The 510,521-nt window shown below is 48.2% G+C and overlaps 85 protein-coding genes, 4 long non-coding RNA genes, 1 other non-coding gene and 3 pseudogenes across 128 annotated transcripts; 36 read left to right on the forward strand and 57 right to left on the reverse strand.

Annotated features, from left to right (window-relative positions):
* The first annotated feature begins 3,608 nt into the window (after nucleotides 1–3,608).
* Nucleotides 3,609–9,235, forward strand: LOC112899396 (protein IQ-DOMAIN 32). Its single transcript, XM_025967848.1, has 6 exons — nucleotides 3,609–3,886; nucleotides 5,380–6,108; nucleotides 6,229–6,399; nucleotides 6,968–7,024; nucleotides 7,112–8,741; nucleotides 8,873–9,235. The coding sequence occupies exons 1-6, from the start codon at nucleotides 3,782–3,784 to the stop codon at nucleotides 8,890–8,892; spliced, it is 2,712 nt and encodes a 903-aa protein (XP_025823633.1). The 5' UTR covers nucleotides 3,609–3,781; the 3' UTR covers nucleotides 8,893–9,235.
* Nucleotides 9,236–9,719: 484 nt separating this feature from the next.
* LOC112899169 (zinc finger CCCH domain-containing protein 30) lies at nucleotides 9,720–15,785 on the reverse strand. The gene is made up of 4 exons (XM_025967527.1): nucleotides 15,365–15,785; nucleotides 11,179–11,388; nucleotides 10,967–11,091; nucleotides 9,720–10,878 (listed from the first exon to the last, which is right to left on the reverse strand). Exons 1-4 carry the CDS (start codon nucleotides 15,422–15,424, stop codon nucleotides 9,900–9,902), a joined length of 1,374 nt encoding a protein of 457 aa, XP_025823312.1. The 5' UTR covers nucleotides 15,425–15,785; the 3' UTR covers nucleotides 9,720–9,899.
* A 1,049-nt stretch (nucleotides 15,786–16,834) lies between these two features.
* On the reverse strand, nucleotides 16,835–18,666 carry LOC112899172 (PHD finger-like domain-containing protein 5B). Of its 3 annotated transcripts, none has more exons than XM_025967533.1 (3): nucleotides 18,517–18,655; nucleotides 18,243–18,324; nucleotides 16,835–17,441 (listed from the first exon to the last, which is right to left on the reverse strand). In XM_025967533.1, the coding sequence occupies exon 3, from the start codon at nucleotides 17,422–17,424 to the stop codon at nucleotides 17,092–17,094; it is 333 nt and encodes a 110-aa protein (XP_025823318.1). In that variant the 5' UTR covers nucleotides 17,425–17,441; nucleotides 18,243–18,324; nucleotides 18,517–18,655; the 3' UTR covers nucleotides 16,835–17,091. The 3 variants fall into 3 exon arrangements, with proteins under 3 accessions (XP_025823318.1, XP_025823319.1, XP_025823317.1); XM_025967534.1 differs by having other exon boundaries at nucleotides 18,203–18,324; XM_025967532.1 differs by lacking the exon at nucleotides 18,243–18,324 and having other exon boundaries at nucleotides 18,517–18,666.
* Nucleotides 18,667–18,814: 148 nt separating this feature from the next.
* LOC112899171 (U11/U12 small nuclear ribonucleoprotein 25 kDa protein) lies at nucleotides 18,815–21,581 on the forward strand. 4 transcript variants are annotated; one of them, XR_003230012.1, is made up of 5 exons: nucleotides 18,818–19,172; nucleotides 19,302–19,407; nucleotides 19,733–19,769; nucleotides 20,754–20,853; nucleotides 21,196–21,581. XR_003230012.1 is itself a non-coding variant. In XM_025967529.1 (4 exons), exons 1-4 carry the CDS (start codon nucleotides 18,953–18,955, stop codon nucleotides 21,289–21,291), a joined length of 513 nt encoding a protein of 170 aa, XP_025823314.1. In that variant the 5' UTR covers nucleotides 18,815–18,952; the 3' UTR covers nucleotides 21,292–21,581. The 4 variants fall into 4 exon arrangements, 3 of the variants coding, with proteins under 3 accessions (XP_025823314.1, XP_025823313.1, XP_025823315.1); XM_025967529.1 differs by lacking the exon at nucleotides 19,733–19,769 and having other exon boundaries at nucleotides 18,815–19,172; nucleotides 19,311–19,407; XM_025967528.1 differs by lacking the exon at nucleotides 19,733–19,769.
* A 1,064-nt stretch (nucleotides 21,582–22,645) lies between these two features.
* LOC112901561 (WUSCHEL-related homeobox 1A-like) lies at nucleotides 22,646–23,825 on the reverse strand. The gene is made up of 3 exons (XM_025970497.1): nucleotides 23,465–23,825; nucleotides 23,216–23,343; nucleotides 22,646–23,110 (listed from the first exon to the last, which is right to left on the reverse strand). The coding sequence occupies exons 1-3, from the start codon at nucleotides 23,823–23,825 to the stop codon at nucleotides 22,646–22,648; spliced, it is 954 nt and encodes a 317-aa protein (XP_025826282.1).
* An 8,313-nt stretch (nucleotides 23,826–32,138) lies between these two features.
* LOC112901164 lies at nucleotides 32,139–35,635 on the reverse strand. Of its 2 annotated transcripts, none has more exons than XM_025970012.1 (6): nucleotides 34,625–35,635; nucleotides 33,864–34,030; nucleotides 33,432–33,670; nucleotides 33,165–33,364; nucleotides 32,596–32,721; nucleotides 32,139–32,500 (listed from the first exon to the last, which is right to left on the reverse strand). In XM_025970012.1, exons 1-6 carry the CDS (start codon nucleotides 35,423–35,425, stop codon nucleotides 32,402–32,404), a joined length of 1,632 nt encoding a protein of 543 aa, XP_025825797.1. In that variant the 5' UTR covers nucleotides 35,426–35,635; the 3' UTR covers nucleotides 32,139–32,401. The 2 variants fall into 2 exon arrangements, with proteins under 2 accessions (XP_025825797.1, XP_025825798.1); XM_025970013.1 differs by having other exon boundaries at nucleotides 33,864–34,027; nucleotides 34,625–35,630.
* Nucleotides 35,636–39,682: 4,047 nt separating this feature from the next.
* Nucleotides 39,683–42,553, reverse strand: LOC112900904 (peptidyl-prolyl cis-trans isomerase Pin1-like). Its single transcript, XM_025969679.1, has 3 exons — nucleotides 42,537–42,553; nucleotides 41,639–42,117; nucleotides 39,683–40,036 (listed from the first exon to the last, which is right to left on the reverse strand). The coding sequence occupies exons 1-3, from the start codon at nucleotides 42,551–42,553 to the stop codon at nucleotides 39,912–39,914; spliced, it is 621 nt and encodes a 206-aa protein (XP_025825464.1). The 3' UTR covers nucleotides 39,683–39,911.
* LOC112900905 (BTB/POZ and MATH domain-containing protein 1-like) lies at nucleotides 42,552–42,944 on the forward strand. Its single transcript, XM_025969680.1, has one exon. The coding sequence runs from the start codon at nucleotides 42,552–42,554 to the stop codon at nucleotides 42,942–42,944; it is 393 nt and encodes a 130-aa protein (XP_025825465.1).
* A 1,356-nt stretch (nucleotides 42,945–44,300) lies between these two features.
* Nucleotides 44,301–50,950, reverse strand: LOC112899969 (auxin response factor 11). Its single transcript, XM_025968644.1, has 14 exons — nucleotides 50,901–50,950; nucleotides 49,960–50,189; nucleotides 49,724–49,836; nucleotides 49,439–49,537; nucleotides 49,292–49,348; nucleotides 48,902–49,057; nucleotides 48,729–48,813; nucleotides 48,530–48,620; nucleotides 48,025–48,189; nucleotides 47,811–47,930; nucleotides 46,525–46,733; nucleotides 45,079–46,439; nucleotides 44,779–44,969; nucleotides 44,301–44,657 (listed from the first exon to the last, which is right to left on the reverse strand). Exons 2-14 carry the CDS (start codon nucleotides 50,048–50,050, stop codon nucleotides 44,549–44,551), a joined length of 2,847 nt encoding a protein of 948 aa, XP_025824429.1. The 5' UTR covers nucleotides 50,051–50,189; nucleotides 50,901–50,950; the 3' UTR covers nucleotides 44,301–44,548.
* An 8,564-nt stretch (nucleotides 50,951–59,514) lies between these two features.
* LOC112899954 (beta-fructofuranosidase, insoluble isoenzyme 7-like) lies at nucleotides 59,515–64,831 on the forward strand. Its single transcript, XM_025968625.1, has 7 exons — nucleotides 59,515–60,505; nucleotides 62,441–62,495; nucleotides 62,646–62,654; nucleotides 62,766–63,631; nucleotides 63,722–64,122; nucleotides 64,222–64,315; nucleotides 64,449–64,831. The coding sequence occupies exons 1-7, from the start codon at nucleotides 59,675–59,677 to the stop codon at nucleotides 64,686–64,688; spliced, it is 2,496 nt and encodes an 831-aa protein (XP_025824410.1). The 5' UTR covers nucleotides 59,515–59,674; the 3' UTR covers nucleotides 64,689–64,831.
* Nucleotides 64,832–65,133: 302 nt separating this feature from the next.
* Nucleotides 65,134–67,752, reverse strand: LOC112900457 (beta-fructofuranosidase, insoluble isoenzyme 6-like). The gene is made up of 5 exons (XM_025969321.1): nucleotides 67,500–67,752; nucleotides 67,367–67,375; nucleotides 65,999–67,280; nucleotides 65,735–65,828; nucleotides 65,134–65,615 (listed from the first exon to the last, which is right to left on the reverse strand). Exons 1-5 carry the CDS (start codon nucleotides 67,678–67,680, stop codon nucleotides 65,373–65,375), a joined length of 1,809 nt encoding a protein of 602 aa, XP_025825106.1. The 5' UTR covers nucleotides 67,681–67,752; the 3' UTR covers nucleotides 65,134–65,372.
* Nucleotides 67,753–68,689: 937 nt separating this feature from the next.
* LOC112900131 (beta-fructofuranosidase, insoluble isoenzyme 5-like) lies at nucleotides 68,690–71,247 on the reverse strand. Its single transcript, XM_025968886.1, has 6 exons — nucleotides 71,066–71,247; nucleotides 70,930–70,938; nucleotides 69,895–70,760; nucleotides 69,399–69,799; nucleotides 69,206–69,299; nucleotides 68,690–69,102 (listed from the first exon to the last, which is right to left on the reverse strand). Exons 1-6 carry the CDS (start codon nucleotides 71,145–71,147, stop codon nucleotides 68,806–68,808), a joined length of 1,749 nt encoding a protein of 582 aa, XP_025824671.1. The 5' UTR covers nucleotides 71,148–71,247; the 3' UTR covers nucleotides 68,690–68,805.
* Nucleotides 71,248–72,088: 841 nt separating this feature from the next.
* LOC112899865 (beta-fructofuranosidase, insoluble isoenzyme 7-like) lies at nucleotides 72,089–75,150 on the reverse strand. The gene is made up of 5 exons (XM_025968509.1): nucleotides 74,766–75,150; nucleotides 74,610–74,618; nucleotides 73,079–73,947; nucleotides 72,502–72,999; nucleotides 72,089–72,418 (listed from the first exon to the last, which is right to left on the reverse strand). The coding sequence occupies exons 1-5, from the start codon at nucleotides 75,004–75,006 to the stop codon at nucleotides 72,185–72,187; spliced, it is 1,851 nt and encodes a 616-aa protein (XP_025824294.1). The 5' UTR covers nucleotides 75,007–75,150; the 3' UTR covers nucleotides 72,089–72,184.
* Nucleotides 75,151–75,894: 744 nt separating this feature from the next.
* On the forward strand, nucleotides 75,895–78,223 carry LOC112899866. Its single transcript, XM_025968510.1, has 3 exons — nucleotides 75,895–76,212; nucleotides 76,377–76,450; nucleotides 77,896–78,223. Exons 1-3 carry the CDS (start codon nucleotides 75,903–75,905, stop codon nucleotides 77,941–77,943), a joined length of 432 nt encoding a protein of 143 aa, XP_025824295.1. The 5' UTR covers nucleotides 75,895–75,902; the 3' UTR covers nucleotides 77,944–78,223.
* Nucleotides 78,224–82,769: 4,546 nt separating this feature from the next.
* On the reverse strand, nucleotides 82,770–85,798 carry LOC112899769 (cell division protein FtsZ homolog 1, chloroplastic). Its single transcript, XM_025968370.1, has 6 exons — nucleotides 85,467–85,798; nucleotides 84,871–84,970; nucleotides 84,399–84,628; nucleotides 83,868–84,035; nucleotides 83,560–83,793; nucleotides 82,770–83,329 (listed from the first exon to the last, which is right to left on the reverse strand). The coding sequence occupies exons 1-6, from the start codon at nucleotides 85,692–85,694 to the stop codon at nucleotides 83,072–83,074; spliced, it is 1,218 nt and encodes a 405-aa protein (XP_025824155.1). The 5' UTR covers nucleotides 85,695–85,798; the 3' UTR covers nucleotides 82,770–83,071.
* A 937-nt stretch (nucleotides 85,799–86,735) lies between these two features.
* On the forward strand, nucleotides 86,736–90,817 carry LOC112899770 (MHC class II regulatory factor RFX1-like). The gene is made up of 6 exons (XM_025968371.1): nucleotides 86,736–87,502; nucleotides 88,771–88,876; nucleotides 88,961–89,129; nucleotides 89,235–89,422; nucleotides 90,111–90,247; nucleotides 90,462–90,817. The coding sequence occupies exons 1-5, from the start codon at nucleotides 86,898–86,900 to the stop codon at nucleotides 90,228–90,230; spliced, it is 1,188 nt and encodes a 395-aa protein (XP_025824156.1). The 5' UTR covers nucleotides 86,736–86,897; the 3' UTR covers nucleotides 90,231–90,247; nucleotides 90,462–90,817.
* Nucleotides 90,818–97,399: 6,582 nt separating this feature from the next.
* Nucleotides 97,400–101,105, reverse strand: LOC112898719 (probable transcription factor KAN2). Of its 2 annotated transcripts, none has more exons than XM_025966995.1 (8): nucleotides 99,993–100,306; nucleotides 99,278–99,868; nucleotides 98,950–99,175; nucleotides 98,739–98,815; nucleotides 98,544–98,586; nucleotides 98,298–98,352; nucleotides 98,131–98,200; nucleotides 97,400–97,995 (listed from the first exon to the last, which is right to left on the reverse strand). In XM_025966995.1, the coding sequence occupies exons 2-8, from the start codon at nucleotides 99,845–99,847 to the stop codon at nucleotides 97,741–97,743; spliced, it is 1,296 nt and encodes a 431-aa protein (XP_025822780.1). In that variant the 5' UTR covers nucleotides 99,848–99,868; nucleotides 99,993–100,306; the 3' UTR covers nucleotides 97,400–97,740. The 2 variants fall into 2 exon arrangements, with proteins under 2 accessions (XP_025822780.1, XP_025822779.1); XM_025966994.1 differs by lacking the exon at nucleotides 99,993–100,306 and adding an exon at nucleotides 100,368–101,105 and having other exon boundaries at nucleotides 97,517–97,995.
* Nucleotides 101,106–105,334: 4,229 nt separating this feature from the next.
* LOC112900906 lies at nucleotides 105,335–105,958 on the forward strand. The gene has a single exon (XM_025969681.1). The coding sequence runs from the start codon at nucleotides 105,335–105,337 to the stop codon at nucleotides 105,956–105,958; it is 624 nt and encodes a 207-aa protein (XP_025825466.1).
* A 934-nt stretch (nucleotides 105,959–106,892) lies between these two features.
* On the forward strand, nucleotides 106,893–109,902 carry LOC112898720 (zinc finger CCCH domain-containing protein 31). The gene is made up of 3 exons (XM_025966996.1): nucleotides 106,893–107,065; nucleotides 108,277–108,337; nucleotides 108,865–109,902. The coding sequence occupies exons 1-3, from the start codon at nucleotides 106,984–106,986 to the stop codon at nucleotides 109,625–109,627; spliced, it is 906 nt and encodes a 301-aa protein (XP_025822781.1). The 5' UTR covers nucleotides 106,893–106,983; the 3' UTR covers nucleotides 109,628–109,902.
* Nucleotides 109,903–110,004: 102 nt separating this feature from the next.
* LOC112898721 (probable plastid-lipid-associated protein 13, chloroplastic) lies at nucleotides 110,005–113,762 on the forward strand. Of its 2 annotated transcripts, XM_025966997.1 has the most exons (7): nucleotides 110,005–110,310; nucleotides 110,711–110,832; nucleotides 111,013–111,096; nucleotides 111,208–111,304; nucleotides 111,668–111,884; nucleotides 112,694–112,746; nucleotides 113,438–113,762. In XM_025966997.1, the coding sequence occupies exons 1-7, from the start codon at nucleotides 110,101–110,103 to the stop codon at nucleotides 113,546–113,548; spliced, it is 894 nt and encodes a 297-aa protein (XP_025822782.1). In that variant the 5' UTR covers nucleotides 110,005–110,100; the 3' UTR covers nucleotides 113,549–113,762. The 2 variants fall into 2 exon arrangements, with proteins under 2 accessions (XP_025822782.1, XP_025822783.1); XM_025966998.1 differs by lacking the exon at nucleotides 112,694–112,746 and having other exon boundaries at nucleotides 110,006–110,310.
* Nucleotides 113,763–114,322: 560 nt separating this feature from the next.
* On the reverse strand, nucleotides 114,323–115,106 carry LOC112898723 (VQ motif-containing protein 25-like). Its single transcript, XM_025966999.1, has one exon. It carries the CDS (start codon nucleotides 115,039–115,041, stop codon nucleotides 114,565–114,567), a length of 477 nt encoding a protein of 158 aa, XP_025822784.1. The 5' UTR covers nucleotides 115,042–115,106; the 3' UTR covers nucleotides 114,323–114,564.
* Nucleotides 115,107–119,379: 4,273 nt separating this feature from the next.
* Nucleotides 119,380–121,752, forward strand: LOC112900201. Its single transcript, XM_025968978.1, has 2 exons — nucleotides 119,380–120,016; nucleotides 120,432–121,752. Exons 1-2 carry the CDS (start codon nucleotides 119,463–119,465, stop codon nucleotides 120,559–120,561), a joined length of 684 nt encoding a protein of 227 aa, XP_025824763.1. The 5' UTR covers nucleotides 119,380–119,462; the 3' UTR covers nucleotides 120,562–121,752.
* A 488-nt stretch (nucleotides 121,753–122,240) lies between these two features.
* On the forward strand, nucleotides 122,241–125,029 carry LOC112901210 (indole-3-acetate O-methyltransferase 1-like). 2 transcript variants are annotated; one of them, XM_025970066.1, is made up of 3 exons: nucleotides 122,241–122,406; nucleotides 123,870–124,538; nucleotides 124,634–125,029. In XM_025970066.1, the coding sequence occupies exons 1-3, from the start codon at nucleotides 122,290–122,292 to the stop codon at nucleotides 125,000–125,002; spliced, it is 1,155 nt and encodes a 384-aa protein (XP_025825851.1). In that variant the 5' UTR covers nucleotides 122,241–122,289; the 3' UTR covers nucleotides 125,003–125,029. The 2 variants fall into 2 exon arrangements, with proteins under 2 accessions (XP_025825851.1, XP_025825849.1); XM_025970064.1 differs by lacking the exon at nucleotides 122,241–122,406 and adding an exon at nucleotides 123,563–123,786.
* Nucleotides 125,030–125,935: 906 nt separating this feature from the next.
* Nucleotides 125,936–132,651, forward strand: LOC112901107 (indole-3-acetate O-methyltransferase 1-like). 2 transcript variants are annotated; one of them, XR_003230246.1, is made up of 4 exons: nucleotides 125,936–126,106; nucleotides 126,200–126,880; nucleotides 126,975–127,409; nucleotides 132,571–132,651. XR_003230246.1 is itself a non-coding variant. In XM_025969940.1 (3 exons), exons 1-3 carry the CDS (start codon nucleotides 125,984–125,986, stop codon nucleotides 127,338–127,340), a joined length of 1,170 nt encoding a protein of 389 aa, XP_025825725.1. In that variant the 5' UTR covers nucleotides 125,936–125,983; the 3' UTR covers nucleotides 127,341–127,549. The 2 variants fall into 2 exon arrangements, 1 of the variants encoding a protein (XP_025825725.1); XM_025969940.1 differs by lacking the exon at nucleotides 132,571–132,651 and having other exon boundaries at nucleotides 126,975–127,549.
* Nucleotides 132,652–132,686: 35 nt separating this feature from the next.
* Nucleotides 132,687–133,470, reverse strand: LOC112901108 (dirigent protein 2-like). Its single transcript, XM_025969941.1, has one exon. It carries the CDS (start codon nucleotides 133,347–133,349, stop codon nucleotides 132,834–132,836), a length of 516 nt encoding a protein of 171 aa, XP_025825726.1. The 5' UTR covers nucleotides 133,350–133,470; the 3' UTR covers nucleotides 132,687–132,833.
* A 597-nt stretch (nucleotides 133,471–134,067) lies between these two features.
* LOC112900302 (kinesin-like protein KIN-14I) lies at nucleotides 134,068–143,430 on the reverse strand. Its single transcript, XM_025969115.1, has 23 exons — nucleotides 142,755–143,430; nucleotides 142,208–142,280; nucleotides 141,536–141,667; nucleotides 141,157–141,386; nucleotides 140,739–141,066; nucleotides 140,433–140,532; nucleotides 140,100–140,281; nucleotides 139,870–139,985; nucleotides 139,655–139,757; nucleotides 139,380–139,532; nucleotides 139,153–139,299; nucleotides 138,870–139,067; nucleotides 138,324–138,488; nucleotides 138,155–138,259; nucleotides 137,922–138,062; nucleotides 137,620–137,814; nucleotides 137,399–137,525; nucleotides 137,112–137,314; nucleotides 136,817–136,999; nucleotides 136,494–136,589; nucleotides 135,869–136,066; nucleotides 134,880–135,151; nucleotides 134,068–134,583 (listed from the first exon to the last, which is right to left on the reverse strand). The coding sequence occupies exons 1-23, from the start codon at nucleotides 142,919–142,921 to the stop codon at nucleotides 134,391–134,393; spliced, it is 3,807 nt and encodes a 1,268-aa protein (XP_025824900.1). The 5' UTR covers nucleotides 142,922–143,430; the 3' UTR covers nucleotides 134,068–134,390.
* Nucleotides 143,431–146,870: 3,440 nt separating this feature from the next.
* On the reverse strand, nucleotides 146,871–150,296 carry LOC112900995 (N-acylphosphatidylethanolamine synthase). 2 transcript variants are annotated; one of them, XM_025969795.1, is made up of 6 exons: nucleotides 149,969–150,296; nucleotides 149,044–149,171; nucleotides 148,084–148,169; nucleotides 147,830–147,967; nucleotides 147,373–147,689; nucleotides 146,871–147,059 (listed from the first exon to the last, which is right to left on the reverse strand). In XM_025969795.1, exons 1-5 carry the CDS (start codon nucleotides 150,217–150,219, stop codon nucleotides 147,402–147,404), a joined length of 891 nt encoding a protein of 296 aa, XP_025825580.1. In that variant the 5' UTR covers nucleotides 150,220–150,296; the 3' UTR covers nucleotides 146,871–147,059; nucleotides 147,373–147,401. The 2 variants fall into 2 exon arrangements, with proteins under 2 accessions (XP_025825580.1, XP_025825579.1); XM_025969794.1 differs by lacking the exon at nucleotides 146,871–147,059 and having other exon boundaries at nucleotides 147,104–147,689.
* Nucleotides 150,297–152,177: 1,881 nt separating this feature from the next.
* On the reverse strand, nucleotides 152,178–156,841 carry LOC112900998. 4 transcript variants are annotated; one of them, XR_003230229.1, is made up of 5 exons: nucleotides 156,709–156,841; nucleotides 155,159–155,211; nucleotides 154,875–154,995; nucleotides 154,531–154,764; nucleotides 152,178–154,205 (listed from the first exon to the last, which is right to left on the reverse strand). It is a non-coding gene; the product is annotated as an uncharacterized LOC112900998 (long non-coding RNA). The 4 variants fall into 4 exon arrangements; XR_003230227.1 differs by having other exon boundaries at nucleotides 156,649–156,841; XR_003230228.1 differs by lacking the exon at nucleotides 155,159–155,211.
* Nucleotides 154,196–155,220, forward strand: LOC112900996 (flavanone 3-dioxygenase 3-like). The gene is made up of 2 exons (XM_025969796.1): nucleotides 154,196–155,003; nucleotides 155,174–155,220. The coding sequence occupies exons 1-2, from the start codon at nucleotides 154,444–154,446 to the stop codon at nucleotides 155,175–155,177; spliced, it is 564 nt and encodes a 187-aa protein (XP_025825581.1). The 5' UTR covers nucleotides 154,196–154,443; the 3' UTR covers nucleotides 155,178–155,220.
* A 2,939-nt stretch (nucleotides 156,842–159,780) lies between the features above and the next one.
* LOC112899208 lies at nucleotides 159,781–164,479 on the forward strand. Of its 6 annotated transcripts, none has more exons than XR_003230014.1 (6): nucleotides 159,781–160,191; nucleotides 160,402–161,440; nucleotides 162,113–162,552; nucleotides 162,732–162,995; nucleotides 163,149–163,392; nucleotides 163,484–164,479. It is a non-coding gene; the product is annotated as an uncharacterized LOC112899208 (long non-coding RNA). The 6 variants fall into 6 exon arrangements; XR_003230016.1 differs by having other exon boundaries at nucleotides 159,793–160,191; nucleotides 161,240–161,440; nucleotides 163,484–164,469; XR_003230013.1 differs by having other exon boundaries at nucleotides 159,797–161,440; nucleotides 163,484–164,469.
* On the reverse strand, nucleotides 161,449–163,413 carry LOC112899206 (flavanone 3-dioxygenase 3-like). Its single transcript, XM_025967584.1, has 3 exons — nucleotides 163,238–163,413; nucleotides 162,737–162,975; nucleotides 161,449–162,646 (listed from the first exon to the last, which is right to left on the reverse strand). The coding sequence occupies exons 1-3, from the start codon at nucleotides 163,409–163,411 to the stop codon at nucleotides 162,070–162,072; spliced, it is 990 nt and encodes a 329-aa protein (XP_025823369.1). The 5' UTR covers nucleotides 163,412–163,413; the 3' UTR covers nucleotides 161,449–162,069.
* Nucleotides 164,480–166,633: 2,154 nt separating the features above from the next.
* Nucleotides 166,634–168,741, reverse strand: LOC112899205 (flavanone 3-dioxygenase 3-like). 3 transcript variants are annotated; one of them, XM_025967583.1, is made up of 5 exons: nucleotides 168,485–168,741; nucleotides 168,298–168,387; nucleotides 168,078–168,212; nucleotides 167,599–167,837; nucleotides 166,634–167,507 (listed from the first exon to the last, which is right to left on the reverse strand). In XM_025967583.1, exons 2-5 carry the CDS (start codon nucleotides 168,346–168,348, stop codon nucleotides 166,928–166,930), a joined length of 1,005 nt encoding a protein of 334 aa, XP_025823368.1. In that variant the 5' UTR covers nucleotides 168,349–168,387; nucleotides 168,485–168,741; the 3' UTR covers nucleotides 166,634–166,927. The 3 variants fall into 3 exon arrangements, with proteins under 3 accessions (XP_025823368.1, XP_025823367.1, XP_025823366.1); XM_025967582.1 differs by having other exon boundaries at nucleotides 166,634–167,342; nucleotides 167,430–167,507; nucleotides 168,298–168,571; XM_025967581.1 differs by having other exon boundaries at nucleotides 168,298–168,571.
* A 947-nt stretch (nucleotides 168,742–169,688) lies between these two features.
* Nucleotides 169,689–172,674, reverse strand: LOC112899207 (ubiquitin carboxyl-terminal hydrolase 3-like). The gene is made up of 9 exons (XM_025967585.1): nucleotides 172,514–172,674; nucleotides 172,297–172,428; nucleotides 171,641–171,685; nucleotides 171,405–171,519; nucleotides 171,237–171,295; nucleotides 171,068–171,142; nucleotides 170,422–170,470; nucleotides 170,258–170,334; nucleotides 169,689–170,004 (listed from the first exon to the last, which is right to left on the reverse strand). Exons 1-9 carry the CDS (start codon nucleotides 172,604–172,606, stop codon nucleotides 169,897–169,899), a joined length of 753 nt encoding a protein of 250 aa, XP_025823370.1. The 5' UTR covers nucleotides 172,607–172,674; the 3' UTR covers nucleotides 169,689–169,896.
* Nucleotides 172,675–172,958: 284 nt separating this feature from the next.
* Nucleotides 172,959–174,299, forward strand: LOC112900393 (heavy metal-associated isoprenylated plant protein 39-like). Of its 2 annotated transcripts, none has more exons than XM_025969226.1 (3): nucleotides 172,959–173,183; nucleotides 173,328–173,381; nucleotides 173,546–174,299. In XM_025969226.1, exon 3 carries the CDS (start codon nucleotides 173,569–173,571, stop codon nucleotides 174,100–174,102), a length of 534 nt encoding a protein of 177 aa, XP_025825011.1. In that variant the 5' UTR covers nucleotides 172,959–173,183; nucleotides 173,328–173,381; nucleotides 173,546–173,568; the 3' UTR covers nucleotides 174,103–174,299. The 2 variants fall into 2 exon arrangements, with proteins under 2 accessions (XP_025825011.1, XP_025825010.1); XM_025969225.1 differs by having other exon boundaries at nucleotides 172,990–173,183; nucleotides 173,328–173,409.
* A 6,976-nt stretch (nucleotides 174,300–181,275) lies between these two features.
* LOC112898826 (heavy metal-associated isoprenylated plant protein 39-like) lies at nucleotides 181,276–182,938 on the forward strand. The gene is made up of 3 exons (XM_025967129.1): nucleotides 181,276–181,591; nucleotides 181,750–181,825; nucleotides 182,046–182,938. The coding sequence occupies exons 1-3, from the start codon at nucleotides 181,580–181,582 to the stop codon at nucleotides 182,354–182,356; spliced, it is 399 nt and encodes a 132-aa protein (XP_025822914.1). The 5' UTR covers nucleotides 181,276–181,579; the 3' UTR covers nucleotides 182,357–182,938.
* Nucleotides 182,939–183,665: 727 nt separating this feature from the next.
* LOC112898824 (actin-related protein 8) lies at nucleotides 183,666–188,257 on the forward strand. Its single transcript, XM_025967126.1, has 12 exons — nucleotides 183,666–184,304; nucleotides 184,398–184,483; nucleotides 184,806–184,876; nucleotides 185,043–185,110; nucleotides 185,826–185,887; nucleotides 185,982–186,079; nucleotides 186,472–186,553; nucleotides 186,735–186,877; nucleotides 187,074–187,222; nucleotides 187,305–187,438; nucleotides 187,584–187,702; nucleotides 187,792–188,257. The coding sequence occupies exons 1-12, from the start codon at nucleotides 183,949–183,951 to the stop codon at nucleotides 187,882–187,884; spliced, it is 1,461 nt and encodes a 486-aa protein (XP_025822911.1). The 5' UTR covers nucleotides 183,666–183,948; the 3' UTR covers nucleotides 187,885–188,257.
* A 340-nt stretch (nucleotides 188,258–188,597) lies between these two features.
* On the reverse strand, nucleotides 188,598–190,698 carry LOC112898825 (ubiquitin-conjugating enzyme E2 28-like). Its single transcript, XM_025967128.1, has 5 exons — nucleotides 190,543–190,698; nucleotides 190,363–190,442; nucleotides 189,408–189,535; nucleotides 189,138–189,242; nucleotides 188,598–188,971 (listed from the first exon to the last, which is right to left on the reverse strand). Exons 2-5 carry the CDS (start codon nucleotides 190,430–190,432, stop codon nucleotides 188,828–188,830), a joined length of 447 nt encoding a protein of 148 aa, XP_025822913.1. The 5' UTR covers nucleotides 190,433–190,442; nucleotides 190,543–190,698; the 3' UTR covers nucleotides 188,598–188,827.
* Nucleotides 190,699–192,068: 1,370 nt separating this feature from the next.
* LOC112898988 lies at nucleotides 192,069–194,517 on the forward strand. Its single transcript, XM_025967318.1, has 6 exons — nucleotides 192,069–192,262; nucleotides 192,351–192,439; nucleotides 192,515–192,725; nucleotides 193,132–193,224; nucleotides 193,584–193,671; nucleotides 194,074–194,517. Exons 1-6 carry the CDS (start codon nucleotides 192,168–192,170, stop codon nucleotides 194,350–194,352), a joined length of 855 nt encoding a protein of 284 aa, XP_025823103.1. The 5' UTR covers nucleotides 192,069–192,167; the 3' UTR covers nucleotides 194,353–194,517.
* A 5,704-nt stretch (nucleotides 194,518–200,221) lies between these two features.
* On the reverse strand, nucleotides 200,222–204,119 carry LOC112900130 (plant cysteine oxidase 3). Of its 2 annotated transcripts, none has more exons than XM_025968885.1 (6): nucleotides 203,796–204,119; nucleotides 203,431–203,591; nucleotides 202,744–202,891; nucleotides 202,284–202,484; nucleotides 200,617–200,735; nucleotides 200,222–200,521 (listed from the first exon to the last, which is right to left on the reverse strand). In XM_025968885.1, exons 1-6 carry the CDS (start codon nucleotides 203,947–203,949, stop codon nucleotides 200,516–200,518), a joined length of 789 nt encoding a protein of 262 aa, XP_025824670.1. In that variant the 5' UTR covers nucleotides 203,950–204,119; the 3' UTR covers nucleotides 200,222–200,515. The 2 variants fall into 2 exon arrangements, with proteins under 2 accessions (XP_025824670.1, XP_025824669.1); XM_025968884.1 differs by having other exon boundaries at nucleotides 200,222–200,530; nucleotides 203,796–204,117.
* Nucleotides 204,120–204,653: 534 nt separating this feature from the next.
* LOC112900128 (F-box/kelch-repeat protein At5g15710) lies at nucleotides 204,654–206,675 on the forward strand. The gene has a single exon (XM_025968883.1). The coding sequence runs from the start codon at nucleotides 204,953–204,955 to the stop codon at nucleotides 206,225–206,227; it is 1,275 nt and encodes a 424-aa protein (XP_025824668.1). The 5' UTR covers nucleotides 204,654–204,952; the 3' UTR covers nucleotides 206,228–206,675.
* A 2,309-nt stretch (nucleotides 206,676–208,984) lies between these two features.
* LOC112899388 (phosphatidylinositol 4-kinase gamma 5-like) lies at nucleotides 208,985–211,755 on the reverse strand. Of its 2 annotated transcripts, none has more exons than XM_025967838.1 (2): nucleotides 211,532–211,755; nucleotides 208,985–211,358 (listed from the first exon to the last, which is right to left on the reverse strand). In XM_025967838.1, the coding sequence occupies exon 2, from the start codon at nucleotides 211,260–211,262 to the stop codon at nucleotides 209,388–209,390; it is 1,875 nt and encodes a 624-aa protein (XP_025823623.1). In that variant the 5' UTR covers nucleotides 211,263–211,358; nucleotides 211,532–211,755; the 3' UTR covers nucleotides 208,985–209,387. The 2 variants fall into 2 exon arrangements, with proteins under 2 accessions (XP_025823623.1, XP_025823624.1); XM_025967839.1 differs by having other exon boundaries at nucleotides 211,448–211,755.
* A 1,499-nt stretch (nucleotides 211,756–213,254) lies between these two features.
* LOC112900227 (uncharacterized protein At5g50100, chloroplastic) lies at nucleotides 213,255–217,259 on the forward strand. Its single transcript, XM_025969012.1, has 8 exons — nucleotides 213,255–213,506; nucleotides 213,971–214,101; nucleotides 214,741–214,848; nucleotides 215,465–215,521; nucleotides 216,163–216,228; nucleotides 216,424–216,484; nucleotides 216,826–216,869; nucleotides 216,977–217,259. The coding sequence occupies exons 1-8, from the start codon at nucleotides 213,377–213,379 to the stop codon at nucleotides 217,010–217,012; spliced, it is 633 nt and encodes a 210-aa protein (XP_025824797.1). The 5' UTR covers nucleotides 213,255–213,376; the 3' UTR covers nucleotides 217,013–217,259.
* Nucleotides 217,260–217,399: 140 nt separating this feature from the next.
* LOC112900226 (ubiquinol oxidase 4, chloroplastic/chromoplastic) lies at nucleotides 217,400–220,508 on the reverse strand. Its single transcript, XM_025969011.1, has 9 exons — nucleotides 219,932–220,508; nucleotides 219,661–219,844; nucleotides 219,438–219,531; nucleotides 219,207–219,322; nucleotides 218,906–219,014; nucleotides 218,739–218,807; nucleotides 218,296–218,367; nucleotides 218,160–218,207; nucleotides 217,400–217,814 (listed from the first exon to the last, which is right to left on the reverse strand). Exons 1-9 carry the CDS (start codon nucleotides 220,078–220,080, stop codon nucleotides 217,615–217,617), a joined length of 1,041 nt encoding a protein of 346 aa, XP_025824796.1. The 5' UTR covers nucleotides 220,081–220,508; the 3' UTR covers nucleotides 217,400–217,614.
* Nucleotides 220,509–220,853: 345 nt separating this feature from the next.
* Nucleotides 220,854–224,526, reverse strand: LOC112901684. The gene is made up of 5 exons (XM_025970643.1): nucleotides 224,204–224,526; nucleotides 224,036–224,108; nucleotides 223,089–223,153; nucleotides 222,116–222,225; nucleotides 220,854–221,417 (listed from the first exon to the last, which is right to left on the reverse strand). The coding sequence occupies exons 1-5, from the start codon at nucleotides 224,315–224,317 to the stop codon at nucleotides 221,153–221,155; spliced, it is 627 nt and encodes a 208-aa protein (XP_025826428.1). The 5' UTR covers nucleotides 224,318–224,526; the 3' UTR covers nucleotides 220,854–221,152.
* A 1,314-nt stretch (nucleotides 224,527–225,840) lies between these two features.
* Nucleotides 225,841–227,074, reverse strand: LOC112898728 (ethylene-responsive transcription factor 7-like). Its single transcript, XM_025967005.1, has one exon. The coding sequence runs from the start codon at nucleotides 226,740–226,742 to the stop codon at nucleotides 226,188–226,190; it is 555 nt and encodes a 184-aa protein (XP_025822790.1). The 5' UTR covers nucleotides 226,743–227,074; the 3' UTR covers nucleotides 225,841–226,187.
* Nucleotides 227,075–229,111: 2,037 nt separating this feature from the next.
* LOC112900086 (EH domain-containing protein 1-like) lies at nucleotides 229,112–232,929 on the forward strand. Its single transcript, XM_025968818.1, has 16 exons — nucleotides 229,112–229,196; nucleotides 229,306–229,385; nucleotides 229,613–229,681; nucleotides 229,782–229,839; nucleotides 229,920–229,969; nucleotides 230,075–230,114; nucleotides 230,217–230,278; nucleotides 230,372–230,485; nucleotides 230,919–231,021; nucleotides 231,112–231,161; nucleotides 231,259–231,387; nucleotides 231,477–231,728; nucleotides 231,928–232,007; nucleotides 232,114–232,240; nucleotides 232,338–232,481; nucleotides 232,570–232,929. The coding sequence occupies exons 1-16, from the start codon at nucleotides 229,112–229,114 to the stop codon at nucleotides 232,753–232,755; spliced, it is 1,629 nt and encodes a 542-aa protein (XP_025824603.1). The 3' UTR covers nucleotides 232,756–232,929.
* Nucleotides 232,930–233,929: 1,000 nt separating this feature from the next.
* LOC112898877 lies at nucleotides 233,930–235,328 on the forward strand. The gene has a single exon (XM_025967181.1). The coding sequence runs from the start codon at nucleotides 234,308–234,310 to the stop codon at nucleotides 234,983–234,985; it is 678 nt and encodes a 225-aa protein (XP_025822966.1). The 5' UTR covers nucleotides 233,930–234,307; the 3' UTR covers nucleotides 234,986–235,328.
* Nucleotides 235,329–239,031: 3,703 nt separating this feature from the next.
* On the reverse strand, nucleotides 239,032–241,780 carry LOC112901627 (probable carboxylesterase Os04g0669500). Its single transcript, XM_025970577.1, has 6 exons — nucleotides 241,470–241,780; nucleotides 241,324–241,376; nucleotides 241,118–241,241; nucleotides 240,894–241,015; nucleotides 239,529–239,636; nucleotides 239,032–239,432 (listed from the first exon to the last, which is right to left on the reverse strand). The coding sequence occupies exons 1-6, from the start codon at nucleotides 241,753–241,755 to the stop codon at nucleotides 239,331–239,333; spliced, it is 795 nt and encodes a 264-aa protein (XP_025826362.1). The 5' UTR covers nucleotides 241,756–241,780; the 3' UTR covers nucleotides 239,032–239,330.
* Nucleotides 241,781–242,027: 247 nt separating this feature from the next.
* On the reverse strand, nucleotides 242,028–245,010 carry LOC112901629 (probable carboxylesterase Os04g0669600). Of its 2 annotated transcripts, XM_025970579.1 has the most exons (8): nucleotides 244,896–245,010; nucleotides 244,353–244,805; nucleotides 244,156–244,203; nucleotides 244,039–244,091; nucleotides 243,044–243,167; nucleotides 242,839–242,960; nucleotides 242,645–242,752; nucleotides 242,028–242,491 (listed from the first exon to the last, which is right to left on the reverse strand). In XM_025970579.1, the coding sequence occupies exons 2-8, from the start codon at nucleotides 244,522–244,524 to the stop codon at nucleotides 242,351–242,353; spliced, it is 768 nt and encodes a 255-aa protein (XP_025826364.1). In that variant the 5' UTR covers nucleotides 244,525–244,805; nucleotides 244,896–245,010; the 3' UTR covers nucleotides 242,028–242,350. The 2 variants fall into 2 exon arrangements, with proteins under 2 accessions (XP_025826364.1, XP_025826365.1); XM_025970580.1 differs by lacking the exon at nucleotides 244,156–244,203 and having other exon boundaries at nucleotides 244,896–245,007.
* Nucleotides 244,811–247,563, reverse strand: LOC112901628 (probable inactive carboxylesterase Os04g0669700). Its single transcript, XM_025970578.1, has 6 exons — nucleotides 246,202–247,563; nucleotides 246,054–246,106; nucleotides 245,766–245,889; nucleotides 245,557–245,681; nucleotides 245,243–245,350; nucleotides 244,811–245,149 (listed from the first exon to the last, which is right to left on the reverse strand). The coding sequence occupies exons 1-6, from the start codon at nucleotides 246,392–246,394 to the stop codon at nucleotides 244,976–244,978; spliced, it is 777 nt and encodes a 258-aa protein (XP_025826363.1). The 5' UTR covers nucleotides 246,395–247,563; the 3' UTR covers nucleotides 244,811–244,975.
* A 464-nt stretch (nucleotides 247,564–248,027) lies between these two features.
* On the reverse strand, nucleotides 248,028–251,748 carry LOC112901626 (thylakoid membrane protein slr0575-like). The gene is made up of 10 exons (XM_025970576.1): nucleotides 251,492–251,748; nucleotides 251,154–251,395; nucleotides 250,995–251,041; nucleotides 250,800–250,902; nucleotides 250,504–250,590; nucleotides 249,754–249,837; nucleotides 249,523–249,576; nucleotides 249,011–249,091; nucleotides 248,400–248,445; nucleotides 248,028–248,307 (listed from the first exon to the last, which is right to left on the reverse strand). The coding sequence occupies exons 1-10, from the start codon at nucleotides 251,715–251,717 to the stop codon at nucleotides 248,255–248,257; spliced, it is 1,023 nt and encodes a 340-aa protein (XP_025826361.1). The 5' UTR covers nucleotides 251,718–251,748; the 3' UTR covers nucleotides 248,028–248,254.
* Nucleotides 251,749–251,997: 249 nt separating this feature from the next.
* On the reverse strand, nucleotides 251,998–254,829 carry LOC112901625 (methylthioribose kinase 1). Its single transcript, XM_025970575.1, has 6 exons — nucleotides 254,516–254,829; nucleotides 254,104–254,413; nucleotides 253,792–253,966; nucleotides 253,504–253,705; nucleotides 252,910–253,124; nucleotides 251,998–252,486 (listed from the first exon to the last, which is right to left on the reverse strand). The coding sequence occupies exons 1-6, from the start codon at nucleotides 254,708–254,710 to the stop codon at nucleotides 252,312–252,314; spliced, it is 1,272 nt and encodes a 423-aa protein (XP_025826360.1). The 5' UTR covers nucleotides 254,711–254,829; the 3' UTR covers nucleotides 251,998–252,311.
* Nucleotides 254,830–256,531: 1,702 nt separating this feature from the next.
* Nucleotides 256,532–259,510, forward strand: LOC112901631 (reticulon-like protein B11). Its single transcript, XM_025970581.1, has 6 exons — nucleotides 256,532–256,733; nucleotides 256,857–257,037; nucleotides 257,950–258,091; nucleotides 258,202–258,271; nucleotides 258,374–258,549; nucleotides 259,233–259,510. Exons 1-5 carry the CDS (start codon nucleotides 256,685–256,687, stop codon nucleotides 258,523–258,525), a joined length of 594 nt encoding a protein of 197 aa, XP_025826366.1. The 5' UTR covers nucleotides 256,532–256,684; the 3' UTR covers nucleotides 258,526–258,549; nucleotides 259,233–259,510.
* Nucleotides 259,511–261,302: 1,792 nt separating this feature from the next.
* On the forward strand, nucleotides 261,303–262,841 carry LOC112901623 (uncharacterized protein At4g06744-like). Its single transcript, XM_025970573.1, has one exon. The coding sequence runs from the start codon at nucleotides 261,350–261,352 to the stop codon at nucleotides 262,745–262,747; it is 1,398 nt and encodes a 465-aa protein (XP_025826358.1). The 5' UTR covers nucleotides 261,303–261,349; the 3' UTR covers nucleotides 262,748–262,841.
* A 288-nt stretch (nucleotides 262,842–263,129) lies between these two features.
* On the reverse strand, nucleotides 263,130–266,235 carry LOC112901624 (oryzain beta chain-like). Its single transcript, XM_025970574.1, has 5 exons — nucleotides 265,699–266,235; nucleotides 264,387–264,625; nucleotides 264,159–264,299; nucleotides 263,613–264,071; nucleotides 263,130–263,390 (listed from the first exon to the last, which is right to left on the reverse strand). The coding sequence occupies exons 1-5, from the start codon at nucleotides 266,177–266,179 to the stop codon at nucleotides 263,325–263,327; spliced, it is 1,386 nt and encodes a 461-aa protein (XP_025826359.1). The 5' UTR covers nucleotides 266,180–266,235; the 3' UTR covers nucleotides 263,130–263,324.
* Nucleotides 266,236–271,334: 5,099 nt separating this feature from the next.
* On the forward strand, nucleotides 271,335–278,434 carry LOC112901622. Its single transcript, XM_025970571.1, has 13 exons — nucleotides 271,335–271,777; nucleotides 272,193–272,581; nucleotides 272,969–273,046; nucleotides 273,747–273,904; nucleotides 274,498–274,561; nucleotides 274,692–274,759; nucleotides 274,997–275,252; nucleotides 275,759–275,899; nucleotides 275,992–276,098; nucleotides 276,173–276,226; nucleotides 276,300–276,383; nucleotides 277,181–277,344; nucleotides 277,613–278,434. The coding sequence occupies exons 2-13, from the start codon at nucleotides 272,242–272,244 to the stop codon at nucleotides 277,755–277,757; spliced, it is 1,659 nt and encodes a 552-aa protein (XP_025826356.1). The 5' UTR covers nucleotides 271,335–271,777; nucleotides 272,193–272,241; the 3' UTR covers nucleotides 277,758–278,434.
* Nucleotides 278,435–278,875: 441 nt separating this feature from the next.
* Nucleotides 278,876–282,435, reverse strand: LOC112899971 (OTU domain-containing protein 3). 7 transcript variants are annotated; one of them, XM_025968650.1, is made up of 11 exons: nucleotides 282,212–282,435; nucleotides 282,003–282,109; nucleotides 281,789–281,864; nucleotides 281,477–281,626; nucleotides 281,211–281,275; nucleotides 281,004–281,088; nucleotides 280,753–280,902; nucleotides 280,528–280,639; nucleotides 280,003–280,121; nucleotides 279,794–279,891; nucleotides 278,876–279,399 (listed from the first exon to the last, which is right to left on the reverse strand). In XM_025968650.1, the coding sequence occupies exons 1-11, from the start codon at nucleotides 282,275–282,277 to the stop codon at nucleotides 279,273–279,275; spliced, it is 1,155 nt and encodes a 384-aa protein (XP_025824435.1). In that variant the 5' UTR covers nucleotides 282,278–282,435; the 3' UTR covers nucleotides 278,876–279,272. The 7 variants fall into 7 exon arrangements, with proteins under 7 accessions (XP_025824435.1, XP_025824434.1, XP_025824431.1 ...); XM_025968649.1 differs by having other exon boundaries at nucleotides 280,003–280,124; XM_025968646.1 differs by having other exon boundaries at nucleotides 280,003–280,124; nucleotides 280,522–280,639.
* Nucleotides 282,436–282,988: 553 nt separating this feature from the next.
* On the forward strand, nucleotides 282,989–293,206 carry LOC112900907 (cysteine protease 1-like). Its single transcript, XM_025969682.1, has 6 exons — nucleotides 282,989–283,173; nucleotides 283,945–283,950; nucleotides 291,288–291,541; nucleotides 291,644–292,023; nucleotides 292,101–292,625; nucleotides 293,051–293,206. The coding sequence occupies exons 1-6, from the start codon at nucleotides 282,989–282,991 to the stop codon at nucleotides 293,204–293,206; spliced, it is 1,506 nt and encodes a 501-aa protein (XP_025825467.1).
* A 500-nt stretch (nucleotides 293,207–293,706) lies between these two features.
* LOC112899987 (probable phytol kinase, chloroplastic) lies at nucleotides 293,707–295,840 on the forward strand. 2 transcript variants are annotated; one of them, XM_025968675.1, is made up of 6 exons: nucleotides 293,707–294,074; nucleotides 294,712–294,783; nucleotides 294,854–295,005; nucleotides 295,076–295,191; nucleotides 295,294–295,408; nucleotides 295,492–295,840. In XM_025968675.1, the coding sequence occupies exons 1-6, from the start codon at nucleotides 293,799–293,801 to the stop codon at nucleotides 295,685–295,687; spliced, it is 927 nt and encodes a 308-aa protein (XP_025824460.1). In that variant the 5' UTR covers nucleotides 293,707–293,798; the 3' UTR covers nucleotides 295,688–295,840. The 2 variants fall into 2 exon arrangements, with proteins under 2 accessions (XP_025824460.1, XP_025824461.1); XM_025968676.1 differs by having other exon boundaries at nucleotides 293,709–294,074; nucleotides 294,716–294,783; nucleotides 294,874–295,005.
* Nucleotides 295,841–296,399: 559 nt separating this feature from the next.
* LOC112899986 (probable arabinosyltransferase ARAD1) lies at nucleotides 296,400–299,207 on the reverse strand. Its single transcript, XM_025968674.1, has 3 exons — nucleotides 298,582–299,207; nucleotides 297,893–298,146; nucleotides 296,400–297,188 (listed from the first exon to the last, which is right to left on the reverse strand). The coding sequence occupies exons 1-3, from the start codon at nucleotides 299,186–299,188 to the stop codon at nucleotides 296,646–296,648; spliced, it is 1,404 nt and encodes a 467-aa protein (XP_025824459.1). The 5' UTR covers nucleotides 299,189–299,207; the 3' UTR covers nucleotides 296,400–296,645.
* Nucleotides 299,208–304,170: 4,963 nt separating this feature from the next.
* LOC112900908 lies at nucleotides 304,171–306,000 on the forward strand (annotated as a pseudogene).
* Nucleotides 306,001–307,686: 1,686 nt separating this feature from the next.
* On the forward strand, nucleotides 307,687–312,091 carry LOC112901274 (plant UBX domain-containing protein 7). The gene is made up of 10 exons (XM_025970151.1): nucleotides 307,687–307,791; nucleotides 307,897–308,042; nucleotides 308,116–308,247; nucleotides 309,403–309,565; nucleotides 309,910–309,987; nucleotides 310,072–310,140; nucleotides 310,343–310,486; nucleotides 310,624–310,726; nucleotides 311,243–311,520; nucleotides 311,595–312,091. Exons 1-10 carry the CDS (start codon nucleotides 307,687–307,689, stop codon nucleotides 311,757–311,759), a joined length of 1,383 nt encoding a protein of 460 aa, XP_025825936.1. The 3' UTR covers nucleotides 311,760–312,091.
* A 6,788-nt stretch (nucleotides 312,092–318,879) lies between these two features.
* On the reverse strand, nucleotides 318,880–321,128 carry LOC112901337 (trihelix transcription factor ASR3-like). The gene is made up of 2 exons (XM_025970231.1): nucleotides 320,288–321,128; nucleotides 318,880–319,491 (listed from the first exon to the last, which is right to left on the reverse strand). Exons 1-2 carry the CDS (start codon nucleotides 321,126–321,128, stop codon nucleotides 319,145–319,147), a joined length of 1,188 nt encoding a protein of 395 aa, XP_025826016.1. The 3' UTR covers nucleotides 318,880–319,144.
* A 1,761-nt stretch (nucleotides 321,129–322,889) lies between these two features.
* On the reverse strand, nucleotides 322,890–322,962 carry TRNAA-CGC. The gene has a single exon. It is a non-coding gene; the product is annotated as a tRNA-Ala (tRNA).
* A 436-nt stretch (nucleotides 322,963–323,398) lies between these two features.
* LOC112900149 (probable adenylate kinase 6, chloroplastic) lies at nucleotides 323,399–326,074 on the reverse strand. The gene is made up of 4 exons (XM_025968915.1): nucleotides 325,677–326,074; nucleotides 324,942–325,082; nucleotides 324,210–324,482; nucleotides 323,399–323,841 (listed from the first exon to the last, which is right to left on the reverse strand). The coding sequence occupies exons 1-4, from the start codon at nucleotides 325,983–325,985 to the stop codon at nucleotides 323,698–323,700; spliced, it is 867 nt and encodes a 288-aa protein (XP_025824700.1). The 5' UTR covers nucleotides 325,986–326,074; the 3' UTR covers nucleotides 323,399–323,697.
* Nucleotides 326,075–326,568: 494 nt separating this feature from the next.
* Nucleotides 326,569–330,212, reverse strand: LOC112900151 (probable polyamine oxidase 2). The gene is made up of 10 exons (XM_025968919.1): nucleotides 329,699–330,212; nucleotides 329,081–329,196; nucleotides 328,876–328,964; nucleotides 328,658–328,771; nucleotides 328,480–328,567; nucleotides 328,303–328,388; nucleotides 328,092–328,194; nucleotides 327,895–327,992; nucleotides 327,245–327,674; nucleotides 326,569–327,138 (listed from the first exon to the last, which is right to left on the reverse strand). Exons 1-10 carry the CDS (start codon nucleotides 329,724–329,726, stop codon nucleotides 326,827–326,829), a joined length of 1,464 nt encoding a protein of 487 aa, XP_025824704.1. The 5' UTR covers nucleotides 329,727–330,212; the 3' UTR covers nucleotides 326,569–326,826.
* Nucleotides 330,213–331,080: 868 nt separating this feature from the next.
* On the reverse strand, nucleotides 331,081–335,205 carry LOC112900150 (probable polyamine oxidase 4). Of its 3 annotated transcripts, none has more exons than XM_025968916.1 (10): nucleotides 334,708–335,205; nucleotides 333,328–333,440; nucleotides 333,171–333,259; nucleotides 332,962–333,075; nucleotides 332,793–332,880; nucleotides 332,615–332,700; nucleotides 332,433–332,535; nucleotides 332,199–332,296; nucleotides 331,678–332,107; nucleotides 331,081–331,595 (listed from the first exon to the last, which is right to left on the reverse strand). In XM_025968916.1, the coding sequence occupies exons 1-10, from the start codon at nucleotides 334,739–334,741 to the stop codon at nucleotides 331,275–331,277; spliced, it is 1,476 nt and encodes a 491-aa protein (XP_025824701.1). In that variant the 5' UTR covers nucleotides 334,742–335,205; the 3' UTR covers nucleotides 331,081–331,274. The 3 variants fall into 3 exon arrangements, with proteins under 3 accessions (XP_025824701.1, XP_025824702.1, XP_025824703.1); XM_025968917.1 differs by lacking the exon at nucleotides 334,708–335,205 and adding an exon at nucleotides 333,544–333,586; XM_025968918.1 differs by lacking the exon at nucleotides 333,171–333,259 and having other exon boundaries at nucleotides 334,708–335,203.
* Nucleotides 335,206–345,221: 10,016 nt separating this feature from the next.
* On the reverse strand, nucleotides 345,222–348,439 carry LOC112900435 (protein DJ-1 homolog D). The gene is made up of 5 exons (XM_025969296.1): nucleotides 348,281–348,439; nucleotides 348,079–348,195; nucleotides 346,714–347,154; nucleotides 346,146–346,508; nucleotides 345,222–345,672 (listed from the first exon to the last, which is right to left on the reverse strand). Exons 1-5 carry the CDS (start codon nucleotides 348,332–348,334, stop codon nucleotides 345,484–345,486), a joined length of 1,164 nt encoding a protein of 387 aa, XP_025825081.1. The 5' UTR covers nucleotides 348,335–348,439; the 3' UTR covers nucleotides 345,222–345,483.
* A 1,333-nt stretch (nucleotides 348,440–349,772) lies between these two features.
* Nucleotides 349,773–353,514, reverse strand: LOC112899645 (zinc finger CCCH domain-containing protein 32-like). Its single transcript, XM_025968202.1, has 3 exons — nucleotides 353,126–353,514; nucleotides 352,127–352,237; nucleotides 349,773–352,013 (listed from the first exon to the last, which is right to left on the reverse strand). The coding sequence occupies exons 1-3, from the start codon at nucleotides 353,261–353,263 to the stop codon at nucleotides 350,175–350,177; spliced, it is 2,088 nt and encodes a 695-aa protein (XP_025823987.1). The 5' UTR covers nucleotides 353,264–353,514; the 3' UTR covers nucleotides 349,773–350,174.
* Nucleotides 353,515–354,446: 932 nt separating this feature from the next.
* On the reverse strand, nucleotides 354,447–362,764 carry LOC112899555 (auxin response factor 12). The gene is made up of 16 exons (XM_025968061.1): nucleotides 362,520–362,764; nucleotides 362,271–362,434; nucleotides 362,006–362,115; nucleotides 361,728–361,826; nucleotides 361,568–361,624; nucleotides 361,317–361,472; nucleotides 361,131–361,215; nucleotides 360,276–360,366; nucleotides 360,030–360,194; nucleotides 359,829–359,951; nucleotides 359,558–359,633; nucleotides 358,950–359,097; nucleotides 357,169–358,160; nucleotides 356,909–357,099; nucleotides 355,564–355,683; nucleotides 354,447–354,814 (listed from the first exon to the last, which is right to left on the reverse strand). Exons 2-15 carry the CDS (start codon nucleotides 362,329–362,331, stop codon nucleotides 355,587–355,589), a joined length of 2,451 nt encoding a protein of 816 aa, XP_025823846.1. The 5' UTR covers nucleotides 362,332–362,434; nucleotides 362,520–362,764; the 3' UTR covers nucleotides 354,447–354,814; nucleotides 355,564–355,586.
* An 11,054-nt stretch (nucleotides 362,765–373,818) lies between these two features.
* On the reverse strand, nucleotides 373,819–377,657 carry LOC112898895 (phytosulfokine receptor 1-like). Its single transcript, XM_025967201.1, has one exon. The coding sequence runs from the start codon at nucleotides 377,188–377,190 to the stop codon at nucleotides 374,053–374,055; it is 3,138 nt and encodes a 1,045-aa protein (XP_025822986.1). The 5' UTR covers nucleotides 377,191–377,657; the 3' UTR covers nucleotides 373,819–374,052.
* A 7,560-nt stretch (nucleotides 377,658–385,217) lies between these two features.
* LOC112898896 (inactive poly [ADP-ribose] polymerase RCD1-like) lies at nucleotides 385,218–391,698 on the reverse strand. Its single transcript, XM_025967202.1, has 9 exons — nucleotides 391,243–391,698; nucleotides 388,428–389,495; nucleotides 388,106–388,347; nucleotides 387,939–388,018; nucleotides 387,644–387,772; nucleotides 387,455–387,550; nucleotides 386,056–386,812; nucleotides 385,758–385,946; nucleotides 385,218–385,654 (listed from the first exon to the last, which is right to left on the reverse strand). The coding sequence occupies exons 2-9, from the start codon at nucleotides 389,378–389,380 to the stop codon at nucleotides 385,521–385,523; spliced, it is 2,580 nt and encodes an 859-aa protein (XP_025822987.1). The 5' UTR covers nucleotides 389,381–389,495; nucleotides 391,243–391,698; the 3' UTR covers nucleotides 385,218–385,520.
* An 819-nt stretch (nucleotides 391,699–392,517) lies between these two features.
* Nucleotides 392,518–395,734, reverse strand: LOC112898898. Of its 2 annotated transcripts, none has more exons than XM_025967204.1 (6): nucleotides 395,469–395,734; nucleotides 395,134–395,234; nucleotides 394,203–394,304; nucleotides 394,031–394,124; nucleotides 393,468–393,639; nucleotides 392,518–392,829 (listed from the first exon to the last, which is right to left on the reverse strand). In XM_025967204.1, exons 3-6 carry the CDS (start codon nucleotides 394,287–394,289, stop codon nucleotides 392,763–392,765), a joined length of 420 nt encoding a protein of 139 aa, XP_025822989.1. In that variant the 5' UTR covers nucleotides 394,290–394,304; nucleotides 395,134–395,234; nucleotides 395,469–395,734; the 3' UTR covers nucleotides 392,518–392,762. The 2 variants fall into 2 exon arrangements, with proteins under 2 accessions (XP_025822989.1, XP_025822990.1); XM_025967205.1 differs by having other exon boundaries at nucleotides 394,203–394,316.
* A 2,276-nt stretch (nucleotides 395,735–398,010) lies between these two features.
* On the reverse strand, nucleotides 398,011–401,445 carry LOC112898897 (annotated as a pseudogene).
* A 1,217-nt stretch (nucleotides 401,446–402,662) lies between these two features.
* On the reverse strand, nucleotides 402,663–405,215 carry LOC112899004 (pentatricopeptide repeat-containing protein At3g50420). Its single transcript, XM_025967338.1, has one exon. It carries the CDS (start codon nucleotides 405,044–405,046, stop codon nucleotides 402,887–402,889), a length of 2,160 nt encoding a protein of 719 aa, XP_025823123.1. The 5' UTR covers nucleotides 405,047–405,215; the 3' UTR covers nucleotides 402,663–402,886.
* A 1,482-nt stretch (nucleotides 405,216–406,697) lies between these two features.
* Nucleotides 406,698–409,118, forward strand: LOC112899007 (peroxisome biogenesis protein 22-like). The gene is made up of 8 exons (XM_025967343.1): nucleotides 406,698–407,051; nucleotides 407,133–407,315; nucleotides 407,397–407,444; nucleotides 407,812–407,868; nucleotides 407,953–408,054; nucleotides 408,142–408,207; nucleotides 408,507–408,608; nucleotides 408,706–409,118. The coding sequence occupies exons 1-8, from the start codon at nucleotides 406,944–406,946 to the stop codon at nucleotides 408,802–408,804; spliced, it is 765 nt and encodes a 254-aa protein (XP_025823128.1). The 5' UTR covers nucleotides 406,698–406,943; the 3' UTR covers nucleotides 408,805–409,118.
* Nucleotides 409,119–409,907: 789 nt separating this feature from the next.
* Nucleotides 409,908–412,550, forward strand: LOC112899005 (uncharacterized protein At2g24330-like). Its single transcript, XM_025967339.1, has 5 exons — nucleotides 409,908–410,450; nucleotides 410,844–410,988; nucleotides 411,230–411,339; nucleotides 411,486–411,900; nucleotides 411,975–412,550. Exons 1-5 carry the CDS (start codon nucleotides 410,175–410,177, stop codon nucleotides 412,244–412,246), a joined length of 1,218 nt encoding a protein of 405 aa, XP_025823124.1. The 5' UTR covers nucleotides 409,908–410,174; the 3' UTR covers nucleotides 412,247–412,550.
* Nucleotides 412,551–412,858: 308 nt separating this feature from the next.
* Nucleotides 412,859–418,283, reverse strand: LOC112899006. Of its 3 annotated transcripts, none has more exons than XM_025967341.1 (9): nucleotides 417,882–418,283; nucleotides 417,104–417,547; nucleotides 416,549–416,648; nucleotides 415,887–415,949; nucleotides 415,626–415,752; nucleotides 414,501–414,592; nucleotides 413,780–413,841; nucleotides 413,586–413,682; nucleotides 412,859–413,491 (listed from the first exon to the last, which is right to left on the reverse strand). In XM_025967341.1, exons 2-9 carry the CDS (start codon nucleotides 417,451–417,453, stop codon nucleotides 413,432–413,434), a joined length of 951 nt encoding a protein of 316 aa, XP_025823126.1. In that variant the 5' UTR covers nucleotides 417,454–417,547; nucleotides 417,882–418,283; the 3' UTR covers nucleotides 412,859–413,431. The 3 variants fall into 3 exon arrangements, with proteins under 3 accessions (XP_025823126.1, XP_025823125.1, XP_025823127.1); XM_025967340.1 differs by having other exon boundaries at nucleotides 417,878–418,282; XM_025967342.1 differs by having other exon boundaries at nucleotides 414,501–414,589; nucleotides 417,878–418,281.
* Nucleotides 418,284–431,512: 13,229 nt separating this feature from the next.
* Nucleotides 431,513–432,848, forward strand: LOC112900975 (two-component response regulator ORR6-like). The gene is made up of 2 exons (XM_025969773.1): nucleotides 431,513–431,922; nucleotides 432,018–432,848. Exons 1-2 carry the CDS (start codon nucleotides 431,724–431,726, stop codon nucleotides 432,302–432,304), a joined length of 486 nt encoding a protein of 161 aa, XP_025825558.1. The 5' UTR covers nucleotides 431,513–431,723; the 3' UTR covers nucleotides 432,305–432,848.
* A 2,212-nt stretch (nucleotides 432,849–435,060) lies between these two features.
* On the reverse strand, nucleotides 435,061–439,688 carry LOC112900974 (uracil-DNA glycosylase, mitochondrial). The gene is made up of 7 exons (XM_025969772.1): nucleotides 439,326–439,688; nucleotides 438,997–439,217; nucleotides 437,768–437,926; nucleotides 437,250–437,280; nucleotides 436,138–436,273; nucleotides 435,939–436,022; nucleotides 435,061–435,347 (listed from the first exon to the last, which is right to left on the reverse strand). The coding sequence occupies exons 1-7, from the start codon at nucleotides 439,537–439,539 to the stop codon at nucleotides 435,281–435,283; spliced, it is 912 nt and encodes a 303-aa protein (XP_025825557.1). The 5' UTR covers nucleotides 439,540–439,688; the 3' UTR covers nucleotides 435,061–435,280.
* A 1,228-nt stretch (nucleotides 439,689–440,916) lies between these two features.
* On the reverse strand, nucleotides 440,917–442,936 carry LOC112901271 (mavicyanin). Its single transcript, XM_025970147.1, has 3 exons — nucleotides 442,248–442,936; nucleotides 441,623–442,030; nucleotides 440,917–441,491 (listed from the first exon to the last, which is right to left on the reverse strand). Exons 2-3 carry the CDS (start codon nucleotides 441,801–441,803, stop codon nucleotides 441,148–441,150), a joined length of 525 nt encoding a protein of 174 aa, XP_025825932.1. The 5' UTR covers nucleotides 441,804–442,030; nucleotides 442,248–442,936; the 3' UTR covers nucleotides 440,917–441,147.
* A 110-nt stretch (nucleotides 442,937–443,046) lies between these two features.
* LOC112898886 (protein BPS1, chloroplastic-like) lies at nucleotides 443,047–444,569 on the reverse strand. Its single transcript, XM_025967191.1, has one exon. It carries the CDS (start codon nucleotides 444,342–444,344, stop codon nucleotides 443,385–443,387), a length of 960 nt encoding a protein of 319 aa, XP_025822976.1. The 5' UTR covers nucleotides 444,345–444,569; the 3' UTR covers nucleotides 443,047–443,384.
* Nucleotides 444,570–448,082: 3,513 nt separating this feature from the next.
* On the reverse strand, nucleotides 448,083–450,104 carry LOC112899268 (small glutamine-rich tetratricopeptide repeat-containing protein 2). The gene is made up of 5 exons (XM_025967670.1): nucleotides 449,537–450,104; nucleotides 449,390–449,439; nucleotides 449,198–449,285; nucleotides 448,524–448,640; nucleotides 448,083–448,410 (listed from the first exon to the last, which is right to left on the reverse strand). Exons 1-5 carry the CDS (start codon nucleotides 449,999–450,001, stop codon nucleotides 448,360–448,362), a joined length of 771 nt encoding a protein of 256 aa, XP_025823455.1. The 5' UTR covers nucleotides 450,002–450,104; the 3' UTR covers nucleotides 448,083–448,359.
* A 10-nt stretch (nucleotides 450,105–450,114) lies between these two features.
* Nucleotides 450,115–452,067, forward strand: LOC112899269 (ubiquinone biosynthesis protein COQ4 homolog, mitochondrial). The gene is made up of 3 exons (XM_025967672.1): nucleotides 450,115–450,266; nucleotides 450,792–450,975; nucleotides 451,358–452,067. Exons 2-3 carry the CDS (start codon nucleotides 450,796–450,798, stop codon nucleotides 451,859–451,861), a joined length of 684 nt encoding a protein of 227 aa, XP_025823457.1. The 5' UTR covers nucleotides 450,115–450,266; nucleotides 450,792–450,795; the 3' UTR covers nucleotides 451,862–452,067.
* A 275-nt stretch (nucleotides 452,068–452,342) lies between these two features.
* LOC112899267 (vacuolar protein sorting-associated protein 41 homolog) lies at nucleotides 452,343–458,822 on the reverse strand. Its single transcript, XM_025967669.1, has 19 exons — nucleotides 458,429–458,822; nucleotides 457,633–457,902; nucleotides 457,372–457,551; nucleotides 456,747–457,010; nucleotides 456,480–456,612; nucleotides 456,290–456,380; nucleotides 455,859–455,961; nucleotides 455,331–455,434; nucleotides 455,104–455,197; nucleotides 454,868–455,023; nucleotides 454,713–454,775; nucleotides 454,551–454,616; nucleotides 454,229–454,429; nucleotides 454,014–454,091; nucleotides 453,773–453,892; nucleotides 453,581–453,661; nucleotides 453,411–453,496; nucleotides 453,067–453,148; nucleotides 452,343–452,983 (listed from the first exon to the last, which is right to left on the reverse strand). The coding sequence occupies exons 1-19, from the start codon at nucleotides 458,687–458,689 to the stop codon at nucleotides 452,588–452,590; spliced, it is 2,829 nt and encodes a 942-aa protein (XP_025823454.1). The 5' UTR covers nucleotides 458,690–458,822; the 3' UTR covers nucleotides 452,343–452,587.
* A 1,228-nt stretch (nucleotides 458,823–460,050) lies between these two features.
* On the reverse strand, nucleotides 460,051–464,312 carry LOC112900272 (BTB/POZ domain-containing protein At1g50280-like). The gene is made up of 3 exons (XM_025969074.1): nucleotides 463,758–464,312; nucleotides 462,464–463,630; nucleotides 460,051–460,737 (listed from the first exon to the last, which is right to left on the reverse strand). Exons 1-3 carry the CDS (start codon nucleotides 463,818–463,820, stop codon nucleotides 460,276–460,278), a joined length of 1,692 nt encoding a protein of 563 aa, XP_025824859.1. The 5' UTR covers nucleotides 463,821–464,312; the 3' UTR covers nucleotides 460,051–460,275.
* Nucleotides 464,313–468,750: 4,438 nt separating this feature from the next.
* LOC112899698 lies at nucleotides 468,751–469,628 on the reverse strand. The gene is made up of 3 exons (XR_003230090.1): nucleotides 469,240–469,628; nucleotides 468,926–469,136; nucleotides 468,751–468,839 (listed from the first exon to the last, which is right to left on the reverse strand). It is a non-coding gene; the product is annotated as an uncharacterized LOC112899698 (long non-coding RNA).
* A 186-nt stretch (nucleotides 469,629–469,814) lies between these two features.
* On the forward strand, nucleotides 469,815–472,759 carry LOC112899697 (anamorsin homolog). The gene is made up of 8 exons (XM_025968269.1): nucleotides 469,815–469,985; nucleotides 470,093–470,234; nucleotides 471,328–471,488; nucleotides 471,575–471,670; nucleotides 471,757–471,916; nucleotides 472,008–472,144; nucleotides 472,267–472,341; nucleotides 472,465–472,759. The coding sequence occupies exons 2-8, from the start codon at nucleotides 470,111–470,113 to the stop codon at nucleotides 472,501–472,503; spliced, it is 792 nt and encodes a 263-aa protein (XP_025824054.1). The 5' UTR covers nucleotides 469,815–469,985; nucleotides 470,093–470,110; the 3' UTR covers nucleotides 472,504–472,759.
* A 241-nt stretch (nucleotides 472,760–473,000) lies between these two features.
* On the forward strand, nucleotides 473,001–475,982 carry LOC112899696 (protein S-acyltransferase 11). The gene is made up of 5 exons (XM_025968268.1): nucleotides 473,001–473,434; nucleotides 474,233–474,467; nucleotides 474,619–474,917; nucleotides 475,014–475,507; nucleotides 475,635–475,982. The coding sequence occupies exons 1-4, from the start codon at nucleotides 473,402–473,404 to the stop codon at nucleotides 475,503–475,505; spliced, it is 1,059 nt and encodes a 352-aa protein (XP_025824053.1). The 5' UTR covers nucleotides 473,001–473,401; the 3' UTR covers nucleotides 475,506–475,507; nucleotides 475,635–475,982.
* Nucleotides 475,983–476,766: 784 nt separating this feature from the next.
* LOC112899700 lies at nucleotides 476,767–479,486 on the forward strand (annotated as a pseudogene).
* A 1,749-nt stretch (nucleotides 479,487–481,235) lies between these two features.
* LOC112898946 lies at nucleotides 481,236–483,327 on the reverse strand. 2 transcript variants are annotated; one of them, XR_003229954.1, is made up of 2 exons: nucleotides 483,112–483,327; nucleotides 481,236–482,765 (listed from the first exon to the last, which is right to left on the reverse strand). It is a non-coding gene; the product is annotated as an uncharacterized LOC112898946 (long non-coding RNA). The 2 variants fall into 2 exon arrangements; XR_003229953.1 differs by having other exon boundaries at nucleotides 481,236–482,887.
* A 12,069-nt stretch (nucleotides 483,328–495,396) lies between these two features.
* Nucleotides 495,397–498,394, reverse strand: LOC112900909 (probable metal-nicotianamine transporter YSL10). Its single transcript, XM_025969683.1, has 6 exons — nucleotides 498,040–498,394; nucleotides 497,345–497,508; nucleotides 497,144–497,241; nucleotides 496,897–497,031; nucleotides 496,613–496,802; nucleotides 495,397–496,518 (listed from the first exon to the last, which is right to left on the reverse strand). The coding sequence occupies exons 1-6, from the start codon at nucleotides 498,392–498,394 to the stop codon at nucleotides 495,397–495,399; spliced, it is 2,064 nt and encodes a 687-aa protein (XP_025825468.1).
* Nucleotides 498,395–498,847: 453 nt separating this feature from the next.
* On the reverse strand, nucleotides 498,848–499,819 carry LOC112901402 (gibberellin-regulated protein 11-like). The gene is made up of 3 exons (XM_025970312.1): nucleotides 499,611–499,819; nucleotides 499,374–499,422; nucleotides 498,848–499,141 (listed from the first exon to the last, which is right to left on the reverse strand). The coding sequence occupies exons 1-3, from the start codon at nucleotides 499,740–499,742 to the stop codon at nucleotides 498,960–498,962; spliced, it is 363 nt and encodes a 120-aa protein (XP_025826097.1). The 5' UTR covers nucleotides 499,743–499,819; the 3' UTR covers nucleotides 498,848–498,959.
* Between the last annotated feature and the right edge of the window lie 10,702 nt (nucleotides 499,820–510,521).

A 510,521-nucleotide genomic window follows, 5' to 3' on the forward strand; every position in this document is an offset into this window, starting at 1 on the left:
TCCAGCATTTCAATATCTTATATGGAAGAATTGAAAATCAGGAAAAAAATGAAGTGCAAAGAAATTTAGAAGAACATATGTACGACTTCTTTGTGCCTTTACTGTTTAAATGCATCTAGTCCTTGAATTAGTCATGAACCATTAATTCGTTATCCAACAACTATTTTTAAGAGCGTTGAAAAGAGTTATGAGAGGCTGCTGTACTGCTCTATAGCAATAATTCAGTATGTATGTAATTGGTGGACCTAATAATAAGGAAGCAACCCACCAGGGGCATGTTTGGTTGCATAGGGACTTATTTTGAACCCCGTCACATTGTATGTTTGGATGCTAATTAGAAGTATTAAATATAGACTAATGATAAAATAAATTCCATAACCTCTAAGCTTATTCGCGAGACGAATCTATTATATTTAATTAGTTCGTAATTAGCCCATGTGATGCTATAGTAAATATGTGCTAATCATAAATTAATTAGGTTTAATAGATTCATCTTGTGAATAAACCCTAGACTTATGCCGTTAGTTTTATAATTAGCTTTAATATTTCTAATTGGCATTGAAACATAGAATTTAAAATAACCTTCAGGGAACCAAACGCCCCTGGATCTCATTCTCGGATGCCAGTTTCCAGTCCCCCGTCTGATGGCCCGTGGCCTCAGACCTGCTCTGCCCTTTTTCCTCCACAAGCAACATGGAGTAGCCTGTCACTGCCTCCCAACTCTCTGACAGTGACCTCTCATTTTGGCACTAGTTAAATAACACTGAAGCTAAAATAATAGGAGGATCCCAACAAACCCTAACCTAATACTCTCCATTCTGAAGAGATTTGAGCTAGCTGGCGTTCAAGGCATGCTGCCTCTGTGACTCCAATCACTGTTGTCTGCTCCTTTTGTTTTGGGTGAGAGATTACTGTTATGTGCTTCTGAAACAAGCAACCCATTGCAGTGAGCAAAGGAAAAAAAAAGACGAGGAAAGAACAAAAGGTGGTGTGGCGTGGTGTGGTGTGCCCCTTTGCAGGCCATGACTTTTGTTATCCACTGAAGATATGCTTGGTGCTTTCCTTGCTTTCTTGTGCTTAAGAAATGTTAAAGATCCCACAGAATCATGACCATTTATTTGCTAATTTCCTGCATTAGCTGACCAAAACCATACTTTGAGACCTCAATCAACCTCAACACATGACAAAAATTTACACCAAGTCGGTAAATATTTACTGATTGTTCGTGACAGACACTCTGCTCCAGCATTGTTACTGACCCAAAAATGGTCATGGTCATTTCTGGGCAATGCTAGTGACAGGGTAGCTGCTGTCTGATGGAGAATTGTTAGCAGCATGGTCAAGACCAGATGTTGACCCTGCAGGATCAGGTACCGCACTGAACATTAGGGGCCAAGATAATCATGGTCCCTTTTGGCCTCTGCAGTGTTCATCATCCTGGCTCTCTGCCGCTGGTCATTCTTTTCCCGGATCCAGGCCTTTAGGCCGAGCATCACTGCTGCCCTGCCGAAAGAGCAGCTTCGTGCTTGGACGCATGCTCTGCGATTCCAAGCTAGCATCACAGGCATTTCACATACGCCTGCCTGGCTACTGCCAGGTCCAGGCGCTTTGACCGCTGTTAGCGAGGTGATCAGAAGAGGAGGATAACAATAATAAACTCTTCTTCGAGGAGCACGATGCTTAGTTTATCACATGGTAATCAGGGTTTGATTGGGAAGAGAGGCCGGTAGTAGTAGTAGTAGTAGACAGCTGCAGCCGGCGTGGAGAGGATAATGCTAACGGCTTTGAGTGAGGGTACCACTGCACGTGGCGGCAACGTGCGTCGCCGGAGCGGGCAGCTGGTGGTGGCCGGCGACGTGTCCATGTGCGAAAGGCTGGCGTGTGCCTGGTGGCGTCGCGGGCCCACCCGCAGCGCCTCGTCGCGCACGTGGCCCACTTTGCCTCGCACGGGGTACGTGCTCGTATCGTAGTATGCGTACGCCTCGAAGCCGTTGGTGCCACTCCCATGTACCCTACTCAACCCTCTGCTGGCAGTAGTAACGCAGCATCTCCTCTGCCTCTACGGCTCTACACAGAGTGTCAAAGTCCGAAGTGAATAAAATTTGACCAAAAGACATTCTCTAGGGTACAGTGGCACGGGTAAATTTACCATCAAGTTCACGCTTGGAGGCTGCCGTGTTGAGTGAAACGGGAGCACTGTCAAAAGATGGGAGTAAATCTTTGCATCTGGAAGTCTGAAGCCTCGTCGTGACGATTTCACCCTGCTCCATTCCCAAGCAAAGATCCAACCAACCGAACGGAAAGGGAAACAGACCGTGGCAGCGTGCAGCGAGTGCCGCGCGTGCTTTGCTCGCGGCGTCGCCCCGCACCCGCAGCGTGGCAAGCGGCTCGTGACTGAGCGGGCGCCGTTCAGGGCCAGCAACGGCATGGCATGGTGCCCGCGACGGCGGGGGCTGCGGGTTCCTCTCTTTTCCGGGCGTTTTCCCCGCCGGATCAGCGGCAGGTCACGTGAACCCGCCAACCAACCCCAAGCCTACCGCCCCCGCCGGCGCATGCGCTCCGGGAGGGCATCTCATCTCCTTCCGAGGCCGTCTGCGGCGACGCTTTCTCGTGCTCGCTCGCCCCCACACGCCTCCTCGTGCTCCTCGGCCGGCCGTCCCCTGTTGCACTGCATCCTGCTGCTCCCACCGCTCGTGCTACCATGTTGCTCGTGACGAGCACAGGAGCCTCTCGCGCACTGTTCGAGGGCTCGAGCCGTCAAGCGTCCTGGGCAGTACACTGACCTCCATGGTTTTGAAGAGGGGAGAACCCGGCCATTAAGCAGCGAGGACCCGTGGCGACCTCTGCGAGTGACGAGCAAGGAGCAAAGAAGTCTCGAGCCAGGCGTCACCAAGCTATGCCAGTTGCCAAGTACAGTCGCTGTGCTAGTGACGGGCGTGGTCATCAATGCCGCTGTTTTATTGGCGTCTTGAAGCCGAGCTACCGTAACCTTCAAATCACAACAAGCTGGAACCAGAATTGCATCGCATCGGCGGGACGCTACCGTGCCGTGAAGACAAGAGCTATGCTATGGCTATGCTCATGCCGTTCCATCGATCTTGCTTTGGTCACGGGCGTCATCTTGAGGCCGGGCTGATCCATTGGATAACAGGATAAGGACGCTTGCTACGTGTTGTCTTTCTACGGAATTTTGTAAGGACTTTTGCTTCAGCACTTGGTTAATGGCATCAAAGTGTCTTCCTCTCTAAAAAAGACGAGAGAAGGGGAGAATGGAAAATGAGATGATCCACAACCGAACAATGACTTTTCCAAAAGAATTGTTCCTTGGTAAAGTCGGTTCAAAACTTCAAATCATGTGGGTTTGGCATGGAACAATATAAAATCTTACGGATTTTACTTCTGTGAACAATTAAATCATGTAATACAAAAGATGAATTCAAATTTACTGAGAATGAAAAAATATTAAAGAGAGCACTTGTATTTTTTTCAGGATAAAGAAAAGCACAGGGAAGTAAAAGAGGTAGTACTAGATAGATAGCGGAGGGCCCGAGGAGGCGTCCAAAATATAAAAACGCCGTGCAGTGCAGAGGTGCACAGCCGCAAGCAAACAAGCAGAGCCGCAGACAAACGCGCAGCGTAGAAGGAGCAGAGCGGCCATTCACTGCCGTCCTGTTCCGCCCCAGGCTCCAGAAACGCACGCGCGCCCCAGAGCTGAGCATTCGACTGACTGACTGAGGCGGCGGCGGCCGCCGCGCGGCAGGAGCGAGCGATCCCGCCCCCTATGGCGCGGTCCAAGAACGGCTGCCTCAAGATCCTCGTCTGCGCCGGCTCCGGATCCGACCCCTCCGCCGGCTCCGACGCCGACGCCGACGACCACCCCGACGAGGTACCGTGCTGCGTGCCCCCCCCCCCAGCACCGAGCTTCCGTGCCGCGGAATGCGGCGTCTTTCTCTATGCGCGGCGTGTCGCGCGTTGTCGAAAGTTGTTTCCTTTTCGAGCTGGTGTGCTTGTTTCGGTAGATCTCTGCCGAATGCGTGGGGTTCAGGGGGCAGGGTGTGTGACATTCTTGCTAGATCTGGGTTTAATTCGGATCCCCGGGAGCTGGAATCAAGCGGCCAATTGGGAGATTCCTCAGTGATTCTCCAGCTCCGCTCTCTTACTTCGTGGGCCTGATTTTGATTTCGAAATTGTTGTGCAAAGCTGGCAGGTGGGCAATTGCTCACCATTTCGTGAGCACGATGCTGCGTGACGGCATGGACATGGCTCTTCACCTGAAAATTTTGTTTCGTTCGTTCTGAATGAAACTAAAGAACAAAAAAAAATCTTTTCTTCTTTCACTGCGTGGCCTAGCTGCAGGCAATTCCATGTCTGGTCTGGCTTAGGGTGCTGTTTTGTGTCGTCATGATCCCATGCAGCGCAGCAAGAAGGGATCTGATGCTGCAGTCTTTGTTTGCTCCATGTAGTGCTACGCAAGTGCTTTCACTGTGTCTCTATCGGCTGGTTGCGTCTGTCTTTCTCCTCTGCAGGGTTGATTGCTTCCAGCCTTGTCCCCTCTTGAGTCTTGATTTGACAATTTTGTTTTAACGATGGGCTACTGGTGACTTTTATTCCCTAATAAGACTTCAATACAGGGATGTGTTACCTGAAGTCGTTACCTGAAGTCTTCTTGCACAGATAACATAAAGATCTGGGGTAAAACAACCATTTAGATTGGTGAATTCTTGTATACGAAACATGTGGTAGAATAGGGTCTTGATTTTTTGGCAGGTCAGCCTGCATAGCTGTATGCTGTACCTGTTGAATTAGGAGAGGTAGTAGCTCATTTAAATTTACAAAAGTACACAAAGTTTACTCCACGTTAATGGGACATCAGTAGCAATAATAAATCATAGATATTTGCTTCAGGTTTAGTCTTCACCTACTGTCAGTACATGCACACTTTTAAATGGTGCACTTTGTTGCCAAGTATTACCTAAACCAGATCAATCCACTTTCCTCACATAGTAATGCACCATTGTTTTTGGAAATAAATTGACACAGAGACCTCCACTGCCTAACTTTGGATATATTTTGTAAGGAACAATACATGAATTAATAAAAGAAAATATGAATGTAATCCATGTGTGTGGTCAACTTATTGATGGTGAATGGCGATTTATGAAGAATGTCTATTTGAAATTTAAATTTATATCTGTATGTTTGCAGAGGCTGAATGAGAGCAGTATTTTATGTTGCGGGTATACATGGATAGACATTACTACCTTTCACTTTTACAGTCTATTCTCTTGTTTCTGTATCTATGACAACTAACAAGATTTCTTACTTTCTGTTCCTTGCACTGGAATTTCATGCTAATGGGTACATGTCGGCTGTTTTCAGAACAAGGCCATATCAGATAAAAGCAGGTGGAGCTTTCGTAGGAGGTCTACAAGGCATCGGGTTTTGAAGAACTCTGATATCTCAGAACCTGAAACTCTTAGTTCGAGCAAAGCAAAGGCTGACATTACACCAAGCAACAATGTTTATACTTCAACATACTCTTATGCCTCGGAGAAGCCTCTCCAGCAAGACAAGCCAGATGAGAAGATTCTACATGAAGAGAAGCCAGAGGAGAAGCCTCTGCATCAAGAGATGTCTGATGAAAAGCTGATGGAGAAGCCAGAGGAGAAGCCTCTGCATCAAGAGATGTCTGATGAAAAGCTGATGGAGAAGTCAATTGGAAAGCCTGTTGACAAACTTATGGAAGAACCAGTTGACCAGATAATTGAAAAGTCGATTGAACAGCCAGCTGAGAAGACAACTGAAACAGAAACTGAAGAGCCAGCCCCAAAAATTACTGACGCACCAACTGAAGTGCCAGCTGAAAAAACAAGTGAGGCAGCATCTGAAGATCCAACTGAAAGGATAATGGAAAATCCAATTGAAGAGACAACTGAGAGGGAAGTTGAGGAACTGATTGAAAAACCAACTGAAAGTATTTCTGTCGCATCAACTGAGCCAGAGCAGGAGGAAACCGCCTCACTTGTTGAAGGAAGCAGTGCGGACCGTGAGGAGGATCACTTGCAGTCTGCAGCTACTGATCTTCAGCCTGACAGTGGGACATCCATTGTATGTTGCAATTCTTTGCCTTGTAGTGTTATACCTAGTTATTTATCTTTCAGTGTTTTTAATTATTAAGAGATTATCAGCTAAAAAAAATTAAGATGTTATCTGTTTGCATGACTCCAGGCAGGGCAAGAACTATTGAATCAGAAGGATCTGGTGAAACTGCAAGCTATTGTACGTGGACGTCTAGTTAGAAAGCAGGCTGCAGAATCTTTGCATTGCTTGCTTGCAATCCTTAAAATTCAAGGATTAATCAGGGCTCGTCAAGCACAGCAATCAGGAGAGAAGGTTCAGGTGAGTGAAGGCTTTCTGTTTAAGGCATAATCGCTTATAAAAAATTTGGCATCAACTGCATTAAATGTGGATTATAACAAGTACACAATGCGATCAGTGTTAGCAAACAGAATGACAAAACATGGTCCAATCAGACCATATACCATTTCTCCCTATGACCTATATCTTGCGATGAGTTCAGACGGTGCAAACTGATTTGCTGAGTCAGCTGAGTGGGCTTAGCAGCATCATCATTTACTAAGATGTTATGTGCCGGTCATTTGCAGTTTTCTGAGATTGTTATAGCTAGCATCCTGAAAGCTGTCACTCTATTGCTGGTTTTAGGAATTTTTGTTTCCATCCAGTTTCTTATAGTTGCTACTTCTGTTTCTTGTTTGTTATCTTGCTGGCTTTTGTGAACTTCAATACCATTGCATAAGCGATCCTTTTCTTCTGCACAAAATGCGTGGAAGGATCACGACTGTTCATGTTAACAGCACCGAGTGTAATCCCTCTGAGCATTCTTGAGAGTCACAGCAAGTTCTGTTTCTTAATTCTGTGTATTAACATGTTGTCCCCCCTTCTGCAGGAGACTATTGTGCATTCTTCAGGTGAGAAATTGCTTCGCAATGGATTTGCTCTCAAGGTAGGACATGCTATCCATAAACCAAAATTTTCCATTTTCTCTCTAATTCATTTTTTTCTCATATTCATGCTGCACATCTTATTTCAGCTCATGGACAGCATGCCGACTCCAAAATCCATTCACATAAAATGTGATCCTTCAGAATCTGATGTCACATGGAAATGGATGGAGAGGTGGACATCCTTGATTCCACCAATCACTGGGGAGCAGTTGCCAGAGCACAGAGAAAATGGCGAGTTGATGGGTGAGAATGTGAAAGAAGATGCTCAGCATGATGACGAGATTGTTCCTTTGGGCTCAGATCTATCTTTCCCCAAGTTGGTGCCTGAAGATGTGAAAGAGTCACTATGGACATCTGATTCTAGTGCCTTGGAGGCTCCTGCAAGTATCCCAGATGAAACCTCTGAGGTGGAAATCAGACGTGACCCTGAATCAGAGTTGATTGAAAATATTGATATATATGCTGAGCAAGTGACTGACCAAAAGACTGAAAATGCTGTGGACGAGTTTTTGATGTCCTCGGATCAACAATCTACCCAACCTGATGCATCAAGTGAACCCAGCCCTCTTCCTGAAAAACCTGAATCATCCAATGAGGACAGTGGTGATGCATATAGTTCTGAGCAGACACTGGAGATGGAAGGTAAAAGGTCTGTGGTGAGAAAGTCATGCAATCCAGCGTTTGCTGCTGCACAATTGAAATTTGAAGAGCTGAGTACAAATTCGACAGTCAGCAGGTCCAGCAGCTCATCGTATCTGGATGGGGCAAGCAAGTCAAGGGCGCATACTCCTCGTTCACAAGAAGATTACTCGTCAAAGCAAGATAATGACACGGGCCTACCAGAAAGCTCGGTTGGTCATGATGCTAAAATGGTAATTGCTGCTTCAGAATGTGGGACTGAGATTTCAATTTCCTCTACCCTGGACTCACCAGATAGATCAGAAGGTGATGGTGGGGAGATTGTATTGGAGATTGGAGCTCTGGAAAATAGAAACTATGTTTCTGACAAAGCTAATAAGGACGTCAGTATTGTGCATTCTGAAGTGAAAAATGCTCCTGAAGTAGACGCCGAGCTGCAAAAGGAGGAACAACAGAATGGCCATGTTGCTGACCCTGAAGTAGAAGCTCAGCCACAAGAGGAGCTTGTTCAGGAACCACATGTTGAACCAGAAAAATCAGATTTGCACGACCATGCTGAAAAACCTGTAGAATCTTATGCCACACCTGAAGGAACTCCGATGAGCCGAGCCACCGTTCCAGAATCTCACGGAACACCATCAAGTGAGGTCTCTGTTAATACCCAAAAGAACAGGAGCAAAAAGCCCAAGTCCCATGCAAGCAAGAGGTCCCTGGCTAGTCCCAGCAGTGATTCAGTAGGACGGAGCAGCACAGAAAATTTCTCGAAGGAATCAAGGCGTGCCAAGAGAGAGAACTCAAGCAACGCTGCTAAATCCGACGCCACCGACCAAGAACCTCGTATAAGCAACAGCAACCCGGTGCCAAGCTACATGCAGTTTACAGAATCTGCAAGGGCAAAGGCGTCTGCTAGCGCATCCCCAAAGATGAGCCCAGATGTGCAGGACAGCAACCCTAGGAAAAGGCATTCGTTGCCCATGACAAATGGCAAGCACGATTCATCTCCCCGCATGCAACGGTCATCGTCCCAGGCTCAGCAAAACGTGAAAAGCAATGGTGCTGTTCCTCACAACTCATCTGGTGAGTGCTTTGTTCTCTGATACACTTTTGTGTGTTATCTGATCGCATTAGTAGCCGATCCTTATATCTACTATCCAGTTCCGTTTTGAAGGTTGGTTCATCAAATACTTAATGAATGTTCTTACGTGCAGACAAGAGGTGGCATATCTGATGAGTTGTCGGAGCAGCATACCCGCGCGGTTCCATCGAATATCTAGATGGGTTTCTCGTGATGACTTGCCTTCTCCGCGTGTTCCATCTAATTCGTCAGTTCTTTTTCTTTTTCTTGATTCGTTGTTGGAATGCAGAGTATGGTTGGAAGAAGGGCAGCAGCTGCCGCTTGATATGTGTACATTTGTTGGTTGTTATTGGTTGTGTCATTTGACTGATGATAGTGGTTTCTGTGTGTAATATATATCCTTGACATGTAACGCAACAGCGGCCTGAAGAGTGTGTGGATTGGTCTGTTACATTTGGCAATATTCAAGTTTCTGTTAGTGTGGATAGAGTTCTCTTCTGATTTATCTTCAAGTCAGTATACTCTGGCTGGTGGCGTACCACGATGCGAATTTTGGTACTGGTTAAACGCAGTCGGAAATTAAATTTGTGAAACGGTGTAGCAGCACGAAGTTCGCTGTCGACAGCCCAAATCCTTTTTCCCGGCTGAATGATTAACGGCCCGTCAGTTGTGGCGAGGAGGAACCGCGGGCCGGTGCAACGCTAGGGCCTACACTAGGGCTGACGAAGATGGTGGGCCTACCGTAGGGGATGCCTAGATTTTGACGGAAATGATTGCAAGATTTCGTACTCAAAACATGCCTCCTTTTGAAGAAAATATTTTTTTTGCAATTTAGGCGATTCGTCTCCTTGCGTTTCGCATTTTATTTTGTACGCGTAGCTCAGTTTGGCAAAAATAGAACTGAAAACGACGCTCACAATGAACCTAGCACAAATTTGCCATAAATGAACGATTAACAAATTTTTCAACCGATTCAGTAATGACTGAGCTCCAATGATTCATGGAATATTCTTCTTTCATTCAAAAGATTCCTTTTCGTCAACAAAGGATACTGTAATGAGAAAGAAACAAGGAGCTGAGGCGCAATATTTACCGAACCAGTCGTAAAAAAGGATATTAAACCAAAGAACAATAAAAAATCAAACAGCAGCAACTGTAGCTCAATACCGCCCTGCTATTCTGCTATCTAGCTTTATCCTTTTCGATCCCTTTGGCTGCTCTTTCCTTGCGGCCGACACATCATGCAGGAACGTACAGTTGGCACCATTGCGACACCCCCGGGCACTGTTGAAGTAAGCACAGGGCTTCGTAGGCCTTTGCTTAATCTCCCTACCTGGCATAGTACCATTGCTGATCACATCAATGGTGCTAGTCTGCGAAGGAACGGAATGGTGATGCATTCCAAACTGCATCCCGTGCTGCTGAAGTGGTTCCTGCCTCTCCCCTCCATGCTGATGGATCAGGGTCTTGTAGTAGTTGATACCCCTACCAGGAACATTTGAAAAGTTAATTGCTTGACTTGAACTTGCTGGAGGATTCATGCCAACTGAAGGAATAGCTGGAGGCAGCCGATTCATCACAGGTGGTGGAGGCGGCAGCCCAGGGTTTATGTTGTGAAATGTTGTCATATGATCTGGGAAAGGGACTGGAGCACTAGCTGTCATTTGGGGCGGCAGGCCCGGCAGCATCGGGGCAGGAGCAGAACTGTTAATTGGTTGTTCATGTTTAAGTGTGCCATATTCTTTCATTAGCCTCTCAAGTTGGGCAGGGTCACTTAGTATTTTGATGAGTAGATCTTGGTCAATCATATTTCCCATTTGATTGCTTTGCATTATTGCAGTGTATGCAGCAGATGCAGCAGCCACTGCATCAGGTTCACTGGAGATACCACCAGCACTAGCTGTGTTGATGGAACCATTGGGTTGCTGCTGTGCTGTGGTAAATGGAGCATCTGAGGCTTGCGGAACCCTGACTGTTGCAGAGTCATACTTATCTGACTGATGGTAACTGTTTGGTGGACCAACAGATTGCTCTTCCAACTGATCAGAAGCATCGTCCTCTTCAACAGGGATCAATGGAACCAATTGGGTCTGGGAATCATCGAAATAGGAGTCTTTCACATCAGGAGAAACAAATGGGCTGGATCGGCACAAGGAGTTCACATATAAGAATTGGTGCAAGAAGAGTCAAATCTGATGAATTGTAAATTGAAATATAGCTTGCTTACTTTGGAGGAATGTTTGATGGCCGTGGATATATAGCTTCAAGTGCTCCAAACATTCTCTCATTCTGTAAGCCGACCTCCACACTTTCTTCTCCAGCGACAACAAGCCAATCAGGATTATAAAGTATCTGCATCCAACACAAGGTTTGAGAATGATCTTAAAGTTATATTGGCACTAGTAGAGTGCAGAGTTCAAAGTCATGAATCCTAATTACCTGTGGTGGGCATCTCCACCTAACAAGAGGGATTTGAGATATGTCAATTTTGTGATTGTTGGTTGGCTGCAATGATTCAAAGCCCGGAGGCAGGGAATCATCTGAGCTTGGGCCAGCTGCATGCATTAACCATGAGCCTTTTGCTTGCAGATTGTCCTGCGGTCTTAATCCAGCTTGAGAAGGGGAATCCTCTGAGAGAAAAAGCCTTACCTGACAGATTCACAAGATCATGATGGATTAGTATTTAGTTATTTACATGTTATAATTTTTTAGTGATTAGGAAACAGCAAATCAACATCAGAAACAAACGAATTCAGCAAGAATGCATAAGCAATAAGATAATTGCAACTTTGAATCTTTTTTTAAAGATTGCAGGAAACTTTGAATCAAAGTATCAGAAGTAGTTTGATTCAGGAAGGGCACATAATAATGGCACATGATACAGGATGAAAAGGTGAGCTGATGAGCTCAGTTACTAGACCATTCTATTGGAGCATAGGCCAGCCAGTCCAGTGTATATCCAACTAAAAAACTCAGAAAACTGCCATAGTTTGAATAAAAACACACATCTATCCATTACGTAGCTGTTATGGAGAGCAACTCCGGCAAATTTTAGTTTGAGATATATTGACACAGTTTGAAATATTGACACAGACAACGGTTTTGTAATCTAACTCTAAAAAAATCTATGTCCAACATTTTTTCAAACAAAAAAAGAAAATTCTATGTCCAACAGCAGAGTTGATCATTAATTGAGAAATTACCAGTAGAAATATCGACATAGTTGATTATTTAAACAAACAAAATCATGGTAGCTCTAAAGAAATAGACCATCATCCATAAAGCTATAAGTAAAAATGGTTGTATTGGATATGAGAGAACATGGATGCACCAAGAACCATTCTTTCTTTATCCTTGATGGATATATTGGAAGGATATCAAATAAAAAAAAAGGAGGCACTGGAATCCATGAGCTAACTTATCATCGATGAAACATTCCACCAACAGATAGAGAGATATGCTTCAAAGCATAAAAATGAAGTACTAGTGCATACAGATCTTGGGCTAAAAAAGCATGGATGCCATATGATACAGACACGCAACTGTATCACAAGAATTCAAGCACATGCATAGTAACCAATATATTGCTTATACTTGGTTTCAACCAATAAGCTGATGAAACCTTTGGCCTTTCATCATGATGCTTTAATACCTCATTCAGAATGACGAAATGAATGCAGTTCGTCTACAGTGCCTAAAAAAGTGTATACAAAGGTTCTGCTCAGCCATATTACAAAAATGATTTTGGAATGCATAAATAGCCAAAAAATATTTTTTTAGTAATAAGAAAAACATAGAAACATGGTGAAACGATTTAAAACAAATAAAAGTCAACCGTGTCCAGTGAATCACGAGATTCTCTAGTGGACTTAATGAAGCCATGTAAACTTTACTGAACTCATTAATGACAGGAAGTATGCTATAATGCCATATCCTTCCAGATTTTGTGTTGCAATCTACTCATTCACTATGTGTAGATATGACCATTTAAAAGACATGCTGTTGAGAGTTGAAACTGAATATACTTGAGGTTAACAGTTAACTATAAGTTTGTTAGTTTGCTTTGGTTCAGACTACACAGGTCTGCATCAATTAACCTATGATATTTTGTGTATATACCAGACATGCAGATAATGTCAGTTATAAGATATCGGATAGCTAGCATGCATGAGACAAAGCATGCAATATAATTGTTGTCATGGACCACTGGAAGTAAAAAGGTGTTCCATTCAATGCCAAACTTTGGCACAAGTTTTGACTTTTTAAAATGTTTGATTCGTTTTCACTGTTGTGCCTTACCATTTCATGACCCATATACACTCTGTTTCAAAAAGCGGTGCCTAGGCACAAGGTGGAGAAGCACTGTCTTGCCTAACGCCTAGGCGTGTTTTCGCCTATTTGAATTTTAGGACTTGATTTGAAAATAAAAGTGGGACAAATTAGGGGTGGAGATTGACGAACTATAATCATGGAAATCATGGACACATGACAATTTCAAAATTTGATAATATGCCACATTTCCTCTATTTAACATGCCATTACTCTAGCCGCCTGCAAAAGTACATACACCTAGGCGTTAGGTGGAGCCTCACCACTTGTCCAGTGCTTACTGCTTTTTGAAACATTGCATAAAGTTTGCAAGGTTAGAACACGCTGTTTGGGAATAAAACTGTGACAGCATGGTGAGCAAGAAAACAATTCCAAAGGATACTGCAGTAATGACACACCACGGCTTTGTCTCTCATGCAGACTAACTCTGCTGCCCTATACATAATAACTCTGTTTCACAATCTATGTCCAGTCCAATACTCAGGAGGCATTGTTAAGATTAAATGGATTTTTTTCAAATCTGTACTCATTGGGCAGATCAATAGTTCATCTATCCAGTAAGATTAAACACATCAATTTTATGAATATTTCCTTAGCCAATATACAATCTACAAGACATATTATGATCAGAGACTAGCTGGTCTCTCAACTTAGCGTTCCCATTTGATATTGATTCCTTCATGTCGTGACAATATTATATTATTATATGTAGCCATGTACAGAAGGCTCAAGTAGGAGCTAATGCTACAACCTAGCTGATTGGCCATGATGATAGTAAGTCATATCTGGACAGGCAAGTGCCTACACAAGAAGAGGAAAATTCCTTCTGTACATGAAATACCAAGACTTCACTACGAAGATTTGTTTATTTTAAAACAAATAAGCATGATAATAGGATTATTCTATGTTACATTAGTCAATTACTTCACTGAAATCAATGAATAGGAATAGCACATTACATGCAATTCAGAACACGAGACAGAAGATGACCTTTGGCACAATGCACCTCAACTGCACACACTATGTGAAATGCCCATCACTACATTTAAAATGAATAAACAACGTTGTAGTTTTGCAGAATTTTTCTATATATTTGTCATGGTGTTTAATATGGAAGATGCTTCTAGGAAAAAAAATGTTTTCTGATTTTCTCCAAGTATTTCACATTGAAGTTATGCATATTTTTCATCATCCTTCCTGCCATTGTGTCATGGATACTTTGGTAATCTTTTAAGAAAAAAGGTAAAAAAAATTTACAGGTAACAATGTAGAACAGAATGCATAAAGTGTATACGATTTTTTAAAAAAACAATCATGCTCATGGATAATGATGTTTCCCCTCAGTATATTCTTTTCTCTACTAAAAAAATGAACAGTGAGTTTTTTTAATCAAAAGATAGTCTCACACATACAAATGTTGTGGAAACAGTTATATTTATTGACATTTAGCAGCTACAGATTTTCTCTCTTAAGTAGGCCAAGAGCCCAAGATTACTCCATTGAAGATTGCCTTATAGCAAAATTCTGCATGCAAAAGGGGAAAATTGCTGGGATGAATTGGAACATGTACACAACAGCATAAAAATCAGATCAATCCCGTTTAACTAAATTTCCACCAAATTTAAATTTATACTTGCAACCTGCTGTCCTGCACTCCATATCCTTCTCTGGAGAATGCAAAAAACTATTTGATACATAATTTCCCATAGGACATTATGCAGTAATCATCAATTAGTATCATGGAATTTTTTAAAGTTGTCATTGCTTGTTTTGTTAAGTTGTCAGGCATCATTTTGTACACTATTTTCGCCCCAAGTTCATGTTTGCTTGGTTATTTCATTAATTCCAGTCACTTGCATATGTATGTTGTTTAACTGGTATATGAGAAGATCGTTCATTCACTTCTGCAATTATTTGGGTGTAAGGAACACCAGCAATCATGATTCAATTGCAGAAGTCAGGATCGAACCATCTCAATCGCTTCTTCTGCCCACAGAAGCTTTTTTAAAAAACTTTTTTGAAAAGGCGTTGGAAATTTAAAGTTGCAATGTTCGTTTTAGGCAAGTCGAACACATTGCGCAATCAAAACATAACAAATAGATCGTGCCTCCTCGTTGCATGGCGGAGTTGGGCAGCAACGGATTAAATCAGCACGAACAACACGAGAAGCAAAACAAATAAATCTTCAAACCGCCGCGAAGGATTGCATTGGGAAGGGGGGGAGACGCGAATCGTTCTCCTCGCCGCGGCGGCGGACGAACTCATCATCATTACGGCGAGGATTTTATCACAATACCTTGCAGAGATTGGCCCCGGCGGCCCACGAAACGCGCCTGGACCGCCTCGACCCCATCATTACTTGGCACTCCCCCAAACCGATCTATAGGCGCGGCGACCCTACGCGGCGGGGCGGGGCGGCGATCCAAGGGGCAATCCGGAGGCTCTCTATTCCCGAACCCGGGATCGGGTCATCTAGGGTTTCCCGCTCCGCTCCCGCGCCTCCTCCCCGTCCTCGTCGGACCGCGAGGGGGGTTGGTGCCCTCACGGAAGGATGGCGATAGCGGCGGCGGCGGCGGCGGAAAGGTGTGGATTTGGAAGGGACGATACGGGAGGTGGTGGTGGGGAGCAGGAGGATGTGCTGGCGTCGGCCGCCCGCGCCCCCCTTTTGTTTTGTTGTTTTCTCTCTCTCTCTCTTTCTCTCGCCCCCTCTCGACGTCGCGTCGATTTGATTTAATTCGTTCCCACCGTTTTCCAGGTTAATGGGTGGCGGGGTTCGCGGGAGATGTTATTCACAGTAAGTACAACTAACCGCCGCCGCACAACTTCGCTGAAGATAATAATATTTTAAAATAAAATAAAATATTTTTATCTTAAAAATATAAAAATATTTTATTTTATTCTAAAATATTATTTTATTTAATATTATTTTATTTTAAAATATTTTTATCTTATTTTAGGATGTTTCATTTTATTCTAAAATATTTTATTTTATTTTGGAATATTATCATCTCCAGCGTATATATGCGATGATACAGCGGCTAGTCGTACGTGGTATAAATAACATCCCGAGGCAGACTGGGTTTGGGCTGGGTTAATAAATTTCTGCGGTTTCCGCGGCTTTTCTTCCGGAGAAAAACAGGTCAGGGCTTTGCGTGGGGTGTGTGTTTACCGGACACCACGCCGTTCGTTCCTGCTCCAGGCAGGCAGGTCATGTGAGTTACTGACGGACGGGCTTCTTCTCTGATCGTGGTTTCCGTGTAATTTTTTAAGCTGCTAGTCCTTCGAGGAGACGTATTGGATGCCAACTCTTCTTTACTTCTCGCGACAGACTTTGGTGATTTTCGGCTTGGAATTTTGCATTTGTATCGCTGCTGTCCGTTCAATCTGACTCACGTAGATGCGCGAGAGATGACAGGCACCCAAACGCACTGACCATCATCACAGTGACCAGGCAACCACCGTGCAGTTGAACTAACCCCAAGCGCATCTGAATGGCTCAAGGATTACCTCATGAGTGGCAGTGACCATGGCATGACATGCCATGCGATTATCACGCAATGCTACAATATCCACATCGTTTAAAATTGCACGAGGAAGAAATAAAAAGGGGGGAAACAAACATTTCTTCCAGCTGATTCTCAGGAAAGCAAATCATATGCACACTCAGCTACAACTCACATACCAATATATTCCTCTTCAGACGACGCACATAACAGGTCGTTAGAACAGCCCAAACAATCATATGCTGCCAACGGTCATGCCAGAATTTCAATTTTCAAGTTTATCCATGGATGTAACCATGAACCGCATGTTGCATATGCATTAAGCAGTCTTTAGAGTCTTAGATCATACAGTTGAACTAGTTATTACAAGGCACATCAGGGGTGTATTCTCACACCAATATCAAATCATAACATGAATACAACGCTGCTGCCTCAGCAGCCTGGCAGCAGCCTACTCTCAGTATCAGTGCGACAGAACACAACAAGCAGCCAATAGAACCCAGCAACTCCCTCTTCTCGATCATCTCTTCTTAAAACCATACTTCTTCCGCTCGTAGAAGAGATCAGTCTTGGCGCTTCCAAGATTGACAATCTTGGGACAACCATCCCGGTCCTTCTCCTGCTGGGTACACTCCTTGCAGTAGTAGGCGTCTGAGATGCCGACTCCTCCGCAGATCACACACCTTCCCTGGAATGAGCCGTAGTTGCACTCGTCGCAGACCCGAACAAGCGTGCATGGGCGCACGTATGAGTCGCAGATGACGCACTTGCCATCGCATTTCTCACACAGGCGACCGATCGCAATGCCGGGCTGCTTCCGGCACATGATGAGATCAGGATGATGCTTTGCCATTGCTGTCGGATGCTAACCTGCAAAACCATAGTAGAATAGCATACAGGTAAGAATCATGCAATGCCATACTTCGTCAGCAGCAGGTAGAACAAGCACAGGAGTAAAATCTTGGTGAAATATCAGCAATTCATCAATTCAATCAATTATTCATATAGCTGTCCATAACACTAGGAGCTTTGAAGCAGCATCTCCTAGAGGAGCAAACTTCAACCAACTTTAGTGTGGCAACCCCAAGAGAAGAAAACAGCAACTCAATTAATCACCACAAAGACATCTAACACTAAAGCTGTTTTAGAACTACACATCAAGCGACCACAAGTTTATCTATTTAAATAACCGATTTACAAAAGATGAAGACTACTGAATACAGGTAACTTGTTGGGCAAATTGACATAAATATAGCATGTCCAAATCCAAATCCCACTGAAAATTATTATGCAATCTCACTATGTCTGATGCTTTTGCAATACCGTAAAAACAACATTTGACATGGCATACCCTGGCATAGCACAATCTTACTGCACGAAACTGAAGCCCCAAATGCCACTGCAAAATACAGTTTGAATACTACAGTTCATTCCTACGGTAATTTCAAAGTTGGAGGCTGCCTGCAGGCTTAGCATTTCCAATTGACCTGATAATCTAATTATGCGATCAATTGTTGTTGGAGTCACATCAAAACACCCATACAACACTCCAAGGCATCTATCCACTAGAGTTTATGCTTCCCACCGTTGTCATGCAACATCAAACATTGATGCTAATGATTAAACCCCACCATCGTCAAGCATCACAATCAGCAGATAAAGGAACCCCACATGTCACGTTTTCCCCCATCCCCATCGTTCTCCATCTGCCAAGGCTCACCGGCCAGAGTCCACGCCACCAAGTTGGAGCCAACTGCAGAGCAGAACAGCCAATAGAGAAACGAGTTCAACTACGGCGAGTGGAGTAGCGGAAGCCCCAAATCCCTCTGCCGCTGGAGGCAAGGTCAGGCGGCCCCGCTCCTGTCGCCGGCTAATCGACGAAGCGCCTACTCAAGCCGCTAGCCCATTCTAACACGGAGAAAGTTATAGTCCAGAGCTCATGTACCTCCTAGGGGTAGCGGATGTGCCCTGTGCTGTGGCGCTCCTCGTTCCTCGAAGGCAGCGCGCCGAGGGCTCGAGAAGACGCGCCGACGACGAAGGCGGCGGACGGCGGCTAGGGCTTTGGGCCGCGGCGAGATATATTTGGGCCTTCCGCGGCGGCGGCCGATGCTGCGAGAAGCTTATAGATGCCACCACAGGGATCTCCGTTCAAACCGGTCCTCTTTCCAATCGGACGGCTGAGAGCTACCGCGCGTTTTGGGACACTGGTTCTGGGACCCACATGTCCGCCTCACGGATCTCAGCATCCACCGCCCTTTTGCCCCTTCTAGCTCCGGCCGAGCTCCCCGTCGCCCCGCCGTCGCTGCCGTAGTGGGGGCGAATTCCGCCACGGAGCTCAGCTGTAGCGCCCGAGGAAATCGTTCCCTGCGGCTGCTGGGGCTATGGATTCGGGCTCTGGGAAGCCCGAGGAGGTGGCCGCCTATCAGAGCAGCGAGGCCAAGCAGGCGAGGCTGCAGTCGATGCTCGCCGCGCTCCTCGAGGACCCCATACTCGCGGACGTCTCCAGGAAGCCCTCCCTCGCTGACGTCGACACGCTGATTAACCTCGAGCTCGGCAGCGCTATGAGGGTGACCGTTGTGAAGTTGGACAACACCTCCTTCGGTACACCTGATCCCCTTCAGGCTTCACTGCTTCAGACCTCACATTCTGCACCTTTTCTCAAATTATCATTCAGTAGATCCTGCCTTTTTAATTTAACTCGATTACTTATTTCTTTTACCCTTGTGAAAGATGTTGCAGTGTCGAATGCTGCCACGGTCAAGGATTTGAAGCTGGCCATCAGGAAGAAGATCAATGAGATAGAACAAGAGCAGATGGGGCATCGTCATATCTCATGGTATGGAAAATCTTTCCTGTGGACCATTGCATGCTTCTAAGTGGTTTATGATGTGCATTGCTCTTTGTGATGCTTGGTACCTTGGCATCAAGGCTTGATGTCCTAATTTCTGATTGTTCTTGAAATGCTACCAGTGAATCTTTACTATGTAGTATCTCATACAATGGACATTTGAGCAATTAAGTACTACCTCCAACTGCAATCAAGTAATTCTGGCTCCATAGTGTATGTACTACATTAAGAGACAAAAACTGAAGTTCATTTTGATTTTCTGTTTGATTTGCGCTGAGGCTCACCTGGTTAGTTCTTTTTCTTAATTTAACAGGGGAGGCATGGTCTTCTTTTTGTATATTACCCGTTATGTAAGTACATAGTCTTTTTGTACATGTGCCTGCAAAAAGGTTATATACGGCTTTTTTCAGTATGAACTTAGGAAAACACTCTTTAGAAGGGAAATACTCTTGCAGGAGCGCGTACAGTATGGAAATGGAGAATACCTGTATGGGCTTGAAAAGTTGAATGCATTTACATATGGCTAGCAAGCCCAAGATTGTCTTGTTCCTTTGAGCTAAGTCTGCTGTGTGCATAAAGAAGTTGCTGACCTGAATTTTGGTTCTCAATTATTCAGAAGCACCCAAGCCAGTATTTTCTACTAGATAAACACATGATATCCTTAGTTCCAAGACTCCTAAAGCTTTCCTTCAAGCATTTCCAGGGGCCTTCGTCCTTCCTAAGTGGCAAATTATGATCCCATTTCCAATTTTCCATGGTTTCCACGAACCTTTGTATCTGATAACATTTTTACCTAACAATTTGGGCAGCATTTATCACTTGAAAGAGTTCCTGAAATTAGTATTTACTGCTGCTAAATTAACGAAAAGTGTGGCCCCTGGTTGTTGGGCTATGAGGATTGCATTGCTGTTATGGAAACCTATAGTAGCTGGATGGGGCAACTATTTTATTTATGTACAAATTCAGGGAGGAATAATGATCCCATAGTTTGTGCTTTCATGACTTAGCCCATGTATGTGTTCTGTTAAAAGGAATAAGTAGATGTTGATTTTTTATTCTATCCTTGTGATGATAATTATGCTCAGTGTTCGTGACAATGATAGCAGCAGCTGTTAATGTAGCATAATGATATTGTGGGCTTCTGTAAATTGGTAATGTTTTGTGTTTGTCATTTTGCTATTGAGGAGAGGTACTATATATACTTTTGGTTAATGGCTTTTTGTGGAACCTTTTGTCTGTTGGTGTTCCTTATTGTTTAGATAATGACAGTTCTGAACTCTGTTTAGAATGTTTTGCAGATTCTTGTGCCTTCATACTATCTCTGTTTGATACAGGAAGCATGTATGGGAAAACTACTGCTTGACACATCATAATGAGAAGCTGATAGATGACAGTTCTGCACTTTCTTCCCATGGCGTCCGTAATAACTCTAAGGTAGCTCTTTTGTTTAAGAAATACAAGGTTTCTGGTGATATTTTACAGAAAATATCCATGTTCATTTCTGGAATACTAAATAAGGTAGCTTCTCTCAGTTAGTAACCATGCATCAACTGAGAACTATTGCTGTTTGAATTTGACCTTATCTCCCAGTTTTTTGTGCCCCTTTTGTGGTGGGCATCTGTTTCTGTAGTGTTTTATCCTTAGCTCTATGTGTTTGTCTGGGCCATTGTGGTCATTTTAGTGTCCCACTTGCAATATTTTTCAGTATACTTTTGGTAATTACATAATCTTGCTGTCCTTTCAAAAGAAAAAATTGACCATATCTGCCCTATGTAGGTCTGCTTCTCACCACATATCATGTCCAGAGTGCACCGGAAGCACTCTAGAAGAAGAAAACACCGCTTCTTCCATGGTCTTAGCAAGAAACTGTGATCACACCTCGTGAATGTAAAGCTGGAGAAGCAAGCTGGCGCCAAAGCATGATGAGCATCATCGTTTTCTCATAGGAAGTAGTGTGGTCACTTCAGAACTGATAGTGTTCGAAAAGTTCTAATTGTGTCAGTAAACGGGAAGCATATTTGATGGAAGCTACGTTTGGGATGAAGTCGTGCACATGTACTTGTGTGTTCGGAGCTGATCTGGTCGTGTAGGTTGTTGGGATGTATTACAGTGATTTTTCAGTTTAACCGTCTGGGCTACACCTGTTCTATATTTCTCGAGAAGTCTGAGGAATCGACACTCCACTCATGTCTTCAACCTAAAGCAAGTAACATTACAGCCTTCATGCCGATCTAGCAAAAGTATGACATTCTGAACTGGAAGTGTGGTCTCTTCAGAACTGATAGCGTTTGAAAAGGTTCTAGCTATGTCGGTAAACTGGAAGCATAATTGATGGAACCTTGTTTGCGACGTAGGTCATGCACGTATTCTTGTTTAAGAGCTGCTCTGGTCGTGTAAGTTGTTGGAAAGTGCTCTAGTAATTTTCATTTTCTATATTTGTCCTACAGAAGTCAGTGAAATACATAATCAGACTCATGTCTTACTCTGCTGCATACATTACATCCTTTTTGCGCCCATCCAGCAAATGTATGGCATCCTGCAATACTTAACACTGGGTACAAACACATGTTTTGAGAGACAAAAAAACAAACAAACCAAATCAAACATATGAACCTACACATAACTAAATAAGAGCATTGAAAAGATACCATGAGCAAATGTCTTCACTAGAACAAGGAGACAACTTTTTTTTGTGTGCAACACTAGCCAACAAGTTCAACAAAAGTGGTCCCAGGGCTTCATCCCTGAAAAGCTGAACTGATAAACTAGCGGTGGCTAGAGTAGAGAGACATCACTCCTGCTGGAACTACAAGACACAAACAAGACTGAGAGAGTCTCAAGCCTCAACAGACAACAGGTGAGCAGGAAGCACGGAAAGCAGAGACAGGCAGGGCCTCATTCCTTTTTCTGGAAGTCACAAAAGGGAGGAACAAGCTTGACACAAGTGTCCCCAAACACATTGCAACCACCACCAGTCCACTACAACTCACTGCACCACACCACACTGTTGTACTGGAGCACTGCATGGTGCATGCAGTTGCAGTTGCATTCCTTTTCCTTCAGACATGCTTCTATATATATAAATATTCTTGATGCTTCTAACAGCTAGCTACTACCTTAGGACAAGGACAGCGTACTAGTATGACTTCTACTTTCACCAGAATTCAGAAGGCAGAACCGCAGAAGGCACATTGCTCCCAGTGAGCAGCAGTGGCAGCTGAAGCTCTCACATGGTCCCGGCAGTGTAAGGGGAGCACCAGGAGCTGAGGCTGAGCTCCAGGGATGCAGTAGCCGCTGATGCATCCTGGCTGGGCGGCTGGCTGGTGGTGGTGTTAAAGCTGTACTGCTCCTGCAGCTGCAGCAGCTGGTGGTGTTGCTGCTGGATCGTAACGGAAGTGGTAGTGGTGGCAGCCGTGGCAGCGGCACCCCAGAACGGCAGGGTGGGCAGGTAGCCGCTGCTGCTGCCGCCGCGGATGGCGTCGCCTGTTGGTGCTGGGGCTCCGTGCCGCGGCCGCTGAGGGTGGCTGCTGTCGCCGGTCGGGAAGAGAGGGAGCGTCTCGGGCGCCCGCGTCGTCGTCGGTGCCACCGCCGCCCACGAGTCCGACGATGAGAGGCACGCCCACGGCGAGACCGCGGCGCCGGCGCTGCTGCCATGGTGGCCGCCCGTGCTCCTCATCACGCCCATGTAGTCCTGTGCGCGCACCGGACCCAAGAATTAATAATGCAGCGACGCCACGGATTGGGAGGAACGTGTCGATCGACGTGTGGAAAGCGGTGTACAAGTACAATTACTTACCTGCAGGAAGCATGTCTCAGTGGCCATGGCGGTGGCGCTGCCCCAATCGGAGCTCGTGTCCAGCTGCAGCGTGGAGCCGCCGCCATTGCTGGGGTACAAGCCCAAGGGGGAGGAGGGAGGCGCCGCGCCTGATGATGATTTGATGCCCACATGCACGAACGCGCGCGACCATCACACGTTTCGATCGAGCACACCAAATTGAAGGCTAAGAAATAGCCGTGAAGATCGAACGATCAAGCGCAGACATACCTGAAGGCGACGAGAGCGAGAGGGCCCCGAGGTGGCTGGCGTCGACCGCGGCGGGGACGTTGACGTCGAGGTTGGTGAGGCGCCGCTTCTGCCGCTCGCGGGCCTTGTGGTTCTGGAACCAGTAGAAGACGTTCTTTCCCTCGATCTTGCCGTGCTGGCGCAGCATGGCGGTGATCCGCTGGATCTGCTCCGAGTTGGGCGACCGGATGCCGCAGCCGTAGTAGAGCTCCTTGAGTATCCTGATCTGCTCCGGCGTCGGCGTCCACCGCGAGCCGCTGGCGCGGCACGCCGTCACGGCGCCGCCGGTGCCTCCCCCTCCAGCACCACCGCCAACGCTCTTGCCGCCCACATTGGCCGCCATGCCCTCGATCTCTTCCCACAACCTGCTGCTGCACTACTGGTCTTGTGCTTGCCTGGGTTGCTTTGCTGATCTCTATGGCAAGGAGGAAAGAGTTTGCCTTGGCCTTGAAGGAGTGGAGGCATGAGGAGAGGGTTTATAAGGAGGAGCAGAGAGCTAGGCGGGGTCTATAGGAGCTAGCATGCAGTGCTGGTGTGGCTGCTAGGTGCATGGCGATGATATAGGCTGGGGCTGGGAGGATCATGGGGATTCGATATCTTTTGGAGAGGGACAAGTGAAGTTGACACACGAGGGAGGGGTCTTGCTCTTGAGCTCACCCGGCCGCTGCAGTTCAGTTGGAAGAGAGAGGGAGACAGAGAGGGGAGGGAGGAGCATGTGGGGAGCATGCAGAGGGCGTTGGAGGCCAGGCTCCTCTTGTGGCAACTGCTTCTTCCTCAGCCAAGCATGGGTAGACAGGCCTCTCTTGCAGCTGCAGAGCTGCTGCCTGCTGGTGCAAAGGCTACCGATATGCAACCATGACATAGCTCTGCTGCTGCATGCTAGCTAGTGCATCATTGTTCTTGCTGTTCCATTGCTCTCTCTCTCTCTCTCTCTCTCTCTCTCTCTCGCCTGTGATAGAAAAGGAACAAGCCGAGACGTGTTCATACATGGATCGAGCTGGGTTTGGGGCAAACCATGTGTGAGCGATGTGAGACTTGATGTGGCAGGGTCTTGTTGAATTGTCTGCTTCTGCCACTGAACAGTATATCCAGTTGTTCAGATTGACCGGGGGGATTTTTTTTCCTTTCACTCACTTCTGCCATGGAAATTCTCAAGCACCACACCATTTGGATTTAGTTTTGCAAAGATCCTGGAATTCTTGTGTTTTGCAGCACTGAAATAGACTACGCAAGAATTGGATACTACCTCTTGCTTGCTTCAGCTTTTCGTTTCAAAGAAGATGTTGATCAGCATTCTAATAGTATCATGGTTGAGGTTGATGAACAAACTTCAATTCCTGGGGCCTGCAATTAGGATCTAATGTTTCAAAACGCATGCATGTCTTTGGAGGTCAGATTACGCAGCTTTCTCACAAGCTTATTTTTGTTCATCTCTAGTCGACTACTCCCTCCGTTTTTATTAGCTAATTTTGATCAAATCTACAGAAAAATATAGCAACAACTATACTATCCAACACATGTACTATCAACGTATACTTCATACTATCCAACATATGTACTATCAACGTATACTTCACGGTGGATTCAGTGAAACAAATTTGGTATTGTAAATATTATTATTTTTTCTTTAAATTTGATTAAAATTGATCAAATTTAACTTAGAACAAACTTGACACGATATGTAAATAAAAGCTGAGCGAATAGTAGTCCCTTGGAACACCAGGATATTCTGTCATGATTGCTCCATGGACAGACGATGAAGTCGTATCGTAGGTACGCGCAGTAGCCTGCATCCAGCATAATATTCCGGGCGCGTTGAACTAAACGCACACTTTTTTCAGTACCAATGCGTGCGTACGGTGGTGAACAATGGCAATTGGCAAACGATCCCAGTCCCAGCTCGATCGATCAAGAGTTTCTGTGCAAACTGTGGGGAAATATATGCATGCATGCTTGTGCTTTAATCGATCGCTTCCTGCTATTTGTTCTTCAGTCGCTTAATTATTGTACAATCATTTTTATGCACTGGTGATCATCTCATGGACCATTATATTTCTCATCAATCAGTTGGTTAAGGCAGTGGATCTACACTCAAATTCGAGGGCTCTTTTGAGAATTTTTAGTACTCCAAGCTTGTACTATATTATGTTTCAAATGAAAAATTTTATCCTTTCTTTTGTTTGGGACAAGATTTTCCAGCGTCCAAATGAACTTGGGCCCTGTTCGTTTCCTACTCTCTAAACTTTAGACCCATCACATCAAAGAGAATCTTGCTATTTAGAAGTATTAAATAAAATCTGTTTATAAAACTTTTTGCACAGCTGGGTGCTAATTCGCGAGATAAATTTAATGAGCCTAATTAATCCATAATCTGCCACAGTGATGCTACAGTAATCATCCGCTAATCATGGACTAATATACCTCATTAGATTCGTCTCGCGAATTAGCACTGGGGTTCTGCAATTAGTTTTGTAATTAGACTTTATTTAATACTTCTAAATGATAAGATTCTCTTTGACGTGACCCCATGAAACGAAACGCACCGACGAGTTTTCAGAGAAAACGTAGTCTCTCCAGTACTGCACAGAATAGACCTTTTCCGGCCTAGCTGAGTAGCAGCATATGAGCCGCCCCTGCACAGTGATAACATTCATTTCACACAGTGCTCCCACAGTATCGCGCAGAGCCCTAGCAAACAGTTAGCTTGCTAGGTTACCTAGCATTTTAACTGACTTGATCCTTGAGCGGATCACGAGATCGTCACATCACTGCGGCATGGAGAACGCCTGTAGAATGGGGGACGTCTCGTCAGTCAAGAGAAAGTAAGCCGGTAGACTCGAATCAACCAACATGATAGATACTATTCCTTCTCAATTTCTCATGATCTTTCTATACAATAAAACGGTAAAAGTACCTTTTAAAAGCAATACGTGAAAAGTTATTTCAGTTTGTAACAAATTAAAGCATATATGCATAATGTCTAGCAGATAGCTTTTTTTTATGGAAGAGCATATAGGAGTAACTTGTGTGTATGAGAGATAAATGCATTGCAGGTGACTGTACTTGACACAGGAGACAGAACACATGGCGTGTAGGCGGCCTTGTGATGCAAGTTTGATCTCATAGCTAGCTCTCCCTCTGACCCTCACCCTCTCCAGCAAGGAGCTGAAAAGAGGAGCATGATTGCTCTGTAGAAACTTGTCTCTCTTTTCCCCTTCCTTCGCTCACCCTATCTGCCCCTAAAGAACTTAGGTCCTTCCTATTAAGGGCCTGTTCCTTAGGTCTGCCCAGCAGCAGCAGCTCCTTAACTCTCTCTCTCTCTCTCTCTGTGAGAGAGAGAGAGTGTGTGCAAAATGCACTGCATATTTGTGATCCCTGCAGCAAGGTAGTAGCATGTGTAAACTTCAGTTTGGCCATCAAGTGCTTCTTGTTTTGTACTGATGATAGCGAGCGGAGAGTGGAGAACATCCCTATGGGGCTGTGGCCACACCACACATAGAGTGCTGCTGCTAGCTGCAACAGCAACAGCAACACTCGGAAAGAAAGAGGGACTGGAGTGGGAGAGCAGTTGCATCAGTACAAGCAGTCTAGCTGCAGGCAGTTAACTGAAGTTGAAGGGTACCACCACCACTACCATGAGTGAGAGACAAAAGCAAGCAAGATCACAAGCAACACAAAAGAGTGCTGGAGAGCAATAATTAAGGGCGTCAGGATTAAATTTTAGTCTCGTCACATCAAATGTTTGATACTAATTAGGAGTATTAAATATAGACTAATTATAAAATCTATTCCATAAATGGAGGCTAATTTGCGAGACGAACCCATCAAACCTTAGTCCATAATTTGACAATGTTGTGCTATAGTAAACATATGCTAATGATGGATTAATTAGTCTTAATAGATTTATTTGTGATTTAAATCTCCATTTATACAATTAGTTTTACAGTTAACTCATATTCAGCCTCTCTAATTGGCATCCGGACTAAAAGAGTTTCTATTCCTAGGATGCTGGGGTTTAGAGCTGCAGGTTTTCTGCCAGGAAACTAATAATGCCTTCCCAGCAACCCCAAGCACCAATCTTGAAAGAAAGGACTCTTTCTAGTAGGTACTACCTCCGAATTGAGTGGGACAACGCATTTTATATATTTTGGTACACTAGTAGTGAGCGTAAACTATGTCTACCAAGATATAAAAGAAAAAGTCTATATAACCTCCTAACTTTTGCCTGGTTGTCTACTTCACACCCTCACCTACAAAACCAGATGTTCTAAACCTTGAGCTACCTAAACCCATTTAATCTCCCCCCTAAGTGGTTTTGCTGAATGATTTTGCCTTGTTGGCACATGGTGGGGCCCATATGTTAGGGCTTGACTGCATTACTGTAACTTAAAACAAGTATAGGGGATTATTTGCAAAAGTGTGGAGACACGAGAAATATATGAATATTTATAGGGTTATATAAGGGTCTTTTTGAGAAAGGCTTTCTTCTTCCCTGGACCGACTCACTGGTTAACTTCCGAGGCTTGCTGGCGTCCGGCAGCGAGGTCTGCGGCCGGAAGGGCAGCGTCCTGGTGGGCACGGGGGCGAGGCCAGCAGCCGGGAGGGCAGCAGCGCAGCGGTCGGGAGCGAGGCGAGGCCTGCGACCGGGCGGGCAACGGCGCGGCAGGCAGCGAAGAGGCCGCCACGCCGGGCTGGAGCGCAACGACCGGTCGGGGAGCAGTGGTGTGCAGCTCCGAGCGGGTGGGGTGCTCGCCCCCATGGCACTGCTCCCCGACGACAGCCACAACGAAAGCAGGACCGCTAGAGCTCCTCCAAGCACATCAACAAGATGCGATTTGTTCCGATTTGAGTCTATTGTGCATGATCTGCGTGGATGGGCAGCGCAGGGGCGGCTCGGCCGGGGGCCACAGTCGGGCATCGTGGGGACCAGGGTGGCCGGGGATTCAGGCGGGCGGACCGAGAAGCCAATCATCGTGGGCGAGTCGAGCACAGTGGATGAAGAAGGGGAGGGTTGTAGAAAGATCTGACAAGTGGGCCTATGCCAGCATGGCATGCCATGGTGGCAAAACCACCCAACAAAACCATCACAAGGGGGTTATTTGAATGGTGTTGCATAGTTTAGGTGTACAAAATTCAATTTTGTAGTTAGAGGGCTTGCTATAGGTTGGGGGTGACGTAGGCTTCTTCCAAGATATAAATGGTGTAATGGATTAGTTTGACGAGTTTATTAGAATATATATATATTTGCATTACGATAAAAATAGCTTAAGGATGTATGAAATTGAAACTGTAACTTGAGCCAAATTACATTCAACTCTAAAGCAATAGAAAGCGCAGTTTACCTTTTGTACCTCCCTTGCATATTATGCAGGCGCACTTGCTCACCAGGGGATGAAATAATCTAACATTATAGTTTGTTGTTCGCAATAGTATAGCACATGCATGCTGATGGTTACAACCTAGTCCCTCCTTTTTAAACACTATTATGATGTTAGGACTTAGGATGAGCTAATTAGTTCAAAATTAAACTAATTAATTTGTCCTGAACGTTATATCTTTAAAATCAAATGGAGTACTTAGAAAATCATTTATATAGTAGTGCATGCTGATGCAAACCCAAATTCGTTATCAACAAACAAGATGTTCCAAAGTTATTATACCAATACAACGAACTAATCTTCCGGAACAACTCAATGCCTCGGAGGCCAAGATAATTGTTCAGAAGCAATTTGGTTCGTGCTATTGTTACGGAACAAAAGACCCTCGAATGGAATATAGAAAACGCATTACATTCCCATGAAATTTAGAAGAATCTGCAGCAAAGTACGTATGTAGGACAGATATTATAGAACAACTAAGAAACCCAAATACGGCATCCGCGACTACTAGAGACAAAACTTAAACTACAACAGACAGTAGTACTACTGTACACCTGCAACTGTTTTTTTTTTTTGAAACTACACCTGCAACTGTTTTGTGGATGCCATTTTCCACACATCACAGAGGACTTGTCTTTCACGAGTTGAGCAGCAAAGTGCCGCAAAATCTCCTGCAACATCAACAACCCATTCTTTCCGGCCGGACCCTGCGTGTGGCGATTGATGAACAGCACCGGCAGACAGGCAGAGAAAAGCACCTATCAAATCGAGTTATGGTAACCCTAGCCCTATCTAGCAGCCGCGCTAGCAGAGCTAGTAGGATTTTGTGTTTTGTTCGGAGCGCCAATCATGGCGAGGGAAGAAGACGGGGCCGGGCGTCTGCGTGTACGTACCTTCCCGAGGCTACACTGAAAACTGCAAGAAGCAGATCCCTGAATTACTTTAAAGCCAGCCAGCTCCATCTCTATTTACTCCATGTCGTATCATTTCTTGTCCTGCCGGCGTCTGCTTTTTTAGCTGCTGCCAGTAGCTATTCCACAGGGTCTCTCTCCTCATCAGCTTGCAGCGTAATCTGAAAAAAAGATTCACTAGAAGCCGTACTGTACACATCGTGTATCTCGACCAGCTGCTAGCACATGTAGATCAAGAGAAACACAGCATCGACCTGTGCTTCATCAAACTAGCATAGATCAGGAGAAATAAGCAAGCCCTTTCAGATGGGATCGATGCAGCTGAAAAAGAGGTCATGCGTTTCCTACAGGAATATGCTGCTGAAATCAAGCTGCCGATGGATCAGATCGGTCGGAAGGAATCAACAATCAAGGAACTGCAAGTCTGCAATACTGCATGCAGAGAATTTGGGAGCGGCATCCCTGTGATGGATGGATGATCGATCGATAAGATGAGCGGAAACCGGACATGAATTTTTCTTGATCCGATCGCTGCGGTTGCGCCGAAGTTTGCGAAATGAACAGCTCCCCCGGCCTGCAGGCTGCAGACTTTTGCTAGCGAGAGGGCAGGCGATGCAAGCTACATGCAAAAGGCTCGTACTGTCTCGTCACCTCGTAAGCATGCGTGTCATGTGTATCTGCGTCGTCTGCGTTTCCTTCTACTAATCATGGCCGTGGGCTGGCCGGATTCGTCGTCGGACTCCAGGCGATCCGAATCCTTGTCGTGCACGCGTACCAAGTAACGTAAACACGCATGAGAATCAGTAGAGATTAAACAAAGGTGACTATCAGTTTCTTGTAGGATTTTTTTACATTTTGGCAACTATCAGTTTCTAGAGATCAAATTACAACTTACAATTACTTCGGAGAGAAAACAAATCTGGTCTGTTACCATCTTGTCATTGCACCTCTAAAGGTGCATAAGATTTTTTTCACTAAAATCATATATAGATAGTGCATGTAATCGATCATCTACCAGCATGGCAGCATACAAAATATAATCTTGAAGAAGTACTTCTGCAAATAGAAATAAAAAGGATAAATCAGACCATAAAATAGTAGCAGGTTGCAAATGCAATGTGAACCGTGCTCGTTAGTTTTTGTTCAGTTTTAAATTTTGCATGATGGTAGATGATTGCACGCACTATCCAATTATAATTTTGATAAAAAAAACTTTTATACACTTCGAAAGATGCATTTAATAGTTGTTAACATGGTAACATCGTAAGGAAAGATGCATTTGTTAGTTGATAACATGGTAACATCCAGTGGCGGACCCAGAAAATGGTCAAGACTAGGGCCAAAATTTAGTGGCATTGTCATGTACTATACACTATAGACAAATAGCAAGGAAAAAAAGGTACTGCAAAGGGTTCAAATCGAGAATATGCTTGAAATTACATGTTTAATATTGTGATACAATAGTTAAAAACAACATGAAACGTACACAAAAATAAATACCTACTGAAGATTTTGTAAATGTAAATAGAAATATGCAAGACAAAAACTAAGATTTCGTATTTATCATACATTTTTGTGAGGGGAACACGACGAGAAAAATAAGATGCCAAAGTTAGTTAGTCCTCTTCATATATATATATATATATATATATATATATATATATTGCAGTACTAATTGCATGTCTAGGTCTGAAATTTTTTGTACAAGATAGGGCAGCAAATGATTCAAGTTACAATCCAATATTGGGCGTGGACATTGAGTTGGGCTTGGGCTTGTTTACCGAGACGGGCTTATGACATAAGACGACAGAATGGCGGCCCAACAGTCTACGTATAGTTAGGCCCCGTTTAGATGCATTGCAAATGTTATAATTTTTACACTCTCTCCATCACATCAATTTTGGGACACATGCATGGAGCAGTAAATGTATGTAAAAAAAATAACTAATTGCACAGTTTAATTGTACATCACGAGACGAATCTTTTAAGCCTAGTTAGACTATAATTAGATAAAATTTGTCAAATACAAACGAAAACGCTACAGTAGCAAAAAGTTCCAAATGTTATACAAATTTGCGATCTAAACGAGGCCTTAGTGTGCTACTGCACGCATAAACACGAGCGCTTCCATTAGGATATCCATGCTACATGCAGTACGCATATTCGGCACTGCTTCAAACAGCGCAAAATGAAACTGTATATAGTACGAGCCATGCATACTGCTTACAGCAACATGAATCTGTCAAAAACAAAACGAAAACCGCCAGGCATGTTGGCAAAAGCTAAGCAATTTGAATTCGCACTACGATTTGATTAACATGTGTAACCACCCAGGACGCATGACAACCAAATCATGACGTATTTCTCTCGCTTCCCATAAAATGAAATTACGGGAACAGAGGGAACCTCGATTTTTATTATTGAAACGATGTTCAGTACAAGCCTCTTTCTAATACACAACCTCAATGACGTGTCACGTGTGGCCCACACAAATGGGCAAGCAAATATGTGCACCGACCTCTCTACATCTCCACAAGGCATGGAGCTAACAATATTCTCCGTTCTCATGTCCGTATCTGTACGGGCAGCCACCGAACATTAACAGATCATTTTTTGCCGCAAAACAAATTTCAACGATCTTCCCGGCGGACCCTGTTTGGATCAGAGATCATATCCATCATCATTTTCTCTGGGGAGTCTTCCCAGTTGCCAAAGGTTTTGAGATCAACCTGAAAGAGCAAAAATTGGGAAATATCATGGGCATTGCTGCACACTTTGAAAGCGACATACAAAGAAAATGGTTCAATTTTGCTCGAGGTAGCACCTTTCTTCGCTGCTCTGAGAAAATATTCTCCCTCTTCTTGTACACATTCTGTTGCCGTCTTGTTGCTTCTCCACCAAGTCCCCATACCTCAACATCAAGCACTGAAGCCTCAACTGGTAAGTAACCCTGCAATCACAGAAAAAAAGAATGAATAGAATCATAATCTACCTTTGTTAGCGTAATATAGAAACATTCAGAACCTTTATAAACACATAATGTGGTAACTGATAGGTTGTGGTTTATAATTTGTGAATTCTTCTTTAAGTGAATGCAGTGGAAGTAGTCGTTTATGGGTTTACCTATCCTATGGCCTGGTACAGCAGTGATGTTTCAAAGCATATTTGGTTTTCTATATTTTAGCTAAATCCTAAATAACAAACTATATTGTGAAGCCAAAACAGAAGTAAAGACTCCCTAGCTAATAAGATTTTGCAGACAAGCAGCAACAAACTAGCACCAGGACTCGTCTTCTGAAATTACAAATAAAAGGTGAAAGAAAATAACGTGGAACAGTATATAGAGCAATCAAAACGATATCTTCTATGAGGAGCAGTAATTCTGAATTTAACCTGACTGGGAATGAGAGAACCATGTTGGTAAGTTTTGTCAACAGCATGATGGCGAACTACAACTTTAGAGAAGTCTTCATCTAGAAAGATCCTCTCATTTCCAACTGTTCCACCAAATGCTAAGCCAACAGGCTTTGGATTTGCCTCATAAACCCTTATCTGAGGATGTAGATGGCTGTACACAAAGTTCTTCTCCTTACCTGCTAGGTTAGAGACACAGTAAGCTACTATCAGGTGTAACAAAAGCATGATCAGCAAGGGTCATACCAGATGGCGGAAGCATGTGGAATATTGGATGCACGGCACAAAGGAACCCAGAGCTACCGTAAAACGTGTCTTTGCTCTCAAACCCCTCCTCGGTTAATACACCAATCACCCACCTTCGACCAGAATCAACATTCTCGACACCACCTTTAGAGAATGCTGATAGTAGAATCAGCATTGGTCCATTGTAGCCCTCAACACCAGACCAAAACCGGCTCAGTCCTTTTCCATGAACTGAAGACCTAAAAACAAATATTGTATCAGGGTTAATACTTACTAGATCAGTATGAGAAGTCGGAATGAGACAGTATACTTGAATTCATCATTAGATTTGGAAAAACATTGGACTTGCATCAATTAAAAATTTGCAGTGTTGTACGGAAACTAGCTTAAACAAATAACCACAAGAATAATATCATCAGGGCATCAAGTTACCTATAAAGAAGGTCTTCTGTGTCCATTCCAATTACAGAACCTGGCAAGAACTTTTCGCTCAATTTGTTTCTTAGGCTGAGAGCGATTGCCCATGCCCTTCCACGTGTTAGTAGATACACATCAGAAGTATCAAATGTCGTGTTATCAGTTGAAACAGAGTTCTCCTGCTTGTGAAGAGTATAAACTCCAGTTAGTTCGATGAAACAAAAAGGCTCAGTTGAAGTTTCATTGTTAATGAGTCACAGACATAGTTCCTTAAGAAAAGGGGCAAAAGCAATAAAGCTCCTAGTATAAGCAATGGTTTTGGAGCAGGAAACATAAGAGTGTAAGAGTGAAATGTGAACCACAACCCTCTCAGTTGTGGATCATTATATGGTAGAATCTGTGCACAAACAACTTCTACCAGAATTTTTTATAGCTAATGCTGAACCATCCAATGCAAAACATATAAATGTCCGAGTTTCCTAGCAGTTGCTTAGAATCTAACATTACAGAATTTGCTGATAATTGGCAGATTCGGACCATCTGGAGACGGTTTTCGTCGCAAACTATAACAGGCCATGAACAACTATGGATCTTAGCCTCCAGGTGTTCTTTACAGTATATCCAAACAAAAACAAGTACAAACGTAACAATGAAAATCCTTTTTCTATACTTAAAGTATGATCAAACTAGCAGAATAATAGCAACATTTCTTAAACAGAACACATTCGTCCAATATTGGATTAGCTACTAATAATTCTGCAATATTATTTGCTCACCTCCGTCGAATCAGCCGCCAACGACCGTAACCTCTCCTGCACATACCGCGAGAGGCAGTTCCCAAGCCCCGAAGCCGTGGACAGCACCCACGACGTGAACTCCTGGACCTTCACCCCCTTGCCGCCACTGGAAATCTCCCATCCCCAAACACTCTCGTCATCAGCGACGGCGCCCGCGGAGACGAGAGCTGCCAGTACCAGGTGCGTGACGTCGGGGAGGAGCACCACCACGGGCTCCGACTTCTCCCCTCCGTCACCCGCCGCAACCTTCGGGGCCGACCCGCTCCACGCCATGACCCAGCACATCCAGAGGAATACCGCGATCTCCTCCGGCGCGAGCTCCCCCACGACTTTCCCCCCCTCGTCGCCGCCCTCGTCCGGCTGGAACTGCACGCCGCAGGGTGCCCCCGCGGCGGCGTATACGCGGAGCAGCAGCGCGAGCGAGCGGGAGGCCGAGACGCGCGCGCAGCAGCGGTTGAACCCCCTGAGGAAGGGAACCCACCCGGCGTCCCCCTCCGCCCCCGCGGCGGCTCCGTCGGTGAAGAAGAGGGAGGCGGCGGCGGGGCCGAGCCGCGCGAGGAGGTCGTGGAAGTGCGGCGGCGGCGGCGGCAGGGATCCGGGCAGGCGGAAGGAGGCGCGCGGCGGGGCGAGCGCGTCCGGCAGCGCGCTGGCGGTGGTGGCGGCGCGGGAGAAGGCGGCGCGGAGGAGCGGGAGGGCGAGCGCGGCGGAGGCGAGGGTCTCCTGCTCCCGCCGCTCGTGCGCCTCCGGGGAGGCGTTGGCGGTGGAGGAGGACGCGCCCATGGCCGGTGCCCGGCGAGATGTCGCTGCCGCGGCGAATCGGCGATGCTGGGGCGGGGCGTGAGGAGAATGGTGGCGTGGAAAGGTGGGAAACCGCCGACCCGTCCCCGTCCCCGTCCCCGTCCCCGTCCCCTGGGAATTGGAGGGGGCGGAGAAGGGGAGAAGGGGAGCGGCGCGTGGCGGCAAGAGCGGGACGTCGCGGGGTCCAGCCTCCAACTCAAGTGCCCCGTCGTGTTGGTTCGCCACTCCGCTTGGTGAGATTGATCGGCCGGGTGTGTGATTGGGCCCTGGATCCACGTGGAGACACCGGGTTGGGTTCGGGTTTCTTTTCGCCTCTCGTCGCCGCGGGGCGAGGCCGCGTTGGCTTCCGGAATCGTTTCGTGTTCAACTCAAGGAGTCGTCGCTCAGATTGGCTTCTGGCTTCTCCCTCGCCGAGCCTCCGTCCACCAGAACTCCTCAGCACCTAGAACTAGCAGGGACACTCGTATACATCGATCCTGTTGTTTCTTTTTTGGGGGGAAGAAATACCGTTGATTGTTGGAACAAGGCTCTGGCTCCTGATGTTGATGTTAACATGTTCTCATTCCATGTGGATGCGTACCCATTCTCCTTCCAATTTGTTTTCTTGAGGTGTGCCAAGGTTACGACCCCATTTCATCCGAGCACTGCGTCTGCTTGTTTCCTCGAGCTGTCAACGGCGCGTGGCCTTCTGTGTTCATAGCAAGGGCTACTCTTGAAAATGGTCAGAATCAGCGCCTCAACTCTGAACTCTTGCAAATGGCAACAGGCGAACGAGCAGCAAGATATACCAGAAACATTGACAAAAATTGCAGAACTTGTGGTAAGCCTGAAACTTTTGCTACAGCTGTTTGGTACTTTGGTTCAGTGTAGAGCCGCCACCCAGATCAGACCTCCTGCCACCAGAAGAAGAAGGCGTTAAAAGCACCATCTCTCCTCTACTATGTGGTACTTTGGAAAGCCTGAAATGTCTGCTGCTTCAACAATGGGAAGTGATCAGACAACCAGGTCCAACATGCAAAAAGAAAAATCCATACATGTACAAAATTCATAGCTGCAGATGACGAAGAGGTTCTCGCTGCGGAAGGAAAGAATCGGCACGGGCAGGCACCACCCCGACAAACTCAGCAAACTCACCCCACTGCAGTCTGCACATGGCGTGCACCTCTCTAGTTTTGCAGGACCAGCAGCAGGAACACCTACAGCAACAAGGCAACACCAGGTCACCAGCAGCCTCACTTTTAATCCGAGGGACCAGAAATTCACCAACAAGTGCTACTTCCAATTTTGCTCCCAGGGCCCAAGTGCTACGCAGATGCGGTTCTAGCACCGGATACTCAACTGAATGCTCCAAGAGTAGGAGGTCTTGGAGTTTTCATCTTGAACATATAAGATTCCTGCACCAACATTATCTTATCCAGGCAAGTACAGGGAGGCTCATTCAGTCCTCATGGCAGAAGCAGCAGCACTTGCTCTGGGGGCAACACAACACAGACAGGTCAACTATTCGTCTGACAATGAAACTTTGGTAAAGTTTCTCAACTCACAAGATCAAGCGGTCAAGCCAACATACCTCATTGGAGAATCAAACCTTCAATTGCTGCCTTCCAACAGCTCGGCGCCTCCAAGGAGAACAAGACTGCTCACTCCCTAGCAGTCCAAGTTCAGCGCCCTGTAAAGGTTGCACTCTCTTCTGTAGCATGGGACTAGTTCCATCTCTTGCATGTACATTGTACAATGCTCTTAGTTATTAACGAAGTTCCCTTTTTTGAAAAAAGAAAGACTCGTGCTCATTTATCTTTCATTTTCAGTTTGGTCAGTAAGGCAGTTCATGTACCTCCACTTCCATTTTCAGTTCGCCTCCTCTCTGAATTCAGGTTTGAGAATTTCCTGCAGCTCAGCCTGCTCAGGAGAAGCCGTTTCGGCGTTCCCGGCGTCACAGCACTAGGCATCGAACCATCGACCTTGGCGGCACCTCTCTAGCTTCCTGACCATCACGGCCTGCGCCGATCGTAACAGCATTCCTGTTGGCGCACCTCATGCTCGTCGTCATCGGTGCTGAAGCTCGCTGCTGTTCTGAATTGTTTCAGTAAATTGCGCTGCTTATGGAAGACAGCAGGGTGCCCTTTGAATGATGGGCGCACGGCTCTGAACGCTGTTTCATGTAAAGATCGCAAAGTGACTGCACCCACCGATTCGTGGATAGATTGTTGTTCCAGGCATCGAGAGCAAGATTAGCACATGTCCTCTTCAGGGTAAGGAAGGAAACACTCAGATTGACTACAGTTTTGTTTCGGTTGGCATATCATCATGAGGATTGAGGATGCGGCCCGTGTGATCCTCCACATTCATTGCATACGTTCCACCTACCAGCACAAACCAAAAATTTTCATCAAGAACGTTAGTTGGTACTTATATAAACTGAAACTTTCACCATGGCTAATCAAGATTATGTTCCTGAAAGTGGAAAGATCAACTTACTACATTTCTCGGGAGCCTCAGCCGACAAGATCTACTCTTGTATATGGCCAAAATCAGGATCTCAGCTCTAAACTCTGAATATCCCCAACCTCGCTTAGGGGAGCACCTACTGACTTGCAAGAAAGTGCAGTAGCAAAATCGCAAAAACAGCTTGAAGGCATGGATTCAGATGGGAGCACAGTAGGGCCGCCATGACGTTGAGGGCAGCACACGCTGCTCGTCTCCCCGTAGCATCCAGATTCTTATCCATGGTGGCGTACTGGCGTCATGGCGCCCTACGTGCCGGCGCGGTCGCCGCGGACGAGCGCGTCTCTAAAGGAAGGTGGTGTGGGATGCATGAGGGAGGTGGGGGGTCGACGGTCGCAGCCCACCGCCCGCAGCCGGCAGCGCGGCGGCCGCGGCCTCGTCGCCCGACGCCCGCCATGTCTCCGGCCGATTAGATTTTTCAGAAGACACCTATGGTATTTTGCATAAAACCCCCTGATTCGGATTTTATGCAAAATCAGGGGTTTTTATGCAAAATACCGGTAATACTTTTCACATAACCCCCTGATTCGGATCGCGACTATTAATCGCGATCCGATTATTTTTCAGTAACACCCCTGAGTTGCATAAATATGTTGCAGATAAGCCCTCTTCCTCCTCCGTTTGTGTTTGGCTTTTGGTTCTCCCCTCCAACAGTCCGCCGGCGGCTGCCCGGCGCCGATGCCCGCCGCAGCTCCCGTTCAGTGGAACTGCAAGTTCCATACCAATCCCCTCCAAACCCAAGCGCCGTCCCTTCCCCTCTTCTGCTCCAAAGGAGATCCCCACGGACACGCTGCTCCGGCCGCTGCCGACTCCCTGCGGCCGCTGAGCCGCTGGTGCCGTTCCCGGCTTCACGGCGCCTGCCATCGGCCTAGGCGGCGGCTGCCTGGTCCGCACGGCCTGCGCCGCTCGCGTACCTCAGGCTCATCGACGCTGGCTGCTGGAACTCGCTGCTGTTCTCAATCCAGTGGATTTTTATTGTGCTGGAGATGGAAGACGGCGCACGCGAGGGGAAGCACGGCGCCGGTCAGTTCTTCAGTTCCGAAACCGTCAGGCTGATGGGCAACTAGCAGTCTGGGAGCGTTCGTCCTGCAGGTTCGTGGCCGGCTGCTCTCGTCAGCTACCTGATCTTGAGGGGCTAGTGACCTGTGCAATTTGCCCGAGTGAGAACAAGGTGAAATGGTGCTTGGTGCGTGCAGCCAACCTGTGATGGATGCAGCCGGAGCGGAAAGGAAGGATGCCAGGGGCCTGTGCCTGTCTGTTTCAGGGTTATCATGTTGATCAAGTATGATGTGTGCTAGCCTTGCTTCTTTCTGCCGCTCACAGGTTTTGAACTTTGAAGCACACAGCCACACAGCCACTCAGACACAGGTAAAGAAAGAATGCGGTGGGGCGAGGTGGACCGGGACTTTTCGGTAATCCGGTGAATTTTCCAGCCAATGAGTGATTGGGGCTGACTAGAAATGGATTATAACAAGAGTGTTACACAATCGCTGTACCAGTGAACACAGTTACAGAACATACTGCCCCGCCCTTTCAAATTGGAACGCAACTTTCAAGACCCAAATGAAATTCTCATTTGGAATTTTCAGATTTTGCTTTGGATAAATTCTAATTAGGACTTCAAACTTCTAAAATCAGCATTACAAACTTGCAATGCCAGATGTCAACTTCAATAAATGGATTCAGTGCTTTCAGAAAGGAAGGCTTCTAAAGGAAAAGGATTGACACATGACAGGAACAATCAACATAGCGAGTATAATCTTTGTCACATTCAAAACAATCTGATTCTGTCTTGCCGTGATAACCGTTTCAAACTACATGTCTGTCACGGAAGCACAAAAAAAAATCAGTTATCAAGCTCATAAGCGAATACACACAAGTTCGTCAATGAAGCAAGAAACCATGGAGCTTCTTCAGGGCAGTTTCCAGCTATATGGACTGAGACCGGAGGACGCTTTCCCAATTAGCCAGTCCTCTTGATGATGTGCACTCCGCTCTCTGTATCAACCACGTCACTCATCTCCCCCACCTTCAGAGCAAACGCAGCCTTCTCAAAAGCCTTTTGCATCTTACCCCTCCCAAATGAACCTGCAACAATAACCATGAACTTAAATCACCATTGATCAAAGCATTTTCAATTATCTGGACGACAATGCAAATAGCATCGGTTGAGTATAATGTTTGCAAGATTTATAACAGAAGAATATATTCCACATTACATGCCTTTTTTCCACCCCATTCACATTGTATGCCAACAGAACTCTTATATTAGAATTGTTTAGAAAGTCTGGCATTCTGCTGACTACTTTGTCAAACACGAGCAAGGTATCATGGGATTTTCATAAAATGTCAACAGTACTGCTTGAATGCATAATTGATATGGATTCCATTAACCATTTGGCAAATCATGTCAACCACGCTGCATTAAGATCAGCAAAAGCGCCATTTATAGATAATAACATATTCTAGATTTTCCCACAAGTATGTGCAAATTCTAAAATTCCTGCCACATTCAATTCTTAGATTGTAGCCTCTCATCCAAACCACTAGTCTGACCACCAGACTGCTACTAGCCTACTCACTGGGAATAACAATTAGTTAATAAACAGAAGAAATGTAGCAATGGCAAAAACACAAAAACTGCTACGCAAATAAAACATCGTGCCATCTCATTCCCTTTACTGCTTTACTCCTATGCAGCATTCAGAAACCCTCAGCCACTGCCTCCCTCTCCCAGATATCCCTAACACTCTTCACCCTTTCATATAGCCTATAATTAGAACATACACTAAGCCAAACCAGTATAACCAACCATTTCAAACCCCATGTTGAATGACAAGTCAACATGTGTGGGGTTTCCAAACAAATTGTTCCATTTTCAGCACCAGTGACAGGCCTGAGGCACCACCCAGGCTAAAACAGGACCACCTCCAGATGAAGCCATAATTGATTTGTTTGTTGCCAAACTTTTAGTTCACGCACACATCAATCTTTGTGATTTAATCTTCACTCTTCAGATGGAGCAAATGAGGCAACTAATGCTGTAACTCGTTCCATGTTGGCTAGCATGCTTCATCACCATGGCTTGTTCTAGCAAAGACAATATTTACATTGGAACAAAAAAATATCTTGAAAAATGACAATACAGAAAGTTTTAGAGCCAAAAGTTTTTCCAGTTTTCTTCGTGAGAAAGTTGGATAGGACTATCAAAAAATTAAAACCATGTAAAATAAACCTCCAATCCACATGTATATGTAGCCAATCAAACAAGGGAGGCAGTTAAAGGGAAGCAGAATATAGCCTTACTTGGCATAAGCAATGATACTAAGTTAGCATCAACTGCCTGAGTTAGGATTGGGATGTTTCTCGTATGAATTACAGTATAACTGCAACACGAGCTCGGCATTATTGTGCACAATTATACACGAAAATTAGATTCAAATACAGCAACCGTTCTAATCTACAAGCCAACCACACCTACTGCATCTAGATCAGAGTGAAAGTTTTTCCACCAGAGACAAACGTTACCATATTCTGTACTACAGAAGTTGGTATTAATCAGGATCCAGAACAACAAGTTCAATCGACGCACTCAATTAACTGCTCGCCAAAACGCAAACCCTACAAAGAGCACATATACACCAAAGAGTTGGCGAGGAGGACTTAGCGGTACGGGGGGCAGGCACTGACCGAGGTCACCGCCGCGCTTGGCCGAATTGCAGTCTGAGTTCTCGGCGGCGATGTCCTCGAACTTGCGCTCCCCGGAGACGATCTGGTCGCGGAGCGCGCGCGCGAGGTCGGCGGCGTCGTCGCGGGTCGTGGCGGAGATGGCGACGCCCTCGGGGTCCCTCCACGAGGCCTTGCGGCGGGAGCCCTCGTGCTTGATCAGGATGTGGGAGGCGCGCACCTTCTCCTCGGCCGGGGGCGGGCGGCGGGCCTGGTGGTGGCGGTGGCGGGAGCCCGAGGACGACGGGGGCTCCGGGCGGCGGCGCTTGTCGGCGGGCGCCGGGGCGGGGGCGTCGCCGCCGCCGGGCCGCTTTCGGGCGGCGCCGTCGGCGGCGGGGGTCTCCGACCCTATCTTGGCGTCCTGGGTTGCGACGCGCAGCGGCGCAGGGGCAGAAAAGCTTTTGGGTGGGTTTGGGTTTTGGGCTGAAGCTGGGCCTGTCAGACTTTGGAATGAATGGTGGTGTAGTGTATAAATAGCAGCAGGTAATTAGCATGGGTGATCCGTCCCGCGGATCGAGAAGCCAGCGAACCAGCAGCGTCAGCGGTCGTACGTAAATGGCTAATAGAATCTCATTGAGGAGACGGTGGTGGTGGTGGTGGAGCGGGACGGCTCGCCGGCACTGGACGCCATGGGTGCTAGCTGGTGGGACGTCCGTCGAAGGTTCTTGACTATTTATATTATTGACAGGTACCATGACAATTGCTTCGTGCACAGCCCAAACCAGTACAATGGCACATCAGCTACTTCCCCAAGGGTTCCCGACGAACAAACACGGCTGCCGACGCTGATGCTGGTGAGGCCGTGACAGCGCAGGCTACATTCAGTTTGCTGGATCAAGATCAGAAGCCGGTCCCGTCCTACAGCCGTGCCACCGCCATGGTCAGCTTATCGGCATCTAGGTCGTCTTTTGGGTACGAGAGGTTCATGAGAAGAGAGGACTTGGAGCAGTCAGGGCATCTGATCGATGACTGCTTCGCCCTGAGGGTGGATGTGCATGCTGTCGTCATGGAAGCGCCCTCCATCATCGTGGTTCCACCATCTGACATGCACCGGCATATCGGCGATCTCCTGTCGAGCGAGGGGCCGGCGGCTGATCTTGAATTCCGGGTCGGTAGGGACACATTTCCAGCGCACCGGCTGGTGCTCAGCGCCCGCTCGCCGGTCTTCAGGGCGGAGCTCTTAGATCCGGCGAAAGATGGCACCAGCGTCATCCATATAGAGGACATGGAGGCACCAGTGTTCAGGACAAGCACGGCCTTGAAAGGTTGAGGTTGATCTGTGTAAGATGTATTGTGCCATCACCTCAATACAAGCTCCCGCCGAGCATCTTGTCACTAGCACTGGAGTACCATTGCCCTCGTCTAAAGGAGGCATGCTTTGAGTTCCTTACTAGCTGCTCAAAAGTTCTGTTTGGCGTCATCGAAACACAAGATTTTGAGTATGTTGCCCAGAGGTTCCCTCGTATGACAAAGGAGCTCATTGCCAATGTTGTTGCTCGCGGTTTGGAGAAGGCGAGTGCATGTAGGTGGGATAAGGATAGCCAAGTTAGCGTTATCAAGGTATGAATTGCACAGAAACCGGAGTGGCATACAAATAGTTGTACTCCGTACGTACACGGCAAATACGAGCCGTGCGTCTTTATGTGTGCGAGAGAGTTCCTTTGGCCTTTTTAGCAGCTCAAGTGCCATCGCCTGGCTCTCCTACGTAGCCGATCGACCAGGTAGTTCCTGCCTACCTGCCCTCCTAGCTAGAATCATCATGTCGCACGATGGTCAGGTTCATCTCGATCAGATCATGGTGGACAGGGGAACTGGGGATCGGAAGAAATCGTGATCGAGCGCCAAGCACAGGAGCTCCCCGGCCAGGCTATAAGGGACACACCAGCATCGTGCTGTTTTTTGTCAGCCAAGTGCCAGAAGCCCAGAACCAGAACCGGGAGCTGACGCGAGGTCGGACGGCCATGTCAATGACGGCGGATCACCGGTAGCTAGCGACACGGCGGTGGTGGAGGTGACTCCGTTCAGCGGAGAGCGCGTGCGACGACGGCGCGCGCGGGAGGCAGCGGTTCGAGTTCCGGTGAATTGCCTAGAGCTCCAATTCCAAATGCGTGTAGATCGATGTCCCTGATGATCGAGGTATCCAGCAGCAGGCGCCACTGCCTGCCTGCCTGCCCGATCGGTGGCTTGTCGTCCGGCGGTGGCGATTGGGGATTCGATCCCTCCACCTCGGTCTGAGTCCGGGGGTGGCGGCGGCCCGGCCTCGATCAGCCGATGCGCGCCTGAGCATGACGCGCGTCCCGCCGCGGTGCCAGTCTGCGACACAAGGTGGGGTTGATCTTCGCGTACGGTACACCAGCGCACACTGCGTTAGCAAAGGTGTTGTGCGGTGTAGTGGGTTTTGCTAATGGGCTGGACGGAGAGCTGGGCTGCTGAGCGGAAAGCGCGCAAGCAGAACCCCCCGGAGAGCCACGCGCCGGCGCCGCGGCAGACGCCAACCAGCGAGGGACCGCCAACCAACCGCCCGTGGCAAGGACTTCATCAGCGGTCTCCTGTTCGAGATCCTCTCCCGCCTCGCCACACCCGAGGCGGCCCATACAACCTCGTAGGAGAATGGAGATTGAACACGTTGTCAAACATGCTATTAGCCATTCAGTCTGCTCCTACGTCTATGGTATGTTGGTAACTCGATCATTACAGGAACAACCCGTTTCTTCTTCGTAACAAGTTGTCTCTTCTCATGCTAGAAAAGAAATAAAACATCCAGAGAACTCGATGCGCATATCTTTTATTTACAGCACAACTATGCTACTGAGGCACTCATTTCTCGCGTTGCAGTGTTACATTGTGCTTGTGCAGGCTGCAGAGCAGTTCTTACTAAGCTATTTGGATGCAATCATTCAAGACGTGCACGCCATTCTCGCTCATCTGCTGTACTTCTGAAGGCGATAAAATCCGGATGCATCTGACACAGTTGATGAATTCCCTGCGAAGATGTAGAAGCACCTTAGAATGAGCTGAGTTGCTGTGGTCATGACTCATGAAACACATTGTGCAGGGTACAGTTCAATGCATACATTACGACGCAAATAAGCGTGTATACTTACTCCCATGGATCGTCTCCAACGAGAAGAACATCGTTCTCGTAGTCAACATACACAAGCTTCCAGTCTGAACTGCCAGGATGTTCCAATTTCCCCTGGAGTCCAAACATGCACGCGATGGCTGACCTCAACTCATGGTAATCTCTATATCGTGTAACATCAATAGATCTTCCAACTGATCCCAGCTTTTGGACCTGTTAGCATGGAAATCAAGATAGCATAAGCAAAAAGAAATAGTATGTCACATTCGATATCTGAAAGTACTAAAACGATTATTCGTTTTTAGAAATCTTTTTGGTGTACCTTTGTATATGTACGGACAGGTGGTCTCATCGGCTTCGCACTCCGATCAATGCTGTACTCGGCTGCATCCATACTGCAGGAAGGGGTTCCCATGGAACTGTTATGGATCTCTTGCAGAGGCAATACTTGGGATTCTCTTAAATCTGGCAACTTTGAGAACATTCCTGTATCAAAGCTCCCAGTTGCCACTGGTTCAGAGCATGAGCTGTTTATATGGATAGCTTCCATGTGCAGGCCACTTAACGATGCACTCTGATTTCCGCTTTCCTCTGAGTAACTCATTTGCACATATGAGTTGGATGTGCTTGGCAGGTTGTTCACCTCATGTTGACCTTCGAAATGTTGCATGTCATGCGACATAAATGTTAGTGAATTCAGATCTGGACTGCTGATAAACTCTTGAACTGAATTGGGAAAGCACTCTGAAAGGCAAGAGGTCTGAAATGCCTCCATGGTATCAGCATTTATAGCAGAAGTTATATCTGTAGATTGATTCAAAATGTTCTCTGATCCGCTAACTGAATGAATGCCATTGGAGTCCTGGTAATAGGAAGGCTGAATTACCCAATCCAGACCCTCAAAGAACTGTGGAGAACACCCTTGGTTTGGAAATGAGCTGACTGACTTCCCTCCATCAGGTGATTTGGACGATTCCAGCTTTGGTGGTGACAGTAGTTCATGTTGTTCAACCTGCTGAACTTGCGGCTCTCCAGCAAAACCACCTCGAGTAAGTGCACCGGATGAATCTTCATTATCTCCACAGTTAACTTGTTCGGCTTCACAATCAACCAATTTTGGTTCTGAACCATGCCGCTTGTTATCATAAATCTGAGAAGGCACTGAAGAAAGCTCAGATTTATCTGAAATGGATTTGTGAGACAAGCCCTTCTTGCTCCTTCGAGTTTTAGTTCTAGGCTCACCCTTGCTGTTTTGATCCGAAATACTTTGACTTGAGTATGAATCTGTGTTTCTGGGCCCTCTTGCTTTAACATTTAGCTCCTGCACAGAAATTGAATCAATACTTGGCTGAACTTCACAGCTTACTTGATCATCTTTCTCAATATTAGGTGCATTCAACTGCTGTTGGGCTTCATTTGAGAGCATGTTTTCTTGCTTTACTGAACCAGTGGAAGAACCAAATGTTGATGGAGGGATATAGCCATGCTTAACATTTTGAATAATACTAGAGAATGAGGATTGCTGACAAGCAAGCGGACTTCCGAGGTTCTGGCCAGATTGATTCAGAAGCATCAAAGCCAACTCTGAGCCGATCCCTGGCATGTGTTGCAAGTTACCAAAAGGATTTGCTTGTGCCCTTGGAATTGATGACATATTTACAGATCCAATTTGTAGCCCAGGAACTGCGAATGGAAAAGTAAGATTGCTTCAGCTTGCTTCTTGATCTTAAAGAATGAAAACCTGGATAATGGTAGAGAAGATATGTACCTCCATAACTAGGAAGACATTGCCGCTTCGAATTCAATGGAGAAGAGAAAACCAGAGAGTTTTCTGGGGTTTCAATATCCCATAGGCTAACTCTTTCAGATCTTTCTCCATACCCATGTTCATCCCATTCTACCTGCAAGTTACGCCATTTTGAGTTCGGCCATCGCATCGGATCATAGTCGCTAATTCCCACAATTGTACCGGTGCATCTGCAATATAGAGCAATTTTATTTGAAATTGTCATGGCACAGAGTCATTGATCAATGCTTTTCGGTATCTAGGATCAATGCTTAAGAAAGATGGAGACATTGATGAAGATGTTAGGCATAGAATTTCAACCGGTTGGTTGAAGTGGCGGCAGGCTTCTGGCGTCCTCTGTGACAAGAAGGTGCCACAGAGGCTAAAAGGTAAGTTCTATAGGACAGCGATTCACCCGCCGATGCTATACGGCACTGAATGTTGGCCTACAAAAAGGCGGCATGTCCAGCAACTGAGTGTAGCAGAGATGCGTATGCTGCGTTGGTTCTGCGGGCATACAAGAAGGGATAGAGTCCGGAACGAAGAGATTCGAGGTAGGGTCGGGGTGGCACCTATCGAGAAGAAGTTGATTCAACATCGGTTGAGATGGTTTGGACATGTACAACGGATGCCTCCCGAGGCGCCGGTGCGTAGTGGAGTTTTAAAGCGGGGCGATAATATAAAGAGAGGTAGAGGTAGACCTAGACTAACTTGGGACGAGACGGTTAAGAGAGACCTTAAGGAGTGGAATATCGCTAAGGAATTAACTATGGATAGGACCGCTTGGAGATTAGCAATTAACGTACCTGAACCGTGACCTTTGTTACTTTTTGTTTAACCCCTAACTCTTCCTTTGTCTTGTGCCTTTTTTATGTTTCTTATTCTTGTTTTCTGTGGGTTTCATTTCTAGCCTACCCCAACTTGCTTGGGACAAAAGGCTAAGTTGTTGTTGTTGTCATGGCACAGAGGTATTGACCACACAATAAACTGAAATATGATTCTACAATTTATAGCTTAAATGGCATAGTATGTTATAGTCAATCTAAAATCATATTTTTAGAGGATGCGTGTAAGATTAATAATTTTTTTTGTAAAAAAAGGATGAGGAACTTTTCCTGTAATATTTCATTTTTGAGACTTAAAAAAGCATGTTTGTTCACCCTTGACAGTTGACAACTACACACCAATTTCAGATGAGAGCAATAAAGTTCAGACCATAGAATTGGAGCTAGAAAACTGCTACATGCATACAAAGTGCAGATACAAACCTGCGCTTGCTTGACTCCTCTGTCTCAAACATCATTGCAAACCTCATTCCAACTGATGGCTGCATATATGTGGCCTTATTGTACCTTGTAAGAGGAATTACAAATGGCGACGGACTTGTCCTAAAGAGATTTGAAGAATAATGTATGTAAATGGCCTACAGAAAAGCATAGTAAATAACAGGTAAAAACTAAAACGGCTAGATAAATTACATACCGAGGATTGTAGTAGATAGTAAATGAGCCACCACTTGATGCGGCATGAGCCGCAGCAGCAAGAACACCTATGTGCATACTGTCGGTAGACAGGACAGATGATGACAAAGGCGGTTGTTGTCGGGTGGCCCGTCTAACACCCACAAGGAGTTGTGACTTCTCATCCCTGCACCATCATATTTTTTTCTCACTGATGAATTCACATTGTAGAAAGTTTATTGTGTGGCAGATTACAACATGCAAAGCTAATTCAGAGGCATAGCGCGATAGTGGTTGCTTTCGTTGTTAGCATTGGCAAAAACTGGCACATATATCACTTGAGTTGAGCAACGGCAGCAAAAACCTTGAAAACTCTGGAAGTTTAATATGTACATTGGTGACCAACTACTAGGGAAGGCAGCAAAGTAACAAACCAATGCACAAGGTGTTTCCTTCATTACAGATCGCATTTATATAAAATCTTCCCATATGCCTTTTCTTACAAGTTGTTCAGTTAAAATGTATACCTGATAAATAAGACAGAATCTCCTGCTTTGAGCCGTTTGGCCCCAACAAAAAGACTCCATCCAGTTGTTAGAAGGTGTCTCTTTGGCTGCCCTGTAAGGAACATCAAGATAAAAAAGTTTTAGAAAGTAGGGACCAAAGGTAACCTGCACTTTTCATCCATGAACTAAGAAAACCAAGTCAAACAGTGGCCGACCCTACCACGATAAATGTGACGAAATGTCCACAGGTTATCATGCAAATCTCGAACAATAAGTTCTTGATTAGGAGGCTGCATTGAGTAATCCTGGGGGATCCATAACATAGCCATGAGCTGAAGAGATTGGGGAAAAAAGATCAACCAAATAAGTGGAATGTGGAGAAAAGGTTCATACAAGTTGTGGGAACAGCTTCTCTGCAGCCCTGCGTGGCACTGAGAAACCACCATGTGTACTTGTATCACTTGCCGTCAAATTTTTGCAGAAATATTCTGTGGGATGCTTGCTTTTGGTGTAAGCACCAAGAGTTGGAATTGGGAAAACGTCAGTTTCCTGAAATGGACATCATGAATAAAGGGTGGTCATCAGCTTCTGTATTTCTTCAGTAATTCCATTTCCTATAGTTACTGGTGCTTTCTGAAAGCAGTGCATGCATTTCTTTGGTAGCTATCAAAGAGAAATTTTGGTCTGCGCTTTTTGTTTGAAAAATCTCAAGATTACTTACTTATGTCAAAGCCAAACCCTAAAACTCACACGCAGTGCATCAAGGCAACATCATTCACTTACCGAGTGCACTGGTTGAAGGGTCATCTGAGCATAAATCTCATCAGTTTCCTTGTCAGCCTGTGCAAGTCAAAGGTTGAAGCATTGATTGTTTGAGGAATACACATCGGGCAATCCAAACACGCAACCTGAATTATCATCTACACTCACATGCAAAGTAATGTTGTGGACTTGACATAGCAGCTGAGACGGGAGGCTCGGGTAGTTCGGGATGCGTGAATTCGGTACCTTCTTAGTGGTAGCCGCAACCTGCACAGGAACAGCTTCACCATCAATAGTTCGAAGAGCATGTCTGTAGTTATGCTAATGAGCAAGCATTCCATGGACAGGTGAAGGAACTCAACCAAACAAAGTCAATAATACATTGCAGGAACATTTGCAGGCACTGTATGAAGGTGACATTAACGGAACAGAATATTCAGAATCCATCCGAACCTGCTCACTGTGCCCCTGGGGGAAGTAGTAGACGAGGCTGCCCCGCTGCGGCAAGCACACCAGCGGCCCGGCACAGGCGTGCCAGAGCTCGGAGTTGATCACCTTCTTTGCACCTGACGGAAGCAATAAGAGAAGAACACTCGCATCACACCTAAATGCGACGGACTAGCGCGAAATTCTGCATGAGTAATTAAGCTGCTGCAGCCTGCAGCAGCAGTGGTATCTGAAACACTCACCCTGCGCCTCTCCCATGAGCTGCATTTCGTCGAGCAACGCCGCCGCGTTCCGCAGGACACCCGACGTGGCCTTCTCCTGCGAGGACGCCATCTCCGGAAGCCCCCCAACCCGGAGCTGAAAAACCGAGGCTTCCTTGATGCCAAGCTCTAGCGACGAATGCTCGGTTCCCAGCTTATGCGCACTTGGCCATTGGTAGCTCAAACTCAGGAATCAGAATGCCTGCATGCCACTGTGAGAGAGGATAGGAAGAGGGTGTTACTCAAAGGCAAGCTGTTGGCGAGCAGCAGGCAAAGAGGAGAGGAGTAAAAGGCCAGGTGAAGAAGATGGCCCCAAAGCAAATGCATTCGTAGTAGGAAGCTAAGCTGGGGCTGGGTCCCCATGGCTAAACACGACCCCGCCTTTCCCAAGAAAGCAGGCGGCTTTTGTGTCCTCACGCCACGCAGCGCATGCCTCCTACGAGGCAGTAGGAGTAAAGCCCGGCAGGGCTAGGGGCCTACGCGCAGAGAAAAAATGGCCCGGCCGCAAAGAATCTCGGTCAGGGTCAGCAAATGAACATGAACATGAACTCGACCAAGCGCGTGCAACTTGGCGCCCGGGTCCTGATGCTGCGAGTCCTGGCGTGGCGAACCTGCAACGGCGTCAGGCATGGCCTTTCTTCTCTTTCTTTTTTTCCGAGAAATCACAAGTGAACGGCCGGGCAAGCAAGCCCAAACGGCTTCAGGAACGGCAATGGCGGGCTGGACGGAAGAGCAGAGCGTGAAATCACAAGCGAACGTAACGTATCCGTCCGTCAAGTTGGAAACGAACAAAGCGTGGAAAAAAGAAGACGGGCTCCATCCCGGAACAGGCGAGGCAAGTGGAGGACCAAACGGGAGGCAAGAGGAGCAGAGTGAGACAAGGCAAGGCAACAAGAGCAATGACAACAACACACGGAACCCACCTTGGCTTTTGTCTGTGCCTCCTCTCCCCGAGAGGCGAGAGCGCGGCGAGAAAGTCTGGTCCGGAGAAGGCGGCCGAGCCGAGCCAGCGAAGCCCCGGGGCTCGTTGGTCTGATAAATAAGGTCGGGAGGAGAGGAGCAGAGCAGAGGCAGAGCACGACACCAAGTGCCAAGCGCGCGACGCCAGGGGCCGGGAGGACCTCTGATAAAGGCAGCAAAGCGGGCGGGGGAGGGAGAGATGGGCGAGGCCGTGGCACGCCGGGGAGCACGCGAGGAGGTGGGCGGCGGTGGTGGTGGCGTTGTATGAACAGTTGAAGCAGCAGCGGCAGCGAGGCGGCGTGTCCGGTGCGTGTGGCGTGGCGTAGGGCCGTAGCTGCCAATGATATCATACGGCGAGGGGTGGGGTGGCTCCTCAGTCCTCCCCTTGTTCCTTTTCCTCCTGTGGTAGCCGCTCGGCTTTTGCTCGCGCCCTCGCTGTGATGACTGCGGCTCAAGTGGTGACCGCTGCTGCGGCTTTGGGCGAAAGATGCCGACCTTTCGAGGGCGGAAGCCATGATGCCGAATTTGCGCGGGCATGCATGCGTTGCTGCCTGCCTGCCTGCCTCTGCCTCTCAGTCCCTCTCCCTCCCTCTTGATCCCCACATGTCAGCAGCCGGCGATCGGCTGGCACAGCCACAGGCAGCAGCGGAGCAGTGCGCGTACGGCGTGCCTACGCGTGCTGCCAAGCGCGACGCGACGCGCCACGCCCACGCCACGCCACGCCATGCATGTACCCGGCCTCCTCTCCCGTGCAGTCGCGTCGCGCGGTGGGGTGGGCGTGGATGCGACGGAGGACAGACGGGAGCGCGTGGATCCGCCTAGGTCGATGGATCCCGGTCAGCCGACGCGACGCGCGCGGCCACCCGCTCGCTAGTCGCTACCGCCATCGTGTACGTGTGCGCACGGCGAGGGTCGCAGCCTCGGCGCAGGGCCAGCGGCGCACGACACGGCAGCGCGACTCGTACCAGACGGGGTTGCCCGCCGTGCTGGGTTGGTTCGCCTCGCCTCGAACGGCGCCGCGACCGATGGGAGCTGATCGTCAGCAGAAGACGACCGGAGACCAGCCGGGCGGAGGCCAGCACTGTCCGGTGACGCGCACGCCGTGCCGATCGACGTCGCGTCGTACGTGCGTCGCCGGGCAGCAGGCAGCAGGCAGCAGGCGTATGCACGGCGTGGCCACGCATGCGCATTGTACGTAGATGTCACCTCGTACAGTAGTGTATCCATCGAGACGTCTACTCGTACGCTCTACTAGTCTACTGCCATCCTTGGCCTCGAAAGTCCAAACCGCACACACGACCCCGACCATGATGAGATTCGCCGGTGTGAAGAGAGGATGCCGTCTCTTTTCGCTGTCGACGATAAAAAGTCACTTTTTTCACCTCCCTACTTCATTGTTCATTCCCAGGAGGATCAACATGAGGAATCAAGCGCATCATCGCGGTACGTGGTTGGCCCCCTGCGCCGCTGCTGACCTCGTCTCGCCGGAAGGAGCAACGCCAATGCCCAGAATCAGTTTCCTGTAACTGTTCCTCTCTAGACAGAAACGTTTGCACGATCCCTACCGAACGGTTCATACACGTCTGTTGCAAGCCGAAGGGCAGTGCCTCTAGCTTAGCAATGCAAAGCCTGAATTTTAGTTCACCTTCGAAATGCAGCTCTACCTACCTGCCTTCGAATTTCGTCAGTTAAAGAAACGAACATCAGATAAGAACTCATTGTTCAACGCCTTTTTGACTTGGGCACGCACCCTGTACGGCCCCGGTGTCTTGGCATGCGTCACCAGTGTAGCGTGCCTCTCGAGTGCGTTTTCAACGGTGCCGCGCCCCTTTTCGCCTTTATGCGTGTGCAGAAAAAACAAGAGTTGACAAGGCTAGTAGCAAGACCACCAATCTAGCCCACACTTCCATCTAAAAAGAGCAGAGGACGCAGTCGATCGCTGCAATCATCAATATTCCTCTGGTTTGGTTTGGCCGTATGGATGCGGTAGCAATCGTGTAGCTTCTTCCATTGCAGGCCGACGACCGACCAACCATGGCGCCGGCTTTGATCTCAAACTACTACACCACCCGTGAAAACTGGTGGTCTCCTTCAACAGTTGCTGGACTCGCCCGCCATGGAAATGGAGGATTTCTTTGTAGGAGTATCCCTTTTCTCTTTGTAGCCATACTAGTATGAAGTGTCTGCTTTTACTGACGAGCCATTCCAAAACTTGGTGTGCTCTTGGAATCTTGCATGCCGTCTCAAACCTTGTTGTATAGTAGTGCTGGACTACTGATCCCTTGCCTGTTCGTCTATCCATGCGACGTCCAACAATCCAAGCGCAGGCAAGACAAAAGAAAAACAGAGGCAGACACGACGCCGCTGACGAGTCCGTCGTCGTCGCCGGCCGCCTCGGGGCAGAACGAATCCGATTACGTTCCCTCGGCGGCGGCGCCTTGTCTCGGGCGGGAAGCTCGAGCTCACAGTCGCAGCTCGCAAGCTCTGCTCTTGCTTCGGTCCGACGAGTACTCTGTACTCCTGTCCTCCCCTCCGCACACGGACGCGCGACGCGTAGCGCCACCGCCACCCAGCGCTGCGCCGCGGCGCGCCCGTCGCGTTGCGCGTCACCGCGGCCGCGACGCGACAGAGCGTGACGACGACGCCTCCTGTACGCGGACAGGTTTTTCCAGGCAATTTGACAACACGACGGAGGCCGGCCGGACGCAGCGCAGCGCCCCGGCTCGCTCGACTGCCGCGAACGCTTCCAGCCATGAGGCATGCATGCTCCCGCGCGAGCGGCTCCAAGCGTCCTCGGCCGCCGCCGCGAATGGAGCCAGAGCGGCCTGCGCCTTTTGGGACGGCGCCGCCGCCGAGGATGGAAACGAGCACCACGGCCGGTCCGGTCAGAGCCGGGCTGACGGTTTCTCAGGTGCTCTCGCTGCTTGCTTTGCCTTGCCGTAGCTCAATTTGGCCGTGGACGTCGCTGGCCGGCAGGCACCAGAGATGGCAGCAGCTCCCGGCGCTGCCGCGCTCGGCACGGTCGCAGCGACCGGAGGGGAGACGAGAAGAGACTGGACGGGACGCGACGACGAGGGGAGGAGGGAGCGGAAGCAGGGGGTGGGCCCGGGGCGGATGGCGCGGCGGGGGGCAGAATCCCGGGAATGTCGTGGCGGGGCGACCCACGACGGGGGACAGGACGTGTCACATGACGTCACGGGCAAGGGGAATCAAAAGCAGAGCAAGGCAGGCAGGCTCCCTCCCCTGTAATCATACAAACGGGGCCCTTTCTTTTTCTCCACGCCTCGGACTCCGCCCAAGACCAAAACAGTGCGCCGCATGGCGCCCAACTGCTCATGGACAATTGTACATGTACTGACCGCGCCGTGGCACCGTAAGCACATTGCGAGTGTCTTGGTTGCTAACCGTGTAATTAGCACGTTCTGTTCCATTGAGCTTCTAAAAACCTTTTTTTTCCTTTCAGTTTTTGCTTGTTCGTAGAAGAATGACATGGTGGGATTTAAATTTTCTGAGCACCTGTGGTGTGTGCAGTGTGGGCTGGGCACTACTGTTCGTAGGACTGGGCGCATGCAGCACGCTGGTCATGTCGTGATGCATGGCATGCATGCGTTTCCGTGGAGTGAATGAAGCTCTCCGCTCAGCTGGCACCTACAGTGGCGGCGCGTGCGTGATCGATGCATGGTGAGGGAGAGGCAGCGGCTACCCGCCTTTTCGTTCGCGTCTTGTTCCACTGCACCCGTCCATGTCGTCGTCAAAAAGAAGCATGCCACGGTAGCAACTTTGGTAAGCCTCAAACTGCGGCCTAGGCCTAGTGCCGCTAGCACCACAAAGTCGTCGTCTGTCTGTCAACACAGCGCCTAGCACTTTGCGGAACGGGCGTGCCAGCTTCAGTGCTCAAGAGCCGCATGTACAAAGAGGATCGGAGAATAACGAAGTACATTGCGACAAGGCATTGCCGTTGCCTGAACCACTACTGTTCCACGTTCTGTTACGTGCGCAAACACTACCCCGGAGAATCTAGCACTTTTACATAGAGAAGAGAACTGTCAGCCGCCGCGGCATGGGGGCACATTCTCCCCGGGCGTATCACCGGCGCTAATGATGAGCTTTAGGCCCCCAAGCGCGCTGATGAGCTCCAACCATTTTGTCACCCGGAAAGACGCGCCGCGCCGGCAGGCCGCAGCCCAGGGAATCCTTGGAATCTCGCACATGATTAGACGCGGCAGGAGGGGGCCGGCTTTGCGTTGATGCTCAGATCGGATTTGACAGGCGCCTCATTAACACAACAGCCTTCTGTGGCTGGTCCTACCATTTGTTAGAGACTACGGTGCCATACGGCGTCGAGCGCACTGCGTACGGGTCCTGGTGGAACTGGAAGCAAATGGGAGAAAGCAGAAAGCAAAGCAAAAGCAAAGGGAACGGACGGCCAAGCCAAGCGGAGAGCAGCGGAGCGGAAGGGCGGCGGGTGTAAAAAGAGCGGCGACTTTCTTTGACGACGCGTCGCGCCCTTTCTCCCATGGGGGCTTGCTTGGGGGTGGGGCGCGTGCAGGGCTGTCGCCACATGCGACCGGCGATGCCATGGCCATGCGCTGCGAGCGCGCCTGCCGCGGCGAGGGGAGGAAAGGGAAATGGAATGATCGGTCCATTGGTCGGATCCGGGCGCGGGGGCCGAGGAGCACGCGCGCGCCTGCGTACACCACCCATCGATGCCCGCCTCCGCCTGGGCTCTAGGGCCATCATGCTTGGGGACGTCCCTGGGCTCTGCCGTGGTGGTGACCCCCCTGCTCGTCGGGGCGGCGGCCCAGCTGCAGCCGGCGGTCACTAACGACACTGTTCCCGCTCACAAGCGACATCTTCTTCTTTTTTTCCGCCCCTAGCTCTGCAGGGCCGCCACCGGCTGCTAGCCGCTCCAGTTCATCTTCTCTCCCACACACACACTACCCTGATCGGAACGAAATCTGAATGGGTTCGTAGAAATGTGGTCTCCAGCTTAGAGCGTCTACTGCTAGTACAGTACAACGTAGAGGTGAGCCCGTTGTCACTGCTCGTACGTCTCGTCCTGCTACCACGTGGAGTATCACTGGCCTAGCTGGTTGAGGCTAGGCGGCTCGTGTCAGCAGGCGCCGTTGAATGAAGCTGATCTGTTCTGTGAGTTCTGCTACCCATGAAACTCTGTTGTAAGGGGAAAAGGGCTAATGACAAACGTACGTATTAGGGCCGAAGCCCAAAGGCGCGGGCCTTCTAGCCTCATATTACCGCATCGGCCCAATCTGGGCCACACGGGCCTCCATGACTAGTTGTTGAGCCATTTTTTTTCCCTTTGAGTCGAAATCGTCAGTCAACAAATTGACTAGGTCGCCATCTCCTGGAACCACGAAGAGGCAAGCGAGCCCTGGTCTGCACTGTTGGCAGCCTGCAAATTCGAGGGTGTGCATTCACATACGCGACTGGTTGTTGTATCATCGCATATATCTATTAAAAATAATAATATTTTATAATAAAATAAAATATTCTAAAATAAGATAAAAGTATTTTGAAACGATTTATTTTATCTACAATTTCTGCTTTTTATTTTATCCAGAAATATTATTATCTTCAACGAATATATGCAATGATACAACGGCTTCGTAGGAAACATCCGGCGGTGCATGTAATAGATAGGTAAAACACTCGCCTGGACTTGTTTGCTTGGTCAAACTATTCCTGTAATCGTAATCCCGTCACCAGTTCACACGGATTTTTTACGACCCGAGAGGCGAATCGCGAATGGTTCAGCGGAATGTTTATTCAATCGATCTATTTCACGCCTCACTGTCAGAATTTTGAAGGTCAAACGAAGATTTCCTTCCTGCATTGTCGTTCGTGCAAAAGTGACGTGAGCTCCTGTCCCTGCATCCTTGCTGGGTCAACGTCAACCTGTTACTAGGTCATCCAACCAATCCGCCTGGCCAACCAACTCCGCTGAATTCTCCGGCTGACAAATCAGCGATCGCCGGGGCCACAGCGCCCCAGTTTCAATGCGCCGCGCGCACGCGGGGGCTTCCTTCACCCACCTCGCTCGCTCGCTCTCCTTCACACTAATCGTATACTATGCGCATGTGCTTGGATTACTGTGTGTGTGGCAGCAACTTTCAGTCAAAAATTTGGAAGCTTCCGATCGATGTGTTTAGTGTTACTGTGCTAGCCAAGTAGCCTCCGCAATCCGTGCTAACGATGGCCTGGAAGAGGCAGATTTAACACTTCAAAAAAGAAAAGAAAAGAAAAGAAATTGACTTAAGCAAGAGTACTTGGTTGATACGAAGCATTCATGCAACACGGTCTTTTCAAGCTTGGGTGTGTGCTTAGCATGATTGAGACCAACCTCTCAGCTGGGAAATTAATCTGTGTTAGTGTTACTGTGCTAGCCAAGTATGGCTTAGAAGAGGCAGATTGAACACTTCAAAAAAAGAAAAGAAAAGAAAATTTGACTTAAGCAGGAGTACTTGGTTGACACGAAGCAAGAATGAAAAAAAAATTGAAGGCCAAGCTTCGTGCTCTTCTACCCTATGCAGGACGTTTTTTTTTTAAGTTTGGGTGTGTGCGCTTAGAATGATTGAGACCAACCTCCCAGCTGGGAGCTTAATCTGCATCTACCCATCATCTACCCCCGTCAATCCGTCATAACGCAGCCAAACTGGAGTACAATAATGTCTAGGGAGAGTACTGCGGCGTCACCATCTTATCTACCTCTAATTAATTTTGTCGAAGCAACTACTCCCTAATAAGATCACAAATATTAGCAGTTTAGGTCTATAAGATGCTGACTTTGACCACCACTTTCAATAAAACCATATTAGACATGCTCTATTTCATTTTGTCGAAGCAATTTCTCCCTAGGATCACAAATATACAAGCGGTTTAGGTCTACAAGATGCTGATTTGACAATGACTTTCGGTAAAAATACATTAATCTAAATGATAGATATATGTGATGTGAGAATATACTTTTCATGACAAATTGAGTACTACGTAGTGTCAACTTTATGTTAAAAAACTATTTACATTTATAGCTAGCTATTGATGGCCAAGCGAAATATAATAAGTTTTAACTTTAAGATAAATCTACAACTTTTAATATTTATGATCAGATAAGTGACCGTATGCTTCATATAAAGCCATTCTCAGTGGAATTCATAAATAGTTTTATAGGTATTAAATGTTATATCACATCAACAAAATTATTGACATGATAAGGTAATTATGAGGAGAGAGGGGTGAGAGTTTTACAGGATGAGAGAGTGATTTTGATCACCATAACACTTCCCTGGCTCGGTTAACAAGCTGTCAGTCTTGATAACTGTGCAATAAAAATCATACACAACACAAAGTCAAGCCAAGTTGTTGGATTGGTTAGAAGCAATGCGCTCAAACAAAACGTTTAGCGCCTGATGATAAGAAGATCTAGCAAAGTCCGCACGTCCCCACCTGGTGTACCAATACTGCTTATTTTCTAGATAATGCTGATATGGGTGTGGAGCCCAGATAGTATAGATAGAGCAAATTTAAAACGTGCAAATAGTGTATCGCCCTCTAGCAGGAGGCTGCTTGAGTTTAAGAGATTAAATACTACAGTATAATGAATAGTTGTGTTGAAAAGTATGGAACGCTCGTGCATTTTCAATAGGATTTAACAACTTGCTAGTCCGGTCCGGCCACTTCAATTGACTAGCTCGAGAATGAAGCGAGACTTCCGAGAGGGCAATGGCAGATGAAGCGGCGATTAGCTAGTAGTTTGACTGATCAGAAGCGTTCGGTTGGTGTGGACTGGCCGGGCTCGCTCTCCCAACAGTGGTGGTTTCGCCGAAACACACGTGCCCAGGACCTGTCGTGCGCGGCGTTGGGCCGGGTGCAACCGTGCAACGCACGGGTCGCTCTCGAACTCCCGTCACGGCGTCACCAAAGACTCTCCCGAATTACCGGTCGGTAACTAACTAACTAGCTGGTAACTGCAACCGTCTCGACGTCCCTTTGGCCTTTGGGTAGCCTGCCTGAGTCCATTTTCCTCGTCGCAACCCACTCCGGATCAGTCAGCAGCAGCTCACGATTTCGCCCGGCCAATGATCAGAAGTTTCAGCGAAAGGAAAAGGCCTAGACGCCTTCGTCAGTGCCGGGTCCTGCCTTCCCAGTCCACCGCAGCATCACTGTCTACTCATCAAAAGTGCATGTCCACCAACCGATCCCACGTTTTTTTTTTCTTTGCCCCTCCAAACAGAAAGGGACGGTACGTGCCCGGCAGCAGCAGCTATGGACTTGACTGAGCTCACGGCCCTCGTCCATCCAGAATTATCAATCTGAACGAGGCGCCAGTTTTTTTGGCTATCCTCACCAACTACCTTCCGATCCCGCGCTGAATATTAAACGGCCAGCGCCGCCGCGAACCTCCTCGCGTGCGCTACCCAGTATGCGTCGTTTTGACCGGAACAGAACTTGTGTTCCTGCGTCGCCGTTCGAGTGCTCGTCAGGCCAGGCCTCGCCACCTACCTCTCGCCCCCATGCATGCGTCCCTATATATATCTTGGCACTGGATGCGCTAGCTAGCTCATTCACCGCGCCGCTCCTCCATCGCTTCTCCTTCTCCACGCAGCTGACTCTCCAGCGCTTGGCTGTTCAAGGGCGTCGTGCACTTCCCTAAGCTAGTGGCAGTGCAATCTACAGTGCTGTTTTAGCTATCCTGCAACGTACTTAGGATCTCGAGATCATGAAGATCACCGTGCAGTCCACCAAGGCCGTCAAGCCGGCGTACCCCGGCGGGGTGGCTCCGGCCGGCGCGCCGGGCGTCGTGCCGCTCACGGTGCTCGACAAGGCCAACTTCGACACGTACATCTCCGTCATCTACGCGTTCCGGCCGCCGGCCCCGTGCAACGCCGCGCTCGAGGACGGGCTCGCCCGGGTGCTGGTCGAGTACCGCGAGTGGGCGGGGCGCCTCGGCGTGGACGCCGAGGGGAACCGCGCGATCCTGCTCAACGACGAGGGCGCGCGGTTCGTGGAGGCCACCGCCGACGTGACCCTCGACAGCGTGATGCCGCTCGAGCCCACGCCCGCGGTGCTCGCCCTGCACCCCAGCGGCGACGACGCCGTCGAGCTCATGCTCATCCAGGTCACCCGCTTCGCGTGCGGCTCCCTCGTCGTGGGGTTCACCACGCAGCACATCGTCGCCGACGGCCGCGCCACCAACAACTTCTTCCTCGCGTGGAGCCAGGCCACCCGCGGCGCGGCCCTGGACCCGGTCCCCGTGCTCGACCGCCAGTCCTTCTTCAGGCCCCGCGACCCGCCGCTGGTGGAGTTCGAGCACCGCGGCGTCGAGTTCAAGCCCTACGAGAAGCACGTGGTGGAGAGCCACGCCGGCCACGATGAGGAGGTGGTGGTCCAGAAGGTTCACTTCAGCCGGGAGTTCATCTCCAGGCTCAAGTCGCAGGCGTCGGCGGGCTTGCCGCGGCCGTACAGCACGCTGCAGTGCGTGGTGGCGCACCTGTGGCGGTGCATGACGACGGCGCGCCGGCTGGGAGAGGGCCAGTCCACTAGCGTGTGCATCGCCGTGGACGGGCGCGCGCGGATGAGCCCGCAGGTCCCCGACGGCTACACCGGCAACGTGGTGCTGTGGGCGCGGCCCACCGCGACGGCCGGCGAGCTGGTGGCGAAGCCCCTGCAGCACGCGGTGGGGCTCATCAACCGGGAGGTGGCCCGGATCAACGACGGCTACTTCAAGTCGTTCATCGACTTCGCCAGCTCCGCGGCGGTGGAGAAGGAGCGGCTGGTGGCGGCGGCCGACGCGGCCGAGATGGTGCTGAGCCCCAACATCGAGGTCGACAGCTGGCTGCGGATCCCGTTCTACGACCTCGACTTCGGCGGCGGCCGGCCCTTCTTCTTCATGCCCAGCTACCTGCCCGTGGAGGGCCTCCTCATCCTGCTGCCGTCCTTCGTCGGGGACGGGAGCGTGGACGCCTACGTGCCGCTCTTCAGCCGCGACATGAACACGTTCAAGGACTGCTGCTACGCCATGGAATAGGCTGCACTAGCTTAGCCGTTGTCCTTGTCGTATTGGTTCATTCGATTGCCAATGCTGTTTCTTTTTTCCGGTGGCAAATTGCCGATGATGTATAATTTTGGCAGAGACTAAATAAACGAACGAAGTTTCGAAAACCGTTGCTCGATTCAGGTTTGTCAATGCTCCATGGGTTAACACCCAATGTGCTCAAAAAAAGCCTACGAGATCTCTTCGCTAATAGGGCGCCAGCCGCGAGCCCCCTCCTTCCTTTCTCTCCCTCACCGGCGGCCGCCCGGCGGCGCAGTTGAGCCAGACGCGTTGCCTTGCAGATCAGTGGAGAGAGAGAGAGAGAGAGGTGAGGTGGAGCGTTGTCGCTAGGCCAGGGCGCCAGGGGGCTCCTATCTATCTCGTGGAAGATAGATAGGAGATGAAACTTCCAGCCCACTAAGACTCATCTCAACCTTTTTTAAAAAAGTTGGACCAACATTTTCAAAAAAAGTTCGACCAACATTTTTCGAAAAAAGTTGATCCAACATTTCTTTAAAAAAAGGTGAATCCAACATTTTTCGGAAAAAAAGTTGCACCAACATTTTTTCTCTCCGGCGGCTGAGGGTGGCGGCGTTCCGGCCAGCCACAACGGTGCTCCAGCGTGGGGAGGCGCGCAGCCGGTAGCAAGGCGGTCGTGGCGGCGCGAGGCTGGCCGCGGGTGCGGTGGAGGCGCTGCGGGGGCGCGTCTAGCCGGCCGCGGGAGCTGCAGCGCGGGCAGTGGAGGGCCGGCGGCGGGGCAACTGCGGCGGCGTGGGCCCGCATTGGAAGGTGCGGTGAGAGGGAAGAAAGTGCAGATAAGAGAGGGTGAGGGTTAGGATTTAAATGTGTTGATCCAATGGATATACATATTTGCACGAATCCACACACAAATTCGGCTCGCTGCCATAAAATGGGCCGGCCCGTTAAATTTGGGCTTATACTGCGGTGGGAGAACTCCTTCCGGGCCGGAATACGCAATGTTTCTTTTCAATTCCGGCCACACACACGTCTGCTCCAGTCACCCTCGCACCACCGCCATTAGAAAAGGAAGACAAAAAAAGAAAAAAAAAAGGTGCGAGGAGCTTTCTGACAGTAACCTGATGGAGAAGATTAGCGCGTCTTGCCAGTAAACAACTCCTGGATTACTTATCTTCTCATCCGTTTATCACTAACTGATTAGTGAATCGTCATGCTTAGGCACGAATCAAGAGACTGGCACAGATTGTCCACATCCGGTCAAGTCCGAAACAAGTGTTAAACTTGGAGACTTGGTGTGGAGGGCTACTGCGGCAGAAGTCTCCTGCGATTTGCAGATGGATCCTGGATTTACAAGCTATAAAACGTCATCACCTGGCCGCGGCAATAGGCGTGCATTCCCCCCTAGCCTTCTTTTCTTGCTCCGTTGCTTCGTCATCCCCGGTTCACGCCATGAACGGCAAGCAGCCCTCGCACCATGGCCATGGCAGGACTGCCTACCACTTCCATCCTGCCAAGAACTGGATGAACGGTATGAGCACTCTGTTCTTGCTTCAGCCACAGAAATGAGGAAAAACTAACGAACCTTCTTTGTCTTCGTTTTGTTTTTTTTTTCAATCGCGCTCGTCTGTGTGGATCTACTCGATATGAATGATACACGCGTATGGACGAAACCGAGCAGATCCAAATGGTGCGCGGTTTTTTTTCCTGTCAGTAATTTTACGTGTCGTTCAATCTCTCGGTTCAGCAAAGGCGCCAAGTGCGCCTCGACAGCAAATTCAGTTCGTACTTCGTTTTTTAGGGCCTTTCTACCATGACGGCATGTACCACTTCTTCTACCAGTACAACCCGCACGGCCCGACGTTTGGCACGGGCAAGCTCTCGTGGGGGCATTCCATCTCCGGCGACCTCGTCAACTGGGCCTTCCTCGGCACCGCGCTCGACCCGACGTCGCCCTTCGACGCCGACGGCTGCTGGTCGGGCTCGGCGACCGTCATCCCCGACGGCCGTCCGGTCATCCTCTACACCGGGCGCGACACCAACACGGTTCAGGTGCAGAACGTGGCGTTCCCCAAGGACCCCTCGGACCCGCTCCTCCGCGAGTGGCACAAGCCCAGCTGCAACCCGGTCATCCCGCAGCCAGCGGACGTGACGGGCAACAACTTCCGCGACCCCTCCACGGCGTGGCTCGGCCGCGACGGGCTGTGGAGGTTCGCCGTCGCCGCTGAGGTCAACGGCGTCGGCTCCACGCTCATCTACCGCGGCGCTGACTTCGTTCACTGGGAGCGGAACGCTGCGCCACTGCATGCCTCGCCGGAGGTCCCGGCCCTCGAGTGCCCCGACCTGTTCCCGGTGGCGGAGCGCGGCACGGAGGGGCTCGACACGTCGGCGAACGGCCCCGGGGTGAGGCGCGTGCTCAAGCTCAGCAAGATGGCCGACGAGGACTACTACATGGTCGGCTGGTACGACGACGCGGCGGACACGTTCGTGCCGGCCGAGGAGGAGCGAGGCGGCGACGTGACGAAGTGGCGGCGGATCGACCACGGGCACCTGTTCGGCGCCAAGTCGTTCTTCGACGCGCGCAAGAAACGCCGTGTTCTGTGGGCGTGGGTCGACGAGACGGACGGGCACTCCGACGATGTCGCCAAGGGCTGGACCGGAATTCAGGTCAGGTCACCACCAAAAGCATCTCCGTGAACTGAACAATCTCGCAACCAAATTTTGGCTCTGCTGATTGGCTTGCCCGCTTGTGTGCAGTCGTTCCCGAGAGCCCTGTGGCTGGACAACGACGGGAAGCAGCTGGTGCAGTGGCCGGTGGAAGAGATCGAGACGCTGCGGAAGAAGCAAGTCACTCTGCTGGGCGCGGTGGTGGGCTCCGGCAGGCTGCACGAGATCGCCGGCATCGAGACCCTGCAGGCGGACGTGGAGGTGGCGTTCGAGATCCCGAACCTGGAGGAGGCCGAGCAGCTCGACCCCAAGTGGCTGCAAGATCCCCGGAAATTGTGCGCAGAGAAGGGCGCCTCCGTGCAGGGCCGTGTCGGGCCGTTCGGGCTGATCGTGATGGCGTCCGGCGACTTGCTGGAGCAAACCACCATCTTCTTCAGGGTGTTCAAGCACGATGACGCGTACAAGGTCCTCATGTGCATGGATCTAACGAGGTACTGCAACACTGTTTCGATTGAAAAACACCAACTGCAACTTTGTTCGCAATTCGCATTAACATGTGTGCATTTGTTGCAACCACGAAACATGTACAGGTCCTCTACAAAAGAAGGGGTGTACAAGCCAGTTTACGCAGGATTTGTCGACGTGGACGTGGAGAAGGACAGGAGCATATCCCTAAGGACACTGGTGAGGTCTTTGTCCCGTATAGTATAGAATATAGATACAGTTTCCAGTGCTACACTTTCTATTAGCAGCACACAAAAAATAATTCTTGATTGTTTTACTTGAAAATTAACACGTGTTGGCAAACTCAAATCAGATCGATCACTCTGTCATTGAGAGTTTTGGAGGTGGGGGCCGAACGTGCATCACAGCCCGAGTGTACCCTGAACACGTCGCAACATGCAGCAGCCACTTGTACTTGTTCAACAACGGATCTGATTCGGTGAAGGTGTCCAAGATCGAGGCCTGGGACCTTGGGACGGCGTCTGTCAATCTTGAAGATGTCAGTCTGCCCATTCTTACGAATGTGCCCGAACAAGGGCAAGCCCAACCATAATGTTGAGTGGTCAGTGAAGCATGTTAGAAGTTGTAGTTCCATTGCAGCTGTACTGCAGATTGATGGATCTTTGATCGAATATGAACTAAAGGCAGGGCACACCTGGGGCATTATGTTTTGAATAATAGAACTTTTTGTGATGAAGATGCTTGATTTTATGAAATGGCAAGTTGTCTCTCTAGTTTCAGTATGTGTGAGGTGTGAGCGGGCTATTTTTAGCGCCAAGAACTACTTAGAACTGGAGCTAGAGATATGTCGAGAGCGTTTAGATGAATAATTTTGTTTATAGTTTAAAATAAATAAAGAATTAAAATCACTATAATTTAATCTACAAACTACAGGTCCAACCTAGAGCTAGGCATAACAGGCCCTTCCTTGCCGTCCACACTTTGATCTGACGAAACTGAAGAAGCCAGTAGTACTGCAATACTGACTATACTGAATATTCAGGTCGTAGTGTTCCTATCTTGCTTTCACATTTCAGGTAGAAACCTCAAATACAGCAATCATCAGAACATAAGTATGAGCGGAAAATTATCAGAATTGTGCTCCTTATTAAGATTTCTACCTGGGTATTCGTGGTGATGTGAGCATGCATAGGGTAGGATTGTCGTCGTTACGTATAAAATTGTTCCATCATGCTGCTACGACCTACGATGCAATCATCTGAACCAAGAACTCCTGCTAATACGCCGAACTTGTGCACATATCACCGGATGTAGCCAAGCCGTGGTCTTCAACTGCTACATTGACGCTCGCGGTGGCAAGCTCCCAGGCCTCGAGCTTGCGCACCTTCACCGCATCCGATCCATTGTTGAACGCGTACAGGTGGCTGCTGCTGCCTCTTGCGACGTGCTCGGGGTACACTCTGGCCGTCATGCACGTCAGGCCTCCACCTCCAAAGCTCTCGATGATCGAGTGGTCGATCTGTGTGTAGCACGAACGAGAGGATGCATCGTCAGTGCCAAGCGTACACGGTAGTACTGCTTGCAGACTCTAATTAAGCAGCTCTGTTAACTGTTAAGCATGCCATGTAGTGAGCTCACCAATGTTCTTAGCGATATGCTCTTGTCTTTCTCTATGTCCACGTCCACGAATCCTCCATGCGTTGGTCTGTACACCCCTGCCTTCGTGGAGGACCTGCACGTATTTGAAAGTTCAGAGATTGCCATGTCATCACGTTCCGGCCCGGCGTCTAGTCTGGGCCATGACAGAGGAAGGCCTGGTCGAGAGAGATACAGCCCAGTAATGTTTTTTTAGAGAAAACAGCCCAGTAATATTCACGGCCCAAAGACATCGTCTCGTCGTACCTGGTGAGGTCCGTGCACATGAGGACGGTGTACTCGCCGCGGAGGAGCCGGAACACCCTGAAGAACACGGCGGTGTGCTCCCGCAGGTCGTCGCCTGACGCCATCACCAGGAGCCCGAACGGCCCGACCCCGCCCTGCACGGAGGCGCCCATCTCCTCGCACACCGCGTCGGCGTCCAGCAGCTGGTTGGCGTCGAGGCCCTCGGCCCGCTCGAGGCTCGGGATCTCGAACACGACGTCCACGTCCGCCTGCGTGCTCGCGATGCCGCCGATCTCGCGCAGCCCGCCGGACTCCACCTCCGCGCCCAGCATGGCCGCGCGTCCCCTCCGCAGCGTCTCGATCTCCTCGACGGGCCACTGCACCAGCTGCCTCCCGGCGGGGTCCAGCCACAGCGCCCGCGGGAACGACTGGAGGCCGGACCAGCCCCTGGCGACGTCGTCGGCCTCGCTGTCGGACTCGTTCACCCACGCCCACAGCACCCGCCGGTTCTTGCGCGCGTCGAAGAACGTCTTGGACGCGTACAGGCGCCCGTGGTCCATCCTCCTCCAGCTCCGGTAGTCGTCGCCGCCGCCGCGCGCGTCCTCGTCCGGGGTGAACGTGTCCGCCTCGTCGTCGTACCGCCCGATGGTGTAGTAGTCCTGGAGCGTGTCCGGCATGCTGACCTTGAGGACGTGCTTCACGCCGGCGCCGTGCGCCGATGTGTCGAGCCCCTCCGCGCCGCGCGCCGCGACGGGGAACAGGTCCGGGCACTCGGCCATCACCGCGTCCCGCGACGCGTGCAGCGGCGCGGCGTTGCGCTCCCAGCGCAGGAAGTCCGCGCTGCGGTACACGAGCGTGGTGCCGACGCCGTTGGCCACGGCCGAGATGGCGAACCGCCACAGGCCGTCGCGGCCGAGCCACGCGGTGGTGGGGTCCCGGAAGTTGTCCGCCGACACGTCGGCGGGGAGCGGGACGACGGGGTTGTAGCCGGGCTTGGTCCACTCGCGGAGGAGCGGGTCGCGCGGATTCTTGGGGAACGCGACGTTCTGGATCTGCCGGCGGTCGGCGTCGATGCCAGAGTAGAGGATCACTGGTTGGCCGTCAGGGAGGATGGTGACAGACCCTGACGCGCAGCCGTTGGCGTCGAAGGGCGCCGTCGGGTCGAGCGCGGTGCCGAGGTCGGCCCAGTTCACGAGGTCGCCGGAGACGGAGTGGCCCCAGGAGAGGTTGCCGACGTCCCAGAGCGCGCCGTGCGGGTTGTACTGGTAAAACAGGTGATACATGCCATTGTAGTAGACGGGGCCTGTTGGGTCAACGAAGCCTCAGCAATCAGGGAGTGAGGAAGAACCAAACCAGGAACAGATCGAGTACCAGGACAAGAGCACGCACCATTTGGATCTGCAAGCTCCCGTCGTGCCCACGAGTTTCCATCCAAACGAGAGGTTCGACAACAGTAAGAGGTAGTTCACCAAAGATCCATGGCTGCTCTAGCTAATTCACATCGAGGTATTTGAAAACTTACCGTTCTGCCAGTTCTTGGCCGGCTGGAAGTGGTACGCCGTTCTGACATGGTCCTGCGTCCTGGCGGCGCAGATTGGTGAAGAAGAGGAAGAGGGGAGAAGAAGGCAGAAGATCACCGTGGCTGCGCTCACGACGAGAGGAAATTCTGCCATTGGCGCTGACGAATGCAGGTGACGAATCATCAGAGCAAACGGCTGATGTTATTGCGTCTGCTACTCTACATTTTTCAGAGCGCTTGAAATGGGCAGCCCTCCTAGAGTCGTAGGGTTTAGTTTAGTTTATGACCTGTGACCATGCCATGTGCCCTATGTTTTATCAAATACTAATGGCCAATTAGCCCCATATCAGATTCCAACGTAAGCATCTTGATCAGATCTAGTCAGATGCTTAGTGTAATTCTTTTGGTGGGACCCACTCTCACCTTTCTTTTAACCAGAACTAAGGGTGGTGCTGTACCTCAGGTCATCTTTTTTTAAGCAAACTTCAAAAAATGCTGTATGTCTTTTTGTTAGAGCATATGGCAAGGATCCAAATTGTTGTCATAATCCTCTAATACTTTTTTATTCACCCCCCTGTAAAAAAAATTAATCCATCCTCCATCTATGATCTCCTTACATTCCTTTTTACACACCGTTTCCTAATTCTGCTAATTGCTCCAATTTTAGTGCCATGTTGCCTATCGTGACCGCCATCCTCCCACGGTCTACACCCTACAGTGATGCCACCACTGTAACCTTGCTGCAACCGACCTCCTGTTTGCCTACTGCCCCGGGCCTCCCTATTAAGACAAGTGGATCTCTAGAACCTTTAAATCCTTAAGCCCTGCCTTGGGCAATGGTGTTCAGTTACCCGTTGGCTGAAAATCCCTTTGATCTTTCAGGGAAACAAAGAATAAGAGGCGAGAGGAAGTTAAACATGCTTGGATAAATGTGTATATTTGCTATATTGTAAAAGAAATTTCAACTGCTTAACCTAGGATTACTATTTCCCACAAGATTACGGCTAATATTGTGGCATAGGTTGTTTGGGCATAACTAAATTATTTAGGTGCCGGGACATACCTTGAATAAAATCGGCCTTGGCTCAAGGGACACACTATCGTATTTTTAGAGCACACATATATTGGCCAACTGAGTAAAGGCATACATGTTGCAACAAACGTTTTGATTCGTGTATGATAACTCAAGATGATTTACTCAACCAAAGCTACATCTTTCAGCATGCGACCACAAATAATGATCTTATTAGGTCATAATGACCAAGGACAATCCATCTGAAGCACAACCACATTGGAACAAACTACATCTTTATTCGAAATCATGCTTCACTCCACATGATGATGGTTGATGATGCACCCATTCAGCGTCATCCGATAGGATTGGAACAGCCAACGGCGGCAGCAGTGCAACCAGGCCGTCATCTTCAACATTGACGCTCGCCGTGGCAAGCTCCCAGGCCTCGAGCTTGGACACCTTCACCGCGTCCAATCCATTGTTGAACACATACAGGTGGCTGCTGCCTGTTGCGGCGTGTTCAGGGTACACTCGAGCCGTGATGCAAGTCCGGCCCCCACCTCCGAAGCTCTCAATGACAGAGTGGTCAATCTAGATAGTAATAATTGTTAGCTAAGTTAATCCTCAAGGAAGAGACGTTTTCTACTGCCACTGGTAAGTGTAACCCTGAATAGGTATGCGACATAGATCTCACCAGTGTTCTCAGCGATATGCTCTTGTCTTTCTCCACATCCATGTCCACAAAGCCTGCATAAATCGGTTTGTGCACTCCCTCTTTTGTCGATGACCTATACATGTTGCAAGGCAATGCACAATAACTGTTATTTTATTTAGAATAACAAATTGCTGTTTCCAGATAGGCATTCAGTTACAAGAGTTTGCAGTACCTTGTCAGGTCGGTGCACATGAGAACCTTGTACGCGTCGTCGTGCTTGAACACTCTGAAGAAGATGGTGGTCTGCTCCCGCATGTCGCCGGACGCCATCACGATCAGCCCGAACGGCCCGACGCCGCCCTGCACGGTGGCGCCCTTCTCTGCGCACAACTTCTGGGGATCTTGCAGCCACTTGGGGTCGAGCTGCTCGGCTTCCTTCAGGTTCGGGATCTCGAACACCACCTCCACGTCCGCCTGCAGGGTCTCAATGCCGGCGATCTCGTGCAGCCCGCCAGAGCCCACCACCGCGCCCAGCAGGGTGACTTGTTTCCTCCGCAGCGTCTCGATCTCCTCCACCGGCCACTGCACCAACTGCTTCCCGTCGGTGTCCAGCCACAGGGCTCTCGGGAACGACTTCAGGCACCCAAGCGGCCAAGCCAATCAGCACAGGCAAAATTGATCTGTTAGATTGTTCGGAGGCATTCTACTGCCATGCCGGCGGCGGTCACCTGAATGCCGGTCCAGCCCTTGGCGAAGTCGTCGGAGCGGCTGTCCATCTCGTCGACCCACGCCCAGAGCACGCGCCGTTTCCTGCGCGCGTCGAAGAACGACTTGGCCGCGAACAGGTGCCCGTGGTCGATCCGGCGCCAGTTCCGGACGTCGGCCTGCTCGCCGTCCTCCACCAGCACAAACGTGTCGGCCTCGTCATCGTACCGCCCGACCGCGTAGTAGTCCTCGTCGGCGGCCTTGCTGAGCTTGAGCACGTGCCTCACCCCGGCGCCGCTCGCCGACGTGTCCAGCCCCTCCGTGCCGTGCTCCGCCACGGGAAAGAAATCGGGGCACTCCCAGCAGGGGATGCCCGACGAGGCGTGCAGCGGCAGGGCGTTCCGCTCCCAGTTGACGAAGTCCGCGCTTCGGTAGATCACGGTGGAGCCAACGCCGTCAACCTCGGCGGCGATGGCGAACCTCCAAAGGCCGTCGCGGCCGAGCCACGCCGTGGTGGGGTCGCGGAAGTTGTTGCCCGTCACGTCCGCCGGCTGCGGGATGATCGGGTTGAAGCTGGGCTTGTCCCACTCACGGAGGAGCAGGTCCGACGGGTTCTTGGCGAAGGCTACGTTCTGCACCTGCAGCTCGTTGGCGTCGCGTCCGGTGTAGAGGATGGCGAGGCGGCCGTCGGGCATCGCGGTGGTCGACCCCGACCAGCAGCCCCCGACGTCGAAGGAGGACGTCGGATCGAGCGCGGTGCCGAGGAAGGCCCAGTTGACGAGGTCGCCGGAGACGGAGTGGCCCCAGGAGAGCTTGCCGGCGCCAAACAACGGGTCATGCGGGTTGTACTGGTAGAAGAAGTGGTACATGCCGTTGTGGTACAAAGGCCCTGCCAGAGAACAGGATATGGCTGCCACGCTCAGTGTCTTCATATAATTTTTTTTTAAAATTGCAGTATATTTATGATTAGACTGAATTTTCTCCAAAGATATCGAACAGAGACAGACGAACAAGTTAAATTATTGGCAGAGAATTGGGAAATGAAAAAGAATGCGTACCGTTTGGATCTGTTGAAAGTCACCCGTTCCAGTAAAATGGAGGGAACCAGATGCAAATGAAAACGAAAAAAAGTCAGTCTGTTTCCTTTTCCTGAATTCTGTGACTCCGATGCGATCAAGCACAAGGCATGCGTACCGTTCATCCAGTTCTTGGCAGGCTGGAAGTGGAAGGCAGTCCTGCCATGGCCGCCATGGTGCGGGTGCTGCTTGCCGTTCATGGCGTGAGTCGTTGAGGACGAAGGGATGGAGGGCAGAAGGCGAGAGTGGAATTGCACGCCGCTGCCATGGCCGGATGAGGGTGTTTTATAGCTACTGAAAATTGTGGATCCCTTGCGCGTTGGCAGAAGACTTCAGCCGCAACAGTCCACCAAGTCTCCAAGTTTAGCACTTGTTTTTGACTTGACTGCGTGTGGGCAGTGCGTGTCAGTCCCTAAGCATGCTTGAGCGCTGATAAAGTGGTGCCAAGCTGATGAGCTGCTGAGTAATTCAGGAGTTGTTTACTGGTGTAACGCGCTATCTTCTCCATATCAATATCAAATTATCAATACTGATTTTTATCTAAAAAAATTATCAATACTGACGAAACGTCAGGGTCAGAAAGCTCCTCGCATTTTCGCAGCCATCACCCATCGTAGGGTCAGACATAATTCAGAAAGCTACAAATCTGTGTCGGCCCCGCAGGCCACTTTGGGGCCGGGCTTATGCAATGGGAGCTGACAGGGCAGCCCAAAACCTCCTCGAAATTCTGGCACGGTAGCGAGCCAGATCAGGAGAATTTGTTGTTGTTTTTTGCCCCAGGAGAATTTGATTCTTTTTTCTTCTTCCAAAATCAATCAATATGGATGTTCCCAAAAACAATACTGTTCGCCGTTGCGTTCTTATTCGAAATGCACCTTTTCCTCTCTCTAGAGACAAAGGGCCTGTTCGGATCCAATGGAAAGAGAAAGAGAAAGTGTAAAACTTTTGCTCTTTTGCACTTTTTTTGCACTTTTGGATCCAAACACCCCAAAGTGCAAAAGGGCAAATGCTACCGTAATTTTGCTAATTATAGATTAATTAGGCTTAATAGATTTGTCTCGTCATTTAGTCCTCATCTATGTAATTAGTTTTTTAATTAAACTATATTTAATACTTCTAATTAGCGTCCAAACATCTGATGTGACAGGAGAAAAAAATTTACCATTTGCTCTTGGATCCGAACAGCACCAAGGCTTTCAGAAAAACAATCGGTCGCATCCGAGGAATTAGCCTGAAGCTAATATGATTCAGTTTCGTCTTTGGATTCAGACACAATGAAGCCTTCGTCTCCAACGTTGACGGTCGCCGTCGCGAGCTCCCACGCCTCCAGCTTGGTCACCTTCACCGTGCCCGTCCCGTTGTTGAACACGAACAGGTGGCTGTTGCTCGTCTGTGCGTGCTCGGGGTACACCCGCGCCGTGATGCAGGCCCTCCCCTCAGCGCCGTAGCTCTCCACCACCGAATGATCAATCTGTTTCGGTTTATGGTGTCAGTCAATTTCCTCTTACGCATCTTACTAAAGAAGCAAATCATCAGTGAAGCGGCAGAACTCACCAGGGTTCTCAGCTTGATGACCTTGTGCTCCTTGATGTCGATGTCCACGAATCCTCCGTACGGCGGCTTGTACACGCCAGCTCGAGTAGATGACTTTGTCAGGTCGGTGCACATGAGGAGCTTGTAGTCGTCATGGTGCCTGAACACCCGGAAGAACACGGCGGTGTGCTCCTGCAGGTCGCCGGAGGCCATCACGATGAGCCCGAACGGGCCGACGCCGCCCGGCACGGAGGCGCCCTTCTCCCCGCACAGCTTCTGCGGGTCCAGCAGCCAGTTGGGGTCCAGCGCCTCGGCCCCCTCCAGGCTCGGGATCTTGAACGCGACCTCCACGTCCGCCTGCGACCCCGCGACGCCGACGATCTCGTTCATGGCTCCGGCGTTCAGCATCGTGTCACGGCGCAGGCCGACGCGCTTCCTCCTCAGCGTCTCGATCTCCTCGATGGGCCACTGCCGCAGCTGCTTCCCGTCCTTGTCCAGCCACAGCTTCCTCGGCACCGTCTGCATCGCACAAGCTACCGAGCAGTTAGTGGATCGGATCATCGACGACGGGAGCTGCAGAATGTGTCGGATTGGTGACCTGAACGCCGGACCAGCCCCTGGCGACGTCGTCGGCCTGGCTGTCGGACTCGTTGGCCCACGACCACAGCACGCGCCGGTTCTTGCGCGCGTCGAAGAAGGACTTGGACGCGTAGACGTGCCCGTAGTCGAACCGCCGCCAGTTCCGGACGTCGTCGCCTCGCCCGGGCTCCGCCGGCACGAAGGTGTCCGCCGCGTCTTCGTACCGGCCGACCATGTAGTAGTCCTGGAGAGTGTCCATCACGCTGAGCTTGAGCACGTGGCTCACCCCGGGGCCGTTCGCCGACGTGTCGAGCCCGTCCTTGCCGTGCTGCTTCACCGGGAACAGGTCCGGGCACTCGACCATGCCGGCGGCGCGGGACGAGTGCAGCGGCGCGGCGTTCCGCTCCCAGCGCAGGAAGTCGGCGCTGCGGTACACCAGCGTGGACGCCACGCCGCTGACCTCGGCGGACACCGCGATCCGCCAGAGCCCGTCGCGGCCGAGCCACGCCGTTGAGGGGTCCCGGAACTTGTCGCCGGGGACGTCGGCCGGGAGCGCGATGACGGGGTTGTAGCTGGGCTTGACCCACTCGCGAAGGAGCGGGTCCGCCGGGTTCTTGGGGAACGCCACGTTCTGCACCTCCTCGTTGCTGGCGTCGATGCCCGTGTAGAGAATGGCCGGGGTGCCGCCGGGGAGGATGGTGGCGGAGCCCGACCAGCAGCCGTTGATGTCGAATGGCGCCGTCGGGTCGAGCGCCGTGTCCAGGGGCGCCCAGTTGACGAGGTCGCCGGAGACGGAGTGGCCCCAGGAGAGGTTGCCGATGTCCCAGAGCGCGCCGTGCGGGTTATACTGGTAGAAGAAGTGGTACATGCCGTTGTAGTACAGGGGCCCTGTTCGTTTAACGCCGGAAGCAACCGTCAGTTTTTCAGTAACCGGAAGTATCTCATGATCAGCAGGTTTGGCAGTTCAGTGTTACACCGAGAGTGACATGGTCTGGTCTGGTGATTTTAGGCAAAAGATGTGGAGAGCTGCATAGTTCCCTTAACTGAATTATCTTAAATTCTTAATCTCCAAAGATTTGTGTTCTTTTACGGAAGCGGAACAAGATATTCTCTGTTCAGGGTTGCAACTAACCCACCCATGTCACAGAGCAGGCAACGCGAGCTTAGGTGCAAGCATGTCTTCAGAGATGTGAGACACACCCACACTCCAAGTAGGTGCAGGGTGGCAGGCACACTTGGCAGTCCAATCTACCCTATCAACGTGGGCCACACAAGCATCTTTCCCTGATTTTTTTCCTTTCTTTGTCTGCTTTCTTATCACCAATGGATAGGTTTAAGCTGCTGACTACTACGTTCCTCCCAGGAGGCCAGGACATCATCCCACCCAAACTAATGGAGTTTAATTTGCGCAGTTCAACTAGATACACCCAAGACAGGATGAAGTGATCCCAATTTAGCTTTATCAGAGCAAACCAAATCCTATAGCTGTCAGACATGGTAGTAACAGAGGAGAACGGAAGAAGAACAGAGGACCAAGAAGAAGCACGTACCATTCGGATCTGCTCGGCGCCGGGATCATCCGCAGGAATCCATCGGGATCAGCAGTTCGCCACGCGATCGGACAATAAGAAGAATTGGTTCAGCTTCATCTGCTGCTGGATTTGATGAAGCAATACAAACGGCAGGAGAGAAGTCATGGCGCTTACCGTTCTGCCAGTTCTTGGCCGGCTGGAAGTGGTAGGCCGTCCTGCCGACATGGCGGCCCTCGCTCGTGGTCTCGGGGGCCAGCCGGAGAGCGGCGGACGAGGACGCGAGGAGGCAGAGGTGGAACGCGACGGCGGCGAGAGGAAGCCCGGCCATGGTCGCCGGGGAACGGGAGCGAAGTGGACGGGTCACCTCCCTCTGGCTGATCTCCTGCTTCGCTGAAGAGTGCCGAATAAATAGCATCCCAAGTCTGAATTCTTAAAAGTTTGTTAGCAAGTTTAGGACCTGCTGCCATGTTGTTAGTGTAATTTCAAAGTGCGAAATGTTAGCATTAGGCATGTGCTTGTTCCTCGGATGCAACATGGAATCGTGATGTGCGAGCGTCATCCTTTTGTTGTTGAGTTTTTTTGATCTCTTAAAAACTGGAGCTTTCGTTTCAAGATCCGATCGGACCGGTTAAGGTCGTTTCTTAAAGTCACCGGCCAAACGACAAATCAAGATCGTGGCCTAGCAAACGGGATCTACTTCGCCGCAAGTGATCCCTTCTCCTCTGACGCAAAGTTACCTGAAAATTGGAAAATCTTCACGGATCAGAGATAATAGGCTAATGTTCTGCTTTACGGGTTACTGGACACTAAAGTTTGATAACAGTTCAAGTGTGTAACCCACAGGATATGAGTATGTGGATGCACGCCATTGAGGCACAAGACAAGGCTATTTCTTGGGGATGCTTCAGGGCTCTGTAGTCTTCTGATGGTCTGAATTTCTGATCTGGATTACTCGTACTGGTAAACTAATGTCGTGGTTTTCTTAGCGATTTCCTAGTCAAATGATGCGCGAAGGTTGCTTCTGCATCTGGCCAACTAGGAATAGGATATAGAATATAGTTGCTGATCAGCTGCTGGGTACTTTCAGGAGTTGTTAAACTTTAGTGGAGCCCGCCTTTTATTTTTCAAGTGGCATTTAGCATGATCTTAGTACATCTTCAGTTTTTTTTTTCTTTTTTGAGGGGGAGTACATCTTCAGGTGAGACGATGGCTTCTGATTGATGCAAGTAAGAGGATAGCGCCTTTTGGCCCATGTCACAGCACTCTGTGCGAGGGAGGGAGAGAGAGTTGTTGGCCCACAGTAGATAAACAATGGCCCGTCCGCACGGCCCAGCAATAGAAATACGCACATACACGGCCCACTATGACCTGCTCCAAGCCTATCCACAAAGAGAAAGACAAGGAGAAACGAGAAGGCTCTCTAGTCCAAACTCTAACAAAGCCCAAAAGAGGAGAGGAAGACGACGACGACGCGGCACCATGGCGACGGCACAGGCAGCCTCGGCGTCCCCCACCCACCACCGCGCGTCCCCGGGGACGTCGCCCCCGCAGCCGCCGTACCCCAGCGCCGCCAGGATCGCGGACTCCGCCTGCTTCCCCCAGTACACCGCTTCCCTCAAGTGTATGCGCCCAAGCCCAACTATATCCAACCGCCCTAATCCCCAATCTGGCGCCGCCGTCTCCTCCTCTCCTCGATCCCTTCTCACTTGCGCGTTCACTAGGGAACTCTTTCTTTGTAGTGGCATGCTGTATGGTCACTCGCTGATGCTATCGTTGTTTCTTAAGGTTTGGAGGCCAACCAGGACAAGAGCAAGTGCCAGCAGCAGTTCGACGATTACAAGGAGTGCAAGAAGAAAGAGGTTTGCCTTTTGTCTTCCCGATTCCTCTGCAAACTCGGTGGTGATACACGATAGATGGTCTCAGTTGTTTCACACACCGTCTCACTTTCTGTTTGTTTCCCAAGATGCTTCAATCGAACAAGTTTAGGATGCCCCCCGCACCCCCACCCCACACACACCCTTCTCAAATTCCTCTGTTAAAAGCTTTAAGATCATTTGGTGCATCCTCAAGGATCTCAGCGAAGGGTGAGCCCATGATTACTACATAGACTCACTAGCCTTTTAACCATGTCACATTGGTTATCTGTACAGTAGCTATATCTGTACTCCAATGGGGGGGATTGATTTTTCAGAAAATCTTGCTGCTGTACAATGCATGCTTTCCTTTTTAGATATTCAAGGATCAGCAGTAAGCCAGTAACTTTGGACAGTACTGGGCGTAGAGATGTAGCATCCCAATCCCAACAGTCCGAAGTTGAGTTCAAAATTCTCATAACAAATCCTATGGTAGGTCGCGAATTGGGGGTATGTATGAAACATTTGATTGACGAGCTTAATTGATTTCATATTGCTAGCACCAACATTTCTAGGGTCATCCATTTTGGTGATTTTAGCCTTGGTTTTCTGTTTGTTCACTTGTTGCCTCATCGCATATAGCTTCTCCCCATATCCATCCAGTATCCGGACTGCAGAGATTCTAATGATATGAGTGATGCTTCATTCCTCCTATCCTTGGATTCTAGCTTACATTTGCATGCACGTAAGTAAAGGACTAGAGTTTTGTAACTTTTAGCTATATAAAACCCACCACTAAGATCTGCTTCAAAGTCTTAATCCTTGACTGCAATGGCCTTAATACTAAATCTAAATCATCAAATGGTCATTTACTTACAATTTTATAATGGCCAAATGATGACATCCCCTTACTACTACCATTTTTTTGGGCCCTGTCTTCTGTACCTCCCATAATGCTTATTCACCTTCCCATGCCGCATTGTTTCTTTCTCCCTTTCCCCTGGATGAGCTATCCTTTTGTGATGTTAAAAGCAGTAAATGCTGTGTCTTGAAACCTACACAGAAAGTTATATGTTTTAACTAAAATCATTGTATAGGTTCAGATAAGGTCACAAATAAACTCATATTATGTCCGGCTCATGCACTCTAGCAAATCTGATAAGACTTGAATATAGTAATTGTCCACACTAACATAATATAATTATGCATGCCCAGTGAGTCGTATTTCTGTTTCTGCTAACAAACGGAAATTGCTATTTCTATATTCAAGTAATAAAAACCCAAGTTATATGATTCATATCGAAACCTTGCTTTAAACAAGAGTATGTGTTGGTACTGTTTCAGATACTAACTAGCACTTTGTATATACAATTGATTGCCACATTCTTCTTTCCATTTATATCACACTTTGAGTATCTTATTATGTCCTTTTGTGTTTCAATATTTTGCAGAGGGAGGCTCGGCTTGAACGGAATAAAGGCCGATCACTCTTTGGGTGAACAATGGCATACCCCCTGAGCAATTTGCTGGTGATGTGCAATAAGTTGTTTCGTGATGCCAGTGAAATCACAGCTCCTTTGGTTTCGTGATGATCCTTTGTAACTTGTGCGAGGTAGGAAATAGGAGACCAGTCTCTAGGTTGAGGGAGATGTAAGGTCTGAGAACAGCTCATTAGCTCAATGGCTTTGGCGAGTGAATCAGATGAGCAAGGATGTTTTTTGAGGTTCACCAGGTGTCATGACACGAGGATTTGTTAAATAAAATTGTATTTCCAGAACCCTTCTAGGGCCTGCTTGGTTTGCTTTCAAAATATTGGCATGCTAAAATGTGGGCATGGCAAAACGTACCAAACAATACCAATTCATTTTACCAAAATCTTGGTAAGTTTTGAAAAACACTTGGTTAGATGGATCTTTTTTTTGCCTTCAACCAAATAAGTGCCAAAATTTATAGGTTTGCACATATTTTAGCGTGCCAACATTTTAGAAGCAAACCAATCATGCCCTTACTCCAAAGTATTATCTTGCGTTCATGCTCCACCTGTTCGACCTGCCGTGCCCTGTGGAAGTGGAAGTGGAAGTTCACCTTTCCTGCAGCAAGCATCTCCAAGAGTGCCTAATAAATTTACTCCCAATAATCCTCGATTAGCAACTTCCAAAAAAGAATTGGGCATAGGAAATACCCCTTCCTCCAACAGTGATCTTATTTTTCTTTCCCAAAAACTTTCAAAAATGCCACGACACCCAGGCAGGGCCTCCTTGCCCTTGAACAGTACTCAGGTGGAGCTTTTCTTCTTCAACTGCGATCTTTTGGTCGACGGTGCTCTTCTGGATGGCAGGCGTCGCCAGGCAAGTCAATTTCGCACCTGCCAGAGCAAGATCGGTCCCTGCAAGTCCTAATGCTGCAAATCAGATCGGCTCAGGCGCGCTCCAATCAGCCAGAAAGAGAAGCTGTTCCCTGGAAATTTCATAATATACAGCGTTAGACGCGGCTGTTCAAAGAGCGTGCGTAGTCCAGCTGCTCCCTGAAAATTAACCGTCGTTGGTGGAGCCAGCACCCTGAACTGCACCCTGAAACACGCGAATGGATTTGACGGATGGAGGCGGCGCTGTGGACTAGACGGACGGAAGCGGCACCTTCGACTGAATCGACGGAGCCAACGCCCTGCCACCATGGACTCGATGGCCATAGCCTGAGACGGCAGCCGGGCGGCGACCTGACCTTCTTCAGCAGGGCGCGACGCGCATACAAAAATTGGCGCGCACGGGACGACCTTGACGGGGGAGGGTCTCATTTTAGCGGGGATTAGCGATTGGGAGCGCAGGACATCGGCGGAAATTTGGCTCCGTTGGCTGCTGTTTTTGGGCGTGCGGGAATATTGGCAACTGGATTGGGCGCCTGTTGGAGCGAGAGTTTTCACGTTGGTTCCAAAAACTGAGTTTTAGGAACTAGTATTAGGCATTCTTGGAGATGCTCAGCCTTGCGTTTACCCAGTTACAACTTACAAAACCCATCACTGGGTTCAATGTCAAAAGGACTTTTTTAGTCTAGGTGTGCCAATCAGTACGTGCTATTGTTCCCGATTGTGAGGCAACGATGACTCGTGTTGGGCTCCATACCGACGTGCGTGCTCCCTGTGTGATCTACAGCTATCCTCTGACCCTATTGGACTATATGAATACAAGTCTGAAAAAGCTCACGTCTGTCCCTGCCATCCAGTACTTCGACACCGCCGTCATCCTCCCCGTAGCCCACCAACGCCACCAAGTGGTTCAGCTCCGCTCTGGTAGTGCTGCAGTTTTTTTCCGAACGTATCTGAGCACGTATTTCATTAAGAGCAAAGTAGTGCTGCAGATTCTCGCCGTCGCCCGAAGTCGTGTCGTCGCCTCGGACGTCGATGCGGGTCAGCGCCGCGGAAGTGCGACTGCCATGGTGACCATGATCTCGCTGCGGTCGTAGAGGAGCACGACGCAGGAGCAAAAAGGCCACGCGTTATCCGGCGTGGGCGGCAGCTACCAGGTACCAGCTAGCTGTGCGGGCGCGGCGGCGGCGCGTCGTTCGGTTCGGGGAAGCACAACCGATGAGCGCCGGGCTCGAAGAGCTCGCATTCGAGGCCAGGGCGGCGTGCTTGATGTGGACGGCGCCGGCCAGGTGGGCGACCGGACACGAGGCAGAAGGGGCAAGGGTGGGTCGCTAGTTGGAATACCGTCCGGGGTGGACGGTAAATCAAAGTACCGTCCACCCCCTAGGTCTCTCGTCAAGACGGGCTACCACGCGACGGCGGCCGCGAGCGCGCTCTCGTCGTCCGTGCAAGAACGAGCTCCGTCGCCGCCTCGCGTGCCTAGCCGCGCGCCGATCGAGCCGGCCCAACAGCTCCTTGCCTTGGTGCTCGCTAATCTCCATGCCGACGCGAATTACTACTAATCCTCTGCCATCTTCATGCACAACGTCCAGTGCAGCGCGCGGCTTCACCTTGCTGGACGGCCGAGACCCTGCTTGAGTGCGCGCGAGCGCCTTTGACGGCGGGTGGAGCGGTTGCCGTGGACGATGGCGGCCAGTTTGACGGCGGCGCGAGGCAGCCAGGGGCAAGGGGGTGGACTGTATTTGAAATGGCCTCCGGAGTGGACGGCAAATGAAATACCGTCCACCCCTGGTCTGTCGTTGCCGTTGGATCAGGCCTGCACGGCCACGATCTACGTGGGAAATTGCCAGGCAGCGAGGTCCTTCTCCTTCCTTGAGCGCTCGACGGACTGCCGTTCTCGGTGTCGGCGACGCGCTGAGCTCCAGAGGTGGCCTGCGGTGCCGCCCAAGAATGGAGAGCTGGGCGTGTAGTCTCCTGCTATGTTCTCCTGCTCAAGAAGGAGGCGTCCGAAGGCAGAGCTTTGGGTTCCCTTGCTTGGAGAATGCAGAGTTGGTCGTGCGCTCGAGCTAGTGCCCGGCAGGCCGGAGAGCACGAAGCAGGGTGGCTCTGACAGTCCGACCCTTGCGGCCCTCTCCTGCTCCGTGCGCTTGTTGGCGCTCGCCGCGCGCGATATGCCCAACACAACGCGCTGTGAACGTCGGAGACCCGCACTCGCCGACCTCGTCTGGCACCTGCGACACTGCACCCGAGGGAAGAGGCGACCGTAGAACGAGCCGGCGGGGACGCCCGCGGCGCACGCGGTCCACGCACCCACGCCTCGAAGCTTCCAGCTTCCACGGGCGCCCAGGGGGATGTCGGAGAAGAAAACCTGGAGCGCGGCCGCGCGCGGCCTGGCACGCCTCGGCGACGCGGCGGCCGATGAAATCGACCGTGAAAAGCTTCTCCAGAAGCCGGACAGGGGAAGGCAGATTAGGGGGTTCTGTGTAAATTACTAAGGCGTGTTTTACATATACCCTCCTAATTTGGTTCGCGATCCTTAATCGCGATCCGATATAGGGGGTTTAATGTAAATATGTAAAGGGGTTTTATGTAAATAACTGGGTCATGATTAATAGTCCGGATCTATTTGGGAGGCTTTGAGCGAAACGTGTTCCCAGTCCACGCCGAGGAGCGCCGGCCATGATCTCCGCCATGACCGGCCATGCCGGCTCCGGTGGTCATCCAGAGACTCACCGCCATGTCAAGTGGTATGGAACAATCGTTTAACCCCCGCGCTAAGAAGGAGGAGGCGGCGGCGTCCATGGAGATCTAGACGAGGGGGGTGGAGAGCATGGTATTGCCGGTGCCTAGCATGCCGTCCAGACGAGGAAGCTCCGTCCAGAAACGAGTGTAGTATACGGGTAGGCACAGCACGGATGCACGAGATTATTCAGCGCCATCCTCTTCTTCTGCGCGGCAGCCGGCAGGCAGATGTAGTGGGTGAAGGACAGGAGGAAGCCATGGCGCCATGGCGCCGGCGACCCCAAACTGGTGGCCGTCCAGCAAGGGGAAGCCGCTGCACTGGACTTCGTGCTTGAAGATCGCAGAGGATTAGTAGTAATTCAGCGGCCATGGGCGCCGAGCATTCAACCTCCACGGGCCACTGACCGGAGCTCAGACTCAGCGCAGCGCTTCGTCGCCACCAGGGAAGTAGGGAACAGCAGTCCGTCGAGCGCTCAAGGAAGGAGGACCTCGCTGCCTGGCAATTTCCCACGTCGATCGTGGCCGTACAGGGCCGATCCAACGGCAACGAGAATCCCAGGGGTGGACGAAGCGCTGCGCTGAGGCTGAGCTCCGGTGGCCCGTGGCGCCGCACGACGCGGAGTGGTTCCGATCCCGGCGAACCTCGACGGGGTTGGTTAGGCTCGGCGGAACCTCGACGGCATTGCGGGCCTCCTGTTCTCGGCGCTGCGACCGCGAGCGTGAGCCTCGCACCCCTGGAGTGTCTGGCGTACACGGCGGCGGCGCGACGCTCGGGCGCTCTGCTGAATGCTCTGCGTCCGCTACGAATCACACGTTGCCATTTTCTCCAAGGGGTAAACAAAAATGAACTTTGATTTTGTCGATCAGGCACTGCTGTCTCTGTCAGGACTCATGCTTTTCTAGATTTTATTTATGCACAGTAACTGGAGGGATAAAAATAGAGTAAGGATGATGTGGGAACTAGAGACTAGAGAGAAGATTGAAAGCCAATAACCTACATGTTATTTCTTCTGAGGTGTGGGTTTTCTTCTGTATAGGATCGATCGTATCAGCATGAATAATTCCATTAGACCATTGCAAGCAAACAATGCATCACTACCTGATTAAAAAAGCTTTGTCCCAAATGCCCCTGTTTTTTGTTTGTTTGTTTAGGAACAATGTCTCGAAGGCTCCTGATAAGCAATCCAGAAAAATCAACAGTGGGAGCGATAGTCAGCGGCATTCGGTTCAAGAATCCAACACAAAGTTGTTGGCTTTGTTGCACTAAAAGTGCTCAGGACCTTCAGCAGAACTAGTTCAACGCTGAGAATTTCACTCCACCTCACTGTGCTGAACCTCAAAGTCAAACAAAACAAACGATACATACAGTGAAATTGAACCTACCACTATCCAACACTAAACCAACCTATAAATCTCCAGATAGCTAAAGAACACCTTCGGGGCTGCCATGGCACGCCAAGTGCCAACCCTCTAATGCCCTACAAGTCACAGCTCCACAAGGAAGTTTGCCTAACGAACTGTGCTCAGGAGAACAGTCTTCGGGACCAAGCGGAGGCAGGCGCTGGTTGAACCGAAGCTGCTGCTCCTCTATGGGCAAGGCTTGATGCTTTCTCTTTGGCTTCCACCAACCGTGCTCCCTTTGGATCAGCCAAAAGGGATTTCTGGAAGGATTGAGGAAATCCTGTTGCAATGATCGTCACGTGTATCTCACCAGTGTAGCGGTCATCAACAACGGCGCCAAAAATTATGTTTGCTGAAGGATCAGCAAGGCTTGTCACAATCTGCAAAAGGTGAATGAGTTATTACTTTTAGGATGCTTGTTCGCTAATTTAATACTTCGTACACCTACAAGGCTTGATCCCAGTGAAACAACATGATCACTATGACCTAAACATTCACAAATCTGATCCATCTACTCTACTTGAGGATACCCAACATTTCTTCATTTCCCAGAATTATTGAAAAAGCATTAAAAAATCACAGAAGCACTTCAAAGGAAATCTAGACGCACCTGGGATACTTTGTTCACTTCTTGCAAAGTGATGTCCTTCCCGCCAGTGATATTATACACAACGCCAGTAGCTGCCTCAATGGATGATCCAATCAAAGGAGCCAGTGTTGCCTGCTCAGCAGCTTCTTGGGCCCGATTTTTGCTGGAAGAAACACCGACACCAAGCATGGCAGTTCCAGAGTTTTTCATGACAGCTTTCACATCAGCAAAATCAACATTTACCAGTCCAGGTATCTGCAAAGTTTTCTCATAAGTTATGATCACAATTTGCAACTAATTTAGTGCCGCACGGAGAAGAAACCACCCACCGTGATGATGTCTGATATTCCTTGCACACCCTGACGAAGGACATCATCTGCAAGAAGGAACGCATCTTGCAAGGGCATGTTTTCATCGGCAACATCTAACAACTTATCATTTGGAATCACAATAAGTGTGTCTACACTCTTTTCTAGCTTCTCTAGTGCTTCCAGGGCCTGTAATGGTTATACACAAGTCATGACGTCAAGTAACTAAAGAAAATAAAAAAAAGGTATTTGAAAATGGAAATTATGGTTGATTGGCCAAAAAAATGTTCATAGAAATTCAGAAGTCCCAACAGCTAATGAATTCACACGGCACGAGCCACCCAGATATTTGCAGTTACTTTTGGGCATCCAGTTTATATATGATCAGCAAACGATCATATATAAAGGCAGGAACTAAAATTGATGAGACGAACTACAGGCAATGCTATATCTGACCTCCAGTTCATATATGAACAGCAACAGATGATGTAAATTATCTTTGTTACTACTTCAAATAATTCGAATTCAGGAGTGGAGAGCTCAGATACTTGCCTGTAGAGAGCGCTTACGGCCTTCAAAGCTGAATGGATAGGTGACAACACCAACAGTAAGATAACCAGCTTCCTTTGATATCTGGGCAACAACTGGAGCAGCACCAGATCCAGTACCCCCACCCATTCCAGCTGTTATAAACACAAGATCTGAATCCCTCAGGGCAGTGGCTATGGCTTCTCTTGATTCCTCAGCAGCCTGCTCTCCCAAATTTGGATTTCCACCAGTACCTGTGCATGAGCTATCATATTTAGTGAATCTAGCTAACCTTTCAGTAGAAATTTAAGTATTTACACAGTACATCTGTAACAGCCTACCAGGGCGCATTCATACAGATGATCAGAATTCCATGCATTATTTGTATTATCAGTGCATGATTTTACATGATACAAAACTGAAGAGGTGCCGCATTTGCATGAAAACTTTCTTTTACACATAAAAAAATAAATAAGGGAGGGACATATAATTTTACCTAGTCCACGAGTCAACTGCTCTCCAATTTGCAGAGGATATTGTGCTTGTGAAGTAATAAGGGCTTGGGAATCTGTGTTTATAGCATAAAATTCAATACCCTGAAATCATATAGTCCAGTTATCAGAACTGAGGTGACAACAATGAAAATACAGTGATTGTCACCATTAAATCATAAATTGGACCTCAACATTGCATAGATGCTCCAATAGTTACAGACAAGCATATCACAAAAAACAGCATGACTAAGCAAATCCTCTTACACTAAACTAAAGCACTGTTCTATGGGTGGTGGCAGGCATGAAATTGGATGGGGGAGGAAATAAGCAAGGTCGCCCGTCAAACTACTAACTTATTTTTCGAGAACGAAAACTGCTGTTCTAGAGTTCCCATCAGATTATCAAGCATTACTCCAGAAAATTTCATATGCTAAACAATGGCAGTGTTATGAACAGTGTCACGGAATTGGATGGAGAGGAAGAATGCAAGAGGGTATATTCTTCTAAATTTCCATCAAATAGATCTACACGCTGTTATGAACGGCAGAGGAAGCAAGCCCAATTCCGGAATGAGACGGGTCAGGGAGCGCGCCGCTACCTGGAGGCCGCTGCCGATCATGCGGTTGACGGCGTTGTTGCCGCCGCCGCCGACGCCCACCACCTTTATCCTCGCCGTCTCCACCGGCGCGAACGAGCACCGGGCGGTCGTGCGGCGGGGCCGCCTGTGGTCCCGCCACCAGCTTCGTGGCGGTGCGCGGAGGTGGGCGGGACCCGGAAGGCGGACGAGGGCGGAAGCCGAGGAGGAGGCAGCAGCGGACGAGGCCATGGCCACTCGCTCCCCTCGTTGGCGAAATGCTGCGACGGGGAGGCCAGAGGTGGGCGAGGGAAGCGGGGGTGGGATCTGGTCTGGTCTAGGGTTTTGAGAATTCGGAGGGTTTAGTTATCTTCTGTTCTACTGCGATTATTTTTTGTTGTGAAATTCAGTCTGCTATGTTATAAAAAGATGCATTTTGGATTTTTTTAACGATTTGTGTTTTAGTGTTATAGAGAAAGTGTGGCGGTTTTCTTGTCCTAGGTATTTATTTTGTTCAAGTAGTATCCATTTCAAATTATGCTGTAATGGGTCTTTCAAAACGATTTGCTATAACAAGTATCAAATGCTACAAAAGTTGTTGAACAACAACACATGATAAAATCTGTTTAGAAACAAGCATGCTGAAGTTTATGAAGTATCCAGTGCATGCATTGTCAATTTCAAACTGGAAGCAGATTATCAAACACTTGCGAAGTTATTCTTTTGTGAAGCCATATTTGACAGTTGACATGGTTTATCTTGGCATGATTCCCAACAAGGATGGAAATGTGGGTTCCCCTGAACGCGGCCCATCTTCTATTGAGGAACGTGGCCCATCGTCTATTGTGGAACGAAGAAAGGCTCCCATCTCTGATCAATTTCAGGCCTTCCGCACGCATCGCGCGGCCCGTCTCAGCCTAGCCCACGATCGCTCTTCTCTGCAACTGCCAACTTGCCAAGGCGTCCTGGGGCGGGTCCACTGGCGCAGAAACCGCGCGCCCCCTACCCACCCAACAACCGCATCCAAAACCGTGGGCACTCTCGTCATTCCGCACCGCGTCGTCTCGCATCCTCCCCGTCTCGACACGGAGCCCCTCCCCACCCACGCTCATGATACGTGGGCCCGTCCGACCCTAGCCCTCCCCATCAGCGGCCGCGTAAGCGGATTGGAGGTGCGCTTAGCGGCCTGTCCTTTTCTTCATCTTTTCCTCCCCTCCCGACGAAATGTGCCCTAGTTAACAAATCGGCAGAGAGGCTAGACCGAGGGCCAGGAGAGAGAAAGGGAGAGGGGGAGAGGGCGAGGAGAGAGAAAGAGAGAGACAGAGAGACAAAGGCCAAAGGGAGAGAGACCAAGCGCCCAGAGACACAGAGAGGGGCGGAGGAGAGAGAGGGGGGAATCGCGGGAGGGAAGCGGCGGGGTTTTGGCGAGATTTGAGTTTTTCCCACGCTCCCGCCATGGTGTCCGACCAGGAGATCGCCAGCTGCGTCGAGTCCCTCCTCCGCGGCTCCGCCGGCGGGCCCGGGGAGGCCTCGCTCACCGCCGTGCTGCAGCAGGCGGAGGCCAAGCTCGGTACGGACCTCTCCCACAAGGCGCAGTTCATCCGCGACCAGATGGACCTCTTCTTCGGCCCGCGCCTCCAGCCGCAGCCGCCGCCCAAACCCCAGGCGGCCCCTCCGCCGCAGGTTATTCCCACCGCGGCCTCCGTACCGCAGCCCCACGCTCAGGTCCTGCAGCAGGCGCAGGCGCAGGCCCCGCCTCCTGCCCAGCAGATTCAGACGCAGCCGCAGCAGCACCAGCAGCTCCCGGCGCTCCAGCCGCAGCTCATCTTCCAGGCCATGCCTCAGCTCCCCGCCGTCGCCACCGTCCCCGCTGTGTCCTCACCGCCGGCCGTACCGGCCATGGCCTTCTACCCGCCGCCGCCGCTCGCCTTCCGCTACACCACCGGCCTGGGCGGGGCCGCCACGGGTGGGACCGTCTCCTTCCAACAGCCGGCCCCCGGAGTCGGGGGCACTGCTCCCCACACCGCGGCCGCGCAGGTCGCTGGCGACAACAAGGAAAGGTGAGCTGTGGTGAAATTAGGGTTTCCGTTCCCCAGATTGAGTTGGCTATAGTATCTCTATCAATTGGCGGTGAAATCTACTTTGTTTTGACTTCTAGTTGGTCGATTCATTTGATTAGCTTTGCTAATATTGATGATTCGATGTCAATACAGATGATGTCTATCCGGAATCATGAATTGGCTTTATGCTGGCAAAGTTAGGGTTAGGGTTTAGTTCAAACCTTCTTAGCTGATTTGTCAGGTTTCACTTTATACAAGTGGTTTTTACGTACTGTAGTGTTCAGGACGGTTTGCTTAGGATGGCATTTTCTGCCTTTTTGACTGTAGATAGGTATCCAGTAACTGTTCTCTTGTTGTTTTGTTGCCAATTTCTGTTAACTCAACGGTATTGGTCAAACAGATAGGAATCCAGGCGTGGTTGTGTTGACTGCTTTTATTTGTATTATGCATTTTGTGCTTCTAAAAGTTTTTCTGTGAAACAGAAAAAGGTCAATTTTATGGATACGTTTCAGGTAAAAAGGGCATGCAGATTAGTAGTTTACTAAGACATACAAACTACCAAGTAAGGTGGATGCCCTGTGTTTCATGAATTTATTTGGATTTATATCACCACTTCCTGGTTCCTGAGAACAATTGAATATAACTAACTATTTTCCTTGTCTGATTGAGAGTCTTTTTTTTCCGATTTCTCATTTTAGTTGAAATGGTCCCCGTAGACTGTTCTTGTCATTTGCAGACATTTACAAATCCCCCCTCTCCCAAGAAAAGCTGTACCCTCTAAGTTAAGTATATGGGTGTATTTTAATATTGTACCAATAAGCTGTCATCTCAGTTTTTATTTGTCCTATTAGCAACTGCCAGCCGTATTGATCCCCAGCACTTGTTTCTTTGGATTTGTTTGTAAGATTCGTTTTCCTGGCTAACTTAATGTGCTTTCATGCACCTTTTTGCATGTATGTCTTGTTTCTTCTTTGAGGGGTATTGGTTAGCTTGTACCCTAGAACCATGTCACACAGTACTGATATGGAAGCTGGTCCTGAAATTTATTCTATTTTGCTTGGACAATATGTTGACCAAACTCTTGGGCTTTTGTACCCAAGGACCATATTTATACAGAAATTCTTTTCATTTTGCTGGTCAGGATTACAGTTCAGTTTTTAGAGACTTTACTCTAGCATGTAACCTGATTTGTACTTTGCTATAGTACCTTGGTGCTTTTCCTTTTTATGAAACACACTGATTGTTGATTTATGTGCAATTTCTCCTAGTGCTTCTAAGCGGAAAAGAGGTGGACCTGGTGGTTTAAATAAAGTTTGTGCAATTTCACCTGAACTTCAGACCATTGTTGGCGAGACTGCTATGTCAAGAACTCAGGTAATCCCTATATTTCATTATGATAGAAATGTACTCTGCGCTGTTCAGGTACTCTTCAGATGATGACTAGAAAAATTCATTCAGATTGTGAAGCAGCTGTGGGCATATATCAGGCAGAATAATCTTCAAGATCCTGATGACAAAAGAAAGATCATTTGCAATGATGAACTTCGTGTGGTTTTTGGAACTGACACCACCGACATGTTTAAGATGAACAAGCTGTTGGCTAAGCACATAACCCCACTTGACCCAAGTACAAGCTTCTATTTCTTTTGGTCAATATATGCTAATCTATGTTTGCATTTGTGAAAGTTTGCTCCATGGAAATTTTCTCAAGTACTTTATCATGGCATTGCAGAAGATCAAATTCGCGACGTGAAAAGAATGAAGGCTCCCACCGAGACTCCTCAACCTGGACCACTCATTAATCAACCCTCTGTGGTTATTTCTGATGCACTAGCAAAGTTTATTGGAACTGATGGAACATTTCCTCAAGAAGATGCTCTGAAATACCTCTGGGATTACATAAAGGCAAACCAACTCGAGGTATGGTTCTGTTCTACCTTTTTGTGTGCAGAGTAACCATACCAACTTCTTGCTTTTGCTACAAGCCAACAATTCTCGAAATACATTCACTGTCCATTTTTTAGAGATACATTGAATGCATGTCCTGCAGTCCTGCAGACCATTCAGTTCTTGTAAACACTTTTAATTAGGTTTTCAAAAGCAGTCTAACAGAGAAGGCTGAAGAATAACCTGGTACATTCAGTACCTTCGTATTTGTGCTACAAACTTGAATTGTATACCCCCATATCTGTACTGACTGGGTATTTGGTTATGCTACATCACTACTGTGTATTTCTGGGGGGAAATATGAGGGTTGTCCATATAGGTTCTCTGGAGAACTAGGAGCGCGTCCTTCCTAGCAGGAGACAACCATTCTGGCATTGTGTAGATATTTATCTATCTGCAATATCTTCATTGGTTCAGATATCCTGGAATCTTAGACTGAGGTTGGGAGAGTGTGGCCACTATGCATCAATTTGTATTAGCAGTTGTGAAATACTAGGCAAGGAAACAAATGCCTTGATTGTAGTGTTTTTTTTACTTGCATATAATTTTCCTAAATTATTTCCCTTAGTCATGGGATTATCAAGTGAATGAGATGCTGTGAACAGTGAAATGTACACTTCATTCACCACGAACATTAATTGCTCTATTTGATTTTGCACAGGATGTCATCAATGGATCGATATTATGTGATTCAAAACTTCAAGAGCTATTTGGCTGTGAGAGCATTCCTATGTCAGGATTATCAGAAATGCTTGGTCACCACTTCATCAAGAAGACATAGCAAATCCTCATTAACTGGTCAGTTTCTCACAGTAACTCCTCTTTCTAGTACCACATTCAGTCCTGACTTTAGGGATGATGATGGCATGTTGCCTTATGTATATCTTTATGATTGCACTAAAACTTTGGAGATTATTTACATCATTATCTGAATTGTAGTATTGTAATCATAATTTGATAAGATTGTGCTTTGTTTTGTTCTAATTTAGTAATTTTCTTCTCTTGCGTGCAGATCTAGGTTTGCAGTGTGGCAGATATCATAGGCCTAACATTACCATATGGTGTTCTTGACAGAATGGACAGCATAGCTTATGTATTTCTTCAGTGTTATGGATTATGAATTGTCAGGCAAAGATCAGATGATTGTTGTAGCCTGTAGTTTGTTATTCATTCAGGCCACCGCTGTGGTGTCCGGTGTAACCTTTACTGAATTCGTAGTGTTAGTTCCTAAATGTCAAAATGTCATGCTGACTATGTAAAGTTAAGCTTCCGATTGAGTGCCAGGTTGAACTCTTAAAATGCCATAAGCTTTTCTTGTACTGTTTTTTTTTCCATATTGAGGAAATGAGGCAATCTGAGTTAACTGCCCACCTGTCCAAGTAGTTTACAGTTACAGAGTTCTCTTCTTCCAAAAGTAGCATAAGATTTCTTTGTCTTCTTTTTTGCTTTTAGAAAAGGTTGTGCCTCCAAGAGTCTTCTTGCTTGACTTTGGCCTGGTGGCTGGATGGAAAATGTCGAAGTAAAAAAGTAATGGCTATTCAATGCTTCAGTTGCCAACATTATTCAAGAGCTCTGTACCCAAGTTGACAGAGAAAAGACGACGTGTGCCTCAGGTTTCAGCCGCCGAGCGGCACGCCGGCAACTGTTCGTGTCACATGCGGCACGCCTGTGTGCACAGGGTCGCCATCTGGTTGTTTCACTCGCTCCGCCTCCGCCTACGCCACCGCCCACCGTCGGCCGTCGCTACTGATGTGATTGGATGCCTGCATTCAGCCCAACTGAGCCACCGCCCACCGTCGGCTCGTGGGTCGCAACCTCGTTATGATTGGTACTGACCCAGACCTCGGGATTTAAAAGGCTCTCCCGAGGTTCGCTCGCGGGAAACGGATTTTTCCGCCGTTTCTACGGAGCCTAGCTGGCGCGGTGCGACTCGCGAGCTTGCTTGCAGCTGAGCGCATACACACGGGAAAAGTCTAGGTTACTGGCTTCATTTCGCGTCACCGATTGATCTTATCCACACGCCTACTGCCAGCGCTCTCTCTCCATTCTCTGCTTTCTCCGCCACATGAGCTCTCCTCTATTTTCCTCGTCTCTTCTCTCCGTTAGAAAGTATTATAACAGCGGCTGAATGTGGAGGAGAGGGAGGAGAAGAGAAATGAATATTAAGGTAGAGGAGAGAGGAGAAGAGAAAGAGGAGAAGTGGACCGTGAACTTACAGCCGGTTTCGACCTAAAGAATCCAGAAACTTTATGAGAGAATAAATGGGCTATAAATTAGCGGTGAAGAGCTCAATATTCTACGAGTGGGCTGAGAGATAGGCTGTAAAAATTCTTACAGACATGCTGGCTGTATTAGGGGTTATTTGGATCTAGGGACTAGTTTTTAGGTCGGCTCGCATCGAATATTTGGATACCAATTAGAGGAACTAACCATGAACTAAATATAAAACTAATTGTATAAATGAAGACTAATTCACGAGATGGATCTATTAAGCCTAACTAATTTATCATTAGCACATGTTTACTTAGCACAATATTATCAAATCTTGGACTAATCAGGTTTAATGGATTCGTCTCGCGAATTAACCTCCATTTATGCAATTAGTTTTATAATTAACCTATATTTGATATTTCTTATTGTGTCCAAATATCCGATGTGATGGGGACTAAAGTTTAATCCGGGGATCCAAATAGCCTCTTATTAACCTTGCTCTTATGTTCCTCTCCTCTTCTTAGTTTCCTTCTGCTCATCGTGGATTGGCTGCAGGCCCTAGCCTCTCGTCTATCCTATTTTATTTTACATTAGGGAATTTCTGAATCTCTGCATAGGCAAGTGAGATTTATCTTTTCCCCCATCCGTTTTCCTCACCTTCCCCTGTTTATTTACCCTAAGATTTGATGCAGATCTCATGCCACGTCTCACTTTCCCTTCTCAAATCTGCAGCAATCGAGTGGATCTGAGTTGTTGACTTATTTTAAGATAAAAGATCCAGTTCTTAGTACTTGGGTTTTTGATTTGTTTATATTGTTTGCCATCCTTATAGTAAACATCATCTTTATTCTTTTTTATGCAGGACCGTAGATCTACCTCATTCCACTTTTTCCCTCTGCTGTGTGGTCGGGTAGGACGTTGTTGTCGTAAAAAGCGATGATGGTTCTTCTAATTTAGGTTATAATTGCAATCTGAGCATATATCCATGTCACCATGTTATTTTGTTAATTCTAAATATATGTAGTGATGGTTTGCCCTTGCTGTTAACTGAGCTTTGGACTTATGCAGTGATGCATATTATTGCTCTTAGCCGAGGCTTGTGGACATACGTGGTGCTGATTTCTTTTACTTGGTATTAAGTGATGATTATTACTACTTAGTCAGTAATCTCCTATATCCTTACTTTTTGTCCATTAATATTGCCAATATTGTGGTGGTCTTGCATAACTGAAAACGTGTGCTACTCTTTCTTTGTTTGCCAATGATCTAAGCATGTGTCCATCGCCAATAAATATATATATTTCTGTTAATTTGAACCTTCAGTGCTTTTGACAATGCTAACTTGCACTTCATCTATTCACAGGTCTGTTCATCCTTTTGTTTTCAATTTGACTCTCGACCAATGTATTTGTGATGTTAAGATATATACGAAATGTTTACAAGGGTCACTAGACCAGAGAAAAATCCATGGTGGATTTACATGTAATTTTTCTTTTGTCAAGCTGAACCAAAGAGGAACAATAATATTAGTAGGCAACCAATCAAACTTACCTGCATCTGCGCGTTAGAAGTTTTTGCATATACATGCAACCAAACAACTGCTAGCACGAGCCTGGTTGGACAAAAACAGGCAACCAAACACATTGTTCTTGCACAGATTCAGCCTGGCCCTCGGCGGCCTGGTTCCCTGGTACGAGCCAGGCTCGACCGGGAAGGAAACCAATCACGCCCTACAAGTACGGGTCCGGCCCGGTCAAGACTCTTAAAGCATCTCCAAAAGTCTAGCTACGCTGGCTTAGCTAGAGAAACATCTCTGAAAACTGGATCCAACGGACTCTACAAGGATCCCCTCGCTATCCCACTTGCTATCCTGAAACGTTCTCTCATCAGAGATAACTAAATGTGATACAAATATCAGTCTCAGAAGGCTGATAACACATTTATTACATCAGATGGTTCTTTACCATACAAACCGTCGAGGTAGCGGGCACTGAAGCGCCACTATCAAGAGGGATAATATAAGGACTAAAAGTCAAACTAAAGTGCTAACAAAATCTAAGATAACATCAGAGTCTTGCGCCATGGTAAGCTTCCTGTGGAGACCCTGAACCACAGGCAAGGTTGGGTGCAGGATGACGACCTACTCGACGTCTTCAGGAACGAAGTTCGGATCCTCCTCTTTAAAAATTAGGCAAGAGTGAGTACATACGTACTCAACAAGTCCAACCACACCCACGGAGGAGGATAATAAAGATCATGCACAGGATTTATCAAGGATAAGGCTAGGGTTCGTTTGCGATAAAGTAAGGTTTTACACATGCAAGAGTTTATTTAATAAAAGTGTTTTCTCAAAATATTTCTGTAGTAATCGGATAATAAGTGGGGTTGATCCTACACAAATGATCCAAATTTTAATACTATCGGACTCCTCATCCACAGTAGCTCACAGCACAACTGCCGGACACTTTCAAAACAACTCACGCCACAAAACCAACCATCCCAAAATGTCTATTAAAGTGACCATACCATAACTCGTCCAATACCGTGGACACGGCTATTCAAATAGATTTTATACTCTGCAGAGGTTGTACACTTTACCTACAAGTAGAGTACCGCACTACGAACACCTTAGTATCGTTGCGGATCCTAACAAAGCCATTACCCACCTTAGCTGAATCTAACTAGCCAACACGGAAGCAACCATGAGGTTAATGACCTATCAACAAAGTCATAATCGGAACATAACTCACATAGATCGTATTACTTCTCCATGATCTCCCGTTGCTCACCAGCTCTCCTTTTGACTAGCAGAACAACTAGTGGGGTTTATGCTAAGCCGTTGCCCACACAACGGTCGAGTGGGTTGTACGATAAGTGGGTGAGGCAAGATGACACCTCAGTTCATCCTTACATTGACAAGACGGATATCTCCCAACCATGCTCAACCACAAAAGTATAAGCTCACCAGTAGCATTTCACACAGGAAACACCGTCCATCTCATCAGGTTATATCTTTCTTATATTTTTCCGAAATCCCATTTTATCTTTTAAAACACTCACACCTTTATTTTTAATAAAGCGTGTTGCGGTCATGATTAAAATATAATAAAAGAAATAAAAGGTCTTAAGCATCTCTAGCAGTAGCTAACGTCCAACAGAGCAAATCCTATATAGACATTAACCTAGGTCATCAAGAAATAGTCATAGCAATCAAGGGGTGGCTATCCAACCATATCTTGCAATAAAACAATGTATTTTATAAAACAGGCCAATAGGTTGTGTTTATAAAACTGGGATAAATATGCATCAAAGGATGGGATTAGACTCGCCGTCCTCAAAGCTTTCCGGAAGCTCCTCCTCGAGGTACGGGTCTTCGGGCTCCTGCTCGCGGTACTGCTCCTCCTCGATCACACCGTTGGCTACGACACACAAACAATCACACAATAAAAACAAAGTGCGCCGACGAGCTTAAAAAAAGAGAGGGAAATAGGGAGCTTTGATTAAAAAAATAGAGAAGACTATTATATTTGTCGGATGTGGATCCTGAGACTTGGAGAAAATATTTGGAGATGATACATGGTGGAGTTTGGAATTGATTCAGAACAAAATATCACATGAAGTGATTAGTTAAAGTTCATTTAGGGAGTAGTTTAAAAGGACGAGAACCTATTTGTAATAAAATAAAGAGATAGAAGGAGATCTGGTTAAATATTTGAGAGAGGGAGGTGGAGGGCTGCGGACTGCATAAGAAGGAAAAGTGGAGGGGGTTATGCATAAGTCTGCCTTTCTTCTTCCTCGAGACAGAACAGGAGGGGGAGGGGAACGGTAGGATGGGGGGGTGGCCGGGCCATGGGCGCCGGCCCCCCTGGTGCATGGCGACGCCCGGGGAGGAGGGGAAAACGGAGAGGAGACCGAGGGGGTCCGATTCGGGCCCTCACCTCGTGCGGAGACGGTCTACGGAGGGCTGTCCACGGAGATGGGTGGTGGCCGGCAATGGTGAGCGGCGGCGGCGAGCTGCAGTGCGAGGTAGAGGAGGGAGGTGCTGGGGCGGCTTGGGCGGAGTGAGGGGTGGCTCGGGGGCTGATTTATAGGGCGAGAGGGAGAGGGGAGATGGTCGGCATGGGAGGGTCACGGGCAGTACAGGAACCTCGCCATTAATGCAGCCGGGATGCTCGGGGACAAGGCGCAAGCTGCGAGAGCGAGGGGACGGGACGGAGACGGGCCGGCGCAGCAGCGGGTCGCACGCCGGCTTGGCGTGCACGGGCAGCAAGCACGCAGTGGCACAGCGAGCAGCGGCGGCCGTGGCGCGACGCGGGCGGCGTGATGCGAGCGCGCGTGTACAGCCAGCAACGGGCGCAGCGGCGAGTTGTGCGCTGGCCCGCGCGTGCGCGCAAGGAGCGGGCTACAGCTCGCGCAGGCAGCAGGCAGCATGTGCGTGCCTGCGTGAAGGAGATGCATTGCTAAGCGCCGGAGCAGGGAGCAGCAACGCTAGCACAAGTAGCAAGGCAAGGCAGCACAGGGGAGAAAAAGAAAGAGGAAACCAGCGCCGGGAGAAAACGAGAAAGGAGAAGAGAGAGAGAAAAGTATGGGAAAAAAGAGTTAAAAGAGAGAAATAAAATGGATTTGAACAAAATATGAGAAAAAAAAAGATGGGATGTGCGCGCGGCACCGACGATCGCGGCTAGGCAGGCGCACGCAGCCGATCGCGACACGACGGTGATGCGACGGGACAGCGGGGTTGGTGGAAAAGAAAAAGGGACGAGCGGCTCTGCGGAAAAAGAGGACTGCGCGATGTCGGGACAGCGGAAAATCGGGGGTAGGCTTCGGGAGCTCGAGCGGCGGAAAAGGTTTAAAAGATTTTTAAACGAGTGATTGGTAATGCAATTTAAATAAGATAAAAATGCGGGCGTTACACATCCCCACTCCTTCGCTCGTCCAAGATACCGACGCCTTCAGCTTGGTATCCATCTGTTTCCCGCAGCCCCCACCCGCCGCCGAGGAGGACCAAGCTCCCAGCCGCCGCGTGACGAGGAAGATGGAGCTCCCCACCGCCGAGAAGGACGGAGCTCCCCGCCGCGCGCCCCTCCGTCGAGGAGGACGAAGCTCCCCGCCGCCTACTTCTCGCAGCCGTTCTTGCCCAGCACCTCGAGCGCGAAGCGGCGGCGCACGAAGCTCCTCGCTGCGCGCCCCTCCACCGAGCTCCTCGCCACCGCACACCTTGGTCCGCGGTCAGGCCGGAGCTCGCTGGGCGGCTATCTTGATAACGCGCGGCGGCGTGCGGTGCCGAGCAGAACAGGGCAGGAAGGAAGAGGGGAATGAAGAGTGAGATTGACCGGTCTGTTGGAGTGTATGAAATATGAAGAGGGAATTCTAGCTAAATGGATAACTAAAAAGGATTATAGAGAGCGAGATTTAGCTAGATTTTTGGAGATGTTGCCTCCACCAAACGTGCCCATCTGCTCGCACCTTGCAGTAGGCCACAATATTTCCGGGCCGGTATGTACTTGCAGCCGTGTGTATTCAGCGTAATGGCCCCCGATCGAACATAATTTGGTATGATTTTATATAGGCTGGATTTGCTATATCTTGTTTTATAGTTTTGTGTTGCGCTTGCTATTGAGCTATATTGAGTATGCAGCAAATTCAGTATGGCACATAAAAGTCTAAGCTAATGGGAAATATCATCAAATCTGGAAAAGTCATATTAAACTGGAATACAAATATGGACAATTCATTACGAAATTGAACAGTTTGTATAGTGCAACATAGAGTTTTGCAATTTGCCCATGGTATCATATCGCCATTTGAACTTCTCATTGGAATAAGCTGAAAGCAAACTGAAAAATTACTCGTGGGTTAACCTTCTCGGAGGACGAGGATCCTCCCATGTATCCCCCCTAAGTCTTTTATTTTTTTATTAAAAAGAAAAGTTCACAGCTCGATTTGGCAAAAACAAAGGCACTCCTTCCCCAACATCGTGCGTATCATACATGGACAACTACACCAATATTTGCTGTCAAATCCTACGATTACAACGCAGACTATTTAACTGGCAGAGCCGGCACGAGGCAGGCCGGAGGCTAGCTTATCTTGGACGGGAACCTGGCATCGCTGTAGCCGCTGCCGGCCACGGACAGCAGCTGCACGTCGTCAAACCCGTCCTCCTCCTCCTGCTCGCCGACGCCGGCGAAGGCGGCGGCGCTGATGCCGACGCCCTGGGCCGGGTGCTCCTCCGGCGGCTCCATGACGGTCCTGCTCGCCTTGAGCTGCTCCTCGAACATCTTCTGCAGCTTCTTGCCCTGCGCCTCGATCCTCAGCTGCAGATTCCTCTGGATCTGCACACACACAAAAAAAATATCAGGAAAAGGTTGATGCCATTAACACAAACACAGATTTATATATCTAGAAAGGATCCATCTAGGATTCAAGGCTTCTTTTTCTCTGTAGTGTTTGACGCATAGACAGAGCACCTCGAGCTGCTCGTGGAGGCGCCTCTGCACGTCGAGCTGGACGCGTAGTGCTTCAGTGATCTGCATTCCACTGCAACACAGAAGGGGGTCCTGCTATGAGTCCATGCTAATGCGCTTGGTTGCCATTAGGATTCTCGCAAAAAAAGGCAGACGACGAGGACAGTTACGTGCTGGGGTCGAGATTCTGCGCGTCATTTCCGGCGGCTCTTTTCTCCTGTTTCCCTGCAATTCGACAACAGGATGACTACATGTGTCAGCCGGCGACAGGACGGAGTGTAAATAGAATGGCCACACAATGGCAACATGTGTCAGTCAGGCATGGCAAGACGGTGATGGAATAATATAGCTTGGCGTTGACATGTTCGCAGGATAATAGTACTGAACAAATGGGTACTTAATTCTTGCAGGATTACCTTCTGATGTCGATGCCGGCATGTACTTGGCTATGCGGTATTTCTGAAATCCAAGAAGAGCAAATTTTTAGACAAATTCAACTAGATCATCCTACAAATTGTCAAACAACAACATTATCTGTTTAAACTTAATTGAAGTTCTCCATGGATGATGAGTTCAGAAAAGTGTCTTTTGATTTGCAAAAATTCATCTACCTGAAGGTGGCTCTTGATGTGGTAGATTGTGAGGCCACCAGAGTTCATCAGCTTCAGAATCCCCTTTGGAGTCGCCTCTGCAAGTGTCACGCGACAACGAAGAGAAGACTACACACTGTGAGAAACTAATAGCCTTTCCAGGGAAACAAATTTAAGCAGCAACGATAGTCGACGTCGGGAGTAGAGGATTTTTCAGATCAAGGGCGCTTACTGTCCGCGCCGCCGAGCTGGTTCACGCAGTCGACGAACCGCTCGTGGAGGTCCTGCGTCCACCGGATCCGCGTCTTGCTCGGCGCGCCGTGCCCGGGCGCGGCGACGACGGTCCCGGTGTGGGTCACCGGCGCACCGATACTGCAACTCCTGGACAGCGGGTTCTCCGTTGGGCTCTGCAAGCCCGGCGCTTCCATCGCCGGGAGAAGCGTGTTCGCCGCCGTAACCTTCAGGGTTTAGCCAAACAGAAACGGAAGAATCGGTATCAGAACCTGATCATAGCGTGATTTAAGAGAAGAATTCTATCCATAATTTCATGTGTCACTTACATGAGCTGAAAAAGAGTGGGCTTTGGGTTCGCCGCCGAGCAGCCTCCCGGAGGAACCGTTGCCGTACAGCTCGTGCCCTCGCTCTTGCTGCTGCTGCAATGGCAGCTTGAGCGCAGGAGGCGCCTCCGGGGCGTCCCGCTGCTGCGGCCTGACGTAGTACGTCCTCACCGAGTTGTCGCGGAGCAGCAGCGGGTCGACTGGCCGGTACAGCTGCTCGGCCTCCGGCGACCGGACGAACGGCGGCGTCTTGGCCACTGTCATCGTCGCCGGGAGCGTCGTCGTCCCGAGAGGGAAGTCGAACCGCGCCATGCCAAGCAGGTGCTCGGCGGCGAAGAACGCGGCGGTGTCGGCGCCGACGCAGCTGCCCTGCGTCGCTGGGACAGTCCTCGGAGTCGGGGTGTACTCCTCGTGCAGCCAGATGCCAGCGCCGCCGTGCTGCTGCGGCAAGGAGCTCACGAGCCCCGGGTGGAAGGAGAGCCCGGCAGCGGCGGTGGCCGGGAACATCTGTGGGTCGCACAGCGGCGATCCGTAGTGGTGGTCGTGCAGCTTAATCTTCTTGGCGTTCATCATCTAGATCACGAAGTCTTGGAACTGAACAAGCAGGCAGAAAACACACACAAGTACAACTGGCTCGTCAATCATTTCACGATCGATGAACTTGAATATATCAACAGTTCATTATAAATAGAGAAATTATTTAAGCATTATGTGAGACCTCAAACAGCAGGTTCTAGCAAAGAATTAAGGCAGCAGTTGGAGCAGGAGAGGAGAAGGATTAGTGCAGCGGCGATGCTTAAATAGGGCCGATGCAAAAGGTTCCATTTCCATCCATTGGAAGCTTGGGTTCTAGTGGCGGAATAGGATCCCCACCGGTCCATATTCCCGGTGGCGTGTCGAGCAACGTGATGAGAATAATTCGACGGCGGTGAGTGCCTCCGGAGCACAGCACAAGAATACTAGGGATTGCCATGCAGCCGACGAGCATGCCGCAGCCGCCGGAGGAGGAGGAAGCAAGAACACGGCAATGCAAGCAAGTAGGGGGGAAGGAATAGCTGCAGGTGCATCAGCAGATATGGTTAGAGCAACTTACAACTTGAAGGCATCACATGTGCAGTAGCTTCCTTCCAGCACTGAAGGCTTGGAGTCTGCAGGAGAATTGGAATGAGGAACGGATGCAGAAAGGGCTCCTGATCATCCCAATTGATTGGAATATGAAGTCCTCCCTGTGGGGGCCAAGGCCTCCTGATGGAAGCCAAGCAGCGAGCAACTGACAAAGAATAATAAGATGCAAAGATATCCACCTACTATATGAAGAGCAAGCTTGCATGTACAGACGCAAGGCTAGGGGACAAACAGGGGCTTTGATGCTTTCACCGTCTCTGCTGCCTGGATCTTGTGGCACACCCATTCCTAGCTGGACTGAAAGCATACAAGATTACAGTAAAGTTCGGGGGGGACATCACTATGTTGAACCCTTATGTCCTGTTTGTCCTTTGATGTCCCAACAAGAGATGAATAGGCACCCATAGTTCCGGTAGGGTAGTCTAATTGCTGAATCAACAAAACTTCGAATTTGAACCTTCTTGGATGTGATGTTAATTTGTTCTACATCAAAAATAAATAAGTGGACAAGAACTGCCATGAAAAGGACGAGGTAGTAATTAACAATTTGGGATGGATATACATAACCTGTGATTCTTGTTGAGGAACAACCAAATAGATATGTTTTACAATTTGGGATGGATATACATAACCTGTGATTCTTGGTGAGGAACAATCAAATAGCATGATAACATCGACCTCCTTTTTTGTTTTATTTGTTCATTTATTACTGAAGAACTCTCATTTGTTTCAGTCATCTTTTAATGGATAGTGGACCTGTACATGTTAGTACCTCCCTAAGTGATGCCTGGTCGGTCCATGTCTTTTCCATCACTTGGGGTAGGCTTAAACTGAACATTCGAAGGGATAATCCAGATTAAGAAAAAATCATGGCAAGGACTTTGTTTGGGTGGAATTCAATTACATGTTTTATTTTGATCTTTGCATAATGAAGGTTTTTTTTTACACCATACTGCCGTGAGCATATTCCTGTCACTGTCAGAATTGTGTGTTTATGGTACCTTGAATTTACAGATCAATGTAGAGTACTGCTAAATGTGCACCGTTCAGCATTAGCCACTCCCTTCATCGGTTCATCCTGCAAAGACGAAACAGCTTATAGCGGAACTTTTAGTTGAACCACATATCCAAGCACAAGTAGTCGCAGACACTTCTCTTGAGCTTAGCTTTCATCAGTCTCTAGCCAATAACAAAGCAAAATCAAATCAGCATTAAATCAACCCAGTAATCGCTTTAGTCCAATGGGGAACCCATTGGGAGTAGTCACTGATCAGCGGTTAGAAAGATCTGCAGGTATCCAGCGCGCACTGGACTGGTTGCTTTTTTGGAATCTCCCTGATTCGAAAAGAAGAATGAAAAATCATGGTCGAAGCTGCCGTCCAGGTCGTACCAATGAAGCATCGACACAGTCAAATCTTAATTACAGGTCATCAGCAAATGATTACTGGGTTTGTGCACTTCAGATTAATGTAGAGATACACTATATAGGATAGGTCATGGCGCGTTGCATCAGAAACGCACAAGACCGTAGCTAACAGACAGAATTCTTCAGCAGATTCTATAAAAGAAAGGAAATTAAGCAGAGCTTTCACCGGTTTCTTGCTGGTAAGTGGTGACTAAGTGAAATCACACAAAATGGACCCAATCGTCTCTTTCGTTCACTGGAGGATCCATCGGCAGTGGTCACCAATCATCCGTCAAAAAGAATTGCAGCTGTCTGATGAGCAATGGACTCCCTGCGCCTTGGGAATCTCCATGATCAGAAACAAGAACGAGAGATCAGTTTAGAAGCTGCCGTCCCGGTCCCACAAATAGCATATAGTGAGACTGTGAATCTCGATTCTGACTGACAAAGAAATGACCACTTGTGGAGCTGAAGTACTCGCAGACGTAGGTCTACTTTGTCCATGTAGCCGGATGCAGAAGAAAGCAGAATGTGGTGAGCAGGAGCTGGAGATCGATCGAGCAAGTGGACGGTGAAACTTATGCAAACGACGGGATTTGGACGGGCAGGCGCGCCAACGTGGAAAGGATTAAGAATCTTATCCGGATGCATGTGTGTGTATATCTTCTGCCGGTTGGTGCCTCACCGGTTGGGGCCGGGGTGGGGTAGGAGGCGGAGGAAAAGGCAGCGGAGCTGGTCGTCCTCTGAATGCCTGAAGGGCCATCGCTGCGGGAGATTGCTCGGCTCGTCGGCTCCCCGAACTCCCAAGTGCGAACCCTTTTTAATTCCTCGGATTCCTCCATGGCGCGGCCGCGCAAGCGACATGGGGAGCCAGGTGGCGCAGGTGCCCCTGTGTCAACCAAAATAATCCCCGATCGCATGGCATCTTGCCTTGGGGATAAGTAAAGTTAATCCCCCCGGATGGGATGGATTAGCTTGACGGCTTCGCGGAGATTAGCAGTCGTCTCTCTCGGAGCATCTGCGCCGCCGTCGCATTGGGGCTGGAGGATCGATTCGGGTGTCCGGCTGCCGGCGTACATGCTTCCTCGGTTGGATGCATGCTCTGCAGTGCTGTTCCGAGAAGATGGAAGCAGCTCGCACCTCGCGGCCGCGCAGTGACAAGAGGCTGGCCTGGAAGCTCGCGTCCGGCGGCGGCAACCGGCAAGTGTGAGGTCTGGTCTCTGGAGGCACCGCCATATCTTTGCCTGGACGGAGTGGTCACGAGCAAACGGACGGCGACTATCTTCCGCGCCGCCGCCGTCGCTGCAAGCCTGCAACGGGAGCGAGGGATTGTTTCGTAATACGAAATTCATACGAGGCCTTTGTGTAACAATATAGGAGGCAGTTACGCTTTGGGCTCCGTCTCGCAATATCTCGGGGGGCATTAAGAGCCTGCGTGTTTCAATTTTTACCATACCAAAATTAAGATATGCCAATAACATTTGGCTATCAATTGGTTCGTGTCTAGAAATTGGTCATTTTAATCAAAATTATGGCAAATTTCTATAAACTTCTTGAACCTTACAAAAGAAGAGTATTGGTTGGCACTAAACAAACTAAATGAGTACCTAAATTTCTTGCCAACACTTTGGCATACCCTGATTTTGATAAATCAATAATATATTGGCTTACCATAATTTTAGCTTGATAAGAATTGGCATCCAACCAATCAACCTCAAAATTGCGATGGGACGATCATTTGATTTGGTTCGCACTTAACGACCAATTTGGTGGATCGCTATCCATTTTAACATGGGCCTACTTGGGTCGCGATCCAAAATATTGCCGGACCTCTCTGGCCATCTAGCCCATTGCACGCGAAGTGGACCCTTATGTATTTGACGAGGCTGGGAAAGCCCACCTAGGCCTCGATTGCCGCACATCACGGCCCAGACGGAGGCTGCTGTATTTCACCACTCCTCTGATCCTCTCTCTCTCTCATGCAGGCGACGTTCAATCGGACCTTCACAAATGACAGATCGGACCTTCAATCGTCTGCGAATGCAGCAGAAGTTTTCTGCAACATTCTAGATGGATTCTTCGGCAGGTTCCTAGCTCGCCGATGCTGCCCTGCGAGTAACCGTGGCGTGTGCCGCGCGCAGGCTCCCCGCCGGCGGCGGGGCCATGATCGACCTCGCCGAGGGCATGTTGATTCGGTAGAGGTCCATGTCAAGAATCCCTGTGTGATGCAATGGTATCCCCCCGCGTCGTTACAGCCGAGCTCACGAATGATTGATTCGCTTCGCTTCGCTCCCATGAGCGTTCCCCTCCCTCGCCCGAGTATCCCAACAACTGGATTCGCCGGGCTTCTCAGCGGGCGCACACGAGAAGCATGAGCGCGCAAATGGATGCATCCGTGGCGTCACGCGCGTGCAGCCGATCCCTCTCCCGGTTGTTATCCGGCCGAAGAATTGCGCGGGTCATGGCCAATAATGTGAAGGCACCTCCCGTCACCCGGCGACTGACCGCGACAGGAGCGGGAGGAAGAAGACGGTGGGAGCAGTGCCAGGCTGGAGCCACGGTGTCCTGTAAAAGCGTGAACAGGGCGTTCCGGGGTAATGCGAACCGAGCGGATTGAAAACGGACAGTGCTCGGAAGCCACGCTACATGCCGTGGAGGAGAAACTCTTCGTCGGTTCGTGATCTAGGTCTTCTGCTCCTGAAACAGGAGAGATCACAGCGGGGATGGCAACTTGATACGGCCTGCTTGCTTCATCTAGCCAGGGGTCCAGCTGTCCTGCACATCCCATGCTATCAAGCTCTGGCGGCAGATGATGAGCTCTTGCTTAGTATCCATGTTGCAGATAGCAGTGTCCTTCCTGGAACAAAAAGGCACTACCACATATCCAGCTTGGTTCAGATGTTAGCAATTGAGTTTGAAGACATCCAAATCCTCTACGGCTACTTTTTCGAGTCATAAAGAAAAGAATAAACCTTCTCTAAATTGGAAGACCAATAATGTAGAAACACTGAAACAGGATCAAACTGCCAATGATTGTAATCTCAAATATAATTGGAGAGGCTTTGGGCCTTGTGCATGGCAGGAACAGGACGGGAAGAAATCAGCCAAAATGATCAGTGACTGGTTTCTGTTTTAGATAGCAGAGAAAAGGAATATGGGAATGGGACAGAAGAAGAAAAAAGAACTGCGTCAGAGTCTCACAGAACGAGATGACAGGACTCACCCAGAAGAACGCGATTACTTTCTATAACAGTGGATGGTGATCAGAGTGATTCGTGGGATTGGAGAGGCAGAACATCAGGAGACCGTGAGTCGTGAGATTAGGGAACGAAGAGATATGAAACCAGCAGCAGCCGTCGGATGTGTAGATAGAAAAAGATATGGATAGACGTAGATGGATGTAGATCAAGGGCAGATGCCACGGTGGCACATTTCGCCCTTTATAAAGCGGCTCGCACCAGCGTGCGCACGAGCCATCGACCGGCAACTTCACCGGCCGTAACCTCTCCCTGTCCCTGATCGAGTTTCCAATGGAGGCGCTGCTCCCGAGCTCCATCTCGCCGAAGATCAGCGCCATCCTCCAATCCCACGTCTACCCGCGCGTCGGCCGCGTCCTGCGCGCGCTCGCCAGGTTCAAGTCCTTGCTCCTCGACGCGCTCGGCGAGACCAAGAGGGGCGCGCGGGCGAAGAAGAGGCACGCCATCCGCTGCCGCTCGAGGTCGTCGTCGTCGAGGAAGAGGAGCAAGCAGATCGCCAGCGTCTTCGTGAAGCCGCATCTCGCCTGGTCCGGCGGCTTGTCGTCGTCGCCAGCTCGGGGAGCGGCGGCGCTGGACGCGAGCTACCACTTGTACCCGTGCTTGGAGTCGGCGTGGAACGCGGTGGTTCCGGCTCCCGCCGGGGTGGCCGGCGGCGGCGAGGACGGGACGGCTGCCGAGTACTGTGGGTACCTGCGCTGGCTTGAGGAGGAGATGTCAGATGAAGTACTGGTCGTTGAAGAGGAGGAGGAGGAGGAGGAGGAAGACGTCGTCGTCGGCGGGAATGAGATCGACATGCTCGCGGAGAAGTTCATCGCGAGGTGCCGCGCCAACTTCTTGCTGGAGAAGCAGGAGTCGTACGACCGGAGGTGCCAGGAGATTATAGCCAGGAGCATCTGAAGCCCGTAGACAATTGATACGGCAGGCAGGCATGCATCAGGATGCATGGCCTGATGCATGCAAGTGCAAATTAAACAATTGGTTTTCCCGATCTGAATAATTTCCGAAGGAGGTGATGCGTGGTAGTGCAAGTCTAGGTAGAGTCGAGTTGTGTCGAGCCAGCGGCGAGGTTGAACGGTTGAAGAACAGCAATGTAATTTCACGCATGGCGCAGCTGTTTGCGTTTTTTGGGATTGGTTGCTTAGGAGGTGTTTGGATCTAAATTTTAATGCTTAAAGTTTAGCACTAGTCTATCCAAATAGGAATGCTAATAGGGTGGGCTAAACTTTAATTAAAATTTAAAATTTTTAACAAAGGTAAAAATGCTAATATGTGCTAAAGTTTAGCATTTAACTTTAGCACATTCAAACAGGCTTTAATTTCTTCAAGAAGAAAAAATATGCGCGCGTTCGCTGTGGGGTGAAACTTGTTACTGTATGTTTCAAGAATAAAGTTTCACATGGGCTGAAGATAAGGATAAAGTTTCACGTAGTCTGAAGATTGGAAATAAATTCTCTCTATTTTACGGGAATCGATCGGGCTGTTCCTTACTCTCTGTCTCTCTGTGTGCGTAGAATATTGCCCTGTGATACAGTGTACTGTAAAATTACCATGTTCCAGACAAGAATAAATTATAAATGGGAAAGAGATATTATCAGAAATGCAATTTCAGATTCAAAGCGAAATAAACAAGTTTCCCGGCCCGTTGGAAACTTCGTTCTGAACTGAACTCGACTCGGAGACTGAAAGCCCAGCAACCATAGGGCCCATCTGAAGAAGCAACTGGCTGGCTGCTCCTACTAGTTGGGCCAGGACACTAAGCCGACTCGAGGCCCAAAGCCCAACCTCCATAAGGCACCACCTGTCTCCCCCACGTATTGACCCCCCACCCCCACGAGCTCGCAATCTTTCTCTTCTCCTCTCCTCTCCGTCGCAAGTCGGGAGCTAGGGTTCCGGCGCTCCTCTTCCACACTTGAGGGCTGGCCATGGAGGGAGCCGCCGCGGCGCGGAAGAGATCCCGGCCGGAGACGGCCAACGGGGCCGCAGCCGGTGGGAAGCGCTCGAAAGGTGAGGCGTCGTGCTCCCATCTATTCCGCCTGTCGTGCGCCTCAGCTATTATTTTTCTTTTTGCTACTATGATTTGGTTGTTTATGCCGTGTGCGAGATATGGGACTGGATCTGCGGGCAGCTATGTTGTCAGGGTAGGTTTGATGGGTTTGTCCGTGAGAATGATGAAAGCGTCTACTTGCTGTGGCAGTTGGGTGACAAGCGCACAATGAGATGCGCATTATGGCGGTGGCGGCTTAGGGATTTCAGTGGCGATAGTTGGTCTCATTTTAGTCCAAAATTGCTTCGTTTCGGGTATGGTGTGGATTGGTGGAATAATACTAGCTCACTAGCCCTAGTTTGATTTTGCAAACCAACATTTTTCTCCCTCTTACATCAAGGTTACGATTCCTGAACTTTGACTGTATCTTTCCATGGCTATGCCAAATGCCCAAACTGGACTAGTGGAATTTAAGGTTAGCTTTGTGTTGAGTAATGTATGAGTGATGATGATCCAGAAGACATCTATTGGGACAAAGGGGCAGGTGCCTCAAGATAAGGTTCTGTTTCCTGTATAAATGCATATGAGCATTGATAAGAAATAAGCAGGTTCAGCCTCGGCCACACCCTTAAAGCACGCTAATGTATGATACGGCATATCACTCATCTGTCTTCGTGACTATGGTATAGCTGTTACCTGTTGGTCCACTGATCTAGTATAGACTGTCTCTCACAGCGAGCATGTTATCCCGTAGTAAATAGTGCAGTAGATATATCTCGAAAGCTGAAAGTCGGAAGTTGGAACAACTTGTTTATAATGATCAAAGGTTGTTCTAGATGATTTTTATCAGAAAGAAGAAATACATGTTAGAAAAGAGGAATCAGTGGAAAGCATATTTGGAAATCGTTGTTCCTTTTTGACTCTTGAATATGGATCAAACGACAATGTGATTTTGTGACAGATCACCAATTCAACCAACAAGAAGAAAGTGCAGACACATGGTATCTACCAGTATAGAATTTGGGAAGCCTATTGCTAGCCCTTTGTTCTTGAATCATATTCAATGTAACTACTATTTTCTGCAGGATAAGTGGATAAATACCATGGAATCATCTTTATCATATAAAATTTTGTTATCCATTAGACAAATTCTACATATGTTTACTTGATTAGAAGATCAGTAATGCAAACTTCTAACACATGAGAAAATGTAATTAATTTTATGCAACAGAAATGGAGTCATTTCAAACTGGTCAATCAAGCAAATCGAAGCCTTGCACCAAGTTTTTCAGGTTATAATCTTAACCTACCTGAAATAACATCAGAATGGTAACTTGTATTTTTCACCTTTTGTTACAGTTACAAACCAAATTCTATGTAAGTTTTACTTCGATACAGAAGGTATATAAATATATTGGAAATTTTGATACATGAGCTAGTCTTTTTGCATCAAACTACTTGCTGTTTTCTGTGGTTACTTTAGATGAACTCGTACGCGCTGCAAATCACTCTTGCTCCATGGTGTTTGTTCCCTCTAGACCTAGGTTGAGTAGTGTATACCATTTCAATTTTGGATTGAGTGGTAGTTTCAATTTAGCAATGGAACTATTCACGTGAACACATTCAATTTGTACATGTTATATGAGTATATGTTTTTTTCCTTGTGGATCTTTATTGGTTCTTGAGCATTCCTATACATATGGTTTAGGTCTTAGGGTACGTCATTGAATAGTTTGGTTATAATTCTCAGTCAATCTTGCATACTTGAAATTGTTAAATGCAGCTTTGCGGATAATTTGTTTTGTTTTGAATGTTGCAGTACCATTGGATGTCCTTTTGGTGAGGGCTGTCATTTTCTGCACTTTGTCCCTGGTGGATACCCGGCGGTTGCAAAAATGCTCAACCTAGGCAGCCCTGTTGTATCTGCACCAGCAAGAGCTCCTGCAGATCATGCTGCTGTTGCTAACTCTCATCCAGCATCGATGGCCAAGACACGCATGTGCACCAAGTACAACACTGCTGAAGGCTGCAAATTTGGCGATAAGTGCCATTTTGCCCATAGCGAGAGAGAACTTGGCAAGCCAGCTTACATGTCTCATGAAGCCCCTCCAATGGGTGGTCGGTTTGGAGGCCGACCTGAACCGCCTCCACCAGTTGCCATGGGCCCTCCAGCAGGGAACTTTGGCGCCTCAGCTACTGCCAAGATCAGTGTTGATGCCTCGCTTGCTGGCGGCATAATTGGTAAGGGCGGGGTCAACACAAAGCAGATATGCCGAGTTACGGGTGTCAAGCTCTCGATCCGCGACCACGAGTCGGATCCGAACCTGAAGAACATCGAGCTGGAAGGCAATTTCGACCAGATCAAGCAAGCCAGCAACATGGTGAGTGACCTCATCGCCACCATCAGCGCCAGCATGCCACCCAAAAACCCTGCGCCGGCAGGAGGCCGTGGGGGTGCCCCTGGGGGCAGGAGCAACTACAAGACGAAGCTATGTGAGAACTTCGTGAAGGGTACCTGCACATTCGGCGAGCGGTGCCACTTCGCTCATGGTGAGGACGAGCAGCGGAGAGGTGCTGCTTGAGAGCTGAGGTGCTCCAGGCATTGAGATGTACATGCATCTTGGGCGGGCGACCCGTATCGACTGTCCATTTGCTACTGTGACTATTCTCTTTACAGCGTTGCTAGGAACTTAGACTGTTGTATTGCGATTTCAGTGGATTGTTAAGCTTTAGATTTCAGCCTTTTTGGAATATGTTTGGGAAGAAATCGTTAATCTGCCATGCCCGTGTACGTTTTGAGCATTTTATTGGTCACTTAGCACCCTGCATCCAAAAGGTGCGTGCTCTGGCCATAGTATCCACTGTCCAGCAAACCCGTGTGACTGTCCTACCTCTGTTTGTGTAAATTGTGAAAGAATATTTGATAAAAATATCAGGCCAATTTGATCCCCTTCTCGGCTATTCTCTCGGATTTCCACGTCGCCTGCAGCAACTCACCACCACCACCGCGGACGGTAGACTGTAGCACGAGAGAGAAATCTATAGCTCGTCAGGCATGGCGGCTGCCGTGGCGCTGACCCCGGCCTCTCCTGCGCTCCTCCCCTCCTTCCGCGGCCGCCGCGATGGCCGGGTGCGCCTCTCGGCCCGCCGCCCCCGCTACTCAGGGAGCTGCAGGGCCATGGCGCAGACCTTCCAGGGGGGGCCCGCCGCCAGCTACGCCCGCGAGATGGAGCGCCTCTCCGCCAAGGAGTCGCTCCTCCTAGCCGTGAGCTCTCCCTCTCTTCGCCCGCCTCTTCTCAGCCTAGTACTTCCTGTCCTGACCTTCCGACGATGGTGCCTGCGGGAGCCTCCTATTCCTATTCCTATCGAAATGATTGGTCCGTACTCCGTAGTAACACATCCTGGCGTACTGGTCCTTGTATTGGAGTTCCACTGCCCAGCCAGATTGGAGGCGCCAGTGTCGCTTTCCAAACCTGCAATTTTCATATACGTTTCAGTACAAAATTTTTGCACATACTTAACACTTAGAAAAGAGTAGTTTGCCGTATTTGTGTTTGTATGTGAAACGACAGTTGAATCAACAATACTCTAGCTGACACTAAACTTCCAACTTTCAAGGTATTTCTCTTTTCTCAACTATGGTATCTGAAAACTATCAATTTCAGTTTAAAGATGCTGGGGGATTTGAGGCCTTGGTTAGCGGTAAGACCACGGAGATGCAGCGGATCGATGTCAATGAGCGGATCGTAGGACTTGAACGGCTGAACCCCACGCCACGCCCCACAACGTAAGTTACAGCTGAAGAAGATGTATGTGCCTGCAGCTTATTTGAAGTACTTTTCACAGCGGCAATAAATGAATATAAGCACTACAACGAGATGGACTTTGCTTCATTTCTGACTAAAAAAGCTTACTCTGTAAGCGTAGCACATTGGCCTGGATTTCATAACATCGGTTCACTTTGCAGATCGCCCTTCCTGGAAGGTCGATGGAACTTTGAATGGTTTGGTGACAGCAGTCCTGGAGCATTTGCGGCCCGACTTTTGTTTGAGTATGTCCCTGTTGCTGCTTGCTTGATGCAAGTCATAACTTCTTTTGACTTGTCATTTAGTTGTCAAGATTCTCCTCGCTTTTCCCATAGCAAGCGTGTTCTATTTTGTAGGAGATCACCTACAACTGTTGCACACTTTATGGGACTTGACGTGTTGATCAAGGATGGATACACCAAAATCTCATCTAACCTCAAGTTCTTAAATACGGTAATGTCAGAAGATGTAGGAGGGTGCCCACTACTTTTGCACAATTAATGGGATTCTAATCTTCATTTTCTTAAGATTAAGTCGTTTCTATGCCATTTATGTCTCCTGGCTAGTCAGTATCTCTTACAAGATGCAGGGTTGATAATTTTTCAGTACGCCATTCTTTGTCTAGATCTGTTAGTAATAGATTGTGTAGAAAAGCTTTCATTATCTGAGAATACTCCATTTATACTGAGGTCATTTAGTAGCAGGCTGTTAATATCTGCATTATCTGTAAGCTGAATATTTCTGTATGATTGGGGATCACTTTGTCATTACACCCAAGTTCTCACAATTTAGCAATGTTTTTTACCCTGTTTCCAGATACAAAGCAAATTCCTTCTGACCACACAATTATCTGTCGAGGGCCCTGTCAGGATGAAAGAGGAATATGTTGAGGGCCTTATAGAGATTCCCAAAATTAGTGAAGAAACATTGCCTGAGCAATTAAAGAGCTTGCTTGGGCAGACTGCAGGAGCTCTGCAACAACTTCCTAGCCCTATAAGGGATGCTGTTTCAGAGGGGCTTAAATTGCCACTTAGTAAGTACAAATGGTTTTATTGTATAATCACTATTGTATCGGCATGCTGTTTAGAATACTACCACTGTTGGAATTGTATACATTAAGCACACATGCTTCCAGTTTCTGAGGACCTATGTCTGCTCAGATAAAGCGACAGCCAATCTTGTTATGGGCATTCTTTTTGTCAGGAAATCTTGCCAACTTCTTTGCCAAAATATTAAATTGTTGAGGAATGTGTTTTACAGTTCCTTTTTACTTGAGTTGGAAAAACATTCTCTACTTTAAACAGTGATAATACTTCCATGGCTTATGATCAGGTTTAGGAAACTGGAACCAGCCCCAAAATTGGAAGCACAGCCAGTCGATTCTAATTTCTAAGGTCATAGGAGGAAACCTTTTATGTTTTTTCAAAAAGTTGGATACACCTTCCTTTTCTTCGAGAAGTTGAAGTATGGAATATAAACTAATTGCGATTACAAACTAATTGGTGTTTATGTTGAATTTCAAAGAGTGATTTGGGTGAGCCTGCTGAACTGAAACAGTTACCAAAAACCAGACCTGTCTGGTTTGGTTGGCTTTCTTGAAACTGGCAGTTTGCTATGTGGTTCTTGGAATCCTGTTTATTGACACAGCTATTTCCTTCTAGTTTGTTGCAATATTGAGCTGACACTTAATAGTCATTCCATTCACACTTTAATTGGCTTGGCCATGTCAGATTGGAGACTGGACTATAGTTCGTCAGCGTAGTTACATCCATTTTCATGCCATCATGACACTTGCATTCCCTGGATTATGTAGTTAAATTACATGCCCTTATTCAATTACAGGTGGAACGTTTCAACGCTTATTCATGATCTCTTACTTGGATGAAGAAATACTGGTACATTTCTTTAATGGTTGCAGTGATAGCAAAGTCATATGCACTGATATCTACTAATATCTATGCACAGTCACATTCAAGGCAGTGTTGGTTAATGTACCTTTTATTTAAAGAAAATTAAAATGTTTTCTTCATAAACAAAATAAAGACAACATATAGGCTATCATGCACTATGAATTTCTGGTTCTTCTCTTATCGAACTTCAATTCTTAAACACATTTAGTTGAAGGCTGATGGCCAACTGAGTCAGAATTCTGCAAAGGATTGTTTATTGTCATTATGCACATTTAAAATATAGGCGTTTTCAATTATCTTAACTATGTATATACAGCATGCCTTTAGGAGAATGCTATCCACAATAGCTAACAGAGGAGAAATAGTTTTAACAAACATACATTTCTGTTTTTTTTTCCGGCCACAGATAAGATGCTTGTAATTATCTGCCTTTTAGCTTAACTCTCGACTGCCTTTTCTTATCCTTCTGGTGCAAACTATCCCTGTCAATCATTATCCACCAGATTGATGGGCACAACTTATGCCCCGGAGTATTTGATTTGGATTGTTTGTTTGCTCATGCTGCATGAATACACAAATGGATGATTTAAATCTCACATTGTTTTCCTTGAGTATTTCTGAAGTACGGAAAAAGAAAGATATAACTTCTCATGGTTGTGCTGTCATCTTTTTTCAGATTATCAGAGATGCTGCTGGAGCACCTGATGTCTTAACCAGACTGGAGGGGCCACAACCAAATCCAATTGATGGCGCAGCAGATGCAGTGATATCAGAATATGAAAGCTAATGCCTCGGCACTAACCGAACTGCACCCATAGCTCTTGTTTATGGTTCTTTTCTTCTTCTTTTTTGGTTATTGTCTGTCTTGCACATACAAGCTCTAGTGCACGTTGACAAATACTTGAATATTCTTACTCACGTTCATTTCAGCTATTCTAAGTGCAATCAACTCTAAATGTCCATCAGTAGTTCATGAAGTAAGGTGCTGCCTTTTAAGTTCACAGGATGGTTTCCATGCCAGGTTTCTCAAATCAGGTCTCTTGTTATATATCTACTGAAGGATTCTAAGCTAAGGGCTGGATATTACTGAATAGCGTGCACATCAAAATGTCAGTTTGTTCCTTGTCAATTATGGTCTTAAATAAAGGTTGCTGTGCTCCCATCAGCTGGGCAGATGTGCAGCAACAGTGCGGACGGCAGCAACCACTCTGTTGAAACATAGAAGGCCGAATAACGCCTCAAACAGTGGCCATCTTGTGTAAGAGAATCAAAGGAAAATTCATTGTGTTTGATCGGCAAAGGGTCAATTCGAAAGAATGTTGAACAGCAGGATGCGAACTTGTGCATTCAGTTTCTTGTGGGCATTTTGGTTTTGCCTGTGAACGTGCGGGGCAAGTTTCATCCTTCTGTATCAGACACCTGACTCCTGACAGACTGACACTGCAAAAGTGCAGAGAATTCCCTGTCGTTGTACTGGGCTCAGAATCAGATCAGAGCCAGCGTCTCTCCTCTACTTCTCCCAAAAAGTAGCGAAACAATGTTGGAATCAAACACGGTTAAATTAATCGAAAGAAATCAACCAAATGGCATTCCATTCTACTCATGATACGATCCAAAAAAGAACAGCTTTGGAACAGAGAAACAAACGAACAGAGGAAATGCATATCTGATGATTTATCTTTGCAAACTGAGCAAACTCGAGATCTTCATCTCATAACTACAAATTGTTCTGTAGTGCTGGAACAGAATGTCAGATCAAGAGGTTGGAGAAAAATGCCCAGCTCCCCCAGCGCATGCGCCTGATCAGAAATTGAAACCGGACTCCATGTCGCAGGAGCTGAAGAGGAAATCCTCCAGCCCCTGGAAGAACATGTCGTTGCAGCCGTCCAACTCGAGCGCGCGCAGGAACCCTCCCCCCTCGTCACCCGACGACGTCTCGAGCTCCTCCTTCACCTTCAACTCGATCCCCGCCGCGGTGCCGGCGCCGCGGCTCTCGTCGCGCGCCGACGAGTCGCACGAGTCCTGAGGCGGCGGGGACGACGACGCGTCCTCGGTGGACGCCGCCGCGCCGGAGCCGTTCGGCGATGGCTTCCCGGTGAGCCGCTGGACGAGCTCGCGGAAGTGCCGGGCCTCCGTCTTGATGACCTCCGGCGCCAGGACGTGGATGATCCTGATCTTCCGCGGCGGCTCCTTGGCGATGGAGTGGGAGAGCCTGTGCGCGGACGTCGCGGGCGACGACGACGCTGAGCCACGGGACGGGAGCTTCGCGGCGTGCTTCATCGCGTCGCCAAAGAGTGGTGTGCTGGCGAGGCTCGCCTGCCGAGAGAGACGCGAGGAAGGAGATGTGGGGGTTACCAGTGGAGAGGAAGCTGGGCAGGGAGGAGGTTTATATAGGCACTCCGGTGGTTTGGAGCCGTTGGATCTTGGATGGGGCGACCTCTGCTGATGCATCCAGCGCAACCGTATGATCAGCGATCCAATGGTCGATATTGAGTAGTGCCATAGCTAATGCTTATGCTCATGCAATGATATGGTATCCCCAAGGTTAATGAATGTAGTGCATAATAGATATTCATGCGAGATTTCCAATTCATATCCGCACCTTCTTCGTTGGTGAAGCATCCATCGCAGCCATATTATCCGCGATCCAACGGTCGATATTAGGTATTGGGTGGTGCCATAATTAATGCTTATTCTCATGCAATGATTTATACTAGCATCCAATTTTAATGATCGTACTGCGTATTAGATATTCAGTCGAGATTTCTAATTTATATCCATGTAACTGATTAAGCCGTCAAGTTTTGGCATGTACAAAGTTATGTCACTGATTTGTATCCAAGGAATGTTGAGATTTTCCTTAATTTTTAGGATGGTACATTCTAAACCTTGTATTTGTAGGGAGCAGATTCAATTTGCTACGTGGAGTAACAATGCATGGATGAAATTGAACATCAAAGCTGAACATTTTCCGAGTATGATTGTGAGATTAGTTTATATTTCTAGTGTTCACAATCTTCAGTTAATTAGGCACATTTCTTGTTTTCTAATAGTATTAGTTTGGTATGTTAATTTCGAAGTGAGTTTTTTTACTTCATCATTTGGCACACTTATGCCGTTAGATAAACTACATAACAATTTTCCAGTTTTTGTTTTATAACAAATTGTTTATCAAGGCCAAGTAACGCCCCGCCCTATGTTGACGTAAGCAACAGTCTTATCAAGTGTGTACGAGCAAAATAAGATATTTAATTTGTTGACCAAGAGGTTTAATTTCTTCTTCTCTTCGGTAAAAAGAAAAAAAAGAACAACACAACCCTTGACGTCCCTTGGTTAGTTTCACATACTAGGCATCAGTTTGGCATATGAAAATATCGTCAGTAGCATATACTAATATCAAACACGGCTACTGAAGAAAGTCAATAAACGAAGTGACAAGGACCTCTCAGATTGGAAAGTTGGGCGATGCAACGAGTGCATGCACACTTGGTTCCCAGTGGCGACTATTAACTTTTAAGACCGTACGTACTTGTCATCCCGTACCTGTGTATCTTTATTTATTTGTTTGCTCATCCTCATCTTCATCCATGTGTGCCCAGCCAGAGCTGCCCTTCTCCGATCCCTGGACCTTTCATGGGGTTGAAAAGTTGAGGCGTGTGTGTGTGCATGAATGCGTGCGGTTAAACAATGTAATCATGCATACAGAAGCCAGAACGAACTAATCCTTGAGGAATAGGAACTGGTTTTAAGTTTTAATTAGGAGTCGACTTGTCTGGGTGTCAACTATAGCTAGCTAGTCGGCCCTGATGACAGCCTCACTGCTCTGTGATGAATCCCCTCTAGCCATGCATTCCTGTAACTCAAATGGCCAAGAGTTTGCCCTATCAAATTCCATGGTTTTAAGGAGATTAGGACCTGGAAAGCATGGCTCCAACCACCATAAAAGCTCTGGTCGTCACATGACTGACTTCAGCTTGGTTGGGTGTACCTATCTTACACTAGAGATAGTCCATGAATCCGAGTGTCAGCGTACGCGACTTGATGGCATGGTATGGTGTACTGTACAAAAAGACACCAATTGGACGTACCCGTGCCGACTAGGTCTATTGACGCTACGAAAGCAGGAGGAGAGTCCGAAACCTGATAGTCCACGGATCCGTGTTGTTTGCTATGAAACGGGAGAGGTAAACGAAGCTAACAAAACAAGCGCGTTTTCATACGTACGTGTACATCGATACCCAGGATACACGCGCGCACACACTGGGAACGAACTCTCTTCAAGTTGTTGTGACAACTGACAAAGGATTATTGGACGTTTGCAGCGACGACTTGAGTGAGTACTGACATTGACGTACGCTTCGTTCCTCTCTTGTTCTGCACATCAGGGGTCGGTCGGCAGGTAGTTTGTTACTGGACACGCAGTCAAAAATAAACACTACCGCTAGTGAAGAAAACTTTGCATTAAGCTTTCATTGGATAAAAGTGTTGCAAAAAGGAATTCTCGTCGACCCACCTGCGCGAGTTATCAGAAGTGACAGGATCATATTAGAACGAGATCGCGACTCCCTTTCTATTTTTTTCGTTTTCTCATTAAAATCGTGTTGCTGTCGACGTGACAGGACCTACATTGCTTGTTTGGTACGGCTCCAGCTCTAAGATTCATGCTGAAGCTGAAGTTTATAAAATAGATTAAATTATTTTATATTTTTATTTTAAATCTAAAAAAAAGTGTAATGACTTAGCAAAAGATCTTTGATTTATTTACAACTCTAACTCCAAGAATTTCTAAAATCGGGTACGAGGACCTCCAAAAACTCCATAAATTTTTATGAAGTCGAAGCCATACCAAATACCAAACACGCGCCGTAAGGGGACGCCCTATCGACTATGTATCCGGTCGGCAGGCTTCTGCTTTCTTCCCGGAAACAGCTTGACGCAGTGGTTTATTAACCCGCCCGTTCGTTCCTATCTGATTCCAGTTCCCAAGCTTCGTTTTCAGGTCTCGAAAGAGGAGTCTCTGTAGCTTCGCAGCTGGTGCATGGACGCGCGGGATTAATTGCGGTGTGCTTCGGAGCACTGTTCCGTTTCCGTATAGCAACTGAGGAGCGCCCCGGCCGGGATCTTATTCTTCAGGTTCGTCGGTCCGCGGCGCCCTTGGGGCACCTGAGCTTGACATCTCGATCGGTCGTGCCATTTGGGGGTAACTGGGTGAGCACGGCAGGGCAAACCGTCTCGTCTTTTCAGGGCTGCCACGGCCTCACGGCAGCAGAGACCAGACCCTGTTCTCAAAGGTCTTTGCGGCTAGGTTTGCGTTAACCATATCGCAATCGTTTGCAGTTTTTTTGTACACCGAAATATCGTATCTTTTAGATGGCTTGCTATTTCGTCATCAGAGGAGAGATTTGAATGATCTCCGCGCCGGCTGTTGCGCAGATCGAGCGACAGATGGGGGCAGCCAGCCAGCCAAGTATAGTAGGTACTGCCGGCCGGAGTCCGGAGAGCTGGGAGTCCGCGGGGGTCACGCGGTTGGAGTCGTGATCCGGACGTCCAGTGCCTTTCTTCCGTCGCGCTCGCGCCGAGCGTGTGCGCGCGAGGCTGGAGCAGGTCGAGGTCTCTCGCCGCTCGGCTGGCAGAGCACGGGCAGCACGGGCAGAGCTCGGATGACGGGAGCCGGCCGGCCGGCCGTTGCGGTGGCCTCTTTTCCCGTGTGGGTGGTGGTGCCGGCTCGCGAAGCGCCCACACGGCAGCGGCACGGCCGATCGCGCGCGTCTACCGCTGCGGCGCGCGCCCGTGCCTGCGATCCTGAGATGGAGGTGCGCGTGTGTCTGGCGTGTGACTGCGAGGCGATGATGATGATGATGGGCTGGCTGAGCGGAGAGGTACGGGAGGGTGGTTGGGATTCCTGGAACGGCCCAAAGCTCGTGTTTGGGTTGGGTGGGTATCCATCCCATGGATGGCGAGGAGTGAGTGCTTTGTGCTCGCCGGAGAGGTCAGAGGACCGCTTCTTCCCCCTTCAGGCTTCAGTTGCTTTTCGCAGGAACCGGCGGTCCCTCTCTTTTGCGTTCCGTTCCAGTCGATCAAGAAGGGGGAGAGGGCTGCACTAGTTTGGGCCACTAGGAATAACAGCAGGAATCTGTTCAGGCCCATATTTGCCTCGGCAGGCCGAACCTTCTTATCCCTTCTCCTACAGGCCCACACAAAAGGAAAAAACCCAACAGAAGGCCCAACGGAGAAAACCTGCGCCTTCTGCGGCCTGCTATGTGGCGGCGGCATCTGTTCTTTCTTTTTAACACCGCCAGTTCAGAATCGTAAGCTACACGAAACGAGAAACGCGTCGGTTCCCGTAACCGACATGGAGCCGCCGCCCCAGCCCATTAGCCCCTGCCCCTGGATGGGTGGATGGAAACCTTCCGAGATCTGAACGCGAACGGAGTCGCCATAACGGGCGGGCGCCCGGAAACTTCATCCTTCCCCACCACGAGTTCAAACAGAAACCGTGCGGGACAAGGAACCGCGCCGAACCGACCTCCATCCCGCGCCGCACCGCACGCCTCCGATCCGATCCTCCTCCTCACGGTCTCCGCGCGCGCGCCCCCTATAAAACCGCCCTCCGCTCCCGTCCGGCAGCCACGCACAGCTTGGAAAAGACGACGACGACGACCGGAAGCAGCGACTCAGCTTCCTCGACGCGCGCGATCGATATGGCAGCCGCGGACGACGTCGCCGCCGTGGCGCCCGACTCCGTCGACGACCTCGACTTCAGCATCGACGATTTCTACGTCCGGGACCTCGACTTGGACTTCGACTTCGGCGACCAGCTTGCCGCCGACGAGTTCTGCGACGCTTACTCCGCCTTTGTTGCCAACGCAGATGCCAAGGGCGTCGGCGGCGCGGCCTCGGGTGGGTGGCTCGCGGGGCTGTGCGTCGGCGGCGACGAGGGGAGCGGCAGGGAGGGGACGCCGGAGTCCGGGGTGACGGACGACGGGGCTCTGGCCGGAGACGAGGCCATGTCGGCGTACGTGGCCGAGCTGGAGCGCTTCATGATGGAGGACGACGGCGACGCCGAGGAGGAGGCGCTCTGCCCAGCCGCCGGCGACTTCTTCGGCGATCCGCTCGTCGCCAGCGATACCAATGGCATCGTCGTCACCACGGCGGCGGCGGCTGGTGCTCTCCGGAACGGGGAGGAGGGGAATGGCGACGGCGACGTTCTTGCTGCGCGAGAGGAGGATGAACCCACCTCGAGGAAGCGCGCAAGGTACGAGTGAATTTAACAACTTCCATGAATGAATCGTTTGCATGTGCAGTAATTACTGATCTCACATCATGATTCGTGAAGTTTTAAATCTTGCCGATGGTAGAAATGCTGTAAATATAGTTATTAGCAATTAGTTTTAGGCAAATCTGATCGATCGATCGATGGAAAACTTATCAAGAGGTTGTAGAAATTACTAATTTTTCAGCAGCCGTTCTTCATATGGTACCCAAAAAAAAGGGTGTCTTGTTACATGATGTTTTTGGCTTATTGATGCTAAATCTCTTCATTTTAGACGCTTGCTTGAATTGATGTGTGTGCTATTCATGCATAATTATGTTCAGTGTATCTCACGGTTATTGTTGCTGGATATCGCGAGGACGATTTTGAATCTATCTGCTGCTCGTCTTAACCTTAGGCACAAGATCAAGGGCACAACCATGGCGCCATGGCGGGGAGAGCTTGAGGTGACGAGGAGGCATCTCGCTCGGATCCAAGCGCCGGCGGCTTGGCCGTCAGCTGCGGCTGCTCTCCTGTGCTGCATGTAGCCCAATGGCTCATCACTTGATCTTGTGGAGCTGAGCTCTCCGATGGCTGTAGCCCAATGCTTTGGTCGCCTCTAACGATCCCGTTTGGAACAAGGGACAGAAGCCTTGGGAAGGTGACTAAACCTTCCCATTTCAATCGGCAGCAGGCCGGACTAAATGCACATGCGTTTCGGCCTGAGCTGAAGTGGCAGCAGGCTGGTCAGGTATGACAATGGAGGTCCTTGCCCAGGTCAGGAAAAACTCGAGAAATCTTTTTTAATACAGAGCAAAACTCGAGTGATATAATGCAGTAGGACGAAAATTTATTTTGAGGAAACAATCTACTAGGAATACAATTTCTACATACTAACATGGCAACGTGGCAAGTATGGAAATCGGAAACTACCATTACTAGTATTCACTAATGTCTCGGTTAGGACTACCTTTATGAAATGCAGAAGTATTTCTCGATTTTAGTCTGTACCTACCATGCATTGTGCTGCTGCACTAAAGGTGCGTCGACTCGGCAAAAACAAAGGCACTCCTCATCCCAACATTGTGCATGTGTATCATACACTGACAGCTACACCAACATTTGTTGTCTAATCCGACAATCACAAAGCAGACCGACTAGCACGGCCAGCACGAGGCAGTCTAGCCAGAAAACGAGAGCATCAGCAGCACGTCGTCAAACGCGTCCTCCTGCTCGCTGACGCCGGCGAAGGCAGCGGCGCCGGCGCCGGCGCCCAGCTGGGCCGGGTGCTCCTCCGCTCGATGACGATCCTGGTCGCCTTGAGATGCTCCTCGAACACCTTCTGCAGCTTTAATTCTTGCCCTGCGCCTCGATCCTCGATCAGCTGCAGATTCCTCTGGACCTGAACAAGACGTCAACAAAATCTAGGAATTTGTTTTCGTTCGAAGTGTTTGGCGAGCACCTCGACCTGCTCGTGGAGGCGCCTCTGCACGCCAAGCTACGTGATAACGTGTGAGAGCCTGTGCGTGGCGCCGTGGCCATAGCTGAAGACGCGCCGCCGCGTGACGGGAGCCTCGCGGCGAGCTTCTTGCCTTCTTGGATGCAGTGACCTCGGCTGGGTGCTGATACATCCAGAGCCAACCGTTCTTATATGTATTAGAGTATGTATAGCCCTGTATGTGTATACGACTTGTATACGTCTTGTACTTGTACTCCAAGCCAACTCGGCTATATATATACACACATACACACACACACACACACACACACATATATATATATATATATATATATATATATATATATATATATATATGAAGGTCACCCAAGGGTGTGTATACAACTTGTATACACATATATACAAGGCTATATACATACTCTAATAATATGCAAAGGTATATGATCATCTTAGGGTTGACTTCAGTCTGGTTGACACAGATCCATGAGGTGGTGTAGACTGTAGAGACGTCACGCCTTGCTGCCTGTGATGACTGTTTCTCCTTTTACATTTGGCAAATTGTGAAGTCCAAAGTCAATACTGGATTTATTAGTTTTTTTAAGGGCATTGGAGATACTTGATCGTTGCTAGCTGTACTTGTACGCGCGGTTTAGTTGAAGGGACTTGCCGTTCAACGTCAACTAAACTAAGCATGGACGGCGCCCCATACATTCGCAACTCGATGCATCACCAGCAGGGAGCAGCAACATCAACTCGGTGCATCTGCTACACTACTACTCTCTCTTCCTACTGTACTGTCAAGAGTCTCCCGGCGAAAATGGTGACGGCGACAGTAGAAGACGACGCCGTCGCTCAACGAGAGTGCCTGAAGAACGTCTTCTCCATGGAGGGCGGGCAGGGGGAGGCCAGCTACATGAACAACAGCCAGGTTCAGGTAACAAAACAACATGCGTACTAGTTGAGCGCCGACCCTGGAGGAGTTCCGGGAGGCGGTGGACGCCGACGGCTCTTTCCGGGTCACCCGACTGGAGCTGGTGACGGGGCCCCCTCCGGCCGTCGACAGGCCCGACGATCCCGCTGCCGTCGGCCGCACGATGGCGAAGAACGTGCGGTCGGTCCTTGGCGTGCTCGTTGACGCGCACGTCGAGACGGAGCTGGGCGGCGAGCTGTTCGACCGGCTGCGGCGGCGAGCGGAAGGGCGCGCCCAGGAGATGATGGAAGGGATGCGGTTCCCGCATGTCGTGTGCTCACTTTCGCTCGCGTGATGTCAGAGGGATTCTTGATCCAATCAATTGGTGGGTCAATCATGGGCAATCTATACCTATATTGGCAAAACTGCTCTCAATTAATTGCTTAACCAGCCGGCCTCATCTTCTTGCTTTCAAGGAACTAGAGGAGCACATATACCTTCATCCACAACATGAAAACAACTTTGTCTCAGGCACTGATACTTTCTTATTGGTCTATTGGATTATGTTATCTCTTATATCCTTACCGGGAAAAAAAATCCATTTATCTTAACTTTTATGTTACAATATGTTCAGCCGTGTCCTAGTTTTTTTTGGGGAAAAATGAGGAATCTCCCGCGACTTCCACAAGTGCCAGCCGCGTTGTTATATTACTGCAATGTCTATCGAATGAAAAAAATATTATCTTCCCAATATTTAGTCTAAATAATCTAAAAACCGGACTCTAACCTTATACAATTTTAAATTAAAAATCAATAAAAATCAAGTTGGAATATGAATTGAGCACTAGGGGCAGTATGATCCGTTACCGCCCCAGCTGCCCATGTTACTCTCTATAAACAAAAATGTTGTTTTTTTCCCATTACGGTCACTATATTATTACTGCCATGTCTCTCGAAAAAATAAAATTATATCAAATTGGTGTCACCGGCCAGCCTGAATCTCAGTTCTTTTAAACAGAAGTAGCCAGGTCGACAGAGAATACGTTCCTTACTAATAATAGTTGTCATCTACTGTTGCACCACGCCGTTGCTTATTAATTACTGCAATCTCTTGATGCCAACTCTGAAGTTGCTAAAAATGTTCAGAGTCAACTAGCCAAGCATGGATGGTGACCCATCACATTTTTACAAGACAATGCATGGCCAGCAAATTGACCCGCAGCACTGCGTCCTGTACCTCTAGTCGCCCTAGCTGATGCCCACTGCCAAAGCGTCGAGCTTCTTGTGGTGATAATGGTGGCCGCGGTAAAAGGAGTCGAAGCTCAACATGAGGTGGTGAAGAATGTCCTGTGCATGGAGGGTGGGCAGGGGGAGACCAGCTACATCAGCAACAGCCAGGTTCAGGTAACAGCATCATGTCGAAGCACATTTCTTTTCAGATCGAGATCCTCGTTTACAGTTTCTAGTCCCTGCTCTTTGAAATCCAGTCCCGGAATCTGGAGATGGTGGTCCACGTCCTCAAGGAGACGCTGGACGAGATCCGGCCCCCTCGCCGGCCGGAGAAGCTCCTGACGGCGGCCGACCTGGGGTGCTCCTGCGGCCAGAACACGATCTTTGTCGCCGATGTCATCGTGCAGCACATGACCGACCTGTACACCTCCCGCGGACACGCTCCTCCTGAGTTCAGCTTCTACTTCTCCGATCTCCCGAGCAACGACTTCAACACCCTCTTCAAGCTGCTCCCGGATCCCGCGACGGCAGGCGCCCGGCCGCGATACTTCGCCGCCGGTGTGCCGGGGTCCTTCCACGGCCGTCTGTTCCCCGAAAGGTCCATCGACGCATTCACCTCCACCTTCTCGCTGCATTGGCTCTCTCAGGTCCCCAAAGAAGTGGTGGACAAGGGGTCCGCGGCATACAACAAGCGGAAGGTGTTCGTGCACGGCGCGCCGGAGGCGACAGGGTTGGCGTACAAGCGGCAGTTCCAGTCCGATCTGGCGCGCTTCCTGCGCTGCCGCGCCGCCGAGCTGAAGCGCGGCGGCGCCGTGTTCCTTGTCTGCCTCGGCCGGCCGTCCTCCGCCACCCCCACGGATCAGGGCACCGTCAGGTTCCTGTTCGGCGCCATGTTCCAGGACTCGTGGGACGACCTCGTCGGAGAGGTGATACAAGATCGATACAGCACACTGTGTACTACTCACGAGCACACACAGAGACACAGCACGTTCTGACCGCGCCCGCCGTGGTTGATGTTCAGGGGCTGATGGATGGCGAGAAGATGGATGGCTTCAACGTCCCGGTGTACGCGCCAACCCTCGAGGAGTTCAGGGAGGTGGTGAACGCCGACGGCTCGTTCCAGATCAATCGGCTGGAGATGGTGACGGGGAGCCCTCCGGTCGTCGACCACCCGGATGATCCCGCCGCCGTCGGCCTCACGGTGGCGAACAATGAGCGGTCGCTCCTGGGACCCCTCGTCGACGCGCACGTCGGGACGGCGCTGGGCGGCGAGCTCTTCGGCAGGCTGCGCCGCCGGGCGGAGGAACGCGCCCAGGAGCTGATGGAAGAGATGCGCTTCCCCCACGTAGTGTGCTCCCTTTCGCTCGCGTCACCACGCCACCTGAAATGACTGACGCTTTCCAGAATTTGTGGAACTTTTGTGCACCAAGTCGCTTTCCGATCTGTATTCTGTTGCTGCTGCTACTAACATGTTTGATTTTTTTTCAATATTTACAAACTGTTACTATTTGTTTAGAATGTATTTGGTTACTTAGAGACTTATAATAAGCCTAACCCAATAAGCCTCATTCCGTCCACAGCCTAGGCTTCACGAAGAGGTTTATTATAAACCCATAAACCTCTTCAAAGGATGCTTATAAGACTTATTTTCTGTACACCCCACTAGAAAAACAACAATTTCCAACCCTTACCCCTCTATAGCACTATCCATTCAGCCCCATTAAGGATACTGATGAGGAGTATGGGCTTATAATAAGTCTCAAGTAACCAAACAGATTCTATGTTATAGGAACTCGCATGTTAAAATTTAAAAATCCAGCTTCTTCGCAGAGGTAGGTTGCAAGCCTTCGTGACCTCTTTTTCTAGGGCGCTTTTTTCGAAAAGATTTTCTAGGACACTTGCTCACCGGAAAAGAAGCTCCATGCTACTCTATAAACAAAAGGTGTTATTTTTTTCCCTACGGACATTACATTATTAATACTGCGATGTCCCTCGCAAAAATAAAAATTGTATCACGACTGTGTGTGATGTCACGGGCCAGCCTTAATTTCAGTTCTTTTAATAACTAGACTAGCAGCCAAGTCCACGGTGAATACGTTCGTTATTTAACTATATTGCTGGCGTACTTCATTAAAAAAACAATGCTACTGGCGTACAAATAATAGCTTTCATGTGTTGCACGCCGTTGATTGCTAATCTTTTGATGCCGACTCTACGGTAGTAAAAGTGTTCATAGTCAGCTAGCTAGGCAGCTAGCATGGATGGAGGAGCCCCCATATATTGCAAGCCAAACCCAAGGCAATGCAGTAGTCCTGGCCAGGAACGCACCCTGTGGCCAGTCTTGTACTTCTACTCGCTCTGCCAACTGACAATGATGGCCGCGGCAAGAGAAGCTGATGCTGTACTTGTTGCTCAACCGGAGGTGGTGAAGAATGTCTTGTGCATGGAGGGTGGGCAGGGGGAGACCAGCTACATCAACAACAGCCAAGTTCAGGTAACAAAACAACATGCGTACTGGTACATTTCTTTAATTTTGAGCGATTTTCGTTTACAGTTTCTAGTTCCTTGCTTGCTCTTTGAAATGCAGTCACGGAATCTCGAGATGGTGGTCGACGTCCTCAAGGAGACGCTGGACGCGATCCGGCTCCCTCGCCGGCCGGAGAAGCTCCTGACGGCGGCCGACCTGGGGTGCTCCTGCGGCCAGAACACGATCTTTGTCGCCGATGTCATCGTGCAGCACATGACCGACCTGTACATCTCCCGCGGACACGCTCCTCCTGAGTTCAGCTTCTACTTCTCCGACCTACCGAGCAACGACTTCAACACCCTCTTCCGCCTCCTCCCGGATTATTCCGCGGCAGCGGGAAACGGCATCCGGCGCCGGCGGTACTTCGCCGCCGGCGTGCCCGGGTCGTTCCACGACCGGCTGTTCCCGGAGAGGTCCATCAACGCGTTCACCTCCACCTTCTCGGTGCACTGGCTCTCCCGGGTCCCGGGAGAAGTGCTGGACAAGGGGTCCCCGGCGTACAACGCCGGGAAGGTGTTCGTGCACGGCGCGTCGGAGGCGACGGGCGCGGCGTACCGCCGGCAGTTCCAGTCCGACCTGGCGCACTTCCTGCGCTGCCGCGCCGCCGAGCTGAAGCGCGGCGGCGCCATGTTCTTGCTCTGCCTCGGCCGGCCGGCCGCCGCTGCCCCCACCGACCAAGGCCGCGTGAGGCTCCTGTACGGGACGCTGTTCGAGGACTCATGGGCCGACCTCGTCCGCGAGGTGAGCTTTGAACTCGTGTCGTGTGCTGCAACATCGTCGTATCGGTGATCGAGCATGTCGATGTGTCGATGTCAAATGTCAACGAGTGTTGCAGGGGCTGATGGAAAAGGACAAGATGGACGGCTTCAACGTGCCGCTGTACGCGCCGACCCTCGACGAGGTCCGGGAGGCGGTGGAGGCGGCCGGCGCGTTCAGGATCAACCGGCTGGAGATGGTGACGGGAAGCCCTCCGGTGGTCGACCGCCCCGACGACCCCGGCGCCGTCGGCCGCACGGTGGCGAACAACGTGCGCTCGTTCGTCGGCGCGCTCGTGGACGCGCGCGTCGGGAAGGCGCTGGCGGACGAGCTGTTCGGCCGGCTGCAGCGGCGGGCGGAGGGGCGCGCCGGGGAGCTGATGGCGGAGATGCGGCTCCCGCATGTCGTGTGCTCGCTCTCGCTCGCGCGAGACAATGCCAGCTGACAATAAAAGAGGAGACCTTGGTTTCGCAATATTTACCGGAGTGCGTGGCACACGTACGGGGCTGTTCAAATTTGTTAGAGATATATTTCCTCTTTATACCTTCTTTATTTTTCCCCATTATATAAGAGGTTCTGTGCATATTTACCACACCTGTACATTGTATATGTTTGGCCTTAGTGCCCTTTAAAATACACAAGTGCTATTCCTAACATGGTATACAGAGCCTGGTTTTAGGTTAGGGTTCGTCTTCCCTCTCCTCAGATCTTGTGCTTCTACACTTTGTTGCCGGCTCGTCCTGCTGGTTGTTGCCTCGACGCCGACCTATTTTGCCGTCATCTCCGCTCGCTGGCTCGACTTAGTGGGCGTAGATCTGGCCCGGCCGCCGTCCGGACCTGCTCCGACGCCGGCTCTCACTGCCGCTGCCGCTTCATCGCTGGGCGCTCGGTGTAGCCCCATCGCTGGCTTCGCCAGCCCCTGCGGCTGGCCCTTGCGACGGCTCGTCCTGCCGTGTGTCAAGGCTTGGTGCCTCCCGATTGGATCGGAGGTGCCCCGTGAGCTCCCTTTTTTGCTTTGTTTATTTCTTGACCTTATCTTTTAGATCTTTTAGTTAAAAAACAAAAGAGGACTACTTTTTCCCTTGTTCTGTTGGCTACGCACGGCTCTTGGCATATTTGCTGCCGCTGCTCTTTGTCAACTAATACGGGAAGGTAGGGTACTCCAATAAAAAAAAAGGGAAATGTCAGCTCCTTCTGCTAGTGATGCCTCGGTTCTTCGTTGTCCGGTGATTTTTGATGGCACTAATTATCGTGACTGGGTTCCTCGCATGCGGCTGCATATGCGTGGTTTACGTCTCTGGGAGTTTCTTACTGGCGAGCTTGGTTGCCGCCCTGTCCTACTGCTCCTACGCAGACAGTGATTACAGAGAAGGCTACTGATGCTGAGAAGATGTTGTTGTTTGCTGATTTTGCTGATCGTCAGGCATCTTATGAGTCTCAGTTCAGTACATACAGGGCATGGTTGGATGAAGATGCTAGAGCTGGTTCTATTCTTACCGCTAGTATGGTGGACCGTATTGCTGGGGATATTGTTGATTTTGAGTATGCATCTCAGATGTGGGCTTTTCTTCGTGATCGTTATAAGCCTGCTGGTCAGTCCACCTACCTTGCTGCTATTCGTCAGGAGCAGCTGTTGCGGCAGGGTGATTCTACAGTTGAGGATTTCTTTGCTCAGATATCAGCTATTTGGCGTCAGCTTGATACTCTCGGTCCGCAGCTGTCATCTGATACTTGCACGTCCTGCCGAGGTCAGAAGGATGCTCTTGAGCTTCGACGAACTTATGACTTCTTGACCCGTCTTCGTGATGAGTTTGAGCCCCTTCGTGCACAGCTGCTTGCTCGCCACCCATGTGTCTCTCTGATGGATGCTCTTGCTAGTGTTCGCAATGAGGAGACTCGTCTTCGTGTTGCCGGCCTGTTGCAGTCCTCTTCAGTTTTGGCTGCTCCTTCTTCGTCGTCTCGTACCACTGCTGCTTCACCGACACCACCTTCCTCAGTAGCCCCTCCTTCTGCACCTGGAGGACGTGGTGGTCTTCATTGTGATTACTATGATAAGGATGGTCATGTTGAGGCATATTGTTATCGGAAGAAGAAGGCTCAGGATCGTCGTTCTTCACAGGGTGCTGGTGGTTCTTCACAGGGTACTGGTAGTGCTGGTGCTGGAGGCTCTCAGAGGAGTTCTGCTACTTCAGATACACAGGAGATGCTCATGTTGCTTCGTCGCCTGGCTGCCTCTACACCATCAGGAGCTGCTGGTTCTGTGACTCAGTCTTCTGCACTTACAGGTTCTGCTGCTGCTTCTCAGTCTTCCATTGAGGGACCACCTTCCTCTTCTGCCTCAGGTACTTGTCCATGGATTTTAGATTCTGGTGCCTCTTTTCATATGACTCCTAGTTGTGCATGTCTTTCCTCTATGCGTCCTTCATCTCGTTCTCTTACCGTTCACACTGCCGATGGATCTCCTCTTTCTGTTGTTGGCCAGGGCACTCTTTTATCTCACTCTTTTAATGTCCCTGATGTTTCCTATGTTCCTGATTTGACCATGCAGCTCATGTCCGCTGGCCAGCTCACTGATCATGACTGTCGTGTTATTCTTGATTCTGATTTTTGTTATGTTCAGGATCGTCGCACGGGTCACCTGGTTGGTACTGGCCCTCGTCGTCATGATTCACAGTGTCTTTGGGAGCTTGACTGGCTTTGTCTTCCTTCCGCTGCCTCTGCCAGTCAGTCCGGCTCTGCTTGTGCTGCTTCATCCACATCATCTTTTGCTCAGTGGCATCATCATTTGGGTCATCTTTGTGGCTCTCGATTGTCTACTTTGATACGTCGTGGTCTTTTAGGGTTTGTTTCTGGTCAGGATTCATTAGCTCAGTGTCAGGGTTGTAGGTTAGGCAAGCAACACCAGCTTCCTTATCATTCTAGTGAGTCAGTGTCTGAGCGTCCTTTTGATCTTGTTCACTCAGATGTATGGGGTCCTGCTCCCTTTGTTTCCAAAGGGTGTCATCGATACTATATAATATTTATAGATGATTTTTCTCGCCACATATGGATTTACTTTATGAAACATCGTAGTGAGGCTTTATCCATCTACAAATCTTTCTCCGCTATGGTTCGCACTCATTTTGATACTTCTATTCGTTCTTTCTGAGCAAGGCACTCTTGCTCAGTTTTCTTGTCCTGGTGCTCATGCTCAGAATGGCGTTGCTGAGCGCAAGCATCATCATCTCCTTGAGACGGCTCGTGCTCTTCTGCTCGCTTCTTCTGTACCTCCTCATTTTTGGGCTGAGGCTGTTTCTACTGCCAATTATTTGGTTAACATTCAGCCTTCTTCGGCCCTTGAGGGTGGGATTCCTTTTGAGCGTCTTTGTGGCAAGACGCCCGACTACACTGCTCTTCAACTTTTTGGCTGTGTGTGCTATGTGTTGTTTGCCCCACGTGAGCGCACTAAGTTGACTGCTCAGTCTGTTGAGTGTGTTTTTCTCGGATACAGTGCTGAGCACAAGGGCTATCGTTGTTGGGATCCGGTTGGTCGCCAGATGAGGATTTCTCGAGATGTTGTCTTTGACGAGACTCGTCCTTTCTATCCTCGTCCTTCTGATGCTTCTTCAGCGTCTTTAGTCGACCCTCTTTCTTTCCTGTTTGTCCCAGCTACTCCTAGTGCTAGGGTTCCTAGGTCTCGCCCTGCGCCACCCTCTGATGTTGTTCCTCAGTTGGTGTCCTCTTTGGAGCCTTCAGCGACTCAGCCACCTATACGCCCTGTTGTGGATGCATCTGAGGTGCCATCTCCTCTCGATGAGCCATCTTCGTCTGATGTGCCGTCCACTCCTGCTGGGTCGTCTTTACCTGATGAGCCATCTTCTCCTGTTGAGTCATCTTCTCCTGATGAGTCATATTCCTCTGATGATTCTTCCCCCGAGCAGCTTCTTGGGCGTGGTTGTCGCCTTCATCGGTCTCCTGATCGGTACTCTCCCTCCAGTTTTGCTAATGTTCCGCCTTCTGAGCCGACCTGTTATCGCGAGGCCATTCTTCATCAGGAATGGCAAGATGCGATGGCTGAGGAGATTGCTGCTCTTGAGCGCACTGGCACGTGGGAGCTTGTACCATGTCCTCCAGGTGTTCGACCTATTACCTGTAAGTGGCTTTATAAGGTTAAGACTCACGCTGATGGTTCTTTTGCCCGCTGTAAGTCTCGATTGGTTGTCCGTGGCTGCCAGCAGCAACATGGTCGTGACTATGATGAGACTTTTGCTCCTGTTGCTCATATGACCACTGTTCGCACTCTTCTTGCTGTGGCCTCTGTTCGTGAGTGGTCCATCTCTCAGCTTGATGTTAAGAATGCCTTTCTTAATGGTGAATTGCATGAGGAGATTTATATGCAGCCACCGCCTGGATATTCTGTTTCTGAGGGTATGGTTTGTCGCCTTCGCCGCTCTCTTTATGGCCTCAAGCAGGCTCCGCGTGCTTGGTTTCAGCGCTTTGCGTCTGTGGTCACTGCTGCTGGTTTTGTTGCCAGTAATCATGATCCTGTGCTTTTTGTGCATACCTCGTCTCGTGGTCGGACTCTTCTCCTTCTTTATGTTGATGATATGCTCATCACTGGAGATGATCCTGAGTACATAGCCTTTGTTAAGGCTCGTCTCAGTGAGCAGTTTCTTATGTCTGATCTTGGTCCTATGCACTATTTTCTTGGGATTGAGGTTTCCTCTTCTTCTGAGGGCTTTTTTTATCTCAGGAAAAGTACATTCAGAATCTTCTTGATCGTGCTTCTCTCACTGACCAGCGGACTGTTGAGACTCCCATGGAGCTTAATGTTCATCTTCGTGCTACCGATGGAGAGCCTCTCGAGGACCCTACTCGCTACCGTCATATTGTAGGGAGTCTAGTTTATCTTGGTGTCACTCGTCCTGACATATCATATCCTGTTCATATCCTGAGTCAGTTTGTTGCAGCCCCCACCCAGCTCCACTATAGTCACTTGCTTCGTGTCTTGCGTTATCTTCGTGGGACTATTCGCGGCGTTTATTCTTTCCTCGCACTAGCTCTCTCCAGCTCCAGGCTTACTCTGATGCTACCTGGGCTAGTGACACCTCTGATCATCGCTCTCTTTCTGCTTATTGTGTTTTTCTTGGTGGTTCCCTCATTGCTTGGAAGACTAAGAAACAGGTTGCTGTTTCTCGTTTGAGTGCAGAGGCTGAGTTGCGTGCTATGGCTCTTGTGACAGCGGAGGTTACTTGGTTGCGGTGGTTACTTGAGGATCTTGGTGTATCGGTTTCGGGGCCGACTCCTCTTTTGTCTGACAGTACAGGTGCTATCAGTATTGCTCGTGAGCCCGTTAAACATGAGCTTGTTAAGCATGTTGGTGTAGATTGTTATTACACACGAGCACAGGTACAGGATGGTGTTATTGATCTTCATTATGTGCCTTCAGAGCTTCAGTTGGCTGATTTTCTCACAAAGGCACAGACCAGAACTCAACATCGATTTTATCTCTCCAAACTCAGTGTGCTTGATGCACCTTGAGTTTGAGGGGGGGGGGGTAGAGATATATTTCCTCTTTGTACCTTTTTATATTTTCCCTATTGTATAAGGGGTTCTGTGCATATTTACCATACCTGTACATTGTATATGTTTGGCCTCAGTGCCTTTTGGAATACACAAGTGCTATTCCTAACAAAATTTACTGTAAAACCGAGCAACTTATTATGAATAAAGATCAGATGAAGTGATCTCACTCATCAGCCTCGTGTAAATCATGCCGTTAAGACGTGGTTTACCTTGTGTAAATCATGGCTCAGTACAAATGCCGACATGTTTTTTATTCAAACAATTACCAGAGTTCTACAAACATATAAATCTGAAACAAAGTGCCCATTTTCCTTTCGATTCGATCGTGTCCGAGTCTAACACACAAGTGCATGGACGATCGTGTGATGGGGGATCAATGGGCCAGGGTGAAGTACATGTCGAAGACGACGACGATGGAGGTGGCCGTGGAGCTGAGCAGCCTGCTGGTCATGTACCCGCGCGCGAACCGGAGCCTGCCGGTGCCGCCGACGATGCTGCGCTCCGACGGGCCCGACACGCTGAGGTGGCCCAGCGTCGCCAGCGTGCTGCCGCTGTACTCCCCGTAGTCGGAGAAGGAGAAGGCGATGGCCGTGAGCCCGCCGGACTCGTCCAGCGACGCATGCGCGGCGACACCCTGCGCCCTGCCGATCAGCCGCGACGCCGGGTCCGGCCCCTCCCGCAGCGCGTTGTCGAACACGTTCAGGTCCCCGAACGTCGACGCGTTCCTGTGCAGGCTGGCGACGTTGACGACGGTGGCGTTGGGCGCGCCGGCGTCGACCTCGTGGAAGTAGAAGTGGAGGTGGGTCAGCTCTTGGTCTGCGGCGGACGCCGCGGCGCAGATGGCGAGTAGCAGCGTGGGAACCACCGGAGAGCACCGAGCAGCAGCCATGGCTTCAGCCTTCAGCCTGACACTCCTTCCCTGTATGGATTGTGTGCGTATGTTTGAAGAAGGAATGAAGGAGAAGTGAAAGAGTTTCAGATGAGGACGTGGTAGGAGTAGGACCGTCGGAAAGCGAGCAGTCACACTCAGACAGATTAAACATTTCGCCAAGAAGGAAAAAAAACATTTGGCGTACTATGGTATACAGTAGCTATAGGTAGTTTTTTTTAAAAAAAAATTATTATGCATTGTCAACAATAGCATGTTAAAGACCCTTGGATGCTACCTCCCCGTTTTTCCTTATGCGTCTAGGATTAGATGCTCGGTGCTCAGTTTTTAAATAGAGCAAAAAAAAAAGAAGAGGGGAATTAATCGCTGTTCTTGCTGTGACAATCTACCAACCAACACGACCAAGTGATTGCGAGCTTCTGCCGTTGCTTGTGTAAGCAACTGCTCTTATGAATTTCTAGGAATCTAGGTCAACTTCATTTGGCTGTACTAAAATAATACTTTTCCAGCTCTGATTAATCTTTTAGGCAACGGAGATCCGCCGAGGGCTCAAGCTCAAATGCATGCTCATGCAAAGACCTCAGACAGGGTTGCACAGGATCGAGGAATACCAACCAGGGCCAATTATCCAGAATAAAGAGGTCTGGAAACAATTTGCGCCCATTTCATCATCGGGCGACAAACTGACATCCAAGGCTCAACAGAATATAAGCAAGAATTTGGTGAGAGAACGCTCATGATGCTTCAAATATCTGCTACAGGGATAACACGTGATCCAGCTGTTAGGGCGCATCAAGCCTCCAAAAAACCGTTAGCCCTAACAACTTTTCCCCTTCTATCAATGTGTGCTACATTCCTCTTTGTACAAACGGGCATCGCTGCCATAATGTAATATGCAACTACTATACAATTAGTGTACAACACCGTCAGATCATATCGGAACGTTCTGTTAGAGAGTGATCGCAGAACTCAGCCGCTGTCGCAAATTCATATCAGCATTGACGAACACGACCAGGAGCATTCGGTGGTGGTACCTCACTGTCAGCCAGTCAGGCGATTGTCTGCTTTCTCCTTGGAGACCCTCTCTTCCTGTATTTCTTCCAGTTCGTCTTCATCACTTCGCTTGCCTGCTTGCTCCTTCCAATAGGCAATCAACTTCTTCAGCCTCACGATTTCTTTTGGGGCAACATGCTTGCTTGTATCATTAACAATGCAACGAACACGTGAAGCATACCTACAAGGGTTTCAAAAGGCATGTGAATAGCTGCACAAAGAATTAACCATACCACAGGAATGACCTATACTGAAACAAACTTTCAAAAATTGAAGTCCCAATCAGTGGAAACAAAATTAACCTAGCCATCATACCTGTTTGATAAGAACATCTGACAGGATCCTACTCATTGGTAAAATCTAAGATATCGAAACTATATTGACAGCGAGTCGGCGACAGCAACAAGCAACAAACAAGAACAGCAGCGAAACATACACTCAATGAGCAAAGAGTATGTGAGCAATGGAAGTACATACATGAGTGAGTTGTAAGTCTCCTCTAAGTTAGACTCTGCTGGTGAAACATTCACAAACATCAAGGTCTTCGCATTGCCTCCGAGAGAATCACTCATAAGCATTGTTAACTTATGGTTCCGGTAAGGTATATGTTGTCCATCAGAAGATAAAGCACCAATAACATCAGCCAATGCAGAAAGAGATTTGTTGATACTTTGTGCTTCTTTAAGTTGTTTTCCTGCTGAACCAGATTTTTTCACCCTCTCAGAACCAGCAAGGTCCACAAAACTTAGCTGCTCAAACAGAGGAACACTGTTAATGCTTCACTTTAATCTGAAACAAACTCTGAAATTAATTACGGCAGACCAAGGACTGTTTAGAATCAAAAAGTTTCACAGGAAACTGTTTAGTGAGAAATCCCAACTTTCCAAAGAGGGCATAGGCAACTTGTTAGTCTTTCTTCTTCTTTTTTACATACAAGATATTCTATGCAGCTTGTCTATTTGAACTAATCATACCAACCAAGAGAAACAAGAGCAAGAACTTCACATTAGCATACTGTGTTTGTCTATAATTAGTATTAAACCGCACACAAAACAAAACTCAACCTCTCTCTAAAAAAAGATGCACTATAGACCGCATAGCGCATAGTGCATAGCACAAAAACAAAATAATGCAAAGCAGAAATCATACGGGTAACTAGACTACCAGGGATGAGATACTACCAAAAGTATCGAAGTACACAATTTTTTAATCTTATGGAGCAGTTGAAATATGTTATTTTTTTTCAGTTTGGTTTCCAAGTAATGTTTGCCAACGACATCCATCAAGACACACGTGTATTATTTTGTACAGAAGGGAAAAGTTCAATGATGTGCAGGTGGTGACCATGACACTAATAAAGTGAGATAATAAGAGCACACGATCTTTTTATATTTATTATAGATCAAAATATTGTCACTAGACTCAAACCAAATTGGAGTCAAGTTCCCAGATTCATCCTGTCCTACCTTGCCTCTTGCATATGACTGAGTCTGGAGATTTGTACTTTCAATAATGATTGAAAGAATTAAATGAGACCGTGAGCTCTCATCATTCATATTTGTTCCCGCAGTGTGCCTTCTATCAGAACCTCTTGAAATTATAGCCCTCAGTTCTTCAATACTTGAAATGCTCACAACTGTCGCATTTTCAACTGTAACAACACCCTAAAATAAAAAAATCATGGAACAATTAGCTCTATAAAATAGCTAGAATTGTACATGGAGAAAAAAAAAGCCTCCGAATTCCCAAAGGAAAACTACACAGTTTAAGTGATGATTGGTCTGTTGCAAACTTGCAATTACTATTATCAGATTATAGCTATTTCAGGATTTGAACAGAATTACTATGGAGAGGTGCAGAAACAGTTGCGTACTAAAGTAGGTAATTTAGTGTCCAAAATGAGAAAAATTTAACTGCATGTCCCTGTAACTACAACAGTAAACAAAGTAGGAAAGCATTAATATCTGAATACTATGTTCCTAGAAAGTACAAAAAGGTCAATTGAGAAAAATGAAAATCAAATATGCAAATAAAGTAGGTAGAAATGTAAGAACAATGAGTTGAATGCTTATAAGAAAGGAAATCTTAGACCTTAGAATCTTTTTTTATCTCTAACTTTTGCTGCTTTGCATTTTTGGGCAACAATAGGTCCACAAGATTATCTTGATAAAGCTCCACCATATATGCCTGCACATTGGATGAAACACAATTAAAAGATAATATAGAAGGCGTATTTGGGATTTAAAGAACTATGTTAAACCATGTGAAATAGTGTCATTAAAATCCCTTATTTCCCAAACCATATAAAGAGCAAGAACGATGTATTGGCCAACAGTAGAAATCAATAGCCCATAAAAGAATAAAGCATATGACTAGTACTCAGGATACACATGATAAACACATATTCCTCTTACCTTCAAAGAAAAGGAATATTTATTACCATCACGCTTTATCACCCTAAAAAGCTCAGATGTCGCCCTTGGGGTAAGACCAGGATTGTTATCTGAACCATAAATTGTGAACGTCTTTCCAGAACCAGTTTGGCCATAGGCAAATATACAAACATTATATCCATCAACAGCTGATTGTACCAGATACTGCATCACAAAAATTCAATAGTCCATATGAGACCTAAAGTGAATAAGCTTAGAAATAAAGTTTATATTACTGATAATATCAGCACAAACAAAAATATTTAAAATAATTCACCTTAGTGTCCTCAAAGACTTCTTCTTGAGTAGTGTCTGCATCAAAAACACGATCATATATATGTTGCTTCGACTTGTCATCTTTCCATGGATGTGCAATTGTAAATTCATCAGGACTGCAAACTATATTTTTCTCCTCTAAAGAAAGCTCCTTATCATTTAGAGGACGCAACCGACAAAAAACTCTTATTTTCCCTTTCATATCTGCCAAGAGTTGCAACAAGTCATGGGCTCATGGTCAATTTATCACAAAACGTCATAACTAAGTACAAACCAGCTCTAGTTTACCTTCAATTGTATTATAGTAACGCTTCCTCAGAACCTGTTCTTGCTTATAAAGATTTTCAAGTTCCACCAGTTGTGCTCCTTGCCTTTTAAGAATCTCAGCAGTTTGTTGGTTCTTTCTGTCAACATCCTAAAATGGAGCAAAACGGAAGAAAATGTAATTTTCTGAAAGACCTAAGAAAACAAATGTAGCTATTGTACATCTCATACTGCAAATCTCATACCGCTTTGAACTCTCGTAACTCATCAAGTTCTTTCAGACTACTTTGCAAGCTATCCACCTCAGAATTTCTTGCGGCAAGATTTGATTCAGCCACATTTAAAGATCGTGTTGTAACTTCCAATTTCTGCTCCAAATCAGTAATATGAGATTTCAGTTTACGGCATTCATCCGCATAAACCTTTTCCATTGAGCTTTTCTGCATAGTCAAATTAACCATATATCAGAAATATGAAATGAATAAACTGTCACTGTGAAATCAGAGCAGGAAAAGGATGAGTAGCATAAATAATTAAGGGAAATAACCTCTTCAGTTTTCATTCTTTCAAGCCTTTGAACCTTCTGATCAAGAAGATTTTTTTCGGACATTAACTTCTTTGAGGCTTCTTTCGATGCATCCAGCTCTTTCTGGCATGATTTCAACTCCTCCTTAAGCTTTGTAACCATCTTTTTAGTAACAAAAAGGTTAAATACATCATAAGTTTGTAATAAATTTGCAGAAAAAAGTGTGGTCAAAGTAATAAACAAGTCACAGATACCTCAATGTCACTGTTGATGCTGGCTACAGTTGTCAAAGTATCTCTCTCACGGCCCTGGCAACTTGTTAATCTGGTCTCAAGTCTACTTTTTTCCATCAGGGCAGCCTAATAAAATTGAAAGTCAGATGATTTAAATAATTTTAACTAAACCAATAATCTGTCACCATACCTGCAAAGCATATTCTTTCTCATCACATAGCGATTTAAGCTTATCCAGCTCACTTTTTACATCTTTAAAACTTTGGTGTTCAGATTGCAAGGTGTATCTTAGGCCTTTCAACTCTTCTTGCATCTCTGTTTCTTGTTTTGTCTTTAACTGTAGGTCTTCTAGCAACTAAATATAATATAAAGACAATTAGTTCCTCAGCAATGTAAGAAGGTAAATGACAATTTATACATGTATCTAAATGTCCACTTTTATAAGATAGGCAACACCATTTTCTTAGCTATGTGTAAGACAAAAAATAGGTACAAAAGATACCATCTACAAAAGGTGTAATTTACGGCCTTTATCAGAAGTTACACAATTGCAGCACAAGCAACAGGCAATCAGGTGGCAAATAAACAATTTAGAAATTTCAAGTTATACTAGCAAGTAGCAACAAATGTACTACTAGATCAAACATTTACCCAATGGCAGTATTTTTTCTCTCACAAATTATGAACTGCAAATACCTTGAGTTGCCAGTATTAATTGTGGCCAAAAGGTACTTACCCGATCTGCTTTCTTCTGAGATTCCTCAACTGTTTTTGTCAGTTCTTGGACTCGTTTCTCATACATTTCGATATTTGGTGGCTTATATGATTGGTTATCATTCTGAGAAGTCACACTAGTAGAAGTGCGTGCTTTTGAATATCTGCGGAGCATGACGTCATTTATATGTGTTTGAAGTGCTACACATATTTCCTCACCCTAAAAAAACATGGTTATGTTGACTGCTAGATGATATAACAGGACTGCATGTAGTATATATGTACTATTGCCTCAGCTTTAATACCTGCTTCGTTTCAAACTGAAAGATATGAAGAACACCAGCAACTCGCATTTTAAAGAAAACAGCTGTATTGCTGCTACCAAATTGCATGATGTCTCTTAGCTCTGCAGAATGTAGATATTCCTTGGGAACCGGGCGGAAAAAGTGAACCTGCATTCATGCAGAAATTAAAAGTCAGTTTGACTTAGCAGAAAGAATATGCACTTTCTGTGACATGTTTAGGATCGGACCCCTCTTTTGTTGATACCCAAGATGATTTTTCCAGGTAGCAGTCCTATTGGATCATCAATCTTTCGAACACTGAAGAAAACTGAGTTCCCATATGGAAGAGTCCTCAAGATTCTGAGAAATTGTTGCCGTGCATCATCCTTTGACAAATGTTCCTGGAATGAAACAGCAGAGTACTCAGTAAGCTAGAGTTACCAGGAGGCTTTACCAGTGTAAACACAAATTGCAAATATATTTACAGACTAATAAATGTAAAGTTCAACAGCTAGATAAATACCATTAACTGATAGCGTGAAATGATGTCAAGCTCCCAATCTCGCTTTGCTCTAGTAATCGCAACTTGTCTAGGAAGAAATCTCTCTAAAAGTGATATCCATTCACTGAAAAGAACAAGGAAATGAATAGAGGGACATAATTTATTCTTGTTACCACCAGAAATGCTACGTGGAAAAGTGACATTAGAGATAAGGTATAACCTTAAGCAATACTTACACACAGGACTCAGGATTGTCAACAAATCCAATCTCAACCAATATTTGCAGAGCAGAGAGTTGTGCAGCATCATCCCTGCCAACCGGATAGTTTCCCAAAATGTAATCATGTTGCAACTGCAGAACAATGCTATTTGTCAGAGCTGTTCTGGGAACAAGATTACTTGCATAACAATAACATACGAACTGGCAGTCCTTCAATTAGCTACTAGAAGACTATCAAATCATTACCTGCACATATGATAGCTGAACAAACATTGGATCAGTCACAGCCTCATCTGATTCACGAAAGAGACGTTTTTTGAATATAAGTTTGCAATGCAGAACTTCTCCTTTGTTGCGATCCTTGGCTGACTTGAATTCAGATAGCAAGTCACCGATATATTTGTTATCATCTAAGCCAATGTATTCCTCTGCATACAAAGACAATGAAATGCATGTGTTATGTGAAAAAACTTCTACTAAATCCTGCATTTCCTTCTACTTCATGATATCCAAACCACATGACTAAGTTATAAAACAGAAAAGAAAAATTCCATATGACTTGGTTGTGAAAAGATATACCGTGGCCAACTTCTGAAGACTTTGATCCATTGACAACCTTTCGACATTCAAATAGGCTGAAACTAGAATACACGGAAAGTTTGATAATGCCAGCAAGTTCCTGTCATTAAATGATTTTTTTGTTTTCTTAGAACATATAACTTCAAATGATATTGTAACTATGAAAATTTAAGTTGCCGCAACAGGTATAACGGGAGAACTTGTTAAGAAAAGTACAGCATAAAAGGTAGGATTACTATCACATAATACTGAACGGTACAACACTGGTCAACCGCACAACCAATAGCTCGGGGAAAACGCAGTTACCTCAACAGCATCAGCAACTGTTGTTGCCATGTCATAAGTTATTTCCTCAAAAGTTTCGTCCAAGAAAAATACAATTGTTGTAAGCTTCCGGCTTGTTAAAAGAGCTTCTATTTCCTCCCGTGCAGGAATTGTAATCCTAGGACCTGCCTTGACTGATCGTTTTAATGCATTTAGTGTGTTCAGTGCTAGAACTCGAACATCAGAATCAGTTGTGGCTCCGTGGGCAATATAGTGAACATACTCAGACAAGTATGCCCCAATATCTTTACTTGGTGGCATAGATGATGCACAAAGATACATAAGCTCCCAAGCTCTTATTGACCAACTCCTGTAGGTACAATAAAACATATGATTTGTACAATAAGTGTGATATCCACAGATGATTGTCATCTATGAGAAGACAAGAAGACCAACTCACCTATCAGGATTATTACGTGTTTGTTTTGAAATCTGTGCAAAGAGTTCATCTCGAAGTTCAGAACGCTTCAATGTATGCTTATAGAGCTTCGCAACTAGCTCGATTCTCTCCTCCAAACTTAATATTGCTGGTGAGTCAATGCCCATGTACTTTAGTATGACCTGGAACAACTTAATTGAGCGGCTTACAAGGTCGCTGCTTATCTTTAGTAATGATGTTGGAATAGGATCCTGCAGAAGATACATCAAAGAAGCACTAAATTAGTATAACAAAATAATATGCTATCGTTTGATGATGACATTAAACTTTAGAAGAAAAGAAGACAAATAAGTTGAACCAAGTGCAACAGTACAGATGGAATGAGATTTGACATCATCACCTTTTGGAAGCACAACATGTCTTCCAAGGTGAATTTCTCACGAGCTTGCGGCCCAACAGACTTCTTAGAAAAAAATCCACGTTTTCCAGCCGAATGAATCTGCTTTTGCATTGCTTTGAGAAAGCCCTCCACCTGTCATTTTTCAGCACTGTTATCAGAGTGGGAATCAGAGAAATTTCTTACCATCTGAAATTCAATAACAGTATTTTATTGATCCCCATAATAACGGACATTTTGAGAGGCCTTCAGGATGAATAGGATAACTGTTGGTATCGAACTATTGAATTTCCTTGTATCTAATGCCAGTGATAAGGTTAAGTGTTGGTATTGCCCAATTGAGTGGTGAGAATATATAGGGTTTAGAGTTGGAAACCTACATTTTTACTATGTTTTGTTCATCTAGAAGAGAATGTAAAATTAAACTTGAATGTTGAGCTAGCTGTCCTTACTTTTGATTCACCTCTTAATTTCTAAAGAACATAATTCAAACTATTATAGAGAAAATACATGGGACTGACTTAGCTTCCATTTATTTCACTCTACTTCAATTGTGACATAATGATGAGTAGTTTTCCCAATCTCACTTCTGTTTCCAAATTGACAACTGGGATATTCTGTTTTTACAAAGGTTGCTCACATAACTGAGGATGTTGGAATGAAGTAGTCACATACCTGGAATCTATCAATTAATGGAATTGCTCCAGCAAGCTCTGGAGGTATGGACATTGACAAAGTTGACGGTGTACTGCAAAACAGGAACCTCGGTGATTAATTATGGATCATATTCCATGTCAGCAACAAACAGAGCCTGCATTTGCGAGTGTGAAACAGAAGGAAGCAAGGTACGCTGCCTAGTGCCTTGGCTTCAAAACAAGCACAAAATTGGTACCTACCGCATTAAACAAGCGTGGTGGTAGGCCATGGATGAGCAGCACAGCACAGGTAGCCAATTATAGCGACATTAACGCGAAATAACAGTTAAATAAATCTCAGCCGCAAATCATCAACTCAACTTTTCCTCTACTTTCCACTAGGCAGGGAACTCTTTGGGTAATCATCATACGCGATAGAAAATTCAAAACCTCAGACAAACGAACCAGTAGCTAATAAGTAACTAAAATCAAACATAGGCAGCAACACGAAATCCGCTCGCTAGGCCGCTGCACCGGAACCTGCGCAGCAGCACGAGACTGGCGGCGAGAGGGGAGGTGGAACTCACGGCGGCGCGAAGCTGTAGCCGTCGCTGTCGTAGCCGTCGGCGGCGGCGCCGTTGGCGGTGGAGGCCGCCGAGCTGTGCAGCGGCGTGGCGGCGGCCGAAGCAGCGCCGTTGCTGACGCTGCCCGAGGCGCCGTTGGGCGCCTGGTGCCCCACCCCGCCGGCCGCCATGTATTCTCCCTGTGTTCCTCTCGTCCCCCTCGCTGAGGGACCAGCGCCCTCGGAGCCTCCCCCCTCAAGCCTCGAGTCCTCGCCCACCAGGTCACCGAGCTCCAATCGCCATCACGGGAAGCACAGCCTCGCGACCAATCCCGCGAGCGCCGCCTCAGATCGGCCGGCCCCGGGAGCAAAAGCCAAGCGGAAGGCGCCGCCTCCGAGTCCAAGCTGCTGAGCTGCAGCGCCCCCGACCCGGCGCGGCGATTGGGTGGACAAATGGAAGCGAACCCCGGCAATGCAAGCGGTATAAGTAAGCGGACAAGCGCGCGGTCGGCGGGGGTGAGTCGGACCGGGTCGGCGCCTCGTCCGGCCGCGGCCGGCAGGACGAGATCCAAACGCGGGGAGGGGGGCAGCAGGAGGAGGACGAGGTGTGGACTGGAGAGAGAGGTGGGGGGGCGAGGAGGAAGGGGGAGAGGGGAGAGAGGGGCTCACGAGGGGTATGGCGAGGGCGGAAGCGGATTAAAGAAATCACGCGCCGCAGCGGAGCGAGGGAAGGAATTACTCCCCTCCCCCTCCCTGCCCGCCGTGCTCTCATGATTTTTGGGAGGGCGTGCGCGGAGATTTTGAATTTAATTTCGGAAATGGGAAATGGAATGAGAGCGGGTGGGGTGGGGTGGCCTGCGCGGCGGGGCCACCACGCCAGGCCGGGGGGGTTTGTTGCCCGTTGCGTTGCGGGCAGGCAATGGCATGGTGCCGTGCCTGGCCTGAGGGGGAGGGGGCGACCCGGCGACCTCACCTGACCTGACCGTGTGGCCTGCGTCCAGGAGACGATCCTGCCGTGAGCCCGTGACCGGCCACCGGGTTGCACAGTTGTGCTGAAAAGGAGCACTGAGTGACCTGCAGCCGAATCTCGAAGAAAAATTGTTGATCCATCCAATTCGTGGTAGTTACTGGTATCGCCCGTGTTTCTATCTGGTTTTGTTCGTGTAATTTCATGATCTTCAGAAAAAAAAAGTGCAGAGAATTGGCTGACGCAGGAGAGGCCCTGTGGGGGAGCCTCTTGGCAGGCCGTCGTCGCCTTGGCCGCTAATGCAAAGCAGCAGCGTTAAAATACTGCGACCATCTACGGCAGCCTCTACCACTAGTAACCTTTTACGGCGTCATGCTGTTTTTTCTCTTGCCACCAAATTCTCTATGCTATGGCTCTGGCCCGACGGTGGTTGCTGCAGCGCAAATCTTTCAGAAGCTGCTGACCACCGATCGACCAAGAAGAAGTCTGTCAGGTGCCAATGGAGGGAGGTAGCCTCTCTCTTTGCAGCAGTACAGTACAAGCAAAGGGTAGCTAGCTAGTACTGCTAGTAGTAGGAGTACGTAGCAGCAGTAGTAAAAAGAAAAAGAAAACGACACGGCAAGGCACGTATGCCATCATGGTGCTGGGCGTACGGTGCGTCGTCAGGCTCCTTTTGCTGCTGGCCCTTGCACACATACACGTACGAGGTAGACACGGCCGCTTTGCTGCGCTCATCGGCCTGGTCCACCGTCCACGCACGGGAGGTACGGTGCGCCACCAACCGTTGGCGTGATCCCGGCCGCCGGGCGGCATTCCCATTCCGGATTCCGAAGGAACAGAGCGTGCCAGGCTCAATTTTGTTCTGTGCTGTACATGTATGTACTCACTGTGCCGGGAGACGGCCGGTCCCCCTGCGGCCCGTAGCTTGGCCAGTGTCAGGACTCAGAAGGAATGGTTCTTCTGCAACCACAGAACAGGGGCAGCCATGTCAATGCATGCATGCAAGCATCTTGTTCTTGGATGGTTCCAAGCTTTTTGTTTTGGCACCTGGAGTTGTGTCGCCATCAATCTTACCGTGCACCGCAGTTGATCCCAAATCAAACGGTACAAGCCGTCGTGATTAACTGAAACTTGATTACTAGTAGTATCTCTGAGCCCTAATAGGACAGTGGATCCGAACGAAAGCATGTGTTCGTATCGCCTCGTGTACCCTTGGGATAGTAAAGAACCAGGCGTGGCCTGCGTCATGGACCGTGGACCACTAGCTCTTGTCGTCTGCGCACGAGTATCCCAGAGATTAGAGATTGTTGGAGAATTTAGACGAGATCTAGCGGCAAGGACGCAGGCGAAGCCCGCGGATCGGCTCATCCCTTTTGTTTATTTCGTTGGCTTGTTCGGGTGCTTTTGGACTTTCCGACGTACTGCTGCTACCACCACACCACGTGAAAGGCCAAAAAGCCCGGCGAGAACACCGATGCGTGGTGCACTCGATGGAGATCGAGCGAGAACTAACGGGTAACGAGGACGTGCTAATGATGATTAAGTGTGACAGTAACCTGACAGGTCGAGCAAGTCCTCCGCCTAATGACGCTGTCACGGCCCGGGCACAGACAGTGAGTGCCATTTTGGAAGTAGTAGTAGTGGTGGTGGTAGTTCTTCCGAGTCAGCTTCACCCTGGCACGTACAGGCAGGCAGCTCGTGCTTGCGTGTCATGGTGGATAGCGAGTCAAGGAAGCTCGGGAGTTCACTTCAAGTCTCGCCAAAAAAAAAAAAGAAACTTGTGCTAGCTAGCTAGCTGTATGGTACTCGATCGTTCAGACAGCCAGCTAGCTAGCTAGGACACGCCAACCGCAAACCAGCAAATATCGATTGCCCTTGTAGTAATCCGATTTTAAATGGTCACTGTAGACAAGTTCGTGTAGTGCAACTACCTACTAGTGTGAAAAAAAATGTTACGTTGGTCGGTGGTAGTAGGAGCGCTATGGGTGGTGGTGGGTCGGGCCGGAACCGGAGGCTCATTGTGAAGCCCCCAAATGGAAGGCACACGGCGTGCCTCGCATCCGCACAGCCGAAAACGACGCGCCCGCGCGGGTGCCGTGCCGGGCGGCGGGCGGCGGATCAACGGCGACCCCGCGCCGCGGCCAACAGCGACGGTGGATCTCCCCGGGCGACGCGGCATGCTCTGAAATCTGAATTGCCCCGTGACTCCTGCCCGCAACAACCCCTGAGGCCGTGACACATTCTCCGGCCACGGATTGTTTGCAACCTTTTTTTTCTGAAAGCTTTTTGTTCGCGACTTGGACCCAGATGGTGGGTTTGGAATTAAAAGCCTGGGCAGCCTAGCCGGCAGGGAGGCGATTAAGCTCGATCGCGCTGACAGTGCACCTAACATTTTGGGTCGGGGTCCTGCTGATACTACGCTGGCTCGAATCGAATGGACTACCAGTTGCACTGTTCCAGTATGTGCGCCGCATTCATTTCCCTTGGCTAGTTGGCTGTGAGGGACAGCAGGTGTTGTGAGTTGTGACCTGACCTGATGATGGGTTGCCGTTGCTCGGTTGGTAGTCCGGCTGGCCGGCGGGCCTGTGAACCCGGCCGTGGCTTCAGAGTTTTGACCGTCTCTTTCTGACGTCAAGCGAGACGTGACACGTCGGCTTCGGTTGGGATCGGAGAAGAAGATGGATGCATCCCCTACCTAGATGTGCCCTCGCATCCTCCTCCATTGTTGGTAGTATGTGAAATCTACTCTTATCTTCCCCTAATCATAGCAGAATCTCACGCGGCGTGTCGGAGAGGCCGAGGGACAAGGCCAACGGCTTTGGTGGGCGTCACGTCTCTTCTGGGGGGATGTGTGGCTCGGCACGACTGGGTGGTCGAGTGATCCGGATCGGCCGCAGAGGTCAGCACAGCTCAGAGGCAGTAGGGACAGCTGCTGAGCTGCCAGCCAGGCGCGGGAGAAACAGTTTGCCCGGCCCTGCCGCGCCAGTGGCTCACTCACCCGTTGGCTGCGCGCCGGGTCGCTTTCCGTAGAACAGTGCGAGCGACACAGTTATCGGATCATGTGATTCCACCGGTTTCCTCCAACTTGCTAGCTCAAACAAAACGAACAAAATCATGCTCGTTCTGTAGCGCTTCTGCCAAATTTGCCTATGTTGCATTTTCTCGCCTATTTTTTCTTGACTTGAGAGAGGAAGTGGTCAAGAATTGTGTAATTGGGTCTGTCGGGGCCCAAATCTATTTCTTATGGGCCGTTTGCTCAGACCACGTGCATTGTACACAACTCCGGGCTGGCCCCATTTTGGCAACCTTGACTTGCAGGTGCAAATAGATACAGCTGGATGGAAGGTGCCCCCTTTATAACAGCTGACACGAGACAGGTAAAAATTGTAAAAAAGAGGATCGATCGATGCAATTAAACAGTAGAAGGCTTTATTCGTGCTGCAATAAAATTGGCACTTGAACAGTTGATAGTAAATAATGAAGAAATCTTTCAAAACTACTGCCCATAAAAGACAGCACATGTACCAATCCGGACCTCTAATTCTATTCCAATAGCTTTGGTTCATAATTTTGGCAGGTGTGACGGCCATTCGCCCATTTGTGTATAGATAGAAATAACCGGTGCTTGTTAATAAATCCTAACCAAAGGTAGGTGCAAAAAGCAACAGAAACCTACCATCGCCTTATAGAAGAAGTGCAAAAAGATCAGTGCTGCTTCAGGTTCAGAAGTTTTTTCCGCAATCTCTCCATCACAGACTGGATCTTATCTGACATCTTCTGGTAAAGCCATCTCTGCACAGCCTCGTCTAGCCCATCTGGTGTAATGGTCGGCCACCCCTTCCTTACAGATGATGGATCATGGGGTACCATTGCTGCCTCTTGCTTCAAGCTTGCCATGTCAAACTCTATTGGCTCTCCAACGATGATATCTATCTTCTTGCCGCAGAGTGGCACTGGTGGTCGCCGTCCAAAGAACAAGTTCTCTGGCATGACCTGGAAGTAAATGGCAGCATGCTAAGAGTATATTCATATTTCAGAAAGAACATTCTATACAGCATTTTATGATGTCCTCAATGTAACGCAGGCAGGAGATGCAACTATATGCTAAAAGGATGGCATCTTGGTTCCATTACCTTTTCAAAACCAGAGTGAACAATTGGTAAAACTATTGGAGTTATTGGTGCTCGGACAATAAGACTGGCAGTTCCCCACTTCAATCTTCTAATTGGCTGATCATCTTGGGCAATTTTTCCTTCAGGGAATGAATGCAACTGTTTGAATACGTCATGGCAAAATTGGAATTAAATAAAGGCCAGAGTTCATGAGTCAGGATATGGCGGCTTTTAATGACAGAAAAATAGGTATGTAATTGCAAAGATGTCTATACCCAGCCTCCATTGACAAGCACGTCAAGAGCTTCATTCATGTGTTCTTGATAGATTCCACCCCCTCGTGTGATTGGTACGCATTTCCCTGTGCGTAGAATTATTTGTCTCATTAAAAGTGAAGTGCAGGACAAACTAGAGAACATGAAGTACTGAAGATTTAAATAGCAGTTGAACAAGAGACAACAGAGGTGCTAAATTTGATACATTGTTTCTTGAACTAGTGCCACAGTGCATAGCTTAGCAAGCATCAGCCAGTCTTCATACAAGATACTACAAGCGAGGGATCGAAGAGATGAAAACAAATGACCATTGATGTATTGTGTCAAATGCAGTGCCCAAAAGGTCAAACAAGGGTCAGGGTTATATAATGCTTGAAAGTGTCATTATTTTTTTATAAAATCCCCAACACTCACTAATCTTGGTGATAGTGAATTTAGAGCCATGAAATATGAACTTTAAGTTAACACAGAGACTAAATTTCTAAATAGTTGACGGCAGCTGAATTGGAATTGGATTTGGATCTCACAATTAACAGAAAACTGCTTGCTGGATTAGATAGGACTGTACTAGATGTTTACCATCTTGCATGCTTCACTGGATGCGCCTAAAACGATTCACAAGGAAACATCCTGTATATTCATAAGAGCTGCTACCTGACTAAACCGAGCTAGAGCATATAATGTCATCTTTCAAAAAAAAAAGAGAGCATATAACGCATCTTGTTTGTGAAATCACAATTTTCACTATGTCTAAAAATTCCACATTCACCCACAAAAACCTGCAACTATATCAATAAATCTACTTGCACCCACAAAACCAGTATAAGCAGACAAGTGACAATTTTCTACATACAACCCAAACTGCAATAAATCACAATTTAGCAAGCAGAGTACCACTGGAACTTGCAAACCAATACAGAAATGCAAAAGGAAATAACAAATAAGAATGATAAGGCTCACCAAGTCGAAACACGTAAGACATGACTACATTCCTGAAGCATATATCTTCTGCTGTCAGCACCCACCTTCCAAGCTTTGCATCTGAAGTTGGAAAACCCTTGAATCCCCACATAAGCGGATCATCTACCCTGATAGAAGGAAGTACAAACCGTTACTGAAATTCCAACAAATGGAGATTGCACACAGCAAACTACACGATCAACAAACTGACAACAATCACAAGTAGTGGTACGTAACACGTGTACAAAACTACATCATCATGGCGCAACATGTGAATATGATTAGTTTTGTCCTTTCATGCACATTTTATGGCAAAAAAGGAATATATTGTAGTTTCCTAAAATATACTATATGCTACTTATGTACAGTGGTTTTCATGTTGGTGTTGTAGTAATAAGGAATGATGCAGCAAGCGAAGTTTTTACATCAAAGATCACAGCAAGATAAATGTAATTTCAAGCTTCCCCTTGCCTAGACCACATCCAACCTAAGATTTGAAAGTAAAACCTCAGCACTGCTACATGTAGGACGTAGGAGACCGCAGGTGTTTCAGGGCCATGTCTCTACGGAAATAGAGGAGCAATGACATCCATGGATGCTAATGCTGAATAGATTTACATGTGCAGGGGGGGAAAACACTACTCCGAGATCCACCGTAGGCTGAAATCCCAATCAACACCGGCTCCAAACGTTCCACTAGTCCACTGATATGTGGCACCAATGCTGACGAAAATATCATCAGCACAGGACACGACTTTCAGACTAAACTCGTCCAGAATCTACAACCAGGCGCCGGGACGACGACAGATCAAGCATACGAAGCGACGCAACACATCCCTGATCTCAGCTACTGTTCCTAGTCTGAATAGACAAGCATCAAGGGTTATGGGAAGGGAGACGAGCGAGAAGGATAGGGCGTACGTACGTGGACATGTGGTTGCTGACGGTGAGGAGCGGCGTCCCGGGGGGCCGCGCCGAGACGAGGCGGAGCAGCGCGTCGGCGTTGTGGACGGTGGTGGTGTTGAGCAGCGAGGCGTAGGCCTTGGCAAACGCGCCCACGGCGGCGAACACCACGGCACGCGGGAAGCCGCCCAGGTGCCCCGCGCGGCCCGCCCACCGCAGCGTTCGCGCGGCGGCGGCCGCCGCCGCCGCCCCCGCGTCCGCGGACGCCTCCATTTTCCCCCCACCGCGTCCGCGTTCGCGTGGGCTCGGTTTTTCGTCTCTGTTTCCTCTGACGATGTAGGGACACTGGTAGGTTTCGGTGGGTCCGGAATGGACATGAGCTTGTGGCCGCCGGCTGATTTCGCGTTTTTACAGACAGCTTTTCTTTCTTTTCAGATAAATTACTTTACTTTTTCCCGGGTAAAAATTAGATCACAGTTCACAAACACGCTGCTTTCTTAATGTCTCGCTCCTAGCTTCTAAGTAAAAAAAAAAGGAGGCGAGCCATCAACAAAATTGATAAGTAGAAAATCAACAAAAATAGACATGGGAAAAACATCCTAAAAAGAAAGACGTGGAGAGTAGCAGCCCAGAAAAGAAACAAGTGAGTAAACAAAAAGATTGGGCAAAAATAGAAAGTGACCCATGTTTGGTAGAGCTCCAACTAATTCTAATTGGAGCTGATTTTTAAGAGAAGTGATTCGATGATTGAAATGATTCCCTTTGATTCTCCAGTATAAATTTTTTAAAATCAGCACGAAGAATCACTTCATGAAACCATAAGCTCCCAACTTTTTAATTCATTTCGCAGAATTACTTCACAAAATCAATAAAGAATCGCTTCTTTCGAAAAAACTGTTTGATAGAATTTGACAGCTCCCTAAAATTATGATCCAGAATAGCAAGATCGGCCCCACAACCCGCCGCCGTCCTTGGCTCTTCGCCCACACTAGTCTCCAGCATGGCCAGGAAGCGGAGTAACCGTCGCCTTGCCAACTAGATGAATTTGTCTACGTAGGCCTTGGCTTGATCGGTAAACTGGCTCCGTTCTCCGCAGCGGTTTCGTGTTTCGGCTTCCTGGCGGCCGGTCCAACCCAAGAATACCATACCGTGGGCACTGCCGGCTGCCGCAGATTCTTGACGTGCTACACGGCCGCGCACCTTTGCCCGTGCGTGGTGCTCTTGAGCCATCGACTCCCATGATCCCGTCCACCGCAGTCGCACACGATTCCGGACCACGAGTTCGGGGTTCGTGTCGTGTGCACGGTGCGCTGCACCACCACCGCCCGCGGAGATAGAGGAGAGCTCAGCGACTTGGTTCGTTGGTCTGCTGCCGTGGGCCGCCGCGGAGGCGCCACGTGATCTTCGGCTATGACCAACACGTTCAGGCCGCAGCCGACCGGCCGCGCACACTTGTACAATCATTGATACGTAAATTTTTTTTCTTCCCCACCTTTAATGTTTGAGATTCGTGTAAACATATACAACCATTGAATCAACACACTCAAACCTTAACCCTCACCTGCACCTTCCTTCGTGCCCGCACCACCACCCCAACACGGCCCCACGCCGCTGCCGCGCCACGCCGCACCGCCCCACCTCCAGCCCTCCCTAGCCCTCCTCTTCCCGCGCCGCAGCTCCCGCGGCCTGCCAGCGTGCCCCCGCAGCCAGCCGCGCGCCGCCGCCTCTCCCGTGGCCGGGCAGCCAGCGCGCCCTGCCCGTGATGGCCCTACGCGCCACCGCCCGTGCCAGCCCCTGCGCCGCGGCCGGCTGCCGGCGCTGAAGAAGGTGGGAAAAAATATTGAGGTTCAACATATGAAAATGTTGATTCAACATTTTCGAAATATTGGTTCTAACATTTTTCCAGTAAAATGTTGAATAGGCTATCAGCTGGATTTTGATGGGCTTTATAGGTAAGTTGCTTAACCATCTTCCACAAGATATATATATATAGGAGCCCCCTCACAACGTTACCACACCTGATCTCGACCCTTGATATCTCGAACGGACGGTCGACATATGCGTCGCCGCACCAGCTGCGACAGCCCTCGAGAGAGAGAGAGAGAGAGAGAGATATATATATATATATATATATATATATATATATATATATATATATATATAAATTAAACTCAAAAGCTCCGAATCTTCAGTGAGTTCATGTCGGCATGTTCTAAAAAAGCTTCCGTGACATGACAGAAACACTCGTATATCTTCTTCATGGCATTCATCCAAACTAGACAGAGCAGCAGGAGTTATTGACATCGGAAACGTAAGCAACATTATATTACACTTGCACCCATGCACTGCAACTTGAGTCAGTCCACGATGAAAAGAGAAGGTTCAGCGAAGAGCTAGAACCTTGACAAACATACCGGGCGCCCACATGAAGGTCTGTCCTCTGTTGCACCAGCAGCTAGTACGTCGAACTCAAAAACCCTGAACCTGGACAGGCGTCAGCACCCTGCACAAAACCGCACGTCCGACTGCTCCTGTGGCTGGAGATCAACCACCATGCTCCCCCTCGCAGTCAAGTAGTCAACACACACCATGCCAAGAGCACCCTTTTTGGGACCCTGCCACTGCACCATATATAACTGACGGATCATTTAGGCGTTATGCCCACATGAGAACCCCCTGGGCAACAATTCAGCAACATCAGCAAAACAACTCGCCTCCAAACAATATTATCCACGTAAGCCTTGGGTCATAAGAAAACACCAGTTGCATGCCCCTGCCGCCGCGATGTTAACACGCTATGGAGAACTGAAAGAAACGCGGCAAGAGTGAGAGGCCTGGAGCTGGAGCTCTATCCAGCCTATGATGCTTACAATTTTTTACTTGCAGGGTGCACAGACAAACAGGCACGCCCATGCAGTGCCAGCCCAGGACCTTCTCCTGGACCAGAATGCTGACGAATGCGTGTATGGCCCGACATGCATATGCCTTGACCTCTCATTTGGAGCAAAGCACGGACCAGGTGAAGACCATCAGGTGTATGTACGCTTCTATACTTTCATTCCTTAGGAGCAAGCACTGCAAAGCCAAGAGGCGGTGTCTCACGTACCTGGGATTTCAGCATCCTATAAGTAGATGGAGTCACAACGGTTGTACCCCGTTCCATATTCTGATTCTGAATAGTAGATTGACCTCTCTGTGTCTGGTGCTGTGGTTTGTCAGCCAACATGTCTGACTTGTCAAGGACTGTCCCTCAGGAGCAGCTCCCATCCGAGGACCTGCATCCGCTGCAAATGCCGGTGATCAACCTCGGCCACCTCAGCCTTGATTCCGCAACCCGATCCCATGTGGTTGATGATATCGCCAAAGCATCCCGTGATCTAGGGTACTTCCAGGTATGCTCCTTTAGAACACTGCATAACAGGTTTCTTTTGTCCTTTCCTTGTCTTTGCCTTGACCTTTTCCTTTGTCTGAGACTGATAATTATTGCTACCTGTGACCGCTGCTCGAGTGTACCGAGGAAGCTGACTTGTCACTTGTCCAAGGCAAAAACTGACAAACTAAAGTATTCTTGAAGAAATTCTACAGTAGATAAACAGCTTGAGAAGCTTTGACATCAGACCTTCTTTTGAGCCCAGCAGCTAGCTCTGATATCATCTCACTGTTAGTACACCCAGATGAATATGATACAAGCATTCTGTCGCTATTCAACTGCATTGTTTCATGAACTACATTCACACTTTTGGCTCCAAAAATTAAGAGTCTGATGCTTTAAGTTGGCTCCACACCTTTGACAATTGCTGGATGAATCAGCTAGTTTTACTGAACTGAAAGTACTGGAAGTGAGGAGGACCGGCTCCAGGTTGACAAGAACTTCAATTCCCATCTTGCCCTTCAGATTTCATCACAATGGCTAACATTTCCATTAGGAACTCCAGGGAACGCCATTTTAGTACTTTGGATGGCAGATTGTAAGATGTCCCATCTGTCGTTGGAAGTTTTTAGGGTGCGATGCCAAATTTTGTTTTCAGAAGAGAACTTGATCGATTGCCATTCCATAAACCATTGCCAGATCCTCAACTATAAGGGAACAAAGACAGCTTATTTCCCTGTCCAAATCTCCAATAGTTGCTCCATTTTGCAGGTTATAAACCATGGGATCAGTCAATCTGTCATGGACAGTGCTCTTGAAGCAGCTTCAGAATTCTTCAAACTGCCAAGTGAGACAAAGGAAAAGTTTGCATCGGAGGAACTCCGGCGACCTGTTAGATATGATACAAGCTCAAAAGATAGCATTAGCATGTCTCGGGCATTCCTAAAGCATTATGCCCATCCAATCAGCGAATGGATTCAATATTGGCCACAGGAACCACCAATCTACAGGTAAAACAGTTTTTTCTTTTTTTAAAAAACCGTTTTACAAACCAGAACTACAAAATGAGCAGCACATGTTTTAAGAATTAATATGACCCATTTTCGCTTACTGAAACCAGGGAATACATGGGAAAGTATGCTGCTGAAGTAAGGAGGGTGGCTTTGCATCTGATGGAAGCAATACTAGAAGGCCTAGGATTGGGCAAGGAATACCTGAATGAGAAATTTCATGAAGGCTCCCAGCTATTGTCGGTGAACTGCTATCCCAAAGCATCACAAAGTGCCACAAGTATAGGGCTGGCTCCACATTCTGATTATGGATTCCTTACCATCCTGCTCACAAGTTGTCAGGGCCTTGAAGTTGTCGACCCCAGCACCAACATCTGGAAAAGGGTCCAGCAACTTCCACACGCTTTGCATGTCCACATTGGTGACCACATGGAAGTCCTGAGCAATGGCAGAATGAAAACAGTTTTGCATCGTGCCCTTCTGAATTCTGAAGAAGCAAGGATTTCTATAGCTAGCATTCATGGTTTTGCACTACATGAGAAGGTCACCTGTGCCAAGGAGCTAGTGGATGAAGAAAATCCCCCCAGATACAAAGAGAGCAGCTTCAGTGACTTCCTCGACCATCTCACAGCTAATATGGACAACAAGCACAGGAACTTTCTCGAAAGCCTAAGAATGTAAGGATTATGGAGCATAATTAGAGTATAATCTTCACTACAAGTCCAAAAGGTGGTAACAGGACATGTTACTACAGTTTATAACTTCATATCTATCTATTTCAGAGTTCAGACTAATGTTGGCAGTGTAAAGTTCTGTGTTCTGAGGTACTAACTTGTGGTTTCTGCAGGTAGTTTTTCTCTTTCATCCCAGTGCATTATTATGGGTCTGTCACAGGTAAAGAAACCAATCAAGTTAAAAAAATCTATCCAGTGGGGTGTATTATTGCTCATGTAAGGTCACATTTTCATGTTACACATGGATGCATTCGTTTTCACTTACTTCAATCTGTTAACTCTAATACGCACTAGGAAGGTGAAGATAATACCAGCTTTATGAATGCACACTGTTTATCACAAAATGTTGCACTATACACCAGGCCTACCTCAGCTATGGGTACTAATAAAAAATCGATTAACCTGTTAGTTATCATAGAAAAAAGAAAATGCAAAATTAGTGAGGCCGAACAGTAACAGTGCCGTTTGGCAGACACTTGATAAGGCCAACAGAGCGCACTTGCACGCACACAAGGGATGAGTACATAAGACAACAACACTGTAAAAAATGACTTAATAATGTATTAAAGGGCTAGGTAGGTCAGGCTAACACTGGCCAAGTCTTCATTGTGTGGTCAGAGACAAGCATATAAGTGCACTAATGTGACATGTAGTTTGCATTTTTTTCTGATAAAATTTGAAGTCATCCAATCATGCAGGCTAACTGGTGCTATGGTATTTGAGAAGGCAGATCAAGCTAAGGTTTATCGTCACATGTTGAAATCTTAAGTGTCCGTGTAATCTTCAAATAAAGCCATATTGGTGGCTGCCGGTGTCCATTTCCAGTTTTACATGAAGCATTCAAAACTCGCATGTGTAATCATCTTTGGCCATCATCCACAACCTTGAGGCTCAGAAACCATCTTTGGGAACTTGGAGTGCATGTGAATATGGCTTAGATGACTCAATGTAAAATATTTCTATATATTAAGTATGGCAATTACTTAGTTTGTGCTTTTGAGTCAGTTCTTGTGTTGCTGTTCTGTCTTCAATTTGAATTCCATCCCCTTAAAGGGAATGGGAGGTCATGAATCAGAACCCTGTATGAAGTAGTCAGTATTACTGAAGCCCAATATTTTCCAACCTTAAAAGTTTGCTTGTAAGCATGTCAGCATGCATCTATTTTGGCTGCCAAGGCTACCTATCTTGCTCAAATGCCTTTTTCATTCAACTATGATGCTGTATACAGTTCTCACTTAACCCCAAATGCATTCGCACTAGATTGTACTTTACTAGAGATTAAAGCTACCCCCGGATTTCCTCAGTGCTACAGAATATGTTGACAAGTGACAAGTAATGATTCAGCATCACAACAGAAATATCTGAATAGTTGTATCTTCCTATGAATGCTTAACTCTATTATGCAGGCATCGCACAGGCACATGAAGGGGCAAGGATGTCGAATAGAACCTGCAGTTTATATGCCACTGACCAACCTAGCAATCGTGTGGAGCCATGGATTCGATTGTGCTCCAGACGCACCATTACAGGACGAATGTTAATACTGATGTTAACCAGGGGAGATCCGAATACAGTACAAATAGCTTACATTAGGGTTTGGGATGCTCGGTTTCGCACAGCAGGAAGGGAAGCGAAGGGTCGGGCATACCAGGTGGGTGCTCGTCGCTGGCGAAGGGCGGCGGCGCTCCCAATCGTCGCCGCGAGGGAAAATGGCGAGAGGGAGAGACAGAGAGGTGAAGGGAAGGGAGGGAGAATGAGGAGGGACGCACCGCAGCGACGCGCTCGGGCCGTCTGATTGGATAGCATCACGCCTGATTTTTCCATCGATTATTTAGTCTGCCTCCCCAATCATTTTCTTTTAAAATTGATAATTAGAAAATGTCTCTGGATTCTGCGCTCAAGAGCCAGAATCCAGTGACCATATCACGATGCAACAAGTTTGGTGCCAGATCCTACAAACCTGTCAGGGAATGCTCGCTTCAGGAGCGCTGGCAACAGATGCGACCGTATCTTATTTGATGAGTAATCAACCTAAGTTCTCTGCTTCTTCATAGTTCTGGTTGCCTAACCCTGAAAATTTAGATTAAAAAGTTCTTCAAAATTCCAAAACGTGCTGTGGGTAGCCCAGGTGCGGAGCCATGTAGCTGCACGTATAACGAATTCTATCGCATTTTGCTTAAAATATAAAGATGTGCAGCTCATTTACGTATTCGACGCAACTAGTTTTGGTTGGTGATATCAAAATAGGTATTTTGGTCCATGGGTAAGTTCGTCTCTCAACTTTTAAACTGTCCAATATAGTCTCTCAATTTTTATTTGTTTAAGATCAAACTCGTCTTTTTGCTGATATTATGCTTCATAATCACATGAGATAAATGCAAAAAATCCCTTTTATCCTTGGTTTCTTTTTTTCCCTCCTCAATTTCAGTCATTTTTCACTCAACTTTCAGCAATATTTTACATGGTGGTATGCAGTTATGCAGTAAGTAACTTTAACTTTAGTCTCCATGCATCCGCAATACAATACGGTGAATGGGTAAATTAAATTCTATATTCTAAATTAAACACTTGTGATGTTTAGCTCCTAACTAAATTTAGAAGGGAAGGAGCCAAGGGTAAAGATGACTTTTTTCATAAATCTCATAATAATATGGAGTATAATATCAGCATAAGGATGAGTTTGACTAAGAATAAAAGTTGAGGACTATATTGACCGATTTAAAAGTTGAAGGATGAACTTGGCCCTCGTATCAGAGTTGACGGACTAAAACGTCTATTTTATCTTTGATGAAGGTAAGTTAACCCTTTTTTCCTGTAAAATAAAATGAAATTTTATTTTTATTTAAACACAGTGGGTCGGTATAATCCTAGAGTTCGTAGCACGTGTGTGCACACTTACTCGATAAACTTATGAATATATATTCTAATTTCATGAGAATCTTCGAGAGACTGAATCATTGTGTCTTAATATTAACATGTTGATCGTGTAGCACTAAACAAATAATTAGCAGAAAATATGAGCATCGTGACGAGTCTAATATGATGAATATGTTGCACCACATGGAACTGACATGGGAAAGGCAACTTTTAAAATGAGAATGCAAATTTCGGGAACAACTTTAGGATGGTCACTATTATTATTCCACCATAGCTGTCATTCCAAACTGCCAACTTCTAACGATAGTCTTAACCCTTTAGGTCAGATGGTTTTCATAGTATTAAATTGCTTGCCACGTAAGCAAAATGCTGATATGGCAAGAGAGTTAACAAGAAGAGAAGAAAAAATAGAAACGGTTTCTCATGCACGACCAGTTTCAGCTTGATCTCCAACGAGCGAGGACACCGCGAGACCCGCGTTGGGAGGGGACGCCGTTTCTACCCCCACTCAATTTGTGGGACCTGCGATCAGGGCCTCTCTGCGCTGCTCCAGCATGCCATCTACCTCGTTGGCCGACGTCTCACCGGCTGAACCTAGCTCACCTTTGTCGGACTGTGCCACTCCAACCTCCAGGGCACCGGATCTGTGGCAAGAGAAGGGGAAGAGAAAGGGGCCGATGCCGTCGCTCCGCTCGCCGGTCCGAGCTTCACCACCACAGCCTCGCCTTGCACTTGCAGCGATGGCCACGGCTCAAATCTAGCATACGAGGGTAAGAAGAGAGTCAGTACCAGCGAGCATGACTTCTGCAAACAACAGGAGGCTGCATCTTAGTAAGATTTTCCTTTTCAAATCCACCTGCAACAAGCAAAGCGAGAGCATGAAATCCACCGAAGAACTCCAAGTACGATGAGAAATCAACCAAACTTATAGCACAAGACCAAGAGGAATTAAGAGGCAGCCATCTCGCTCACCAAGTATCTCCACACAGACACACCTACATCTCAAGATTATAAATAGTCGGCTATAACTGCTAGAAAGGACAGCCGCTATGGTATCTAGCCCGCTAAAATCGGTATAACCCACTAAATAGCGGTTATAGCCCGTAAAACACCGTAACGTCTGCCGCTAAACGTGTTAGCCCGGCGATCTAAAACCATGCTGCCTCCACGACGCATGCCTAGTTAGGCCGTCACGGAGTCCCGTTCTCCTTGCATGAAGCTTAAATAATCCCGCGGCACGGTCGACCGCCCGCACTGGCTGAGATGGTGGCAGTAGTAGAAGCAGCTAGCTCGCCGTTGCGGGGCCGCGCGAAGCCCTCGCGTCGCCGGCGCCCGCGAGCCACTCCGAAGCCCCCGCACCACACGCCGAAGCCGTTCTCGATGCCGAGGGCCGACCAGGGTGCCATCCACGTCGCGCCACCCCTCGTGCTCGCGTGGCCGCTGACCGCTGTGCCGGTCTCAGTCCTGGCCGTCGAGTCATCACCATGCGAGAGCGATGGGTAGAGGAAGACAGGATTCCGGGGAACAAGGTGATAAGAGAGGAGGAGTAAAAAATTATTTATGGTTCATGTGAAGAAATTAAATGGTTGGAGCTGTAGTTTCTTTAGATGGTATCTTGGTGACGTAACAGCATAGACATTTGTTATAGATATTATATGTTGGAACTAGCCTAGCTGGGATCTTGCCTGCAGGACAGCACTCCAATGGCAAGCTGGAGTTGGCCTCCAACCAAGACAGGTGGAGGATCAGAACCTGCTCTACTACGGGAAACGGGATGTCAGGTGAGATTCACCCCTGGCAATCTGGGATGTCAAGACCCTGAGACGACGACCGACGAGAAGCTGAGGTCAGATCGACCCTGGGGTACTCGGGATATTTTCTTCCCGTAACCGCCGTGGAGTCGTGGCGGACCTGGGCTCCCTGGAGCTGGAGGCGCGAGGCAGCCACACGTGCCCCCGCCCCGCCCGCCGGTCGCCGCCACGGCTCGAACGTCTCTCCGATCCCTCCGCGTTGAGCTATCCACCCAACCCCTCCCAGATTCCAGCCCCTGCCCTGCCCCTGCCCGGATAGCAGGCGGGACGCCGGAGAGCCATGAGGAGGACGCGTATAAAACTGCGAAGCCCGGTGCCCAAAGTGAGGAGGGCGCTCGTTCTCGGAGTCGGAGAAGATCGGGAGAGGGCACGCCGCCGGCGCCGCCGCGGCAGCTGATCGCCCGAACCCCCACCCCACCCGCCTTGGCGTACTGGCAGCAAAGGTCAGTCAGCCATCCCCCCACTTTCTCCACTTACGGCTTGAACCCTTCTTTTCTATACCATTCCTTGATTGCCCTATGCATAATTTCTTCTTTCCCGGGGATTCAATACGGGGTCGGATTGGGGCGTGTAGTTCATCCAGCTTTGTTTTGCCCCACTCAGTTCTGCACTGCACCTGTGGACACACTCTTAGCATGCACGAATTGCAGCAGGCCACTTTGCAACACGCGCGTGGGCCACGTGTGCTAAAAATGTTTTTGCTCGTCAAAAGAAAGTACACTTTTTGAAGACAATGATAAAGTGTTTCTGCTATCCCTGTCTTGACTTATACTTTTCATGCTTATCTGTCGAATTGGTGTCAGTTAGACTTGTTTTAAGTCTCTTCATTCTCGTTAAGGCCATCAGAAACAAGATAGGAATATATAAGATGGCAAAATCATGGCTTGAATTTTCGATCCAAAGATACATAGACAGCCCTTTATTCTATAGCCGAGAATAACTGTTTAATTCCTATATTAGTAATAATGGAAAGTTCAAAAAAGTAGTACCCAAATGAATATCAGATTTCAATGGGTGCCACTTTGTCAAGAACAGGGCGGTGTTATTTTGTCAGAACTGCTAGACGCCTCCCTTCATTTCTTATCTTTTGTATTTACATCCATCAAGTTGTTGTCTTAATGGCATTCATCGGCACTTCGAGTCGTACTACTATGGTTAGCTGGTGTCTCCATAAAACTGTGGCTATCGCTATCAATACAAGTTGGGCTTATCCTGGATCTGAAAAATAAAATCCACACTTCATCAGTACTCATATTATTTTTAACCAAGAACGGTGATTCAATCGAAACTTTTGATGTGCCTTCAAAATCATTTGCTGATTTTTTCCCTGCAGCTGCAACAGAGCAGCTTTTGTTGAGTTTCTGCAACTTAAATAGACCTATTTGTCTTGAATTATTGGCTGATAGGGACTGGAGGAAAATGACCCTTCTATATGCCTTGTACCATTGTACCTCTCTTTCTCTTTGCATCATTCACTTCCTTTTTTCTTAGGTTTACATCTACCACTTTTGCTTTGTCGGCCAATAGTGCTGACCGAAAAGACAAGCACATACACTTGGGTTGCATCCGGTCAATATTTTCATGGGTCTCCAACTCTCAAGTTCTCGACATAGTTCTCTTTTTCAAGGAACAAAGGAAATCATAGTCTTCATGCTATAATTTATTGATACGATGGGCAGCACATCTCACACGGTAATTATTATACTTATTTAACTGATAGTGTGAGACCAACAACCTGAAAAGCCTAGCAAGGTTCCTTTGATCCTCCTTTTAATGAAAGACATGCAGCTGTGCATTTCCCCAAAGACAGAAAAGGGGAATCTTGCTAATCACACCTCTGTCCAGCCGGATGCAGCCAGGCTGAGCCCGGGTGCAGCTCTATTGATTGAATAGCTTATCCTGTTATCCACACCGATTACTAACTACATATACACTGCTGGTGCTGTAGTAGTAGGAGGTACATATATGGTACAGCACGACAGTAAATATAGGCTGGTCCTCAAGCATTAAGCCATAATTAAATGATCATTTGTAGTATTAAGAATGTAGAACTAGACTCAACTTCTAGAGAGGCATCAAACTGATATCACTTGAAGGGCGGAGCTCTGTAGAACATATCAGCACCAATTGTGTTTGCTATATGAATCTGTATCTTCAAATAGGAACTGATCACATGTGGGACTGCTGAACCGCATAGAAATCCCTCCTTGTTACAATACCCAGTTTAAAAACACCCAAATTTTGTTTCATCTAGCTTACAGTCTTATCTGAGGAATGCCATTTAGCTATGTTCTGATGCAGCAGAAACCAATGTTTTCTTTTTAAGCTCTGTCGATCTTGAGGCTCTCAACAAATCTCTTGTAGTTGTTGATATTTGATGGTAGGAAGTCGAGGAAGTCCTGGAAGCTACTTTCCCTGTACATTTCTGGGTGCTCCTCATCAACCAGTTCCTCAGCACAGCGAACCTTTTCATCCATGGGGAGACCATGAATGCTGGCAATAGAAATTCTTGCTTCATCAGGATTGAGTACGGCTCGATGGACAAGGGACTTGATCTGACCATTGCTCAAGACTTCCAGGTGATCCCCAATATGGACGTGGAGGGCCCCAGGGACTACAGGGACAGCCGTCCAGGTGTTCTCGTCATGGGGCATCACTTCAAGTCCTGGGGAGCTCTGCAGCAGGATGGTGAGGAAGCCATAATCGGAATGGGCAGCCAATCCAACCTTGTCACCTTGATGTGAAAATTGTGGGTAGTTGTTCAATGCAAGGAACTGCATTCCATTCTCAAGTTTTTCTTGCAGGTACAGTGGTTCTAGTCCTAGACCCTGGAGAATAGCATCCATGAGTTGCATTGACACTCTCTGTAGTTCAACAGCATAGTCCCCCATCTTCTTCCTGGTGTCATTAAAGAAACAACGTTAGTATAGCTGGTGGCAGTGCATTACATTCATTGTTCTGATGACGTGAAGGATTTCTGCAGGTTACCTATACGTTGGCGGTTGCATTGGCCAGTACTGTACCCAGTCTTCCAGAGGGTTGGCGTAGTGCTTTAGGAATGACCTGGCTTTGCTGATCCCGTCCCTCGAACTCGTGTCATACCTGATAGGCCGTCGGATGTCGGTCGATGCGAACAACTCTTTGTACTCCGGTGAAGTTTCAAAAAACTCCGAGGCGGCTTCAAGGGCGCCCTTCATGATGGATTTGCTGACACCATGGTTTACCACCTGGCAGCATCAGTACAGAGGTATCAGCATTGACAATGACATTAAAGCATCTGAAATATGTTGGCATGTAGTTTCTTCGTTTAAAATGCCATTGATAATTAAGTTGGTGAGGTTGGGCCAGCATGAGTTGCGCTTTGCACGTGTGTTGTAACCTTGTGTTACCGATCATGCAGTGCAGGGTGAGTTCAACGTTCATTGTCAGCAAACAAGTGTCGGAGAATAAGGAGCAGCAAGAAAGCAGCAGACACTATAAGTCACTAACCTCGAAGCATCCCTGCTTGCGGCACGCGCGCGCCATGTCCTGGATGGCAAGCGCCCGCGTGGCCGGGTCCTTGCTGAGCCTGCCAAGGTTGATCACGGGCAGTGGCCACGACGACGCCGGCGGCAGCTGCCCAACCTGGCTTGCCATGGATGCTGGTAAGAAGCAGGGGGGCATGCCTCGTCCTCAACCGAGAGACCAACAGCTGAAGAATCTCGTGTGCTCTAATGCCTCGTCTTCTAAGTGCAGGTGTGTTGCAGTGAAGCAGGTGCTGCATGCCAGGAGCTGTATTTATAGGCCCTACCGGCTCTGCAGCTAAAAGCAGGAGGCCAGGAGCTGACACGGAGTGGTACAGCTGCCGGCCACTGTGCTGTGCAACAAAGCCTGGGCAAATACCTTGTACGAAGACTTTTGAGCGCCCTGGATGATACAAGGCTTTCAGAAGATTCGGTCCAGGAGCAGGCCGCGGCATCCACTCTGCGCGCGCGCGCGTGCCCGTCCAGGTGAACAAGATCTTCCCCCCAAGAGGCAGATCGCTTCGGTTCCTATCGCTTGGCTTCGGGAGTGGTCACCAGCTGTGACCATTTTTCTGCTGTTCCCGCGCCAAGTTGCGGCCGGGCACATTCATCCCTCTTGCTAGTTGCTTGGCCAATTCGTGTGTGGCCGATGCGGACCGGACCCCAGATAATGCTTTGTTTTTGCCGCGGGGCTGCGGCGGTGGACGCCGAATCCACGGCAAGTTGGGGCGCCGGCCCGGTCTGGGGCTGGAGAGGTTTCCGGTTTCGGCTGCTGTATCTGTATGCTGACAAAAGGGCTCTTTTGGGGGAGGGACATCCATCGACACAGCCCAGGCTTTTTGTCAGAGGCGGCAGGGCACAACGAAACTATTTCTGTGGATTGCGTGACTGGAGATCTTTTTGGGCGCTGCGGCACGCGCCTCTTGTCGCACGAGTCAGTTGGCAACTTGGCATTATTTTTTTTATAAGAAAAGAAGAACTTGGCATTTTTGGAGCTGTAGCAGATGATCAAAGGGCATTTCTTTAGGACTCGGAAAAATTCTCTGAGACTGAAATGGTTGTGCTATCAGGATGGAACCAATAAGTTTTGTTGGACCAGCGGTGGGTGTGCACTGTGATGTGCTTACCAGCTTATGCTTTTAATTTGACATTAATATCAGGGTGGTGTGGAGCATCTTGTACTCTGATTGGATATTGAAATAATAAAAATTTAGATAACTTTGTTGTACAACAATCATTGCCGGTACATGTTTTCTGAAATTGAATTAGTATCTCTATTTTGCAACACATATATCACAAGAAAAGTAGCTGACCAAACGCCTGGTACCAAAGCGATAATTAATTACCCTACATAATAGTTTTGCGTTGCATATTTTTCCGCTCTTTCGAGAGAGTACGAAAGGAAGAACACAATGTCTACTGCTATTCATGTCCAACCCCATTAAAGAAAACACAGTGTTCGATACAATACGAGAAACATCAGAGATCCACTGGCATCCAATCAGATTGCAGTCATAAAAGTGGTTAGGTCCTACTCCCTCCATCCTTCACTTTTGTTGTTGCATCTTCCGTACGTATGTGCGTGCCTTATTAGGGATCATGTAACCAATCAGTAGATCAATCATGCGATGCAAGAGGGCCGACAGGTGAAATATGTTTGTTAATGGCCGTTGTGTTCCGTGCACCCCTCCACGCGGGGTAGGCATGGCAAATGGCTTCTCTTCCTGATAGGATAAGGTGGTCTTGGATGGTTGTGGGACGGATGAACCTGGCGCGGGGATGAACGGATCAGGAGGGGCTCACGATTCAAGTCACCTGCTGATGCTGAGGATGATGCATGTCGCCGCTACCCTCCAGAATTGCTCTTTTTCCGGGCGTCCATGGTGCTAGTGGCTACTGGGCGGATGGCAGGGTGAGAACCGAGAACAAATGCGGTGGTGTAAGGATCATTTGCTTTAAAAATCAGAAAGCTAACGAGAAGCTTGTACTAACCGCCAAGTCAATCGCTGAAGAGTGCGTGCTCAATCACATCTCCCTTTTGGCATGGCATGGCATGTCCATCCCAATGCGATGCAAGCCCTCCCAAGGGTAGGCGAGGTTGGTTTCTGGAATCTCATGAAAGACATGGGCAGAGCAGAGATGGGAAGAGAAGAGAGAGAGGATCCCAGCAGAGTAGCTGGTTCCTTCCTGGCCCTGTTGCACTCCAGGATCCTGGGCTCGGCGTGGGGAGCAGAACCTGCCTGCCCGCCCGCCCGCCGCTGGTGAGGTGAGATGCATCATCATCCCCTTTGCTCTGTTCTGTTCCGCGTCCGCGGGCGGGACGCATCGTCCTCGTTTCAGATCGGCAAGCCGCGAGGGCGCGGCTGGAGTCCTGTCCTGGAAGCCCGGACACGTCCGTCCCCTCGGCTTCTCCGCTGTCCGCTCCGCGTTCGTTCCCCCTACCCGCTGGGGCCGCTGCCCGTGCGCGATGCCCCCCACCCACACATTCCAGCGCCCTGCCCGGCTGCCTGCCCCAGCGCGGCTCGATCTGCCGACAAGTATAAATGGCAAGAGTCCGAGTCCGATCACAGGGAGAGGAGGAAGGCCGGAGCAGCCGCCCCAGCCTCGGTCACGGGCCTCACGGCCAGGAAATTCAGGAAATGGAGGTAAGTTGCTTCCACTGCCTTAGCTCTAGCTGCATCTTCTTCTCGTCAGTCCTCACCACCTCCCTATTCCTTTCGGGCTAGAGCCAACTGTTTGGATCACCGGCGCCGACCCACGTGTGCTTCGGACAGAAATTGCACAAGGCCAACTCTTTGGCTCACACCACATTGCCTTGCCGTGGCCAGAAATGGAAAGTGTGACCAAGACCAACGGTTCCCCTCCTCTTTTCTCACCCATGTAGTCCGGCACCGGCAGCTTGCCTCCCAGTTTCTGCTTCCAAATTCTGTTGAATTTTCTGCAGCCACTATTCACCAGCTTCGTTGAATTTTTTTTCTACTGAAACAGACAGACAGTCAGACAGACATCCCTGTCCTGAACTACTGGCATATGGAAACTGCCTGAAAATGACCTTTGTATGTGCCTTGTACCATTATACTTCTCTTTACATCTTTCTTTTCCCTTTTCTAGTAATAGCGTTTTACGCCTTTCACTTTGGCTTGTCGGCCAATAATTCTGACCACATCTCGAAACTCATACGCGATTGCATTGACGGACACATAGTCTAAGACCAAACAAACTACCTGAAACGCTTTGCAGGATTCCCTTGATCCTCCTTTTTTATGAAAGGGACACGCAGCTATGAATCATAAAGGGATAAAAAGTCAACCTTGCTACAGTTCTATCGAGCTCTACCATAAGTCTGGTACAATACTCCCAAACTTCTCACTACTGTTAACCATATATATACTCGTATGTATACTGAATTACCAATAGATACAAAGGTACACAACATGATGGTAAATATGTACAATCCTCACTAGTGGAGATCAATGAGGAGAGGAGCTTCACAGTGCATATCTGCAGCAACTGTGTTTTCTATATTATGATTTATGAACATGTAGCAGCATTGCATCATATAGATACTCCTTGAAGATGCAGTTGAAGATACCTAAAATATGTCTTAGATAGTTTACTCTCTTTTCTGAAGAATGCAATTTAGATATGTTCTGGTGCAGCAGAACTACGTGTTTTGTTATTCATCTCTGTCAATCTTGAGGCTCTCAACAAACCTCTTATAATTGTTCATGTTAGACGGCAGGAAGTCAAGGGATTCCTGGAAGCTGCTTTCCTTGTACATTTCCGGGTGCTCCTCATCGACCAGCTCCTTGGCACAGTGGACCTTTTCATCCATGGAGAGACCATGGATGCTGGCAATAGAAATTCGTGATTCATCAGGATTTAGAATGGCCCGGTGGACAAGAGACTCGAGCTGTCCATTGCTCAAAACTTCCAGGTTGTCCCCGATATGGACGTGGAGAGCCCCAGGGATCGCAGGGACCGCTATCCAGGTGTCGTCTTCATGGTGCATGACTTCAAGCCCTGCGGAGCTCTGCAGAAGGATGGTTATGAAACCATAATCGGAATGAAAAGCCAATCCGACCTTGTCACTGCAGTGTGAAAATTGTGGATAGTTATTCAAGGCTAGGAACTGCACTGCATTCTCAAGTTTTTCTTGGAGGTACAGTGGTCCTAACCCGAGACCTTCAAAAATTGCTTCCATAAGTTGCATCGACACTCCTTGTATCTCAGCAGCATAATCCCCCATCTTCTTCCTAGTAAGAATTTTTTTTTGAAAAAAAAAATAGGCCACTAGACTAGATGGCAGACTAAGATATGCTGCAGTGAAAGAATTCTGCAGATTACCTGTATGTTGGTGGGTTTATTGGCCAGAATTGGACCCAATCTTCCAGGGGATTAGCATAGTGCTTCAGGAGTGATCTGGCCGTGCTGATCCCGTCCCTTGAGCTCATGTCATATCTGATAGGTTGTTGGACGTCAGCTGACACAAACTTCTCTTTATGCTCCTTGGAAAGTTTAAAGAACTCCGAGGCAGCTTTGAGGGCGCCCTTCATGACAGACTTGCTTATGCCATGATTTACCACCTGTCAGTGTCAGTAAAATGGCATCAGCCTCGACATCCGGCCATCTGAATTTTCTGCTGCATGTGTTTTTTTGTTCCTTGATCAATACTAATTTTCTTTTTAACAGTCATTGTAACCAGTAAAATGCCATCTGAAGTGCACGTGCATCGTAGTTTTCTTCCAAGTGCAGCTGGAGTTCAGTGCCATTGCCAGCGCCAAGTGTTTAGGAGGACAGAGCAACAACAAGCAGCTTGCACAAACCTGGAAGCATCCCTGCTCGCGGCATGCCAGCGCAATCTCCTGGATGACAAGCTTCCTCATTGCCTCACCCATCCTCAGCCGGTCAATGTTGATCTCGGGCAACGCATGCGGCGACAGCCATGAGCCTCTTGGCAGCTGCAGGTGGCTTGCCATGTATGTTGGTCAGAAGCAGGCTGGGGCTCGCCCTGAAACTCCAGACTAACAGGTTGACAATACGTACTCTAATGCTCTTCTTTGAAGTGTTTGTGTTTCCGGTACAGAAAATGTGCATTCCAAGGGTGGTATTTATAGGCCCTGCTGATTGCTGAATCTGCAGCCAAAGAGAGCAGAGAAAAAGCATGCGAGTGAAGAGAGAGGAGAAAAGCACACGAGGCATCCACATTGCAGGACTGGCCAGCGTGCAGAACCTTTTGTGAATCAAGACTGCGCTAATCCACTGCACATTTGTGAGTGATCCAGTCCAGGAGCAGGCCACAGAAGCCTCGTCGTCTGTCCAGATGGAGGAGATCTTCTTCTTCGAGGCTCAGATGGTTCCCTTGGTTTCGGTAGTGCTCACCAGCTGTGCCTGTTTGTTTGTGCCAAGTTGGTGCCGGGTACATCCCTCTTGCCGTCTTGCATTTAGGTGCCATTGTTGCCATGTGTGGCTCAGCTCATGTGGACTAGTCTCCCCTCCCAGATAATGCTTGTTTTCTTGCAGGGTTGGCACCAAGAGCCAAATCAGAGGCAAGAGGGGCATTATCAGTCACACAGAGGGATTTCCGGATTTGGCTGCTGAAGCTGACAAAACTGCGCTTTTTTGGGGTGACTTTAGTCATGCCTTTTGGCATCTGCAGGACAACTGAACTGGAGACCTTTTAGTATATATTTTACGGAGTAGTATATAATAACGGAAAACATTTCAGTACTGCAGCACACGCAACCCTTGTTGCGCTAGTGGCTGACCTGGTTCAATGGTACAGTGGCAACTGGGCCAGATGAATAGATGATCATGACCACTGGCCCCGTGCTCTCTAATCGCATGTGTTGAGATGGGCCGGATGCACTGCATTGATCGCTGGTGCAGAAAAAAAAAACTCTTATATCTATCCAGGTTCAATATTCTCAAGCACGGATGAGACCATGATTGTGGAGATCTTCAAGCACGAATGAAATGCATACCGTACCTTGGAGACGATGATTATAGTGATCTTCATCACACATGGGTGGATGTTTATTAACAGGCTATGTATTTGGGATTTTGCTTTGGTCTTGGTTGCTTGGAGCCTCAGCTATAGGTTAAAGGACAGTTTGGATCGGTTATTAGCTGACAAAAGTCTACGGCAAGTTACTAGGGATCTACCAAGGATGCTGAACTTGCTCCCACTAAAAGAGGTGACAACTGGTGGAGGCTGAGGCCTCATCTATGTCTAAAGTTTTAGTACTTTGCAGAATTCAAACCAAAGTAAGGATACACGATACTCGGGCTCACAAGCTAAGTTTGGACTGTTTCAGATGCCTTGATAAAACTAACAATGAACAGAGTCACGCACTCATGCTAAAACAAGGCTTCTACGAACTTCTAAAAGCATAGCGACTAGCTCTGATATCAAAAGCATCACGAAAATAACTCAATTTAGAAGATAACTGAGAGCCACTTGCATTCACCGTTAACTGCCAATTAGAGTAAAATGTTGCTACAAACAGAAATTTGACAGAGTTCATCTAAAATGGTACCTTTAAGATGGTGCAAGGAGAAAGTTAATTTCATAGCAGCTCGATCCCAAACACCTATTCATTTAATCGCATTCTTCTCAATCCATGTTTTCCACCAGTCACTGGCTTAAGAAGTGGTACCAGCATTATTTTGCTTTCTTGATAGCACCATGACATTGAAGCTGATGGAATCAGGAATGTTGCGCATGATACCCTCAATGACAGGTACAGCATCCTGGTACAGTACAGTATACAGTTATTATTGCAGGCAGGAAACATATAATTGCAAATTCTAATGACCAACATGACAGCCATGAGTTTATGTTATCTATTTTGTATGTTCAGATTTATTTAACCTCTAATCTAACAATAAATGGATCACATATGCAAAGTTTTGAGTCAACCATGATTTAAGGAACCATAGTAAAGGAGCACCCAATTTAAGGAAATGCAACAGGATGTGGAAACAGAAACTAAACTTGCAATACCTGCAGTAAACTTTTAGAAGAAGATGAGCCATGCTTTATAGGTCCATCCTTCATTCCATCAAGCTCAGTAAGTGTTCCTACAAATCAATTGAGTTCCTTTTTGACGTGCAAATACATGAAAAAGTGGAAAATGGATGTTAAAAAGTTTGGCCTTACGCCCTTACCATTGACAGCCACAAAACAAATGTAGTGCTCTTCCACAACATCACAGAACTGGCAAAAAGGGACCAAAGTCATTATCAACAAAGAATGGCAACGAAATAAATCAGAGAAAACATCTGGCTTATTTTCTTTCTTTACTTCTTAAAAACTCAATGTCAAACCTGTTGATAAGCACAACATGTACAAAGTACAAACTGTAAGCATATGTGTATAAAGTACAAACTTGTTTATTTATCTTCGACTTAGAGTGACAATAATCATGACAATACTTCTTCTATACGGATTGTTTATATTTTTGAGTCAGTGCCCCAGTGGCATTTATGTAAACTGTTAAGGGGTGGAGTTGATTTTGTCCTTGGTTCCTTTTTCTCTTTAATAAAATATACACCTACATATAAAAAAATACTTTATCTATAAACTAAAATGGCAGGGTTAAGCTCACAGTCACTTTTTCTGTCCCACACAGCAGTCAGAAATTTAAAATTATACTAACATAACACATGAAAAAGAAGGTTTCAAGGATCACAGAACTGTATAACTGTATATACCCCTATATGCTGATTGCAGAGGATATCTGCTCTTTTAATGTTTCCCAGTTTCAAGTTTCAACCCCAGTTCACATACACAATGAAACTAGTACCACAGTACCTCCGTGACACCAGCACTGGCGGCCAATGAGTGAGCCTTCGCCATGGCATCGTCCTTCTCAAGAAACAAAGCACGCTGAAAAGCATGGCATGCGGTATAAAGAAAAAACTGTAAGATTGATCAAAGTAACCTGGAAATGAGCACAGATTCTGACGAAACAAACAAGAACCTCGTATGGGTCCATGCTTGCAGTTGATTTGAAGAACACGTCCAAGCATGAATTCTCCACTACAATGGACCAGACAAGTTCTTCATTTCAGAAACAAGGGGGAGAACAAGAGAGATACCAAGTACTTATAAAGAATTTGTCATGCTACATATAGTCGTCTGAAGTAACCTAAATTAATTTCTGAAGATGAATTTCCAACAGCGTGGATTAAAGCGATAGTTCCACAAGCATTTCCCAATGATTCAATCTGCTTAATGAAGTAAACCTGATCCCATGTTTCCTGCTACACAAGAGGTATGAAACAAATATGAGCAATAAAGGGAAAAGCACTGGTTTATGCAAACCATCTGGAGTTTGCCATGATATGAAGAAAAGTGGCATCCACAAGGAACAGAATCGCTCACCTTCTCTCCATAAGATAAGAGTAGGTCTGAAGGGTAACTTGCATCCTGCAGTGGAACAAGAGTGCATTTCAACAGAAGACTGAACTTGCCTACTAGCTCAGAAAGTCAGAAAAAGCAAAGCAAAATTATGCACAGTCCACATAAAAAATTAATACATCTCTATACAACAACAAAACATTACATCCGTATTCAGATGAGTTTTGTTGCACACACATCTTGGGAAAACTTGTTTGTGTACTCATTAGTCATCACTAAGTGTGCCGTGCCAAGACTGCCAGCAGTCACGGTGATATTATCTGAGGGTTATATGCTTATATAGCACAAGTTATAGTGAGGCTTGGTGACTAATCACTAATCAGGCGACTGCACTCCAACAAGAGGTGTTGCCTCAATGCAGCACCATTGCTTGCGCTTCCGTTTCTGCAACTAGAGTCCGTCCCCACCCCCCCACCCCCTCCACCCCCAAGTTACTGTTGACACTCCGCACTGGTTTGGGACTTTGCCAATGGTGATGATGAGTAATCCGGAAACTGCTCATGCTGGCACTGGTCTGGGTGAACAAACGGATTGGAGCCCTAATTTCCCCAAAATCGCGAGGGAAATAAGCATGTTTGATGTGCCTCTCCTGATTCGGGGAGGAAAAATGTCCAGCGTACCTGGGGCGGATCAGGGAAGCAGAGAGTAACGGCGAGCACAGGATGGGGCACCATATCCAACGCGTCGGCGTCGAGCCCGTACACGTCGTGGAACTCCGCCTCTTCCTCCGGGACGCCCAGCGACCACATGAACTGCGATCGCGGCCGCAACGAGGTCATGGAGGCGAGAGCGAGACCATCAAATTGGTGGCCACGGATGCAGGCAGAGGAGACGTACCTGGTTGAAAACTTCGGGGCTCGACTCCAGCGGCGGCCACCGCTCGCCGGCGGAGGCCGGAGCCGACGCGGCGGGGGACGACGGCAGCGCCATGGCTGGCTGTGTTTGCGCACGGCGGAGAGCGTACGTGTGGGCTCACGGGTCTTGAATGGGCCGAATGCGTGCCGCGCCTTGTATCCGTTGGGCTTGAGTCTTGGAGCCATCGTAATCTGTGCTATTTCGGCCCATATTCACCATTTGTTAATTGCAGGTCATGATAAGGAATCTAATGACCCATTGCACGACATGGGGCCTTTTGAGCAGTAAACTAGTAGTGCCAACCAACCGGCTTGATCTTGGCCCCAGCAGGGGGGCGGCTGCGAATCCAGGACTGGGCCGGACTGTATTGCGTTGTGTACTAGTCACTAATCTGACCACCCTTAGCTTTGCATTGGGAAAAGGTGTGGTGTTCTAGAACGCGAATCCGATCTCTCCACGGACGAATGGAGTGCAGAATATATACTGGAGTAGTGCGTGGTCGTCGCAGCTGGAGAAGAAAAACAATGTGTCCTTGATTGCATATATGTTTCCTGACGATCTATCTGCCGGGACGGACCCAAGCCGTGTAGACTAGTGGTTCGGATAGGCTAATTGCTTCATCATCCAGGTTGGAATGGCTATGGCCGCCAAGGTAACCACTTGGGATTTCTTGCTTCATTACTCTGAACTCTGGAGCTGTGTAGTTCTCTGGAAGCGGTAGTTCGTCCAGGTTTAATTCTGGATGCTCATGGTTGCTTAACGAGATTGCTGATGTGTTGTCCTGCTGCATGCGCAGACGGTGGTGCTGCTGCTGGGCCTGCACGAGAACGACGCCAAGGAGAAGCGCAAGGTGCTCAAGGCAGTCTCCACTTTCCCTGGTGGTTTCGCCTTCCTTTATCCGCTGAAATCTTTGAACTTGGACGGAATTTTTCACAACTCCTTAGTTTCCTGTTTGTACAAGCAAGCCCAAATTTGTTCTCAACTCTGACAACAACAACCTGATCGATCGCGCAGGCCTCGACCTGATCGCCATCGACATGAAGGAGTGCAAACTGACGGTGGTCGGCCTGGTGGACCCCATCGAGCTCGTGACCAAGCTGCGCAAGCTCTGGCACGCGGACATCCTCTCCGTCGGCCCGGCCAAGGACGACAAAGCAGCAGCAGCAGCCGCCGCCGCCGCCTGGAACCACAGAGACGGCGGCGGCGGCGTAAAGGAAGAAGGCGACAAGGGGCACCAGGTACAGGAGGTGACGCCGGCCAAGCAGGTGGAAAGGCCCGCCGACGACATGCGCTCGTGGCCGCACGCGGTGGTCTACCCCCCGCGGGACCCGCCCCCCTACCCCCACCCCCACCAGTACGTCGCCGGTGGCCACGGCGCGCAGGAGAACTACCGCCACAACGGCGCCTACTACGTCGCCGGCGGCCGCGGCGCGCCGGAGAACCACCCCCACAACGGCGCCTACGTCGCCGGCGGCCGCGGAGCACGGGAGCACCTCCCCAACTCCTACCCCTACGTCGCCCGCGGCTACGGGGCGCAGGAGAACCCTCCCAACGCCTGCGCTATCTGCTGATGATGAACTGTTGGTCATGGCGCCACCGATTGTTTTTGGTTGGTCCTCTGAACTTAGCTGTGCTCATCCCTGCACCTGGGTTGGCTGTAGAGGCGACTCAGGAAGTCAGAATCCGCTGCAGCGCTACTTCTGAATTCTGATCAGGGTGCGTGTAATATGCATATACTTGTAAGTGATTTTGTCCTAGTATCTTGGTATATTGAGGCACGAGTGAAGAGTGATGAGGGATCGGGAAGCAGATTATGACGGCGAGCGCAGGCTGGAGTCACAGTCTCCCAGATGAAGATGAAGCTCACGTTACGGTTACATTCAAACAAGCGATGGCGCCTTCCCGTTCCTGCCGCAGCCACAGGCAACCTGAGCCGAGGGGCGTTGGGGAGGGGAGCTACCATGGCGCGAGCGGAGGATCTCACGCCGTTGCGCGCGGTGCCATGTGCATGTCCAGGAAGCGGGCGGCGGCGGCGGCTCGGAAAGAGGCCGGCCGGGCGGCCGGCGCGTTGATGCCGATGGTGCGCGGGTGCGCTGCGGCAAGGCAAGGAGGACGCGGGTCGCGGCCAGAGCCCATGAGAACAGAGGTGTCAGGGCCTGCGATTGGGTCGATCGCGACCGCAGAGATCCGATCCAAAGGATGATAACGCCCCAGGGGGGACGGTATTTCATTTACCGTCCACCCCGGACGGTATTTCGTTTACCGTCCACCCTGGGTCGTAGCCGCGCAACGCCAGGCCGGGGCACCGGAGCATCCGGCGGCATCCTCCGGGAGCAGATTCCAACAGGAACGGCCTGGCGGCCGGCCCCGCCGCGTGCAAGCGTCCTCGCCTGCTTCTGTTTCGGCACACTACTCGCGGCGTTCGGACAAAATCGTCGCCGGCGTCGGTCCAGTCCAGAATGCGCCGCCGGCCGGGCTCTCCGCGAGTGCGCGTCCCCAATGAGGGCACCTAGCTGGATTGAGAGGTTCCTGCGCGCGCACGGTGGCGGCGACATGGCCTTGCCCCGGAAGAGCGCCGCGGCGGACCGGAGGGAGGCCGCCCGGGCACCGGCGTGGCGAACGCGGCCTGGCCTGGTGCCGGCGGCGCCCTCGCAACTCTCGACCAATTAAGCAATTTGCAGCAGCACGTCTGCAAACAATGAAGCTAAAACAAGGTTGAACCGTACCCTCACCGTAGGGCTCCATTAGGCCGCCGAATGTGAAGGCCACGGCCGGCACGCTCCGGCGGATGGAGCATGCAGCCGGACGCCTTCAGAACAGAGGCGATCCATATTCCATGGGGTTAGTGACCTGACTATGACCTTGCCGACGCCGACAATCTTGCGGTTGCAGGACTGCGAGCGGATGCTCCACGTGAGGTGGCTGCCGCGGTGGTGGCAACCTGAACCGAGGGACGACGTTGGGTAGGGAGAGGCAGGGAGCTACTTTGATGAGAGTAAAGGAGATCGTGTGCGGCGGCGTAACCATGTTCAGGGAGAGCGTGGTGGCACCTTGGAGCGAGACCGCGGCCTGCCGGCGCCGTGAGCACCGATGGAACGCGCGCCGCGCGGCAGGCCGGCCTGCAGCTACGGGCGCGGGTCGTGGACGGCGCTCTTTAGAACAGAGGCGGAGGCGGGGCCAGGGATCGGATAAATCACCGCCGCACGCATCCGATCCAACGTACGGCAAGGACCCAGGGTGGACAGTATTTCATTTACCGTCCACCCCGGACGGTATTTCAATCCCCGACCACCCTGGCCGTAGCGGCGCGCGCTTCAGGCGGCGTCTCGCCGGAGCGCCGGAGGCCCAGAGCGACCACGCCGTATCAGCTTCGACGGCGCCATCATGGGGAATCCTTCTCCGATCACGCCGGAGGCCCTCAGGAACGGTTTGGCTCGCTGGTGCCTGGTGCCGCCGTGCCGGGAACATGCTCGCTCGTCTGCTGCCATTGCGACTTGAGCTCGTGGCGTTCGGCCAAACTCGTCGTGCGAGCAGCAGCGACGTGCTGTCCACGGCGATTGTCCCGTGCCGAACGTGTTGCGCAGAAAGGGCTTCGCCTATTCGGCGGCCGTGGCTGCGCTGCTGGTCGTGGCACAGAAAGACGGCCCCAAGGACGACGTCCGGCGACGTAAGGCAGGGCACCTTGGCCATAAGCTTCGCGCGACGTCTGGACGAAGGTCCGCCGCATCCGGGCTGGCTCCCGCATCGACGGAGCCTTCCTGGAGAGTCCCCGTTGCACGGACGCGGACGCCCGCGGCGGAGGGCGGCGTCAAGAACAGCGCATGTTTCGAACACCATCCACCCTAGATCCTCCGTTTCCCGGCGCCCGGCGGCACACACACAGGAGCCCAAAAATCCAGCAAGAATTTGAGCAGACGAGCAACGGATTGCCGGACCATGGTATGAAATTTCAGACCGTGACATGATCCATGGAGAGAGAAGCGAAAATAAGAAGAAATCGCAGGGGGTGGACGGCCCCAGGTCCCCTGATTTTTCAGCTTGCGTGTGCCTGCCGAACGCCCGTATGCCTTCCTTTGCTCCGGTGAAAGCTAATCCGATCACTCAGCGAGATGGTAGTTGAGGCGCATGCATCCCGGCCGCTATCGATTGTGTCTGCCATTGCCAATTTGTCATGCGGCGGCCGGCGTTCGTACCGCAGGCGCAGGGGCTAAACCCGTCGCCGGCCGGGTGCTCCGTGAGACAACGAGAGAGCGCTCGCGGCGAGGAGGATGGCATCCGGAGCCCCAGGAAGGTGCGGGCTGGCCGTGCCGGGTCGGGTGGCCTGCGCTAGCAATGGAGGCATGACGGCCTCATCGGCGAGTACGCATGGCGCGCGGCGCGGACGCTTCGGGCCGTTCTGTTCGGCCCTTGCGGGGAACACTGTTCACCCCGCCGGCCTGCGCGGCGGCGTGTCCACTTCGCGCGACAGGTCAGCTGCGCGGCACGGAGGGAGGCCGATCAGCGCGGCGACCACCGGTGGGGGCGTCGGCGCGGCAGGCCGGCAGCTACAGATGTGGGTCGTGGACGGCGGGCGCCCTTCAGAAGTCAGAACAGAGGCGGAGTCGGGGCCAGGGATTGCTACACACTTGAGCTTGAGCCACTCCTCCATGACGCGTCGACGAGACGACGACGGCGGAGGTCACCATCATCGCCGCGGCGTCCGTCCGTCCGCCAACGATCCCCGCCGCGATTCAGCGCATGATTCCGCGGCGTCAAGACAGAAGAGAGAGAAGTGTCGACTCATCCTACACATTATGTTCACAAATCAACGATCAGATCAGTTTGAAGCTGACGTCAGGGGGGATTCGCATTCAGCTGCCAGCATGTGTCATTCTCTTGCAGAAAAAAAGAATCATGGTTCTAAAAATAAAAATGCCTCCACATGTGATGGGCCCCTGAAGTTTGACCGACCACCTCAACGTGTTTGAACGTTTGACCTGCTCGCTTGTCTCTGCCCCCCTGGAATTAAGTTCGGATTATAAATACATGTCCCGGCCTGTGATTTCAAAGCTTTCAGCGTCAGGTGACGAGAGCGATGCGGTTGCAATCCAGCAACAGTTGGCTATGTTTTCGAACATGGCGGCTACGACTTTATTTTCGCACAGGCAAAACGCAGTCGCCTCAACGACTTGCAGCCGATCGAACTGTTTTCCGGATGCTGTGTGCGTATGCCAACTTCTGTCAGTACGTAGATGTTCGTTTGTCCGTCAGAGTCGAAGCAGAGAGATGAAGAACGGAGCAGAGGCGGCGGCTACGAGTGAACGCATACGGGCGCCAGTGGCGGTCGACTCGTCTCTCTCTCTCTCTCTCTCTCACCCCCTCCCCCCCGTCCTAACCTGCCGGATTAGGACCTAAACCATTGTTACTTGCAGGCCACGATCGGCCGATCTTCATTATTTGGTCCAATTATTACAGGCTTTCTTTCACTGAGCTTTCATAGTAGCAGTAATTAATCAACCCGGCTTTATTTTTAGTTCTAAACCTCTAGCCCTAGAGGGACGGCTGCGAATCCACGGCACGGCTGTCAGTTTGTATATGTGCTAGTATATATATCGCACACTGAACTACACTGTCACTGCAGACGCAGTGCAGTGGATTAACATAATAGATCGTGCGTGCACGTATCCTGCTTGTTACTGGCCCTGGGAGAAGATCTATCGAGCGTGCCGATTAGCAGAGCTGGTCTAGATAGTGACTATTCAAAGCTAGGTCATGTACTTGCTTAGTGGGCGTCTATCCGGCCTTGCTTGGACAAGCTAGGATAGTAGTATAAGAAATCTAAAGCTAGATCGTTGTTCCAGAGGCCGGTTCCAATTTGCCCTCGGAAGCGTAACCAACCCAGCAGCGACACGGATATCTGAAGCGTTCCACTACACTACAGCTGCTACTACCAGTAACGGAGCTAGCTAGCTAGGCCGGCGTTGGCTTTCCAAAAGGCGACGCCTGACCCTGACCTGACCTCGGCATCGAATATCTTACCCCGTGCTCCTGTCTCGAGCTTGTCAACATGCTTACACCTGACCTGATGGCTGATGTCCTGATCCGGGCAACGCAACATGCATGCGCGATCTGAATTCTGATGCTGATTCATCCTTGCACCGTTGCCTCCTCCTAGCTAAACAGACGGATCGCCCGAGTGGAGCATGCTTTGCGCTCAAGAACCATGCATCCACAACGATGGCAAATAATGGAAGCGGATGTATATGATGCAACAAAAAAAATCTATTATTGTTTTTCTTCTTTAATTTCTTGTTGTCCAATGCATCGCACTTGAATTCTTTTTGCGTCAGTAGTTAATGTGTGCGGGCCAAAAGGACAGGGATCGGAACAAATTAAGTATAGAAGAAGGCGTTTTCTTCCTCTCTGGAAGCTTTTTTTGATTAATAAAAGAAGGCGCGCGTATGGTTAATTATTCGAAGCTTTCAGCGTCAGGTGAGAGCGATGCAATGGAGTATTCGTTATTGTTTTTCGTTTGTCAACGAACTCCTCCTTCCTGGGACCAATGCGTACGTACGCATGTGTAATTCCTATTGCTACTACTTTGCTAGCACGCATCAGTAGTGATCCGTCTATCTGGCTGGCTAGTTGCAATTTTTTTTAAAAAAAAATTTAAACAAACAAGACGGAGGGAGTTTATATTATTATATTAACAAGAAATTAGCCGTGGAGCGCTTAGCGCTCATCCGTCCGCTCTCGTGCCCTAATTAACACGGACTAATGAACTAGCTAACCCAGTGTCGTCATGATCATCGATGCTCCTTTTTTTTTTTTTGCGAACGACGGCTGCGAATCCACTGCACGCCTGCTGTCTGTATCTATGCTTACTGGGCTGCCACCACAAACTAACGTAGCGCAGTGGATTAACAAAACACAACACGTCAGGGTGCTACAGACTGATCCGGACTCGACTCTGGAACTGGAAGCTGGACTCCACAAGTTAGTACTAGTAGTATGTTGGAGCTGGTCAATGTTTGACTAGTCAGCGCTAGAATGCGAACGGTAGTGTCAATGGAATCCAGCTCTCGTTTGACCGGCGATTGACCCCGTTAGGTCATCAATTGACCCATTCCAATTTTTTCCCCCTTCTAGAGGGCGATTGCAGAGCTTGCCTATGGAGGAACGATGGGCATTTCGCTCTCTCGTTTCGAAAACTCTAACTAGACCGGAATTGGCTGATCTAGGCGGGGGGCAGTGGCCGCGTGAACGCGTTGACGACGATGCAGAGATCCTTGGCACCCAAGGTATTTACAGGATCAGCATCCATGTCGCGTCCCCATCCCAACTCCCAAGTGGCCCATTCTGGTCCAGCTCGGCGGGCCAACCACGCGGCTAGAGGAGAATCGTCGTGGATTTCGGTGATCGCGCACAGGCAGATTCTTTTCCTTTTTGTTTTTGTCCCAGCACGGTTGTGCGTCTCGACGTTCTGCAGGTACGGTGCCGGCTTTTCAAGGGGGCGGGCGGAAAAGCCTGGACACCTTTTGGAATAGTAGGAATGAGCTCGGCTCCTCTCTTCCGCCGAGACTTCCAGATGAGACAGCTGATCCGGGCAAGGATCTGATCTGATTGGAAAGGCGTCAGAAAGCTTGTTGTGACGAACGAACGCACCACGAGGCTGGCCGCAGAGAGGAGCCAGCGCGCGATCCGACGCCGCTTGGGCCACGTGACGATATGTGCAGCGAAATTTCCTTGCAACCGTTGCTTGCTTCATGATGAGTGGAGACGACGACACCAAGTCAACTCGGCGACACGTGCATCCAAATTCAGTATGGAGACAGACAGGCAGGCAAGATGATTGTGCTCGAACCATCGTACACTAGTGAAGTACTCGATCGAGTTAAGTTAACTGCCTAACTGCTGCTGCTGGCCAGTAACAGTCGCACTCAGAGTCCCTCTGAAACAAAAACGTGCCACCCAAAAATCCTCAGTTCTTTCTCCCGTCAGCACGCGAGATCGATTGTGCCGACCATATAGCAGTATAGCACTAGTGTAGCAATAGCTAAACCATGCCGTACTGCTGTAGCGATATCTTAGGCGAGGCAGCTCTCTCTCTCTCTCTCACTCTCGCTTCCACTATCAGCTAGAGCTATCTGGCACTGATCGCAAGTCGGTCAAGATGCTGGCAGTGCTGCCTGCCGAGCCCGGAAGAGGACGAGATCAGAAGACTCGGCAATTCGGCACGAGAGGTCGTCGCGGGGCCCCTCCAACTCCAAGCGGGTTCTGCGGGTGGCTCGCCTGCCTGCGATCTCGTTTGGCGGCTGCGTCTGCGTCCGTGCGTCGTCCTCCTCCTCGCGGCGCCGGCGCGTTCCACACGGCACGGCCTCCGCGCTCCCTGAGTAGCTCTAGCTCCCCTTTCGCCATCCACCCACCCCACCCCGCGCGCACGGACGAGTCCAAGGCTCCAAGCACCCAGCGCCGGGACGACGCCAGCGGGCAGAAAAAGATTGGGAGGAGGAAGAAAAAAAGAATCATTCCCCACGACGACGTCATCGAATCGACTTGCTTAACGGCTTAACCCACCGCCGGTCCCGTTCGCGCGTCGCCACACGATCCGATCGCGTCGCCTCGCCTCGCCCCCCAGCTGCCTTCGTCGCGGCTTCCGCTTCGCGTTCCGGTCGCCCAAGTTGTCAGTGCGCGGCCGGGACTGCTCGACTCGGCAGTGCCGGGTCGTGACGCCCGGCCCGCCCGCTCTCGCCTCGGCGGCTCGGCCTATAAATCCACTCGCCTTCGAGCTCCCTTGCCGCCCCGCATTGAACTCTCCCTCGGTTCGTTCCAGCGCTTGCCCACCGGACTCACCGCCGAGACAGAGCTCCACGCCATCCCCAGGCCCCAGCTTCTCTCTCTCTCTCAGCCGCGTCCGCTTGTCGCGTTGCGGACCCGGAACACGCCGGCCCGCCATATAGAGCGAACAAAGCCAGAGACAGCCGGCCAGACAGACACTCGAAGCGGTGGTCTTCTCCGTTCGGCAAGGGACAAGGATCAGTCCCCAGTTGGTTTAATTAGTAGCCGGCCATGGCGGCGAAGGTAAGCGCTTGAGAATTCTTTGCTCGATTCAATTCTTGCAGCTTTTCTTTAAAAAAAAACAGTTTCTTGCAGCTCTTTTCACCAAAAGAATTTTAGCCTTTTGGATTCCCCATGCCCGATTGCGATTCTTAACGGTATTCTCGCATGTCCTGCTGCAGAAGGTGGTGCTGAAGCTGGACCTGCACGACAACAAGGACAAGCAGAGGGTGCTCAAAGCGGTCTCCACTCTCCACGGTTCGTGCTCACCACTAGCCTCTCCTTCCTTTCTTTTCATCGGCTCCGCTCCGCTCTGCTTCTGAGCCGTGGAGGCCGGCCGGCATCCGTGTCTTGGAGAATTGCAAACCGGAAGAGAGTTTCAGTTTGTATAATCCATGTCCGGGATCTGAATTCTGACGGCCCGAACTCTGAATTCTGACGGACCAGAAGCTGAACCCTGAACTCTGAATTGCTGCAGGCATCGACTCGATCTCCGTGGACATGAAGGACTCTAAGCTGACGGTGGTCGGCCTCGCCGACCCCGTCGACGTCGTGGCCAAGCTGCGCAAGGTCGGGGCCGCCCACATCCTCTCCGTCGGCCCGGCCAAGGAGGAGAAGAAGGACGACAAGAAGGACGGCGATAAGAAGGACGGCGACAAGAAGGACGGCGATAAGAATAAGGTCATGGTGTGCCCGCCGCCGTGGTACGCCGCGCAGTACCCACACTACTACCCCCACTACGTCGTCCACAGCGCCGAGGAGGACCCCAACTCCTGCGTCATCTGCTGATGCCGACGCCGACGCCGGTCCGGGTGTCCCCGGTCAGTTTTTGTAAATTTCTAGTTGGCCTGCCTGCCTGCCTACCTCGAGCTCCGGCGTCAGTGATCACCGGCCGGGACCGGGACCAGGGCCCGGGGTGCGGTGGTTGGCCGCTGCGCTCAGCTCTATCCCTGGGTTGGTTGGCCCGTCCGCAGGTCGTTATATGATGATGATGATGATGATGGCCGGAGCAATTACGCAGGCGGTCCAGGAGGTGGGATTTCAGGCTGCAGATCCATTGCTGATCTGATCAGCGAGTTGTGCAGTGTCCATAGCATATAGTATTTGGGTTTTGTCCTTGCTATTTGGGTGTTAAGGAATGAAACTATAAACTTATATAAAGGTTAACTGAACATATACTAAACTCCATGTGTTCTGATGTATGAAGTCGAGTGATTAAAGGAGCTGAACTGTTTGTTGGACTTGGTCCGAGAGGTTCACGTAAGAGCACGACCAGTGCTCCTGAATCATCTAGAAACGGGCAGCAGTAGGATGAACTGAATAGGGGTTATTGTAATCATAAAATGGCTGCTGTCTAGCCCATCTTTCAAATTTGACCGTACAGAGCTAAGTTTTCATCGGCGACGGTTCGACTCCTTTAAAAGCCAACTATTGTGCATCATAATTAACAATAAATATACTCCTTCTCGGTTGGAAACTAGTTATTTTCCTGATCGGAGCTAGTAACATAGTAAAACAACTAAACCATGCGAACACCACACCCCATGGCAATGGTATAGAATTAGCTTTTTTTTTCTTTGTTCCTATAAAGGCTATAGCAAAGAGAACAACCGTAGAGGTATTGCCACACTTCGTCACAAGCTGCAACATGATTGGAGGTTTTATGAATGGACTGAATTGTCCCGTGAATTAAGCATAAGAAATTATGAGCATAAATCACACACACACACACACACGTTAAAACGACAAAGAAAGAAAAACCACCTATTGGTACGTGCGAGTGCATCAATGACGGAGTGAGAATACGAAATTATGAGCCAAAAGAAACACACACGTTAAAACCACTCCGTGACGTGTGTGAGAGAGACCATCAATGGCAAGGTGAGGAGGAGGGCAAGGAAGCTAAAATTGTTGGTTTGGTTGGTTACGCGGTGGGCAACGGCCGATTAGACGCAAACAAAACGAAACACCAAATAAAGCAGCGCAATCTGAAACCTCATCCTCACCGCTCATTAGCGGCGCCATCGTGTCGGATGACGGAATCCGTCTCGACCGGAACAAAGCAAGCCCGAGCCGAGTGTACCGGTCGCCCGGTAGCAGGGGCAGCTCGCCGATCAGACCAAGGCGCTGCGCACGCGGCCACGTGCGCGACGGTTATCCCCGAGCGCACGCACGGCCCCCGCTTGTCCGGTTCAGCTCCCCTTCCCGGCCGTCCGTTCCAGAGCTTCTGGTGGCTTCCGCCTCATCGGCGGCATCCGCACATGTAGGCGCCACCGACCCGACCCGCCCCCCGCGCGCGCCACTATCCGCGAGGCCGGCGAGGGAGGAGCCAAGCTACCAAACCCCATCCATCCTCCCGACACGGCCCCAATCCGGTGCCCATGGCGATGCTGCTCCGCAAGGTGTGGGGATCCGTGCTCGCGCGCGCGGCGCCGGGGCCCGGCCCGGCGGCCCCAGGTTCCCCGCGGGGCCGCCGCGCGCAGCCGCCCGCCGAGCAGTACTGCGCGTCGCTGTCGCTCGGCGCGCTCGACGCCGTCCCGACCGACGTGATCGCCCAGATCCTGCGCCTGCTCGGCCCCGTCGACGCCGCGCGCTCCAGCGCCGTCTGCCGCGCCTGGCGGATCCTCGCCTCCGACAACGGCCTGTGGGCCTTCTTCCTGCGCCTCGGCCCCGAGCCATGGGACCTCGTCGTCTTCGCGGAGACGCACCTCGCCTACGGCCCCGATTCGCACCCGTGGTCCGTGACGCCTCGACACGCACACTACTCCTCACAGGGCTTAATTATACCCCCGCGCTCGGTATTGCCGCTGACATCGCTGTGCATTTGTAGGCTGTGCTTCGATAACTCGCCGCAGCTCTCGTTCAAACAGATTTACGGCCTCCGAGCGGTGGTACCTGGTACTCTCATAGTGGATGGTAAGACTACACATCCTTGACATCTCCAATTTTACTTACATGGCCAATTCTTGCTTAATCAAAACGAATATTAGAAAAATTCTGAAGACAAGTTAGCCACTCAATGGTGGGATAGTTGCTGAAATTGACTACTTTCTATATCTACATAATGAAATGGATGGTATTACTGTTTGTGGGGCAGCTTCAGTTACTAGGCAAACTTATAATAGTAGAGTATGGGTTTATCACTGAAGCTTAAGGACTTACTGCATTATATATCTATATAAGATTGCCATAATAGTCTCAGTTCTTGGTGTGCCCTCTGTTGTTTCTTTAATTGAAGGTGGATCTGGGTATTGCAAGTATGGCTGGAGCAAGTATGCTGCTCCTTCTGGGCGTTGTGCGACATTCTTGGTAAGCTGTGGTGACCAGTGGCTAAGGCACATCGTAAAGGCATAAGACGCCCATGAACATTACGATGACCAGTGCTAACCTACTAAGCTCAAGACTAGTGTTTACTTATCTTCAGAGCCAAAAGATATGTCATTAATTTCTATGCCTATCCTGGATTGCTGTACAGGAATTCGGTAACATTGAATCACCTATGTATGCAAGGCTTCGTCACTTCTTCTCTACGATCTATACGAGGTTTTGAACTAGATCTCGTTTTCACAGTTCAACATAGTATGTTTATTTCGAATTACAGTTTTTCCATGGCTACAGAAAATTTGGCCAGTGATGTCCTTTTCTTGTGTTAAAAGGGAATTTCACTGATGATACTAGTGGCTGTTGGGTGAATTTATATGGAACACAATTTTCTATGTTTATGGAAACTTAGACTTACTAGGCTGCCTACTGTCAAAGTAATTGCACCATCTCTAGCTTTGAGATCAGCGTGTAATGTCCGTGAGTATGCTAGGATGTGTGCTCATTTATGTTTCAGCTTGCACACATGCCGTTGACTATTCATGTTACAAATCCATCCTACTAGCACATGCTAGGAGATAACGCTTTGGTAATTATTTTTTATTTATTATCATGTAGGTAGAAAAACTGTATGTGGTGGTACTTTTACGTCCCAATATCCTTTACCCTACCGGGATAAACAGATGTGGGTTCAACTCAAAATTCTAATCTTCCTCCGATATTTTAATATTAGCGTTTGTTGTATTCTCTTACCCAAAAGAAGCTGACCAATGAAAGATAAAAGTCAACACTTTTGGGTGTTTTCACCACTGGTTTGGTTTGAAATCATAAGGAGCTAGAGTTTCATTAACAAATTCCCTGATTGGGTGATGTTTAGTACTAAATTCTTTCTCTGGACATATTCATTGTGTAATATCTCCTATTTTGACTTTCACAGGATGCAAGTAAAGCCTTCCACTCAACCAGTTATTGTTGTCCTTCCACTGTGTCATACTGATGGTTTGTATTCTTATAGTTTTACTGGGCCCAACTATCTAGTTCACGGTTCTGCATTTTGACCATATTACTTGACCCAGCTTTATATTTGTCACAGATACTGAGTCTGCTTGGGCCTCAAGAAAGCAATACAAGGAGACGATATACTCTGTGTTGTTTGATATGAATGTTCCTGCTGTTTGCGCTGTTGATCAAGTATGCATTAATAAATTCTTTGATTATTGGTTACACCAAATGGATACATTTTTCAAATTTCACCTCATGTTTTCTATTTAATCCAATCATCGCTCCTACCCTGAATTAATTTGGCCTTTTGGATTTAGCTTTCATATAAATAGTAAATTCATGTAATCGCACCACACCAGAATTTAGTTAAAAGCTTACTGCCCAACTGAGAGCTTTGTATAAAATGATCCATACAATGCTGTAATATTGTTGTAGACATACACCGCCTTTCTTCGATGGCTTAAGTGTCCAAAATTGTTTGATCTTCAATTATTCGTACTTATGTACTTAATGTGGCATGCGTATAACTATCCTTGAGGAAACTTTTGTAAGCAATGAGCTCACTAGCATTTGCTTTCCAGGCAGTTTTATCTTTGTATGCTTCTAAAAGGACCTCCGGAATAGTTGTCCACATTGGATTCAATACCACTTCTGTCGTTCCCAGTAAGTAATTATTCTTATATTTTCCTTTCTTTATGTAAGATCCAGGATATTATTACTGTTTTTCAAGTATTTACTGTATTTTTCCATGAGTTTGGGAACATTAGTCATGCCATTTGCATCTTTCAGTTGCACATACTAATGTCACTACATTTTAGATTCTGATGTACTATGTTTGCAACAGTCTTTGAAGGCAGGGTAATGTACGAGATAGGTGTTGAAACTGTGGGGCAAGGAGCCCTTAAACTCACTGGATTTCTTAAGGAGTTAATGCACCAGAGAAACATATTTTGTGAGTCACTGTATACTGTCCGGACCATCAAGGAGGTAAAGTTTATTTATGACACAATAGTTGAAGTTATTTGGTGTCCAGGCATTCTTCCTATAATCTGACCTGATGGCTACACACAAGCTAACTGTGTTTGGAGCCTATTACCTATAGGATACCGATTTAAACATGATTGTCACAGAATGGAGATGTCTCTGACATATGTCCGTACCTCTCTTTCTCTCTTATATGAAGAAACTTTGCTACGTAGCGGCTGATTATGAAGCTGAACTACGTAAAGATACACAAGCTTCTTGTGAGGTTGATGGTGAAAGGTTGTTCACTCTGTCAACTGAGAGATTCAAGACTGCAGAAATTCTATTTCAGCCCCATATGGGAGGAATGTATGTAATTTTCAGATATTGCTTGATTCTACTTTCATTACAGTTCAGTTGTCGTTGCTCAATGTTGACCTTGCCCATGCAGGCGTGCTATGGGCTTGCATAAAGCAGTAGCTCTATGTATGGATCACTGCTACAATTCAGAAGTGGTTGGTGATGACAGCTGGTACAAGACAATTGTTTTAGCTGGTGGATCATCATGCTTACCTGGTTTACCAGGTATTTTTCCTATGGATTCTGGTGCAATATGTTTTCTAGACATTCATTAGTATTGAATTAAACATGGATTGATGGTGGATTATGCTGTTTATTCCAGATTTTGTTTATTCTTTGTGATTCTAATGGATACCGTGAAATGCAACAGAGAGGCTGGAAAAAGAGCTTCACCAACTTCTCCCACCTTACATTTCTGAAGGAATAAGAGTGGTTCCTCCTCCATTTGGCACTGATTCTGCCTGGTTTGGTGCGAAGATGATCAGCAATGTAAGAACATGGAACCTTGAATTTTGTTTTTGTTCACTGAATTCATTGCTGATGTTATTCTCTTCTACGAATGGTCGGTTGAACTTTAGGTGAGTACTTTCACTGAGGCATGGTGCGTGAAGAAGAAGCAGTTTCGCCAGAAGATGCGCAGGAATGGTCCATTGTTTGTGAATTCTTGGTAATAAGAATCCCATATACAGTTATGATTGCACGGCAACAAGTCGTGATCTAGAAATAAACATGGAGTTCCCATGGAGCTATCCTCCGTATCCAAAATCCAGTCCAGGCTCCACCGGTTTATAAAGTACGAGCAAATACATATGTCATGTACATGAATTATGAGCAAGAGCACCATAGGTTATTGTTGTTATAGCATGTTTTTGGAAGTTAAATTGTTAATAGAGAATGTTCGACGGAACAATTTTTTCACTATTGGATTTAAGTGGCCTTGGTCTGTAATTATTTAAGTTGGAGTTTGGTAAATGTTGTCATATGGTATTATAGACCAATTTTGTAAATGAAATACCCCCTCCGTTTCTAAAAGCTTGTCCTAAATGTTATATGTAGAAAATAGGGGATTGTGAACTGTTACTCCCCTCACACTCTATATACCTGTCCGCTAATGTAGTGAGGTGCGGACACAACAGGTGCTACTGGCCCTTTTAACATAGATTATCACTATTCAGCGTAAAATAGACCATCCGTATTTTTGTTGTAAATTTGTATTCCCACCGTCTATTCTCACATGCCTAGTTAGCTTACAGATTTTCACCCTTCACAGACAAATTGACTGCGTTTCCAAAACAGTTACCCACTGGAATCCAACTGCCCGTCCGGGTTCGTCCGGTTACGCCGAATGAGTTAGCAAATTAATAAATAAGCAACGCAAGCAACGGACACCACAAACCATATAAATATGATTAACGAAGCAACATCAGATAACGGAACGGTCAGGTAGAACAGACTACCAGACTCAAACGGACTTCGCAAGGTAAACATGAGTTCAACAGGACACAATAACCCTTAAAAGTCCATTCATACTTGGTTGGGGGGAGAGTGACTTGGCTGGTTATTTAGTTGATAACGGTTTCAGGATTGCGCACATTCACCAATTGGCCTTTTCTTCTAGCCCATGGCGTACTTCTGCGTCCAGGAGCGAGCAGTCGACTCATACTTGGCCCTATCAGTCTTGTACATGTGAGCAATCTCAGGCACAAGCGGGTCATCGGGGTTTGGGTCTGTGAGCAGCGAACAGATTGAGAGGAGCACCTGTTAACACACAACAGAAAAAAGATCAGGAAGATGGTCACTATCTATCTGAATATACTGTTCTCAGTGAACATTGCTGCAAAAATATAACTTATCAAATCAAGGAAAATGGGTGTGAGGATGTTAAAACTCGAAATAATATATACACAGAATTTGGCTGATTCACCTTTGATATGGTCAAAGCAGGGCTCCACTGTTCCTTGAGAATGTCAAGGCAAATGCTGCCATTGCTGTTAATGTTCGGGTGGAACACCTTGGTGCGAAATGACACCTGAAAATTAGTGTATCATTTGAACATTAGAAACCAATAAATGATTTAAGGGTTCAAATCATCTGTTCTTTAAAGATGAAAAGCTGTAGCTCTAGGTATCAGAGTATTCATCCAATGAAGAATTACTAGGGAGCTTGTATTGGAAATGAGATTTAGATAAATTACCTTTGGTGGTTTGAAAGGATAATCAGGTGGGAAATGAATGTTCACCAAGAATACCCCACCAGCAAACGGGCTGTCCGAAGGCCCCATGATAGTGGCTTGCCAATGGAACATGTCCTCACCAACAGGACCTGACAATAAGACCAGTGAGTGCACCCTCAATGAACTGAATATTAGCCAGACAACCTACTCATTTCCTTATGCAGATTATTCAAATGCACAAGTAGCACAAAATGAGGATGGGGCATTCAACAGTAGATACAGTCTAGAGATTGAACTTGCACAATAGCATCCAACAGATGCTATAGACAAATCATACCAAATAAAGACATCAATAATGCCTATGAGGCTGAAGCACACACAACAAATGCTTTACTCTTCCATCACAACCTTCTCCTAATTGGTCTCCCTGTTGCACTCACATCAGTGTTATGATCCTAATAATGACATGGTCTATAACTTGTAACAGAGGCATCCTTTTGAGTTTATGGTATAATTTAATTTAATTTCCAGATTACTGCTACATTTTTTTTAATTCAATGTGGTATAACTGTAGTTGGACAACAGATGGTGTAATTAGATCAAACTGACAGACATGTGGAGAGAATAAGCAGCAGTTTCATCTGATTACAAATTTAACTAAAAAAGGAATCGCAGATAGTAGAACCTATAAGGGCTTGTCGCACTCATGTAACCACAGTCAAATACTTTTCAATCAACAGCACGGAACATAACAAACGTAACCCGATAACCAGATTAGAGTTCATGAAGACGCTCGACAAAATAATCCTGCAAACCATGGCAGTCACATCATGCAATAAAGTAGCTATCATTCTAGCTGCATCAATCATGAGCCGACGAAACACAAATCAACTCTAGTACACACGGACAACGCGTTCATCACAGCACAATTCGGCAAGATCTAGACAAAAAAACATGGCGCTAGAGAGCAAATCACCTGCACTGCAGGAAGTGGGCGGGTCCTTCTGCAGGTCCTTCAACTCCTTCAGGATCCTCTTCGACGCCATGGATCAAACCCTAAATCCCCAAAAATCCATAGATCAAATCAAACCTAGGGTAGGGCCTTCACAGATCGAACCGATCGAATAGAAGGAGGGGGTTCGGGGAGCCCGCGTACCGATCGGTGCCGGGGGTATCAGGCGGGGTGGCGCGGGGTCGGTGCTGCGGCCGCCTCCTTCTCTTCTTCGAGGCGCGCGGCGGAGACGGCGTGTCGCGGCGGGCTCGGCCACAAACGGGAGGAAGCGAGGAGTCGGGGGGATTTGGGTGGGGGAGCCCGTGGGGGCGTTTTATAGGGCGACGGGCGGACATGGACCGTCCGATGGGGGATCCGCGGGCGCCGACGCCTCGCGTGATGCTTACGCTGGACGCGCACAGGGGTTCAGCTTTCGGTGCTTTTCCGGGTTTCTTTTGCACAGGAAAAGAGGGAAAAATCATTGCCCTGTTTTGGTGATCGGTGAGAGTTTGATAGGTGTGTTGGATTGACACGCTTATTGCACATGGATCTACTCAAGTCCTACCCATACCTTAGTTGTACTTGGGAGGTATTCTTGTTCTAGATACATCATAATATACATAATAATATGAGGTAGTTTTAAAAGGGTTTTACTTTGCATCCGAATGCTGCCATGCCAACAGTTCACAACACGGCACTTGTTTAGACTGTTGTTTGCTTTGTGACTGTATTGTTAGCGTGTCATACTTATCTAGCCACGTCATGTGTCATACTTGTGTAGGTTATTTGTATTTTGTAAAGCATATTTTTCCTACCAAAAGTTCGTCAAAAGCTTCAGTTATTAAACTTCGCGTGCAGGCAAATTTGTAGCGTGATGGGCGAGAAAACCAGCCAAAACATGCCCTTGCTACTTGCACAGTAATCTTCTAAAAAAGCATATTTTTCCTACCAAAAGTTTGTCGAAAACTTCAGTTATTGAACTTCGCGTGCAGGTAAATTTGTAGCGTGATGGGCGAGAAAACCAGCCAAAACATGCCCTTGCTACTTGCACGGTAATCTTCTAAAAAAGCATTCTTCTTGTTATAGATATATCTTAGAATATAATTGCTACATCGGTGCATTTTTTAGACCTGATGGCCACCTTATTAGACACATAAAAATAACTACTAGAGTGGTTGATAACATGTCTTTCTATAAACTACGTTTTCCTTTGGGCAAAATTTTGGTGGTAAAAATCATCATGATCCACATATATATAGACTAAGAGATGAAAAATAATAGCATAAACGAAATTTAAAATAGATAATCAGTTGTCAATTTCAATGAAGCTCCTAAATTAATAATTTGACTTCTAGAAGAAAAATGAAATCATACTTGAGAAAAAGCATAGATAGGACTTTGAAAGAGATGTCAAGATCAGGACGGATTTTCTAGAAGAAAATCGAAATCATACTTGAGTTAACCAAAACTTTCATGCTTGCTCCTACCTTCCAGCAGGTTTCATAAGGTTATTTTCAGCTATAAGCCCAAATTATACTAGCATGCACTCTCAACTCCCAATAATGAAACAAGTTCAAAAAAAAAAACTCCCCAGTAATGAACAAGGTAGGACATTATAAAAAAGGTAGGGTTACACCCCCCCCCACCTTTTTTTTTTTGAAAAGGTTCAGGGGTGAACTGTAAAAGTGGCCCTGAAGGAAGTAAACTGCTCGTCTGCTCCAGCCTCCGGTGCCGCCGTCAGCCCGTCTCGCTCTGCGGCCGCACCAGAGCACTAGCCGCTACGGTAGGGGATGTCGGCCCTGGTGGCTAGCCGCTGTTTCCTCCATCTCCGGCCGGGGCTAGAGCTATGCCTGCGGTCCCGTCCCCTGACACCCCGCTCCTCCTGGTACCTCTCCACCTTGTTCCCCATGCTGCCGGTCCATCCCCTATCGATTTCTCAGCCCCAAATTGACAAATGTTTCCTTCTTTTGCAGGGTAAAGGTGATGGCTCGTTTCCGGCGCGAGCCTCCGCGCCGGAACCTCCTGAGCTGCCGGCAAGGTGCTTTTGAAGAGGGGAATGCAGGTGAGACTTGAGCTACAGAAGTGGTTTTGAACAGTCGTGTGGATGTAAGTATGTGACCTTACTGGTTTGGTCCAGCGATGGATAAGGCTATGCGGAGTACGGACGAACAACTCAGTCATTGCAAGGATGGGAATGGCACAGGCCTGGATCCCGTTGGAAAGAACTTTGTCAATGAGTTTGCGCAGCTTTCTTTGGAGGAGGAGGCGAGTGATGACGTGGTGTGCGGAATTAGTGAAAGCGTGGTGCGAGATGTGGGGAAGGCTGCAATTGAATTGCTTGCTGCCAGGTGAGGCCTTATAGATGATGTCTACCAACTGTCCTCCTAGAGATGTTCAAGAAATCTCCCTGAAACTCTGCTCGATAGCAATATGTTGCAATAAAAAAAAATTGTGCCATTTTAATCTGCAGTATGAATTGTTCATCAAGTCTAAATGAATAATCTTCAGATCACATGTAAAATTGGAGTTGATGATGCTGGTAACATTTTGAACTAAGTGAATGGTTTTGTCACTGCCACCAGTGTGTTATTCTGCTGATCTTCTCAATTTCTAATATCATGTATTTGCCTTAGCTTCATAGTCTAATGGAAACTGTGATATATGCATTTATGTCATTGAATTTTACTTGTTTTTTTGAAGTCTTGTTTTCGCTGTTGAATGAATACTGAAGTATGACTTGTTTCTTTTGGGCAGAGCATTCACAGTTTCTGAGCTTAGGAAGAAACTACAAAGTAAGAAGTATCCAGTTGATGCAGTTGATACTGTGGTTGCTGATTTCAAGTCAAGGTAAGACTGTTTCTATTGAATTACAGTCACACTAGTAGAAGTACTACCCTTCACTTTGACCAAATGACCAATAATTGTGATGGCACAATCTTTATCCATCTTTACAAACCACATAGCGTAAATCCTAGATTTGGACTGCAACCAACAATCCAATTACTTCTTGTTCTGCATGGGGAATTCCCAAATTTTGTAAAGGGCCTTCATACGTTTTATGCCAGAACTTAAATGTTAGATCTAGCCAATACTTTTGGACGATATAGCAAGGCAGTAGGCATTAATACATCATTCTAAGAACATGTTTCTCTTTGCTATGCCTATGCTCATATTATATAAAATATTTTCATCTTTTATTTCTGAAGGGGTTTGTTGAATGATGGTTTTTATGCGGAATCATTTTCGCGATCCCGGTGGATATCATCAACATGGGGTCCAAGGCGAATAAAACAGGCTAGTATTTTTTTTTCTGACCTCCCTTTCTGTTGTTCTAAATAAACAGTTGACACTTGTAGCCCTGTTTTATTATGAACCTATTTGCTATGAGTTAATACACATATATCCTTGGTATGAATCTAAATCTTTTTTTTTTCATGACCCATTAGTAGTGAGTTCCCTTGAGCTGTCACCATATATTCCTGGGGCTAAGATAAAGAATAATTTCCATACCTAAAATTTCAATGAGGTGAAAGAAAAGCTACTTTGCAAACAAAGTTTATATTCCGACGCCTTCTGAAAGTAAATTTGTGATGCCTGTTTTCACTCTTAATGTTATTTAATTTTAAGCTTTGTGTCCCTCTTGTGAAATTCGTACATAAACTATTTGTAATTTGACATCACCCGCTCTCAAATTAGGCACTTCGCCAAAAGGGTGTGCCAGAGGCAGAAGTAGATCAGGCAACAAGAAGAGTGTTCCAGGATGGTCACGGCCATGGTAAAGAAGCGACATATGGCATATCCGAAGCTTCCATGGATCATCTATTTGCTCAGGCATCCAAACAGTGGAAGCGTGGGCAGAACTTGACCTTGGAGAATCGCCGTGGGCGCATTGTGAGGTGGCTTCAGTACCGAGGGTTCAACTGGGCTGTGACCAATGCCATTGTCAGGAAGCTGGAGGCTCAGCACCCTCCTTGACCTTTCTCCATTGCAAGTTAGTATGTTATTTTTGTCTAAGGTTTAATTGGGGATGTAGTAACTGCTCTATCCGATTAGTTTATGATAAACATGCCCAGCCAACAATCTGAAGAATACAAGATCATTGCTTTTAACACCTTAATTCAGATATTTTAGTTTGGGAAATCGGAATGTGAAAATCTGACAAAGCGAATATCAATGAACACTTCAAAGTTTCAAGTGAGAAGTTCAGGTGGGTGCTCTACCCTTCGGTGAATCGCCAAAAAAAGTTCTCATTTAAATGAACCCAGGGAGCAAGTTTTATCCACGACAAGGTGAAAAAATGCAAACTATCACAGGGAGCAAGTGTTATACACGACACAGGGAACCAGGCAAAAAAATGTAGGACATTGATTAATTTTCTTATGCAAAGTACATTGACAGCATTATCAGTCAGAACACAGAAGAAAAATAAAAGCTCCAGTGGCATTAAGGATTGTATTTGATCATTGTTCCACAGATCAGGAGGAACAGAAGACATATTTTAATGCTTCATTACTGTTGTGACGGTCTGACGGATCATTTCAAGAATCCATTTGTCTCCTTCACCTCTTATGCATCAGCGGTGCTGGGACCTCCGGACGGGCTGGAGCCGCTTGGCGCGTCTACGGGAGTATAGGCTGGGCTGGACGCTGATGCTGATGCCGACCCGCTTGGCGCCTCCGAGCTCGACGCGGAGGAGCTGGCACCCTCGGCGAAGGGCGCCACGGCCACAGCGGCGAGGAGGATCACAATGAGCACGAGAGCACGGGCCATGGCTGAGTCTCTTGGTGTTTAGGCTTGCGCGGTTGTGAATTGTGGCGCTTGTGTTTTGGTGCTGGTCACTGCGTTTTGTGTTCTTGGCGTGGCGATTCTGGTGGCTTTATAAGTGAGACTGGTGCCTATTTTTGGGTGGCGAGTTGGGGTCGCGTTGCGCTGGCATGTCTCGGGCTTTGGCACCTGGCTCGTCGCGGTGCTTCCCCAATGATAACCCGGCCGTTTTTAGAATCAACCGGTGACCTTTTTCCTCCAATCTCCATAGCTTGTGGTTTGCTGGCGTTATTTTGCCAGTGTCATAGTGTAGCTAGTGCAGCCTACAAGCATTCGCTCCTTTCTTATTCGTCACTGCGGCGGAGTTGAAATTGAGGCCAGAGTTGGAGAATACTATCAGGAGATGCCATGGATCATCAGTTTGCTAAGGCGTCTCAATAGTGGCACCTTGATCCTAAATAGGTTTCAGGAATTGCAATCTGGTTATGTTTTGGTTTGTTTTTTGTGCTGCGATCATTCCATCATGTCTTGTCGTGAATAGGGATGCAAAAGGCATGTCGGTTTTGCTTTCTCTTGGTCATTGGGGTGATCCGAAATATGTTCAGTTGAACTAATCAGGTTCGAAGGGAAGGAAATGTGATAGAAATGAATTAAATGATAGAACCACTCATTTTTTAAGTAACGAAACTATCCATTGGTGTCGCCACCTGTGTCCCAGTTGTAAACTTTTTGTATTGCTTCCTAGCTTAGGTTTCTTTTGCTTGAATCAGGCGGATGTAGCCAAGGTCAGCTTTTGTACTGGTTGAGTCAAACAAACTTTCAATTTCCATTATCATGGCATTTGACTTTTTTTTGGAAAATAAAAGCTTATGTCGAAAAAAAAGGAGAAAAGCTTGATCCTGGAAAACTGCCATGCACGCCTTGTGAGATGGCTTGAGGGCCTATGCTTCAACTGGCAGTGACCAACCCCATTGTCAGGAAGCTGGAGGCACAGCAGTCAGCACCCTCCCTAATCTTCTGTTTTGCAAGTTGGTAGCAGCTGTTATTATTTGAGGTTTAGTCGGCTTTGTAGTAACTGCTCTACCTGGTTTATGATGAACATGCTGTTTGTTTAAAACCGGGGAGAAGGTCGTTGTTTTGATATCCCAATTTAAGCGGTGCCCTATCCATTAAGGAAGTCATACAAAACCCGAAGCAATACAAAGACTGAAACTGTCTTTATACCAAAAAAGAAAAAGGAAATGGGAACATTATGCAGGTTAAGAGAACAACAACTCAAAGTCCTAGAAACAACTCTGCTGCTGCTCTGGTATGTTCAAAGGCTTTGATCTCTTCAGTGATCCTTTCCATTTCTTGAGAGACTGAATGTTCTTCAAGGTTGCAAAATGCACCCATTGCTTTCTTCAAAATCTCCCACCAGTCAATGTTGTTTTTCCTTTCCTATCTTTGATTGGTACTGCACTTAAACAGACAGTTCAGTTTCAGTTACAAATTAAACAAGAAAGTATAGTACTATTGGCCACCACAGCTCATGTATAATCACAACAGATAACTGTAGCAAAGCTTGAGATCAGAAACACATTTCATTATACATTTCACAAGGATGAAAAACTGAACATACAAAAGGAACGATAGTACATCATCAGTTCATCATAACATTATCAATCACACACACACAGAGGAAACAAATTAAGCTCCAGTGGCATTATGGATCACTACTCGATACATACTTGTTTGATCATTGTTCTCCCCGACATGAGGAGCAAACAAACAAAAGACAACGTTCATTGCTGCTGCGACGGATCATCTCAAGACTCCATTATATTCCGCGGCTTGGCCTCCTACGCGTCAGAAGTGCTGGGTCCGTCGGATGAGCTGGTGGCGCTTGGCGCATCTGCGGGAGCATCGGAGGGGCTGGGCGCTGACGCCGACTCGCTTGGCGCCTCCGAGCTCGAAGAGGAGGCCGCCACGGCGAGCGGTGCCACGGCCACGGCGGCGAGGAGGATCACGACGAGCACAAGAGCACGGGCCATTGTCGTGGGAGCTATTTGCAGTGGCTTTGTTGCTGTGGTGTTCTCGTTTGGTTGCTGCTGTGGTGGTGGTGGCTGATGCGAGATGATTCTAGTGGTTTTATACGTGAGGCGGTGGTTATTTTTGGGCCTGGTATGTTTAGAGATGCGTTGCGTTGGCGTGTCACTGGCTATGGCACGTAGCGGCGCTTGCCCAATGGGAACCTGCCTATTTTTAGGCATCGACCAATGAAGGCGACAGGTGTCGAGTTGTGCTCACTTCTTAGTTTATGGTTTCTTCAAGAACACTGTCCTTTGTTTTCTTTTCTTTTCTTTTTTAAAAAAGAACATTGCCCTCCTACCTAGTCACTTGTATTTTTGCAAGGATAAAGGATTGAAGCTACATTGGGGGATTCTGAATACAAAGCTGGCCGAGAAGTCAGGGGATTGCGAGGATTTGAGCTACAACATCGCGACGGGAGAAGTCATATGAAAAGAGTAATTTCTTGCTGTTTCAGTTGGTGCTGGTGTCGATTCTGCTATTGCCATATCAGCTTAACTGCTGTACCCTTAGCTCAGGACATTCTTTTACTACTTCTTCTTGTTCTAATGAAAATGCAGAGTACCAACTATACTTACTAAATAAAAGGAGCTCCAAAAGAACAGAACAAGCGAACTCTGCGTGATTTTGTTTTCAACTTTTTAATGGACAAAAACAGCAAAATAAATATTTCTAACAAAAATGAAAACTTTTTTCTCTAACAAAGATGAATAAGACCGGCCTCCCTTAGTGGTTGTTGACATCATACATCCTATCTTGGCATAGGAACCCTTGTGAACTGAGTCTATCAGAGTTCATCGCTTCTATCAGAGTTCTGTATAATTTTCTTTAAAATATTTCTCCAATATGTCGTGTCGATCTAGACTTTTCTCATCTGATTCCAAATTGCGTCGGAGCCAAGATCCCTCTAGGTTTAATTTGCTGCAGGAACTATGTATTTTCTAATTTGAAAGGAACATCTTGCCACGGATAAAAAGAAGCTTTCAATTACTCTAGATGGATGTTGTTCTTCATCTGATTCCAAAATGTATTGGAGTCAGGAATCACCTTTCTAATTGGATGTAACATGCTGATATGGATGTAGAGGGTAAGTGAGAAAATAGGAGATAGGGAGATGAACGCGCAACAGGATGGGAAAACTTTTGAGTCCCTGGGACCCACGTGCTCTAACGGATGGTGACGACGTTGAGGGTGGGCACCTGTCGCTATGGGCACCCAATGTTTTCTGTTTCTGTAATTTCGCTTGATGAATTTCAGTTAGATGCGCATGCCATTTTTGTTATGCTTGCCTACTCCACCAAGTGATTTCCATTCAGATATATATTAAACCACACCACTTAACTGTATTTATATATTTATCGGGATAGGGAGATGCAGCTTGCTGTGCTTGCCTTCCACTTCGTCTGAAGCCGAGGAAAGACATCCAGTCTCAATGAACTTAAACCAAAACATTGCTACATACAAGTGAACGAGCATTGGGCAGTTCGTTGCTGGCTTGCTGCCTGTCTTTGGCTTTGCTTTTGTTTCAGCAGTCGAGCTCCAGCAACTCAAAGAAGAGAACAAGCAGCTGATGGCGGATGAGCTGATGCGGGGATTGCATTTTCAAAGGGAAGAAAATGAAACAACAGTCACCAATTGCTAATTCTGGTGAACTCGAGGTTTCAGTAATGAGACAATATATATTATTGCTTGGCATCATCCAAATTTCACACAGGGATCTATACCCAGGGGCCATTATTGCAACATATATAACTGCAGCAGATTTTAGTAGACAAACACAAGTTTACCAAAAAGGAAAAGGAGAGTACATCGATGACATTATCAATCAATCGGGAAAAAGGAAAAAAAAAGCCTATGTCATCAGGATCGCCATCTCTATCCGATACGTATTATACCATTGCTCCTGACAATGACATCGTCAGGAGAGGAACACAACGCTTAATTTGTTACTGCTGCGACGGATCATTTCAAGACTCCAATTCGCGCCTTCGCCTTATGCATCAGCAGAGCTGGGCCCGTCGGACGAGCTGGTGGCGCTCGGCGAGTCCGCGGAAGCACCGGACGGGCCGGGCGCTGCCGCCGCCGACCCGCTTGGCGCCTCCGAGCTCGGGGTGCTGGAGGCCGCCTCGGCGAGCGGCGCCACCATCACGGCGGCGAGGAGGATCACGACGAGCGCGAGGACACGAGCCATTGGGTGCCTTGATGGGAGTGTGCTGCGGTTGTGGGTAGTGCTGGATCCCTAGTGATGAGCTACAAGCAGTGGCGTGCTTCGGGTGTTGTTTGCGTGCTCGGTGACTGCGGTGGCGGACATGAGGCGAGGCTGTGGTTTTTATACGTGAGAAGGGGGCTATTTTTGGCTGGAGCCGCGCGTGCGCTGGCGTGCCCTGGGCGCCGGCGCGTTCGATTGCCAATGAGGGGGCCTCGCCGTTTTTGGCCACGTCGGCCGGAGGACGCGACGTGTGGCGTGTCTGCGGTCGAGCTCCGGCCGGCCGGCCGGCCGGGCACCATGCGCTTCTTCCTTCGATAGACTAGCAATTCGGGACAAGGAAGATACGTGGCATCGACTCGTGGCCTGGGAAAGGCGGCAAGTGTGGTTTGAACGAAACAAGCACAGATGGTTTTGCAGCATCTTTGGTAAGGCTGTGACGCCGGACCAGTGTAAGTGTAACAACTAACAAGGCGGCATGGGGTGCCACTTTTAGTTGTTTTTGGTGAATCCGTGTTGTTTCCTTGCAAACTGCAAAATACAGTGTTGACATCTCGTATTTAGCAGGTAGCATTTGCAGCACACCAATGCTTTGTAATTTGTAGCAAAGTCCGTATTGGCATTTTTCATGTCCTAAGATTCCTCTTGCATCATCGCCAACGCCCGTCTTACGTCTCGCACGCAGCAAAGCTCGGGCGCTTGGCAGATGTAAATTCCGATGGCTTGTGTACATGCCACGGCCGTGCACGTACCACATGCCCAGTTCACACGACATTGCAGTCCCAGTAAATTCAGACAGCAATGTAGCAACACCAGTAACAAAATTTTGCATTCAAAATCATACCAGCGTTGCACAACATAAGTAAAGCTACAATCTCTGCTCAGCTGCTCTGGCTTTGTACCTGAACCCCTCACTAATAAACTGACCGAGAGAAACTACTGTGAAAACTTATCTCTTCACTGAAGCACAACAGCTTCTCCGACACAGGAGAACAAAGGAGGGAAAGCTAAACATGAAAAATAGAAGACTCAAAGCGTTACATTTGAACTGTACTATCTGGGCAGCACCGCTTGATGCTCTGGTTCATCTTGGATTTCTTATGTCTGAAGTTCCTAGAAATAAAAAAAAAAGTTAATTTCATCAGGAATTCTGTTCAATCACATTCTTTGGCAACTGCTATGTAAAAGTTTGGCTTTACCTGTACAGGTGGACCGGTATACATGCCAGAGCGCATGTAAATATTCACTGGAGTGTTTATGGCCTCCAGCCATGCGTAAGTATCTGGGTTTCCAGCTACCTTTGCGAGTCCAGCTGCAGCTGTTGGAACACCAAATGACCATCAGAAACCGAACATGCTGTGGACAAGTCACTACTCCAGCTGAAGGCAATTACAAGATGCCCAGAACACGAATAAAGCATCTCCATGAATATGGTTATCCCGAATTGGGAATAAACAGACAAAACAAGAGACAACATATATATAAAGTACCTAAAACACCAGTTGAAATACTGATAACTATGTACTTTTGATATCAAAGTAGGATAAATCCTGGCCTGTCACCAATCTGACCAAAGGATCAAAATACACTACTTACAGTGGTGGGTATGTCATGCTTGGCATGAGGCCAGATCTCTCACCACTGGGAATCCTCCGTTGCATCAGAGGGCAATTACTGGTCCTGCAGATCTATCCTAGGCTATCATATGCAATGAGGGCCATTTCTGAAAATGGTAGACTACTGTATTTATTTCTATAGAAATTGAGAGCTGTTTTACCATGTTTCATGCACTACGTCATGTGGGGTTTGCACTACAGTCGGCGCAAGAAGGCCCAGGAGGAGAGTTTGGCACCGGCAATAGATAAGGAACAGTAGAGCTAAGTTAGCAATTTGGTTTTGAGTTAGTTTGAATTGATACGATTGGTTGTTTCGTCTGAGATTGCGGCTGGTCTAAGCAGTATATAAGCTGAGACGCAGCCTAGGTTTGGTGAGACATTAGATTGATTATTCTCTAGTTCCTCGCGTGACACCCCTGCCAGTGACACTGTACCCTAAATGACTTTATAAATGCACCAAAGTCATGATAGGCTGCTGGTGCTTGCTACCTCCATTCTCCGTTTTCAAGTGAACTATACTAGTTTTAGGCTTCTACCCAGCCATTGAACCATATGTATGACCTTACTTCTATATTAGATGCATGCGCAACAATAGCAAACACAGAGTAGTCTTGTACCTACACAATAGTACTGTGGGCATGAGTAAGACCAAATCAATCAACCAGAAATCCTATTCAATCATTTTATACAAATCAATTAGAGTGAACAGAACAAATATCTCATTGTCCTCATGAATCATGGTTCCCACCTACTCATAAAGCAGATACCGGTGGAAACTTGTTTCAAAAAGTACAAATATCTAAGATGATTGTAATGTTGCTTCTACCAAATGCATGTACTGAATGTTGCTGGGTCCAGTATTATTCCAGGTGCCCACAGAAACAGCAGCAGTCAGCACCAACCAAACCCTAGCGCAAGGCAATAATATTGCTTTATCAGTCAAGTTGGCTAAATTAGAGATAGAAAGCTCAGAGAATAGTCCCTTCGATATCTATTAGTTCAAAAAATTCAGGAAGCCTCTCCTTTCATTATCTGAAAATAAGGTAAGCCTCTCTTTTTACATACACACCAACCATAGGCACACACCACCATATCAATACGCCAGTCTGATGCCAAGACCCTGGTCCCCAATCTGTTGTCCACAATTCATAGTTTCATACACTCTACTGCTCCAGCCAGCAAAAACCATAGCAATGAACTTTTCATAAGAACAAACATACAATATGATGCTAGTGATGGATTTCACTTACAGAGGCTAGAAAATGGATAATCATGAAAATATGTGCAGATCCGACCAACATCTTCGCAATATGGTGGGGCGAGGACATCAAGAACAGCACAAGAAGATACTGAAGTAAAGCAGTGCAGGTTCCCACCACTTTGGGCATACAAAACGGAGGTTGGACATGGGGCAGTCCGAACATCATCCGTATGTAACTTGGCTAGTTTTGCTGTATATCAGGACCAAAACAATCGTTCAGACCAATTATATTTTTCTTATACAAGATCAAGCTCTAAAAAAAACCACAGAAGCTGAAGAAGAGGAAATAACCAATCTAAAATGATCTGTCAGTAACACTCGTACATGATACAGTTGGCTAAATGCATAAGACATGTTTTATCTCCTAAACAAGGACAGAGTTTTCACTGGAGTATTAATAACTCATAATGAATAAACAGGAAAAAAATTTCAGAGACAAAGATAATAACCTGGCTGGCTACTTGCTAGGACAGTAGGCTCTATCCAATCATATGATTTCACATGCATGGAACCATAAAGGATTTTGCTCAATACAGTCATTCCTGGATGATCATGAAGAGGAATGACAGATGAAGTTGGTAAGCAGAATATCCCAATCTGCAGAATATATAGGGAATAAAGTAGACGGGTTAATAACCAGTACAAGCTATAAGTAGCATTTGCATTGTAGTTCTGGTAAAAGAGAACTGCAGTCAAGCAAAACTAAAACATGCATGGAAAGCTTGCTTGGATACTTTGTCGAAGTTGAACTATGGAAACCATAGTGGTGAGTGGTGATCAATTATAGCAGCTATGCAGTTTAATGGTACCAAACCAGTAACCAACAAATATAACTTTTAAAGCGCAGAGGAACACCCAGATGGACTGTACTTTAACCAGAGAAAGGGAAAGAGAGGGGGGGGGGGGGGGGGTGTTGGAATTGCACAGTTAACCAGCAGACAGCAGGGCACCAGATCAAAGTATCAAACCTGAAGAGTTCATAAGAAATACTATGCCAATGTGGTTGTTAGGCTATATGAATCAAGTGGGTTATGCAACAAGTCAGACAATTTAAGTTTACGACTTCGCAGTAGTGGTTGCAGTTTTCACAACTCTGGTGGTAAAATAGTTCAATTGAGATTAACATGTGAACTCACAGAGAAAGCGTCACATTCGTAGATATGAAGGTAGGTGATAGGCTGCGCCCACCGGGTCACCCTTGCTGAACTCTTGAGGAAGTTGGACTCAAAAAATCCATGCCCCCTGTCGTCCTCAACATTATCATCTCTGAGCCCAACATCCGCAGGAGTGATTGTGTCTGAACATCACACACACCATCCCATCATAAGACAAAGCAGGTGACAATGCTAATCCACTCTTATCGTAGGAGCATAATGAAACAGATCAAAATCTGCGCAAGACTGGGCCTGGCCATTAGCGAATCGCCGCACGACCAACAGGCCACACAGCACGGGTAGGAAGGGGAACGGGTCGAAATTAGCAGCGGGGAGGACGGCTTTACCCATGAGCGAGGAGATGCTGCGGACGGCGTCGGCGGGCGGGGGAGAGGACGAGGCTCCGGCGGCGGCGGAAGGGGAGGGGAAGGTGCGCTTGCAGAGCTCGTAGAGGGCCTGCACCTTAGACGACGGCGGCCGCGGGGGCACGCCCCACGCCATCGGGACAGTTTCAGGGGAGGCCTCAGTCCTCTTCCTTCTGCGCGGATAGCGTCTGGATGTACGGGTAGCGGCGCGGCGAGCCCGGCGAGCCGGCGAGGGTAGAGAAGGGGTGATGTCAGGGGAAGCGATATTGGGTTGGGGTATATTCAGCAGCCGTGTTCACAAGGCAGGACCAGGATGAAAACCTCGTATAAAACTGGATATAAAATGCACTCGTTCGTTTAAACTTCACAATTTATTTTTTTCAAAACACAATAAATGTAAATAATTATGCGCCCGCACATCCACATTCGTTCATGATTTGATTCGTGGCACGTTGAAAAGAGATATCACGGTTTCTTCGATATATAATTTTACCTCTTCTTACCAATAGCTTGCGCTTGATTTATCCGCTACACGCACGATGAATTAAAATTTAACGTGGCAGAATCTGGTATAAATCAAATGGAATTTTAAAGTTGGTGGGAGTATAACACTGCACACGTACTTATCATTCAACAATTTGAAATATATATTTTCTAGAAAAACTTTAAATTTATAGCAAATATACGTAGTTTTGCTATGTATATATACCACTCTGTGCAGCTGTGTATCAGTCTCTTCGCTGGAGTAGTTATCTCCAACGGACCTGGTTGATGGTTCTGCTAGCCTGTGAAACGAAATGTCAGCCGGTGCTGCCTAATCCAGGCCCAGCCGCGGACACAACCGGCGCACCAGCTACCAGCCGTGGCCGTGGCCGAACGAACCAGCCACACCCGAAAGCCACCGAGTTCGCTCTCCAACCCCCTCGTGTTTGACCCTGAGCACTGCGCTGGCCGTCCTCCCCATTCCTGCTTCGCATTGCGCTCCACGCTCCTCCGCTCGGACCTCCGAGTGGGCGCCGACTCCGTCCAAAAAGAGGAGCGTCAGCTCAGGCGCCGCTGCCTGCCTCTTCAAAATCCCCTCCAGATTTCGAGATTTCCCCTCGAATCCGGCCCCCGATCTCGCGCCCGTGTCGCCCGCCATGGACGCCGCCGCGGCGCCCGCGCGCGCCGCGCGGCCCACGAGCCCGTCGCGGCCGCCCAAGGCGATCCGCAGCACCAAGCCGCGGGGGCTCGACGAGGACACCGCGGCGCCGCCCGCGTTCCCCAAGTGCAAGTCACCCTCCTCATCCGCCGCGGGCGGAGGCGCCGGCGCCGGCGCCGCGGCCTCGCTCCTCCACCACCACGCGGACGTCCCGATGGACGCCAGCGTCTGGGCGGGGCTCCCCGACGACCTCCTCCTCGAGGTGCTCGCCCGCGTGCCGCCCTTCCTCCTCTTCCGCCTCCGCCCCGTCTCCCGCCGCTGGGAGGCCATCCTCCACGACCCGGCCTTCCTCGCCGCGCACGCGGCGGTGCCCTCCCACGGGCCCTGCCTCCTCACCTTCTCCAGGGGCGGCGGCTCCCACTCCCCGCCGCACTGCAGCGTGCTCAGCGTCCCCCTGCACGCCCGCTACAAGCTCCCCTTCGGCTTCCTCCCGCCCTGGGACCTCTGGCTTGTCGGATCCTCGGGAGGGCTCGTCTGCTTCTCCGGCTTCGATGGCGCTACTTTCCGCACGGTCGTCTGCAACCCGCTCACGCAGGCCTGGCGGGTGCTCCCGGACATGCATTGCAACCAGCAGCGGCAGCTGGTGCTCACGGTCGACAAGAGCCGCCGGTCATTCAAGGTAATCGCCGCTAGTGATGTGTATGGGGACAAGATGCTCCCCACTGAGGTCTATGACTCCAAGGAAGATAAATGGTCGGTGCACCAGATGATGCCTGCAGTGAACCTGTGCTCATCAAAGATGGCATTCTGTGACTCTAGGTTGTACCTGGAGACGCTCTCGCCGCTGGGGCTGATGATGTATAGAGTGGATGCGGGGCGTTGGGAGCATATACCTGCCAAGTTCCCACGGTCCCTGCTGGATGGGTATCTGGTGGCTGGAGCTTGCACAAGGTTGTTCTTGGTTGGGCGAATTGGGCTATACAGCACAATTCAGAGTATGAGGATCTGGGAGCTGGATCATGGTAGAACAGTTTGGGTGGAGATAAGCAGAATGCCGCCCAGGTACTTTAGGGCTCTGCTCAGGTTGTCGGCTGAGAGGTTCGAGTGCTTTGGGCAGGACAACTTGATATGCTTCACATCATGGAATCAAGGCAAAGGTCTTCTGTATGATGTTGATAAGAAGGCTTGGTCGTGGATTGCTGGTTGTGCTAGCCAGCTGTGCAATAGCCAGGTCTGCTTTTATGAGCCAAGGTTTGACACATCAATATATTGAGTACGGTAATATGAACTGCATTGTAGATTGAGATCAAATGCTTCTGGGGCTCAAATCGAGCTTCCTGTGAGATGTCCAATTGAATCATGGACATCAGATGCCGAGATGCGTCAAGTGATGAGGTGAATAGTGCTTCTTATTTGAGACACTACCAGTAGTGGACTTGAGCAATCAATCTTTGCAAATCATGCCGCTGAAGAATTCTTTAATACAGCAGTTATGCCATCTGGCAGTTCTGGATTACATCATACAGAATGTCGCCATTTTGCCACAAATGGAGGTCCGCTTGTTCAATTCCTTTTTGTTAGCAATGAGTTTCTTGTAAATGATTCCGTACCTGAAATGAAAAAAAAAAGAGAGATGTAGTTCTTTGTTAGTACAATTTCAATGGATAGTGTGGACTTAATCTAGAGTTCAGTTGGATAATCTAGAGTTCAGTTGGATCTGAGATGATGTTTCTCCACTCAATTGGTTTGTGCATTGTTTCTTATGATATCCGTATGCTGCCAGTCGGATACCATCAAATTGTATCTGTTTTCATTGTTGTCCTCATTTCACCCCTGTTGTGAGATTGCATTTGTACCACAATTCTTCTGGCAGAACAGATTTCTTTAGCTCATAGTCTCTTACAACTATCGCTCACCAGTATCTACTTTCTTATAGTTTATGCCACCTTTTTGGTCACATGGCGAGGTTAGGTTTAGGAGTTCAATTATTTGAGATGCGTGCAATGACATGGTATTTCAATTGTGTATTGGTGATCTGTTTATAGATGTATCTTATTTTGTACGGATTACTGGTGAATTAGGTCATTCAGAAAGATGAATTAAACTAGAGATTCATTTGTTTAGGTTGGTCCGTTGGTGTTGGATGTGCCATAGATGGTGTGTAGTTGTCTGAATTATGCATAGGTTTCAGCAACGCATTCTTAGATTGTGTTCTTAATTAGCTACGCCTTTCATACAAAGAATATATGGAACTCAGTGACAAGCTTCACGTAACATCCTACCTGAGAACAATCAAAATGTAACAGGAGCAAGAAATCAGCAAATCAAATTAAATTCTAAGTGATGTCCTATGTATAGAAGCCGCAATTTCCTGGAGTATGATCACCTAACTCCCAGGCACACAGCACAATCCCTGTTTATGCAATAGTGACTGGATTTGCCTTTGTAAATTGCAGGTTCCTAACAAATACAGTGTGATACAGTTCCATAAAGTAGAAACGAACAAGTTATATCAGTGCTTAGTGGCCTTTTGAGCCCATGAGTGTGGGTAGCTCTGATGAGGTTGACATGGAAAAACTACGGTAAAGCATATAAAAATTGGAGGTTGAGAAATGAAATTATTTTGGAAAGAATTTGATCAATCCTATGTATTGTTGCTATGGTGTTTGCATATATTTGGTTGATGGGTGATATGCTGAACCAAGGCATCTGCGATACAACCTGATGCGAATGTTCTGGAGGTTGAATCTTGGATGTGATCTGTAGTCCTTGCAACATGAGACAAACCTTAGAGGTTATGTGTTCAGTTCCTGACTTCCTGTGTTATGGTACAGAGATAGAGATGAAAGTATATAGTAGTAAAGAAATATTGCAGGTTATGTATTCAGTTCCTGCGTTATGGTGCCAAGATAGAGCTGAAAAATACATTGTAGCAAATTACTTATTGCATATGATAGGTGAAGTTATGTAAGTGAATCAATGATTTATTTGCTAAAGTATGAAACCACAACCAGTTTACTTTTGAAGACACATAAGACTGGACACCGGTGCCATTATTCAGATCATGTTATTCTGTTATCTGGTATTTTAATTCTGCTCCTGGGAATTTAGTTCTGATTTTCCTTTTGCTGGGAAAAATTATAAACTGCTTGTTGGCAACACTATCTGCAGTGGATTTTTCTTTCTATTTCAAACAAGAGCTTTGATTTTATTAATGTAGTAGGGTTACATGTTTGAGTAAGCATGAACTGAATTGAAGATAGGTGGAGCATCCTCCAACCAAATAGAAATAGCATGCTGCAGTGGAGCTGGAGATTTTGAAACGCATGCAATGGCAAAGAACTGTAAGTTTCTCACAACAGTGAATATGATGATTATCTTACGGAGTTTGTAACTTATACTATGCATAAACAAACTGTGCTTAAGCTTGAGCCTTGAGGGTTGATTGATAATGCTAAAACCATAATGGTTGCAGAAATGGAGCAATTCGTTTTTTTTCCAATATCTACTTAAGTTAAATAATATTCTAGGTTAAAAGTCATTCATGTATCAACGCCATCTTCTTATTGGTGGATTATACTGAGTTGTCTCATGCCTTATTATGTGTACCTGTTGATGTTGTCCAAAACCTATGTTGTCTATGCTCTCATATCAGTCAAAACTACATATTGTTATATGTGAATCTATAATTATAAACTCCCTCCCTCCCACCCATTTGTATGATTCTTCTTCCCACTTGTGCACCTGATGACTTGACTAATGACTAATCTTCTTGTCACAGCAGCAGTAGTTGAAGTTATCTTTCTCACTGCAAGGAAGGTTGACATAATATAACTACATCTAATTTTTGTTTGTTTCTGGTTTGTGAAGCTGCAGCTGGAGGTGAGAAGAGCTCATGTTATTGGTATTTAACTGCTCCTAAACAATTTCAACCTGTAATATACGTGCCTTGAAGAATCTTGGGGACTTTTGTTTGAAAAAAAAAAGAATCTTGGAGACCAAGACCAAGCAAACAAGCGCACAACCAAGATATTCAACACCAGGTAAAGCAATATTTACATAAAAGGTGCAATATTTACACTGCTCACAGGTCACATCACAGACTACAAAGAATTTTCAGCAACAACTAAGAAATTGCACACTAAAGCTGGAGTATCTAACATCAACCCGGAATACACAGGCTGACAAGCATTTATTATTAAGCATTTCCCTTCTTAAACATAGTTAATAAACAGGCGTAGCAGTTCTTCACACACATCACTACATATCCTTGTGGTCCTATCTACCTCATGGACATAACAGTTGCAATCTAGATCTTTGCACAAGGTTAAAGGTGCCTTGTATCATGATATCTTCACCCTGTACTCACTCCATAGGCAAGCAGTGCAAGTAGCAGTACACATTTTTCCCTTCTTGATGTTCTATTGCCCTACTCAAAACTTGCATGAAGTGCCCAGCCGCTGCTTCATTCTCTGACCTGCTGCTGCCCTTGCGCGCTCGTGCAGTGCTTCTTTCAGCAGTTCCTGGAAGTTTTGAAGGAAGACATTCCACTCATCTGCACTCATATCTGACAGCTTCACAAAGCACATACTTGATGGAAGTTGTTCGTCTGCACTCCTGTTCATGGCACTTTTCGTAGCACTGCCATTCTGACCTATAGCTTTGCTAGGAATATTGGGTGTATTCCATCCAGTATAAAAGACTCGATCAGACTCATTTTGATCTTCATGGCCATCATTTCCCTCTTCAACACTTTCGACGAGCTTAGACAGAGGACTTCTGAAACTAGATACCTTGAAACCTGAGCCATTGAACCTTGGCGATCGAATTACATCATTGTATTCTCCTAACATATCCATTGAGAACTGGAAATCAGTATCATCCTCTTGTTCAGCTGTAGCAGAGAATGGCTCCCACTCTGCTACTCTCTTCCTGGCCTCCATACACACAACCTCTAGCTGGCTTGGTTCCTCCTCCATCCCTCTGAACTCCCTAGTCATCATCTCACCTATCTCTGCCAAGCAAAGTCCGAATGCTGCAGCCTCCTTGAGGAAGATCGTGCATAGGACCAGGACACGTAAGCAGGCCTCACGCATCATTGGAAGTTCTCTGCGCAGCATCATCACATCCTTCCCTGGATCAAGATTTCTGATGTACTCGAGCTCTTCCTCAGAAAATGGAATTGACGCCTGTGCCCAATGTATCCACTCGAAGTAAGGGTCCTCCAGGTTCTCTGGCAAGCACATACCATGATCAATTGGGAACAGCTCTGTCTGGCACCCAAAGCGACCTGTGCCACCATTAAGCTTCCTCACCAGCACATTACCCGCATGCCTGTCAGTGTTGAAAATTCGGATATCTAGTATGCCGATCCTATGAACAGCAGCAACAGGGAAGCTTGATGTGCCATGGTCACTGGCGTCAAAGTCATGGGCGATGAACTGCTGGAACGAAGCAATCTTGCTGTTGTTAACTTGCTGCTTCTGGTCATGAGCTGGTGCCGGACTTCCACCATTTACTGGACAATTTATGTTGAAAATGGAGTGTGTTATCTTCACCAGAGCAGTCGCAGGTACATTGGCAAAATTCTCATGGTCCAACAGGTATGCTGCAACCTCCCTGAATCCTGTCTCGCCTACTCGCACAGATTTCTTCAGCCCTGGCTGACCAAGCGCCCTACCGACAAAGCCCTTGGGATTGTTCGGTGCAAAAGGCTCCTCATCTGTCGGCTTAACAATGGCAACCCTGTCGCCAGAGACATTCCTGAAGTAGTACGAGCCACCAAGGCCACTGCTAATGGGGACTGGATCCACACCGTTCCTGATGGCAGTCACCACGTCGTCGACGAGGCGCTTCACCCGGTCAATGCTGCTGGAGCACCCGAGCATCTCAACCAGGCCACTGCAATCCTTTTGCTCGAAGTCCTTGGAGACAGGGCAGAGGCACGGGGTGGAGCAGCTCCGGTTGATGCTGTTCCGGGTGAGTAGCAGCGGTGAGTCCGGCCGTATGAAGGATAGGTCGTTCTCCAGGACGCGGTCGCCGAAGGTGAGGGAGGTCTCGCCGGTGGGCATGTTGAGCGCGAGCTGCAGCCGGCGCTTGACGGTATGCGCGTTGTCCCCGCGGTCCAGGTCCATGCCGAGCACGCAGCCGGTCTCCGTCTGCACGAACACCCGGCGCCTCCCCACCGGCGCCGGCGTCGGGGAGCGCGACAGCTGCTTCGCCTCGTCCCGCCGGGACGCGCCGAAGAGGCGCCTCAGGAGCAGCGCCGGCACCTGGCTCTTGATGGCGCTGTCCAGGTTGGGAGACATGGCTTCCTCCTCTTCTTGGTGCGCGCGCCGTGCGGGGTGGACGACGCCGTCAGGGAGAGGGGAAGGCGCGCTCTTGTTGCTATCATCGGATCACGCCTGCACAACCAACCACCAAAAAAACCCCAATCTTTCCACTGAATCCCTCGACCAAACACCGAAAAATCACAGCTTCCCTACGAACTCACCGTGAATCCGACCGCCCGGACCATGGAAAAGCAAGAATTCAAACTGATGCAAGGAGAGACGACAATTTGAATCTCGGCGCTCACCATGCGGGGGTAAGGTGTCCGTGGAGAAGGGGGCGTGGGGGACAGCCGCTGGGGTCGGCCGTGTCGCGGAGATCGACGGCCGGGGCGCGGGGACGGCGCGGCGGCAGGCTGACGGCGGAGCAGAGCCCGGTTCCTCATTCCATCTGCGCCTCGCTCCCCCGGAGTCCTGACCTCTCTCTCTACTGCAACTCCGCACCCGCTGCCCGGCGAATACCGCTGGGTTTCGGTTGGTTTTCTATCTCATCATCCGAAGAAACACCAAAACAGATATTTCTATAAAGCCCCCTTCATCTTACACTATTCGAATGTAGTAGGTGCACCCTGGGGCGGCCGGAGTTCAGAACCAGCCAATCGGAGGATCGCTGGGTGTCCCCCTAAAACGAGAAACGTGCGAGGGGCTCTCCTCAAAAGGTAAATCTGGACGAGCATCATGACGGTGGGGGCCGTGCTCGCACGCTCTGCGGGCACACCGGATTGGCAGGCCGTGCCCGCAACGTGCGCCGCCCGTCTGATCGCCAGACGGACGACCCCGATGATCCGAGGGCTTCCCGAGGGCTGGACGGGAGGGGAAACCGGGGCCGCGTTTTCCACCGCGCGGAAAGGTCTGGAAGGGGCGTATCCGCCGTCGGATGGTGGATAGGGGGGAGCGGCTGGGCCGTCGGAGTCGCGGGAGGACGCGGCCCTCTGGTCGACGGCGATCTGGATAAGAGCGATTGGGCCGCCGTGACTGGATGACGTGGGGGCCGCCAGCCATGTGGGCCCCTTTTCGCGCGGCCCGGCCATATTGCTAGGCGGCTTTTGCTGCTAATTACGGGATGTTCTTCTTTTTCCCGTCAGCTGGTCTGAGAGGAAGAGAAGAGAGCTCGTGCAACTTCTCCTCGTGCCCATGCAGCGTACGACGTGCATGGTCCATTGTTGACGTTTCCGGCAATTGCAACGTATGACGTGCTTGTTCTAATGTTGCAATGTAGTAGTAGTTTTTCTTTCTTCAGGTGCGAACGTGTGGTGGTCATGTTTTTCTTTTTTTTTAAAAAAAGAGATCAATCTAGTGCTCATGCTGTGCGTTCATGCCACAAAAGTTAGATGCGTCAATGTGTGGGGAACTTGTAAGCCTCGAGTGATCGAGTGTTCTCAATTTCGACCTAACTTTTTATAGAAAAAGGCAGTATAACCAGACAAGGTTTGTCGCAAAGATTACATTATGCAACATGTGTCTGTGAGTTTCGCTATTGGCTTTTTCAACATATCTACTATCTAGAGCTCCTTGCGGTGCACCATAATGTTCGAGTCTTAAAAAAACATTTTCAGTACTTGTAATGCGGTCTTGAGAGCAAAGTTTCAACGACCAAGCATTAATTATGCATGTGCTTCATGATATAGCTAACGACACCAGGTCATGCTCGCTGCCTTCACTCTAGCCAGGAAGCTAGAAAACGTTCCATCCCCCCCCCCCCCCCCCCCAAAAAAGAAACTCTCTATTAGGGAAAACCTTGCTTCAGTACTCTCCCCTACCGTATAGCGAATTTCTGTAAATCGTTCCAAATTGGGATTGAAAATCGTAACAATTTGAATCCAAATGTCCCTATAATTAATCGAGTAAATTCTTCAGCTACACTATAGCGACGAGCCAATCTGACGATCACAGATCAGGATCCACGGTCCTGACAGCAGCTGCTGTAGCTTCTGAAAAAAGAGGAGGAAAAGCGAGGGAAAACTAGCGGCGCGGAGAGAGGCCGCGGTGGAGTAAGAGCAGCCAGTAACCAACCCCTTTTCAATCAGAGGCTACCGCTGCGCCCCCGAAGCCTCCTCGCTCGCCACCCGCTCACCGGAGACAGAGAGAGGTCGATGGCGAGCTCGCTGGCCCGCCTGGGGGCGGCGCTGCCCCGCGCGCGCCCGCGTGCCGCGGCGCGTGTCATGCCACCGGGGCGGTGGGACGCCGCGGCGCTCGGCGCCTCCCGCCGCGCCGCGCTGAATGGTAAGAGCAAGCTACAAATCTCTTAACCCTGGTAATGTTATTAGGCATTAGCGATGAGGGGAGACTGGGGGGTCGTGCACTCGTGCTTACGCATGAATCGTGCTCTAGGGGGGGGGGGGGATTGGTGGGCCGTGCACGAGTGTTTCTTATATATCATGTTGTGATCAAGTCTCGGATACTTCGATCAGAATTAGCAGTAGGTTGTTGGTGTTTTTTTTTTTTGGCGAGGAGAGCTGCTAGGTTGTGACACTGTGTTGCTTGATCTCGCGCTCTGACACATTTTATCTGATCGTTGGGAGATCATGCGTGCAAGTGATTCTGATAAGAACTCTAATTAGTAGCATTTTGAGGATTGAGGAAGCCCATGAAACTATTCCATTTCTGTTGCCCCATACCAAAATACTACTGTTAGGTCTATGCTTTTGTACAGTTGATCAGGTTATTAAACATGAATTGAACCTCAGTTGGCAGATGCCAAGTTCACTCCGATGTGAAAGTAGCCCCTACATCGGACCTGAAGGACGAAGACAACTCATCCAAAAATTGGAGGATCAAGATGCTCTACGACGGTGATTGCCCGCTCTGTATGCGTGAGGTATGACGCGCAAGTCGCAACAAGTGGTTCCTGGGAATTTATTTAAGTTATGCCACAGCACAATCAATGGTGTCTAAAATATTTCTGAATGTAGTGATATGTTCATCCTGTTTTCTTTAGTTGTTTCAGTACCTATACCAGTGAGATGGTCTTGGGTGCCAAATCAATTGTTGGGAGTAGGCAGCTATGAGCTCACTGATACTTGAGAGAACAAATTAACCAACACCTGCTGTAGATATGTTCCTGTGTGAACTCATGTGGCATTTGTGTTCTAAAAAATGCTTTCTCCTGTCAGTTTGTATACCTGGGTAGAAATTTTATAATAAGCTCCTCACATGATGTTTAATTTCTACTCTCAGAAATTTCACCAGATAAATGCTTACCTTTATATCTAAGAATTTCAGCTGAGATACCTGAACCTCATGTCTTCAGGGACCCTCAGTAAAGGCCATGGAACTCTGCACCAGGAACCTTAACATTTTAGGACCCTCAGTATTTTGACTTATTTGGATAGATTTTCTTCACTTACGATGTTAGTTATGGGCCAAAACGATAGACTCCCATTGTGTTGATACAGGTTGCAGGCTTGCAGCAACTAAATTTGCTTGTACTTACTCAGTTACTCTCATGTTTGTACAGGTAAACATGCTGAGAGAAAGAAACAAATCCTATGGAGCAATAAAATTCGTTGACATAAGCTCGAAAGATTACTCTCCAGATGACAATCAGGGACTTGATTATGAAACTGTGCGTATTACTCCAATTTACAATTTCTCTTTTTTTTTGTTTTTTTTTGGGGGGGGGGGGTCCTCAGTTTTTGCTTTCTCATGAATGAAATTGATCATCTCATGTTTGGTTTCCTAAATGTATGGTACAAAACTACATTGCTTGGCACACACATTGATAATCTCTAGCAATTTTTGGCACGCACTGAAGATTGCAAAAATTGTCAACGTCCATGGAAAAACATTGGATTTTGTCCTTTCCTGTCCTTGCATAAGTGCATGCTTCTGAAGTTTTTCTGGCTGCCATTTTGTACCAGGAAATGTTGTTCTGATACTTTAACTACTTATGTTTCTACATTCCTGATGGTGCTTAGCATGTTAATTTTCGTGCTTCTATGCTCTCTCAAAAAGTGGAAATCAATATTAAAGCACGTTGAGAATCGGATATATCACACAATATTGCTTGGTTCCCGTAATTCAGTTTTTCAGAGAGCATAGGAGTGCAATTCTTTAACGTTTAGTGGAAACCAGATTCAATGTTAGCATTATGTTTTGTGGCTAACTAGAAAAATACAGCAGCTGAAGTATCATGTGCTTTTCTTTATCTTTTCTCAATCAAATTATATTATGCTTTTCAGGCCATGGGGAGAATACATGCCATTCTTTCAGATGGAACTATCGTCACAGATGTTGAGGTAGGACATTAATATTATGTCTTGAAGTTTTGTGGGATTGTCCTTTTCCAGAAGCAGCTTGCTGCCTGATAACTAGGATTGTAAAATGGAGATATTCTGCAGGTAATGAAAGGCATGAGTTGGACATGAAATTAATAAATGCGTAGATGTTTCACTACCACAGAACTTTAATACATCTGTTCCTCCTGTGGTTACTTAAACTCTCTGTGTTCTCTGTGTTGGTACGTAAATGCAAGCTTTTGTCCTTGTGTTGATGAGTTTGTACCATGTTAAAAGACCAAAATTTTTATCTTTTAGTGTTAAGAAAACTCAGGTACTAAAAATTTCTTGATCAAGTCCAATGCACTCTTACATGCAGAGATTATAGTCATTATTATTAGACTGTTACAATAATTGTGCTAACTGTAGCGAATCATGTGCTAAATAATTTTCCATTGAAGTTAATATGACCTTATCTTCAAGAATCAGTTTGACCCAATCTAGAAAAAATATTTCCAAATTATAGTGCCAACCCAACTAAGTATAAGTGTAATGCTAAACAAAATAAAAGGTTGTTCTTAGGGGCCTATGCAGAATTTAGCTATATTTTGTCTGAGCATCAGCACTGCTTTATGCTAATATTCGTTGTGTTGTAATTGCAGGCATTTAGAAGACTGTACGAGGAAGTAGGACTTGGATGGGTTTATGCTGTTACTAAGTATGAACCTGTAAGTTCACACTTACAGAGAGCAAAACATAGGATCATCTTGTTTCCTTCATTTCAGAGGGTTACCGTTGAGCTGCTTGCTTTTTATATTCCAGTAGCTGTCTTGTAGAACACTTTTTCCCCGAATGACATACATAAGTTTATCTTTGCACGACATTTGTACTTCTTTTATTCATCTTCTTCTGATACTCTGCAGGTAGCTACCATGGCAAATGCAGTATATGGTGTGTGGGCAAAATACCGTATGCCAATTACAGGTATTACTAGTAAGAATTTTACACATGGTTAACTTATGGGGGTGTTTGGATCCAAGTGCTAATGCCTAAAAGTGCTAAAGTTTAGCATTAGCTCATCCAAATAGGAGTGCTAATGGGGTAGGCTAAACTTTAGCCAAGACTCAAAAACTTCAGAGAGGGCATGAGTGCTAATAGGTGCTAAAGTTTAGCACTCAACTTTAGCCCATCCAAACAGGACAGTTCTTCCAGTTGTGGTAGTCTGATCAAAGACATGTTAATAAAACTTCACTGCAAATGAAGTGTACTGAACATTTTGCATTTTCTTGAACAAATCTGGTCATTTTTTTGTCCTACTATGGCAGGTCGACCTCCGCTAGAAGAGATTATGGCATCCCGAAAAGCTGCAGTAAGTTGGCCCTCTAGTCATGAGCTCGTTTCCTCTGCCAATCATGCTGGCTGTGTGAATGCACATATCAGCGGCTTCAGTTTGCTGACTTCTTTGTTCCTCCGCAGGGCGAATGTAAAGATGACAAAGTATGCAAGATGTGAGCCTGAAAATGTTGGTCTACCCTGCTGCATTGCTGACCTCTAGCTATGCTTAGATAGGCACATACACACATAGTCTGAACGCTAAATATAATCGCAGTGGTATGAAAAGAATCGAGAATAGCTTATACAACAGTTTGTTGAAGTAAATAATGATGCAACTGTACACTGTACCCGTTCGATGGTAAAGACATTGTAAATGCCATTTTATGGCGAAAAGTTCCATGGACTGTTCTCGTTTTTATCTTAAGCTCTGGTGACTGGTGAGGGACCGCACCGTGCCTCCTGATCATGGGAGTCGTCTACGATGCCTTTTGGACATTGTGCTCGTGGGTTTACCATGCAACAAGATTGCAGCGTCTTATAAATCACTGACAGCATAACAAGCGATTAGCCAATGTTTCACTCGGCCTGAATTGGCATCTTTCCAAAAGTAAGACATTTGATTATGTTGCATAATTGCATCTACACTGACTTTGGTAATGTATGGCACGGAGTAGAAAAAACTGTAGGACGACTATTTCCTAATTTTAAGGGGGGAAAGGAATATCATCAAAATTCCGTATACTATAATGCCTGAAAGCACAAGATACAGGTCTCGGCCTTTACTTTGTAAGTGACTTTTTGACACAATCCACAATACCTTCACAATCATTTTCGGGTATTACACACTCCGTATCAGCTTCTAAGCAGTTCTGTGTTGAGTGAGGAGAGCGAAGATTTCCATGCGTTTGACAGGCCTTCATTGTCTTGCAGTGTTCTGCCTCATCATCTCGTATATTAACAAATACATCATACAAGTTATCTGCAATGGAATATGGGAAATAATGAGCACTTACATAGTCTTATGGCAGCGAAATATATGGGTCAACCCAATATCATGTTAATTCTGTACAAATAATTCAAACCAGACGTCCCTAATCCAACGAGGAATCAAAACAGAGATTTTATGGACCCTAAATTATGTGTCTCACTAACAGGTGGTAACCAAGACTTTTACAATGAATTTGTGACCCCACTAGATGGAGCAGTGAAACTAATTTCACCATGTACAGCTAACATGGAACTCTTCCAACCTTCTGAAATGTAAAAAAAAAATACAAGGAAAAGACAGCTGGAGAGGGGGACAAATTGAGAATGACAAATTTACCTATTTTAGGCCTTCTAGAACATGGGACTCTTGCTGTCTGAAACTCATCTGAGAGGATGAAATGGTATAAGCAATTAGCACAGATATCAATAAATGATGCATGCATTAAGAAAGACAAGCCCATGAAAGGGCTTACCAAATAAATAAAGGTCCTCGTTCAGGTAGTAGTTTAGAGCTGCCTCTGGAGCTGGTAGTCTTTTCAACTCCTCTGTTGAAAGGAAACATATAGTTTACATCATCGAATTGGGACTGCAGGCAAAATGATTTAGCAGCTTTTCTAATTACAAGGTGGATCTGACATAGGTCTTTCAAAAAAAAAGAGAAGAGGCTATTAAGACGTAAATTGGTTGAATAAGAGGAATTAATGGGTAGAAATGATTTTAGGGTAACTAGGTTGAAGGGTGATGGCTCAAAATCGAAACGATTTGGCCCTCACTGCCTCAGATGAACAAAAATACTATACCATGTGTCCATGTTCCACAACCAGATCATATAAAAAGCTCACTTTCCTCTTAATGAAAAACATGCTCCGGCACGGTCATGAAAAAAAATATAAAAAGCTCACTAAAACAGTATTACCTTCATGGAGCTTAAGAAACTTGTCATAAGTTGAATACGCATGCCTCTCCACACATTCAGAAAAATGATCTGTATTTTGATTCATGGGTACAGGAGTTATCATCTGAAATGAATATGGTAATAGGAAACAGGCTTTTATTTCATAATTGGTAGGTAAGAGTTCTTACATGCCATTCTTGGGCTCAGCATGTACATCCCAACAGTCATGAAGTAGTAAAAAAATGCCATGAACCGAGCAAGGAAACGATCAATCCATAAAGCGTTGCCACCCAATTCCTAATACGAGCCAAGGGCTGAATGATAATTAGGATGAACTCATTTATAGAAAGAACCTGATAATTAATATGGAAAACAGAATACGCAAACAAACAGAATAAAAGGAAGGCACAGTAGAACTTTCACACAACACCAAAAGGAAGCTGTTACTCGCATGAAATTTACTAGTGGAAAGGAAAGTTGGAGACATACTTCCATGATTAAGAGGTGATGGAACTCATTCCAGCTTTCAGCAAAGTGAACCTTTATATAATCAGCTCTCCTCCACCAGCCAAAGGTTTCATACATGTGAAGCACCGATATAAAGGCTGTTCACAATCAAGCAGACTTAAAACAAGCACTGCAATGATGCAGTAAAAATCAACGCCGCGAAACTTATAGGGACCTTCAGGCCATTGCAAGCATACAAAACGGAGCCCTCACCAAAATACGGCACCCTAGCAATCGTCTCCAGCACAAAAAATCTGGCGTAGTTCCGGTCACGGTAAACACCATCAAGTACCATGATCACCGACTCCTGCAGAACGAAGAGCATGTAAAACCATCTGAGATTTATGGATATACAACATCGGAACCAGGATCGCAGGATTTTGAGAGAGAAAAAATGAGCTGAATTATGCTGGAAATCTTGTGCTATTTGTATTACCGTGAGGAAAATGTTGACCGACTGCTCGAGCTTGACCACCCAGCTCTCGTCCGAGGGAACCATCGGGTCGTCCGCTCCTCCGTCCAGCGGCGCGGCCTCCCTCGCGGGGAAGGACTCCTCGACGGGCGCCTCCGTCTGCTGCTTCTCCCGCTGCGTCTTTATCACCTCCGCGCGAAACCTCCTCCTGCACAAGCCCGGGGGGCCGCAGCACATGAACACTAGCACGAGGAAGGAGGATCGAATCAGATCGCGACAGGGTCGGCGCGGTTACCACGTGGCGACGGGGCCGAGGCGCGGGGCTGCGCCGGCGCGGCGGGCGCGGAGCGGGAGGAAGCCGGGAGCGGGCCGCGGCGGCGAGCGGGCGGGGCCGGGCTTGGCGGACAGCGCCGCCGGGAGGGGCGAGGCGGAGGCTACCGCCATGCTGGCGCGCGCCCGCGAGTCCGTGTGGGTTTTGAGAGGTTTGGGGGAGTGGAAATGGGATGTGAGCCGTGCGGCGCGGGAGGGCGGGACGGCACGCCACGGCAGCGAGCGGCGCGGAAGTGCACGAAGCGGAAGGGGAGGGAGGGAGACGGGGAGAGGCCGGGCTGGGTGGGTATATTCGCGGTGCCGGCCGCTGTTTCCCGTGCTTTGTCGCGACTTTTCCCAGCGCGACGCGCACGGCGGATGGAACCGGGCTGTTTGCTGGCTGGGCGGCAGGCGGCTCCCGAGCTCTCCGGCTTCGGAGGAGGCGCGATGCGGTGGCTGCGGGGGACGGGGAAGAACTGCAGGATTGATGGGGCGGTGCCGACTGCCTGGTCGTCACTGGTTCGCTAGTGGCGAGTTCGTGCCATGGCGCGATGCGCTCCGTTCCTTTTTTCTGCTACTACTAGTGCGGCCCGTGTTTCTCGCTGTAAGATTGGCCTTCCAGCGCGGAAATTATTGTGGGCGGAAATTACTTGTGCTACTACCCACACGGCAGCAGTGTTATTGTGGGCGGTGCAGATCAGATTCAGTGGAGTCAATCTCAAAAAAAAAAAGATCCAGTGGAGTCAAATGGTCGAGGGCACAAATGCCAGCGCGAAGCACGGGAGGCACGAGCGGCATGACCATCCCCGGATAGCACAGTCCGGAACGTTCTGGTGCACAGGCAGCACCGCGCCACCGCAGCACAGATCTAAAATAAAAAGATAAGGCCATATGATACACGATCCGTAAAGTCAGAAACATCTGGTTCCACAAGGCTGTCTCAATTCTCAAAATAGCATGCCAGAAAGGAAGTATAACTAGTACGAGCAAACGGAACACCACTAGCCGCAGTAGACAGGTTCCCTGTCTATCATCAATCAATTACTTTTCTCGGCGTCACAACTGCATCCGCTAAATGCGTGCATTATGACCTTAATGCCTACAAAAATGAACCACCATTGGGCTGGCTACCTCATAGGGTCTGTTCTAAAGCATATGGACTACGGATTAGCAACTTCACATCATAGTCCATCTATGTATATATAAATCATGCACTGCCCGCTGCTGGCTGAGCAGTATTGCTAAGACTCGCAGATACCCCGCTGCTTGGGGGGGCATCAGTGCCTTGAGCCAACGATCGATGAGCGTCCTCGCTCTTGTTCCTGGACGCTCTTCTGAGCCTGTTTCTGAGTCTATTGAATGGCCGCCAGTGCCATCTATTGTGCGACTTCATGTGACCCATCAGCTGTTGTTGCTCTCTTCGGAAGGCCCGTCGAGCATACCAAGCTCCACCACGCCACCCTAGCGTATACCTGACATTTTCAGCAATAACATATTTAGGCCAATGCAAAGCTGCAAAAAGACAGACAGTGTGGGCTTGATTTGTTACTCCCATAACATTGTCATCAGGTTGGAACTATGAAAGATTCCCCCAGGACCATTACATGAATAAAGTTGAACAACTTAAATTGCAAGATGCTATGGTAGAAATTTAAGCTGGGAACAGGTTCCGTAATCCATATCAAGTGCGTATATGTGCAGCACTAATTCATCAGACCCGTGAGTTTCAAGTTTAGACTATGACTATATACATGACAACATCACAGCAAAAATAAGACCTTTAAGTACAACCTGGTGAGACCCAGTGGTGCCATAGTTGAAAATAATTGTTCAGTGTGTACAGTACAGTGTAGTTGAAAATAATTGGCAATGTGTACACTGTATGACATATTTATAACACCTGGTCTTGCTCTGAAGTTCAAAACTCAAAAGCAACCAAAAGCTAGCATACTCCTTTACCATATACATCAATGAATCAAGTACCAATTTTGATACCTTATGATCAGTGGGGACTCCACCCATGTATCAAGTACAGGACATATGGATAAAAGTTGATTGAGCCTTAAAGCATTTATAACCTTATGTAGAAAGTGACATGCCAGGTCGTAGAATAAATTACACAAACTCAAAGGAAAAGAGGCAAAGTTAAATATCAACAGCAAGAACATACCCAACCACCATTGTGGTCATCGCTGTGGCTACACAGGCTGGCGTGCTAATATTGCTGGAAGTGACAATCTTTTTTATCTCTTCATGTTCATCTTTGTGATTAATCTTCAACTGGTAACAGATAGAGAAATGGTAGAATATAAATATAATTGAACTACAATACTCAAAATTTCTGGAAGTCAATAGGCAAAAATAAAGTACAAGTGAGGCAAGGTAGCGCAAGATAAAGACCTAAAGCACCATTTTTTTCCCTTTTCCTGGGGTCAGGAGTGTATGGTTAATGTAATCACCAGCAACATCAGAATGCACTATAAAGTGAAAATTATCAACAAAACGAAATATATAGAGATGTAGTGAAGAGCAATACAGCATGTTATCCTTATTATTAACAGCATAGAAAGGTATGTTGCGCTGGATTACTAGGTGTGCCTTAAGGTGGTATTGTAATCTGTGGTGGACTGGTGGTTTCCCTTCTGAGACGTTGTTTTACTCTTCCTTTTTAATATGGGAAATTTTCCTGTAAGACACTAGTAAATTGTGCTGTGTTAAAAAGTTTCTTGTAAAAGAATTGTCCTACACTCCTACAGAAAAGGAAAAAAATTAACAGTACACTACAGCCATATCACGCAATATAGTGTCTCAAGACAAATTTTCCTTTTTAATATAATAGTTCTCCAGCATGTTCGTTACATAAAAGTGTTGCGGTGGAATAAGAAAACAGCACCAAAGTACATGTGTTCAATCTCCTATGTTCTGATATTTACACCTACTGCTTTCAGCTTCCCAAAATTTAGGCAAAGAGAGGTGAGTATCATAATCAAAGTTGTTTCTTCTGAGTGGGTGCGTTTGTGTTGAGTTTCTGTTACTCTTCCTTTTGAAAGTGTGTTTCTGGACTGGTGCTCTCTCTTTAATACAAAGATACACAGCTCTCCTACATGCTCAAAAGAAAAAAGGATTTCAGCTAAATAGCTTACAGAAGATTCAATTGACTCAAGCCTCCTGTCAATCCTTGCTTGCTGCACATGTCGGAGTGAATAACCTGTAGTGAGAAAATTCACATTATAAATCAGAATATTATGAATCCATTTGATAAAGATATAAAAGAAGCATAGGAAGCCATGTGATACATTACAAATGATTCAGCAAAAATGGGCATTAGTTGCATTATCCTTTGTTAAATCCTTAATCCAGTACATGAAAGAGAAACTCTTAGTTAAATATACACAAGTGACGCAACTTCAAATTTATCAATATATGTTTGAATTGATCAACACTGAGTAACCAGAGGGTGGAAAGCAGATCTAATCACAGTTTAGAACAAATTTATCAATGTATGTTTGAATCGATCAACATCGAGTAACCAGAGGGTGGAAAGCAGACATAATCACAGTTTAGAACCTCCTCATGTTCATTAATTTTGGGTCAGGTCGGATGCTAGTGGGGCCTCCTATTTCCAAGATTTATTCAATAAAAAGATAAATATCATACATACCTAATTCTGATTTTGATCAACAATTATCATACAATTAAACTGGGGAATTGGCAAAGAATCTAACAGCAAAGGCTGATTGTATTTTCCCAAGCCTAACCTATATAGTCCTAGGAAAAATGGGAGACAAATTGATTCAAAGTTTCCCAACTCAACCTCGCTGAAGAATGCCAGAAACAATTGCTTGATAACAGTTCTGAGATAGAAGTACCCTGATCCCTCCCAAAGCTGTGGCCGCATATAAGCTGCACGATTTCAGCACTCCCTCTTATAACTACAGGTAAAGTGACTGCAGCCTGATGAATCAAGCTGAACCACGAGCCACTAGATTTTCACGCATAACCCACCGAACAAATGACCAATACTGGAAAACCTAAAGCAACCGCTGAACTGCCAGAGTATGAAGCTGCAGGAAGGAAGGAAGGAGCGTACCGGCCCACGCCGTGAGAATGGACGCGACGGAGGTGCCGACGGTGAAGACGATGCGGTGGCTCTCGAACACTTCCTGCGGCCATCGGACGAGCAAGCGCGTCAGCGCATCGACCGAAATCACGATAGATGCGGGGCCATTAGGGAGGGGGCTAGGTCGTCAGTCGTCACCTTGGTGGAGAAGAAGGTGTCGCGGACGGCGGCCCAGGAGTTGGACGCCCGCCTCCGGATGTTGGGGAGCGTGAGCAGCGCGCGCCCCGCGCCGCCCAGCCGCCGCACCACCATCGCCCCCGATCTCGGCGCTTCTCGCCTATTCGGGGGTTGTTTCCGGTTTCTGCTCTGCCTGTGTGGTTGGGGTTTCGCGTGTTTTCGGGCGGATGCGGGAGGCGAGCGGCCGAGTCGGCTTAATTGCTTGGCTCCTCTTCTTCCTCCTCTCCTCCACTCGGTGGAGGGAGCGCGACCAACTTGCGCGGTACGAAACGAACGGCCCGCCGGTGATGGTCGAAAAGTCGTATCGGAACCGTATACCGTATTAGCTTATTAGAAAGAAGAAAACGAAGAAGGGTTCGTATTTGAATTCTGAATCGCGCTGTATTCGTACTCGCTCCGACATGCTTCGGTCGTTAGAAATCATAAGTCGTTTTGGTTTTTTCAATTCATAATTTTTGGTTGAGCCAATAGCCATAGGCACTATATCTAATCTAGAAAATTTAAAATGATCTATAATTTGAAGCGGATACAGTGATGCGAGAGTGCTGCCAAAGTTTTGTGATTCATCAAATGCATCATTCATGTCTCCATGGCTATTTGCCTATTTGGTTCATTTTCATGCAGATGTGAATGATCTTGCTCGTTGGTTACAGGAGAGGAGACTACAAACTTGAAAGCGGATCGGCTGTAGTTATGCAGAAGCATCGGAGGAAGACGAAGAACCAAATAATGGCATCATCGTCTAGTGTAATTGAGATGCAAATGCACCAGTACTATACCCAACCACTTGCTGATCGACTGAAACTGGCTCTTATAAGAAACGGCACATCGTGTGACACAGCCTGCTTGCTAGTCGATACTTATCCAAACGATCGGTGTGGCTGGTTCTCTTATCACACAATACACAGCTTCTTCTTCCTCTAGTTGACACCAACGACACGAACCGCGATGATGCGATGGAGAGTCAGGAGTGCTGGGAAGAGGAGGCGTCGGGAACTGCTTCTGTTTGGTTGTTATGGAAGGCGGCGGTCGTGCGTTGGGCCTCTTTGGTTTCCCGAATGAGGCATCCTAACTCGCATCGTCACGCCCTGGGTGAGCTGAACAACCAAGCTCCCCGGAAACGCGGATGAACACCGCCATGCCGGTTGCCTGCCAGTTTTCCATCATCTGAGATAGGCTGTTAAGAGAGCCAAGCATTTGGCAGCCTGCTGGCTCAGCCTCACCTTGCTGCTTGGTTGTAGACCATGGTAGCTACCCGATTTGACCCCGAAATCGCCGACAATGAGTTAAAAGGTACAAGTATCAACACGCTGTAGCCTATAATACCTCCTTGTTCTTGGAGGAAGAGGTCGTACGGTTCCAACCATTATCGATTTTTTTCAAATCAAAAGGTTGAAACGCATATAGTTATACTGGTCATGACAAAATGCTTGTAATAATCAACCGAAATCACAAACGCGGCGGCGTAAAACAATGATGGAGCGTGTTGAATTTTCGGCCTCGTACGCAAACAAGAAATCATGAAGCGAAAACGACATGCACGAACCACATCGCTTCTGCCCTCCATCACAATGAAGACAAAAAAAATCCCCAAAAAATACTTCAAGAATTGTAGCAAGATCCGTGTTAATTCGTGAGCATCTTACATGTTATCTGGTGTGGTGTACAAACAGAATGGGCAGAGAAGATGGTAGCAGATCCAAATCCAAGAGGCGTGAAAAAAAAAAAGAGAACTCTCGTCGATCTGACCTGAACACTGCAGAGCTTTGCAGAAATCATCCATCTATCGCCATTCATATCGCGTACTACAGAACAGTAGTAGTTGCAGGCTCTGGCTCTCTCTCGAGCACGAGTCAATCGTATGAGAATCTGGTCAGGAAAAGAAGACTGGAGCAAAATCGCCATCTACGTTTTCGCTGCTGTTCTTGTTCGGGGATCCTATCGCTCAGAGCCGCAGCTCCGTGCAGAGTTGGAGGGCGTGGTCATCGTCCACCGGCGCCGGGGCGTTGAGGTCGAACGGCGCGCGCGACCGGACCGTGGAGGCGTCGTCGCCGTCGTCCACGACGGAGGCCGAGGAGGCGCAGTCGCTGTGGCAGTCGGCGTCGGGCGCTGCCGGCCGCGGCTTCACCAGCCGCCTCCGAATTCGAGGCTGCGCCGCCGCCGCAGCAGCAGCCCTGGGCGCCCCGTGGGGCCCGCTGGAGGACTCGACGGTGGAGCTGGAGCTGCACGTGGGCGCGGCCGGCGCCGGCGCGACGAGGCCGCCGCCGTGGTGGCGGGAGGCGGCGCAGGGGAAGTTGGTCCTGGCGAGCGGGCCGCGCAGGGTCCGCGCGGCGACGTCGTAGGCGCGTGCCGCGGCCTCGGCGGAGTCGAAGGTGCCGAGCCAGACGCGCGCGCGCTTCGCCGGGTCGCGGATCTCCGCCGCGAACCGGCCCCACGGGCGCTTCCGCACGCCCCTGTACCGCGGCGCCGCCACCGCCACGGCCGCCGGGCCGCACATCATCCTGCTCGCTCAGCTACGGAGCTACCCGATCAAAAGCAGGGTCGTCGACGCGCCGCGCGGCTGTTCGTCCTCAGCCGAAGCGCGCGGGAATCGACAGCGCGGGGCTGGCTGAGCGGAGAAGCGCGGGAGGAGGAGGACGCGGTGTGGTCTGGTCTGGCCGGGGAGAGGCGGGGGTAGGGGGTAGAAGAAGGCGCGGTGGTGGGGGGAGGAGACGCGGCGCGGCTCGCTTTGGGCAGCCGCTTCCCACCTTCCACGACCCCTCTTCGCCTCGCCATTATACTTTTCTTTTTTTCCGATTTGATTTCTTCCTCCGTCGCCGAGTTCACTTTGTGCTCCCGCGTCTCGTTGCCGGGCAAGCAGCAATAACACGTTTCGATTTGTTTTCGGCCCGGCCTTTCCCTGTCGCGTCTTAGCGGCTGCCATGCCATCGGCAACTCGCCAAGCCACTAGGCAAAAGGGTCGCTCGCATTTACCTCGCCGCGGTACCGTCTGATCTGACGCGGGATTCGGATCCGACCGTCCGTGCTGCAATCCAGGGGAAGGTTGTGTGGCGGTAAGAAGAAGGCATGTGTTGGATGCACTCCTACACGCTGAACGCACAGTTTTCACTGTGGACGGCTTCACGCTCGGTTTGAATTTACACCGGCAGAAATCATCCCAATTCACGATGGAATTGGGTTTCAGTGAGGGAGGAGTTTGTAACTTCGAAGGGTTTTACCGGGCTTGAGAAGAGATGGTCTTTGGGTGATGGGTTGCATGGAAGGGAGAGCGATAGCTTGGCACCACTGAGTTCGCACTGTACTGCATGGTAGTTTAGATAGTGGGAGCATCGCTATAAAATGGAAGGAGGCAGTTTGTTGGATTCAAAGAGTGGATAAGAGAAAAGTAACAATAAAAGGATGGGGCAAACAAAAGAAAAGGATGAATAGTGGAGGTTTTTGAGTCTCGTCTAGTGCAAAAGATCCTCCACAGAAGTTTTGTTCAATTTATTCGAGGCTAATTAGTGCAAATAAGCCCCTAACTAGCCATCAATAATCTAATGATTCACGCTACTCACATTCATTTCGGTTAGGAACTTAGGATCACAATTTGAGTGTAAGTTAGAAGCAAGGTAGAATCATTTGCACAGGGTTTGCTACCGCATGATGCCGTTTTTTTTTTGTCTCGTTTGCTATTTGGTTGAATGTTGTATATTTTTAAACTGACCGTTACCATTTCCTAGTGCAGAGTTGGTATGCGGATTTATTTTTTTTAAAAAGAGATGGTATGCGGAGAGGAACTTCAAATTGGATTGATCACACTTGAGGAGTTGCAAATTGGTATCAACCAGCATTGCTAGCACGCATCACCGCATTATCGAACAAGAGACCTATCCAATGCTGAGATCAGTTGTTCGAGCGGCCAAACGAAGTGCTACGCTACCCTTCTGCCTAAACTTAACAAGAATCCGTTCCCGGAACTCGCTTTGTTGGTTTTGCATTCGGATAAGAAAGAAAACGTGCGGACAGGTGGGCCACTTGTCACGGCGACGGCTGAGGGCAACCCCGCCGCCTCCTGCCGTGCCATGCGGTGCGTCGGCCCAGCTGCAGAAATCGGCAATTGGCGGCCGCGTCGGGACCACAACCCCAGCTCGACGGGCTCCCACCACCGGCCGCGCACCACAGCCGCCGCCGCCGACCCATCGCCATCCAGGACGGTGGGCCCTCGCAACAACCGCGGCCCCGCAGATCAGCGCGAGCGGCCGGTCGGTCGGCGGCCGCCGCCGCCACCTACGCGGGGCGCGGGGCCAGAGGAACCCCGCCGCGTGGTCACGGCCACGCACTCGCTAGTCGCGCGCGGCCCGAGAGAGAGGGCACCTTCTTTATTTTTTGATGCGACGCGACGCGCAGGGGTCATGCGGTGGGAGCGAGGCGAGGCGATGGCGGCGGGCCCCGCTTTTGACCGCCCCCAAACGCGCCGCAACCCCGCGACCTCGAGACCGGGTCGCGCGGCCGCGCCAGGCCGCTAGCGCCTGGCGGCGCCGCGGCGGGGTGAGCGGGTGCGCGCGGGAGAGAGATAGAGACGGTTTGGGCCGAATCCGCCGAGTTCTTTTGGGCCGGCCGTTCCTGTCAAAAGCTCGGCCTGCTGTTGAAGCCCATGGTGGTGCCAGGTCAAGGCGCCACCTGCCCAACGCCGCGTTTGCCGCGGCGAGCCCCATTAACCCGCGGGAAGACGCTCCCCCGCGCGCGCCTCTGCCCGTGTGGCGTTCTCCTCCAGGCACGAGTTGCCTGCCTGCCTCTCCGGGCCACCTCCCTCTCCTCGTCTCTCCTCCTCTCCTCTCCGGAGTCCGGACTAGACTCGAGAGGGGAAGGTGAACGAGCCGAGGAGAGATGGGATCGGACTCGTCGCCCAAGAAATGGAACCTCAAGGAGCAGCGCAACACCTACCTCCAGTGGTTCTCCCTCGCCGACGAAGGTTTGCTCCGCGATCCATCGCGCCCCCCTGTCGAATTCTTTTTCTCCTTCTTGCCGATGAATGAATGCTGCTAAATCTGATTGGCGCTGGTATGGTTGGGCGATCGAAGACGGGGATGGGCGCCTGACGGGGAACGATGCGCTCAAGTTCTTCGCCATGTCCAATCTCTCCAAGCCCGAGCTGAAGCAGGTGAGTTGGCGTATTCAATATTCATAATCCCTCAGTCGCAGAGCACAGATTATGAAACGGTCTGCAATTCTGCTTGCATTCTGCGTGCTTTGTAACACGATATGATCGTACGTAGCACGTGCACCTTCCAATTCTTTCCCTGGATTATCATTCTTCCAAAGATCAAACGTTCCCTGGCTTGTTTTCTGTTTACCACTGTCACTAAAACGTTTCCTTCGGATCTTTAGGTTTGGGCAATCGCCGATTCCAAACGTCAGGGGTATCTTGGATTCTACGAGTTCATGACTGCAATGCAGGTTTGTACACCGTACATTGATACCGGACCTGCTTTAGTCTGATCTCTGCATTTATGGACTTGCTTTTCTACGGTATATTAAACTGTATAACAACGTGCAGCTGGTCTCTCTCGCACAAGCAGGGAATGAGATCAGTCAAGACACCATTTCAAATGCAGGTACAGCAGATTCAAAGGAGATTTAACTACTAATGGAGATTTAAGTACTCGCCCTAGCTGACTGTTTTCTTTTCCTTCAGATTTGGAAAGGTTGCAGCCCCCCACAATGGAAGGTCTGGCTAAAAAACTAGTATGTCAACGCTACCTTTTAGTTAACTCGAATCAAAATGCAGAAAGAGCACAGAGCCTCATTTATTTCTCTCTTTTCCATTCCTTTACGATACGATTCTTGAAGAAAAAGCACTCTGAGAGCAAGGGCGAGTCTGCTATTGTTGGTACGTGATGTTACCTTAAAACCTAATGGAAGACCTAACCTCTTTTTGTCTCTTCTGTAAGTTGTTTCTGAAATCTTACTGGTATTCTCACTCATTATGCAGCATGTCATCCAGCAGAATCACCTATACCAGCCAGCTGGTTTAACTCCAAGTCAGGAAAGAAGGTGCGGCAATAACTAGATGCCCGGAAATGATTCAAACGTATTATTTTTGAGAGTTTACATTGTACTCAATAACTATACTTGTTAATTCCACAGATTCCTTTAAAATCAGTTACTTCAATAGTCGATGGGCTAAAGAAATCATACATTGAGAAGTTGAGGCCTCTGGAAAAAACTTACCAGTTCCAAGATTTCGTGTCTCCCTTGCTGGTAATTATCACACCTTTTTTGCTCTCTCTCCAGTTTTGTCTCGCAACAAAGCTACATCTTCTGTAAAGCATTGAGTTGTACTCTTCATATTTTAAGAAAAAAGCATATAATCTCCGGCCAAAATTTAAGAAGATCCCAAATTAAGCATACAAATAGTTGGATAATAGCAAATAAACAAAAGACTGGCAGAAAATGATATATATCAGATATTACCCAAAAAACTCTTGGCGTGTGTGATGTCAAAGGGGAGATCCCTTCTGCGCACAATGTATTGCAAACTTTTGTTAAAAGCATTTGCATATCATGCTTGTATTGCACATTTCTACAGCTTTAGTAAGAGTGTTGCATGGCAAAAAATAATATCCGACGGTTTACACAATCTATTTTTTAGCGGTTTCCAAATCATGTTTTTTTAAAGATTTCATATTTGTAGACTAGCAGTGATTTTGATGCGAAGCCAATGGTCATGCTGTTGGGTCAATACTCCACGGGAAAAACGACATTCATAAAGCACTTACTAAAGACAAGTTATCCAGGTGACTAAAATATATAATATACCCATTGTTCATTGTTTCACATTATCTTTTGAACGAACTTAACAATATCTGCAAATATTCCTTGTGCAGGTGCTCATATTGGACCAGAGCCTACAACAGACAGATTTGTTGTCATCACTGTAAGTTCTCTCAGACAGCGATCCTAATTTGATTCATTCAGTACAGTTCTTCTCGAGCATCTTCTCATTCCTATAACAAATGTTTCCACCCCCGCAGTCTGGACCTGATGAAAGATGCATTCCTGGAAACACAATTGCCGTCCAAGCTGACATGCCATACAGTGGCCTGTCATCTTTTGGAACAGCATTTTTGTCAAAGTTTGAGTGTTCTCAGATGCCTCATCCAGTATAATCTCTCTCTTGCACCGAGTGTTTTATTTCACTTTCTTTTGTCTTCCTTGTGGAAATAACTGACATTTTCATTTACTTGTGAAGTTATTAGAACATGTAACCTTCGTGGATACTCCTGGAGTTTTATCAGGGGAAAAGCAGCGAACACAGCGCAGCTATGATTTCACTGGAGTTACATCGTGGTTTGCGGCCAAGTGTGATCTTATTCTTCTCCTGTTTGATCCACATAAGCTTGACATCAGCGATGAGTTCAAGCGTGTGATTGGGTCGCTCCGTGGGCATGATGACAAAATACGCATAGTTCTCAACAAGGCAGACCAAGTTGATGCACAACAGGTGAATATTCCTGCTTATCGCCATGCCCTTTCCCTATCCCTCAGCACGTCAGCATATTCTATTTTCTTGCTTCTATGCGTATACTCTTGAAATATACGACAACAGCAACATATCTTATTATTTTGGAACTTTGTATTTCGACAGTTAACCCTTCTAAGCGATTCACAGTTTTCTGACGGCGAAAGTGTATGTTTTTCAGCTGATGAGAGTGTATGGAGCACTGTTATGGTCTCTTGGGAAAGTCCTGAACACACCAGAAGTTATGCGTGTTTACATGGGGTATGGCCATCCTCACTGGAGACCTAACATTTGGCAAATTATCAATCACGCATTACTAAGCTGCATTGGTGCCACTGGAAAACACTAAACTAATGACCTCTTCTAGTTCATTCAACGACAAGCCGATCAGGGAGACAGCAGCTGGCCCACTGGGCATGGAGCTGTTCCAGAAAGAACAAGATGACTTGCTCTCCGACCTGAACGACATCCCTAAGAAAGCTTGTGATCGTCGGGTGAGACACATCACCATATTCAGAGAACATTTCCGCTATTTCATTTTTGCTTGTGCTAAGCCCTGTGATAACGATCGTTTGACATTTGGAATGCCAGATCAACGAATTTGTGAAGCGTGCGAGGGCTGCCAAAGTTCACGCGCACATAGTCAGCCATCTAAAGAAAGAAATGCCTGCGCTGATGGGCAAGGCCAAGGCTCAGCAGAAGCTGCTCGACAGTCTCGATGAACAGTTCGCCAAGGTTACAACTTAGAACTGACCACTGCTCATTCCATCCACACTGTCTCTGAAGCTGAATCTGTAACTTTTGTTTCTGGCGTGGCGTGCAGGTCCAGAAGGAGCTGCACCTGCCGCCAGGGGACTTCCCCAGCGTGGAGGAGTACAGGGAGCTTCTGAGCTCGTACAACTTCGACAAGTTCGAGAAGCTGAGGCCGAAGATGGTTCAGGGCGTCGATGACATGCTGGCCTACGACATTCCGGAGCTCCTGAAGAAGTTCAGGAACCCCTACGACTGAACGAGGAATCCCCCGAGGTGGCGAAGCTGCAATGGCCGAGTCAAAACCGTCGGTTTCTGGAAGTTCAACTGTCCTAGACAGCAAAAATTCACATTTGTAGCCATCCTGGACTGTCAAACTTATCTTTCCTGGCGATTTCCTCCCGTCACAGTTTTGTGTTTGGTGATCTCAGAAGAAGATGAGGTTGATCGGACTTGGGCCTCCAAGGTCTCACCTATCTGCATTGGGCTGGGCCTCCAAGGTCACACCCGCCACGTTTCATGCCGGCGGAGGAGACCGTAGAGGCGACTCGAAACAGGCAACATATTTCAACTCCTAAAAGAGCCATGCCCTTTTAATAAAAGGAAAAAGTGTATATTTCTTATCTGAATACAAAAGTGTGGCATTCATCCCTCGTATTTTATTTGATATAAATTAACCCCTTAATTTTAACTAACTAAACTAGTATATTTATCATCCCCACCTTAATAGTTTAGTGCTATCTAATGGTGGTTTATACCATACAATCATTGTACTAATCCTTGTCTAGCAATGTAATATGCTGAGTTGAAGATATAAAATCCGAAAAAATCAGCAAACCCTCTAAATTAGGTACATTATAAAAATTTTACCCGAAAAATTAATAGAACCGATTTACATCGATCTATTATAGCGATTGACTTAACATTAGATGCGGCTAAACGATGATCAATAAAATAATTATATGATCTAAATTAATATTATATGACACTAAACTATTGTTAAATTAAGGTGTGGATGATAAATGTATCAATTTAGTTAGTTAAGAGGTTGATTTGCACCAAATAAAATATGAGGGATGAATGTCACATTTTTACGATAACTAAGGGGTGAAAAATACACTTTTTTCCTTAATAAAAAGAAAAAAAGGGGGGAGAGAGGGGGGGGGGGGCGGGGAGAGAGGAAAAAAGTGGCGCGGTGAGCCGGTGACCGTAGGAGGTCTGAACGAACAGGCGGAACCACGAGGTCCGTGCACGCGGTACACAAGAGAGGCGTCCAGCCGTGTGCCGTGCCGCTGCTGTGTCCTGACCTGAGACGAGGACCGTCTCCGTTTACGTGGTCGTAGCAAAGACCTCCGTCGCCGACGCCGTCGCCACCACAAGACATGTTCCTCCTCTGCCCCCATTGGACAGCAAGCCAAGCGAAACCTCTCCCCGTCTCAGATGATTCCCATCCGGTCCTCCAACCCATCCCTCCCAAGTACTAGAGGCTAGAGGCAGTTCCCACCCACCAAACCCAACTCCACCACCTCCCCTTCTCCTTCCTTGTTGAGACCCCAAAAGGCAAGGCCCCCCCAGCAAAGCCTCAGCTCAGCAGCAAACCCCCAGGAAGGGGAGCGGCACGAGCTGCGCTGCTGCCATCCCGCAGCTACTCCGAACAGCAACGTCTTAGCCGACGGCAGCCGTCGCCACCTACCCACCAACTCCGCCCGTCGCCTCCCCGTTCGGCTTTTCGTCGAGCAGTTGGTGGGCACCTAACCGGGCTGCTAAGGCGGGCGGGGGGCGAGCGGAGCCAGCGAGCTTGAGTGAGTGAGATGAAGAAGCTGTACCAGGGGAAGGGGCGGCGGGTCCACCCGGCACCGGCGGACGCGGCGGCGGCGGCCGTGGCGCTGCCGGCCGCCGTGCTGGCCCTGGCGTCCGCGCTGACCGCGGAGGAGCAGGAGGTGCTGGCCTACCTGCTGTCCTGCGGCGGCGCGGCGGGGGGCCGCCCGCGCCGCCGCCGGGGGCCCCACCCGCCCGAGATGGGCTGCGGCTGCTTCGGCTGCTACAAGAGCTTCTGGGCGCGCTGGGACGCGTCCCCCAACCGCCACCTCATCCACCACATCATCGACGCCGTCGAGGAGGGCGGCGGCGGCGGGAGCGGGGGCCCTCCACGCCGCGGCCCTTCACGCCGCCGCCGCCGTGGACGTCGCGGCAGCGACGAGGCCGACTACGAGGACGCCGCGGACGCCGGGGAGGTGGATGCCAACGCGGACCACCACCACCACCCGGGCTTCGACGGCGGGAGGGACCGCCAAGGCGAGTACGAGGGCGACGGCGACGAGGAGGAGGAAGAAGTGGCCAGCAGCATGGACGGCGAAGAGGATGCCGCGTCGGTGGCCAGCGAGGGCGACTGCAACGGCGGCGACGGCTGCGGCGGCAGCGCCGAGAAGAGCACGGTGGGGAGGCTGGTGCGCTTCATCGGGGAGAAGGTCTGGGGCGCGTGGAACTAATCCGGCTGCCCGCTCGCCTGTTCTTGTAGATTAGGGGAAGGAAGGAGACCGCCAAGGAGGGTCTCGTCAAGGTCAGTACCAGTAGCAGCTGTTTTGATCAAGAGCACCTCTGCTCTACGCCCTTTTCCTCTTCTTTCGTTTGTTCAATTTCTTGCACTCTGGTGAGCATGTGAGGATCGGACTGGGGGCAAACTCAGCACTATCTCATCCAATTTCAGCTCCCCACCTTCTTCCTCCTCTGTACCATATTTTTGCTCCTTAGGTTCAACAATGAACTTCTTGCAAGAGAACAAGTTCCCTTTCCATTTCTGCATGGTGTCAACTGTTTGGGTACTGACTTTTACTAGCACTGTTGCTGTATGCTCGTGATTCATGTGTGTTTCGATTGATTGATGGATTGATTCTTCCTGCCATGAGGATGATGATGATGATGTTTGTTTAGCAAAACTTTGCATAAAGCTTGGCATGTCTGCAATTGGTGGTGGCATCAAGTTATGCCTGCCTCGTTGGCCACTTCTCCTCTACCATGGAAAGGGAAGCATCTGTGCAAAAGCCATTTTTTTTCCAAGTTCGTTAAGCGTGTTGCCTTGCCTGCATTAGTGGGGTTCCATCTCCCTGAATAATGGAATCATTAGAAGTAGCAGGCATCTTTGATTTAGTCAGTTGTGCAGCTCTCCTTCCCCACCAACGAACTTCTGTTTTATTAAAAATATGGACATTGATATTGGTGGTGGTTAACTAGGAACCATTCTGATCAAAATTTCTTCCTTCATGTTGAAGAACAGCATGGGTTCTTGCTGGGCTTCTTCGCCCCCCTCAAAAAGAAATTTTTTTCCTTGGCATTTTTTCACCTTTGGCCAGCTTATGCAGCTCTCCTCCTCCCCCACCAACGAACTTTCTGTTTTAAAAACATGATACTGTATACTGATATTGGTGGGCGTTAAATTGGAGCCATTGTGATCAATATTGATTGCTTTCCTCATGCTGAAGAACACCATGGTTCATGCTGAGTTTCTTTGCCCCCCAAAGGAATTTTTTTCTGCCTTGGCTGCCCTTTTGACACAGTACCGGTGGCTTTCATGGTATCGCCTTTTGGACCAATCAATCAGCTCTCTACCATCGGACGGCGCGAAAGGAGCCACTGGAGCTTTCCTCTTGCGCCGCACCGCGTAGGCGCACCCCTGTTGAAAGTAAAGCGGGGGAAAGAACCGCCATTGCTTGATTGCTTGCAAAGCGAAAGCGAGCCGTGGGCAACACTGGTTTTTCACCCCCACACTGACTTGGCAAGGGCGTGTACTCCACAAACAAACCTGCCCCCATCCCCGTCCCCGTCCTTGTGCAAATTCATGGCAAAGTTCCTGCCACTTTCAATGCTGATCCAGCAGTTATGCAAGTGCAGTACCAGTAGTAAATTGCATAGCCCTGTAGTGGCACGTAAGCAGCAGGCTCGCCTCCGTTGGGCAACAGAATTGGTGTCACTGTAGCCGCTCAGCTGCAAGAGAAACACAAATACACAAGTCGCTGCACTTGTTGGGGCCTTTGACAGCGAAACCTTGACGATGATCGCAGCGGCTCAAGGACAAAGAAGAGCTGGTCGAGTCGAGTGATTACCTGCAGCCGCAGGATTTATGGGCACATCCAATGCTCTCTGCTCCACTCCAGTCTCCAGGGCAGAGGACGCCAATAATAAAAGAAGGCAGAGCAGACCTGCGGTTGATGACGGGAGAGCGATGGGCAGCGTTTCCTTCCCCTCTGGGATTTGGCCTTTGGCGGCAGGCGATGCGAAAGCCAAGGAATGAGGTGCTGCTGCCGCCGGGGGGCTTTATGACGCAGGCAAGGGCAATGCCGATGCAAATTGGCTCCGGGGCATCGGTGCCCCCTGCTCCTCCTCCATTATTGCCTTGCCCCTGCCCGCCCCCCTCTCATTCGCTGGTGTTTGTTTACTGCGATCTGGTGGTCTCATCCCATTCGATCTGGGGGATGTTTGAGAGCGATTCAGGTTTCAGAGATCAGAGGGCGGCGGCGCTGCGTTCGCGAAGGGTACGGTACGGGGGCCCTCCTCCTGTCCTGCCCGCCGGGGAGGTAATGCGACCGGTCGCTCTCGCTGCGGCGCCGGGCCCGTCCCGGCTCATGGCGTGGGCAGCATGGTGGCCTGGCTGCCTGGTACAGCCTGCTGCTTGCGGCTTGCCCAGTCCAGTCAGCAGCAACAGCGACAACACGGTGTTGACTCTTGGCTGGCAATGGCAATGCTACGCAGAAGGCAGTCGCTTGCTCGTAGGAAATCGCTCCTGCAGTACTGGCAGGACACGCAGTACCGGCGGTACTTTAGTAACCCTAGTAGAGGAGCAGGCAGCATATACTTGCTCTTGTGCAAGAACACGGTACTGACGGTCACAATTGTTCGTCGAGAGAAAGAAGGAAAGATTTCTCCGTCTTGTTGGATTAGATTAGAAAAGGAGAGGGCATTTCGAGCACACCGATGAGACGCCGTCGTCTAGGTCTCGCAGCCCCAACCAATGTCAGCACAGTTAAGACTACACACTAGTAGTGCTACCACTAGTACTTTTGTTCTGTAATCGTGCACTTGCATGCTGCGATCGTCAGCAGCAGAAGTTGACGGCGAGAGGTAACGGTTAAAAGGAAAAAAAAGAAGAAGAAGGAATCAGAACAAGAGCGGTCGTGGACGTGGCGAAGGGGATGGGACGAGAGGGAAGGAATGGCCGCTGCCGGATGGGGGCGGCGACCACGAGGCGCGGGGGCTCGGGGGGCTTTGGCTTTTGCTCGCGTTGGTATCCTCGAAAGGCTGGGGAATGCGTCGCGGGGCTCGCGTCGCGTTTCCTACGGCCACCTCCCGTTCGTTCCTTCTCCTCCTAACCCGAGGTTGCATCCGACCCCCACCCCAGCCGCAGTTTTCTAGGGCAGGAGAGCGCCGAGCAGTCAGTGGCACAAATATCGTAGCGAGCAGGTGGAGACCGGGGGACCCCTTCGCCCGTGGCCGTGGCCGTGCGCCCGGCGAGCCCGGCAGGTGATGTGGTATGGTACTCTGCAAAATCTAGCACGCAGTTCCGAACAGATTTGGATCCGGCACCAGTAGCCTGATCTGCTCCAACAGTGTCGACTTCACATGATCTTTCGTTACAAAAGAGTAATAAGGTTTTATGGTCACCTCTCCATGAGCATTTCAGGAGGAAAAAAAGAGAGAGAAATCCACTTTTCGAGTTCCAAAGAGTCTTCCATATCTAAAAAGAACAGTCTTTCAGGAAATTTCAGTGAAGGATCCTACGCATCGGGTAGCCCCAAACACTTCGTGCCTCTAAGCTTTTGAGATCGCAATCTGGACCTTTGCGTTCTTACGCGTAGAGGGCATGAACGGAAGGGAACCAGATCGTGGTCGCTTTCTCTGAGAAATCGGCTAGTGACAACACGATCAGGGTAAGCAGCAGCACAGCACCCAGCGGAGTCCAAGTGTCTTGCAATCATTCATAGGTCCAGCGCCTTGAAATGGTCAGTGGTCATAATCAGGAAATGGTCACCTGGACTTTTGTGGTAGTAACCGGTAAAACTGTTGTTCCCATCTTGATCTTTGAAAGGTACTACATGCCATTGGAGGGTCAAGCCAGTTTAGTTGACCAGGCGCTTCAGGCTTAATCGAGTCTCTGGAAAGAGAAATGCCTTGTGAATGACTGGCTGAGAGACGCAACAGTTCAGTATGACACGTTCAGAATTTTTGTTACGTGGAAAGGACCTTCCGCTAAACGGATACACCTGGAAAATCACCGTTGACTAGAATCAAGTAAGCTCATGTATACATCACGACAGCGTCCAAATACACTGAGCTGGCACCGAGTGAAGCTAGACGATCAGCTATTCTATCACAACCATGCGGAAAAAAAGCCAGATGATCAGAACTTGGAACCACGAGACGAAGAATGTTAGTTCATGCAACAAGCCAGGGACATCAGAAGTACATTCAGAACATCCATGGCCGGAAAAGAGTCCTGGCATCATGATAGCTCTATGGTTCTCAAAGGGCACGGCACCAATAATCAATTGGAAACGTATGGATGTGGACCAAACATACATGGTAGATTGTTTGAATAGACACAGTAACTGAGTATATTTAGTTTACTATTTTAATGCCAGGTGCATATCACAGCAAATTCCAGGACCAGTAGCTGGTGATCCATCAGTGCATTCATCCGTTGACACAATGGTAAACATGAGAAGAAGTCTCAAATAATAAGTTGCATGAGGCGAAGTCAGGAAGACCAAATCCAACTTAAACATGACGGCATCAGCCAAGCAGTATACTGGGGAAGTGGTGGCGTCTTGAACGAAAAAAATGTTAACTGTCCTTTTCTGCAGAGGCATTTAGACGACTCTTGATCCACGACTCAAGATAAAGTAGCTCTTCTTTGGAAAGCGAATGGCCAAGATCTGGATATGCCTGTAAAATGCACACGATTTGGATACTCAGTATTCAGAGCTCACAGACATCAAAGGTCCTTTGAAGTGAGAGAAAAAGGACCATATAGAAATCTACCTTGAATTCACAGGTAACACCGACGCTTTGCAAAAATGGTGGACCAGCTTGACCAGCTTCAAACAGTACTGTTCTGTCAGCCATTCCATGCGACCAAAGAATTGGGGTCTGAAAAGTTGAAAGGGTTTCATAATAATAGTAAAATAAACTAATGAACACATTAGAATTTCAAAATTGTATTCAAACCTATATTCCTGCAGCAACAGTTAAATAACTTTCTTCAAAGTTGAATGAATGATGCAAGTGCATCATTTTTTTAGGTGAGTCAAACAAGTGTCTGCAGTCGCCTGATTTCATTCAAAATTTTCATCATGAAAAAGTCAATGCTATCTAATATTACCCAATGGTTATTGCATTCCTTGATGCTTTAGTTGATGTAAGACACATATCATTCACAGGTTTATGATTGTTATGAAGAAACATATCAAGAGTAAAATTAAAGACGAGATCCGTAAAGGATTCATGCTACTATCATTCTGTGTAAATAAGCATACTCATGAGCTGCTGACATATAAAATTATCTGTATAATCTAATTTTCATTGTGCAACACTCGATCCACTCTTAAGGGGAACAGTAGGGAAGCACCCCTACTGAATATATATACAATAATCATAATACCCAGGGTCAACAAGAGTACAGGACCAAGGATTGCAAAGATGAGATAGAAATTCCTCTGAAGCTGTCTTCTTCAGCACAAGATCAGGTCCTGTAGAATTCTCCTCTCCCAATGTACAATCTATTATATTTGCTATGGTATACCTTTTTTCCCGTATCCTACTTCCTACCTCCAAAGTCCTATAATGGGGCATATATTCTTTTGCCTCAACTTGAGCCTACTTGCACCTTGATATGTAAGTTTTATATATTGAAATGCTTTTGTGTTCAGGAGAAAACTCTGAATATTAAATCTCAAGTACCAACTCAGAAACAGTTTTAAGTTCAGACAAAAAGAATTCCATCTGAAGTCGAGGATCTTTTCATTTTGACCACTTATACGGGAGACATTTAGTTGTTCAGTTTAACAAATTACAATTCTGTATCGTTCATATGTCTCTAGTTTGCTCACGGAACAACACTGATCAGAGACCAGTGTTATAACTACATGCACTAGCTGCTTGAAATTATCTTAAATAGATGATGGTTCCTGGGAGTTGCCGCACCATTGTAGGTAGAGGTTGCAGCAGTGTTCCATAAGTAAGTGCAGTTATTTCAAATCAAAGTGTAACGACAAGGCACCAAAGATCAAACATCATCAGTCTTATCATCCAGCAATTTTTACCAACCCATATATCTAGGCTTCCTTGCACCTTGTGATGGTGCATTAAACTAAATAGAAGGGACAGATGGATGAATATATTGATTACCTTCCTTGCTTCAGGTGAAATCCTCTCGGTGACTGATGAACCGAATGGCACCCACCCGCTGAAGACTGCTCCTCCACCTAGCTTCTTCGGATAAAGCAACACACTAGCTAATGTCAGAGCACCTGCAGAGCCACAATTGACATTTAACCATTTAGTTCACAACACTTCCAAAATTTTACCCTCGCCGGAAAAGCTTCAAATCAATCTATCAATGCTGTCCTTACCTCCTTGGCTAAAACCACAGACAAAGATGTTGTCAGGGTGGATGCCATTGGCTACTTCCTTATCTATCATGGCGTGCACATTTTCCACAGCCTTCAGAACCCCGCTCTCATCTTGCGGAGAACCCTACTCGTTCAACATTTCACCCAGATCAACATCTAACGCCGCATTCAGGTATCTGTTTACAAGTGATAGCTAGTGAACTCACAGCGCTCATGGGTAGCTCGTGGATATCGAACCACGACGGCATCACAAAACCATCTGCAGGGAGGGAAATTGCTCTAGGGATCAGCTGATGTTAACTTGGCGCAGTCTAGAGGGCATAAAGAAGAGGAGGGCGTGGAGGAAGCTCACTGTTGCAGGAGACGGGGGAGCGGGGTGCGGAGGGGAAGGACCACTTGGTGAGGCGGAACTCCGGGGCGGAGAAGAAGTTGCGGATGGGCTCGTTGGCCGGGCCGGAGTCGCCGAGGCCGTGCAGCCACAGAACGAAGCTCCGGTTGCGTCCCACCATGTGGGAGGAGGGGACGAACTGGGCAGGAAGGCCGGACGGCGGCGCGCGGCGGCGAAGGGAGGCGGCGAGGAGGGCGGCTGCGCCAACGGCCGCAGCGAGGGTGAAGAGGAAGCGGACCAGGCTACCCATGGGTCATGGGCCGAGCCGGGCCGAAAAGCGTCGCTGAGATCGGTTTGCCTGAGTGCGATGATGGCTGCCTTGGTGGTTGTTGATAGGTAGTGGTTAGTTGTACCAAATTATACCATCCTCTGTAATTCTAATCTAAATCTAAAAAGAAACTCATCTTGAGTTGGTGATTTCTATGAGAACGTCAGTGTTACTATGCATCAACCCAAAAGAATCACAATGCAAAGACACAGATTACGATGCAAGTCAACCACTGCTGCTATCATAAACCTTCATTGGATCACGATACAACTCGCAAGGCATTCGATTCCTTCATTTGGCATCCTATAAAAATTGTTCATGTAGCCATACAAACAGTACTACACAATCTGATTGTACAACTGCTTTATGACCTATAGATCGTGTGGCTCAAATCACTTCAGTGGTAGGCTCATTTATGGACCAAACTACTCGAATCATGTGGTCTCTACAGAGTCGTGTACATGGGTTGTACATTGAGCATCTGTATGTGAAATATTTTCCAGTTTAGAAATGTTGTGCCGTCTAAAAATGCAGCCATGAATTTTAATATAAACTATTCATTCGCAATCAACAACAGCTACTGGAGATCCTTGTGCTGAGATGACGATGACGGCCTTGAAGGTTCAGTTGCTCCAGAGATCCCTAGACGATTCAGGATCCATTGCTGAAAATACTGGAGCTCTTCATCAATCATTGAATGTCCAAGGGTAGGATAAGCCTGATTAATTTGATTGGGAAAATAGATAGAAATGATTGAAGTCAGCAAGTTGGAAAAACGAGCCCCAATGTTGCAGAACCCACATGTTAAGTGGTGAAAGAATTTAAAAGAACTGAACTTTCACTAGGGCTTTGCATATACTTCCATTTTTACCTTGAATTCACAGGTCACGCCAAGCTCTTCTAAAAATGCACACCCAGCATGCCCCGCTTCAAATAGGACCAGCCCATCAGCCATTCCATGAAACCATAATACCGGTGTCTGCAGATTATTAAGACTTCATTGTTTAAATTAAGAAAGTATATTGTTCTGATGTGTTCAGCATAAGGGAAGCTCCTGGGCGTTACCTTTCTAGCTTCAGGCGACACCTTGTCAGCGAATGATTTACTCAGCGGAACTGAACCACTGAAAACAACACAACCACCTAAAGTTTTTGGGTAGAGTAGAACACTTGCTATAGCTAGAGCACCTGCGTAGATGAAAATAGAAACTGTATTAGTTACTGTCTTATGACCTCGAATGTAAATGCAGATCAAAAGCTCAGCAGTTTACCTCCTTGGCTCAACCCACAAACAAATATGTCTGACGGACTTGTTCCAGAAGCTATTTCTTTGTCTAACAATTCATGCACATAATCAACAGCTTTAAGGACTTCTTTCTCATCTCTGACAGTTTTCTAAAACAATCATTGGAAATATCAACTAATTAATTAAAGCTGTAGTGTTTGTAGTGGCAATATAAAAAATTAGATCGACAGAATGTTGAATAACACTGGGATTATGAAATGAATGGCTAAACCTGCAGTGTTAGTAGTATAGTAGAAATAGAAAGCAATTAGCTGGATAGAACGTTGATTGAAAATGTGGTTCTTTTGCCTTTTTTAAAAATAAAATTGAAAGCATAGTCAATATAATGACAGAGCGTATCAGAAATCCACTTTGTTCAGTATATCCAAGCGCCAGAAACTATCAGGTTACCCCTCTGATCAGCATAAACGATTCAGGGTCATGAAAATTCTCAGGATGCCATGGGATTTGGGTTTAAAAAAGTGTGAGAATATGATGACAGCGTCCAACAAATGGATAACTTTGCACTATTGTCTTACTTTCCTTTAAACATGAGCTTTGTAATACTTCTTCAAAGTTAAACTCCAAATAGCACTAGCACAGTAGCACTATTCTTTCAAGCTAAGCACTAGGAGAATCAAATGTGTGAAGCACGATTGATTTCTAAAGCACGCGTAACTGTGTACTTTACAGAAAATGTCCCATCACTCAAGGAAGGGAAGCACTAGCAGAATGATATGTGTAATATTTCTTTAAAATTAAATTCCAAATAGCACTAGCACTATTCTTTTAAGCTAAGCACTAGCAGAAGCAGATGTGTGAAGGACGGTTGATTTGATTTCTGAAGCATGCTTAACTGTGTACTCTACGGCCAATCTCATCACTCAAGGAAGAGAAGCACACTTAGCATAGTACAGTGTCAAAAGTGGAAGTACAGTTAATAGCAGCATACTTGTAGACTAACTAGCATTGGTCAATTACCGCGGTTATGGGAACCTCCGCGATGCCGAACCAAGCAGTGATCACCGCATCACCTACAGCAGCATCACCATTGAGCAACGGGGTTAGAGAAAGAGAGCGCGTGATTTCTCCACTTACGAGCCTTGCAAAGCATCCATAAGGCGAAACAGCAAAGCAGGTTGCATCCTTCATGCACCACGAGAATGGAGGAACACGCGGTGCCATCACGAGGACGATGGATCGCCAAAAGCGAGAGGAAGTTAAACAGCCATGATCAGATGGGTTCGGTTCCGGGCACCGGGGCGGGGCAGGTAGCGGTAGGTAGGAAAACTCACCGTAGCAGGCGATGGGGGCCGTGGGCGCGGTGGGGAAGGAGAGGCGGACGGAGGCGGCGAGCCCCGGCGCGGCGAAGTAGGGCGCGACCTGGGCGCGGCTCTCGTCGCCCGACCCGCCGGAGCCGTGCAGAAACAGCACGAAGCCGCCCGGCCGCGGAGGTGCCGCCGCCATCCGGTGCCAGCGGATTGGTCGTTCGTTGGTGCCAGCGAGCGAATCGATCGGGATTGGGGGTTGGGAGTGCAGTGCCGCCGGCGCCTGCCGCCCGTTCTGTTGGCGCGTTTGAGAGATCAGAAATCAGAATCCTCTGACGACCAGCGGATCATGAGGCGTGGGAACTGCCGCCTCCGCGCTGACGGTTGCGGCCCCCGCGTGCGTCGCGTGGTGATGGCGATGGCTCAAAGGAACTGCCCGGCTCACCGTGCTGACACGGAGCGTCCCGTCCGACGAGTCTGCTGGCTTGGGCAATGGCAATCACCGATTTTAATCCGCGAGAAAAAATGGGGAATCATTCGGTCACATAAAAAAGGGATGAAGAAAATTACAATCGCAGAGACACGATGAGGCACTTGCGTCAGTTTCTACTACTACATCACTTGATGGCTTAATGCAACTGAGACGGCGGCTATTTGGAGAAGCAGCTGAACACTCCGCCGAAGAACTTGCTCCCCGGAAGGCCACCCTTCTTTAGCTTCAGGCCTTCTTCTTCTCTGTGTTCGCTGAGGATGTTCTCCGACGCCCATCGCTCGCAGTACTCCAGCTCGTGCGGCGCCAGCGTGTGCCCGAGCCTGTCGTATGCCTGCACGTTGGCGACAAGGTCAAATGGTTAAAGGACGCAGCTTTGTAGAAGCTCAAACGATGCCAGTATTCAGACTTTCGCCGCATCTCGTACCTTGAATTCGCAGATCATGCCGAGCCCTCGCAGGAATTTCACTCCGTCTCGCCCTTCCTGGATCGGGATCAGCGAGTCAGCTTCCCCATGGATCCACAAAACGGGTGTCTGCAAGTCAATAGCATGCTATCACTGAATCAGAATTCGGCAAATGCAGAAGCTATTCATCTGTCAGACACCGCCGATCGGATGAATAAAGTGTTGCCGCTCTGTAGGTTAACAAGATATCGAGGAGCAAGTAACAGATTCAGCAGGGAGGGCTGAGGAAGCAACTTCTCTGCAGTGATCACACGCAGGTAGAAATTCAGTACTACCTTCTTTGCGTCGTCTGTTACTCTCGCTGCGAAGGAAGAAGAGTCGAAGGGGAGAAAGCCACTGAAGACTGCGCAACCGCCCAGAGTTCTGGGGTACGTCATCACGCTTGCTATGCTCAGGGCACCTGAAGAAATGTGTTGCAGTATCCGTGTAACCTCAATCTAATAAGAAAAAAGAAAAAAAAAGGAACAAAGGACGGTTGCTCTACCTCCTTGGCTCAGGCCAAAAACGAATACGTCTTCCGGGTTTGTTCCAGCAGCTATTTCCCTGTCGATCATAGTGTGCACAATCTGGACAGCTCGCAGCACATCCTCCTCATCCCTGACGGATTTCTGCATACAAAGCTGACGATCAAATGAGTCATCTGCATACAGACAAGCAATGAAACAAGGGGGCAAAACGGATGCAATCGATTTTTGTATGATCCATATGGCTAGGAGAACAATCAGGAAATCAATGCAAGAAGAATGTGACACGAGGAGCAGATTTGTCTTGCCGAAGTGATGGGCGCGCCGTGGATGTCGAACCACGAGGGCATGAGCGCGCCGCCTGCGAATCAACAACACACGGGATCGCGATCAGCGGCGACGAGCGAGCAGCGCGCTCGACGAAGCCGCCGGCGTTGCGATACTGGTAGCACCTACGGTTGCATGTGACGGCGGCGGTGGGCGCGGTGGGGAAGGCCCAGCGGGTGTCGCGGAAGGCGGCGGCGGAGAAGTGCTCGGCGATGAACTCGTTGGCGCGGCCGCAGTCGCCCAGGCCGTGCAGCCACACCACGAAGCCGCAGCGCCGCGCCCTCCCGCTCCCGGCCCCGGCGGCGGGCATGCGCTCCACCATCTGATCGAATTGGGAGACGACTGCGAGAGGAGGAGGAGGAGCGCCGGGGAGGAAGCTGCTGTCTCGGTTCGTCCTCTCGTCTTCCCCGCAAGGCTGGCTGTGCTAGCAGCATCATCGTCTGGTAGCCTCCGTTGATATTCGATACCATGTTCCACTGAATTTCCATGGCGCGTATTGACTTGCGACATTGACTTGACTTTGAGGTGAGACTTTGCCGTCCTCCTTGCGGAACGCACCCTTGGTTCCCCACCCGAGCTCCATCTCCGGCTCTCCGCGTCGCGAAGAAGGGCACGAACACGACATGACATCGGCATCCCTCAGTCTGTGACGACCCTCACAGCGCCCGTCGCTGCCGTGTCGAGGGAGGCGAGGAGCCAGTACTCGGCGCTGCATTGCTTGATGAGGGGGCTCTCGGGGTAGGGCGGGTCGGAGGAGGCCGGGTGCGGGATTCGGAGGCGGGAAGGGACCTCCAATGAACCTCTCGCCCCCTCAAGCCCAGTCGAGACTCCGTGCGGGGCACCCAGCCGCCGGAGACGGAGAAGGGAGGAAGAAGCGGAGCAGATATGATTTGGCGGAGGAGAAGAGGAGGAGCACCGGAATGGTCGATATGGGGGCAAGGTGCGAACGGAAGATCGGTTTGCACAGCCGGCCGCAGCTCAGGCGCATGTCCGTCTCGCCGGCGGCAGAGGGAATCGTGGCCATGGACATGGGAGGGAACGAGAAGAACGAGGGACCAATATGTGGAAAATCGGATCGCGGACAATCGCGATCCAAATAAGGGGTGTATTTGTAAATATTCGGATCGCGGATAGGGGTGTAGTTGTAAATATACGGATCGCGGATAGTAATCGCGATCCGAATCAGGGGGTATTTGTAAATATACTTGGACTGATTCGTAAATTGTTTATAGCAGATGACAGACGATCTCGCTGGTCCCTTCTTCCTCTCCGATCGCCGGCGGCGGCACCCGACGGCCCTGTGGAACCTGTGGGGATACTCCACTCCTCTCCCGAAAGTGAATTCTTTTAGGCCGAAGGTTCTCCAGACCCCGCGTATTCCATGGATGAGAGAAGTGGCGAGAGGCGCGAGGACACCCAGCGGCAGCGGCAGGACGAGCGCCTCCAAGGCCGCGAGCTCGCGACGGCCGGGCGCCGCCGCGCCGGAGCCGAGCAAGAGGCGTATTAGTATACGCTGTGTGACACATGGCCTACAGAAACTCTACAGCCATTACCGAGAAGACCGTGGAGAAGAAGAATCAAAAATCGAAATCAATTATCCCTTTCACTGTTCGTCCTCTCCGGCGGCGACGGTGAATCCTTCTCACGTCCCGGCGATTCTTCACGGGAAACTGCACCAGGTGAAGCTTGTTGACTTCCTCCCGTCTCGGTTCTCCCCGCCGGTGGCAATAGGGTGCGGCAATTGATACTCAGAGCTAGCGATCCTAGGCTTCACCTCTGTCTTTGTCGCGCACCAGTGAAGAACTCTACAAACTCCACGGTCAAGAAACAATGTCAGAACTTGAATATATCTAAATGCTCTGTACTGGCTTCCGCACAAGTGAACTGTGTGATAGTGGCACTAGTTTTCTCATATGAACCAAAAGAAAAAATGATACATAGCCTCAAGAGCTCCATGCAAAAAAAAAAGATACCTTTCAAATATATGGATAGTGTTCCCAATTCGTAAAAGTCCATTTACATCTATGTTACAACAGCCAATAGATATCAAAGCTCAGAAGCCAAAACAAAAGGGAAGGGTAAAATCTGACACTATTAACATCGTATATGCAAAATCAGTGGATCAAAGAAAAAGAAGAAATTCTCTTAGTTTTGTATTAGCGAAAATCCCCAAAGTTTGTTTCTATGTAGTCTCTGAGATAAGACGAACTTCATATAGATCATCGCCACCTTTTCCTGTATCGGTACAATAATGTTGGGACAATGGGTGAGCTAAGAGTATAGACCGGATAATATTCTGGAGCAATACAAAAATTAACAAAACCCACCAATTTCCGCCTTAATCCCAGGACCAAAAAAGGAGGTGAATTTTGCCTGCAGACAAATATGTGCAAGGAATAATTACTCAGATAATCTTGCCTACCAAATTCTGCTCTGGATTTTGGGTGAAAATGCAAGACGTATTTTGTCACAGCTTAGCTATCCAAGATACCACATGCCAACAAGTAATATTAAGCAGCATTCCCACATAGATGAAGTATCCTGAGCTGTTGATGGTTCTGCTGTTATATTGAGGGAAAATTTGAAGAGCTTTATTTATCAGCAGGTCCAGTATCTTGAGTGGTTGTGTTACTTATTAGTGCAGCAAGTTTTGTTTTACAACATCCTATAATTTTCAGCTAAACTGGGGTAGCCACTGTCTGGGTTGTGGAAATAACTCAAATTTGGGCGCGTATTTCTTCATATCCACACTATCACCTTGTTTTTATTTAAAAAACCTGGTTCTAAGGTATGTTTTATTGAAGCGGTTGATTTTCCCAAAAAAACTCATCTATTTCAGACCCAAACTGCTTCTAATATTTTCTATACTTATATAACACAAGATTAGTATTGTTTCATGATTCAGACCAATAGAGGTAACTAAAGGAGGTAGTTTCACCTGTCTCTTCTCAAAATCAGACAGCTCCAATGCTTTGGCTTCAAATACGAGTACTAAACTGTATTTCCCATCTTCAGTTACCTACATTCAAAATATCACTGTGAATCCTGTAATATAGAAAAACGCCAAGGGAATTGAGCTAACCATTTGATAATTCATGCAGATAATTTTTAGGATAAATGATATGGTTGGACTGAAAGAACAGAAGATGTCAATCAGAAAAGCAATCCATTGAAATGTCCAAAAGGTATAGGGATGAGACTGGCTAAATTTTGTGTACATCCTATAATGATACCAATGTCAAATCCACAATGACTTGCACCGCACAAGTTGTATGGACAGTCTGAAGTTATCTTGTACTATGTAGTTGTAAATCCATGAACTTTTATGAATTTTACTAAACTCCTAAAAGTCAGTACATAATACAAAATCCAAAATGAAATATGTGATTCACAATTTGCAATATGGAGAATACTACTTCAAAGAATAAAACAAACAGACAACGAACTTACTTCTTCTCGGATATTTTGTAATATAGGTGCATTACGTCTAGGAACGCCACCACCCTGTCATTTAAGGGGGAAAAGAAGGCATAAGATTAAGCAATAGAAGTCCTTACTTTTAAAGAGAGACATTTTGTAAGACACATAGTACCAATGACCATTATATGAACTTGAATATTATCGATATGAATAAAGTAAAACAATGTTCATTTCCTGAAAATGGACAGAATGAGAAATTACCAAACCATATTGAAAGATTCTCTGTAGTGCTTCATCCAGATGTTGCTCATCACCATATCTATAACGTGTAACATCACTCCTAACCTAGAAATAAGCAAAGATGTCAGATTAACAAATGTCAAACTAATATTGTCAGTTCAGATTACAAAATTCGACTTCTTTTCTTGCAAATGCATGACACTATTACTTTAACCAAAAGGCCAAGTTCAGGCTCGAGTGCAAGAGCTCAATAGGTAATGCGTAATAGCTCAAAAACATGTGTTGAACCATTGAATCAAATAGTCATCAAGATTTCATTGTATTAACTATCCGGGATTGTGATTGTTAGGAGGTAAATTTAAGCGATGTTGTGATGTCGAAATTTGGTGTAACTAAATAAGTGGTAATTGATATCACTTTTGAAAAGTAAAAATTATCAAGGAGTTATTTGTCCACCTTTGTTAGATCCTCCATGTCGATTGCTGGAACTTAAGTAAGAATCTCAGTGTTGCACATTTCTATTTTAATCCTCAAGACGGAAACGTGTGCCATCATGCTGTATTATGATAGTAAACAGCAGATGGGTTCCCATGTCCACACTATGTAGAATACTTCCTTTTCATACAAATTTCAAATCTTCTCATGTTTGAAGTTCTAGCTTCAGGCTTCAGCTAACTGCTGGTTATATAGCCCAATTTAACTTTAGACGAAAATATAGCAGAATATAAACAGTTCACCACATCATAATTTGTTCGTATGAATAAATATTACCTGCTTCAGAATAGGGGTGGCACACTTTTCTCTTAGAGCAAAAGCATCAGCATAGGTTGTGCAGGGCACTGGTTTCAGTTCTGCGTACTGCATATAGAAAATTCAGACATACCGCAGCAAAGTGCATCTCAAGGGTCAAGACTTAATTTCAAGCACAAAACAGCGAGGCGCATAATTTCTAGAAGATGAATGACTGTTAGAGGTCCCTCGGTATGGAAGTAACAGGATCGTCCCTAAAGACGTCTTCCGGTAATGTCTAGTACTATAGTACATGTACATAGGGAGAGAGTTCTTGCCTTCAAGGCCATGCCAATGATTGTGAGAGGAAACCCGTAGGTGAGCAGCAGAGCTGACCACTCCGAGCCGGGAAGCAGGTTGAAATATGACCCGAATCCGTACCTGAGATGCAACAACACATGATCTCCACCACAGAGCATTCTGAAATCTGAATCTCTTAGACTGACAAGACTTGAAAAAAATTCAGAACTCACGACAGGAGTGAGATCCCAACCCCCAGCCCGATGACACCGAAGGACACCTGCAAAGGACCAGCGATTCAGCACTAGGGGACACGATAGATCGCTCGGCGCGACAACGGCCAAGGTGCTGCGACCATGTTCCGAAAAGCAGAGAGAGCCGGGGCCGCGCACCTTGGCGAGGGAGAACTCGTCGTCCGGGACGACTGCCTTGCCGGCCGAGGCGCCTGTCGGCTGCGCGGGGGGCGCCGCGGCGGGAGGTGACATTGGCTCCTCGGCGCGTCCGGTCGCTCGCCGACCTCCATATCGCCGCCGGCCGCGGCTGCCCTCCCCACGCCATGGACGCAAAGGAACGGGGCAGACGAGGCCGCCTTTACGCACCGAGTACTGGCTCGCTGGAAAGCTCACGTACTCCGCTGCAGGAGTATGCAGACATTATATCTCAAGCTGCCCCTCAGCTAGCAAAGACGACATGAAGTTTGGGGAGAGCTGGGGAGGAAGGATCCGGGTACCGAGGGGGCTGGCTAGCTGCTGGACGGAAACGGACTCGGAGCGGCGGGCGACGAACCTCGCCTTGGGGGCGGACGACGACGATGGCGAGGAGGAGGCGCCGGAGCGGCGGAAGGCGGCGGGGACCGGGGGCGGCGAGCGGAGGGACGCAGCCATTGGACGCGCGCTGTGTGACTGTCGCGTGCGTGGCCCCGTCGGTCGCCCGTGAGGTGGCGCTTGGATAGCCATGCGCAATGAATGGGTTTGGGTTACGAAGAAGGATAGGGGGCGGAGTTGGCGCCAGGGAGAAAATTACTCTCGGCTCGTCTTGTTCGTCTGTTCGCTTCCTTTGATATTCGATAGCCAATGTTCTGCTACTGAATTTCATCGCTTCCATGAATAAAATTGTATCGACGGTGTCCAAGAACAGCGTTAACACAGTCGGATGCAAAGGCTTTTCCAACCTGAATTTCTAAACAGCAACCAGATGCAGTCTCCACAGACCACATGAGCGTCAACAAGGCAGTACTTGGCAAAAAAACATCAGAATAAAATTTATTTGGTAATACACTACACACGTCTATATGTACTGAGATAAGCTTGGAGAAATCTCGTACATTTCATTATTCGGCTCCTGGCTACGCTTTAATAAGATCTTTACTCTAGTAGTGTACACAGTTCAAACTAAAAGGGGACCAGAAATGGATATTTTTCAGCATAATCCCCGATACTGAAAGCACAAACAACCGGTGCTTCAGAACAAACAATTCATCAATACTCAGGTGTGCATAGGTTAACCAACGAAAATATGTCTCGTTGAACGCCAAATAGATTGATGTCTTCTCAGTCCCGATCAAACGATTTAATATGCTCAATGACCTGCTCGATGGTCTCAAATTGGCGCCTACCCTTCAGGATCGTCTTTGCACAATTGAGGGCAGCACGCTCGCACTCGGCTCTCTTGCTGGCATCCTTAATTGATTCCAGATCCTCGACATGGGCAATTCCGACTATTCTCCTACATACAGAAGAATGAAGTTTAGGAAACTGATGTTAAAATGCGATTTATAGTTCTTTTGAGCGTCATTCAGTGGGAAAAGTAGCTGCCAAACATTTTATAAATTCTATACATTTCAATCACTGCATAACATGGCTAAACTGCCCCAAATATAACCATTTTTTTTTACTTCTCAGTTGGCTTTCATCAAAGCTGCATTCAGAAGCTTTTATCTTATGATGCACAGTTGCAACTTGCAAAAAAGAGATGCTATATCAAAACTGAAAGCCGCAAACTTTTTAGTTGGCCTATGTATGGTTTTATGTCAGTCCAAAAGGCAATTATTATATCTCATTGCAGTCCACGAGTAAGAGAGAGTGAATTTATCCTGAAATCTTCTCTTTTAAGAAAAAAACATTATTTACAAATCTAATCTGTAGTTACCTGATCATTTTGGCTGAACCAAACCCAAGGCTATCATGAAATAGGTTTGTCATGTACTTCTTCTGCGCAAGGCTCAACAGGTTTGAGTTGTTGTATACATCGGGTAGGTACGCCTCCCCATTCCCTTCTTTGTGTTTATTCCATAGTCCAACAAACTTCGTTTGGAACAAATTCCACGACTCTTCAATTGTCTTCAAGATCCATTTCTTGTAAGCCTTCAAAAGACAGGGAACACTTAGTTAATACCAGAAACATCATGAAAATAGGTTCTGAATGTGGCATGGTGACCATGCATCGTGCTCTATAATATACTGACAATTCTGCCACTGCCATTAAGTAATAGTGTAATACTACTACTGACAATGCAATCAAGTATTAAATCTATTCAACGCGAGGCATATTTTAGGCTGGTAAACTTTTGTCTGCCTCTGCCAAGCAGTCTCCTCTTTACGCTAAACGTGAACTTGATTATCCCCAGATATCAGATAGGAGTAAAAGATATAAGCATCATATTCCACATCCACCATCAATAGGCATACTACTATCGGAGTTATAAAGGGTGCAAAAATAACAAGGTAACAGATTCATACATACTTTACGATCATTTGATTGATCAGCATGTCCGTTCTGAGCATAGTATGCCAAAATCAGGTTTCCTAGGAAGGCTCCAATGTCATAACCCATTGGCCCATAGAAGCCAAACTCTGGATCAATGACTTGAGTTGAATCAGGGGTCACCATGATAGAACCAGTGTGGAGATCTCCATGAATCAGAGCCTGAGCTCTCTCGATAAACCTGCGGTTGCAGATCAAAAAAGTCGCATTCCCATGTAAAGAAACAAACCATAGGTGGCAATAATTTCTATTCAGTAAGCTAATTACATTGATTTCAACTCAGCTATTTCCAACTTCAGCTCATCGTCCTCTCGAACCGCCTCAGCATCTTTGTCAAGATACGGCGAGGTCCACCGATTAAATTTGGAGACCCGATATGGGTCTGAGAACACAACTTGCTCCGTGAGCCTACACATCTCCACATTCGCACAGTACTCAGCAACTGCAAACACAGACAGCACATCCCATTTGCAAATGCCGTCAAGTTAATACACATCTCCCCTTCACAGTACAGGCATAACCACGTACCAATTGGGAGTTAAAGTCAACGCGCAAGCAATGAAGCAGCTCAGAGCTCACCTCCTTTCTTATGATCCGTGGTGTTGTTATAGAGGAGGGATGTGAAGAAGAGCGTCTTGGCCATGTAATTTGACATGTGGTCGGCGAGCAGCGGGTACTCGACGCCGGCGATGAGGCCCTTGCGGAGGATGATGTGCGGGGGCTCGATGTAGCGCATCCCCATCAGCGACATGGCCCGGTCGAAGTGGTAGACCTCGGGGGTGTGCTCCGGGCACAGGCGGCCGTGCTCTCGCAGCGTGGAGGCCTCGAAGTAGGCGCGCTCCCGCGTCATGGGCCACGAGTCCCCCACGCAGCGCACGTACGGGAGCGCCTGCGTTCCATTTCGCCCGCGCCGAGGCCGTCAGGTGTGAGGCGACAGACTAACTAAATCAGGAGCGGCGGCGGTGAACCGAGGTGAGGTGAGGGGCCGGACCTGCTTGACGACGATGGTGCCGGAGCTGGACTTGACGATGTAGACGAAGTTGAGGTTGCCGTCGCCGACCTCCTTGATCTCGACGGAGCCGCCGCCGCCGCCGAGGTGGGAGGCGAGCGCGGGCGTGGCCTTGATGTAGGCGACCAGGGACGCCTCGTCGAGCGGGCGGAAGCCCTGCTCCGCTTCCGCGGCCATGCCTGAGTCCGCGGCGACTGGAGCGATGTGGACGCCGGCCGAGAGATGCGGAGAGGAGTGGACGGGGGGCGACCGGGAGACTGGGAGAGCGGGGGCGCGGTCGGAATCCGCTGTCTCGGGTGGGGGTTTATGTGGGCCGGTTCTCTGAACCTGGACGGCCGGACTAGCTTTGGGTGGGCACGCCGGATTCTTGCCTGCACTCCAACAGTTGAAGGGTCGAACTGAATTGACATCATGCACAAGGCTGGCTCGCAGACTTCGGCATCGAGGGTAGAGGTATTCGCAGGAACAAATCAATGAAAATGTACTCTAAAAAAATCAATGCAAATGGGACATGGTTGAACAAGTGTAGGTGCTTATTTCTAAGCGAATACAAAGGTGAGATTCGAATATGCTCAAGTAGGAATCCATATTAGGATCGAGATTTTTTTGTTGAAGGAAATAGGATCCAGAAGTACCGAAGTGACGAAGGCCAAACACAAGTTAGCAGCAGGTAAATTCAAGTAAGGTTGCCTGGAAAGAGGTGGCGCGACCCACAAAGCTTGCGGATGTACTAGAATAGCACATTATCAACAAAAGTGACCTTTGATCAAAATACGTCCACGTTTTTGTAAGAGCCATAGATGTAGTTTACTCTTACTCAATTCACTCATCAAACAGAGGGTGTTTTATGTTAGCCAAGATCCCCTTTGAATCCCATTATTTTGAAGAATTGGAATCTATTAAGTAGGTTATTTATCTTAAAATATGGCTTTTTATAACTTTTCAAATATATATAAGCTTATCTTATATTCTTAGGGGTTAGGGATGAAAATTAATTATATAGATCCTCATGTTATGTTTCTAATGTATAATTTATGGTATACTTTTCGATTCGCTTCCCTATAGCAAAAGTGCAGTGCATAAGTATCTCTCGCATATGACCAGCAATAATATACAAATATATTTCGCATATAGTTACATTAGCTTAATTAATTTATATCTAAATTATGATTATTAGATTGGAATTCAATTCCAAGAATCCGAATGAGATCTAAGGTAAAAGGAAACAATCCATATGATCTGGTGCGTGATTTATCTTTATTTTGGTTGATCACAAAATTTTGAGAGCACAAGTCTACAAACTCAGCGAGTCGATAAGGTGGAATATGACCCATGACTTGCTGCACGCTTCACGCATTATTCGCACGCCATTCTTCTCGATAAGAAGAAACATGATTCCGCGGGGCCCACATCTTGTGGCTAAGAGTATTCAAAAAAGAAGAACAGGCCATCCGGTGCTGCAGAGGCCCGCGGCGTTCAGATATCCAAGTAAACGAAGTAAATGAAGGCCCCGCCGAGGTGTGTCTGTTTGGATGAATTTAGTGCTAAACTTTAGCATCTATTAGTACTCATACTTTATGCTAAAAATTTTAAATTTTAGCTAAAATTTAGTCCATTCCATGAGCATTTATATTTGAAGAAGTTAGTGATAAAATTTAGCACTTTTATATATTAGCACTTTGATCTAAATATTGGATAATCCCCACGTCATTCGAACAACATGAAAGAGGTCCGTAGCTTACAACGATGAGCACGAAAGTGGTGAGCACTTGTTCGTTCAAAAAAGTGGTGAGCACTCAGAGAGCAGCAAGAAACAGACCTTGTTTGCTGTCTCTTTCGCACGATGATCAGCGTGACGATTCTCTGCACAGCTGCGTGGATCACGCGTGATGTACGACGTGAGGCGGAGGCTAGGGGGCGCACGCTTGTGGCCCACATGTCAGTGACCGATGATTCGCGCCGTTCGTCAATCCCGATGCGACAAGGCAAAAGCCACGGAGTGGCGGACACAGATCTCGCGTCTGGTGTCGTCGCCCCCCGCGCGTGCTCCGCCACTGACCGAGCCACCAAATTCCTCCCCATTTCGAATCAGCCGAACCGGAGGAGATTCCCCGTCCACGCCTCGCCGAACCCTAGCCACGGCGATCTCGCATGGCCGCCCACCCGCGATCTCTCCACGCCCTGCTCGGCGGCGGCGCAGGTACGCGCGCCCACACGCACTCCCTTCTCTGTTCCGCAACGCCATCCTGTTGTTATCCACAGCGGAATTTTCCGCCGATCTCTGACTGCTCCTGACCCCCCCCCTCCGCGGGTCCCGCTCCAGTCGCCGACGTGCTGCTGTGGCGGCGGAGGAACGCCTCGGCGGCGGCCGTGGTGGGCGCCACGGCGGTCTGGTTCGTCTTCGAGCGCGCGGGCTACAGCCTCCCCTCGGTCCTGGCCAACGCCCTGCTCCTTCTCGTTGCCATCCTCTTCTTCTGGGCCAAGTCCGCGTCGCTGCTCAACAGGTGCGTTACTCGGTTAATCTGACCTGGGCTGCTTCGCCCCTGGAGCAAATATATCTGAGATCTGATATGGAATTTGCCTTAGTTGCTGCCGTGGTGATCTATGCCTCTATTTTTACAGAGTTAGAGGCCCCAGCTAATAGTTGTTTGCTTTAGGTTCTGATGGATTATTACAAATTTGGATAAATTCTCTGTAAATTTGGATGTGGTACATTACTTTCTTCGAGTAGGTCATTGCCAAAGTAGTGTATGGCTTAGTGATTTCAAGGATTTCAGTGTATGCTGAATTATTAAGACTTAGTCTGGAGCTAATCCTTAAGATCAGTTGAATTGTAACCAAGGTTTGACCAATGTTCTAAGTAGGCAGGGGATCTTTATTTATCCTTTATCACATTAGTAATCATGTGTCTCAATCAGTACATCATCTCTTCTCTGCAAAGGAACGACTTGGCTTTACTTCACAAGTAAGGTAACATAATCATGGTTATTCCGCTAGCATGTGGTATTTTTCTCCATAGCCTGTAGTTATGTTGTACTGTCCCTTATACAAAGAAAGCCTAGATGTTTCCGTCACTACTCTGTACTGGGGGTGTTCTATGCCTCTATTTTTGTCTTTTGATATTGGTCATGGTTCATATTCTGCTTCAGGAACTCATAACACTAAGTCATTGTGCATGGTCTGTTTAACTTGATTGAAGTTAATTACATTTTAAATTCTTAAGCAGCGTAATAATTTCCTTATTACCTGGAATCGACTTGTACTTTTTTGCAATGTCCCTAGTTGATATTTAGATTTCTGTGACTTCACGTGATGTGTTGGGATCAGCAATGTACAGTGTGTTTCCATTGTAATTGCGCTACAAATGTTGTCCATTCATAATGATACACTAAACAAGTTTTTTGGGTTCTCTGCAGGCCTCTTCCACCTCTTCCTAATCTAGAGGTTTCAGATGTGGTTGTTGAGAAAGCTGCCGATCGTGCTCTTGTATGGATCAATAGAGTGCTTGCTGTTGGCCAGGATATTGCCATCAAGAGAGATAGGAAAATTTTTATAAGGGTCTGTTTCTTTCTCTGAGATTCTCAGTTTCCCTCACACACACTCTCTATTTTGTGTCTGTACCTAATTATGTGTGCTCATCCTTTTTCCTGTTCTCCATGGTTCAAAAGGTGATATTGATACTGTGGGTGGTTTCGTATGTTGGAATGCTCTTCAACTTCCTTACGCTCATTTACATTGGTTAGTTCTGTGAATTGTTGCTTCATGTATGTTTGGATATACTGTTCTCTTATTATAGCACAATGTGCATACTAAGCTTGTTGTTTTGGATTTTTTTTCTAGGGGTAATGCTTTCTCTGTTGGTTCCACCACTGTATGAGAAGCACCAGGATCATGTTGATGAAAAGCTCGGTGTAGCACACAGTGTACTATCAAGGCACATAGATACCATCATTACCAGGGCAGGGCAAGCCAAGCAGAAGAAGACTGAGTAAAAGAAATGTTTTTGCTGTATTGTGGTGAGTTTTAACATTACTTGACGTGAAATATATTACTTGTTCGTGGTATGAAGCAAATTCAATCAAACAGCTTCCAAGTCATATGTCTCATAGTGTATTACTCATGCCGTTAACGTGATATTGCGGGTTGTCCTGAGCTAGATTAGTTTTTACATGATATATATGTGTTTATTTAATTGTTGAAGTAGCATATAGTGTTTGTTTATAGTTTGATTGTGAGAAATTTAAGGTTTCAAGTGTATGTGAAAATTCAAGAATCCGAAATTTTGAACCTATCAATGTTCCAGTGTAACATGTTATGAATAGTATCGCAACCACTTTGAACCTATCAATCCTGGTTCGCGAGTGACACCAAATTTTGAATAAGATGACTTATGTTCTAGAACTGACTGTACAAACTATTACATGAACAAAGTCTAATGAATTTCCAGAGCTCGTTGCTTCACCCAGAGTGTAAGTCAGGACCCAGCTCCTCCAAATTACTGCTATTTGGACTAAGGTTCAACAGCAACTGTTTTGCCCTATTTAGTTTCATTCTGATATACAACTTATGTTTTTTAACTTATTGTTATAATTGTGATGGTTGTTTTTTAATTGCTGGAGGTTAAGTCGTAAGTGTTCCTGATACTAATGATTAATTTTAATTCTGCTTCTCATATTAATGATTAATTTTGTCTTGTCAGGAACATCTCCGGTTGTCTAGTGGAGTTGACCGTGGGCCTTTCATCTTTGACTATCCATAGCTGTGATCCTCCACTAAAATTAATTTTCGATATGCTGATCTGAGGTTTTGATGCGCATTGTTTTCAAGCTGAGAAATGAGGTGGCTTGTGTATTTTTCTTTCTGAACATGAGGTTTACTATGGGCGCATATCGTACTCGCAATGATATTGGATATTGCAAACGCGTACATACAAGAATGTGGGCTGCTTGCGCAGTTAACCATACGATCTTGCTGTCACTGATTTTAATTTTAAACTCTCCCTGAGGAACTTTGCGGAGCTCACTTTATACCCAACTGCTGGTAGCTCATTTTCTGAAAGACCTAATAAGAACCCTTTTCTTTTTACAATGAAAAAATCTTTAGAAGTATAATTTGACCATCAAATTTATTGCAATATTTCATTAATTGCTACAAAATCGATATGGTATTAAAGGATTTGTAAAATATGTATTCTGTGGGGTTATAGCTCCTGGGAATGCAGTAAAAATGTAAAGTTGCATTCTCAAAATTCGACCGGGCAAAAGGGCTGGGCAAAGTAAAAAAAAAAAGGATGAGCGACAGAACTGAAAGCATATATATCCCTGGGGGCTGGGGTCCTAAAGCGTAGTTTACTTCTAAGTCTCAACTCAAAGCTAGTCATGCTGATTCAACCAAGCTTTAGTGTTAAAAAAACTCTGCAGAGGCAATGCAATTATAGGTACTAATGGGTTTGGCTTTTGCAAAAGGGCAATTCAAGTTTGGTAGCACTATGATACATCGATACCCATTCCCAACACTTTTTTTTTTTCTGTCGCTACACTATTTTTTAATGAAATTCATAGAGCTCGTGACAAATTGTTCAAGAAAACAAATCCTGGATAACACTTCTTTTGGTGAGCCAGGGCACATCACATCTCTTTGTTTGTGCTGCGGCTTGCTTCCCTTTACCCTACAGGCTACAGTAAGCATATCTTTGTGCTTTGGATTTGAAGGAGCTTTTTCAGTTTGCTGTTCAGCTAAAGCCTACAATGTGGGATGGTATCCTTCTTTCGCCAAAGCTGTCGATCGAATAAGCTTCGGTCAGGCAAAGCAAAGCAACAATAACACACCCCCTGAAATCCGTCATTAGGTAGTGTGCACTCTAATCTCTGTACCCAACACAGGTTCAGTAATCAGAGGCTGGTGCCCAAATTGGCATCTCTGATCGAGCTTGTCGCGGTAAACGCATTAGAGCAACGACGGGCAAGTTCGATTGTGGACGGCATTCTTTGCAGAAATGCAGGGCCACTTGTATGTGCAAGCCTGATGCTCGTTGCAACGCAGCGTAAGCATGCCGTGCCTCCGTATCTGGGTGTCGTCAGAGGCTCGAAGCATGATCAGAAGATGACGGTATTCCCGACTCTGCAAACACTATCTTTTCTTGAGCATAAACACTTTCGGTTTAGTGACTCCAATTATGTTATGGCCTTATGGGCAACGTGCAAGTGAGCACAACAAGATAATGCCTTGAGCCGCAGGAGTTTTCAAAGGAAAAGGCAGCACCTGCCCTTCTGTCGAGGAAAGCCGACACTCCCAGCGCCGTTCCGATCCTTCCGTCGTCTTCCCCACTGGGCACAGCCTCCGCAAAGAACTCATCAGCCCTACTGGAAATCCTTGACCAAAGCCGCACGAGTAGCTCGCTAGCCATTTGCGGTGGTGCACTCCGCACTGCCACGGCCGCTCTGCAGCTTCTCTGTTCTTCCTCCTCCGTCTTTCTCCTACCGCCGACGGGGACTTACTAACTGCCAACCCCACTACCCTGCTCATGCTCTGCGTGCGTGCCATCTCACCACTCCGCTCCATTCAATCCCCCGCCCGCCCCCACACACAGCTTCTCCTCCGATTCCCACCTCTTTCCGCTCCAAAAGCGGCCGCGCTTGTGCTCTCCACTTATGTCAGTGTGCCTGGCCCCTGCTGCGTCGACCCTCCCTCCATCGTAGCATAGCATGGACCCCATCTCGATCGGCATCTTCGTCTCCTCCTTATATCCCGGTGTCTTCACACCGTATCCGCCACCCTTCTCTGAAACAACAAACAACCCCACTGCTTCCAAGACACATGGCGGGGGCCGCGGTGCCCGTCCCGGTGTCGAGACATGCCGCGGTGGTAGTCGTGCTCGTGCTCGCCGCGGCGCACGGTGCTCTCTGCGGCTCGAGCCACGTCGAGCTCGCCGCCGGTGTCGTCGCGCGCGGCGGCAATGCGCCGTCCTTGCGGGCGCCCCGCGGGAACGTCACGGGCGCGGATGGTGCCCTGGCGCCGGCGCCGTCGGGGTCGCTGGCAGGGTGCGGGTGCGGGCCGAGGCCGGCGCCGTGGCAGTTCCTGAACCAGAAGCTGGAGGCGCTGTGGCCGGTGATCCAGGCGTTCAAGAAGACGATCACGTGCGACCCGCTGGGCGTGACGGCGACGTGGGAGGGCCCCGACCTCTGCAGCAGCTACTTCAACGGCACCAAGTACAAGGGCTTCTACTGCGACTTCCCGCCGAGCGCGAACACCACGCTCACCGTGGCGTCCATCGACTTCAACGGCTTCGGCCTGTGCGCGCCGTCGCTGGCCGGGTTCGTCGACCAGTTCCCGGATCTGGCCCTGTTCCACGCCAACTCCAACAACTTCTCCGGCGACGTCCCGGACCTCACCCACCTGCCCTTCTTCTACGAGCTCGACCTCTCCAACAACAACTTCTCCGGCCCGTTCCCGGATGCCGTGGTGCCCCTCGGCGGGCTCCTCTTCCTCGACCTCCGCTTCAACCGGTACGCCGGCGCGGTGCCGCCGCCGGTGTTCGCGCTCACCGTGGAGGCGCTGTTCCTCAACAACAACGGCTTCAACGGGCGCATCCCGGACAGCTTCGGGAGCACAGGCGCCAAGTACCTGGTCGTGGCCAACAACCAGTTCACCGGCCCGATCCCGCGGTCCATCTACAACACCTCGGCGACGCTGTCGGAGGTGCTGTTCCTCAACAACCGGCTGTCGGGGTGCCTCCCCTACGAGATCGGGCTGGTGGAGGGGCTGGCCGTGTTCGACGCCGGCGGCAACGAGATCGCCGGCCCCATCCCGCTGTCGTTCGGGTGCCTGCGCGACGTGGAGGAGCTGAACCTCGCCGGGAACCAACTGTACGGGCAGGTCCCCGACGTAGTGTGCCTGCTGGCCAAGACGGGGAAGCTCCGGAACCTGTCGCTGTCGGACAACTTCTTCCACTCGGTGGGGCACCACTGCATGGAGCTGGTGCGCAGCCGGGTCCTGGACGTGCGCCGCAACTGCATCCTGGGGTTCCCCGACCAGCGGCCGCCGCTCGAGTGCGCCGCCTTCTACGCCGACCCGTCCAAGCACTGCCCCTTCATCCCGCACATCCCCTGCGACCTGCCCGGCTACCACCATCCGCCTGCCAAGGCCGCGCTGCCGGCGGCGGCGGCGCATGGCCATGGCCATTCCCAACCCCAAGGCCAAGGTGGTGGGAACTGATGGGTTCGATTTGTCAGCACCGCTTTGCCGCTGTCATGATTAGATTGCGTCGTGCGTGCGCCGCGCAGGGGAGAAATAAGGCCACCGTTCTTCAGATGATAGTGGTGTCGTGTTGTGCTGTGGTGACACTCAAAAAGTCAAATAACTGCTGCCTACTAAAGTGCGTACCAATTAGCTCCGTCAATTCGTACAATTTGTGATCTAAGTGCCATCGTGATCTAATTTATGATCTAATTGTTCGCTTAATGGCCGCATTGGCTTCCCAAATCCCTCTGGGTGGGTGAAGATTTTGGTCCAATTTCCCTCTACTATGTACAGATCTGAGTTCCACCCAAACATAACCTAAACAGCAAAGTAGAATTCCCAAGATGAAGGGGACAGATACTTGAACCTTGAATTTGGATTGTAAAACACTCCATTAATGGCGCATAATATCCTTGAGGAATCAGAGTAGTACAAATGATAGCTAGCAGTTATTTACAGAGAATAGTGAATTCATGAAGATACAATGATGATCTATGAAAGCCACGTCTTCAAGCTGCGGGCTCCAGATCAACCCTGTCCGGCTTCGCTGAGCTCAGGCGGTGTTCAGCGTTGCGAGGGTGCGCTTCAAGGCCGGCACGCTCAGTGGGCTGTTCTTGCTCTGCTCAAGTCAAACAAAGAGAGAGTTCAGCATGTCAGTTACTGCTATGGTCAAACCCGTAATAAGCACAAGCAATACGCCAGAAGCCAATAACCTAAACAAGTAACTGCATGCCTGCTGTGTGGTCATAGAACTGTAACTTGCATAAGCTAATGAGGCTCAGGGCCAACCTAAACAAGGCAGTAGATTGTGAAGACACTAAAGAGAGGGAAGAGTAATTACCGCTGAGCAAGTCCGAGCCCTGATGTTGCACACAGGGTAGTTTGGTGGGCAGCAGCTGGTATGATCCTTGCAGCAGGTGGCACCTTGAATCGGGCAGCAACCCCAGACCAAGCACACGTTCCTGAAGCCAAAAGCGCAGCAGCAGGTGCTGCCTGCTGAGCAGGAGTAGTTCTCGTCACAGACATTCTCAGGGGCGACAGGGGGAGGCGGTGTTGGAGGGGTTGGAGATGGCTTGGGAGGGTTGGGTCCCTTCTTCGTGGGGTAAGATGCCATCATAGCAATTCCACACTTCCCGGAGGTGACTTTGATGTTGCGCTCCATGCGGATGTACCCAGCCTCACCCCACTTAGGACCCCATGAGTTGCGGACGATCCAGAAGTCCTTGCCGTTCTCGGTGCCATAACCGACCGCGACCACACCATGGTCAAGCTTTGTGGTGCACCTTCCGCTAAAGACACCCTGTAAGAATGATCAAAGGGAAAGTTAAGACAGACAAGCGAATTTGTTGGATTAACATAGGCTGCTTGATGCAGCAAGCGTGTTTACCGATTTGTAGAGCTGGAACTCGCGGCCACCAGCCTCAATAGCAACGCTGACTGGCTGGTGAGCAACCGCCTTCTGCAGTGATTTCTCATCATTTTTCGGCACATCTTCATAGCCATCAATGCTCACAACCTTTGCATTTTTCTGCAATGACCAATGTACCAATCTGAACATGAGTAACCAGCATCACCAGAAAGAGGGGAAGCATATGAAGGGGATTAGAAGATGTACCCTGTTTATGTCGCATTGGCCATCCACGGCTTTGTAAGGGTAGTCAGCTTCAGTGTCAATGCCTCCGTTCTTTATGATGAACTCAAAGGCGGAATCCATAAGGCCACCATTGCAACCACTGTTCCCTCCGTTGGTCGAGCACTCCACAAGTTCTTGCTCTGACAATGTGACCATCTCACCAGTAACAAGTTTGTTAATGCTTTCAACTGTGCTTACTGCAGAGAAAGCCCAGCAACTTCCTGCATGCCATCATTCAATAACAACAAATTACAAACAAAGGGTAATCTCTTCCCCAAGACTGCATGAGTTACAACAGTACTGACTTGTATAAGAGTTGCAACCCTAATTATACTCTTCAAGGATAATAAAGATAAACTGTGATTTGCAGTCAAATATCGTGTTTCCCCTTTTTTCTCTCCTTGTGGGGCAATTTTACAAGCAAACACAGTTATTTTGCTTCTTGCAAAAGAAAAACATCATACAAGGTTTCAACAGGCCAGAATCGGAGAAGAGCAAAGATCAAACTTTCCCACTATCGTCAAACAGAACAGGCTAGGTGTGATGCAACAGCTAATGAACGAGGAAATTTGGCTAACATTGGTTGATGGTTCAAGACACGATGGTCAACATATCCCAGCAGACTGGTAGACACAACCTAAAGGACCTTCCATTAAAGACCACAAAAAAAAAACTGATAGAGTTTAAACCAGAACAACAATTCGGAAGATAGCTGAACTGTAACCCCCCAAAATAGGGAAAGCACAGCCCGCAGGGCAAGTCCAAGAAACGATGGGGACAGTTCTGTCTGTCCAAATTCTATACAGCACGACTCATGGCCCTTGCTTCGTCCAGAAGCAAAGAATGAAGGGGAGAAAGGCACCTTCTGTACAGTTCATCTTACCCCGTTGAAAAAATTCTTAAGCACAAAGGTGGATCAGCTACTAAAATCTCAATCATCAGAATCTGAGCAACTAATATGTTGATTAAACCTCATAAATCCTAAGAGAAAAGATCCGACTTTACTTGAGTTTTTCAGACCAACTACCTAAAAATTCATCTTTTTCAACAAAAACAGTGTGCTTTACGAAAATAACTAAAGCATCAGTGAGATATGTGAGCAGCTTTGCAACGTTTAAAGGCCAACACCAAGTTCAGCACTTGCCCGATTAATATAGATCCTAGGAGATCAAGATGCAATTGGCGTGCACAGATCCGAAGTTACCGTCCACAAACTAAGGAATCGCATCTACTTGATAACAGCGAGATCGATCAAACAACATAAGCCGAAGAAGGATGATTGAGAATTTCTCACCGCATTGCCCCTGGTTCTTGACGGGAGCAACGGCCCCCTTGTTCCTCCAGTCGACGGTCTCCGGCAGCGCCTCGACGCCGTCGTGGCGGTACCTCTCCGCGGCCACGCGGTCGGTCCGGGCGGGGAGCCTGGCGCCGAGGTAGGCGGCGCGGAACTCTTCGTTGGTCAGATCGGCGAACTGGTTCATGCCGAGGCTGTACCCGTGCTCGCCGGCGCGGGCGTTGTGCGCGTCGACGAAGCGGAGGTTGTCCCAGAAGACGCGGAAGCGGCGGTCGTGCTCGCCGAGCGCGTTGTAGGCCCGGCCGTGCTCGGCGAGCCAGAGGTCGTACATCGCCCGCGCCTCGGCCTCCGTCCGCTCCAGCCCCCGCGCGCCGTGCTCGTCGTTGTAGGAGATGATGGACATGTCGGGCGCCGCGGAGGCGGCGACGGCGAAGAGCAGGAGGAAGGCCGCGGCGGCGGCGGCGGGCAGGCCCCGAGCCATGGCGGCGGACGTGACGGACGAGACGAGACGAGCGTCTCTTTCTAGCCTGTCCCCCTCGCTTTCTTGTTCCTCTCCTTTGGGTTTGGTTTTGGGGTGTGGAGTTGGGGGGTGGACTCGGGCCGGATTTATAGGCACGGGGCGGAGAGTTTGGGTCGGTTTGCTTGGCCTATGGATTAAAGTCGTCGCTTTGGTTTGCTTATCGTGATGATACTCCTATTTTGTTTGCATTAAACTAATCGCGAGGGCTGTATCACATCAGAGTTCTAATAATCTTTTTTTGGGAAGATATTTCTCGAGGACTGTATCAATGAAGTCCTAATCTTTTTTGTTATTAGAGTCCTGATCAAAGGACGGAAGCAGCGTGGATGCCTTCTCCGGGCTTAAAGAACTCTGTCACGGGATTGATCGGATAAGACCTCTACACCGTCTGGACGATGCCCTGTCATCGTTAACATGGCTGTTAGATTAAAAAAATATATACTATATGGGACCCAGAGAATTGTAGGCAGTACAGGTGTTAGTTTTTTTATTGTTGTTATTACACAAGTTTATTAGTACAGGTTTACAACTACGGCAAGATCCACGCTTGTGAGTACTACTTACAGCTTGGATGGAGACTAAAATAACCTGCACGAGGTTGATTCAGATGGGAACTCTCACCGTCAACCATCGTTAACATGGGCTGTTAGGTAGGTAATGGACATCTACGAGATTCTGTCAACTACATACAGCATTGTGCTAGCCTTGTAGAGGGTAGTATCCATCTCTGGTTCTACTCACCCATGGTCGTCTCCAAGGGAGCTGACGGAGAGCTACTACCAATCTACCATTCCGGCCCGACGAGCCGCAAGGCCGACCGGTGGCGTGTCGCCATGCGCGCACGCCAGCCTCCTTCCGGGAAACGAACGGAGCGGAGCTCCGGCTGGGAGACGCGTCAACCATCGGCAACTGCCGCAGCGGGCACCCGGTTCGGTTCGTTCCGTTCCGTGCCGGCATGCAGGCCATGATGGCGTCGTCATGTCACGGCCCCGGCGCGGCGCCTCTACCCAACCAACCAAGGACGGAGGGACGATTCCATACCCGGGAAGAAACAAACACAGGGCTGCGCCCGGCGCCACGCGGCTGGTCCGCCCCGCCCGCGCCCCGGTGACGCACGCGCATCACGCCGCGCACGGGCGCGCCCGCCCATGTTCTCGGCCGAGAGCGAGCGCGCTGCCGTCCAACTTGGTGGGCGGCGGGCGAGCCTGCCACCCACCCAGCCGATCGCCTCGGGAACCGGCCGGGTCGAGCGGTGTGCGCGAACATGGACGGGAACATGGGGGCGGTCGTCGATTACCCCCTGCATGCGGGGGCAGCCCGGCCGTGGAACGTGCGGCGGCGTTCATCTGACTCGCCGGCGCACAAGGGGTCACGTGCCAATCTAGCCAGTGGCCGAAGGCCCGGCGGCCGGCAGGGGGAGAGGATGACCTCCGTCGCCGTGGGAGCGGCGGGCGCTGTTGCCGCCCACCGGCGGCCGCGGGAGGGTGCCTAGTGCGCCAAGCCGCCAACCACCGTCCGCCGGCCTACGGGACCGGCGATTTCGGCGGCTCGCGAGTTCCAATCTAGCGGCGCGCGGTATCGTCTCTGCCTTTGCTTGCCCCTGGCGTCCCTTCCGGGCACCCGTTTCTTACGCGCGGCGCGCCCATCCCTACCGGGTAGGCTGCCAGACAAGAAGCCACGCCATTTGCCGAGGCAATGGGAGTCAGCATGGCCGGGAAATATTTTCTTCTGACGGAAGCAATGGAATCTGGAGGTCGACGGCGGACTGCCCTATTCGTCCAGGCCATGGACCAATAGTTGAATCTGCAGCAGCAGGAACGTCCGTCCACTAGCGATATACTAGGATGCTTTTCCGGCGAGGGCGAGAGCTAGAAGCCAAGCCAATTCACTGCCATTTCGAGCCCCCATGTCTCTCCGCCGACCATGTCCTGTGTGCTACAGTAACTTATGGTGGTAGGGGAAGGCCGCAGAGAAGCCTCCCGTACCAGCGCTGGGGCTCAAACCCGGATTATTGGCTTGGGAGCTGCACTCGAATTCACAAGTCTATTCTTCTAAATAATTGTTCTTGTATAAAGAAGCATTAATGTTTATATTATACGAGTACAATATGCTGAAAAGCAAGTATATACATCGCCGGAGACTTGCGTCACACTGGGCACGACAAGTGCTCCTTCCCCTACGCAATGTATAATCCCTATAATCAATGAGGTCATCAAGCCATGATAAAGCCACTTCAAAAGATATTGTCCAAGTCGTCACCTCGCTGTTGCTTTTGGGAGCGCCCAAAGGCTCCGCTCAAACAAACTAGGCGTTTGACTTTCTGACAAGGTACTGGGAATCACGACGTTCTGCACCCTGTAACATTTCCTTCGAGCCCTTTGGCAGGTGGCAGGTTCAAGGAGCGGCTCCAAAACCGGTTTTAGAATAAATTTTACCAAAAATTTAGGGCATGTTTGGTAGCACTCCACTTCACAAAAAATTGCTTCACTCCACCAACTCTACAAAATTACCATCCGAATATGTATAGCTCCACCAACTCCAGCTCAAAAAAAAAAGTAGAGTTGAGGGCCAGATCCACGTTTTTTGTGGAGTACCTCAAGAGGTGCTCCAAAAATATTAGTTTCGTATCAACTCATGAAGTTGCGAGATAATTATCCACCATACCACTGGTTACAACGTAACGGTTCGATCCATCTCCTGCCCCTCCCCTCCCGCCGCCCCCTGCCCCCCCAGCTCGCGCCGCCGCCACCCCCTGCTCTCCCCCTGCGCCGCCACCCCCTGCTCCCCCCTGTTTCCCTTTATCAAACTCAGTGGATGTCATGATCTTTCTATTCTATAGAACTAGAACAGATTGAGAGATTTCCCATAGCATGGAGATGAAATGTTTAATGCATTATTGACAAAATCATGTCAAATTCAAATGGCACTTGTTCTTCCAATAATCCCAAACATGTACGGCAATGAAAATATTGATTTTGTACCATAATTATTGCGATCTTTAATATTATTTGGTTGAACAATAACATTGGAACATTATTGGGCTATTTTTTCGGAATGAACAGTGCGCAGGTACTGTAGTGTATTGTAGCAGAGGAAAAAAATAAACCAACCCTTCATCCAACCACCATGGGCAAAATAGACTATTCCTACCAAGTTCTTATATTTCTGGAGCTGGAGCACCACAATCTCTCAAACACGTACGTTAGCTCCAAGTTTTCGTAAAAAAAGATGGAGTGGAGCTGCTAAAAGGTGGAGCTGGTGGAGTGGAGCTTATTTTTATGGAGTGAAGTGTTCCCAAACATACCCTCAAAACTGCTTTAGGATTAAAGTATGGAAGCTATTTTTTTCTCCTCTCTTTTCCTCTCATAAAATATAAAATATAAGAAGCCAGTGGAGTCATAAATTATGGTTCATCCAGCTCCGACGCATGAGCCGGAGCCATAATAAACGGACTCCTCATCCCGCAGAGATGCTACCTATCCTCCGGCTTTCCCTTCCTGACCAAGAAACGTTTCAGCCCTTGCCAAGCAACACCGTTAATTGCAGCTCCGTTTTCCGGTCGCATGCGGTGGAGCAAGCTATGACAATGCTTGGAGGAATAAACATTTCTCACACGAACTCGTAGTGGAGTGTTTCCCAAATGTTGTGTACTGATCGATGTACCTGGACAAATTTCTAGATTCCGTCTGAGCTTCTGCCGTCAGACCGTCAGACGATTGGGACTTTTCGTTTCCTACCCTCTACGTTTTATACTCATCACATCAAAGAGAATCTTACTATTTAGAAGTATAAAATAAAATCTGTTTATAAAACTTTTTGCACAGCTAGGTGCTAATTCGCGAGACAAATTTAATGAGCCTAATTAATCCATAATTTGTCACAGTGATGCTACAGTAATCATCCGCTAATCATGGACTAATATACCTCATTAGATTCGTCTCGCGAATTAGCACTGGGGTTCTGTAATTAGTTTTGTAATTAGACTTTATTTAATACTTCTAAATAATAAGATTCTCTTTGACGTGACCCTCTAAACTTTAGACCCCAGGAAACGAACACACCAGTCTTGGACGCGTTTTTTAAATAGTTAAACTCCATGGTAAAAAAAAGAAGAACAGTTACAACATGCAACTCTCTGCTCTCTGCTCGTATTGATAAATTAAATGCACATCAGTTTTCTCTCAACGGAGAAGGAAACATGCAACTCTCTGCTCTCTGCTCGTATTGATAAATTAAATGCACATCAGTTTTCTCTCAACGGAGAAGGAAATACATGTATAATAGTAGGCCTGAAAGGTTCTGCATCCAGAGGGTGAGGGGGGCTCGAGTCCCCTGCCACCCTGGCTCCCATGAAAATCCTCCAAATCTTCCTACAAATTTTGAGAAGGAAGAAGAAGAAAGGAGAAAATTTTAAGAAGGAAGAAAAAGAAAGAAGAGGAGGGAGGAGGAAGAAGGAAAGGAGAGCCCCGTAGCCCCCAATCCTAGCTCCGCCACTGACCATGTCCATAGCTCCAGCAATCCAACTTTCTTAAAAAAGAATTTAAGATTAGATCACAATAACTATACTTCTAAGTCTTCAGTAGAACGTACTCTCTTCATCTCGAATTATAGCCCACCACTTCGCTTCAGCTCGTTTGAAGTCAAACTTGTTAAACTTTTACCGAGTTCATGAAAAACATCTTTATCTATAACATCGAATTAATTCTATTAAATCTATTATGAATATGTCTTGTTACGGTATTATTGGTATTATAGATGTTATAATATTTTTTATTAATTTGATCAAAGTTAGATAGGTTTAATTTAGAACAAAGAGCGAGCTATAATTTACACACAATCAACATTCAAAGACAGGGCAGCAACCACACAGCATGCAAGGCGATGGCTTCAGTGTTTTTTTTTTCTTTTCAGCAAATCAATAACTCAATGTGCTATGCAAATAAACGATGGAACTGAAGCTTAGTTACAAGGTAGATCGAATATGCTAGGATCATAATAGGATGAAGAATTTCATTGGAGAATTTTTACGAGTAGTATCTCGAAATCAAACATCTCTCTGCCGGTTCGTTAAAGGGATTAAAAAAAATCTACGAACTTTCATCCAGAGACCCCACACGTCAGCCTGACCTGTGTTCCACCCTCTCCCTCTTCGTCTCCGTCTCCCCGTACAGAACCTCCACCCGCGCCCGTCCTTGATCCCGCCGGCCGTCGGCTCCGAAACTCGCCGCCGCTCCCCTTGTGGCTCGTCGCTCTTCTCCCGTCTCATCTCCATTGCCGCTCAGGACCCTCTCCCTTCATCTCCCCGCCGTCGGCAAGCCTGAGCAGGCTCCCTCCACGCCGTACCACACGGTCCCCTCCCTTGCTTTCAGCGCCGGACCCAGCCGTCGTGGAGCCCGATTTACCTCCCTAAGGATGAGATCTGACTGATACATTCGTGTATCGTGCGTTCCGTTCCATCTCGTTCCTCACCGTCCAGTCCGGGATCCGTGCGCGCGTTACTCGCCGTTGAAGCCAGGAATCGCACCGGGGAGCGAGGGACGGATTGAGCTGCAACGCAAGGTATGCTGTCTCGGGGGTTTGTGGTATGTGGTATCGTATTACAGTGTGGTTTGTGTCGTTGTGATCAGATTGTTCTCGTAGCCGCCTACCATTTTCCGTGTTGGGGCATTCATGATATAATATATGCAAGCAATGTTTGATCATGTAGAAGTCTAATTTGAGTTGTTAGTGGAAGAATATTGTAGCTTGGTAGTTCTGTTTTCCGGTTCTTCATGCGCTATGAGCTCCACTGTGTGTGCGCGCGCCATAGTAGTTGTAATAAGTGGACCATGAATTTCCAGGTGGATTGTATCATAAGAGTCTTTAGTTACATTTTTAGGAGACAACAGCTCTTTAGTTGCATAATGGAAAGTCAGGGGCGCAGGGAATATGGCTTTGCTGATGGCTTCTCCTGGATTATTCTTTTCCGATGCAGTGGTGGAAAAATTGTCAAGTTAGAGATATTGGTCTGATACTCTTATGAGATGTCACTGAAAATTCCACTTCCGCAAGGGCTTTCCTTCTTAAGGAGTGTTGGATGGTTAGAAGATCGGAAGGTTGATTCAGCTGCCAAGCAGCAGTTATCCCCAACATTGAAGCTCCAGACAGATAAGGAGGTGTACAGACCCGGTGATTCAGTCACTGTGACTATAGAAATCCACAGCCCAGCTAGTTTGAAGGACGATGCTGGGCAGACGGTGTCGGGCGAAGATGCCTCCTCGCTGTTGTTAGATGTGCTTTCCTTCGAACTTAAAGGGATTGAGAAGCTGGATAGCCAATGGTTCTCTGTTCCAAAGCCCTTACCAGGGTCTAAACAAAGGCGAGGTACACTCTAGCTATCATGTTATTGTGTAAATGGGACACTTTCCTGGCAATCTTTACTCCTATACAATACAACACTGCTTTTCTCACCCGACATAAGTACTTCGTCTGTTGATTATCTCTTAAATATGTTTTTCATGCTGCATTTGCTAGTTTTGGAAGCCTAAATGTTGTCCAGTCATCATTTATGCTTGTTCTTTATTCACTTCATTTCTGCTGAACAGGATTTTTATCTTGCTCTTTTTGTTTCATGGTCATGCATTTGTCCTTTGACTCCTTTCATCCCTTCATGTTGCTCATGTCTCTCTGTCGTTACATGGAACTAATTTGTATCTGTATCTTTTTTTTTTCTTTTCTGATTTTCCTTTTATGCACTGTGATTGAAACCAGGTGAACATACGTTACTGGATTGTTCGGCGCCGTCACTGGTCTCTAAAGTTATAATTGCTTCAGGACAAACAAAAACGTGTAAGGAATACCTTGTTTTGTAGTGTTCATTCAGTTCAATAATGCACCTTTATCCCTGTAATGGTATATTCTATATTGCTTGAAACATACAGTAGTCGCGCTTTATGAGATGCTGCTGCGCTAGTACATTATTTTTATACTTTGCTAATAGTTGTTTCGATTGTTCTTGTTGTTCCTCCGTTGATCCATCTCGTAACATGAAGTGAGAAGATATTTTATTTTTTGACCTTTCCTTGATGTAAACCATCAAAATATATGAGTCTATCATTTTTGTTTGTGAAGACACATACTGTTCTTGCCTGTATTTGTGGGGGTAATGTCAAGTGCTGAGAGGGCAATGCTTGTTACAGAGGGTCATGCGGGGCATATGGCACATGCCTGTTTCTCAAACAGTTGTTGATCATTGGCTAACTTTTTCCCTGGTATCTCAGGTGGACAATGTGTAGTTTTTTTGGTTGTCTTATGCATGCTAGCATAGTTAACAATAAAGACTCAAAGTACTTTCTTATCTGTTTTTACATAACCGCTTGCTTTTAGGCCTCGAAACATTTTCTTATTAAATCAGGCATTATCTTCTACTGGCATTGAACTGCCAATGTGTATCTGCTGTATATGGTTCGTGCAAACTTTCTTAGTAAGTGTGGATTTCATTACCTCTACTATTTAAAGAAATTTACGTTTGCTAAATAATTTTATGCAGACATTGTGCGCGTGGAGCTCCCAAAGATTTTACCGCCATCTTATAGGGGTATCAGTATCCGCTATTTTTATTATGTTAGGAGTGCATTATTTGGAAGGTCGGTTGTACTGGGTAATGGAGACCAAAATAAAAATCCTGTGAATACTTCAATTCAATTGGTGAGTGTTGAGCTTGTTTTTCTGCTTTCAGTTCTGACGTACAAGGTACTTTTAATATTTGCATGATGTATGCAAAAAATTTGGAGTTGCTGACATGGTGACCAGCATTTAGTAACTTGTATTATTTTTTAATGGATTATTTGAGCTTGTAACTTGCATTTAAGAGCTGGTCAAGTGCATTTGATCTGGTTCTTGAAATAAGCTTATGGGGCTACAGGTCCTTTGGTAAACATCATTAGCAGAGGTTCAAGAAGAGGGGACTAACTGCACGCATGCGCAGGGGTGGAGGGCATGAGAGTTCACATGGATAGATCTCACATTCGAGCAAAATATGCAATTTATGTTAGACCCAACAAGTGTTTACCATCAAAAGTAAGATATGAGAAACGATAGGCACCTCCATGGGGCACTTATGCTGGACCTAATCTAAAAAACCTTTTCATAAATCATTATCATGACCTAACCACTATTAGAAGCCATTTCATGCCACCTCAATTCTTTTTTATAGCATCATGCAACATTATACTGTCTACCGCTATCCAAGTATCACCATTTGTCAGATTAACTGACCAAAGATCTCTTGTTTTCTTTAGGAAGCTCGAGTCCCATTGCAGATACGTGTTTCCCAGAAAAGCAGCAACCTACTAAATGAAGAAGGTTAGTCGATCTACCGATTTAAAGTGCTTGTGCATCAAATAGTATCATGTTAACCCTCTGTTCGTTTTAAATGAATGTTGTCAATAAACTGTTTTGCTATTAAGTACAATGACTTAGTCACATGTTTCAGGGACTTGGCCAATCACAGGTGATCAACTGGGCATATTTTGGAGGGAGAAAGATGAAGATTCAGAATGGGTGAGTTCTATTTTGCCTGATATCGGCTCCCAGATTTCATCACTCAATTATTGTACACATTTTCCTGCATGGGTTGGTAAAATGTTATTTTATTCGTTACTTTAATAAGACATTCATGTGGACTGAAACAGTTTTCTGTCAAAAGGTATCTTGCATGTAGGTGTAGACAATAAACTAACTAAATCATGACTTCGAATGCATATTTTTTTTACTTGATTGCTCTTTCTCTGATTGCAGGTCAAAGCAAATGATAATGCTGATCTAGAAGAAGGGTATGATAGTTCAAAAGATGAAGTTTCATCTGTTTCCTCATACAATCCTTCCAAAGCAAATCCTGAATTCTCCCTGAGGAACTCGTTGTCAATGCAATCCCTGTCCTCACGCCTCTCCACAAGTGAGCCGTTTTATAGTCAAGCAGAACAACCCAATTTCCCATCTTACAGTCCAATTCCTCGATTGTCAGTGTCAGAGATTTCAGATGATCATGACGGAGGTAAAGACCTGAAACTTATAGTTAGATACTTAGATTTGAGTTGCATTAGAGTTTTGGTGCTCAACTCATAAGGTTAGTTCACAATAATATTATTTTTGGTTTTCTCCAAGATTCCTCTCCCTCCATGGTGTTTTGGGCCTTCGTGAAGATTAATGATGTGGAAATTTTTGTCCTTATGCCTTGCTTTTTGCATGCTGTTGGCAGCTATCCCTTTCCATTAAGTATGCAAGCTTGTAAGGCTTAAAATATTAGCTTCTGTTGAGTTCTTCTTTTGCAAATTGGAACATGTTTTTCTTGAGGGGGAAAATTGGACATGTTGTGCATCGTCCTTTATTCCAAAACTGGAAGCAGATGTATCACTAGTTTACTTCTATCATGTGACAATATGACCTGTACTTGGCTGCTCACAGAAGAGGGAGAGAGGGCACAACTCAGATGGACATGTGTAAATATTATGTTCTTATACTTTCATGGTGGGCGTTTAACAAAATAAATGGCACAAACAGGTTTAGTGTCACCTCAAAGGAAGCTAAATCTTTTGCTACCAGATCATCCACCAAATGGGCAAAGGTTTTCTCCTGATTCTGATCGCTTAAAAGATGATGTTGGACTACCCCTTACGCCGAAAAATGTTGATCCAGCTGGATGTAAGCCATCATGTTCCTGTTCTAGATCTTTTATATTTATAAGTTTGGTTAATTGTTACCGTTACCTCTTTTTTTCCTTTTTTCACTTGCAGCTGAAGGTTTTACCAGAGGAAGATCTTATAATATAAGAATTGATGACCAAGTCTTGCTTCGTTTTTCACCTAAGAATTCGGACTCAACTTATTACTTTGGTGATATGGTACTTAAATTTGTTTTGTTGCACTTCTTACTGTTTTGTTGTTAGAATTGGTTGTCTCAGTTATTCCACTGCAGATTGGTGGAGCACTTACCTTTTTTCATGGAACTGGAAAGCGGAGGTGCCGTGAGGTAAAAGGCTGAGTTATGTATGTAAATTTGGGCGAATTGGGCTTTCAGATTTTAATCAGTTGACAATTCTCAGGTATCAATAACCCTGGAAACATCAGAAACAATTAATCCCCGTGCATTACATCCTTCAAGAAGGGGTTCGCCGACAATAACCAAGGTATCTTTTTGTGCATTTAGTATTTTCTTTGAATTTGAACTAAATCATAAGGATTTGGATGTTGACACACTATTGTGCACTATTATTATAGCTTTTTGTCACATCAGGACCATCAATTACCTGTTTGTCTTGAGTTATTCTTTACTTTGAATTTTGAAATTCCTTTACCATTGCTAACAGTTTTGCAGAACATCTTGTACAAGAAGTCCATTATGTACATGTTTCAGTTGAAGCCTTTTTATTTGAAATACAATCTTAATAAAATGACACTTAAAACTAGGGGTGGTAAAGGGCCTAAAAGTTTAGCCTAGAAATTTGAAGGATCAGGCTCAGGGCTAGGCTCATATTTTATATTATTTTGAGCTAAGAATGATTAAGGGCTGAGTTGGATTGTGAAGGGGGCATCAGGTCCACGATCCATCACCACCTCTACTTAAAACTCTTCTAGAATCATCATGAGCTCATGAATGTTGTACAAGCTTATATTGGATTATTTAATTGCAAGTATTTGTCCATGAAGCTGCTGTATTTTGTGCATATGAGTATATGACATCATACTTGATCTTTTGATTAAAGAAAAAGAAAATATGCTGACAAGCCCATCATGAAGTAACTTATGAGAAACATTGCCTATATCTGAATGACATTATGCGTAGATTCCAGTAATATCATTTGTCCTGTGCTCTAGCTTCTATTCAAACATCTATCGTTTTTGCGTCAACCTTTTTTATTGTTAACTTTATTAGCTTGTTTTAATGGTTCACCCTTTTCTTCTTTTTTGTGTACTCGGTGGGCAGCTGCACAGTGAGCATCATGAGGTTGTTGCGGATCTTCATCAGACCAGCTTTCTCTTTTCCATTCCCATTGATGGTCCTATGTCATTTTCTACCTCAAAAGTAACTCTACAGTGGTCTCTTCGATTTGAGTTCTTCACAACTCCTGAAGGAACGGACCCAACTAGGTATGCCACAATGTTAACTATCTTGTGTGCTGGAAGATTGTCTTGTCTTTCATATCTTCGCTATTTTTTTTGCACAAAGGTTTTGATCAAGTTATTTTTCCATGATTGCTCTTAGTTGTGTGAAGCGTCCCCACCATAATTTGTTTCATTAAAGCTATTTTATTTGTTTGACTTTATTCAGTGTATCATCTGTTGCTCGGAAGTGTGAATATCTTCCTAGTCTTCTGCAGCTAACTGAGTGCGTAATTCTGGCTTCTCTCTTTTCCAGGTACGAGCACCCACTCCTTGTTGAGAAAAGAGAAAAGGGTGAATGGGTCCTTCCAATAACTGTTTACGCACCTCCATTGCGTAGACGACCTACTCATGGGAGAAATGATAGATCTGTCCTACCTGGAAACATCTTCAAGTCTTGAAGTGCGTTGTTGCTAACGACACCTGATTTTTCGTCTTTGCTTGCCGAAGTATAGTTCCTTTCAGCTTGAAGGAATGCCAGATTATTCTGACTGCCACAATAACATCAAAAGTTCCTCAGTCAGTTGTTCGAGGATGTGCAATGTGGTGCCTATTTGTACAAAAGCACTTCAGAAATAGAGAACAAATGGAGCGGTGAGACTTGTCGATGAGTTGCAATGTTTTGCATCAAGTGGACTGCATTTGTTTCCTGGATTTCAGCTCATCACCTGAGAGCAAGCATGAGCATTTAGTACTTAATTTACTTAGCACAACATCAATACCACAAGATACTGATCATGAGTGCACCACAAATATACCTGGTACACAAGCGGTGCACATCTACGCTCATCCGTTCTAGAGCTGTGTCAGGACTCAGGGATTAACCTGGTTTGCCAGACACTCAGACTTCGTTTTCCAGGGTTTTTTTTTTTATTGTCACCATGTTTTCAATCAAGTCCCGTAGTCTCAAAGGAAGAACAAGATGTAACTTTGATAGATGATCTCATTGGGGATGCCCATATGCTATTACATCCTTATAAGATAATACACATGATATATTTTGCCTGTAATTTTTTTAGCAAACCAAATATTGTACAGTGGTTATTCCGTGCAATTGTAACTTGTTTCTTGAGGCTGTTGTGGAGTTGCTGTAACGTAGCCATTCAATCTGCCATGCTTTTTACTAATTTTTAGAAAGGTTAAATCTGCCATGTTCAGTTACCTAGGTTGGAAGTCTGTCATTTTCAGCTGATATGGTCATGACACCTGAGCCACCTGTCCTGGCACTGGCAGCCACTGTTATACCATGATGAGGACCAGCTGTTCAGCTGCGGTAAGCAATTCTCTTGGCGCCGCAGTAAATCCATACACCTAAGCGCTAGGCTCATGTCTTCCTGGCTTTGCTCCGTAACAGTTAGCTATAATTAATCATTGCATCCACGCTATACACAACTTAATATGGAGGTACAAGTTCTGAACACCTCAAATGGCGTCACATGCAACTCAGTTATAGCTTCAGCTGAGCATAGTGCATCATCTAGAGCTCCAGGTTAAATGGGTGATCTGTTCACATTCACACTTGAAGAATTTTCCCCGCACAAGATCAAACGCTATTTCACCAGGCTGGGACGATTCGTTACTAGAAAAACGGTGGTACTAATTCAACGACAGGTTGAACAGTTACACTTTGCGCGACTAGTATTCCTTTTCACTGCATTAGTCGTCAAAAAAAAAGTTTGTCTAGAAAAAAAAAAGAATCGTATCAGTGGCTCTCATCTATGATTCTATACCATCTCAAAAAATCTGCTAATTTGCCAACATCACCATCACGCTTATCCGTAGTTAGGATTAGATACCTATTGGTCGGTCACTCAGTACTCAGCAGATGACGTTCACTTTAACTGAGAATCTGAAATCACAACCAGAATGCAGCAGTCGGTGCAAACCATCAGAGTAAAGCATGACCCAATCAGTGTTCATATGCAGAGAGCTCCTAGGTCTGGTACAACTGCAGACTGCTTGACCTTGGCGGGTGCTGCTTCGGTCTGTTCCTTCCTCTTTTGCTTCTTTCCTTTCTGGCCTTTCCCTTGACCACCTTTGGCCCTGTCAGTAAAGCAGGCATCAATCAGTTTTTTTTTAACTTCAACATTGTACACATATTCCTAAAATTAAATCTGTATTTAATGTGTGTGAATTTTTTAAAAGATTTCTGCTGGCTGTGTTGGGTTACCATTTGGGTCTGGGTCGTTTCTTTTCTCCAGTCGGTCTGTAGCACTCATGTACTAGATATGTTAAAGATATGTGTTATTTGTGTTCTATTTCTTTTCTTTAATGGAATGGCACACAACTTTTCTTGTGTATTCAAGGGGGGGAAAAAAAGATTATTGCCTGCTAGCAAAGTATCGGCGCAATGTGTAATTTTCCTTCCACCAATTTTACAATGCAAAAAATGGGGACAAAAGTTTTAAAAGACAATGGGAACATTGAAAGGTAATACCTTGGAGGTTCTCTTGATGTTGTAGCTGTGGCTAAACTACAAGACGCCTTGTGCTTCTTTGCAGATCCACAAGAGCAATCCTTGGTTTTGGACTTTTCCTGAATAAAAACACCAATATATAGTCTACATTTGTTCTCTTCAAGATAATGAAGCCATAAGACAATTCAATATTGGCATATCTGGGTTAAGAGTCATTAGCTGATTCGCACCTTGGAATGTGTAGAATGTGAATTCTTTGGTTTCTCAACTGTTTCATCTTTGCTAGAACAACTAGCTTGATCCTTGTGCTCAATCGACCGGTTCTCATCGTGCAATTTGGAAAATTCATCTGCTATGAAATAATAAATTTAACCATAAATAAAAATATACCAAAAAAATACATGGGAGGAGTTGTATCTTTAGTTTTAAGGACACATGGGTGCCTCTGCCTCCCACAGTCCCACCATTTCAACAACAAAAAAATGGATGTAAAGTGGATTTAAGTACATGATTGGTTTAGAAAACTGAAAAGATCAAACAGAAACCAAAATAGTGAATGCCCTCACTTTTCTGAACATCTAGATTTCTGTTTGATCTTTTCAGTTTATGGTGCCTCAGGAGCCAAGGCAGTTGACATCTAGGTTTCTTTTTTTATCTTAGTTGTCCATATATTGGCAAGAATACTACTGGAACAGGATCATACTCTAAGTTTATGGTGCCTCAGGAGCCAGGGCACTTGAAAGGCTTACCCTTACATGCATAGTCCAAATAAGGGTCTCCCTCCATATCATCAGTACCCATTGCAAGTCGATCCACTATCATGTACTCAATGGCAGCATCAACATCACCATCCATTTCTTCCAAAACCTGCAATGGTAATTGCACATTTGGCATTAGAAGAAAATTTACTACCAATAAGCAACCTACATTAAATGCAAAACTGTACTGCAAGAAATGATGATTGATCATATAGTTTATACGTGCTCAGCTATGGCAGCATCAGAACATCCAGTCCCAGCCATGATCAATTTAACTGATGTTTGATCATAGGTTGATCTGTGTGAGGACTTCTTCGGGTCCTTTGCTTTTGTTTGAGCGTAATTGTTTGCACAAGATATGTTGGCATCCGTCTGTAACTCGGTAACAAAAAGAAATAGACTGAGGTAAAAGACCATTTTCTCTTCCACGAAACAACAGAGCTGAAACATTAACAAATATCACAACTAAAAACCTTGATAATAACTTGCATTGCAGGACCTTGACATGGATCTTCTCTCAGCCTGACACTGTTGTAGTGCTCGCCATGATGATAAGACCTGTATTGGCATGAAATTGATTTCAGGGTGTAAGTTACTGTGTACCGTATTAGATGTCTTTTACTATCATTCAACCTGTGTTAACATTATAGTGAGTTAACTTTGAGAATAGTTTAACTTACAAGTGAATCATATTAGCAGCTTCACGGCCAGAGAAGTTGTTTATGTACCAACGCGGTGAGTTAAGCTGCAGATCAAACAGCAGTTCAGTGATGTACAACTGCTAAGTAATACTTGCAATATCAGAAGATGCTAATAAAAAATGCAAAGCATCCACAGCAATATTAGTTAAACAATCCATACGGGACATGATGTTCTTGACTGCACAGTGTGCTCTATATAAAATTCAAAAACAGTTCAGAAAGCTAGGCTTGCATCGCAAACTCACCATGTGGATGCATATGTTTCTTCTAGTGAGAAGAGAAGCCGCTTGCAACTCCATATGGCCAGCCCAAGTCCCATCTTTTAGCATAGAGTCGCAATATTGTTCGAACGGAACTTCATCCTCAATAAATGGCTCAAAATCCTCACGGTGCTTCTGCAGATGTATACAAGAAGGATAAGAGAGCGTAGATAGCCAAATGCCTACATACACCACCAGCAATTACTATATTCTTTAACTAGAATTTAAGCTCTCCTCTAACTCATGAAATCCTGAGTATAATTACAGCACATCGTTACAAAAGGTTATATTGCATACCACTATGTAGTCCACAACCATTGCTCGGTACTTCATGTGCTCTTCTTCACTGCCCTCAAGCTGGTCACCCATTGCCCTGAATACTACAATGAGTAGTCATATAACTCAAACAACGCGTAACTAAAAAGGCGCACTAGCATTTCGTTCAAAATCAAGTGGCCTCTTTTTCTCAAGACGACAGGGAGATGCACAATGAGTAGAATTAGTCCTGAACCTGAAAAAGCAATTGCCATCTGCATTCACTTCGACTATCTTTAGCCCCAGGGAGTCCAGCTGCGCCCTGAACTCCGTCATATCAGCCTTCTTGCCTAGCTTTTTCTCCTGCGAAGGAATCGAGCACGAGAGAGAGAAAAGGAAAGTCAAATCCTCCTGCTCTCGTGGAGGATCCAAGCGCGAAATTTCGGGCCACTGAAGTATTGCTACCGCGTCGCGCTTCGGCGGCTTGCGGAGCTTGGCCGGCGCGGCTGCTTTCTTCTTCTTCTGAACCATCGTGCTGTTCTTTCCCTAGGGCTCGGCGGGCGGCGGCGGCGAACGACGGCAAGGTGGGAGGTGGGAGCACAAGCTGCACAACTACAGAATTCCGCCGGAGCCTGGAGAGAGATCGGACTCGAGGGGAGGGGACCGAGAAAGAGAGAGATCAGCCTGGGCCTGCACAGGTACGGCTCGGTTACGTCAATGGGCTGAACGGGCCCGGTTGGGGCACTGTTCCGAGCCTGATGGCTGGTTCCCCTGGGCCGTGCGATCTCCGCACCGGTCGTGGATCCGCCCGCCGTGGCGCTTGCAGGAACAGCTCTCGTACTACGTGACCGTCGAGTCGAGTTCTAAAGGATTTTCTGTCACCTCCTTTGTGTTCGTCTCGACCGTCCGATCTCGAATCCACTTATCGACATCAAACTCAAACGCCTTCGACTTCGTGAGCACCATCGTGATCGTGCACACTCGCCTTGGTTGCACCGCATCGGAGTTGGAGTACAGTACGTTCCAAGTTCCGTACGGGTACGTGACGTGTCCACAACATAACTACTTTCCACTGTCACGTTCCGACCACAACTCAACGGCCGGACCCATGAAACCTCGGGCCGCCGGCCTCCCCAGCACATCCAATCCAACACAAAAGTCGTGCACGAACGCACGTGCAACCTCTCTAGTGAACGCGTCGACTCGACACGAGCCTTTGCATCGCCGGCGGAACGTGATACCATGGCAGGCGTCGCCCGCTGCCTCGTCGCGGTCGCGCTGGCCTTCCTGGTCCTCTTCGCCTCACCGGCGGCGTCGCGCGGCATGGCGCGGACGGAGGCGCAGGCGCGCGCGGCGTACGACCTCTGGCTGGCGCGGCACGGCAAGGCGTACAGCGCGCTGGGCGAGCACGACCGCCGGTTCCGGGCGTTCTGGGACTGTTGAGATTGAATGTAAACAACAAAGATTTGGGAACAACTCAATTATTTCATTGATCTTTGATAGTATTTATACAGGGAGAATCGAAGAGATGCGTCCATACGTCGGAGGGACGCATCCGTACACCAACGGACACACCCGTTGGGTTTACATGATTAACTGCTAATCAGTTATTAATCTAATCTAATGGCTAGGATTAGCCTTAACCAATGGATGAGATTATCTCTAATCTTCTGATTTTTAACACTCCCCCTTAATCGAATCTTCTTGAGATCAATGTAGTTGTAAGTTTGGATTCCTCTAAAAACCCTGTGGGAAAAATATGAGGAATATGTATATTTGTGTGATTTAAACAAATCACTATGTCTTTGGTATCCCATTGAAAAACCCCTGTAGGGAAAAGTATCGGAGATACGACATATAGATAACTCCCCAAAAAGAATTTTTCAGGAAAAATATGAAGTGTATTAGGTAATGATATGTCGCTAAAACTTCTTTAAAAACCCAGTGGGAAAACTAGGAGAAAATACGACGACATATTATTGGTATTGTCTCTAGAATAACTTCACATGAAAAACCTTTTTCAGGAAAAACATGATAAGTTGTGAGGACAATGTGTGTCTTTAATATTTCCTACAAAAACCCCGGTGGGGAAAATAGAAAATATGACACATGCTTATATTAATATTACCTCGTTAAAAACTTTAACAAGAAACCTTATAAGTAAAACTTATTAAAGAAAAGAGTATAATATAATGCAGGTATAGGTTAGCATTTAGGGTATGTCTCCCCTGATTCTTGCAAATTGCAAAGACGTCGCATACCAATATCATGTACAAATTTTTGAAACATAGAGGTTGGTAAGGACTTAGTAAAGAGGTCAGCGAGATTATCACATGACTTAATTTGCAAGATGTCTATTTCCCCATTTTCTTGCAATTCATGGGGGTAAAACAGTTTAGGAGCAATGTGCTTGGTTATATTGCTCTTTATGTAACCTGTTTGCATCTGTGTAACACAAGCAGAATTATCTTCATAGATAATTGTAGGTGATTCGATTGAACCAATACCACATGACTGTTGTATGTGGTTAATCACTCTGCGAAGCCATACACATTCACGTGATGCCTCATATAGTGCAATGATTTCAGAGTGGTTAGTAGAGGTTGCTGTTAAAGTTTGTTTAGAAGACTTCCATGAAATAGCAGTACCTCCATGTAGGAATACAAATCCTGTTTGGGATTTACCATTATGGGGATCAGATAGATAACCAGCATCTGTATATCCAATCATACTGGGATCAGGATTTTTCTTATAGAATAAGCCTAGATCCTTTGTGCCATTAAGATATCTGAAGATATTCTTTACTCCCGTCCAATGACGTTGAGTAGGCTTAGCACTATGTCTAGCTAATAAATTCACTGCAAATGCAATATCAGGCCTGGTGTTATTTGCAAGATACATAAGTGCTCCAATGGCGCTGAGATATGGAACCTCGGGTTCCAGTATCTTTTCACCCTCATCTTGTGGTCTAAATTGGTCTTTCTCCATTTCTAGAGAACGAACAACCATCGGGGTTTTAGTTGGATACGATTTATCCATATTGAATTTCTCCAATATTTTCTGAATATAAGCTGATTGATGCACTAGTATTCCTGAGGGAAGGTGCTCAAGTTGTAAACCTAAGCAATATTTGGTCTTACCCAAATCCTTCATCTCAAATTCCGTCGTGAGGTGATTGCGTGCTTCCTCTATATCCTTTGGGTTGCCGATAATATTCAAATCATCAACGTATACGGATATGATGCAGAATCCCGTTGGAGATTTCTTAGTGAAAACACATGGGCAATCATCATTATTTGTGTATCCCTTCTTAAGAAGAAACTCATTCAGTCGGTTGTACCACATTCGTCCCGACTGCTTTAAGCCATATAATGACTTTTTAAGCTTTACACAATACATGTTGCGATTTGCATTTGGATTCGGAATTTGGATTCCATCGGGAACCTTCATATATATGTCCGAATCAAGTGACCCATAAAGATATGCTGTCACTACATCCATCAACTGCATAGATAGATGATTTTGAACTGCCAATGATATCAAGTATCGGAAAGTAATTCCACTCATTACTGGAGAATAGGTTTCATTGTAATCAATGCCGGGTCTTTGCGTGAACCCTTGTGCTACTAGTCTCGCTTTATATCTCACTACCTCATTGTTTTCGTTCCGTTTTCGGACAAAAACCCATTTGAATCCCACAGGAAAGACTTTGGGAGGTGTAGGTATTGCAGATGTGAATACCTCTCTTTTAGTGAGCGAGGCTATTTCAGCTTGGATTGCTTCTTTCCATTGAGTCCAGTCCGAGCGCTTTTTGCACTCTGCCATGGTCTTGGGATCTGGATCGTTTAGGAAGATTTCTGCAATTGCTGCGGAAAAGTATATGTCGACAATAGAAGTCTTACGATCGTATGATTCTCTAGAATCAATATAATTGATGGAAATTTCGTTCACCCCTTGGTTTGACTCGTCATTTCCTAAGACTGTGGAGTCAGGGTGTTCCGATGTCCCAGGATCAGTATTTGGGTGCACCATTGATCCGGGTTGTGGATTTGGTCCTAGTATGGGATTTGTATCCACTTTTGGGCGTCTACCAACTTTAGGTTGGTTTGGATTTACTGATTTTGCAGATTTAGTTCGCGGAATCCTCTGACGCTTCGTTTGAGCATTATCCTGAGCAGCCATACTTCTCCCCTTCTTCTTTGGAAGCGGGAGGAGTTGAATAGTTTTGTTTGGTACCTCTATTCTTTCAGGTGCATTCCGTGCAGGATAAGAGGACTTTGTGACACCCTTATAATCAGTAAATGCTTCTGGCAGATTATTTGCAATATGTTGCAAATTTATAATTTTCTGAACTTGTTGTTCAGTTTCTTGAGTACGTGGATCTGAGAAGGAAATGCCTTGGGCATCCCAATTGATTTCCTGGCATTCACTTTGGTACTTATAATCTCCCCCTAATGCCGGGAAATGGTCCTCATTGAATATACAATCAGCATACCGGGCCGTGAATAGGTCCCCTGTAAGGGGCTCAAGATATTTAATAATCGACGGTGATTGATATCCCACATAGATCCCCAATTTCCTGTGTGGGCCCATAGCGGTACGCTTAGGTAGTGAGATCGGTACATACACTGTACAACCGAATTTTCGCAGATGGGAAATATTTGGTATATTCCCACGTACTAATTGCATAGGAGAGACAACGTGATATGCAGTTGGTCGCAATTGAATTAAGTCTGCAGCGTGTAAGACTGCATGACCCCAACATGAAGTTGGTAAGTTGCAATTTTGTAATAAGGGTCTTGCAATGAGTTTAATTCTCTTAATAAGAGATTCTGCTAAACCATTTTGTGTATGGACATATGGGACAGAGTGCTGAACTTGAATTCCTAAAGCCATACAATAATCGTTGAAAGCCTTTGAGGAAAATTCAGCAGCATTGTCCATTCGAATTGATTGTATTTGATGTTCAGGATTTTGTGCTCTAAGTCTAATAACTTGAGTAATGATCTTTGCAAAAGCATGGTTACGTGTGGATAAAAGACACACATGAGACCATCTAGTAGATGCATCTATTAGAACCATGAAGTACCTGAAAGGTCCAGAAGTAGGTTGTATGGGGCCACATATGTCGCCTTGAATACGTTCAAGGAATTTGAGTGGCTCATTTTGAATTTTAACGTATGAAGGACGTAAAATTAATTTCCCTGTAGCACATGAAGTGCACATAAAATCTGATGATTTGGGAAATTTAGCAGTATTTAACTCATGACCATTTGAATTGCTGATAATTTTTCTCATCATCCCTACACCGGGATGACCAAGGCGGTCATGCCAAGTTTTGAATGTGTCAACATTCTGAAAAATTACTTTGTATGCAACATGTGGTACGGGTTTAATGTATGTGTAGTACAATCCAGACGGAAAAGAAGGAATTTGTTCAACAGTTTGTTTGCCATATCCGTTATCTTTAGTAATGAGGAGGAATTCCTCATTATTGTCATCACCAGTTTCAATATGAAAACCATTTTGACGGATATCTCTATAACTTAGTAGCGTACGCTTTGAATCGGGATACAAAAGTGCATCCTCAATTGTAATATGGGTACCCATAGGGAGTACAATAGTGGCACGACCAGTGCCAACTATCGTTGCATCGCGTCCAGCGATTGTCAAAACGTTTCCTTGTTTCTTTGTAAGAGTTTGGAAATATTTTGTTTCCCTAAGTATAGAATTTGTGGTTCCACTATCCACAAGGCATAATTCCTCGTCCATCAGATTGACTCCCGTAGAATATCTATATATAGATGAAGAATTTAATATGAAATCCTTTGATGATATATAGAATACACACCTTTATTGAATATCAAATGTATACAATACATTTATTTTATATCCAACCTATGAAAGTGATGACCTTATTTATTTACAACACTTTGAGATATAAGTTGTGCTAAATATTACTATTACTAGTAAATAGGACATCAAGGCTTTGGGATCTTTTGGAGATTGGAAGCCTATTCAAGGTCTCCAAATATGTCGTTGGAAGCGTATTCCACGATCATATTCTCTGTAGCAAGATCCTCGCTTCCGGTAATGGGGTTGCTGCTTGGTTCCTTTGGAACTTTTTGCGAACAACTAGTTTCTTCCTTGGTGGTGTCAGGTCGATAGTTGAAGTGGGCTTCATACTTCTGTCCTTGAGTAGCACGTCCACGACCCACGGACTTTAAGTAAAGATCAACAAGATGACTCGGGGTACGACATTTCTTTGTAATATGGCTGTAACAGCCGCACTTTTGGCACACAGGTTTGTCATACCTGTGTTTGGAAATGTTCTTACCCTTGTTGGAAATTCGATTCTGGAATTTCTTGTTGTTTCTGCGGTTTTTCTTACCTTTCTTGGAATTTTCTTGATGATGGTTCTTAGAAGATCCATTATTAGATTTGGGTTTATTCTTTGAATAAGCATGTACTTCAGGCAATGGAGCTGACCCAACAGGGCGTTGCTGATTATTCCAAACCATAAGTTCGGAATGTTTTTCGGCCTCAAGTAATGTATGTATAAGATCAGAATAAACCTGAAAATTCCTTTCACGGTATTGTTGTTGAAGAATCCTTTCAGAGGGAAGCATAGTGGATAGAGTTTTTTCTATCTTATCCGCATCTGAAGGTTCTTTCTCACAGAATTGCAACTTTGAGCAAATCCGATGAACAGCATGATTATAATCACTTACAGTTTTAAAATCCTGTAAGCGAAGTTGGGTCCACTCATAATTTGCCGCAGGCAATAAGAGTGCCTTTTGTTGTTCATAGCGTTGCTTAAGAGATTTCCATAGATTTCGTGGATTTTCTTCCAATAAATATTCAGCCTTAAGATCAGGATGAATATGGCTCCTAATGATATATAGTGCCGAGTATACATGTTGATCATCAAGTGGTGCAACACCCTCTTGGAGTGGTAACACTGCTTGATAAAGTCCTCGGGATGCGAGACTAACTTTTATGTCCACAGCCCATGTTGGATAGTTGTGACCGTCTAGAGCTAGTAATTCAAACTCTTTGACAGCCATTGATCCTACATGAGTCAAACCATCGAAAACATTTTAAGTTATTAAAATGTTGTGGTGTGTTGTAAGTTTGGGATGTATGATAAAAACAAGATGTTTATGGTGTAAAATCTCACATGCATAATAAGAGAAAGGGAGGTAGTCACCATAAAGGCGTAGACCTCAAAATGGACATAGTCTTTTGTTTAACAGTAAATGCCAAATTATTTATGTGAATTGTATCAACACGTTTAAGGTAGTCATCAGAGAGTGATGTAGACCTTAGCTAATTTGCAAACGAATTGGGTACGCACTTTGAGGATAATCACTAAGTGTTTACTTAGTGTAGATCCCACAGTAGCAATTATAGTGCTACCTTGTGTATGGCCAATAGGAATGCAAATTAATGGTAGTCATTTTTGAGAAAAATGTAGACCAAATGTTCTAAGTGTTAATGTTGGGTACGCACTTTGAGGATTGGCACTAAGTATTTACTTAGTGTAAATCCTGCAGTAGCAATTGTGGTGCTACCTTGTGGAGTGGCCAACAAAACAATTATAGAACATACATGTTATACAATTGATTAATGAGAAAATACACATAACTTGTTGCATCCATTATGTAAGCGCGTATTGCTTTGAAAGTGGAAAGGCGTAAAATGATCGATTGCAAAAGAAATAAATATGCAAGATCATGGTCGCTAGAGATATTATCTATTGGATTTGCCATTCATACCGGGACAAATACTTTGAATAATATCACAAATGGATATTTTACAATGATAAAATATCATAGGTACAAATATATTTAAAGTCAGCGACTAAACATAGGATTAATATTTTATAGCACATAATTACTAGAGACTAATAGAGTCTTATGCGAATTATTGCTGAAAATAAATCAACTAAATGATAAAGGTAACAGGCCAGCCATCCATAGGGATTGGAAATGAGTCCATGTTCATTAGCTAGGCCCATCAGTTGTGCACAGTACGAATCAGCAGGAAGGGGGGGGTCCGAGCGTGGGCCATTTGGGCCTTCTTCGCGGCCTATTTGAGGTGTCGCCGGCAGGCAGTAGGGTTCTAACCCTACTTCACGCTGCTGAGCACCAGAAATGGCCGCCGCCTCTTGACCCTCCCGCCGCCGTTCATCTCTGCGCTCGCCTGCATCAGTTGGAGGAGGACTCCCCCTCATCGGGAGAGTAGAAGCCGCTGCTGTAGGCTCCCATGTTCAGCACCTCCGTGGTTGGAAGGTTGAGGGCCGCCGGGTTCCAGGATCCCCTGTGGATGCCGGGGCGTCGGTCCACCGCTGCCACGCTGCGGCCAAGGAGGCGCTGGAGTGTCGCGGTGCCTTCCTCTGGGGGGGCCTGCGCCTCCATTCGTGCGACAGCCGTCGCGCGTGTACCAGGTGGAGGCGCCAAGGGGCCGATGCCCGGAACGGCCACCACCTCGGCGTCCTCAGGCTTCACTGGTTGAGGAAGAGGCAGCGACATCGCCGGCGGATGAGCCGAGGGACCGGCTCTGTCGAGGAAGGAGTACGGGAAGATACCCGTACTCGCCGCAGTGGTGAATGGTTCGCGGATGTCAAGGCCAGGTACCACATCCTCCTTTTCTTCTTCCTCTACGGCGTAGAGTGCGGGAGCGGCCTGGGTGGCAAGGAGCCACGGATCGAGCGTGTGTGGGATCTGTGTGTATTCCTTGCAGGAGTCACACCAGAAGCGCGGTGGTGGCGGAGGCAGTGCCGGCGACATCGGCTCCATGGGGACGGCAACGATTTCATCAACGGGCGGTGCCGGTGCTTCGACAATTGGGGGCGCCGGGGCTTGGACCGCTCGGGCCCCAACATTGCTTGGGCCAGCACCGTTTACGCCTCGGCGAGGAGACGGGGGCTGGCTCTGCAGATGTGGTGCGAGCGGAGAAGCTTGGCGGCCGCGACGAACTGGGCTCTGGCGGCGTCCTCGACGAGCATCCGTTCGGAGATTGCGAACAGCAGATGTAAAGATGCGGCCGAATCCCCTTCCATTTGCGGTGCTGCGGCGAACATGAGGCCCAAGGCGCTCGAAGACGCTGCGGCGCTGTCCATGGTGACGGATGGGGGCATGGCGCATTCCTCTGACGCGGCGAAGGGCGAAGAACAGGGGACGAACAACATGCGAAGGGAGGGTGATGTTGATTCGCTTCATGATTCTTACCGTGGGGTTCAGAGGGCGTTGTTCTTGCGTCTTGTTCAGTAGAGCACAGTGCTGATAACGTGTTGAGATTGAATGTAAACGAACAAAGATTTGGGAACAACTCAATTATTTCATTGATCTTTGATAGTATTTATACAGGGAGAATCGAAGAGATGCGTCCATACGTCGGAGGGACGCATCCGTACACCAACGGACACACCCGTTGGGTTTACATGATTAACTGCTAATCAGTTATTAATCTAATCTAATGGCTAGGATTAGCCTTAACCAATGGATGAGATTATCTCTAATCTTCTGATTTTTAACAGGGACAACCTCCGCTTCGTCGACGCGCACAACGCCCGCGCCGGTGCGCGCGGCTACCGCCTCGGGTTGAACCGCTTCGCCGACCTGACCCACGACGAGTTCCGCGCCGCCTACCTCGGCGGCGCCGGCGTCGTGCGCGGGGGGCGCAACGCCGCCGGGGAGAGGTACCGCTACGACGGCGTCGAGGCCCTGCCGGAGTTCGTCGACTGGAGGCAGAAGGGCGCCGTCGCTCCCATCAAGAACCAAGGCCAATGCGGTAAGAACTAAGAAATCACCGCATCACATTGCTTGCAGAATGACTTGATGCATGGTTACTGATCGATCGGTGACGCTTTTGCTTGGTGTACATGGTGACCAGGTAGCTGCTGGGCGTTCTCGGCGGTGGGCGCGGTGGAAGGGATCAACAAGATCGTCACCGGCGAGCTCGTGACGCTGTCGGAGCAGGAGCTGGTGGACTGCTCCAAGAACGGGCAGAACAGCGGGTGCAACGGCGGGATGATGGACGACGCGTTCGCCTTCATCGCCAGGAACGGCGGCATCGACACCGACGAGGACTACCCCTACACCGCTCGGGACGGCAAGTGCGACCTCGTCAAGAAGGCCCGCAGGGCCGTCTCCATCGACGGCTTCGAGGACGTCCCCCGGAACGACGAGAAGTCGCTGCAGAAGGCCGTCGCGCACCAGCCCGTCACCGTCGCCATCGAAGCCGGCGGCCGCGAGTTCCAGCTCTACGAGTCGGCAAGTTTTGCAGGCACCTCGGCCGTCTCGTCTTGTTCTTTCAAACACTGACGGCCACGCACTGCGCGCCTCTGCAGGGCGTGTTCACCGGCCGGTGCGGCACGTCGCTGGACCACGGCGTGGTGGCGGTGGGCTACGGCACGGAGGACGGCGAGGACTACTGGCTGGTGCGCAACTCGTGGGGCGCCGACTGGGGCGAGGCCGGCTACATCCGGATGGCGCGCAACGTGAGCTCGCGCGCCGGCAAGTGCGGCATCGCCATGGAGGCGTCGTACCCCGTCAAGACCGGGCCCAACCCCGGCCCGTCCCCCGCGGCGCCGCCGGTCCCCTGCGACCGGTACAGCTCCTGCCCGGCGGGGAGCACCTGCTGCTGCACCTACGGCGTCCGGAGCATGTGCCTCGCCTGGGGCTGCTGCCCCGCCGAGGGCGCCACCTGCTGCAGGGACCGCGCCACCTGCTGCCCGGCCGACCACCCCGTCTGCAACGCCAAGACCCGCACCTGCGCTAGGAGCAGGAGCAGCCAGGACACCGTGGAGGCGCTGCTCCGCTTCCCAGCGAAGCGGCAGCGGGGATCGCTGATCGCCGAGGAGCTAGTTGATTCGGTTTTTTCGATTTGATTCAGGGATCGCTTAAATAGTTAAATGCTAGTGAAAAATTAGTCTAGGATTTATTGTACCTAAGCAAGTTCGCTACAGTATTTTTTTTCCCTCCTTAAGACCACTACGTTACAATATTTTTGACATGTGTGGATGTGAGTAGACTGCAATAGCGCTTGATGCTGGTTCGCCGAAAGAACGCGTATCCGATCCGTCGCCGTCTTTTCCAGTTTCCTTCCTACTCCCTCCGTTCCGGCGGATGGGTCTTGCCGGAGTTCGCACGGGTGAGCGCGCTCAGCGCGAGCTCGTTCGTCGGTGCCACTGCCACCACAGGCGCTGGCCGCGGCGCCGCGCGCGGCAGCTGTACGCTCTCGCCTTGCGGCTTGGCTTTGAGTTCAATGTCTCCCTGATGAACGCGTTCCTCGCTGCAGTTGTTCGATGATGCTTGTGTCCGGGACATGGTCTCTAGGAACACGCTGCTTGTGGGGTTCGCGCGCCATTGGTGCGTGCAGGGGTGGATTCTACGGAGAAAGATGGTCAAGGAAGCTGTTGCCGCCGCAGGTTCTGGCTCGGCTCAGCACCGTTGATGCAAGTTCATGCTCAGCTCGTCAAGAGTTCGCAAGTTGATGGCACCAAAGGATTCACTGCAAAGTTTTCTTCAAAGAAGGTTTCACTGCAAAGATGTGTCATGCGTAAGTGTGATTGTTGATCTCTACTACTTTTAAAAGTAAGCAATGGTTCTTTGATCCATTTATTGGAATTCTAATCAACAAATTAATTGGAATCCAGATAAATTAATCGGAATCATAATCGGAACACGGACAATTAATGTCTCGCACGGTCGTAACACGGTCAGTACATGAAGTGAAAGAGTATAAAATTTGTGGTCTCACGTAGATTCCGTGCTAGTAATTTTAAAAGAAATATTATATCAGGTTCAAATTTAGAGACCGTTCCATATTTTTTTATAAAAAATTTAGTGCAGCGTTGTTGTCGGCAAGTCGTGGTGAGACGATTTTAGTTTTACACGCATCACATTTGTGGACGCCTAGATCGGTAACATCCAGTTTGCCACGACACAACGGGTCGCCGCGGGGCGCACAAGGACACACACGAGACGAGGGACCTGCACAAATCGCTCGCCTGCTAGTGGCGCCCACCCTGTCGCTACCGAACCACATGGCCGCGGCGGCGTGGCCCGGCGCCGCCGCCGCCTGCGCCTCATCCTCCAACTCCCTGCTGCCCTCGCGCTCCCGTCCCCACGCGCCTTCGCCGGCGAGCTTCATGCGGCGGCGGCTCGTCCCCGGCGTCGCCAACCCGGCCATGGCGGCGCTGGCGGCCGCGGCGCCGCCGGCGGTGCTGCAGGACGGGGCGGCCACGCTGTTCACCACCGCCGGCGCCTACGCCCTCGTGCGCACCTTCGACGTGCTCACCGAGCGGCGGCTCGTCGAGAAGGTCTCGTCCCTCACTATTCTCCCAGTATTTCTTCTTGTCTCGAACAAAGTTCTAGCTCAATCTGTCGTGCTCTGCTTGGAGAGGAATCGTGGTTTTGTGTGGAGATGTGTTGTCATTTCATATCCTATATATTAGTAGTACTAGTCTACCAGACAAGAGATGATCACATCATTCCTGATCAGTGCTTTAGGGCCAGTTTGGTTACTCGGCACTAAATAGTCCCGTCACATTGCACGTTTCGACACCAATTACATGTATTAAATATAGTCTAATTAAAAAACAATTGCATAAATGGAGGTTAGTTCGCGAGATGAATCTATTATGCCTAAGTAGTATGTTGTGCTACTGTAAATATGCGCTAATGATGGATTAATTAGGTTTAATAGATTCGTATCGTGAATTAGTCCCCATTTATGCAATTAGTTTTATAGTTAGCTCATGTTTAATCACTCTATTTGGCATCCAAACATCCGATGTGACCCGGATTAAAAAATTAGATTAATCTAACGGTTTCTTTGCAGAATTCAGAATCCATAATAGAAAGTGGGGTTGTGATTTTGATTAGTCGAAGGAACATACATGCCATCAGTTATTAGTGCTTTTTCTTGTTCGCCTCTGATTCATGTCATGAATAAAGGCAGAGTTTGAGCAGGAAAATTGTGCACGTGCTATCCGGCATTCTGTTCATGTCATCCTGGCCACTCTTCAGGTATTCCCTCTCACTGCATCAAAGCCCTCGTATTGTTCACAGCTACCACTTTGGGCATGACATAGCTTAGAAAACGTGCTATGTCTGCAGTAATTCGACAGAAGCACGATATTTCGCTGCCGTTGTTCCATTCTTGAACTCCTTGAGGCTTCTGACTTACGGACTATGCCTTTACACCGATGAGGCTCTTGTAAAATCAGTGACACGTGAAGGAAAACCAGAGTAAATCCTATCGACTGAGATGTCATTCGACCCTTTAGCATGCTGCTCTGACAAGAACTTTGCTTTACAGGGAATTGCTGAGAGGTCCTCTCTATTATGTCTTGGTGCTACTCTTCAGTGTTTTAGTCTTCTGGCGCGAGTCCCCAATCGGGATTGTTTCCTTGTCGATGATGAGTGGTGGTGATGGTATTTTGCATAATCTAGCATCATTGAGTTCTTTTGTAGAACATCATTGCACTTGGTTGATTCTGCTAAGTATTTACATCTGCTTGGTCCTTAACTTGGCAGGTTTTGCTGACATTGTCGGGAGAAGGTATGGCTCAGTGAAGCTGCCATTCAATCAGAAGAAGAGCTGGGTGGGGAGCATCTCAATGTTCATTTCTGGTTTCCTGCTATCCGCAATGTAGGTCTTCCCCTCAAATGCTTTGCTGATTCTTGTTATATGTCTTGAGCTGTTAAATGACATGTCGATCTGTTCTATTGCAGAATGTTGTTCTACTTCTCCAGCCTTGGTTACATTCATGTTAGCTGGGAGGAGGCATTTGGTAAGCTGGCTCTTGTTGCGTTGGCAGCAACCTTGGTGGAGTCTATTCCTGCGACTGATGTTGTAGATGATAATATATCTGTTCCTTTGGCCACCATGTTGGTAGCTTTACTCTTGTTTGGCTCCAACACACAATGATTAATCCATAATACTAAATACATTATTGAGTTCCCCTGCAGTGCCTCCACATTTTCCACCTTCTCCTTTCATCTTTTAAGCACCATTAAACCGTATGTAAACACCCGTGCACCACTGTTGTTCTTCAGTGATGAGTTGTTCTTGTGTTTGCTATTTCCCATGTTGTCTAGTACTTGTCGAGATGGCCAAACATCTCCCTTTTATTATGGTGGCTCCCTGCCTTGGCTTTCTGGTGGAGAAATATGATTAGCTGGTTGGAAGCAAATCTCTCACTCTCACGTATTCAGTGATGTGCTGGCTTACCTGATGGCGTGCTCCATGCATTGTCCTCCTACACATCCTGCCTTGCTGTGTGATTGGGTGCCCTCTCTCTTTTCAATCTCTGATTTCTTGGAGAGGAACGGGGATCCTGTGTTGGCTGGCTGTATTATCCTATACGGGTAGTTTGTCCGATGGAGAAATTAAGATAATCCTGCACGGCTGGTTTGTCCTCGAGAGATATTAAAGTTGTGATCAGCTGGTTCATAACGTACTTGCATCCCAGTGCATGGTAACAGGGTTGGGTATAGGAGACTTTGACAGCATTTACCCTTTGTTCTTCAAGCATCTTAGACCTTATGAACCCAATTATCTCTTCATTTGGACAACGCAGCAAATATTTGTCAAGTAACTACATTCTGTATCAATTTTTACTGCACTATAAACAAAGAAATTCCATTCAAATGGGCAATTTCATGTATGACTTGTCATTACTGAATGCGCAAACCCACTCCAATAACATATGTAACGATGTGCAAAAGCACCTCTGAACAACTACTGAAAATTTTGGTTAAAAGACATCCACCTACTGTTACATGCTCATATTTGCAACTACCAATAAGAACAAAAAAAGAATAAACTTGGAGTATCTGCTGATTCTCACAAGCCTTCACATGTGGTACCAGCAGCTAAGATAAGTTCATGTACAATGACACCGGAGCGGGATTGATGTGCCGTCAGGTTTTCGCTTCTCCCGGATGATTGCCTCCTGAATCATTGGCAGTTTCTGATGAATCTTCTTCCATATATAATTCACAGCACCATCTGGGCCTCTGCTACTGGAGTAACTAGTGTTATACTCGAAGGTAGGTTGGACACGAGCCAGGTTTCTTCGGAACTTGTCCTTCTGCTGCTTGGAAATATTCCTCAAGTAGTTTGTTAGCCATTTTGGTTTCATTGCATTACTAACTGACACAAAAACGGAGAATTCTGTGTAATCTATCATCCCTTCAAAAGGGAGCTCAACCTCATCGCTAACAATGACTGGTATGCAAAGACTGGCAATAGCGTCAAAGAGGCGACATGAAGTTGGGGTGTCACCAGCTGGGTGCAAGCAAAATTCCGATGCCCGCATCCCTTTTATTGATTGATCACGTCCAGTGGCATTAGGAAAGCCTTCTTCCATGACAATATCAGGCTCATTACTGAGCAAATCCCATAGTTTCTCTCGCACTAAACCACCCTGAAAGGAGGAAAAACATATGTTAAAAAGCATAAAGTCAACGCCGAAGTCCAGATATCAAAATCACAATGTATAATGCATCCGAATCTGACTGCTCAATCATGTATTGTCAGTTTCATCAGAACAACTGATAATTAGTTAACACAAATATCCTGAAACAATTATATGTGAAAACCAATTGGACATAAAAAATGCCATCAAGTTATACTAATGTACACCGCAGAAAGTTGAAAGTTTTCACAATCAACAAGATAGAATATCCTAGTAGCATGCAGTGGAGAAAGGAGCATACGTAGGCTAACTTTTAAAGATTCCTTTATGACATAGCAATAGCATACTATATGATCATTAAGATCAGGTACTGTTGAAAGCATATTGCTCAAATGATAAAGCGAACAAAAGCCTTGAAGAAAATTTATAAGTAAAATGCATCAAGCACCATATGTTTACTCTTCACACTTTAAGTAGCTCAACGTCAGATATTTGAAAGCTAATAAGAAATAAAAACGGTGCAAGACATGTTTTTCACAATATGGAAATAGAAACAAATATTCCTACATGTACAGATTCTACCATTTTTTATATGACTTGCTATGAAATGCTTATGAATAGTTTCGTAAAGTTCGGAATCCAGATTGCTGATAAAAGGATACCAAACAGGTAGCATGTCCTAAGTGCTGAATAGTGTGGTGAAATGTACAAACCCGATGCCTATGCTTTGCTCCCTTGAAGTATAGAAGGGTGGGGCGATCTTTATTCTCTGATAAGAGCAGTGTCGGAAGTAAATGTGTGTAAGGCACAATAACATCCTTAAGTAATGACACTTGAGTGTGGTGTATCATATGAGACGAGTTTCTGCTTGTAATCTTGGAATCAAGTTTGAACCAGCCTCCAAAATCAACCACCAAAAGAATTGCTGGAGCAATCTCAGTCCGGACGTGCCACATAGCCACAGGGTCTGTCAAAGAATGCTTCAGTATTTAACATAACCTGAGCATGCAAAAGAAAAATAAGCTGGTACGCAGATCAATCTTCAGCAAGACATAAACATTACACATCATAGTCAGTCTGAATATTGCAGGAAAAGCAACGGGCGTCACACTAGAGCATGGTAACAGTTGCATTAACACAACTGTTAAGAGTTTAATGTACACCCAGTCTTAGGCATTGGAACTTCTAAACACAATATGAACTATCAGTGTCTTGAATAAGAACAAATGTCATGGTGAACTAAATTGTAGCGTGTGTTGGTGTGTTGCAAGGAATTTGCCATGACGGCACTGAGTTTGAGCAACCTGTGATGCTGAGAAAGCAGAAAGGATGATTTGAAACCTTAACCAGCTTGCGACTGTTGAGTCAAATAGCTAGCTCTTGTCAATTATATCCAGATTACCTGTCAGGACGAAGATGTGGTCGCGGCCGCCGGACCTCCGCCACGCGGGGTGGGCGGTGACGCGGTCGACGACCTCCTGCTGCCGCCGGTAGTCTTCGTTGCCGTCCTTCTTGCGGAACGCTCCCTTGGTTCCCCACCCGAGCTCCAACTCCGCGGACAGCGTCGCGAAGAAGGGCACGAACACGACATCGGCTTCCCTCCAGTCCGCGACGACCCTCACGGCGGCCGTCGCTGCCGTGTGGAGGGAGGCGAGGAGCCAGTACTCGGCGCTGTACTGCTTGATGAGGGGGCTCTCGGGGTAGGGCGGGTGGTTGTGCGGGGCCGGGTGGTCCGGGTCGGAGGAGGTCGGGATGCGGGAGTCGGCGGCGGGGAGGGACCAGTACCGGTCGAGGAGGCCGTAGTTGAGCGCACGGGGGAGGTCGGCGACGTAGACCCTGAGGCGGCGGTCGGGTTCGAGGGCTTGAAGCGAGCTGAGGATAGGCGGGGAAGTAGGACGGAAGAGGAAGAAGGAGAGGGAAAGGAGCAGGAGGAGGATGGAGCCGGCGAGGACGGCGAGCCGCTTCATGGCCGCAGCCGCCGGCCAGATCTTGGTGGCCGGAGGAGGCATATGCCCGCATCGTCACTTCACTTGCTGCTGAAAGCGCTTCGAAACACCGACACGGGCCTCCGTGGGCCTTCATTTCTACATCCTCCGCGTGGCCAGCGGCCCAATTGTCCTGCCCATCATCAATTGCCATGGAGGGCGGCGATCTGCTGCAGCAATTTGGCCCATCAGCCGTCAACAGTTTCTAAAAATTCAAAAAAAAAAACTTCAGCCGTGCGTGGTACCGTCAGCATCGAAGCCATCGATGCGTGCGTGGTAGCGCCGTGGCAGTGCCATCCTGCTCGGGCCGCTCAAGCCAGCAGCGCCGCCACCTGGCCGTAGCAAGCTCAAGCCACGTACAGCTGCGCGACATCCGTCGCCGCCGCTGCCGTCGTCTTCCCCGCAACGCCCCCGAGTATCGAGATTTTCGCTATTACGAGACTACAGCGAAGCGGCTTCACTGCAACGGGAACCCGAAATCGGGCTTCGGTAGCAGGGGACCGAGACAAGCATCGACTTACTCGTTTGGCACCGGAAGAGATTGACCCTGGTAAGTCTTTTTTCTCCCACACGATCAGATATTTCTACCCCTCCCTTCGTTCACCGTGGTGAGAGACGCTTGCAGGCTCGGTCGCTCGGTCACTCCCTCTCTCTCCCGCTGCGCCGCGCCATGGGAGAACCGCCGCCGCCTCCATTGCCGCCGGCCGGCGGTGACGGCGTTCCGGCGGGAGGGGATCTGCTCTCAGTAGCTCCACCTCGGTCGGTCCATCCCGCTGCGGCCTGGGAGATTCGGCGCCCCCCGCAGAACCGAGGATGCAAGATCCGGCGCCGCCCCCATTGCCGACGGCCGGCAGCGATGGCATTCCAACGGGCGGCTTCATCCCTCTGAACTTCGAGCTCTGGCAGGCATTGGCAGTGGTGCCACCGGACGGCGCCGCCCCCATTGTGGACCCAGTCCCACCTCACCCGCTGGACGGGAGCACACACCCGGCACCGCTGGTTCCCGTCGTCGTGGCAGCTGAGCCGCGACGAAGCGGGCGTTCATAGCAGCAGCTCAAATACTGTCCAACAGAGAGAGGTGAGAATGGGTTTTGTTTGGCGTCCATAGCAGAATGTTGGTTCCATTTGATTGTCAATTGATAGAGAAAGCTTTTCAATTTCATTGTAGGATGAGGCATTGCCTTTAGCACTTGTTGAACCATCACAAATTGATTGGGATGCACTGGAAATTGAACCTAGATGGGATGAAGAAGGAACACGTGGAGTTTTTAGTGAAAAATCAATGTATGCTAAACTAGGGTTGCAGAAAGAGGATGAAATTGAAAAAAAGGCAAGGGCTAGAGTTGAAAACAGAGATGGAGGAAGTGCTGAAAATGAAAATATTGATGACCATGATGCCATGGGGTTTTGAGTACATACAGGAGGAGAGGGCGGGCATGTATAGCATGTTGAATCCAGTGATGAGAGTTGGCAGTTTGTATCCAAATATGAAAGTGTTTAGGCTTGCTATGCGACACTATGCGATTCAGAGAGAATTTGAGTTAGGCATAGAATGTCCTAGTACGAGTCGATACAGAGGCTTCCGTTAGGGTGAGAATAGTCACGGAGAGGAGTGCCCTTGGAGAATTCATGCTGTATTAGAAGCAGAGGGGTCACCCACTATCATTGTATGTATATTCTTCCTATCATCGCATATTTTTCATATGTCCTTTGTTGTGTTGGGTGACTGACTTGAGTCATTTATTTCCTCAGGTTACGGCGATGACAGATCGCCACAATTGTACTTCCAGTGCTAGGAGAATGACAACCACTCCTGCCAGTGCATGGGTTGCTGCTCTTTCTCTTCCAATCCTACCGAAGAAACCCAACATAGGAGCCAAGGAATTACAGAAAGAGTTGCAGGACACGTATAAAGGCACCATTGGCTACGACACCGTTTGGAAGGGAAGAGAGAAAGCTTTGCTTGAGTTGCATGGTACTTGGGAGGACAGCTCTCGACTTCTTTTTAGTTGGAAGGAAGCGGTGTTGGAAAAAATGCCGGACTGTGTGATTGAGATTGATGTTCGTCCAGACGGTGACAAGGTTGTCTTCAATATATTTTTCTGTGCGTTTGGACCTTGCATAAAATGGTTTCTTAAAGGTTGCAGGCCATATCTTAGTGTGGACTCGACAGCTTTGAATGGCAGATGGAATGGACACCTACCGTTTGCTTGCGGTGTGGACGGTCACAACTGGATGTTTCCGGTTGCATTCGGTTTCTTTGACTCCGAAACCGATGAGAATTGGACTTGGTTCATGACCCAGCTTTATAAAGCTATCGGAGACTTACCGGTGCTTGCAGTTTGTTCTGATACTGCCAAGGGCCTACTCAAAGCTGTGAAGTCAGTTTTTCCCAATATGGAGCAGCGGGAATGTTTCAGGCATCTAGTACAGAACTATATCAAGTACCATCATGGTGCACAACACTTGTTTCCAGCTGCACGCGCATACATGCCTGAGGTGTTTGAGAAGTACTATGAAAATGTCACATGTATTCCTGGTGTTAAGCTGTGGTTCGAGAAACACCATAGGATGCTTTGGTACAGAAGCGGATTCAACCTAGACATAAAGTGTGACTACATCACCAATAACATCGCGGAGGTATTCAACAATTGGATCAAAGACCAGAAGGACTTGCCTGTGTTGTGACCTGGCCGACAAGATTAGAGAGAAATTAATGGATCTTTACCACAGAAGGAGGAAGATTGGAGAGAAGCTTAAAGGGAAGGTTCTACCCTCTGTTCTCAATGTTCTGAGTGCAAGAACTAGAGGGTTGGGTCACCTGTCTGTTACACAAGGTGACCATTTTAATGCTGAGGTCATAGACCATAACGATTGCATTACTAGGCACATTGTGAAGGCTAAAGATATATATTGGTCTTGTGAAGAGTGGATGCACACTGGCTAGCCATGCCATCATGGATTGGCTATAATCATAGGGCAGCAACATAGGAATGTCAAGATGGAAGACTTTGTGCATGATTACTACTCAGTGGAAAAGTTCCAGAAAGCTTATGAGGGGAGAGTGGAACAGCTAAGAGACAAGTTCTACTGGCCAAAAGTATCCAAAAGTGTCGTTTGCAAAAGAAGTGTGTTCACCAATTGGGAAAAGAGGTGTCGGCCGCCAAAGGAAGAATAGGATAAAAGGATGTCTTGAAGGTGGTAGCGGGAAGAAAAGAGCTGCAAATGAGACAGAGAAAGATTAAAAGTTGCTTCGAGAAAAGGTCAAGTGCCCAATTTGTGGAGAATTAGGGCATCGCAAAAACAGCCCCAAGTGTCCCTTAAATGGAACAAAGAAAAGGTAAGTGTATTAAGTTCATGTTTTCTGTTTGTATACAATTTACTAATACTTTTAAATACACAGGAAAAGGAGACCTAGGAAGAATACTATGAAAGGTTGGTTCCCTCGACCTGAAGCCGCCACTACGTCTTAGAGAAGCAAGTGGAGTTGTTGTGTAATTGAGCTACTATCCATGTAATTGACACTATCTGTTAGTTTGGTTCTATATTGAATTCGTATCCATATTGAACTGATTATCTATATCTTCTGCTACTAGCTGTTATCTATATCTATCTATATCATTTGCTCAGCATACATAGTGAAAAATCATTTGTTCAGCGTACATAGTGACACACATCCAGTTCAGCCAAACACACATAAGCTAAAACAACTGATACACAATTGCATAGCTGCATCTGCATCGGCCACATCTTCAAACTACAACAACTTCTAGTTACATCTTCGTACCAGCACACAAGAACACAAGAACAACAAATATTGCCACGGTGAAGCCACAACAATTATGCTTCAACTTCCGTTGACGCTCAAGCCTCAACATAAGCTCCTCCTTGTCGGCAACAGCTGCATCGCGGTCCTTCTTGCATTGTGCAACCATTGCTGCCTGTTTCTGCATCTTCATGGCCGCATCGCCCATTGCCATGTTCAGTGCCTCCTTTTGTCGCTTCAATGTCCACACAGTATTTCGCAAATCAACCAACAAAGAAGCAACAAATGGATCCACCGGCCCTTCGTACCATCCATGGAAATCACATCCTCCTTCCTGCAAAAATCATATGCATGCCAAGGCATTCAAATCCACATCTAAATCAATCAAAAACTGAACTATGGACAGTAGCAGTGCACATACACGAGCACGGTAGCACTTGAAGTATCGACGATCAGGGTTGTCATTGCTCCATGAAATCCACATTGCTGCCTTTTGCCTACAATGGCAATTCACAGGAGGATGGTATTCCAATGGACCAACGCGGCAGGGAATAGGAGAATGGCGTCTGCCGGTCGAACCTGAGCTGTGGGACATCTCGAAGCCTGCAGGCATGGCGGCGAGCGATGGGCAGGCTGGGGGCGGGGGCGAGCGCTGGGCAGTCAGCCGGTAGCCACAGGCGGGCTGGAGGCGGGGCCAAGCGCCAGGCGGCCGGGCGCTAGCGACGGGCAGGCGCCAAGCACCGGGCGGCCGGGCAGCCGGGCGGTATCGATGGGCGGGGCCAAGCACCGGGCGGCTGGGCGCTCGCGACGGGCGGGGGCGGGCCCGAGCGCCGGGCAGCCAGGTCGGGGCCGATCGCCGGGCAACCGACCGCTAACAACGGGCGGGGGCGGGGCCGAGCGCTGGGCAGCAGCATGCGACCGGCGGCGAGCGCTGTGGATTCTCCATAGATCGATCTCGAAGGTCACGGGAGCATAGTGTCTTGCTAGTATGTACGAGGGACGAGATAAGGTGAACGAAGGGAGGGTTAGAAATATCTGACCGTGTGGGAGAAAAAAAAGGCTTACCGGGATCAATCTCTTCCGGTGCCAAACGAGCGAGTCGATGCCTGTCTCGGTCCCCTGCCACCGAGCCCGATTCTGGATTTCCGTTGCAGTGAAGCCGCGTCGCCATAGTCTCTTAATAGCAAAAATCTCCCGAGTATCAACCACACGCTGCGACAGACGAGCTGTAGAACCGGTACATAAACCGATTCGATTGCAGCTCCACCGATGGAGCACGCGCAGAGGACCGTGGTCACCGGAGAGCACACAGGAGAGGCGACAATGGGGGCCGCCGTCGCATACCTCCTGTTCCTCCCACTCGTCAGCTGCGCCGTGACCGTGATCCTCCTCCTGCTCTCCGCAATGAAGCCGTCCAAGGCCCGAACCAGCGGCGTCCTCCCGCTGCCGCCGTCCCCGCCCGCAGTGCCCGTCGCGGGCCCGCTCCTCTGCCTCGTGCGCGCGCGCAACCGCCTCAAGCCGGCCATCCGGGAGCTGCACCGGCGGCACGGCCCGGTCCTCACGCTCCGCTTCCTCTCCCCGCGCCCCGCCATCTTCGTCTCCGGCCGCGGCGTCGCCCACCGCGCGCTCGTCCAGCGCGGGCCGGCCTTCGCCAGCCGCCCGCCCGCCATCGCGCCCTTCCGCGTGCTCAACAGCGGCCAGAGCACCGTCAGCTCCGCGCCCTACGGCCCGCTCTGGCGGTCGCTGCGGCGGAACCTCACCTCCGGCATCCTCCACCCTTCGCGCGTCCCGCTTTTCGCTCCCGCGCGGCGGTGGAATTTGGCGGCTCTGGTCTCCGACCTCGGGCACCGGAGCAAGGAGGACGGTGGCGAGGTGGCCGTCGTGGAGTGTCTCCAGCTCGCCATGTTCTCGCTGCTCACGTACATGTGCTTCGGCCGGAGGCTGCACGGCCGCCGCGTCAGGGAGATCGAGGCCGTGCAGAGGGAGCTCTTCGCGTCGTACATCAGCTTCCAGGTGTTCGCCTTCTGCCCGGCGGTCACCAAGCGGGTGTTCTGGCGGCGGTGGAAGAAGGTGCTCTCCATTCGTTGGAGGCAGGAGGAGCTGTTCCTGCCATTGATCAGAGCAAGAAGAGATCGAGGAGGCAGCATGCCCGATAATGGAGGAGAACACGACGAGAGCCTGTCGTACTGCTACGTCGACACGCTCCTGGCCCACCAGCTGCCCAGGGAGGAAGGCGAGTGCGCGCTCACCGACGCCGAGATGGTGAGCCTCTGCACGGAGTTCCTGACCGCGAGCGTCGACACGACGGTGACCGCGCTTCAGTGGATTATGGCGAACCTGGTGAGGCAGCCGGAGGTGCAGGCGAGGCTCCTCAACGAAATCAACGCGGTGGTTTCGGCCCGCGACGGGGACGGCATTGCCGAGGAGGACCCTGAAGAGCATGCCCTACCTGAAGGCGGTGGTCCTGGAAGGGCTCCACCGCCACCCGCCGGCGCACTTCCTGCTGTCGCACGCGGCGGTGGTGGAGACCTCTCTGGACGGGCACCGCGTCCCCGCCGCCACGTCGGTGAACTTCTCGGTGGCCGACGTGTCGCTGGACGAGGCCATCTGGGACCGCCCGGAGGAGTTCAGGACGGAGAGGTTCGTGAACGGCGGGGAGGGCGCCGGCGTGGACCTGACGGGGAGCCGGGAGATCCGGATGATGCCGTTCGGCGCCGGCAGGAGGATCTGCCCCGGCCTGGGCCTCGCGCTGCTGCACCTCGAGTACTTTGTGGCGAGCCTGGTGCGCGAGTTGGAGGGGGGGGGGGGGGGGGGCGGTGGTCGGCGTCGCCGAGAGGCCTTGCATCATCGTCGACTCGTCATGTATATATGTATGTATGTATGGTGGGGTGTGGCATCGAATCGACGCATGGCACAATGCTGGATGAACTTGCATGCTGATCTGGCTGCAAAGCGTTTGTATCTCCTTCGCAAAATTCGCGCAGCTTCTCTTGAGACATTGTGGTTTCTTCACGGTATTGCACATTTTGATTGGCTAGGTTTCTTGAGCATGTTCACCATGCCAGCCTGATCAGCACGGGTGTTCATATTTAAAATTTATTTTAAGACTAAACGACTGTAATTTTTCGGTGACGAGATATATGTCCAATGAGAGGTACTCCCCGTTCGAATTGTTGGTCGTTTTGGCAAATCTAAATAAATAGATTTTACTATGCATCTATATATACATTTATATTTATGTAAATAGCAAAATTTACAAAAAGAATTTACGAAAAGAGGATTCCCCGCTTCTTTCTCTCGTGCAAAACCGTGCATGAGATTTTCATCTCGCACGGCTCCTAAGTGATAAAAGAAAGAAGAATTTTCTTTCTACATTACCTTCCTCGCGTATGTATAAGACCGAATTCATTCTTTCGAAAAAGAACTACTAATCCTTAACTTTTCAAGGAATCCTTCATCAGTGGCTGTGAATGACTGTCTTTTTCAATCCTTTTGACCTTGGTTCCATAGGAGCAAGTTAGAAAGGTTGAGAAATAGAACCATCTGATTTGATTCATCGAAATAAAATAAATAAAGAATAAAGTCAAAAAAATAAGTCGAAGATAGAAGAGCCCGGATTCAAAATGAAGAAATCTCGAAAAGGATCCTTCTGATTCTCAAAGAATGAGGGGCAAGGGGATTGATACCGAGAAAGATTTCTTCTTATTATAAGACGTGATTTGATCCGCATATATTTGGTAAAAGAACAATCTTCTTATTTACTTTAATCATAAATGGAAAGTGTTCGATTAGAACATGAAAACATGACTCAATTGGTCTTAGTTAGTCTTCGGGGCGGAGTGAAAGAAGGGCGGAGACTCTCGAATGAGGAAAAGGCTCGGCTTTCTTGGACCACCTAAGTGCAATTACGATAAAAGAAAGGATATGTAGATAGGTGGATAACTAGATTGGCAAGTATTTAAAAAATAAAGTAAATACTTTATTTTAGGATTCTACAATGAAATCCTTTATTTTCCAGTAATTCTCCATAAAAATTATTCAACAAGCTGTAGAGAAAATTCCGTTTGAACTCATGATCTGAACGAGTCGCACATACACCCTAGCACATGTTCCTCGACGCTGAGGACATCCCTTAAGCGCGGCCAATTTTCTAGCATTTCGTATTGGCTGTCTTGCATTTCTAATAAGTTGTTTAACCGTTGGCATGTCGTATGTATAAAGAAAAAATGGATTGGTTTAGATCGATCTTAACCTAATGATTCATCGTCACGAAGTATTTCTATTTTCTATAAAATAGCATAAAACTTGAATTTAATTTATCAAAACGAACTATAACTTGGAACGGAAGGAGTACATGCTATGGAAGTCTTAAAGATTTCCTGCTCTACATGAAAGGTTCCACGAAAACACAATCACAAAAATGTTCGCAAAAAGAAAAACACAATCACAGGATGCACTGTTTGGACCAAACATCTAAGTACAAGCCCATGAAATATTTGGATGGCCCATGAGGTGAGGCTACTGAGCCAATGGGCTCTTTCGTCCCCTTCAAGCCGGACCAGGCCACGACCCGCACGCGCTCCATTCCGCCGCTCGTCTTCATCACCCCGCACGTTTCCGTCCGTCCCCCTTTCCTTACTTCCCACTCCTCCCCATTCCCACCCCACCCAACCCACGCCGTCCCACCGAACCCTACTCACCAACAGACCGCAGGAGAAGAGGGGGGAAAAAATCCCGTCGAGGCGACTACGCCGCCATGGCCGGCGATCCCCCGACGGCCGCGGAGAAGGAGGCCCTGGTCTCCTCCTTCCTCGAGATCGCCGCCGGCCAGACTCCCGACACTGCCACCCAGTTCCTCCAGGTTCGGCTTCCGCTTCTGCCCCCCTAAACCCAATCCCTTCAGCTTCTGGGCGATTCGATCGGGCCCGCGCTCCTTGGTGTGATCCCTGGGGTTTCCATTCCGCAGATGACGAGCTGGCACCTGGAGGAGGCGCTGCAGCTGTTCTACATAGACGGCGAGTCCGCCCTCGCGTCGCATCCGGCGGCCCCATCTGCCGCGGCTGCTGCTGCTTCGGCGGCGGCGGCGGCGGCCGGAGTGGAGGAGGCGTTGAGGTAGGCAGGAGCGAGGTTTTTAGGATTTTGGGTTTTGGTTTCGGGTGGTTCATGGAGGGGCGTCGATTTGCAGGTTCGCGCCACCCCCAGCGGCTGCACTGGGCGATCCGATGTTGCATGGACTCGGGGTTGGGGAGGACGACGACGTCCGCGCGCCGCTGCCTGTGAAGCGGGAGACTCTCTATGGCGACGGCCCTGTGTCTGTGTAAGTAACTAAAGGTGCTTCAACCAGCCGCTTCGCATGTTAGCATTGGATCCTTGGATTAGGTTTGTCCACCAATTATTTGATATTGGGCAGGAGCGAAGTTTCTATTTAACTGAATTGATGTGCTGCATTTGCATTCTTATGCTATTGCTACATGGATGTTTGGTCCTTTCTGTTTTCTAGCGTAACCGATTGGACCTTCCCATTCATTCTTTTGTATTAGAAGTTAACATATACTGAGTTACATGTTCAGTGCACTGAGCAATGAGTGTTTCACAAACAAGGTCTAAGAATGTGTTCGATTTGTGTACAATGAATACCATATGGATTTTGCTTGCTACCAATAGAATTTAACTTAGTTGATGGGCATCCTGGGCATGCTTATGGAATCTATGTTATAACCCAATACTGCCCCTTTGGCCATGCATATTTTTAGGACCATTTGTTAGCAGGAACAATTGGCAGCTAAGTGTAACACTATATCTGTTTTTATGCCATATTGGCCCTCATATTCTGTCTAATAGTTTGTAACCTGTGAAATTGTGGGTGTCTGGCCATTGAATCTCTCATGATAATATTTGTACATGACTACAATGTTGGTAATTCCACTAGCAAGCCAAGCCTGAGACGTCTCCTGCATGCATGTTTCTTTCTCCTTAAGCAGGTACACCAGTCTAACAACTGAGACTAGCTAACTGACCTCTTGTTTATACCATTGGAAAATAAAATAAATATATGTTACTATTGTTCCTTTAATGATGCAAATTTAGTCATTTGTTAGTGTTGTCCCTCTTCTTGTTAGCCAGGTGTAAATTTTTTCTATGTTTGTTTTTTTTCCTTTTCTTGATAACTCAATTTGTTTTTTTCCTTTGTATTTAGCTTGGGCATGGCTGCATGTAGTTTTGTAATGTATGTTCTATCAACTTTTGCTTTGGACTGATATGCATTAAGCAGCATTTGTTGCTTTACATATGGCAATATGCAATCTGTTTTGTGTTTTCGGTCTTATTTGTTGTATTTGAGCTTTTACCACTATCGCTGAAATCCAAGCATGATTTGACCTGTCTTCTTTTGCAGCCTGCATCCTAATTCAATGGTGCATTTCCTAAACTAGATTTATGATATTTAAGTATGATACGGCCTTTCTTTTTGCAGCCTGCGACCTAATACAACGGTTGCATTTCGTAACTTTGAACAAGAGGCAAGACAATCTGCTGTTTGGGATTCTGATCCGAATGCTACATCTAGTTCTCATGATAATCTCGCTTCTTTGTACCGTCCACCTTTTTCTTTGATGTTCAATGGACCATTTGATAAGGTAAGCTGTATATATCAAGAGCAATTAGTTTATGTGCTGGTTAAACTGTATGGCCACTTTTGGTCTTTGCATCTGTGGAAAACTGCACAACTTATAATTGCGAAACCCTTGTGCTGTATCTCAGTTGGCTGGTGGTTTACTTGAGCAGCGTAGCTATAAAGCAACTAATTTGTTGTGGTTAGGTTGTTAATTACTCTTGAAAGATTGCTCCTCCGTTTACAGCAAATAGGACATGTTTTGTTGTCGCTATTAACATCTGATCACTGAAAGCGGACTGATGTCTACATTAGTGCTATTTCAAAAGAAAAATATCACTGGCTTGTGCTTATAAATTCCAAATGTAGGCAAAATTAGAGGCTTCTTCTCTGGACAAATGGCTGTTAATCAATTTGCAGTCGACGGAGGAATTCAGCTCTCACATGGTAAATTCGGTCATGTTGTAGTGCAATGCTGTTCCTTCAGTTTATTAATCCAAGTTTTGACTTTTGAGCCTGTCTTTATTGAAGCTTAATCGAGACACTTGGGGAAATGAAGCGGTGGCCCAATTAATTCGGTCAAATTTTATTTTCTGGCAGGTTAGTCCTTCCTATCTGCTTGCATGTTTCAGCCAGGGATGTGCCTGTCTCATTCCCATTCCCATTTCTTTTTACATGTTAGGATTTATATTGACAACATAAAATTGTCTGTTAAATGGTTCTCTTTTTCCCCTATATGGCATGTGTCTTTACACTTGTCAGCTGTTACCCTGTCTATTGATATTTTAATGTGTTAATATAGGTTTATCATGACACCAGTGAGGGGAGGAAGGTATGCACCTACTACAATTTGGTATCCATTCCTGCTGTACTCCTGATTGACCCCATCACTGGGCAAAAAATGCGTGGTTGGAATGGAATGGTTCACCCAGACCGTCTGCTTGAGGTATTTCAATACCGCTATTTCATTTCTCGTACTGAACTGTAGTTGTGGCTTGCAGAGTTGCATGAAAACTTCAATTTTTGGATGTAATATGGTGTAGATGCTCCTTTTTATTCTTTCTGATCGTGTATTGTATGTAGGATCTGCTGCCTTACCTGGATAAAGGCCCAAAGGAGCACCATGCAGCTCAACCACAAAAGCGCCCAAGGAAAGTTGATCAGGAAACTCCTATGGGAAAACAAGGTAGAAGTTTGATTTTCTTTTCTTTTTTTTATTATCAGCAGTGCTATTACTCTTTGCTCTTGTTTGCATACATATCAACTTGGAAGATTCAGTTTTACAAAACCATATGACTTAACCATATCCAATACTTGGAGAATCATATAATTTATTATATCCTACATCCTAGCATCCATTGTTTTCCAATTTTTTGTATATCCTAGTGTTGTAAAAATGGCAAGAAGTATTATGCAGCTCTTATGCTATGGCTACATGATTTCCTGGGCAGTTTGTCTATAGGGGCTGCTTGGTAATTCTGGGGATGGCCCATGCTCTTGCTGACCTTTGGTTGTTTTCAAACTCAGGAAATTGAATCGAGTTTTATCCATCCAATACATTTTTTACTTATTTTTTAGTTGGAGACTATTTCTCTCTTAGCTGGTAGCTGTTATCATCTGGCTAGCTGAAAACATTTCCTACCATTCCACTATGTAGTTGGTTGACAAAAAGAACTATGTTCATAATGTGCTTTCGTTGTAGGCAAAACAACTGTAGAGGATGAGGATGAAGAACTAGCACGGGCAGTAGCAGCTTCCCTGGAGGACAATAAAGAAGTCGCTGAAGGATCAGATGCTACAGATGACATGGCTGAAGCTGAACCGGAGGAAGAAAATGGGACCAGCTTAAATATCAAGTTGGATTATCCTCCTCTCCCTGAAGAACCTACCGGAAGCAGGGACCTTCTCTGCAGGGTTGCGATTCGGCTACCGAACAATCGGAGGATACAAAGAAATTTTCTTCACACAGATCCTATTAAGGTGACACCACCATCAAATTTTCTCGTCTCATTTGCATGCTTTCCCTCACTGATGGTCTCGTCTTTCCACTGCAGCTCCTATGGTCATTCTGTGCTACTCAGGTTGAGGATGGAGAGAAGCGGGCTTTCCACTTTGTGCAGCCCATTCCTGGAGCATCCAAGAACCTGGAGTTTGCAAGTGATCTGACTTTTAAAGAAGCTGGATTGGCCAACTCAATGATCAACCTCTCGTGGGACTGAGCCTGCTTCCATCTTGTACTTTCAAAGCCGCGACGGATTTCAGCATGGGCTTGAAGATGGTTTAGTTATTTTCTTTCCTTGAGGCTCAACTCTTTCCTTGCCGTTGGTTCTTGTGTCTATAAACACCCATGGTAGGACTTAGCTCTATTCAATGCACATATTTATCATAGTCTGGTGCTGGTACTGAACTGATGCGTGGTCTAGTGCTTGTTTTCCTTTGTGTCTTGTCGAATGCTGAAAGAGAGGCGGAGGCAGGCAGGCAGGCAGTGACACTGCCCGGCGCCCGGACGCTGATATGTTTCGCGGTTAGAAGAGCACGGCGACTTCTTTTCTTTTGTTTGTGACCTGCTTCATTGCGCATTGCTTCTCCAGATCGGCAGATTCCATGCCCCATGCGTGCCGATTTCTGAACCCGGCGATGCAGATGATCAACTTGAGCCTGGAGCGTCGGTGGCTGCCCGTCCCAGCTCCATTCCTGAACCTCGAGTGCTTCATTTGCTCTCCATGGCTGCCTTGGAAGCTTTCAGAAAAAAGAAGTGTGTGCGCACATTTTGGCGCTAGGATCAGGTCGTCAGGTGCAGTTGCTGCAGCCTGCGGGGACTGCGCGGCATCAACTCTGGCAATGCAGCTATGGAGATAGTGGAATGCAGTCACACTGGAGCAACTGCACAGAATCCTGGGCCAACGTTGCCATTGTTTCAGAATTCTGGTTGGTCTGTACTAGTAGTACTCACTCGCTAGTACCGGGTACGTCGACACCATGTGAAATTGCGAACTGTAACATGGTAATTGGCTAAGTGCTGGTATAATTACCATAGGTCGACATGCATGGCTAGTTTGCTACGAACTCGTGAAAGAACACCGAGTACCCCCCACTCAACTCATGATGGCACGGGCAGGAGGAGAGCTGGAGCGTGGGCACAGGCCCCTCTGTCTCTGCGTGTGTAATTACCTCCTCCTCTGGCGAATGGCGGCGTGGAGCGTGGAGACAGTCTGTGGCTCTGTGCAGAGAGAGAGAGAGAGAGAGACCACACCAGACATTGCAATGCAATCGTACTAGTCCCTAGTGTGGGGTTACGGCCAGTGGGAATGGCGGAGTTTTGACCGGGCACGTTTGACTGCCAGCGTGGGCCCGCCGCTTATGATCTGCCTGCGGTGGTGCCTGCCGCTGTTGCATTGGCCGGTGCCACCCTGCCACACTCGCAAACACACACAGAACCCTCTCTCCCTCTCCCTCTCTGGCCAGTGTGACAGGCACAGCAACTGGCCCCGAATTATTGCACCCGTGGCCGCTCCATGCATTTCTACACTGGACTGCCTCCAGTTCCAGTTCCAGTCCAATGGAGGAGAGAGAGAGGTAGTTTGGTTTGCTCGGCGTAGCGCGCATTTATAGAGGCTGCCTGCCGGTGCCGGCATCTCCGACGCACCGGCACCGCTGCCTGCGACGCCATTCCCATTATTTCCTTCCCCGGGGATCGGCCGATCCATCCACCGGTCGACCACTGTTCCCTCTCGCACCGCGTCTCCATGAGACCATGACTACCCTGCTCGCCTCTGAACCATGGATCCATCACAAGCTCGGCAGGAGGGGCCTGGACCGCCCTCCGATCCCTCCCTCCTCTTCAACTGTTGGGCGTTTTTGGCCGGGCTTGTGCGCCCGGGATCGAGCACAGCGATCCACAACGCCCAAGTAGTGCGCTTTTTGGCCGCATCTCTGGAGGATCACTCGCTCGCTCACCTCTGCTGGCCTGCACTGCACTGCACGAGCTGGCCGGCGACGACCATGTCAGTGTCAGCTTCAATTCATCAGCCGCTGAACGGAACGGAACGGAGCTGCTGCAGAACGGGACGTACGGGATGCTAGCTTGCGATCGGCGATGCGCGTGCGTGGAGGATCGTGCCTTTTTACAGCTTGCATGCGCGGGCCGGATCCACTGCGCGCCGTGCCGTCCCAGAGCTTTTGCAGGGCCAGCCGGCCGGGCGGTGACCTGAGTGGAGCTAGCATCCAATGCTGAGGGCTAGCTGCTGCTGCCGCTGCGCCACCACCAGTGCTCCTGCGCCGGCAGTACTACTACAGACTACCACCACCACCTAAGCTAGAGCGTTGTACGCGCGCGTGCAGGGCCCGCTAGGTGGTGCGCCGGTGCCGCTGCTGACTGCTGCCGCGGTCTCTGAACTCTGAAGCATGCCACTTGGGCCTTCTCCTTTACTTTCTTCAGGAACTGGCAATTGTTGCGTTTGTTGTATTCTGGAGTTTCTCCTTGAGGATCTTGGGTTGGACTGGAGTACATGTGGTGTTTGCACATGCGTACATGCTCCACTACTCAACCCTGTAGAAATGATTGCTAGCTGCTGCTAGTATAGATAGATTTTGGACCAAGGAGAACTGCCGACAGAAAGCCGGGAGTACCACGGCAACCTCTATTATTTCTCACTTACCGTCACCAGAAAAGCTCAAAGATGGCGGCATGGTGAAGTCCAGACTGGATTACTACGGTCTAACGGGGGAGAGTGGACACTGGACAGTGTTTGGTGTACTAGTGCTACAAGCTACTGCAGGAAAGAGTTTACACAGGGAGTGAAGCGTTAGGGCGTGTCTGGAAGAGCTTCAGCCGGCTTCGGCTCCTCTGATAAAATACTTTTTACTGGAGCTGCTTTTCTCTCTCCACTCGCAGCTCTCACACAGTCAAAAATAAGCCGGTGGAAAAACCGGTGGAGCTGCAAAGTCGGAGCCGGCCGGAGCTCTGCCGGACGGGCCCTTAGCCTGTCTCCAGGATATGATCCAAATCCCATCTTCTACATCTTTCATTTACAGAATTCTCTATAAGATTCTCTTCTCTATATCTTATTTATCTCCAACAACGTTCTCTAAATCTCATTCTCTATACATTAAATCCTATATTAGAAACGTATTTTATTTCAAATTTTTGTACGTACGTATTTATCATACCTCAAACGCTATGGACATATTTTATTTTTATTTAATTCAGTGTTTGAAACGTAAAGAAAAAATAGAGAAGAGGAGAGAGAATCTCTGTATATAGAGGAAACCTGTAGCGTTCTCTATTTTAGAGGACCATTTAGAGAACGCTGCTGGAGCAATAGAGAACGGAATCTTCCTCTATATATAGAGTAGAGAACGCTTTACAGAATGCTGCTGGAGACAGCCTTACCCTGTCTGCAACATGCGCTCTAAATCAGTCTCTACCATGTATATACAGAAGATTTCGTTCTCTATTACTCGAGCAGCGTTCTCTTAATGGTCCTCTAAAATAGAGAACACTACAGGTTTTCTCTATATATAGAGATTCTCTCTCCTCTTTCCTATTTTTTCTTTACTTTTTAAACACTGAATTAAATAAAAATAAAATATATTCATAGCATTTAAGGTATGATAAATACGTACGTACAAAAATTTGGAATAAAATATATATCTAGTATAGGATTTAATGTATAGAGAACGAGATTTAGAGAATGTTGTTGGAGAAAAATGAGATATAGAGAAGAGAATCTTGTAAAGAATTCTGTAAATAAAAGATATAGAAAATGATAAAGAGAACGACGGTCGGAGACAACCCTCGGTCGCGAGCGAAGCCGTACGGGAGGGCAGGGGCATCTCGGGGAGAAGAGGCAGGGGAAGCTACGGCCTACTGCACGCGGGATGTGGACGGCAATGGCATATGGCATCTCGATCTTCTCTCCCTCCGGTCAAGCACTTTGACTACGGACCTGGGAGCGGTGACAGCCGAGATTGTCAGGCTTTTCTGACACCAAAAGGACAAATCCATACGTTCACCACCGCCTGTGCCCACCCAGAATCATCACCCTGCATGGACACCTCTAATCAGGATGGATACACCGTGGCCCCCCGGCTTAGCACTACATGATCCTCTTTTCTCGGGTGTTTAGCGCCCATGTTTCAGTCTAGCTATAGGTCACTAGGGTAGGGTAGCATGGAAGCTACCATTTGCAATAATTCTGACATTTTTATTTTGTAATTACCTCAAGACACTTTAGCTGAAGCTAATGTTCATTCCTCGCTATATTTTTTTGAATATTAACGGATTGCTTAGCATGGTTGACTGCTTGTGTTACTCCCCTAAGGTTGAAAGGTGAGTGCTTCCGATTACTCGCTCCATTCTAAATTATTAATTATTTTAATTTTTTTAGATGTATAAATTTTACTATATATATATATTATATTTGTGCATAGCAAAATCTATATACGTAAAAAAGCTAACATGATTAAATAATATTTTATAATGAAGGCAGTAGTTTTTAGAAAACTATTTCTAATTAATGTAAAATTAAATTGAATGAGCTCGTTCTGAACATCCGACGTTTGAAAAGAAAGCCCGAAGCGTCCAACTAATAAGCTGATTTTCTTATTTCTTTTGTTTGAAATTCAAGCTGAGCTGTGGTGATCGCTGAAATGGGTAACCACTCCAGTCCAATCCCATCCAGCGGCGCGCGGGCAACTGCCCAGCAGGACGTCCTCCCTTCTGCCGAGCGACGTGTAGCCTTGCAGTCGGGAAAAGACCAGGCTGCCCCTACCGCCGTGCGGTGCAGACTGCAGAGAGAGAGAGAGAGAGAGAGAGAGAGAGAGAGGGGGGGAGCGCGCGGACGGGACAAAGGCCACCAGGCCTGGTCCTTGGACTGAGAGATGATGGGCGAATGCCGACAACGCAGCGGTCCACCCGTCTGCAGCTCCCCCTCCGGCCACGCACCCGTCTCTCTCTCTCCTAGTAGTAGGGGTAGTCCGCAGACCACGCCACGACCGACGTTTGCTAGTAGCTCCCTCTACCCCATCGTCGCCACCGCTCCGGCGAGGGCATTTGACACTGCGTCGACGGACGAAGGAAGACGAAGACGCCTCCAGCGCGCGGTAAAATTTTGCATTTGCAGTGCACGCACGCACGCGTGTACTGGACTGCAGCGATTACGCGACGAAAGGCTGGGAGGCACGGTAGCTGCTCAGCATACGATCCCTTTGCAAAAGCCAAGCAGCCAAGTGGAGAAAAGGAAAGAGCTCCTCAAACTAACAGCTGCTTGGTTGGCTTACGTTCTCGCGAACCCATGCACAGCAGGTCAAGAACCAGAGACAAATCACACCACGAGCTAGGTAAACTACTGGCTAGATGGAGCTATGAGCTCAGCCTTCTTCCATGAGCTGAAAAGTTTCTTTTTTTTGCTTTGTTCCAGCAGGAATTATGCACAAGTAATACGGTAATACATGCATGTCTCCTTAACAAGCACTGTGCTGCAGTAGCCATCATGTCGCCGCGGTGTTGACCGCTCTATTTTTATCTCTATCTCTACTATTTTAAAATAAATAATAATCTCTTAGTTCGTCAGTCGGAATTCTAATCGGAATCTGCAAAAATCAGTCGGAACTTCAATAATAACCCGAACAATCAATGCATCACGCGATTACGGCACGACCTAAATACGGAGTGTATATAGATCCCGATAAAATTTATATTACTCGTAGCAGCGGACGCACCGATACTATAAATATATAAATATTGCGTGTTTGCAACGAAATCGAAACCCAGGCCAGGCGAGACGGCCCGGGGCGGAATTAAACACGCGGCAGCTCGGGCATGCGGTCATGCGCGCATGTCCCTTACGTGTCGGCGCCTCGGCCGGGCCACACGGTCGTCCACCTCCGATCCGGATCGGGCTAAGCTACCGTACGTGCCCTTAGCTTCATTTGATGATCGCCTCACGCGTGCATCGATGATCATCTGCTGACACTGCCGGTCTGGGCTTGATTGTTCATCCGGGCGCAGGCCGGCAGAACACGGCCAGTCGCCGCACCGGCCTGCCGCCCGCCGTGTCGACGGCCGTTGCTGCCGCCCGGTCGCCGGCTCGAAGAACGACGGCGACTACCCTGCATGTGTGGCGGTACTGCCTGTCCGTGACCGTGACTTTCGTACGGCTCAACGTACAGTTGGCGTAGTGCCTGCACCTGCATGTGTGGCCGATATAACAACGTGCGTACAGTACTAGATCTATACGTACAATGCCGTAGTTCGATCTGTTTATCAAAGCTTGCGGTAATACCTACAGTAGTTCCATGGATCGATTGCGAGGTACCAACAGGCCGGTGGCTATGCTTGTACCAATTCTTTAGAACTAACTCTAGTGTAACTTCACCGTATATAAAATTATAATTAAATTCAGTACGAACTGATCGTACCTAGAAATTTTCAGATGTCAGATGCCATCTCAAAACAGATTTTCAAATGTATTCCCTCCATGCACACTGCTAACTATTAGGAAGGAGAAAGAGATCGGAAAGAAAAGAGATGCAGCGTAGTAGTAGATCTCGCCTTTTGGTAGTACTGTCCCTGGTGATGGTACGTAGGAGAAGACGGTACAGCAGAGAGATCTGGTACCTAGCTACGATCTAATACGAACGTGTGTGTGGCGACCTCGAGTGAGCAGGCGATCGAATAAAATACCAGTAGCTGAGTTGGATGGAGTACAGAGCGATCGACAAAGGTGCGTGGCTAGATACGATACGGGGATACACAAGTCGCGTCGTTAGCTAGCCCGGACGACGCAGGCGGGTTGTTCATTCATGAGCACGCACGTTGAACAATCATCGTCCAGGTAGAGATCGCCGATCGACCTAGTACAGTACAGTACAGTACAGTACGCACCGTGCTGCCTGCATACACGAGCACGAGGGCAGAAGCGCCATTATTCCATGAGAGCTACTAGCTAGCTAGCTAGTACTTGTTTCAAGCTAGTAGAGTTATAGAGCTGGCGTGAACTTTGATTCCATTTCATCCTCCAATGCGAGAGGGCGAGAAAGAAAGCCATGGCAGACGCAGCAGCAGTGGAGTTCCTGCACGCAGCGCAGCCGCGTCGAGCAGCAGGCCAGGGAGGGAGAGGCCCCACGGCCGGCGATCACATGACAGCGAGGGAGGCCACCGAGGGCTCGGCCTCGGGCCTCCTCTCTCTCCTCTCTCAGGCGATCAGCATCCGCATGCGCTGCTAATGATCGCCGCCCGCGACAAACCCAGAACCCAAGAAGCACCAGCAGCTCATCGATCATAATACCCACACCATTCCACAACACCAACAGTACTTGGCCCAGGAGATGGAAGAGGAAGGAGCTCATCAAATCAAACCGGCCAGGAACAAGACACCTAGCTAGCTAGGACATGCTGAAATCGATGATGCCTGCATGCACGCGACCAACAACGCTAGCGACGCACCTCCAAAAAATATTTTCTAGTCAGAGCCTCTCCAACACAATCGATCAATCATCACCTTATTTACACCTCTCAGATTGCACAATGCGAACGCTAGCTAGGTACGGTGGAGGGCACGAGCTAGGCGATCGGCGAATGGACGACGACCGCCGGCGGCGGTCACCGGGAGGCGGAGTCGCCGCTGCGGTGGTCGGAGACGAGCGCGTTGATGGCGGTGGAGAGGCTGTTGACTGCGGAGATGAGGCCCGCGAAGCCCTGGCGCCGCACCTCCGTGCGCTGCTCCTCCAGCCGCAGCCGCCGCTCCTCCAGCTCCAGGACCTCCCGGTGCCGCCGCTCCCGCTTCTCCTCGCACGCCACCAGGGTGCGCGCCAGCACCGTCGCGCTGCGCACCACGCTCGAGCTCAGGCGGTTCAGACGCCGCCGCTTCGGCTCCGGCTCCTCGCCCTCCTCCTCCTCCGACCCGTCCTCATCCTCGCCGGACTCCGACGACCCCGTCAGCTCCTCAGCTAATACACACAAACACACACCCAAAACGTAACAGTAAGTAACAAAAGTAAGTTAGCAGCATACATAAAACGTAACAGTAAAAGCAGGAAGTCAAGTTTAATTTATTTCCTGGTTGATCTGATGAGCTCATCAACAATGTACTACACTGCAGCATCACAGTTAGCATGCAAATTAACTACAAAGGTCGGAAGTGCCCAGATGCGTGCGTGATCGAGGAGAAAGAACAAAAGGTGCTTTGCTAGTTCGTTGCATGCTTGATGCTTGCACTGTTGCTCCAAGCTTTCAGGCTTTACAATTGGATCTTGCCGATGCCTTTACAAAGTGATTGCAACCTTTGTTTCTTTCCTAAGCCATGCATTTTCTTTTTTTTTATTTACCACTGCAAGTAAACGTAAACCCACCATAAACTAAACTTTTTTTTTCTGAAATAAACATAAACTAAACTAACTATATGAGTGCAAACCAGAAGGATTCGCCATCCACTTTGGCATGCTTGACATGAGATGAGGTGCACGCAGCTTTATTCTCGCAGCCCAGCCAGCATTATCACCGCTGCCACCCGCCCGGGAAGAACCCACAGTAAAAAGATAAAAAGCGACCCCCCGGTGAGGTAAATAATTACACCGCCGAGCTCTCCGCGCGATCTCCCCCCAATCATAACGGCCTGGCGCTAAGCTTAAATAAAGCTCGTCGCGATCGACGGGCCCACGTGTCAGCCGAACGAACAGTAAATGGACGGGTAGATAGATGTAACAGCAGCTGGTATTAAGTACGGGCGCGGCGCGCCGACCATACCGGAAACCGACGTCGCCGGCGGCGCCACCGCCGTCGGAAGCGGCAGGGGAGGCGGCGGCGGGGCGCGGGGCTGCGCGACGAGGGGCTTCGGCGGGGATGGCGGCGCTGGTGGAGGCGGGGGCGGGGGCGGGGGCGGCGGCAGCGCGAGCTGGGGTGGCGGGGCGGCCGCGATCGCCGCGCCCCCGCGCCGCGCGGCGCGGCGGGAGAGCACGTCCGTCAGCGCGTCGAACACCTCGGGCGCCAGGTTGGTGGGGAGGTTGCGGTCCTTGCGCTCGTGCCGCTCCATGGACCAGTAGGACGGGAGGGCGCCCGTGCCGCCGCCGCCGCCGGTCGCCGCGGCGGTGGCGGTGGCAGCCGCGGCGGTGCGGGACTCGTAGTCGCGGACCTTCTTGTAGTCGCGCAGGAGGTTGTCCCACTTGTCGTTGCACTGGTTCTGGCTGCGCAGGCAGCCGTGGTTCCAGCAGTAGTTCTCCACCCACTTCCACCGCTGCTCCGCCGACCGCGGCGTCGTGGGCGACCCGTGGCCGTGGCCGTGGGCGGCCCCGCCAGCGCCGGCCCGGCGGTCGTCGTCCAGCCGCTTGGCCGTGATGAGGATGAGCGTCTCGTGGAGGGTCCAGTTGCCCTTGCGGTAGTCCCGTGGCGCGGACGCCGGGGATGGCGGCGGCGGCGCGGGGCCCCCGGACGCCGGCGAGGGCGGCGTCAGGTGTCCCGCATGGGCGTGGGCGTGCGGGTGCGGGCGGAGCAGCGCGAGCGGGGACGCCGCGGCGGACGAGGACGGCGAGGGGTCGGATGACCCGGACATGGGCGCCGCCGTCGCCTTGGCCACGGTGTTGGCCGACATGAGCCGACGAGCCGGCGCCCGCGCTACGGCGCTCGCGTCTGGGGTGGCGCGCTGGCGCTGGGCATCGGGTTGCGAGGTGTGGTTGGGTGCGGACGCGCTGGCGACGGGGGCGTATTTACATGCGACGGCACGGCGTTCGGTTCCGGAGCATGGCGTTAAGTGAGAAGCAAGCCGCGGGCAGCAGGGGCGTTTCAGCTCGGGTGCGTGAGAGTGTGCAGTGCGAGGCTACGAGTGTGCAGTGGCAGAGCGCTCCATGTGATGTGAGTGGGGGCTGCCTGCGCCGCTGCGGCCGCGCTGAGCTCCACGCCACACCTCACCTCCCACGCTCATGTGAGGGAGGAGGGTGCCAGAGCTAGGCCAGAGCCGTCTCCTTTCCCTCCTCCTATCTCCTGCTCATTTTCCGCGGTTTCTTTTCAGTTTTCTTGGCAACTTACGAACTTTGCTTAGGGCCGGCACTAGACAAAACGGCGGGTAATCAAGACGTGTAAGCTATAGCTGCTAGCCTAATCATCTTTCAAACACAAACAGGTAGGCTTGGAAGCTAACTAGTGGGTCTGATCACTGATCAGTGATCACTCTAGACAGTGCAGGAGGAGCGGCAGCGAGCACCACCAGCGGGTGTCCCGTAGCTGCCGGCGTGTCGTCCTCATTTCCGGTCAGGGCCGGGGCCCCTCTCCCGGCGAGCAGTGCCCGGCCGGCCGGCCACACCGTTCCACCTCCACCGAGCACGAGCAGGCGCAGGGGGTGCCCTATTCCGCCTAGGAAAAAGGAGCCACTGTTCCCCGAGTGATTGTGCGTGCTTGTACATATGCGGCGCCGCGTGCAGTCTCCGCACGAGAGGCGCTGTGGTAAATCCTTTGGACGTGCTCGGATGCATAGCACCGTGTCTCCAAGCTGCGTCAGCAAAAAAAGAAGTTGGAAAAAAAATCCACAGTGTCCTGTCACCTCACCCCCCCAAAAAAATGACAATTCCGTTGAGGATCGGAGCCTTAACATTGCCGGGGATTTTTCATGCACACACGAATCCAGCACTCGATCTCACAAGGAAATGTGCATGGCAATCATGTACTTCACTTGCCGAAGTCCCCACAGGCTGCACTAGACTAGTTTTCTGAACTGGAAGTTGCACAACACTTTGAACCATCAGAAGCAGAAGCAGAAGCAGAAGCACCAAGCACCCGTAGCTAGTAGGCCGAGGTCCACCACCCCAGGAATTCTACTCGTAGACGCGGCGCTCTGGCCTTTGCCATCTCCTTTCGCCGCCTCAGTGGCTTCTTGTTTTTCTTTTCTTCCTGTACGTCCATCTCTTGGTGTGGTGCCTGCCTACAGAATGAGGGTCGAATGAATGAGATGAATGATCGCTGATCCCCTAGCGCAATCGGCCTAGACGCCTAGTGCCGAATTGGGCACCACCCTAGAGAGAGATGCTGGATAGCAGATTGCTGGCGGGAGCAATCACTGCACAGCATTCTCCACCAAATCCTGGCTTTTTTGCTAGCTCGTAGCATGCCTTTTGCGGCGTAAAGAAACCGGATCCCAAGTGGTGGAGCTGAAACGCAGGCGTTTGGGCCGAAAGCGAAGTGAAACTGAACGGATGGATGGATAGGGGGCAGTTACGCCGGGATCGCGGCCCAGCCTGTTGCCTGCCGTCTTCTGTGCTGGCGCGTTTCTGTGGTTTGACGTTTGAGTGCGAGGACATTTTTTTTTAGATTCGAGTCTGAGGAGCGGGTTGCGCCAAAAATATAAAAAAAACAGAGTCTGTGGAGGTGCGGGGAATCGAACCCCGTGCCTCTCGCATGCGAAGCGAGCGCTCTACCATATGAGCTACACCCCCGCTGTGGAAGGTGCACAAATTTAACCTTAGTTGTAGCTGGAGTCGTCACAGCGTCAGACAGACCTGCCGTGCCATATCATCGGAATTCAATGCAGAACTTGATCGTTCATCTCGGCTAGGTATGGGAAAAGGGGAAATCAAAATGCGCCCTACGACCGCACCGGGTTTCCTCCACCGTTAAAAGACTTAAAAGTTCCAAAAGGCTATTCAGATTAAACAGTTTTCCAGCAGGTGAGAAGGATATATTGCAGCTGTTTGAAACTGGTCCCATGCAAGTTCAGACTAACGTGTCTAAGGTGTAGGCGCCAATGCGCCATGGCGACTCAAAAAATCATGGTGCCATGTAGGGGGCCCTTCTGCGTACTGGCAGGACAAGATTTGAACCTTAGTAGATTTGGCAAAAAAAGTTCAGCATATTCAAAGAGAACTTCCATCATAGCGCCATCGCTTCTGGTGTGTACCTCTTTCCACAAACAAGCTAGTACAAATGAATGTTTCAACGTCGAACAATTATTTCTTGCCTTTTGGGCTTTTACAGACCTTTCGTTGGATGATAACAACCAGCACACTCATCGATCTTGCCCATCGATGATCAATCAGCTATACAATTGAGTGCTACACCAAAATAATTTGATCCCCAAATGGACTACTTTCTAGAGATACAAGGAATGCTCATCAATTTAACTACCTTTGACATAGGCTACAAATGTGCAATGTGCATTCCTAAAACAAAAATTATGCTGCGGCAGATCTCTCATTGTCAGGGCCTTCTATATTCAAGGCTTCCAATAACTTCGGCCAGGATTCGGGTATTCCACCAGGTAGATTGAACTCCAAGAGTTTCCCACGTGCTCTGTAGAATTCCTCCACTGGTTCAGTCTGCAAAGATTCACAGCTCACTTGGTAAGGATATGATGGCATGGCAGCAAACATGCTACAGGCGAACATTGAAGCATTCAGAACTTATAATGATCCAAGGAAGAATTATTGTGTGATTCTGTGCCAGTTCCTTAGTCCTTACTGAATCTAAAACAATTCACAAAACATCTAAATGCATGTTCCATGATTTTACATGTTCTTAGGTATCCATTTTTTAAATAAATGAGAAGAATATAGCTATCAATGACAAACAATCATTTTCCACAACAGTACAAATGGAGCATTCAGATTGCATAAATGATATCAAATACTGACCAAGCTACAACTCTCAAAAATAAACCTTAGCCTCTCAGGCTATTTAAACATACCAGATCGTGGTACACCCGTAATCGCTCCTTTACCACCTCTTCAGTATCATCTGCTCTAGTAATTAGCTTTGATTCACACTGTGGAGGAGGCAGCAGCGGAGGCATGTACATTCGAGGTCCACCATTCTCACCCTCAATATCAATGGAGGCCACATTGAAGTTTCCTCCACACTGGCTGCACATCCTTCTACCAAGGCATTTTGCAAGCAGGGCTTCCTCTCGGAGCTTGAGATTGATCACCAAATCAATATCTGTGACTCCTTCAAGTATTTCCTAACAAAGCACAAGATACAAATAATTTCAGGAACTAGCATTCTACACCAGTGCCTATGTCTCAACACAAGTTAATGTATGTTGATGTTAAGTTAGAAATCCAAAGTTACTGTGCATTGCTGCATGCTACAGAGGAGGAAAAATATTCGACTCTAACCAACTGTGCTAGGTTAATGAAATTTGGCTGGTCAGCTTTGAGACTACTATCAAGTTAAAAGGAGATGACTGAATTGAGGATATTACAAAGGTGCCAATATACTGAAATACTGTAATTAAGACTGCCACTATGACCAAGCTACACGCTATTGGTCCTGAAAAGCACATAAAACATGCTACTACTCCAGCTCAGATACGGTAAAATCTCCATTCTCAAAAGAAAAAGCTAGTGAAAAATGCTTCCTGATAAGAGGCAAGTATGTGTGTTTGCATACTTACGGTCAGGTCAAATAACTAGCTCACCGCTTGTCTTATGGTCCGAGGAAAGCCATCAAGGATGAATCCCAATTCACCCTTCTCTTCTCCCTCTTCCAGGCGTCTTGACAGAAGATTTATGATGATCTCATCAGACACCAGTTTTCCATGATTGACAATCTCAGCAAGCTGGAAAAGAAGCACACAAACAACACAATCAAGAAAATGGAACTAAAAGGAAGATGACCAAAGAGGGGAGGCGCAAAAAAAGCATATTTACTTTGAATTGAATTCAAAGTACGGCTAAGCTCAAGGCTAAACAATTAGCTTCATCTTTACACTTAATTTTTAGTGAAATAACAAACAACTTGTGGAAGCACTTATAGACTTTACTAGCCTTTGAGGGGTTATGAAGTATTTCTTTCCCGAGATTGTACTACGAATCAACTTATTTCGTTGTTTTCTGTATAAGCAAAGCAATCCATCATGAAAACCAGTCAGCAGCTTCGTGAGCTGTAGTGCCTCTAATTTAACGGACGTTGCATATCGACAAAGGAATTGTGCAGAACTAGTTTCAGTGGTGGCGAGCTTGTTAACTTTTGCAGAGGATGATAAGGATGGTACAGCAATGGTCTAATAGAGCAACTTTGATCTATGCACGCGCCACATGATTGTTTGGAGTTTAGTAGCGAGTTAGCACTTGATGCACCGGATCCATCTACCCAACTAATCTTAATCTTTGTGCCTGGTAACCCCTGAGATTTATCCAAGAGGCTGTCTTACCTGCATGGAGAAGGGACCAGGGGCCGCGAGCGCGTCGCGGACGAGGTCGCCGGTGGCGATGTGCGGTACGTCGAGCAGCTGCGAGAGGCGGCTGGCGTAGGTTCCCTTGCCCACCCCGGGGCACCCCAGGAACACCCACTGCACGCGCCTCCCGTCCTCCCGATCCCGCCCCTTGCGCCCGGTCGCCGCCGCCGGCGCTCGCACCCCAGCCGCAGGCGCCTCCTTCGGCAGCGCCGCCGCCGAAGCGGCAGCCAGGCTCCGCCGGGACGCGGCGGCGCAGGCCCGGATCGCGCGAGAGATCCCCGCCATCTCGCCGGCTCGGGGGACGAAGAGAGATATTTCTCGCGTTTTTCTCTGGGTAGACCGCTCGTGACTTTCGTGTTCGAGTTCGACACGCAGGAGAGAGAAGAGGAGAGGGGGGGGGGGGGGGGGGGGTTGTGTGCAAGGACGCGGGCTTTGAGTCAATGATGAGTGGGCCCCGCAGATTCGAGCGTTAGCGTCACGTGCTGGATTGAAATTGCTGTGGTCCTTTCAGGAAAGGGATCGACGTGGAATCCTGTGAGATTCTGCCCGATCGATTGTCAATCGCAGCTGGGTTCCCGGGATTTCTGGGAAACCCCGGCTACGCACTCATGTTCTAGAAATCTTTAAGCAGCCAGAAGCATCCAAGGACTGTCTCGATCAATTTAAACTTGACGGCTTGAGATAGAATGTGCTTGTTTTCATTTTTCACACATCTTTTCGAAGGTTTTTGTATTTGAAGGAAATACGATGTTTGAATTATCTTGATGCTCTTACAAATCACTACGCTTAACATTCGCCGACGCGATGCCTTGTTAACTTTGAACGGTTTTTTTATCAGAAATAACTCACGTTACCAGACAATCCTCAATTTTTTTTTATATAAGAGTAAAAGTAATAACATTATAAGAGTTCCGTGTCCGACCGCTGAAGATCAGCAGTAGATCTCCACTTATTCCAAATCAAAACAGTAACACGTTTACGATACACAATATTACGACATAATAAATAATAAGATCGTGCAATCCTTGCTCGCGACGGCTCGGAAAGTTCATGGCTTCTTTGCCCCAATCCGAGTCAACGAAGTGATCAAATCAATCAAGGCCAAACGGCCGCGCAGCTGCCAAGCTCAGGTCCTGCAAATCTGCAGGGGAGCCACAACTCCGGCCACCACCTCCCAAGCCGCGACCTGGACGAGGTCCGGGACGCCCTTCTGCGTCAGGAGGCGCTTCCTACATTCCTCGGCGGCGGCGAGACCCGACGAGTACGCGCCGTGCACGGAACCCGAGTGCTCGGCGCTGGCCGCCTCACCGGCGAAGTACAGGTTCTCCACGGGGGCGGAGAACCTCGCGCACACGTCGGCCGGCTTCCCGACCAGGTCGCACGAATAGGATCCCAGAGTGTTCGGGTCAGAGCCCCAGCGTGAAACCAAGTACTGCGTCTGCAACAGCAATAGATCACCAGATGCAAATGCGTCAGTCACACGAACAAGAACATTCAGAAACAGCTTACAGAAACCGAAACCGGCACGTGCAGCGACAGCTTACAGGTTCAGTGGCATCTGGAAGCATCTTCTTCAGGTGAGAAACGACCAGATCGACAGCTTCCTTGTCCGACAGTTTCTCCACTTCCTGGGCGAACCTTCCAGCAGCCATGTACACGAGGACCGGATTGCCAGTGGCCTTGTGGAGGTTCAGGAAGTATCCACAAGCTTTAGGCGTCGGGCCAACTATTCCCAGGACCTCAACGTTGGGCCAGAAGACTCTGTCGAAGTGCATGGCGATCTTGTTCTCGATGCCAACACCGAGGTCCGCGATGGCAGAGCACTTCCATGGGGGCAGTTCAGGCTCGAACTTGATTATGTTTGCCTTGAGCACACCGAGCGGCACAGTGATTATGCAAGCGTCAGCAAAGTAGTTCGTGCCGTCTTCAGTAGTGACCTTAACTCCATTGTATTGCCGGGCAATTTTGGTGACCCTGGAGATCATCATTCAAGTACAGTAAGCAACTTTATTTGTCATTGGTTGAAGTAAAAAAATGGAACTGTGGTCATTCCTTTCAGACATACAGAATGAAGATTCAAATGCTTGTTCAATGCAATTATATTTGCTAGTGTTCTATTCACCAACCATAAGAACCATTGCAACATATTTGGCAAGAGTACAATCAACAATTTAAGATATGTGAAAAAACAAACCTTTGATTAAGCCTGATGTCAAGACCTTGAGCAAGGGCCTCAATAACAGGATAATATCCATTTACCATCAGTCCATGACCACCAGTAAGAACACGCTCCTGCAGATCGAAAAAAGAAGGAAAGGTTAGTCAAGACTGAAACAGCAGAATACTACAGTAAGGTAAACGAGTTTGACTTCTCCAGGGCATTGCACTAACCTGATCCCAATTTTTCAGAGATATTTCATCTGCATCTGCAGCAAACCATGCCTCGAGCCTGCAGACACACCATTGCAGGACCTGATCAGATAGCCCTTCCAGCCTACAAAAGTGGCAACCATGTCAGTCAAGTACTACCCAAAGAGAAGATTTCGTGATTTATATTCAATTTTAACAAGATACAATGACACAGTGGTAGAAGAAAAATTACTTTAGATGGGGGTGCCTCTCAAACACAATAGAAATTGCCTGTAGAAGGGGCATGTCATGTTCCTGCTCATCACGCACTTTTACCGTCTGTAATGCAGCACAGCATAGAGTGAGCTAAAAATGCTCTTAAAGAAGCAACAAAAGTACTACTCTACATATGAATGAGTTCACTCTGTACCTCTTCAAGAATTCTTTCGAATGTTTCTCCAACTTTATCGACTGTATCCTTTGGGACCTGATTGCCATCCTTATCAAAGAGAGCATAGCTGCAGAGGAGTCAACGAACACAATAAGATGCAAGAACAAGATCAAGGTGACAGTGGAAAATGAATTTGAGTATACGAGACAATAGGTACCTTTCTAAATCATGATCATACAGAACAGAGTTGTCATCGCTGGTGCGATATAACCTTAGCCCGAGATATCCGATCAATGGTGCCAGAGAATTCTCATTACACACACCGTGCAGCCTGGATTTGACAAACACCAAAAAACAAGGTAAGTAAGAGTTTATACTGGAAAAATCTAGAATGGTCGCATTGAGCAATTCTCAAATGAAGGCAAGGCAACTAACCATGAGGCTCCCATATCAATTGGGCATCCAAATGAGTAATCAGTATGAACACGTCCACCAATACGATCTCTGGACTCCAGAACAGTCACCTGATCATGCAGAATCGGAGTCGGTGACATTAACACCCACCACATATGAGCATCGGACTGATGCTACACAACATATCTGCATCACTGTCTATGAAAGTACATCACTCATCAGTTACCTTGAATGAAGAATTGGAGAGAGCACGAGCAGCTGCCACGCCCGAGATGCCACCGCCGATCACGATGACTGATGGAGGCGATGTGCACCGCCTTTCAATGGTTGGGAGCAGAAGGCCTGAATTTTCATTTTTTTTAATCAGCGTTCAGTTCAAAGGGAATCAGATGATAACAAAAAATATCTACGAGTTTCTACAACTCCCTGCATACCAACAACACACTACGAGATTCTAACACGACATCATCTGAATAATAAAACATTCTGCTCTAAATTCCCAATGAAACTAATAAATATATCTCTTCGTCCTATACGACAACATACTATAGTCTATAGTAAAAAACAAACAAAATTCATAAAATCCATAGATCGAGAAACATCTATTTTTTTTTAAAAAAAACAGGGTGCTGGAGAAATATTTCAGTTCTAACACGACATCATCTGAATAATAAAACATTCTGCTCTAAATTCCCAATGAAACTAATAAATATATCTCTTCGTCCTATACGACAACATACTATAGTCTATAGTAAAAAACAAACAAAATTCATAAAATCCATAGATCGAGAAACATCTATTTTTTTTAAAAAAAAAACAGGGTGCTGGAGAAATATTTCAGTACCTCCAGTTTTGAGGCTATTGGGATCCATAACCGCCGCTGCCGCTGCCGCCGAGGAAGAAGAGGAGAAAGAGGAACAAGCAACAACAGAAGAAGGTCGCTCCGTCCCCGTACACGCAACCGCGAGCACGAGAGCAGTTTACAAGAGATTACTACTACTTAAATTAGAATTACTATTGCTAATACTACGTATGGGAATCGAGAGGAAGAAGACGAAGACGAGGAGGCCGTCCTGACGGCGGGCGGCGTCGGAGCAGCGGCGGTGCGCAAAACAGCTCATACCCCTATCTGGCTCCAAACCGGCAAAATCTCGTGCCCCGCACACGCCACGATCGATCGGCGGCAGGAGGAGTCGGGGAACCGATCCGATAGAGGGAAGAGAGGAGAAGATATTTTGTTCTTCTCTGGCCGGTGGGTGGCTTTGATCTGGATGGCGTGGGTGTGTCTTACGGGATGTAGTTTTGCGGCGACGCTTTCCGGACTCGGTGGCTTGGTTTGGTTTGCAGTTAAAGGCGAGGGAGGGTGGGGAGGTGGCCTTAAATAGACGCGGGGGTCGGGGAGGAGAGGAAGTCGGCGACGACACGGCTAGCGCGCTGCTTCTGCGTAGCTGCCTGCGGTTCCTCCGGGTCGGCAAGTCCGGCTGACCACTTTCTATTTTGCCCCCGGCAAGCTCGTGACAGTTTAGGTGTTACCTGCTCCTTCCGTTCCAACAACGAATGCAATTCTAGGTATGCACATTACACCTTGATATCTCCTAGTTTCTTCCACGCAGCCTCCTCTCCAGCCGTGACGTTCTCTTTTTTTTTTTCTTTTGACAAATTTGCTTGGCCGAGAAATTGTTGGATTACTGGTGAACTCAAGAGTGTCGTGTGGTTAATCTGCGAGATGGCGACACGGAATAGAATAGGGATTAACTGCATGTTAGTTGCAGCGTAAGACGTAACAGCGGATTGAATGCGTTTGGTTTGGGCCAGTCGATCGTGGAATTATTCGAGGACACGCAGATAGGGGTATTGGGTACTGCAATTATAGGGCTCTGCCACCACCATCCTCATCGAGTGTCAAAACGGTGGTGCCAACTGCTCTGCAGCTAGCTGCAGCTGTACATGCTTCTTGGCTTTCTTGCAAAGTTTGTTGGCAGAGGGCCATAAAGCTTCTCTTTCCCTTTTTTCTTATAATTTCAGTCGTAGCATGTTTTCAGCAGATTCAACCCATATTTCCCAGATGATTCAGCAAGGAACAACCTCCACATAAACCTACTATACAATCACCAAATCATCAATAAAATTCAGAACGAGATGAGTATTGAACAGCTGAACCACCAGTTTTGTTATCCAAACCAAGCATTAACAGCCGCATCGAACAGAATACTGCGGTCGTCGATGAACATCAGCAAAATCAATAAGTTCCACCAGCAAGGTCTTATATTATTTTCAAGTTACATCAAACAACAAGCTGCGACAATACAACAGTTTTGAAGGTAACACATACGGCGAAGCAGCTACTACATTTGTTAAGTGTTCACCTTCTCTGCTTCTTCAGGATAACAGAGTACTAGTAAATAGATAACACCCTTCTCTTACAGCCTGGATATCTGGAAGGGAACCATGACTTCAGTCATCTCCTCCCTCATAGCAATCTTCCCGACCTGGAACAGGTCAGAGATGCCTAGCTGCGTCGAGAGACGCCTTCGGCAGTCCTCTGCAGCAGCAATGCCTGAAGAATAAGCTCCATGCACTGACCCAGAGTGGTCGATGCAGGCGGCCTCCCCAGCGAAAAACAGGTTGCCCACCGGAGCGCAGAATCTTTCATACAAGTCAGATGGTTTCCCTACTAGGTCGCACGAGTAGGAACCGAGTGAGTTTGGGTCACTGCCCCACCGTGAAACCAGATACTGAACCTGGAGAAGAGAGGCACAGGCGTTAGGATTTACAAAACCATTGTGCAGCTAAAAAGTTTCAGTGTCTTCACTGGTGGTTTACCGGTTCAGTTGCCTCTGGTAGCATTTTCCTGAGCTGGAACATAACAAAGTTCACAGATTCTTCATCTGATAGCTTCTCGATTTCGTATGCAAATCTTCCAGCTACCATGCATACCAGAACTGGATTTCCTGTGGCTTTGTGAAGGTTCAGAAAGTAACCACAGGCATTAGATGTTGGGGCAACCCTACCTAGTACTTCTACATTGGGCCAAAATACAGTGTTGAACTTGAGAGCTATCTTGTTCTCAATGCCGACGCCAAGATCTGCGATTGCTGAAAGTTTCTCATTTGGTAGCTCAGGTTCAAACTTGATAATATTTGCCTTAAGTACCCCGAGAGGGACAGTTATTATGGCAGCATCTGCAACAAAACTTGCCCCATCTTCCACACAAACAATAACCTTATTATAACGCTGGATGATCTTTGTGACCCTGAGCAACACACATAAAAAAAAGGAGATAATAAACGAATTATGTGGGGCTCAATTTGACAATCAGAGTGTCACATGGTTCTTCTGCGCACCTGTGGTTGAGGTGAATATCAAGATCTCGAGCGAGAGCTTTGATGACAGGATCATAGCCATTCACCATAAGACCATGGCCACCAGTAAGCACATGTTCCTGCAAATTTGCAAAGCTCAGCACAGTTGTCATGCAAGTGTGTTCTCGTGTGCGGTGCTGATCGGGGAAATATGATGAAAGCATAAAGCATATTCTGTATTGACATCTGAATATTTGAAAGTTCTGCATTGCACACCTGATCCCAGTTCTTCAGAGATATATTATCCGTGTCTGTTGCGAACCATGCCTCCAGTCTACATATACACCACTGCAGCACTTCATATTCCAGGCCCTCCAGCCTGCGAATGTAAGTGCACAACATCAAAGACCTGAACTCACCACTGTTACATATTTAGGTGAATCATAACTCCGACTTACTTAAGATGTGGATTCCTGTCAAGCACAATTGCCATAGCTTGAATAAGAGCCATGTCGTTTGCATGTTCATCTCTTACTTTGACTGTCTGAGATATTAACAAGAAGTGAGCTTATCATAGACTCATAGTTCTACAAAAGCATTGGACAGATAATATCGAAGTGACAAGGATTGCAGTACCTCCTTAAGAATTTTCTCAAATATCTCCCCAACTTTGGTAACAATCTCCTGGGGAACTTGCTGACCATTTTTATCAAATAGGGCATAACTGAAAACGTAAAGCAGAAATGTAGGTGAAGTTTGCCCACCAACTTAAGAGAGACTGTAGTTCATTATGGATTGTGTATACCTCTCTAAATCATGGTCATACAACACGGAGTTATCACCACTTGTGCGATATAATCTAAGCCCAAGCATCCTAATCAATGGCGCCAAAGAATTCTCATTGCATACACCATGCAACCTGAATCACAAGATATAAGCATAATGTCACACTTCAACAAGCTCAAACCAAGGTGGATAAAAGCAAGTAAATATTAGCTATGAGATGCAACTAACCAAGATGCACCCATATCAATTGGACATCCAAAAGAATAGTCAGTGTGCACACGGCCACCAAGTCGGTCCCTCGACTCTAAAAGTGTGACCTGTAATTACCTAACTTTGAGTAAGTACCAAACAGCGTGACCTTCTGGACTGTAAACTAGAAATTTACCTTAAATGAAGCATTCGACAAAGCACGAGCGGCTGCAATGCCTGAAATCCCTCCCCCTATTACGATTACAGAAGGGGGAGAAGAGTTTTGCCCATCAATGTGCTTGAAAAAACCTGATGGCAAACATGAAAGGTACCCATTGCATGAGAACCATCAATTTTATAGAAACTTCGCATATTAAAGCCAATAAGGCATTAAAACTGTAACTAGTATCACCTGAATAAGCACATAGCAAATGCTCCATTCAGGGCAATTATCTCAATTGTTTTCATCGGTCAATTAATGGTTAAATCATGAGGTGGAAAAGTTTGGCTGTCTTAGCACCCAGTGGCTAGCTGAAGGTGAATGCCTAGTTTGGCTGTCTTTGCATGCAGTGGCTAGCTGAAGGGGACTGTATTGTCTTCTGGGGTCAGGATAATCTTAGGAATATACGTCATGAGTTATTCTTTCTGGTTAATTAGAGACAAAAAGTGTGATGTTGGACTCGGATAGAAATGAGCTGTCTGAAGAACTATACGATACATATCTATTTGGATGAACCGATGGAGATGCTATTCTGTTCCTAACAAAAAATACAGAGATGATATTCTGCAAAAGTGCAAACAAGAACAAAGAAGCAAGTTGACATGGGATGCTTCTCCTCAATATCTCTTCAGGGAGCGAAGAAGCCCATTTATTTTATTTGACAGCTTAGTGGCCTCTAGTTTGGAACCTACTCCTACATCCCTTTCACTTGCCAATTTCCTAGTCATCCCTAAGATAATCTCTGTTTTCCCCCTAGAGATCCCTTGTAATATCCTTCATTCTAGATCCTTGAGGTCGACATAACTTTTTGGTATGCTCCCTACAATAATTCAGGCGAGGCCACCAGAATGACTTGAATTGGGTGATCAATCATTTTTTTAGGATGGATGATAAAACAAATTAGAAAGCCCATTTTGCAAAATTATCGCGTTCCCCGGCATGAAAGAGGCCTCACCAATATTAAAAAAAAAATCAAATCACAGTTTTCGTCCCGCAATCATATCATTTTACCCTTTTAGCATTGGAGAAGCCACCAAGCTGTCATCCAGTCAACAAGGATTAGGACGTCAGTCCATGACAGAGACGTATGGCGTAACTTAATCCGGCTATTACTACTGGGATTTCTTACTCCGCAATGCCACTGGAAAAAAAATTGAATTGCGCAGCAGATTTCAATCGTTGCGAGACGTCAAACTCTTATAGACTCCTAATGTGTCAGCACATATACAAAATTAAAAATTAAATCGCACAATCGCACATGGACACAAGTAAAAGCGAAGCGTTTCATGAGAAGGAAAATGAAAAAGAAAAGAATAAAAACAGGGGAAGGGAAGAGTGATTTGATCTCGCACGCACCTCCGGCGGCGAAGCCATTCGGTGGCTGGTCCATCCTGTGAGGCGACGTGACGAAGCTGACCCGATCCGAGCTGCGCGTGGACGGGGGGAGGCTCGAATCGGGGAGACGAGAGCGCGCTGTGCGCGGAGGGAGCGGGATCGACGCGGGCCGACCGACCGATGGGGCCCGGCGGCGGCTAACAATTCGAGGCGCTTAACGCTTGGGCGCGGCCGCCACGTATAGGAAGCGAGAGGTAGAAGACGAAGATGAGGAGGCCGTCCATGAATCCGCAGGGGACGCTGGTGGTCGGCGCCGCATGGGTAACCACCCCTCTCATACCCAAACCAGCTCGCCACCGGCGAGGGCCCCCGCCGCCGCCGATGTCCCCAAACCGGCGCTCGCCGCCCGCCCCGCCGCGAGCCGAGCGGTGGAGAGAGGAGGGAGGAGGGGACACCGAGGGAACTGGTAGCTAGGTGTTCGGTTGGCTGCCTGTCACGGCTTCTCCCTCGGTGGAATGCGGGGTGGCGCGGTGGAGGCCTGGGTGTTTTATAGCCTCGGGCCTTGCCGGACCGGGCGGCCACGGCCAGCTCAGGCTGAGGCCGGCCGAGCCGAGTGGGTGTGGGAGTGGGCGCTTGCGCCATCGATCGGTATGCATCGATCCACCGCGACCACGACGAGGTTTCCTGAGCTGAGACGACATGGCCTGGCCAGTGGCCACACCACCCGCTCCTCCCGGCAAGCACTTTCCCGGGTGGTCCATGCGGCCGGCGACATGCGGAGTTCGTGGCCGTGCGAAATTTGGAAAATTTAAAATTTGGGTCCGTTTGAATTTGCCAATTTGGTGAGTGTCTCTGAAATCAACGGGCTTGTCGGCCTTCGCTTTTGCATGTCTTTGCAAACAACGGAGCAGATTTTTTTTGCAGTGTGAGATTGAATAGTTACCAGCTGGTGAGAATTTGGCGGGCGTGTCCATCCCTTCCAGCTCCGAGTGATGATATGACGAGTCCAGCAACAGCTTCCCTTATTAGATTTAACTCCAAAGGACAAGAGCTTCCGTCCAGCAACAGCTGCCTGATCAAAGAGTTAAAGACCCCGCTAAGCTTCCGTTAACCTCAGCTCCATCTTCGCGGTTTTTGTGGATCGCCATGCTTAGTGCTGGGATTATCGCATGGCAGTTTGCGTTTCTTGGAGCCTACCACCTCTCCTCGTGGAAATGGATAGACTCGGCGCTAAAGGGCAACATGCATGCCTCTCCAAATTCGTCATCAGAAACACGCCCAGTTTTGCGTGTTCAGCCTGAATCGGATAGGCTCTGATCTGCACGACGAAGATCACTCCATCCAACGCCGTCACCGGCAACACACGGGGATACGTGCACATCAGCGTTATTCTGCACTCGTTCTGTGCGCATGAATGTGCCGTGAAAACTGAGCTGCGTGTGTCTAGCCCAACCATGTGATTAGACCTCGATTAGCATCAACTCCGATGCTGATCTGTCCCCGGCTTGCATTGTTGCCACGTCTCCACCGGGGAAAACTGAGCGTTGAATCTTGAATCCCCAAAGGGCCGGGCGTGCGCCAACGAACTGGAGCCGGTCACCTTCTTTGCGTCGGTAACGGTAAGTAGTTCTTCTGCCGGCCGGCAAAACCAAAACCCCAGCCCAGCGTTTCTTGGCGGGTGGATCGGATGGCCCTCCAAATTGCCAAGAGACTCGGAGCGAGAGGGCCGCTCGTTCGGACACGCATGCATGGACCGCGGCACGGAGCAGGCAGCACTGCAGGTGGGCCATCTCTCTCAGGCCGCCGCCCGCAAGGGTATATTCCGACGGGCTGTTCCTGGCAAAGTGCATGAGCTGGTGGCATTCCACAGGAGAGCTGGCCCCTTTTGCTACGATGTGAAGTGAACCCACTGTGCATTCAGCGGCGGCATGTTCTTACACCTTCCATCAAAATATGTCGTTGCTGATTGCTTTGATTCTGCCATGGGTGCCTTCAACTGCCATGTTTCCTCGCAACTTCCAGGACCATGCATGCATGCATGATTATGTTGGTCCGGTTTGTCGAAACCGTAATAAAGCACCATTACCAAAACAATTAGCAGCGGTCAACCGCGACCGCGCTCACAGAAAGATCTCTGAATCTGTGATGATCTTGACCCTTTGATTGATGGATGTCGATGCCTCTGTATGTCTGCTGAGGAGGACGCCTGCCTGCATCCATGGAGAAAAGTGCGAAGCCCCAGGTCCCAAAGGCACGGAATTATTGGATTTGCTTGGCCCGCGGGATGACCTTTTTCTTTTGCTGCTGTGCCATACTAGTGTATGCAGGGTGCCCTTTCTACATGGATCATGCTAGCTAGCTAGCCATCCAGCAGGACATTGTGACAGCGAACGGATGCTAGCTGAACAAGAGACTGCAGACGTTTTGTGCAACTTGGTTTTCAGAATTCTGAAGAAGCCTGAGTTCTGTTCATCAGCTCGTATATCAAGGATGATTAGTCTCACTTCCTTAAAGACAAAATATAGACGCACAAGATGCAAGCACGCGTATTGAGTCGGAGACTCAAATGACGCGGATGGATCACAGGGGTTCAGTCACTCACAAGGAATCAGATCTAACGGGTGCGCAAGAGCTGATCAGTCCTGTTAGACTGTAGACTTGTGCTGCCTGCGTCCATGGAAATATCAATCCGTTGGCCAACAGCGCACTTTTCAAATGGTGATGGAGCAGTCTGCACTGACTGCCGTGATGAGATTGAGATCCGGACAGATGTTCGGCCATGTTGGACCAAAGACGACGGAGGCGCAATGATAAAGGGTAAGGCATAGGGAAGCTGTATCGGTTGTCCGTTGCTTGAGGCCTCCTCTCGCCGCCGCCAGGATTCCCTCCCGCCTCGTCGCCAATCAAGCTGCAAAATATCACTGCACGTGGGGCCCGCATCCGGTCCCACCATGGACTCCAGAGTTCAGACGGCCCACGGCCGCCTGTTTAGCTGTCGCACGTTCAGTGCTCACCAATTCTATGGCAGGTTCAAGCCCCCGGGCAGTGATGACTGATGAGCAAAATCACCTGCTGTCAATTCGGTCAACAATTGATGTTTTCCAGGGAAAACGGATGGTTCAGTTTGAACATTACTGTTCTCTGTAGAGCAAACCGGGCTAATAATAGAGTTCAGGTCTTCAGGATACTGCATGCCTGATCGGGTTCCCAATATGCATGTTCATCCTTGGTGATCTGCTAAACTTTTCACTTCAGATTCAGAGAACTGCTTTAAGAAAAAGAAAAAGAAGATTCAGAGAGTTGAACTTTTGGGATCGCGGTGTAGATTTTGTTCTGCTGGTTAGATTCATCGTACGGGTGGAGTCCTTTTCGGGTCTGCAAAATTCTGCCAGTGGCCGTCCCATCCAGGCCTCAGCTTTTCTGAATGAAAAGCTCCAGTAATTCTCATGGATTCACTTTTCTCAAGGGGGAAGAGGTTGCTGCCGGCTTGTGATCTAAAACCGGACAGCACAGCGCGATGCGAATTATTCATCAGGCCCAGTTGATGGCAAATTGTCAGCTGAGGCTGATAGCAACGATGCACCAACACTGAGGGTACCTTTCTCTTTCCTTTTGCATTTCTTTTCCCTTTTCATTGTGAGGATTTGGATTTCTTTCCTTTGCCTTGTACATGCTGAGGAGGATGAGATGACGAGGATTATGAGCGCCCATCTGTTTTAGCTTTCCATGCTTTACATCGTTATTAGGGCACTTGCCTAGCTATATTGCTGATTTTGGTTGCACAGTACTCAGTGTTCATCAGGTGAACTTTTCATATTTGGCATTTTTTAAATTGTGGACAAAAGACAAAATCCAACCAACTGCCGGAGCAAGCAAAATATCTCCTGAGCGATGAGTCAGCAGACGTACTTATTTGAGATTAGTTTACTCATGATTGGAAGATGCAGAGTTTTGAATAGCTCTCTTCATCACTGACCGAATTCCATCCTACTCATAGGTTTGGTGCCGAGCCTAGTTTATTTGTGGCGCAACGCCCTTTCTAGGCCATCTATGGACGTGGGCGTATCTTGCAGCTTTGCCGATGTTTTGTCTGCTTGCACGAGTGCCCAGCCAGTATGACGACGACGAGGGCAGCCCGTAGCTGACAGATGCCGCGCGCAGGTCCCACTTCGACTAGCTAATTTCCGCTGCCATTTTGTACAATTAGATCTTGTTTGATGCAAAGTGCTTTTACAGTATTATAAATAAATATTATGTTTTTTTGTTAAACACTCTGATATTTGAAAGTTGTTGGTTGTTGGATGCAACAAACCTTCTAATACAAGTGTAGTTTACAAACCATATTTCTAATATTAGAAATAGTATGGTTTTGACAGTAGCTTGGAGAAAGCTGACGTGTACTCCCTCCATCCTAAAAATAGTTATTTTCTATAAAATTTCAGACACATTACTCATCATCTTAAGAAATGACCTTGGTACTTCTAATTATTTCCAGCAATTGCGATTGAAAACCGTGTTATTTATTTAATTTTCTGGATCCTCAATGAATACATATGCATTGAAACTAGAAAAATAACATCTACTAAGTATTGGTTATATGGGTTTTTCTATACAACACTTTTTTAGTATTTGGTATTGCTCTAGTTAGATGAATCTCGCTCGCTATAAGCTAAAAGAACATTTTCTTTATAGATAAAATTTAAATGTTAAGATAATATTTATTTTAGAATGGAGGGAGTAAGGTTTTTGCAGGTGAACTAGTAGCTACTTTATCACACACTTCAGTACGTGTTAGAATTGTATAGTTATTACCCAGTAAAGCGACCGGACGCCATATCACTAATCTAGCCTGCTAGATGATGGGTACCACTCCAGGAATAATGCACAAGGGCGGCGGATCTGAACTGTGCATGATGAGATTTTTGGTCGCTTAACAAGCCGGAAAGCCCGTGAACGCTCTGATTGATGGGAGGAGATACGATCCGTCCCCGTCTGGACCATGCGTGCCGTGCATCTCCGTCGTGACCACTTGCAGTCACCCACTGGGCACTGATCGCGCCTGCCAGCTAGGATATTCCATTCGGTTAGGAGTGGCTAACGATAGCACTAGGCCATTGTACAGTCACTAGTATGGCAGTGTACGGAAACAATTCTTGTTCCAGCAGCTCCAGCCGCCAACAATTCTGCAGGTCCATCTTCCAGCTGTACTCTCTCCGTCCCAAAAATTAAGAATGTAATTTTAATTTTATCCTGAGTAAAATTTTCTTAAGCTGTGGGAACCGTCCAATTTAACATCATTTTAAGCGAACCGCCGGTTCTTATCATGAAGATGAGAGCTAACACGCGCTCGTTTTAATGGCGTGCCATAGTTTAACCCACATCTAGATTATAAAGAACCAACCCATCATTCGCCAAAAATAATATCAAATCTGGTAGTCCCGGTATGTGCTCCACCATATGCCCAAGATCATACATATACACATACCATCACAAGCCCATATATCACCAATGATCCACGAAGAGCAAGTTTTAATACAAAGTTAAACAATTAGTCATTACAAGAATAAAAAGGAGGAAGGTTCCAAATCTGAAATTTAAAGGTTCAAATACGAGATACAAGCTTTGGGCTCACAATTAACATTAGAGAGGGACATGAACTATAGAGTTTAATGTTCGACATGATATCCTCCAAATACGAAACGATTGTGCAGCGGAAAACATAACGGGATAGATCAATGGCGTCTTGCTCAAGGACACCATTATAACCGCATCGACCTACTCCTCACTCGCGCCGGAATTGGCGAGGCAGAAATGGCCAAACACCACTTTCGGCTCACCTGCATCTTAGTTAATAAAGCAACATGAGTACAAAAGGTACTCGTAAGACTTACGCGAATAAATAACAACCAAGGATTATGCATATGAAGGCTCACAAAAGAGACTTTAGGGTTAAGTAATATTAGATAAGCATAAGCTCCCTAATTCCACCACCTAGCTTCCTAGCATTTTAATTAACTTGCCCAACCCAACTCAAGTTTTAGTTAATTAAATTAACCAACCACTAACATCATAAAAGAGGTGACACGTACCCATCCAACAAAAACCGATACTTCTACGAAGAATTCATAGGATAAAGAGCTTGCTCATAACTGAGAGCGCGGCAATTCGAATTGATTCAATAACTTTGCAAGGGTGTACTTTTTTACCCACACGACACAAGGACCATGCCACTCACTCAACCGATCACGTTGAGCAAGGGGGTACTCGCATCAACCTTTCCCGACAAGTTTCAACAGTTGAACATCACGCCTAACTTGCGCGAAGAGTTACCTAGATCCACCGGGGATACCCCTAAGCCTCTCTACAAAGCCCTATGGCCACGCATCTAGGACTGTGCATCAAAGATTAGACTTAGAGAGTAATCAGTTTATTCACCCTATGAATGGATGTGGTAGTACGATAAGTGCTCAATTCCGAGGTCATCCATGGATGGTCCTTAACCAATTCAAGCGGAATATACCTTCGAGACTCCTTTCTCTAGACCCTACCTTCCGCTCGAATCATGACATAGCCTCCCAACTAAACCCTTCCGAACTTTCAACATTTAAACCGAGCAAGCGCGGAAATAGCTAAAAGTGGTGTAGTGAGCAAGGTGAACCTATTCCAATATTTCTTGCAAACAAAAACTAACTCTAAGCATGACTAAGCATTTGCTTAATCAATTAGGTGTTAATTACACGTGTCAAGGATATGAAAGTAAACGAAGGGAAGTCATAGCATGAAATTAGGATCGACTATGCAATAGATAAACATATAGCATAAACATATATACCCAAGTGAAATAACTAATTCTAACAAGTTAAGCGGTTCAAGAAATCATGCTTAGCTGCTTGCCTTGGTTTTCTTCTTGTTCAACGACAAACTCGGCTCCCGGCTCGGCCTCGACAGTCTCGGCGGGCTCAACGGGTTCGTTCTCCGACGTTTCGGTCACTATAATGCATGAATGAGATGTGTGCATTAGAATGATGCCAATGATATGAAAATAAGATGGCATGATATGAAATGGAAATAGAAGAAAAATATCACTCCAAACACGGAAGCAAAACAAACGATTAAGGACAAGGAACTCAATTACTACCCTTTAATCATAGGGACTAATAAGCGAAATTTGCTTAACAAGGTACTTGACAAGCATAAATCATGATTTAAATTATACATAAAGGGAATCTCAAAAGGAACTCATGAGAGTTGAATTTGCAGCCAAATTAATTTTATGGAATTACTTATGTTATTTACAATTTTCAGCTACTAGAATCAAGTTAAATACTAAAAGGTATTTAAAGCATTCTCATAATTCCTTAGAGAATTACCAGAGACAAGAGACATGATAAAAAAGGTAATAGAAGTGGTTTTGCCATTTTATCACCTTTCAAACTAAAGTTATGAAATTAATACTCTTACACGGCAGGAAATTATTAAATACACTAAACCTACTAAACAGCCTAGGGTCATATAAACAAGTTGCACCATTAGATAGAGCATTTCACAAGGAATCTAACAAGATTTAATTTGGCATTTTTGGTGCATTGCACATAAAGTTAAGCAATTAACTTGATTTAGAAAGAATAAAATATAAAATAAAGCACAGGACTCTAACATGCTCAACCATAATTTTTCCTGGTAGACCTATCACACAACAAGCAAACAAAACAGGTTTCACAATTTTTAGAGATCTATACAATTTTCTAGATAATTTACAAGATCACAGCATGAAATAACAGAGGAACCGGGCAAAAACGCTAGATCCACCCGGATCTAGCGCTCCTGGGTGCCGACAGGCGGGCCCAGGCTGCCAGCCCCGCCCAGGCGGAGTCAAGGCCAGCCGCGGGCCTTGACTCGCCACAGGGCGCGGCTAGCGCACGCCCGCGACGCGGCAGTGCGCGAACGCATGCGCGCACGCGGCATGACGTCGCGGCGGCGACGGGGGGCGCGGCCCGAGACGCGAACGCGGTGGAGGTGCGCGTGCACAGGCAGCGCAGCACAGCAGGGGTGCTCGCTCGCGGCACGGGCGAGCGGGGCGAGGCGACGAGCGGCGGCGGCGGAGGGAGACGCATGTCGGGGAGAGGCTGCGGGTGGAGAGAGAGGTGGTGGACAGCCGGGACTGAGTGAGGGGGAGGAGGGGACGGCGCATGCGCGGGCAATCGGGCGGAGGCGTACCGGCGGCGGCGGAATGCGGCGGCCGGCGGGCGGGCGGAAGAGGAGGCGGCGTTCGGGTGGCGTTAGGGTTGGGGGAAGGGGAACGGGCGGCGTTCGAAAAGAGGAGAGAGAAGGGAGGCAAGCGAGCGGGCGCGCGGGATAACTCCCGCCCGAGGCCGCGCTGGCCAACCGGCCGGCGTCGAAGCGACGCCGCCACGCGGCCAGCCAACGGGCGGGCGCGGGTGCGCGAGGAAGACGGAGGGAGGGGCTGACGCGCAGGCCCGGGGCGTGCGGGGAGGGGCTGACGCCGGGAGGGGCTGAAAGGCGGCTCACAAGTGGGGCTGGTAGGGAAAAAAATCACCCGAAAAACAAAGCTCTAGTTTCCAAATTCCAAAACTGCTATTTTCCGAGCTCCGAAATTAACCAAATTTTTAATGGAAGAAGATCACACTACCAAGAACACAATGCAACAATAAATACTCAAAAATCTATTAAAAATTACTCATAAAATTCCAACAATCTTACATTTTTCAAAATTTCTAAGAATTTTATGGCTCGGAATAAGCATCAATAAATTGAGGAAAAATACTTAAAAATCACCATTTAAAATCTAGTATTTGAATAAAATATTTGGGGGCATAGCCACATAGCAAAATTTGAACTTGTTTCACAACATCACTCACAAAAAGCAAGAAAGAAATAAATACTTAGATCAAAAAATGCACATGATGCTTGAGTATGATGGGTGATGCTCATGATGACGTGGTATTAGCTTTTAATCATGTTTTTATAAGTTTGGGTCGTGACAATTGTAATGCCCCAGTCCCAAATATAGCTCAGTTGTACTCGCACGTTGAGTAAAACACGCACTCGCACCAACTCCGCTTATGCTTTCGTCCTCGCTTCACGTAAAAGGGTTAACCCGGGTATTGAAATGCACTTGGCATTTGGGTTTGGGTTTATATGTTGGTGCCATGCGCCATAAGTACGCGTCCCTAGCACGCACACGCCCGTGTAACCGCGAGGGTCGGCTCTGTGAGTAAAACACGCACTCGCACCAACCCCGTTTACGCTTTTGTTCTCGCTTCGCGTAAAAGGGTTAATCCAGGGGTTGAAATACACTTGGCACTTGGATTTATATGTTGGTGAGACTTACTCTCAACTAGCAAGGTGGGACAACTATCTACACATACCATTCCACTCACACTTGGACCACTGGGCTCAAATTCATCTTTGTTCGGCCGGGATGTCATATTTTAACCAAAACTGAGAAGAATAGGATCAACGTTTCTCCCGGTGGAGATGTTAGCAGCGGTGCCAAGAGCGACGGGTCCGGGTCCCTCGGTGGATTGCCGCGCGAGACGGCGAATAGGAACCGCGCCCGGCGGAAAGCAGGGGAGGAGGAGACGACGCCGAAACGAAAAGCGCCGGCTCGGCGGCGTCATCTCTGTGACGGATGACTAGTGCGTCGCGTGGTTTTCTTTTCCGGGGGGCGGCAAAGGCGCGCGGCCGAGCGGGATTAGCAGGTCGTGGCATTGTTTGTTCCAAACTCTCTTTCCTTGTTAACAGAGAGAGAAAGGGAGGCGCCTCATCATGGGATTAGGAGCTGGAAGCTTGCACGCCAGCCGCTGAGTGGCCGCCTCATCATGGCTTGGGCGTGACCGGAAAGCGGCGCGGGGCGGCAGCCGGCACTAGCGTAGTGCTCCCTGCCTGCGCGGCCCGGCCCCCGGCGGCGCTCGCTTTGCCTGCCCCTGCTTGTCCCCTTTTTTCGGTTGGGATTTGCAATGTGGCTTTGCTAGCTTTACCTGCCGGCGACCTAAACCAATACCAACTGACTCGCACTTAGCTTGGGCTCCAATTCCAGCAAATTCCAGACTTGACGTGGCAGACATGGACGGATCCGAGCTGCTGTTTCTGTGTGGGCGATGGCGTCAGCCCGTCCCGAACGCGCGCGATGAAGCTTCCTGCGCTCTCCGTCGTGGTGGGATCCGAGCTGCAAGTGCGGCGGCGACCTTTTAGGGCCGGCGGCAGCACCGATTGCCGGCAAGGTAGCAGTGCAGCAACCAGCCCTCTGGCAGGCTGGCATGGTGTTCGTGCCCACTGCCCAGGCAAGCCAAGGGCGACCCGACCTCGCGTGGCTGGCAACAGCGGGCTGCCGAGGCACACCAAGAGAGAAGGCAGCTGTGGTGCTTGTCGCCGCCGAGCGCGTCGTGGCAACCTGGTGGCAGGTTCCGTGGGCTGCGAATTCGGCCCGGCGCGGTGCCCTCTCTCCAGGGATGATTAATGATGATGGGCCGACCAAAGTAGGAACCAACGAAAGCCCAGCTAGTCCAACCACATCAAAACAGAAAAGGCCTTTATTTATTGTCAATGCCCAACTCGAGTGAGGCGACGACGGAAGTCGGTGCCACAGCACTATTCGCATGCAACAGCAGTACCGAAAACGCAAGACTCTGAAACAAGCCACCAGCAAGAGCAACTACTGTACCAGGGTATAGTATAGAGTACTCCGTATCATCTTTTTAGATAATGGAGTACTCCGTATCATCTAGAGGCCCGAAACTATACGCCCATGAACGCTTGGAGATCTCATCCTTCAGTTCAGAAGGAGACCTTGATGCCCAGCAAAGCCATGAGCTGGGAGACGAACTCCGGGTGCCCGGGCCAAGCTGCGCCTGTCACAAGGTTGCCGTCGGTGAAGCAGCGGTGGATCGGGTCAGGCTCCAGCCAGGTTCCGCCCCCAAGCACCACGTTGAGCTTCACAGCCGGGTACGCGGTGCATTTCTTCCCCTGCATATCAATCAGCCAGCAAGGAAGTGTCAGCTCATATGCCCAATCAAAGTTTTCCACGAAATGCTCCAAGAATACGGTACACAATCGTAAGCTAAGGACTAGGGAGGATATAAGGGTGAACTGGTGAGCAACAGTAACACAAGGATCAAATCATTAATCTGGTTTTAACTATCACCCTTTCTGAAGTCATTTTTTCCCCAAGAACCTTCCAAAGGGCAGGGCATTCCTGATATTTACTGTAGTCTATACAAGACCAGGCCCAAAAACACTTTCTGAAGCCAGAATCTACCAAGATCCAAAATCGCAGTTCTCTTTTGTTCAAAGCAAAATTTGCTAGGCCAGAAAGTGCAAAGGCTTGAATCAAAAGAAACAACAAAAAGTTCTCTCCGTTCTCAAGCTACAGACTAGAGGGCATATCAAATGAAACTGAATTGATACAGAACAACGATAGCATATAGATCAAGATGTACCTTAAGGACTCCAGCAGCGGATAAAATCTGCTGGCCGTGGCAGATTGATGCAATTGGCTTTCCTTTATCTGAGAAGTCCTTGACCAAGCTAATGACCTTATCATTCAGAGCCAGATACTCAGGAGCCCGTCCCCCAGGAATCACAAGTGCATCGTAGCTTGAAGCATCCACACTTTCAAATGATGCTGTCAAAGTAAAATCATGACCAGGCTTCTCACTGTAAGTTTGATCACCTTCAAAGTCATGAATGGCTGTCGGGCACTTCTCCCCAGCACCCTTGTCAGGGCAAACAGCATTGACGTGGCAGCCAAGAGCTTGAAGAGACTGGAATGGGACCATAACCTCATAATCCTCCATGTAGTCCTATTAATGATGCAATTAAGCAAAACTGTTCAGCAAAGTGATAATTACTTGTGACAAATAAGGTATATGAAGATCCAGAATATGAATTAGATTGTCTGAGAAAGCCATCTCCCATTTATGCAGTGTGAAAATAAAACAAAGATAGTTAAAAAGGTATATACGAATGTGGAAAGACTTAAGAACATGGTTTTTTCTCGACGCATACCCCACAGAGGAACAGTATTTTCTTGTCTGAGCCTGCCACAGAGCCTCCAAGTGCTTTGACAAATAGGCTGATGAATTCAGGATGGGAATCGTAAGTCGCTGCAGTGATGAGGTTGCCATCAACAGTGCATTTTGCCATGGTGTCAGGTTCGTCCCACTTAGCACCAGCAGCAACCAAAACTGGTTTAACAGCTGGATATGCTGTGCAGGTACGGTTCTGAACTACTCCTGCTGCTGCCAGAATCAACTGTCCATGGCAAACTGATGCAATAGGCTTCTTAGCATCAGAGAACTTTCTGACTAAGTCAAGCACCTTTTCATCCATTGCAAGGTATTCTGGTGCACGTCCTCCAGGGATTACCAATCCATCATATCCATTGGCAGTAATCTCATCAAATGAAGCATTTAGTGCGAAATTATGTCCTCTTGTCTCAGAGTATGTCTGCATGACAGATACAAATGGTATAATGGATGCAGGCTTTTCAAAGGTTCAGAGCAACTATAAAGAATTAAGGTAACATCAAACAAAGATAAAAGGAGTAACACTATGGCTCATTCTTACAGCTGATAACGTAAGACAGATCAGTGTAGATGCCAGAGGAATAAGCAAGAAGAGCATGACGGAGCATGTTTGTGAGTTACAATAATAAGGGCCTCAAGGTCAGTTATATTATACAGAAGCAACACCGTTTATGAATAGACAGACAGACAACTAGAGGCTAGAGAAGTCTCCAAATATCTTATCATACATGAATTTCAACAACTACATTTCAAATACACGGTCAAATCTTCGTTGTGGTTGCCAAATACGTGGAATCTTACATAACATGGTATATGCGAATCACCAATACATAGACAACTTTGAAATGCTTTTACATGTTACAATCGACCGTCAGATTTTACGACTCTCTTGCAGTTCTCCTAATGTTTAAAGAAGTATTAAAATTTAAATGTTCAAATTAAATTAAGAGACTATGTCCATGTACCATCTACATGTTAAATGCAGGTCAGCAACAGCTGTGTACTCTCAAACCGGTTATAATCCTAAAAATGACCTCCAGAAGTAGCCTCTTCTCATCAAAAGTCAAAAAATTAAATGTTTTCACCTACCCTGACTAAAGAAACATGGTTTGCCTGCAATTTGAATATCAAGTAGTAGTCAACAAATTAGACGCAGCATCCAATCTAGTCCGTGTAAGCCTCCACTCTTCACTGAATCACTGTCAATCTAATAAACAGGTAACAAGTTTGCTCACAACTCTATTTCGTCCGATTCATCTCACTGGAAGCAGGACCGACAAAACTAACCCTACCCAATGGATCCACGCAAAAATTTAATGAACATGGGGAGATCAATCCAAAGTACCTGGTGGCCGATCCCCTGATGGACGGCGGTGCGGCAGACGTCGCCGGCCTTCTTGCCGGGGCAGACGGCAGCCACAGAGACCCCGTACGCTTGCAGCGCTTGGAACGGGACCATGACCTAACCCATCAATTCAAGAACCGATTTGGTCTCAGGACACACCAATCCATGCCTGATTCAGGAGGTGAAGTAAGAGAGAGGAGACCTCGTAGTCCTCCATGTAGTCGCCGCAGAGCAGGAGCACCTTCTTCGCCGCCATCTCTGATCCCCCTCGCACACTCTCGCCACCGCCTGGGGCAAGACGCCTGGGGTTCAGAGGGTCCAGAAGTATTAAATAAAGTCTAATTATAAAAGTAATTGCAGAACCCTAGGGCTAATTCGCGAAACGAATCTAATGAGGTATATTAGTCCATGATTAGCGGATGATTACTGTAGCATCACTGTCGCAAATTATGGATTAATTAGGCTTATTAAATTTGTCTCGCGAATTAGCACATATCTGTGCAAAAAGTTTTGTAATTAGATTTTATTTAATACTTCTAAATGATAAGATTCTTTTTGATGAATTTTAGAGGGTAAGAAACGAACAAGGCGTCTGTGTCGTCGAGCTCGGAGGCTAGAAGCCTCCTCTCCAGCCTACTGGAGTAGTGTTTTTTATAGCCACTGTCGAGTCATCCGGAGAACGCCTGGCTGGCTGGCTCTCATTTGTTTCTAGTGGCCTGTCTGCTTGTCTTTTTTTTTGGGATGTTTCGTGAGTTTATTTTTCAGGAAATATTTCCATGGCGAGTTCTGAACAATGATTTTGTTTGAGCGTGAACATTTCGTCTCCAATAATTTACGCGCCGTGACTGACTTTTCGATCTTCGATTCGTGATGATGATGAACAGATTATGCAAATCGTTTGCTTTGATAGAGAGAATCGTTCAGAAATGAGAACTTGGTCCTTCAAATGCCTGATGATTCGCACAGAACGATTAATAAGTTGCTGATGAATCGTTCAGAAATTATAAGTTGCTGGTAACGGGGATATCTTCCCTGATCTGCACTTAGTAGTGCTTGTACTTGTGCATAGTACTGAACTTGCCAGCGGATACTATCAACAACGTAACACCATGTGAGTTCGAGAAAGTACGTGGTACAATAATACTCGGTGTTTAGCGAGGTGAGCCTTTTGCAGCGTATTATACTCCCTACAGTTGGTCCGACTCCGCAAGTTTCGTCCCACACATTCACACATGATGTTCTCTCTCCTCATAAGCAGGACAGGATCACTACTGGTAGTCTGGTATTCACAGGGCCACGAGAATAAGAGAACAGATACTTAGGCCAAATATAAATTTGAAAGTCAGCATACACACACTGACAAACAGTTGACTCCTAACAGCTATCGATCCAGATATTTTTGAACATGGAAGCTCAGATACAGACGTTGAACGATCATTGCATATTGGCATTTCTTCAGCTCTGGTTGCTGAAGGTTCTTAAAATGTGTTCATCAGCAACTCCAGCACGGAGTGCCATTTTCAAGAAGTGACAGAAACACTACCCTGCGATTTCATTTTGAAAACTTTACTGCCTCAAAACTTGAAGGTTATCATGGCTTCACAACGATTCAAACCAACTACCGTGGTACCTCAAAGCATAATGCCCCCCACCGAAAAAGAACAACTCAGGCATCCTACAGAGACCACAAGGTATTTGTGAACATAAGGCCCCCTCTTTTGGGGGCTGATTGTATTTTTCATCCCTGGCATAAATTGATACAAGGAATATGCTGCTGTTAGTAAGGAAACTAATACAATACAGAGTTTGAGGATAGGTCAGATATGCTGAACAAAGCACAACTGTTCACATGTAGACCACAATCCTTTATGAATGACACCTCGATTCATATCTGACCTATACTTATCAGCCTCAGAAAAATAATAGGCTTTGGCACTATCAAAATTAAAATGGAAACATAAAGCGCCAGATGAGGTCGTCCAAGAGATGCGCTAAGCTAAGCAGGCACTTCAGAGCTTTGCTTCAAGCAACAGAAGCAACGACAAAACCTACAACACTTTGTCTCAAGCAACAGAAGCAGTGACACCGTAGAGAGCTCAAGAGAAAACAACCCCTACTTTCTGAGCAAAGTCATCATCATCATCAAGGTCTTCGTCTTCTTGGTATGCATTTTCGTCCTCAGATTTGTAGTCATGACCTTCAATTGTCTCATAGTCATCTGACTCACCCTCTCTCTCGTCATAGTTATCTGCCTCTTGATTTCCTTCTGGGTCCACCTCAGCAGCATCTTCAACCTCAAATTTATCACCATGCGATGAAGACTGTCCATGACCCTCCACAGGGATATGATCTTCCTCTTTGTACTCTTCATCACCTAAACCACTCTTGCAATCTTCAGACATGATATTGTTGTCACATCCTTTCTTCTCAGACTCAGCCAGAGAACCAGCCTGCATGACTGTAACCTCAGCAGATTTCTCATAGCTGAAAGATGAGTTATTGCCCCCTGCTGCCTCTCTTTTCCTCTGCAATATGACACTGAAGGGTTTCGGACCCTCAAAATCAAGAGATGCTTCAGATTCCACAATTCCATTTGCCTTCCTTGGCTCTCCCAAGTTCCTACGAGCAGGAAAGTGAGCTGAATCCACTGCATCTCTTCTAATAGAGAGGCCATCTGCATGCCTGACACTTGAGACAAGCTCACTTGATATCCGGTGGCTCCTTTCTTGATGCTGTCCAGGCTCCCAATTCCTACCACCATGAAAATCCGCCCATCTAGCTGGAGAGAATCTCCTTCTGTCTCGCTCATCCTCGAAGCGAGCTTCAACTCTATCAGGTGATCTTCCGGGAAGCTTTATTCTGGCCTGCAGACGGGAACTCAGAGTGCTTCCTCGTGGGCCCTGACGGCGATCATTGTGCATGTGGTGACCACCATGTGCCCTTTCTCTGTAGCATTCATCCCTCCAGTGCCGCCCCCCATTAGCCCGTTCTGGGCTAACGGCTGTTGAAGACCCCCTTATCCGTCTCCTGCGGAGCTGATGACGTAGATCTGACCCATCTATCTCATCACGATCAAGGCCTCTGTGGTGAAACCTTCTATCTGGATGGAAAGGTCTGTCTATGCTCCTCTCAGATGAGGATCTGAGCCGTTTCCTATCATAGCCATCATAAAGTTGTCCAATCTGTCCATTCTTGCCCATTCCATTGAACTGTTCACTTTCAGGATGGGCCTGAGTATCAAAATCAGCTGGAGCATATTCATAATCTTCTACCGGGTACATATCCCTTCCAAAATCTTCCTCGTCATGTAAATAAGCAGCACCATCTGCATCATTGTCTACAAGAACATCAAAACCAGGAGAAGACTCCCCCAAAAAATCCTCAGCCTCCCTGCTATTCTGTGGCAGGTCATCTGTTGCGGGCATTTGGAAATTTTGGTTCCAGTCTTGGACAGAATCACCTTCAACAGGAAGCTGGTTCTGATAGTGCATAGGATGATCCTCCTCAATAGTGAAACTTTTCTTTGCTGCTGGCATACTATTGGGTGCCTGCTCTGAGTTGGGCCTAGACTTCACTGCATTCGAAGCTAGTTCAGTAGGTGTTGCACCTACACCACTCTTAGCAATATGGACCATAGTCCTGTCATCAATTATTCGAGCACCTTGCTGAGTTAAATTATTAGGAGCCGCAGACTCTTCATTCTTTTTAGCCTGGGGCAGTTCCAAAGGTAAGGATGAAACCTTTGCCGCCTGATCTGTGGGATTATTACCAGCCGCTTGCGGTCCATGATAAAAAGGGCATCTATCACCCTTCAAGCAGTTCCCTTTCTGGAAGTAATAGCATGGGACCATCTGCTTGCCCGAGCTATAAGCACCATAGTGCGAAGAAACTGGAGGTATTCCAGGAGTTGGGGCACCAAAGAGACCATCGATTGGCTGGAGAAGGCAAAAAGAAAATCAAAATTCAGAAAATAATTTTAACAAATAGAATGCGCAAATGATTGTCATAGATATAATAATAGATATTAAGGAAATGGAAACAGATGTACCGGATGGCGAAATGAACATTTCGGGTTCAAACAACTGCCATTCAACCAGTACCAACAGTCTCGAGGGTTCATCCGGGCACCCTCACTGTGACGAAAATCACATTCATTACCCTAAATGAAGGAAAAAGAAATAATGATTAGTTTAAGGTTTGACAGGAAGGTCATAAGAAACAATAGCAAGCAAACATGAATTTTAATTAAAAACTCAACAGTGAGATAGAGTTACAAATGAGATAGCAATATAGTCTAACCAAGCACAATTATGAATGTGATGCTAAAAATTGAATGAGCTAAACAGTGGACAGCCAAGCATGAATGCTTTCTGACAGGTCATGATTTTGGTTGTTGGTTTCATAATGTAATGTACAACTTGTTCGGTCATGTAAAATCATTACGTGAGGAGGCGAATATCAAATTATGTTAGGGTACTCTTTCGTCAATGCTAGGAAAAAACAGCAGCTTGTACTAATCGAGCAAGCCCATCAAGGCTGTAGGAACCAGAAATCTCTCACAACCTTCTCCAACATATAAAAGATGTATGGTTAAACCCATATCTGATGGTAGAGGGGGTGTTCAATCCTCTGGAATTTCAATTCCCAGTAAGCCTACCGCTACCATCATAGCGTTGATGACGCAACTGGATAGCACACATTAACCTGGCTCTAGTATCACAAACAAGGAAAATGCACAGGCTTGCACACACGGGTGTTAATTTCTCAAACTCCCTGATGCCGCTCAAATCACAACCTTATACGGTTCCACTTATCGCCCTCGCTCCTAAACAAGACATGCGTCCAGAACCAAAACAAAATTCAATGTTTTCACCGCGAAATTCCCAGGTACCCAGGCCAGAAACCCTACCCCAGGCCCTATCCCCGAACCGAACCCGCCTCGTGCGAAGAATTACAGGCTCCAATCGCCCAAACCACCACCCAGGAACCAAACAGACTCGCAATCAGAGGCGGAGGAGACCGGTCGCGGGAGAGGCGCGCGGCGTACCTTCTTGCAGGTGAGGGGCGAGGCGAGGAAGTAGACGCAGTCGGTGCTGCGCCGCAGCGCCTCCTCCTCCGGCGTCAGAGGCTTCGCGCCGGACGCCGCCGCCACCGTCCCCGCCTCAGCGGCGCCGTCCACCTCCATGGCCCCCGTCTCGAAGGTGGAGGGCCGCGGGATCCTCCTCCGCCCCGCGCGACGCGGCGCCGATCGCGACCGCAGCGGTTCGGGGGGAAGCTAGGCCTCGGCGAGCCTGGCGGCGGGGGCGGAGGGCTAGATCTATCCCCGCCGCGGAGGCTAGGATTGGGGAAGGGGAGGGGGAGGCGACGGGGGATGGGCCGCGGCCTTGGCTGGCTGCGCGTGTGGACTGGGTGGGTTGGAGCCGCCTCTGCCTCGGCCTCTCCTCTCCAGCCCGCGGGTTAAACAAACACGAAACCAAAAGAGACAGCGCGACGCGACGGTACATAACGGGGGGCCCACACGGGGGAGGTGGCAGCGTTGCGTGCGCCCTGCCTGCTGCTCTGAATCGGGGGGATGCGGCGCTTTCCTGTCCCGGTCACTAGTTCGGCATTGGCCGTTCGTCTCAAAATGGAAAAAAAATTGCATTGTTGACTGATAAGCCTATTTTTTATGGGTTTTTGGTGACCCATAAAAAATACTAGACTAGATCGTCTTAGCTCAGTTCACCTTCACACATTGTCATCAGAACTTCCCCAGATTGCCATCAGACTTCATGTTGCACGACCTCTTTACATTATATCACCTGATCATTTTCTCCTAGTACAGTTGTCAATTCATCGAAACAATAAGCCAAGTTATTGTATGGAGAAATCAATATCTCGATGTAAGCCAGAGAAAGATTTGGGTTATACCAAACGAAGAGTTCCAACAATTTCATGTAGCGAATCAGGCAAAAAAGGAGAGCGCGAGGGACATGACATGGAGTGCTGAAACAGAGGTGGAGTTCAGGACTCCAGGGCTTTGCCTGGGTGTTGAGCCTGCCCAAGCGGAAGTTTGCTACTGGGGTTGACGCAGAATTCCATTACTCCTGAACAGGCGAATGAGGGCAGCAAGGAGACCCGCCATGGCGAGACGAAGACCATCCGGATAACGGCAGTCCATCAAATCGTCGCCACAATCAGTCACGACTCACGAGTCACGAGCTGTATATGCGAGCACCGCCACGTCCCCGTGGGGACTCACAACCATCGCCACATTGCAATGCGGTAGTAAAAAACTAACTGCATTTCTGCGGTGAAATATAGTTTCAGAGAACATCTGAAACGCCCACAGCAATCTTGTACCCCAGCAGAAACAGAACAGCACTACAAAATTAAAACAATCCTCCAGCATTCAAATTATTGCAGTTCATCGTCGAACCGAGGAATCCTCAAATACATAACTTACGAATCACGATACAGTTTCAACTAAGGATTTAGTCCAAAGATTTGATGCGACACGAGCGCTGTGCGAGCAACAAACCAACTAGGATACAGTTACTGATACTGATTCCTAAGTGGAACTTACAAGATATCAGTCCAGAGTATCGGTGGCCTGCACCAGATACAGATAAACGGGGAGTTCTGAAGACGCGCATGGTGGACATGCAAGAGATGACACGGGCGAGCATGCGAGCACAGCTGAGCAGACTGTCACGAGCAGGAGTGCTACCGTGTGCCGCAGATTCGTCATGCGAGCCTGTAAATGTAACCCAAGTCAAAATGTTGCATATTAGGAAATGCCCTGCAGCTAATGGAATGAAAAGTATAACTCAAATCTCTTATTCGAAGACAAGGACTAGAAAGCAAAACAAAATATTAGCTGAATATTAGGTTTTAGTTGTAAAAGACTTCTAGCCTGTTAGCTTTCATAGCAAAGCTGGGAACCATTCAAGTCTAAAAATTTCCTTGTGGCATGAAAACCAGTGGCTCAAAAATTTCATCATTTGCTTAGCTACCAGAAAACCAGTGGCTTGAAAATTTTGGGAAAACCCAGGGAGATATTAGTTATATACTTCATCATAATGGCTTTATCTGCTTTCTGCAACAAAAACAACAACTTTTTATAGCTATGCCAGAGGATTAAGGTTTAAGAATAGCACCTAAGGGCGCTTTCAGTGGCATTATGAATCTGCCAGAAACACTCATCCTTTCTTTAGTGATGCCACTCCGAAGATATTTTATACTAAACATCATGAAAGTCATCAAATAATTCAGTTAAGTCTCATGGTTTCCACGTTCAGGCTAACACTAAACAGGCTACTCCAGACAATCATTTAATAGGATAACTGTGTCATCCCTGCTTACAAGTATAACTTGTTGACATAATACACCAGAAATTATAATCAATCAAGCAAATATGACTGCACTAGTAAAAAAAAAAAGCATCCAACAAATTTTGAGAAGCAGACACAAGGACTAACGAAGTAACAGGATGGCATAAGTTACCAGAAAAGGCTCCATGTATCCATTTAAGATAGGTAGCGTGGATCGTTTCCTTGCTTTCCCATCTTATGCACATCCTCAGGTGAAAGTATCTTGATGTACCATACACTATTCACAAATGACCTGCATCAAACGAGCAAGCTCGGTCTCAGGATATTTATAAGCGGCATGCACAGTGACGCTGATACTAACCATGATTCAAGGTACATTCATCACTTTACATAAATCAGAAATATCTATATCACAAGTAAATTAGATCCTATTGAAGTTTCATAAATCAAGAACTATGAAGTCATCATTTTTTTTCTAAGTTAAATACATATGAAAGATGCATGGCAGAATGAAGCACTAGTTGAATACATATAAATGAAGATCTTTTTGGTATTAAATGGTCTGAAAATAGCGTTTGAGCCTATTCAAAATGCATGCTACAATAGATATCAATGAGAAGCGATTGAAGATGTTAATTCCAATGCAAACTATATCTTCCTAACAAAAAAAATCTAGTTATTTTATAACTGATGCAGTCTGCTAAGGAGTTTTCAATTTCTTATGTTGAATTATATGACTGTTCAAAGAAAAGAGTAGGCAAAACAATAGTATTGGTATATCTGATAGAAACACTATATGGACCCTCCACAGACTCTTTTTAAGGTAGACATGCTATATTTCTAGAAGTTTGAAATATCTAAAAGAAATGCACACGAGATTGGAACTTGTCACCATCAATATGCTAGTGCTGAGAAAATGCTGGTGGGTGCTTGAGCAAAAAAATGCCTGGAGCATATGAAGCCCAATATTTCCGAACTTAGTGTGTACACTATGACTGATTCATGAAACTGTAAAGTAACAAATATTATCCTATACGTTCAAGTTTGATAGTATATGGAGAAGACACATCTATTTATAACTTGTCCTGTTGACTTAATAAGCTTTGAACTGGTGGGCAGGAAACCAAAAATGGTGAAAGATAATCTATGACACAACTACCTTGGCTCTACGCCATTTCACACTTTTTTTTTGAAAAATGTGATAGACAAAGTAATAAAATTACATTGTGGCATTGTGTGGTATAGCTTAAATATGTTGATATGAGCAATTGTGGTTCTGCAGTTAGAATCATATAATCATGTTTAAAGTGTTACCTGTAGTGTACGTAAATCAGGTCTAATTATTGTCTTTTTATTTTATCATATACAGTAGCTCCAAATGCCAAAGAGCAAAGTAAGCAAGCTTAAACTATGCCATGCAATTTTCCAAATACATGGTAGAGAATATGACAATTCAAATGTGTATTACTACTTAAAAATCACAAATCGAAACTAAAATTCTAGTAATGGTTTCTTACTCCCACGGGTCGTCTCCAAGGAGAAGCACATCGTTCTCCCTGTCGACGAATACAAGCTGCCAGCCTGATCTATCAGGGTCGTCTAACTGACCCTTAATGCCGAACATCTGACCTAGTTCCTCTCTAAGTTCAGCATAGTTAGAGAACCGGGTGATGTCCAATGACCTCCCCACTGATCCTGACTTGTAAACCTGCATTTAATAAAATGGTTACATGACAAGGGACTTAAATTTGTTTTTAGTAGAGATAATTACACTCACCTTAACGAAGGTTCTAGTTGTTGGATCATTCTCTCCTGTATTTTGCAATAAACCAGAAGAGTCATCCAGACAACCGTACATCGGACTTTGCAGATATGTTGATCCAGAGGGGATCGCAGATATATTGTTATCCGCAACATTTGAAGTCAGATTAGGTACCATATTGTACAGTAGGGAGGAATTGTCAACTTGAGTAGTAAAAAGGGACTGGTTCTGCACATCACGGCCAACTTTGCTGTCAACAGAACCATCTTTGCTGGTGGGTGAGTTAAGCGAACCCGAGCCCCCAAAAGACATTGATTGTGAGCCCATAAACTTTTGCTTCCACGCCTGCTGCTGCTGCTGCTGCTGCTGCTCGCTAACTACTGGTTGGTTGAATCTAGACAAGTCCACACATTTCGAGCTTCCCTGAAGGAAGTTCGATTCCAACATGTTTTCGTTGCTGCTAGAGCTGATGTAGCTGGAAGAGTTCACATTAGGATCAGAGAAACCAAATTTTTCACGCAAATGGCTTGGTAGTGACGTTGGGCTAGGGAGAACCGCACTGCTAGGAACTTGATAAGGTTGATCCGATTGAATCTTCTGCTTCTGATCATTATGAGCATGCTGCATTTGCTGGAGTTGGTGGAGCTGCTGCTGGATAGCACTTGGGCTGAGCACAGACTGAATGTTTTGAGAATCAGGACTAACTAGTTGCTGTTGGCTCGCTTGCTGCATAATTTGTTGCTGCAACAGCGGATTGAGGTTGCACTGTTCCTGAGGGTACTGCATAGGCTGTTGAAGGTGTAGGAATTGCTGCTTCAGATAACCACCAGACTGGGAGGCAGCTGCGGCAGCAACCACTGCTTGATACTGATCGTGGTCGTTGCTAAGTAAGGATGGATGGAGTCGCTGTTGTCCCCAGGAACCTATACCAGGAGACTGGAAGTTCAAAGACTGAAAGCCTCCTTCACCAGCAACTCCTCTCAGCCACATCAAAGCATTGCTGTCATCTTAAGTGTAATATGACAATCAATAAAAACATATTGAGAATGAATAGCAAGGACAACAATGGCACAATTTGCGTAGATATAAATGGAGAGCTTCAGAAAAATAAGTGAAATAACATTGGTCTATCATGTCATGGGTGCTTCAATGCTGGGAATTTGGTATATATGCTTGGAAGATATCCACATTTCAATTGTATTACAGTTTTACTGCCAGTTTCCATCAAAGCAAGATGGAAAATAAGAAAACTTCAGTCACTGCATATGTCCCAGCTTACTTTGGCTTAGGTCAGCATCATGCCAAGTTTCCTGAACCAATTATAGGATATAAAAGCACCTAAACTAACTTTTCTCCCCAGTAGCTATGAACAGGCTTCAACTAAAGAACCTATTGCACTTACTGCAAGTTTTCTGCATATCAGCTGGCTTGAATCGGAAGCTCCAGTTACGAATACCTAACTTGCATTCATACTGGTCAAAACCCATTAGAATGTAAATGCTAAGAATGTCAAGTACATGTCATTTCTTGTCACATTTGTGTTAATTGTGCTTGTACTTTACAGTGAACTGAAAGCAGCCACACGAGCTGTGGCTACTGTGTAGGAGTATGTTTGAGTTTTGACCCCCTCCACCCCCCCCCCCACCCCAAAAAAAAAATGCTCACGCACACACCACAAAAAAAAGAACTTCCAGATCACTGGTGTGAGGTGACAGTGGCACTAATAGCAAAAAATACAGGAATAACTGATACTAGATTCAGAGTCATAGTAACAAGCATGAGTATCTGAAGTGTACCATGAAGAGCAGCAACTCCAGAATACCAAGGATGCTTAACTCGCAGTGGGAACAGGGATGGATACATTGGAAAGGTTGTTAATGGTTCAATTTCCCACAGAGAAACTCTAGGAGGCCTTTCTCCTGCTGTTGATTCATCCCAACCAACCTGTGTTATATCACTGACATGGTGAGTAGGGAAATACTTCACAGTATCACAATTTTAAGCCAGTCTGATGAAATGACAGGAGTAACCAAATATATAAGACGGTTATTATGAGATGAAGAACAGATGCTTTCTAATGGAAAAAAGAAAGAACAAATATTTCACTTGGGCAATTTAGCCTCTCACCAAAGAATGAAAAGATGGTCGGTATAAAACATCTGAAAGTTATAACAGCTGCGCGAATATTAGCTGAGAACTAGAAGAGCGGATAAGAAGAAAATGACAGCAAAATGTTAAACAGGATCCAAGAGTAAGATGCGACTTGTGAGTTTCATTCTTATTGCCAATGCGAAACAAGAATGACAAACCAGCATACAAAAAGAGTTCATAGATGGAACCGGCATGCAAAAAGAGTAAGAAGTACAAACTAACAAGAAAAATCAAGAAGAAGAAAAACTCTTACCTTTACTGATCTCCAATAGGAACTAGGCCAGCGCACTGGGTCCGCATCACTTACTTCTGTTATCGTCCCCATGTACCTGCAATTATTTATTGTCTTTGTTATGAGTTTCTTTCATAAACAATGAGCACGAAATTGTCAATATCATGGAAACACGATTCCATATGGTTTGAAAGCATGGCACCACCATGTAAAACGAAAGAAAAGTACTCTAGTTGCATGGAAAAATGTTTTTGCCAAGAATCAGAAGGAATATTTGGTATTGCTGCCTCACCTGCGGACACTAGATTCCTCGGTCTCAAACAACATCCTGAATCGCATCCCAACCGATATCCGGGTGTGGAAAACAGCCTTGATGTATTTTGAAAGGGGTATAACAAATTCTGATGGACTCGCCCTGCAAGCACATATTTCTGGTCAAGTGGAACATAGGAAACACATAACTCTCGTTTGCTAATCAAACAGTTCAAGTTACCTGGGATTATAGAAAATTGTGAAGCGGCTGTTTGTTGCAGCAGCATGAGCTGCTGCTGCAAGGAGGCCTATATGCATGCTGTCACTAGAAAGAACAGAAGAGGGCATTACAGTCTGTGGCCTGCTGGCACGTCTGATTCCAAGCAAAAGTTGGTTCTTCTCATTCCTAAATTAGTGGGCGAAGAGTAAGTCCTACTACTCATTAGAAACCTTTTCATAAGTTGTGGATTGAAACAATGGAACAAACCATATGAATAGCACGGAATCTCCAGCAACGAGTCTCTTAGCACTGACAAACACACTCCAGCCAGTAGTCAGCAGGTGTCTCTTGGGTTGGCCTGTGAAAAGAAGCATATTTAGTACAAAAGATAGCAACATTGATGTTAAATTATTCAACCTGTCAGCAACAAGTGTTAGTGCTGGCGACCCCATTTCACAATCAGTATAGTAGATGGGCCCTCATGCATGAATGTCACTAACACTAATAATCAAACTTTAGCATTTACAGGCACACAAAGTAAAGTATGCTCTGGACTGAGGAATCAACCACGAATAAACAAAACATTGTGGAACATAAGTGTTTCAAGACATAAGAAAAGAACCAACCGTGTGGTACATTTGTACTAGCCAGAAAAAAAAATGCACATCAGTACATCCAGAGGCCCATGTGCAATTTTCTAGCACCTAACTCCCACGGATAGTTCAGAAACATCTGAGGAAATATTCCTGTCAATTGTAAGTTGGGCAGCTTACATGTAATCTGGTACTGCACTATCCTGACGTGATAAAGCTAAAAGGGGTTTCGATAAACTATCCAAATTAATGTTTTCATCTTTGCAGTTTGCAGAGGTCCTTGATTGTACTAAACAATCGCATGGACAGATGGACTGGAGAGTTTCTTACCTTAAAAAATGCTTAGATAACAATGTGGAGAATTTATATTTTTCCAAGCACACTTGGAAATTTTTTGAAATATGTTTTTAATAAATAAAAAATAGAAAGAATAACAACTGATACCGCAACTGATTAAGGGTTTGAATTGAAAAAAGGAGAAAAATAGGTTATTAAGGAGCAAAAGCCTCGAGATTTTTTCTGAACTTGCCTCGGAAGATATGCCTGAACTTCCACTCCACATCATGAATATCCCGTGCAATAAGCTCCTGTGCTGGAGGCTGCTGTGTGAAATCCTACAAACCACACTATACCACCTGTTATTGGCAACAGCAAACCCAACAATCCATGCAGCTGAAGAAAAGGAACACCACCCCAGAATACACACTCATCACACCAGAGGGGGGAAGACGCGCTCCGCAGCACGACGGGGCACAGAGAACCCGCCATGCGTGCTGGTGTCGCTCGCCGTCAGCGTCTTGCAAAAGTAATTCGTAGGCTGCTTGCTCATGATCCCCATCTCTGCCGGCAGATAAGCATCGTTCTGCTCTTGCTGCATAGATAACACAGCCGAAACCATAAGAACTCGACAGAACTAGCAACCATCAGAAGAGCAGCACCTCGAACCATCAACCCCCGGTGACTTACTGGGTTCAGCGGCTGCAGCGTCATCTGCGCGTACACTTCATCAGTCTCCACATCCGCCTGCGTAAAAAGAATTTAGCTCAGCTTAGCATCCGCAGCTAGCAAGCTACAGCAGAGGAATCGCGGCATCTAAGAACGAAACTTGAGGGAGAAAATCGCGCACATGCATTGTGACATCATGGAGCTGGCAGATCAGCTGCGGCGGCAGGTTGGGGTAGTTGGGGATGTGCCCGTCCACCTCCTTGTTCGTCGACGCTGCCACCTTCACAGGCGCTGACACGCATTAGCTAGCCCGAAACACAAGCGAGCGATCGTTCAAAGCAACCGCGCGCCCCAACGCGGCAACTCGGTGAGGCAAAACAACCAACACCTTGCACGCAAGGCGACGCCAGGTGGCAACCCGGCAACGCCGAGCGAGACCGGGACGGCACGGGGGCTCACCTGCTCGCTGTGGCCCTGCGGGAAGTAGACGACGCGTGTGCCGACGGTGGGGAGGCAGACGAGCGGGCCGGCGCACGCGTGCCACAGCTCCGAGTTGAGGCACTTCTTCTCTGCACACACATACACACACAGCAGCGCGCGCACAAGCGGCCACGGAAGCAGTTAGCGAAACGAATCGATTCCGACCGAGAGTAGCAGGAACCAACCAACCAAAGCGCACGGAAGCAGCGAGCGAGAAACCTAGGAAGGAGTCGTCGGCACCCACCTTCCTCCGGCGGCGCCGCGGGCGGCGGCTGCCCGATGCTGGCCGCCGACGACGAGCTCATCCTCCCGCGTCCACCGGAACCGGAACCTACTCTACACCCTCGCGAATCCGCCCGGAACCCCCATCACGCTCCCGCCTAGCCGCCTCCTCAAATCGGCCGCATTCTGCAACAAAGCCAAGCCTCCGCGTGAGGAGCCGTCCGGCGGTGGCGAGCCCGCGCCGACACGGAGGGGGTGCGGGGACGCCTACCTCGTCAGCTCACCCGAGCTCGGAGATCGCCATGGTGTGTGGGGAGAGAGGGAAAGGGTGGGGCTGCGAGGTGGGAGAGAGAGAGGGGGGGGGCTTGGGAATGATTAGGTTTGGGGCATTTAAGCGAGCGAGCGAGAGAGGGGAGGGGGAGCAGCGTGTGTGCGTGCGCAGCGCAGCGCAGTAGTAGTGCGGCCGGCGAGCGAGTTCGCCACAGTGCAGCGCGGAGTGGAGTGGCTGCTGCGGCTCGCCCCTGCGCCCAGTTTTGAATAAAGCGGAGGAGAGAGAATGAGATAGAAGGGGGGAGAGAGAGAGAGATAAAAAAGAAAGCTGGAAAGCGAGTCGTAGGAGTAGTAGCATTAAAAAAGCCGTATTTTATGGGCTCATGTAAGCGGCTGTCGGGGGCGGGGGTTTGCTTGTTTCTCTGCGCTGCACCACCCAGTGACCCAACCCAACCCTCCCCCCTCGATGGATGGATGGGTGGATGGACGGACGGATTGACTGGTCACTGGCGCCGCGTGTGGGCCAACTCTGTTGCCTGCCAGTGCCCGGCTCCTGCCATGCCATGGGTTTGCCTGCCTGCCTGCCCTTGTGCGCGATGATCAGCTGCTAGCTTCTACTATACGTGTTTGTCCAGTTTTGCCCTCCAGATTCTACTTCTAGCTAGGCGCCCCTGCCCTAAATCTAGTTTACTTGGGAATTTGCATGGGTTTCAGGGTTTAATTGACCCTCTCCTCCTAGCACTAGCATGCATGGTCCGATTTCAGGCAGGCATTTCGTTTCCTCCTTTGATCCCCTCCTTGCCTGGTGGCGCGCCGATCGATGGAGCAGGATCTCGTGAGACTTTCTTGGCACACTATAATCTGCGTGGTTTGCCTAAGAAGACTCGCCGCGGCGCGCGCTAAAGCGGCAACCTGACCCACCGCGTTTTCCCTTCTTCCATCACCCCACCCCACCATGCAAAATATCTCGTAGCCCACCCTGCTTTTCTTCTGTGATCCAGCAGCCTACCCCGACTCGGCTAGCTCGTCCAACCTCTCAAGCCCAGCAAGTCGGCCGCCTCCCGTCCAGGCCCGTAGGTTCCGGAAATACCAGCGACGTGGAAGCCCTAGTACTCCTCCCTACGTCTTGCTCGATCGCGAAGAATTGGTGGTGACCGGCTCCCCCCGCGGCACACGGTCGCGGTCGCGCTGCCTCCATACCTCGCGTCACCTGCCGCGACCGACCGGAACGCGCCCGCGCCTCGGTGCGGCGCGGCGGCACCTGCCACGGCCCCGCCCCGGTTCGGACACCAGCCACGCATCGCGGGGCTTGCTAGCTAGCTACGTGACGGCACACGGGGCCATTAAAAAACGGAGACGGGAGAAAAAGGGTACGGAGCAGTCTTGTCACATCAACTTATTGGTGTGCGCGGCAGGCATGCCCGTCGTACCGTGACGTGACCGGTCCGAGCATGGGACGCAACAGAAAAGAAAGAAAAAACGCTGGAACCGATTTTTTTTAGCGTGCGCGCGTGTGTCGCTGCATGCGTCCCCTCCGAACTCTGATTTTTTTTCGAAAAAGAAGGAAAAGGTTTGGGGGATGACAAGCGTGGACGACATGGAAAACACGTTTGACTCGTACATGACGTGACGTGCCAGAGGAGGGAGGAGAGGGGAGCAGGGATATTCTCCCGCCACGCTTTCACCTTTTACTCCGGCTGCTGCACGCTGTGAAACCTGTGGCGCCTCCACGATACTTGACGTACGTGCGTCCTCGGAATTACCAGTAGCGGTCAACTATACGTGCGACCGGCTACGTGCTACGGCATGTTGCGTCATTGCGTGCACCTGCATTTCATGAAGCCGACGACGGCGACGTAAATCTGTCTCCTCCTGACAAAACCGCCTAGTAAACTACATACTAGTGACACTAAAGTCGGATTATCATGACAGGAAATGCTTGCAATCCACTCGTACACCCTCACTGGAACAAGATATTCTGATTATAAATATTTATGTAACAATATATATAACTGCCCTAGCTTGATATTTTGCGACCTTTGGATTTCAACGACCTCTATATTTCCACGTCAACAGCTGATCTAGGCATCTAGCTTTATAATAGTCCCTATAACACTGTGCTAAACCACTGTGCCCGAACAGTAGCAGGGAAGCAAACGCCCTGCGTCGCGTCCCAATCATGCATGCCGTCCACATTAAGAGCGTCAGCGTCCCCATCCCTGTAGCTGGATGCCGAGGCTAATGCAAGGTTTGTTGTGGTTAGTTTAAGGCTCCAAACAAAACATATCCCAAGATCTTGGTGACGGTGCTAATGGAGTGCAACTTTCTAGCTAGCTTTGGAAAGGAAATATGCGCCCTAAAAAAAGGCTCGGCACAAGTGGGGCTCATGATGTGCGTGAAGCTCCAAACCGGTAATAAAGCCCAAGGCACGCCGCCCCCGGGCGGCCCTCGTAATCTCCCTACAGTTTACCGGGGGGAAAAGGAGAGAAATCCAAAGGGGAAAAGGATCTTCCTTCATGTGCTCCCAACGCCAAACGAGAGGTGGCCGTGCCATCCGTACACCTGCTTTTGACCGCGCCACATCCCGTGGGGCGGCAGACAGTTTATTAGCTGGGCGCCCAGATCGAGCATGGCACTTTCTATTTTACCATGGTTTAATTTATTGGGGTAGATCGATCTCGCGTACTTGCCCGGCCTATTAAAGAGCTGCTGCCCCAGCTGAAAAGTACAAAGTCAGGGTAAATCATATATATATATATATATAAAAATTTTATTTTTGTTTAACAATTGAAAACAAAATCCAGATGCATGCACCTCAGCCCTGATGCTATCGCAGCTGACCAACTGCTATCCTACCACTACGCCCCACCTCGTCACGCTTTTGTCACCACCTCTTGCGTGCTCCATGACCCCGGCTCCTAGGGTAGAGCTATCAATATAATCAAATATAGAGGTGATATTTATATAATGCATGAAAAATAGTAATTCTTCAACCAATTTTAACATACATAAAGAGCGCAAATCAAGAGGCAGCTGTAACTCAATATCTACCTCTCCTCCCCCCCGGACGCTACGTTTTGCCTTCAACTCCGGTTGCCCAGAGGGCTATCTTTTCACAACAATGGCGGGCAGCACCTCCACCGCCTATCAATGAAACCTTTGAGGTGATCCTTCTATAATTCCGGGCATCGAGATAAGCAATAATTCGCTGCGCTTAACCCTCGTTCCAATTTAAAATTATAGTATAAACTTCGGTGTCTATATGGCTAAGTAAGATCGATACCTGTACATATTTTATTGGGAAAAGTAGAACAAGTGTCATTTTATTTTGTTAGGCAGATTAAAGTCGGGGTCAAGTAGTATCCTAAGACACGGAGCATGCATGGAAGCATCATGAGTCCACCAGCACTCATCCAGCAAGGTGTCTTGCGCCTGTTCCCCCGGCGCCGTGCGCCCATGCATGGCCCCTGTCCCGCTAGACCACACACGGCGGACAGGATCCACGCACGACTTGAAAGATCAGATCCAACCGCCCCCTTTTTTCCATCGCGTCCGTTTGCTGAGCTGAGCTCGCGCGCTCGACAATATGCCGAGACATGTTTGGAACAGCTTTACGAGTTCCTCGCTGTTCTATCTAGTCGGCGAGGCCACCACACCACTGGTGCCAATTTTTTGGGTGCACGCAAGCAACAGTGTACGTGAGGAGGAAACAGTTGACGACCATGCATCCACCTGCGTGCGGTCCGCCGCGCCGTACGCCCATGACGAGATGTCTGATCTGACGACGACCGACCGAGCATGTCCGTCTCGTCTCGTGATATCCGAGGTATGGGCCGGCGCATGCATACGTGTGCCGCGGCAACAAGCATCCGTGTGTTCCTCCTCATGTTGTGCCTGCCTGGCTGCCTCGCCGTCGTCTCAGGATCGATGCTCCCGTACGTGCATGTCTCGTACATTCACCGTATGGCTAGCTGGTGGCCGTACGTGAAAGCTGCTGGTGCTCCGATCCGGATGGGTCGGGGAGCTTCTGGTCTGGCGAATCATAGCAGGTTGTGGAGGCTGCGGCGGCGTCGTCCACGGCGCGCCGGCGCCGCCCGGGCGGGCGCCACCGCCAGCACGACACGAGAACACCACCGGCTTTGGCTTTTCGAGGCGGAACGGAGCTAGCTAGCGCGGCGGTGGAGAGGAACAGCGCCCGGGCCCGTGCGCTGCGCCAAAAGCTGGCGGGGGCTCTCCCTGCTGCCTGGCCGGGCCGGCCTGCCCGGCCGTGTCCGTCGCTCTCTGCCGACGACCACCGTGCGGCCGGGTCCGCTCCCCGCCTGCGCCGCGGCCGAGGGCCCCCCGCGCGCCCGCGAGGTGCGTGCCGTGCCGTAACACGCCCGCGACTGCGACTCTGCTAGACAGCGAGAGCGTGTGTGTGTTCAGCCGTTCTCGAGTGAGGACGGCGGACGACGACGCGCGCGCTAGCTGATACCACCGCGCGCGCGCGTGCATGCGTTCCGCGCGCCACGGCGTCTGCCGGCACCGCGGCACTGTCGCGGGCAACAGTCGGGGGCTCGGGCCGGCACGCAGCAGGGCGGGCGCCACGTACTGTAGACGGTTGGCTGGCAGGCAGAGCTGCGGGTGCTGGCTGGCTTCTGTTCTGCGTGCCCGCGCCGCGCGTGGGCCGGCCGGGCCTCAGTCCGAGGCTGAGTCCAGCGGTGGCGGGAGATATCTCCCCGCCATGTCAGCTCCCACCCTCACTCTTACTTCACTCTCACCTCACCCCTCCAATGCATAGGTGTCAGCTCTCATCCTCACTCTTACTTCACTCTCACCCCATCCCTCCAATGCATAGGTGTCAGCTCTCACTTCTCTCTTCTCCACGTCAGTTTTTCTTTTCCAGATTTAATTATTTCACTCTCTTTTGTTCGCGTACGCAAAATAATTCAATAAACTAATTTTATTCAACTAAAAAAATACCGATTACATCATAATTAAAAAAGAAAATTACATCGCAATTAAAAATAGCAACAATACATAATAATTAAAAGAAAATTCTAATCCTTCTCCGAATCCTCATCTAGTCCAAGCTCTTTTTCCACCATCTTGACGGCCTTGAAATGAGTACGTTTTTCTGCTTCATCCATATCCGTAGTTGATCAGGACTTCATTATGTTCCATTGCTTGAATAGTTTAGCCTTCACTAAGCCGGAGGTGCAGCAGGGGGGAATAATGCCTGGAGTTGCGGTGAAGAATTGACATCGGAGCGGCGATGCATCACAGAAGACTCATCTTGGGGAGATGCTTGTGACCCGTCGGACTGCAAGAAATCGGTGAAGGTATGGAAATCTGGAGACCAACTGGTCATGGTGGAAGAGATTTCAGATTGTAGAGGAGAGAAATGAGCTCAAATGGGGTGTGGAAGGAGTGAAAACCGGGTGGGGTATTTATAGGGGGGTTGGGGATGAAATTTGGGATTTTTTGCAATTTTTTTCAAATTTTTTGGAGTTCAAACGGTCAAATAACGGCTAGTTCAACGGATAGTACGCGTGGACCAATTGAACGTGCCACGTCACTCCCGCCCCACCCCTCTTGCCCGCTTGCCACCGACGCCAGCGCGCCACCTCGCTCCCGCCCGCCTCCCGCCCCCACGCGCCTGCCAACGCGGGCGCAAACGGGGCGATAGCGCCCGCTCCCGCCCGGCGGGATCCATTCCGCCCTCTCTCTCCCACTCGCCCGCCTCGCGCCTGCGCCGCGCCAATAGGGGGCGGTACCGCCCCCCATTAGCACAGCCTGAGATGTGTTTCTGACCTGCCGATGCCAACCTCCCCTCCCGTTTCCATGAGAGCCACTCGCGCGTTCGCGCGTGCCGCGTCACCATCGACGCCGCGGCGAGAGTCCCGTAAAAACACCACCAGTGCGGAGAGGCAGCTAGCTAGGGGAAGCCGCGATGCACAGAGGATGAGCAGCAAGTTGGCTCGGAAAATATCGCCACTCGCCGTCGCGCGCGCGCCACGAGCTAGGTCCCCACCGAGCACTCGCGCGCATCGGCGGGTGCCCTACCAGTCCAGTCCAGTCCAGTCGCCAACAGGCAGGCACCCACGAACGCAACAGCCATGCCTCGCCTCGGGAGCAAAGCTTTGAGATCCACGGCCACCGGCCCCCGATCGAGGCGGGGCATCCGATCCGGCCTGCATGCATCCTCCGCTGAATCATTCCTCCGTAATTCGGTGCCCAGGCCTCTCTTTTGCTTTCGCCGTCGCTGCCTCCCTTGCCTAGCCTTCTCTGGTAGGCGTACTGCCCCGGCCTCTCCTACCGGGAGTGGCAAGTGCCGGCAGGCCGGCCGGGTTACCTCCCCGGCTCCCCGGCCGCCGGGTCAAAGTCCTCCTGTTCCCATGCGTACCCGCCGCCGTGGCGGTCTCCGATCCTCCTCCTCCTCCTCTCGGGTTTTTTTTTTTCTAATCGTGGCTCGAGATTTCCCAGGAATCACGGCCCCTGTGGATCGTAGCCCGCGACGTCGTCATCACCATGGGCGTCGAGGTGTTTGGCTGCAGAGATTTGAGCTTCGTTTGTGCCGGCAATGCTGGCATTAGAGTGGTAGTAGTAACTACCCCCGTAGCTAGCTAGCTGGTGGGGGATGCTAGCTAATGCTGGGACGTTGCCCAACAGTCTGCGCGCGTGCGACGTCACAACAGTGCAGTGAGGCTACTTTGCTGCACCCGTGGTCATGTGCCGTCACACTGTAGTGGCCGGCCTCGCGTAACTAACGCCTACGGCCTACTGATGGTAGCCTAGCCCAGTTCGATCATGGTTTTTATTTTTTTTGTATTCGTCCGGAAAAAAACATTTCAAAAGATTCTGTCCAAATAATAGTCCCGTGAAACGGACCTAACATCCTGGTATGGTTACTGCTGCCACCTTTTCCGTGTTACTTTGGACCTTGATGTTTTCAGAAACTCATTAGCTAGTGAGCATGCTGCACGATCTGATCTGACCCCAATCCATCCGTGGATCGTAGTACAGCGCCTTAGCTAGCTGTGGAAGGACTGAACAGGGCCCGGCGCCATCTCGTGTCGAATTATTGCGTGGTGTGTACTTATTAGGAGCCCAACACAATGTGCAATCTCAGAAAGTCCCCTTCACTCATCACCAGAGCCGGCCGGTCAGCATCCCTAAGAAAAAGGGAGGGGGGAATCACTGGAGCTGTCCCGTAATCCATCCAAAGCCACAACTATTTTCGTTAAAACCTCAGCATCTTAGAATTTTCTTTTGACGCGATGCTTAGCCGGCTCATTAGTAGCATCTCCCTCTTGTGTCCTCCCTCCCCTCTTTCTGTCCCCTTGCTGTCTCCGTCCCTAGCTAGCTGGTCACTGGCAGCGGCATAAACAATGCCGCCGTGCAATCACACGTACGCCTCTTGGTTAGCTCTTGCAGTTCGTCGATCCCCTCGCGATTTTGTCGGAGATCACGTACGCTGCCGAGTTCAAATTGTGCGCCAAGGCACAAGTACTGTATGCGGCAGTGCCAGCACTGCTTGACGAACACTGTGCGGAGAACCAAAAAAAGAAAATGAAAAAGAGAGATGTGAAGTGGAACGAGACACTGGTGGTGCTCCCCGTGACGCGCGAGCGTGCATGCATGCTGGCCCTGCAGCGACGGTGGTGGGGGGCCATGCGCTTTGGCCAGGTGCGCACGGCAGCGGGATGTGCACAGCCCGCGGCGCAGCCTTTGTTCGCCGCGCCTGGCAGGGCGGACGCGCGCGGCAGGCAACTGCGAAGCGAAGCAGCATGCCATGCCAGGGCCAGCCGCATGGGGGCCTCACTCCCCCAGACCCCAACCACACACCTCGGCTAGCAAGCTGCTCTCTCTGCGCCGCACGGACCGGGTGCCAGTGGACGGGGGCGGCTCGGGATCAGTAAAAGCAAAAGCCACCCCTCACCCCTACCACCATTACCACCCCCACTCTACTCTGCTGCGAGATCTACCGCCTACCAGAGTACCAGGCCAGGGCGACAGGCTAGTCGGCTTCTGCTTCGCCACCTTTCTGTTTTCGAGCCCTCCGGTGCTTTGGCTCACCTGCCTGGCACGGTTATTTCGCTAATTCACATTCCAAATTAAGCATACGATCGGTTTGTATGACCTTTCCTTTCGTTTTCCTAGCTCTTTTTTGAAACATAATGGTTGGGACTCTTTAGGTCGTTGTACAGGATGTCAGAAAGAAAGAACATCATGGCATTACAGCATACTATGCAATGAAGAAGTAACCATATATAGGGTTTCTCAGTAAAACCGTACTGGATATCTGTTTATTTCATAAGCTACATGGTTGATGAAGCTTGTCGTCTCTTTATTTTGCTTATTCACCACCGCGTGATTAGTATACGTTGATATAATGGAAGAGACTACAGGCGATATCCTTCATGGCTTTACCTTTTAAAAAATACACTAGACTCATTGTTAGACTTTGCCATACCAAAACTTTACATAATTTTGTTTTGCCATCACAGTTTTGGTTTGTCAAATTTTGCTACCAGTATCCCCACCATGTTGACTTGGGTCTTGCCAAAATTGCCACAATTATGACGTCCGCTGCACTTTTGTGTGTGCGCAAGAATTTGTGTAGCTAACCTAATTACCACATGGTTTAACTACAAACCAAGAGCATGTCATACTTGGTTGCTTCCTCAAACATCAAAACCAAATTCATTTTAGATATACACATGTTGAAGCAGGTGCTACAAATTAAAAAGATCGTTCATTAGCCGTCTAGCTACAAGGAACTACAACATGCTTCCTTGTTTTGAAGAATGCGTATAACCTAAAATAAAGGAGTGTGAAAAGGGGCTATATACATATTAGTGTGAGAAAAAATTGTTTGGTGTATGAAATAAAGACGTGTCCTTGGATTCTCGAAGCGCATAGGTTGGTGCACCATCAGAATTGCTCCGAGTACCAAACTTTTTCACGAACCACTAATAACGAGTAGGACAATCGATCACTGCAAAAGGGTTTATCTAGAAGGGTTTCTAACCATTTCAAACATTCAAATTTGAATGTTTATCATAGATATTTTAGATCAAATAAGTCCTTTTTCTAGTTACATGCAAAAGGGAAATATATACCTCTATTGCAAACAGCTCTCTAAACACGCATGCCCTTTCATTCTAGAGAAACTTGGATGATTACCGATCTTGAGGCTGGACTGCTGGAGGTTGGAACGGAAACACCTCGCAGGTGAGGGAGGGTTTGAATGCGAGTGATTGGTTGGCAGCGAAGGGCTTTGCGGTTGCGCTGCTCGTGCGCGTCGTAGCAGTGGGTGGGGACGCCACCCCCGACCCACAAGCGCGCACCCACAGTAGTGACAGTGGTGTGGCGATCTCGCAATGCAAAGTCCTGGGTGGTAATAATGGTGGCCGGAGATGAAGCGGGAGAGGATGGGAGAGTGTGAGGTGATGAGAGATGAGATGACAACCCGGTGCCCCCACTCGGCAAGTACTGCTGCCCCCACCGCCTGCAGTGTGTGTGCTCCTGCCCTCTCCTCTGTGCGTGCTGTGTGTTGCCTTCTTGGATTGGGGGATGGAAATGTTCCCAAAGCCCGAGAAGAATGGAAAAAATCGAGACCCAGGGTGGGCCCGCGCAGCGAGTGTCCCCGCTACCGTGGTAATTCTTTTTCTTTTTCTTTTTTACCACGTGATTTTTGTGATGGGGGTATTGACCGGTCGACCGATTCGATCTGCGCGCAATACGACCTGGGGGTGGCAGCAGGGCAGGAGACACGAGACGGCGAAACGAGCCCTGTACAGCCCTGCCAGCTCTTACCGGAACAGGAGATGGGCGCGTCTCGGCAACAGGGTCCGCCGTACTGGATCGAGATCCGTAACCTGAATCATTAGCGCCGGAAGCATGGACTAGAAAGAGGAGGAGAAGTGTCTCCGGTTTCACTTGTTTAGAACTTGGAAGCTGCTTGGTGTGTAGTTGTCTGTCATACGATGGCACAGCAACGGCTAGATTTGTGCGTCTGAAAAGTGAAAAGTGCGAAAACGAAACCGAACGGGTTTGCAACAACTTGTTTAAACCTTGGAAGCTGCTTGCGAGTACGTACGTAGGCCTGCATCCATGCAAAACAGGGCTAGAAACTGCTTAGGAATTACCACCTCCTCTTTCTGATTGTATTGGGCCAAAACATAACTTCATTTCGTCATGCTCTCTCTTGTTTACTGTATGGGCCGTACTACTACCTGGCGCCTTCCACCGTTTGGGCCATCTCAAGATACTAATTCTGTCTTTCGGGCCGAAAGTTGCTTGCAGGAGGACGTTGGGCACGCCTTGCCGCCGGTTTCGGCCCGCCATCTCGTTCCGTGCCGCCGCCGCCACCGAACGAAACACGCCCCATTCCCTGGCGGCTGGCGCGGCGCGGCGCGGCGGCGAGCCAGCGAGGTCGGCCGAGACACGACTCTCCTTTACCCCCTCGGACACCGGCGCGCCTCACGACACGATTTTGCCGTGCGGCCATGCCTGCGTACGGCACTCGCTCCAGTCTGCCGGTCTCGTCTCGCTTGCCATTGGCGCCGCACGACGCAAGCTCGCGGTCCAAACACGCACGCGTGCGGCAGCGGCGGCCGGCGGGCCGGGTAACGGCGATTCCCTCCCCCTCCCTGGTGGGTGGTGAAGGGCCGTGCGCGCTCCGGCAGCAGGAACGGCGAGTCAGTAAGCGCAAGCTGCTGTACTGCTCCAGGAATTGATACTGTGCTTGAGGAATGGAAGCGATGCAACGCATTATGCAGGCGAGGAAGCATGATCGCCATGCAAAGGAAGCTAGAATTTCGCTTGTCGAGGGTCCAACCGGATACAGGTGAAGCAAGGCTGCTGTTTCATGTATGGTTTTTTCATGCACACAAAGTTCAAAATCCGGAGTCTCTCGGAAACAAGGGATCCCCGGAAAGAAACAAGGCCTGACTTTTGGCCTGTGAATTCGAGGAATAGTACTCCTACCACACAATGCCATCATGATCGAGCTAACTTTCTCTCTCTTTTGGAAAGGGGATGATGCCTTCGGCCTTCGCACTTAGTCCACCAGAGGTCAAGCAACTCAATCAGGGAGCATCATACCATCAGACTATACAAGAAAAATACAATGCTGCAGAGTAACAAGCATATTTGGGCCACTGGTTCCCTGAATCAACCAAAGACCCGAACCGTTAAGGGTTTTGTCAGTGCTGGCTCATGGCTATGTAAACCCATCATTATCTCTGATCAATATTCTGAAGCTACTTCTTGTGATTGCAATGTTCTTGGACCTTGCTTAGCTTGCAACAATATTGAAAAGACAAAAAAGCTGCTCATATAGCCACTAGATTATTGAACTCATGGTTTAAAGCTACTAAGCATTTTTACACTCTGGTGATCTTGCAACCACCTTATGAAGGGAGTAAAAAAGATGCTCATATCATTACTTGAGAGGAGAGCAACACAAGAGAACTCTCGGCATATCACTCTATGTAAATATTATGTACACAACTAACAATTCTTAAGAAACTATAAGGCTGATCCTCTCAAGCAAGCAAATTGAAACCACCGGAAACTTCGTGTTGCTCTAAACCTGAGTCTTCTGCGATGTCGTCAAGCCATGCGACTAGCTGCTGCGATGTTGGTCTTGACTTGGGAGCAGCAGTCACACAAAGGCATGCTATCTCGAGTACTCTCATCAACTGGCTTTCATTCTCCTTGTGGTGTATGCTTGGATGGAAAACTTCTGTTTCCCTGCCCTCCTCTTTCATCTGAAGCACCCATGACACTACATCCCTGGTCCCTTTTGGCCTGCACATGTCCACAGGCCTCCGACCAGTGAGTAGCTCAAGCAGAACAATACCAAAGCTGTATATGTCGCCCTTGTAAGTTGCTACAGGTGACTGCCCATATTCAGGAGGAATGTAGCCCAAGGTTCCAACTACATCTGTGGTGACATGTGTCTCATATGCGCAGATGAGTCTTGCTAAACCAAAATCGGCCAGATGGGCCTCAAAATTCTCATCCAGAAGGATATTGCTTGATTTGATATCTCGGTGCAATATGTGGGGATCACAAGACATATGCAAGTATGCCAGCCCCCTTGCTGAACCCTGTGCAATCCGTAGCCTCTTCCGCCAATCCAGCAGCATCCCACTATCAGCCCTCTCGTGAAGCCAGTAGTCCAAGCTGCCATTCTCCATATATGAGTAGATCAATAGCCTGTCATTGCCGACCTTGCAATAACCTTGCAGCAAGACAAGGTTGTCATGTTGAGCCCGTGACAGTGTCTCCACCTCGGCTTGGAATTCCCGCTCGATCTGAGAGTAGTCACCTGAAAGCCTTTTGATTGCAACTCTCCTCCCATCTGGTAGTATTGATTTGTAGACAAGGCCAAAACCACCGCATCCAACTATATAGGCTTGATCAAAGTTATTGGTGGACTTCAAGATGTCCTCAATGCTGATTTCTTTGTTGTTTTGGAAAAGCAGCACAAGGCATGAGTTAGAAGACTCTGAGTCTTCAGCATTTGCTACAGCCTTTGGATTACGCTCCTGCATTCTTGAATGAACAATCCTTGACACAATCACATAAGCACAGAACAAGAAGGAGACTACCCCAACTGCAGTTCCCAGTCCAAGAGCGGCAAGTGCACCTTTGCTCTTCTTACTGTGTGCAGCTTCAACAGATGGAGCCTTCTTTGAGCATGAAGAATTCCGAAGAAGGCAGAGTGCAGAGTTACCTTCAAAATCTTCATTTGTGAATGTGGAGAATTGCCCACCAGTAGGGATATCTCCAGTCAAATTGTTGTATGATACATCAAACTTGGAGAGGAAATTCAGCTTCGTTAGAGATGAGGGTATTGTCCCATTGAGATTGTTGTGGCCCAAATTCAGCATTTCCAAGCTTGACATATTTGACAACTCATCAGGAATTGGTCCTGAGAAGTTGTTCCAACTCAAATCCAGCACATGAAGCTTCACAAGACGACCAAAGCTTGACCAGATTGAACCAACAAGCAAGTTGTTTGAGAGTATAAGAGAAGGTGGAAAGCAGCTGACTTGGTTGTACTGCAAACCTTTGCCAGTTGAATTCTTCTTGATGAACAATGGTAGGTCCTCTGTTGGTGACTGCTCACTCGAGCCATTACTTGAAATCAAACTCCTCATCTGTGTGAAGGTCATAGGAAGCTCCCCAGTGAATGAATTGTTTGACAGGTCAACGTAGAAGAGATTGTTCAGCTTCCCTAGCCATGGGGGGATGTTCCCGTTTAACTTGTTCCATGAAATGTCCAGCACATTGAGACTTTCTAAGCCCTGCAGCCATGGCGGAATTATGCCTGTGAGTAAACAGTTTGCCAGGACAAGCACCTGCATGCTCTTGAACCCATTGATTCCATCCACTGGCATTGTCTCACCACCACGGAAATTCCTGGTGAGCACCAAACTTGTCAGGTTGGGCAGGTGTTGCAAGACTTGCAATGATGATGACAGGTTCATGAAGTCATTTCCTGTCAGGGAGAGGTACGACAGAGATCTCAAATCCTTGAAGTTCTCTGGTATCTCTCCCACAAGCTTGTTCCTTGCAAGGTTCAGCGTCCTCAACTCAGCGCACAAGGCGATGCCAGAAGGTATAGTGCCACTCAGATTGTTGGTTCCAGTATCAAAAGTGTTCAGTTTCTGCAGCAATTTGAAGTTGATAGCAATCTCACCAGACAGCGAGTTGTTCCTTAGGCTGATTACCCTCAGCATTTGACAACTTGACAAGGAAGCAGGCAATTCACCATCGAACCTATTGGAGGCCAAGTTCAGGCACTCCAGCCTCCTCATCCCTCCAAACACATCAGGGATGGAGCCAGAGAACCTGTTATACGACAAGTCAAGCTGCACGAGCTGGGAGAGGTTACCAAGGTCATTGCCGAGGTTGCCAGTGAGCTGATTTTCCTGTAAGCTCAGCCTCGTCAACCTGGGCAACGTGTACAGGTCGCCGGGGATGTTCCCAGATAAGTCATTGCCGTCGAGAGAGAGCTCCGCAAGCGCCTTGCATCGGCTCAGGCCGCTGGGGATCTCGCCGAAGAAGCCATTCCCCGAGAACCGCAGGACCTCGACCGGCCCAGGACAGAGAGCGGACGAGTTGATGCCGCCGGAGAAGTTGTTGCCGGAGATATCAAGACTCGTCAGGTTCGCCGCGGCGGGGAACGCAGGGTGCGGCCCGTCGAAGCTGTTGAAGGAGATGTTGACCACCTCGATCGCCGGGAAGCCGCTGTCGCTCGCCGGGAACGGGCCGGAGAGCCCGTTCGCGCTGAGGTCGAGCACCCGCAGCCTCGCCAGCCGGCCGAGCACCGCCGGCGGCGCGCCGCGGAGCGAGTTCCGGGAGAGGTTCAGCGTGACGAGGCCGTCGAGGGAGGCGACCGAGGAGGAGATGTCGCCGCGGAGGCTCTTGTTGGAGAGATCCAGGCCGACCACCCTACCAAGATCGCAGGCGACGCCGGTCCAGGAACAGCAGGCGGCGTCGCCGGGACCCCACCCGACGAGCCCGGCGGCCTTGCTGTCCAGGCCATTGGAGAAGTCAAGGAGCGCCTGCAGGTCGGTGGGTTGGCACGTCTGGTTGAGGGACAGGCCGCCATGGACGTGGAGCAGAACGGCGACGAGCAAGAAGTGGGACAGCCAGCGGAAGGACCCCATCTCCGGCGAGAAACGGCGGCGGGATCCGGAAAGGAGGCCCCTTTCCCGCAGGGCATGAACGCCCGCGAGGACAGGGAAGGACTTCTTGCCGAAACTCACACCACCTCGCTACACTGCATGCATCCAAGCATCAAGAAGGAACAGGCACCCACAGCTCCGACGAGAAGCACGGCAACTGTGACTTCCAGAAACCCAACAAGAAGAGGAAATGCCTGCACTTCAAGCGGAATCCAGACAGAGGTTCAGAGAACCACCAAGAGCAAGCAACTAGAACTCTGCATGGAAGATTTCCTCATTTTATTCCTCTCTCTCTCCCTCCGGTCCGCGCTGAATCGCGAGATTTTGAGAGACGCAGAAAGAGGACGAGGACATCACACAGGAGCAAGAGGGGGGAGGAAAGTCAGAAGAAAGATAGGGACGGTTGGTTTTGACTCGGATGCGCTCAGCAGTGCGGATCGGATTTGTTTATCCCCATGGTTTCTCCCTGCCGCCTTTCTTTCTTTATTTTTATTCAGGGATCCTTGGTTTCTCTCTCCTACTTTCTCGTGTCCTCTCTCTCGTGGTAGGCGCACCGGCCCCAGTTGTGCATTTGATTCAACCGCAATTAATAAGCGGCGGGCGTTCTAAACTAGTGGAAGAAATGGGTGACCGGGCGCAGGGCAGCTGATCAAACGGGGTGGGCCGAAAAATAAAAATAAATGCTCGTGCGGTGGTGGGCGGTTTGGACTTGGGAGAGAGGGAGGTCAGACCGTCAAGGCGATGGCGACGGTAGCAGTGGTGGTGCCGCAAGTTGCTGCGGTGGAGAGTACTCCTTCACTGCAGTCTGTACAGCACTGCAGCTATCAGTTCTCAGTAGGATGCAAATTGATCATGCACCTCCAGTTCTCAGTAAAACCTAACCGCCCAGCGCAGAGTAGCCAGTAGGCGGATGAATCAAATTATTTATTATTCCAGTAAATTCAGAGAAATCTTCAAGATTGCGTACCCTGATGTCATCGGCTGCACATTGACACGTATTGATTTACTACCAGAAATGCAGCTCCATGGTTTTGGCTGGATCTGACTGGAACCTGGTAACTATGACCTCGGTCCTGATTAGCAGTTCTTTATTTGGTACCAAAATAAGCACCCTGTAATTTTGAGGCCCACGGAATAAGGGAAAGCTTAGCAACTGATTACAGGGTGAATAAGCCACTAGCTGTAAACTAGCTAGCTGGAGATAAATCGTCAGTTTTTGCCAGCTAAATCGGTGATGACCCTTAGAGACACCAATTCAAAGCTAATGGTTGGGACCCGATCCTAGACTAGAATATTAAATTTAGCTGTGAAAAATATGTTATAAATCTTTTCTTTTATTACCCTGTTCAAAATTATTAGTCATTTTATTTTTTCTAGATATATAGAATTTACTGTACATCTAAAAATATGTCAGTTTTTACCAGCTAAATCAGTGATCACCTTTAGGTTTTACTATGTATCTAGAAAAGCTAAAATGACTAATAACTTGGAACGGAGGGAATAGTAAATTATCATGATTACAGTGTCACAATGATAACTGCTTAAATTGCCCTTAAAAATACTGCTTAGATTGCTGCTGTTGATGTGCCCAGCACAGTAATAAGTAGGTCCAATACGAGTCCAGTAGTGTCGCAGTAGAACCAGATGCAGTGCCCGTCAGGTTTTGGCGTGATGGCATTATGACATGGACCTGTGCATGCAGAAGCCCTCCTCTCTTGAATTCGTCTGCGTGATAGATGGTGGTCTTTATGAGGGATGGAGAATTTTTCGGTGGCCGGTGAGCTGAGTTGGTTGGTAGCAGTAGCACCCAACGGCAAAGTCAAAGACCTTTAGCCAAAGAGAGAAGAGAGAGGGAGAGAAATCGGAGGAACGGCAAAAAAAAGGCAGGGAGGAACGACGGAGATGCAAGAGACAGCGGTAGGCCTATCGAGCCATTCTGGTCTGGTCATGGTCACCGTGGTTCGGTGTCACGTTGACGTTCTGTACCGGAAATATGAGAATATTTTTATTCTAATAGTATTAAAATTATTTTTTAAATAAGGCACCACATCCCATATCGTACCACGTTCCACATTCCACATTTCTGGATCCATGGATCCAGAAACTTTTGTGAACCTAAGTCTCGTATGATGACTTATTATTTTAATTAAAAAACAGTGACTCATTGCGTCGCGCTAGCTAGTGTGCCGTGGTGGCCGTTCACGCCGGCATTGTTGATTTGATCTGACATGCGTGGCGCCCATCAGACATGAAGCACGCGTGTAATGTAAAGGCAACGGACTAGCTTCCGTTGCATGCAAGATGTGTTTTTTTGCAAAAAAAAAAATAGCGGTGCAATGCAGCTCGCATCAGATCATTTGGCTATTTCAATTTTTCATTTTGGTTTGGTTTGAACTACTTTTGTCGTGCTCGCTCTATCATGCCTTGGCTCGCATGCATGATCGCCTGCTGGTGTTTGCCGAGCGAAACACGTTCTCCATGCGGAACGTGACCAGCTGAGAGCGAACGGCACGGCACGTGATCCAACCGATGAAATGAAACCACCCAAATACCAGGGCACGGCCCCGGCGCCCACGCGGCCGTGCCGAGGCTGGCAAGGCAAGGGCGCTGCTGGGCGCCGCCAGTTTCTAGGCCCGTCTTGTACGCCGCTTGACGACTGCCGGGACGAGACGGGGAGGCTTTTCGTTTGGTTTTGGCTTAGCGCTCACGCCATTCTCCTTGGATTTTCCCTTTCCACGCCGCCGCTACGCTTTTGTATATATATTCCTCGCTCCGCCGCGCAAGCAAAGTGCAAGACTGCAAGCTGCATGCCACCTTTGGCGGCACCGTTAGCGTTTGTCTCCTCTTCTCCCTTTGGACGACGAGAATGCAGCCGGAACCGTGCAAAACTTCTCATCAGTGTGTGGAACCCAGGCAGTGCAGGGCGGCGAGCACGGCTGGCTGATGATCAGAACTACTCGCTACAAGACGACGAACAGTCGCCTGCTCGATCTCTGCGTGCTCGCCTTGCAACGACGCGTAGGTATCTGGCAGAGCTGGCTGGATTAGACTACAATACTACCGACGGGCATTAGATATATTTTGATTTGTCCAAGTGGCTGTCTAGACTATGGAAGGCATCGGAAGACTGGTCACTGCTGGTGGATGTGCGTGGATTGGTGACGAGGGTTAGTTCACACTTTCCGAAAGTCGACGCACTGAGAGGGTCGTCCTTCTTGCTTCCTAGCTAGTAGCTGCTTTGCTTTGAGTACAGCCGAAAAAAGGGTCATCATCTCTGCAGGTTGACTCCAACTGTACTGCTAGTGGCTAGATACAGTGACGAGTCTTCAGTTTCAGTGTCAGTAGTGATGAGTAGTTTATCTACTAGTTCCTAGCTAGCTACACTAGGTCCTGGTTCTCTGCGAGATTGTACTACTGTACTTGGCTAGCAAAGCAACGCAGCGCTGTGCCGTGCTTATCGTGCAAGCGAACGTAGTACAGGCTACAGTCTACATGCTGCAGAGAAAATGGAGACGCGCATCCAAAGCCACGCTTCATGTTCAAGCTAGCAGAAGAGCGCCGATCTCGGTGCTAGTGTGCTACCGTCAGATCGCGACGTGCAAGTTGGAGTAAGACTTACTGAAGCGAAAGCCCATGCTGCAATAATCAGAATTCAGAACAGAGAGCAGTAGAGCACGTACAGGGAGCAAAAATAATCATCTCACCGCAAATAGTTTTAAGTTTGTCTTGGTATGTTCTTTTAGCTTAATTACATTTTAAATTTAAATAAAATGGGTAGTCAAAGTCACCACGTGACCTGGTGTTTCAAATTTCTTCATAACCTTCGAGTTTACAGTTGTGCTCAATTCTTGGAAAAGTTTCTGTTAACGCTCCGGCAGAAAAGGTCTTGGGGCTCGATCCTTCCAGAAGCCTGAATGCGAGTCAGAGATCTCCACGCATGCATGCCTGCATCAGAAAGGGACATGTGTGTTGGCGACGCAAATCTAGGAGAACCTAGCCTTGCTTCGATGGCAAGCATGTTTCTTCACCTTTCTATAAAGGGCTAATCGATCCATCGCAGTCGTTGGGGTTTCGTTGACGTCGCCAAGTCAAAGGTCTCGACGCTCGAAGGGCGAGTTGCCGTTGGAGCTTGGGTTGACGGGCTGTACAGCTAGCCTAGCATGGGTTGCGTGGGATCGCAGCCGGAAAACACACACGGCTCTGAATAAACAATAGACGCTATAAAGAAGAGGAATACTACATTCTTTTGCTGGTTTAATTTGGCACATATCCAGATCTCAGCTCCAAGTCAAATTTAGAGTTTTATAAACGAAAACAAAATTATCTGAATATCTATTTTTAGTCTAAGTTCAATCGGAAGGGCTCATATGAACAGCCTACTGTAGCCCTCGCCCATCTTCATGGAAAGTCTGAACACAAGGAAAGGAAGCAACTTGATGCAACTGGCTGGGGCCTAGAACTGCTAGTGGTTGCAGTCGACATGATCACAGTCACAACTGGGATTGTACTGGCTCAGCCGTTGAAGTCAGCTTCAGTTTGTGTGGACGCGCAGGAATCCTTTGGATTAAAAAAAAAAATCCCAGCGGCAAACTAGGGAGAATCAAAGTCTACTTTCTTCCGATGAAAAAAAACGAAAGCATCAGCAGTCAGATGAACACAATTTTGAGGCCTCTTTAAGCTATGATTAATTGTACATGGATCCCTATGCCGCCGGTGTATAATAAGCATGCATGCACATGCGAGTCCATGTGCTCATCTGAGAGACGGCCTTTGTTTGATTTCTGACGTCCGTACTGATGGCAGAACAAAAAATACTTGCAGAAAATAAAATAAAATAAGTCATGGATCAGTTACAATACAACTACTTACGATCCGGATTATATTAACTATTGAAGTTGGTTGTTTACTTCACTTGTTAGGTACAGCTCCACCCGTTGTCAAACCAAATAAAACAAGATTCGGTTCAGACAACTTATTCATGCCCCTATCAATGCAAAGAGAAAATCCACTTGTTTTCTACGAACAGGTCTAGCAGAAACAAGTGGATTGTCTTTAATATTTCTCATCTCAGGCTTTTTTTAACCATTTTTGTTTGATTTACTCCAAGATATTTAGACAAGAGTTTCCAGTAGCATCATGAGCACTACCATCTAGCTAGAATAACGCAAATATGCAAGGAAGAGTAAGCAGCAACCACAGCAACTGCCAACTGGGTAAAGACAGTGTTGGCTGAAGTCTGAAATCTGAACACAGGATATCCATGCGTGCATGGAGGTGTTGCCATCTCGGGAGGGTCAACGTACACATGCAGACGCCCGTGGACGGTTTGGTCACCAGCCACACTCGCGGTGTTCCGAGCCGCTAGCTCTCCGGACCTTGGAATCTGATGACCAGCCCATTTGGACAAACACTTCGGCCGGCGTGGGTCACTGTCACGGCCACGCACACCCCCGGCAAGCTGCAAAGAAAAGTTGACCAGAAAGCGCCTGCCCATTTGGACAAACACTTCGGCCGGCGTGGGTCACTGTCACCAGCCACGCACGAGTAGTAGAGTGGGCGACCCATCGCCGGTCGATAGATGTGCAGTGGCCACCCCATCCACCATCTTATTGCAAATACAATAAAATTGCTTCAGTCAGTGTCTTGCACGTACTACAGAACAGAGTGCAAACTGAGCTCAATCTTTGAACCTAGCAGCTACAGAAGCTGGGATTGATAAGGCAGGAGTTCTCTTTCAAGAAAAGATCAAAATTAAAAGGGCACAATATCTCGATTGCCACACAATTCTGTGCATCTTTACCGAACTGAGCATCACTCGGTTGGTTAATTTAATAGATTTTTTATGATGGAACCTGACCACCTAAAAATGTTAGTGTAGACTCAGAATGTGTGATCACGTTTTCAGTAATTCATTCAGTGGTAGATTCAGTGCGATACGAAAATTTTTTAATAGTCTTTTTATGATGGAACCTGACCACCTAAATTTTAGTTTTAGTGTAGAGTCAGAATCTGTGATCATATTTTCCGCAATTTATTCAGTGGTGGATTCAGCGCGAGATGAAAATTTTGATCGTGAACGAAGCTATCGTGACCGTTGACTGATGCATGGTTCGTTGGTTCAGACCTAGTGGAAAATTAGAGAACGAAGGATCCACAGGCATAGCTGCACATCAGCCCCATTATTTGGACGCAGAATATGCCATTTGTCTGTTTGACATGGAATTCGATAAAAAAAAGTAAAGGAAACGAAAGAGATGGATACCAAGCGAGGAATTAAAGGTCGACGACGATCGATGAGGAAGCTCCTTGCATTGCCTAGCTATAGCCTTCATCTGGATTGTTAGCTAGCTAGCTACGGTGCCCGCAGGCAGTTAGAGGTCAGGCTTTCACCTTTCTGGAAAGTTGGCGTGCTTTGGCGAGTGCTAATCCACTTGAGCACGAGAAACCTCTGGGCCAGGGCGGGCGACTAAAACCCTACTACTACAGTACTAGTAGTTGTGCTCCACGGATTTGACCTGCCCTGCATGCCCGGCGCACGCATGAGAACACCTAAACCAAAGGGAATAATGACCAGCTGCATTTTCCTTTCCTTCTTTTTTTTGGCCGCCTCGTTGGATACGTTAGTACTTTTTGTAGAAGCAAGTCAAAGTCGTTCCACTTAGGTTGCACAGGCACAAAGAATGCGAGTTGGTACTAGTTGATCGTCCTCGCACATTCACAATGGATTTCATGATTCGTATGTATGTCCAAAGCATCACCATTTAGGACTAGCTCGCTGGAGCATTTTTATTCCTAGGTCCAGGCTTCTGGACGTCGTACGTAGCAGAGGCCAACAATTCCCAAGAGACCGGTTAGATCAGCGTCAGCCTTCCAGAGGTTAGGTTCAGGAAAGAACGAAAGAGACGACTCTCCAGTTTGGCACCAGTACGATTCTTCTGGAAGATGCAGAACAAACTTTTCTTTTTTTGACTAGACGTCGGCTTCGAACAGTATATTTTTGTTCTGAGATGGTGCTGGAGAACATTTGGCTTTCGATGCTGTAAAACGATAGGTTATTCGGTTCCTCCTCCACTGTTCTTTACGGAATACGACGTCGTTCTCCCAAATCCCATCGAAATTCCATCCACACCCGTTTTTGCAAGCCGCAAGAGAGAATGAAGAATCTTCAACATGTTTGCGGTGCTCCAACGCAAAATTCCCTAGCGCAGAAACTGAAACGACGGTGGAAAGAGTGGCTCGCCGCTCGCCGCCCCGGCTACGCCTCCCAAATCCCGTTCCTTTTTATCGCCGTCGAACCCCACAGAGAACTTCTTCCCTTCTTTTGTAAGAAAAAAGGAAAAAAAAAGAAAGGAGAAACTTTTGTGCAGCCCAATTTCAACGGTGAGGAGGCGATGTGACACGACACCACTAGCAGAGGAGCTTGGGAGAGGCTAAGTGGTTAACGCCTCCGCCGCCGCCGCCCAAGCAGGGGCCTAATCGAGTGGGTGCTTGCTAACCGTGACCTAATGGAGGCGATCACCGGCCGTGGTGGAGGAGGTTAATGGCGCATCCTTGTTAAACAAGCTTTGGTGATGGGAAAGTGAGGGAGGATGGGGTGGGATCTAGTGCTGTCTGATGTTGGTTTTGACAGGGCGGAGCGGCCGGCACCAGCGGTGAGCTACGCCGGAGGGACATTCTCAAGTGCCACGCACGCGTACGCGCAAGTGGCCGCGTGGTGCCGCCGGCCGGCGAGACGGCGACGAGGAAAAGGCGGCCGTGGGCGGGGTCGCTGGCAGCTCACTCATGGCCTACGCCGGCGCCTTTGTTCTTGTAGCCAATCATAGTCCCAGGTGGCCTGCAGCACCAGAGGATAAGCCCTCAACGTCCCATCCATGCCCTTTGTACCCTAGGGCCCTCGATTTCCATCCTAGCCAGCCACTTTGTCTTCGAGGTCGAACCCAAGCACCGTTGGAGCACGGCCTGAATCATCAGATTTGGAGAGAAGACACAGAGAGAGAGAGAGAGAGAGAGAGAGAGAGAGAGAATCGAATTCGAGCGAACAAGTTGGGTCGTCAAAGTACAGGCCCATTGCAAAACACGGCCCAGCCCCGTTTACGTCACTTGCACACACTGCGAAAGGTAGGTTTAGCGTTTACCGTCTAGGCTAAACCTGATTAGCACGGACTTTAACCATTTATGCTCAGACGTCTCACCCACGGAGATAGACCACTATCCCCACCGGTTTACACCAGTGCCCCAAAACAGCCCGCTGGAGGAGCGACACTATGCTTCAGAACCCAGCATGGAATGTACACAACTTGACCCACGTACTCTTAACGCTCGCCCTTCTCCTGCGGAGTTGATAGGGCGACGGGGGTATCAGTTGCACAAACGGCATGGCTGCTCCCTTCAAGGCCTGGCCCAGGTAGCTTATTTTGTGCAGCCTGGTCTTTCGGCTCCCCGGTTACTGCAGTATTCCACACGCAAGCTTTGGTGTTAGTGCAAGCGAATATCTGAAACAAACGCTAGTTACTACAGCATATTTAGAAGTGAGTTTTCAAGGACCGTACTCAGTTTGGAAGCATTTGGAACCTTGGTGGCTTCATCCATGGCTTGAGGGCGATGGCTTTCTGGCGTAATAGCAGCTGTGGGAGATGCATGGCGCTTTGTCTCTGCTCTAGATGCCGAAGGATCATGGCCTTTTGCTGTCATGAGAGAATCAAAGGGGCCAGTGCTCACAGATGGCGAATGTCGACGCCCTGCAAGTAAATGGCAGCCTTCATTATCAACATTTGGAAGGCAACAGCGTCTTTCGCTACCACGCATGATGCCTGGGCTTGAGTCGAAGTTGATAGTGCAAAGGCTTACCAGGTGCGTAGAGTGGAGGTTTGGCAGCCGATGTTGAACTGTCTGGGCCTTTCACCGAATGAGGCACGGGGCGTTGTGGTGCACTACTCAATGAAAGAAATCCCTGTCCTCCAGGTGTCACTGGTGCAGAATTGATGCATTTGGAACTTGCACCTATTGAGTTTCCAAGTGCCAAGGTTGGCACAATAGATTCACAGCCCTTAGGAATAGGAGAAAACCCTGGAGCCAAAATCCCAGGGCTCTTTGAAGTATTAGTTGGTGCTGGAGAAGCACAACCAGGAAGGCCTGTGACTGGTGAAACAGAGTTGCAAACTTCCATACCAGGAGATGCAGATATTCTAGAAGTCGTCCCCAGAGGGCCATCACGACTTATAGGTGGCATTCTTGTTACAATAGGATCTTGATACCTGGCAAATCGGGTTGCAGAGTTTCCCGGTGATATTAATTGTCCAGGGTTGCCTTTGGATTCCACCCCTTGAGAAACTGGGCTTTTGGCAGCAGCAGAACCAGATATTTTTGGCACAGCACATGGTGTTGGGCAGTCATGGCCTTTGGGTATATCAGTAGGAAGGGCACCGCATCCTTTGGTGCTATTGGCAGCGGAATGTTCAGCCATAGAATTTGGTGCGTGTGAATCAACATGGTTACCAATAAGAGTATCCCCGCTTGTCTCATTCAAGGATAACTGCTCTGCTGCCGCCGGCGTTGCAGGATCACTAGAAACAGCTTTAACAGAAGACTTGTACCATAATGATGGCTGCAATAGACCCCCAATAAAAAAGTGATGCTAAGAACATAAACACGCCAGCAAAGAAAGGTAGCATAGTATCACACGATTGGTTTCATATATCTCACAAATACCCTACATTCAAGAGACATGCTGTTGCTTGATAATTTTGAGTTCCTACCATAAATGAGAAAAACCTTCAACCAATAAAAAAGAACAAAGTAGATAGTAAGCACAGAATAGACTCAGTTTAATTCAAGTTGTCATTACATACAAGGGATATGCCAGCCAAATTTGTCAAATAACATGCCTACATATTCAAGAAACAAAAATCAAATTTCATCGGAAGGGCTGAACATCAGCTGCAGTCCATAACAGATAACAAGCGTTGGTCTTTAAAAGCTGGAAAAGGCAGCTTTCTGTTATATATTACATCCCATCATTGAAGACAGGGATCTATATTGTAATTGTGTGAGCATAGATGCAAAGCTGTTAGCAGCGCACATAGCAATCAATACGACGTTACTTATGTGTGAATGCGCAAGCATCATATGTTGGTGCATCCTTCCTATATAATCTTGTGATTGTATACAGTGAGTAACCAGCATGGGCCTGTAGGATTTTCTTAATGTCCGTGTGAAACAAGGAACATGCATGCTGCTTGAAACTTACACAGTAATGAAGTTTATTCAAGGCTTCCAAAAGTATTTTCTTTCCAACTATTATCATCATCTTCCTCACCATTTCTTCACGAGTTATTTTACTTTCCTGTAAAATAGAAAAAGAAGTGTTTCAGTGCCCCCACACGCCAGTTATAATCAATACCAACTGATGTAACATAACTTGTTCAGCAGACAGTACCTTCAGCTCTTCATAATGATGGAAGAGAAGTTCCCTTGCTATGGATGATATATTGTCTTGAACTAATCCGAACAGGACTTTGAATGATATCCATGGGGTAGTTGGTCCTTCACCTATTTCGCATGAAGCCTGTGTAAAGATCGCTTCAGCTGGATAAGTATAATACTAGAAATCAAAGTAAAACTATTTGTCATTTCACGAAGCAGAGAACGGGAATCATTGGGCAGCAAGGTTCTGCCATTGTGATAACTAGACATGAATCTAATAGCAGGTTACAAGATTCAGGTTGCCTCACAGGTTGAAGAGTAGAAACATTCGCTGCAACTTCCTTCGGAGATGGGCGAAACCATAATCCTTTCAAGTGAAGTAAATAACCTGAAAACAAGTGCATCAGAAAGAACATTAACTCCACCTATCTCCATATGACATGATAAAGGTCTTAACTCTTATTGATAATCTTACTTCGAACGTCCGGGGAAAGCTTGAAACTAACAAGATATTCTAAACGCATGTGAGTGCTTAGATGTGATGGCCACATCACGTAACACTTTGGGTTTAGACAATCATCGACACCAGAATCATATATACCGCTGCTTGGAAAAAACTCCTGAGATCCAGGCTCCACAGCTTCCGTGTTGCCCAATATCACTTGGCACAGCAATATATACTGCACTCCTTTTTCGTCAACATCACAAAGACCGACACTGGTATAGGATCAAGTGAGGTTAATGTACTAAACATTATGAAACAGAATAGCCACGACAATTGAGTTAGGAAAGAGCACCTGGTAAATGTTCGGTTTTCTGGTGAAAGATAAACACCAGCACTCAAATCTGACTTTTCAGCAGGTTTTCCAGTGGTACCCAAACCATTAATTAGAATCCTGACTATGTCATTCTTCCTCGATCCTAACCATCCATATCTTACATTTGCATCACCACGTTTTTCTTTGGTGGACACTATCTGTCTTTCAAAAGCTTGAAGTCTACACTGTGCAGTTATATCATTCGGAGAGTAGCGGTAGACATGAAGTAGATTATTTGGTGTTGCAAATGGAGTCATACCAGAGAGGAAAAGGTCCTGGACAAATAGAAAGTCTTTGCAGCCTCTTTCCACAGATATGATCTTCTTGCGTAATATGTCTGCACTGGAAGGTTTCTGAGAAGCTGGAAGGCTAGATTCAACAACAACTTGCTTCACCACTTCAGGTGGAGAATTCACAGCCTTATCCAACATAATTCCCTGTACAGAGCCCTGAACATTAGCAGTGTCCCCTTTGACCATATCATCAATTTCCTCATCAAAGAAGAGAGAGGGAGAAAAGCATTTGCTAGTATCATCGATCCAGGCAACAGACTGCTGCTTTCTGGATGTTAGATTTACCATGGTCATTGACAAGAAATCAATTAGAACAGGATCATCATCCATCACAGAAACAACACTTGATTTATTGCCACTGAATTCTTCAATCAGGAACTTCATTATTTGCTCAGGAAAATTGTGCCAAGAACCTTGTTTGTAATACATGATATGCTTTGGGACTCCACTCTTCAGGAAATTGACACAATCATTGGCAAGGTTAGGGCGTATGCAGCAGCAGTTGCAGCGCTTGGCAGATGAACCAAATGAGGGGCCATTCTCTGCTTTGACGCGACGAGATTTACACTCTTTCGACAGGCAATCTTCGACAAGTTTGCGCTTCAGGCACCAGGAGTTCGATTCTCTCGGAGATGCCATGGAAGGCTTTATTTCCACCAGAGCAAAGAGGGAAAGAAAAAGAAAAACAAACCCTATTATGATACAAGATTTACAGATCTCCCTCCATTTTAACTCGCAGTGGTAGAGAATAACCCTGTAAAAGGTAATGAATGAATGACTCATATAGACAACACAAAACAATAATTTCAGACAAGGAAAACAAAACTCAACCACGATGAGAAGATCTCCCTCTGGCTGTCTGAACAGAGAGCATTACCCACACGAGCTGCGAGCACACCTGGGTTCGAGCCCGGGTGGGCAGGACTCACGTTTTGGCATTTGAGAGTGCAAGAGGACAACAAAATATCACTAAGTCTTCACTGTGCAGATGTAGATAAAATGATTTCGATTTGATCCATTTATGATAAATGAAGACATTGCAATTAAAAGCTTTCTAAATAATTTCAATAGATGGCATGTCAATGTAAGCGATTACTTGCATATAAGTCTCAAGAAGAATTACTAATGAACATAGAAATCCATTTCCATAAGTATCAACACCACATATTCCTGACTAAGTTCTTCTTCTACACCGAGACATAATTACTTGCATAATTAAAACTACTTACGGACCAAGAAACCATTTTCTGTGTTCGACATAAGCACGTGATAAACGCCACGTCCCCACCAGCCACCCCCACCAAAAAAAAACAAAAGACAGAATTGCTCACAGCCTGTGATGTCAACTCATCACGTGGAACAATTAACCAAAATTGAAATTAATATAAACAACAGAAACAACAGTATAAGTAATAACGCATTACAAAGAAACAAATCTGGCAGTTCGTTTGCGCATTCATTGCAAGATGCCAAGATAGAATGCATACTCTAAAAACTTTATCTATGTACAAAGAAGTCGCATGCAAATATTTGAAGGACATTACACCTCTGCTAATAGCAAATAATAGGACCAGCAATCGAGCCTGTTGCTTGGAAACCAAGAAACCCTCCACTGCAGCTACTAGTAAGACATTCTTGACTCAATCTCTCTGGTACAATAACAGGCTATAAAAATATGTAAGGATGCTATATCAATTCATCTAATGTCCCCTAGTCAACAACTTGTGGCCCAAGAAATCCTATTTCCAGAAGGTTTACAGTACCAACCATCCAACCAATCCGATTTAAGTTCACACAGACAGTACTGCAGCATGTGCAATCCACTTAACAAGTAGAACATCAAGTAGAGCAGCTGAGAAATTGAATTGACAGAAATAACATCCAGAAACAACAAAGCATAGGACATTAAACTTACAGAGCAACAAATACAGCAGCTTTCTATTAAAATTTACGCCCAAGCTCAGAAAAACATCGTTCCAGTCAAATTTATTCAGCACGCAAGCATCCAAACACTTAAACACTCATCTTTGAGCAGACAATTCACATGAAATTTCCAAGGAAATGCCACTTGACCAACACAATCTAGTGAACAGAGATAGTCAAATCCCCGGTCCCCGGCGATCGTCAACTTATTCCCAGAGATCAGCAAACCATATTTAATTGTTAACACTCCACAGAACATGCCATTTGAACTAGAAAAACAGTAAAAGTACACAGATCAACACGAAACAGGAGCGACAACATAAATTCCTCCATCTACAAGTCAGAAGGGGAAAAAAGAGAACTACCTTCGGAACAGAATCGAGAATCATACAAACATCCAGGAATGCTAAATCAAACAGAAGTTTTCAGAGCAACAAATCCTACTAAGGAATCAAGTTCAATCGAAACATCTACACCGGATTGCCTATACAGCACCACCAAGCAAAATATTTCACTAGGTAAAAGAGGACAGTCGCAAAACGAATGGGAGAAGCAGGGATCATGGAAGAGGTGCCTACGAAGGGAGTTAGGTCTCTCTAGATCCCCATTGCGAGCGGCCGGGCCGAGGTAGAAGCGGGAGGAGGTCACGAGGGTTGCACCGAAAGGAAACCAGCGGTGGCTCCCTCTCTCACGCCCCCACTGCTTCTACGGCCGCGTCGGGACTGGGGGTGCAGCGATGAGACCGGGTGGGCGAGGCGAGTAGGCGGCGGCGGCAGGCAAGGCTCCGGTGAGGCGGTGGGGCTGCGGCCTGCGGCGGTGGGGAGGGGTCGACCGGAGGACGGGATGGAAAAGCGGTGGGGTCTACTAGGTTGGATAGGGACGAGGGTCTCGGCTAGAGGGGCAAACTTGCAGCGAGGGCAAGGGCAACTGCCGTTTCTTGCGGCGGAAGCGGACCTCGCCGACGGCCGGGGGAGGAGGGCGGTGCCTGCCGTTGCGCGTGACTGCACCGCCTCGCGCCGCGCGCCGCTAGGGTTGCTGGGTCTGCTCCGGTTGGGCCTGGAGCGAATGGGCCGTGCGTCATCTTAGGCCCGCACTGCGCGTGCGTTGGGCTGAGAAGAAAAACGGGAGCTCCGAGGTCCGAGGATGATGATGGTGGGCCTCATACCAACGAAGATGACCACGTTGTTGCTGGCTCGGCTGCTGGTTACAAGCTCGTTTGGCCCGCGAGCTAGGTGGTGATGAAGTGACGATACTGCTGCTCGAGCTGGACAGATTTTATCTTTGCTAACCGCTGATGCACAGTGACCAAACTTTTGCTAATCGCCATGAGGGATGGTCCAATGCTCGCATGTGTGTGTACAGTGTACCATTTCGTGCAGTTCAACTTCGACAGCCAAATCTCAAAGACAAGGGGTCGGCCGGCAAAACAAATCCAGTACTACCATGCGTACAGATTGCAGCCGAAAGGGCACACGGAAGATGACGGATTTGCCGTTCACTGCTGTTGCTTGTTGGGCACTTGGGGGCATTGCCGAGCTATTCTTCGACGAACGACGAGCCGGCGGCAGCGTCTCTGCCTCTGCACGTCGTGGCGTAAATGGGGAGCAGGCGGCGGCCGTTGCAGCGCAATGAAGCAGTGCGAGCTGGACGCGAGGCGCGCCCGCGCACCGGGCCATTCAAGGATCGCCGACGCAGACTCCACAACGCGCAATTATTCGCCTCTAGCCTTTTACAGCTGGGGGCGCTGGGCACCGGCAGGAAAAGGGGATCACTGGATCAGAAGCAGAGATCGCTGACCGGTGAACCCAGGCCCCAGCTCACTGCAATCACACGCAGCACAGCACACCCACTCCTCAGTCATCACCAAACACCAATGGCTCCTCTATCTCCATAGACTCACAGGTCACAACAAACCAATCTCTATACATACAGATGAAGAAGAAGCAAATTTGGGAGGCAAGGGGCTGGAGCAAAAACGGCTGGTTGCATCTGCATCTCGTTGCTGCTGTCAACATGTGGTCCTCCCCAAACAAAACATAAGCAAACTCAAAGCTTGGAATGTACTGCTGCTGCCAAAGTAAACGGTGTCCGCTAACGACTACGCCTCCGCTTTGCTGTTGATCCCCAGCGTGAAGTATATCAGTATCGTCGTCCCCACGCTCGACCTGTTACCACAGGAGAAACAATGCCCAGTCAGATGTTGGAAAGCAGCCACCTGAGACTGGTCTTATCGGCAGGGAAACACGAGGGTAAATGTCCTTCCGTAGCCTTCTTCAATTCCATCAATATTCAATAGTACTGCTGTAATGTTGCTGTGAGATGGTACATTTTTCGTAACATTTCCCAACCCCCAAAAAATGTAACAAAGATGCCGATATGTAGACAGGCAATCTCTCGGTACATTTAGCTTTTTATGTCGGACCATGCATTCTGCCTAGAACCCAGGTGATCAGGAAAGCAAGTGTGAAAACTAAGGCATAGACAGAATATTGTGGTTGTGATGGGCTATAATAATGATAACTAATGATGTGAACACACACCACATTTGTCCAGTGCAATTGATCGGTACAGAAAGAATGCCAGGAGCTGGACCCGTGGAAGTCAGATATCACACATGTGATGTTGGGCAATTTCAGTGTGTATATTAACCCCTATTTGTTCATCCCATGAAAAGAGACTATTTGTGGCATGCAACTAATCTCAGAACAAACAAGGAAGAAGAGCCAGCCGACAGAACAGGTTGACATTACAAAAAGAAAAGCCAGTTATAACATTGCAAAGAAGACAAGAACTAGACACTTACAGCGTTGCAAAGAAGAGAAGAATTTTCCGAGGGTTGATAGCTGTGAACCGGTTAAATCTTTTGATCCTTCCTTCCCCAGAATCGATAAGAACAGGTGTGCAGGGAGTACAGTGTGGAGCAACCAGAGCCTTGTTCTGTTGAACCAGGGGCTGCTCCAGTTGAGATGGCACAACTGCGGAGAATCAGATTCAACCAAAAGCATAAGCACCAATAGTTATGGCTGCTAAGTACTGTCTGCAGTACAGTAGAGAAAAAGAAAACAAGTCATAGGAAATAAATTGGTAGGTATCAATTCGACAGACATAAGATATATAAATATAGTAAAAAAATGTACAGAAAAAATAGGGTCAATCTTATTTAGTAAAACAATTTTCTGTTGAAAAAAAAACCCAACATCAGCAGTAAATGTCAACAGTTTTTTTTAATCTCTGATCCACACATGAGCCTACTGGATCTAAAGGCACATATGATTAGCCAATGCATGGTTAAACAACATAAGCGATTTCCTTAGGTATCAAGAAAGCCCAAACAGTAAAAAGTAAGAAACACCATCCTCTTGTTACCTTTGATGATAAGCTTTTTTGCCAAATCCTCTTGCTCCTGCTCGTCAGCACCTCTCCTCTCCATGCGAGTTGAACCCTTACGTGACAGGGCTCTCTGCAGGTAGAAAAAATGAGGGCTTAAGAAACTCAAATAACTATCGCCTCTTCAAATTTTGTGAGTATGAGGACATACAGTCATTTTTGGACTTCCAGAGCAGCATTTATCAGGTGGTTGAGGCAGGCCCTCAATATCCAATACAACACTAGCAGTTTTGTCCATGCTTGTGGTCTGGACCTGCAGCACGATCTGATCAATTCAGTGAGAAGTACAAATATCTTCTTCCCTTAGCCATAGGGCATGAAGTAACACACCCCATCATCAGCTTTTGCGGTTAGTATATTAATGCACCATCTAATAGCGCACTAAACAGAAGAGTGTACTAATGTGCCTGACTCACCCCTGTCAGGACAGTTTCCACTATGAAGCATTGTTTGCAAAGCATAATTGCACAAACAGCATAAATTTAATTGAGACACCAGACCAGTTCTAGAATGGATATCATGATTTCTCGTAGTGATTTCACATCTACCAGCCACGCGATAGACCAAATTATTAGCACTTATTAGGGCCTCCTTTTCTAAACTACTGGCGCCAGTACCAAAATGCTCGTCCTTCCAATAAGCACAACAAATTCCCCTAGGTAGGCCATGCCCTTCACAATAAGTTTACCAAACGGAGAATAATGAACAAAGCAATGCGCCCACTACAGCTGAAAAAAGAAGTGAGAAATCAATGGATGGACCTGATGTGGTCTTATCCTGCACAAACAACCAGCTGCTAGATGTTTTCTTTTAAAAAAGGTGCAGCTTTGCAACTGTTTATTTATGATCCCATTTACGCAATGTGACGAGCAAAATGTGACAAGTGAATGGCAGAATTAACAAGTGTGAACAGAACAGTTTGTATTGGACACATGCTCTCAAGTAAACTGCAAGTATGTATGTTAGACAAAAGCTGCACAAGTTTGTTCTTTTGCTTTTGGCTAGTCGTTTCTTGTGTCATTGCAACCAATGAGAATTTTCAAAAGCAGATAGACAAGAAATGGGTCAGATCTTAAAGGTACCTGTCCGGTCCCTTTTTTCCCACTGGGCTCCCTCAAAGTAGATATGAACCGTGAGTTTTCTCCGCTTCCCGGCTGGCAGCAGTCTTCTTATTTTTCCAAACCTGAAGAAGTAGGCCCAGAAGTTAACTAGCAGACCTTTTCTTACTGGAAAATGGAAATGCAGAAAAGAAGGAAAATAAATTGCTAAGCCGGTGTGCAGCAAATAAATCAGCAACGAACCGGATGGACTGCCGTAAACTTGTGAGAAAGAAAAAAAAATCGAGGGCTCTGAGCAAAGAAAAGATCACGCAGACATAAAACGAGCAACCCATCAAAGAAAGCACTGGCTTCCTTACCAGCAACGCAGCGAAGGAAGAAGTCAACCCGAGCCCGCCAGGGGGGCGACGGAGGGAAGTGGAAGAGAAGCAGAGCTGTGGTTGAGTGGAAGAATGCCTGAGTCAGGAAGGCGGAGCGTGCCCGGCGCCGAGGGCGGCTGGGAAAGGGGCTGAGCGCGGGTTCTACCTCCCTCCGATCCAATGGCGCAATTTTATCGACGGATCGGAGAGGAGCGAGCAGAGGCAGAGGAGTCAGGAGGTGGAAGAAGAGGAGTGGTAAAGCGGCAGTAGGCAGGAAGGGGAGGGAGCACAGGAGGGAGGTGGCGGTTTGGTTTAGCTCACGAGGCGCTGCGCTCTCGCCCCGGTCCCACTCGCAGGCCACGCCCAGACCTGGTCCATGGACCTGAGCCCAGACGGCTCCGCGGAAGCAGAGCAGGAGATGCCTCGCCGGTTCATGCGCCGGGTGCAGCTACCCCTACCGGTGATGGTCGTGGTCTGGGCAGGCCTGCCAGGTGGGGCTAGAAGCCCCAGCACGGGCGCGGCGACCGAGGCGGCGGTCACTGAGACGGACGGGAGCGTGGCGGTTTTGGCTGCGTGCGTGTCCTCGACGAGGAGACTCCCGGGCCCACCCGCTACCGGACGCTGTTGCCATGCCGCAGCAGCCCTGTAGCAAGTAGTAGCAAGTAGCAACGCCCACGCCCGGCACGGCCGGAGGAACATTTCAGCGGGCCTCGTGTCGTGCCGTCCCGTCGCCGCGCGGCCGCCGACGCGGGGATCGCCGCCGGCCGGCATCCCGGCGACCGACGACGTTTGGTCGCCTGACGACGTGACCGACGTTCGGAGGGAGAGGGAACGCGACAGAGCTGGCGTGAAAGGCGCCGCGGCCGGATCTCGCGTTCAATCACGGCCTCACGGGAGCACGAGATGCCCAGCGCTGCGCCCCACCAACCGGCCCGATCCAGCTGCCCTGCGCGCACCGCCCATCAAGTGAGTGACGAGCCGGCAGGCCGGCCGGCCGGCGGTGCCACGCCATGACCCCAACCACCGCGTCGCCGCCCGCCCGGCTCCTCCTCCTCCCATCGGATGGCAAACTTTGGCATGTAGCAATTTGGATATCAGGCAGCTCCGACTCCGAGGACGAATTTGCAAACGAGGATCATGAAGCAACGCCGCCGCCTCACATGTCACTTGTACGCGCATGTGTAGTGGTTAGCCGTGCCAACCTTGGGGTTTTGGAAGCATGCGTGCTGTTTCCTGGATTCTAAAATGAATCCGTGTAGAGATCGAGGGGCAGTTGGGGGTTTGCTTTTGCAGCAGCAGCCGCGTTCAGATCACAAACTTCTGGTCTGGATGCACGCTTGATATCTAGAGCATCCTGGCTTCGTCCAACGAGTCCAAATCCAACTACTCTGTCGTTGTTTGAATCGGGGCGGTTTGGATCCAAACGCTGATGCTTCAGTGCAGACTGAAACTGTCACAAAGCGGACCTGCCAATCAAGTGGGGGCCTAATTCGATTTCTGACTGAATTCTGATTGAGTCATCATCGAGCAACAGTGCTCCACTCACTGTCTCACTCACGGGTTGGCGCCGTTTTGGCCGCCTCTGAATGCTGCAGTTCAGCAGACTGGCGCCACGCATGGACGCTTGCTCACAAGTACAGCGTACGTATCGGTGTCGTCCCGGTGGCCAAGTATGTTCCTCGACCATGTGAGCCCGAAAATTCCGGCGGAGGCGCCGGCCGGCTGCGCCCTGGACTGGTTAGCGACGGCGAGATGCAGCAGAATTCCACTGTAGGCCACGGGCACCACGGAAGGGACGAGCAGCATTGGTCCAAGCTCTCTGCCCAGTGCATGTTCTCCTGCTGAGCTTAACTGCGTTCCTTGGCTGGTTTGCTGGCTGCTGCGTCCCTCTGATCACACTGAAGCTGAGCTCAAGTACAAGGCTTCTCTGTTAACTAACATAACCACAGCTGGCTAGGCCTGCCCGTAGTTAATTAAGCCTGGATGACAGAGCTGCTCGGCAAATTGGTGAATCTTTAACCTGTTGGCCGTTCACATGCGCGCCGTTGTCCGTACAGGAGGACAGCAAACGGTCTTTGCAGGAACGTAGCTTTCAAAGATCTTTTTTGTGTGTGATAAAACTACGATATTGAGAGTATGTATCAAGACAAATCTGCACATGCCATTTGCAGTCATTTTAAACACTTACTGTAGATTTGTATCTAGATATATAATGGAGTGTGTGTGATCTTTTTTATATTAGCAAATCTAAATACATAGTTTTTTGCTATGCATATACATATACACTGTGATATAAATGGTGTCTAGATACATGAAAAAAATTATAAATCTAAATTTGTCAAAACAACCTACAATTTGGAACGGAGCGAGTGCATCCCAAACACTCAGTGCCTTTTTTTTTGGCCAGCCCCACACGAATCAAATGCTTAAGTGACTAATATAACTTAAAGAAACTTCATATTTTTCAAATCAAGTATCCAAATTAAATTTCGATTGATTATTATGCTTTCAAGATATGATACTGTAAATAATTATACTAGCAGTAGTCGGTTCCTACGCAAATACATGTCTAGGCATGTATAGTAAATAATATAAAATTATAAAGTATTTATATCACAAATCTGCAAACACCATTTGCATATGGCAATAAACATATTTGTAGATCAGCGGTAGCAAGGACCTGAGCGAGGAGGTGCGTACATCCATCAACCCGTTCGAGGACTCTTCACCTTGAGTATGATGCCCTAAAATGACAAATCCATTCATGACGCTACTATGATCAAACATTCCATTCCAATAAGACAACTCTGATACTATATAGTACAGTTAAACATCTATACAGTAGCACCAAGGTAGAACCTGTGGAACCAGCACCGGAAGTTCTTTAAGGATGAACTTCATTCTCCCATGTCCTTCTGAGTCTGTTCACGTTCACCATTGTCAAAACATACAGCGTACTAAAGAACCTATCAATCATCAGAAAATACGCAGCCCTCCAAGCCTTTGCAAACAACAGAGCAGTCAAGACAGTCAGAAGCCCAAAAACAAATCCTACTTCAACAATGGTGTATGTAATATGCATTGCAGTGTCCGTGTCATGAATTACCTCCACAGATAGAGCCTTATCTGAGCACGAAGAACCCCTAAGAAGGCAGAGTGCAGAGTTACCTTCAAAATCCTCATTTGTGAATGTGGAGAATTGCCCACCACTTGGGATATCTCCAGTCAAATTGTTGTATGATACATCAAACTTGGAGAGGAAATTCAGCTTCGTTAGAGATGAGGGTATTGTCCCATTGAGATTGTTGTGGCCCAAATTCAGCATTTCCAAGCTCGACATATTTGACAACTCATCAGGAATTGGTCCTGAGAAGTTGTTCCAGCTCAAGTCCAGCACATGAAGCTTCACAAGACGACCAAAGCTTGACCAAATTGGACCAACAAGCAAGTTGTTTGAGAGTATAAGAGAAGGTGGCAAGCTGCTGACTTGGTTGTACTGCAAATCTTTGCCAGATGAATTCTTCTTGATGAACAATGGTAGGTCCTCTGTTGGTGGCTGCTCACTCGAGCCATTACTTGAAATCAAACTCCTCATCTGTGTGAAGCTCATAGGAAGCTCCCCAGTGAACGAATTGTTTGACATGTCGACGTAGAAGAGATTGTTCAGCTTCCCTAGCCATGGCGGGATGTTCCCGCTTAACTTGTTCCATGAAATGTCCAGCACATTGAGACTTTCCAAGCCCTGCAGCCATGGCGGAATTATGCCTGTGAGTAAACAGTTTGCCAGGACAAGCACCTGCATGCTCTTGAACCCATTGATTCCATCCACTGGCATTGTCTCACCGCCACGGAAATTCCTGGTGAGCACCAAACTTGTCAGGTTGGGCAGGTGTTGCAAGACGTGCAATGCCGATGACAGGTTCATGAAGTCATTTCCTGTCAGGGAGAGGTACGACAGAGATCTCAAATCCTTGAAGTTCTCTGGTATCTCCCCCACAAGGTGGTTCCTTCCAAGGTTCAGCGTCCTCAACTCGGTGCACACGGCGATGCCAGAAGGTATAGTGCCGTTCAGATTGTTGGCTCCGGTATCAAAAGTGTTCAGTTTCTGCAGCAATTTGAAGTTGATAGCAATCTCACCAGACAGCGAGTTGTTCCTTAGGCTGATTACCCTCAGCATTTGACAACTTGACAAGGAAGCAGGCAATTCACCATCGAACCTATTGGAGGCCAAGTTCAGGCACTCCAGCCTCCTCATCCCTCCAAACACATCAGGGATGGAGCCAGAGAACCTGTTATACGACAAGTCAAGCTGCACGAGCTGGGAGAGGTTACCAAGGTCATTGCCGAGGTTGCCAGTGAGCTGATTTTCCTGTAAGCTCAGCCTCGTCAACCTGGGCAACGTGTACAGGTCGCCGGGGATGTTCCCAGATAAGTCATTGCCGTCGAGAGAGAGCTCCGCAAGCGCCTTGCATCGGCTCAGGCCGCTGGGGATCTCGCCGAAGAAGCCATTCCCCGAGAACCGCAGGACCTCGACCGGCCCAGAACAGAGAGCGGACGAGTTGATGCCGCCGGAGAAGTTGTTGCCGGAGATATCAAGACTCGTCAGGTTCGCCGCGGCGGGGAACGCAGGGTGCGGCCCGTCGAAGCTGTTGAAGGAGATGTTGACCACCTCGATCGCCGGGAAGCCGCTGTCGCTCGCCGGGAACGGGCCGGAGAGCCCGTTCGCGCTGAGGTCGAGCACCCCGCAGCCTCGCCAGCCGGCCGAGCACCGCCGGCGGCGCGCCGCGGAGCGAGTTCCGGGAGAGGTTCAGCGTGACGAGGCCGTCGAGGGAGGCGACCGAGGAGGAGATGTCGCCGCGGAGGCTCTTGTTGGAGAGATCCAGGCCGACCACCCTACCAAGATCGCAGGCGACGCCGGTCCAGGAACAGCAGGCGGCGTCGCCGGGACCCCACCCGACGAGCCCGGCGGCCTTGCTGTCCAGGCCATTGGAGAAGTCAAGGAGCGCCTGCAGGTCGGTGGGTTGGCACGTCTGGTTGAGGGACAGGCCGCCATGGACGTGGAGCAGAACGGCGACGAGCAAGAAGTGGGACAGCCAGCGGAAGGACCCCATCTCCGGCGAGAAACGGCGGCGGGATCCGGAAAGGAGGCTCCTTTCCCGCAGGGCATGAACGCCCGCGAGGACAGGGAAGGACTTCTTGCCGAAACTCACACCACCTCGCTACACTGCATGCATCCAAGCATCAAGAAGGAACAGGCACCCACAGCTCCGACGAGAAGCACGGCAACTGTGACTTCCAGAAACCCAACAAGAAGAGGAAATGCCTGCACTTCAAGCGGAATCCAGACAGAGGTTCAGAGAACCACCAAGAGCAAGCAACTAGAACTCTGCATGGAAGATTTCCTCATTTTTTTCCTCTCTCTCCCCCTCCGGTCCGCGCTGAATCGCGAGATTTTGAGAGACGCAGAAAGAGGACGAGGACATCACACAGGAGCAAGAGGGGGGAGGAAAGTCAGAAGAAAGACAGGGACGGTTGGTTTTGACTCGGATGCGCTCAGCAGTGCGGATCGGATTTGTTTATCCCCATGGTTTCTCCCTGCCGCCTTTCTTTCTTTATTTTTATTCAGGGATCCTCCTGATTGTGCACGTCGGTGGCCGTGCACACCGCCAGCTGCGTCGCATCTCGTCCGCGCCTGCGCAGGGAGCACCGCAGGAGAAGCATGGACTCTCGCCAAGGCCCAACGGCCAGACCCGGCGGAGGCCGGAGGAGGCGGCACAAGGAGGAATCGGGAGCATGCACAGGCGGGAGGCTGGACGACCCCCGTTCGTCGTCTGGGACCTAGGAGCTGCGGCATGGAGGATCAGGGCAGCACAGTGGAAGCCGACGCGCGGCGCCGGCCACCGCTTCTCTTGCTCCTCGTGCCGCGCCCCTATCGCATCATTCGTCCTCGCGCTGGCGCAGCCGCTGCTGTGCGACGCGAGCGGGAAGAAGGGGGGGGGGGGGGGGCGGCCTCTGTACCCTTTGACCAATCAAGCATCAACCAGAGGATTCTGGAGACTCTAGCAGCGTGGTGCGAAATCTAGAAAAGATACTACCGTTCATGGCAGATTGGACGGCCGAGATTTAACGAGAGCCATAAACGGACGCTCATAACGTCATAGTGACGTGGAGCGATCACGGAGATGATTTTCGTCCAGGTTTCGTTGTTTAGAGAAGATAGAGAAGATAGAGATAGAGATATCAGTCCAAAAAAAATATTGCTATTAACCATGCCAACCTTTGGTTCTGGACTTTGGAGGAAGCATGCGTGTCGTTTCCTGGATTCTAAAACCAGCCAGACTAGTCTCTTCGCTCTGCCATCTCGCGCAGGTCATTATATAATGTCGGATTCCTATAAGGTCATGAGAGTAAGGGCGGATCATTATATACCCAGAATTGTTACAATTCATATCTTACTTGGTCCGAGATGAGCAGGAAAAAAATAGTACTAAAAGAGCACATTAGATAGATCAACAAGGTTAGATTATTGGAACTTATTAAATTAAAAGTTTGTGATTACGTGATGTCTTAAATTGAATTAATAAACCAAAACATAAATATTACTTCCTCTTAGATAAGTCCTTTAGCATATCAATACGGTCTCCAAAATCAAGCTTTGACTAGCAATATCTATAGAATGATATCACTATAAATTGAAAGAATTGTATTATTTGCGTTTGAGGATATAGGAACAATTTTTCATCACCAATCTATTACCATCAATTTCATGTTGCCAATCTATATTGCTTTTTATAAGTTGATGATCAAACTTAAAAAAGTCTGACCTAGGACAATCCCAAAAGGACTTTTTATTTGGGATCAGATGTACTATATACCAAGGAAGGGTGGTTCAGATTTCAGGCACCTTACATGATAGGAAGGTTTGGCATGGGACAAGCTGCTTTGGTGCCTTCCGAAGTTACATGATTCCTCATTTAAGACCAAACCTTTCAGGATAAATCTGGGATGTTTTGCCCTGTAATATTCAGTGTGTATTTAGTTAATGTCTTTGACAGAGGAAAGTGTTAAGCCAGAAAAATGTTGAACCTGTAAACTCAAGAATTGCTTGTTAAAACATAACAAGTACAATAGAGCATTTGGTTTAGCGAGTATAAGAAAAGCTATCTAGAAATTATGCTGCTCATGACAAAGAAGTTGAAGCAGAAGCAAAAATTCACATTGATGCAGTAGACGAACATAGGCTCAAACTTGCTTGTCTGTAAGCATACCTGAACAATTGTTGGGTAGCCGATCAAGTGCTGATATGCAACTTTTCATTATTTGCTACACTCAAATGTTTAATTATACACATCAGCTTTCTTGGTGTCATGAGGGAAAGCATGACAACTCCTATTTAACTGAAATCAGTTCATGGCAACTTAGCCATTTGACACTAATTCATTTTCACAACTATCCAACAGTCCCATGTTTCCCTTGATTCTAAGCAACTCATCACGACAATCATCTATATGAGTATGGCATTCATCGTCTGCAGAGAACACATGGACTGTTTTCTTAATCTCTATCCAGCTAAGCCCAGGCTCCTTTTCAATCATCAGCCCTCTGATCCTTCTCCTAATTGCAGACACATTGTCCCATTTCCCTACAGAGGCATAGAGGTTTGAAAGCAGTATATGTGTTGAGATATCATCTGGATCCTGCTCCAATGCCTGGTCAGCAGCATGAACACCAATGGACAAATCTTTAAATGTCACACAAGAGCTCAGTAGAATTCTCCATAGCTCAGGATATCTCTTGGCAGAGGGGGCTTTGTTAATTAAATCAACTGCTTCCTCCAATAAACCTGCCCTACTCAACAAACTCACCATGCTAGTGTAGTGTTTGAACCCTGGCACAATGCCATCTGTGATCATCCAAGACCAATAAAGTTTTCCTTTATCAACAAGTCCACAATGGCTACAAGCAGAAAGGAGAGAGATGTAAGTTACACGGTCAGGCTGCAGCCCACCGTGAATCATGTCACCAAATAGTTTGAATGCCGTTTCAGAATCCCCGTGATTGCCATATCCTCCTATCATAGAATTCCAGCACTTCAAATCTGCCTTCTGTATGTTGCAGAAAACTGAATAGGCATATCCAAGAGCACCGTTTTTTGCATACATGTCAACGAGGCTTCCAGAGACACAGATATTTCCTTGGTAACCACCTTTTACCACTTGGGCATGGAGCATTTCTCCTTGCTTAAGGCCTGCAAGATCTGCTGAGGAGTTCAAAGCACTGCTTAGAGAGAAGTTATCAACCTTGTGCCCTTCCTCCAGCATCCTAATAAAATACTTCAAGGCCAATTCTCCTTCACCTAGTGACGAATGGCCGGCAACCATTTCAGTCCACATGATTACATCTTTCACCATAATGGAATCAAACAAAATCTGAGCAGAACTCGGCTCCTCATTTGTGAAATACATATTGATTAGTGTATTCGCAACAAAGACACTGCTCTCCAACCCAACTTTGATTATGTCAGCATGAAGCGGCTTGCCACTACACATTGCTGGTAATGCAGCAGCAGCAGACACCACAGCTGCAAGTGTATACTCATCAGGAGCAAGCTGTTCACAGGACACGGCTTTGAGCTGCACAAAGGCCTGCACAGCGCTCCATCCATCCCCAACGCCAGAAAATCCAGCAATTATGGTGTTCCATGACACCAAGTCTGGTGTCTCGATCCTCTGAAACACATGCAGCACAGTGTCCAGATCACCGCAGCAGCAGTACATATCGAGCAGTGCATTCTGCAGCGGCAAATCAAGATCAAGCTCCTCTGATTTCACCACCCATCCATGGAGTGCACGCCCATGGTGTGAGTCCCCAGAGCGCCCGCACCCACTCAGCACCGAAGAAAGCGTGCTCTCTGTAGGCGCCAGCCCAATGCTCACCATCCGGCAGAATTTCCTCAGTGCGCGCTCCACGTAGCCATACCGTACGTTGCAGTGCATCACGCAGTTCCACGCCACCACGTCCGGCATTGTCATTTCGTCGAACACCTGGTTGGCGTCCTTCGGCGACCCGCACCCAGAATACATCTGGAGGAGCGCAGTCGGAACAATGTCGCTAGCGAGGAAGCCGAGCGCCGCCGCCTGCGCGTGCGCGGCGGCCCCCGCGCGACCGTCGCGGAGCGCACCGGCAGCGCGGAGGACGGCGCAGAAGCTGGGGGCGGTGGGACGGAGACCCGACGCGTAAAGGCCGCGGAAGAGCCCGAAAGCGTTCGGCGCGTGCCTCGGGGTGCGCGAGAGCGCGGAGAGGACGGTGTTGTACGACACGACGGTGGGGCACGGAGTGGAGCGGAGGAGCGCGAGGGCGTCGGGGACGGCGGAGTGGCGGCAGTAGAGGGCGAGCAGCTGGTTGGCGAGGAAGGTGGCCGGGCGGGGCGCGGAGGGCAGGGAGGAGACCACGAGGAGCGCGTGCAGCGCGCGCGCGCGCCGGAGGACGGCGCGCGGCGGGGAGCCGGAGCGGAACAGCGCCTCGGCCGCCGCGGCGAGCGCCGGCTCGAGGGTGTACGAGCCGAGGCGCGACGACATGGAGCGGCACGCGCTGGCGCGGTGGGCGCAGCCGTAAACTGCTCGTTATCAAAAGGGGGCGACGCCACCGCGAGCAAAAGCGTGGTCATTTCAAATTCAAAACTTTCAGAGCTCGTCGCTCGTGCGATCTCATCCCCAGGCAACCAAGGGCAAGGAGAACCACGCCGTGGCCGGGGCGGCGACGCCGAAGGCGAACCTGTCCACCGCCGCATGTCCGCATCCTCCGCGCTCCCCTGCCTCGCCGCACCCTGGGCCCTGGGGCGGAGGCGGGGCTTGGATTGGGTTAACTGCGGCCGTCCAGATCCGATCCAACGGGCGTAAGATACCCCAAGGGGTGGACGGTATTCCATTCACCGTCCCCCCCATGGCGCGCCGTCCCCCTCGCCCAACGACCGCGCGCGCGCTTCTACCGGCGGCTTCCTCATCGTCGTGCACTCGTGCTCGCCGAGCCGCACGCCCACGCGCTCCCTCCTGAGCGTGATCGCTGAGAAACACTAGTAGCTCGCTAGAGCAGGAGCAGGTGTTGAAGGTATTCAGACTCGTTGAGGAGCAGGCTGCCGATGACCATCTTCCTCACGCTTACGGGAGGAGCTTGTGAGGCACGTTCGTGGGGCACGGGTGCTCCAGATCATGGGGAACCGCCGAGTCCCATGGATTTCTGGAGTGACAAGCTGGGAGTTAGCAGCGCGAGCATGTTGACAAATTCGTTCAGAGTTCTTTCCGTTCAGAGTTCTGAAACTGAAGGCATATTCAGCCGGACATGTTGCCACAAATTTTCGAAGTTCGATCCCTGCTGCTGGTGCTTTTGTTGGATTTGTACTGTGTAATCAGGGTATAGGTCAGTGATCTTACAAGTAGTGGGGATAGCACTTTGACACTGCAGTAGCTTGCATGATACAGTTTCTGAACATTTTGCCATAAGCTTTTTCATGTGTTCTTGAGTACCTTGCCACGTACATATTTTTCATCAGACGCCCTGATCCGATGCAAACTCCAGAACCATTATTTTCATCGGACACTCTGATCCAATGCAAACCCCAGAACCGTTGGAGTGAGTACCTCATGGACTTCAGATTTCTATTAAAATTCAGTGACGTGAACTGTGCATGTCCTTTTGAATACTTTTCTCCTGAGAAAACATTATCCTCGTGAGGAGCACAATTTGTGTGTGTGCGTGTGTGTGATACGTTCAGCAAAGAGGATGAAGTGTGGCTTACCAGTTACATATATTGTGCAACACTCCTGATTTTCATTCGTTTTACGAGCTCTTATTGCTGCTTGCCTGCTTGTGCCCTTCTTTCCAATGCCACACGTTTTTTTCGCTTGATTTGAGTTTTGACAATCAACCGATTGATTCTCAAGCTTGAGCGTTGCTAAATATTTGTATATTTTTATACGAAAAATACGGAGAAGCTTCGTTGGAGATGGAGATTGAATTTTCTGCTCATGTATTGTTGTATACTAGAAATTATGAATATCTTATTTGAATAAACAGAAAAAAAAATACCGGATTGCATGAAGATGATAAATTTAAGGGTCGTGAGTAGAGGCCACTGGATTCGTTTGGCCGGTCTGGTTTTGAAATTCAACTTTTCAATTTGAACGCTTTTATTTGAGGTTTGAAAGAGGAAAAGAAAACTTGGGTGACCTCTCTTCCCCGGTCAAGAAGATAGGCACAGGTGCTCTCCCCTGCTGTCAGTCATCGCGCCTCCCTGCCCTTCCCTCGTTTCCTCCAGCGGCCGGCGAGACTCGCCCCTGCCTTCCGGCCTCCACCACCTCGGCTTCCCAATCCGGCAAGGCAATCAAGCCCCCCCACATCCACCTGACCGCCCCTCCTCGCCCCGGACTCCGCAAGGGAGATCGAACTCGGATTCCGCCCCTCTCTCCCGCCCTCGCAATGCCGGGCCTCGCCGCGGAGCAGGACGCCGTCTCGATGGTGCGCCGCATCGCCCGCGCCCTCAACCGCCGCGTCACCGACATCGTGGCCCTGCTCTTCAACCACAAGGTAAAGCCGGCTCCCTCGCCCCCGATCCCTAACCCTAACTGACCGTGTGCGCTGGGTGCCTTGCTCCGCTTTGTTCCCCAGAGCGCTGGATCGCTCGGCGCCGTCGCGGGGTTCGCCATCGCCGTCGTGTTCGCGTGGAGGTTCCTGCGCCCCTCGCAGGGCCGCCCCCGCAGGCCTGCTCCCAAGCGACCCTCGGCTACACCTGCAGGGACTCCCGATTCGGTTGTTTCTGATGCGGCCGAGCCTGTCGGTGACTCAGGCAAGGTAGGCTTTGCTGGATTGATGACTCCGTGGTATTGTTGAATGCGTGAGGCTCGATATGTGACCAGAGATTGTGTTTGACAGCTGGTAACGCGGCAAATTGTGGCGAAACGACTGAGTGGGTGCAGAAAGGTGCGGCTTCTTCCTCCCATTGCACCGAGTGGTGTGTGTGCTTAGGGTTGTGTTCAGAAGAGCATATGTGCAAGCAACTTGGCGGTATTAAAAGTTATTTGTTGTTTAAATAGGAAACAGTGCACATTATAAGGATTTCATCTGTTTTATGATGCAGATAGTGTTGTGTTCAGATGAACTATCTTAGTAATGAAACACTTTAAGGAATTTTCTTTAAGAGACTAGACAAAAGACAAAAGAATATCTACACCGGAAAACTGCACTGATCAAATTTGACACAATCTTCAAAAATAATGGCAATGCTTCAGTTTAATAAAGTATGTATATTCTCAGAATTCATAAACTCTTATACATATTGTTTGTGCAGGTTACCTGCCAACTTCTAGGTGTTGTTTTTGAGGAGAAGACTCCTGAGGAGCTTCAGGTGCAATTAGCAATGATCGTCAGGTAGTTATGTGTATCTCCTATTACCAAAAATATAACTCCCTGCTATCCATCCTTGATGCAGAAACATGCCACAGTTAGACCTTCAGTGGTTGAGCTACTTCTGGAGATATCCAGACATTGTGATCTCTACCTGATGGAGACTGTACTTGATGACAAGAGCGAGGTATTGATTTCATAATATACAATGTTTCGTCTTTGAAGTGGCCACATTGATAGTTCTGGATCATGACTGAGTAATCAATAACTATAGGAGAATGCTCTCATGGCACTGGAGAGTGCTGGACTTTTCAGGACAGGTGGCTTGATGAAAGAGAAGGTGATGAGTTCTATTTAGATTTGTTAATGCATAATATCTCGTTTATTGTCCTCATCATATAACTTGAACCATCTTTTCCTGCTGGAATAATTGTCGGATTTGGATGTGTATCACAATAAGATGGCTCACATATGCGTCCTTCGCTCAGAGAATATACACTTCAAATTTTGGTTAACAATAGTTCCGCTGTGATTATAGTTAGACACATAGACCAGATGTGGATACCTGTGAATGATGGCTTACTTATCTGTTTCTCTCTCCTGTATTTGTCTAAGTAAAAAAAATGTCTACTTTCTCAGGTGCTCTTTTGCAGCACTGAAGTTGGAAGAACTTCATTTGTGCGACAATTGGAGGCAGATTTTCACATTGATACGAGCCTTGATATAGTTTCTCAACTATCGGTATGTTATCTTGTGTTGTACCTTTGCTTCTCCTTGGAGCAGGGTTGCCTTTAAAACAAAATGTTTTACATGGTGTTATGCTTTCATTTGCTATCAGCGGTTCATCCGGTGTCAACTATTTATTTCCTCGATGGAAGGAGGACAGCTTGCAGCCAACATATTCAATTCTCCAAACCTTGAGCAGTTCTTCTCTTGAAGCCAGGCCACAAACAAAGGATTCTCCGTGCCATAAATGTGCTGTTTTAGCATAAGATTATTTGAAGCTGTTTGGCGTCATGCAAGTTTATGACGCCAATTTGGCAGTAAAGCCTTCCAATTAGATATCAAATCAGGCAGGCATCTAGTGGATCTCATGTTGCGTGGCAAGTGGTGTCTGTTCTTTCAATTGGTTCACAGTTGAGCGTGCTGTATATAATGAGAATGCTAAGTTGATCCGCCTTACTGATACTGTAAAATGAATAATACAGGAGTCATCTTCTTTGCTATAACCAGCCATCATTGGTATCTGTAGCTTCAGAGTCTTAACTTGTGCAAGTACTGACCTGAAGGAAGCAACTGTCGATCATTCTGTTATTTGTGCATGCTGAAACTGGAGTTGGATTGATTTGTGTGAAATTTATGTAAAATCGATTAGGAGCACCTTTGTCCTAAGGCTGCCAAGATTTTATGTTTTTTTTTGTCTGGCACTGATTTAAAAAAAAAAAACTAGCTACATCTTAGCCTGGCAAAGGACTTGTTGCAACAGCTTCATAAGCGTGGCATGTCCGCATATGGGAGTATGGGAGCAAGCTAAAGAAAACATAAAGTTGTGGCATGGAGGCAAATGCTAATAATGTTTGGCCATCAACCAATCAGATCCGAGTTCCTATGGTCTTGACTGAGCGTGCTACTCTTCTGGATGGAACTTGTTGTCAAGACGAGGAAATCGTAGTATCTTGTTTGGGTCACTCCTTGTGGGCACCCCGTTGTTCCATACGTAAGACGATTTGACCTTGATTGAACGCTAATGCAGGCGACCGCATCAGATTAGCCGACTGCGTGTGAAGCCACCACGGTCCATGACCATTGTCATTGTTCCGACATACTGGTCGCCCACCGCGTACTTCGATTCAGGAATCAGGCAGAGGATTCCCTTGTGCTCAAGGCCCCAATCTTCTTCCATACACCAAGTCCACCATGTGAGCCCCAAGCTTCCAACGGACTGCCGCTACATTATACCATGGACCATGTCTACCTGGCCAATCAACTGAAGCGCGATCGCGCGCCGTCCGGTTAAAAAAAACTTGGAAAAAGGGTGACACGTACCACCGACCTCGCGGCGCCACGCCTTTGCCTTCCGCCTCCTTCCTTTCCTGCCTTCGCCTTTCCGGCCCTCCCCGAAAGCGCGCCTCCACGAAGCAATCCTCCATTCCTCGTTCGCGTAGTAATCGAGGAGCGCATAAAGGAACCGCACGGAGAGTCCGCGGCGTCCCGGCAGGCACCAGCCCCTCCCCCGCCTTCCCCGCCGGCCCGTCGAGCTCGAGGCGTTTGATCGGATCAGATCCTACGAGACTCCGATCTCCGGGCATGGCCGAAGGCGACGCGCCCGCTGCGGCGCCGTCGGTGGTCACGGCGTCCCCACGGTCGCCCATGCCGCCGGAGACGCCGGCGACGCTGAAGCGGCGGCAGCGGGGGCTCGTGTCGCGGGTGTGGAAGGGCATCTTCGGCGGCCGCGAGGACGTCGAGAAGCTGCTGCAGGCGCTGTCCAAGGAGGAGGAGGTCGTGCGGGCCCGCCTCCGCCGCCGCACCCGCGCCTCCCGCAACTCCGCGCACAACGTCCTCGCCCTCGCCGCCGCGCTTGAGGTGATTCCTTTCGTTTCATTTGAATTGGTTGTAGCAAGTATCTGCCGTTCAATTCGCCGTGATTGTGTACAGTAGAGGAATACAAATCCCCCTTTTCTCAGGGATCGATACGATTTCTTATGGTCGAATCAAGGATTGTTTGATCATCCGAGCCGCATGTCTGTTACATTGCTCTGCAATATGTGTTGTCGCAACTACGCCTATTCTGTTATTTCGTCAGATGTTCATGACATGTTGAATCTGAACGACTTCCATGCATTACTTCAGTCCAGCAGTTAGTTGTTAGAACTGATGTCGAGTGGAATTGCATTCTGATGAGTTCGCGAGTGCCACTTTTGGATCAGGATGAATTGTGTTTTCATATGGTTTTATGCTATTTCGTTTTTGGATCAGATTGTTGCAGTTGGATATGCTATCATGACTACGAGATCACCGGACCTCAGCTGGCAGATGAGGGCGGTCCGGGTGCTGCCAATGTTTCTGGTTCCTGCTCTAGCTGGTTTAATCTACTCAACCATTACACGCCTCACCAAAATGCGTAAGTACATGCTCATCTTTGTTTACATGCTCTGGTGTCGCACGCACGTGGACACATCACTAGGAGAGCTACACATTCTGGTATTTCTAGTTGAACAAAAGTAAGGGATTAGACATTGTGCGATTGACATGTTTCCCAAAAGCTTTCCAATGCACCATATCTGAGCAATGAGCACAGAATAAATTTGTATTATTAGTACAGACAATCATGTCTTATTAGTACCGCCCTACCTTATCTGCAGTTGATATTAGAGACCAACATACTCTTGAAAAGCTTCGAACTGAAAGGCAAGCTAAGATTGATGAATTGAAGGAGAGAACAAATTACTACACTACCCAGCAACTTATACAGGTTCATTTGCTGCCCTATTTTGTTTTTTATTTTGTTGTGCATACAAACTACATACAGCCTAGCCCAATTTTTCTTGGGATTGAAAGGCTTTGTTCTTGTTCATGTCGGTGTCTACATAGAACTAACTCTTTATTTTGGTTAACCAGAGATACGATCTTGACCCTGCTGCAAAGGCTGCAGCAGCTACTGTTTTGGCATCGAAGTTGGGTGCAGATTCTGGATTGAGAGTCTTTTTGGGAGATGAATCAAGCAGGGATGCCGCACTGGGTAAAAGTAACAACAATAATCCTGGACAAACTACCGGACTTAGGCAAAGAAAACCAGCTCACTTAAACAATGGCACTGGAAGGACCCATTCGCCTGAGCCATTTGACGGTTCAAACGCATATGATGGTAATGGAGAAGGTAGCCCCGGCACTCCAAATCAGAGAACTGTTGAGCACTTCAGAGGTCCAGCTGGTAATGACGGGGGATGGCTTGCACGGGTGGCTGCTCTTCTTGTAGGGGAGGATCCAACGCAGTGCTATGCTCTAATATGTGGCCACTGCCATATGCATAATGGTAGGTGACAATAACTGTCTATTTATGTCAACCAACTTCTACAAGATCTCTATTAACCTCTTTCCTTCTGCCAGGTCTTGCAAGGAAAGAGGACTTTGCGTTCATCACATACTATTGTCCTCACTGCAATGCCCTCAACAGTTCCCGGCAAAACGAGGACCAGGACTTGGTACCTAATTCTGGCAAGGAGAGTCCTAGTTCTCAATCCGACATAATCATTGGCCAGGCTGGTGCAAGCCTTGCAAGCTCGGGTGCTGTAAGCCCTGTTACAAGCAGCCTACCAACCGTTGAAGAACTCTCTGCAGAAGATTCTAGGGAGGAGAGCAGTGACCAACCTGCCAGTTGAACTCTTCATTCCTTGTAGATTTACGTATGTGTGAAGTATTGCATCGGATTTGTGTCGGGTTGCCAAATTTTTGTAACTACCATTGTAGCATATAGAGTACCATACTTCGTGCATAATTGGTGTGTAGCAACTGGTAGCTCTTGGTGGTTTCATCGCGGTTTACTAAGCCCCTAGAGGGTACCAGGACGAACGCCCACTTGCTGGTGTCTTGTCCCAGCGGATGGGCCTGAATGATGATGGGATGATCATTTCTTTCACCCATTTGTTTATTGAGTGTATAGTATTTGAAACGCATTCGACATTATTTCCATTTTCAATATAAAACTGAATTCTATGTTCACCGATGCATCAACTAACAACCTGCTGCTCTGCTCCTCTACTATTTGTGTGGGGACTCGCTGAAGTTTGGAATATGTTGCTGGCATCATATTTAGTGTCACGGCTTGTGTCAAAATTAAGAGTCCAAGGTATATGGTGGAAAGAAAAAAAAATACAAGCAGTCCTGATATTGACTTCTCGACAACATCGACTTGAAAGAAAAAAAAATGCTTGTGCTATATGGTTGGCAGAACGATGATTCAGGTAGAATTTGTACCAATTGACATAGGCTGCTGTTGTCAATGTTCAGGCCCAGTCATTTCTGAAGTGGAAAAGGAATGAGGATCGTCAGGACAACACAGGTGTGGGTTCCAGTATCCAATTTGTCAGAAAATGGAGTCGGTCTACGCCTACCATTCTAGTACAATGACTATTGTACATACTGGGAGCAATGCAGTGCCCTTTCGGGGGACAAAAAATAGAAATACATTCATGAGCAATCAGAGAAACAAAACATGGAACGCCTCCAGCCTTCCGATATTTACAGTCACTTGCCGAGTCCCGGACCAAGTGTCTGGTACTCATGGTATATATGTCGGATAGTGCATACAACAGAAACAGCAGCAAATACCTTGAGGCTCTCGTACCATAACTGCAGGCTTCTTCCAAAAGCTTCAAGAATTGTTGGGCAGGCAGGCAGACGGGTTGGAAACAATCAGATCACTGCAAAAACACTCTCTGGAAAGCAGTGACTGTCCTTGGTGCTTGGTTAGTATAACAACATGCAAGGCTTCCTCGCAGCATGTTAAAGAATTGGGGAAGCACCGGCCATCGGTTCGTCTCATTTTCCCCTCAGTATATGGTACATTAGCTTCGTGGCTCTTGCTTCTTATGATGAGACATGCTTGATGTGCCATATGATGCAACCTTTCATGACAAGACAATGTCAGGTCAGACATAGTTGACATCTTATGCAAATACCATCCATCTCTCCTATTGCTTACAGGTCGTGTGTTCTTACCATTCTGTTCAGTTGAATAAGCGAGCATAGTTGGTCTTCATTTATAGATAACGGCAATGAAGCCATCTGACTCATGATACCGGGTGTTTCGCTCATTCTGCAAAACAGTACAGAACAATGAAAGTAATATCAGTAGTGTAAGGTTTATCAATTCCTCAGGCCTCAACTTATGTTAATTTATCATAATGACGTACCTGCTTAAAATTGTTTTGATGTTGCTACTCGTCTGGAGAAAGAGATCCATGTTATCCACTGTCTGCAAGAAAAATCAGGCATGAAAACAGAGATGATCGATGGGTTCCCACAATTATCACATTTTCTAAAAACCCACGAAAACTACTATTATCCTTCATCAAGCCAATGAGAGTGACATGTTCCAACAAACCAAACATTTGCCCCTATCAATTGCATGATGGCAGACAGATTTATTTCACATGATTTCGCCAGCTACTAATGTTCTTATGCAACAAATGTCAACCCCAACCTTTCAAAGAATATGACTACATCATACTTCCTTTAAGGGTGAAATGAAACCTTGAAAATAACGGAACTTTTGGGAGATTTATGGTTATAGTATCAGTGTATCACAGACAGTGCAAACAGAAGCCAAAGGCACTTCTACCCTTATATTTCAGGTCCATGCAAGCATTAAATACACAAGGCATCTGCTATTTGTTGATTGATTATATTTTTTTCTCTTCAGTTTCATCCCAGATCCAACTAATGTCACTATATCAGTAAGAGGTTTGTATCCATTCCTGGTGAACAAAGATAGTGATCCATTTTTAATAGGTATGAACTGTATAACTAACAGCCATAATTAAATTTCAAGATTTTCAAGCACCATGTACCCTGTGACTGAGTAAAAGTGGCAGGTTTAGTCCGCAGACATGAGAAGCCTAAATATATACAGACCTTGAATGTTTCAATATTTGCAGCAATCTGGTTAAGCAACTGATTATTTTCCTCCAGGAGACGCTGGGTTGCACTGTCGACAACAGCAGCTGCTTCAGAATGCAACCAAATGAACGCTATTAGAAGTAAGATCAACATAAGATACATATATGCAGGTACACAAGGAAAGTTCACTTTAACATTACCAATATTATACTTCAGCAGAATGGATGAATTAGAAATGTACTTTGATGGAAGATAACATTGGATAGAAGGATGCAGTTCATGAGGAAAGTCTACTTTTCTATTACTATCAAAGGAGTTCCTCAGAATTAATCAATCTGGACAGAAAATAAAAACATGACCTACATGACATAATTATGCACCGAACGTTAATAAACCCCAAAAATTAATACTGCATCATCTTCCTTGAAGATTACATCGAAGCCCAATGAAAAACTGAAGGGCAACAGCAAAAGGAATGTGGGTGTGTACAAGGTAGCAGATTATTTGCCTACTTGGCATATGATATGTGAGTGACCCTTTCATAGCTATGTTCAACCCAACAAAGTGATCCTTGAAGCAACATCAGATGGCATTATAAGCTTGTCATCATGAAATAACAGTACAGCAAATCATTCCCACCTTGTCAATGTAATTCAACTTTAACAGGTTCTAGAGACATGTGGTAAGGGATCTACAATCCTACATAAAAAAATGTTTACGATGGAAACTTTGCTACTTGTGTTTTGTCCTATTTCATTCCCATGCTTGTATTGGGTCTAGGAAATGCAGAGCAGGATTAAGAACACAAGCAAATGAAGTTTGCTTTTTAATCCTAGAAACCGTCAACTTCTAGTTATCACAGCATGAATATGAGAGAAATAGGCAATAGTCAACCAGTGGGGAATTTAATGTTTAGCTCCATGCAGATGACAAGTAAACCATGTACATGCCACTAAATTAAGAAACAACAGAATAATGATGAAGCCAGCTGATTTCTGATAGTTGTCTCCATTCACAATCTAATGAAATTACTGAGTGACAATTTTTACCAAACAGCGACTCAAACCTTAAGACTTGTTAGGTGAAGTGAAGATGGTGCTAAGAACAGCTTAACAAGAAAGGAGATGGACGGAGGCTAACCTTCTTTGGGAACCTGGCTTTGTTGATTTGGATGTTGCATTGATATCGAAAAAGGGGTTACACTGTTTGTAGGTGCCATTTGAAAATTAGCCATTGGGACTGATGCAACCATTTTATCCTGGGTTGGCTGTTGAGAAACTTTGTCAGAACGAACATGATTGACATCAGGAAAAGAAATGAAGGAAAGATTAGGCAAGTCAAAATATTCGGTAACCAAGAGGGACAGTGCTTTCAATGATCTACACATAATCTGAGAACTACCTTCATGTCTCTAATTTTTTTGCCTGTATAAAATCCATCAGGTTTCTTCCTTCTGTCTTTACCCTGCAATAACTGAATCGAGTCAGCAGATCATAGTGGCTTACTTCCATGTGCTGCTTATACTAATGCAGGTAATAAAAGGAATCATGTTGGTGAAACAATGCCAGAAGAAAAAGGCAAACACTAACCCCAAAAAGAAATCCCCAGGGCTAGATCTCAACATGTTTAATGCCATATTCATGAGCATAGCATAAACTACTAGTCAGGGAAAGCAATATTAGGCCCTTATATGTTGTACTTTTATCTACCCTGGTAATTGGTAACCTAATATAACTTCAAGTGCAATATATAAGTTCCCTTCTTCCGAGCCAGATTTTTTGGTACAATATATGATGACAGATTAGCAAGTTAGCATGAGTAGTAAGTATCTAAAGTAGCACAGAGAAAAATAAACTAATGAAAAACTAAAGAACCCCTCCAAAGGGCAAAGAGGAGACAAGGGAAGGGTATTATTAAATGTCCAGTGCATATAATCTCATAAATTTCTTTTGGGCCAAACTAAGAATCTGTTCAGAAATGGAGTGCAGAATAAGGACAGAACCAACATTGGAATCAAACAAACATGAGAGAAGTATCAAAACATCTGAAAGAAATGACTTAACTGTACCCCACCAGCATCGCAACGCGACATCCCTGATGGTCCTGTTAGGCAGCATAGCTGCTATCTTAATGTACCTCATGATATTAGGTTCACGAGCATATCTGCCAATGCCAATGAAGTTGGAATTAGATGTGGAAAGGAAATGAATAGTTTCTCAGATAAAATTTGTCAAGCAGATGGCAGCGCTTGTCGGCAATTAATAGGCTAATTTTTTGTCGCCAGATTGATAATGCAAAAAGATTGGTCGTAAAGCACTCAATTGTGGCTATTAAGAAGTGGTCATGGATGAAACCAAGTGCTGTTTCACAGTATTCTGAATAGCAAGAAAAGCACGATGGAGAGTTTGATTTTGCTCAAAACTGACGAAGTAAAAGGTCCTGTTGCATAATTATTGCTTTAGACTTTCTAAATGATGCTCCACTACATTGGAACACATCAAAGGTGCGAAAAGAAAGCTAACTGCATAACCAAGTTCCTTCCATCAGCATAGGCAACAATTTGCACCAGTACAGTACAGGCAAAAGCAATTCAGGAAGCAAAAGGGCAATGAATTTACCTCGCAAGCCCTTCCTTCAGTATGTCCAGCTCACGGTCAGTCCAATCCGAAGGCGAACCAGTGACAAACTTATACTTGGGGGAACCCGTGCCTCGAAACACATCCCCCGACGAGTTCCTTGATGGGCCAACCCCCGACGCGTTGCCGATGACGCCAGGATTTGGGGAGAGGAACAGCCCGGCGTTGCTACTGCTCCCACTGAAGCTCCTCGGGGCCATGACCACACCACCACTGGTAGCGTCGCCGCCGATGCCAACGTCGCTGTTGGGCTGGAAGGAGAGCATGTGGTGGTGGTTGTACAGCGAGGCGGTGATCCCTTGGTGAAACCCCATGCTGGAATCAGCTGCCATCACACCCAGAGCAGCTGAAAAATTCCCGATCTAGCCGGCCATAAACACGCCCCCAAATCCTCCACGAATCCGAGGCGCTCAAATTTGGATCAACCTGCACAAATTGAACCCCCCACGAATCACACAACTGAGCGTAACAAGCTTTTCAGCAGCTGAGAAGCTCCCCGAATCCCACGAACCCAGCACGAACACCGAGGGGACTCCGCCTCGGGAGGCGTGCAATCGGCAAGCTCAACTCCTGCAGAAGCCTCGCATTTCCGAGTCCCGAGGAGGATCCGATCGAAGCCCCTGGGCGAGCGGGCGGCGACCAGGAGACCCCCAGCCCCCACCTCACCACAACTAAGCCGCCCCTAACCACCGAAGCAACCACCGCAACGAAACCGACCAAATCCCCACGAACACCCGCGGAATCCGGCCGACTCACCTGCCTGAGCTGCCTCCAGCAACGGCGGCCAGCGGCCGCCCACCGCTCCGCGCCGCCCGGCACCCGGCCCAATGGTGCGACGACGAGCTCGCCCGCAACTGCCGCCGCCGCCGCCGCCTCTCCTCTCCTCACCTCACCTCGCCCCACGGGGAGGCGGCGAAAAATTCCAACCCCACCGAAGCAGGCAGCCGCAAATCCAATTCGAATTCGAGCTCCGCCACCAGTTGCACTGCCGCGGGGCTGGGCGATTCAGAAGGTGCGAATCGAGCGAGATGCTCCCGTCGCGTGCTAAATAGATCAGCTGGGAATAAAACCCCACCTTTTTCTACGGCCCGTTTGATCTAAAAAATTCGCTTCGGGTTTTGGTTTGGAGTCTTTGTTCTTAAACACCCTACCGCTAGGCTCCTACCGCTAGGCTTCATCGCGCCCATGCCTTTGTTTTATAGGGAGCGGCGCAACCGCCCACGGCGTTGGGTGTTAATTACTCCCAACTGCCATTTTGGCGGGCAAAGTGTCGGCCTACGAAACGCATCGGGCGGGCGATGCGCGCATCCTGGCCGCTGGCGCGGGGACGGCGGGGATGTGTGGGAGAGGGTGGATCGGACGGCTGCGGGCGGGATTGGACCGGGCGGGATGGGGCGCCTCGGCAGGTGGGCCCAAGGGGAATCTCGAATCTGGCTGTCGTTCATGGAATCGCCAACAGTAACTGGGCGTACCAGCACTCGTGCAAAGGCCTTTCTTGATAGGCCACTTACAGGTGGGACCAGGTTAAAGTTAGGAGGGGGGTGCCCCAGCTGACGGTGCTCGAGCTCGTGAAAAGGAAGCAGCAGCGCGACAGTGAGACTAGTCCGCTCGTGGTGGGCGCCGCGCAGCTTGTTGAAGGGCAGCTAAATTCCCCTGCACGGTGAAACATCACTAGCGTTTTTCGTGCTCTTCGGAAAGAATAAGAAACCCAATAGATTTGTTTGCAAGACACTCGTAGTCATTATGCAAAAAACCAAGCGATTTTTCTAGTAGGGTGCATATTTGAGTCAAGCATTTGCTCAGCGGTTATATGATGAAAATATGACAAGATGGTATGGTTTAATTGTACCTAATGATATAATTTGTTTCCTCTAGACATTTTTTGGAATCTTACAACCCGACGCATAAAAGTGAAGCACTTATAAGCACAATATATACCTTTAAGTTAGGAATAACGGTCTCATAAAGTGCGGATTCGTGGGACCATGCATGAGTGGCAGCTCAAAAAAAAAAAGAAGCAGCAGCCACTGACCAAACTTACTCATAGTTACTCTTTTATGAAATTTATTAGCAGTACCTTGCCTGAAGATGAAGAAACGGAGGTATCTGAAACCGAAACGTACGATAGGTTGCCTAGACCTTGTTTAGATCCCTTCCAACTTCCAACTTTTTACACTCTCTCTCCATCACATTAATTTTGGGACACACGCATGGAGCAGTAAATGTATGTAAAAAAATAACTAATTGCACAGTTTAATTGTACATCACGAGACGAATCTTTTAAGCCTAGTTAGTCCATAATTAGATAAAATTTGTCAAATACAAACGAAAACGCTACAGTACCAAAAAGTTCCAAATGTTATAAACATTTGCGATCTAAACGGGGCCCTAGTTTGCATGTCATAATAATTTATTCTTGCAATTCTTTGTTTGGTTGTTTGGGCACAATAGACAGACGGGCTTCTACATTCATGTTATAATCTATCACGTATGGAGTGACACATTTTCAAATGAACTTAATTAAAAGTAGAATGTAATTTACTTTGCCAAGTAGGAGTTTATAATTGTTGCTGTACTCATTATCATACGTATTCCTTGTAGTGTATGTGTTTCATGTTTATATAGAGTGCACAAGTTGGTGATTAAAAAAAAAGAGAAAGCTACAGGCAGTTTCCTCTTTAGCCATTGTTGAATGTTCACGAATCACGAGCTAGCGCTCGCCTGTATTTACGATGAGGGATGCCGCCATGTACTAGCGTACTAGCGAAGCAAGAGAACCAAAACTAGAGAGAGAGAGAGGGAGGGAGCATCGCACGCCCGCCATCCCCACCATAATATTGTACTTTTCAAATAAATTAAGGGGCCGAAGAGAAATAAAAGAGGGGAGGGGAAATGCTGCGGCCATTTATATTATATGTGCGCGGCATATGGATGGCTGCGTGATCTCCCAAACCTCGTGGAAAAGAAACCAACTCCCTACCACTCGGTCCATCAAAGCTGATGTTGCATGCCATCTCCCCTTCCCCTCTTTTTCACATGTGCTTTTGTTAAAGAAAAAGGTAATTCTTGTGCTTGTGCACAGATTTACATCTTATTTTTTCAATATGTTGTGGTGCTAGCTATTTCCCAGAGCTAGAAACTAGAAAGAGATGCATCTTCTGCTGAGCAGTGTGGGCTGTGCAAGACTGGTACTCTGTCACTTTGCTCTGTTCTGCTGGTGCCACTCCATGTGCTATGCTCACTCGGCTGTATGAATAAATCTCGTTAGTTACCGGCCTTCCCTTCCTTGTTTCGGAATGCACGACCACCGCCGCTGCAAGTTGGGCGGGCAACTTGCGCCTGACATTGATCTTGGTGCGTGGCATGCGGTTGAAGCCACTTGCAGAGACCCGGTAGCGAGTCGTACGTACGTGTCGCCCTGTCAGCTGTCCGCCGGAGTAGTTGCGGTGGGGATCCTTACCCAAAGTACTCATTGCCAGGCGATATGCATTGTACTAACACAAGTGGCCCCTGTCTAATAACCTATAGCTAAACATGCTTATATTCTTCTTTGGCATGGGTATTAGTAGTCACTAGGGACACTTGTTTATATTTATATATCTATATATAATATATACCTCTTGGTAGTGGATGGTGAGAAAATAATCCAGGTAATCACCAACGGCTCTTTAGTCCGGGGTCCAATAACCGGAATTAAATGGTCCGCAGGGTTAAAAAAACAATCATCGCAAACCAATCCAATCTCTGGAGTCCGTTGGATTCGAACCCGAGACCCTTTCCTCGCTAACAGCATCTTTACCATCCTACCTACACAACACATGTGACTTTAAATGGGATATCTTACTTTGAAACTAAAGGCCCTTTCAGTCTGGATTGCAACCACCAACCGGAACTAACTTAGAACTAAAACTTCCCGCCGCCTCCTAACTGTTGGACCCGAGACTAAAGTCTTCGTTAATCCCGAACCCGACAGCAGCCGAGACTAATGTCAAGCATAAAAACTATTTATGTACTAGTGCACGCTTAGCACGTTATTTTTAAAAATAAATATGTAGATAAACCATGCAATAAATAGTATAGTGCATGTATGTATCCTTAACCCCCATATGTTCCCCATACCACGATCGGGCGATTCTCTGTCCGTGGAGGAGAGTAGAGCCGTCAGGATAGCATAGAACAGGCCCGTGTGCTGTGTGTCGTCATGCATGCCACCGGGAAGGCATCGATATATAATCAACACGAAGGCAGCGGGGAGACAAGCAGCAGCCACGACACGACCTCGCCGGCCACGTCCAGGGTGCCGTTGCCTCTTCATCGTCTTCCGCTGATCTCGATCTTTTCCTGCAAACCATGCATGAAAAACTACCAACCGCCGGCCGGCCACAACATTAGGCACCACACATCACGTCACTAGCGACCAATGCTTCTTTTCCCCATGGCACATCAAAGTTCAAAAGGCACGTACACGCGGTGGACAACAAGGGGGGAATACCTTTGCTCGTGTGGCGCACAGCGTAAAACCGTGGCTGGCTCCCTGGTTTCCTCTGTGAAAACAACCTCCCCGGCCGATCCTTGTCACAAAAAAGAAACTCGCTCACTCTCCGATCCGGTGACTGTTAAAAAAGAAGGCCCCTCCTCTTTCTTTCCTCTGCATACGCTAGCTAGCTAGTGGTCTGGAGCATCTCTCTGATCCCGGTCACAACAACAAGGACCAATTAATTTAAAAACAGCTTAAAAATTGGGAACCATGCATCCTTATCATCAAACTGATGGTGGTACATCTCGACTGCATGCAAGTACCAACAGCAAGCAAACAAATTAAGCCCCGCCCGACAGCAAAACAGCACGCAGGAACATTATTGCGATCGCGTGCCAGATTGCAACTGGAAGAACTGCACACGCTAGATTACAACGGGAGGAGTTAATCAATCAATTGATTATTTACCACCACCATCCGCTTTTGATTTTTATCTTGCATGCGATGAGTCTCCCACAGGGCGACAGTGACGTGCATGCTCTTTAATTGTATAGCCCAGTGCTGATTTTTAATTAGATGAGGCGGTGGCAGCAGCTAGGCTGGTTAGATGAATTAAGCATGCATGTTCCAGCCAATGCGTGGTGTCGAGTGCGGATAAGCTCCAGCTAGTGCTGGTGTTCTAGTACTCGTAATACGTGGTCAGAGTATGCAACGAGGTGGTCCGGCGGGGCGGAGAAACAGAAAAGAAAAGAGAAGATTCGTCGTCGTCCAACGACGAAAGGAAAGCAGTGTGCAGTGGCTGGTGATGGCTACATGGAGGGCAGCACGACTGCATCTGCATGCAGGGAGATGGAGCCTTGTGCTTTCAGCAAGATCATGCTAGCAGAGCACTAAACACGCACCTTGATTGCCCCTAAAGCAACAGCATCCAAGTAGTGTACTTTATTTTGTTTACGTGATCCGACGGGGCAGGACCACCCTGCAACCTTGGGCGCAGGATTGGCGAACCCAATGCGACGTCCCCGTTGCATAACTCGTCGCATGCATCTTTGCGAGTCCAGCATTGCAGCGTGACTGCACGATCCAAGTTGAATGTAGCTAACAAACGGAGCCTGTCCTAATAACATAACTCTCGATCCGCTAAGGCGCTAAGCCATCTGTCGTAGAAGCTACGAGATGCCAAGATGCTGGCGCAGTAGCAGTTGCAATGCTAGCTGCCTCTTGTTTAATTTGACGACAAGAGCTGCTCGTGGTTGCATGGGGAGGGAACCTATGAAGAAGAAGCATCTGTACCAATACGCACAGGAGCGGGGAAAGGGACGGGACTCGGGCACCCAATCCACTGATTGCCCCCACGCATGACGAGCGCTTTAGCTTAGCTTGGCCCCCGAGTAAACAAAAAGCCGCCCCTGCCCGGGCAATTAACAAGCCAAAAGCCCAAAAGGGGCTAGCGAAATATCCTACCCCGGCTAAACGCTAACCAACCGCCAAAGCGACCCCAGATAGTTGCCGCGTAGTCGCGGGGCAGCATCATTGGCCCTGCTTGCAGGCTGCCCTGCCCCGCCTTTAATCATCGTCACATCAATCGCCTCCGTCCTCCGCCCGGTTTAAGGTTGACTAATCGTCGTCGTCGTCGTCATCGTCACCGCTGCCCGCTGGTGCTGATCGCCGGATCTTAAAGTAAGCGGCACCTTCCGAGCCTCGGCTGGCCTCGATCATTGTTGGCTCTGCTCTCTTCTGTTCCGGCGTGTGGGCGACAGCCAAGCCTGACCCTGCTCCTCTCTCTGCTGACTGCTGCTGGGCCTGGATGCCATCGCCGTCGATGCTCCTCCGCTCCGCTGCTGTGGGAGGGCGTGGACATACCTGGATGTCCAGTTGCTCGGCCAACAGTGCGCCGCACAGATGCTCCGTCCGGCCGGCCTCCGGAGAGCTGCTTCTGCTTGCCCCCCTTGGACCCCCCCCTTCGCCGCTCCTGCTGTGTTTCCAGGCCCCGTGCTCTTCTTGACGGGAAATAGTAAGATCCCAGGCACGTGCAGCCATCACCTTTACGCCTTGAATATTTTCCGAGGGGGTCCGGTGCGAATTCGTGCCGGATTGCTTTGCTTGGGAGGCGGAATATATGTTTTCCCCTGTAGGGATTGGTTGCTGTTCCTACCATTTTCTCTTTTTTGAGAAATTTACTTTCTGGTGCTGGACAGAAAGTGGGAGATCTGATTCCTGCACTTCCTGCGATAAATCCTGGTGGTTCATCTTTTCAAAAAAAAAAAATCCTGGTGGTTCTAAACGACCGGATTCTCCAACGGGTAGTGTTAGTGCTGGTGTATTATAAGCGCATGATATCTAATCTCGAAGGTAATCTGACTAAGTGACTGACCCATCTTGACTCTCTTTTTTTTTGAGAGAGAGAGGAAGACTTCAGGCTTTTAGAGAGCGCTTGGGGGGTTCAGACTTTTTCTCGTGCTGTAGGCATTTTCAGCCCAGAAAAGTTGGGGTCCAAGAGGCCCACAAGTTAAGAGTACGGGCTTGAATGCAGAAAATGTGCTGTTCTTCGGCTTGACTCCATTGTTTGCTTGGCCCATACTCTCAAAGCCCCAATGGTGCAGAAATTGAGAACCAGGCCGCCGCATCGGCCGGCATTCATATCTGGGCTCAGCCTCGCCAGCCCGTTGGAATTAGACATAAAGAATTGGGCCTCCCACCCAATTATAACACTAGGGTAAAAAATTTGCTATCCTCTCGAGAAAAGAAGTGGAAAGAAAGAAAAGAAAACACAATTTGCTCCCTTCATTTCTCCCAAAGTAATAATAACAACAGCAATAATATCATCTACAGAACGAATACCATGATAGGACGACACAGATGCTTGCACGACCAAGCCACAGTGACATATTCTGGATGTTTCAACTGGACCAGTCAGTCTCTGTTTGATCAGAGTGAGTTGTAATTGAGCTTGATTTACTTGCTCTTCTATTTGCATTTTTTGTTAAGTATGTGGGTGACTCATCGTCGTGAGATCGGTTGGTCGAGGGCTCTTTCTTTTCAAGTAGTCTCAGTCGGCGAATGAAGGATTCACTTCACTAGCTAGCCATTGGCTTAGGCTACGACCCAAAAGCGAAGGAAAGAATACGACGGGAAGGATATTGATGTTCTAAAAAATAGGAAATGGAAGTAGATGAGCGTCTGTCAGGTGCTTGTTGACATGCCTCTTTATATTCGAAAAGAGCTTTCGGTTCTATTTCTTTTTAGTTTAAAGTAAAGGCTTTTTATCGATGAATAAATAAGCTCTTTCTACTTTGCCTTAAAAGCTCATCCTAAGGAAAGCAATTTGAACTTGCTTGAGAAGATAGAAGAAGTTCTAGTTATTACAGCAAAAGCGATAGCAACTCATGAACGAAGTGCTCGACCATAGATAGGGAACGAGCGGAAAAAAAGTAGCGAGTTAAGAAGGGTTAGGAGCCATAGAAGAAATTTTTTTTTCTTTAGGTCAAGGTGATAGAAAACCATTTTTACAATGGCACATAGCTGGAGGCCGTTCTATCTTCTATCCTATCTTATTATGCCGACGCCTTTCTCAGCCAAATGATAGAGGCGCTTCGGACAGGTAGAAGGACTAATTAAGTCTATTGGGTTCGGCCACACCAATAAAAGCTTGTATAGTTTGTATAGCGAATAAACGCTAAGAAAGAGCTTAACCACCTCCCATGTTGGGTTTCTAGATAAATCCCTTTTTTTGTTATTTAACCTGCCAATCCTATAATTTTAGAGGTGATCAAAGGAACCACTAAAATAGATGACCCAAGTATACGACCAAAGGGAGGAATTCCGATTCACAACGGTCATGCACCTAGGAACAATGTTCTTGTGGACCTAATACTTGAACACGATGCTACCGTCGAATCCCAGGAAATTTCTGATCGCATCTCTTCAAGTTTTCTTCAGGTTGTGTACCCGAACATGGAAATACTTCATAACTCTGAATGCTGAATGGTTACCGAGCTGGACGGTTCAGAGGTTGACTGACATTCCCGTTGTCTGCGCTGCTGGGGTGATTAGAAAACAAGATCTTCAGATAATGGGGCGCTTAAACAGAACGAGACAGAGGGCAGAGCTCCGTGTTTAGTTAAACTTATAGACCTTACTACTTTGACCCCTTAACTTTTTTTCTTTTAGAAAAATCAACCTTAGCCTGTTGCGTGACTAGCGACCTGCCGAATATTTTATCGTATTCCTCTTCGTTGACAATTCCTGCGTGCAGCGCGTTGGTAGTTTTGTGCGGATGCGGATCCCGTTTGGTGGCACTAAACAATACGGTTGTGGCTTTGCCGTGGCGATCCTCGCGATCCCGCTCTGATCCGTCTGTGGGAAACTGGGAAGAAGTGACACGCTTGCCTGGAACCGAGGTGGACTTGAGCAGGCGACCTAGAAACGTTCGGAATCTGACAAGCTAGTGCGAATGCGAAGCCAAACGCCTGAAAGAAACCAGTACTCCATTACTAGATGCGGTTTGTTTAGACCCCTGGAATTTTACATGGCATTTTTCATGCGCACGCGTGTAGTCTGCTCAACCGAGCGAGCTGTTGCCTGTTGGTGAGATGACGGAAGGAGCAGCGATCGAGAAGGTCCTGTCCTCACACGAGAACTGATAAGAACAACGTCAATTTTACTCCTGGACACTCTGCAATGTCGTTTTTTGCTACAGGATAGTGCTCAATCTTGACTTTGCTGCTGGACACCTTTTAAATTTGCATCTTTAACAATGGACACTGCAGTGATTATAATATCAATTTCCTGGTTGGAAGGATAGAAAAAATAATAATCTGACCAAAATACCCTTCACAGTGCCTTGACCGTGCTTCTGGGGGGCCGGCGAGCGCCCCTGCTCGCGCGGGGGAGGTGGGGGCGGCGAGCGCGCGCGGAAGGGGTGGGGGGCGGCAGCGGCGCCCCGGCTTGCTTCGCCGTGGGCGGGGCGGGGGGGGGGGGGGGCGCGGTGGCGGCGCCCCTGCTCGTCGCGCGCGCGGCCGTGGGGGGGGTGACCGGTGGCGGCGCCCCCTGCTTGCTTCGCCGAGCGCGCGCAGGGGGTGACCGGCGGCGGCGCCCCTGCTTAGAGCGCGCGCAGGGCGGGGGAGCCGGCTCGTCGCGCGCCGGAGGGGGGGACGCGGTCGTCGCGCGCCGCGCGGGGGGCGGGGGCGGAGCGCGCCGGGGGGGTGAGCGCGGGCAGAGCGCGCTCGGGCGGGGGAGGCGTGCTTCGCCGAGCGCCGGGGGGGGGGGGCGGAGCCCCCGCTCGCGCGGGGGAGGTGGGGGCGGCGAACGCGCGGGGGGGGGGGTAGGCGGGCGGCGGCGGCGCGGCTTGCTTCGCCGCGGGCAGGGCCGGGGGGGTCCGGTCCGGCGGCGGCGCGAACGGGTGGAGAGCGCCGGGGGAGGGGGCACACGGTTTCATCAGGGCTATGAACAAGGGGTAATTTGGGTATTTAGAAACTTTTCTCCCTCTATTTTTCTCAAAATGAATATTATAATCACTGCAGTGTCCATTGGCAAAAATGCACACTTAAAAGGTGTCCAACAGCAAAGGCAAGATTGAGTAATGTCCTATGATAAAAAACGATATTGTAGAGTGTCCAGGAGGAAAATTGCCCTAATATAAAAAGCAACAACCTGGAGATCCTCCTGGGGCATGTGATGGGCGCACGGGTACGGCACCCCCGATCCACGCCATATCCGCGCAGGCCTGCCAGTACCGCCCTGCCGACCTGGTGCTGTGGGGTGGCGCTGTCGCCTGATCCTTTGTCCGGTTTCATCAACCTCGCAGCTTCGTCTGCTCGCGTGGACGCCTTGATCTCCCCCCCTCTGATGACAGATGACACCCAGGACCAGGGGCCATCGCCATCCTGTCGTCTCGTGTGATCCTGGAGATCTCTTCTTTGACGGTCGTCCGAAACACGGGGTGATTGTGATACGCTGCCTGCGTGCGTATCTCGCGCTCTCTGTAAAGCGATCTGCAGCATCCGTGGGATGGGGCTGAGTTTGTTTGGTCTCGGACTCTTCGGCAGTCCGGTCCATTGCTTCGGCCGGCTGCGACGACCCATCATCCTTTCAGTTCCGAACAAAGCGGCAATGCGACGAGTATCCATCGCCATCGCCCCCTTCCTTTTGTCAGTTCGATCATATCAAGGAAGATCTTCCATTCTTCCTATATAGTTTCAAAAGAAAAGGAAAAAAGGGAAGATCTCCATGTCCTTGCAGAAGTTCAGTGTCTCACTGTCGCTGGTCCGCGGGCCCCATCATGCAGACACACATCAGCTAGCTAACTGGTGTGGTGAAGCGCAGCACCGGGTGGATAAGGATAGCTTCATCAGTTCGCAGGCCGGCTGCGCAAGCCCTGCTACGGGTATGTATGGCACTGGCACTCCGGCGCCGTGACACGGAGCAGAATCTGATACTCCACCGATCCTCCATCCATTCTCGTACGAGGCGTCCACTTTAGGAAAGAATCTTTCTTTCCGGTGATCTCTACCAAAGCATGTTGCCGCAGCGAGGCGACTCGATCCGGTACCCCACCCCGTATAATAAATATCATCGCTTTCCCGGCAAAGCTCAAGGCCTCGAGCCCTCTGATGAAATCTCACGCCCAGCTCAGACGCTGCGCAGGCGAGGAGGTCGCGAGGAAGGAAAGGAATCTTATCTCTATCTCCTATGGGTCGGCGGGATCGTCTCGTCCGCCGTGCGTATCGGCGGCGGAAAAGAAATGAGATTGCGCGGTTCTGGTTCCGAGATCCGCAGTGACAGGGGTTGCTTTGCTTTGCCTTGCCTTGCTTTGCCTCGCGCATGGAACAAAACAAGGGTTTGCATGCCAACCACGTCTGGCGAAGCTTTCAGGGAAATCCTAGTATTGTTCTATTGTTCTTTCTTTCTCTCCCTTCCGGGGGTTAAAAAGGAACAGTCCTCAGGGCAGGACACGGAGGACACTTTTCCTGTCAGGGAAATCTGCCTCGGAGGCTGCCACTGGGTGCAGAATACGAATCCGTGCCATGCCCTGCCATGCCCGAGTAACAAACACCGGGTCGCGTCTACGGAGTACTGTACATTGTTCTTTCAGTATCTTTTCGTGCCGAGGACAGATAGTGAAAATCTGCGCTTATTTCTGCAATTGAGCTTCAGATGACCGAGGGGGTGTTTAGATCGCAAATCTTTATAACATTTGAAATTTTTTGCTACTGTAGCGTTTTCGTTTGTATTTGACAAATTTTATCTAATCATGGACTAACTAGGCTTAAAAGATTCGTCTCGTGATGTACAATTAAACTGTGCAATTAGTTATTTTTTACATACATTTACTGCTCCATGCATGTGTCCCAAAATTGATGTGATGGAGAGAGAGTGTAAAAATTTGGAATTTGGAAGCGATCTAAACGGGCCCGAGTATCAATCAGCAAAGGTTGTCGGCAGACTAGTGCTGTCGTCGTAGTATGGTCTTTTACTGGACCCTTCCTATTTCTTAATGCAAAGACCAAATGGGGGAAGGTAGGATACGGTTGTCCACGGTTACTCCTCACCTGCCCAAGATCCTGTCCACCCCTGATTCTCCGTATCCGTCCCATGTTACCAACAAGGAGAGGAGAGGGCCTTTGCCTGGCGTGTGCCGGAACAGATCAAGGAAAACAGATTTGCGTTTGAATTTTCCCCAAAGGAAAAAAAATCGCGTTCTCTGGTATCTGCTGCTTTGGAAAACCGTGTGCGTCTAGGCCATTCCCCTTCTAATCCGGCGGCCAGTGCTGCCCTAGCTCCATCATGGAGTGCTGTCCCATTCCGGCCTTCTGGATGCACCACTGCGCAGCATGCGACTTGACATTGCCTGACACTTCTTGACAATGCAATCCGGCAGCACTGAGCAACTAGGTTAAAAGAGAATTTCAAGCAAATTCGTCCCATTGAGCAAGAGCTAATACTTTCATACCTTTTAACCACTACAGCGAGCATGATCATGACACAAAGATCTTCTCTCCCATGTGAGTGAGGTACGCATGACTGCAGAGCACCGTACAGAACAGTGAGTTGTGATGCACAAACTGCCCATTAGTATACATTTATATTATGTTTTCCTCGCGCCTCTCCTCATCTTCTTTATACTTTGACCAGGCATAGACGTAGGCCACCTGGGAGACGAGAAAGTGAAGGGAAAGGAATTCGGGGGTCCGGTCAATGCAGGCTTACATGGGCGGGCACAGCACACGGTGGTTGGAGGGCTTCTTCAACTTTCAACGGAGTCAGGTGAGAAATTTCCGCGGCGAGATCGAATCCGCCGGGATACGCAAGCGGATCGGCAGCGAGAATGTGAGATGCCACCAAAGCATCACGGAATTAGTAGGAATTGATTGATGAAAGGCCATGACTGACCTCTTCTCGAGTACTAGTAATTAACGTATGCAGTTTCAAAAGATTATTAGATTTACCGCTGATGGACATCTCAGCCTTCTTGCCCACTAAAAAATGGGAGAGAGACAAGAAGTAGCTCTCTGCATTTTCTTTAAGCACTCATGTTCAGCATTCTGATGGTTTCGTGTAAATCAACAGTTTTGTGAACTGGTAGAAGTAATAATACGCTCTCCATCCATCAACCAAATAGCCAAACCGAAGTCATCTTAAAAACAATTTAAATATGAATCTAGTGGTGTAACCTTTTTACAAGTAAACACGTATAATATTTGACTAGCTGTTGGTGGAATACTTGTAAAAATTGAATTTTAGCTAAAGATGTGTTTTTACAATGACGGAAATAATTTCGAAATGAACTTGTGAAAAAAAAAATAAGATTTTGAGGTGAATAATATTGCTCACTGTTATGCAATTTGGATTTTTATAGTTTTGGATCTGTTGTTAACAAGTTGAATTATGGCTCTCTGGTCAGAAATGCACGATGAACTTACTCCTATTCCTACCACGATGAACAATCCAAAAAGGAACAGCAGTTCACCGTTACAGTGACATAAATGCCGTTAATTATATCGCGATGCATGAGCATTGATGCTGCCGCTGTTCGACGTGACTGTACCATATCCGACGCGATCGCCCACCCAAACCGGACCGGCGCCGCCATGGCATTCACGGGATCAATCTCTCGAATTCAGTCCGCCGGCGTCTCGGTCAAGCCTGCACCGATCCGCGGCGAGACGGGTTTACTCCGGCCCGGTCACGTCCTCGAGATCTCGCTCCGGAGCGAGGCGATCGGCGCGTACCAGCCGGCTGCGCGATCGCGATCTCCTGGACCTGGATGGCTGGATGGACGCTGCGTACGGCCGGGGGACGGAGATACGACAGGGTGTCGGGAGATCTTCCTTAGGTTCACACCCTACTCCAACTCTGCGCTACCCACCGCGAGATCTCCAGAGATCAGCACGTTTGATCGGGGCGTGTATCCAAACCCTACCCTACCCTACCACGGCCAGTTCAAAATCGATCCGGATTGTGCAGAAAGCAAATCGTAAGGCTTCCAAACGCACGCTGCGAAAGAGAATCGGCTCGCCTACAGCTCACCTAGAAAGGGTCAATCGGCATGAAAAGCAGCGCAGGATGCACGCAGATCGCAGCATCGCCCGCCGCTGCTGCCGAGGCTGGACCGGGAGGATCGCAAACGCCAAGGAGAGGAGATCCGGGGCGTACGTGGGGGTGACAGGCGTCGAAAGCGAGAGGCGAGGCAGGGAAATCCCGCCCGGATCGCCGCGCGGGCCCCGCGGATCCGCGCCCGGATCGGCCTGGGCCGCGGGCCCGGGGTTTACTCGATCCGCGCGCCTCGGATCCCCCTTGAGATCTCGCAGGATTTCCCACGCATTAATTCCCCGCTCCGCCCACTCCTACTTGCTATCCGCGGCCGAGTCGCCTCCCCCCTCGCCTTTCCACGCCACACCTGTATATATAAACGCGCGCCGCGGCTCCGCCTCTCGTCGCGGCCGGACTTGTTCTTCTTCTTCTTCTTCTTCTTGCTGGCTCGTTCGTTCGTTCACAGGGCGGAGAGCTCGCTCCTTCGATCGGTCCCCGCTGCAATCCCACCGCGTCGCGTCGCAGAGCAGGAGCGAGACTCGACCGGTTGCTTTGTCTAGTTCTCGGTTGGGAGATTTGACTGTCGCTGCCGCAATGGCCGCCGCTGCTCCGTCCCTGGCGCCGGCGCCCTCCCCGTCCCCTGCCACGGCGCCCAAGGCCGGCGACAGGAAGGTGGTGCCGCTGACGGCGGCCGACGAGGTCGAGCTGGAGGAGAAGCACGTGCTGGCGGTCGACGACAGCTCCGTCGACCGGGCCGTCATCGCCAAGATCCTCCGCAGCTCGAAATACAGAGGTAAACATCAATCCTTGTGCCACAGAAATCTGTGCTGTTTTCTTCTTGATGGAGTACGAATTGGAAGGCTAAATTTTGTTCCGGAATCTTTGCAGTGACAACTGTCGATTCGGCGACGAGGGCGCTCGAGCTGCTGGCGCTGGGCCTGCTGCCGGACGTGAACATGATCATCACGGACTACTGGATGCCCGGCATGACCGGGTACGAGCTCCTCAAGCACGTCAAGGAGTCGTCCAAGCTCAAGGAGATCCCGGTGGTGATCATGTCGTCGGAGAACGTGCCCAACCGGATCAGCCGGTGCCTGGAGGAGGGCGCCGAGGACTTCCTCCTCAAGCCCGTCCGCCCCTCCGACGTCTCCCGGCTCTGCAGCCGGATCCGATGATCGTCCCCATTTACTGCTAGGAAACCATTTTTTGCTCTTTCTTTTCCCCATTTTTTGGACATAGATCTGCTGCTGCTGCCTCAAACAAGAAGCTAACATTTGGGGCCTAGGGAGACTAGAGCTTAGGAGTAGGACTGGGGGGGGATCGAGCAGGGCATTTGCTTTGCTTGCTCCCTCGTGTGACCCGCTGCTGCTGCTGCAAAAGAGAAGATGCCAAAAGCGAAAAGGAGCAGAGTTCCTCTGATGAGATGCTGTTCTGTTCAGAGAAACTTCTCCCCTCAAAGGTTTTCAAAAAAAGAAACTTCTCTCCTCAACCTGTTGGAAGAAAAAGAACAGAAAAGAAAAATTGGCATCAGGGCAACCTGTTAACCTTTCCAAGATCAGAGCTCTTGACACCAGTTTTCCAGGATCAGCAGTTACTAATTCTGCTCGCATCTCATTTCTTCATCCACATGGCGATTCCACGACCTGTCTGTACATGATTGATTGATAGTTAATCAGTTGCGCAGATGGTTGGGCCCTGCCCCGCCATGATTTGTATTCCTGTCACGCCCCTGCCAGTATTATTGCATGATCTCCTTGTGCTAGCTGTGGGGGGAATCAAATCGTTTAGGAGATTATTATTCCTGCTCGTGCTTGTGCGTATCGTATCGGCAAAGCGTTTAGTATTATACTACAGCCGTTGCTGGCTGTCGTAGGCGGGCTGTTGGAAGGGATTATTGATAGGAAAGACAGTGGAAGGATCTCCTCAAAGATTTGCTTACCTGGAAGAGGATTCTGCAAAAGGGACCCTGCAGTGTAGGTGGCCCTGCTCCTGCTCCGGATGGATGTGGTTGGTCGGAGCGAGCGTAATGTTTCCTGCCTGCTGCCCGGAACCTGCAGGATCGCGAGAGGATCCGCCTGATTGACAGATCGGTGCGCGCGACTGTTAGGCGAGCAGCAAGAATTTCAATTCGTTTTCTAGGATTGTTTGACAGCGAGGTGACTTCGCCTGAGCGGGCGTGCACACTAGCCAGCCGTCGACCAGGAATCCCTTGAAATCTCGAGGGGGGGAAAAACCCAAAACTTGTATGGAAGAGATGGAAACAAAAGCCTCCGGAACCGAAAACTGTGTGTGTGGCAGAGTGCTTCCGCAAGGAACGGCAACTCCAGCCGAGCGCTGATACTTTCTGTGTTTTTCACGACGAACAGAGTAGATTGTGCAGGAGGAGTGCCCAAAATGCAGCCTGGTAGAGTACGAGTGAGATGTCGTCCTCGAATTGCATGGAGGAAAATATCTGTATGTATACAAATCCCCGGCAGAACGATAATCGGGCGCTGAAGGCGAAAGGGAAATAAGGGACGGCGGTCGACGGAGGGGCATGGGACAAACCTGCACGTCATGATCCGCCATCCCAACCCCGGCCGGCAGCTTCACGGGGGAAACGTAGGTGACGGGACGGGACGGGACCGGGTCCGGTTTGCTGGTTGGTTTGGTTCGGCGGGGCCGCCACGATCCGCCAACGAACGTTCACAGTTGCGTCGTGATGGTCTGGGCTGGCTGGCTGGCGCGCCGGATCCGGTCGGGTCACCCGTGGCCCCTGCAATATTTGCGATCTTCCTGACCGGGCCCCGAGGATCCGCAGGCTACGGACAAGGAGCAGGTGGAGTGGTCGACACTGTTCGGAGTCCGTACGTGCTGCGACCAGTGGTGATGGAGAGCCTTCGTGTGCAGCAACTCTCGGTCGTTACACGCGTGTTTGAAGTCCGTTGCTGCTGGCCCATCCGTCGCTGCAGAGAGGGAGGCGATCTTCCACCGCCGGATCTTCGGAAGATCGAGACGGCCTCTTCCAGTCTTCTAGAGCTCGGACCGCGGGTGCCGGGGTTTTCTCCACCGGAGACCCGGCGCCGCCGAGGGTTTGAACAAGAGCAACCGTGTGACCGCGAGCGGGCGAACGCGACGGGTCCCAGTCCCCGGCCAGCGGACGGACACCCGACCCGTGCTCGGACCGTCGCGGCAGCGCCTGGTCTGGTCCCTGTCTGAACGGATGCAAGTCACGCCGCGGATCCCCCCATGATTTGCTTTGCTTTGTCGAATCCCGGGGGCGTGCTTTTGGCGCAAGAACGAGACCGGGGGAGATGGGAATGAGATGGCGATGCGTGGTAGGACTAGAACGTCGCCCCCCGGTCAAGTCGTCCGTCCCGGACCCCGGATGGATGGGGTGCCAAATGCCACGTCGTTTTCTACAGCCCCGGTCCGAATCGACGAGACACGGCGGTGGTGTGGCGTGTCAAGTTTCAGCAACTCTACCAGGCAGGATCCAAATTTTCTGTCACAGGATGGCACGACTCTTCCTGTCCGGTGTACGCCACCCTACCGAACAGAAATACAGAGACAGTAGGTAGGAGTGAGACGTGCACCCCGTCTCGAAGCTCCGTGCAGCTCTGATTGGTACACAAATACACGTGCACGTACCGGCTGATGTAACGATAGCTGACAGGGCACTGCTTGTCTTAAAGAAATGGCTGCTGCTGCTGCAATTTGATTTCGTAGGATCCAAGAGTTGGTGCCAAGTCTACGAGCAAATCTTACGAGTTGCGAGACAAAGAGATCCCAAATCAGGAAGGACGATCTGACTTTATGGTAGTTGGAAACATCAAAGGCAGGACGGTTGTGAACCTCCACTACGTCAGATCTAACAGCGCGGCGGCTCAAATAGGCGTCCTTGTGCCAAATAAAGCAGTTGCACGTACGACAACCGAAACAGCCAGAACAATTTGGTACGAAAGCGAAGCATATATGGGATAAGACGTGATGCAAAAGAAGGGATATACAAAGCGTTAGTAGAGTTAGCACTCATATCGGCCATATAATTTAAAGTCGCTACAAAATTATGGCCGAACAGGATGGTCCTTGTTCATTAAGGTGCTTCCGCTCCACCGCACACGGTGGCTGTCAAGCTCAAACAGCCGAATCACATGTGGCCTGGGAATTGTCTAGAGCTGCCAATCGATTGCAGATAGTCCCAGCTTCTCTAGGATCTGATTTGTTTTGGAGAAGTGCCTGGGAATCATGAAATCATAGTAGCACATGAGAAGGTATTAAAGGATAATCACAGCAAAAGCTAGCACGCGTAAACAGGGTTCGATATGCTGGGGAGATCATATCGACGTTCCATGTATCAGGTCTGAGCTAATGCGCACGCGGCATAGCCATTAACGCTAGTAAGTGAAAAGGCAAACGTGACATCAAGTTGGCAAAAAACAAGACAGGACATGACGCCCAAAAGGAATGGACCAGCAATTGCATTACATGCGGTGCTGGTGGAATTAAATGTTTTTCACGGGAAAGATCATTATCAACCCACTGAAACTTAGCAGTAGCACAGACACTAGCCATCTGTGGGCATCCACACGGCTAAGCATCTCAAATAAGCATTATGGTGAAGTGGTGAACACAACGAGTAATTCAATACCATAATGGTAGAAGCCTCTATCAATTTTGATATCAAAGTATGGCCCCAACAAACATGAATCCTGGAACCCTTCGCCTTTCTCTACTTTAATCTGTTTTATCTGTTTATCTTGGGGTGAAGATGAGTCATTTTCTATGAAACAGTATAGAAGAAAGTTTATTTAGAGAGAAGAAACATACCTGCATCCAAAGAAACCTCGGTTTGCAGACAGGCCTGAGGGGTGAGCTGATTTCAAAATGTGGTGTTTTGTTCCATCAATCAATCTGCAAAACAGCATAAAAATGGACCCTGTAAACCCCATCGCCATATTACCTGGTCATGCTCTGTGTTGGAACTTGAGTTAAAGCCTTCCAGATGTAAAATAAAATAAGCCTCTACCTTGTCTTTGATTGAGCAGAATTTCCCCAAAGAAGAAAGACTAGTCCTGATTTCTTTTGTGATATAGTCTTAATAACAGCATCAGTAAACTCTTCCCATCCTTTCTTGGCATGTGAGTTTGCTTGATGCTCCCTCACTGGTAAGACAAGATTTCACAAGCTAGTATCAGTGTATCACGCAAGATATAACCCACAAGCACAGAAATAACAGATAGGATTATGATTTTGAATTAAACTAGAGGGAATAGAGAAAAATAAAAAATAAGAGCACAAAACAGCCTCAAGGTTATGCTATGATAGGCACTAAAACCATGCAAAACTTATCCTGATATCATTGGCAAAATTCCAAAATACAGACTGTGTCAATGACATGCAGCCAATGGCCTTGTCATTCTCACAGCTCAATGGCCCTTTGCCAGCATAACTGCATAAGGCATCATGAGTAATATGTTGGCAATTCTCTTTAAACTTTGGGTTACTCTAAAACATCACTTGTACTTTTATATAAGGGCTGAAGGATTACAAGTTACAAGGAATATGCAGATATGACAACTGAATTGGAAATATATTGGCTGTATAAAGTTGAGCTTTCCTGATGAGAATCACGTTGCTGTTATATATGCAATACTTTCAGCAGGAGGGTCCCTAAAAAGGAGAAATGTGGTTACGTGCATGCAGACTAGATCTGTAACTGTAGAGTACATTAAGTTTACACAAAAGTAATAACTTGAGGTAACATAAAGTCAACAGGTAGTAGGATTCAGTTGTGACAGGAGCTTCTTGCGAAGATAAGAAAAATCTAAGCCTATGTTTAGGAGTGATACAGGAATGAGTTACAGAAAAAAGGCGTCAGAACAGTCCAAGGCTCAATCAAATGAGCTGGAATATAATTTTAATCAAGCTACATGAAGTCAATATGGATAATACTAAATACAGCTGCAACTAGAAGAATAGAGTGCAGCATATTTAAGTTAGAACCCAACATAAATGTAGTCATCAAACAATTTACAGTAACACGGTTTGGTTAAGACTGCAGATAGATAAGAACTGTGGGGGTGGGGTGGGGTGGGGGGGTGGGGGGGTCTTTTGTTCTGATGGAGAAAATAATCATACCAGTTAGTACAGTATTGAGCATAAGAACACCCTGCAAAATACACATGTTTTTGTCCAAATTAGTGAATATCTCCAGAGGCAAGAATGAGAAAAACTATGTTATCATGTGAGAAATTTTTGTAATAGAATGTTATTCAAGGAGCTAAAGGAGTAGCAGCGCCATCATTTTTTTTAACCCCACTCTAAAGTAACCAATACAATTTTAACCACAGCAGCCACTTTATTTTCTAATTTTTCTTATATAGTTCCTTTATTTAAAATCTTTCATAGTCTTCCGTATCCAGTTCCAAAGAACCCACTTAGTTATTAAGAACAAGATCAGGAAACTAATTCATTCCACAGCATCCATTGCACATAAAGCATGGATAAGAAGCATGCAAAATTGTCAAGACTAGTCGGATTCAATAGGTAGTGAAAGATTGTAATGTATTTTTCCTCATAAATTGATGTCCCATAGGTCATGCTACATCAAGCCCATATCCTCTTCCGCGAGAAGAGTGAATATGAAATCATCTTACCTGTGCAGCCCATCTTTCCAAATTTCCATGTGATGGCACAGTGCAACCTAGGTCTTTTTCCAGCTCTTTAAATATGTTACCTAAGCTGGAAGGTTTTTTTATCCCTTCTGGTACTGAGAAAGATAATCCCATGGCCTGACCAGGGCCATGATATGGATCCTGAAAAGTAGGCATGCTGCAATATGAGCCTTGAGAAACAATAGTAGAAATGCATTTTGACCCTTACAGGTGACATCTCGCTTATTTTGTAGATGAGCCATAAGTCTGGCACCAATAACAAACTTAATAGCAATATGAAGCAGCTGGTTTTGCTGTATTAATGCCAAGTAGATTCAAGTACAAAGGAATGCATGATGGATCTAGTCCAAAGCTTAATCAAACGAAAGCCGAACGGAAAGTGAGGCAATGATATCAAGGTAACATCTTGGCACCGATCAACAATTCAAAGCAATATGACCAAGCACCAAGCAGGCTAGCAGCATGACAGGAAAACAAAATGCAGACATGGCATTATGTCATTATGATATCTCAAACAGTGCAGTAAGTTCAGATGATGCAAAAACACAGGTAACATAGGTTCAAATCAGTTAAGACAGGAGGCAACAGATCTTATTGCAGAATGCCGTACACAAAGAACAGAAGCAAACATTTATGTAGCTGAGCTGCAACGTGTGATTGATCCATTTATGTTTTTGTTTAACACTAGTGAGACAAAACCGACTTTGGATAACAGTCAGAATAACTGAACCCTCTTTACACTGAAATTGCATCATATCACCAAATTAGAAAATTGATGTTACACTACCATAACTGCCCCCAAATTACCACTGCAGGACTATTAAATTAGACAAAATTCAGACTATAATGCTTAAAAATTCTTGTCATAGAAGGATACAGAGAAAATAATAATACCCCATACTCGATGCACCAATGCTTGTGAAAGCAAGCCAACAAAAAAGGTGTTGCCACATCATTCTAGAATAATCAGATCAGCAGTGACATTATTCATCATCCAAATAACCAATAGTGCATCTATTCATAATTCCGTAACAAATTTGGCACAAATGATAAATATCGTACGGATAACTAAGAATTGACCGCACCACAGCAAGTTCCTGCTGGTATGCACTACAAAATCAACATGATGCGCGATAGCTTAGGAGCTTAAAACTTAAAGAGGCAGGCTCCTGGGTATGAATGGTGATAGGGTCGGAGGCAAGCAAGGGTACCTGGCCGATGATGACAGCCTTGACGCGGTCGAACGGGGTGGTGTTGAGCGCGTGGAACACGAGGTGCTGCGGCGGATAGACGGGCAGCGGGCCGTGCAGCCGCTCGTGGGTGACAAAGCGGCAGAGCTCGAGCGCGTAGGGCTTGCGCAGCTCCCCGTCCAGCGCCTCCACCCACGTCTCCTCCACCAGGAGCTCCTCCAGCTTCGCGGCGCCCCCCGACGCTAGACAAACCCCCACCAAAACAGGATCAATAATAGCACGGCGGGCCAGATGGACGCGAATGGGACCCTAGAGGGTGGGGAGACGGCAGCGGAGGCGTGGGGTCGTACCTTTGGCTTTGGACTCGGCGAGGCGGAGGTTGCGGCGCATGCGGGCGAGCGCGAGGTTGGTGTCGGCGCGGCGGCGCTGCTCCGGCGAGAGCGAGGAGGAGGAGAGGGATGCGCTCGCCGGGGCGGGAGCGCCAGCGCGGAGGCGCTTGGCGGGGCGCGCGAAGAAGTCGGCGATGGTTTTGGGCGCGGTCGGGGTGGGAGGGGACGGCGCCATTGGCTCCGGATCTAAGAGATTTCGGGAGGCGGCGAGGGGGGTTTTGCTCGGCGGCCGCACCTTCGCTTAGGATTTTTGGTGGGGGGCACTGGTCGTTCGAGTGCGGAGGAAATGGGCGCGCGTCGCGAGGAGGCGAGAAATTTCAACATCGAATTCGCGCGTCTGGCTTCTTCTAACACTCAGTTCGCACATTTCAAAAAAAAAACACTCAGTTCGCAAGCCCTCCGTCTCCGCATTATTTGGATTCGAGAGATTTCTTCTCTTTTTTTGATTTTGAAATTTTCTTTTTATTTTTATTTTACCATCCACATGAACAAACCGTTTTGTCCCTGACCCAATTGATCAGATCGATTGGATCCAATCCATCCACATATTCACCCAACCTGCCTGCCTTTCCTCCCCCGAGCTCGTCAATCCATCTCTCTGATTTCTCTCTCGTTCGCAAGGGAGGAGGTGGAACAGGAGCTCCACCGCCCGTCCGGCCTCCATCCTGGAGATACTCCGGCAGGAGATAACTTGGCGAGCAGCTCGATGATAATGTCGGAGATCTCGCGGCACTACTCGACGGAGACCTTGGCGAGCCCGGCGTTGGTGACACCAAGGCACTTGTCCATGACCAGCTCCCTGAGCCCCGCAGCGGCGGCGAGGGCGGCCATCTTCCCGTCCCCGACGGCGACGCAATGGGACTTGTCGACGGCCTCCAGCCTCGGGCACACCGCCCTCCTAATGTTCGGGGCCCAAAGGCAATGATTGCGTGAACTGTATCTTATTCGTACTGGTTGACCCCCGAACCGTACGTGGGATGAGTTTCTGTCTCATACAGCTCGGGCAGAAGACATGGAAAGTTGAGGAGAGATGGAAAAAAAAAGGAGAGAAGGAGAAGAAATTCTCGAAATCGAAAGAATTTGTAGACGGGCGTTATATTTCGAAAGATTTATGAATTGAGGATTAAAAAATGTGAGGTGTACGAATTTAGCGTTAAATATCGAAATTTCAACGAGGAGGCAGAGGGAAGCGGCGAAGAGCGGCTACCGGTTGTTGGCGCGCGGGGCGGTGGAATTGGTGCCACGGTCCGTCCCCGGAGCCGGTGGATTCGCGTCAGTGAATCGTGGGCGCATTTCGCTTGCTCTCCTCTGGCAGATTTGCATGATCGTCGGGCTTGTTATGTCGTCGGCCTATGCGGTGGCCCACGCATATTATGCAGTGGCTTCTGTCTGGGTAGCTCGGCCCGAAATGAAGTTTGGACCTGCTCGTCCATGTTTTTTTTTTCTTGCTGCGTACCCATCGAGCCAAATCCATGGGCTTCAAAGTAGAAACGCAAAAGGCAGGCAAATAGGCTGCAGGTGCACCGAAAAATTGTGTTCATTTCGTTTCGCAAAAAAAAAAAATGTGTTCATTTCTTCATGTATTATGTACTCAAAAAATGATACAGTTCAACAACACGATCCCGAATAAAGCCACAAACAAAATGCTCCACACGATCACAAAAACGTACTAATTTCATCTAGGAAAGATGCGCAATCATAATGAAAATTGGAACGCGACCTGGGAGCCAGTACTAGCAATCACAAACGAACGAGGGATGCATCCGCAACCAGCTTTGAAAATTTAGACGGTGAGCATGATGACCGGCAGCGACATCGCCACGGCGGCGATGGCGCCGGCGAGCGCGCTGGTGCCTGGCGCGGCGGCGCTGGGGCTTGGCGGGGTAGGAGGGGCCGGGGGAGCCAGGGGCGACGGCGGGGGCGCGCCCTGGCCGAGGACCTTGACGGCCATCCGCTGCCCGCGCTCGCAGTGGCCCGTGGCGCCGCTGATGAAGTAGAAGAGGCCCGGGCGGTCCAGCTCCACCTCCGTGTCGTCGTTGTTGGAGAAGAAGATGGGGTGCGTCGCGCGGCAGTTGTTGTAGTCGTCCTCCGTCACCACCAGCACCGAGTCCTCCTTGTACTTGAAATCTGCATGCGCACCTCGGTTGAGTTGGCAGGATTACATTAATGGCGCCGCCGGAAAAGAATGGCTCGCATGCACACATGGCCGCGACGGGGATCGAATCGAATCGAATCAATGGCGAAACAGTAGATCTTACGGACGCTGTCGCCGACTAGGAAGCGGTTCTTGGACGCCCACTGGTTGTACATGCCGCCGTCGCTAGCGGGAGGCACGACCCACCCGTCGTCGCCGCCGACCTCGAAGGCCGTGGCGTCGGCGCTGCGGCACAACGCGCCGAGGAGGGCGAGGAGGAGTCCGAGTGACACGAGATTCGCCATTGCCGTTGTCGTGCCTTTCTCCGATCAGAACCAACACCAATGCCTCGATAGCTAAAGAGTTGCTCCGCGGTAGCAGGAGGAGCGAATTAATAGGGAGGAGGAATGGATGGTTGAAGCGGCGCCTCGAGGTGGAGTGGAGGAGGATTTTGGTTAAGAGTCTCAGGGAGGGAATTGTGGAGGGGGCGCGGTTAGCTGTCGCTTCGAGCGACAGAATCGCCCATTGACGCCTGAAGCGCGGAGCGGGAGAAGATGCATGCAAGATGCGCAGCTTTATCATGCTATTTTTTGTCCATCAAATTTAGCTTTTACGCAAGTTGGTCAAAGAAGAAGAGAAATCCAATGCATGGAAAATTGGACAAAGTTGATGACATTATTCACAGACATGCAAATTTTTTTAAAAAAAATAATAAAATGACGGATATTCTAGAGCTATCAGAAAAACACCTCAGCACAAGATCTCATCCCACCAAAGCAATAAAGAGCCAGCTTATCCCTCCTTCGGTCCTTCCTCTCCAGCTACTGAGCTACCTCCCTCTCGCTTCTTCTCATGTCCTTCTCTCCAGCCTGCAGATGCCGAGAAAAAGATGATGCATGGATCGGGTACGTTCTAGAAGTGGACGCACGCGTGTTGCTGATACACGTAAGACAGCGCAGGGCATGGTACAACTAGGACGCATGCTGCAGTAGGGGAAGTGTGAGGGCAAGCGCTGCTAGCCTGCTAGCTCGTCCGACGTTGGCATCGGCCAGTCGGCGAGGAAGCCGGCCTCGCCCGCCGCGAGGGTGGCCACGCCCGGCAGCACGCCGCTAGCGACCGCGCATGCATCCCCATGCGCTTGCCGCGACGGCAGCAGCGCCGTGCCCGCGCGCGCGCGTTGCGTGACGGCTGCGGCGACCGGGCTCGCCGAGCTGTGAACAGCCCGCGGCTTTCGGCGAGGAGCACCCCCCATCCGTCACCCTCCATTCCGTCCGCCCCTCGTCGTCATGCGACGCTGACATCTCGGCGCGCCGGTTGCTTCCGCGCCGACGGAACCCATGGCGCTTTCTGGCCGCGAAGCGTCTTGGTTTGCCCACGATGCCGCTCGTGCTAGGACCGCAGGACAAGGATGGCATGTCGAGCAGCTAGCTCCTTTCGAAAGCCGCGTTTGTTTCGAGGCTGATTCGGCACACGGGGGCAAAGCGGCAAGAATGAATGGGATGACTGACCTGGAAGCATAATCTCGTCAACTGATAAGCACACAAGCTATGCATCTCAAATATTTCGTCATACTATTACGCCTCAACATTACATTTGGATTCGACATGTACAAAAGGGCGCAAAATGCAAGTATCCTCGTATGTGGCCTCCACTTTGACACACAACTTTACCAACAGATTCGCCCAACCAAACCTGCCTCGGCTACGACATCCTATCGCCACATGGAGAACCAAACCCAGACTGACTGCCCTGCAGCAGAACACGGTAGAACTCAACTGTAGCAGCATCCTATAGCCACATGTACAACTACGCACACGCTTGCAGGCAGAGGTCGAGTGGCAGACTGGCAGCTACGCACACATCTGCTTTTCGGGGGGAAAAAAGGGCTACGCACACGTCTTCCCGCCGGGTCCGACCATGAAGCTGCCGAGCTCGGCGTTGCGGAGGCCCAGCGCCGCGCGGAACACGCCGTTGACGGCGTCCGACAGGCGGTCCAGCCGCGCCGTCATCTCCTCCGTGCGCCTCTCCACCTCCTGCGCCGCAGCGCGCACCGCCGCCTCGTCGACGCCGCCCTTGCCGTCGAGCGCCGACGCGAGCCTCTGGACGGCCTCGTCGATGGCGTCCACTTCGCTGGCGCCGGGGGCGGCGAGCGCGGAGAGCTGGCCGGACACGGCGTTGAAGGGTTCCGCCCAGGGGAAGTCGCCGCCGGAGACGCGGGGGAAGGCGGCCGCGTCGAGGAAGGCTTCTCCGAGGATGGCGCCCGCGGCCGCGGCGGCCAGGGAGGAGACGGCGCTCACGGCGACGAGGACGCGCGCGGCGGCGGAGAGGCGGCCGCGGGGCTGGTCGAACGGGAGGGACGGGAGCGGCGGCGGCGGGGACGACGAGCTGCGGCCGTCGCGGTCCGCGAGCGCCGCGCGCGCGCGCCCGCGCCCGGCCGGCGACGACGAGAGCAGGTGGAGCGCGAAGCGGGCGAGGAGGCGGCGCCGGCGGAGGCGCTCGAGGCGCGCGGTGATGGCGTTGCAGGCGTCGAGGAGCGCGACGCCGGCGTCGAGGTGCGCCGCGACGGCGGCCGCGTCCCCCTCGCCGGCGAGCGCGGGCGCCGCCTCCGCGAGCGTGAGCGCGAGGAGGTCGGCGAGCCGAGCGAGCGCCGCGAGCGGGGAGGAGGGAGCCGGACCCGGCAGCAGGCCCCGGAGGCGCGCGGCCAGCGCCGCGTCGAAGCAGGCCGCCTTGGTGGCCGTCAGCAGCTGCTGCCGCTGGCGGCTGCGGCGGCTGGCCTTGGGCGGCGCGGCGTCCGAGTGGTGGTGGTGGGGCGGGAGGAGCGAGCTGCACTTCTCGGTGAGGAACATCTGGGCTGCTAGAGCAAAGCTGCTGGGGGCCGGCGGCGGCGCTGGATCAGGCTGGCTGCGGAGGTGGGGGGAGCCGGGGGTGGAGGCGGTGGAGGGGAGGATATATCCCGCGGCGATGCGGTTGCGTCGGGGGCGTGTGAAAAGGGACAGGGGAGAACGGCGTGGGCGGAGCGGGGGGAGGGGAGGTGACGGGAGGCTTTTGTCCCCGGCAAGGACGCGTTTCCGCGAAGGGGATGCGGCGTGGGCCCGCCGCGCAAGCCGCGTCCGCGGAACGCTTTCTCCGCCGGCCTCGCTTCTTCGTGACGCTTCTATCCTCTCTGTCTCCCGCCATTTGTTTCCTGTGAGAAAGAAAAAGAGAGAGTCAGTCTGGTTGGGCTCCGCACAGCTGAAACGGAGTGGTACTACTACTACTACTACTACTCGTGGAAAAACTTGCCGACCTCGCAAACCCAGCAGCGGTGGACGATCACGCCTGAAACGAATGTTTATCTGCCTGGCTGATGCTGCGTGTTTTGCAGCTTGGATTGCTCTGCTGGGCAATGCAACCTTTTCCTATCGTTTCTTCTCGCGAGCAACGGGGGGAGCTTTTTTCTGTGCGACCAAACAAGTTTTCTCAAAACGAAACAAAACAAAAACAATCTGTCATGACCGTGTGAGCTTATGCCATGATGTGCAGCTCTTTGTTTTGAGACGTAGACTGTAGTAAACGGTATCTCATGGGTTACAGCCAATAACGTCATCGCCTACTGCGTCCTCCCACATCCCATTGGTTCAGAATTCAGACTGATCGGCGACTCCTTACCCACTTCTTGCGCTTTCACAATTACGACATCCGATCTCTTCTATGGCGCTCAAAGCTCCGGCCGGGTCGCGTCGTACGATCATCGTACAAGTAATTTTCAGTTCGAACCTTGCACTCCTCCAGGGTTCACACTGTGCACGAGTTCTTCCCGAAGGAAAAGGAACCAGTTCACACTGAAAGAAACAGTTCCTAGCGAATCAAGCTACTGTACGAATTTCAAGTGAGGTACATCACACTAATAAAACAGGCACAAGGGAAAATGGGTGTACGGATGGGGTGATCCCCACTTTATCGCGGCGACGAATCTTTTTCTGATAGTACTGTAATTTGATCAAGGAATCAAAATGTGCCTTCCTACGCGAAAGTTTCTCCGTGCTTCTCCTAACTCAAGGTTGCCATCAACTTATCTCTTATCAACCTTTTTTTTCTTGCACGAGTTAAGAAGGATAAGCAAAGTCAGCACGAAGGAGCACGGTGCAAGATTTCCAGCGAATGCCCGCCACTTGAATTTCCACACGTACGCTTTGCGCTGGGTTCTTTTAGCTAGCCATCCGGTCTCTGCCGCTGCCGGTAACTTCGCGTCGAAAGTCTAAAGAATGGCGACGCCAGCGTGGAAAACATGCTTCGTTCACGATTCTTTTCCTTCCTTGACTGGCCATTTCGCCGATGGACGCAACGAACGGAAGGCAGGCCGTGGCGGCACATCAGCACCTTACTTCTTTGCGGTGAAGATATTTCCGCGACCAACAAACCAATCGTCTCGCCTGTCTAGGCCTTGGTAGGTGTTCCTGTTTAGGTGCCGCAAATAGGATTTCACTTCGCGCCATCCGGTGCAACAGTGGCCAATGCTATTGCTAACAACTAGTAACAGGCAAGGAAACAAAAAAAGAGAAAGAAAGAAAATTAGTAACAGGCAAGGGGAGCAGAAACCACGGCTGATAGAGGAAACCGGAACTGGCCAACAAGAATACCTGGGGCCGTTTGGAAGCGCTACAGTTGCCTCCACGCGTGCTTCGCTTTAGCGCCACGCATCCGAAACGGTGGGAACGAAACGTCGGCGTGGGAACCACCCGCTTATTCGTCAGGTCAGGTCGCCGCCCATCGGCTTTGACCTCACACAAAGCTTGAGCTGCACACAGCACATGGATAGTGAGGACGAACAGGTCATAGGATAGAGTATAAGCCTGAAATTACGGATCCGTTGATGCAGACAGATCATTTTATTTCATCAATTGAGCTGATGTTTACAGGAGGGGAAATATATGCCCAGAAGTTTGAAATGTGTAGCCTTGAACTACGGCAAGCTCACAAGTAACAGAAGCTCACAAATCAATAGTGTTACGGAAGCTGACAGATCATGGCAACCAGTAGAAAGAAAGTTTAAGGTACCGAAGCATGTGGTTTGGCATATTGAAAGTTTAAGTTACTCAAGCATTTGGTTTGATATATTGTAGCACTCGGGTAAATAAAAAGATGTGCTAACATGCTGTGAAGGGGAATGAAATTAGAAATGCAGATCAATAGACACAGATGATTCAGCTGAGGAACATATAATGATATTGCTATCGGTCACCTAATCATTTTTTTATACAGTTGGCCGATATTTCGAGGCAGTGCAAGTCACAACCATATCTGATTTCGTTTTATGCATGACTGCATCATAAAAGATATCATGTGGGTATGCCTGCAACTGTAACAGTATGGCTGGTATTGATGCAAGAGTTCAGTGTAATATAAATTATCTGACCATTTCAACAATCCTAATGTACAAGACAGGATGGGTGCTTACCAAATAAAAGTCAGGCAGACAATGAGCTAGTTCAACAATGTTATCCATAAGCTTTCTTTCTGTACACGGCACCACACGGGCAGCAAATCAGCTAAACATCACAATCAAAACAGCTAACATTCCTTTTTTATTTTTTTAGTTAAAAATAGCATGTTAACTTGCTAAGAATGTTCTTATCATATGGCATGTGCTTAAAACAATCCAGCTGATGGCCCACAATATATATATATATATATATATATATATATATATATATATATAAATATAAAGTGTCAATCCTATATCTAAAGCTGGTTTGGAATCCCAGCAAGGTGGCAATTTGCTGGAAGCATGGCAAATTGGTCCGGCGGTCAGCTTCAGACCAGAGTTGCAAGCTCAGACTTCAATGTTGCGGGCCATATGTAGACCCATATCCTTGTATATATAAAAATATATATGGCCACTTATTCTGGAGACAAAAAGAATTGGCTTCCCACAAAATACGGGAGGAAAATGATTGAATTTCATTAATGTGGGACAAACAAGGGGCCTATGGTGGTCGGCATTCATACATGATGACAAAACTTGACAGGAACAAGCTTTTTTTTTCATTAACAGTAAAGAACGGGTAACGCCGTAAAAAATGATAAAGAAGTAGAAACGCCAGGCATGACGCAGCTGCTACAATTTGGATCCTACATGCTGAGTGCTATTTTGTAAATGCCTGGCTATTAGATTTGCTAAATGTGTTCACTAATAACTGGCCATCTGCCTCCATCATATTTTCTTCTTGTCTAGTTCTTGCCTCTTTCCTTTGTATATGTTTGGAGAAAGCTTAAGATACGAAGCTTTGAGAAGAAAACCATTATTTGAGCATGCTTACAGAGTTACAGCAAATGTCTTTTGTAAGTTAAAAGACCAGCAATCCTTGATGTCTAGTAGCGTCAAACACTTTTAATAACCCACCAACTAAGGTTATGTAAAAATACCAACAATTGTACTAACCACACTACCAAGGGAAAAAAGCTTATATAGTCAGGCGCAAATATACAATAAGACCTATAAGATTTTACTAAGTTTGTACCTTAAGTGTGTTTATGGTGGGAACTGTTGGATCCTCCAATCTGTTGCAACAAACAATTCCTTACCATTTGTAGTGGCAGCAAAGTGTGTGAACATGATTACCTTCACATTTCGATCATCAACATCTTACATTTCACAAAACCCAAAAAGGGATTGCCAACATCTTAATCTCATCATCCCATTTATTCCAAATATGAGATCGACAAACAATGATAAAAAAGAGACTGTACGCTGTGCACAGCTAACCTAAAGGGATGTAGCTAACTATGAATGCTTTGCATCGAGCAATTCAGACCTACCAATTACATATCTATATTACTTGTTGGGTGGAACTTCTGATGGGGAGGAAGTTTCAAAATGAGCTATGGATTAGTGGCACTGACAAGCTTCTCTCGTAGCCGTTCCACCCGGGCCTGAACAAAGGAATGTGACAGAATGCATGAGCTATTGAGCTTTCAGAGCTAAATTAGGTAGCTACAACAGAATAGGAAATTGTAGTTCTGCAAGGTAAATCTCTGATGCTAACCTTGAAAGACTTGGACCGGCGAATAGAAGGATCAAGATCCAAAGCATCTGCATAAGCATCTTCTGCAGCACAATATTCACCCATTGCAAGAAGCGCATCCCCTCGCAACAAGTGAGCCTGCAAACCCATCGTCAATGAGGGCAGCAAGGACCATGACACACTTAGAAATAACAATAAAAATCAGCGGCAGTTCGGGGAGAAGGCATGTATGACATGCCTAAGGATGGGTTTGCTGGATGTGGGTACTATTTGGTTGTCTTCATTGTAACAAGTACCAAGCCTTCCTCATTTCACCTACCACAGAGTTACTAGCAACAGTGTAGGCACTCATACAAGCTAACATTGGCGACTGGAACCAAGCAACCAGATAGTTGAGACAATAAAAACATAGATAGACATCATAATTGGTACTTTTCAAGCTTATTCCCAGGGAGATGGGTATCATAACATGAATAGCAAGGCATGCTACGAATATACAAGCGAAGTGATACCTAGGAAATTTGGAGGTTCCAAAGAAATCAAATACTCCCTCCGTCCCAAATTAGAATTCGTTTTGACTTTTCTAGATACATATATTTTGCTATGCACCTAGATGTACATTATATCTAGATATATAGGAAAAATTATGTATCTAAAGTGCCAAAACGAATTATAATTTGGGACGGAGAGTATACCTGAATAAATCTGGGGGATATTCTTATTGCTTCCTCGGCGTCCTCAAGCGCACCAGAGATATCCCCTATTGCTAGTCTCGTCTTAGACCTGCATAATTTCCACAAGATATCACAAGGCAAACTTTCAGGAAGCACACTATTTAACATGGAAACACTAATTCGCACGCCGAGCTCAAAACAACAGAACGTAACCTGCTCCTGTACACCAAATGCATACCACCACAAGCGTTGAGCCCAAAAACCTACAAACAAACAGGTGTGGTCGAGTTAGAAATTAGAATCAAACAACTGATGGAGCATGCACAGTTGCAGAGTGGCACATTTGTCCAGAGTTCAGACCTCATTCAGAAGGACTTCCGCTTCAGCCGCGCTTCCCTTCTCGAGGGCAGCCTCGGCCTTCTCCCGCGCGGCGAGTGCGGCGAGCTCCGCGGCCGCGTTGAACTCCGCAGCGCCGAGGAGGTGCTCCAGGAGCTGCGCGCCGCGCGCCGCCGTGCCCACGTGGCCGAACACCGCGATGCTCCCGCCGACGGAGGCGGCGACGTTGGGCCCCGCGCCGCAGCGGCCGAGGCACCCGCAGGAATCCACGTCGACGCGCGGGGGCGCGAGGCCCGCGAGCGCAGCGAGGACCTCGCGCCCGCCCTGCCGCGCGCACGTGCGGTTCGTGCAGACCCGCACCTCCACCGCCCCCGAAGCGCGCGGCGGAGCAGGATGCCGGTGGCGATGCAGAGTCCTCCGGTGAGCGGAGGCGAGGCAGCAGGAACGGTTGGTCGTCGTCACTCCCGCAACCGCCACAGCCACCGCCATCGCCGTGTGGCCTCTGGCAGGATAATGGGCTGATGAGGCGGGGAGCTTTACCGCGAATTGGTATTTCCTTTAGGGCTCCTTTGTAATGTTGACCGTTTAGTTCGCACGGATCAGGTCCAGGGACAGGCCGGGGCAATTTTGCGTAAACACCCTTGTCTTCTTGAGTCAGGTTGAGCGGCGAGAGGGTTGCCTCCTCGACAATCGCTGTCGTCTCGCGGCAGCCGGACGGCGCCACCGTATCATCCGCTCCGGCGGGCTATCAGGAGTAAGTATCATACCCACCTCAGGAGGTCTTGCCGTGCCCCGAGCGGCCGAGGACTCGAGGAGTGGCAGCCGGGCGTGTACCCATGGTTCCGCCCCAATCCTAGGCCCTAGACCCTAGTACTTGATTTAGTGGATTTGATTCTAGAATTAGACTGCGTCAGGGTTCTCGATGCCGTAGTTACCAGCAGTGCTTCCTACCATGCAAGCTTCGTATGTTATCTAGCTGCCTTAATGGAGTCAGAGGTTCCGCTGTCCATATGTTCGATGAAATGTCTATATAAGTTGGTATCTTGAAGGCACATACTGATCCATGGCCTGCTGCTCTTTTCCTATGTAGACACTCGGAATTTCATTCGCATGCAGCATGGTCATCAATCTTATACTAGTAGAAAACACATTGGAGTATGTTTGTTGTATGCGGTTTCAGTTGTATGTTCTTGCTTGCTAATTGCAATTGTGACTGTCCGAAAACTACAAAGTGGCATGAGGTCGTAACATTCGGAATGCTGTTTCTTGGTGTGTATAGAGCCATGCTGGGGGCGCATGTGCAGCTGAAGGGGTGGCAACAGGCAGCTGTTGCATTTGGTTCTGCATTTGGGGCCTTGCTTGACCCTAGAAGGGCTGATCTGATAGCTGCTCTTGGAGAGACTACTGGGAAGCCAGCATTTGAGCGTGTGCTTCAGCGAATGAAGAATAGCGCAGAAGGCAGGGTAAGCCCATACTGACCCTCTTTTGTCAGAAAGTCATCATTTAGCTTGATAGCCCTTTTAGCTTTTGGTAATAGCAGATTTTGTACATCATATGCAGAAGTACCCTGTTAGTGCAACACAGTTTTTTTCTCACTTGAAATGCGAACAAATCACTAGGATGATGACACTCTGATACTAGGATGCTTGTGAATTGTTGTTTTTCACTGTTACCTGGATGTTAACTTTAACTTACCAATTTCCTAGGCAAGTTTGATTTTACTTGCAATCTTCTGATGCAATATTCCAAAAAAAAACTTCACCTGTCACTGAATATGTAATTTTCTACTACTGTGGCATGAATTTCTTCACCTGTCCACGTTACTGACATACCATTGTTCTTCAGGAAGTTCTCTTGGAGCGTCCTCGTGTCATCTCCTCGCAGGTTTCTCATGCCTGGGACATGCCACAGAACACATTCGGTGCAGCCTATGCTCAGTTCATGGGATCAAGGAACTTCTCACCAGACGATCGCCCACCCGTCCGTTTCATGGACACTGACGAGCTGGCCTACGTTGCGACACGTGCCCGTGAAGTGCATGACTTTTGGCACGTTCTGTTTGGCCTTCCGACGAACCTGATTGGAGAGACTGCCCTCAAGGTGATAGAATTTGAGCAGATGTTCCTCCCAATGTGCATGCTGTCAGTTGTCGGGGGCTCTGCAAGGTTCAACGAGAAACAAAGGACACTGTTTTTCCAGCATTACTTCCCATGGGCAACAAAAGCAGGTCTCAAGTGCACGGATCTGATGTCTGTATACTATGAGAAGCACTTTCATGAAGACCTGGAGGAAGTGAGAAGAAACTGGGGGATTCTACCATGCCCTGATCCCAAAACGAGAGGTGTATAGACTGGCGTATTCTGCATCAACTTCTTGTATTTAATTTTCATCTTTGCTTCTGTCAGTTCCTCAGTTCTTCTTTTGGAATAACGTCATGAGCTATGTTTACTGATACCTTAGCAAGTTATAAAGTACTATGGTTAGTATGTTGAAGGACGTACGCTGCTGGCATTTGCAATGCTCTGGGAGTCGAACAAGTTCCTCGATATTATTTATGCCTGAGATTTACTTCGACACTTTTGAGTACCCTGACATCCTGCTTTATTCAAGAACTAGCATGCAAAGACAGAAGGCCATAAGCAGAGCCTGAGATTTACTTCGATACTTTTGAGTACTCTGACATCCTGCTTTATTCAAGAACTAGTATGCTAAGACAGAAGGCCATAAGCAAGTTGCTCTGCTCACTCAGCTTCGCAGAACCAGACACAAAAGAATAGAGGAGAAAATTAAATTCCTAAACTAGCTTCTCTTTAAGTTTCGGGAAGAGCAATTCTGCATCCTGTAATGAACTTTTCATTATCTGGCAAACGTGGCATTACAAAAAATGAAAATGCCGCACAACTTTGCTCATGGTGGTTCATCAAATTTACACAAAAATCCTCTGGCCGAGGACATGGCTTCCCTCAAAGAATCATGCTATTGTACATATGTAACACACCAGAAGAACACAATAATTACAAGGCTAAAAACTTACAACACACACAAGGTAGTGTGGACTACCCAACGAGGTATAAATTATGCAGCAGCAGTAGTGCACAATACACAGCGCATACGAGACTTGCCAGATGGGGAACCATCCTCATCGTCTGAGCCATTGTCGCTATCTTGATTACTGTTTGATCTCATTAAGTCTAACCCACCTTCCAGGCAAGACAGATGATATGCATGGCAGCAGTAGAACACAATGACGGATATGTCCTGAATGGGCAAAGGATCGAAGCATAAGCAACACCGGGCACCACACCTCGTTCTGGACTTAACATCTAGAGCCCGGACACTGGATGACCTCTCACTTGCTCGGGATGATCCATCATCAACTCTGTTTCCATGTACCTCCTCGTCCATGCTTGCCATGTAAACTCCACGTCGAGCCTCGTGGTAGTATTTAACCAAAAGGTTCACACAGTCAGCCTGCACAAGACCAAGTTTGGAAAACATTCAGAATTTCAGATCGGTGAAAGATAGAGCAGGTGGTAAACCAAAATGTAGTTAACCTTAAGTATATCATTGCATCCATTTCGCAGCGAAGTTTCTGTCCGGTAGTCCGTTACAATTTTCACAAGCCGATCCCGCAACCTATGAAAAGCATGAGGAAATAGTCAGAGCAGGGGAGGAAATAAGTGAATAAATGAGGGTGTGTATCATCTGGATGAAAATATTGATAAAATTATAATGGACACAGTTTTCAATTGCTTCTGATGCCATCCAAGTTTACAATATCAGCATACTCCTCAAAGGGCCACGGTAGATCATTTATAATTTTTTTCTTAGGTTTTTTGCTATGCGATATTTTTATAGTCCATCAGTTTCAACAAAAAAGAATCTGGTGCAAACATACCGAGGTATCTCTAACCCATCAGGAACCAAACTGACTATGTACAGAGGATCAAGATTGCCAACGGTATGTTCCAATAGCATCCCAACCTGCTCAATAGTCATAGAAATTGAATTAAGAGTCAGAAGATGCCTAAGTTTCAAAGAAGGTTAAGCACAGTTTGTTTCAATTACCATTTCAGGCTTCTGGAGGCATTGTGTAATCAGTTCCTCCCATAGTTCATCATCATGTTGGTCCATAACAAATTCAACAGCCTGTATGCAGTTCAAGATCAATGTTACTGTCCAACCTTATGTATCAATTTAGCTAATATAGAACATAATTTCTTAAGAAAGTGGTAAGATAAGGGATAATCAAGTTAGAACCTCCTCAATGTTTTCCAGTTTGTTTATAATTGTTGAAAGAGCCTCCTTAGCATTGCCCATTCGACCAAGGACAAAAACCTGCTCCCTTACAAGTTCCCTTTGTGCAAAGATTTCATATGCCTGGAAGAAGAAAAACAAATTCAAGCCTACAATTAATTAAAAGATGAATTTAATGATGTTCTTTTTTCTTTGTGTGGGTGTGGGTGTGCCCGTGTGGGGGGGGGGGGGGGGCGGCTATGACCTTGTCAAGCCTGTAATGCTGACTAGTACGGAGGAAGGGTAGTAGCATCCTTGGCTCGTAGTCTGCATAAAGTTCCACCTATAAGGCCAACAGTTTTGACATACAAGTTATTGTCAGACCACAAAGTAGATGTAAAAAAATTGGGGAAATGGGCCTAATAATTAACAATAAGATAGACATTATAAGGACTATGTTAAAAGGGAGTAACTGCATACCTGCATATCATGAAAGTCTTTTCCAGCATGTATATCTATCTCAAATAGAGCATGCAAATATAGGTGCAAAAAATATCTCTTGTCACAATTTTTATTGGTATGCAGCAGCTGCTCCACAACTTCATATGGGGGAATGATATCACGATGTTGGATCAGTAGGTGAACAGTTCTTTTACTATCCAGTATCATAAGATTGACGACCTGTAGAACATAAAAAAGCAATGAGTCCTTAAGTGCAGGATATGGAGGGCTTTTTCTAATTTATATCCCTGAAAAATGTTACTCTGTATTAGAACTAAATTAGACTCCTCCCATTTGGTACCTTGTCACGAATGGCATCATGCAAGTTGTACTTCTCAATAAACTCGAATACTTCTGGCTTCAGGAGCTGAACCAAATGATGTTTAATCATAAATAGATTTTGATAGTAAAAAAAAAAACTTTGAGATGTACATACAAATACTACAATTTAGGACATACTTACTTCAGCATACAGGGAAAGTGCCTTTTCATGTTGACTATTGATTACATACAATTCAGCTAACGCCTACAGGGCAGATAAGACAAAGGTACCAATCACAGAGCTAAAAAGAATGAAATGTATATGTTTTGCATCCATCAAACAATGTTCCTCCGCACCTCTTTCAATGTATCAGTCATCGATGATGAGTTCAGCTGTGGCTCGATGGCAGATATGACAGGTGAAGCTGAGTATAACGTAGATGGCCAATTTTTTACAGTGGTTAGCAGAAGTTCATGGAAAGAAGGATTGGTAGTTAGAGCAACAAGGGCAACCTACACAAGGAATTCAAAATAGTATTACAAACAGATAGGTGTTAAAACAAGTAAACAGAACTTATAAATTAGCACCGCACCTCATACGCAGTATCACTCAGCTGAGGATTTTCTGTAGGTATATAAGGGACCAAAACAGGAAGTTGCCGGAGATGAGCAAAGTGAAAGACCCATCTGCGGCATAAAAGACTTGGTTAAAAAAAGCACTCAACTAACAGTCTACAGAAAGAGGCCCATCAAAATCTCAACTCTCATCAGAGAAACTAGATCATATAACTGAGACGTGTGTATCAACATATTTTCTAACCTCTCCCATGCTGAAGGAGATCCTCGCAGCAACTTTGGACAGCGTTGAGCAGCTTCAGCATATTTTCTTTCAATTATCAAGTGGTCTAGGTATCTTGAACCCACCTGGAATGAAATAACAAGAAACTAACTTTAATACTTTAAGTATCTTCTTATGAAATTAAGCCCCCTTCTAGTTCTCAAGGTCCTTCTCAGTTCTGAGAGATGGGCTCGCGAGTGGTACACCAATTAGATTGGCTGTTAAACATGCACTTTTAGTTTTTCTGAAATACATTGGACTAGGGTAACATATAAGATAAAGGCAAATGGGGCACATTATCTATTATCTGCATCAATAGTAACAGTTTGGAACATGACAGTCATGGGCCTAGATGCCATGGGCCGAGCACCTGTGGGTCAGCTCAGCCCACCCGGCAGTAATCTTTAGGGTTTAGGGGCATCCTGATAGCTCCTTAGAAGTGCACACTGGGGCATCCTCATAATCAGAGGGGTGAAAGTTACTATCAAGCTTAACTATTTTCTAGCTCACCTCATCAAGAAGCTCAGTCGGCCCTTGCCCTGCCTCAACAGCAGCCAATGCTTTTTCATGACAATCATGTTGAAGAAGCCAAGCAATATGATCTTCAGCATCTCTAATTAGAAGGCACACATAATATCAAATGAAATTGCCATGTGATTCTTGTTACAGAAAGGCCATAAACTTCAGCAAACTGGGCAAAACCAACAAGAACTAACCTGGACCTCTGTTGTAAAGAGTAGTGAAATAGAACCGTATTGACATTTTAATTTTCTCACTAGCTAGCTCAGCTATTTATTACTCATTTAATTAAAATCAATAAGATCCAAAGTGACAATCAGGTAAAATTGGATACAATAAATACGGGCTCTTGCTTTTGCCCTAGAAGAGCTCTTGCTTTTGCCCTAAAAAAAGAGATCTTGCTTTGTAGAATTTTCACAAACCTTGGTTTTGCGACCACAATATCCTTAGGAGACACAATGTAATACAAAGGTTCGTCGCCAGCAGCCCACTGTCCACCTGCATTGCTACTTCCTGAACAGAAGGATATGAGAATCAGGGTTCCTTGATTAAAAAAATTTGCATCAAAAAAGAGAAGAAATACCACTACTGTTAGAACAAAATCTATTGAACCTGAGAAAGGTGCATGCGCAAGAGCATAATCCTTTGCCTTGTAATGTTCATAACCATGAATAGGCAGAGCATCTGTAGTAACTTCATCATTTTTCCATGATACAAGATGAATTTCTGGACGCTGTGCAGTTCCCTAAAAATTGTCGGAAACATAACAGAAATATCAATATTAGCAGCAGCAGTTTACAAGCAAAAGTATATGGTGTAAAATGCAGATGCAACAGAGATTAACAGAGTGTGATGTGAAGGACAAGTACTGATGAATACCTGTCGTGAAGTAACAGAAGTACTAAATTTTTTCTCCTTTTCATCCTCGTTGGGAATGTAGGCAAGCACAACTAAAAGGTCACCAAAAGGAGCAATCCCAGATATGTGGTAGCCTGTTTGGAATGAACCCACAATATCTACATACTTCTCAGAACCTACTGTGGCGATGGTCCTTTGTATACCATTGAGTCCCTGAGATAAATCTATTCGAATTGCTGCAATCTTGACACTTGTTCCCCATCCAATAACTAAGACTGTATCATCCTAAGCATGTAAACATCAGTAAATACAACATGTACATTTTCCATCAAACTATAGAATGGAAAAGAAAATTTTAGAAGTTTATCTTGTGAGTCAGACACTTAACAAGGTGAATGCTTTCTTATTGCCTAGCATATAAAACAACTATCATGCTACTTGACACAATTAACAGGATGTGTGTTTTAGCTAATATCCTCTGTCTTCCTCTCAGAAATGCGATCCTTATTGCACATATAACCAAAAAGCTTTCAGATCGACAATATCCTTTTGCTTTTGCGCCCTTCTAACAAAAATTTCAGCTGGGCAGAATTGAAATGTTCCAGCACATGGTTCAACTAATATATGCCTAATTCATAGTATTTACCTGCCATACTAGGTGGGGAAGTAAGAACTCTGGCCGAGGAATGCCTTTCGGTCGCTCTATGAATGCAATCCCTTTATCTGTTTTCATGTCATGTACTTTCACCCCTGCATCATTAGCCCAAGCAAGAAGGTCTGCTCTCCACTTCATAGAATGGATTGGCCCTTCACCGTCACGCAGAACCTACAAATGAACAGATGAGACAACCATTAGTGTTCACTGAATACACCAGATTATCTGTTATTCTAATGAAATCAAACTTACCTTCTTATGGTAACCACCCCAAGTTTTCTTTGTCAGCACAAGTACTTGACCTGCTAAACCACCAGTAGCAAATCTCCTATAGTTCCGGGAATAATTAGGGTCTAGAGCAATTGCTTTCATGGGGCGATGGTACTCAAACTTCAGTATCTCATCAGTGAAGAGGCTGCTTATTGCCACTGTGCCATCATCTGAGCAGCTGCCTATATATTCACCGTCTGCATCAAAACTGATGTCATTGATAGTTGCTGTGTGGGCAGCAATTTCCTTCACCTAAAGAACATATTGAACAGAAAGATGAGAATTGATGAGTTGATCAGCACAAGGATATACTATAGCATTTCTAAAGATGGAATATGTGTAGGATGACAAAAGGCATTGGAGCACACACACACTTTAATTAAGCATATCATGTGCCATTTTTTTGACTTGATTAGTCACACAAAACTACAGTGGTGTGATCATTACTATGAAAATGATATGCGTCACATGAATCCAAGCTGTAATGAAGGAAACTAGCAGCAACCCCAATTTTATGTCCCCAGTAACGGTGCAAAGCTTATAGTCGCCGCTACGTCAATTCAGTGTTAGAGTTTAGCAGCTATCCTAATCAAACCACAGATAATCCCTCAGAATTTCAACATTGAACTGGCGAGAAGTTTTGACCCAGCAAGTAGGGAGGAAGCTTTGAGAGAGGTCCCAATGCCACGGTTCCGGTTCGCTCCACGCCAGACCTCCTCCATTCCGCCCACCACGAATCCAAAATTCCGAAAGGAGAGCGCCCCGTCGCGAGGGGTACCTGATTGCCCTGGAAGTCGAGGATGTGGAGGGTGCCGTTGTGGGTGCCGAGCGCGACCATGCGGTCGGCGACGGCGATGGACGCGGCGGCGTCGGTGGAGAGGATCGCCGGCACGCTCCCGCCCAGGCGCTGGTACTTGAGGCGCGGCTCCTCCTCCTCCTCCAATTCTTCATCGCCGTCCTCCTCGTCCCGCTCGTCGTCCCCGTCGTCTCCCCCCGCGCCGTTCTGCAGCGGCGGGTGGGCGCGCCTCGCGGTGGACATCCTCGCCGCCGGCCGGCCGCGCCCGCGAGATCTCCCGTTCCGAGGCGATTTCTGGCGAAGCCGGGGGTCCGCGTGTAAAATGTTTGAGCCGGGACTTGCTTTTTTTCCGTGTGTTTGTATTGGTGTTCCTCTATCAGTTTGTCGTTAAACGCTTGGGTTAAACTACTCGATTCGACGGGTCCAGCCGAGCCGGGTCGGCTGGCTGGCGTATACGAGCCATATGCCTCGGCTCGTCTGCTGGACTGGACCGTGCGGAGCGGGTACACGTGGGCCTCCAGGACCTTCTGGCTCAGTGGATTAGATTGGAAGCCCAGCAATTAAGAATGTCATCGTCGTGCTGCTGTTGACGTTGCCAAACAGTAAACACCTGCTGCGGTTAAAAGCGCAGGCGCAGCTGAGGTCAGCTCTGCCCGAGTGATCACCGGCGGAGCCTCATGTTCCTGTCCATGCGATCGATCCATGAGATAACACACACCATGCCGCGTTGGTTTTATTAGCTGGGCTAAGCGGGCTCGTTGGTTTTTCAGGTGGGCTACGTGGGCTCCTTTGGTGAGCCACATGAAATGGGCCGCGGAATACTGGTGGAACGAGGTCGTCCGAGATGTGCCAGTGCGTACTGCACGCTGCTACACCTACACTAAGCACCCCGCCGTCGGCGCCGGGCATCGCTGCTCGCCGTAGCGAAACCTCCAGGCTCCCGCACCGCCAGCCCCCGTTTGCAGGCGTAGCCTCGGTGCGGTGCGGTGAACGGGCGTCGCGGCGCCGAACCGGATGACCGCGAGCACCCGACTCTGCCGCCGGGCCGCGCGTGGTGTGCGGGCACGAGGTGGCACCGGGGCGCGGCGCGCGTTCCAACTTGGGGGGAGTCGCGTCGCGTGGTCCACTCCATGGCGACCTCCTAGCACCAGCAGCAGGGGGCAACGGCGAGATGCTCCTAACTAATAACCGCTTTGCTTGCTCTGGTCCAGCCAGCCAGCCCTCCTGACTCGGCAACGGCAAGGCTGCAAGTTGGTCCGTGCTGCGTGTTGGCGACCGTGCCCCCGTTTTTGGATCGAGCCGAGACCGAGACCGGTTTTGTCCATCTGGGGCTTGCTTGGCCGCGCCGGCACACCCTCTGGAATCTGTGGACTCCGATCCTTGTTGGATTCCATGTCCGCACCACCAGATTCGGTGATTCGGTCCCCATCCCTTCCAGAGTTCCAGCTTCATTTTATCCCTCACAAAGATGAAAGCTTTTCTAGTTGTAGTCCACCAGCTTCCTGACGGAAACTTACCTGCTCGAAAAAGTCTCATCGCATTTTGCCCCCTTCAATCATGGTGAGGTTACAGGGGAAAACGAAAAGAACAGAAGAAACTACGAAAGCAAAAAAAGGGTCACGTTAAAAAAAAAACTTTACATCCCTCTCATTCTTGCTCATCTACCTCACTCTCAGCCAAGTAGCCAACGCCGCACAAAGTAATAAAAGGTAAAACGACCAATAATCCGCCACCCAACAAACAATCAACTTTACAAAAGGGATCAAGAGGAAAATTGCACTCTCTACTACTGTATGTGACAGTCTTACCGCGACAAAGTTACCGCTCCATCAGCACAGCCTCGGCAGGCCCCTGCCGCCGGTCTGGTGGCAGGAGGCGGCGCCCAAGGACGACTTGCCCTTGGCCATCTTGGACATCTGGCCCTTCATCTCCTTGCACGCCCGCTCCAGCTCCACCACCCGGCTCTGCATCCGCTGCAGGTTCAGCCGCAGCAGCTCCTTCTCGTCGCTGCCGCCGTCAAGGTCCACGCTGGCGCTGCGGGTGCGCGCGCCGGCGCGGGCGACCCTCCTCGGCGTCCGGGACGGGTCGGCCCGGCCATCCTTCGCGGCCGCGGCAGCGGCGGGCTTGCTGATCTGGAGCTTGCACTGCTGCGAGGCCAGCGCCTGCACCGCCACGCCCGGAGGGATCCGCCGGTTCTTGGCCAGGTCCTTGCACGCCTCCAGGGTGAGCTTCTCGTAGTTCAGGCACCGGCACAGCGCCGTGCGCTCCTCAAGGGACAGTGCCGGGTGCGACTGCATTCATGCAAAGGGCAAAAGTTCAGAGCTAATCCAGCAAAAGAATCAATTTCAGGAAAAATTCATCTCCTCTTCTGCATAAAATTTGCTGAATGTGGAGATCAAAATGTAGGTTCAGTCGATCAGTTAGCATTGGATGATGTCCAATCATCAGGGAAAGAAGAAAAGTGTACTGCACAAAGAATTGTTTACTGCTTTTGTTGTGTCCCTAACCATGCTTGAAGAAGGAAAGGCAGTGGACGCGAGGGAAATTACAATGCACGAACAGTCAAACATAAAGGAGGGAGATGATTAAAGAAGATCCATTTGATCATAGAAAGCATCAAAGGCCAGACTAAAGGCAATCGGGCACAAGGGCCACTGACGAAAGGCTCCATAGGTTCCACTGCACCAGTAGTAAACAAAGCCGGGATCTTAGTTTTGCAATGACCAGGGATCAAGACAAAGGGGAAGCAACTCGATGGGCTAGTGACAAGATGAATCAAAAGGTGCCCTGCGAAGAGGGCAAAAGGTTAAAGCTAAGTGTGCATGCATGAAGGTAAAGGTTTAACTGCCGCACCAGCAGAAGAACTTGCTGAACTGCTAACTCGATACCCAGCCATTCACATCACACAGCAGAGCAGCAAGGCAGGAGACTGAAGACTGAAAACTATTCTGCATTGCTGAACACCATAAAAACAGTGCAGAAAAGGTGGTGCATCACCACTTGTTCCCTGGGATAACAATCAAGTACAGCCGAAATGGCAATGGCATAAGTTGGATTGATTAGCATGGACCCAAGCAGCAAGATTTGCAGATTTGATGAGGCAGCTCCAACAGCGCACGCTTGCACAGTGCAAAAGGGCGAAAGGCATCGCAACTAAAGGGTAGGGGCCTAAGGCTCCCCCCATAAATCCATAACCAAAGTACTAGGTGATCTATCTGTCCATCATTAGCATCCCATGACAGTACTGCCAACCTCTATTCAGTTGGCGACCCATAGACTTGATAAAGAACAGTCACCAACATATGGGAGAAAGAAAAAAGAAATGCGCAGTGTCTGAAAGAAAAAAAGAAAAAGAAAACAAAGGATCAAGAAGAGGAATGCCGAAATGTTCTGCCACCTTATATGTAACAGAAATTACACAACCTCCCCGATTTTTACCCTTGTCACCGTCAGCTCAGCACTGCCTGTGCCTAGCTTATCGTGACGCCAATTATATACTGACAGGATGTTCACTGCCAGAGGGCCAGCTCCAGGTGAAATCGGAATCCCGGTGCCCTACACTGTGTAATGTCTATCATCATCCTAGCATTGTTCAGTCAGGAGGCAGGACTGATGAAGCCAGAGTAACTGAAAGTCTGAAACCAGGTGAAGAGGACTTGCAGCAAAGCTGGCAAATGCAGAACTCCAGCTCGTGGTTTCTCAAAAACTTTCAGGAAAAAAATCACAATGATTTTCCTTCAAAAAAGAATCACAATGAACAGGGCATTCCGAACATCGCAAAGGGGTAAAAGCAAAATTTCACTTGTAGTTGCTACAAGTAATTCGTAAGGTACTTATTCTTCGTATTTGTTTTAAAATTTGCTATGGAACGATAAAGCACTGCCGTACCTACACCTAGCACCCTATGATTAACTATTCAATCCACTAACAGGATGAAAATCAGCAAGCTTCATTGGAGAAATGAACTTGGGTGAACCGATGCAACTTGTTGTGAAATAAATTAGCCCAGTTGTTTACCTCGAGGTAGATGTCCAAAGCCCTGTACACGCCGTCGTAGCAGTCCCTGGCCGAGTCCGGCAGGCTCTCGGCGACGGCGAGGAACTTGGACACCTTCAGAGAATGGTCCGGCGAGATCTCCCCCAGGTACTTGTCGATTAGCCTCCCCACTTTCCTCATCCTCTGTGACGGCGCGTCGGCTTCCTCCTCGGAGCCCACGAACACCCTGACCAGCCTCATGACCAGGTTCACGTCGTAGACGCCGCCGTCGTCGCCGGAGACGAGGAGGTCGTCGAGCGTGGCCTGGTCCAGCATCAGCCCCATGAGCCTCTCCAGCTTGTGCCTGCACTCCTTGCTCAGCCCTACGGCCGACACGATCCTCAGCACCCAGAAGAGGCCCCGGCACGAGAACGCCGTGCCTCCGACGAGCGCCACGCCGTGCACGGCCGTGTCCGCGAGGCCCGCGAGGGTGCCCTCCTTGCAGAGCGCCATCGCCGGCCTGCGCGTGGCCGCGAGGAGGTAGTGGAGCAGGAACCGCGTCAGGATCAGGTTCTTGTTCTCGATGCCGTAGCAGCCGAGCACTCGCATCACCTTCTCGATGGTCTGCGGGGACAGGGACGTCATGTCGTCGAACCACCACTCCCTGCCCACGCAAGGCCGCATCGACTCCGGGGTCTTGGTGGACGACGACCGGCCGAAGCCCACCGTGTCCGGCGACGAGGAGCACGACGACGAGGAGCGATTCGGCGTCCCCACGGCGGCGATGGCGGTGGGCGTCTCTGGGCTGGCGGTGATCTTGGAGAAGAGCGCGGAGATGAGCCTTTCGAGGAGGCCGGAGGCGTCGGCCGCCGCGGAGAACGGCTCGCAGCTCTTGACCGCGGTGAGCACGTCAGCCCAGGTCCAGTAGTAGAGCCCGTTCACGAAGGCCTCCGCCTGCGCCAGCAGGTTGCAGGCGCACACCTCCTCGGTCATCTCCAGGAAGGCGGCGGCGCAGTGCAGGAGCGGCAGGTTGGAGGGGCAGAGCAGGATGCGTCCATTGTTGTAGCAGAACCTGGCGACGAGCTCGAAGCCCTCGGCGCCGCCCGGGAAATCGGCGAGCTTGATGGACAAGGCTTCCTTCCTGCTCGCCTTCTTCTTCTCCAGCTTCACCATTGTCCTCAGCCTCCCCGAGAAGGCGCACATGACGCTCTGTTACATCGCAGCGACGGTGAGATCAATTCAGACTTTCAGAACCAGGCAAGAAAAAAAAGAGAGATGGTTTCTTGATCTCGGACGCCTTTAGGACGAAGAACTTGAGAGGTGGTGCGGTACGTGCCTGGTGGAGATGAAGCGTGTGATGGCCATTGATGTGCACCTTGAGGTCGCAGAGCTCATTCATGGCTCACGAGAGGAGGAAGGAGAAACGGGGGAAATGGGACGTGCAGGCGCAGCCAGTGGAGTATAAATCTGGGAAGGCGAGAGGGAGCTGAGACTGAGAGGAAGATTTGCCTGCTTGCAGTTGCACAGCCGCTTGCGACCGGCCTCCTCGAAGCAAAGGCATGCACAGTCACAAGCTCACAGTAGTATAGGTTACTGTGAGATGAGATGCAAGTTGAGTGCGCATGTGTCCTGGGTGCAAAGATGTTGGGTGACTCACGCATGATTCCTAAGAAGAAAACAAAAGCAATTTTTGGTCCGGGTAGGCTCCAGGTTCTCTGAACTCTTCATTCTTCAATGCTGGTGATTCTGCGCCTCAAAGTATACCGAGCAAAAAAGGGAGCTTGCATTCGAAACGCACTAGAGCTACAAACAAAAACTCATTGTTGTGTACTGCTGTGAATGGGGAGATCTCATTCATGGCCACTGCGGGTTGAGCTTTTGCGCTGTTCAGAATCTGTATGCGAGCTGTACGTGTCAAGACTTGATCGACGCGCCAAAACATGCAACAAGGCTATCTTGCTTGTACCTTGCAAGCTCTTCTTCTGCTTTTTTTTTCCCTGGAAGTTTGCAATGGCAAGATACATTTGAAAAAGCTCCTTCTCTATGCTTATTTTATTGCTTGGCACGTCAGCTTTAGTCCCAATTCGATCTATAGGACATAATAAAGCTATTGGTTCATATAATGTTTTACAATTTCTATACGAAGCTAGGATGTAAAAATCAACTAGCTGTTGCAACTTGCAAAAGTTTTCGTGTACTTTGACCTGACCCTACACTCATCTTACACATGCAGACATGCTATGATCCTATGGCAATGCACTGTTGAAATCTCGAGTGAGGAAAAAAAATGGAGCAAAGAGAACACAACAGGGCACACATCACCCCCCATATTTTAATTTACTTGTGAGGCCGTGACAATTTGTTCAGGCATGTGTGCTTTTGTCAGGAGCTGGTGCAATTGCCGTGGATTTACTAGTCCAAAAAACTAATCGTGCCAGGTTTGTCACATTGTTGGCTTAGGCCATCCAAGGTTTTGTATTTGTCTCTCGCTCGGACAAGTTTTCTGCTGGATCTTCACTGTAGCTCACCATGTGGGAGTTGCAAGGGAGGGCCCTTTCATTCTTAAATTATTTGGAGCCTAAAGTGTTCGTTAAGGAGACGGATGAGGAGCGAGAGAGCATGCATGCATGGACCATTTCCGACAATGTCTTTTCTGGTGACATGTTAGTGGATTTAGCTGAAGAACCTATCTACAAACATTAGGAGGAACAAGCATGCAAAAACAACAGCATCTTCTAGTTCAGGGATGAGCTGTCTGATTGCTATGCTATCGCAAGTAAGCATGGCAAGATTTGCCCAGAGTTTGCTTAACAAATCTTCAGGTTTAGACCCTTTAATCTCAGGTTAGGCGATAAACAATCAAAGCTAACAAGGGACAAATCGATTATTGGAGGCTACTAGCTAGTTCATTATTCTAATGGCGTCGACAGAACTCGGAGAGGGTTAGGACGAACAGCGCGATATGATAATGCTGCAGATGCCTCCAAGCTCGGCAAGAACAACATGTTCTCAATAGTACCACCAGTACTAGCTCAGGAATCCAGTCACAAGTGACAGAAGAAATGCCTCTGGTGTTAATCTATCAGCAGGTGGTGCAGCAACTCCAAAATGTGCAGTCATGCACAATACCACCACCAAGGCCTTTTTAGATGGCTTCCAAATTCCAAATTTTTACACTCACAAGTGACAGAAGAAATGCCTCTGGTGTTAATCTATCAGCAGGTGGTGCAGCAACTCCAAAATGTGCAGTCATGCACAATACCACCACCAAGGCCTTTTTAGATGGCTTCCAAATTCCAAATTTTTACACTCTCTCTCCATCACATCAATTTTGGGACACATGCATGGAGCAGTAAAAAAATAATTAATTGCACAGTTTAATTGTACATCACGAGACGAATCTTTTAAGCCTAGTTAATCCATAATTAGATAAAATTTATCAAATACAAACGAAAATGCTACAGTATCAAAAAGTTCCAAAAAGTTATAAAAACTTGCAATCTAAACGGGGCCCAAGTACATCCGGTGTGGTTGTGATGGAAATTACCACCTTGGGAGTAGGGACTAGAGCCATTAGGGGCAGAACTTTGATCAGACAAAGTCTGACCCTAGATTGGTTTGACTCCTGAAGAACAAAGCTACTGAACAACTTATTCGAGGAATCCAAATTCGGTGCGTTTTTTTATCAAGAGCCTCTGGATGCAATACAATGCACAAAAGACAGCACTGAGCGCTGCCTGGTTTCAGTGGCAATTCAAATACAAAGAAATGATTCTGCATGTGGGCTAGTTTCAGTAGAGTTCAAGACTTCAAGTGCAGTGGCTAGGTTTTACATTTCGGTCTGTGAACAGTTAAATGATCTAGAATCATCAACCACCAACGGCAGGAACCATACTGCTACTGAATAGCCCAGGCAATGACCAATCTCCATTATCATACGTGTCCATATGGAGCAGATATCCACATTTCGCGGCAATTATTCCCAGCGATGGATCACGGGAGATGCTCTGGGAGACAGCCATAGGATGGCGTCGGCTAAAATAAGGTGTTGGGAAGCGGAGATGAATGTTCTCTTGGTTCCACTCACCAACTGAAATGGATAGTGTCGATTCCCTCGGCGCCACGGCGTTTTGCTGGGCAGGGCTCACGAGAGCGCCGGAAGCAGGAGGCGGACAGCCATGAGAGAGTGATGAAGAAACGGCGGACCTATCGTTTTCCTTCATGACCGTGGATGTTGTTGTCCCCAGGCTACTTGGTTGACAATCCTGGCTAGAATTGAAGAAAAAAAATAGAGCTTTAAATTGTTGGGTGATAAAGCCCACAAGGTACTTAGTAGATTTTGTAGAGGATTACTACAATCTTGTTGCTGCATCATGCAAATCCACAATTTAAACCTTCTCTACCTCTCCAGCCAGAGGACACAGCGAGCACAGACGCTGACGAATCCAGCCAATATATGAAGAGGAGGCTCATCTCCCTTCTCTTCTTCTTCATTTTTTATTCCAAAAAATGGAAAAGGAGAGAGAGGCTTAATATGTATCCATTAATATTGGGGAGATCCCTAGCCCTCCTAGATCCGCCCCTGAGGACAGGGATTATGAAACTTCACGCAGCAAGACATGCAAGAGATGCAAATGCTAATGGCATTGGCATAAAGATCAGCCAGAGATGCCCTTTTGTATGCAGGAATATTGTCTGCGCAGTCGGTGAATTACTCACGGAGCTTTGATTCGCATCCTGTTATCCAAGGAGAACACAAACAAGCGGCTTTGGAGCAGGTCATGGCGAACGAATGAGTCAGGAGTTCCTCTGGAAACAATCAGGATCCCTTCGGAGCATTTGGGCGTGAACTGCCTGTTCGGTTCACGGTAGGTTGCGTCCCCCTCTTCGTAACTTCCTACGATGGAGAAGCCACTCGACGGTAGGTTTCCGTGCCGGCGCCGCTCGCGAACGCGAGACGAGGGGAGAACGAGAGAGATGAACCGCCGTACAAGGAAGAAGGGTCTATGTGTAAATACGTAGGGGGTATGCTGCACAAAACTGGATCGCGATTAGTAATCGCTATCCGAATTAGGGGGGTATATGCAAAAACAAACGCATCATGGGGACGACGACGCGCGTGGGCGGGCTCCTTGGCGGCGGCGCGCTCACGCGCTCGGCGACGGGGGGCGGGTCGGAGAATCGGGAGACGCCATGGGGCAGGGAGGTAGGCGTTGTCGCGCATGAAGCGGTCGATGCCGCGGCCGTCGCTGCGGGCGGGCGAGCCCCGCCCCGCGAGGGCTTCGCCTGCGCGCACCCCCATGCCGCTGCTGCCGACGCCGGTCATGTCATGGTGCGAACAGCGTACCCGATGCCGATGAAGTCATGTATGGTGTCATATACAGTTGCGTTTCCCTGATGAGAGGGACCGCCGCAGCAGAACGGAGGAGGGGCCACCTCGCGGCGGCTTGCAGGTTAGCCATGGCCGGGCACGGTGGCGCACCAACTTCGTCTTCGCGGCGTTCTGGAAGATGACGATGACGACGAGGTCGTCGGATGGGAACAACACTACCTGTTGACGCAGCACATAGGCAGAAACTGGTGCACGAGCGTGGTTTTTCCAGCACATACTAATCCCCTGCACAAAGAAACAGAGAAATACTGGTTCACACAGCGACGCCTGTGCGGCGTTTTGCCAAAAGAAAGAAAATGAAACACCAGGTACCAGCTAATTATAGTGCAATCTTCCTTGTTTCCAAAAGACGCGCAACGCATAAATTTCATCCTATGATCACCATTCAACGGGAGTAGGGTAAAATGTTGACATCTCAAATGAGGATCAGGCTTGAGTGCTTGACAGATCACAAAACCATCCTCCCAGCATGCAGAGGATATATAACCAATTTCACGTTCGGTTCCTGTGGGGATATATAACCAATTGAATTCCTTCTCATGAATCTCATACGAGTAAATCAGCTTCATCTGCAGCTAGCACCCGCCGTCGTGCCGAGAGATCAAGCTCCTGAACTCTGCATCACCATGGCTTCAGGCTTAGTTCTTCTTGCCCCTTTAGTCTAGCTCAGTGCCAAACAGAACGGCGCCAGCCTCTACCCTCAATTTCTTTGCATAAGGAACCAATGTCAGGGATTATTCCGCTGCCAGAGTTTGTAAACGGGACTAGAATGATGGATCAGATGAACATAGCGATGTGACTCTGTGCTGTGCCTCTTTGTCGGTGTTGCTGCGAACGCTGTCTCTGCTTCGGCCTGCACGCAGCATCAGAGAAGCCATGAGCCAACGTAATAAGGCGTCCTGCAATGCAATGAGTCTGGTCTCTCGAGTCTAGGATGCTCAGTTCCGTCCATCGTGAGAAGCAGCACCGTCGGCGACCTCCTCGGAGCGACGAGAGGTCGCACGGCAGCAGCGGGGTGCTGAAGAACTGCAGCAACACCACCAGAGGTGTCATTTGTCAGGGGAACATCAAGATGCGCTGAAGAACTGAAGCAGCAGTGATCAGGTACGCACGCTGCTCTGCAGGTCCTGCCCAGCGGTGCCGCGGGCGGCGGGGTCGTCGGGTCGAGCGCGAGGAGCGTGGCGAGCAGGCTGGAGGCCGCCGGCGGCAGGTCGTGGGCCTTTACGCCTTGGGGGGCTTGAACGTCGGGGACAGCTTCATCTTCCGCCAGTAGTCGTCCGGCGGTGACCCGCACAGGCTGAACATCTTGAACAGCTGCTCCACCTGAAAATTGACAAAGCACCTGAGAGTTATCGTCGCCGTCAGATTATGGGCACCATTTCGCAAGAATTCTGGGATTCGTAATTCTGCTAAAACCAAGCACTACCCAATCAACCGGCGGCCGCCGCCCCTCTTCGCGGTCGGAAGATGCTGCTGGCTCATCCTTCGCCGCCTCTGCTTCCGCACAGCAGTCGTCCGCTTCGACGCAGCCACTACCAGGGATGCTGCTGTAAGGCGAATCTCCTTTGGACAGGAAGGCCGAAGGGAAAGTGCTAGGGTTTGCTACGGGGATGTGGCCGATGAGCTCGACGGATGCTGCGGCCGCCGTCGGCGCCGGGGGATCCGCGAGAGGAGGGGAGAACGAGAGAGAGGAACCGCCGTATCGGGAAGAAGGGCCTATATGTTAATACGTAGGGTGTTTTATGCAAAACAACGGATCGCGATTAGTAATCGCGATCCAAAGTAGGGCGGTATTTGAAAAAATCGGATCGCGGTTAGTAATCGCTATCCGAATTAGGGGGTACTCGCAAAAAAACCGGATCGCGCGATCCGGACTAGGGGGCTATTTGAAAAAAAATCGGATCGCGGCGTTCCCACCCCCGGTTCCGTGCTGCGTCTGCGTGCTCTTCCCACCCCCGGTTCCCACCTCGGTGACGGCGGCGGCGCGAGAGGCTCACGGGGGGATATTAGTCTATTGGTGCTTGCCGGAAGCTTCGAGAGGGAGGAGGCTTACGCATTCCCTAATTACCGCCCCGACCCACGAACCCAAATCCCAATTTCGCTTCCCCAATCGATCGCCCAGGGTTTCCTCCGCCGCTCGTCAGATCCGCTCCCTGTTCCTCCTCGTCTCAGGTACGGTGAATCCGTGCCGTGGGCAGCCATATAACTGGATTGTTGTTCCACCGGTCTGTCTGAGTGAATCCGTGTTCATCGTCTCCGCTCTGGGTTCTCGGCTGCAGGTGGCTTTGTCTGACCCCATGGCGGCGGCGCTCGCGGTGACGGACGAGGTGGCGCTGCCGATCCGGGCGGTCGGGGATCTGGCCGCAGCCGCCGATGTTTCGCGGGAGGAGGTGGCCGTCATCACCCAGTGCGCGTCGCTTGGTGAGCCTCTCGCCGTCTTGGACCCCTTTTTTGTTTCTGTGATGAAAGCTGGAAGTTCGTGTGTGGATGCAGAAACAGATCGCTTTTCTTTTTGTTTTCCTTGCCTGCATGTTTCAGATAGCTAGCCTCGCCTGCCGTTGTTCCCTTCAAAATACCGAGGTGCATGTTTTGCAATCAAATTGGAATAGGCGTTAGGAACGTCCTTGCCCCCACTTTATGTCGATAAAGATCGAAGTTCTTGTATGGATCCTGAAACCAATAGATTCTCCCCCACCCCCACCCCCTTTTGCCTGCATGTTTGAAATCTTTGTGATATGGTTTTGTTGCAAGGGTTGCATGTTCACAATCAAATTTGGATGACATATGCTGTTCTTAGGTTTTTCATATTCTGACTGGGATTAGGTCATCAGCTATACTGCTGTCAGTATTCTGGAAAGTGTAGGCAAGAGGTGCTGATTTTTTGATATATGTAATGACTAATTCTCAAGATAGTGCAGTAAGTAACTTAAGAGATGTGGAGGCGCAGTCAGTTGATCCTAATTTTTGGGCTTGTAATGTTTATTCCACTGGTATCCTGCTCTCCCTTGCTTAGTATGCAAACTTACACTTATGTAACAAAAAAATGAAGTAGCTCCCAAGTCCCAACTTTGCAATAATTTTGAATCCATGGACATGCCTCGGAAACTTGTTCAGACTGAAGCTTTCTTTGTAGTTTCTGGCTTGATGGTTCAAGTGTTCTCTATTGATCCTTCACACACAATGGAAATAGGAGGTAAAATGAAGAAGAGTTTATATATTTAGACCAGCCACAGAAGAAAGCTAGGATAATAGTACGTTAAAACGAATCGTTTTTTAGCCATGGACTCTACATCCGAGTTCATGTAACAACAATGCACTTCATGGTTACGAAATTGAGCTGGTGTCTTTTTGTATGCACAAGCTGAGCTAGTACTTTAAAGTTCTGGAACCCATAGTAGATGCTTAATAAATATTCGAATTTTTCATTTTTGTAATGCTTGGGTACGTCATATCTTTATTGAACTTTGGTTTAAACATAAACCTGCTATCTAACTATTATGTTTACGTGGAACAGGTGGGAAGTTGCCTTTTGAAGATGGATCAGTTGGTGCTGTTCTTGCTGTCATTAAAAATGTGGAAAGCTTGAGGGAACAGTTGGTTGCTGAGATTAACCGGGTGCTGAAAGCTGGCGGAAGAGTACTGGTGCAGAGCTCCGCACCCTTCTCCAGTCAGAAGGTAACTTATTTGAATACATCTTACTGAGAGCCTTTCTCTTGTGCTGTATATATAGAGTTTCCTAATTTTATGAATGTCTCTGTCAGCCAAACACTGATATTGAACGCAAGCTGCTGATGGGGGGATTTGTTGAACTGCAAGCATCTGCTTCAAGCTCGCAGGATACTGTGCAGTCTGTTACTGTGAGTGGTCTAAATTCTCGTATTGTGGCGTGTTAATGTTGTTGTGTAGGCTTTAATTTTGATGCTAACTTTAACCACTTATATAGGTTAAGGCAAAGAAGGCCAGCTGGAGTGTGGGTTCTTCTTTCCCCCTTAAGAAAGCAACAAAGGCCCTTCCTAAGATTCAAATTGATGATGACTCAGAACTTATTGATGAAGACAGCCTCTTGACTGAGGAAGACCTGAAGAAACCACAACTTCCAGTTGGTACAGTCATAAACCCTTCAACCTATTTTGATATGTGTAGAGATATTGAATTCAAGTTTAGGTCCTAAAAGTTCCTCTTGGGTTTCCCCAGTTGGGGATTGTGAAGTGGGGGCAACAAGGAAGGCATGCAAGAACTGTACTTGTGGCAGGGCTGAGGCTGAGGCAAAAGTAGAGAAGCTAGAGCTCACTGCCGAGCAGATCAACAATCCTCAGTCAGCTTGTGGCAGTGTAAGTATTGCTTCCAGAATTACAGTGCCATCAGTCCTTTCCTGTGGAGAATCCATCGTATGCAGCAATGATCACCTGGGTTACTGATATTGCCTCTGGTGATCTCTGAATGATTCTTGCAGTGTGGGTTGGGTGATGCCTTTCGATGTGGCACCTGTCCGTACCGAGGTCTCCCTCCTTTCAAGCCTGGAGAGAAGGTAACGATTTGTAATACCCTTCCCTAAATTAGAGATTACGGAGGAGATCAAAGAAGTCAATTGTAGTCTGTATGTTGATTTGTAATGCCAGATGCTCACTAGTGCTTTCTCCAATTGTGGCAGGTTTCCTTGTCTGGCAACTTCCTTGCTGCAGACATATGATGGCATCAGATACAATTGAACATGGGCAAGAGCAGGATACAGGAATTACCTTGGTCATTTTGTTCGTTCATCTGGATGTTAAGTTGATGGTTAAGTAGTGTTGCATACAGGAAGAACAATCGAAATGAAGTAGCTCTATTAGCCTGTATGTGTGCGTTTGACTCGAGTTCGATCTCTTTGTATGCACACGTGTGCTGGTTGTTTGATATTAAACCATTGGCGGCCTATCTATTATCTACCAATTTTATCTAAAGCTGTTCAGGTGCATGTGGTATTTCAGATTTTGTAACTAGCGATATGGAGACCTGTGTCCGGGGACGTGGCTCATCAGTCCCAGGCACATTCTTGGTGAATTCTCGGTGATGCCTTCACATTTTCGCATTCTTTATATCTCTCTGTTTTTTTTTGAAGACCTTGGCTGAGGGGCTGAGCTAGCCGACCTGTGGTGGTGATCCTCCAGAATCCAGACGTGATTGCCTTCCAAATACAACTACAACCTATGCTTGATGACTGCTGAAAGAACAGGATGGACAGGCGAGCGAGCGGACCAACCAGGGCGGCGGAGCCGCGGAGGATAGAGACCGCAGCGGCGCGTTCGATTTCGATCCGGATTCCGACCGTTCGACTCGGGCTGGGTCGTACAAATTCCCGTCCACTTTCGTCGTGCTTGCCCCTTTCTCTTCTTTTGCTAGCGCAGCGCCTTTCCTCGTCCTTTCCTCGGGAAGAACTCGCATCGCGTGTCTCCCGTCCCCCGAAATATCCACCCAAGAACATCTTCTTCTCCGCCTCGGCTCCAAGCTGCAGCACCGCCCTGCCAAGTCTCCAACCGCCGCCCGCGCCGATCCGGCGACCCCCTGCGCTCTAACCCCACGCTCAGTCGATCTGCGCGGCCGCGGCGATGGCGGAGCAGGAGCAGCGGCCGCTGCTCGAGGTTCGTCGCTGCACACCTCCTCCTATTTTGTCCAAGCATGCGGGTTTCCTGCGCCTTGCACAGACCATTTGAAATCTGGACAAGGGAATTAGGCGAATTGGTCAACGGATCAGGAGCCTCCTTCCTATGGCGCTCGAATTTTACGGCTCTACACGCCCACCCTGCCTGGCTCCGCTTCGACCACCTGTCACCACCCCTTGATGTGGTTTATACCTCTATTCCATGAGTCTCTTATGTGGTTCATAGAATATGGAATTTAGCATGACAGCCATCATAACTGTAGTGTTTTGGAGTTGAGCTTGGTGTGAGTTGATTGGTTTGGATGCTTGTCCGTACCAGAAGAAGTCTCCATCCACGTTACGGTTCTGATTAGGCTCAAGTTTGCTCCAGGTTATAACCAAGGTCCTTTTAGGGACTAGTTTCTCAGTTCAGAGTTCAGGCTAGACAAAATGGATACACCTATGGTAACCGATAATTGACCAGCTAGTTGCACAACCATGGCAAAATATGCAGGCATGCAGTTTGTCATTAGAGAAATCATACATTTAGCTACACTGCTTCAGTGAAGTAACTGTAACTAGACTCTGAAGTTACTGAAGATTACTTTGGCATTGAACCTCTGTTCTGATAAATGGAGGCAGTATCCTGAATTCATATTCTATAATACAGGGGGTGGGTCCTCAATGGTGTGCTGAGTGTACTAAATACGATATTCTGTTTCGGTGCAATAACAGAAGTTTTTAAGTTAATCAGTCCCTTCCGCAGCATTGTGCTAATTGCCAGTCTCCTTTTATTCAGGTAGAGCAATGTGTCACATCTATACCAGAAGATCATGAAGCCACGTGTTGGGGCTGTGGGCTCCGGCTTGTTTTTGCAAGTTATTCACCTGTCTATAAGTGTGGCTGGTGCGGAGCAATTACACAAAGCAACCAGACTGCAAGAAAACCTGATAGTGTATGCTTTTCCCACTGGAGGCGTTTACGGGACACGTTCTTTGTGACTGTGCTCATCCTCTTCATGCTCTTTGTTATATGTAGGTTCCCTTTCTCTTGCTATCAGAATATGTTATAGCATGCCACAGTTATTTGTTTACTCATGCAGTTTTTGCGACTAGTATTTTAAACAATAAAGCTACTTTTTATTCGTGATTTGTTGTTTATTTACCCTGTTTTTTCTTTTCACAGGTGGTGGGGTCTGGGCGGTGTATCCAATTATTTTCTCAGTCAGCAAATTTTGTGGTATTTTTCACTGCATGGTAACAGCTATCTTGGCTTTATGCACCATCACAAGTTATTGTTTGGCCTCTTTTAAATCTGCTGGTGCACCAACAAGCATACGATGGGGCAGCTATCCCATGGTTGGGAAAAATGATCTTGAGAACTACACGTTTTGTACATACTGCAATAAACCAAAGCCCCCAAGAGCACATCACTGCCGATCTTGTAAAATGTGTGTGGTGGACATGGATCATCATTGCCCATTTGTAAGTATGATAACGCCTTGAGATATATGCATTATGTTGTATTTTATTTTGTTGATTATTAGGTCTAAATTATTTTTTTCTTCTTGTTGTGTTCAGATTGGCAACTGTGTGGGAGCATCGAATCATCAAGTTTTTGTGATTTTTCTGATATCTGTGGTTATAAGTTGTGCTTATGCTGCTTCAATGACCATATATGCTAGTTACAAGACATGGCCCTCTGTCGATTTCCCAAATCTAGAATCGTCTCGTCATTCAATGAGTTCTGTGAAAATATTGTTGGAGATCATTACTACCATAGCGGGATCTGCATTCTTCTTGTCTGCAAGGGGTCTAGTTCTGGTATACCTAGCGTTTGCTAGTTTATCAGTCAATGCTGGTATAGGTGTCTTGCTGTGCCAGCAGCTTAGCTATATCTATGAAGGAAATACATATCTCAACCATCTAAGTTCACCAAATGCCATGCATGGAGAGAGAGGGTTGCAGAACATTGTTAGATTTTTTGGGTGCCCCTACCCAATATCCAGAGCTCTGTTGCGATACTCAAATACTGGCAAGTTGCAGGATAATTCAGGCTCCAAACTTCTTTAGAGGTATAGATCACATTTGTGTCCCATGCCCAGTGTTTTTTCATGTACTTGCAAGATTAGATGGGGATAATGTTAAGAATCATGCATCTACTTAGTCGTTGAGCTAACAAATAGTCACATTTATTTGTAGGTATGCCCCAGCGATTATGACTTGTATGGAACTATTTGTATGCCCACAGAATTGTAAATCTCCGTTGACCACCATCAGATTAGTTTGTATAATTGAAGTTGTTCTGGAATGCAATACTCATGATAATCCATGTTCTGGAGAAAGCATTAGTTCTCCAGTGGATGTTTCTCTCACATTGATTGGCCTGCACTGACAATCATAAGGTGCTGATGGTCTTGCAATAGATTGCAATATCTGAAATTCTGCGCATCGTCACTATCTTGACGCTTGGTTGCTCCAAAGAAATGGACATCAGGATTGAGTTGGCAATGGTTTTGAGTGATGCTAGTTGCTAGGTGGTCGCGGGGGGGGGGGGGGGGGGGGGGGGAGCATGGACCACGCCCTTTTGATGTTACTAATACACTGACATGTATAGGAAAACAACCCTTCAGCTGTTTCTGTAACATTCACTCTGAACAAGCCATCGTGAATGGGTCAATTAAGCATGTAGATCTGCCATTCTGTATGGTATTCAAATTCAAGGCTTGGTCGTCCAACAGAAAGTGGCTCGCATGTTCAGTTTGCTCTTGCAACCGTTTGACTGCATCTTCTTTTGGTTCCATGTGGGGTTGCATGAAATCAGCACAAGTGGTTTGTTTTGACTTTTTAAGAGTAATTACCATATATTTAGATATATGTTATAGTTTTATCATATATTAGAGAAAGTAAAATTGACTCATAATTTGAAATAGGAGGGAGGAGGTTGCCTTGCGGATATGATAATAATTATTACCCCTCTATTCTCTGTTCTAAATTATATGTAATTTTTATTTTGTAGATATATAATTTTAATTATGAATCTAGACATACAGTATATCTATGTATAGTAAAAAAATTATATATTTAGAAAATTCAAAATCCTCAGGAGCATATATGAAAAATGGAAATTAGTAGTTTCTAGGGGGGTTACATTAAGTATAATAGTTGGACACGGAGAAACAGGTGGAGTTGGGCACGGAAAGGGGCTGGCCCTGGGCCTGTTCCTTAGCCATATACCTAGACTTATGCAGGCTTTTTAGGTTTTGGGTAGAGTTTTCAGCTGAAAAGCAATAAAGAGTAGGTCCTTAATTGCAATTTTTAGCTTTCAGGTTCTAGTTGATTATTCATTCTAGGTAAGCACCTATAACTACTCAAGCATGGTAAAATCTTTAACCAAACATCACCTTATAGTTTGGGGGTGGGGCGGGATGTTGGTGGAGGCAAAGGTAAAGTTTGCTCGCACATCGACCACCCGACCTAGGGTTTCATACACTCAGAGAACAGCGCGGTGACGATTCCAATCGATCGGCAATGGTCGACGTGGTTGAATCGAATCGATCGGCTGCTGCGAAAGAGAAAAGGGTGGCGGAAACCAAGGTGGCAGAGGTGGACTTTGAAGAAGAAGAGGGGGGCGACTCCTTGTACGCCATCCAGGCTAGCAATTTCAGGGAGACCTGGATCAGTCTATATTCCCGCTACTTCGGTAACTTCGAAGACACAAATGAGTAGTTTTTATTCTCCCCGATCCGATCCATGGAAGGGACCTATCTCTGATTTGGTACCTCGATCTATGTCCATCTATCCTGGCACTGTTTCTTCAGCTTAGCAACAAATATGAATGTTTGGCTGCATCTCTTGCCTCCTTTGAATTTGGCATTGACGAGATACGTTTCAAGTTTGTGAAGAGGTTCCAGTCGTAACCATTATATGTGCTATGTGCTAGGATCAGAACTTGATAGATCAAAAGTGATAATTGAGATACCATTTTTAATTATTGTCCCTGCTGAGCTCCTTCGTAACTCAGTAGAGTATAAATTTACTTGCATCTTAACTTAATTTCAAATCTACTTGCAGCAAAGATCCCTAACATGCGTTTCACGTACAAGAAGCCTGATCTGTATCAGTCTTCTACACCAACCACTACACTGCAGATATTTTCAATCAAAGTTGCAAGGATAAGGGGGAATTTACAATGGCCGCTCCATCTGTTTGGCAAGGTTGCTGTACGCGATGTAGTTGATCACAATCGCAATATGATCTTTGACTGCCCGAGAGAAAGCTGCCAAATCCTTAACCAAGAGGTTTGTATCATTTCTTACCAGTCATTCACTGCCCTGATTGTTGCTTCTTGCTTTGCTCCCTGACGAAGAAATCATAGTTTCCACCAACTTCCCTGTCTGCCTTAAAGTGTTGTCATTACTCATTACCAAGCCAGCATGCTTAGAGTTCATCACCATGCTACGGTTCCTCTGCACTAAACTATCTTACTTGATCCATTAATTCCGCCAGGAACCAGCTTTTGATATGAAGAGGAAAGCACGTTATACATCGTGATCAGTTTTTAGTTCTTCTTTAGAATTTACACACTGCTTCAACTATACCAATTTGCGAACCCCTAAGATTTGGTCGAATGTCTGGGTTTGATAATAAGAGAAGTAAATAACTATTTTCTAATCAAGCCGGCACTCTTATTAGATTGAACTAATTACTTTCTCGACACATTTGGAGTTCCATAACATATGGAGCAAATTCATGTTGTGTTACCTAATAGGGAGCCTCTAGCTAGGAAGTTTTCCTTCAAACTTGTACATGATCTCTGGCTTACTCCCCTCCCTCCAATCTGTTGGAAACGAATATGATATGTCTGAGTTAAAATTTAATTGTGGCTGACATATATTCTGAGTTCTCTTGAAAATGTTTCAACCTTGTTTGCTAGGCAAAAAAAAAAACTCATGAATGGGTACATGCATGATTTATGCACACGGTAAATGTGCTGTTTTTTGTTTGTCAATAATGCATCATCGTCAAACTAATAAATTTATGGCGTCTTTTCTGTTGTGCACTTCGTGTGTGTTTGCAATGTTGATTTTGTAATGTTGTGTATTGTTTGTTATGCTGGTAACCTCATGATTCAAGTTTACTTAGTATCTATTTGATGGTGCTGCATATAGGTTCCATATTTGAAGCTGACAGGTCCTACCGTGCTGTTGTATTGGTGGATCCTGTGACCTGTGAGGTTGATCTGAAAGTTAAGGGCATTACCCAAGCTGAGGATGAGTGTTTGAGCTTTCTAGCAGTACGTCACATCAACTTTACATCACTTCAGTCAAAACTCATTAAAAATGATTACACAAGCAAGCTTAGCACGTTGGAGTTTGAAATTGGCCATATCGTTCATTCGGTGGAGGCAACTATATTCGTGCGAGTCAAGACGGGGTCATGGCCAGATGGTTTCCGTGCCCAATTTGCTGCCCGCACAGCCAGCATAGGTAAGGCATAAGTCATCCTAGTTGATTCTGGGGATGATAGAGTCCATGTTGCTCGTGATGGCAGTATCAGGCTTTCGCGATGTGTCACGTCGGTCGAGATTAATGGAAAGTTGGAGGTTTGTGTGAAGGCAGGCCGAGGTGAGGAAATTGTCGTGGGCAATAAGAAGGTATTCAAGCCTAAGAAGGATGGTGCAAGCCATGGCATTCTTGGTGTTGCTTCTGCACATTGGATATTACTGTTGCTTGGTCAATTGTTTTAGTAAACATGTGAAGTTGCTAGTGTATCTGTTACGCCCTCCGTTCTAAAATTATAGGTTGTTTTGACTTTTTTAAATACATAATTTTTACTATGTATACAGATATAGCGTATATCTAGGTGCATCTCAAAATCTATCCATCTAGAATAGCTAAAACGGTGTATAATTTGGAACGGAGGTAGTACTTCTACTTTATCGTTTAGATTTATTTTGCTTTTCATCATGTATATATTGCCATGCTGAATTTACACACACATATAACCTTGTGTTGGCAGCAGCTGTATAATGTGTTATCTCCTGTCTGGCAATATGAATTCTGTTCACTTTTTATTTTTTTGTTAAAAGAAAAGTCTGTTTCAGAGGATGGTTCTCTTTCATCTGAGGATGAACCGAGCGCTTGCTTAGCAGATTTGAGAATGGGCTACGGAAGAAATGAATTGCGTGGTGACGATTAGCAGGGCCTCGCTAGGGGTCACTCCAGGCGCCAGAGCTCTTGCGAGTCAAGCTGCCAGAGAAATAAATCGTTTGACCGATATATCAAGGCATGGATGATGGCACTACGGCAGTGACAGGCCAGCAACGCCTATCATTCGGTCGAGAACCAACCAACGCTCCGGATCTGCTTCTTCTTTCCCCTCCCAGACTCTCCTTCCTTCCATCCACTGCATTCACCATAGCTACCTCATGGCGCTTGCCATGCCGCTGATCACCTCCCCTGAGCTATTACTCCTGCGGTGGCAACAAGACAAGACGGCCACTACTTGCCGGCCACCAAGCTCGGCGGCGTCCTCGACGCCCACACGAACAGGCCATGAGTTATGCACCCAACCATCTCACCCAGCAGCGTGCTCTTGGCCATGGGCAGATTGATTGACATCAGAAGCTCCAAGGAACTTGGCCATGGTCAGTACTGGAAGAATAGAACAACACACCTGCTGTTTTTATCTGCCGTGATTTACATTTGGAGTTTTTGGTGCTGTGGATAGATGAGGAAGCCTGGAGCCAAATCGCGGTGGCACAGAGGAAGAAGAGTCTTGGGAGGGCAAAGAAGAAGGGGTAGGCCAGCAATCAATCTGGAGCATTGGTTCATTCTTGGACGGCAGATGTTGGTGCTACCACTTAAGTTGCAGTAGCAATCTAGTAATCTACTTGGTGTATCCAATCATGCATATATACTCCCTGAACAAACGTTTACCAGCCACAGCCTCCTCTAAACTACTGTAGGAGATAGTAGAGGTCTGCAGATAAGTTAATAACAATATCTGCTAGAGTTAGTCTAACCGACTAATCCTCGCTAGCTACTCCCGTCGTTTTGGTAAGTCTAAGATACATAATTTTACCTATACACCTGGATAAACATTATGTCTCGATACTTAGTAAAAGTTATATATTTAGATTTACTGAAACGACCAACAATTTAGAACGGAGAAAGTATATACTGATAGGTATGTAATAGGTACCCTCCCTCTGATTTCCTAACAACCAAGATAAGCAAGTTATGCTGCCCAAATCGTACATGCACAGGCAAAATTAAGTTCACATGGCCTGAATCGAGCTCACGGTTGCAACATCAAGTTCCCCCAAATCTGCATGCTAGCCCTAAAATGGAGCCCCCTTTCCACGAAGATCGATCATGCTACTTCCATGATCGCAATCAAGTTCACACAGGAGAAAGGAGAATCATGCGGGAGAAAGGAAAAGGATGAACAGTGCTCTTTTACACGGAGACGTTGGATCACATTTTGACGGCATCTGTGCTGCGAGCCTGCGACTGCTAAAGTTGCAGTCGTTAGTACGATTGCACCTGATCCTGGTCCCGAAGCCCCAATAAATAAATCAACCTAAACCAGGCCGAGGCTCGGCCTGTCTGGTTCCCTGGGGGCCGGCCTTTTTAGCCTATGCAACTCGACCCGAGCGGCCTATCTGGTTCTTCCCTGGGGCCTCTGCCTTTTTAGCCTACTAGCGGCGGCGGCGGAGAGCAGGAGGCAGGTCTCCTGCTCCCCGCCACCGTCTATGTAAGGTGTGCTTATTTGTAGTTTTTTTATTAGAGTTCTTCAAGAGACAAATTTTCTTGCCCATCATGCCTTGCAACAGGATATAAAAGTTTTACATCATCTTACGCCCAAGCAAAACAACACCTAGCAAACCACTCTGCGCAGCAAATCAAAACAAAAACAGGTCTGAAACCCCAGCAACGATTTATCTTCCCACAACAACCTAACTATATATCTATTGTCTTAGAAGCTAAATACATCAGCGAAAGAAACAGCACAAACTGGTGGCAGCTTCAAGCACACCAGGCATCCTCCCAATCTCACTGCATATCTGTCCATGTACCCATTCACCGTCAGGCTGAAGTACCCCTCCATCAGAGACCCTGATCAGCGGCAGCTCGATCTGTCATCACTCATCAGGAAGCAGCAGCTCTGTCATCACCATCAGGATCCAGCCACCACATGTTTGACAAACCTCGCCATTGTCCATTACTCCACTGGCCCAAAAAATGCATCAGAAAAACCACGGCAACACCACTATGTTGCCGCTGGCCCAACACGGCTACTACCAGATATAGTGCATTGGTCAAGCGTTACTGTTTGTCCATTGTCAGGCAATGTGATTGGGATCATCATGTAACTTACAACTAAAACCTTTTTAACTGAAAGCAACATCATGGTGGAATACTTGTTACACTGATAATAAGACACCATAATAGAAATAAATAGAAAGGCAAGTATCATTGTACTAAGACCTAAAAACTTTGTCAAGGACATATAACATCATTTCACTCAATCTGAGAATATAGGAGGAAAAATTATCTATAAGCTTATCTACTAAGATTATTGATAAGATTATCTACTAAAGTACAATAACATTTTATCCATGGGGAAATTGAATAAGAATTAGATAAAGCTAAGGAGCTTCGTGAAATTCAGATCTCACCTCACCCTCAACACGAACAAGACCTATGCTTAGCAGAAGCCAATCACTGTTCTAAAGGAGCAAATAGTCAAAGACACGATTATTTTTTTCTGTTACTAATGCTATAAAGAACTGGTGACAATTATAATTATCTCCTCTATTTTAAATCCATAGAAGCATCAGTGGTCATTACAATAGCTTGAATCTAGTTGTAAGTGGTACATCCATATATCAAAAAAATAACTTCAGGTTTAGATCAAAGAGCCATTTTTGCTATTATGGTTTTGAGACAGCCAAAATAGCAGTTCTGCTTTTCTTTTACAATCTCTGACTTTAAGCATAATAGTCTGGAAGTAAAGGTCACATGTACAAATTTATCAACCTGGACCAATAGGATGATCCTTGCAAAGGTAGCTAACACTGAACTTATTCAAGCATTACACAACCACCACACCATTGCAGAGCATTACCAAAATTACGAATCAAAATATGGATTGTAAGAAAATTCCACACCACATTACCTTCAAGGCTTCAACCAAACCTGTTGTGCATATGCAAGGCAACAAAAACACATGTAATTGGAGATACGTCACAAACTTGATATTGTCTGAATTACTGCCATTCGTCATGTTTCCTTTTGCTTGGCCAAATAAACAGAAGAGTTGCTACTGGGAAGGAGAAAATTTCACTCGGTATGCATCTCATCCGTACTGCCATTAGTTGATGTAGCAACAATTGAGCAATCGAAACAGACCTTTTTAAAATATTTCTTTTGTTAAAACCAAAATCCCTGTCAATTATGTAACACTATTTTTAGATAGAAGAAGCAAGCTGGACGAGCTGCAGCTAGAACTAAAGCAGTAAAGCCAAGAAGTATTAGCTATCGCTATAGACCAACAAAGATGAGCATACCAACTGCTAAGAATCTAACAAGCACTAATCAGTACAAAAGATGAGGGCGGAGACTGTCCCCTCTGATTTGAGAGGGGTCGAGCGGAAAGGGGATCTGCTTACATGGGGAGATTGCGCTGTGTGTGCTGACGGTGAAGGCATAGAGATTTACTGCCGCCCTAGGTCGCTGAGATCTCTCCACTTCCTGGGCTCCCGCCTCCCCTTGAGCGCGCAGAGCGCTGGTTGTGGATGTCGCCCACCCGTGGATGCCGTGCTGAGCCTGTGAAATTAGGGGCGTCTACGGTGGAAGCACCGAGCCCAAACTCGGGTCTCTGGTGTACGCGTGTCAATAGATTGATATCAGGAACGGCTCCTCAGGTGGCTTACATAGACGCTGGAATAATAACCTGATAAGGTCAGCCGAGAGTTTATTACAAGAGATATACTCAACAACAAATCTAGATATGCGCTAATACTTAATCTACAACAGCAAGCTGACTCTCGGCTAACACATGATTAATTGTTATCCTGCATCCTAACCGAAATATACTAGAGTTACATGACTCTTTCAACAGCCTCCCTCAATCCTAACCGAGCTTAGGTTAAGATTGACCTTGAAATTCTCCAAAAGTCGAACTGACGGTGCCTTCGTGAAGCCATCAGCAACTTGATCTCTAGAGCGAACAAAATCAATTACTAAGAGTTTATTTAAAACTCTTTCCCTTACAAAGTGATAGTCAACTTCAATGTATTTTGTCCTGGCATGAAAAACAGGGTTAGCAGATAAATATTTAGCACCTATATTATCACACCATAACTTTGCGGCTTGTGGACATGGCACTCTCATCTCCTTGAGTAATGTCTGTATCCACATAATCTCTGCTGTAGCATTAGCTATTGCTTTGTATTCTGATTCACTACTTGAGCGTGAGACTGTTACTTGTTTTCTTGCACTCCATGACACAAGGTTAGCTCCAAGAAAGACAGCAAATCCTCCGGTTGATTTTCTATCATCCACACAACCAGCCCAATCAGCATCTAAAAAGGCACTTACTAAGGTTGAATCTGACCTTTGTATCTTAAGTCCCAGCTGCACACACTGTTTTATATATCTCAAAATTCTTTTGACTGCTGCCCAATGAACAGTAGTAGGAGCATGCAAGAATTGACAAACTTTGTTAACCGAGAATGCAATATCAGGTCTAGTTAAAGTCAAATATTGCAAAGCACCTACTATACTTCTGTATTGTGATTCATTACTTGGCCCTAACAGCGACCCTTCATATAAAGACAGCTTTTTACCGGTAGATAGAGGAGTACTGACCGGTTTACAATCTGACATACCAACTTTCTTTAGCAAATCTGATGCAAATTTTTCTTGAGTTAAAACTATGCCATCATTCACCTTATTTACCTCTATTCCCAAGAAGTAATGAAGATCACCCAAATCTTTCAACGCAAAATCTTCCTTGAGATCCTGCAATAATGTTGTCGTTGCCTTCTCTATAGAATTGACCACTATGATGTCATCAACATAAACGAGAACAAACACAGTTATACTGCCTTTACTGTAGAGAAACAGTGATGTGTCAGCTTTGGATGCTCGAAAACCAAGAGAGATAAGCTTAGTACTTAGCCTAGAATACCAAGCCCTTGGATCTTGTTTTAACCCATATAGAGCTTTATCAAGTTTGCACACATAATTAGGTCTGGTTGTATCAACAGATCCTGAAGGTTGTTCCATGTACACTTCTTCCTCCAGCAGACCATGCAAGAAAGTATTCTGAACATCTAACTGTCGCATACTCCATTGTTTCGAGATAGCAATAGAGAGAATAATTCTAATAGTGGCAGCTTTAACAACCGGACTAAATGTATCTTCATAGTCTATGCCATAGCGTTGCTTGAACCCTTTTGCTACCAATCTAGCTTTATATCTATCTAAACTCCCATCAGCCTTTTCTCTTGACCTTGTACACCCATTTACATCCTATAACATTTCTCCCTTTTAAAGGTGGAACAAGGTGCCAGGTTTTATTTTTCATCAATGCATCATATTCACTATTCATAGCAGCTTTCCAATCTTTATGACTCAAGGCTTCTTCAACATTATAAGGTTCACCAGATGAGGTAAAACAGCCATATTTAATAGTACCATCAGTATATACCTTTGGTCTTCGTATACCATCTTGTAGACGGGTACGTGGACGTTGTACGTTCTCTGGTTTGACAGCCAATGTAGCAGCCACAAGTTCCACAGCCGGTGTGGCAGCACCTGATTCGACTCCTGGATTTGCCGGTGGAATGGTCGGGCACACGGCCGCTTCTGGCTCGCTGGTCGGCGAATCAGCAATGATTGGCGCCGATCCCGATCTGAATGCTGTCGCCGGAAGTTGCAGAGGAGCAGGGAGATCAGCAGGCGGATTCTCCTCGTGTTCAGCGCCTGCATTCTCCCCCGTTGCTGCATGATCTGATGCAGAATTTGCACCGTTTTGACCTGGATTTTCACTGCAAACTTCATGCAAACGATTAGCACATTCAGGAGAGCCAGTAACCACATGATCTACTACGTCACCCCCATATCCTGGATTTAGAAGAAAGGATGGTAGATGGGTAATCTCAGATTGGAGCCGTGCACCAGCATTAGCATGAAGAGTGCTAAATGGAAATACAGTTTCATAAAAAATAACATCCCTAGATATATAAACTCGGCCAGAGGTAATATCAAGACATTTATAGCCTTTGTGCATATCACTAACACCAAGAAAGACGCACTGCTTTGAACGGAACTCTAGTTTCCTTGTGTTGTATGGCCTAAGATGGGGCCAACAAGCACAACCAAAAGTTCGAAGGAAACTATAATCTGGTTTTTGATGAAACAAACGCTTAAGAGGTGTAGTGTTGTCGATAACTTTGCTAGGGATCCGATTGATTAAATAGGTGGCAGCAAGGAATGCTTCATCCCAAAATTTTAATGGCATAGATGCATGAGCCAACAGAGATAGCCCTACTTCAACTATGTGATGATGCTTTCGTTCGGCCGACCCATTTTGTTGATGGGTGTGAGGACAGGAAACATGATGCACAATACCAATCTTGGTAAAAAAAGAATGAAGTGCTTGATATTCACCCCCCCAATCAGTTTGCATGGTGAGAATTTTTCTATCAAATTGTTTCTCAACCATTGCCTGAAACTCATGGAATTTCTGAAAGACCTCAGATTTATATCGCAACAGATAAATCCAGGTAAATTTACTGTAATCATCAATGAAGCTAACATAATATTGTTTGCTCCCAACAGATTCTGGAGCTTTACCCCAGACATCAGAATACACAAGCTCTAGAGGAAAATGAGATGCACTCAAAGACCTAGAGTATGGTAATTGATGACTCTTTGCTTGTTGACATGCATTACAGACCGACTCACTGGAAGACATGTCTAAGCACGGGAGATTATTCCTACTGACAACTTGCTTAACAATGAAAGAAGAGGGATGACCAAGACGACCGTGCCACCGAGACAAATATAATTTGGTGACACCGTTGGCTTGCTTTATTGTGGGCATCATAGATGCAGGCAGGGGATAGAGCCCCTTGCGGCAGTTCCCTCTAAGGAGCGTGTTCTTCGTGGCTTGATCCTTTACCAAGAAAAATTCAAGGTGAAATTCAAGAAATACAGAGTTGTCAGTAGTAAGGCGATGCACAGAGACTAGATTTTTCTTTGCTTCAGGGACGTATAGGACATTATTAAGATGAATGTTACGACTAGGGGTGTGAACGGTAGTATGACCAATGTGACTAATGCCCATACCTGAACCACTGGCAGTATGGATCTGATCGCCACCCTTGTACTTGTCCTTGACGTGGAGCTTTTCCAATTCACCAGTCACTGGTCAGTTGCACCGGTATCAGTATACCAATTGGTGTCAACACCATATGTATACGTCGCGGCAGCAGCGACATGCTTCTCCTCTGGGGTGTAATCTTCTTCGAAACGATGCCAACACTCAGTTGCGGTGTGGCCCCTCTTGAAGCAGACTTGGCAGGTTGGGATCGGCTTCTTCTTGTTGTACTGGCGTTTGTTGGGGTAGCCTCCTCCTTGGCGCGGGTTGGTGCTGCCTTGATTGCCACCGCGGCCACGACCAGGGACAAAGCCCCGGGCCCAGCCACCACGACCAGTGCCCTTGGCACCTCCGCGGCCTCCACGCCCAGCCCAGTTGGCTGAGCTGTGATCGCTGCCTCCATACGTGAGATCCATACGGGTCTCAAAGTTCAGCATCTGGGAGTACAACTCCTCCATGCCGATGGGTTCAACCCTGGTGACCAGGGCCGACACGAGCGACTCATATTCGCTGTTCAAGCCGGTGATGATGTACTCGACGAGTTCTCCTTCATCAAGTGGACGCCCTGCTGCTGCCATCTCATCGCCAAAACCCTTCATCTTAGTGTAGTAATCTGTAATGGACAGGTTACTTTTCTTGGTTGTGGCAAGAGCGATGCGAAGATTGACAACGCGGGCACGGGTTTGCGATGCAAACATGGCCTCGATGGACCTCCAGACTTCATGCGCCGTCTGCGCGGTGGCGACGTGCGCCAGGATATCTTTCCCAAGCGATGCTAGGATGAAGCTTAGGATCTGCTGATCCTTAGCCTCCCATTCTTCAAACTCCGGGTTCGGAGCCTTCTTCCCTTCCTTGTCGATGATCTCCTCCGCCGGCGCCTTGGTTGCTCCGGTGAGATGGCCCAGCAGGTGAGCACCTTGCATGGCAGACTGCACTTGGGCCTTCCAGAGGACATGATTTGCCTTGGAAAGCTTTTCGGTGACAGCCCCTCAGGTGGCTTACATAGGCGCTAGGATAACAACCTGATAAGGTCAGCCGAGAGTTTGTTACAAGAGATATACTCAACAGCAAATCTAGATATACGCTAACTGATCTAGACTTAATCTACAACAGCAAGCTGACTCTCGGCTAATACATGATTAATTGTTATCCTGCATCCTAACCGAAATATACTAGAGTTACATGACTCTTTCAACAGAGCCCACCTGCATTGATCTCGTGGAATATTATCCGCGGGGACACAGACGCAAGGGAGCGGAGCCATGGACGGCGGTGAAGAGGAAGCCATGAAAAACGTAGGATTTTGGAAGAGTACGCCCCGAAGAAGGCGGCAGCCGTCGTCGCGTGGGAGCTACTGGGCTAGCACGTGCAAGTGCGGGAAGCCTGAATGCCTCAGTTGTGATGTTTATAAAATTGGAGGGTGTTTATGCAAAATGTCCAGGGCTCGCGAGGAATGGACACGCGTCCCTTTTGCCCGTGAAGTGCGGGGAGGAGGGCAAACGGCAGGGGATTTTGATAAAGCTGATTAGAATTTCAGAGCCTGAATGCCTCAGCTGGTTGAATGGTTCTTCCGACTCTGCAACTAACCAAGCTGCATTGATGCCATCAGTTCACTAAATTATTGTGATATCAGGTTTACCAGGTTTGCAGTCTGCGGCTGCAGTTCGTGTCCTTTTGGTAGCAGCAAACAAATCCCAGCACGTATCAAGGCTTCTCCGGGGCCCACTGCTCTGTCACGTCGTGTGGGGGCGGGGCAGACCCGGCTTTCCCGGAATGCGTTTCCGGCCATACGGCGCTGTACCACCGTCCGATCCTTATCCTAGGTCTGGTTGGTGGGGTGATCCTGACGGCAGGCAGCGAGTCCGGGAACACGCTCCAGGGAAGCCGCGAAGCGAGGCTGGCGCCCACACGTGCGGGCCGCCGGCCGGCAACGGCAACGGCAACGGCAACCCTCCCGGAATCAGCATCAGCTCCTCTTTCTTCCCCGCGGGTTCCCCGGCTTCGGCTACGCAAACGCAATCCACGGCACGAAGCCGTCGGCGCTTGCTCTCCTCCACAGGCTTTCTTTTCTTCAACGACAGGCCTGAATAATTCCACTGTAATCTGATCTCGCGCCGGCCGTTCATGGAGACCAACCATGGCGCATCCATCTTTGCCGGCCGGCACTGGAGAATTTTCAGTTCCTCCTCCACATGCTTTCCTTGGATCGCAAGCGAGATTGCTCCGTTCCGGCTGATTGGGTGTCCTCGCGTGCCCCCGGAACACCCCTTCCTGATGAGGGGAACACATGACAGATCTCTCCGTGTCCAGTGAGCTAGCTAATCCGCTCTGTTCCTGCAGCCACATAGCATGTGCTGCTGGCTAGTTAGTTACGCCCTCATCTGCCTCCATGCAACTTGCACACAGGTCTGTTCCTATTCCTAGCAGCTCGATTGACTGAGGAGGGGACACGCTGCGATTCCGTGCACACCTCCTAGTTTAACCCATACTACATGTAATTGTCGTTTTGCTTTGGTTGGTCACTGTGCGATGCGCATGTAATTCGACGTTCCCTAAAAAAAGATTAGCAACTCGACGACGACCCGTCCGCGTTTGCCAAGTCAACAGGTAAACGGCAAAACAAAAGCCGGGCGGGGAGCGAGAGGAACAGGCAAGGCTGGCTGGCCGGCCGGACCTCGGCGTGCACGATGCCATGTGCTCCCCGCGCTGCGCTGCCGCGGCACTCGCCGGCAGCAAAGTATACTGCTACTCTGCTATGATGTACCGATGGTTAAATTTGAGATAGTTTGGAAACATCTGTGAACGGAGGGGAGGGAGTAATTCGGCGGCGATCCATCGAGCACACGAGGAATGCAGCAAAAGCCATCCGTGCCTGTCGTCTCATGTGAATCTTTCTTGTATGTGTCGCGCGGCTTGCACTTGCACTGTCCATGGCGCGAGGAGGCGGCCCGGCCGGCCCCCTCGTCTTTACAGCTCAGAGATTCACGAATGGCACATGGCGTCCCCCTGGCTGGCTGGCTGGCTCACCCTCCGCCCCGCGGGGAATAAACAATAATGCTGGCTGGCCGCCAATCGGCTTCAGATCCAACAGAAATCCGCTTTCCGATCGGTGCCGTGAATTGGCGTACCGCAGCTGGGGCCGGCCGGCCGGCGTCGATCGCCGCCTGCGCCTGCCTTTTCTCTTTCACTCACGCGTGTGCCTGCCTGGCGAACCTCATGGAATGCGCCATGCCTGTGTGTGTGGTTGCTGCCTGCCTCCTGCTGCTGCTCACTGCATGCTGTGCTCTGGGCCTTAACCTTAAATGGCCATGCTACTGATAAGCTGTTGGTGCCGTGCACTTGCCGTCAGGTTGGAACGAACTGGGCGCTGCCTGCCTGCTGTAACAAACTCCCAAATCTTTTGCCGGTATTCTATGGCACTGTTGTTGGCAAAGCTCTCAAGTCTCGAGGCAAGATCGGAAATACTAGACATGTGTAACTTCATGTGTGCTTAATTTTGATGTGCATCGTTACCTGATGCACAATGCCACGGGAATCCTGTAGTGCTGGTTTGCTGTCTGACTGTGAAAGCACACATTTTTTCTTTTCTTTTCTTTTTTGTCCCGACAGGCTGACCAATGGCCATCCATCATTCGCGTCTTTCCGCGACGACAATGATATCCTTGCAGCAGCAAGCTTTGCTAACCAATCACCGGGCGGATGTTGCATGCATGGCATGGTGGTGTCATATGCTCATGATGGCGACCTCCACCGGGAACGGGGCGGGAAGGAGATCGAGAGCTGGTGTATCTGCTGCCACTGCCAAGTATTCACCGGACCTCATGGCCAGCCATGGCAGCGGCAGATTAAAAGTGTACTTCCCCCATGTTGAAAAGCTCTGTTCAAACAGCGACTTCGCCCCCCAAGAAAATTTCCCCACTCTCACAGAATAGAACAGGAGGGCATGTCCGATCCATTTCCCTGGCAGTACTTGTGGTCCAGATCTTCTTTAAACTTAGCGCCTAGTACATGAGCGAGCCTTGCATCAACACGCACAGGGTTATTACTGTGCTGCCGGAACCCATTCTGATTGGGCTCCGCTCTGAACTGAAGACGTATCGATGCTCATCTTTGAGGAAAGATGAAGAGGTTTGTGTATGCAGCAAACACATGGGCATGACGAGCAAAGTGAGGGCACAGCCCATTCAAGATGGGTTAGAAAAACTTGGAGCGTATTGTCCGATGGCTAGCGGAGCCGGCCGGGCAGGCGGCACATGGACGCGACACCGAGGCGGTGGCCACTAATGCGCACGACAAGCTTGGGTTTTTTTTTTCTCTCTGCACCTTGGATGGACAACTGGAGCAACAGAACAAAGCCTCTTTTTAATTGCTTTTGGAAGAATGGAAGGAGCATATGTGCCTTCCTGCCTGCTCGTGGTTGGTGGTGGTGGTGTCGATCTGCTTGCTCGCCTGCAAGTGGCGGTTGGTAATTGCATGCGTTCCTTTCCCAGTTCTTGCAATGGCCGGCCAGTCATGGCGCTCCTCCGATTGGAGCGAGATCGGCGTCGCCCATCTCGGGAGATACGTAGGTACGAACGAGCTCCCCGATTCGAGCAATAATGCGCGGCGGGGGGCATGGATGGGCCGCTACCCACCCGCTAGGCGGCCGCGCGCGCAGATAAAGAGGCCGCGATTTGGTAGCAGATCACGTCTCGCGTGATCGCGTCGAGCCCAAGATAAGCGGCAGGTATGTGTGCGGTGTCGCCGGCGACTCCGGCTGGCAGCGCGGCCGTCCTGCCACGAGCGTCACGCGCTCGACCCTGAATCCCTGATGCGGCGAAGTAAACGCCGGTGATGGCCTCGCGAATTCACTTGCCGGTCCGGTCGATTCATGGCGAGGTGCAAGCTGCCAGCCAACGCGGCGATCGGGCAGCTAGATCGCTAGAGTACACCAGGGGCTAGATCGCTAGCCCTTGCAGCGCGGATCGGCCTGGACCAGGGGGGGAGGGGGATTTTAATCCGGGGCGGGCCGGCCTGCCCGGAATCCTCGCCTAAGCCGGTAGGGCTGGCTGGCTGGCTGGCTCTCCGGCAGGGTGGGACAAGCAGTGGCCAGTAGGTGGGTGCGATGTGATCGGGAGAGAGATGGATAGATGCAGCTGGCCTGGCACTGCAGTTCCTTCGTCTCGGTCTGTCTCTACCAAACAGAAACAGTATTCCTTTCGTTTTTTACGAGGATAAAAAATGGCAGCGCCACGAGATCGAATGGAAATCATCAGATCAATGGCGGGGTGGTAGGATGGCTGCCGGATGGGGACGTGTCGGGTTAAATATTCTCCCCGGTGCGGCGCTGCGGTGCCGGCAGGCGCACGGAAAAGGAGGGGGCGCGTGGGCTGGCCGGCCTGCCTCCGCTCCGCCATGACCATGAGCCCTGCCCATCCATCCGTGAGGGGAGCGGAGGGGAGCCGAGGAGAGGACTGCGAGGAGGGTGAGGGAGGGCTACCGGCTACGGCTCGGTACCGGCGGCCCGTGGCTCTGGCTGCTGTCCTGCTGCCTCTCTCTCTCTCTCTCTCTCTCTGTGCTGGCTGCTGCCACCACCCGCCCGGTTGGTTACTTCCCCCCAGCTATTTATATCCCCCCGCCCCTGTGGGCCGTTGCTCTCACTCCAAAGCAACTCTCTCCTCACTCTCTCTCTCTCTCTCTCTCTCTCTCTCTCTCTACACCTCGCTCTCAACCACCTCTGCTGCATCCGGCATCCCCTTTCGCAGTCTATCTCTCTCCATGGTAGCAGTAGCCCTCCCTCTCTTTCTCTTTCGGCGGTCGCTGTGGAGTCGATGGCGACGAGGCGGAGAATTGTGGTCTGTGTGTCGACCCCTCCTCGCCGGACGGGGAAGGGATGATGGAAGAAAAAGGTGCGCGGGCATGCTTTCCACAGGCTTTCTTGAACTGTGAACTCGTGGGGGCATGTCGGATGAACGCAAACTCCCCCCAGCAATTCTCTTACCCCCGTGAATTGAATTGCCGAGCTATCGGCTCGCCAAAGGGCGGCTCTACCTGTTGATGGTTCAAGAAAGCCCATGGAAACCATGCTGCGGCCTCTCGTGTTCTTCTAGAGGAGAATTCTGTCGATTCGGGTTCTTGCGCGAGGGAATTGTGTATCCTTGCTCCGAATTTGGGTGGTTTCTGGGTCTCTGGGGGGTAATTCTGTGAGAATCCAGGGAATTCCGCTGCTCGTGAGATCTCCAGCCATCAGGTGCTTCTTGCACGCACGAATTCCCTCGCGCCTGGAGGAGAATTGCGGCGCAAATTGTCTTCTGTGGTTGGAGAGTCATGCCGAGGCTTTAAGTTGGTTGAGTTCAGGTATGGGATGGCTCTGGCCTTCTGAATTTCGCCTTCTCGGATGCTTGTTTAGGTGCAATTCAGTGCAGATTTCATTGCTTGGGTGTTGGCTCCCCTGGATCTTGCACAATTTTTGCTTTGTTTGTTTCTATTGCTTAGCCGAATTTACCATCTTTCCAAACTAAATTTGGTGTGGAGCAATTCTCTTTCTAGTCTAGTGATAATTTGCTCAGTGCCGTGCTGTTTATGAAAAATTCAGCAAAAATTAATCTGGAAGAATTCTCTTTCTAGGCTAGTGATAATTTGGTTGTTACGAAAGATTAATCTGGAAGAATTCAGAGTACCAGGGAAGTTTCAATTGCGAGGAATCGCTGCGCCACGACGTCCCGCATGAAGACTCACGTCACAATTCGCCTCAGAAGGTTTGGCTGAAGCAGTTTTCAGATTTTTGTTTCACATCACAATTCGCTTCAGACTCTTGTTCTGCAGGCACTCCTCCGACGAGAACTGAAACGCCCTGACGGCTTTGTTTCCAGCGCGCAACATATACTATACAATTCGTGCCCGCAGGGCACAATTCAGCAGCATCTGTGGCCTTGCAAACACCATGTTCAAAATTCAAAACTCCGATAGATCTGCGCTCGCCTGCCGTAATCTGGACCTGACAGGCCCGTACTTGTCCGTTCAGAAGAACACAACTGGAAACAAAAACTTGCATTTTTTTACTAAATATATATAATATATTTCGCCGAACAGAAACGGGCTGGGAGCTCCCTGCCAGACCTTGACAGTAGTAGTAATTTCCAGTTCCAGCACCTGCAGAATTTAGCATGAGGCGCAGTTCAATTACTCACGGCCGCGTTGAAGGCACACCGGGAGGGAGAAGCGAGAGCGATTTCATTTCACTCGCCGCTGCAGCAGCACGCAGCCATGCAGCATTGATGCATGACTCCCTGGCTGTGGCTGGCCTTGAGGAGGAGCCCCAGCCCCAGGCACAGGGCAGTGCAGTGCAGTGCATGGCATGGCGTCCTCTCCTGCTGCTGGTGTCCATGGGCACGGCAGGTGGAGGAAATCACGCTCGCGCAGGGGGAAAAGAGATCTGAGGGACAGGGCAGGGAAAAAGCAGCAAAAGGTTGGCAGCACATCCCAAAGGCTAAAAATAATCCCCACAAAAAGCCATGCGATTCCCCTCCCATCCCAACAAACCATGAAATCACGCCCATCTGCGCTGCGCTGTCCGACTCCGAGCGATTTCATTTCGTTTCATTTACCCTGCCTCTGCTCTGCCGGCCTGCCTGCACCGTGCACGGCGGCGGCCGCTGCTGCATGCGAGCCTGGGCCTCTCTGCATTCTGCACTGCAGCAGCAGCGGCAGCCGGGCTCTGAAAGCGAGGGAATTCCCTCCCAGTCGTCGCTCCATGCTGCTCGCTTCGTGATCGTGATGGCCAGGGCATGCATTGGCAATGGCATCTGCTGCTGATCTGCTCCACCTGCTTGCTGACATGCAGCTCGGCATGCAGGCTGGCCGGCCGGCGGCCTGCGACGCGAGTGTGCAGCGGCGAGCGAGCGAGTTATATGGATCACATGATTCGCAATGATGGGCGGGGGCGGAGGCGGAGGCGGAGGCGGAGAGGGGAGGGGAGGCCTGGCCCTGACCTGACCTGACCTGACCTGACCCACTCTGGGCTGTGCAGATCCAGAGCCTTCCTGCCCCGGGGGTGAAGCTGAGGCTGAGGGGACCAACCAGATCTCCCACGGGGCATACCAGATATTCCGATCCTCCCTCCGCCTCGCTGTATTATCCTAATATCCCTACTGCTGCTGCTGCCCGCATGAGGCTACTATCTACATGGCATGGCTGCTACTAAAACTGGTTTGCAATGCTGCTGCAGCAGCAGCAAGAACCATGGCAGGGAGGGATTCAGAGATCCATCCATCCATTCATGCGATGCAAGCGCACACCACATCCACAGCTAGCCGGAAAAGGGCACCGAATTCTCCTTACTACAAAAAGGGCACTTCAGACTTCACGGTTCAGAAGCTGAAGCTCAGCTTCGTCAGAGCTGCCTCACTAAACTTCACCTCCCCAAATTCAGCACTTGCTATTTACTGCTCCATCGCTCGCTTCCCTTCCTTCCTTGCAGCTATTTATGCAGCAGCAGTGTGCACCTGTACGTTGGCAGGCACATCGAAAGCATCTTCTGAATCTAAAGCGAACAAGACCATGCATGGCCTATGTTGCTATCCGTACGTCAGTGCTTCATGCCGTGCAGGAACGCGTCGACCTCGACGTTGGCGCTGCGCGACAGGAACTTCATGCATATGGGCGGCTTCACGCCGGCGAGCGCCAGCACCGACTGCGGCAGCGTCCAGATCCCGTCGCCGCAGATGAGCCCCGACGCCACGGGCGGCGCGAACGCCTTGGCCCGCGCCGGGTCCACCCGGTCCCACGCCAGCCGCACCAGGCTGCCGATGCACATGTCGATGCCGAAGTAGGGGCCGAGGTAGAAGGGGATGGCCATGGCCATCGGCAGCGGGATGTACGCCGCCGCCCGGGGCCCCGCGAGGTCGCGCGCCAGGTTGATGGCGATGGCCGCCACGAAGAAGGCGATGCACAGGTCCAGGCAGTGCCGGGGCAGGGACCCCAGCCCCTGCACGCCCAGGATCGCCATGTTCCGGTACACCAGCGCATTCGGGGACGGGTACTCCGACCCCGGCATGCCGATGTCGCGGAACGCGTTGTAGAAGAGCCAGAACACCGACGGCGCGATCACGCACCCCATCGCCGTGCCGATCACCTGGCTCACGAACATGGAACGCGGCGACGCCAGCGTCATGTACCCCGTCTTGAAGTCCTGGGTCAGGTCCGAGGCCGTGGAGACGATGCCGATCATCACGCCGCACGCCGCCAGACCCGCGATGATGCCCCCCTCCGACGCGCCCGCCCAGGCGCCCACCGTGAAGATGGCCAGCTTGCCGTACGTCGTCGCCAGGGACCAGTCCGTGAGCCCGCACCCGTACGCGTTGCAGAAGGCCAGCACGGGCGCGATCACGTACGAGACCGCCACGTGGTACCACTTGAGCTGGTGGAAGATGTGCGGCACCGTCGCGATGGACACCACGGCGATCACCACGTACGCGCTCACCGCCAGCGTGTTGGGGATCTGGTCCTTGAGGAACAGCTCCGTGCGCCGCTTGTCGTCGAACGTCTCCTCCGCCGTCTGGAACGCCATGTCGTCGCCGCCCGAGATCGGGAGCGTCGGCTCCGACATCATCCGGCGCACCTGCACCACCAGCGCGCTCACCGTCTTCGTCATCACCTTGAGGAAGTTGTACAGGCCGTCGCCCAGGATCAGCGCGATGGAGACGAACACCTGCATGATAATATTTTTTCGATCGATCAGTCAGTTACATACCGACGACGAATTGAAGAGACCTGCAAGCAAGAACACGATGGCAGGCACGCACCCGGTAGCCGACGATGCCACGGAGGCTGCTGGGTTTCAGGTTGGCGGGGTACCAGTCGCCCTTCTTCTGCTCGATGAGCGGCCACATGATGCCCCACGAGACCACTCCTCCCAGCAGGACGGAGGCGTTCACGAGGTAAGGGCAGATCATCCCGACGCCGACGTACGTCGCCGAGAAGTCGAAGAAGAACCTGCAAGCAACCAACAGCATAGTACCGTGCATCCACGCTGGCTAACTGAAGCACCGAGAATTCAGTTGCCAAATGCGAACACTTGCTTGCTTACTTCTGTCTGTAGGCCTCGAGGCCCATCGTCGGGAAGGCCATGAAGCCGCAGCCCTCGCCGGCGGTGTAGAACCACTGGAAGAAGCCCCATGTGAAGCTGCCGGCGAAGAATTTCCCCAGCGTCTTGACCTGCCTCCTGCGGCAATCAGTTCAGACGACACAGGCATTCGTGAGGACAGCCACAGTAGTTACAGTCTTACAGAGATCGATACAGTCTCCTCTGCATCAGAGATTAGTCGTCTGCATACTTAGCAAGCTTGGCGCCCTGGGGAGTGTGGAAGCTGTTGATGAGGTGGGCGGTGGCAGTGCCACTCGGGTAGATGAGCTTGTAATCGATGATCATTATCTGAACACAGCAAGCACCATTACATGCATAATCAACCATGATGGGAAGGAAGGAAAAAAGAATTGCGGTGTCAGTCAGAGTTACGCTGACGAATGTGCGTTACCTTCCTGAGGGGCACCACAGAGAAGAGGCCGAGGAAGCTGACGATGAAGAGGAACCCGATCATCCAGCCCAAGGCGGGGTTCTTGATGTTGTGCTCGTCCAAGGTTTCCCCCGACTGCTCGCTGATCCTCTCGCTCATCCCGAACATGTAACTCCCAAACCCGCCTGTAGAATTGGCAGATCATCAATCCTCCATTGATTCGAGTGGGAAGGGACTGAAACCAGTGACGCCCAACAGAGCAAGCTACTCTGCTACTGTCGACACCGAAAAGGAACGAACTGCAGGGTCCCATTCGATTCGTGAATTATTTTCATTTTATGAACCTTTTTGTTTTCCTTGGACTTTTCTACTTTTCAGTTGAACGTGGAAAAACTATATCATCCAGTTTCAAATCAATTTGTGGAAATGCATTTAAATTGCATCGCGTATGACAGATAAATTAGTTGAAGACGAACACAACCGGACCTAACTGGGCCTGAAAGAAGGACAGAAGGTCCAGAAAACCCGGAATGGCCGGCCCACGGTGAAATGTAGAGCACCCAATCCAACAGCCATGCGATGCGGTTTTGCCGTCTTCATCATGAACTGATCAAAGAGATGGATATGGAATTGATTGTGGGGGGTGGGGGGGGGGGGGGGGGGGGTTGGGGGGTGTAATGCCGTCGAAACCGACCGGCGATCGCGCAAGTGCCTACCACTGAACGCGATGCCGGAGCAGGCGACGACGCATGTCTGCACGACGGTGTTCTCCTGGCGGGTGAAGGGGCGGACGCTGGCGACGCCGGCCTTGTCGAGCAGCTTGGTCCAGGACGTGAGGAGGAAGAAGCCGAGGAGCCCCGCGGAGACGTTGAGCGAGGGGATGATCCCGGTGGTGAGGTTCAGCTTCATGACGATGACGCTGAACATGGCGCCCAGGAGCGCGCTCACCGCCAGCGCCCGCAGCGTCACCTGCTCCCGCCACCCGGGCACCGCCCGCCCCTCGAACACCCGCTCCACCGACTCCAACGCCTCGTCCTCGTCCTCGTCCTCGTCCTCCCTCCTCCTCGCCATCGCCGGAGGGAGTCGGTCAGCTTGTGCCGCGGCGGTTTCTCTCCGGCCTGTCGACGGTTCTCTCCTCGATGGATCTCCCGCGCCGTGCGTGTGGCTGTGTGCGGTCGAGCGCGCGTTTGAGGCCGGGGGCTTAGGGTGCTGGGACCCGCTGTCAGTTGGGACGCACGGTCGTCGTCCCAAGTTCCCCTCAAGCGGTTTCGCCGGGGCAAGGGTCGTTTGGTCAGAGTGACACCTATGCCGGGGGTTGCGGTTAGCAGGAGGAGTTCGCGTCGGATCCGATTCTCTCGGCCATCATCTCGCTCTCTCGCTCGCGTGTAGGAGTACTCGCCACGGTCGTCGCACCTGACCGCGCCTCCCCAGCCATGCACGAAGAAGAAGAAGAAGAAACAACATGAACCAAGCAAGAAACTGGCCGGCCGGCAGGGCATTCATAGCGTGCATGATGCACATAAACCATCCATGGTAACATTATTGTTCGTCGTACACACGTTGCGCACGACTAGCTAGTAGCTAGTACACAAGAGAGTCGTTCTTGTTCTTGTTCGTCACCGGCGGCCGGCCGGCGTCAGGGGCACTTGGGGCGGCCGCCGCGGGTGGTGATGGCGGCGTAGCAGGGGCACATGTGGTAGTTCCCGGAGGTGCCCGGCGGCACGCAGTTGCAGCGCGCGCAGCAGGACCCGCACGCCCTGTTGCACAGGTTCGGCCGCGACGACAGCGCGCACCGCGACGCGCACGCGCTCCGGCAGTCTGAAGACAGACAGAGACGTGAATCCAGTGAGCCAGATCGGAGTATTTGCCAGGGGAAAATGCTGATCTACTACCGTGCTGAAGAGATAGCAGAAAGGTCTCTGAATCTAAAGCACTGTGTACTCATTGGTCAGTAATGATGCATCACCTCTTAATCGTTCGTTCTCTTGTTATACGGAAAGTAAAAAAAAAACGAAGAGCAGTTGATTAGGTAGGGATAAAGTGGACTTACCGATCGGGTTCATGGGGGACGGTGCAGGAGCAGGACTCCACGGCACCTGCGCAAAAGCATCCTTACTTTCATCAGAGTTCTGATCGAGACATACGCTGCAACTCCACAGCGAAGGGATTCGCAGTACAGTGTTCAACTGTTTACTGCACATCGAGTGCCAGGTTTGCGTGATCCTTCCATGCCTGAAAGAGACCCTGTAAAAGACAAAGAGTAGCAAGCACGGAGTAGTAGTATCCGACGCTCCTGGTTGGGATCAACAGCGGCGATGGCCTCAGTAGTTTCTGCGCCTGCGGCGACGCCCAGACCAAGCAGTAGGAGAAGGAACGCACACGCACCAGCACAACGATCCCGGCCGGACGCCGCCGCCATGGTAGAGAGTTTGAGCAACACGAGGCACACCGCACAAAGGCAAAGCCGCGTAACAACTGGAGACGGTCTGCAGGAGGTCGAACTGATCTAAATCACCTCTCCATGCCCAGGCGCAGGTCCAAATAAATATGAAGGCCTGGTTGTCGTGACAGTAGGGAGTGAGGTGGAAAGGGTACGATGCGCTGAAAACAACAACAGCTAGAGCAGTGATGGTTCCGGTCTTCCGGACGCCACGGCGGCGGTTCGGCAGTTTCAAGCTAAGCCATGCAAGTGCGGCGCAGCCCTGCAGCTCCTGCGCGGGCCGCTACGGCTTGGAGGAAAAGGCCAGCCTTTCCCCCCGGTCTTTGAGACGCCGGCCGGGGGTCGGCGACAGGTGTGTTTGGACTTTTGTCCGCGCAGACGACAGGTTCGAACGGTTATAGTGAGTAGCTTTTTTTTGTCGATCTTGGCCTCATCTGCCTGCCATCTGGTCATCAGGAAGACTAGCTGCATTGCACTCTTGCTCTCTTTTGGTCTTTCGCGCGTTGTTTATTTTGGAGGCCGAAGCCGCCGATCGTCTCGGACACGAATGTCCAGTAATTTACAGCAGAGTTACGTTGTACATACAGCTAAAATTCCTTGACTAAGTAAACAAATGCGATCGGTCGTCCATCTGCGGTGACACCGTACCGAGTTAACGACTCAGAACCGACGTTCCACGAGAGCATGGCTAATGGTTTAGCCAGCTGCCGGCGGAATGTAATAGCCACGTCACATTGAGCCTTGGACACAGCCGGTCCTTATAATAGAGTTGGCTATTTGGTTGGCTAAGAGAGTCATCGCATTTAAGAGCAAGCACGTAATGTAGGCATGTACATACAATCTGATGTGATCAAGATCTTTATGGCCATATATGAATCAACACAATACAGAAACCACACATGCTTATCCAGGGACCATTGGGATATACCAAACACATGAATAAAAACATAATTCTTATTAACTAGTAGATAACATGATGACAGATATCACCATAACACTAACAATAAGTATTACAAAAGTCACTGGTTATTGATCTAAACGACGACGATAAAGTCACAACCATGCTTGGATCTTCGGTAGAAAGGAGCAGCCAAGTTGTTTTGTATCAGCAGTTCAGTAGCAACACTGCAAGTTGAAAAGTGGAAAAATGAATAAACCTGAAATAAAAATCTTCGATGAATGAACAAAACAAACTCTAATAGAGAATGTATACCTATAAGGAACACCATTAGCCAGCAATGATCACATCATGGCAAGGTTCTGAAATATCAGATGTTTGTAAGAAAACATGTTGATGAAATGTTAATTGGAAAAAATAGAAATGTGCAGTAGTATTATACCAAGATTAATTATGATGCCTATTTCTAAACCTATGCCATATGTGCTCAATGAGATCATTTTTCAGTTGGGTATGCTGCGGACGTGAATGGAGAGCAGCTTTTCTACGTAGCACATCAGCGAAGCACAAATTGCCACCAACATTCACTTCAGGAGGTAGAGCAAATGATGCCCCTGGACTCTCATTCAAGTCAATGTGGATGGTCGCCTTTTCTTTCTCATCTTCCACTATCATATTGTGGAGAATCACACAGGCTAACATGATTCTCCCAACACTCTTGCGCTTCCACAATCGTGCAGGCCGACGAACAATGGTAAAACGTGACTGCAGTACCCCGAAAGCACGCTCCACATCTTTTCTTGCCCCTTCCTGCTGCTTGGCAAAAACCTTATGCTTCTCAGCTTGGGGAACCGGTATAGTTTTTATGAAGGCAGCCCATTCTGGGTATATACCATCAGCAAGATAGTAACCTATGTTATACTCATTACCATTGATTGAAAAATGAACTTGAGGGGCTTCTCCCTTTAGTGCATCAAAAAATAGTGGAGACTGGTTCAACACATTGAGATCATTGTGAAAGGACCTCAAGATGCCTAGAGGGGGGGTGAATAGGCTAATCTGCAACTTAAAACACTTTCAACACGGTTAGCAACACAGGAATCCGGATACTCCGGATATATGTCCGGATACTCCGGATATAGAGTCCGGAGTTTCCGGATATAGTGTCCGGACTATCCGGGTATGAAAAAACGTGCTACTAATCACTGTTGTAGATGCTGTAAATTGGATCAGGTAAATTTAGATGAACTAGGGGTACCTCTGAAGTGTTTCTCACCAGTTTTCTTTCTCGTGAGACTTGTACAAAAGTAGATCGGCCTCAAACCCTAAAAGGTTAGTCTCACAAGCAAATAATCACAAGCATGAGGTAGAAATATGAGAATGACACAGAATTTGTTTCCCGAAGTTCACTCCCAAAGGAGCTACGTCTCCGTTGAGGAAGAATTCAAGAGACGGTGCTCAAGAACTCCTATGCTCCTCTCCCAAGGGTGAGACCAACGCTCAAACCCTAGGGTAACTTACTATGAATTCCTCGGAGAGGAATGAGGATTACAAACCAGCTGTGATGCTCACAAATCAATCACGCAATCACAAGCGACGCCTAGCCGTCTAGGAGCTTGGAGCTCCAAGAGTAATAAACTAGAATCCACGGGCTAGACTTGGATTGATGTGCTCAAGAGATGAAATCAAAGCTTACTTGCACAATCTTACTTCAAACCCCAACGAAAATCACTCAAGAATGGAGCAAATGGGGAGTGAGAGAGCTCTCTTTTGGTTTTCTGCAGTTCTGGTCGAAAATGAGCAAGAGAGGGAGAGAGTGAGAGGGGGTATGGGAGTATTTATACCCCCTCTCCCAGAAACTAGCCGTTGGGAGAGCGGTACCCGGAAACTCCGGGTATTTGTCCGGATACTCCGGACATATGGGTCCGGAGACTCCGGACCAAACTTGTTTTGCAGACCGGAAACAGTAACCCGGACACTCCGGGTATACGTCCGGATACTCCGGACAATCTGTCCGGACATTCCGGACTAGGACCCGGACACTCCGGGTTTGTCACTGAATTTCACATTTAAGACCCCTTTTTAGTGTTGAGATGGTTTCTTTATGATTTCTGTGGGTTCTCTTGAGCACAACTACCATGTCTACACTAGTGGATCACAGTTCCCCTTGATAGTACGGCGTTTCCTATACTCAATTTTCAAACATAAAATCTAATCTTTAAAAACTCTTGAGGACGCCGCTTTTCATATCCTTTTTGAGGGCTCACGCTTCTCTAAAGCTTTGCTCAATCACCATTAGCACCTGCACACATGCTTAATGACACGATTAAATATACATGTGCTTTGTCATATATCACCAAAACCCACTTAGGGGCCTAGATATCTTTCAATCTCCCCCTTTTTGGTGATTGATGACAACTCACATGTATCTCATTTGATAACCATAAAAATGTAATCTTAAGCATGTAAAGAGCTCCCCCTTAATGTATGCCATGAATTTGAGTTTCAAATTGACTTCTCTAAAGTCAAGATTGGCATATTTAGAAAAAGATATGGAAGCTCTTTATACATTCTACAGTGGGGTGAGCATGTGTGTGCTGAAGAGTGTGTGATGCAAAAGACATGTCATATAATCAAGAATCACTAGTCTTCGATCAAGGCAATCCGGAGACTCCGGGTTTCAATCCGGAGACTCCGGACCATGTGTCCGGAGTATCCGGAATAATATCCGGAGTATCCGGACCATCAGGTCAGAACTCAGAAACAATAAACTTGCATCATAATCAAATTAAGATCACACTATCAGCTCATCCTTAAAAACAAACTGCAAACTAGTAAATCACAGAGTAGCACACATTACAAAGTTCCTCACACCACATGGTCCTTACATGAATAATTGTTCAAAAGAAACGCATAAAGTTGATACATAGCCCAAATGAGTACATAAATGACATTTTCACTCCCCCTTTGTCATCAAGTGCCAAAAAGGAAATGAAAAATGGCAAGAAAGTCTTCTACTCATCATCATCTTGGGCATCCTCATCGGAGGTATCCTCATCTTCATCCGAATCGGGGATCTCGCGGTAGTTTGGAGGTGCTTCTTCCTCGGTCTCTTCCTCTTCATCAAAAATCTCTTGGCCACGAGGAGGAGAGCGACGGGATCGTGTAGGGGCACGGGTGCGCTGACGTGGGCGAGGAAGAGGAGCATGAGCAGCAGCAGTGGCGGCCTCATCCGCAGCATCCCATTCGGCAAATGGATCATCAAACTCGGGCAACTCATGATATGGATCCGCCGGAAGCCCCAAGTGACTCTTAATCTCAATAATGTCACGGCGGTTTTCATTAATCTCGTGAGTTGCAGTCTTGCACATGCAGAAAATGCTCTTAAGAGCTCTCTTGATGAATGAATCATGATGACCACGACGAGAGGAAGATGGACCCGCATAAGATGGAGCTGGATCAAACCTTGGGTTCCTTGTTGCACCGGCATGAAGAGGAGGGGCATGTGGTGCATCACCGGATCGAGGACGAAGATGTAGGGCAGCGTGTTTGCAATCCTTGGGAAAGGTGACCTTGGTGACCCTCTCAATCATATACATAATGTAAGGAGCAGATGGTAGAAACTTTTGGGGATCATTCATCGTCCTCCTTAACTCATTCCAAATGAAATCCATAATGGAGAAAGGTCGCCCACCGGGCATGACACGGGCAAGGAGATTGCGCAAAGTACCTAAGAGCAGTGGCATCACCATCCTTTGCATCAATAGTGGCACGGAAAAATTGGTTCATGGTGTAGTAGAATGGTTGGAGAGTGCTTGCATTGCCGGCTTCCGCTAGAATAGGGTTGTAGAAAAGAGCCGGTAATTGACTTGGCTTTAACTGATGTTCCACATGAATGGGATCCCTCTTCTCATCCTCTGAGCCAAGTCCAAGGAGTCTTGAGAATGTCATGTAATCGACTCCATACTTCACTCCCTCGGTAGTCCAAAAGAAGGCAACTTGCCTAGCATCATAATATAGAGAGGAGTGAAACTGAGCAAGAATCTCCTCATTCCAATCATACCGAAATCCCATGATGTCATAAAGACCAAATTCCTTGCACTTTGCAATAGCTTGATTGAAGAATGGGTCATTCATCCTCTCAAAATATTCCCAATCAACATACTTGCAAGGAACAATGGGAGCTTTGCCCTTGCGCATGACAACAGAGGAGTAGAAATCTTGATGCAACTGACACCAAAATCTCCTTTCCAAGTTTTCAGCCTTCTCATACTTGTAAACGTCCTCCTTGCGTGCATCCGTAAGTGCCACAGTCTGCTTGAAATAATTCCTCCCCATAGTAGTAGTAAACTCAGTGAGGATTTGAGAACGATGAAGCTTTGGACACCTAGGATATTGGCGTTGATCTTATGGATATTCAACTTGAAGACGAGGAGGAGTGCGAGGGCAGATATCCCAAGCAATTCCCCGTCTTGATGGATTTGCCCGAGAAGGAGGAGGCACTGCCATGCTTGGCATCATATATGGAGCTTGACGAGGTGGACGGGCATGTGAGCTGCTTCCTGCAGGCTCTTTGCCCGGACGGTGGCGAGGACGAAGTTCTCTTGGAGGAGGACTTGGAGGTGAAACTTCCTCCTCTTGGATTTGGGGATCGTGACGGCGTTTTTGCCGTCTCTAGCCGGAAGAAGCAGGTGCACGCTCACGTCCCATAGCCTGAATATAGGATATATCGATTAGGAACAGCTAGACGAAATAGGAATGAGACAGATAGGCTGAAACTCTAGAATCCGGAGAGTCCGGATATATGTCCGGATACTCCGGACAGTCCGGAGTATCCGGACAGCAAATCCGGAGTCTCCGGGCATCGACATGGAAACCCTACTTTCATGGAATCTAGAGATTTGCCCATGGGATTTGAATGAAATTTGGGGCACAAGCTGCTGCACATGAGGGAAGATAATGCCCCAAAGGATATCTAGTTTTGACCACTACATTGAGAGATCGGGCGATTTGAAGTTTGAATACCTTAATGAAGAGGAAAGCGCGGGAAACTCCAAATCCAAAGCGTTCCCCGGAGATTCCGGATGAGATGAAGCACCCCCTTCAACTATTCGCAAACCTTACGCGAAAAGATGGTGGAAATCTCCCCTTGGGCGAGTGGGAGACAGAGGAGAGGAGGAGAGGCGCGGTGGAGGTGAAAAATAGGAGATAGAACCGTTTTGACCGACCCCCTCGCGGTATATAAATAAGATGGTTTTACCATCCGGAGTATCCGGACGAATGTCCGGAGTATCCGGATATCCGGAGTATCCGGACGTATGTCCGGAGTATCCGGCTCCCCCTAAAACTGTGAAGGATTCCAAAGAGAATAAGATTGAGTTTTGATAGAGGAGATCTAGTGATGTGAGAGGCTTACTTAACTTGAGACTAGCCAGCAATCAACAATGGAAACAATAGTCTCAAGCAAGTAAGAAGAGATTCAAATTACTTTTAAAATCACACTCCTACTAATTCTAGTAGATTTTTCAAAATAGTTTCTTCTACAGCACTCAAACATGTGCATGATCTCAAACTAAGTTACGAGAATCCAAAATATTTAGCTCACTCCTCAAGGTACAAAACCTTTGCTCATCAAGTGGTTTAGTGAAGATATCGGCTAATTGTTTATCGGTGCTCACATGACTTAAAACGATATCTCCTTTGGCTTCATGGTCTCTCAAGAAATGGTGCCTTATGTCAATATGTTTGGTTCTTGAGTGGTTAACAGGATTGTTCGCTAGCTTGATTGCACTCTCATTGTCACACAAGAGTGGAATCTTGCTAAACTTACAACCAAAATCTCTCAAGGTGGATTTCATCCAAAGTAATTGTGCACAACAAGCACCTGCAGCAACATATTCGGCTTCGGCAGTTGATAAGACAACGGAATTTTGTTTCTTGGAACTCCAAGACACAAGGGACCGACCAAGAAATTGACAAGTCCCCGATGTACTCTTTCTATCTACTTTGCAACCAGCATAATCCGAATCGGAGTAGCCAAGTAGATTGAAAGTGGAGCCCTTGGGATACCACAAGCCAAGGTACGGAGTGAAAACTAAATATCTTAGAATTCTTTTAACAGCCATAAGATGACATTCCTTAGGATTAGCTTGAAACCTTGCACACATGCACACACTAAGCATGATATCGGGCCTAGATGCACAAAGATAAAGAAGGGATCCAATCATGGAGCGATATACCTTTTGATCTACAGCCTTCCCATCTTCATTTAGATCGAGATGTCCATTAGTCGGCATGGGTGTCTTGATAGGCTTGGCATTCTCCATGTCAAACTTTTTCAACATATCCTTGGTATACTTGGTTTGACAAATAAAGGTTCCTTCCTTGAGTTGCTTGATTTGAAAGCCAAGAAAGAATGTCAACTCCCCCATCATGGACATCTCGAATCTCTTTGTCATGATCCTACTAAAATCCTCGCACCAAGATTGATTAGTAGAACCAAATATAATGTCATCGACATATATTTGGCACACAAAAATTTCTTTGTCAACTTTGCGAGTGAAAAGAGTAGGATCGGCTTTGCCTATCTCAAAGCCTTTCCTTAAGAGAAAATCCTTAAGGCATTCATACCATGCTCTAGGAGCTTGCTTAAGCCCGTAGAGCGCCTTATGGAGCTTGTAGACGTGATTAGGCAGCTGGGGATCTTCAAAGCCCGGTGGTTGCTCAACATATACCAATTCGGAGATTGGTCCATTAAGAAAAGTACTCTTCACATCCATTTGGTATAGCTTGAAATCATGGTGAGTTGCAAAGGCAAGCAAGATTCGAATTGACTCAAGCCTAGCTACGGGTGCATAAGTCTCACCAAAATCCAAACCTTCGATTTGAGTGAAGCCTTGAGCAACCAACCTTGCCTTGTTTCTTGTTACCACGCCATGTTCATCTTGTTTGTTTCGAAAGACCCACTTTGTCCCAATGACATTTTGCTTGGGTCTTTCTACCAAGGACCAGACTTCATTCCGTGTGAAGTTGTTCAACTCTTCTTGCATGGCCATCACCCAATCCGGATCATCCAGAGCTTCTTCAACCTTAAGTGGTTCCAAAGAAGAAACAAACGAGTAATGTTCACAAAAGGTTGCTAAACGAGAACGAATAGTTACCCCTTTGTTTATACTTCCAAGAATGTTATCCACGGGATGATCCTTTTGAATAATTTGATGAATTCTTGGATGAGGAACTTGAGCTTCATGTTGTATAGGCTCGACTTCTTGTTCAGCCTGAGGTTGATCTTGATGTGGAGATGATGGTCGATCTTCTGTAACCCGGATACTCCGGACCTGTGTCCGGATACTCCGGACCGGTGATCCGGAGTCTCCGGATTTGTACCCGGAGTTTCCGGGTTGCGCTGCGGAAGTTGATGTAGATGACCCTTTGAACATCAACACATCATCATCGTCTTGATCCTCTTGTTCTTGTGGCTTTATTTCACCAGTGGCTAGCTTCTTGATCGCCTTGTTTGGTGATTCTTCCATGCCTACAACATCATCAACTTGCTCTTCTTGAGAGCCATTAGATTCATCAAATGTTACGTCACACGCAACTTCAACACAACCGGAGGTTTTGTTGAAGACACGATATCCATGAGCATTTGAGGCATAGCCAAGAAGAAAACCTTCATCAACTTTAGATGCAAATTTAGAGTTCTTGGGCTTCTTGTTGAGAATGAAGCACTTACTTCCAAAAACTCTAAAGTATGACACATTAGGCTTTTTACCAAGTAGAAGTTCGTAGGCCGTCTTGTTCAAGATCTTGTGAAGATAAAGACGGTTGATAGCGTGACATGCCGTGTTGATTGCTTCCGCCCAAAATTGATCCGAGACCTTGTATTCGTCAAGCATTGTTCTTGCGGCTTCAATGAGAGTTCTATTTTTCCTTTCAACAATTCCATTTTGTTGTGGAGTGTATGGAACGGAGAACTCATGCCCAATGCCCTCTTCTTCTAAAAATTCTTCAATGTTGGTGTTCTTGAATTCGGTGCCATTGTCACTTCTCACTTTCTTGATCTTGGTCTCGAATTCATTTTGAGCTCTTTTTGCAAATTTCTTGAATGTCTCTTGCACTACACTTTTGTCATGCAAAAAGAATACCCAAGTGAAACGAGAATAATCATCAACAATAACAAATCCATATTTGTTACCACCAATGCTTATATAAGCCACCGGACCAAAAAGATCCATGTGTAGTAGTTCAAATGGCTTGATGGTGGTGATGATGCTTTTTGACGGATGAGGAACACCAACTTGCTTTTCGGCTTGACAAGCACTACAAATACGATCTTTCTCAAAAGAGACATTTGTTAGTCCTAGAATGTGATCCCCCTTTAGGAGCTTGTTGAGATTTCTCATCCCAACATGAGCTAGTCGGCGATGCCATAACCAACCCAAGCTAGACTTTGCCACCAAGCATGTATCAAGTTGAGTCTTTTCTTGTGAAAAATTCACTAGATAAAGCTTTCCCTTGAGTACACCCTTGAAGGCAACGGAGCCATCGCTTCTCCTAATGACGGTCACACCTTCGTTAGTGAATAGACAATTGAAACCCGATGCACAAAGTTGTGATATGGATAACAAATTATACCCAAGAGATTCGACTAATAGAACTTTTGAAAGAGAGAATTTTGAGTTTAGATCAATGTTACCGGTACCAAGCACCTTTCCCTTTTGATTACCGGCAAAAGTAATGTAATGATCATCATTTGATTCTTTCAAACTCTCAAATATGCTTCCTTCTCCGGTCATATGATTTGTGCATCCGCTATCAATCACCCATGTTGATCCACCGGAGAAGTATTCCTACAAAACAAGATTATTCCTTTCTTTTAGGTACCCAACAATACTTGGGTCCTTGAGTGTTAGTCAAAAGCACTTTGGGTACCCACACATGGCTTTTCACCTCAGTGTTCCATGAGCGGTGACCCACAAATCTAGCAACCACTTTACCATGGTGGTTCCTAGTTAAAACATAATCCGCATAAAATGACATTTGAGATAAGGTTTTTGGTGTCTTGGGCATTTGAAATTTGTCTTGCTTCAAAGAGGATGAAACAATTTTGGCACCTTCATCACATGTTGTGCCTCTCTTGACAAACTTAATTTGACTTAACCCTTGCTTCTCACTACTTCTCCTATGGATGGGAGTTGTCATGTTCACTAGGCCTCCTCTTGCCCCTAAGGCGGCCTTCTTGTTATTCTTGACATAAGGAATGGTTTGAGAAGTGCCATCTTCATTCTTTCCTAATCCCTTACCTTTCTCAAAACCATATTTACTTAAGTATCTTGAACCAAACCCCTTGGTATGCTTCTCAAACTCACCTACCCTCGGTGAGGGATTTGTCTTGAGTACTCTCTTGTGAGATATTTTCTCTTCTTGCACCAATTGAGTGAGTCTACTAATCTCTTTCCTCATGGCTTGCACTTCGGCATGGTTAGTCACACACGTTTGAATATCAACATTAAAGCATCGTGCACAACCATTACTAGTTGAAGGACTAGATGACTTTGATGTCTTACAAGTGTTAGAGGAACTTACTAGGAGAGTGCTAACTTTAACTTCAAGTGCCGTGTTCATGGCTTGTAAGCTTGTTAAGCTTTCTTGAAGTTTATCATTGTCTCTCTTTAATCTAGTATGAGTGTCTTCAACTAAAAGAAGTTCTTTAGTTAAGTCATCCACTTTCCTCTTTTCACTAGTGAATGACTCTTCTACCTCAAGAAGCATGTTATCCTTGGCTTTTAGATATTCTCCAAGCCTCTTGTTTTCCTTCCTTTCATAGGTAAGGTTCTTTTCTAGAGTCTCGGATTTTT

Source organism: Panicum hallii, chromosome 7 (genome assembly GCF_002211085.1).
Source record: "Panicum hallii strain FIL2 chromosome 7, PHallii_v3.1, whole genome shotgun sequence".
NCBI classification, from domain to species: domain Eukaryota; kingdom Viridiplantae; phylum Streptophyta; class Magnoliopsida; order Poales; family Poaceae; genus Panicum; species Panicum hallii.

Excerpts from the sequence above, each read along its gene's own strand:
- LOC112899396 (XM_025967848.1), top strand. The coding sequence starts at position 3,782 with ATGGCGCGGTCCAAGAACGGCTGCCTCAAGATCCTCGTCTGCGCCGGC. Across the intron at positions 6,109-6,228 it reads CTGACAGTGGGACATCCATT|GCAGGGCAAGAACTATTGAA; the intron begins GTATGTTGCAAT and ends GCATGACTCCAG. Across the intron at positions 7,025-7,111 it reads GCAATGGATTTGCTCTCAAG|CTCATGGACAGCATGCCGAC; the intron begins GTAGGACATGCT and ends ATCTTATTTCAG.
- LOC112899169 (XM_025967527.1), bottom strand. The coding sequence starts at position 15,424 with ATGATGGGGTCGAGGCGGTCCAGGCGCGTTTCGTGGGCCGCCGGGGCC. Across the intron at positions 11,389-15,364 it reads CCGGGGCCAATCTCTGCAAG|GTAAGGCTTTTTCTCTCAGA; the intron begins GTATTGTGATAA and ends TGAATCTGTCAG. Across the intron at positions 10,879-10,966 it reads CCATCAAACATTCCTCCAAA|CCCATTTGTTTCTCCTGATG; the intron begins GTAAGCAAGCTA and ends GTGCCGATCCAG.
- LOC112899172 (XM_025967532.1), bottom strand. The coding sequence starts at position 17,424 with ATGGCAAAGCATCATCCTGATCTCATCATGTGCCGGAAGCAGCCCGGC.
- LOC112899171 (XM_025967528.1), top strand. The coding sequence starts at position 18,953 with ATGGATTCGGGCTCTGGGAAGCCCGAGGAGGTGGCCGCCTATCAGAGC. Across the intron at positions 19,408-20,753 it reads GGGCATCGTCATATCTCATG|GAAGCATGTATGGGAAAACT; the intron begins GTATGGAAAATC and ends TGTTTGATACAG. Across the intron at positions 20,854-21,195 it reads GCGTCCGTAATAACTCTAAG|GTCTGCTTCTCACCACATAT; the intron begins GTAGCTCTTTTG and ends TGCCCTATGTAG.
- LOC112901561 (XM_025970497.1), bottom strand. The coding sequence starts at position 23,825 with ATGGCGGCCAATGTGGGCGGCAAGAGCGTTGGCGGTGGTGCTGGAGGG. Across the intron at positions 23,344-23,464 it reads CTCGCTCTCGTCGCCTTCAG|GCGCGGCGCCTCCCTCCTCC; the intron begins GTATGTCTGCGC and ends AATCATCATCAG. Across the intron at positions 23,111-23,215 it reads CTGAGACATGCTTCCTGCAG|GACTACATGGGCGTGATGAG; the intron begins GTAAGTAATTGT and ends GTGCGCGCACAG.
- LOC112901164 (XM_025970012.1), bottom strand. The coding sequence starts at position 35,425 with ATGGGCGCGTCCTCCTCCACCGCCAACGCCTCCCCGGAGGCGCACGAG. Across the intron at positions 34,031-34,624 it reads TGGCGGCTGATTCGACGGAG|CAGGAGAACTCTGTTTCAAC; the intron begins GTGAGCAAATAA and ends ACTCTTCACAAG. Across the intron at positions 33,671-33,863 it reads ACAGAAGACCTTCTTTATAG|GTCTTCAGTTCATGGAAAAG; the intron begins GTAACTTGATGC and ends ATTTGTTTTTAG.
- LOC112900905 (XM_025969680.1), top strand. The coding sequence starts at position 42,552 with ATGGTCAGCTTATCGGCATCTAGGTCGTCTTTTGGGTACGAGAGGTTC.
- LOC112900904 (XM_025969679.1), bottom strand. Across the intron at positions 40,037-41,638 it reads CAAGCGCGGCGGTGACCTCG|GTTCATTTGGGAGGGGTAAG; the intron begins GTCAGTGCCTGC and ends TTATTGTTGCAG.
- LOC112899969 (XM_025968644.1), bottom strand. The coding sequence starts at position 50,050 with ATGGCGTCCTCGCAGGAGAAGGCCACGTCGGGTGTCCTGCGGAACGCG. Across the intron at positions 48,190-48,529 it reads GATTCTGTCTTATTTATCAG|GGATGAGAAGTCACAACTCC; the intron begins GTATACATTTTA and ends ATGATGGTGCAG. Across the intron at positions 46,440-46,524 it reads ATGTCTTCCTAGTTATGGAG|TTCCTGGGCTACAAATTGGA; the intron begins GTACATATCTTC and ends TTCCATTCGCAG.
- LOC112899954 (XM_025968625.1), top strand. The coding sequence starts at position 59,675 with ATGAAGATCACCGTGCAGTCCACCAAGGCCGTCAAGCCGGCGTACCCC. Across the intron at positions 63,632-63,721 it reads AGGGCTGGACCGGAATTCAG|TCGTTCCCGAGAGCCCTGTG; the intron begins GTCAGGTCACCA and ends GCTTGTGTGCAG. Across the intron at positions 64,123-64,221 it reads ATGTGCATGGATCTAACGAG|GTCCTCTACAAAAGAAGGGG; the intron begins GTACTGCAACAC and ends AAACATGTACAG.
- LOC112900457 (XM_025969321.1), bottom strand. The coding sequence starts at position 67,680 with ATGATTCGTCACCTGCATTCGTCAGCGCCAATGGCAGAATTTCCTCTC. Across the intron at positions 65,829-65,998 it reads ATGTGCACGGACCTCACCAG|GTCCTCCACGAAGGCAGGGG; the intron begins GTACGACGAGAC and ends AAATACGTGCAG. Across the intron at positions 65,616-65,734 it reads GCATATCGCTAAGAACATTG|ATCGACCACTCGATCATCGA; the intron begins GTGAGCTCACTA and ends TGCTACACACAG.
- LOC112900131 (XM_025968886.1), bottom strand. The coding sequence starts at position 71,147 with ATGAACGGCAAGCAGCACCCGCACCATGGCGGCCATGGCAGGACTGCC. Across the intron at positions 69,800-69,894 it reads AGGGCTGGACCGGCATTCAG|TCGTTCCCGAGAGCCCTGTG; the intron begins GTGACCGCCGCC and ends GGGTGCCTGAAG. Across the intron at positions 69,300-69,398 it reads ATGTGCACCGACCTGACAAG|GTCATCGACAAAAGAGGGAG; the intron begins GTACTGCAAACT and ends CAACATGTATAG.
- LOC112899865 (XM_025968509.1), bottom strand. The coding sequence starts at position 75,006 with ATGCTATTTATTCGGCACTCTTCAGCGAAGCAGGAGATCAGCCAGAGG. Across the intron at positions 73,000-73,078 it reads GGGGCTGGTCCGGCGTTCAG|ACGGTGCCGAGGAAGCTGTG; the intron begins GTCACCAATCCG and ends TGTGCGATGCAG. Across the intron at positions 72,419-72,501 it reads TCATCAAGCTGAGAACCCTG|ATTGATCATTCGGTGGTGGA; the intron begins GTGAGTTCTGCC and ends AAACCGAAACAG.
- LOC112899866 (XM_025968510.1), top strand. The coding sequence starts at position 75,903 with ATGGCCCGTCCGCACGGCCCAGCAATAGAAATACGCACATACACGGCC. Across the intron at positions 76,213-76,376 it reads GTACACCGCTTCCCTCAAGT|GTTTGGAGGCCAACCAGGAC; the intron begins GTATGCGCCCAA and ends TTGTTTCTTAAG. Across the intron at positions 76,451-77,895 it reads AGGAGTGCAAGAAGAAAGAG|AGGGAGGCTCGGCTTGAACG; the intron begins GTTTGCCTTTTG and ends AATATTTTGCAG.
- LOC112899769 (XM_025968370.1), bottom strand. The coding sequence starts at position 85,694 with ATGGCCTCGTCCGCTGCTGCCTCCTCCTCGGCTTCCGCCCTCGTCCGC. Across the intron at positions 84,971-85,466 it reads TGATCGGCAGCGGCCTCCAG|GGTATTGAATTTTATGCTAT; the intron begins GTAGCGGCGCGC and ends ATATGATTTCAG. Across the intron at positions 84,036-84,398 it reads GCCGTAAGCGCTCTCTACAG|GCCCTGGAAGCACTAGAGAA; the intron begins GCAAGTATCTGA and ends TAACCATTACAG.
- LOC112899770 (XM_025968371.1), top strand. The coding sequence starts at position 86,898 with ATGGTGTCCGACCAGGAGATCGCCAGCTGCGTCGAGTCCCTCCTCCGC. Across the intron at positions 88,877-88,960 it reads CTGCTATGTCAAGAACTCAG|ATTGTGAAGCAGCTGTGGGC; the intron begins GTAATCCCTATA and ends AAATTCATTCAG. Across the intron at positions 89,423-90,110 it reads TAAAGGCAAACCAACTCGAG|GATGTCATCAATGGATCGAT; the intron begins GTATGGTTCTGT and ends GATTTTGCACAG.
- LOC112898719 (XM_025966995.1), bottom strand. The coding sequence starts at position 99,847 with ATGATGAACGCCAAGAAGATTAAGCTGCACGACCACCACTACGGATCG. Across the intron at positions 98,201-98,297 it reads CAGAATCTCGACCCCAGCAC|TGGAATGCAGATCACTGAAG; the intron begins GTAACTGTCCTC and ends TCTGTGTTGCAG. Across the intron at positions 97,996-98,130 it reads GCCTCCACGAGCAGCTCGAG|ATCCAGAGGAATCTGCAGCT; the intron begins GTGCTCTGTCTA and ends GTGTGTGTGCAG.
- LOC112900906 (XM_025969681.1), top strand. The coding sequence starts at position 105,335 with ATGGAGGCGCTGCTCCCGAGCTCCATCTCGCCGAAGATCAGCGCCATC.
- LOC112898720 (XM_025966996.1), top strand. The coding sequence starts at position 106,984 with ATGGAGGGAGCCGCCGCGGCGCGGAAGAGATCCCGGCCGGAGACGGCC. Across the intron at positions 107,066-108,276 it reads CGGTGGGAAGCGCTCGAAAG|AAATGGAGTCATTTCAAACT; the intron begins GTGAGGCGTCGT and ends TTTATGCAACAG. Across the intron at positions 108,338-108,864 it reads CCTTGCACCAAGTTTTTCAG|TACCATTGGATGTCCTTTTG; the intron begins GTTATAATCTTA and ends TGAATGTTGCAG.
- LOC112898721 (XM_025966997.1), top strand. The coding sequence starts at position 110,101 with ATGGCGGCTGCCGTGGCGCTGACCCCGGCCTCTCCTGCGCTCCTCCCC. Across the intron at positions 111,097-111,207 it reads GCGGCCCGACTTTTGTTTGA|GAGATCACCTACAACTGTTG; the intron begins GTATGTCCCTGT and ends TCTATTTTGTAG. Across the intron at positions 111,305-111,667 it reads ACCTCAAGTTCTTAAATACG|ATACAAAGCAAATTCCTTCT; the intron begins GTAATGTCAGAA and ends CCCTGTTTCCAG.
- LOC112898723 (XM_025966999.1), bottom strand. The coding sequence starts at position 115,041 with ATGAAGCACGCCGCGAAGCTCCCGTCCCGTGGCTCAGCGTCGTCGTCG.
- LOC112900201 (XM_025968978.1), top strand. The coding sequence starts at position 119,463 with ATGGCAGCCGCGGACGACGTCGCCGCCGTGGCGCCCGACTCCGTCGAC. Across the intron at positions 120,017-120,431 it reads ACCTCGAGGAAGCGCGCAAG|GCACAAGATCAAGGGCACAA; the intron begins GTACGAGTGAAT and ends TCTTAACCTTAG.
- LOC112901210 (XM_025970066.1), top strand. The coding sequence starts at position 122,290 with ATGGTGACGGCGACAGTAGAAGACGACGCCGTCGCTCAACGAGAGTGC. Across the intron at positions 122,407-123,869 it reads TGAACAACAGCCAGGTTCAG|TCCCGGAATCTGGAGATGGT; the intron begins GTAACAAAACAA and ends TTTGAAATCCAG. Across the intron at positions 124,539-124,633 it reads GGGACGACCTCGTCGGAGAG|GGGCTGATGGATGGCGAGAA; the intron begins GTGATACAAGAT and ends GTTGATGTTCAG.
- LOC112901107 (XM_025969940.1), top strand. The coding sequence starts at position 125,984 with ATGATGGCCGCGGCAAGAGAAGCTGATGCTGTACTTGTTGCTCAACCG. Across the intron at positions 126,107-126,199 it reads TCAACAACAGCCAAGTTCAG|TCACGGAATCTCGAGATGGT; the intron begins GTAACAAAACAA and ends TTTGAAATGCAG. Across the intron at positions 126,881-126,974 it reads GGGCCGACCTCGTCCGCGAG|GGGCTGATGGAAAAGGACAA; the intron begins GTGAGCTTTGAA and ends CGAGTGTTGCAG.
- LOC112901108 (XM_025969941.1), bottom strand. The coding sequence starts at position 133,349 with ATGGCTGCTGCTCGGTGCTCTCCGGTGGTTCCCACGCTGCTACTCGCC.
- LOC112900302 (XM_025969115.1), bottom strand. The coding sequence starts at position 142,921 with ATGGCGGCCGGCGGGGTGGGGCACCAGGCGCCCAACGGCGCCTCGGGC. Across the intron at positions 140,282-140,432 it reads GTCTTCAGAAGTTGGCCACG|AGGAATACATTGGCTTAGAT; the intron begins GTATATCTTTTC and ends CTTTGTATGCAG. Across the intron at positions 138,063-138,154 it reads GCATCAACAGTGACATTGAG|ATGGTTACAAAGCTTAAGGA; the intron begins GTATCTGTGACT and ends GTTACTAAAAAG.
- LOC112900995 (XM_025969795.1), bottom strand. The coding sequence starts at position 150,219 with ATGGAGGCGTCCGCGGACGCGGGGGCGGCGGCGGCGGCCGCCGCCGCG. Across the intron at positions 148,170-149,043 it reads GTCTTACGTGTTTCGACTTG|GGAAATGCGTACCAATCACA; the intron begins GTGAGCCTTATC and ends TTCTACGCACAG. Across the intron at positions 147,968-148,083 it reads TGCTTGTCAATGGAGGCTGG|TTGCATTCATTCCCTGAAGG; the intron begins GTATAGACATCT and ends GTATTCAAACAG.
- LOC112900996 (XM_025969796.1), top strand. The coding sequence starts at position 154,444 with ATGGGAAAGTATGCTGCTGAAGTAAGGAGGGTGGCTTTGCATCTGATG.
- LOC112899206 (XM_025967584.1), bottom strand. The coding sequence starts at position 163,411 with ATGCCCCCCTGCTTCTTACCAGCATCCATGGCAAGCCAGGTTGGGCAG. Across the intron at positions 162,976-163,237 it reads GCAAGCAGGGATGCTTCGAG|GTGGTAAACCATGGTGTCAG; the intron begins GTTAGTGACTTA and ends TGATGCTGCCAG. Across the intron at positions 162,647-162,736 it reads ATGCAACCGCCAACGTATAG|GAAGAAGATGGGGGACTATG; the intron begins GTAACCTGCAGA and ends TAATGACACCAG.
- LOC112899205 (XM_025967581.1), bottom strand. The coding sequence starts at position 168,459 with ATGTGGATGCCTCGTGTGCTTTTCTCCTCTCTCTTCACTCGCATGCTT. Across the intron at positions 167,838-168,077 it reads GCGAGCAGGGATGCTTCCAG|GTGGTAAATCATGGCATAAG; the intron begins GTTTGTGCAAGC and ends TGACACTGACAG. Across the intron at positions 167,508-167,598 it reads ATAAACCCACCAACATACAG|GAAGAAGATGGGGGATTATG; the intron begins GTAATCTGCAGA and ends AATTCTTACTAG.
- LOC112899207 (XM_025967585.1), bottom strand. The coding sequence starts at position 172,606 with ATGGCGCTGCCGTCGTCCCCCGCCGCGTCGGCTCCGGCCTCCGCCGGC. Across the intron at positions 171,520-171,640 it reads TCTTATCTTATGGAGAGAAG|CAGGAAACATGGGATCAGGT; the intron begins GTGAGCGATTCT and ends CCTCTTGTGTAG. Across the intron at positions 170,005-170,257 it reads CTTCTAAAAGTTTACTGCAG|GATGCTGTACCTGTCATTGA; the intron begins GTATTGCAAGTT and ends GTACTGTACCAG.
- LOC112900393 (XM_025969225.1), top strand. Across the intron at positions 173,410-173,545 it reads GGCAGTCTCCACTTTCCCTG|GCCTCGACCTGATCGCCATC; the intron begins GTGGTTTCGCCT and ends TCGATCGCGCAG.
- LOC112898826 (XM_025967129.1), top strand. Across the intron at positions 181,826-182,045 it reads AGCGGTCTCCACTCTCCACG|GCATCGACTCGATCTCCGTG; the intron begins GTTCGTGCTCAC and ends GAATTGCTGCAG.
- LOC112898824 (XM_025967126.1), top strand. The coding sequence starts at position 183,949 with ATGGCGATGCTGCTCCGCAAGGTGTGGGGATCCGTGCTCGCGCGCGCG. Across the intron at positions 185,111-185,825 it reads TTCTCTACGATCTATACGAG|GATGCAAGTAAAGCCTTCCA; the intron begins GTTTTGAACTAG and ends TGACTTTCACAG. Across the intron at positions 186,554-186,734 it reads TACCACTTCTGTCGTTCCCA|TCTTTGAAGGCAGGGTAATG; the intron begins GTAAGTAATTAT and ends TGTTTGCAACAG.
- LOC112898825 (XM_025967128.1), bottom strand. The coding sequence starts at position 190,432 with ATGGCGTCGAAGAGGATCCTGAAGGAGTTGAAGGACCTGCAGAAGGAC. Across the intron at positions 189,536-190,362 it reads GCCCACTTCCTGCAGTGCAG|GTCCTGTTGGTGAGGACATG; the intron begins GTGATTTGCTCT and ends TCTTATTGTCAG. Across the intron at positions 188,972-189,137 it reads CTGCTTTGACCATATCAAAG|GTGCTCCTCTCAATCTGTTC; the intron begins GTGAATCAGCCA and ends GTGTGTTAACAG.
- LOC112898988 (XM_025967318.1), top strand. The coding sequence starts at position 192,168 with ATGTCGGCCCTGGTGGCTAGCCGCTGTTTCCTCCATCTCCGGCCGGGG. Across the intron at positions 192,440-192,514 it reads TTTTGAAGAGGGGAATGCAG|CGATGGATAAGGCTATGCGG; the intron begins GTGAGACTTGAG and ends GGTTTGGTCCAG. Across the intron at positions 193,672-194,073 it reads GTCCAAGGCGAATAAAACAG|GCACTTCGCCAAAAGGGTGT; the intron begins GCTAGTATTTTT and ends CTCTCAAATTAG.
- LOC112900130 (XM_025968884.1), bottom strand. The coding sequence starts at position 203,949 with ATGGCGTGGGGCGTGCCCCCGCGGCCGCCGTCGTCTAAGGTGCAGGCC. Across the intron at positions 203,592-203,795 it reads CAGCATCTCCTCGCTCATGG|ACACAATCACTCCTGCGGAT; the intron begins GTAAAGCCGTCC and ends TGTGATGTTCAG. Across the intron at positions 202,485-202,743 it reads CCTAGCAAGTAGCCAGCCAG|CAAAACTAGCCAAGTTACAT; the intron begins GTTATTATCTTT and ends CCTGATATACAG.
- LOC112900128 (XM_025968883.1), top strand. The coding sequence starts at position 204,953 with ATGGACGCCGCCGCGGCGCCCGCGCGCGCCGCGCGGCCCACGAGCCCG.
- LOC112899388 (XM_025967838.1), bottom strand. The coding sequence starts at position 211,262 with ATGTCTCCCAACCTGGACAGCGCCATCAAGAGCCAGGTGCCGGCGCTG.
- LOC112900227 (XM_025969012.1), top strand. The coding sequence starts at position 213,377 with ATGGCGAGCTCGCTGGCCCGCCTGGGGGCGGCGCTGCCCCGCGCGCGC. Across the intron at positions 213,507-213,970 it reads CCGCCGCGCCGCGCTGAATG|TTGGCAGATGCCAAGTTCAC; the intron begins GTAAGAGCAAGC and ends ATTGAACCTCAG. Across the intron at positions 214,102-214,740 it reads GCCCGCTCTGTATGCGTGAG|GTAAACATGCTGAGAGAAAG; the intron begins GTATGACGCGCA and ends ATGTTTGTACAG.
- LOC112900226 (XM_025969011.1), bottom strand. The coding sequence starts at position 220,080 with ATGGCGGTAGCCTCCGCCTCGCCCCTCCCGGCGGCGCTGTCCGCCAAG. Across the intron at positions 219,532-219,660 it reads CGGTCAACATTTTCCTCACG|GAGTCGGTGATCATGGTACT; the intron begins GTAATACAAATA and ends TTCGTTCTGCAG. Across the intron at positions 219,015-219,206 it reads ATCACCTCTTAATCATGGAA|GAATTGGGTGGCAACGCTTT; the intron begins GTATGTCTCCAA and ends GGCTCGTATTAG.
- LOC112901684 (XM_025970643.1), bottom strand. The coding sequence starts at position 224,317 with ATGGTGGTGCGGCGGCTGGGCGGCGCGGGGCGCGCGCTGCTCACGCTC. Across the intron at positions 224,109-224,203 it reads ACACCTTCTTCTCCACCAAG|GAAGTGTTCGAGAGCCACCG; the intron begins GTGACGACTGAC and ends CGATGGCCGCAG. Across the intron at positions 223,154-224,035 it reads CATTCTCACGGCGTGGGCCG|GTTATTCACTCCGACATGTG; the intron begins GTACGCTCCTTC and ends TTCTCACTACAG.
- LOC112898728 (XM_025967005.1), bottom strand. The coding sequence starts at position 226,742 with ATGATGTGCGGCCCGGCGGCCGTGGCGGTGGCGGCGCCGCGGTACAGG.
- LOC112900086 (XM_025968818.1), top strand. The coding sequence starts at position 229,112 with ATGGGATCGGACTCGTCGCCCAAGAAATGGAACCTCAAGGAGCAGCGC. Across the intron at positions 229,682-229,781 it reads AGTTCATGACTGCAATGCAG|CTGGTCTCTCTCGCACAAGC; the intron begins GTTTGTACACCG and ends AACAACGTGCAG. Across the intron at positions 231,022-231,111 it reads ACTAAAGACAAGTTATCCAG|GTGCTCATATTGGACCAGAG; the intron begins GTGACTAAAATA and ends TTCCTTGTGCAG.
- LOC112898877 (XM_025967181.1), top strand. The coding sequence starts at position 234,308 with ATGAAGAAGCTGTACCAGGGGAAGGGGCGGCGGGTCCACCCGGCACCG.
- LOC112901627 (XM_025970577.1), bottom strand. The coding sequence starts at position 241,755 with ATGGGTAGCCTGGTCCGCTTCCTCTTCACCCTCGCTGCGGCCGTTGGC. Across the intron at positions 241,016-241,117 it reads CTGTGGTTTTAGCCAAGGAG|GTGCTCTGACATTAGCTAGT; the intron begins GTAAGGACAGCA and ends GTGGCTCTGCAG. Across the intron at positions 239,637-240,893 it reads TTTCACCTGAAGCAAGGAAG|ACCCCAATTCTTTGGTCGCA; the intron begins GTAATCAATATA and ends TCAACTTTTCAG.
- LOC112901629 (XM_025970579.1), bottom strand. The coding sequence starts at position 244,524 with ATGGCGGCGGCACCTCCGCGGCCGGGCGGCTTCGTGCTGTTTCTGCAC. Across the intron at positions 243,168-244,038 it reads CGGAGGTTCCCATAACCGCG|AAAACTGTCAGAGATGAGAA; the intron begins GTAATTGACCAA and ends TGATTGTTTTAG. Across the intron at positions 242,961-243,043 it reads TTGTGGGTTGAGCCAAGGAG|GTGCTCTAGCTATAGCAAGT; the intron begins GTAAACTGCTGA and ends TCATCTACGCAG.
- LOC112901628 (XM_025970578.1), bottom strand. The coding sequence starts at position 246,394 with ATGGTGGAGCGCATGCCCGCCGCCGGGGCCGGGAGCGGGAGGGCGCGG. Across the intron at positions 245,682-245,765 it reads TTTTGGCCTGAGCCAAGGAG|GTGCCCTGAGCATAGCAAGC; the intron begins GTAGAGCAACCG and ends ACATTTCTTCAG. Across the intron at positions 245,351-245,556 it reads TAACAGACGACGCAAAGAAG|ACACCCGTTTTGTGGATCCA; the intron begins GTAGTACTGAAT and ends ATTGACTTGCAG.
- LOC112901626 (XM_025970576.1), bottom strand. The coding sequence starts at position 251,717 with ATGGCTATCCAAGCGCCACCTCACGGGCGACCGACGGGGCCACGCACG. Across the intron at positions 250,903-250,994 it reads GTTGGGATCTCACTCCTGTC|GTACGGATTCGGGTCATATT; the intron begins GTGAGTTCTGAA and ends GTTGCATCTCAG. Across the intron at positions 249,577-249,753 it reads GAATCTTTCAATATGGTTTG|GGTGGTGGCGTTCCTAGACG; the intron begins GTAATTTCTCAT and ends CTTAAATGACAG.
- LOC112901625 (XM_025970575.1), bottom strand. The coding sequence starts at position 254,710 with ATGGCCGCGGAAGCGGAGCAGGGCTTCCGCCCGCTCGACGAGGCGTCC. Across the intron at positions 253,967-254,103 it reads CACGGATCATAAGAAAGGAG|TTGCTGAGTACTGTGCGAAT; the intron begins GTGAGCTCTGAG and ends CTGTGTTTGCAG. Across the intron at positions 253,125-253,503 it reads ATCAATCAAATGATCGTAAA|GCTTACAAGAAATGGATCTT; the intron begins GTATGTATGAAT and ends TGTCTTTTGAAG.
- LOC112901631 (XM_025970581.1), top strand. The coding sequence starts at position 256,685 with ATGGCCGCCCACCCGCGATCTCTCCACGCCCTGCTCGGCGGCGGCGCA. Across the intron at positions 258,092-258,201 it reads ATAGGAAAATTTTTATAAGG|GTGATATTGATACTGTGGGT; the intron begins GTCTGTTTCTTT and ends ATGGTTCAAAAG. Across the intron at positions 258,272-258,373 it reads CCTTACGCTCATTTACATTG|GGGTAATGCTTTCTCTGTTG; the intron begins GTTAGTTCTGTG and ends TTTTTTTTCTAG.
- LOC112901623 (XM_025970573.1), top strand. The coding sequence starts at position 261,350 with ATGGCGGGGGCCGCGGTGCCCGTCCCGGTGTCGAGACATGCCGCGGTG.
- LOC112901624 (XM_025970574.1), bottom strand. The coding sequence starts at position 266,179 with ATGGCTCGGGGCCTGCCCGCCGCCGCCGCCGCGGCCTTCCTCCTGCTC. Across the intron at positions 264,626-265,698 it reads CAAGAACCAGGGGCAATGCG|GAAGTTGCTGGGCTTTCTCT; the intron begins GTGAGAAATTCT and ends GATGGCATGCAG. Across the intron at positions 263,391-263,612 it reads GGGCTCGGACTTGCTCAGCG|AGCAAGAACAGCCCACTGAG; the intron begins GTAATTACTCTT and ends TGACTTGAGCAG.
- LOC112901622 (XM_025970571.1), top strand. The coding sequence starts at position 272,242 with ATGTCACTGAAAATTCCACTTCCGCAAGGGCTTTCCTTCTTAAGGAGT. Across the intron at positions 272,582-272,968 it reads AGGGTCTAAACAAAGGCGAG|GTGAACATACGTTACTGGAT; the intron begins GTACACTCTAGC and ends GATTGAAACCAG. Across the intron at positions 275,900-275,991 it reads AAATGTTGATCCAGCTGGAT|CTGAAGGTTTTACCAGAGGA; the intron begins GTAAGCCATCAT and ends TTTCACTTGCAG.
- LOC112899971 (XM_025968646.1), bottom strand. The coding sequence starts at position 282,277 with ATGGTTCAGAAGAAGAAGAAAGCAGCCGCGCCGGCCAAGCTCCGCAAG. Across the intron at positions 280,125-280,521 it reads TTTGGACTATGCATGTAAGG|CAGATGAATTTTCCAAATTG; the intron begins GTAAGCCTTTCA and ends ATTATTTCATAG. Across the intron at positions 279,400-279,793 it reads ACATCAAGAGAACCTCCAAG|GGCCAAAGGTGGTCAAGGGA; the intron begins GTATTACCTTTC and ends CTTTACTGACAG.
- LOC112900907 (XM_025969682.1), top strand. The coding sequence starts at position 282,989 with ATGGCAGGCGTCGCCCGCTGCCTCGTCGCGGTCGCGCTGGCCTTCCTG. Across the intron at positions 291,542-291,643 it reads CAAGAACCAAGGCCAATGCG|GTAGCTGCTGGGCGTTCTCG; the intron begins GTAAGAACTAAG and ends CATGGTGACCAG. Across the intron at positions 292,626-293,050 it reads CCGAGGAGCTAGTTGATTCG|TTGTTCGATGATGCTTGTGT; the intron begins GTTTTTTCGATT and ends TCCTCGCTGCAG.
- LOC112899987 (XM_025968675.1), top strand. The coding sequence starts at position 293,799 with ATGGCCGCGGCGGCGTGGCCCGGCGCCGCCGCCGCCTGCGCCTCATCC. Across the intron at positions 294,784-294,853 it reads TCATCCTGGCCACTCTTCAG|AAAACGTGCTATGTCTGCAG; the intron begins GTATTCCCTCTC and ends GACATAGCTTAG. Across the intron at positions 295,409-295,491 it reads GGTTTCCTGCTATCCGCAAT|AATGTTGTTCTACTTCTCCA; the intron begins GTAGGTCTTCCC and ends GTTCTATTGCAG.
- LOC112899986 (XM_025968674.1), bottom strand. The coding sequence starts at position 299,188 with ATGCCTCCTCCGGCCACCAAGATCTGGCCGGCGGCTGCGGCCATGAAG. Across the intron at positions 298,147-298,581 it reads CCACATCTTCGTCCTGACAG|ACCCTGTGGCTATGTGGCAC; the intron begins GTAATCTGGATA and ends ATTCTTTGACAG. Across the intron at positions 297,189-297,892 it reads GAGCAAAGCATAGGCATCGG|GGTGGTTTAGTGCGAGAGAA; the intron begins GTTTGTACATTT and ends TCCTCCTTTCAG.
- LOC112901274 (XM_025970151.1), top strand. The coding sequence starts at position 307,687 with ATGGCCGGCGATCCCCCGACGGCCGCGGAGAAGGAGGCCCTGGTCTCC. Across the intron at positions 310,727-311,242 it reads AACTCCTATGGGAAAACAAG|GCAAAACAACTGTAGAGGAT; the intron begins GTAGAAGTTTGA and ends CTTTCGTTGTAG. Across the intron at positions 311,521-311,594 it reads TTCACACAGATCCTATTAAG|CTCCTATGGTCATTCTGTGC; the intron begins GTGACACCACCA and ends TTTCCACTGCAG.
- LOC112901337 (XM_025970231.1), bottom strand. The coding sequence starts at position 321,128 with ATGTCGGCCAACACCGTGGCCAAGGCGACGGCGGCGCCCATGTCCGGG. Across the intron at positions 319,492-320,287 it reads GCCGGCGACGTCGGTTTCCG|CTGAGGAGCTGACGGGGTCG; the intron begins GTATGGTCGGCG and ends TGTGTGTATTAG.
- LOC112900149 (XM_025968915.1), bottom strand. The coding sequence starts at position 325,985 with ATGGCGGGGATCTCTCGCGCGATCCGGGCCTGCGCCGCCGCGTCCCGG. Across the intron at positions 325,083-325,676 it reads CTGGTCCCTTCTCCATGCAG|CTTGCTGAGATTGTCAATCA; the intron begins GTAAGACAGCCT and ends CTTCTTTTCCAG. Across the intron at positions 323,842-324,209 it reads TACGGGTGTACCACGATCTG|ACTGAACCAGTGGAGGAATT; the intron begins GTATGTTTAAAT and ends GAATCTTTGCAG.
- LOC112900151 (XM_025968919.1), bottom strand. The coding sequence starts at position 329,726 with ATGGATCCCAATAGCCTCAAAACTGGAG. Across the intron at positions 328,568-328,657 it reads TATGATCATGATTTAGAAAG|CTATGCTCTCTTTGATAAGG; the intron begins GTACCTATTGTC and ends ACTCCTCTGCAG. Across the intron at positions 328,389-328,479 it reads TCGAAAGAATTCTTGAAGAG|ACGGTAAAAGTGCGTGATGA; the intron begins GTACAGAGTGAA and ends GCTGCATTACAG.
- LOC112900150 (XM_025968916.1), bottom strand. The coding sequence starts at position 334,741 with ATGGACCAGCCACCGAATGGCTTCGCCGCCGGAG. Across the intron at positions 333,076-333,170 it reads ATTGATATGGGTGCATCTTG|GTTGCATGGTGTATGCAATG; the intron begins GTTAGTTGCATC and ends CTTGTGATTCAG. Across the intron at positions 332,701-332,792 it reads TTGAGAAAATTCTTAAGGAG|ACAGTCAAAGTAAGAGATGA; the intron begins GTACTGCAATCC and ends TTAATATCTCAG.
- LOC112900435 (XM_025969296.1), bottom strand. The coding sequence starts at position 348,334 with ATGGCGGCGAAGAAGGTGCTCCTGCTCTGCGGCGACTACATGGAGGAC. Across the intron at positions 348,196-348,280 it reads ACTACATGGAGGACTACGAG|GTCATGGTCCCGTTCCAAGC; the intron begins GTCTCCTCTCTC and ends TTGATGGGTTAG. Across the intron at positions 345,673-346,145 it reads CCGCTGCTGGAGTCCTTAAG|GGGAAGAAATGCACCGCGTA; the intron begins GTACATCTTGAT and ends ATTGATATGCAG.
- LOC112899645 (XM_025968202.1), bottom strand. The coding sequence starts at position 353,263 with ATGGAGGTGGACGGCGCCGCTGAGGCGGGGACGGTGGCGGCGGCGTCC. Across the intron at positions 352,238-353,125 it reads CGCCCCTCACCTGCAAGAAG|GGTAATGAATGTGATTTTCG; the intron begins GTACGCCGCGCG and ends TCCTTCATTTAG. Across the intron at positions 352,014-352,126 it reads AATGTTCATTTCGCCATCCG|CCAATCGATGGTCTCTTTGG; the intron begins GTACATCTGTTT and ends TGCCTTCTCCAG.
- LOC112899555 (XM_025968061.1), bottom strand. The coding sequence starts at position 362,331 with ATGAGCTCGTCGTCGGCGGCCAGCATCGGGCAGCCGCCGCCCGCGGCG. Across the intron at positions 360,195-360,275 it reads GATTCCGTGCTATTCATATG|GAATGAGAAGAACCAACTTT; the intron begins GTTTGTTCCATT and ends CCACTAATTTAG. Across the intron at positions 357,100-357,168 it reads CAACTAGAACCTTCGTTAAG|GTTTACAAGTCAGGATCAGT; the intron begins GTGAGTGTAATT and ends TATTAAATGCAG.
- LOC112898895 (XM_025967201.1), bottom strand. The coding sequence starts at position 377,190 with ATGGGGTCCTTCCGCTGGCTGTCCCACTTCTTGCTCGTCGCCGTTCTG.
- LOC112898896 (XM_025967202.1), bottom strand. The coding sequence starts at position 389,380 with ATGGCATCTCCGAGAGAATCGAACTCCTGGTGCCTGAAGCGCAAACTT. Across the intron at positions 388,348-388,427 it reads GAAAACCGAACATTTACCAG|TGTCGGTCTTTGTGATGTTG; the intron begins GTGCTCTTTCCT and ends ATCCTATACCAG. Across the intron at positions 387,551-387,643 it reads ATCATTATGAAGAGCTGAAG|GAAAGTAAAATAACTCGTGA; the intron begins GTACTGTCTGCT and ends TCTATTTTACAG.
- LOC112898898 (XM_025967204.1), bottom strand. The coding sequence starts at position 394,289 with ATGGACAAAACTGCTAGTGTTGTATTGGATATTGAGGGCCTGCCTCAA. Across the intron at positions 393,640-394,030 it reads AAAAAAGCTTATCATCAAAG|TTGTGCCATCTCAACTGGAG; the intron begins GTAACAAGAGGA and ends GATTCTCCGCAG. Across the intron at positions 392,830-393,467 it reads CTTCTCTTCTTTGCAACGCT|GTCGAGCGTGGGGACGACGA; the intron begins GTAAGTGTCTAG and ends CTGTGGTAACAG.
- LOC112899004 (XM_025967338.1), bottom strand. The coding sequence starts at position 405,046 with ATGTCGTCGCGCCTCGGCTCGTACACCCTCGAGCCGGCGCTCGCCGCG.
- LOC112899007 (XM_025967343.1), top strand. The coding sequence starts at position 406,944 with ATGCCGGGCCTCGCCGCGGAGCAGGACGCCGTCTCGATGGTGCGCCGC. Across the intron at positions 407,445-407,811 it reads GACTGAGTGGGTGCAGAAAG|GTTACCTGCCAACTTCTAGG; the intron begins GTGCGGCTTCTT and ends TTGTTTGTGCAG. Across the intron at positions 408,208-408,506 it reads GTGGCTTGATGAAAGAGAAG|GTGCTCTTTTGCAGCACTGA; the intron begins GTGATGAGTTCT and ends CTACTTTCTCAG.
- LOC112899005 (XM_025967339.1), top strand. The coding sequence starts at position 410,175 with ATGGCCGAAGGCGACGCGCCCGCTGCGGCGCCGTCGGTGGTCACGGCG. Across the intron at positions 410,451-410,843 it reads CCCTCGCCGCCGCGCTTGAG|ATTGTTGCAGTTGGATATGC; the intron begins GTGATTCCTTTC and ends TTTTTGGATCAG. Across the intron at positions 410,989-411,229 it reads TACACGCCTCACCAAAATGC|TTGATATTAGAGACCAACAT; the intron begins GTAAGTACATGC and ends CCTTATCTGCAG.
- LOC112899006 (XM_025967341.1), bottom strand. The coding sequence starts at position 417,453 with ATGGCAGCTGATTCCAGCATGGGGTTTCACCAAGGGATCACCGCCTCG. Across the intron at positions 415,753-415,886 it reads AAAAAATTAGAGACATGAAG|CCAACCCAGGATAAAATGGT; the intron begins GTAGTTCTCAGA and ends GTTTCTCAACAG. Across the intron at positions 413,683-413,779 it reads ATCAAAACAATTTTAAGCAG|AATGAGCGAAACACCCGGTA; the intron begins GTACGTCATTAT and ends ACTGTTTTGCAG.
- LOC112900975 (XM_025969773.1), top strand. The coding sequence starts at position 431,724 with ATGGCCGCCGCTGCTCCGTCCCTGGCGCCGGCGCCCTCCCCGTCCCCT. Across the intron at positions 431,923-432,017 it reads CCGCAGCTCGAAATACAGAG|TGACAACTGTCGATTCGGCG; the intron begins GTAAACATCAAT and ends GAATCTTTGCAG.
- LOC112900974 (XM_025969772.1), bottom strand. The coding sequence starts at position 439,539 with ATGGCGCCGTCCCCTCCCACCCCGACCGCGCCCAAAACCATCGCCGAC. Across the intron at positions 437,281-437,767 it reads TGGAAAGATGGGCTGCACAG|GGTGTTCTTATGCTCAATAC; the intron begins GTAAGATGATTT and ends TGTATTTTGCAG. Across the intron at positions 436,274-437,249 it reads GCTCAATACTGTACTAACTG|TGAGGGAGCATCAAGCAAAC; the intron begins GTATGATTATTT and ends TTGTCTTACCAG.
- LOC112901271 (XM_025970147.1), bottom strand. The coding sequence starts at position 441,803 with ATGGCGAATCTCGTGTCACTCGGACTCCTCCTCGCCCTCCTCGGCGCG. Across the intron at positions 441,492-441,622 it reads CCTAGTCGGCGACAGCGTCC|ATTTCAAGTACAAGGAGGAC; the intron begins GTAAGATCTACT and ends GTGCGCATGCAG.
- LOC112898886 (XM_025967191.1), bottom strand. The coding sequence starts at position 444,344 with ATGTTCCTCACCGAGAAGTGCAGCTCGCTCCTCCCGCCCCACCACCAC.
- LOC112899268 (XM_025967670.1), bottom strand. The coding sequence starts at position 450,001 with ATGGCGGTGGCTGTGGCGGTTGCGGGAGTGACGACGACCAACCGTTCC. Across the intron at positions 449,286-449,389 it reads CATTTGGTGTACAGGAGCAG|GTCTAAGACGAGACTAGCAA; the intron begins GTTACGTTCTGT and ends GAAATTATGCAG. Across the intron at positions 448,641-449,197 it reads TATCCCCCAGATTTATTCAG|GCTCACTTGTTGCGAGGGGA; the intron begins GTATACTCTCCG and ends ATGGGTTTGCAG.
- LOC112899269 (XM_025967672.1), top strand. The coding sequence starts at position 450,796 with ATGCTGGGGGCGCATGTGCAGCTGAAGGGGTGGCAACAGGCAGCTGTT. Across the intron at positions 450,976-451,357 it reads AGAATAGCGCAGAAGGCAGG|GAAGTTCTCTTGGAGCGTCC; the intron begins GTAAGCCCATAC and ends ATTGTTCTTCAG.
- LOC112899267 (XM_025967669.1), bottom strand. The coding sequence starts at position 458,689 with ATGTCCACCGCGAGGCGCGCCCACCCGCCGCTGCAGAACGGCGCGGGG. Across the intron at positions 456,613-456,746 it reads CTTCTGTTACTTCACGACAG|GGAACTGCACAGCGTCCAGA; the intron begins GTATTCATCAGT and ends GACAATTTTTAG. Across the intron at positions 453,149-453,410 it reads GATGGGTTAGAGATACCTCG|GTTGCGGGATCGGCTTGTGA; the intron begins GTATGTTTGCAC and ends TGCTTTTCATAG.
- LOC112900272 (XM_025969074.1), bottom strand. The coding sequence starts at position 463,820 with ATGAATGAGCTCTGCGACCTCAAGGTGCACATCAATGGCCATCACACG. Across the intron at positions 463,631-463,757 it reads ACACGCTTCATCTCCACCAG|AGCGTCATGTGCGCCTTCTC; the intron begins GCACGTACCGCA and ends GCGATGTAACAG. Across the intron at positions 460,738-462,463 it reads CTTTGGACATCTACCTCGAG|TCGCACCCGGCACTGTCCCT; the intron begins GTAAACAACTGG and ends GCATGAATGCAG.
- LOC112899697 (XM_025968269.1), top strand. The coding sequence starts at position 470,111 with ATGGCGGCGGCGCTCGCGGTGACGGACGAGGTGGCGCTGCCGATCCGG. Across the intron at positions 472,145-472,266 it reads CTCAGTCAGCTTGTGGCAGT|TGTGGGTTGGGTGATGCCTT; the intron begins GTAAGTATTGCT and ends TGATTCTTGCAG. Across the intron at positions 472,342-472,464 it reads CTTTCAAGCCTGGAGAGAAG|GTTTCCTTGTCTGGCAACTT; the intron begins GTAACGATTTGT and ends CAATTGTGGCAG.
- LOC112899696 (XM_025968268.1), top strand. The coding sequence starts at position 473,402 with ATGGCGGAGCAGGAGCAGCGGCCGCTGCTCGAG. Across the intron at positions 474,468-474,618 it reads CTTCATGCTCTTTGTTATAT|GTGGTGGGGTCTGGGCGGTG; the intron begins GTAGGTTCCCTT and ends TTCTTTTCACAG. Across the intron at positions 474,918-475,013 it reads TGGATCATCATTGCCCATTT|ATTGGCAACTGTGTGGGAGC; the intron begins GTAAGTATGATA and ends TGTTGTGTTCAG.
- LOC112900909 (XM_025969683.1), bottom strand. The coding sequence starts at position 498,394 with ATGGCGAGGAGGAGGGAGGACGAGGACGAGGACGAGGACGAGGCGTTG. Across the intron at positions 497,509-498,039 it reads CTCCGGCATCGCGTTCAGTG|GCGGGTTTGGGAGTTACATG; the intron begins GTAGGCACTTGC and ends CCAATTCTACAG. Across the intron at positions 497,242-497,344 it reads CTGTGGTGCCCCTCAGGAAG|ATAATGATCATCGATTACAA; the intron begins GTAACGCACATT and ends TGCTGTGTTCAG.
- LOC112901402 (XM_025970312.1), bottom strand. The coding sequence starts at position 499,742 with ATGGCGGCGGCGTCCGGCCGGGATCGTTGTGCTGGTGCGTGTGCGTTC. Across the intron at positions 499,423-499,610 it reads TTGATCCCAACCAGGAGCGT|CAGGTGCCGTGGAGTCCTGC; the intron begins CGGATACTACTA and ends GATGCTTTTGCG. Across the intron at positions 499,142-499,373 it reads GTCCCCCATGAACCCGATCG|ACTGCCGGAGCGCGTGCGCG; the intron begins GTAAGTCCACTT and ends GTCTGTCTTCAG.